This window comes from Typopeltis vanoorti, chromosome 26 (genome assembly GCF_054136105.1).
Source record: "Typopeltis vanoorti isolate ZY-2024b chromosome 26, IOZ_Tvanoo_1.0, whole genome shotgun sequence".
In the NCBI taxonomy this organism is placed as follows: domain Eukaryota; kingdom Metazoa; phylum Arthropoda; class Arachnida; order Uropygi; family Thelyphonidae; genus Typopeltis; species Typopeltis vanoorti.
Window position 1 is genome coordinate 24,160,115 of NC_143574.1, and position 576,716 is coordinate 24,736,830.

The following is a 576,716-nucleotide window of genomic DNA, read 5'->3' on the forward strand; positions in this document are numbered from 1 at the left end:
GAAGCTGGGCAAGAATGTGATCAGCAGGGAGCTAGGTTTTTTACTTGGAGAGTGGTGAATGAGTGGAATAAGGTACCAGAGTCTGTTGTGGGTGCTATGATCGTGAATGAGTTCAAGGCGAGGTATGATAGCTACTGTGTGAATGTCGAATAGTTGTTCTTGACATGATGTTGGGCCTCCCTCGATGAGTCTGTCAACTCCTTGGAGTTGCCTGAGATAATAATAATAATAATAATAATAATAATAATAATAATAATAATAATAATAATAATACAATATGCTGCTTGAATATATACTTAAACGATGTTTTCTTTACACTTTTATAAGTCGAAACATAACTGAAGGTTTTTTTGATAAATGTGAACCGGTAGGATTTAAATGTGATGTGGTGCAAAAAAGGCTAATTGTAAGAATATATTTTTACTTGTCTAAACAGTCATTTGGTTACTCGTTTATTATCATTTCGCCAGAGCTAAAAAATAAGTGTATTTCACTGTTCTTGAATGAAAATTATTTAATTCGGGAAATATATGCCAGTAAATAAAAATTTTATATTTCATTAATTTATAAGGTTGTGTATGTGGAGAAAGTGATCATCAAACTAACTAGTTTCTTTACAGTAATAGGAAGGATTGCACTCTCTTGGTCATTTACCAATTTAGATAACGCTAAAATTGCCTACTCCCCGAGAATAAAAGGCGTTAACGTATTTTATTTATTTAATTTTAAGGAAAAATTTTCATGGTAAATAAAAGTATAAAGATTAAAAAAATCTTGTAACATAAGATTATGTGTCACATTAAGAATGTAGAATGCCTTAGTGACCAGTTTGTAAGATATATTACCTAATTTTGTTTGGCCTGACATGAGCTTTTAGAAAGACTTGATGCAACAGCTATTGTCTGATTCTTGCAATTAAATCAAATGTGCAGTGAATCTCTGTGGCAGACATCATCTCGTGACTGAAGAAAGTAATTTATTATTATTATAAGCCACTTCACCCTGCAGAACATTACACTACATGATCCATCATATATTTATATATATATGTTAAAGATACCAAGCAATTTTAAATCTTTATCTTTAACATAATTACACCCAAGGTAAAAATACTTTCTACATATATATATATATATATCTTTATATGATGAGTCTTTTGACTCAATGGAGGCCTGATGATAATAATACACTATGCAGTCTGCCATCTGCATGCCATATAGTATTTTTATCTGTTAAGCGAATTTGTTCTCAGGCAGGCTTCCTGTTTTGGAAGAGGAACTCTTCTACTTCTGTATGAGACTGCCTAGCAAACTCACATTGAGGATTCCTCACATCATGATCAGAATTGAACCTAGGTCTTTTCCAGTAGAAGGACATATTAATCATTTTCCCAACTTCTCTATGAAGGTGCTTTACCATAATGAACTTTACTGTAATTCATTAAGGTGAAGTTCTTGTCATATGCTACTGATATTCAGCAATTACAAATTGATTTGAATAGACTGTAAATCTGGGAAAATGAAAATGGCTGTCAGTTTAATGTTAGTAAGTGCGAAGTTATGCACTTTGGCATGATTAGAGTTCCAGCAGCATATTATATTAGCAGGGTTATGCTACAAGAAACTGAAGAGGCAAGGGATCTTGGTGGATAAGAACGATAAGAATTTAAAGTTCAAAGGTCACATAGCAAAAGTTGCAAATACAACTTAGAGAATAATTGCAATGTTGACGCAAACCTTTACATGTAAGGATAAGAAAGTAATTTTGCCTCTTTATAAAGCTTTGATAAGACCACACCTGGATTACTGTGTGCAGATTTGGTCTCCTGGGTTCCAAGGAGATAAAGATGCTGTGGAAAGGGTGCAAAGAAGAGTTACAAAGATTATATCCAGATTATGGGATTTAGATTATGAGTACAGATTGCGAGTATGTGGATTGCAGACTCTGGTTAACAGGAGAGAGAGAAATATGATATGATAGAGGTCTATAAACTTAAAGGAGTAAGAGCTAGGTTTTTCTCCCGGAGAGCAGTGAGTGAGTAGAATAATTTACCCCTAGGGATAGTGAGTGCATCTAGTGTAAATGCATTTAAGGGAAGGTATGATAGCTGGGTCGGGTAATTTACAGCCTCCCTCGATGTGTTCTTGACTTCCTGGAGGCCTCAGATAATAATAATAATAATATTCCTTTAACCCTTCCTGGACAACATATCTGTGGTATGGCATGCTATGCCATTTGAATTGTCCGTTTATATGTAGGATAATGGTCACAATGAATGGGGATATACTTGGTTATTAGTGATGTTCAGGTAAGCTGCACCATTCAGCCATTGCTGTACTGATGTCAAAGGACTTAAGTGCAGGAAAATGTTTCCCATTCTATTACTCAACTGCTACCACAATCACCACACATTTTCTTGTTACACTCATGTATTTCTATATGCATCACTTCAAATGTTTCTGCTGTTTGTTCTTCATTCACCTGTAGCTGCTTTTGTTGGATAACAGTAGTTATGTGCTGTTTATACTACTCCACTGGGGAAGATCCAGTACATAGTGTGTACAGATACACTCCCTCATATTATTGCTGTTTATTTTTTTTATTGTTTGTTTGCTTCTCATATTGATCAGAAACATCTGATTATTTTTGAATAAGGATTCATTGTTTGCTGTTTATCACTGGTTATAAACAGCAAACACCATACTCAGCATGCTTGAGAACTGTGTTGCTGATGTTGAATATGAAATGATAATAAGCTTAAGTTCTTTTTATTCTTTACAACACAGTTTAGTTTTGGTAATTATTTTATTGTTGCATTTTACTGAAGAGTACTTGTTATGTACTGATGATGAGCAGTGCATTGTAATTTGATACTTAGTATTTTATATATATATATATAAGTTAGTAGGGTAAATGGCCTTGCCTACTCCCTATATAGGAACAAAAAGGTGTTAGCTGATTTTTTTTGATTTTTTGATATATATACGTTTATGAATTTCACTTACAAAAAGCTGTTAGCCTGTAGTACATCATACTCTGTGTGGATGGCTGTATATTACTATGGTTGCATAACTGCATGTTTCCATTTTAAATATTTACAGTGTCTGTATATCTTATGTCCCCCCCACCCTTCCAGTAGCTTTCAATTTTTTATTATTATTATTACATGACATTTCCAGGGAGTTAACTTATTTGAATTTATTTCTATTTTGCTCTAGTACTAAACAAAAACAATGTAAAAAAAAATGGACAGAGGTTTAGGAGCTGATTTATTTTTTAAGGTGTTGATAATATGCAGCTTCCCAAGACAGATTAGGTTAGGAGGTTGGCCACAGATTCAAAATTTGATATTTTATATTATAATCAATGAAACAGAACATTATGTAATTTACAAGACTTGTTTTGTAAATTACATAATGCTGTTTTTTGGATTTTTAGATGACTCTTTCTCCTTTTTTGTCACAAACTAATAAATGCGCCTCAAAAATTACATAACAAGTGGATCCCCTCCCTCCCCAAATCCCTTTCACAGGTTTCATAAAAATACAAAAAATGTTATTTTCACATATTGGTTTTGTAGTCTTAGATGAATGGATTAATTTTGATATTAATTATATTATTATTATTATACCCTCCGTGGAGTTGACAGACTCATCGTATTATTATTATTATTATTTGTCACCTCCAGGGAGTCCAAAGACTCATCGAGGAAGGGCATCTACTCTACAACTCTGCTTCTGCCACTCACAATTACTCATAATATTAATTATATTATGAGTAATTGTTATGAATAAAATATACATTAATAACATATAATGCACTAATAATTACACTTAGCATTTTAAATTATTAAATAAAATATATCATTAAAATTATTTTATTAATTCTTCATTTTAATTTCTTTAATCTTTCAGAATTGAGAATCTCCATACAATGTTTAAATAGTCATCTAATGGTCAAATATACTGCAAATGCAACATAAGGTGTATCAGAGCTGTGTGTTGAGGCTTAAGTGCTGTGAAGAATTCATGTTGGAAGTTTAATGGAAAATTATCAGCACTGAGAAAGGATTATAACTAATTTTAATGCTTCCAGTATTTTGTCTCAGTCACAGAGACATCTTCAGGGATTACAAAAAACTTTTTGCAACAACAAATACAATACAACAGTGAGTGAAACTAAAGTCCTATCTAGGTGGTGTGCCCTCTATGGGCGTTTGCAGGCGGCCTACGATGTCAAGAGGGATTTCTAATAATTGTTTCCCAAATTTTGGGAAGTTTTATGCAACCACATTTGTTTAAATTAAGTTGATTCCTGAGTGCAGATGCAGATTCAAAGAACAGTCTTTCTTTTTTGAATTTACTATGGTGGAGCATGGTGTTTTTTTCCAGGAGATCCTGTGGGTTGTATCCAAAACATGGTCTGCAAGGCCAGATTGACCATAATCATGATTGCAGATATATGTCTTGTGTTCTTATAATCAGATGGTTGCCGATCTGCCTGTCTGTCCAAAGTAAGCCAGTTTAGAGGAACAAGGTACTCTATATACTCCAGGCACTGAGAGAGGAGAGAGCTGGTCTTTGGTAGAATGGATAAGGATAGCAAGTTTATGGTGAGGCTTAAAAGCTGTATGGAGGTTGTACTTTTTTAACGATCTGGTTATTTTTTCTGATGTGTCGTGAATGGCATTTCTGAAGTAAGAGATGGTCAGGGAATGGGGAAGGACTTGATTATTTTTTAATTCTGTAATCATTGTAGCTATTGGAAAGGAAGGTGTTGTGTGTGTTTGAGTTTGGTTAAAAGGGCAGTTTCACTGGAACAAAGATTGTGGGCTCTGTTGGCTAGCGTTTAATAATGCCATATTGTGGTTGGAGAGTTTGTCAATGTATCTGCCTGTATGAGCAGGTTTTCTATATACAGAGAAAGAAAGGTATGTTACTAAGGTGTCTAGGAAGGGTAAACCATTGATATTTTTCTTTTCCATCATAAACTGGATTCTTGGATGTAGACTATTGAGGTGACTGAGGAAGGAGTCTAATGTGGGTTGTATCCAAATGTCTAGGCCATGAGTCCAAATAGAGAACACATACATATCTTAGCCAGATAGAAGGTTTTAGAAGGGAAGAGTAAAAGAAGATTTTAAAACCCTAATAGAAAATCTAACCTAAATAACACAGACATATTGGCACACTGTTTACCAATATTCCCTCAATTGATACCTTAATACTCTTAGAAAACGTTTTTCCTTCCAATATCTTTGAGCTCTTTTCCTTTGCCATCAGGTTATTTTTCTGGTTATTTTTCTTGGAAGAATAAAATCTACAAACAGATAGAGGGAACTGCCATGGGTTCCTCCCCCCCTCACCCCTCTTGCCAATTTTTACATGGAAAATTTTGAAAAATGAGCCATAGACTCTTCCCTTCTAAAACCTTCTATCTGGCTAAGATATGTAGATGATGTGTTCCCAATTATCCTCATGGCCTAGACACATTAGACTCCTTCCTCAGTCACCTCAATAGTCTACATCCAAGAATCCAGTTTACGATGAAAAAGGAAAATAACAATAGTTTACCCTTCCTTAGACACCTTAGTAACATGCCTTCCTAATGGTAACCTTTCTTTCTCTATATATAGAAAACCTACTCATACAGGTAGATACATTCACAAATTCTCCACACCACCACCCCTCTCAGTAATATGGCATTATTAAAACTCTAACCAATAGAGCCCACAATCTTTGTTCCAGTGAAACTGCCCTTTCAACCGAACTGAAACACATACACAACACCCTCCTTTCCAATGACTACAATGATTACAGAATTAAAAAAAAATAATCAAGTCCTTTCTCATTCCCCAACCATCTCTTCAGAAGGACTTCAGAAATACCATCACCATACCTTACATCCGTGGCACATCAGAAAAAATAGCCAGATCGTTAAAAAAGTACAACCTCCATACAGCTTTTAAGCCCCACTGTAAACTTGCTACCTTTATCCGTTCCACCAAGATCAGTTCCCTTCTTTCTCGGTGCCTGGAGTACCATGTTCCTGAAACTGGCTTACTTCGGGCAGATCAACGACCATCCGATTAGAAGAATCACATCTGCAATCACAATTATAGTCAATCTGGCCTTGCAGACCATGTTTTGGATACAACCCATAGGATATCCTGGGAAAAAACCACCATGCTCCACCATAGTAAATTCAGAAAAGAAAGACTGTTCTTTGAATCTACATCTACACTCAGGAATCAACCTAATTTAAACAAATACGGTTACATAAAACTTCCCAAAATTTGGGAAACATTAGTTATCAGAAATCCCTCTTGACATCGTAGGCCACCTGCAAATGCCCATAGAGGGTGCACCACCTAGATAGGACTTTAGTTTCACTCACTGTTGTATTGTATTTGTGTGTGTTGTTACAAAAAGTTTTTTGTAATCCCTGAAGATGTCTCTGTGACTGAGACAAAATATTGGAAGCATTAAAATTAGTTTTAATCCTTTCTCAGTGCTGATAATCCATTAAACCTCCAACATGAAGTGTATCAGAGCTATTTTGGTGATGTCATTCTACAATAATTTTACACTTTCATTTTCCACATGAGTACATTCTGTCTACTGTGTTGCTGCAGTGGATACATTTTTTTTTTTTTTTTTTTAATTGATCTTTGGAAAAGTAGATTGTAAGCATTAGGAGGTAAAATAAAGCATCCAATCTGTTTTTTGTGTTTACTGAATTTTGGAATGTGCTGGAATTTTTTCTCTGTACTGTTTATTATGGTGTCTTTTACTTCATTATTAAATGTATATCCCAGGTTTTATTTAGTTTCAAATTATTTTTGGATTGAAAGCATCAAGTTGGTAAGATCTAGTTTTAAACTTAGCTGAATAAGGATTTGGAAAGGATAACATTAAAATTCTTGAAAAATATTACTGCACTTATGGTTAACCAGAGTTCAAATTAAATTCTAATCAAATCATCACAGATGAGTTCATCTAATAATGCACATTTATATTTTAAAAATGAGAGAACTAAAGATCGTGCACAAACTCTACTTTTTATTGCTTTTTACATATTCAGATGTTTGCAGATGATATAAATGTGAACGATTTAATTTCAGAAACAAAGAATTTTTTTTCTTACATAATATATATTTGAAATTTACTATAATTATTGCCATAAAGCTGAACTGCCTAAGAACATAACATAATTTATGAATTAGACCATATGTCTTTGGGTGTGTGTACATAGATGAACACATAGCTCTGTTGAAAGATTATGGTAACAGTGGATTGTGTGTGTGTATATATTGACGTTCATATTTATTCGTAGATAATGTTATGAAAATTAATTAGTTTGAATGATGACTATAATACATCAACAGATCTAATATAAAAGACCATAGTACGATATTAGTATGATATAAAAGGCTGTAGTATGATATTAGCTCTGTTGATGTAATTTTATAATGTCTCTGTTATTTTTTATGTAAATAATTCGTATGTATGAAGACGGGAAAATTATATCAACAATAACTCGGGATATAAATTGAGCTATTTCAACAGTGAATACGATAGTGAAGGAAAAAGTTCGCATTTTTCATACTTTTATAGTTTATATCTGAGTAAATGCTTTATCGTTGATACCTGAAGAAGTTGATTTTTTCAACGAAACTAGTAGTATCTTATCATTAAACTTTATTCTTTCTTATTCTTGGTATTATAGTTATTCAAACTAATTTATTTTTCATATCATATATATACAGTAACCCTCCGACTTACGTAATATGTGACTTACGTAAATTCGCAGTTACGTAATAAATCTCGAAAATTACAACTGCTAGCACGTATGAACATGTTTGCGTCTTTTACATTCATTGCAGTATGCAACGACATAATGTTAACTAGACTCGGCATTCACAGCCAATGTAACAATAGTGACAGGTTACTGGTAAACGCCGAGAGCAGCAGAGGGCCAGTGCACAAAAGCTGTAACATTCAAACTGAAACCTACCAATTAGATATAAGGACTCCGTAAACAATTCCTCCTTTCCCCAACTCATCAGTAGTCCATGCCTCGCGCGGTTAGTTTAGTCACTTGTTTATCACCGTTAGTGTTCGTTGTTTATTTACCCTTAAAATAGATTCAAAACACAAAACCGAATGCACTAGTAATAAATCTAAAACACAAAGGTTTGCAATTACTTTAGAAGAAAAGTTGAAAATAATTCGTATGTATGAAGACGGGAAAATTATATCAACAATAACTCGGGATATAAATTGAGCTATTTCAACAGTGAATACGATAGTGAAGGAAAAAGTTCGCATTTTTCATACTTTTATAGTTTATATCTGAGTAAATGCTAAATACTGCTGCATGATGTTTCATTTATAAAATAATACTGTGTAAATAATATACATATCTGTATATATACATACATATAATAATAATAAATATTGCAGTTTCTTATGAAGTTACACTTAAGCAATTTACAAATTAGACTTATGTAAAATTCAAGTTACGTAAAGGTTTATGGAACGTATTACTTACGTAACTCGGGGGGTTACTCTACTCGGTCATTTTTCTAGATTTGATTGCTGTGTTAAATATTTTTCACCAGTTGTTCACATATTGGTAGATAATGCAAAAATGAATATATAATCCTCAACACCAAAAAAGCCTGCATATACTACTGGCTCACCATGTGGAGACATAAGATCCATTGTAGAAATGCCCATCTCAGACAACACAGTCTATCATTATTATTGTTACAGACTGTTCCATGAAGTCCTTAGACTCATCAAAGGAGGCCCTAAACATCATGCCAAGCACTATCCAACATTTGCATAGCATCTATCATACTTTGCTTTGAATTCATTCACAGTCATGGCACCCACAATAGACTCTGGCAAACCATTCTACTCATTCTCATGAAAAAGTTTAATGGAGTTAAACAGCACTAGGAAACGATTAAAATAAGTATTTAATGTTGTAATAGATTTCACAGTATAATATCCACAGATGGATAAGAAAATAACTATTTATTAACTTAAAAGCTAATATTTTGCTGGTATTATATCCAGCATCTTCAGAGCACACACAACATAACACTAGCCCAACTGTTACACTGGATTGTGGTTGTCTTGAATTTGTAACAAACTTTGTGTTGTGTGCTCTGAAGATGCTGGATATAATACCAGTAAAATATTAGCTCTTAAGTTAATAAATAGTTATTTTCTTATCCTTCTGTGTTCATAACATACCCTGAAATCTATTACAACATGTCTGATGAACACATATGCCTATCCATGCGTATAAGTATTTAATTTTTACAATATTATGTCTTAATTATAGTGGCATCGTCAGGGAGTACAAAATGAAACTTGTAACACACACACACACACACACACACACACACACACACACACACACACACACACACACACACACACACACAGAGGCAGTACAAAACTAACTGAAACACGTAGAAGAAAGACTAGAGTCCTAATTAGATCAGCACTAGTCTGCAGCCTAGGATGTAAACTGGGATCTTGAAGTATTAGTGTTTCCCATATTTTAGGAAGTTTTATGCAACCATATTTATTTAAAGTAGACTGATTTTTAAGAGCAGCAGCAACATCTGAGGCATATCAGAAAAAATATTAAGAATCTTAAAGAAATACAATCTTTGCACCACTTTCCAGCCCCACTTAAAACTAGCTATCCTTATCTGCTCCACTAAAGACACCTCCTCCCTCTCAGTTCCAGGTGTATAAGAATTCCTAGTTCCTGCAAGTTGGCTTACTATGGACAGGCGGGAAGATCAGCTGCCATCTGAATGGAAAACCACAAAAAAATACATCTGCAATCATGACTGTGGTCAATCTGGCCTTGCAGACCATGGATACAGACCTTGCAGAGAGCTCACAGAATCAGTTGGAAAAATAAACATCATGCACCATTATAGTAAATTTAGAACAGAAAGATTATTTTTAGAATCTGCTGCAGCTGTTAAAAATCTGCCTAATTTAAATAAATATGGTTGTGTAAAACATCATAAAACATGGGAATGGGAAACACTAATACTTCGGGATCCCAATTTGCTTTTTAGGCTGCCAACTGATGTCCATACAGGGTGCCCCATCTAATTAGGACTTGAATCTTTCTTCGGAGTGTTTCAGTTTTGTACTGCCTTTGTCTGTGTGTGTTACGAGTCTCATTTTGTACTTTCTGATGATGTCGCTGTAACTGAGACGAAGTATTGGAAGTATTAAATTCGTTTCCTAGTGCGGTTTCACTCCATTATCAGAAAAGGGAGGGCATTGAGGCTCTACCTCAATACCCTCCCTTTTCTGCCTGTCAACCAGTTTCTGTAACTCACAAATCTTCAACCTGTTCTCATAAGGTTCATTCCATAGACCTGCTACCATCTTTGTCACTCACCTCTAGATCCTCTCCATCTCTTCCTCATCACCTTCTAAGTGACCAGATTTGAATGAGTAGTCAAGTAGGGTCTTGATAAAGAGGAATAATAACCTGCTTGTCTCTGCTCATCAAAGTATTCTTCAGTAACAAAGTAATCTGATGGCTGCTTTAGTTCCTTTTGCTATGTGCCCTCTGAACTTTAATTCCCTATCCTCTAACACTTTCAAATCTCTGGCTTTATCAATTTCCTAGAGTATAGTTCCATCAATGTGGTATATATAGCTGGCAATCTTTTCATCCCAAACTGCATTACCTTATACTTTGCACATTAAACTGATATCCCTTCTCCTTTGCCCAGACTGCCAGTCTATCCAGATTATGCATGATTTTAACATCATCTGTATTAACTCTTACTCTATCCAACTTTGCATCATCAGCAAACAACTGAAAATTAACTGATCCTTTCCTATATCATTAATATACAAATTAAACAGTAGTGGCCCAAGAACAGAGCCCTGTGGCATGTCACTAGTCACAAGCCTTCTTCTGGATTACTCCCGTAAACTACTCTGATATCTCTCCATCAACATCAACTACCCTCTTATCCACCTCAGCAACCCTCTATCCATCCCTTTGTGCTGCAGTTTATTGATTAGAATTCCATGTGGTATCCTGTCAAAGGCTTTTGCAAAGTCCAGTATTATCACTGCTAACCCATTACCTTTATCCAACTCAGCTGTCATCAATGTATTATAAAACATGAACAAGTTACTGATGTATGACCTACCTTTCACAAAACCGTGTTGCCCCCATACAGTATCTCATTTCCCTCTACTCATTCCTGTATTTTGCTCTTTACCAACTTTTCCAGTACCCTGACAACAATTCTTGATATACTGATCAGTTGGTAATTTGCTGCATTGTCTTGTAGCCTTTTTTATGCAATGGAACTATTTCCTCCCCTCTTTCGACCCCCTTGTGACTAACCCAGAGCTGAGACTTATGTTAAACAATGTGGTCAAAGGCACTTACAATACCCTAGCACCTTCACATAAAACTTGAGCTGATATACCATCTAATCGGATAGCCGTGTTTACATTAAGGGTCTGTAATATGCTGTGCACCTCCATTTCATTTACTTCAGTTCCCATATTCATCTTAATGATATACTCTTACAAAGTGTGTTAGTAGTAGTAGTAATTCTACTATTTTGACTGATTCAGTTATCTCCCTACCATTGGCATTCATTAAAATCATTCGGCTATAAACATTCATTCTTCCTTTTACTTGCAGCATATCGAAAGAACTGTTTCGGATTATGTTTGGCTTGTACTGCTAATTTCCTTTTATACTCTGCTTTTGCCTTTCTTACCACACTGGTTACCTTTCTTGCCCCTGATTTATATTATGTGCCTGCTGGTCACCTTTCTCCTTGAATTCCCTTCACAGTTTTTTCTTTTTTTTTGCAGCTCCAGCTTAATGTTGATATTCATTCAACACCCTTCTTGATTTATTGTCCTGACTCTAGGTATGCAGTCTGCTATTACTTCCCTCAAACACTTCTTTACCACTACTCCCTCACTGTCAACACTGAGCCCTTGAAGTGACATGCAATGGCACTGATGTAAGCAATCTTCGAAGTTTGTCATACGTACCAGCCCTGTAATTCCCCATATACCCCATCTTAACTGAAAATTCCACACATTTAGCGACCTCCCAGATCAAGACCATATGATCAATCTAATTAGTTGGTGGCAACATGGTCGTATTGGTTATAGTCAATTTCTCAGATGCAGTTACTAGATTGAGCACACTCTCAAACCCCTAGTATATTCTGTCACATGCTGTCCCAGATAATTATTATTATTACCCCAAGACCTCATGGAGTCAAAGACTCATCTGGGAGATCCTTTTATCACACACACACAGCTCATCATACCGTGTCTTAAACACACTCAAACTCCTTGCAGACACCACACTCTCAGGCAAGGCATTCCAATCATTCAAAACTCTGCATGGAAAAAACCTGCCTCTCACTCCCCTACTCACACCCTCTTTATACAGTTTCCAGGGATGACCTCTGGATCTCCCCTGATCTCCCACTATTCTCTGTAAAACTTCTCCACCATTGATCCTATAACAACACCTTACCAACTTGTAGGTCTCTATCATATCTCCCCTCTTCCTCTTCTCTGCCAGACTCTGCAAATTTCATCTTCTCAATCTTTCCTCATACTTGACATTCCAGAGGTCAGAAATTACCTTAGTCAGTCGCCTTTGGACCCTTTCCAACATCTCTTCATCCTTCTGAAAACCCGGTGACCAAATCTGGGCACAATAGTCCATGCGTGGCCGAATCAAAGCCTTATACAATGGAACAAGAATCGCCCTACTTCTACATGTCAGTGTCCTCCACATCATTCCCAGAAGCCTTTGTGTTGTCTTCACAATTTTGGCGACGTGTCCCCTAAATTTTAGATCCTTATCCACTATCACTCCCAGATCTCTTATTTCCTCTACCTCGAACAATATATTCTCACCAAACATAAATTCTGCATCCCATCTTTGTTTTCCAAATTTTAAAACCTTACATTTTGCAACATTGAACTCACATCCCTATTTGCTTGCCCAATCACTCAATTTATTCATGTCTTCTTGCAAGGCCACAACATCTTCACTACTCTTTATGGTTCATCCCAACTTTGTATCATCTGCAAACTACTGAATATCTCCATCCAAATCTTCGCCAATATCATTAATATACAAGTTAAACAGTAATGGCCATAAAACAGACCCCTGAGGCACTCCACTAGTGACTTTCCTTTTCCTGGATAGTTTGTCAACTTATCATGAGGTACTCTATCAAAAGCCTTTGCGAAATCCAAGTATATTACTGTGTATCCTTCTCCTCTGTCCAAGGAAGCAGTCACTTTATTGTAATAAGTAAGCAGAATAAGTAAAACATGACCTCCCTTTAGCAAATCCATGCTGTCCATCAAAGATAATACCATTGTTGTCAACCCAACTCTGGATCCTAGTTCTCACAATCTTCTCCAACAACACCTGACACACAGATAGGCCTATAGTTTGATGCTTGAGTTTGATCACCTCCTTTATGAAGTGGCACAATCTTGCCCTCCTTCCACTCCTTAGGAACTTGACCAAATGTAAGACTCATATTAAAAAAATATGTCAAGGCCGGTGTCAACTCCTTGGCACATTCCTTCAGAATATGCGGTGATATATTATCAAATCCCACAGCCTTATTTACATCTAGTTTACTCAACTCCCCAAACACCTCTTGCTCACTTATAGTCAGTCTCTCCTCCCCATCATCAACTGCTCTCAATCTTTCCATCAAGTCACATTCACAAGATTGAAAGATGTTTATGAACTGCTCATTAAGTATCTCCATCACACATTCTGCAACAGCTGTCTTTATACCATTTTCTCCAATCAATGTCATCCTTCCATAGTCATTTTTTCTTTTGCTGGATACATATCAAAAGAACTCCCTGGGATTCTTTTTGGTTTCATTAGCTAACTGCTGTTCATACCTCTCTTTAGCTACTCTCACCAACCAAGTCACCCTCCTTGCCTGGTCTTTGTAGACCTCATGAAATTGGTTATTTCCACTTCTCTTATTCTGCCTCCACAATGCCCTTTTTCTCTGTATCACATGCTTAATCTCTTAATAATTATACCTTAGTAACTGCATAAATTCCATTTCCTTCCTCCAATGTATGTTCCCATAGTTGAAATCCCCCCCCCCCATAATAGTTACTTGTTTTCCACTCATTGAGTCTATTTGCTGATGCATACTATCTCCATCATCTTTTCCATCCCCTGGTCTATAGCAGCATGCAACTGTATATTTTGTTCTGCTGGCCTCAATCTCACACCAGATAGCATCAGATGTGATATTTTCACAGGCCTGCAGTTGAACTTCTACTTCTGCATTCTTTGGTTGCAGTTCATCAGCTAACATCAATATCCCCCCCCCCCAATTCTTTTCTCTCTATCTTTCCTGAATACATTGCCCTTTGCATTCTTTCCCACTAACTATATCATCTTCTGTCAGCCATGTCTCACTAATGCTAATAACCTTTGCCCAGGATGAATTAACCAATTCCAAAAATTCCTCCCCCTTGCTCCTGGGATTAGTGTATGTAAAGTACAAAAGCCCCTTAGGATTACTGCTATCCTGATGTTTTATAATAATTATCCCGTTCTGGTTTGTTATCAGTGTTACTAACTTAGCATTTTCAAATTAATACAATGTTTAATTTGAACATTGTATTATTTCACTATAAACAAAGAGTAAAGTTAGTTACAAATATATAACAAAACCCACTTATAAATTTTAGTATTCAGGCATGTTAATTGTTAACATATCCTTATTGTGCATAAGTGATTTCTAACTTATGACTGGATTGTCAGAACTCACCGAACACCCTGTCAGACTTACTGTATACAAAGGAGGTCAGGTCTTGGAGTGATAGCAGATAAAATTTTGAAGTTTAGGGGACACATTGCAAAGATAGTTAAGATAATCTCCAGAAGATTGCTTCAATACTAAAAAAGGGCTTTGATTGGGAGAGTTAATAGTTGTAATAATATTGTATAAAGCTCTGCTTTTTTGTGTGTGTGTGTGTGTGGAGGATGGTTTGGACCATGAAATTCATTGTCTGATAGGGTAGTGAATGGCAGACAGTGACTATGTTTTACATACATAAATTTATGCATATATACACTGCTTGGAAAGAAGTGAACAGACACCATAGTGTGAGGAACAAGCAGTCATGGCACCTACCTTAATAAGATGTTCTCCTTTCATTGCAATGACTGCAGCATTCCTATGGGGCATACTTTTTCACAAGCATATGACAGCGGTCAGTGGGAATTTTGGACCATTCTTCCTGTAGGCATGTAATGAGATCCTGGACTGTTGTGGGGCAGATATCCCTTGACCTCACCCAATGCTCCAGTTCATCCCACAGATGTTCAGTAGGGTTGAGATCAGAGATATGTGGAGGCTAGTCAAGTATGGTGATGTTCATGTCCACAAACCATGCAGTTATAGCAGCAGTCTTATAACACTGTGCATTGTCTTGCTGAAAGAGAAAATGGTCAGTTCCATAGAAACTGGAACTGACCATTTTCGTAGGAAGAATTGCATTGGCCAAAGTATTCAGATACCTCTCAGAGTTCAGTGTTTGTGGCACCACAAACAGGAGTCCAGGGCCACACCATCACACTCCCACCTCTGAATTTCATAGTTTGGGTTATGCACTCTGTTAAGAGACATTCATCACTCATCCACCACACCTGTCCATCTGCTTGGATATAGCATGATTCGTCACTCCATAACAGCTTTCCAAGCTTTCACGTCTTACTGTACATGCTCTTTACACCACTGAAGATGATGCTGCATATTTGTTCAGTTAATGTTGAAAGTTTATGGATTAAATGTTTAATGTTGAATGGATTAAACTAAACTTATTATGTTCAGTTAATGTGTGGTTTACATAATGTAGTCCTACCATGGAAATCCATGTTATTGAGTCTCAGTTCTGAATTTTTTTGTGTAGATCCTTGTCGACCACCACTCCAAGGTCTCTTTTTCCCCCAACTTTCTCAAAAAATTTTTCGTCAAGTGTGTACTTTACATCCCATTATTGACTACCAAATTTCAGTACCCTTACGGCAACATTGCATGGACAGTTCTATACCGTTACCCGCTAATACAATCTATTCAAGTCTTCCTGTAAGGCCACAACATCTGTTTGATTTCCCATCACCTTCAACTTTTGTTTGCATCATTTGCAAACAGTAGTATATTACCAGTTAAACCTATCCCAATATCATTAATATACAAATTAATGAATTAACCAATTAACCAAATGGTCCCAAATCTGACCCTTGTAGCACACCACTGGTGAATTTCCTCTTTTGAGATGGTGTCTCCCTCCAAATACAGCTTGCTGATATCTATCTGAAAGCCATTCACCTATCCAACTCATTAATCTATCATCCAGTTCCCATCATTTCATCTGTTTACACATAACTAGAGTTATGTAAAGCAACAAAAATGAGAAATGTTTGCAAATGTGGATGAATTTATTAAAATCTACAAGGCACAAGAGCAACACATCAAAGTTTTATTTGTAACTATTGAATATCATTTAATAATGTCAGTGGAAGTGGTGCTTGCATCCTCTGCACTTGGTCTCTTGAAGTTTGACTTAAGTTCAAGTCTAGTCACCGACTGGAGGAACTTTTTCTAAGCCTTTCTTCGACCGCTTCCCGAGGTAGTCGATCTCTGTCACAGGCAAGCCGGTTTTTCCTACCGGAAACTCGGGTTTTTCATCCCGTAAACTTAAGACAATCAACCGTAGCACCCACATTATTTCAGACAGTGACATATCTTGTTAGGGTTAGGTACCAAGAGATGGCAGTGGTGGCTGCTATAATTACTGATAGACAGGGGCCAGTTATCTCTGATTGACTACCAGTGGAGATCGAACTGCCCACTCAACATTTAGAGAAAGATGTTGGAAGTTTATTTTGCACTTGGGTAGACTATAATAAATTTAGTTTAATCCTTTATCCAAGTGTGGGCAAACAAAGTTTGCGCCTCAAAATATCTTCAGGACTGAGGCAAGGTGGTACATCTGTTGGCAACTTGTAACAAAGGTGGACCAAGCTGTCATCTCTCCTTGTCTTAGTATCTCCCATAATGCAAAGCACATTTCCTTGCAGACATGTATAATGCTATGCATTAAGGGAAGGGTCACTACCCAGACCAGTTTTGACCTTTATTGAGGTCTCGTCAGTGATTAAACTAAATTTATTATAGTCTAACCAAGTGCAAAATAAACTTCCAACATCTTTCTCTAAATCCAGAGTAATTTAATAATAAGGTGGTACACCCTCTGGCAACTCGTATAGGTAAATATGATCTCTCTATTGCTTCTGCCTTGGTATCACCACTTCTGGGTCTGCCTCCCACTGACGAGACCTCAATAAAGGTCGAAACCGGTCTGGGTAGTGACCCTTCCCTTAATGCATAGCATTATACATGTCTGCAAGGAGATGTGCTTTGCATTATGGGAGATACTAAGACAAGCAGAGATGAGAGGTTGGTCTACCTTTGCTACGAGTTGCCAACAGATGTACCACTTTGCCTCAGTCCTGAAGATATTTTCAGGTGCAAACTTTGTTTGCCCACACCTGGATAAAGGATTAAACTGAATTTATTATAATGCCCGCTCAACTTTTGACAACTAGATCAGTCAATCAGACTTTTTTTTTTGTCTTTATTAAATGGCTTGCACATCAGGTTATAAATAGTTCATTATTATCAGCCGTGTGATGTTATACTTTTTTTTTCTTTCTTTTTTTTTTTAAAGTAGATATTTAATATTAGTATTTAGATATTTAATAATCTATAATCTTTAATATTTTAATTTCATTGTTTTCTGCTTTTCATCTCCGATAAATTGACCAGATTGCAATGGGTCCAGATACTGTCCCTGTTGTTGTAACCCAGATGAAGACATTTCGAGATTATGTTACACCTCATAAAGTGGCACTTATGGTATTTGTGAAGGAATATTGTACAGTTAAAAAGAGATCAAGAGCACTGCAGCGTACAAATCCAGATCAGGCAACAGAAACAAATCAGTGGCTATTATCAAATCAACAAGAGCGAGATTTTGCAATAACAGCACTCAAGTTAATTCAAGTAATTAAAATCTCCATTTTTGTTTTTATAAACTCGTGCTTTTCCCCCTCCCCTATTCACATCTTTGGTTTTATCTTTATGGATGTAATTGAATAAATATTTTACACTTAAACAGTAATATAATTTTTTGCTTTTCTAATAATTAAAATATTAAAATTGTAATATGTATTACATTTTTATTATCTAGTGTCTGTTCTGTCTGCTAAAATTTGTACTTGCATAAGGTAACATTCATGACACTCGATCAGCTGAGAAGATTTTTTCTAGGTCTTTTTTTTCCCGTGAGTCAATCACTGTTTGGCACAACCAATGAGGGTTTCCCTTCTGAGAAACTTGGGTTTGTAATCATACATCTAAAAAAAATCGATCATAGAAACCACACAGTTTCAGGCATAATACTACTTACAACAGATGACAACATTTTCCCCTTAATCAGTAATAGGTTTGTTTTTTGTCTAGAAACTGTATAACGATTCATCTAAATTTCATCAAGTCTTTCCATGCTACAGCACATAAGGCTGGTCATCTAAACTTAGGATAGAGTAAATGAAAGAGTTGTGATCCATGTATATCAGGAAAAATATTTCTTTACAAATCAAATATTTACAAATAATAAAATTTCTGGTGGTGGGTGGGAGGGTACTTAAGTAGCTGTGTTCACTTAAGGATCAAAGCTTAGACAACTGGGAAGAGATGTCAGATGATAACTAAAGCATGCAGAGAACCAACCAGTTGTATGTGTAATCCCTGGTTGTCATTATATACCCGACTCTCACTCTATCTCTTAAGTTAACTTAAGAGATTGAGTGAGAGACAAAGAAATTATAAAAATAATATCTTTATTTACAGACCATTAATATTAGTGTAAATTTATGGTATTGCTTTAACAGTGTGTGTGTGTAAAATGTTTTTGTTTTGCAAGTGCTATATATTTAAATTTGCATTATAAATAAACTTATCTCCTAAAGAGAAAAAGGGCCCAAAAACTTAACATAGTTAAAGAACATAAACGTCACACAAGATTTCTTCTCTTCAAGGTGACAAGATTTGATGAGAATACACAAACTTCAAACTTATAAGGCACAGTTTCTTCTGTCTTGATAATGGGCATTAAAATATAACTACTTAGCTTATACCTATTTTTTTCTTCTAAAACATGAAAATAATTTATACACACTTTTCTTAAGGGAGTGAATGAATTTTATCTTTCATATCTTCTCTACAATATTAGTTCCTTTCCTATTTTCATGAAATATAAAGTAATTTTAAAGTTCCCTTTTTCCTTGTAGAAACTTCTTCCTTATCCTTAAACACAAAAAAAATTCATATCTTTTGGATTTACTGCACTGAAACTAGAATATGTTTGCTGCATAGTGTATCAAGAGTAACTGTCTGTTGCTTCAGAAAATAAATATCACTTTTAACTATGCCACAATTAAGCTTCATTTAAAAGAAATTCATCTGTTAATTTTGGGATAACTGTTTGTTTCCCTCAAAACGCTCTTTTCCACCTTTTTGGCTTAAGAATTCCTTTAAACTGTATTTTTCCTCTAAATTTCCAACTTTTCAGAATGTTATCTCTGTTCTAATCAATGCAACAGCTGTTCTGTTATTCTTTGTCACTAAATCAACTTACTCTTTGGAAGTACAAACTTCATGCAAGTACAGTACTGAGTTCTTTAATTACTTGAAAATATTGTCAGAAAATTCACTATTTTCTCCTCTCAAGGATCTATATATACTATATATATATATATTACAGAAATAAAAAACTAAATTAAAGATGCGTCCTTTTTTACAAATATCACAGTCAAACAGTTCGTGACGAGCTATAACTATACAAAGATTCCTCTTATATGAAACATTATCAAATTTCTAATTACATGAACTAATGCATTTTTGCGATACATTTAAGAAATGTTTATATATAAAATAAAATCATGAAACTAAAAGTTATCCTTGCCTTTTTATTTGTTTATTTATTCAAATTTGGCTGCCACTAAAAAACTAATGTAAGATAATCTGATATTTTAATTTTCGCACATGGAAAGCTCGATTTTGTCAATCTCTCATTGATGATTCATTTTCTGATCAAATTGCCGTACAATGCTCACTCCTTAATTTTTCTTTCTCTCTTGGTCAAGTCCTCATTTCTCTTATCTTTCACTGCTTTCTTTCTATTATCAGCCGACCCACTTGGCAGATTTCTGCATTCACTCCAACTCCCGCTTTGCCCTGTGTTTAATCTGCCCAGCTGATTATTTGACTGTAAGTGCATAGAAGCACTATATACTCATAATTCAATATAGTAGAGTACAGCACTATATATACAGTAATTTTATTATATGATTTGTACATTGCATTATTTCACTATAAACAAAAATTTAAAAATTCATTAAAAATAACAAAACAGACCTAGACATTCAAGCATGTTAATTGTTAACATATCCTTATGATTCACATAGCAATTTTTATTTATTCAATTTTGATTTACAATGGGCTCATCAGAATGAAACAATTGTAAGTCATGGACTGACTGTATATTCTTTAATATTTTTTATTACTATATTAAATAAGTCTTTTGGATAGCCATAGTCTTCTGTTATTATTATTATTAACATTTGACCTCCATGGAGTCAGAGACTCATCGTGGGAGGTACACACTATTGCACACAATGCTCATCCAACCATGCTCTAAACTGATTCATTGTGTCTACACCCACAGCATACTCAGGCAATGCATTCCACTCATCAACCACTCTCCATGCAAAGAACCTGCTCCTCACTCCTCTTCACACCCTCCTTATACATTTTCCAGCAATGACCTCTTGTTCTACTCCACTTTCCCATTTTATGAAAAATCTCTTCCATGTTGACCCAATAACAACCCCTGAATAGCTTATATGTCTCCTCTTCCTCCTATTCACGAGGCTCTGCAACTTACATTCTCTCAATCTGTCCCTGTACTCCACAATCCAAAGACAAATGACTACTCTTGTGAATCTTCTCTGGACATTTTCCAACATATCCTTATCACCATGAAGACCTGGCAACCAAATCTGGGTACACTAATCCATATGAGGCCCAATCAAGGCCTTATACAATGGAATCATAACCTCTCTATTTCTGCATATCAGGGTCCTCCGCATCATTGTTATTATCCAATGTGATGTCTTCACAACTTGTTGAATGTGGCCCCTGAATTTCAGGTCCTTGTCCACCATCACTCTTAGATCTCTCATCTCCTCTACTTCCATTAAAGTTTCCCCACTAAGTGTATACTTTGCTTCCCATCATTGCTTACCAAATCTCAAAACTTTACACCTTGCAACATTGAACTGACAGTTCTGTACTTTTTGTCTGTTAACTCAGTAAAAGGATTTTTCATCTATAAATGCCAAGCAGATCTGCAAATTGCATTTTCATCTTTTTTTTTATGAGAGTTGTTTTAGCATAAATGTATTAACAGTGCAACTTCTGCACCGTTCCTGAATCTGCAGTGTTCCTCTGTTAACAATTTTCAACAATAGTGGCAAGATTTTAATAAACTAATCTCCTTGTAATTTCCATATAAACTAATATCTCCTTTCTTAAAAATTTATATTACTGTATTTTAGCCTTCTTTCCGTTTTTCAGGTTTACACAGGTAATCCAACCCATTTAACAGATTCAGGAACCTTATTTTAAAAGGGGTATTAGTGTGTTTAACTCTGAGGTAATTGTATCTGTTCCTGCCATTTTTCTGTATGTATGTTTTAGATAAAGCTTCTTCCAATTCTGCCATCTCTAATAAATTTCTTCCTTTATTATTTACATTTTCAGTTTCCATTTCTTCTTTATTGTGTGTTAAATTCATACCAAAGTTGCTTAATGTTATATTCATTCTTTTTTTTTCATATGCCACAATTTAATTAATTGTGGTATATAAAGTAATGAAATGTTTCATTACTTTATATGCTGTTTAGATCATACACAGCTCATATGGACTGCCCTTCTACAGTTTCCCAGCCACATTGGAATTAAGGAAAACAACATTGCAGATGCAGCTGTAGATCAGCTTATACTTTTTCTATAGTTACATATACTGACTATGCACAGTTTATAAAATCAAAGTTAATTGCCTACCTTGCACAGGGGAGATGCATATAGAGTGGTGTACTAGATTTTGCAAAAGCTTTTGATAGACTGCCACAAGACAAGCTCTTAGATAAATTTAAACAGATGGGACTGGAAAATAGCTTCTGAGTTGGATCAGCAAATTGCTGTCAGATAGATATTGTATTCTTATTGGTTAAACCAAAATAAAAAATGATGGTACAGCATGACAAAATTTCATGCCGGCTGGGGCGTCTCCCGTTGTTTTCGCCAGGGAACCAGGGTGAACAGCGAAACGTCAGCTACTGGAACAAATCTGAAAACACACCCCAACTCAACATCACCAGAGTTAAAGATTGGTACTATCAACATAAGAAGCCTGAATGGCAAAGAAATGGAGCTAGATGAGGAATTATATAAGTACCAGATCGACATTATAGGGGTGACTGAAACAAAAAAGACAAAAACTGGTGAGATCTTTCTGAGCAGTAATGCAAAATGTTATATTCAGGCAATGACAATCAAGGAAAAGAAGGAGTAGCCGAAGTATTCAACACAAAATACGAGGCTAATCTTCTTGAATGGCAGTCAGTCTCAAGCAGAGTAATGTGGGCAAATATGAGAATGGAGAACTGGACATTGAGACTTATTTGTGCCTATGGTCCCACAGAAGGTTCTACTAAGGTAGAAGTGGAGGAATTTTTCGATGCTTTACAGAAAGCAACTGACACAATGAAAAAGGAAAAGTTGGTCCTTGTTTGGGATCTAAATAGCAGAGTAGGAAATGATTGTGAGACATAAGAAATGTTTTGGGAAAATTTGGAGAAAAGAGCAAAGCTAATAATAATAATTGCAAATATCTGTTGGATTTCTGCTCAGGACATGGACTGGTTATTACTAACACCATGTTTCAACATAAAAATGTGCACAAATTCACATGGAGAGAAGAGGCAAGGAATAAGAAAAGTCTCATTGACTATGTTATTGTTGATAGTGATGTTTTCTCCCTGGTGCAGGACAGGACACCAGAGTGTACAGAGGATTTGAAATTGGAAGTGATCACTATTTAGTCTTGAGCAGGATAAAATTGAATTTCATATTGAAAAGAATAACATGTAAGAAAGTTTTAAAATGAATAAAAGTTGAGCAGCTCTTAGATGTGAACTGTAGACTAAAATACACAAAGATTATTGAAAAAAAAATGAAAGAGTTTGAGAACAAGAATCAAATGTTGGAGATTTAGTGTCAAGCCTTGAAGAAAGCTCTGATTGATTCAGCTAGAGAGGCATGTGGTGAGGTTGTCTGCAAGGATAGAAAAATTAGAACTCCATGGTGGACACAGGAAGTTAAAGAGGCAGTGAAGGAAAGGAAGAAAGCATATCAAAAGTTCCTGGCAAATAAGTCAGCTTGTGCTCTTAGAGAATACAGAGACAAATGCAAGAATGCTAAACACTGTGTAAAACTAGCTAAACAAAAGTCATGGGAGGACTTTGGCAAGAATATAGAAAATAAATATCAAGAAGGTGGCAAAATATTCTGGAGGTTGTTGAAGAAGCTTAGGAATGGAGGAAAGAATGCTGTAAAAGGAGTTAGAGATGATAAAGGTGATATGAAAACTGGAGAAAAAGATATCCTTGAAGTATGGAGTAATTACTTTGAAAAATTGCTAAATGAAACAAGCAGTGATGACAGCACAATGGTAAAAAACAATGACCAGGCATGCAGTCAGGAATATATATCCATACTTGAAGTAGAAAAAGCCATCAAAGGCTTGAAATGTGGAAAGGCAGCAGGAGTAGATGATATTCTACCAGAAATGCTGAAGTATGGTGGTATAAAAGTCTTACAGTGCCTGCACTGCATAGTTCAGAAAGCCTGGCCAGAGGGACTAATTCCCGATGATTGGAGTAGAGCTCTCATAGTACTCATATAAAAAAAGGGAAATAAAACTGAATGTTAGAATTACAGAGGTATTTCCCTACTGAGTGTTCCTGGCAAGATCTATGCAAGTATACTTGAGAAAAGGTCGAGAAGAATTGTAGAAGAAAAGCTGGCTGAAGAACAAGCTGGATTCAGGCCAAATAGAGGCTGTCAGGATCAGATCTTCACTTTACGACAAATAGTAGAGAAAGCATGGGAATGTAACAAAGATCTGTATTTAAGTTTTGTCGATTTGGAAAAGGCATATGACAAGGTGCCAAGAGAGAAGCTATTCAATATGCTACAGTTATATGGTGTGAATGGGGCATTATATCAAGCAATACTTAGTTTTTATTTGAGTTGTAAGTCAGTAGTTAGAATTGAAGGAAGTACAGGAAGATGGTTTAATGTTAAATCTGGTGTGAGACAAGGATGTACATTATCCCCTCTGTTATTCATTATCTATATGGATCACATTATGCAGGAAAGGGTATTAAACATGATATCAAAATTGGAGGTGTTAATGTCAGCTGTTTGCTTTATGCGGATGATGTTATACTTCTAAATAAATCTGCTACAAATCTGCAATATTCTCTGACTAAATTGAATAACTCTTGTAATAGATATGGTATGAACGTCAGCAATAAAAAGACATAGACAATGAAAATAGGCAGAATCATTGAAAATGTCAACTGTGTTGTGAATGGAGAACCTGTGGAACAAGTAAAACATTTCACCTACTTAGGCACGATTTTTAGTGAAGATGGTAAATTAAATATAGAAATAGACAACAGAATCAGCAAAGCTGGTATGGTGGGAAGTCAATTGAATAAATTCATATGGAATAAGAGAGAAATTAGTCGGAACACTAAATTAGCTGTATACAAGGCAGTGTTCAAACCAGTTTTAACTTATTGATCTGAGAGCTGGATCAGAAGTAAAACACTTGACGAAAGAATAGAGACCACAGATATGAGAGTCCTGAGAAAGATTATAGGTGTGAACAGATGGCATCAATGGCAATATCATATTAAAAACAAGGATATTAGGAAAATACTTGACATTGTCAGCATCCAGGAATGCATTAACAGAGCTAATCTCAGGTGGTATGGTCACTTAAACAGAATGGGCGAAGAAAGATTAGCAAAACAAGTGTTCTATGCCAGGTTGGCAGCAAAACGACCCAGAGGAAGACCAAGATATAGGTGGATTGATACAGTACAAAATGCCTTAGACGATAGAAATATAAGATCTGATAATGTCGGAGTCTTGACAAGTAACAGACATTTAGAGGAAAATTGTAGATAGGAAGTTAGTAATGATGTAATTTTTTTCATGTAGTACTATCATATCCTGTACACCCCTTGAGGGCACATGCTAGGAATTTGATGATAATGACTTTTGCAATATTTATTCATTTTTTTTTTTTTTTAGTTAGGTGAGTTTCTGATGATTCTAATGTTTATTTATTTCATTTAAGTGATTAAATTATTCTTAATAATATTTTTTTGCATAATTAGATCATTGAGCACCAAGAATAATGAATATTATAAACCATTCAGTTTTGCAAAATTCTACTTCATATAATTAATTTGACATATTTGTTTCCTGTTATATTAAAATTTATTTCCTTAAGTCTTTTTTGTGCTTGTGCAGTGAATTGAGACAACATTTTTTGTGTTAATATATTAAAACTTTTTAAAATCTTCATTTTCTATTTTGAAAATTATAGATGACTTTTGCCATTTATAATTTTTTTTTCTATATTAATTGAGAAGTAAGTATAAAAATTGTTTTGTGAATTTAAAATATCCACTTATTTTTTTATTTTATTATTATTTTTTGTCTAGAGCACTGATTTAGAACTTAAAGAAATGATTGCTATGGTAAAGCCAGTTCTGAGTTTGAAAGCTTATCAACTTTTCATAAACAAGTATGTATGTCTATATTAGTGAATTAATATAATCATGTATGTGCACATGGTCTAATTAAAATATATCAATATTGATTTTGTTTTTTGCTAAACTATATTGCTTGGTAACACTGAAGTTGTTTTTTTTTTCTTTAGCTGAAATTGTTGCTAAAGCAACTAAGGCTGTGAGACTAGTGTAAGATGAGTGTTAAGTTGATATGTTCTCTGCCATAGCTTCTGGGAGAAAAATTCAACTTCATATGAAAATTATCTTGTCTTTAGTGGAAAGTTCTTATAAAGAGTACTAACCAGTTCTTTCAACAGATGTATTTTTGTGTTCAAGGCCACCTCTCATTGCATTATTTCATTTAGTTATGGTTATTGATGAAAATTTCTGTACTGTCACTGTGCATTTCATTTCATAAGAATTCGAAAAGACACAGATACAGTACACTTTCTTTAAAAATATCTACTAAAATGACATCTAAATGTATTAATCATTTGCAAATGCAATATACTGATGGCATAATGAGCCATGTAAGTTTTTGAGTATTTTAAAAATGAATAAACAGTTGTTGAAAATGACAAGCATCCTGAACATCCTTCAACTGCCAGCAATAAAGATTAAGTAGCTTATATGTGTAATTTAGTTGGGAACATACAGAAGGCTGTGAGTATTATCACTGCAGCATTCTGGAAACAATCACTGAAATGAATGTCTGGCAAATGGAAATGTCATGTCACTTCCCGTGCTCACTTATAATGCACTTTAATGTAAATTTGGTTCACATATAATTGATGTAATTAAACAAAGTGCAGACTACATTTGAAAAGTGTCACCAACAAGTAGGAGGAATGGAAATTTGAAGGAGGTTTGAAATTGGACTATGCTGGAGTTAATCAAATGTTCTGGAAGTGTCAGTACAATGTGCTATGTGATGTTCTCCAAATTACTGCTGGGTATTCTTGGTTATAAAATCCATGCTGTGGATCGAGATAGTCAGAATCCGTATTGGTGGTCACTAATTAATTGCTAGATTTTCAGGTAGTGAAGAAATTGATGCATATTAATTCTGGACTATAAATTTTGAGTGTAGCCGAGAAGGGAATAAGAAGTACCACTGAGAGCAGAAAGGTTGCTAATATCCTGTGTTGCATCCTTTGTCTTTATAGTAAAAGAACAGAAAGATTCTGTCCCCCTCCTCCGCTTCCATTGTCAGTAATCATTCAGACTGCTGTTTCCTTTCTTTACACTGGCTGAATGTAATCTCCTCCTCATTATTGCTTTATATTAGTACCTTCAGTTGGGTATCATTTATGTTTTTCATTTTGACTGTGTATAAAGTTTTTGCTTGTGTTTATTTCATGCAGCAGAATTTTTCTGTTATAGGATATTTTTAAAATTTATTTTTAAGCATATTTTAATTGATTTAATTTTTAAATTAAATGCAACTTAAATCATGTCATTAGAGAACAACTTGGCAAAGTGGTTCTCTCTAACAACACAGTAACCTCAAGTTGTGCAAAACATTGCTCACATAAAACAAACTTTTTTTTTTTTTTTTGCTGCTTGATTTTGTTTTGATGATTGGTAATTTTAAACATTTATAATAAAGAGTGTTTAAGCCAGGCTATTATAAAAAAAATCTGTTTATCGTCTATAACAGGATATATATTTAGTAAGATAATGACATCACTTGAATTTTTTTTTTTTTTTTTTTTTTTTTTTTTTTTTTTTTTTTTTTTGAATTTGATGCTTGCTTTTATTTTTAATTATTTTAGTTTTAATTATCATAAGTTTTGTTCATTTAATTTTTATTGAAAGTAATTTATAGAAAATATCTTAATGTTCCTATGTTGGAATTTCCCCCAGTATTTTGAGTGAAGTTAATGCAGAGCAAATTAAGATTGCTTTTGAAGAAAACAGTCTATTCTCAAAAAAGGAATATGGCATTTTGAAAAAATAAAGTATGATAGCCAAATTGTCTGTTGTTGTTGAGTTACATGCATGCATGTGCACATAATATACACATACACAAAACAAGAATTCTTTCTTGATCATTATAATTCATTTATTACCCTATCACATGAAAGGATTATAAATGGCTAATAATGTTATTATACATTTAATATTGTATAACCAAAGCATTTTTTGTAATAAACATAATCATCTGTCTGTCATCCTAAATCAGTAAAATAACGAAATTTTCTGAGCTAGAAAGAAAATAAAACAGTGATAATATATACACTATGCAAAATAAGTGTTTTCTCTGTCTTTTACTACATGGCATATTGTACTTGTGTTCTAATGCTTTTACATGATTGTGCATTAAATATTTATCTTTCTGCATACATCTTGAGGGTACATAATGAGGAAATTGCTGATGATGTATTAATCTTGTGATTCTTGGTTCTCTTTTCTTTCAGTGGAAGATAAGCCAAAGACAAACTATAGACACAAAGTAACTTACACAAGATTTAAAAGAAAAAGCAAAGGACTATTTATCAACACCAGTATTTTGGGCTTATTTAGAAGACTATTTTCAAAGAAGTATATAAGCCTATATAAAAGGACAATTGGTTTAAAGTAAATGTAACAATATATACTGATTTCCATAAATTAAGGAACAAAGGGAAAAATGATCGTAACCTTTCATGGATATTAGAGGGATATTGCATGGATATTGCATGCACAAAAATTGTAAATAAATTGATTCATTCGGTAACAAATGGGTACATGAAGACAATGGTCATAAACAAAAGGTCACAATGAGATTGCCAAAGCACCTCATTAAGGAATATGGTCAGCCCTCAGAGTAATACAGTGCTCACGATGATGTTGCATACTGTTTATAATGGTGTCCATTATCTCAGTTGGTGATAACAACCATTGCCAATGCAAATCTCAAGTCCCTCAAGATTTTTGGGGACATCCCAAGCATCTTAGAGCATCCCAGACATGCTCAATAGAATTAAGATCAGGAGACCTAGCTGGTTAGTCCATACATATGATAGTCTCTTGTTGATAATATTGGTCCGAGAGCTTCACTCTGTGAGAATAAGTGTTATCTTGTAGGATAAATGTCTCCCTCATTGCACCCCTATGTTGGTCTGTATGTGGGTGTAATAGGGTAGACATTTATTTCCTATCGCACCCACATATGGACTAACATGGGGTCCAGGACTTCATCTCTGTTTAGTTGCAGCATTTATGGTTCCACTAGGAATCTCCACCCAACAAGGTGCGTCCCCACACCATCACGTTACCTCCACCATAAGTGTCCCTTTCATGGATATTAGAGGAATGATAATATGTTCCTGGTTCACTCCAGATCAAAGCACACCTGCTTGTAGAGAGAACCAAGGACACGTTATCATCATTAACAGCATTACTGCCCCCACTATTGGTATGTTTAATTGAAAGAACACAAAAAGTCTTCTTGCAGATCTGATTATACTCAAGTTAATCAATTTTATTATCATCATCAAATTCCCGATGTGTATCCTCAGGGGATGTATGATATCATAATAGTACTACATGAAAAGGTTGTATTGTTACTATCTTCCTGTTATCTAGCTGTTATCTGAGGTTTCCATTGTTATCAGATCTTATATTTTCGTCTTCTAAGTCATTTCTTTCTGTATCAGTCCACTTAGATCTTTGTATACCTCTGGATCTTTCCTGTGATTGCAGCAAAAAAAAAATACTTGTAATGCTAACTTTTCCTTTCCATTCTGTTTAAGTGACCATACTATCTGAACTTAACTCAGCTCACACACACACCTGAATGATAACAATGTCAAGTTCCTTCCTAATATCCTCATTTTTAATATGATTCTGCCACTGATGCCATCCATTCAATCCCCTAATCTTTCTCATAACTCTCATATCTGTGATCTCCAGTCTTTTATCAAATGTTTTATTTCTAATCCAGCTCTTATACCCATAAATTAAAATTGGTTTGAACACTGTATACAGCTGCTTTAGTTTGATTAATTTCTCACCTATTTCATATAAATTTATTCAGTTGACTTTTTGCAATACCAGCTTTTTTTAATTCTGTTGTCTATGTCCATATTTAATTTGCCACCTTATTTAAAATCATGCTTAATATATAAGGTTCTTCATTCAAGGTAATTGATGTTTCAGTGTTTCTGCCTATTTTCATAGTCTTTGTCTTATTGTTGTTGCTGATTTTCATACCAAATTTATTACAGAAGTTATTCAATAGTTAGGGAACCTGCAGACTGTACTGGATTTATATAACAGTATATATAAACATGTACTGAATTTATTTAAGACTGTAACATTTGCTTAAATTCTTAATCTGGTTGAATATCTCCAATTTTGATATCAGGTTTAATGCCACTTTCCTTCATAATGTGATCTATACAGATGATGCATAAATGTGGGGATAAAGTGCACCCTCATCTCACATCTGAGTATATTAAACTGTCTTTTTATACTACCTCCTTCACTTTTAACTGCTGACTTACAACTCGAATATAGACTCTGTATTGCTCAATATAATGTCTATTTACATCATATAATTCTAGCATTTTGTAAACTTTTCTTTTGACACCTTGACATGATATGTCTTTTCAGATATCTGTGAAACTTAAGTACAGATCCTTGTTATATTCCCATCAATTTTGTTTTAAAGTGGAAACCTGATACCGACTTCCTCTGTTTACCCTGAATCCAGCTTGTTCTTCTCCAAATTTCCCATTTCACAATTTTTCTTAGCTTTTTTTTTCAAGTATTCCAGGTTAATTTTACTAGGAACATGCAGTAGATTAATTTCTATGTTACATTAAGTTTTATTCTCTCCCCCTTTTATAGATTAGTACTATGAGAGATTTGCTCCAATCATCTGGAATTCACCCATCTGACCAGGCATTCTGAATTATTTAGTGTTGCCACTGTAAAACTCCATATTTGAGCATTTTTAAGTAGTCTCCCATATTTATATCTACTATTTATATTTGCTATTCCTAGAATCTGCCTCAGTCTTAAGGAACTTTTTAAATCTCAACAAATTCAGCCAAACAACGAAGAACACCTACTCTAGCCTACTAGGGGCACTATTTAGGATAGGTTCACTTTTGGTTGACATGCTTCAGCCTCATTCACCTGGTCCAAAAAGATATGTGCATGCAGTGTAGTGCTTGCATGCACATGTCTGTTTTGTACTGCATTCCCTAATAATGTCAATTTGACTTTGCCAAAATATAGGAAATATTAAATTAATTGTAATTAATATTTAGTATATTGTAATTTCCTTAAAAAAATACCATTATGTTATTTTGTTATTATTATTTTTTTTCAGGCTTAGTGAGCTGAGAAACCAAGGGGTTGCAAGCATTATGGACTATATTCAATCATTGGAATCTCTTATTATAGATCCGCAGAGTTCAGCATCAATAATTCAGAAAAGCAGTGTGTTAGGTAAGTTTCTGACATTTGTGTAGGTTACTGATATATTCCATTATGTTATATACAAGATACCATGATAGTAATAACTTCATGTCAACAGTTTTCTCCAAATTAATCTATCTTTCTTGGGAATCTAATATTGTCAGATATTATATTTTGATTTTGTAAGCACTTATAATCAACTATCCACATAGATCTTTCTTTGTCATCCTCTGGATCTTTATCATGGGTTCATACTAGAATCAAACACCTGTTTTATTAACCTTTCTTCTCCCATTCTGTTTAACTGACTATATTATCTGCAATTAAGTTTGCCTAGCCATTCCTGAATGCTGATATTTAATGACTTGTGTTTTTGTGTGTTCTGTACAAATTTTATGCAGTTCCACTGAGTATTAAGTAAGTTTATAAGAGTTCAACATCTGATTGGTGCAATGACTTTTAACTTCATTCCTTTTAAAATCCAGGAAATGATTGACTCAAGATTAAAAAAAAAAAATAAAATAAAATATTACTAAAATTAAGGGGATATTAAATCCCACATAGTTTTAAAACCGAATAAGAAACTCAAAGATAGGAATCAGAGAGTTTCTTGCTGAATATAGTAAACTATAAAGTATCGGCGAACACTAGCGTTAGCCAATGCAAGTGATCCTAGTACGTAGTACAATCTCGGGCAATTCGTTGCAAAGGTGAGTAAAGTTCAGATCGCTATTCTTAGGTATTTTCCATAATGTAAAAACACATTTCCTAGGAAATGTATGCTGTTGTTACATTATGGAGGGAGGTCACCACCCAGACCGGTTTCAGCCTTTTTTGAGGCTTCATCAGTGAGTGGCTAGACCTAATACCGAAGTGTATAGCGAAAAGAACTTATATACTCTGCGAACGAGTTTTCCAAGTAGGTGCAACCATTAAGTTACTTAAGTATAAAGAACTAATAAGCTTCATTTCGGCAATGAGAACATTACTAAAATTAAGGGGATATTAAATCCCACATAGTTTTAAAACCGAATAAGAAACTCAAAGATAGGAATCAGAGAGTTTCTTGCCGAATATAGTAAACTATAAAGTATCGGCGAACACTAGCGTTAGCCAATGCAAGTGATCCTAGTACGTAGTACAATCTCGGGCAACTCGTTGCAAAGGTGAGTAAAGTTCAGATCGCTATTCTTAGGTATTTTCCATAATGTAAAAACACATTTCCTAGGAAATGTATGCTGTTATTACATTATGGAGGGAGGTCACCACCCAGACCGGTTTCAGCCTTTTTTGAGGCTTCATCAGTGAGTGGCTAGACCTAATACCGAAGTGTATAGCGAAAAGAACTTATATACTCTGCGAACGAGTTTTCCAAGTAGGTGCAACCATTAAGTTACTTAAGTATAAAGAGCTAATAAGCTTCATTTCGGCAATGAGAACATTACTAAAATTAAGGGGATATTAAATCCCACATAGTTTTAAAACCGAATAAGAAACTCAAAGATAGGAATCAGAGAGTTTATTGCCGAATATAGTAAACTATAAAGTATCGGCGAACACTAGCGTTAGCCAATGCAAGTGATCCTAGTACGTAGTACAATCTCGGGCAACTCGTTGCAAAGGTGAGTAAAGTTCAGATCGCTATTCTTAGGTATTTTCCATAATGTAAAAACACATTTCCTAGGAAATGTATGCTGTTATTACATTATGGAGGGAGGTCACCACCCAGACCGGTTTCAGCCTTTTTTGAGGCTTCATCAGTGAGTGGCTAGACCTAATACCGAAGTGTATAGCGAAAAGAACTTATATACTCTGCGAACGAGTTTTCCAAGTAGGTGCAACCATTAAGTTACTTAAGTATAAAGAGCTAATAAGCTTCATTTCGGCAATGAGAACATTACTAAAATTATGATGAAGCCTCAAAAAAGGCTGAAACCGGTCTGGGTGGTGACCTCCCTCCATAATGTAATAACAGCATACATTTCCTAGGAAATGTGTTTTTACATTATGGAAAATACCTAAGAATAGCGATCTGAACTTTACTCACCTTTGCAACGAGTTGCCCGAGATTGTACTACGTACTAGGATCACTTGCATTGGCTAACGCTAGTGTTCGCCGATACTTTATAGTTTACTATATTCGGCAAGAAACTCTCTGATTCCTATCTTTGAGTTTCTTATTCGGTTTTAAAACTATGTGGGATTTGCCGAAATGAAGCTTATTAGCTCTTTATACTTAAGATTTACAGTACATGCTGGTTGTTTCACATGAAAAAGAAAAATATACAAACAAGCAGATGGAACTGCCATGGATTCAACCCTTTCTTTACTTTGGCTAATATCTGTATGGAAAGAGAACCAAGCACCCAACACAGCTGTATTCTCAAACCATTTTGGCTGTGTTATACAGATGATGTGTTTGCTATTTTGCCATGTTCCCAAACACATTAGATAAATTTTCATTGCTTTAAGCAGCCAACATCCCAAAATCTACTTAGCAGTGGAAAAGGAATCAAATAATTGTCTGCCCTTCCTAGTTACAATAATCACATTCTTTCCAAATGGTTCATTATCTTTTTCTATTTACAGAAAGCCTACACATACTGGAAGATAAGCAATCACACATCAATTGCACAATCTCACCATCATCCACTACAACAGTATGGTATACTAAAAACACTGTGTGCTATTTTTGCTATGCCTTTTTTTAGCCAGTGGCTATAATCCCCAGAAATACCCCCAATTCTCCCCTCTCCCTTTGCTAATACACAAGACCTCAGCAAAACCATTACTGTCCCATATGTTCAGGGCACATCTAAAAAAGGTATCCAGAGTGCTTATTAAATTTCAGCTTCATACCACATTTAAACTATACATAAAAATTGGCAATCTCATTCATTCACCTACGGACAAACTCTCTCCTTTATCACATAGAGGAGTATGTGAAATGCCCTGGTATACTTATGACTTATTCTATGACTTACTCTATGGACAAACAGGAAGATCGGTTGACGTCCACATTGGAGAACATAAGAAATACATCATCCCCATCGTTATGGCTAGTAGAGAATGCCTTAGATACCCCTTCACACTGGATTAGATGGAAGAAAACAAAAGTGCTACACAGAAGTCATTAAAAGTCAGAGAGGATTTTTTTTTTTTTTTTGAATCATCTGCAGCTTTAAAATATTACCCAAACCTAATAAGTATGGCTGTATTATTACCAGAATTCTGGGAGACAGTCATTTTATGATCAAATTAGTACCTCATTTTCTCTCTCTCTTTGTAACCAACAGTAGATGATGCAAATTAGGACTGGAGTTTTTTATATTGTCCATTAATTTTAAACTATTTTCACTAATGACTGATTATTGTTATTTGAATATTGTGACAAACTATTTGTGCTCTGAAGATTCTGGTTACAAAAAACAGCAAAATATTAGTGACTAAGTAAATAAATATATTAATTATTTTCTTATTAGTGTCTGTGTTGTGAATTGTACCATGAAACAAAACTCAACATTATCTACAACTGGAGCATATACCATATGAAGGTGAGGATTCTGCATTAGCACAGAATTTCTAGTCAGCAGTTCTTTGCATTCCTTAATGGTTATTAGAAATTTCCTCCCAGTTATCTAACTTTAGCTGTTAATCATCATCAATTTCCTGATATTATACCCTCAAGGGATCATAGTAGCCTGATCAAGGGATGTTCAGGCTACTATGATAGCACTACATGATTAAGTTTACATTATTATTAAACTCCTGTCAACAATTTTCCTCCAAATTAGGCTATTACTCATGAGCACTCTAATCTAACACTTCCTGCATCTAAGGCACTTCTGACTGAATCGATCCACCTAGATCTTGGTCTTTCGCTGTGTCTATTTTCTGTCATCTTGGCACCAAACACCTGTTTTGCTAACCTTTCCTTATCCATTCCTTAATTATTATAACCTTAATTCCTTAATTAATATAACCTTAGATTAGCTCTACTAACACTCCTGAATGCAAACAATTCCAAGTTCCTTCCTAATATCATCATTTTAATATGATTCTGCCATTGATGTCATCTGTTCACTCCCCTAATCTTTCTCAGAACTCTCATATCTGTAGTCTTTTATGTCTTTGAAGTGCTTTATTTCTAACCAAACTCTTTGATTCATAACTTAAAACTGGTTTAACACACTGTCTTGTATACTGCTAATTTAGTGCTTTGGCTAATTTCTCTTTTATTCCACATAAATTTATTCAACTGGCTTCCCACAATATCAACTTTGCTTATGCTGTCGTCTATTTTCATATTTAATTTGCCATCCTCACTAAAAACTGTGCCTAAATAACTGAAATATTTTTCTTATTCTAGGAGGTTCTCCATTGAGAATACAGCTGAGGTTTATTCCATTCCTTCCTATTTTCATAGTTTTTGGTTTTTTATTGCTGATTTTCATGCCAAATGTTTACATTTGTTATGGAATTTAGTTACCGAACCCTGGAGACTTTCTCATTGGACGTGTTTAGGAGTATAACATCATCTGCATAAAGCAGAGAGCTAAGTTTGATATCTCTGCTTTTAGTATCAGGTTTAATGCCACTTTCTTTCATTCCTGATTTTCCTTCAATTACTCCTGATTTTACATGAAATCATATTTTTGTATTTCCTTCAGTTCTAACTGCTGACTTACAACTTAAATATAGACTATATATTTCGCTATGAAATATTCTCTTTGCCCTCATATAACTGTAGTGCTTTGAAAAGATTTTCTCTGGGCACCTTATCGTTTGCCTTTTCCAGTTCTACAAAACTAAAGTACAGATTCTTGTCATATTGCCATGATTTCTCAACTATTTGTTGTTATGTGAAAATCTGATTTTAACTTCATGCTAGGCCTGAATCCAGCCTGTTCTTTTTCGAGTTTCTGTTTCATAGTTTTTCATAACTTTTTCTTAAGTTGCTTGCACAAATCTTATCTATAAACACTAAGTAGAGAAATTCCTCTGTAATTCTGACATTTAGCTTTATTCTGTTTTTTATAGGTGGGCATTATGAGAGCTCTGTTCCAATCACCTAGAATTTGACCTTCTACCCAGGGCCTCTGAATTATGTAGTGTAGCCACTGAAAACTTTTATACTTTCATATTTAAGCATTTCTGGTCAAATTTCATCTACTCCAGCTGCCTTTCCACATTTCAAGTGTTTGATGGCTTTGCTACTTTCTGAAGATGCTGGGTGAAAAACCAGTAAAATATTAGCAACTTAATAAATAAATGTATAATTTATTTTCTTATTCATATCTGTGTTGTAAGTTGCATCAAAAAAAAAGTAAAGTAAATAAATAATAATAAAAAAAAAGGTAACAATATTCTGAAGGCTGTTGAAAAAGCTTAGAAATGGAAGAAGGAGTGCTGTAAAAGAAATTAGAAATGATAAAAGTGATATGATAAGTGGATTAAAAAAAAGATATCCTTGATGTATGGAGTAATTACTTCAAAAATTGCTAAATGAAACAAGCAGTGACAGCATAGTGGTAAAAAACATTCAACAGGCAGTAATCAGGAATACATTCCATACTTTCCACCTGAAATGTGGAAAGGCAGCAGGAGTAAGATGATATTTGACCAGAAATGCTCAAGTATGGAGGTATAAAAGTCTTGCAGTGACTGCACTGCATAGTTCAGAAGGCCTGGACAAAGGGACGAATTCCAGATGATTGGAGTAGAGTTTTCATAGTACCCATATACAAAAAGGGAAATAAAATTGAATGTAAGATTTATAGAGGTATTTCCCTCCTTAGTGTTCCTAGTAAAATTTATGCAAGTATACTCGAACAGCTAAGAAGAATTGTGGAAAGGAAGCTTGGTTTAAGAACAACTTGGATTCAGACCAAATTCGAAGTTGTCAGGATCAAATTTTCACTTTATGACAAATAGTAGAGAAAGCATGGGAATATAACAACGATCTGTATTTCAGTTTGTAGACCTGCAAAAGGCATATGGCAAGGTGCCAAGAGAAAGCTATTCAAATTGCTACAGTTATATGGTGTCAATGGGACATTATATCAAGCAATACATAGTCTTTATTTGAGTTGCAAGTCAGCAGTTAGAATTAAAGGAAGTACAGGAAAATGGTTTGATGTTAAATCTGGTGTTAGACAAGGATGTACATTATCCCCTCTGTTATTCATTATCTATATGGATCATGTTATGAAGGAAAGCAGTATTAAACCTGATATCAAAATTGAAGATGTTAATCTCAGCTCTTTATTTCATGCAGATGATGTTATACTTTTAAATAAATCCAGTACAAGTCTGTAAGATTCCCTGACTAAATTGAATAACTGTTGAAATAAATTCGAAAATCTCTGAAAATCAGCAACAAAAAGATGATGAAAATAGGCAGGAGCATTGAAATTATCAACTACATTGTGAATGGAGAACATATAGAACAAGTAAAACATTTCAGCTATTTAGGCACAATGTTTAGTGAAGATGGTAAATTAAGTATGGAAATAGACAACAGATTTACTGAAGCTGGTATGGTAGGAAATTAGCTGAATAAATTTATATGGAATAAGAAAGAAATTAGTCAAAACACTAAATTAGCTGTATACAAGACGGTATTCAAACCAATTTTAACTTATGGATCTGAGAGCTGGGTTAGAAATAAAACACTTGAGCAAAGATTGGAGACGTCTGATATGAGAGGTTTGAGAAAGATTTGTGGAGTGATAAATTCACATATCACATTAAAAATGAGGATATTAGGAAAGAACTTGCCATTAGCATTTAGGAATGTGTTAAATAGAGCTATTCTCAGATGGCATGGTCATTTAAACAGAATGGGAGAGGGAAGATTAGCAAGACAAGTGTTGCTAATCTTCAGAAATATAAGATCTTATAATATTGGAATCTTGACAGATAACAGATTAATTTGGAGGAAATTTGTTGATCTGAAGTTAGTAATGATGTAAATTTTTCATGTAGTACTATCATAATCATCCTGTTAACCTCCTTTAGGTACATATCAGGAATTTGATGATGATGGAATGAATATTATTAGTGCATGGGAAGTGGTAAAGGATTGTTTGGTAGAGGCAGTATCAGGCTGCATGCTTAGGTTCAGGAGGAGAAACCAAGTAGGGATTAAGTGGATGAGTAGCAATATAAAACAGGAGTTGCAAAAAAAAAAGAAGGTATTGTGAAAGGAATATAAGCAAAATTTTTCTCAATATGCTTGTGAACAATATAAAGCACAAGCAAGAATGACAACTAAACGTGTGACAGACTTATGTGTTCGTCGAACATGTTGTTTATTATTTTAACGGTATAATAGAACACAGAAACTAAGTAAATAATTAATTTATTAACTTGATGCTGATTCTCGCGTATTGTGACAAACAGTGTTTTTGTGCTCTGAAGATGCTGGTTATAACACCAGCGAAATATCAGCATCAAGTTAATAAATTAATTATTTACTTAGTTTCTGTGTTCTATTATACCGTTAAAATAATAAACAACAAGAATGACAACTAGTTTGGTAAGGATGGCTAAAGTAGATTTTAAGAAAAAAATTAGCTAAGCAAGCCAAATTAAATCCAGAAGCATTTTTATTTATTTTTTTATTTTTTTGCTACATAGCAAGTAAAGGAAAAATGACTATGGAAAGATAACTTTACTCAGAGCTGATGATAGGAGAGTGACAGAAACAGAAGAAATAGTTCAGTTACTAAGTGATCACTTTGCAAAGATAGATCATCATGGTGGTGAGTGACTTAGGAGTTACTGATGTGAACAGAGACTGATATGAGAATTGGAGTAAATGAACTGGAGGTACTCAGTATATTGAAAAATATTAATGTTAATTCAGCAGTGGGCTTGGACGGTATGTCACAAGAACATGCATTAGAACTGGCATTGCCTTTGACGAAGTTGTTTTTCTAAGTCTTAGCTCTGGCAAGGTTCCAAGGGAATGGGAAAGGGTAAGATAGTTCCATTACATAAAAGTGGCTGCAAGACAGAAGTGCAAATTACACACTGATTAGTGTCTCTGGAGTGGTAGTTAAAGTATTGGAAAAGTTGGTTAAAAGTAAAATTTAGAAATGGGTGGATAGGAATATGATATTCTGTAGTGGACAGCATGGCTTTGTAAAAAAGAGGTTTTTGCCTTAGTGATTTATTCACATTTTATGATAAGGTGACAGTAGAATTGGATAAAGGAAATGGCTACTCTACGATACTGCTGGACTCTGGAAAGGCATTTGACAAAATACTGACAGCAGAAGCAAAATTATGCATAAGCTGATTGGGAAGCCATAAGCATGGAGAATTTGTTAAAAGAGTGCTGCCTGATCTTTTATTTTACAACTGCACTGTTCTTAAATAAATCAGAGTTGCGAGCGGGAAATAATTTAAGGCAATAAAAACGCAATTCAGTTACTTACAAACCATGACTGTTAAAGTAAACATTGATAAAAGAAACTTGGCTCATGTGAGAGAGGGATATATTCGTGGTGCAGTCTGACAAAATAAATTTCCAGTATTCATAGGTATACACTATATACACAGGTATAGACTAGTAAATACAGAAGGTGCAATATATGCAGTAGAGTAAATGAGAAAGAATAAGAGAGAAAAAGCGCATTAGAATAAAGCTATAAAGAATTAGGAATAAAAAATTAGAAATAGAATAAAGATAGAAGAGAGTAAAGATGAAGAGATATTACATATATAGGCGGACAAAAGATAAAGACATAAAGTTATTACATATAAGAAAATAACCATTACGTTTACAAAGTTTAGTTAGCTGGTCTCAGACAGACTTGTTAGCATTGCATCGCCCACAAAAGAGACATATCAGCCAGTAAATGCATACAGTTGATAGCTATAATAAACACTCCCATTGCATTAGTTGTCTTACTGTTATTTCTTAACTACCTGTCTCAACTTAATAATTAATGATATCAGATAGAAAAAAATTCAATCTCACTATAATTTTAAAATGTGTTATTCATTTGTCTCTTCTGAATTACTTTAATTTTTAATTATCACTTGGAAATTGTAAATTTAAACTGAATTCGTTCTCATTTTATTGTTCTCAAGGTCTTTTTATACGCAGAATGCTACTTGCTTTTGACAAGCTGTCATTTAGCCATGTCACTAAGTTATACCGCAAATATTGTGTGTACTATGATTCTGCTTTCGCAAGTATGGACGAGACAAGTTATTGCAGTGAAGTTGCTTCTCTTACTGAGACTGGATTTCCTAAGGCTGCCTTAGATGAAAAGTAAGTTACAGTGAGTGATCATATATAAACTTATAATGAATGAATATAAATTTATTCTCTAACAGCAAAAGATTTAGTTAAAACTGGGAAAAGGGGGTGATTGTATATTCTTGCTGATCTACTTCACCACTCTGCTTAAGCATGAAGATTTGGTAGTGGGAGGGATATTTGATGAATAGGCATATTTTATATTAATATAACATATGTTGTATAACATGATGTTATATTATATAAACATTTAGCAGCATGTTTCCTTTTGAAATCAACATTAAACATAATTAGTATATATGTATACATTGCTGATGATATCTGGGAAGCCTGTGAAATTAAATAGGTTACATGCCAGATTTAGATAACTGGCAGGAAGCCACAACAGGGCCTTTCAAGGAATGCAGAACTGACCAGGACTTCTGAACTAATGTCTGATCCAGGTAGATACATTATTAAGTATCTACCTGGATAATAAACAAACAGAGTTTGGCTGGAAATTTGAGATTTAGCTAACCAAATTGTATCCTGTATTGGCTTAAATAAAAAATAATGATGGTATATAACAAGATAATATGTCATACCAGCTGGGATGTTGCCCTGTGAAACAAAGCTTAGGGGACCAGGACTAAAATGGTGAAAAGTCAGCTACTGGAAAAAACTACAACTCAACACTGAAGAATTTAAGATTTGCACCATCAGCATAAGAAATATCAACAGAAAAGATATGGAACTGGTTGTAGAATTAGAGAAGTATCGCGTTGACATAGCAGGTGTTACCAAAACAAAGAACACAAAATAATGAACATGGAAAAAAAAGCATAGTTGTACTAAACACAAGAACAGTCATCTTGAATGGCAGATGTTTTCTAGTCAAGTGATGTGGGCAAACATCAAAATTTGTTGCGACTAGTTGCGATGCTATTCCAATATAAAAATCTGCACACATTCACACAGAAAGAAGATACAGAAAATAAAAATAAGTATTATTATGTTGTTGTTGTTGATAGCAACATCTCTACTCAGGTTCAGCACACAAGAATATTAAGTTCGAAATATTAAATGATCACCATTTAGTTTTGAGTAAGATCAAATTGAATATCATACTTAAAAGAAAACTGTTTAAGAAAATTTAAAAAGAAACAAAGCTGAGTGACTTTCAGAGGTGAACTGTAGACTCAAGTATACAAATATTATTCAAGGAAAAATGAAGCAGTTTGAAAACAAGAATCAAAACCCTAAAGGTTTGATTCAGAAAGAGAGTCATTAGTAGACTCTGAAGAAAACATGAATTGATTCAGCTAGAGAGGCATGTAGTAAAGTTGTCTGCAAGGACAGAAAAATCAGACCTCTGCGGTAGACTCAAGAAGTTGAAGAAATTGTTATGGAAAAGAAGAAAGCATATCAAAAGTTCTTATTAAGGAAATATTCATGTATTCTGAAAGAATATAGAGATAAATGAAAGTAAGCAAAGAAACATGTAATATGAAAGTCATGGGAAGACTGGTACGAATGTAGAAGATAAATATCAGGAAGGTGGTAAAATATTATGGAACCTATTAATAAAGCTTAAGAACCGATGACAGATTACTGTAAAAGGAAACAGAGTTGAAATGCGAACTAGATACAGATATTGTTGATGTCTGGAGTAATTACTTTGAAGCATTGCCAAATGACAGAATGGCAATTGAAAATATTCAAACGGAATGAAAAGATATCACTGTAAAAAAGCTATCAGAAATATGGAAATGTAGCTGGAGTAGATGAAATTTGACTAGAAATGCTTGAATATGGAGATATAAAAGTTTTACAGTAGCTGTATTGTATGATTTAGAAGATCTGGTCAGAAGGTTGAATTACAGATTATTGCAGTAGAACTCTCATATAAAAAGGAAAATAAAACTGAATATGAGAATTATAGAGGAATTTCTCTACTAAGTCTTCCAGGTAAAATTTCTACAAGCCTACTTGAGAAGAGGCTAAGAAAAATTGTGGAAGAGAAACTTGGAGAACAACATGCTGGGTTCAAGCCAAATAGAGGTTGTTAGGATTATGTATTCACGTTAAGACAAATGGTCGAGAGATCATCAAAATATAATAAGGATTGGTATTTAAGTTTTGTAGATCTATCTATCTATCTATATATATATATGGTATGGTGCAAAAAATACAGTACTGAACTTCGACACTCCTTCAGTACAAGCGCTATGTCATTTGACACATGCATGCACGTTAATAAAAGAGCATGTGTAGGGTTTATGCCTTAAATTACATTTAGCTGTATCAATGGTTTTGACGTCGGAAGAAAAGAGGTTTATTGTTGAGCACTATTTTCATCCATATGGCATTAGTAGAGCAGATGGTCCAAGCCTATGATGTGTTCGTGAGCAGTTTGTTTGTCGCTTTTGTAAGCACACCCCAAGCAATAGTGTCATCATTGCCTTAATCGAGAGGTTCCAACGTACTAGGAGTATGTTTTGCCACAATGTAAAGGGCATTCAGGGACCAGGAACTGTTAATGCAAATGAGAATCACGGACATGTGCTGGAGCAAGTGTTACAGCTTCCAAAACTCAGTTAATGCCGAACAGTTGTAAAACTTGGGATACCAAGGTGGTCACTTCGGAGAATCTTTAAGGAGCTGGGTGCCTTTCTCGATGTCATTTAGGTGGGTCAGCGTTTAACAGCAATGGATTATGCTTCATGATGTAATTTTCCTCTTTGGTGGCCAATGTCTATGAAGATCCATCCTTCCTCCATAATGTCTGGTTCTTGGATGAAGTGCATTTCCACCTAAGCAGTCATGTAAACAGATGAACCTACAGATTTCTCGGTTTCTCAAGACCTGAATTTGTCCAAGAGAAACTTCTTCACAGTGAGAAGGTCACTGCATAGTGTGCAGTTTCCAGCCATGGCATAATTAGGCCCTACTTCATTGAAGAGGGTGGTGTAACTGTGACCTTGAATAGTGAATACTTCATCAAGAATATGTTGGTTCTGTTCACCCAGAATTTGAATAGGATGTGCCATGCAAAACACATTCCATTTTGTTCAGAGGTATTCCAACAGGATGAAGCAAACTGCCACACATATGGTTTTAGAGCCTATTCATCAGAACTCCGGTACCCTTCACATTTTCCTGATCTCACATCACTTGATGCTTCGTTTGGAGTATGTTAAAGGAATGGGTATTCCACCATAACCCACTGATGAACAAAGGGATAAAATTACATGATATGTCCAGCAGTATTCGACCAAGATTCCACCAATAGTTGTGGATGAACATATCATCGTGTAAACATATATTTTTTTGTTAATAAACTCTTTTTCAACATAACATATATCATTGTACATGTTTCCCTCGTTTTACATGATTAATTGGATCTATGAAATAATCACGTAAAGTGAGTTGAATTTAGAAGTATAAAAAATGAAAACTTTACCCCTGTGAGCAAAAGAAATTTTAATGAATGAATTATTTAAACTTATAAACAAAACACATTTTAATTTTAATGAATGAATGAATGGCTGGATGAATGAATGAATTTAATTAATACAATGTCATAAACACCTAAACGCTACATACTTCTGATAGTCTTCAATCAGATAATGAATGAACTGGGTCTGGTGAGTCTGGATCATCACGCTCTTGAAGTCCTTGGGATGATAGGCTGATTATCTTCAACTGTTTTAATGAAACAGTTGAGACTCAGCTGACGAACAACATTCTTCCTTTCTCTGTAAAGTTCTTTGTAGCAAGTCAAAGAATTCTGAATTTCTCTTGCAACTTTGGTGCTTCTAGTCTCGTTTTCTTCAATTATTCTGATGGCACTGTCAATGCATTTAAAAAAATTCAGTCATTTGTTTTGTTGAAAGCTGTTTGATGGGCTCAGCAACAAAGGGCTCCTGACTTTCATCATTCATGTTGTTTTCCATTTTCAGATGATCCTTTCCAATTTCTCCATAATTGATGCCCTTATCAGTGTTATCTTAGTTGTCGACATTCTCATCGCACTTTTACAGCTTTCTTTTATTTTCTCTGCTTGATTTATTCTTAAAGTTGATTCTGAAATTCCTGTAGCTCTGACTATGTCGACTGTGCACTCATTCCATTCATACCTCTTTATAACTTCTAATTTTTCCTTCAGCGTTATAACTTTTCTCTGTTTTTTAGTCTTGGAAGTATTTTGATCACAATTGCCTCTTTTTCCCATAATGTTTGCATTGCAGAAGACTCCAACAATGGAGCTTACTAGTTCTACACCTTCTGTGAGATTGACATGCAGCACGATGCCGTCTTGTCAAAGCGGTGCGTGCACAAAGTTACGTGACCACGCACAGGGTAACTGCAAAATTGCTACTGGTTGCATTCTTTAAATTAACTTTTTAAAATTGCATTATAGCAAAAATGCATAAAATGAGATCGCGTATAACGAGGGATACCTGTAGTTATTCAGAGCCTTTGTATCTCAGTGGATGTGGCGTTACTGTGATTAAAACAAAAAAGAATATTTTGGATGAAGAATGCCAACTCCAAAATGCAACTCCAGTGTAGAACTGAGTAAAAAACGCTACTCTGATTAGAAAAAGGGATAGCCTAATTGCAGATATGGAGAGACTTTTAATAATGTGGATTCATGATCAGATTAATCGATATAAAATTAATAACGAAAAAAACTCACGTACAAAGATTATTTAATAGTATAATTTTCGCCTGTGTGTCACAGGCATCTTCAGTACATTAAGCTCAAATTAAACAATAACTGACAATTCCAAAAAGCGCCACCTAAGTAGCTGGTGTAAGATAACTAAAAAGGTCAATAACTTTCCTAAAAATAAAAAAATAAAATAAAATAAAATAATTAAAAAAAATAATAATAATAAATAAATAAATAAATAAAATAAAAAAATAAAAAATCAATACAATAAAAAGTTAGGAAAGATTAGCTGATTTGTAAAGTACTATCTCCCATAAAGGGGATGGACGTAAGCTGTCGGATCTGTTTAAGTTAGGAGAAAGAAAGACGACTTACGTCTATCCCCTTTATGGGAGATAGTACTTTACAAATCAGCTAATCTTTCCTAACTTTTTATTTTATTTATTTTTTATTTATTTATTTATTTATTATTTATTTTTATTTTTATTTATTTATTTTTTTTTATTTTTAGGAAAGTTATTGACCTTTTTAGTTATCTTACACCAGCTACTTAGGTGGCGCTTTTTGGAATTGTCAGCTATTGTTTAATTTGAGCTTAATGTACTGAAGATGCCTATGACACACAGGCGAAAATTATACTATTAAATAATCTTTGTATGTGAGTTTTTTCCGCTATTAATTTTGTATCAATATGTCTACTCACGGTATGCCTCTTTTAAAACTTATGATCAGATTAGTTAGCATGTCCCATCAAGTTATGATATTATTCAAAATATGACCTCAAATCTTATTTGACAAAATGAAGGCTATGAAAGGTGAAAGATTTAAGGATGCTGTATTTGGAGCTAGTAGGCCTACAGTGTTTATTTTACTTACAAATGTTTCATTTACAACAGTTAGGTCCATATATGACGATGGCAGTGCAGTACATGCATCGATAAGTAAACAAAAGGAATTGCTTCAAGTTGCAATGGTTTTTGAATTATGACAGTGGTCTTGGAAACCTTACCTGTTGTAAATGTGGGGTATGCTGTATAGTATTTTTGGCAGTCTGCTATTGTTCATTCGATTTAGATGTTCTAACCATTTTTGTTTATATTTGCTCATATAGTAGTTGTTTTATATTCAGGGATTATAAAATTTCTTCATTTGTTTTATGGTCCTACTTCATATATCCAGGTGTTGAAAATTTTCATTTCTGCTCTTTGAATCCATTTTTCGTTTTTATGATCCATGTTTCATTTACATGTTAAAAAGTTGATTTAGACAGTATGTTATAAAATCCGATTCTATGTGTTTTTGTACTAGAGATGGCTTAAATATATTATTTATTATGCTTATATGTTATTATGTATGCTGTTTACTTTAACAAAATTTGTTATTTTAATGTCTATATCTTTTTTTATCTTCATATGATGTCACATTCCTTGTATTTAAAAGTATTTACTTGTTTTAATATTTTATTACCTATCACTATTTTACTTCTTATTAGGTTTTTCTCCTTTGAAAGCCATTATTTTTCTCTTTACTTTTGATATTCTCATATTATATTGTTCCAAAATTCCATTTATTGATTTTACTGATCACTGTAGTTCTTCTTCTTCTGATATAGCTAATACAATTTTATCTTCTGCAAATAATAGTGTATCTATCTTTATTTGTGGATTTATTTGTATACCAAATAGGTTATGCTGTTTCCAGATTCTTGTAATTTATTTATATATGCACGGTTAGCCTAGTGGCTGTGCACTTCGCAACCATATGCCTGGGGAAGGAGTGTCCTAGTACAATTCCCGTTGGTGATGTGAGGAGCTGAAGGATCTTCCCCAACCATAGCCAAGTTATCCAGTCTTGGGCATGGACAGTAGGGTTTTTCCCCCCATTTATCCTGGGGTTTTTCATCCTGCAAAGCAGGCAAACCGGCCTTGAGAACTCAACACTACAGGACATAGGATACACCGTGGCGTAGGGCTGACCACCTTATCCTGTGAACGGTTTGAGGTCCGATGATTAATAAACCCTCAACACCGCAAGGTAAAAAAGGGTATAAAGAAGATGAGATAAATATATATTAAAAAGCAAATGTGATAGGGTACATCCTTGTTGTACTCCTCTTGATATGTCTTTCTATTCTGATTTTTCTTCTAATTTGACTGCTGTGTTATTTCCTGTATATATATATGTGTGTGTGTGTGTGTGTGTGTGTGTGTGTGTGTGTGTGTGTATATATGTATATATATATTTTTTTTTTTTCTTGAATAGACTAAGTGCTTGTTTGTATATTTAGATCGATTAATATTTTAAATAATTTTTGTCTATTAATTTTATTCAAGGCTTTTTCATAATCAGTGAAGTCTATGCGTGTTTCTGTTTTGAAATTTTCTCTTTTTGATTAATAATTTTAGAGTAAAAATTGAGTCTATGCAAGATTGCCCTTTTCAGAATCCATTCTTTTCTTCTAGTAGTTTGTATTTTATGATACTATTTGGTTTCTCTTTTGATATTCCTGCATATATTTTGTACCCTGCATTTAGCAGGCTAATTCCACTATAGTTATTGCAGTCATCTTTACTTTCTTTTTTAATGAATTGGAATAACCAGGGCTTTTTTTCCCAAGAATATGGAGTTTTTACAGAAATCTAGACCCTGTTAAAGAATTTCAAGTGTCTTTCATTCAATTTTTCACCTGCATTTTTGTGCAGTTCCATGTTTATATTGTCTTCTCCTGGTGTTTTTCTATTTTTCATCTTATTTCTTGTATTTTTTAGTTCTGACTTCTCAATATTTTCTGTTAGATCATTCTTTGTTTTATAAAATTTTACTTCTTTATTATTATTTAAAACCTATAAAATGATGCAATAATACATGAACAAGGAAATAAAAGAAAGGGTAAAAATACAAGCAACAGATTTAGAAAAATGGCTAACTTATTTAGAAAAATGGCTAACTTTTTTCAAAATAAGTTAGCCATTTTTCTAAATCTGTTTCTTGTATTTTTACTCTTTCTTTTATTTCCTTGTTCATTGGTTGTAACTTAGATATATCCTTTTCTAGTTCTGTTACCAAATTGTTTCATCTCTCTGTATGCTTTTCCCCTTCTCATTTTGCTGTTAAATCATTTCTTTTGTACTCTATTTTTACTTCTACTATCTTGGAATTGAGCCATTTCTGGTAACTCTTGTTTTTTTATTATTATTATGTTTTCTATTTCTTTGTTCCAGTTTTGTAGTCTTTTTTTTCTATTCTATTTACTCTTTATTTCTAACTTTTCTATTGCTGCTCTGTTTAGGATTTGTTTCTGATTTTCTCATTCCTCTTCTGTGTCATTTGATTAATGCATGGTTTCTGTTTTTAAAATCACTGCATTTCTGATATTGTTGTGTAGTATGCAGATCTTGTCATGAAGAATTTTTTTAATTTAGTTGATAGTTATTTTCCACTTTATTTTTAGCAATTTTGGTTAAAATCAAATTTTTGCCAGTACCATATAATGATCAGAGAGTTTTGTAAAATATATTCAACTATATTCTAAAACTGTAAATCCTCCTGTTGTAGAAACTCTCAATACCTAATCTTATGTTCCTCAACATTTGTCAAGTATTATTTATGCAGCAAATGAGCATAACTCAGAATAAGTGATAATTGATTATTGATTTTTTTTCCCAACAGTTTTATTTATTGTTGAAAAAGTAGATTTACTTTTCATCATAACATATTATTAGATGGAATGTTAGACCAAGAATCGATGTGTAATTCTCTGTTGTGGTGCTTAGCTTTTTCTGGTGTTAATTTGTGCAGAACATTTTTTGCTCCTTCTACCCTTGCCCATATGGTTAAAAAGACAGCACAGTTTCCTTTGGAAAATTGAGTTTGGCAAATGAACTTTGAGTTCCTCTGGCTGGGATTGACTTGAATAGTTTCATACAGTGTTTTGGGATTGAATGGGAGATTATCCAGAACAAAGCTTTGAAAGTGATGTTGCTAGTTTTTGAATTTTTATTTTATTTTTTTAACTAATGCAGTTATCTTTTTTAAATATTTTGACATTTTACACTGCAGATGTTTAAATCAGCTTTGTTTGCAGTATGTTTGTCCAAGTTTAATTCTTAGTTCTTGAATTAAATAACTATATCCGCTCATTCTAAACAGCATAAAAAATTCTTATGCTTACAAGAACTAGCTAGTTAATTTAATATACAGAACAGGATCCTGTAACACCAAATTAAATCGACTTTGTACTTATCATGCAGGGCATTCTGTCAACTATTCTGTAATAATCTACTGTAATTTAATGAGAATATTATTTAATAATATACTTAAAGAATATGGCAATTTATTATCTCCTTCATTTAAAAGCAAAAATAAGTTTTATAAAAAATACGGAAAGCATTTTTTTAATGTGGAATCCTGTCTGCAAAAGGGCTGTTAAGCCTGTTTTATATATTTGCACTGTATTTGGGCTATGTGTTAGATAATCTGTAAATCCCTCTCTAGAGATGAGGCTGAATAGTTTTTTCTTTTATTTTTTTTCCCGATCTACTCTAGGTCACCCATAACCAGGGGTGGTGATATCGCACTGGACAGTGAAATTCATCTCCCACCCAGATGTTAACAGATTGCTACTTTGTAGACCAAGCTGCATTCACAAATATATAAAGCTTCTAATAATTATCCATAATGTTTCTCTATCAGTACTGTCAAATGTTTCAGCAAAACCTATAAAATTTAGGTATAATGAGCTTCTAAATTCTCCAAAAAGAAAAAAAATCGAGGCCAATGAAAGCAAAACCTCACCACATTGGGAGCCAGATGATACCACCAAAAATAATGAAAACATTTCTTCAAAGGAATGCGAACTCTTTCAAAACATCGATGATATCAAGGCTCTTGCAGAAGTGTAAACTAATCTTATTTTGCCTGCAGGAAACATTCTTGAAGGCCAGTGATGATCTGGCATTATGAAAAGCTTTCATTCATAAGAATCAGACAGGGGATGGACCTGCCCATGGAGGAGTCATCATCCTTCTGGACAACCGTTTACCTCCTTTTAGCAAGTCCCACTTAATACAAACATACAGGCAGTTGCTCTCCAAATTTCAGTTGGATCTCTTATAACAATATCCTGCAGATATCTTTCAGGATGACCTTGATGACATATTGCAATTACCATCCCTCTTATTTTTAATGGTACAGCTTTTAGAACAATCAACTTGCTTTCTTGAAACAGGAAGAAACACCTTCCATATGCCTACCTGAACATTCACTGTCATTGACTTAATATCTGCTCACCCTCCCTCCTCTCAGTATTTAAGTGTGAAGCTGATGATAGCTTCTTTGAGAGAGCAGTCGCCTTCCCCTGATATCCACTTTCTTGCAAATGAGCAGGCAGCAACTACTACTACATCACTGATATGATGGAAAATTGATTAAGCCAACTTGCTCACCTTCTCCTCCCTAGTAGAATTTGATTCTGTGACGGTCAGTTCCTCTCCTATCATGATGCAGTGAATCATGTGACAGAGTATTACACAAGATAACATATCTACAATTCTCAAAACAGGTAGCCAATTTCCAAGTTTTCCTAAACCACGGTGAAATGCTGATTATACAATAACTAAAGAAGCACACAAGAAAACTTGGATTATCTTTTGCAGATACCCCATATTAACAAACCTCATTGCTTTCAGATGTGCACAAGCAAGACACATCCATTGTCAGAGCCAGATCTTCCATAACAAGAGCAACTAACAGTTAGAAAGTCTGGAAGACAATCTGGAAAATGAAAAGCCAATATACCGCCCACCCACTTTCCATCTCTGAACGTAATGGATACACATTTGCTGACTTATCAACAATTGCTCACACTCTTGGGATGATTTTTTATCAAAACATCAGTAACATCTTTTAAACTTGAAGTAGAAAACAACAAATTATGTTTTCTTTGAGTGGTACTGAAGAATACAACAGGCTGTTCACAGAAGAAGAAATGAAAACTGCTTTGCTTGAGTGCCATCCAACTGCTGTTGGACCAGACAACATTCATTATTAGGTTATCATATATATATATATATATATAATATATATCTGGCACCAGTTGTCAAGGATCAGCTGCTGTCCTTGTTCAACAGAATATTCTAAGAGAATGTGTTTCTAGATACATGGAAAAAGGCAATTATTATAGCATTTATCAAACCAGGGAAGGATACAAAATCCTCATTAAACTATTGACCAATTGCTCTGGCCAGTTTCTTGTGCAAAACTCTGGAAAAAATGGTTCTCTCATCTCTTAGAATTTTTGGAGAGAAACAACCTTTTTTTTTTTTCCAGAACATAATCTAGTTTCCATAAATATCATTCAACAGTGATCATCTAGTTCAACTGGAACCAACCATTTGAAATCCCTTCCTAAAACACAAGCACTTAGTATTGGCTATTTGTCTATCCCATACACCAATTAAAGGCTCATCATCAGACAGAAACTTTTAGCCTGATAACAGTCATTATGGAATAGAAAGACCAATAACAAGCTCCATCAAATCAAGCCTGAAATCAAATTATGGCAGTCTAGTCTCCACAGGGATTGTAAAGAGGAAGTTGTTTTTGGCTCAGCTCATTATAGTCACAATCCTTCCTGTTGAGTGGTGATGACATTCCTATGTGTGAGTTGTGTGGCACCAGACTAACCATCATTCATATTTTAATTGACTGCCCTTGTTTCGTCAATGCAGTTACTATTTTAGTCATATTCATAATCTGTCTTAGCCCTATATACTCAGGTAGATTTTATCAGATTCATCGAGTTTTAATCTTTAATGGCCGAGTTAATTTTTACTGAGTTTTAATCTTTAACAGCTTATATAATTTATGTGCATATTGTATATATGCACATAATTAGCAGTAGATTCTGGGTAAATGGGGCAATCATTTTATTGGGACAAATCTAGAACAACAAAACAAAATGAGAATATAAGAAGAATTTGCTTCATTTATTTGGGACACAATTCAGTTTAATTGGGCCAACTAGTAACCTCTACCATATGGAGTGTTAGAAAAATTATATAATCTTGCTTCAAAAATTTAGTGCTGATGAAATATTTTATCATTCCACATTGGATGGTTCCCTAGTTGTTTGGATCAACAGAAGCAGCGGATCGCGTAACAGTGTTATGCCATTCAAATATGTCAGTAACTGATAAAGAGAGCTGTTAGTTATTGGAAATGTGTAAGGCCTTGATTCTTTACAGGGATTAGAATAGAGAGTTCATCAGTTCAGTACTACGTGGCAAAAATGCGTGGAAGGCATCTGAATTTTTTAAGAATTCAATTATGAGTCATGGCATGGAATTACAATGGAAATCAAGCCATAATTTTCTGGTTCTTGACAAATGCTAAGGAAACTCGGTTATAGCAAAAGTTAATGCTTTACAAGGAATACAATTTATGATTGATTATTGGTGAGGAATAAGCAACAAGATCATTCAAAACTGTTTTGCTCACTGTAGTTTTAAGCATAGTCTTCAATACTATAATGAAAATGAAGATTTCAAGCAGGAAATTGCAACAAAACATTTCATGCAAGGAGGCAATTCTATATCTGTACTAAATATCTGTGTTGATTTTGTTTAATTGCTGTCAATAAAAAAAAAAAAACTGACAGGCTATGCTCAACAATTCCTATGTTATTCCCTAAGAATTGCATGCATGTTTGATACATATATAAATGAAATTATTTTTAGAGCAAACATTTTACTTTAATCAAAGCCAGTTTAAGTTTATCTATAAATCAGTAATTTGCTACGCAATTAATGAAAAACTTGTATTTTGTCTTATGTACATACACTGTTTAAACTCTTGATGTGCAACTTTGTTTAATTGGAGCAGCTGCATAATTGAGCCAAATAATGCCAAATTAACTGGAATCCAGTGTATTCATTTTATTAGTTCAACTCAGTGTATATAAGCTTTTAACATAAGGTTTATTTATGTATATTTTTATGATTTTTTTTTACACTTGTTTATATTTATATACACTTTCATTTGTTGTACTGATTTTTATACCTGTTTATGCTCTTTTATTTATTTACTGTTTATTTACTATTTAATGTAAATAATAAGTATTTATTTTACTTACTATTTACATTAAATAGTAAGTTATATTTACTATTTAATGTAAATAAATAGAGATGTCTCAGTGACTGAGATGAAATATAGGAAGTATTAAATTCTATTGTAATCCTTTCTGAGTGCTGTATACAATCCATTAAGCCTCCAGCCTGGTAGGTGCTTTGATAAGATCATATCTGGATTACTGAGGTAATCTAGATATAATCTTATCAAAGCACTGTAAAGTGAGAGAATATCTCCTTATTCCTACAAGTTAGTGTTCTATTTAACAGTGCTGTTATGAAATGCAATGACCTAACCATCTTAGCAGTATGACTCCCTTACTTTAATTCACTGTCCATAATAACTACAAAGCCTCTAGTCTACATGACTACTTCCAATGAAATTTTCATTAATATAATACTCTCTTTCTCTCTCTCTCTCTCTCTCTATATATATATATATATATACACGAGGGTGGTCTGAAAAGTTATCAGCCTCAATCATAGATGGCAACACTATTGGCACGATTTTTTTTTTTTTTTCTAAGTTGGTACATCTGTCATAAGCATCCATGTGAAATTGCACGTCATTCTATCAAGTATAATAGTTTATTTTATACAGCTGTCTGAAGCAAAAGTGTTGTCTGTATCCCTTGAAATGGATAAAATTGAGTATCATGAGGTTATAAAATTCTTTGTAAAAGAAGATTTAATGCCAAAAGAAATTCATTCGAAGTTTATAAAAGTTTATGGGAACTCTTCTCCTTCGTTTTCGTCAATTAAGAAATGGGCTGCCAAGTTTAAACATGGCTGTACCAGCCTTGAAGATGATCCAGTTGAAGGACATCAAAAAAGTGTAACAACACAGAAATCATTGATCAAGTGCACGATATGGTATTGGATGACTGGCGAGTCAAAGTGCATGAAATTGCTGAGACTATAGGCATTTCAAAAGAATGTGTAGGATATATTTTGCATGAAGAATTGCAAATGAAAAAACTTTGCTAGGTGCCGCGCTTGCTCACAGCAGATCAAAAACGCAGTCTCATGAAAATCTCTGAACAGTGCTTGGAGCATTTTAACAAGAATAAAACTGATTTTGTGCATTGATTTATTACTATGGATGAGACTTGGATTCACCATTACACACTAGAATCCAAACAGCAGTCAAAACAGTGGACAGAAGCTGGTTGTTCAGTGCCAAAGAAGACAAAGTCGGTTCCATCAGCCGGAAAGGTCATGGCATTGGTGTTTTGGGATGCTAAAGGCATTTTGTTTATTAATTATCTTGAAAAGGGTAAAACAATAACCGGGGAATATTATTCTGATCTTTTAACCAGACTAGATCAAAAAATTTGTGAGAAAAGAATCGGTTTGCAGAAGAAAAAAATCATCTTTCATCAGGACAATGCACCTGCCCACAAAGGTGTTTTGGCAATGGGAAAATTAAGGGATCTGCACTATGAATCATTGGAACATTCACGCTGTTCCCAGATTTGGCTCCTTCTGACTTCTATCTCTTCCCAAAACTAAAACTCTTCCTCGCTGGTGTGCATTTTTCTTTGAATCAAGAGGTGATTACAGCTGTAGAGGAGTATTTTGCAGATCTTACTGAGAACCACTATAGGGATTTGATAATGGTGCTGGAGCATCGCTGGAATAAATGTATGAGTCTTAAGGGAGATTATGTTGAAAAAATAAAAATAATTTTGAAATTATAAATTTATTTTTTCATTGTTAGGCCGAGAACTCTTCAGACCACCCTTCTGTGTGTGTGTGTGTGTGTGTTTGAGAACACTAAACTATTATTCATTGTCATTTGTGCACATAACTAATCTTTTCAAATCAGTTTGCAGTGGCTCAAGTACAGATCTCTGTGGCACACCAATACTTAGGTGTATAAGGTTTGTATATGTACACCTAAGTGAATCCTTAAAAACTCAGCTATTTCAGCAATGTCAACTACTTCAACCTGACACTTTTCCACCATTCACACTTGCAAAGGTTATTTTTTACACAGTGATAAAATTCTTTAGTATTTTCTCTAGCCTCTTCAATGAATTTCTTTAATGTGATTTCATATTCCTCTAGGTTGAAAAGCCATCAGTCAATGGAAATGTACATTTCAGCCACTAAATTATACATTACAGTTGCTGAAATGTATAATTCAGAAGGCTAGGTCAGAAGGTCAAATTCCAGACAATTTGAGTTGAGCTCATGCCACCCATCTATAAGAGAAATAAAATTGAGTGTGAAAACGGCAGATGTATTTCCTTTCTGACTCTTTCCATGTAAGAATTATACAAACATACTTAAGAAAAGGGAGGAAAACGCTATGGAATACAAACGAACAGTGAATTCATGCAAAATAGGATTTGAAAGATTTTTCTGTAACAGATTTTTCACTCTAAGATTGGCAATTCAGAAAACATGGGATATAACAAGGGTCTGCATTTAAGTTTTATAGATCTGGAAAAGGTGTATGTCAAGATATCATGACAACAGCTGTTCAAAATGCAACAATTATATGGAGAAGGGAAAACATTATATAGAGCAATGCACAGAATAATAGGACAACTACAAGAAATGAGTCATGTGGAATGTGAGAAAATGAAGTCACAAATACTAATGATGTACTGAAAGAAAGCAAAATTGTAATGAAAAATGTGGAAGTAATGAATGCTAGTGGGCAAAATGTGAATGAGAGCATGAAAAAAAGTGACTGAAAGTAATGCGATTGATGAGATCACATACAGTAAGGACTGAAATAGTGCATTTACATGACATAATTCACAGAAAAAAAATGGGAAGGAGCAATGGGAGAAATGATTGTCGAGTGGTACAGCAGGCAGGAGAACGAAAGTATGAAAGTGCATGAAACTGAAAATAAGTAGAAGGTACTGTATGGAGATTCAATGATAACAAGTATATTTATGTGAACGTGAAAAAAGATATTTCCCAGGTGCGAATATCAAGGATATTAGTGAAGTTGTTAGTTTGCAAAAGGGAGAAGTGAAAGAGTTGATTGTTTGGGCAGGAACAAATGATTTGAAATGTGAGAAATATGCAATGAGAGAGGATATGAAGGTGTCACTGAAAGAAGCGAAAATGAAAAGTAAGAAAGTCAAGATTGAATCTGCTGACATAGTATGATAGGACAGAATTGAGAAGACAAGCAAGGATTGCTAACGATTCAATGAGAAGATTGTATAAGAGTAATGGTGTGCAGTTTATAGAGGAATGGAGTGTGTTTGATGAACAAAAGGATATATGCCTGATGGACTATATTTGAATCATTTTTAAGTTAGAGATTTGGAGAAAGTGTTGTTTAGTGAGAGTTTGGAAATGCAAAACCATGGAAACTAGAAATATTGGGGGGGGGGGTAGAAATCAAGCATGTGTCTGGCCACCCCTGGGATAATTGAGCATATATTATACTCAAAAACTTAAAAATATAAAGTAACGATCATGAAATGCTGAATGTGATTTCACAGGCTTCTGATTTGAATGGGTTGGTAATGACAATATATAAGGGTAATTGTGGGTACAAGGGGATATTGAAATGCATATATACAAATTCGATACCTCTTGTATACAAATACAAGAGGTATCGAATTTGTATATATGTATTTCATGATGGTATTTCATGATGGATAGTGTAAATAGGACAGGATGTGGGTATTGCTGATGATAGCTGAGGAGCTGCAACCAAAAAAATTAGAAATTAAAGATTTTAGGTTTGGGAGAGATGGTTAATCTGAGGTTGTCTAATGTGAGACAGAGAGCAATAGGACAAAATATGTTGTTGATTACTACTATAGACCAGAAGGTCCACAGGAAGATGCCATGTATTGGCAGATTAGCACATAAGTGCAGGCTGAACAATTATTATGATAGAGGTCAACTATGGGAACATAGACATGGCAAGATGGAAGTGAAATTTATATAATTGCTAAGATATAAATACCTGACACAACATGTTACAGAGGGGACCATAGGTTTGAGGGCAGTAGATCTGTAGCATCAGAAGACATATCCATAACCAAGGTAGACACTCTGCCTCCAATTGGGGAGAGTTACCATACAGTCATGTACTGAGAATTTGCTGAACATTTGGAATTCTCTGTTAAGAAAATGTTTATGCTGAACTATGAAGCTAGTAATGATGACAAACTTAGGAGGCATCTTGGAGCAGTGCTATGGCTTGAGTAGCTACAAGGAAAGAATGACAGTAGTACATGGGAAGTGGTCAGGGATTGCTTGAGAGTAGCAGTATCAGACTTCATACAAAAGGCCAGGAGGTTAAACCATGCGGAAATACTGTATTTACTCGAATATAACTCTCACTTTTTTCCCAAAATGAAAGCTAAAAAATTGCGGTGCAAGATATATGCGGGGATTTTGGGGAACTAAAGTTTTCAGGAAAAAACTGAAAATGGGTATGACTTACCAAGAATCTCCTATTTGCTATCACTTCTTCCGTCCTCGAGAGCACTTTCCTTGTGTGCATAATCAAAGTCATCTACCCAAATAATGTTATCTTCTTTCCCATTATTTCAAGCTAAAATTACCAGTAATTTACAAGACTTGAGATATGTAATGAACAATCCTTCACAAATGATTAATGAGAAGTGAAAGCACAGAACGAAACAGACAGTAATGGCAAGCTAGTAGAGATAGCGCAAATATGAAGACGTGCATATGATTGATGCGGTATTAACAAAAGATTGCATGACCCAAAGACAAAGGCAACCGACAATTGTTGAGTTGAAATACTAATTCTCATCAACCGAATTCCATAATATCTGAAACTGCCATAACAACATTCACTATATATTTCTTAGTTTTAACACGTTCACGACGGGGTGGTGTTTCGCTCATTTATCATTCCAATGGAACTTCCCATTACCAGACCAACTCTCACAAAGTTTCAATTCCCGGTTGAATTTTATTGCTAGTTGTTTGTATGCCTCTTCCGCTTTTGTGATGCCTTAATGACATTGAAAATTTCAAAAATTGGGCAATAGTTTTTAGTTAGATACTGTGTTTGCCAGTGCAACATATGGTTTTACTTGAGTCTGTACAGCATAGTTTCTGTGGGAAGGCACATGTGATTCCTTAGGTAGTGCCATTTTTATTCCATCTGTCTCTAATTACTCTATTTGTGAGAAATATATTACACATTATTTTTTACATGCAAATGTTTCGGTACATTATTCAGTGATACAAAAAACTACTTGCTTATCTTGTGTCTGCAGTATAGTGACTGTTGTTGTTTACTGTGGGGAGTGAGTTATTTTCACCCTGATATGAAACATGAATGTATTTAAACTTTTTTTCATGTACGAGGTATATACCGTAAAGTAAAATCAAGGGTGCAAGCTATACACAAGGATGAATTATATTCAAGTAAATATTTGAACTGGTAAGTGGATAGGTAGAGTTGCTAAGCAAGAGATGAAAAAAAAAACATTGTGGAGGGAATATAAAGAAAAGGTGATCAGCATATTCATTAGCAGTACAAAGTGTAAGCAAGAAGGGTGACTAGTATGGTAAGAAAGCAAAATCAGATTATGAGAGAAAATCAGCTAAGCAGGGCAAAGTAAATTATTATTATTATTATTTGACACCTTCAGGGAGTCTAAAGACTCATCAAGGGAGGGCACTTGCTCTACAACTCTGTCTCCACCACTCAATCCACCAACTGACCTCAACTCCATCTACCGCTGACCACCACCACTAGTTTTTCCACAGACAATCAAACATCGATGCCCACACTTAGATTCGAACCTGCAGCCTTTTGACTGGAGAGCGGATACGCTAACCACTCGGCCAACCAGGCCGACTGTATTTATTAAGATTTGGTTGATTTCTGAGAGCTGCTGCTGATTCTAAAAATCAGCTCCCTCCTCTCTCAGTGCCTGGAGTTTATAAAGTACCCTGTTCCTGTAAGCTGGCGTACTTTGGACAGATACGCAGATCAGCAACCATCCTCCTGGAGGAACATAAATCATACATCTGCAACCATGACTATGGTCAGTCAGGCCTGGCTGATCATGTCTTGGATACAACCCACAGGATCTCATGGAAAAAAATCACCATGCTCCACCACAGCAAATTTAAAAAAGAGAGACTATTTTTAGAATCAGCAGCAGCTCTAAGAAATCAACCAAATCTTAATACAAATGGTTACATTAAGCTTCCTAAGATTTGGGAAACACTTATCATCAGAGATCTCACCTTACATTTCATGCCATCTACAACTGCCCTTAGAGGGCGCTCCACCTAAATAGGACTTTAGAGTCACCCACGTGGTTGGGCTTAGAATTGTGTGGTATTTGTGTATATGTTACATTAGTTTTTTTGTAATCCCTGAAGATGTCTCAGTGACTGAGATGAAATATAGGAAGTATTAAATTCTCTTTTAATCCTTTCTGAGTGCTGTATTCAATCCATTAAGCCTCCAACATCATGTCCTCACAACACTTAAGCCTCTACACACGGACACTTACCAGGTGATAATACCTGCGCTCATGTAGGTATCATCACCTGGCTTCTAAGGAGATGGAGATAAGTCGAAAAAGTTCAGCAGCAACTAACCAAGATGATAACTGGCATATGTGTATTTTATTAATAATGCTAGATTTATGTTAATACGAGATTAACATATACAAAAATGCTAATTTTTGTATGTTAATTTATCTCCAGCTTTTAGTTATACCCATAATCATGGCTTAGCAAATATGTTTGCCTACTCTTCCTTGTCAAGTAGCTACATCTGAACAAAACAGAATGCTTTTTATTTAACAACAACAAAAAAAAAAACCTTCTCCAACCATGGTACAAGTAGTACTTTTAATCATTTTGTGGAACCTGTTGATGTATTGTGACATAGCATTAAAAAATTTATTGGGTGAGTAAATTTATTTGTGTGGCTTTGTAGGGTTTTGTATAATTTGTCAAGCACTGTCCATAATTAAATAGTTTCTACTAAAACACAAACACTTACCATTTTGTTTAATGGGTGAAGAAAATTTCATAGCAGATGAAAGTTGCTAATATTTATAGGATACTTTCTTTTCAAGAAACATCAGTATTTTTCCAGCAGGAGACTGTGGTTGCTTACATTTAGCCTTTAAGGTATTCATTTGGGAAATGAAAAGCATTGAATGTTTAATGGTTTTTTAAAAATTCATAATTTGTTGGGCCAGTGGATTCATTCTCCACCAATAGGCTGATTTCAAATCCTGTTGCAGGCATGAATGTGGATGTCTTTGTTGAAGGTCTTGAAAAAAGTTCCATTTTGGTCTTTCCAAATTATTTGGCCTTTCCCATGCATGCTGCTGTAGTGTAGATTTTGTAGGCATGATTCACATAAAAAAACAAAAAAACTAAAACTAGCAGCCTAAACAGAACAATTCTCTCTCTGAGCATTGTTCTGTTCTGTTGTCATTGAACAGTTATCTCTGAGGCAATATTCTCTGAGAAATTGCATGAACATTTCAAATTAATCTTGGTCACTGTCAGTATTAAAATTTATTTATTATTTTTATTAAAATTCTTGAAAAGATGAAACAGGATATTTGTTGATTCCTTATATGTTCAATGCTTCGAATACTGCATGCCCAAATACCACTAACTACCATGGCATGAAGTTCTGCAGTGTTGATTTCCCCACACTGAGTCAGTTTTACCACCTGTTAGGTAACAGTTAAGTCATATAATGATGTACATTTTTTGTATTCAAAAGGCATGCATTTCTTAGGCTTTTTTCAGAGATAATAATAGCTTATAAGTTTCTAAAAGAAAATATGAAAAGTTTATAAACAAATTGACTTTTAGCTCATTCCAAATGGGCTGGAGTAAACTTAAAAAAATGAGTAGAATAAAGTTAGCTGTTGATGTCATCTTTAGTAGCATAACAATTGTATCTTTTCTGACATTAAATAGTGAAAAAAATAAAACACTGTGAGATAGTAAATTTGCTATTATGGGACTTGATTGAATTTTTTTTTTTTTTTGAAAATTAATAATATTCATATAGCAGTTTAATTGTTTACTTATTTTAATACTAATTCCATATTGGTTCTTATTAAATTCTTTATTTTCTGTTTAGTTGTTTTGAAGATTCTCAAGTTTTAGCTTCTCAGAAACAGGCAGAGCTTCTCATAGCACAACAGGTATTGTAAATTTAATAGTCTTCTATTTTTCTATTTTGGCTTTAAATAACATTTATTTCAACAATGGTACTGATTATAATGACTATTATTATTTTCTTACATTGAATAAGATTATCTGAGAGTATTCGAAATATAAAATATACAAGTTAATAACAATACAGTCAACTGCTCATTGTAGTGAACTCATTAGGGACCAAAGGAATTTATTATTATTTTTTTTTTCCAAAATTGTCTGCTACAAGTGAATTCCTCCTTTAGAATGTCATTGATGATAGGGAGCTTTGAACAGGACTTGAATAGTAGTTTGTTGTAGTGAGAGTTGAGTGAACCCCCTTATCATAATTTACTTAAAACTTTATGAATTATTATACATCTTTATTGTACCTTGTAAGGGCCATTCATCATTTCTAATATTATCACTAAGTTTGGGAAGGATGAGCAAAATGTGGAATCACTGGTTTAAGAGAACATTTGAAAAGTTAGTGCAGAATTATTGTATGAAGGATAATGAAATTGAAAAAAAAAAAATAAAAAATAAAAACAAATTTTAAAAACCAGTCTAGGTGGAAACATTTTTTATTGTCCAGTGAAATATCACCACCCTGCCATGTTACATTACTAGAGAAGGGTGTCCAGTTCTGTCCCCCCACTTCTTCCTACATGCAGTGTTGTTGATAGCCTTGCTAGGCATGCTGAACACAGTGATATTAACGAGGATGTAGCAGTAAAGTAGGTGTACCATTTGAGAGTACAGCAATAAATCAGTTTTCTGCTGGCTGACTGCGAGATAGCACATGGGATTGAACCAGATGGTAATGTATTATTAGAAACTTCCTGATCAGCTTGTGAATAATCCTGCTGATGCATGCTCTGCCAGATTGTGCCTGGAAGGAATCCAAGTATAGCTGTGTGCAGGGGATGCTGTATGAGACCACACTTGGAGTGGAGTCTGGGCACTCTCTGTGTGGTTATGTGCACAAGTTCCTTATAGTTCGCCCACCATTTCTAGATCCCTTGTTGGATTTGTGCCAAGAATAGTCGATTCATGCTGAAGGGGAGAAAGAAATGAAGGATGTACGAATTGGTCGCTAACATGCGAAATCACGTGCTTTCTTGTCTGTCGCTGTACTAGTACTAGCTTGATTTTTGTTGTTCTCTTTTTGCATTATTTTTTTATTATTAATTTGTATGATGGATCCAGTACAGTCAACAAGTTCTATTGTTACACGTTTCAGTAGCTCTTGCAACAGAATATTGAATAATGTGCTGACATTCTGCGAAAAAGAATCATCAGAAGGCCGTCTTCTTGTTCCCCTTTCTCAAGTCATAAAACGTGCAAGTGCAATTGCGGGCGTATCAGGGTCGACTGTTAAAAGAATTCGTAGGGAATCAAAAAGTGAAGGTAAGCCAAAATTTAAATCTCCTAAAAAAAAAAAAAAAAAAAGCGCCAGAGTAAAACCATCGAAACCGTAGCTTTGAATGATTTTGATGTAGACGTTATAAGAAGAGCTATTCACGAATTTTACGTGGTCGAGAAAAGAGTGCCAACTGTTCCGAAATTGATTCCTGTGCTTAAAGAAAAAATTAATTTTCCTTGGAAAAGAGAAACTTTAAGGAAAATACTTCATGAAATCGGATTTTGTTTTAAAAAGTCCCAGAATAAAAGGAAACTTATCATGGAGCGAAGTGACATTGTTTTATCTAGGACGTAGTATTTGCACGTATTAACACTCTACGTACATTTTTCCAACTGTTATACAAGCAAAATAGTTACACTTTAAAAACAACAATGTTCGTAAAAGAAAAGCTAAATTTTCCGACCTGTAATAATAAACAAACTCAGTTTGTTTATTATTACCTCCCAGAAGACAGACTGATTACCCTATTATCGGAATGGATTCTCCTTTTTCTGACATGCGCAGTAGTTTCGAGGGACCTCAAATCGGTGGGCGAACTATACCTCGACAGCGTGTCTCTGAGCTTTTAAGTTTATCACATCAACTCCACCATGAAAGATAGCCATACAAATATTAGCATCTCTGTGGATATAAAAAAATATTATATAAAAAATAACAAAAAGAAAAATTCACCTCAAAAATGTAAAAAAATAAAAATATACCAGAACCCTCAAAATAACATCAAACTTTTTTCCAATAAAAATACTTATGCATTCATTTCACCAACATCCAAGCCATCAGTACAAACATTAATGAGATGTGCTGCCACCTATGTATATTAAAACCTGATTTGCTATTCCTAACTGAACCCCAGTTGGCATCTTCCATGACTAAAGCCCAATTCAACCATCCCAACTACATAATGCATTCCACAAAAAGACTGGAATGTGTACTTTTGTAAAGTCAGATATCCCTTGCCAAAGGCTATCCCAGAATCCCCACTTTTCAATCTACTCTGGCTCAAGATTTACTTTATTTTATAGATTTAATTTGTTGCTTTTACTGCTTACCTAATTCCAACAACCATGCTGTTCTTTTTTGATTGTTTATCACTAAAAGTTGATATCATACATTCTAACCACCCCAATTTGTGAGATTGTTTTCCAGGGAGACTTTAATGTCCATAACATAAACTGACTCTCTTTTTCTAATTTCACTAAACCAGAAAGGAAATCAGATCATTTATCATCAATCACAATCCATCACAGATAGCTAACCTATCATGAATCCAACAAGAATACTGGATCCTCATCATTCTTCTAATACCTTCAAACTTCTTAATCAGCTGTTCCCTCCAGATATACTGTGGATGTTTACTCTTCTTTGTAACTCTGACCACCATCTTATCCACGTTTCCTTTACTATAGTTTGTCATCCTCCAAGTCAATCTCAGCTTTGTATCCTATGCCACCATAACAGTGCCAATGATCTCACATTTTTACTTCTCTTTTTCATAGATTACTGTTTTGACTTTCCTGATCCAAGCACCTACACTGAACTAATTACTGAAATAATCCTTACTGGAATTGATGGTTCTTCATTCCCCACTCCACTACATAGGTTCATGAACAATTCATTGCGGGAAAATTCATCGTGGTGCTTGCGATTCATTGTGGGGAAAAATCATTACAAGGAAAATTCACTGCAGGGAAAATTCCTCATGAAAAATTCACTGAAAATGTTATCTGCTAGAAAATTGAAATTGAATATTGCATTGATAACAATATATGAAAAGTAAACGCAGTTCAAGATAAATTTCACAAAATATAGTTTTTTTATGTATTTGTGTATCATTTATTTAGATTTTAATTAGATTTTATAATATTTTTATTCTTATACAGTGAAAGTAATATTTTATTGATCAGTAAGTTTCCTAATTTCTGTTTCATCATAAAAAGTTGTAAATATTTTTTCTTACTAATATATTACAGGTTCTGCTGATGGAATATTGATATTTACAAAACTGGAATAGGGTGGTTTAGGGAGAAAGGGCACCATTTTTAAGAATATTTATTCTGTGAACTGTTCACTGTTTTTTTCTGTGCACCAAGACACCCATCCAGAAGTGATGTGTGATGTATTTATATATATATATATATATATATATATATATATATATATATATGTATATATATGTATATATATATATATATGTATACATTTTATCTAAACAAATTCAGAAGATGAGGTGTTTCAGTTATTGAATACACATGTATTTTGAAAATGACTCCACTTTTCCTACATAGGAAAGATATGTTGTATGCTGTTATCATTTAAAGAGCCAGTTTAAGATCATAGGTGCACTTTTGAGTAATTATATTAAAGAAAATGATAATAAAATTACGTAAATGCTATCATAATGATGTAAATCAGCATCAGCTAAATTGCCATCAACAGCAGCAATACTAGTCTTTACTTTTTTCTCCAATTCTAGTATTTTCAGATGAAGAAATTCATCTCTCACCTAATAACAATTACAAAGATCCATGCCTATTGTGAGATTTGAATTCACAGCTCATTGGTGGGCGAGGTTATGCTATCTGGTCAGTTGTTAATGACACGATATTTCTGATTACAGTATTACAGTTTATTTTTGAATGGTTTACAACAGAAGTAATTATTATTATTAAGAGAGACCTCCAGGGAGTCAGAGACTCTTCAAGGGAGGCCACATACTATACATACCAGCTAGCATAATTATTCTTGAATTCATTCACACTGCTTGCACTCACAACATCCAATGGCGATCCATTCCAATCACTCATCACCCTCTGAGAGAAAAATCTAGCCCTCACACCCTTCTTGGCAGCCTTCATTCTCAACTTCCAAGGATGCTTTCACGTCCTTTCCCCATAAATTGAAAAATTCTATCAATTGAAATCCTGTTTGACCTTTCAGAAGTTTGTAAGACCCAATCATATCACCCCTCTTTCACCTCTTTGCTAGTGTCTGCAGTCTACAAATTCTCAATCTGTCTTCATAATCAGTATTCCACAATCCTGATATCATTTTTAACACTCTCCTTTGTACTCTCTCCAATATATCAGAATCACAACAGAGACCAGACCTGCACACAATAGTCTAAGTGAGGTGTTATCAAGGAATTGTAAAGAGGCAAAATAACATTCTTATCTTTACATGTGAATGTTCGTTTCAACATTGCAATTATCTTTTGAGTGTATTTGCAATCTTTGCCACATGGCCCCTAAACTTCAACTTCTTATCTATTAACACTCCAAGATCCCTAGCCTTATCAGTTTCTTCTAGCCTAATCCCACCAATATAATATGACATTGGATATCTAATCATGCCAAAGTGAATGACTTTACATTTACTAACATTGGACTGATGCCCATTTTCCCATACCCACAATTCCAGCCTATTCAAATTATTCTGTAAAGACTACATATCAGCAGCATTATTGATTACCCTACCTGTCTTTGCATCATCAGCAAATAACTGTATGTCACTTGTCAAATCCTTCCCAATATCACTAATATACAAATTGAATAACAGTCTGCCATGCTGTATTCTGTCAAAAGCCTTAGAAAAATTCAAAAGTATCATGGTATATCTATTCCCCATGTCTAGTTCAATAACATTGTTATAGAATGTGAGCAAGTTGCTAAAACATGACCTTCCCTTAGTAAACCCATGTTGTTCATTGCAAAGTAGAGATTCACTGTCAACCCATTTCTGAATGCAGGCGCTAAGCAATTTTTCCCAAACCTTCACCACTATTCCTGAGATACTAATTGGTCGATAGTTGGATAATTGGTCTTTGCACCACCCTTGTGCAATGGAATTACCACACATTCCTTCCATTCCTGCAGAATCTTCCCTGTTCTGAGACTCATATTAAACATCCTGGTCAAAGGAATGGCCAGTTCAGCTGAACACTCTTTTAGCACACGTGCTGATATTCCATCAGTCCCTATTGATGAATTCTTATTCAGTTTGTGCAACAGCTCTAATACCTCGGACTCACACACCTGCGTTTTTTCATCTAGTGAAGATTTAACAGGGATCTCAATGTTGCGTTCACCAGGTTGATAGCTTTTAACGAAATGGGCACTCATTAACTGAACAATCTCTTCTGCATCTGCAACCCACAAGAATTGATAGAATTCTTGTGGGTTGTCTTTAGCATGCAGAGTCAGTTTTTTTTCATAATCAGACTTTGCTTACCATACAACAGTTGTGACTATTCCAGCCTGCTGCTTATAACATTCATAATGGACATAATCCTTATGCAAACGATATTCCTCCCACATCGTCCTTTTCTTGCGAATCTCTTGCTTGATAAGATTACACATCCATTTGACTCCTACTCTATTTATTCTTCGAACTCTTGGAACACATTCTGATATTGCATCATTTAAGTATTGTTTAAATGCTTCTCATGCACTGTCGATGTTCTTTCCATCCAGCAACCGATCCCATTCTACTGAACTCAGTATACTCCTCAGTTGGTCATAATTTTCTGCTTTGTAGCTCAGCATGTAACCTTTTCTGAATGGAACATTCATAAACTTAGTCACTTCCCAAGTCAATACCACATGATCACTATCACCAACTGGAGGCAGAATAGTTATGTCTTTAACTGCAATGCCCTCTGACACTATAATCAAATCTAACACTCTTTGACTTCGAGTTCCTTTTGTCACATGCTGCTTGAGGAAGTTGTCCAACAACAGCTCAATAAATGCATTTCATTCTTCTCATGAGATTCTACTGTTACCCAATCAATATTTGGATAATTAAAGTCTTCCATTATGATTACTCTTTTCGCGCTCACCTTTTCTATTTGGTGATGCATTTCTTCATCACCAGCAACCCATCCACCAGGTCTGTAACAACACCCCACTATGTAATTTGTCTTGTTAGATTCCACCTCACACCAGATGGCTTCAAACTAACTGCCACATGAAGTATTGTTAGTAATATTACTAAATTCATAGGTCTGAACTCTAACTGTATTTAAGTCATCCAGTATCATTAGCAGCATGCCCCCTCCTCTCCTATCCACTCTATCCTTCCTAAAAATACTGTACCATGACACTCGATACCAGTTAGTAGGTCTGATTCTGATAGCCAGGCCTCACTAATTCCTACAATCTGAGGTCACAACATATTAAGGCAACAAACTCTACCCCTTTGTTTCTGATATTCCTAGCATTCGTGTACAGACATAATAATCTACCTGCATGTTCTTCTGTATGCTCTTGTTTGCAGTCTGCCTGAGACAGTTGGACATCTTGCAGATCTCTATCCTTCTCTAAAGCCTTACACATGTAGACATCTTTGCACACATATGTTGGGTCTGAACCAGATGAACGCAAACCCGAAATCATTATTGCCTCGTCAACATTTCCATGACAAAGCCCATTCCCGTCATTAACACAGTTATATACCATTGTCGCTCTTACGCTCACATTCACATCATTCCTCCCTTTATAATTTAGTTTCCCTCACTCTCTGTGTTAGGTCTCATTCCAGTTATTAGTTTTTACAGACTCCTGATACCAAACACATTCAGGTGTAGGCCATCCCTCTTATACAAATCCAATCTTCCCTCAAACTCACTCCACACATCCAAAAACTCACATCCATTCCTTCTACATAGCCTACGCATTGAATCGTTTGCCATCATAACCCGTCTCTTTAATTCATTTTTATCATAGCAAGATAAAAATACTAACGATTTTCACTTTCTCATCAGCAACCGTTTCATGTCCTCTTTCATACTGAACTTTTATTATTATTATTATTATTATCTGAAACTTCCAAGGAGTCATCGAGTGAGGCTGTAAATCACCCAACCCAGCTATCATACCTACTCTTGAATTCATTCCCACTCACTACCTGTAAGGGCAAATTATTCCACTCACTCACTACTCTCTGGGAGAAAAACCTAGCTCTTACCCCTTTCTTGACTGCAAATAAATTTAACTTCCATGGATGCCCTCGTGTTCTCTCCCCACCTTCCACATAACGAAAAACTTCATCAAATGCTATAAACCCATTCAAAAATTTATAGACCTCTATCATATCACCCCTCTTTCTCCTGTTAACCAGAGTCTGTAATCCACATACTCACAATCTGTCCTCATAATATCTGTCCTCATATATTTAACTTATCGCCAGTTAAATCGTTCGTACCTCCTACAGCTACGATTTCGTTTACTTATGAGATTAATTATGATATTAATTAATTATGTATTTCACTTTAGGAGTATACATCTATATATATATATATATATATATATATATATATATATATTTTTTTTTTTTTTTCAGCAAAGAAGAAGACTAAATATAAAATTTAAAATTTTTCAGATGGCAATTTAGCTTATGCTGATTTACATCATTATGATAGCATTTACGTAATTGTATTATCATTTTCTTTAATATAATTACTCAAAATTGCACCTATGATCTTAAACTAGCTCTGCTGCAAATGATAGCAGTGTACAAGATGTCTTTACTATTCAGGAGAAGTGCAGTGATTTTCAAAATACACATGTATTTAATAACACACATCTCATCTTCTGCATTTGTTCAGATAAAAAATATATCACACTTGGATCGATGTCTAAATGCATAGAACAGAAAAATAGTGAACGGTTAGAAGAATAAAAATTCTTAAATATTGTACCCTTTCTCCCTAACTATTCTTAAATGTTTTATTCTCCTTAATAACTATTCTAACTATTAATAGAATAGTTAATAGGAATATGTAAATAGTTAACTATAAATATTAGTCGGAAATAACTATTATCCCTTAATATTCTTAAATATGCTCTTTCTCTCTAATCACCCTATCCCAGTTTTGTAAAAATTAACATTCCATCTACAGAGTCTGTAGTAATCTAAGAAAACATATTAATAACACAAGTCATACATCTGCAACTATGACTATGGTCAGTCAAGCCTTGCTGACCATGTCTTGGATACAACCCATAGTATCTCATGGAAAAAAACCACCATGCTCCACCACAGCAAATTCAAAAAAAGAGAGACTATTCTTAGAATTAGCAGCAGCTCTCAGAAATCAACCAAATCTTAATAAATACAGTTGCATTAAGCTTCCTAAGATTTGGGAAACACTTATCACCAAAGGTCCCACCCTACATTCCAAGCCACCTACAACCACCCTTAGAGGCCTCTCCACCTAGTTAGGACTTTAGCGTCATCCACGTGGCTGGGCTTAGTATTGTTTGTTATTTGTGTTTATGTTACATTAGTTTTTTTGTAATCCCTGAAGATGTCTCAGTGACTGAGACGAAATATAGGAAGTATTAAATTCTGTTTTAATCCTTTCTGAGTGTTGTAAAAAATCCATTAAGCCTCCAACATGATGTCCTCACAGCATTTAAGCCTCTACACACAGATATTTGCCTATATCACTGAACTTGATATTGTCTGCTATTCCATCCTTATATTTAGTGTTGAATATTACAGGTACTCCTTTTCCTGATTGTTATTGCGCAAATATAATATCTTGTATCAAAAATTTATCTGAATTGATGATGATCCTAAATTTGTTTAATGGTATAATCTACAAAATTCTCTTCATTTTCATTAACAGCTGATAGTGAAGATAATTTGAATATTTGAAGATTTGTTTTATGGCTTTATAAATGTTTTAAAAATCTGGTAATTTTAAGATTACATGTGGTTTTCATATGTAACTTTCAGAAGAAGGTACATGATTTTGGCATGAGTGAATAGCATAGTCTATGAGTTGTTTGTGATACTGTTGAGAGCAGAAGATCTCTTTCAGATGAGTACTTTCTTGGTTTAAAGTTGTTACAGAAGATGATTATTTGTAGGCATTAATGAGTTATGTTTATGTGACAGATTTTTTGATATGCTAAGGGTGATAGGAGGTGAAATGCAAATAATTTCCAGTGTTATTAGGTTTGTGGTATACTTTGGTACAGATATGAAGATTGAATCTAATGAGGGTTAATTTAAGAAGTTTATTGATTTATTTTCTTCATATTCAGTGGAAAAATTTAATGTGGGGCTAAATTCATTCAAAGAACAAAATAACCCTTGTTGAAATAATTGTTATGGCATTCGTGTTTTCGATGCACAGAACATCATCCATGTATCTACCATAATAAGAGATGCCAGTGGATAGAGAGGGACATGGGAATTTGTTAACTACAAAATTTACTAAAACACAGAACCACAATAACCCAAATTGACATGCTATTATGGCATAATGTTGTCTATAAGTTGAACTGCCATTCAGTTTTCAATACTTGTTTTATTGGATCTATCATTTGTTCTATAGTCATGCTTAATTGAACATTATTGAGATTGTAATATTCCCATTACCAGATTACTTACTTTCCACCACAAAGAAAAAAAGAAAAAACACAAACAAAAACATACTAGCAGCAATAAAAATCCCACCACTGAGATATCCTTACATGCACTACAATCTAAACATACTCTTAAAATTGAGGTCACCATTATCGATTTCCAAGAAAATGACACCAAATTACATTGTTCTGAATCTCTAGCATCACGAATCACCCGGTGGGCAACAAACACAAAGAGACCCTAATACTGTCCCCCCCCTTGCAATTAAACAAAATAAATTACTCCCATCTACCCTCAAACCAGTTCAGTGTGCCCTAATACTTTTGAACCAACTAAACTCCTTTTAATACCTCATTTCATAAAAACCACATAGCTCATAATTAGTTTTCTACTATCAACATCTGATGATGTTTTAAACAAAATGGCCAGTATCCATCATGTTGCTGGCTTACTGTTTATATCGGAGAGTTTTTTAAATTCTTTTTTTTTTTCCTTTTTCAGTTCTTTTAAATGTATAGTTTGTGTAATTCCCTTTATTTATTTATTTATTTATATATTTTGTTTGTTATTGGATTTATTCATATTTTTTTCACTGTCTGAAACATATTTCACTCAGTTATCAGTACCATGTGTTCAGCAGTTGTAATCATATTCAATCTCAGGTTTGCTCAAGTCTTGTATCAAAGCAAAGCTATTTTGGCAGTGGAGTAGTCCCTTGATAGCAACTAGGCTAAAAGAGATATAATTAAATTAGGTTTTTAATTAAAGGATATTAATTTTTTTACCTTCAAAAATTCAGACAGTTACTGTATGTCAGATTAATATCTTTTAATTAAAAATCCTCATTTAATTATATCTGTTTTAGCCTAGTTGTTATCATGGGACTACTCCATTGCCAATTAGTTTTGCATTTTAGTCTAACATATAACATTTTGTATTTGTTGCTTAGAAAAATCTCACCTGTTTTTGCCTTCTTTGTTTTGATAAACATCTATTGTGTTGATCTGATGCTAGTTTCATTTCTTTTCCATTGATGAGATGAATTTTGAACTCAGCTGATGTTAATTTGGGATTTTTTCCATCAGGTGACATTACGCTGTTCACCCTTGTTCCTTGATTAAAGCAATGGGGACTTGTTTAACTGCCAAACTCTGCTGATGTTGAGTTGGGATTTTTCCCAATAGGTCACATTTTGCTTTCACTCTTGTTCTCTGATAAAAACAACAGGGGGCCCTAGTTTAACAGGCAGTGCTCCAGCTGGCATGAAATTCTATTATGTTGTGTCATAATGTTATACTTGTTTAAGCCAATAAGAATAGTTTGGTCAGCTAAATCTCAAATTACCAACTGATCCTTGTTTGTTCAACATCCAAGATACCTATTAATGGGGTGCACTGAGAAATCTGAATATTATTGAATGTTAGATCAGAAGTCCCAGTTAGTTCTCCACATTCCTTAAAAAGCTACATGCAGTTTTCCTTCCAGTTATCCATCTTAACCCTTAAACACTCCAAGTACTTCTAATATAATTAATTTTGTTCCATTAAGAAAACTAAGTAACCGTTTGATGTTCTGTGCGTCCTGTTTTAATTATTATTATATTGAGTTAACAGAATTCACAGTCAAAGAGCAACAAGAAACTTGAAACAGAATAGTGAAATCTTTACTGGCAAATGAATCCAATTTGGAACTTATCTGAAGGCTTATATACCATCGTAAAATGTGAGATGGCCCCTAAAAGTATTATTTTATGAAGTTGGGATGGTGTTATATTTTGGAAGCTCACTTTTCCAGATTTTCCGTGAATGTTTTTGGTATTGCTGCTAGTGGTCCTATGACAGTTGGAATTGCTGATTTCTTGCTCCAAAGTTGTTGAATTTAAATTTTCAGATCCCTATATTTGGGTCAGTTTTTCATGCACTTTTTCTTCTGCTCTGCCATCCTCTGGTATTGCATCAATAAACAACACGTTATTATTCGACTACAGTAATATCTGGCCTATTATTCTCAAGATGTGTATCGCTCTGAATTTTAAAGTCCCAATAATATCTTTTAATTTTCAATAGCTTTTTCAACTGTGGTGTTCCCAAGGGATTTTGCAAGTTGGGAAACCATATTTCTTGCACAAGCTCCAGTGTACAGCTGTTATTACCTGATCATGCCTTTGTTTATAGACTGTATGGACACTCTTGCTGCAAGAACTAATTAGATGGGCTACTGTCACTTCTTTATCTCTGCACAGTTGGCATTTTCTATCAATCTTTTCGATCTTTGCCTTTACTACATTCGTTTGTAATACTTGTTCTTGAGAAGTAAGTATCAGACATTCTGTCTCTTTTTTGATGCTGCCCTGCTGAAGCTATTGCTATGTTAAGCAACTGTCAACTTTTCCTTCAATATCTTTCAAATATTGACCATGGAGCGCTTTATTTTTCAACCTTTTGAGCTTTTTGCCATTTCTTTCTCTTTGTGCTGCTTTTTACATTCACTACTTTTTCTTTGTTAGCTTCAATTAGCATCTTTTCTGTGCTTTCCTTGATGTAATCATTCAACCCTCTTTTTCTTCTTTTTCTACTGTTTGTTTCACTTGCAAAAAGCCACGTCCTTCACTTTTCCTGGCTATGCATAACTGATCTGCATCACTGTGTGGGTACAAGACATGATTCACTGTCATTAATTTTTATGTTTTACAATCGAGTGCATCCAAATCGGCTGGTGTCCAGTCAATTTTTCCTGCTGTATATCTGATTACAGATGTGACCCATGTATTGATTGCTGTTACATTCAGCAATCAATACGTGTTGCCTCCATTCAGCTTGGACTTTAGAACTTTTCTTACTCTTTTCAGATATTCACACAGTGTTTTCTTTTTGACTTCTGAAAACTTAAAGTGTTATCTGCCTCAAGAATTCCTAGATATTTATAGGATTCATGTTGTGGTAAAATTTTTAATTTTCCTTCTCTCTCTCTCTCTCTGCAAATGTGATTTCCTTGTTGCTCGTTCTTTTGGATTTTCTGCAACATCCTTTTTGTTCAATAGGCAAAAGCTGGTGTCGTGATAAATATTGACTAATTGAAGTTGCTATAAGTCCAGTGATTAACTTAAATGTTGTTGATAATGTTAATTATTATTATTATACAGTTATCTCTATGAAGTCAGAAAACTCATCATGGAAGATCCATTATTCACACATTAGCCATCATTCTCACAATATCTGTCATGCCTCTCCTTAAATTCATTCACTGATGAAGCACCCACAACCACCTCTGACAACCTATTCCACTCATCCACCATCCTCCAAGCAAAAAATCTAGTTCTTAACACCCTTTCTAACCACATTCTTACACAATTTCATTACATAACTGAAAGATGAAAAAATATCAAATTCATAGGAACCGTTACACAAACGCATGGAGTGTGAATGCTAGCACTTGGTCAGTCATTGTTAAGCAGGTGCATCCTATAATTGGCTGTGAAGTTAAACTCTGATGTGTTGAGAGATCTTATGAGTGATTTCCAGATATCACAAAGGATCATCCCTTGGTTTCTGTTCAGGGTGCCTTGTGAGCGGATAACTACTGTGCCTTCTTTTATGTTGTGGGAGCTGTAATCCTCTTCTATGTATGGCATAATACTTTTATCTCATTCAATGTTGTGGTTGGTGTTGGCAAAATGGAAAGCTAAACCCTTTTTGTCTTATTTCTAGACTTCTAGAAGTTTGTCTGATGTAATTCAGGCTGCAAGAACAAGAAATGTTGTAAACTCCAGGGTGTTTATTGAAAGGATTCTTGTCTTTAGGTGAATGTAACATATTGCATACTGTCCTTATTGGTTTGAAGGCAATTTGAATGTTAGGAGATCTTAGGAAGTTGGCAATTTTTTGTGAAAGTGTGCCAACAAAAGGAATGGAAATAGAAGTCCTGTGATGAGTTTCCTGGATTTGCTGTGGGTTGGAGAAAAGTATTATTTTTGTTATTTTTTATTTTTTTGGATATCCATTGTTTGTTAATGTTTGAATAATAAAACCTAATTCGTCTGTTAATATTCTCATCTCTTATGATAGAGGTTGCCCTGTTCTTCAGCATATGCATAATGCTTAATTTTTGTGAAGTATCGTGTGATTAGGCGAAATGCAGGTAACTGCACGTGTGGGTCAGCTTGTGGTACACATTAAGACCAGTGCTGTCGTCCATTTGTTTGTAATTAATATGTCCAAAAAACGGTAATTTTCCTTCATTTTCAAGTTCCAAGGTGAACTTGGATTTTTTGGTGATACAAGTTTATGGAAGTTAGAAAATCATATAGTTCTGGCTCACTATGTTTCCATATTATAAATATGTCATCAACATATCTCCACCACATTGACGGTTTAGGATCCACATATAATAAGATGTCGATTTCAAACTTTTCCATGAATATGTCTGCCCATGGAGGAGATATAGAGGACCTCCCATCGCAAAACCTGAAAGTTGTTTGTAGATCTTTCCATTCCACTTGAAGAAATTCGAACTGAGGCAAAGTTTATAAAGTTGGGAGATATCTTGAGGAAACAAATTGTCTATGAGAGTCATAACTTCATTTACTGGGACATTCTTAAATAAAGACACAACATCTAAACTTGCTAGAATGTCTGTTCTTGATATGGAGATATTTCATAGCTTTTCATTAAAGTGTTGTGTATTTTTGATATATGCGTCAGTATTTCTAATGTGTGCTTTTAGATGTGCAAGATGTTTGGATAATAAATAAGTTAGAGAGTTTATCCCATCTACAGTCAGACGAAGAGGTATATCAGTTTTGTGTACTTTCGGCGATCCATATAAATGTGGAGTTAATGGATGCATGGACTTCAGTTTCTTCTTAAGGTCTGTTGGCCATGTGTTCATGTTACGCAGAAGGTTGTCGGTTTCTATTGTGTATAGTTTGTCCAAGGAGTCCAAATGTAATTGACAGTAGGTGGATGTGACGGAAAGTAAAACCGAGATTTTTGATACATAATCTCTCATATTTAAAATGACGGTAGAATTACCTTTGTCAGCTTTGAGGATAATTATCTGTTTGTTCTTTAAATTAGCCAGTGCTCATTTTTCCAAGGGGGTAATGTTCTTTTTTGGAGGACGAGAAGGATCGCAGTCTTTAACCTAATATCATTCACAACAGGTTCAGGTAAAAAAAAAAGTGAAGGGCCCTCTGCATTTCACATAATGTCTATTTTAGGTATGAACTCTGGAATGAATGCAAAATTGAAACCTTTTTTAGGATGCTAACTTCTGCAGATGTTAAATTGTGATCTGAAAGGTTGAAAACAACTTTATTGTCAGGAAGGGTAGGTCTCGAATTAAAATTCATTTCATATAGGACGTTAAATTTTTTTGATATGTCTGTTCTTGCTATTTAAGAATGTTCTGTTAAATGTATCATTAATCATATTGTCCAAACGGGACCATAGGTGAGCATCTATGCTGCTAGAATTTTATTTTTATTTATTTATTTTTTATATTTGACATCCGTAGATGCCGTATGGTCACTGCCGTACCTCACATGGTTTTGGCAATGATGTCTTCTGCTAGAATAAGTGGTAGGGTCCCAGATTCCCTTTCCACACACAAAGTTTGTAGGACAATCACAAACATCCATGCCCACGGCAGGATTCGTACCCACAGCCTCTTAGCTGGAGAGCGGACTCGCTAACCACTCGGCCAACCAGGCTGGCCTGGTTGGACTGGTTTTTTTATCTGCTAGAAATAATGTAGTGTAAATGAAGACATAATGAATCAACCTAGCTTAGGGCAAATCTTGTGTATTGTATCCTCTCACATAATAACGCTAGAGATATTTTTCAATCGATCTGTTTGGCTCTTCTAGAATGGAAACATTCTCTGGTAAGTAAAAACTTTGGAATTATATTATTGTTTCTACATTTTTTTTTAGAAATGTCAGTTGATTCAGAAGTTTTGCTTTCTTGCATTTAAGCTGTTCTAGTTTACGTACCTTTCGTTTGACTTCCCCATCAAGATACATGTAAATAACATGATGAATGTTATTTTCGACCACTATATACTAAATAAGATGACAGAGAAATTGGGCTTTAATAGATCGGAAATTTGATAATGCAACTATTAACCTACTAGTTTCGCCATGTGATATCTGGAAATCACTCATATGATCTCTCAACACATCAGAGTTTAACTTCGCAGCCAATTATATGGCCCACCTGCTTAACAATGACTGACCAAGTGCTAGCATCCACTCTCCATGCGTTTGTGCAATGGTTCCTATGAATTTGATATTTTTTCATCTTTCAGTTATGTATTGATTTGTAACCTAAGCTCATTTTGTTTTAAGCTGTTATATATATATTTATCTAACCTAGAAGAAGCCACCAGTTAATGTGGCAAAAGTAGGTTAATAGTTGTATCAAATTTCCAATCAAATAAACTCAATCTTTCTGTCACCTTATTTAGTATATAGTGGTTGAAAATGACATTCATCATATTATTATTATTACGTGACTCCTCCCTGGAGGTGTTACGTAATAATAATACATGACACCTCCAGGGAGTCCAAAGACTCATCGAGGGAGGGCACCTACTTTACAACTCTCTGTCTCCACCACTCATCTACCACAACTACCATCATTAGTATTTTTGCAGACAATCACACCTACCATAGAATCCTACCATGCCCATGGTAGGATTTGAACCTGCAGCCTTTTGGCTGGAGAGCAGATCCACTAACCATTCGGCCAACCAGGCCAGCAAAAAGCACATATACAGTCTCTCAACTACCAAAAATTCAATGCCCCATCTATCCCATTTTGGGAAAGTGGCAGGGGTCAGCTGACTCGTAGTGCAATGAGAAAGCCTCTCCCTGGAGGAGCACCAATTGATTTTGTGAGTTTTGAGTTGAACTATGAATTGGTACACTGCTTCTAATTCCTTATCAGATTTAGAGAACATAGAGGAATTACTACTAATAATTCCAATCATTAATCATAGCAGTACGGATTGAAAACATCTATGGAATGACACATGTCCTTTCAACTAAGTTTGGAAACTTAGTTGAAAAATCAGGAGGAACATGGAATGCGCAGTGATGAATTATGTATATAATGCATGTGCACAACATATAGATATATAGGAGAACAGGCACACACAGTATATAGCTGAAATGGGATATATGATATTCCCTTTTGATTATATTTTCTATGTATGTGTATATACATATATATTTATATTCAATGGTATATATATATATATGAGCCTCCATAGGTCTCATTCGGTATAGACAAAGCTTTTTGGTTGGAAAGACCTAGGCTCAATTCCTGTCAGTGATGTGAGGAACTTTTATCTGATCATTTTTGGCTAAAAGTGAGTTAGCCCTTCTCATACAGAGGTGTGTGTGTGTGGGGGGGGGTCTTTCACCCAGGAACTTGGGTTTTTCGTTCTCCAGAACAGGCACGTGGCCCCGTGAACACATACATTTACAATCATGAATACTTATAACAATATGTGGAAGAGATAGGGTTCTCACCACATGTCATAACACCTCTAGATAACCATGAGTCACATCACCTAGTCAACCTCCTAGATAGGAGATGGCACTTGAATGGGATACGGAATGGGATATATAAGTTCTATATAACAAATAATAAGTTCTGATATATGTAAGCTGAACAGCTTAAGATGTTTATCTAAAAACTTTCTCTATCACTTTTCTATATTTCAAAATAAATCAGATTATTTAAGATATCAGGAAATTGATAATGTTGGTAATGAAATTTTAAATTATCTTCCATTGTAACCTATTTACATTATATAGCAAGGTTAAACTTCAATGGCTCACTTTAGTGAGTACAGGAGTGGTGAATTCCTAGGTACCTAATGGTGGATCATGCCTTACTTCATGTAATATATGCATCTGTTATATTATCTGTATCTGGTCCCTACCCTTCTTTCTTTTTTTTCCCTTTTCTTCTTGCTCCTTTCTCCCAATGTTGTTAGAGTATTTGAGGGCTGGTGTTTCTTGTGTTTCTTTTCATCTCATGCAATGGGAGTCTGCCTTCTCTCCCATATTTTCCTCACAAGGTTAGCATCAAAAAGGGCATGCAGTGGCAAACTCTGCAAGATCATCTGAATGTGAACACACCTCAAGAAAATGGTGTAAGATTAGGGCATACCCTCAAAGCAATGTGTGTGGGCTTCACCTGGGTCCAACCATATCAAGAATGGGTGCAGCTGAAGAAGATAGCTCGTAGGATAAGAGAAAAGCTAATGTTGAAAAGGGCTACACGCACATCAGAATAGGAACCCTGAATCCCTCAGTGGAAGGAACAGAAGAGAGGTTGTAGACTTGATGATGGGTGGGAGAAAATGATCTTAGTGAACAGTTTGTCAAGAAGGTATAAACCACAATTGCTGAAAACGAATCAATGGGAGATGGAAATTGGGAAAACAAAATTGAAAATATCTGTAATATTGGGAAAGAGGTGCAGGACCAGACAACAGGAAATATTAAGGTGGACAATGAAATGTGGTGGTTCAGCAGTGAGGTGCAAAAGTATATTAGAGAAAAGAAAATGGCCAAGCAGAAGTGGAATAGAGTAGGTGGTGAGAATAACAGAATAGAATGTAGAGAAGGAAAGAAAGAGGCAAAAAGAGCAGTAGCAAGATCTAATGCTGAAGCCTGTGTTAACCTGTATGAAACAGTCTGGATAATGAAGGTGCCAAAAGGGCCTCAAGATAACCAGACAAAATGAGTGGAAAAGTAAAGATATATACCAAGCCAGGATGATTAAGGGAGAGAGGATGGTACAGTACTCTACTGTGTGAAGAAGTGGATCTGTTTGATAGAACGAAACAGTATTTTGAGAAATTAAAATAAATATGGGTTTAAAAAAATTAAAAAAAAAAAGGAGATCTGGTCATGAGGCCAATTCCTAAAATAATAAGAATGAAAGTGGAGGAAGCACCGAGAAAGATGAAAAATGGGAACGTAGTTGGATCTAATAACATCCCTGTATAAGTATGGAAACGTCTAGGCAAAAAATTGGGCATTATTCTATTAATGGATGACTTGAATCATTGAAACTGAGAAAATGCTAGAGAAGTGGGGAGAGAGAGAGAGAGAGAGTATACTGGTTCCAGTATATAAGAACAGTATATAAGTATATGTAACAAAGGTGATATCCAGTCCTGTAGCATCTACAGAGGAATTAAACTTATGAGTCATGCTATGAAGGTATGGGAAAAGGTAATTGAGAAGAGATTGTGAGACTTAGAACTTGTTTTGGTCTTCATTAATTTAGAAAAGGCCTTTGATAGAGTCCCAAGAAAAGAGATGAAGAACAAAATGATTTCAGAAAAGTATATACATCTTGTATTAGATATGTACAATGGTAGTAAAATAAGGGTGAGATGTGGAGCAGGAAATACTTAGGCATAGTGAAATAGGGTTCATCAAGTGTCAGTTTTGAGCCTCTACTTATTTGTTATGCTCTTGGATTTGTTGACAGAGACAGTAAGAACTGAATCACTCTGGATGATGATGATGTAGTGATTTTCACAAAGTCTGAGCAGAAAGCAGAAGAAAGACTTGAACAATGGAGGAAAGGTTTTGAAAGCAGTGGTTTGAGGATCGGTAGAAATAAGACAGCATACATGTGTTGCAGGAAGTATAACATTGTATGGCACAGACATGCCACAAGTGTTTATGTTCACATACCTGGGATCATTTGTCCGAAGTTATGGATACCTAGACTTAGAACTCAATAGGAGGATCTAGTCAGGGTGGATAAACTGAAAAAATATTTTGGGTATCTTGTGTGAAAAGGAAGGATCTACAAAATGGTAATAAGACCTGCACTGATGTTTAGCAGTGAGACTTGGCAGATTACCAAGGGATGGGAGAAGAGAATGAATGTTGCTGAAATGAGAATGCTGAGACTTGCAAGTAGTGTAACAAGATTTACACTGATTAAGGGAACAATGAAGGCAACCCAAGTATCTGGAAAGATTAGGGAATCAAGGCTGAGGTGGTTTGGTCATGTTATGCTGCAAAACAAAAGCTATGTGGGAAGGAGAGTGCTGGAGATGAAGTCACCAGGCAAAACAAGTAAGGGGGTATCTGAACAATGATGACTGGACAGCTTGAAATGGGTCCTACAAGACCTTGGACTAAAGGAGAAAATGACTTTGGACAGAACTGAGTGGAGGAAGTCACAGCAGATCTTGCTGCAGTGACCTTACTGTAGTGGAAATGAAGCTGAAGAAGAAGTAAGGTTAAAATGATTAAATTTAGTGACGATGATGTATCGATCACTGAGATTAAGGCTACATTTCAATACAGGCTATAGGCTTAAACTTACCTTGCACTACTGTTGTTTCAGTTGTTAAAGATAAAGTTTAAGTGAAGTGAAAAGTGCTACATTATTTAATACTATAGTTATCCATAAAGGAGACAATCTTATTACTGAAATGGAAAAACTTAATGGGGTTGATTGATGACCAACTAGGTTGGCAGGTTCCCTTAAGCCAAGCTATTCAGAATAGTGTTTCTGTATGCAAAAATTATTCTAAATTTTTTGTTTCCATATCTGACAAAAAAAAATGCTTTCTGTATGTACATATAAGACTGCTTGAAAATGTTATTAAATCATTACATGCATTTACAAGTGAAAAGAAAGAAGAAAAAAAAACTGATTCATTATACACAAAATTCGCTATACGATGGTGGTCTGGAACTTAATATGTTGTAGGACCAGGGTATGCTTTACTTGGCATTTAGGAGAAGAATATACATCTCCTAAATACCAATGATTTAGGAGAAAAAAATATGTAGCTGAGAAGCACATAAGTTATGTATTGAAATGTATTATCTTTTATTAGAATATGATAGTTTTGTAGATAACATTTTCTCTATTAATTTTCATAATTTCATAAAAATCAGTTTATTAAACATTTATAAAATTTTAGTTTGGCTTTCTTGAAAATCAGTTATATTAATAGATCTAATAGTATAAACATTTATTTATTTTCAGGCTGCCCTACTCCAAATTAATGAAAGAGAAGCTCTTTCACCATTTCATCTACAACAGAAGCTTAAGGAATTATTGAAAGGCAATCCTGAATTAGCCGAAGCAGTCAGTAAATATTTTTGGTATTTTATGATCCAATAATGTTAATAGTAAAATTTATATTTTTTCATTGCATACTTTCATTCCTAAAGTATCAAGAATTTTAATCTTGTCTCTTTATTATAACTGTGCATCCCATCCTGCTTTTGTATTTATCTGGAATAAGTAGTTGTTCCTGACTGACAAATATATTCTTTATAGACATAAATTCATATATGAAAATTCTGCCATGTTAGCATCAAACTGTTTCGCTAACTTTTCTTCTCGCATTCTGTTTAAGTGACTATACTATCTGAGATTAGCTCTTTTAATCTTGGTAATATAGTCACTTTAACACATTCTTGGATGCTAACAAGGTCAAGTTCCTTTCTGGCATCTTCATTTTTGATATGATTCACCCATTGATATCAGTCTGTTTGCTTCCTAATTGCGGATTTTCTTATCATTTTGGTTACAGCAGTTATTCAATTTACTCAAACAGTCCTGAAGATTTGTACTATTTTCATTACTGTGTTTTATTCAGTAGTATAATTCCATCTGCATTAAGTAAAGAGCTGAATTTAACATCTGAATTTTCATATCAGATTAATATCATTTTCATTCATACTGTTAATCAGTATAGATGATGAATTGAATAACAGTGGACATCCTTATCTTACATTGGTTTTACATCAGGCTATCTTTCCATAGCTTCTTCATTTCCATTTATCATGAAATTGTAGCATTTTGAAGAGATTTTCTGTGAATACTTTCAGGGGTCCACAAATCCACTCACCCACTCTCCACAGATGAGTTATCAGGGGCAAGCGGCACATAAGTTTTCATCATCGTTCTGAATGTATTTGAAACAAATTGCCTTACTCATTTTGCATAATTTACGTTTTTTTTTTTTTTCAACTTTAAAACATCTCATTCACTATAAGTTATATTTGATCATGGGTAGCCTTCAATGAATGGAATAAAGTAGTTTTATTTTCATCCAGAAGATGGTATCTTAATTTAACAAGTTAATTTGTTAGGATATCTGTATTAAAATTTGAATATCCCACATGCCAAAAATATAAAAATGAATTAAAGTTATGAAATTAGTAATTTCTAGTTTGTTGTTAGTTAAACATTTTGTTTTTGTATGTTGCAAGCAAGATGTTTTGAGATATTATTTTTGTCTTTGGCTATGTAAGTCTTGCTTAGATGTGAAATAAAGTTGTTTAAATTAGATATCAGCAGTTCACTATAATTTTGTATGAGTTGTCAGTTTAGTAATGTTAGTGCTATTTGCATATAGATGAACACTGTTTACAAAATGTTGTCAATAGTGAGGGAAGCGAAAGTGACTGCTGTGGTTCATATTATGTGAATAATTAGATGAACCTACCTCAGTGCATTAAATGTGAAAGGTGGAAATGTTAGAAACTCTGCTTATTTTGTTTTAAAATTATAATTAAATACACTTTTCTGCACTACAAAGAAAGAACTTCAACATTTCAAGCCCAGTGCTGAAAGCATTAATGGTGGTATACATAGTGAACCAGAGCAGAAGTTGCTCTAATGTTCAAAGCATGTGCAGAAGTGAAAAGAATGTTATCAATTGTCTTGCTAAGCATTCAGCTGTTTGGGGAGTAGAAAAGGAATACAACAAGTAGAAAAACAGTGGAGTTTCTGTCTTAAACATAGAAACTTGACATGAAGACTGGACAGAAATTAGAACAAAAGTTAGAAATGGAAGACAGAGAGGGGATAGATATCCTTGTATAAAGAAATAAATGTGAAGTTTATTGTAGTTATTAATCCACATAGGATTTAATTGAATTGAAACTGAAAGGAACTTTATTGATTTTCAGTTCATATAAAATGTGTCCAGTCACATTTTTGTGATATTTAGGATTCTCAGTCTGATATGTGATTTCTAACAGTTCATATGGTTTAAATTATTTCTTCAGATGCTTTCATATAGAAGGTAGAGTTGTTCTGAAGTGTTCAAACCTTATTAACGTTCAAAACATTAATAAGGTTTTAAGAGGAATATTGAGACTTTCATATAGAAAGTTAATTCATTCTAAAGTGTGATTATATGGATTTTTAGTATTTTATTCAGTGGAACTTGCTTCTGCTTTCATATAGAAAGTAAAATTAAAAGTATTCTGTGATTTTGAGATACAAGAAGATTTTTTCCTTAGGTTGTCATATAGAGAGCACTTTTGTTTTGTTTTAGCCTTTCTCCTGTTCCTGTGTGAACTCAGGAAGGAATAAAAGTTCTGTAGGAGGCAAGAGACTAAGGTTCTAGAAGCTTTGTGATTGTAAGAAGTTCATCATTATCATCAAATTCCTGGTATGTACTCTCAGGGAGTGTACAGGATAATTATGATAGTACTACATGAAGAAGTTACACCATTACAAACTTCCAATGATTATTTAATTAATCTCTTTAAGTGACCATACCACCTGAGATTAGCTCTACTAACACATTCCTGAATGCTAACAATGGAAAGTCTTTCCTAATATCCTCATTTTTGATGTGATACCGCCATTGATGCCATCTGTTCACCACACTAATCTTTCTCAGAACTCTCATATCAGAGGTCTCTAGTGTTTTAGTTTTATTACCCAGCTCTCAGATCCATAAGTTAAAATTGGTTTGAACACTGTCTTGTAAGCTAATTTAGTGTTTTGACTAATTTCTTTCTTATTCCATATAAATTTATTCATAGTTTTGTTTCAATAGTTGTCTGTTTTCTTATTTAATTTGCCATCTTCACTATTGTGCCTAAAGAGCTGAAATGTTTTACTTGTTCTATAGATTCACCATTCCGGATACAGTTCATGTTTTCAATGTTTCTGCCTAGACAGCATAAGAGAAGTGGTGATAACCAGTTCCATGGGGATTACGAAGACCAGGCAGGATGAGTGAATTGGAGAATTTGAGTGTTTGAAGCACATTATGATGAGCTGTGTGTTTGATAAAAGGACCTCCTAGATGAGTCTTTGACTCCATGGGGTCTTGGGTAATAATAATAATAAACCTACATGCTTTTAAACCCACATTTTTTTAGAAACCTTGTCCTTAAGAAGAGTCAGAACTTCATCTGTAGGTACAAACAGAGACACGATGTCAAAACTCACCATTCTGTCAGAGTTTATAAGACTCAAATTTTTTATTTTTGAGATGAAATCTTTAGAGTTTTTGATGAAGGAGGAGGAATTGCCAACTAAATGTTTTAAAGAAGCTGCAAGATATTTAGACAGATTGTACATAGGTGAGTCAATATCTTCCACACTAGGTCTTAAAGGAGTGTCAGCCTTATGGATCTTTGGCAAGATGTTTGCTCTTCTAACTCGCTGCATCAATTCCGGCTATTTCTGCTATGAAGATAAAATATACAAACAAACTAGCGGGTTAGCTATGAGCATCCCTCTATCCCCAGTCTTAGCTAACATTTTTCAAGAAGATTTTGAAGAAAAAGCTATTTCTTCAGCTACTTTAAAACCTAAACTGTGGTTATGCTACGTTGATGACATCTTCCTTATCTGGGGACATAGTTTAGAGGAACTGCAAAACTTCCTAAACCATTTAAATAATCAACATCAGAACATTAAATTCACATCAGAACTAGAGATTAACGGCATTCTCCCCTTCTTGGATCTAAAGATCAACAGATTACCTGACTGTCTTAAATTTTCAATTTTTCGAAAAACCACCCACACTGATACATATTTACATGGCTCTTCTCATCACTTCCCTCCTCAGAAACTGGGCATCATCTCCCTTGCCCATCGAGCAAGATGTCTCACTTCCACAGAAGAAGACCTTCAAACAGAGCTTAACTTCCTGAAAAACACCTTCTTAAATAATGGATATTCGTCTCGTAACATCACTAAACGTTTGAGACCACGCCAACATCCTCGACAAAAAGATGATTCCAACCCTATCACTCATATACAGTTACCATTTATTAGCTCTCTTACCTCAAAACTATCTAGGATTTTGAAGAAATTCAACATAAAGACCGACTATACTACTCTGCCAAAACTTCGATCTTTTATGAGTCGACCAAAACCAAAACACAATCAACTGCATTTTCCTGGTGTTTATAAAGTTTTGTGTGACTGTGGTCGACCTTATTTTGGCCAGACAGATAAATCTGTTTCACTTCGTCTTGAGGAATGTAGATGTGACATCTCTTACAGTAGAACATAAGCGAGCGCCCTTTCCAGTCGTGTCCTCTTGGCAAACTCTAACCGTGAAGAACGGCAACACCAAGGTGATTGGGAATGCACTACTAATTTATATATATGCAAGGATGAATTTGAAAGAAGAATTATCAAATCAAAAGAAATAGTTCTGGACCCTTCGCACTTGAACAACCATCTAAGCTACAATTTGCCTGATTCCCATAGCGCAGTAATCCAGTACTGGCGCTCTAAAATTAGCTGTCGCACACATTCAACTCATGCCAACGGTAGCACGCAGTCACCTATTCAAATATGACTGTTACTATTCTACTTCTTTTTATTAAGCTGGAAAGTCCATGTTTTTTACCTTGTTATTTTTATAAGTCTTATGTTTTTTCTTTCTCACCTGAAGAAGTCGGAACACCGATGAAACTAGTCGTGATTTATTAAAGGTTTTTGTTATACTTTCTCAGGTTCTAGTCAGTTAAATTTATTTTTATAAATATATATATATGTGTGTGTGTGTGTGTGTGTGTGTGTGATCATAGGCTTCTACTCAGTTGGTGTGATACATTTTAAAAAATAGATTTAATGACTTAAAAAACTGAGATAACTTATAAAGATTTTAATGAGAATAATACAACTAGTTTCGGCTTATAACAGCCTTCATCAGGTATTCATAAAGGAAGAGAATAGTAATAAACATTGAAGTATCTAAAAAAACTGGAAATTAAACATTGCCACACATAATTGATACATAAAAAACGTTATATTTTTTCAAGTTGTTCTAACAGGCATGCCATTGTTTATTGCAAGCGTGCGTGCAGGCTCACGTGAACGCCAATATTGAATAACTGCAGTGGCTATCTGGAATGTTATAACTCAAATTGTTGTTTAAGTGGACAGGATTCAGCAGGATTTCCCTTGATTCTATGATTTTCTCTCAAACTCATCATCATAGTGAAAAATATTTTCTGATCTATCCCAGCAAACGGAATGGCTTTGTTGATCATCATTAGGATTGTTTGAAAAAAGAACATGACTGGATAATGCAGTTGCATGTGATCTTTTGTAAGAGATGTCTCTCTTATGCTCTTCTGTACGTTGTTCAATAGATTTGTTAGTTTGTCCAAAATAAGGGATATTGCAATCGCACCATAATTTATATACACCTGGATATTTCAGGTTGTGATGGCTGATTAGAGAACGGATTTTAGGAATAATACAACTGATGTTGTATTTTTGAAGGACTTTAGCTAGTTTGTTAGAGACTGTACTAATGAATGGGATGAAGATGCTATCTTTAAAATTAATAGTTTCTGTTGTCTAGGAGGATCGAGAAGAAATTTCTGAATTGTTTTTTCAGTATCCATTTTGTTTAAAGATAAGAGAGAGTTGATTTATTTCTTTTTGTAGTTCATCTGGTTCATTCAAGAGAGAGAGAGAGAGTGTGCTCTGTGTCCTAAGGTTGATATAGTTCCAAGTTTTTGTGGTGGAAAATGATGAGAAAGATTATGCAGATATCTATTGGTATGAGTAGGTTTTCTGTATACAGAGATTTTTAATCTTTCAGAGCATCATGTAAGCATAACATCCAACATCCTAAAATTTTATATTAGGATGTTGGATGTTAAGATGATGAAGAAAATCTGTGAGAGATGTGTGCCCGTGATTCCAAATAATGAAAATATCATCAACATATCGTTTCCAAACTTTTGGTTTAAATGAGAAGGAAGATATATCTTTCTTTTCAAAATCTTCAAGGAAGATGTTAGCTAGAACTGGGGACAAAGGATTGCCCATTGCCAGGCCTTGTTTTTGTTGGTAAACGGAGTCCTGATATCTGAAGTAACCAGAATGAATGCAATATTTTAATGAAGCAAACATTTTTTTGGATAATTTTTCCTTTAATAATGTAAGTACCTCGTCTGTATGAACATTAGTAAATAAAGATATAATGTCAAAACTTGCTAGAATGTCATTTTCATTGATGGGAATATCTTTTATATGAGAAACAAAATCTGTGTGTATATATATATAAAATTAATAAAAATAAACCACAATCTTTCATGGAATGGAATCACTAATATAAAAAAAATATATTGCTCCATCATCTTAGAATATCTTCAGTTTTCATGTCATGTTTATCAACAGTGTTCTTTTCTCCATTTCAAAGTTTTGTCAGTAGAACTTATTACTACCTTTCTGATATTTTCTTCTATATTCTTACCAGTATTCCATTTTTGCACATTGCTTTGCTTTTTTTTCTGTTTCTTATTATTCTCTCAGATAATGCTGAGGAAAAATGTAAGAAAGTAAAGCATGCTGACCTCCTTGCTAGTAACTTTTTATATGCTTTTTTCTTTTCCATAACTGCCTCTTTATTTTCTTGAGTCCACTGTGGAGTTTTCTATACTTGCAGAGAAGTTCATCACATACTTCTGTCTTATTCATTCAACAATTTCTTTAGAATCTGCCACTTGAGTCTCCATTGTTTAATTCTTGTTGAACATTGCACATTTTCAGACTCTTAATTTTTTCTTGAATGATATTTGCATATTAGTTTGCAGTTTTCCTGGGAAAGCCACTCAATCTTGATTTTTTTTTTAAAGCCTTTCTTACATATTTTTCTTTTCAATATGATATTCATTTTTATTTTGTTCAATGCTAAATGGTGAGCATTTCCTTTTTCAGATCCTCTCTATACTCTCATGTGCTGAAGTAACTTGAAATATTGCAATCAACAATAACATGGTTATTGAATATGCTACTGGTTGATAGAGATAGCAGTGTCTTTTATTTGTGTGAATTTTTGTGCACCTTTTTGTTGGAACATTAGTGTTATTGATAGCTAATTCATATCCTGAAAAGAAATACAGCTGACACCATTATTATTAGCTTTGCTGTTTTTTCCAAATTTTTTCCAAAACATTTTATATGTCTGTTACTAGTTTTCTACTCTGTTGTTTAGATTTCCAACATGGACCAGCTTTTCCTTTTTTTTTGTTTTTAAGGCCAACTTCCCTTGTATAATGACATGAACGTTTTTTTCCCTTTTCTTCCTTAGTATAAACTTATATTTGGATTAGAGACACAAATCAGTCTTATTGGCTACTTTCCCATGTTGATGTTTGTCCTCCTCACTCTTCCAGATATTGACTGCCATTCAAGAGATTATCCTTCTATTTTGTTTTGAATGCTACAGCTTGTGCTTCCTTTCCCTGATCATTATTGCTTGGATATAGCATTTTGTACTCGTACTTCTGTAATTCTTTTGACACCATCATTCCCCCCCCCCCCCCATTGCTACTTGTTATATTGACTTAGCTTGTATTTCTGAATTCAGCTAAGTTGACTTTATTACAGTAGCTTACTTTTCACTTGCTTGCCTTGGTTCCATTACAAAAACAGTAGCATGCCCTTTTTTAACCAGACACTCCCCAGCCAGTATAAAAATTTCAACATGCTGTGATTTTGTTTTGAAGCCATTAAGTGTAAAGTTTGGTTATCTGAATTCCAAATTGTTATCCCATTCATTCAGTATTTAGGATAACTACTAACAGGATTCACCTTGAGATGGTATGGACTTGATTAGGTCAGAAGCCCCATTTGATTCTGCACTTGTCTTACGGGGGGGGATGAAGTTCTGATAAACACCTCAAATGAGGTTCTACCTCAATTCCTTCATGTGATTATCACAGCTTTTCAGCACACTGTTACACCCTGATATCTTAAGAATGTAAAATTCTCAGCTATCATGGTATAACATGAAGAATAAATAAAATAAATTAGAATCCTGCATAAAAGATAATAGAAGAATTAAATAAAAAGAAAAAGAAAGATTCTTGCATCCAATAAAATATATAAAATATAAAGGTTTTGTTAAACTAACTAACAAAAGAAAGAATATATTAGTATTGTGATATGATTTAAATGAGAAAAAAAAAAAAGACAGAAAAGGATTAGTCATAAGAGATGGTATGTGAGAGGCTAGAGATTAAGTTATTAAGTAAGTTCATAGAAAAATTTTGGAAAGGGGATTAAATTAGAGGCTAGCAAAGGAAAACAACAGACTATCGCTCAGGGCCGATTCCCGGATTGAGACATCGTTACGGGCTTGCCGATCAAAGGACGTTTGGCAGAAAAACGCCACCCTAATTGGTCGGTGAAGTAAAAACAAGTAGGGGGTGGAGAAGTTAGAAAAAGTGCCGTTAGGAGAGCAGTTATAAAAGGGTTGGAAGCCCCCCCCCCACGAAGCTTTTTTGGTTTTGATTTTGATTCTGTTCCAGGAGAGTCCTTCGCGAGCTCTTTCGTAGGGATTTCACAGTGTTTTCCTGAGTGGCGATATGGGTTATATCTCCACGCCACAACATGGAAACAAAAGTGAGCGGAATTTCGGTTCCGTATTTCCTATGTGAGAAGCGAAGAATGCCATATAGTCGAGGAAAGGAAAGCATATTCTTTGTGTTTCGACTTCAGTGACAACTACAAGAAGGAGAAAGAAGTAAAGAAATCGACGTCCATGTGGCGAGTTGCACAGCTGATATAGAGATGATTCAGAGTGTGTCTAAGCATAGTTCAACTCAAAAAAAAAAAAGGGAACGTAGAAGAAGCAAATTATCGGTGAGGTTATATTAAGATAGTTCAATCAGAAGAAGGTAAAAGTCCATATGAAAACCCCAAGAAAGAAAGGTACTGTAAAATATATCTAATGTTAACTAAAATTTGTCTGTGATAAATATCATTATTCTAATACGGAACTGTTGAAGTGACCAAGGAAAATTTATACTAGGACTTTAGTATCTGACAGAATAGATTAAAAGTAAGCTGGCTAGTGTTAATGTTATGTGAAAAAATTAAGTATCCTGAGAATTTTGCATGTCTATTGTAATGTATTGGAAAGTTAAAATGTCATAGTTGTGTGTTAGTGCAGAAAAAGGTCTAGTTAATCTACTTAAGTTTGAATAGTTAAATAGTGTGAATTAATCTTATTTGTCCATGTCAAGTGAATTTATGTGTTGAATTGTTATGGCGGCATGATCGTAATACTCATTATAGGATCATAGCTTGATTAATTGTAATATGCTGATGTTAGTTTGTAAGTATTTAGTTTAGAATTAAATTGAGTAATCACAAAAAATTGAATTGTATCATGTTAGGGAATTTAATAAACCTTTGTTCAGAATGATAAAGGAGTTGTCTGAAATTGCTGTCCAATGCACCACTTGAAAAAAATACGAACCTAATCACGCGGGAAATTAATGTTAAGAAACGAGATAAAGTGTCACGACTGCAACATAGTTACACTTTCAGACATATTTAAGATCTTTCTCCTTGTTTTTGTATATAATATCTTAAACTAAATATCCCAAAAGGCGCAGTATAAATACAAATATTAGGGGTACTAAGGGGAGAAATAACTTAAATATTAGTAAATTTTTTGGCGACATCTCGTGCGTAGATAATAGAAGAACATAGATAAGAGGAAATTGTTAGATAGAATAAAAATCGTAAATTGGGACACAACATAAATGGTGCAGCTGGTAGGATTTAAAACTATTTTTAAAGACTAGGTCACAACAACACCCTTGTAAAGGCTATCTAGATTTGACACTTAAGTGATTCTTCCAGTTGAATGAGTTTCTCGAGTTTGATGAAAATCATTTCACATCTGTAGAAGTAATTGAGTAAATAATCAAATGGTAATACGTAGAAATAATCAAATGTGGAAATATGATAGGTGTTTTTTTTATTAAATGAATAAAAGAAAACAGAGACAGGTTGAGAAGACACTAATACATTGAGTCACAAATCATCCACCATGGGAAAATTGACTCAGAAGAAAGAGATATGTTCATAATTGGTTAATAAGTTTAAAATTCCCACATATTTGCCATTTGTGGTACTCAAATTTTTTGCAGAAGAGACTGCATATTTTTCTACGATTTCTTCATATGAACCACTTGTCCATTTAGTATGTGGGTATGTATGTATAAATGGAAATGATATAGCCAATCTCAGCAGAGGTGACAGATATTCCTCCGAAATCATTGATTCATTCTCAAGCCAATGCAGTGTAAAATGCAATTTTTATGGCTTTTGTTGTTTTAGTGCATGTTATAAACAACTCACCACTTAAATTAGATGTTATAAAAGAATATATGCTTATTAAATAATTTAAGGAATTTGCAGCGTACACAGGATATAAATTAAATTAAACTTGAATCTATATTTCCGATATTTTGGCAACGTCACATTGCCATCTTTACAGGAACTTAAAATAAAGACACGTGCACGCAGGTATTACACACAGTAAACAAGGACAAAGCAGGAAGCTATTGTTTCTCCTAAAAGTCCTGATGGTGCCCCCTAGCGGGCTATATAGGTATTCTTGGCCGTTGGGCTGAAGGTCTTCTGATGCAAGTCTCCCAAATTTGGGGCAGTCTCATGCAACCAAATTTGTTGAGGTTTGGACTGTTTCTTAGGGCTGAGGCTGATTTCATGAATAGCCTTTCAAATTTGAATTTACTACGGTGTATTACTGTGGCTTTCTTCCACTGTATTCTGTGGTGTGTATCCAAATTTGGGAGACATACATCAGAAGACCTTCAGCCCAACAGCAAGAATACCTACATAGCCCACTAGGGGGCACCATCAGGACTTTTAGGAGAAACAATAGCTTCCTGCTTCGTCTTCATTTACTGTGTGTGTGTGTGGTGCCTGCATGCACATGCCTTTATTTTAAGTTCCTGTGAAGATGGCAACGTGACGTTGCCAAATTATTGAAAATATAGATTAAAGTTTAATTTAATTTATATCCTGTGTACATTGTAAATTCCTTAAATTATTTAATAAGCTTGTTTGACCAATGTCTGAGCCTTTCTACGAGAAAATAATATATGTATTTAAAAGATTTAATAAGGAGCCTGTGTAGCTCAGTGGATGTGGCGTTTGCACACCACGGTGCTTGGCCGCACGAAGGAAGACTTGGTTTTGAGTCTAGTCGGCAACTAGAGGAAATTTTTCTAAGCCTTTTTTCGACCGGTTCCCGAGTTAGTCGATCTCTGGCACGGGCAAGCGGGTTTTTCGTCCCGTAAACTCAAGAAAATCGACCGTAGAACCCACATTATTTCAGACATTAAATATATTGTGTTAGGTTTAGGGACCGCAAGATGGCGGCACATTTGAGCCGTCTCTCTTCACTGTGTACTGCTTAATTAGTGATAACCTTGGGCCATCTATCTCTGATTGGTACCAGTGGAGATTGAACTGCCCACTTAGTCTCCAAAAGTTAGATAGGGCTAAATGGCCTCACCTACTCCCCATATACGGGAATAAAAAGACGTTAGCTGATTTTTTTTTTTTTTTTAAAGATTTAATAACCACACATGCACAGCTGTGAGATTTAACTTGGAAGAATTATTGAATTAATCTTTTTTTTTTTCTTTTTCTCCATTGCTGTTTTTGTCTCATAGTCTCCATCAAGTTCATTGCTTTATTTGAATGATTGTCTGATAGTTGAAACTCTTTATAAGAAAAGTGTCACTTATTGAATGGAAAAAAATCTCTATCTTACTTGCAAAGAGAAAAATCCAGTAGTTGTGTTTTTCTCAAATAAATTCCAGTTTTTCATTATATAACTTAAGAGGTCTCTCTGGATTTCAAACAGACTTGTCTAAACAAGGCCATTTTATTCATTTGAACTGATTTGATTAATGCTTTCAGTTTTGCAATTTGAATTACCTAATCATGGTGAAAATGGCCATATCTGTTAGTTTCTGTGTGTTACAACCCAGTTGGGTCATCAACTCAGTGCATGCTGAGTGGTGTGGAATGGATCCATGTCCTGAGTGATTCTTAATTAAACAGCAAATAATGAGGTGCGACCACTGAGATTTCAGGAATGACACAAAGTTATAACAACAACAATTTATTAAGAGCAAATAACACTACAGTTATAGTAGATTAGATGACAATGGCTGTCTGCTACACATTCAGTTAATATAACAAAGACCCATTATCTGCAACACAGTCAATTAATGTAACAGACACTTACTGTCTCTTACTCATTCAATTAACATAGCATGATATATTGTCTATTACCGATTCATTCAATTCATTCAACATGATTTATGCCCTTGAATACGTGAATAGAACATTTTTAAATGCTTAATCACATTGAGTTCTGTATTAGCTTTAGTCAAATAGCTCGATTAGCTTTTTTGTATAATTCTCCATGACCCAGTTGGTCACCTTTCAGATTCCTGTTTATATCTAATGCTTCACTTATGTAGATATCCTTACACATACTTAAGTCTGAACCAGATAAATCATCTTTTCATCATAATCACCTCCATTATTGAATCATATTTTTGTAATTAATATAGTTGCTTAACTCAGTCACTCTTACATAAAGATATGCATCATTCCTCCCATCATAATCCAGTTTCCCTGACTCTCTGTATTAAGTATCCTACAAATAAATCATTTTTCGAGACTCCTGATACCAAATGCAGGCCATTGATCTTATATAAATTCCTTCTTCCTTCAATCTCACTGCACACATCCAGAAACTCGTGAACACAGTCTACACATCAAATCATTTGCTATCATAGTCCTTCTTTTAATTCTGTGTTATTATATATAGATAGTATACTCATTATTTTTACTTTATCACTCTTCACTCAAATGAGTAAAATCTTTCAGCTATTTAGGTGCAATTTTTAATGAAGATACCAAATTATATATGGAAATAGACAATAGAATAAGCAAAACTGATATGGTGAGCAGACAGTTGAATAAGTTGATGTGGAATAAGAGAGAAATTAGCCAAAACACTAACTAACAGTTAACGGTATGGTGTTTTTTGAACCAATTTTACCATATATATATTTGTTAGTCGAGTTAAATAAAATAGTTAATGAAGCACTAGAGATAACAGATATACGAGATTGCTTAGAAAAATGATGGGAGTAAACAAATGACATCAATGGCAGAATTAAAAAAAAAAAAAAAGAAAGAAATGAATAAAATAAATAAATAAATAATAATAATCTTTGGAAGAAACCTGACATTGTTAGCTTTCAAGAATGTGTGAATGTAGCTAATTAAAGATAATATCGTCATTTAAACAGAATGGGAGAAGAAAGATTAGCAAATCAGTTGTTTTATGCTTAGATAGCGGGAGGGGGGGGGGACTCAGAGGACATCTAGGTAGACCGATGCAGTTAAAGTTCGTTAGAAGACCAAAATTTAAGACCTGACATATTGGAGTCCTGACAAATACCAGACTAATTTGGAGTAACATTACGGATAAAAAGTTTGGTATTAATGTAAATTTAATCATGTGATACTATTATAGTATTCTGTACTCTCCTTTGGTATGTATAATAGCAATTTGATAATGATGATAAGGTTTGGATAAAGAATGAGAACCCAGCTTATTATAGAAAATAGGTTGAGTTCATTATTTAGTGTTGTCTTCATGTGTTTACCTGACTAATACAAAAGACCATATGAAATTCATATTACAGCTTTTTTTTTTTTTTTTTTTTTTTTTTTTTTTTTTTTTTTTTTTGAGTCAGCATTAATGCACTGGTATGTAAAGTGTTCAGTAGAACACTTTACATACCTTAAGACTGCTATTGGTGAATTTGGGAAAATGCTACCTGGTGTTTATTGAAAAAAGAAAAAAAGTTTATTTGAAAATCTGATGACTTAGTTAATATACTGCATAAAAACTTTCTCTATTACATTGTAACAAACAGTTTTTCATGTTTTTCCCCTACAGCATTACTTAGGTTTTCTAAATTGCCTTAGAATAAAAGAATATTGGGGTGCTATTGATAATCTTTTTCATCATTTTGATCGGAATACCAGTCTTCCTCAGGATTCCAAGAGTGCTTCTGCTCCTGACGATATAAACAGAAGTTTTCGATATGCTGGACTTAATTTAGCAATTCTTCTTGCCAGGTTTGGACACAGGTAACACTCAATTTCTCACTGTGTTCATAATTCATTTTCTTTCATTGTTTATTAGATAATATATACATACTGTATATTGAGCTTAGTGTTATACTAAAATGTCAGGGTGTTTTTGCAGTAACCTTTTTTGCTTGGTTATTAAGTAAATTTTACTCGACAAAAATTATATATATATATATGTGTGGTGATCAGCTTTTACTCGGTTGTTGTACATTTGAAAAAAATATAGATTTAATGACTATAAAACCGAGATAACATATAAAGATTTTAATGATAAATACTACTGCTTTCGGCATATAGCAGCCTTCTTCAGGTATTTATAAAGGAATACTAATAAACATTGAATTATCTAAACAAACTGGAAATTACAGGTACAAATTGCCTCACATAATCGATACATAAAAACGTATTTTTTCAAGTTGTTCCAACTGGCGTGCCATTGTTTATTGCAATTGTGCGTGCAGGTTCACGTGAACGCCAATATTGAATAACTGCAGCATGGCTATCTGGGATGTTATAACTTAAATTGTTGTTTAAGTAGACCGGGTTTAGCAGGATTTCCCTTGATTCTACAATTTTCCTCTCAAACTAATCATCACAGCGAAAGATATTTTCTGATCTATTCCAGCAAACGGAGTGGCTTTGTTGGTCATCATTAGGATTATTTGAAAAAAGAACATGACTGGATAACGCACTTGCATGAGATATTTTATAAGAGATGTCTCTCTTATGCTCTTCTATCTGTTGTTCAATAGATTTGTTTGTTTGTTTGTCTGTCCAAAGTATGGGATATTGCAATCGCACCACAATTTATATACTCCAGGGTACTTAAGGTTGTGATGAGTAGGTTTTGGATGGCTGATTAGAGAACGGATTTGAGGAAGTGTGGTGAAGAAGGTCCTGATATTATATTTTTTAAGGACTTTAGCTATTTTTTTTTGGAGACTGTGCTAATGTATGGAATGGAGATGCTACCTTTAAAATTAATAGTCTCTGTTGTGCACTGCCTAGGAGGATCCAGAAGAAATTTCTTAATTGTTTTTTCAGAGTATCCATTTTGTTTAAAAATAAGAGTGAGGTGATTCATTTCTTTTTGTAGTTCATCTTGTTCATTTAAGAGAGAACGTGCTCTGTGTCTTAAGGTAGATATAGTTCCAAGTTTTTGTGGTGGAAAATGATGAGAAAGATTATGCAGATATCTATTGGTATGCGTAGGTTTTCTGTACATAGAGATTTTTAATCTTTCAGAGCATCGTGTAAGCATAACATCCAAGAAAGGTAAGGACTTATTATTTTCTAGATCAGCAGTAAATTTTATATTAGGATGTTGGATGTTTAGATGACGAAGAAAATCTGTGAGAGATGTGTGCCCGTGATTCCAAATAATGAATATATCATCAACATATCTTTTCCAAACTTTTGGTTTAAATGAGAAGGAAGATATGGCTTTCTTTTCAAAATCGTCAAGGAAGATGTTAGCTAGCACTGGGGACAAAGGATTGCCCATTGCCAGGCCTTGTTTTTGTTGGTAAATGGAGTCCTGATATCTGAAGTAACCAGAATGAATGCAATGCTTTAATAAAGTGAACATTTTTTTGGATAATTTGTCCTGTAGTAATGTAAGTACCTCATCTGTAGGAACGTTAGTAAATAAAGATATAATGTCAAAACTAGCTAGAATGTCATTTTCATCGATGGGAATATCTTTAATATTAGAAACAAAATCTGTGGTGTTTTTGATGAAAGATGAAGATTTATTGGAGAAACACTTGAGGTACTTTGCTAAATATTTTGAAAGTTTATATGTAGGTGAATCAGTTCCTTCCACAATTGGGTGAAGAGGGGTGTTTTCTTTATGAATTTTGGGAACTCCATAGATGCGTGGGATAAGAGGATGTAGAGAGCGTAGCATCTCCATTCCATACATTAGCACAGTCTCCAAAAAAAATAGCTAAAGTCCTTAAAAAATATAATATCAGGACCTTCTTCACCACACTTCCTCAAATCCGTTCTCTAATCAGCCATCCAAAACCTACTCATCACAACCTTAAGTACCCTGGAGTATATAAATTGTGGTGCGATTGCAATATCCCATACTTTGGACAGACAAACAAACAAACAAATCTATTGAACAACGGATAGAAGAGCATAAGAGAGACATCTCTTATAAAAGATTTCATGCTACTGCGTTATCCAGTCATGTTCTTTTTTCAAATAATCCTAATGATGACCAACAAAGCCACTCCGTTTGCTGGAATAGATCAGAAAATATCTTTCGCTGTGATGATGAGTTTGAGAGGAAAATTGTAGAATCAAGGGAAATCCTGCTAAACCCGTCCACTTAAACAACAATTTAAGTTATAACATCCCAGATAGCTATGCCGCAGTTATTCGATATTGGTGTTCACGTGAACCTGCACGCACAATTGCAATAAACAATGGCACGCCAGTTGGAACAACTTGAAAAAGTACAACGTTTTTATGTATCGATTATGTGAGGCAATTTGTACCTGTAATTTCCAGTTTGTTTAGATAATTCAATGTTTATTAGTATTCCTTTATAAATACCTGAAGAAGGCTGCTATATGCCGAAACTAGTAGTATTTATCATTAAAATCTTTATATGTTATCTCGGTTTTATAGTCATTAAATCTATATTTTTTTCATATATATATATATATATATTTATTTATTTATTTATCTTTTATGTAAATGTGAACAGGTAAAAGTTTTAAAAGTAACTTCATGATGGGGCTATTTGTATATTGTGACAGATGTCTTCATTTCAAATTGCCCTAGTATCCCATAATATACAATGGACTTTACATTTTGGGAAGAATCACTACACAGACATTTCGGCTTTTATTGAGGTGTCATCGGTAGGAGCCAGACCTGAGGAGATGCCTGTTCCAGACATTGATATACCCTCAGTAAAGGTCAAAAGTTTGTGTGTATGTGTGTGTGGTAGTGATGCTTCCCATAAAAATATATAGCTGTATACACATCCAAAAGTTAGTGCGCTCTGCAGTATGAGATACTAAGACAATTTAATGTGAAGTTATTATTTTCTATATACAAGTAGCCTAGTTTCTGAAGTTACTTTGCACATGCTTTTGTTTGCTCATGCTTAGTTAAAGGATAAAAATAATAATATAATTTCTTTTAGCTTACTTTTTTAAACATTTTTTCTTTTTTTAAATATATGACTATATACGAAAATTCACAAGATCTATAGCACAACACTGCCATGTGTGGGTAAAGAAATGGAACACATCACAATTTTACATATCATCCTTGCACAGACGCCATACTGCTAATCTTCTGTACATGTATACTTACTATACTTGCTAAAGCAAGTATAGTAAGTGAAGAAAACTTGATACATCTCTCTCTATCTCTCATTCAGAGTATTTTAATAATATGGTAAGGATAATAATAATATTATTATTTTTGAATTTTGCTTCCATTGCTGAGATTGATCTTCCTGAGAAGAGGATTTACCCTTAAGCTATCATATTGTTTTATTATTCTGACATATATATTTACTTACTTTGCTTATGCTAGTATTTCATATTTATTTGTGATATATTTATTTATTTTGCTAAAAAAATGTATCCTCCAAACCTGCGGGATCTTTTACTAGTGATTGATATAATTACAAGATCTTTTGTGTGTGTGTATTGCATTAATACTGAACACTTGTAGAGTTAATGTTGCAAATTTTTCTTTCTCATGCAGTACAATATGAGTTCTTTTATTCACAAGGGATGAACTGGTTGTTTTGAAAGAGGGGAATATTTAAGCCCTGCCAAGTAGTAATTATTAATAGATGAAGTTGGCATGGATAGGATCTGTAGTTTCACCACCTTTAAAAGAAGAGAGATTTCAGGTGGACAGAAAATATAGAAACTAGAATAGCTTTTAATTTTTCAGTAAATGACAATGTATACTAGAATATTAATTAAAAACTTTTATCTACAAGAAATAGAAACAAGAAATTTAATGTAAACCACAAAAATTCCCATTAGAGATTCCCATTAGAATTTACAAATGATGGGATCATAAAAACTCACAAAATATGGCACATTAAAAGATATTCAGTAAAGAGGAATTGAATATGTAAAGTGGAAACTGAGAAGTAATCATATTCATGGATATGAAAGCCCCAGTTCCTAGCTTACTCAGCATGAAAGAAATAAGAGTCACACTTAACTATCGTGGTATGGGATAATTAAATTGTGATTCAAATAACAATAGGTGTAGTTGCAGTAAAGCAAAATGCTTCAACAGTATCAATACAGAATACATCACCGACAGTGCTTTGTATCCTTCAAAATATACAACAGTACAGAACATGATAAAATTTAGAACTGCTACTGAAAGTCTCAGAGTAATGACTAATTTAACTGATATGACATACATCAAACACAGTTTCCATCCCTAATTAATCAGATTCCAATCATCCAAGATAAACTAATGAATTTAAGTTAGATTACCAATAAACTATAACAGCATAGAGATAGAAGTAGCATGAGTACTTGCTGTGTCAACATATATAATCCATATGCATCCCTCTGTCAGATTCATCATAGAACAAGTGAAGTTTTAGAGATCTGTTCATCCAAAAGAGCCACTAGAACTGATGCAAACAAGTGTGTGTGTGTGGGGGGGGGTTGGATAGCAAAGAAAACCAAAAACAGGAAAAAAAAATCATCGATCAATCTTTAAATGAATTTAAATCTGGGATTCTTTAAATATCAATCTTTAAAGAATCCCAATTTAGCTGTTTTAGAACAATTTCAAATTCCAGTAGCATTTCTAGTACAACTGTCAGAACTTATGAACAGAGATACTTACAGAAAATATAGAATCACTGAGACATTATAATGATACAGTACAAAGGTGGCAAATAGAACTATACAGATTAGGCAAATTATCCTTTACTTTTCGCATTCAAGATGAAGACAAAATTGTGACAAAATATGAGTGGGTGAGGTAGTTTGTAATAATATCCAGGAGAACAGATCAAGAGGAGATTGTTATAGTGGATGATTTTAGATTTTGATTTTATACTTAATATCCTTGTTTTAATGTGATTCTGCCATTGGTGCCTTCTGTTCACTTGCCTAATATTTCTCAGAACTCTTATATCTGTAGTCTCCAGTCTTTGATCATCTCATATTTCTAACCCAGCTTGCAGATTCGTGAGTTAAAATTGGTTTGATGAACACTGTCTGGCATACAGCTAGTTTAGTGTTTTTAGTAATTTCTCTCTTATTCCATATAAATTTATTCAATTGACTTCCTGCCATATTCCTACCATACCTTTGCTAATTCTCTTGTGTGTTTCTATATTTAGTTTGCTATCTTCACTGAAAATTCTGCCGAAGCTGAAATGTTATATTTGTTCTATAGGTTCTCCATTCAGTTGATGTTTTTAGTGTTCCTTCCTATTTTCACAGGCTTTGTCTTTTTATTGCTGATTTTCATACTGAATTTATTACAGCTGTTATTCCATTTAGTTAGAAAATTGCAGATTTCTGAGGGATTTGTTTGGGAGTGCATCATCATCTACATGAAGTAAAAGCTGAGTTGAATATCACAGTTTTGATATTACATCTAATGCAAACTCTCCTTCAGAACATTTTATCTGCTAAAACATTTCTCCATCATCCTGATATTCGTCTTTTATATTCTTACCAAAATCATGGGAAAACTTTGATAAAAATATAGAAGATAATTATCAGGATGTTGGAAAAATGTTCTGGTGGTTATTGAAAAATTAGAAATGGAGGAAAGAGTACTGCGAAAGGAATGAAAGATGATAAACATCACATGAGAACTGAAGGTGTAAATATTCTACATGTCTGAAGTAATTACTTTGAAAGATTTGCTGAATGAAACAAGCAAGCAACAGCTTGCTTGTTTCATTCAGCATTCAAATACATTACAATCAGAAGTTACATATTACATATTATGCATTACATATCAGTACTTAAGGTAGAAAATGCAGTCAAAAACATGCAATGCTAAAGGCAGCTGTAATAGATGTTATTCAACCAAAATTAAATTCAGAGGTATAAAAAGTTTTTTATATCTCCATATTAAATAAAACTGAATGTGAGAATTACAAAGGAATTTCCTTGGTGAATATTCCAAGCAAGATTTATGCAAGCATACTTGAAAAGAGACCATGTAAAATTCTAGAAGGGAAATAGATGTTGTCGTTATTAGATTTTCACTTTATGACAGAAAGTTGACAAATCATGGGAATATGACAAGGAATATTTCAGATCTGAAAGCATATGGTAAGGTACCAAGAGAAAGCTGGTGCAAAACACTGCAGTTATGTGGTGTAAATAGCACATTATTTACATAATCTTTATTTGAGTTGTAAGCATTTAGAGTTGGAAGTACAGGCAAGTGGATGGTTTAATGTTAAATCGGGATTGGTACAAAGGTGCATTATCTTCACTGTTATTCATTATCTACAAGGGTGGTCTGAAAAGTTCTCAGCCTTGCCCATAGATGGCAACACTATTGGAAAGATTTTTTTTTTTCTAAGTTGGTACATCTGTCATAAGTATCCATGTGAAATTGCAAGTCATTCTATCAAGTAGTTTTTTTTATACAGCTGTTGGAAGCCAGAGTGTTGTCTTGTATCCCTTGAAATGGATAAAATTGAGTATCATGAAGTTATAAAATTCTTTATAAAAGAAGGTTTAACAGCAAAAGAAATTCGTTCGAAGTTCATAAAAGTTTATGGGAACTCTTCTCCTTCGTTTTCGACAATTAAGAAATGGGCTGCCAAGTTTAAATGTGGCTGTACAAGCCTTGAAGATGATCCACGTGAAGGATGTCCAAAAAGTGTAACAACATCAGAAATCATTGATCAAGTGCGATATGGTATTGGATGACTGCCGAGTCAAAGTGCATGAAATTGCTGAGACTATAGGCATTTCAAAAGAATGTGTAGGATATATGGATATATTTTGCATAAAGAATTGCAATTGAAAACGCTTTGAACAGTGCTTGGAGCATTTAACAAGAATAAAACTGGTCTTGTGCATTGATTTATTACTATGGATGAGACTTGGATTCACCAGTACTCACCAAAATCCAAACAGCAGTCAAAACAGTGGACAGAAGTCGGTTGTTCAGCGCAAAAGAAGACAAAGTCGGTTCCATCAGCAGGAAAGGTCATGGCATCGGTGTTTTGGGATGCTAAAGGCATTTTGCGTATTAATTATCTTGAAAAGGATAAACTGGGGAATATTATTCTGATCTTTTAACCAAGACTAGGTTAAAAAATTCGTGAGAAAAGACCTGGTTTGCAGAAGAAAAAATCATTTTTCATCAGGACAATACCCACAAAGGTGTTTTGGCAATGGGAAAATTAAGGGATATGCACTATGAATTATTGGAACATCCACCCTATTCCCCAGATTTGGCTCCCTCTGACTGGGAAAAAACTCTTCCTCGCTGGTCAGTGTTTTTCTTCGAATCAATAAGTGATTGCAGCTGTAGAGGGGTATTTTGCAGATCTTACTGAGAACCACTACAGGGATTTGATAATGGCTGGAGCATCGCTGGCATAAACTGGAAAGACCACCCTCGTATATGAATCACATTATGAAAGAAAGTGACATTAGTCTAATCAGGAGAGAAATCAAGCTAGTAGCCAAACACTACCGTCTAAGAATGGTGTCAGGTGGCAGATAGTTTTGGTGTAGTGCTGTATAAAGCATTATGAGACTTTATACGCATAGTAATCATATCTTATAACAACTTCTTGACTATAACGATACCAAGAAATTATATACTTGGTTTAATCCTTTATCCAAGTGTAAGCAAACAAAGTTTGCGCCCGAAGTATTTTCAGGACTGGGGCAACTCGTGATACCGATGGTATGACTTCACATCACTTCCTTAGTATCTGATATTTGGATAAAGGATTAAACCAAGTATATAATCTCTTGGTATCTTTAATTTATAGTATAACCAAGTGAAAAACTTCCAACAACTTCTTGACTACTTGAGTAATATTGCCGCACTTCAGGGTATGTGATCTTTTGGCACATGGTGTCTTATTATACTTACCAACCTTGATTACATGGCATTCCTGAAAAAAAAGTTAATAACACATTAAAGGTCAGCAATCTGGTGTGCTTAAGGGTCAAAGCTGTATAACTGAGAGGAGACCTTCACATAGCCTTTAAAGGAATGTGGAGAACCGACTAGGGCTTCTGACCTAATGTCCAATCCTCACCTTCTCGTGGTGCACCCTGCTAGGTATCTACCTGGATACTGAACAGACGAGGATGGGCTGGCAATTTTGGATTTAGCCGACCAAATTGTATTCTTATTGGCTTAAACCAAAATACAAAATGATGGTACAACATGACAAAATTTCATACCAGTTGGTGTGTCGCCCGGTTAAACAAGGCCCTCGTTGTTTTTGCCAGGGAACCAGGGTAAACAGTGAAAAGTTAGCTACTGGAACAGATCTGAAAACACACATCCCAACTCAACATCACCACAGTTAAAGATCAGTACTATCAACGTAAGAAGCCTGAATGGCAAAGAAATGGAGCTAGCTGAGGAATTAGATAAGTACCAGATCGACATAATAGGGGTGACTGAAACAAAAAGACCAAATCTGGTGAGCTCTTTCTGAGCAATAAATACAAAATGTTATATTCAGGCAATGACAATCAAGGAAAAGAAGGAGTAGCCATGTATTCAACACTAAATACGAGGTTAATCTTCTTGAATGGCAGGCAGTCTTAAGTAGAGTGATGTGGGCAAATATGAGGATGGGGAACCAGACAATGAGACTTATTTGTGCCTATGGTCCCACAGAAGGCTCTACTAAGATAGAAGTGGAAGAATTTTTTTATGCTTTAGAAAAAGCAACTGACTCAATGTAAAAAGAAAAGTTGGTCCTTGTTGGGGATCTAAATAGCAGAGTAGGAAATGATTGTCAGACATACAAAAATATTTTGCGAAATTTGGAGAAAAGAGCAAAGCTAATAATGATGGCAAATACTTGTTGGATTTCTGCTCAGGATATGGACTGGTTATTACTGACACCATGTTCCAACATAAAAATATGCACAAATTCACATGGAGAGAAGAGGCAAGGAATAAGAAAAGTCTCATTGACTATATTATTGTTGATAGTGTTATACCCTGATAAGTTAGAATGTCATGATTCTACTTATCATTGTATAACCGAGTATAAACTATATACAATGTTTACTGAAAATACTTGTTATCTGGGTAATAGTAATGTGTAATTTAAATACCAAGTGTATTAACAAGAAAAAGGAAGGAAGAAATTGTAAAATATCTAAAGGAAAGGTTATGTACTAGTGTAAAAAGGAAAAAACGTGTTTACTTTAAGAAATGGAAAGAATATTTAAGAAGATATGCTAACGTTGTATTGATAGTAATGCTTAAATTTTGGTCAAATTGTTTTTCATTTTATAAAACAACAAAAAAAAAAAGAAAACAATCAAGAAAATTCTATGCTTACGTATACTCCAAGAGAGGAAACGGGGAAAGCAAACTATTACGCCATACTGTCCCGTGCTAGCGAGAGCGAGTAGCGGGAGAATCGGACAATGTGTGACATCATAAGCATGTTCGCGCCTCAGGTGAATGGCCAAGTTTACGGTAGTGGCCGATAGGAAGTGGTATAAAAGGGTTGGAATCCCTCCCCCGAGGTCTTTTGGTCTTCTGGTCTTAGTCCTGTGTTCCTGAGTTGTGCTCATGAGAGATCCTCGTGGATGTCCCAGGTTTTTACCTCGTGGTCGGCCGCATATCTAGGTGCCGATTCCCTTGCTAGCATGCGGAAGGAACAGTTGTCGGCGAAGATCCTGATTCCAAACTTCCACCAAATAGTAGCGGACTATACAGCATGAAGTGCCCGAGAATGTTCGTACTGGAGTGCTAAGAAATTAGAGTTCCATAAAGAAGATCGCATTGGCATATCGTCGATTGGAGGGAAAGAAAACAAAGCATACAGATAAGTAAAATTTTGTTCTCTGATTTGTGTGTGAAAGCAGAATCTAAGAATTGTAAAAGAATTAATCAGCGAAGAACTCTAAGAGTGGTTAAAAATAAGGACTGTAGGAAAGTGATTAATTTGATTTAAAGAAAGTATTAAATGAATTTTTTTAATTTTTTTTTTTTTTTTTTTTTTGGGAATTTGAGGATCTTCCTCAGGCATAGCCAAGTTAGCCGGTCTTGGGCGCGGTCAGTAGGGTTTTTTCCGCCAGTTTATCTGGCGTTTTTCATCCCGCAAACAGGCAAACCGGCCCCGTGAACATACACCTCTACAGTCCAAAATATATCCCCCCAGCGGCAGACCAGGCGACGGGTCGGTTGGGAGTAGTACTAACAGGTAATCGCATCTAAGTAACACGCGGACCCTGCATAGGAAGCGGGAATAACGCGAAGAAGAAGAAAGAAAGTATTAAATGAATAGACACTGTGTGGTTGAAAATTGTTAAACTTGTCCAAGAATATTATAATAGAAATTTGATCTTAGGAATGAATGCTTAAAGAAAAAAATTGTTAATTCTAAAATTAGTAAGGATATTTTGTATGGAATAACTAAGGTTAATTGAATGGTGCCTGTATGATCCTTTGTGACCAAGAGTGTGTGATTCTCCCATAGCACATGTATGAATTAAGAGCTTGAATTTAATTTCATATTGAAAAGAAGAACATGTAAGAAAGTTTTAAAACAAATAAAAGTTGAGCAGCTCTCAGATGTGAATTGTAGACTAAAATATACAAACATTATTCAAGAAAAAATGAAAGAGTTTGAGAACAGGATCAAACCTTGGAGATTCAATGGAAAGCTCTGAAGGAAACATTGATTGATTCTGCCAGAGAGGCATGTGGTGAGGTTGTCTGCAAGGATAAGAAAATAGGAACTCCCTGGTGGACACAGGAAGTTAAAGAGGCAGTGAAGGAAAAGAAGAAAGCATATTAAAAGTTCCTGGCTCTCAGCTTGTGCTCTTAGAGAATACAGAGACAAATGTAAGAAAGCTAAACACTATGTAAAACTAGCTAAACAAAAGTCATGAGATGATAAAGGTGATATGAAAACTGGAGAAAAAGATATCCTTGAAGTATGGAGTAATTACTTTGAAAAATTGCTAAATGAAACTAGCAGTGATGAGAGCACAGTGATAAAAAACACTGACCAGGCATGCAATCAGGAATACATATCCATGCTTGAAGTAGAAAAAGCCATCAAAAGTCTGAAATGTGGAAAGGCAGCTGGAGTAGATGATATTAGACCAGAAATGCTCAAATATGGAGGTATAAAAGTCTTGCAGTGGCTACACTGCATAGTTTAGAGGGCTTCGACAGAAGGACGAATTCCAGATGATGGGAGTAGAGCTCTCATAGTACCCATATATAAAAAGGGAAATAGAACTGATTGTGAGAATTACATAGGTATTTCTCTGCTGAGTGTTCCTGGTAAGATTTATGCTAGTATTCTTGAGAAATGGTTGAGAAGGATTGTGGAAGAGAAGCTTGGTGAGGAACAAGCTGGATTCAGGCCAAATAGAGGCTGTCAGGATCAGATCTTCACTTTACGACAAATAGTAGAGAAAACATGGGAATATAACAAAGATCTGTATTTAAGTTTTGTCGATTTGGAAAAGGCATATGACAAGGTGCCAAGAGAGAAGCTATTCACTACACTACAGTTATATGGTGTCAATGGGACAATACATCAAGCTATACTTAGTCTTTATTTGAGATGTAAGTCAGCAGTTAGAAATGAAGGAAGTACAGGAAGATGGTTTAATGTTAAATCTAGTGTGAGACAAGGATGTACATTATCCCCCTCTGTTATTCATTATCTATATGAATCACATTATGAAGGAAAGTGGTATTAAACATGATATCAAATTTGGAGATGTTAATGTCAGCTCTTTGCTTTATGCGGATGATGTTATACTTCTAAATAAATCCACTACAAGTCTGCAAGATTCTCTGACTAAATTGAATAACTGTTGTGATAGATATGGTATGAAGGTCAACAATAACAAGACAAAGATAATGAAAATAGGCAGAAGCATTGAAAATATCAGCTGCATTGTGAATGGTGAACCTATAGAACAAGTAAAACATTTCAGCTACTTAGGCATGAATTTTAGTGAAGATGGTAAATTATATATGGAAATAGACAACAGAATCAACAAAGCTGGTATTGTAGGAAGTCAATTGAATAAATTTATATGGAATAAGAGAGAAATTAGTCAAAACACTAAATTAGCTGTATACAAGACAGTGTTCAAACCAGTTTTAACTTATGGATCTGAATGCTGCGTCAGAAGTAAAACATTTGACCAAAGACTAGAGACAGCAGATATGAGAGTCCTGAGAAAGATTAGGGGTGTGAACAGATGGCATCAATAGCAATATCATATTGAAAATGAGGATATTAGGAAAGAACTTGACATTGTCAGCATCCAGGAATGCATTAGCAGAGCTAATCTCAGGTGGTATGGTCACTTAAATAGAATGGGCAAGGAAAGATTAGCCAAACAAGTATTCTCTGGGAAAATGACCTAGGGGAGGCCAAGATATAGGTGGATTGATACAGTAAAAAGTGCCTTAGAAAATAGATATATAAATATAAGATCTGACAATGTTGTAACTTTGACAGGTAATAGATTGAATTTGGCAGAAAATTGTTGCTAGGAAGTTAGTAATGATGTAAATTTTTCATGTAGTACTATCATATCCTGTACACCCCTTGAGGGTAAATGTCAGGAATTTGATGATGAGGTCAGCAATCCTTGCATCACAGATCTTCATAGCATTCCAATTTTGGAATTGGGATGCAATCATTTTGTGCTGTGTGATGTCATATAGCTTCCACAAATTAAACAGTATCTTCTTGCATTCTTTGAAAGAAAAATTTTTGACTGTATCCAGCAAGAGGTCTCTTCCACATTTTGAGAGTTTGTGTCGGATTATCCAGGATTTATATGTGGAAGTTAGAATCAGTCTGATAATTAGTAATCACATTACAGAAACTTTCCAGACATCATTAAACAACAGCAGAATGGTATATGCCATTCCTCTACCTTCAGTGTCATAAGAATGCAAAACCATTGTCTATATGCAGATGATGTAATCCATACATTTCAGGACAATGGCATCGAGTCTGCTGTTTTAGAGATAACAGCAGACTTGATGCCAACCCCAACAGAAAGCATTTATAATCTTTCTCTCTCTCTCTCTAGGATTAGCTCAAGAGCGGGTTTGAACATCCTAGGAGGAGCTTTTTCACTAATACTTCTAACAGAACTGATTATTAGAGAGAAAAACAATAGTCCAAAAGGATTTGGCCATTGGTTTTCTTTTGTTCTCTTAAAGATTCATTGCCACTACCAGCCAATAGCTATATTAAAAGATGTTTATAAGAATGCAGTTGCAGCAGTTAGCATAGGTGATGATTTGGGGAAATGGTTTAAAACAAGTAGGGGTACTAGACAGGGGGACCCAATATCACCAAGCATTTTCATCACACATTTAGAAAGAGCAATGGATAAAATGAAGGAAGATGCAAAAGGAATATCAGTTCATGGGATGAGAATTAACAATCTGAGATTTGCAGATCACATTGTTATTATTGAAGAAGGTGAAAGAGAACTATAAAAAAACATTGAAATTGTTAATTGAGGAAGGGAAAAGATTTGGACTTGTTATGAACTTGGAAAAAACAAAGACAATGGTATTTGGTAAGAAGAACATGAAACAAAAGATATCAGTGGATGGAATTGATATAGAACATGTAGAACAGTTCACATATTTGGGAAGTAAAATGGCATATGATTTGAACTGTAAAAAAAATAAAGATCAGGCTTGCAAAGGGAAGAACAAATCTGAAGGCCATGGATAACATCCTGGAAAAGTAAAGTGATCAGCCTGCAAACAAAACTAAGAGTACTGGAAACATGCATCTTTAGTGGTGTACTGTATGGATCTGAAATGTAGGTAATAAATAAGGAATCAAAGAAAAGAATTTTGGCATTTGAAAAAACTTGTTACAGGAAGATTCTAAGAATAGGATGGGTACAGAAAGTCACAAATGAAGAGCTCTATCGGAAGATACAACCAAAGGAGAATCTAATGCACAAGATTATAAAATGGAAGCTGCAATTATTTGGACACATCTGAAGAATAAGTGAGGACTGGAAGATAAAGACAATCATGTTTGGTAATGGATGGTGTGAACAGAAGAGGTACACCATACAGAGAATGGATAGACGACATAAAGGACTGGTGTGGAATGGGTGTACAGAAACTGGAACACTGTGCACTGGACAAAGAAAGGTGGAAGAAGATAGTGAAAGAGGCATTGGACACCAACGGACAGTGAGCCCATGGTTTGTGATGATGCCACTACCATCTTCAAAACAGTGATTGTCCTACATGTGATCTTCACACATGCAGAACAATCATTACAGGCTGAACTTGCCATCCTGCAATCCATTAATTCACCATCAGAAGCAAGAGATTTTCTCCGACATATATATCTTCCTAGCTTGCAAGGGGAGGGAAGGAGATTCAGTCCTCATATTAAAATACTACTGCTACCTCTCCAGCTCTGTAAGAATCATAAAATCCTCCTTTCCAGTCACCTAATTAAATGCTTTATTGGAATACTTTGTATCTTACTTTGACAGCTACAGAAGATTACTTGGGCAGAGGTCATCTCCATTTACTTTCAGGATATAGGCCTCCCAATAAGACAAACCTCCCTTAAAGACATCAACTTATTACTAACAAAAGACTAAGAAATTTTTAAATAATAACCATTATTATAATATCATTATTATTAATATCATTATATTATTATCATAATAACCATTAAATACCATAACCATTAGGCACTTAATACAGTTGTGGTTTCTTTCCTAAAGTACCCATAAGACAAAATGCCTTTTTAGTATCAATATGTTTCTTCCTTTTTTAAGAGTTCACAAAACCTATAACACAATAGTGCTGTCTGTTGACATTGTTGCTGGAGAGAAAGGAGGAGTCTGTTAATGTGTTTCTTGAAGAGCTGGTGATTGTATGCACTGGAGGAAAATGGTATGAGGAGGCCGTTCACAGAACAGATATAGATAGAATGAAAACATGAATGAGAAGTTGGTGTGATAAGTTTGTAAGAATTATTTTACTTACTCTGGTGAGCTTCTCCACTTGTTACTTTTATTGCCTCGTGCCAAGCCCATCTGTCCACCTGCTGGTTGTCATCAAAATTCCTTTCCCTCATGGCTTGCACTATTAGTCCTCTTCAAGAGTTACTTAAGGTTTCCCACATTTTCTTCTACTAGAGGAGATTAATCAAATGCTTTTTTTTTCTTTTTTTCTTTTTTTTTTTTGTCATCCAGCATCCTTCTGATGTGGTGACCATAACCATATCACCGTAAAGTTTTCCTTTCCAATCTATATACCACAGAATCTAGCTGATGCATCTATTCTTTTGTGCTTTCATTTCAAATTCAGTGGATCCTAGAGATATGACACTCCTTCTTAGACCATCCATTTTTACTGCAATGTACCTTTGTTTCTTATGTTCCATTAATGACTATTCTTCACTTTGCTTACCAAAATACTTTCAATGATAACCCTCATAATAGTCTTCACTGTTTTTTTGTGTACATATTGACTCCACAGGATCCCATTTATCATGTGCAGTGCTTTTTTCATTTGACTTATGCAATAATCCACTTTTTTTTTTTCCCACAAGCCATATTTATTCAGTATTGTTCCTAGATATTTTGAAGTTTTGATTGATTTTATTTTTCTACTCCTGGTATATCTATGTACTAGTATTTCCTCCTATCACTGGATTTTCTGTTTTCTGAAGATTTATCTTCAGTCCTTTCAATTTATATGCTTGTATTAACTTTTTAGTCATATATTCTGCATCACCACTTCTGCCATAGGCTATTAGCACCTGGTTGTTGGAACTTGAAGAATGTATCTAAGTTACGTTCCCTAAATAAATTTTAAAGAGTTGGAGATATTCCACATCTTTGTCTCAATCTTTTTGTTCTCAGTTCTTCCAAAATCTTTCATCTGACTTTAACTGTTGCCTAGACCTTAGCATAGATTTTCTTTATCAGCTGGATAAGTGGTTCATCTGCTCCAAGTTTTGTAAGTGTTTTTCACACTTGGGTAATTAGCGATGAGTCATAAGCCTTTTCCAGGTCTATAGAAACTAGATCCAGTTATTATCCTTTTACATCCTATTACACTTATTTCCCTGTAGTTATTTAAATCTCTCTCTTATTCCCATTTTTCTGTGAATGGCTGAAATCTGAAATAAATTCAGGCCTTTCTAAAACTTGATGAAATAATTTTGTTATAATTCTAAATATGTCCATGCCCACTGTTTTTCCATAATTCCATTGATGTTCTTCCTGGTCCTACTGCCTTGCATTTAGTACCGCTTCTTCCACAATTAGCTTTATCCTTATGTTATGCTGCTTTTACTTACCGAACATCATTTCAGATTTTTCTTAAAGTGCTGTCTTTTTTTCTGGTAAGCATTTATGAAAAGCATTACTTCCAGTCCTGCAGTCATTATTTGGAGCATGAATTCTTCTTCTAATTGTTCTTCATACCTATTTTGTTTTTTCATATTATACTGTATTCTAAATTTCCCCTGCATACTTTTTCCTAGACCCTTTCTTTACAGTGCCTTAGAACCTGTTTTGCTTTCCATCTGGCAATCATTTTATAGGCCACCCAATAAGAAACGTTTTGAAACCAAGCTTGATATGCTTCTTTCTTTCTTTTTATAGTAATTACTGCTTCTTTTTTTGTCATCCACTCTACTCTTCCCTTACATTCTCTTTCTTTTCCAACTGCCTTTATAGTTGCTTGTGAATTGTCACTTTCAGATTTTGATATGCAGTCAAACTTGGTTATAATGAGCACCACAGGATAGACAAAATTTCCTCACTATGACCATTACTCACTATATCAGTGAAAAAAAACATTACTCATTATAAAAAAAAACAACAAAAGAAGTATTAGAGAGAAGTGTATTTAATACTTAGATATTATTTGTATGAATGTGCTTGTATAAACTACAGTGCACTTAATATTAAACGTACTTTTTGTCATAATTTCAAAACCATACATTTAATACTAAACACAGTTTATTTCTCCATAATTAAAAACAATACAAATTAATAATAAACACAATTTCAATTAGTCTTTTTAAAAACTGACATAATAATATTATGTTGGTTTTTTAAATTGATACAGCCGACCGGTATTATATACAAATTCATCATGTCTAAATTGTTTATCATTTTTTCCTCTTTGAGCCTTCAAGATCAGACTGTCTATTGAGAATCCAGCGCTTCTTTGTGTAGTGAACCATCAAAGCGATGTTTCATCAATGTTTGTAAGCTCATACTTTCTAGATATTTTTTTTGTTTTGGTTATGGTGTTTTCCAGTGCCAATTATGTGAACATCTTTATTCTTCCACAATGTCAATGCTGTTGAAGAGAACAAAGAAGACTTGTTTACTTTGTTTACACACTTCAACATTTTTGGCATCACGTTCTGACTCATGAATAATTTAGACTTTTTTTTTGAGAACTGAAAAACACTTTCTTTAGGTAGATGTTTCCACCAGAATAGTTTGTTTTTAACTGATTTTACAGTGTGAAGTGAGAGGGGAGGGCCAGAGCTAGCCACCGGAAAGATAGGCAATGGGTTGGTCCCCCAAGGACAATATTAAGTTATAAACTCACCCACAATCCAATGCAATGGTCATAATGGCTTTTGCTCATTACAGCCATGAGCTCATTATTTCCTATCTTGTTACAACAACATTTGACTGTAATTCAGAAGCATTCCAGTCCTCATTTTTATCCTTTTTTGACTTCATTTCTCTTCCATCCTTTGGAGAAGCTATGTTATTTTGGTTCTTATTTTTAGGAAAAGCAACTTTTGTGACAAAGAGGTAATGATCAGTATTACATTCCATTTCCCTGTGCACATCCTTAATAATTATTCTTCTATTTCTTTTCGCTGAATTATAGTATGTTATTGACCTCTGCTTTTTAATAGGTTGCACCCTCATAAACTTATTGATATCTTTGTGACAATGGAACATATTCATAACAGAGCAACCTTGTCCCTTATGTAACTCTGTTGATCTTCTTTCATTATCATCTTCTGCAGTTTCTCCAAAAAAAGTCCAATAAGATCACCTACCTGTTTATTCCCAACTGGACATTCCCCATATCTATAAGTTCTTCTTTTGAAGAGAATCTTTCTATTTCATTTGGGTCTTAAAAAAAGTTATTCTTGATTGCCACTGCAGAATCATTTGTAAGCATAAGTTCCAATCAATGTAAGTATTCTTACAAATATCTGTAATATTACTTTAATCAGCTTTCATTTATGATCTCCCAATTCGCAATTGACAGAAGAGACACTTGAGGGGAGAATGTATACAGGATATTGTGATAGCTGTACATTATTACACTCAGCTCTTCCTGTAAAAGACACTGTTATAATGAACGTCCTGACCAAAACTCCATCACCAAAATATTCCTGTGGTTTGTGGAGTTGACTGTACCTCTGGCCAATTTTCTTCCATGATGACCAACTATTTGTCAGGTCACTAATATTGTTGGATTTCATTTTTCTCTCTTCTAATCATTATTCTACCTAGATCTTGGTCTTCCTCTGGGTCTTTTTTCTGAATCAGATTCCTGTTTTGTAACCTTTCTTCTCATATTAAGTGAGGAGGCCATGAAGGCCATCTCTCTCCACTCTCCTATTTTCTTTAAAGATCTCAGCTCTCAAGTTCTTTGATCTTTAATTCAACCCAATTTTCAATCCACTGTGGCATTATGCTTAGTGTATTGCAATCGAACGGTTTATTCTATATGAACAGTTTTTTTTAAAACAAAATTCACAAAAATCCTAGATATTTAGAGTGCAAACTTTTTTTGCTTTTGCAAAAATATAAAGGTAACACAAAAAAAAAAGTAGAAATGCATATGCTACAAAAAAGCATAGTTCTGATGGGAAAAGAAAGATACACATAAGAAATTAGTTGATGCAAAAGAAATTTAATGGACTTTTTCACTATTTAAATTTGTTCTTCTTACACTTTTAACAAAATCTACTGTATGAGATTTTGATGTTTGCAGAAATGGGGAGTATTCTAGTCCAAATGAGAAAATAATAGAAATTTACATAATTGATTTTTCTGCAAGTTGCTCAGGTTTTCATTTGGAATAGAAATAATCTTAGTATATAGATCTTTGTATATGCTATTTTCTCATTTTGGTTAGCCTACAATATTAACCTTAATAGTTCTGAAATTTAGAATTTTGGATCTTTTTGAAACATTAGGTTTATTCTGATGTATGTTCAGCAATTGCATTGTGCTTCTGAAGTTTTGCTATTTGATTAGAGAGTAAGAGTCTTGGTTCAGAGGCATCAGCAATTTTATTTTCATCCTTATGAATGTTTTTCAAATGCTCTCCCAAGTCAGTGGTGATGTCTTCTGTATTTAGGGCAATCTAAAATTTGACTACAAAATTTTCAGCTTGTGCAAGTTGTGAATAATTAATTCAGGATGTTATCATCATCATCAATTTCCAGATATTGTACCCTCAAGGGGGTGGAGTGTTCAGGCTACTGTGACAGCACTACATGATCAAATATACGTTATTATTCATTTCCTATCCACACATTATTATTAATCTCCTATCCTACCTTTCCAGTGGCTAGCCTCTGGCCCTCCCCTCTCACTTTACACTGTCAAGACTGTAAAATCAGTTAAAAACAAACTCTTCCATTGGAAACGTCTACCTAAGGAAAGTGTTTTTCGGTTCACAAAAAAAAAAGTCAAAATTATTCATGAGTCAGAACTTGATGCCAAAAATGTTGAAGTGTGTAAAAAGTTTTCTTTGTTTTCTTTAATGGCATTGATATTGTGGAAGAATAAAGGTGTTCACATAATTGGCACTGGAAAACAACATAACCAAAACAAAAAAAATCTAGAAAGTATGAGCTTACAAACATTGATGAAACATTGCTTTGATGGTTCACTACACAAAGAAGTGCTGGATTCTCAATAGACAGTCTGATCTTGAAGGCTCAAGGAGGAAAAATTGATAAACAATTTGGACATGATGAATTTGTATGTAATACCGGTTGGCTGGATTTCAGTTTTCCTGCACAGTTTTCCTCCAAATTAGTTTATTACTTCTAACCACTCCAATGTTGTCATATTTACCATTTTGTGCTTCTTGATTAAATCAATCCACCTAGACCTTGGTTTTCCCCTGGGTCTCTTTCCTGGCAAAGAACACTTCTTTTGCTAATCTTTCCTCTCCCATTCTGTTTAAGTGGCCATACCACTTGAGATTAGCTCTGCTAACAATATCAAGTTCTTTCCTAATATCCTTGTTTTTAATATGATTCTACCATTGATGCCATCTATTCACTCACCTAATTTTTCTCAGACCCCTCATATCTGTTGTCTCTAGTCTTTGATGAAGTGTTTTATTTCTAACCCAACTCTCAGATCCACAACTTAAAATGAGAAAAATTCAGGATGTATATTTAATAAATATTGCATTCAAAATGTATACTAAAATCATTTACCCTAGATGTCTTAAAGTTTACCCTTGTCCCACAAATTAAAAATATTGGAACAGTTAATGTAACTTGTATCTTAAACGATAACAAGGCATAATCATTTTTAGTTTAGGAGAAGAATATTTGGTTTAGGAGTTCTTTTAACATAGGTGTTAAAGGAACCTCCTCTATGAGGAATGTGAAGAAAAGCAGTGCTTAAAGTCTTGAATAGTTCAACATATTAGTAAGGATGCAGTCCAAGCTCATCTTAAGCCAGAAAATATGTATTATTTTTTTTTGGGATGATCCTATATACTGGATCATGCCAAATCCAATCCATGGGCTGGACTGGGATTCAACCTGGACCTGCATATGAGTTTGTAGTGTGTAATAAAAGATATACATATCTTTTATGAAGCACATGAGATTTTGATTCTTCTCATGGCTTCAGTAAATGTTTTCAAAGAAAGATTTGATAGGTATTTAGGCATTATGTCACCTGGGTGACTTTCTTCAGTGATTCCTTGAATCTCTGAAGGAGCCACATAATAATAATAATTCTAAGGGTGTGCTGAAAAGTTGTAATGATCACCATGAAGGAATTGAGGCAGAACCATGTAACTAACACATTATTCTACATATTGCCTACAAAGTGTTATACACTTGTTACAATGCTGCTGCATCATTTGCAATTTTCTGAGGAAAAAACGTACCAGTTTTCAGCTGCAGCCTCTTTAAATTTGAGAATAGGAAATAATCAGATGTGGCCAGGTCTGGTGAATAGAGTGGGTGAGGCTGACATTGAAGCCCAAGTTGTGTATTGTCTGTTGGATTTCATGAGCAGTGAGGAGGTGCATTGTCCTGTAAAAGCAACATGCCTCTGCTCAGTTTCCCACAGCAGTTTTTCCTTCAGCATCTCCTTCAGAGCTGTTGAATAAACTGCTGCTGTAACAGTTTCACATTTTTGAGGAACTTCATAAGGATTACACCATCCATATCCCAAAAGACATTGGCAAGAATCTTCCTTGCTGACTTTTGGGTTTAGAACTTTGGCTGTAGAGAACCTTTGTGTCTCCACTTGTTCTCAGTTATTCCAAAATCTTTCATCTGACTTTAACTGTTGCCTAGACCGTAGCATAGATTTTCTTTATCAGCTGGATAAGTGGTTCATCTGCTCCAAGTTTCTTAAGTGTTTTTCACACTTGGGTAATTAGTGGCTCCATTGACTGTTGTTTGGTCTCTGTATCATAGAGATGAAGCCAGGTGCAGAAATTTGCACCTGATTTCTCAAAATGACCCAAAATTCCTTGAGATGACAGCACACGTTCTCTCTTCTGCTCGGTATTCAAACATTTGGGGAGGACATACTGCACTGAGCTTCTGCATTCCAGATGTTGGTGGATGACCCCAACTTGTTTCCTGGATATCCCCAGAGTCTTTGTGATGGTTTTGGCTGGTATTCATCTATCATCAAGTATCATGGCATGCACTGCATCGATGGTTTCAGGTGTGATTGCTGTGGAAGGTCTTCACGCTTGCTATATCTGTTGTCTAGGTTAGCTCAGTTTTAAACTTGGCCATCCATCTGGCAGCAGCCAGATGTGCTGGGATCTTGCACAAAGTTTGATGAATCTCATTTGCAGACTTTTCTTGCAACATGATGATAGCTTGCACCTCTTTGTCTTTGAATTTCTTTAAAACCTCATATATGTCTTCTTATCCTAAAAGGAAAAGAACAAATTATTACAATTTGATGAAACATGGGGTTAAAGATGTGTTCTTTCTTGTGGTTATATCAATTGCTTTAATATCATTTTTATTCTAGGGTGTTTATCAGAACTTTTCAGCTTCCCTTCACACATGCTATTATATTCAGCTTTACATATTTTGATACATTTGTATACAATATTTTCATTAGTTTAATTCTGTGGTTGATTGGATTATTATTATTATGGAATTTTGCATGCTGGCTCTTATTTTAGAATTCTGATTAATAAAAAAAAATTAGTTCAAACTAAAACATTATTTATGGGAGTTTTTCCCAGAAATAATATACATTATTTATAATTTATTTATTCACTTGAGCAGGACCATTTTATTTTTTTCAATTGATTTTTACCTTATGTCCTCATTTATTTATTTTTCATATTTAAGAGAAGAAGCTCTTGCAGCTTTAAAAGAAGCAGTTATGATAGCTCAAGAAGTCAATGACAATGTATGCTTACAACATGCATTAGTAAGTAATTATGATAAATTGTTAAATTGTTACTGAGAAGATTGTCATGAAAATGTTTGAAATGCCACTATGCATCAAATTGAATGAAAGACAGAAATCAGCATTGTTTTATGTGCTCCCCTAACTTTATTAGACATCAACAGATGTTATATTGTCATTCCATATCACAGTAACATTCTACACAAATTCTGGCCATGTGGCCTTATCCTGAGCTTTGAAGCTTCAACTCTCTGAAGATCTGTCAGACCAGTTACACTATCCATCCATCTCAAAAGTCTGCAACTTCTTTATCTAGGTAATCATTTCTCTATTAGTTTTGACTCATCCTTCTGCCAAAGTTGCATTGATGTTCTCTAAGACTCATCTGTTTTTCCCACCTTTTACTGTATGAGATCTAGCAGTCTCATATAACCCTACATCTGAAAAGCAGTTATCCTTTTCAGTCAGGCTTCTTTAAGGTTCATACTTTTGCATTCCTAAATAGCTTCTTAAAAAAAAAAAAAAACAGCTTCATCCAGATTCTCAACTTCATTCCTGGAGTGATGAATCTTTCCTTCTAGACTTTAGTTAAGTTTTTGACTGTTTTCCTGGCCATTCATAATCTTCTCTGTCTTCTGAACAGCAGTTCTTTCCATCCTAGATATTCAGATTTTCTGACTACATCAATTTTTTTTTTCCCCATTGAGGTATATATGTTATGCAGGTTCTTCTCTAAATTTTCTTCAAACTACAACCTTAGTTTTATTTGGATTGAGCTCAAGTCCTCTGCGCTTGCTGATCACATTCTCCTTATCAATGTTAATTCTAGTGCTTTCCTATCATTACAGAGGAGTACCGTGTTAACAGCATATCTTAGGTTACCAACCCATTGCCAACTATCCTTATTTCTGTTTTCATCCATTGCTCCATCCATGATATCCTCATCATAGATGTTGAACTAGCAAGGAGAAAGCAGACATTGTTGCCTACCACCAAATCCATTCATTTAATCCAGCACCTGTTCTCACAGTAGGCTCTTACTCAACATAACAAGAATTATCTCTTAACCAATAATGTGTTGAAGATTATCATATACTAAATGCATTCAGAAACTTTTGAGTAGCCTATAAAGTGCATTACAAAATGAAGTATAAACTCTTTACCTTTCGATGATTTTTCTGAAGTAAAGGATCTGCTTTCTTCTATGATGTCCTTCCTGAATCCTCTCTGCTCAACAGGCATCTCAGAGCATGTGGCTTGTTAAGTAATGACTATATCCTTTTGTTGGAAAGATCTGAGTTTGAACCCCATCAGGATGTGAACTTTTAAACTGAGGTAAGCTGGTCTCATACAGAGTTGGCAGGAAACTAAAATATCCTGTCAAATGGCCAGAGGAACACACACATATAATTAATAAATAAAATACACTATCCTCATAGCCTTAATTTTGGCTGTACTCAATCTATCCCATGGCTTCTTAGCCTTAATAATTTTTGGTAGAAACATCCATGCATGAGAGATTAAACTAAAAGTTCTGTAGTTCTTGAGATCATTCACATCACTCTGCTTATGCAGTGATATGAATATCGACCTCTTCCAATCTGTGGATCATACTCCTGTTTCTCATGTAATTCCACTCAAACTGCAAAACACTCTTCTCCCTCAGTTTTCTATGGCCTTAATTAGCTCTGTCTGTATCCCTGAAATTTATGGTTATTAAGTTCTTTAATTACACTTTCAAGTTCTTGCCTAAGTGACAATGGTTCTGACTCAAGATTATTCCCCCCCCCCCCACACACACACTGGAAGAGTTGTCCAGATTTTCCTCGACATCCATCCTTAAATGCATTTCCTTACACTCGATGTGTTTGCCCCTTATAATAATTCTTGTATCTTCACTATGTAATACAGCATCACTCATCTGTGACCTTATGTTCATCATGTTTCTTAGCATAATCTGTCCTTGTCCTTCTTGATGTGTTTCCTGACTGCCCTATTCATTAATCTCCAGAAGAGTCTCAAACCTTTTTTAAGGTTTCCTTTTCCCTTTTTTTGATGACTGTCTAGTTTAGTTAGATAAGTCTCCCTTGGGAGATTCCAGAGTCCAATTCTTACTTCTATGGTTGATGATCTCTGCCACAACCCACTCCTGGACGGGTGCAGAAATCAGAGATACTTGTCTTCCACCATTACATAGCTAGGATATAATCGTTTTGGTACCTCTTGACTGATCAGTGTCAGCTTCTGAAATATCCTGCATAGGTGTCTTATAGGTGCGTTTGAAGCATGTATTTGTCGTCTCTCTTTACCCTGGTTATCATTATATACTAGAGTTGACCTGCTTTAGTGGTTAATATCACAGATTCAGATCTGGGATAATATTATTATAATAAGTTAAAAGATTGAGTGAGAGACAAAGAAAATTCAAAAACATCTTTATTTACAAATAATTAACGTTAGTTTAGATTTATGGTATTGCCTTAACAGTGTGTAAAATGTTTATGGTATAAACATTTTACAAAATGTTTTACAAAATGGGTATAAAATGTAAAATGTTTATAAATGAGTTCTATATATAAATTTGCATTCAAACTAAAACAGTTAACTTCAAACTTATAAAGTACAATTTCTTTTGCTCTCAATAATGGCCTTTAAAATATAATTACTTAGCTCATACCTATTTTTCTTTTAAAGCAAGAAAATTTGTGCACAACTTTTCTTAAGAGACAAATGTATTTCTCCTTTCATATCTTCTGCACAATATCAATTTCTTTTCTGTTTCCTTCAAATATAAAGATAACACAGGTCTGCAAAATTTGAGTCATGAAAGTTGTCTAGAAACTGTTAACTGTTTCTGATTTTTTTTTTTTTTTTTTTTTTTTTTTTTTTTTATTTGACTGCTGATTTCAAATATCTCTTCCAATTTTTTCTATCACTTAGGAACTGATCTCCAGGCATGGAGAAATGTTTTGGAAAAATTTGGAAAAAAGAGCAAAGCTAATAATAATGGTAAATGCCTGCTGGATTTCTGTTCAGGACACAGTCTGCTTATTACTAACACCATGTTCCAACATAAAAATGTGCACAAATTCACATGGAGAGAAGATGCAGAAAATAAGAAAAGTCTCATTAACTATGTTATAGTTGATAGCAATGTTTTCCCTGTGGTTCAGGACACAAGAGTATACAGAGGATTTGAAATAGGAAGTGATCATTATTTAGTTTTGATCAGGATAAAATTTAATTTCATATTGAAAAGGAGAGTGTTTAAGAAAATTCTGAAATGAAAGTTGAGCAGCTGTCAGAAGTGAACTGTAGACTGAAATACACAAATATCATTCAAGAAAAAATGAAAGAGTTTAAAAACAAGAACTTAACTTTGGAGTTTCAGTGGCAAACCCTGAAGAAAACATTGACTGATTCCAATAGAGAGGCATGTGGTGAGGTTGTCTTTGTAAGGATAAAAAAGTTCAGAACTCCATGGTAGACTCAGGAAGTTAAAGAGGCAGTCAAGAAAAAGAAGAAAGCATATTGAAAGTTCCTGGCAAGTAAGACAGCTTCTTAGAGAATACAGAGAAAAAAAATGTAAGAAGGCAAAGCCCTGTGTAAAACTAACTAAAAAAAAAGTCATGGGAAGAATTTTTATTATTATTATTATTATTATTATTATGGGCAATTTCCAAAGGAGTCGACAGACTCATCGAGGGAGGCTCTAACATCATGTCAAGAACAACTATTTGACATTCACACAGTATCTATCATACCTCGCCTTGAACTCATTCACAGTCATGGCACCCACAACAGACTCCGACAGCTTATTCCACTCATTCACCACTCTCCAAGTAAAAAAACCTAGCTCTAACACCCTTGCTAACCACACTCTTGCCCAGCTTCCATGTATGGCCCCTAGTCCTCCCACAACCAGTCCTATTCTCAAAAATATCTTCTGGATTAATCTTATAGAAACCTTTCAGTAATTTGAATGTCTCAATCATATCACCCCTTTTCCGCCTATCAACCAATTTCTGCAACCCACAAATCTTCAACTTGTTCTCATAAGCTTCATTTCATAGACCTGCTATTATCTTGGTCACTTGTCTATGGATCCTCTCCACCTCCTTCCCATCAAGAAGAAACCCTGGTGCCCAAATCTGGACAGCACAGTAGTCCAGATAGGGCCTTATCAAGGCTCAATACAGAGGAACAATAACCTGTTTTTCTCTGCTCGTTAAGGTATTTTTCAGCAACCAAGTGATTTGATGAGCTGATTTATCCCTTAAACTTCAACTCCCTATCCACCAACACTCCCAAATCCCTGGCCTTGTCAGTCTCCTGGAGTACGGTTCCACCAATGTGATATACTGCTGCTAATCTTTTCACCCCAAAATGCATAACCTTACATTTTGCTACATTAAATTGACATCCATTCTCCTTAGCCCAGTCCTCCAAACTATCCAAATCATCTTGCAAAATTTTGACATCTTGTGCACTCACTATTGCTCTACCCAACTTTGCATCTTCAGCAAACAAGTGAACACTTCCTCTCAGATCCTTTCCTATATCATTAATGAACAAATTGAAAAGTAGTGGTCCAAGAACAGAACCCTATGGCACACCACTAGTCACAGGCCGTCTTTTGGACTCTACTCCTGAATAAACCACTCTCTGATATCTCTCCATCAACCACACTCCTATCCATCTCACCAACCCTATATCCATCCCCATATGCTGCAGTTTACTGATTAGAGTTCCATGTGGTATCCTGTCAAAGGCCTTAGCAAGGCCCAGTAGAATCACTGTAAACCCATTATCCTTTTCCAGTTCAGCCATCACTGTGTTATAAAACGTGAGCAAGTTACTGAGGCATGATCTACTCTTCACAAAACCATGCTGTCCCCATACAGTATCCCATTTTCATCTATCCAATTCTGTATTTTTCTCTTGACTAATTTCTCCAAGACCTTGACAACGATTCCTGATATGCTGATCGGTCAGTAATTTACAACAGCAGTTTTGGAACCTCCTTTGTGCAGTGGAAGAACTATTTTCCACCTTTGGTAAGAATAAAAACATAAAAAATACATATCAGGAAGGTGGCAAAATATTCTGATGACTATTGAAAAAGCTTAGAAATGGAGAAAAGAGAATTTGAATAGGAATTCGAGATCATAAAGATATTCTAGATATCTGAGTAATTACTTTGAAAGATTGTTAAATGAAACAAGCAGTGTCAGCATGGTGGTAGAAAACTCACAATACAAATATAGTCAGGAATACAAGTCCATACTCAAAGTAGAAAAAGTCATTAAAAACCTGAAATGTGGAAAGGCAGCTAGATAGATGGAATTTGATCAAAAATGCTCAAATATGGAGGTATAAAAGTTTTCCAGTGACTGCACTACATAATTCAGAATCCCTGATCAGTGGATCAAATTCCAGATCATTGGAGTAGAACTCGCATAAACTGAATGTGAGTATTGCAGAGGTATGGTAAGATTTATGCAAGTATACTTGCATAAATCTTACCAGGCTAAGAGAAATAGTTGGTGAAAAACAAACTGGATTCATGCCAAATAGTGATTGTCAGGATCAGATTTTCAATTTAAGACAGATCATTGAGATATCTTGGGAATATAACAAGGATTTGTATTTAAGTTTTGTTGATCTAGAAAAGGCATATGACAAGGTGCCAAGAGGAAAGCTCTTCAAAATGATATAGTTATATGGTGTAAATGAAATATCAAGCAATGCATAGTTTATATATGAGTTATAAGTCAGCAGTTAGAATTGAAGGAGGTACAGGAAGATGGTTTGATAATGTGGGGATAATGTGCATCCTTGTGCACATTATCACCACTGTTCTTCATTTTCCATATAGATCACATTATGGAAAGAGAAGTAGTAATAAATCTGATATCAAAGTTGACAATGTTACTCTCAGCTCTTGATTTTATGCAGATGGTGTTATACTTCTAAATAAATCTAGTGCAAGTCTCCAAAATTCTCTGTCTAAATTGAATAACTGTTGTAATAAATTTGATATGAAAATAAGCAATTAAAAGACAAAGACAATGAAAATAGGCAGAAACTTGAAAACCTCAGCAGTATCTTGAATGGTGGAATGGTGAACCTACAGAACAAGTAAAACATTTCAAATATTTAGGCACAATTTTTAATGAAGATTACAAATTAAATAGAGAAATAGACAACAGAATTAGCAAAGCTGGTATGGTCGAAGGTCAGCTGATTAAATTTATATGGAATAAGAAAACAATTAGCTGTATACAAGACAGTGTTCCAACCAATTTTAACTAATGGATCTGAGAGCTGGTTTAGAAATAAAACACTTGATCAAAGACCACAGATATGAGAGTGTTGAGAAAAATTAGTGAATTGAACAGATGGCATCAATGGCACTATCATATTAAAAATGAAGATATTAGGAAAGAACTTGCTGTTTAACATTCAGGAATATGTTAGTAGAGCTAATGTCAGATGGTATGGTCACTTAAAGAATGGGAAAGGAAAGATTAGCAAAACAAGTGTTCTTTGCCATGTGGTGAGGAAGAAGACACAGATGAAGATCAAGATGGTGGATTGATGCAGTAAAAGTTCCTTAGAAGACAGAAATATAAGATTTGATAATGTTGAGTTCTTGACAGATAACAGGTTAATTTGGAGGAAAATTGTTCTTCAGAAGTTAGTAATAGTGTAACGTTTTCATGTAGTACTATAATATCCTGTAGACATTTCTGAGGGTACATATCAGGAATTCGATGCTTCCACTGGATTGCCATCATTCCCAGGATATCTATTATGTACTTCTCCATTTTTCTGTAGAATGTCAAGAGAACCTATCTGAAGCTCCTGGGCATTTCATGTACATATGGAAAATTTACCTCTGTTGTGGTCATCCCCATGTGTTCTGTCTTCTCCATCCACAGTGACATTGTGGGCTATAATACACTTCTCAAACAGGATGCTCTGCCTAAGCTCTGAATGTCACTCTGATTTTCTGAAGTAGAGCAGAATGTGAAAGTTGCTAGTGGAAAAGGTGGTGAAATTGCAGAGGCCTTTTCCACAGATGAAATACCTATAGATCATGTCTTGCTATTTTTCATTCAAAACAACTCATTTAGGCGTTCCTCATCTACCACCTGAGGAATGTGCTTGGTAGGAGAAGAATGTTCCCACTTTTATAGCATAGAAATATAATAATTGAACATATTATCATCGTAAAGTAGATCAAAGCAAGATAACTGGGATTATACCTTCATATAGCCTGTAAAGAATGCAGAGGACCAACCAGGCTTTCTTACCAGATGTCCATTCTTCACCTTCTTATGATGTTCCTTGTTGTTATATATCCATTTGGATACTGAATGGGCTAGCAATTTATGAACCAGCTAAAATGTATTCTGTATTGACTTAAACCACAGTAGACATGATCTTACAATGTGAGGAATGCTATATCAATTGGACCTCCTTCTCTCCTCCTATTACTGTTTTTGTGACTGAACCAGAGTGAGCAATTAAAGTCAACCTAGGACCAAACTCACCTTCAGCAGAATTGAACCATTGATGTGGGAAGTATCACTGCAAAAGAATTGGTACTCACAGAAGAATTGAAAAATATAATACTACCCATAGTTGTTATTACAGAAACTGAGAAGAACGAACTAGGTGAGATACTGACAAATAATAACTAAAGGTTATATTCTGCAATAGTGGTCAGGGTAAGGACGACGTAGCTATAGTAGTCAAAACACTAAACAAGAATAATGGTAAATTTCAAAATGGAAAATGAGACGTATTTGTGCCTCTTATATATGAAGTTCTTCTAAGGAATAAGTGGTAGACTTTTTTGAGTCATTGGATAGGGCAGCTGACAAAGAAAAAAGAAATGCTCATTTTTGTTGGAGCTCTGAACAGCAGAGTAAGAAATGAATACCAGACATAATTATTATTACTACTTTTTAAGTAGTAATAATAATCCATGGTACTTACAAGATATATTGCCAATATATATATATATATATAATTTTTTTTTTTTGTGTGTGTGTGTGTGTGTAAATTGCATGTGTTTTCATCGCCAGATTGCCTGGTTGTGGAACAAAAAAAAAAAAAAAACAGTTTCCAGGAAAAAAATTCCTTCCACCTTCATATGGGAGCACCTAATTAGTCTTTAGTTGAGAATCCCTGATAATGTTTCTTTGCATCCTAGATTCTAATCTGCAGTTTTTCCAACCAGAGGGCTTTATTGAAAATGAATAAACTTTGAACGCTCTAATAATGGTTAATATGTGGGAATTTCAGTTCAGGATATGTGTCAGTCTATAAATTCCATGTTCCAGCATCAAGATTTTTCACATGGAGAAAATACACAAAAAAATGAGAATCTTATTGACTGTGTTTTTGATGGCTGTTATATCTGTATGCTTGTTCAGGATACAAAAGTATGTTTGAAATTTGAAACAGAAAATAAATATCACATTGAAAAGAAAAATAGTAAAGTTTTAAAAAAAGAATCAAAGACCAGCAACTTTTCTTGCCTGGGGGGGTTGAACTGTCGATCCAATGTTAGTTAAAAATGGAACACTTTGGAAAGAAGAACCACACCTTTGGAGACAGTGGCAAATTCTGAAGAAACCTTCACTAATCTAACCAGGGAGCCATCTTGTGAAGTATAAATTAAAGATACAAATTTAAAGTATAAATTAAAGTGTAAGCAAATAAAATTTGCATATGAAGTAACTTCATGACAGGGCAACATTACTTCGACCTTGGTATCACTTCTAGGTCTGGCACCCACTGATGAGAAACTCAATAAAGATCGAAACCAGTCTATGTAATGGCCCTTCCCATAATGCATAGCATTATCCATGTCTGTACGGATATGTGCATTGCATTATAGGATACTATGGCATTTGGTGTGAAGTCATTAGCCTCTATATACAAGTTGTCCTCTCATGAATTTACTTCATGCACAATGCTGCTTGCTTATACTTGGATAAAGGATGAAACCAAAAATATACATCTTTAATTTATAATATTACCAAGTGGAGAAACTTTCAACAAAGTAGTTTGTAATATTAGAAAATTCCAGAATTGTGGATTCTAGAAGTTCAAGAGGTTCAAGAAGTTTATAAAAAATCACTATAAGGAAAGGGATCAGACAAGGTGATCCTTTAAGTTCATGTTTATTTAACATAGTCATGGATGAAATAATAACAGAAATTAAATGGAATAAAGCTATCCTTATTTGCCCACCAAAATATCATCTCCACCTTTGACACCCCTGGAGTTTATAGTATCCATTGTTCCTGCAAGCTTATGTTTCAGAAAAACAGGAACTACTGCTAATGTCCGTTTAGAAGAACAGAAACTACATCCATCATTTTCACTACAGCCATTCTGGGGTGACAAAAAGCTTGGTGTTTTTTTTTTTTTTTTGGTTCCAAACAAAACAGTACTTTTGTTCTGCTCAACTCCTAGTATGTTACAAATCCTGGACCTGTCTGATATTAGAATATTGTTTCACATTTGGAGTGATATATATATATATATATTAAAAAAAAATCCTTAGAATTCTCAGTTGTATCCAAAAGAGAGCTACTTGCATAACAGATTTCCTCCAGTTGCTTTTTCATAAACACTGTTTCTGCATTATGCCTCCTCTATAGGTGTTTCCATGACTGCTGCTCCAATAAACTGGCTTCCACTATTACTCTTCTTCTTCAACTGCTCCCATTTCTATATGGGTCGCTGTTTCTGATGAGTCTTCTCCACTGGTTTCTATTGTAGAATGCATCTTTGTTTAGATTTTTCTCCTTCAGATCTTCTCTACATCAGTGTTTCTCAAAGTGTGGTATGCATACCCCTGGGGGTACCCAAAAGGTCTTCAGGGGGTACATGGCAATTTTCGGCTGTGCATCATTAACTCATGGAATCATTATATTTCTCAACAAATAGTGCAATTAGAGATAACTGGGATAAAAATGGCACTAACTAATGAATCACATCTCCCCTCCAACAGAAACTACTGTATAGATTCAAGCAAAACCATATGTTGCCGATGCAACATATGGTTTTGCTTGACCCCACACCGTCGTGAACATGTTAAAACTAAGAAATATATAGTGAATATGTTTCAAATATTATGGAATTCAGTTGAAGGGAATTAGCATTTCAACTCAACTGTTGAAATGCTAATTTGTCTCTGGTTCGCGCAATCTTTTGTTAATACCGCACCAATTATATGCACTTCTTCATAGTTGCTCTACGTATCTCAAGTCTTGTAAATTACTGGTAATTTTTGCTTGAAATAATTGGAAAGAGAAGATGAAGCTATTTGGGTAGATGACTTTGACGATGCACACAAGGAAATTGTTCTCGATGCCAAAAGTAGCGAAACTGTTCTCGTCCAAGAAGCAAGTAGGAGCTTCTTGGTAAATCACACCATTTTCAGTTTTTTTCTGAAAACTTTAGATTCCAAAAACTTTAGTTTCTGAAAATCCCCACATATATCTCATGCCATGATTTTTTAGCTTTAATTTTAGGAAAAAAGTGCGAGTTATATTCGAGTAAGTACGGTAATTTTTTTAGCTTTCAAATTCTTAAGTATGGATCATTGGTTAAAGACTGGATTTATAAAACACAAAAAGGAGAGCAATATAGCAAATACAAGTAGCTGTAAGCAACAAGAAAACGTTGATATTGCATCTGGATCAAATGAAATTGATAAGGGTGTGTCGTCTGACATCTCTAGAGAACCAACTAGGAAGAAGATGAAGAATCTTCATAAGTATGATATGAATTACTTGAAATGTGGATTTTCATGGATGGGAAATGAAGAGGAACCTATTCCAAATTTCGTTCTATTTAAAATAAATCATATTTTTTGTTTACATGAACATATAAATTCAAATAAAATAGACATTTGAAATATACTTTATTTATTATTTGATAAGGGGGTACTTGGTAATAATGAAAATTTAAGAAGGGGTACGTGGATATCTGAAGTTTGAGAAACACTGCTCTACATTATCTTTCCACTCCTTCTTTGATCTTCCTCTTCTTCTTCTTCCTCCTTGTATTTCCATCATCATGATACTTTGTCCATCATATTTTTCATTTTGCCTCATTACATGTCCATACCATCTTAATTGTACTTGTATTTTGTTTGTGAGTGCAGTCACCTTTACAGTACCTCTGATGTGTTCATTCCTCAATTATTCCATCCTGCTTTAATTCTGTTACTGACTTCCTTTTCCACTTCACCTTTACTATCCACTACTGAACCCAGATATTTGAATTTATTTTCTTTGTTAATGACCTCTCCATTCAGCACTACATCTTGCTCTGTGTCCATATTTTGACCACACACACACCAATTCAGTATTCCTTCTGCTAACTCTCAGTACTCTTTCTTCTAATACTCTGTTCAATCTTATCAGCTTTTGTTCTACTTCCTCTCTTGTTTCTGCACACAGTACAATATCGTCTGCATATAACATACTTCAAGGTGCTCTCTCTCAAGATATCTAATACTACATTAAAGAGAAAAGGACTCAGTCCTAATCCCTGATGTAAACCAACTGATACTTCATTCCCAAACAGCTCCTAACTGTTGCTTGCACATTTCTGTACATTTTCTATATCAGTCTAACATTTTTTTTTGTAATTTCTTTTCTCTTAAACTCTTCCATATCTCTTTTCTAGGTACTGTGTCATATTCCTTCTCTAGATCTATAAAAACGACATGTATTGGCCTTTGTCCTTCCGTGTGTTTTTTTGATCATCTGCCTCAGAATAAATATCAATCCATTGTTCCTCTTTGAGGCATAAAACCGGATTGTTCATTTGCAATATTAATTTCTTCTCTCAACCTTTCATCTATGATTCTTTCAAATAACTTCATCATATGAGACATAAGTTTACCTCTATAATTACTACAGTCCTGTATATCTCCTTTCCCTTATAATAGGTACCACCACACTCTGTCTCCATTCCTCAGGAATTACCTCTTGACCATAGATCTCCTTCAACATATTCGATATTAATTCAACGCGTTCATCTCCTAACGCTTTCTGGACCTCCACCAGTATTTCATCTAGTCCAGCAGCCTTTCCACTCTTCATTTTGGCCATTGCTATCACCACTTCCTCTTTGTCAGTTCTCCTAGTCATTCCTTCATTTGGTAGTTCCTCTTCCTCAGAGAGCCTCCCCTTTTCCTCATTCATCAACTTCTTAAAATATTCCTTCCACTTGATCTGAATACATTCTGATTTACTTATTCCATCTGCTCCTTTAATCTGCTTTACTTTGGAGGTATCTTTCATTGTTTTACTCCAATATATAGCCAGCCTGTAAACCTTCTTCTGTCCTGTCATTTCTAATTCATCATACAAAATTTTATATGCCCTTGCTTTTGCTTGCACCACTACTTTCTTGCTTCTTTTCTCTAAAGAGTTCATGATCTTCACCCTTCTCTGGGAGCATCCCATACTTTATTCCTTTGTATTGCTGCTTGTACATTTTCTTCCTACCACCAGCTTTCCTTGTTTTCTCTTATCTTGCTTGATGTTTCTCCCAGTATCTCCTTGCCACATTTCCTGATTGTGTCTGCACTGTGTTACCACCATTACTGGACATCACCGAAATCTCTTTTTATCTTCTTAAGCATCATCTCTTTAAATTTGTCCTTCACTGCTTCCTCCTTTAGTTTAAACCACTTTGTCCTGCGCACTCCTTGTGTTCTTGTTGTTTTCACTCTTTTGAGATACAAGTCCTTGCAAAGTAGTCTAGATTGTGAAGTGACATGGTCTCCAAGAACTACCTCACAGTTCTTCACTTCCTTGAAATGTGTTCTTCTGTACATCAGATAGTCATGAGATGTTATGCCTCAACTCTTGTACATGATTAGATGTTCTGTTCTCTTGCTGAAAAAAATATTCACTAGAGCCATTTCAAATACAACTGCAAAATATATTATTCTTAAACTTTCCTGATTTGCTTTCCATATCCCATGACCTCCATGTATTCTCTCACACTCTTCATTTTTCCTACCTACCTGTCCATTTAGATCATCCCCAATAATCATACATTCCTCTACCTTCAGATAAACAGTTACTACCACTATTACTCCACTTTCCTTTAATCATGAACAAATGCAGACAGCTGCTTGTCAGTATCCATACTGGTTCATTTCCACATTTATTGACCTATCTTATTGGACGTCTCCAAACTGTTCAGCATGGAAAGAATTTAAGAAAGTGGAAACCCAAAATTATCCTACTATTCCTGACACAGAACACTCACTCCACCTTTGATTTTCTGCCAGAAAGAAATCAGAAGAATTTTGTCCAAACTGGTTATGAAAAAAAATTGACTTTTTGCTGATGACATTTTTTCTGATTGTTCTAATGGTTTGTGCTCCCAAGTCAACTCCTGTTTTCTGTTGCCTTGTTATTTTGTTCTATTCCAGTAGTACCTATTCTTCTGCCTAGAAATTAGCTCATATTCAACCCATTGCTGAGGAGGATGACAAATCTTTGCCACTTAATTACCATCCAGTTTCACTTAGAAAAATTTAATTTCTTTCTAAAGTAATGGAAAAACCATTTATGCTCAACAGTTCTGTGCTACTTTGAAGCTACTTGATTAACGAATGATCACCGGCAGTATGGATTCTGCCACTGTTAATCAACAAGCTGTTTTCTTGCTTATACTAATCCACCCTTGTACAAATGGAAAGGTTTCTTTCTGCTTGGGGAGTCTCAAGTAGTTGCTCTTTGTATCTTTAACATTTAATCAAGTTTGGCACAATGGCCTATTCAGAAAGCTTCCATCATACAGACCATCATCTAACATGTATGATAAAGGATGGATCTTTATCCTTAAACTGTAGAATATCGACATCTACTGCCCTAAATTTTGATCTCCAGACATTCTTCAACATGGTTCTGAAAATCTTGTTAGCTTTATTACTCGTAAAACTCAATTCTGTTTTATTTCTCACAAAAAATAATCCTTTTCTTCCAGTCTTACTTTTTGACAACACTCAGATCTCTGGGCAAGATGGCATTTCTCTTCTTGAGATTACACTAACCTCAATCAAATATGTCTCTCTCTCTCTCAACATATTACAAAACACACTTTCATACCATCCAAAAACTTAAGTTTTTCTCTTTCATTCAAGACTTTATTTAACCTATAAACAGCTGTATAAATCACAAATCTCTCCAGCCATTGAATACTGTTCTTACATGTGGAGTTGTATCTCCTAAGAGCTCCCTAAAAAAATTGACTCAGTATAAAATAGAGCAACTAGGTTGGTTAATGATTTACCTCTCACCAATTCACTCCACGCTTTTTCACACAGACTTTCATTTTCTGCAAATATTTCCATAGTCATTATCCATCAGAAATTGCATCAATCTTTTCCCTGCTCTCCTCTGATTCACTCAAAACACTTGCTGTTCAAACCTCCTCACAGTTAAATTCAAAATCCACAGACAAAATTATCTTTATTTTCATTCTTCTATTTTCTTTTGGAACATCCTTCCTTGTTATGTATATTCTAAAGAGTGTAATCTACCGGTCTTCCAGTCTGGTGTTAACAAGCATGTTCTTTTTCCTCACCTTTCTGTTCATTTACAGTTCTAAAATACTATAGGTTAAAAAGCCTCTCATGGATGGAATTACCATAAATTGTTTGTGTGTGTAATTAATAAAAGTGTGCCACTTAACAGTTAAAACTGACCTCCCCCCCCCCTTTTTTTTTCATTTTAAGTTTAACTCCAACTTAAAACTTGTACTTCTCTTGATCCAACAGGAGGGTACACAATTTGAACTATAATTCTTTCCCTTTTTCTGTTAGATTATTATCTTGTTCTTATTATTGGTTATTAACATTAAGATTCTGGGTATAAACCAAGAAAAACTTTTGCCAGCAAAGGAGGTTGATCGATTGATAGAGTCTCTACTACTAATGGCTCATGCAAAAAAGTTAAGCAAGTTTGAGCACAGTCAGTAGTTGGAAGGGTTGGAAGTCGCAGGTGGTTCTACAATTTCAAAAAGCGTATTGACTCCATAACGTAAGAATCCAAGGTGAAAGCGCAAGTACTGACACTAAAACTGCAGAATTATTTCCCAATGAATTGAAGGAGCTTATTGAGAAGGAAGGCTACACAGATAATCAAATTTTTAATGCTGACGAGACTGGCTTGTTCTGGAAAAGAATGCCATCGTGCACATTTCTAGCAGAGAAGGAAAAAACACAAGCTGGGTATAAAGTGTCAAAAGACCGATTGACACTTTTACTAGGAGGTAATGCGTCAGGTGATTTTAAATTGAGGCTGCTCTTAGTGTACAGAGCGGAAAGAGCTCTTAAGGGCTTTACAAAGAACAATTTACCTGTTCATTGACGTTAGAATAAAAAAGCGTGGGTGACTCGTTCAATTTTCGAAGACTGGTTTAAAACTTGTTTTTGCCCTGAAGTTAAAAGCTATTCTAAAAAGAATGATATTCCTTTCAAAATTTTGCTTTTATTAGACAATGCACCAGGCCATCCAACTCTATTCACTGACTTAGATGAAAATGTCAAGATTCATTTTTTCCCTCCAAACATAACATCAAATCTGCAGCCGATGGATCAAGGCGTTATCTCCACTTTCAAGGTTTACTATTTAAGACGAACTTTTGCACAAGCTATTAAAACTGCAACAGAAGAAGATTCTTGGACTTTGAGTGAATTTTGGAAAAAATTTAACTTAAAAGATGCCATTCGAAATATTTATGAATCTTGGCAAGAGGTGTACAGAGCAACATTAGAAGCAACATTAGAGCCATATGGCACAATATCTTGCCGCATTGTTCAAAGGACTTGGTTGCCTTTGCAACTCAGAAAGAGGAAATCTCAACAGAAATTGTGCAGATGGGCAAAGATCTTGGTTTTACAAGTTTAGATTGTAAACTTGTAAAACCAAGTGAACGAATGTTAATGTGAATGTAAATGTGAACGAATGTATTGATTCTCATTCGAATGATCTAGATGATGAAACCCTTTTGGAGTTGGAACAACAACAAGCCTATGAAGCAGAAGAAGATGACCCCACTAATGTCATGGTTGAAGAATTTTCCTTTGCTGACCTTTCAACTTTTGTGAGAAAAATCGACGAAACTTCCAATTTTCTCATAAATGCTGACCCGAATATGGAAAGAAGCATCAAAGTGAGACAAAGTCTCAATAATGCCATCAAATGCTACAGAGATCCAGTACTTGAAGAGACAAAAAAGACAAGGATGGTTCAACGAACACTAAAAGACTACTTAGTAAAAAGTAAACTACTGTATGCTAAAATTGAAGCAATATTTGTTTTGTTTTCTACAACTTTTATATCAGTTTAAAAGGATTTCATTTGTTATTTAGTTAATAAAAATAACTATTTTTTTTTAAATTTTTAAACATTTTTATTATCCTAAATTTTTGTAATAAACAAATTAAATTGAAAACCTTTATAAATAGACCTTGAACAACGCGGTTTTGCATAACGCAGACGCTTCTTGGAACCAATTAACCGCGCTATACAAGGTATTCCTGTATGTAGGTACATAATAATTACCTACATAATAAATAAATAAATTATTGTTATTTATTTATTTATTTATTTTTTAATTTTTTTTTTTTTTTTTTTACAGTCTTGGTTGTACCGTCTAACTTCTGAAAAAGAAAACTTGGTGGAACATTCCATTGCGAAATCTGGAGAACTTAATCTCTGGGTAAGATAATCAATTATTGGTTTCTTTAATCTCAATAAAAATGATGTGTGTTAATAGGAAAATTTCATTGACGTTGATCTTAAATATTTCATTTTAAATTCATTTACTAAAAATAAATGCAAAATAAAAAAGCAAACAAATTAGAAAGAAAAGTATAGTACTACATTTCTTTGTATTATATGTGTCAAGAAATTATTTTCTTGTTTTCATCCATATTTTACCCTACTATAAGAGCAAACAGAAAGTTTACTTATCTTCTTCTTTTCAGCCATTTTCTGTCAACTGCTGGACAGAGGTCTCCTCCACATCTTTCCACCTTTCTCTGTTCATGGAAATGGTTGACCAATTTTCCCCCAACAAAATTTGACAATTCATCACTCCACCTTCTTTTAGGACATCCTCAGCCTTGTTTCCCTTCTTTTGGAATCCATTTCGTTAGTATAGTGGTCCATGCTCATCTTCTCTTCTCTTCTGGATAGAAGTCCAGCCCATTTCAATTTTAGTCACTTATGGGGAAGAATGATGTCAGTGATATGAGTCTGGCTTCTTATCTTTTAATGTGATTCCTAACATCAACCTCTCCATTTTTCTTTGAGTTGTTGCTAGTTTATTTGTCAGTGCTTTTGTTAGAGACCAAGTTTCACAACTATATGTGATGACTGGTAGTATACACTAGTTACATGTCTTCATTTTTAAACTGAGTGGGACATCATTGTTTTGAAAAATGCTTTTCAATTTTCTGAATGCACTCCCAGGCAAGTTGAACTCTCCTATTTATTTCCTTTTGGAGTCCACAGTTTAGATCAATGAGATGGCCTGAGTATATATATGAAGGGACTCTTTCCAAGAAATTGTTTTCTATTATTATGTTTTTTGGAAGTCAATTGAATAAATTCATATGGAATAAGAGAGAAATTAGTTGGAACGCTAAATTAGCTGTATACATGACAGTGTTCAAACCAGTTTTAACTTATGGATCTGAGAACTGGGTCAGAAGTAAAACACTTGACCAAAGACTAGAGACCGCAGATATGAGAGTCCTGAGAAAGATTAGAGGCATGAACAGATGGCATCAATGGCAATAGCATATTAAAAATGAGGATATTAGGAAAGAACTTGGCATTGTCAGCATCCAGGAATGCGTTAGCAGAACTAATCTCAGGTGGTATGGTCACTTAAACAGAATAGGTGAAGAAAGATTAGCAAAACAAGTGTTCTCTGCCAGGTTGGCAGCAAAACGACCCAGAGGAAGATCAAGATATAGGTGGATTGATACGGTAAAAAGTGCCTTAGAAGATAGAAATATAAGATCTGATAATGTTGGAGTCTTGACAAGTAACAGACTGATTTGGAGGAAGATTGTAGATAGGAAGTTAGTAATGATGTAATTTTTTTTCATGTATTTTTTTTTTTCATCTATCATATCCTGTACACCCCTTGAGGGTACATGGCAGGAATTTGATGATGTTTTTTGGTGTTACAAAATGATTAACACTCCAACTGGCCATGACGTCTATAGATGTCCAGCAAAATCTGGATACAATTCTGTAACACCTATTGAATAACATGGATAAGAAGTGCAGTTTGATCTCACTATTTCATCCACCACAGCCAGTAGAGAGGTTCTACTGGTTCTACTAACTAAATTAATTATTACTTGCTGACATTTTACTAACTCAAGCTTTCCTTATGAAAAGCACTTTACAGACACACAGCGAAACAGAATGAAATGACTTTCAGAATAAGGATTCTCTGCAGTGATCTTCTGTGATTACTGCTAATGGAATCTGCTTGGTTTCTGGAATGCCACTTTATCCTTCTGTCAACAGTAATCATAGATCACTGCTGAGTGTGCCACCTGTCACTCTCCATACATGTGGTACTTCTCTAGGTCATTTCATTCAATCTTCACTGAGTTTGTGAAACATCAGCTTGTAAATAATTAATTTAGTAAGGTATTTATTTTCATTCAGTTCCATGTGATTTTTATTCCAGAAACTTCAATATTGAATCACTACAGTGCTGCAGAACTCTGAATATGTAAATATTCCATTTGCAGATGATCTTAAACTTTTCACCCTACCTAGTCACACATTCGTATTGCTTTCCTCAAGGAATAACATAGTTTAGTTTCATGGTGCTTAAACAATGATATTATATTAAACATTGATAAATGTTTCACCTTTTTTCCAGAGGTATAATCAGACAAATTCAGAATATCTTATTTGTATGATAAAAGTGTTCCTATAATGAATGATTGGAGATTTTTTTAAACCCTTTCATTTCATTAGCATATTAACAAGCACATAATTATTTAGATTTTTGTTATGCTTTATGAATAGAGAGACATTTAAATATCTTAACTACTTGTTGATATGTGCTTATCTTGAATTTGCTACCTCAAGTATGGTTGCCATAACAAATATCATTCTAAAAAGTTGAGAAAATACAACACAAATTTCTTCAGGTGCTTATGTTCTGATTGAATATCCTATTGCTTAACATTTGTTGTCTGGCTTATGGTATTCACTCAACTTGAGACTTCATCTTTTAGAGGTGTTTTTGAGAATCTTGCCTATGAAGGGTTATAAACCTATAGTACATTAACATTAGTACTGTGTGGACTAAGGATTAGATAATTCAGGATCTTACTCTAAAGAGTAAGTTTCTGGATGAAACTTTCTTAAGCCATTTCTGTCTTCCAATAAGAAGAGTCCTCACCAATCCTCACCTTCTTGTGGTGCACCCTGTTGGGTATCTACTTTGATACTGAACGAACGAGGATGGGCTGGCAATTTGGGATTTAGCCGACCACTTGTATTCTTATTGGTTAAACCAAAAAAAAAAAAAAAAATGATGGTACAACATGACAGAATTTCATGCCGGCTGGGGCGGCGTCGCCTGGTTAAACAAGGCCCCCGTTGTTTTTGCCAGGGAACCAGGGCGAACAGCGAAAAGTCAGCTACTGGAACAAATCTGAAAACAAACCCCAACTCAACATCACCAAGGTTAAAGATCGGTACTATCAACGTAAGAAGCCTGAATGGCAAAGAAATGGAGCTAGCTGAGGAATTAGATAAGTACCAGATCGACATAATAGGGGTGACTGAAACAAAAAAGACCAAAACTGGCGAGATCTTACTGAGCAATAAATATAAAATGTTATATTAGGGCAATGACAATCAAGGAAAAGAAGGAGTAGCCATAGTATTCAACACAAAATACGAGGCTAATCTTCTTGAATGGCAGTCAGTCTCAAGTAGAGTAATGTGGGCAAATATGAGAATGGGGAACTGGACAATGAGACTTATTTGTGCCTATGGTCCCACAGAGGTTCTACTAAGGTAGAAGTGGAGGAATTTTTTGAGGCTTTAGAAAAAGCAACTGACACAATGAAAAAGGAAAAGTTGGTCCTTGTTGGGGATCTAAATAGCAGAGTAGGAAATGATTGTGAGACATACAAAAATATTTTGGGAAAATTTGGAGAAAAGAGCAAAGCTAATAATAATGGCAAATATCTGTTGGATTTCTGCTCAGGACATGGACTGGTTATTACTAACACCATGTACCAACATAAAAATGTGCACAAATTCACATGGAGAGAAGAGGCTAGGAATAAGAAAAGTCTCATTGACTATGTTATTGTTGATAGTGATGTTTTCTCCCTGGTGCAGACACCAGAGTGTACAGAGGATTTGAAATTAGAAGTGATCACTATTTAGTCTTGAGCAGGATAAAATTGAATTTCATATTGAAAAGAATAACATGTAAGAAAGTTTTAAAGCGAATAAAAGTTGAGCAGCTCTCAGATGTGAACTCTAGACTAAAATACACAAAGATTATTGAAGAAAAAATGAAAGGGTTTGAGAACAGGAACCAAACCTTGGAGATGCAGTGGCAAGCCTTGAAGAAAACACCGATTGATTCAGCCAGAGAGGCATGTGGTGAGGTTGTCTGCAAGGATAGAAAAATCAGAACTCCCTGGTGGACACAGGAAGTTAAAGAGGCAGTGAAGGAAAAGAAGAAAGCATATCAAAAGTTCCTGTCAAATAAGTCAGCTTGTGCTCTTAGAGAATATAGAGACAAATGCAAGAATGCTAAACACTGTGTAAAACTACCTAAACAAAAGTCATGGGAGGACTTTGGCAAGAATATAGAAAATAAATATCAAGAAGGTGGCAAAATAATTTTTAGAGGTTGTTGAAGAAGCTTAGGAATGGAGGAAAGGTTGCTGTAAAAGGAGTTAGAGATGATAAAGGTGACATGAAAACAGGAGAAAAAGATATCCTTGAAGTATGGAGTAATTACTTTGAAAAACTGCTAAATGAAACAAGCAGCGATGACAGCACAGTGATAAAAAACACTGACCAGGCATGCAGTCAGGAATACATATCCATACTTGAAGTAGAAAAAGCCATCAGCTTGAAATGTGGAAAGGCAGCAGGAGTAGATGATATTCGACCAGAAATGCTGAAATATGGTGGTATAAAAGTCTTACAGTGGCTGCACTGCATAGTTCAGAAAGCCTGGACTGAGGGACGAGTTCCCGATGATTGGAGCAGAGCTCTCATAGTAGCCATATATAAAAAGGAAAATAAAACTGAATGTGAGAATTACAGTGGTATTTCCCTACTGAGTGTTCCTGGCAAGATCTATGCAAGTATACTTGAGAAGAATTGTGGAAGAAAAGCTTGGTGAAGAACAAGCTGGATTCAGGCCAAATAAAGGCTGTCAGGATCAGATCTTCACTTTACGACAAATAGTCGAGAAAGCATGGGAATACAGCAAAGATCTGTATTTAAGTTTTGTCGATTTGGAAAAGGCATATGACAAGGTGCCAAGAGAGAAGCTATTCAATACGCTGCAGTTATATGGTGTCAATGGGGCATTATATCGAGCAATACTTAGTCTTTATTTGAGTTGTAAGTCAGCAGTTAGAATTGAAGGAAGTACAGGAAGATGGTTTAATGTTAAATCTGGTGTGAGACAAGGATGTACATTATCCCCTCTGTTATTCATTATCTATATGGATCACATTATGAAGGAATGTGGTATTAAACATGATATCAAAATTGGAGATGTTAATGTAAGCTCTTTGCTTTATGCGGATGATGTTATACTTCTAAATAAATCCGCTACAAGTCTGCAAGATTCTCTGACTAAATTGAATAGCTGTTGTAATAGATATGGTATGACGGTCAACAATAAAAAGACAAAGACAATGAAAATAGGCAGAATCATTGAAAATGTCAACTGTGTTGTGAATGAGGAACCTGTGGAACAAGTAAAACATTTCAGCTACTTAGGCACGATTTTTACTGAAGATGGTAAATTAAATATAGAAATAGACAACAGAATCAGCAAAGCTGGTATGGTGGGAAGTCAATTGAATAAATTCATATGGAATAAGAAAGAAATTAGTCGGAACACTAAATTAGCTGTATACAAGACAGTGTTCAAACCAGTTTTAACTTATGGATCTGAGAACTGGGTCAGAAGTAAAACACTTGACCAACGACTAGAGACCGCAGATATGAGAGTCCTGAGAAAGATTAGAGGCATGAACAGATGGCATCAATGGCAATATCATATTAAAAATGAGGATATTAGGAAAGAACTTGACATTGTCAGCATCCAGGAATGCGTTAGCAGAGCTAATCTGAGGTGGTATGGTCACTTAAATAGAATGGGAGAGGAAAGATTAGCAAAACAAGTGTTCTCTGCCAGGTTGGCAGGAAAACGACCCAGAGGAAGACCAAGATATAGGTGGATTGATATTGTACAAAGTGCCTTAGACGATAGAAATATAAGATCTGATAATGTTGGTGTCTTGACAAGTAACAGACTGATTTGGAGGAAAATTGTAGATAGGAAGTTAGTAATGATGTAATTTTTTCATTTGTATTGTCATATCCTGTACACCCCTTGAGGGTACATGGCAGGAATTTGATGATGATGATGAATAAGAAGAGTGGTGGCATCAATCTGGATGATGAAATGCATCTACAACCTAAAACATTTACAAACATCCATGCCACAGTGGGTTCCAAATCCACACCTTGTTGGTTGTAGAGTGGATATGCTACCCATGTCCTAGTTCACAAGAATATCTAGGATAACATCTCCTAGATATCCTTATCCCAATCAAGTATAGCAACACTGGAGTTTAAGACATGATCTTGGCATCATTGTAATGCCAAAGATCATGCAATTTAGAATAGTCAATCTTGAATAGTTAGAACTTGTATGAGATAAGGTTACCAAGAGGAGAAGTGATGTCAGTATTTTACATTGGAGGAGTGTATTTGATGTTGAATAAGAAACGATCTGGAGTGTTGGGTGAGTGGAGAGGATTGTCTTGTAAAATTAGATGCAGCAAAAGTTCCTGTAATTTAGCATCAATTTTTACATAGGTCGATCACATTGTAAATAACTCTAAACTACTCATTACTAAAAATTTTGTAAACCCATGTGGATATCTGAAAAGCAACAACACAAAATGTGCTTGTAAATTGTAAGTTAAATTAGTTGTTGAGATTGTGCAGTTTATTTAATTCTCAGAAATTGTAGAGATCTATTTTTGAAGTGTTTATTCCCCAAGCGAAAGGAATTATAGAGGATTATGTATGTGAAAGTTAACAATGGTTTGAAGGTCAGTATGTTCGCAGGATATTCGGGGGTCTCTGACTCTGAAAGAAGGAACTCTTGCTGCCCTGCAGTGAAGGTCATGACAACTGACGTCAATGTGCACATGGGACGTTCGGGGGCCTTAGGACTCTCTCTCTCATTTTTGCATTCTTCTTGGGACAGTTTACAGACCTGACTAGAGTTCGTCGGAATGCACCTGTTGCTACTAGGAGCGATGGAGGAATTTTTGCGATGAATTGCAGTTAGGAGTTCCCTCAGTGCATCAGAGGTAGGGCGCCTTCGACTCTATCCAGTACTGTCAGCAAACGGAAATCACTCTTCCTGCAAGTGAACCCACGAAGAGATGACTATTAAGCAGCATACAAAGAAGGCCTGCACAGAAGAACAAGTCAGACAGCTTGCAGAAACAGAGTAGGACCTCAAGGACTTGAAGGAAAGTACATGTCACAATGGACTTGTGAGTGCATTTTCCAGTATTATCAGTAAGGTGCATGAGGAGAGTTGTGATCTTCTGATTATAACATTCCTAGAACTGTAGTGTGGTAGCAGATAGAAGCAAATTAGAACTGAAGGGTAGATATGAGATAATTTGGGGGAAATGATATAGAAAAATTGTGATATTTTGGGACATGAAGTTTTTCTCTTTATGTAAATGACTGATTCTTTATTCTGGTTTTGTAGATGGACAGTTTGCTAAAGAATATTGCAATGCTTTTTCAGCTTCTCTTCCAGTTTGGTCATTTGAATTGGGAAATTAAAGATGCAGAGAAATTATATTCTTGGTTTAATCCTTTAACCAAGTGTAAGTAAAACAAAGTTACTTGTGAAGTTTCTTCATATGCAGATTTAATTTAGAGTATTACCAAGTGTAAAAGCTTTCAACAGAATTGAGTAAAGAGAGCCATTTGGATTTGTGGGCATTAAAGTTACCGATAAAGATTACTTTACTTTTGCATAGGGATTTTAAAACATCAAGCTTCAGGGAGAAAAAGTTAAAAGTGTCAAAGTGATTTTCAGCTTTAGGCAAGCAGTAGAAACATGGATGAATTTTCCTTAATGGTATAGGAAACCTTAAGCCAGAGAAGGTTGTAAAAGAGAAGATTCATTCACTTGGAAATCATATCAGACTGAACAAAAGCACTTTACTGCACGTAGCAGAAGCAATTGTACAGAGTGCAATTTGGACAGTTAAAGTGGACTGTGATTGTAGCTGTAATTTTGTGTTCACTCAAAAATAGGCCAGCTTTGGATGTCTGTAAGTGTGGTGCACATAATTTAAACTGTTGTTTATGTCACAAATATTGGGGAATTTTTTCTTTTTTTTTTTTTTTTGAGGGAGGTTTTTGATTTTTAAATTAAGACTGGAAGAAAATTGATGAGTTGGGTAATATATGATTGTCATTGTCTAATGAGAAAGAGGAGTGCAATGTAATGTCACCAGTCGAACTTGGGATTAAATTTACAACACTTGGTGAAGATCATTAATGTGTAGGAGTAGGAGAAGAACAGGCAAAATGACATAGTCCTGAGGTATTGGTTTTAAAGTTCAATGATAAAGATCCAGCCTTCTTCATCACACATAATGTTTGACAGTGGAGCTGGAAACCCAGTGTTGCAGAAGGTTGAAAACAGACCATAAGAGCACAAAGGCTTAATCTCTGAAGCCTTACCAAACCTGATCCCAAGACTTAGATGGCAGTGCTAAGTATTAGATCTAAATTTCAAGGATGAAGACTCATCCACCATGATACATATTTTCTGAGCACAAAGAAGTTTGAAACCTAGTTGCAGAAGTAAGAGAACTGACCATAAGATGACAGCTTACTTAAACTTTTGTGCCAATCCCAATCTCACACTTCACAGATAGTAATGACAAATACTCAAGTTTTCCCATATTTTTCCATGACATTTGTTCAAGGATGGATGACATATTCAAGATCCGTTGATTTATAGTGGCGGAATCCATAATTTCACTTGCTTATTAATTGGGAGGTTTGTGGATAGTGTAGAAGCTCACTGTTCATTAAATTTTTTCTTTCATTTAGAAAGAATGGAAGCAAGAGCAATTTGGGAGAGTTGCTCTAGCTCACACAGTACTGATGATGCCCCTTTGGTTGGAAGACTTGGGTTTTGAAGCTTGTCTAGGATGAAGAACCTTTATATGGGCTCTCCAGTGGAAGGTGAATTAGTCAGTTTTGTATGGAGGTGGCAGAGTTTTCCCACTAAAAACTCAGGTTTTTTTATTCTGCAAAATACACAAAACGGACAGAAAAATACACAGTTGATGCAACATAACACACTGGCCTCACAGTCTTTTGTAATTCCAAAAAAAAACAACAAAAATCTTTCTTAGGAAGAGTTTGAATACAGATTCATTTTCAAGCTGCAGGAAAGGTACTGCTGGAATAGAAAGCAAGTCAGGTGTTGAATAGTGATATTAGAAGACTTTTTTTGATACCAGTCCAGTTCATGCAAGATTTTCAGATCACTTTTTGGTAGAACATCAATGGGAGCATTAAATGTTACAAGCCATTCCAAAGAATGTAGGAGGATGTTATACTAAAATCATCATCATCAAATTCCTGATATATATCCTCAAGAGGTGTACAGGATATGATAGTACTACATGAAAAATAACATCATTACTAACTTCCTATCTACAATTTTCCTCAAATCACTCTGTTACCTGTCAAGACTCCAATATTATCAGATCTTATATTTCTGTCTTGTAAGGCACTTTTTACTGTATCAATCCACCTATATATTGGTCTTCCTCTGGGTCTTTTTCCTGCCAACCTGGTAGAGAACACTTGTTTTGCTAATCTTTCCTCACCAATTCTGTTTAAGTGACCATACAACCTGAGATTAGCTCTGTTAACTCATTCCTGGATGCTGACAACATCAAGTTCTTTTGTAATAGCCTCGTTTTTAATATGATATTGTCATTGATGCCATATGTTCATGTCCCTAATCTTTCTCAGGACTCTCATATCAGTAGTCTCTAGTGTTTGGTAAAGTGTTTTACTTCTGACTGGGTCAGAAGTAAAACACTGACTGGGTACTGCAGTGAAGAATTTTCAGCACTATTGACTACATTCAAATTGATCAATTGATCAATAAGAGAATGATGCAAGCTTTATTGCAGTATGCAGAAATACATATCCAAAAAGAAGGCAGACATTTTTGAGAAATTTTTATATGAACTTGATAGGTGTTCAAGTTCATAAAACATTTATTATGCAATTTGAGTTTTAAGATTATACTGAAACATTTTATAATTCTAAAATAAACTAATTCTTTTAATTCTGAAGTAAACACATAATTTCAATATTTCTTTTTTTTTTCTTTTTCAAATCACTCAAGAAATGAACTTCTGAAGTTTGACATATTTTTCTGATAAAGGACAAATTAAGAAGCATAAGCATTCCCTAGTACTGAAAGAGAGTTTTTACTCTTAAGGTTTCTGCCTGGTCTCTGACAAAAACCAACCAGTTTGAAACAGCTGTCAGGCCAGTGAAATGTTATCAAAATGGACCAACAGGAGGCTAATATATGGATGCTTGCTAGCAATCGTGTCACCTATAAGGTCCAGCTAGGGCAATTCGTAAATGCAAGCGTATTCCTATAAGCTATCTGTTCAAATTTCATACGAAACTTTTGAAATAAGAAGCTTTGAAATAATGCTGGATTTAATATCCACTTGATTTTTATAAATTTTGCATTGCTGAACTGAAGCTTTTTGGCTCTTTATTTTAGTAAATAACTAACCAGAATTTAGATGAGCATACCATTGCTGTTTAAGTTGGAACGGTATGTGAGGAATTTGTCAAATGCCTTTAAAAAGTTTAAAAGGCATTTGAAAAGACCTCCCCTTCACAAAACTATGCGGTCCTTCGTAGAGTAAAATATTCCTACTTGCCCATTCCTGAATTCTTTCATTAACTAGCCTTCCCAAAAATCTTAACCACTACCCCTGAGATACTAATTGCTTAAATTACACAATGAGACAATCTTGCCCTCTTTCCACTCAGATGGATGATGCAAGGTCTGAAATTTAAATTAAACAGGTTAACATTTCTCCTACATTTTTTGGAATGCACAAGGTGATTTTTCATCCAGCATCCCACTGCGGTAATCACGTTAGACTTCTTAGTATCCTATAAAAATCCAGTTCATCAACCTCTATTCTCATATCAATTCCTATCATATTAATTATCACATTATCTCCACATGGATGATACATACTCAACAACCCAGTCACTATTACAAAAGCAAATAAAAGAAATTCTGTAGTAGTAGTAGAAGTATACACTTCTGAGTATAGCAGAAAAATTTCTCTTCTTTTACAACATAAACTACATACCAAGAGATTATTCTGAATCCTACTAATAACCAAATCAACAAGCTAAATTCTTGACTCAAATATGTGATCAGATGGGATGAAGACATTACTTAAAAACTGAACATCCATTTTGGAGGAACCTCTCATTTGTATAGATTATCAATTATTTATGAAAGAGTTCCTCTCAGACCCACAGTCAACCATATAGATGCCCTTACAGTTCCCTCCAGATAGTCGACATGTTTGACTTTGTCATGCACTCAGGCTATTTCATTTGCAGAAACCATCTCTACAAAGAGATTGAAGGAACTGTTATGGGAAGCCCTCCCCCCCCTCTCTTCTGCATTAGCCAATTTTCTCTTGGAACAACTTGAAGATTCCTTTTAGGTACACTATATGGATGATGTCTTTGTCATCTGGTCTGAATTGGAAGCAGCTCTCCCTATCTCCCTAATCAAAATTAACAGACTGCATTCATGCATTAACTTCATGATGGAAAAAGAAAAGGACAGAAAATTTAGCCTTTTTTAGACATTTTCCTTTCCCATACCTCATCTGGAGTATATCTATTGTCCAATTGTGTCATGCATACTGCAGACAAGGTATACAAAATAATATGCAGGTAGATTATTATGTCTGTACATGAATGCTAGGAGCATCAGAAACAAAAGAATAGAAATTTGGTCAATATGTTGGGATCTCAGATCGTAGGCATTAGTGAGACCTGGCTGTCAGAATCAGACATACTAATTGGTATCGAGTGTAAAGGGGACAGTATTTTTAGGAAGGATAGAGAGGATAGGAGAGGAGGGGACCGTGCTGTCAGTGATATTGGATGACTTCAATCTAGTCAGTGATGAAACCTATGATTGTAGTACAAGTAACAGTATTCCATGTGGCAGTGAGTGAATCCATCTGGTGTGAGATGGAATCTGACAAGTTCAAATACACCGAAGAGCATTGTTAGAGACCTGTTAGATTGGTTGCTAGTGATGAAGAAATGAATCACCACATAGAAATGATGGACGCAAGAAGAGCAATCATAATGGGAAACTTTACTTATCCAAATATTCATTGGGTAGCAGTAAAATCTCACAAGGAAAATGAAACTGAATTTATTGAGCTGTTGTGAGACAACTTCCTCAAGCAGCATGTGACAGAAGGAACTCGACGACAAAGAGTGTGATTTGATTATAGTGTCAGAGGGCATTTCAGTGAAAGATGTAACTATTCTGCCTCCAGTTGTTGACAGACTCACTTGGGAAGTGACTAAGTTTATGAATGTTCCATTCAGAAAATATTACATGCTGAACTACAAAGCAGGAAATTATGACCAACTAAGGAGCATACAAAGTTTAGTGAAATGCGATCGGCTGCATGGGAAGCCTTTAAAAATTACTTAAATGATGCAATATCAGAATGTGTCTCAAGGGTTTAAAAAATAATTAGGCTAGTAGTCAAATGGATGTGTAATCTTATCAAGCAAGAGATTCGTAAGTAAAGGATGATGTGGAAGGAATACTGTATGTATAAGGATGATGTCCGTTATGAAAATTATAAGTAGTAGGCTAGAAGAGTCACAACTGTTGTATAGAAAGCTAAGTCATTATGAAAAGAAACTGGCTCTGCAAGCTAAAGACAACTCACAAGAATTCTATCAATATGCTACAAGTAAAAGAAAGAACATTGAATCTCTACTTTGCAATGAATATGAAAGAATAACTCTTCTGAATGCAGATGGTGTGACAGATGCTGAAGAGGTTGTTCAGCTGATTGTCCATTCTGCTAAAAGCTATCAACCTGGTGTATGCAATATTGAGTTCACTGCTACCTCTTCACTGGATGAAGAAACTCAAGTTTATGAAGTGGAAGTATTAGAGCTGTTGCACAAACTGAATAAGAATTCTGCACTAGGGACTGATGGGACATCAGCATGAGTGCTAAAAGTGTTCAGCTAAACTGGCTATCCCTTTGACCAGGCTATATAATTTGAGCCTCAGAACAGGGAAGATTCTGCAGGAATGGAAAGAATGTGCAGTAATCCAATTGCACATGGTGGTGCGAAGACTGATGCATCCAACTATTGACCAAACAATATCTCAGGAGTGGTAGTGAAGATTTTGGAAAAATTCTTTAGATCTTGCATTCAGAAATAGATTGACAGTGAATCTCTACTTGCAATGAACAGCATGGGTTTACTAAGGGAAGGTCATGTTTTAGCAACTTGCTCACATTCTGTTACAATGTTACCATTGAACTAGACAAGGAGAATGGATACACCATGATACTTTTGGGTTTTGCTAAGGCTTTTGACAGAATAAAGCATTGAAGACTGTTGCATAAGCTGGAGAATATGGGTTTGGATTATAAAATATTAGCTTGGATAAGAGGATGGCTGACTGACAGATATCAAAAAGTGGTATACAGGGATGTGAGTCTGCAAGATTTAAGGTGACCAGTGGTGTACCACAAAAATCAGTCCTTGGTCAACTGTTATTTTGTTTTGATAAATATAAATCACTTGCAGAGTGATTTGAATAGGCTGGAATTGTGGGCATGGGAAAATGGATGTCAGTTCAATGTCAGCAAATGTAAAGTTGGCTAATTAGATATCCAATGTTGTATTATATTTTGTTGCGGATTATGCTAGAAGAAGCTGATCAGGCTAGGGATCTTGGAGTGTTAGTAGATAGGAAGTTGAAGTTCAGGGGCCATGCAGCAAAGATTGCAAATACAACTCAAAAGATAACTGCAATGCCAGAACAAACTTGCACATGTAAAGATAAGGATGCCATTTTGCCTCTTTACAAGGCCTTGATAAGACCTCACTTGGACTGTTGTGTGCAGGTCTGGTCTACTAGTTTCCATTATGATTCCGATACAGTGGGGAGAGTACAAAAGGAGAGTATTAAAAATTATATCAGAAATCAGAATTGTGGAATACTGATTATGAAGACAGATTGAGAATTTGTAGATTGCAGACACTAGCAAACAGGAGAACGAGGGGTGATATGATTGAGACTTACAAACTTCTGAAAGGATCAAACGGGATTTCAATTGATGGAATGTTTTCAATTTATGGAGGGTGAGGAAAGGACGAGAGGGCATCCTTGGACGCTGTGAATGAATGCTGCTAAGGGGATAAAGGGCTAGATTTTTCTGTCAGAGAGTGGTGCATGATTGAAATGGATTGCCATTGGATGTTATGTGTGCAAGCAGTGTGAATGAATTCAAGAATAAGTATAATAGTTGATATGTAGTATGTGGCCTCCCTCAAGGTCTCTCTTAATATTAATTATAATAATAACAACAATAAACACACCTTCATAAGCCCAACGCATACAATGAGATTCAACCCATCATCTATCTCAAAAATGGGAATCATCATATCTTTACTTAATAGAGTGCATGTTGTCTACTCCAATCGCAAGGATCTCTGACTAGAACTTGACACCATCCGAAGCAGCATGCTGCTGTTTAAAGAGAGTGCTAAGTGTTTCTACACAGCCAAAATTTAAATCAAAATAACTATCTAACCATTGTAAACATTGGGAGAGTCTCACTTGCATAAATGGTAAACAGTAATTCTCTCCCTTGTGCTTTTCCTCCAAGGTTATTTTAATTTAATTATTTTGTTTATGTAATTTTATTATTATAATTTTGCTGTATTTATTTCATTTTATTTTTAGTTTTTTATGTTAATTTTAATTTCATTTTTTAACCATGTATAATCTGTTGTATGCTGGCACTCCATCACAGGGCTCAGATCTGTAAAACGGAATAACATTCCAATGTGATGTCTCAACTTGTGACAGTGTGTTTGTGAACTGATGACAGCCTGTTCATTTCAGGCCAAACTATTTCACTAATAAGAGTATTATTAAATCTTGTGCATACTTGTTTCTAATAAGCATTTTTATCTGGCCCTGCACTTGTCCATCTCTTGTCAGACATTCTCATCACATTTCCTGTCCAGCACCATTTGTTGCCTTTTATTGCTAACACAATGACTATTACTTTTGTTTGCTTCCTTATCCAAGTATTATTTTTCTTATATAACTGGGTATTCCCGAAATGGCTCTTTTCATGTTTCTTCGTGCTATTTTCAGCTAGGTGTTTTTTAGTCTTACTCCAGGTTTCACTACCATAGGTCACTGTTTGGAGTACACATTGGCTGTAGATAGATATTTTTCAGACAATTTGGTAAATTGCTTTTTTTATTAGTACTATTATTATTCAGGCCTCCATGGAGTCAAAAGACTCATCGTGGGAGGTCCTTTCTAAGAAACACAAGTCTATCAAGACTCATCGAGGGAGGTCCCTCCTAGGAAACACAAAGTCTATCATACCACTCCTTAAATGCATTGACCGTTCTCGCTCTCACCACTCCATCAGGCAATGCATTCCATGGTTCAACCATCCTCCATGCAAAGAAACCACTTCTCGCCCTCTTTCTCACAATTTCTCACAATGGCCCTTTGTCATGACTCCTTCCCGCTGTTCAACCAAGTGAAAGAACTTCCCAGTGTCAACTCTGTAACCACCTCTCAACAGTTTAAAAGTCTCAATCATATCACCCCTCCTTCTATCCACCAAACTCTGCGGTCCACACTCCCTCAGCTGATCCTCATAACTAACATTGTGCAGTCTCGACACCATCTTTGTTATCTTCCTTTGTACCCTTTCCACAGTTAATTTATCCCCCTTCAAATCCTGAGGACCAGATCTGAGAACAATAGTCTAAGTGTGATCTGATCAGAGTCTTATACAGCGGAATGATAACCATTTTATCTTTGCAGGTCAGTGTCCTTCTCATTATTGCAGCAATCCTCTGCATTACCTTCACTACCTTTGCAATATGTCCCCTAAATTTCAGGTGTCTATCAATCATGAAACCCAGATCTCTTGTCTCTCCTACTGCCTCCAGTTTAACTCCTCCCAGAGTATGCAGCATCCCATTGATATGTCCCAAACCCCAAGACCTTACATTTTGCTGCATTAAACTGAAACCCCCATTCATTTGCCCATCTATCTAGCTTATTCAAATCCTCTTGCAGGACTACCACATCTGCACTATTACTAATAACCCTTCCCAGCTTCGCATCATCCGCAAACAACCCAAATGCAACCTTGCAATCCACAGATAATGTCATTGATATAAAGATTAAACAATATAGGTCCCTTACTGAGCCCTGTGGAACTCCACTTGTAACCTTCTGCCTCTTTGATATTGCTCCACCATACACAACTCTCTGATACCTATCGGACAGCCAATCCTGAATCCAGTTGACCAATCTGACATCTAGACCCATGTGCTGCAACTTAAATATCAGCTTATCATGTGGCACCCTGTCAAATGCCTTCGCTAAATCTAAGAAAATGGCAGTATATGCCTTTCCCTCATCTAATGCTCTTGTAACTTTATCATAAAATGCTAACATATTGCTAAAACGAGTGCCCCTTCACAAATCCATGTTGACTCTCACTGATAACATTATCCTCATCTGCTCAATGTTGTATATGGTCCCTCACTACTTTCTGAAAGATCTTACTAACTACTGATGACACACAAACTGGCCTATAATTAGTATAATTAAACACTTCCAGTCTGCTACTGCCCTTATGCAATGGCACTATCTTCCCTTCCTTCCATTCCATGGGCACCTTTCCCACAGCCAGACTTTCATTGAAAAGCCAGGTCAAGGGCACTGTCAGTTCCTTAGCACATTCTCTCAAAACTCGTGGTGAAATACCATCCAGTCCCACAGCTTTACTAACATCCAGAGTACTCAGTATGTGGAACACACTCTCCTCCTGCACTTCTAAACCTCGAACCTGCTCTATCCCTCTAGTATTCAAATTGACTCCTCCGGGATGAAATACTCAATAAAGTGTTCATTGACCAATTCCACTATGTCCTCTGCATCAGTCATTCTATTCCCATTTTCATCCTACAATGTCATTCTTCCACAGTCATTTATCCTCCTACTGGCCACATAGCTAAAAAATTCCCTAGGATTTTCCTTGGATCTAAGGGCCAATCTTTTCTCATATTCCAGTTTCGCCTTCCTTACCATACTAGTCACTCTTCTGGCCTGTGTCTTATATTCTTCATGCATCTTCTCTTCACCTGTCTCCTTATATCTCTTCCGTAGCCTCTTTTTCGCATGCAATTCCTATTTAATATTGTTTGTCATCCACTTTACTCCAAATTATGTCCTCTTCTTCACTCGTGGAATACAGCTTACCATTGCTGCTAACAAATATTCCTTCACAATTTCCCAAGCACTAATGATATCCTGGCCTTCCAATTCCTCCCTCCACAAAACTTCCCTAAGTTGATGTCTAAGACTATTATAATCACCTGCTTTATAATTCCACATACGTTCCTGTCTATTTCATTCTCCTGCATGTCTATTCATTTTCCAAGTGAAAACCATATGGTCACTCTCTCCAACTGGTGGGAGAGATGTCATCTCAGTTATTATCAGCTCTTCTGATGCTGTAACCAAATTCAAAACTCTTGAATCTCTTGTTCCCTCTGTTATATGTTGCCTAAGACATTTGTCCCTCAAGAATTCTAGAAATTCCATTACCTTATTGCTACATGCATCTTCCTTTCCCCAATCTATACTGCTGTAGTTAAAATCTCCCATAACAATCATTCTTCTTGCACTTGGCATGCTCAACTGTCTCAACATCTCCTTGTCCCCACCCTCTGTGCTCCTTGGTCTGTAGCAACACCCCACTAAATATCCTCTCTTTCCCACCTCCACCTCACACCATATGCTTTCAAAATCATTAGTATTAGTATCACAGCCTTCCAAAGCCTCCACTCTTAGAGGACATAGGTCGTCACTTATCATAAGCAGTACTCCACCACCATCACGCTTTCCCTTCCTATCCTGCCGAAAAATCCTGTACCCAGCAACTTCTATTCCTGTTATTATATCCTCTTCTGTCAACCAAGTCTCTGTGATCCCAATAATCTCTGGCCAGGCTGATGCTATCAGTGCCACCAATTCTTCTCCCTTATTCCGAATACTCCTGGCATTGGTATAAAGCATAAAAATGCCATTGTTTCTATACCCAGCATTATCCCCTCCAGACTCCACTGGGCTCAGCGTTACCTGATGTCGTCCCCCTTCTCCCAAGTACCCATTCCCACAAGAGGCCACCCCCTGCTTCCACCCACACTGGGAGACACTGACTCGTTCAGAACAGCAATCGCTCCAGATGCCTATGTCCTTCCTCATTCAAATGCAGACTCTCGCATACAATTCTTCTCTGCTCTTAAACGCACTCCAAGCATCCACATATTCGAATCCTCTCTTCTGACACATTATCGCTATTATGCCATTCAATATCACCGCTCTTCTGCCCAGCTTGATATTATCATACCTAGGCAACACACACACGCTATCTTTCCTCTCTGTGTCTTCTTTCATACAGCCTCAAGCAAGTATCTCATATCTCTTGCTGTTCTATTTACACCACCACTCAAGTCATTTGTTCCCATCATCACAATCATCTCATCCACCCTTTCACCTCTCTTAATTGTCATAGCCACACTTTCTATCGTTCCTCCTGGCAAACACTCCTCACGCATCCTATCTTGAACACCACGAATCATTGAGTCCCCCATACATTACACCTCTTACCACCATATTCCTCGATTGCTCACATGCATCCCTCACTCTCTCTCTCTCTCTCTCGTAACAGTTTCTCTCTGTGCTCCCTTGCATTCCTCTCATTCCTTCTCTCCTGCTGTTTCCATTCTTTCTTCTTCTATCATTCGTATATCTGGCATTCATTCCCTCTCTTCCACTTATCCTATTCTCACCTCTTCTATCATTCATACAACTCTCTCTCATTCCCTCTCTTATACTTTTCCTATTCTCTCTTCTTCTGCCATTCCCATAACTCTCTCTCAATCCCTCTCCTCTACTATTGTTCCTATTCTCTCCACTTCTCTCATTCCCATAACTCTCTCTCACTCCTCCTCTGATTTGCCTTCCATTTGCTTAATTTCATCTTTCACACTTCTCATCTCATTCCCCAGACATTCCTTCTGCTCTTTCAGTTCATCTATCTCTCTCTCTGTAAGTCAGCAAATTTTGTTTGCCATTCATCCTCCCAATTGAGACTATCTCCTAAAACTTCAGAATCATTCAACCTTTCCATACTCCCCACTCTTATTATTTTATTCATACTTCTCTCGCCCTCTATCATACCCGTCATCTCTCTACATGGAGAATCTCCCGTCTCTAACTCAACGAGGTCAGTTATGGACATTTCTAAATCACCAAGTTCCTCCCATTGCTTGCATTTTGTGCATATACATTTTCCCCCTTCTTTCTCCTGCCACATATACAATCGCCAGGACACATATATTCTTCTGCAAGTCCCGCATGCTACAAAATCCTGTATGATATCGTGCAAAATGGAGTCCTTAAATGGTGGGGGGGGGACTTGGCGATATGCCATTTGTAATTTTAACTGCTGCCGCCGCCATTATTTAAAATAGTGTTGCTAAATAAGTATCAGGGAGTATAACTATAAGAAAAAGTACAAACAATTTCAAACAGAACATTTAAGTACACTAGATATAAATATAAATAAAATGAAATAACTAAATAATGAAAACTTATCATTCGTCTTGTCTTCCACCATTATGCTTTTGATTCCGAGCCCTTCTTCTCGGTAACCAAAATACACACACTATCGCAACAACAACTAACTTGTAAGTTGTAAACTTGTAAACACTCGTATTCCAGAAAACAACTTAGCACTACAAAAACGTAGAAAAAAACGGATTATTCAATAATCAATAAGCATTTCCTTCAGCACAGCTCAAATTTCCCGCCACGTGCTATGGCGATTCTAGTGCCACCCAGTATTGGTTAAAACTTTCCATCCTGCTGTTATTCTGTTAATACCTCATTATCAACAGAAAAAGTCCCTTTCCTAGGATATCTTAATTTTTTCGAAGAATTTCGAGGAAAAGAAGGAGTAGCCATAGAATACTATGGCTACTCCTTCTTTTCCTTGATTGTCATTTCCTGAATATAACATTTTGTATTTATTTATTTACTAAAATCATTGGTGTCAAAATTCAACACTAAATACAAGGCTAGGCTTCTTGAATGGCAGGCAATCTCAAATAGAGTGAGCAAATATGAGAATGGGGAACTGGAGAATGAGTCTTATTTGTGCCTATGGTCCCACAGAAGGTTCTACTAAGGTAGAGGTGGAGGAATGTTTTGTCTTTAGAGAAAGCAACTGACACAATGAAAAAGGAAAAGTTGGTCCTTGTTTGGGATCTAAATAGCAGAGTAGGAAATTATTGTCAGACATACAAAAATATTTTGGGAAAATAGAGAAAAGAGCAAAGCTAATAATAATGGCAAATATCTGTTGGATTTCTGGTCAGGACATGGACTGGTTATTACTAACACCATGTTCCAACATAAAAATGTGCACAAATTCACATGGAGAGAAGATGCTAGGAATAAGAAAAGTCTCATTGACTATGTTATTGTTGATAGTGATGTTTTCTCCCTGGTGTAGGACACCAGAGTGTACAGAGGATTTGAAATTGGAAGTGATCACTATTTAGTCTTGAGCAGGATAAAATTGAATTTCATATTGAAAAGAATAACATGTAAGAAAGTTTTAAAGCGAATAAAAGTTGAGTAGCTCTCAGATGTGAACTGTAAACTAAAATACACAAAGATTATTGAAGAAAAAATGAAAGTGTTTGAAAACAGAAACCAAACCTTGGAGATTCAGTGGCAGGCCTTGAAGAAAACCCTGATTGATTCAGCCAGAGAAGAATGTGGTGAGGTTGTCTGCAAGGATAGAAAAATCAGAACATCATGGTGGACACAGGAAGTTAAAGAGGCAGTGAAGGAAAAGAAGAAAGCATATCAAAAATTCCTGAGACAAATAAGTCAGCTTGTGCTCTTAGAGAATACAGAGACAAATGTAAGAAAGTTAAACACTGTAAAACTAGCTAAACAAAAGTCATGGGAAGACTTTGGTAAGAACATAGATAATAAATATCAAGAAGGTGGCAAGATATTGTGGAGGTTGTGAAGAAACTCAGAAATGGAGGAAAGAGTACTGTAAAAGTAATTCATCATCGTCATCATCATCAAATTCCTGCCATGTACCCTCAAGGAGTGTACAGGATATGACAGTACTACATGAAAAAATTACATCATTACTAACTTCCTATTTACAATTTTCCTCCAAATTAGTCTGTTACTTGTCAAGACTCCAACATTATCAGATCTTATACTTCTATCGTCTAAGGCACTTTGTACCATATCAATCCACCTATATCTTGGTCTTCCTCTGGGTCGTTTTCCTGCCAACCTGGCAGAGAAGACTTGTTTTGCTAATCTTTTCTCTCTCATTCTATTTAAGTGACCATACCACCTGAGATTAGCTCTGCTAATACATTCCTGGATGCTGACGATGTCAAGTTCTTTTCTAATATTCTCATTTTTAATATGATATTGCCATTGATGCCATCTGTTCATGCCTCTAAACTTTCTCATGACTCTCATATCTGCGGTCTCTTGTCTTTGGTCAAGTGTTTTACTTCTGACCCAGCTCTCAGATTCATAAGTTAAAACTGGTTTGAACACTGTCTTGTATACAGCTAATTTAGTGTTTCGACTAATTTCTCTCTTATTCCATATGAATTTATTCGATTGACTTCCCACCATACCAGCTTTGCTGATTCTGTTGTCTATTTCTATATTTAATTTTTCCATCTTCAGTAAAAATTGTGCCTAAGTAGCTGAAATGTTTTACTTGTTCCACAGGTTCTCGATTCACAACACAGTTGACATTTTCAATGATTCTGCCTATTTTCATTGTCTTTGTCTTTTTATTGCTGACCTTCATACCATATCTATTACAACAGCTATTCAATTTAGACAGAGAATCTTGCAGACTTGTAGCAGATATATTTAGAATTATAACATCATCCACATAAAGCAAAGAGCTGACATTAACATCTCCAATTTTGATATCAGGTTTAATACCACATTCCTTCATAATGTGATCCATATAGATAATGAATAACAGAGGGGATAATGTACATCCTTGTCTCACACCAGATTTAACATTAAACCATCTTCCTGTACTTCCTTCAATTCTAACTGCTGACTTACAACTCAAATAAAGACTAAGTATTGCTTGATACAATGCCCCATTGACACCATGTAACTGCAGCGTATTGAATAGCTTCTCTCTTGGCACCGTGTCATATGCCATTTCCAAATCGACAAAACTTAAATACAGATCTTTGTTATATTCCCATGCTTTCTCGATTATTTGTCGTAAAGTGAAGATCTGATCCTGACAGCCTCTATCTGGCCTCTATTTGGCCAGCTCTTCACCAAGCTTTTCTTCCACAATTCTTCTCAACCGTTTCTCAAGTATACTTGCATAGATCTTGCCAGGAACACTCAGTAGGGAAATACCTCTGTAATTCTCACATTCAGTGTTATTTCCCTTTTTATATATGGGTACTATGAGAGCTCTACTCCAATCATCAGGAATTCGTCCCTCTGTCCAGGCTTTCTGAACTATGCAGTGCAGCCACTGTAAGACTTTTATACCACCATACTTCAGCATTTCTGGTCGAATATCATCTACTCCTGCTGCCTTTCCACATTTCAAGCCATTGATGGCTTTTTCTACTTCAAGTATGGATATGTATTCCTGACTGCATGCCTGGTCAGTGTTTTTTTATCACTGTGCTGTCATCACTGCTTGTTTCATTTAGCAGTTTTTCAAAGTAATTACTCCATACTTCAAGGATATCTTTTTCTCCTGTTTTCATGTCACCTTTATCATCTCTAACTCCTTTTACAGCACTCTTTCCTCCCTTCCTAAGCTTCTTCAACAACCTCCAGAATATTTTGCCACCTTCTTGATATTTATTTTCTATATTCTTGCCAAAGTCCTCCCATGACTTTTGTTTAGCTAATTTTACACACTGTTTAGCTTTCTTACATTTGTCTCTGTATTCTGTAAGAGTAAAAGCTGACTTATTTGCCAGGAACTTTTAATATGCTTTCTTCTTTTCCTTCACTGCCTCTTTAACTTCCTATGTCCACCAGGGAGTTCTGATTTTTTTTATCCTTGCACACAACCTCACCACATGCCTCTCTGGCAGAATCAATCAATGTTTTCTTCAGAGTTTGCCACTGAATCTCCAAGGTTTGATTCCTGTTCTCAAACTCTTTCATTTTCTTTTCAATAATCTTTCTGTATTTTAGTCTACAATTCACATCTGAGAGCTGCTCAACTTTTATTCGCTTTAAAACTTTCTTACATGTTATTCTTTTCAATATGAAATTCAATTTTATCCTGCTCAAGACTAAATAGTGATCACTTTCAATTTCAAATCCTCTGTACACTCTGGTGTCCTGCACCAGGGAGAAAACATCACTATCAACAATAACATAGTCAATGAGACTTTATTTATTCCTAGCATCTTCTCTCCATGTGAATTTGTGCACATTTTTATGTTGGCAAATGGTGTTAGTAATAACCAGTCCATGTCCTGAGCAGAAATCCAACAGATATTTGCCATTATTATTAGCTTTGCTCTTTTCTCCAAATTTTCCCAAAATATTTTTGTATGTCTCACAATCATTTTCTACTCTGCTATTTAGATCCCCAACAAGGACCAACTTTTCCTTTTTCATTGTGTCAGTTGCTTTTTATAAAGCCTCAAAAAATTCCTCCACTTCTACCTTAGTAGAACCTTCTGTGGGACCATAGGCACAAATAAGTCTCATTGTCCAGTTCCCTATTCTCATATATGCCCACATTACTCTACTTGAGACTGACTGCCATTCAAGAAGATTAGCCTTGTATTTTGTGTTGAATACTATGGCTACTCCTTTTCCTTGATTGTCATTGCCTGAATATAACATTTTGTATTTATTGCTTAGAAAGATCTCACCAGTTTTGGTCTTTTTTGTTTCAGTCACCTCTATTATGTCGATCTGGTACTTATCTAATTCCTCAGCTAGCTCCATTTCTTTGCCATTCAGGCTTCTTACGTTGATAGTAACGATCTTTAACTCTGGTGATGTTGAGTTGGGGTTTGTTTTCAAATTTGTTCCAGTAGCTGACTTTTTGCTGTTAGCCCTGGTTCCCTGGCGAAAACAACGGGGGCCTTGTTTAACCGGGTGACACCCCAGCCGGCATGAAATTTTGTCATGTTGTATCATCATTTTTTATTTTGGTTTAACCAATAAGAATACAATTTGGTCGACTAAATCCCAGATTGCCAGCCCATCCTCGTTCGTTCAGTATCCAAGTAGATACCCAACAGGGTGCACCACGAGAAGGTGAGGATTGAACATTAGGTCAGAAGCCCTCGTCGGTTCTCCGCATTCCTTTAAAGGCTATGTGGAGGTCTCCTCTCAGTTATACAGCTTTGACCCTTAAGCACCCCGTAAAAGTAATTAGAGATGATAAAGGTGACATGAAAACAGGAGAAAACGATATACATGAAGTATGGGGTAATTCGAAAAATTGCTAAATGAAACAAGTAGTGGTGACAGCACAGTTGTAAAAAACACTGACCAGGCATGCAGCAGGAGTAGGTGATATTTGACCAGAAATGCTCAAGTATGGAGGTATAAAAGTCTTACAGTGACTGCACTGCATAGTTCAGAAGGTCTGGACAGAGGGAAGAATTCCAGATGATTGGAGTAGAGCTCTCATAGTACCCATATATAAAAACGGAAATAAAACTGAATGTGAGAATTACAGCCGTATTTCTCTACTGAGTGTTCCTGGTAAGATATATGCAAGTATACTTGAGAAACAGTTGAGGGATTGTGGATGAGAAGCTTGGTGAAGAACAAGCTGGATTCATGCCAGATAGAAGCTGTCTGGATCGGATTTTCACTTTACGACAGATAGTTGAGAAATCATGGGACTATAACAAAGATCTATATTTAAGTTTTGTAGACCTGCAAAAGGCATATGACAAAGTGCCAAGAGAAAGCTATTCAAAATGCTACAATTATATGGTGTCAATTGGACATTATATATCAAGCAATACGTAGTCTTTATTTGAGTTGTAAGTTAGCAATTAGAATTAAATTAAATACATGAAGGTGGTTTAATGTTAAATCTGGTGTCAGACAAAGATGTACATTATCCCCTCTGTTATTCATTATCTATATGGATCCCATTATGAAGGAAAGTGGAATTAAACCTGATATCAAAATTGGAGATGTTAATCTCAGTTCTTTGCTTTATGCAGATGATGTTATACTTCTAAATAAATTCGTTACAAGTCTGCAAGATTCCCTGACTAAATTGAATAACTGTTGAAGGTCAGCATTAAAAAGAAAATGAAAATGAAAATAGTCAGAAACATTTAAAATATCAACTGCATTGTGAATGGGGAACCTATAGAACAAGTGAAACATTTCAGCTACTTAGGTATGATTTTTAGTGAAGATGGTAAATTAAATATGGAAATAGGCAACAGAATCAACAAAGTTTGTATGGTAGGAAGTCAACTGAATGAATTTATATGGAATAAGAGAGAAATTAGCCAAAACACTAAATTGATGTATACAAGACAGTGTTCAAACCAATTTTAACTTATGATTTGAATGCTGGGTCAGAAGTAAAACACTTGACCAAAGACTAGGAACCATAGATATGAGAGGGCTGAGAAAGATTAGGGGCATTCACAGATGGCATCAATGGCAATATCATACTAAAAATGAGGATATTAGTATGCTAATCTTTCCTCGCCCATCACTTGAACAGAATGGGCGAGAAAAGATTAGCAAAACAAGCGTTCTCTGCCAGGAACTTTTTATTGGCAGGAAAAAAGATGCATAGGAAGACCAAGATATAGGTGGATTGATCCAGTAAAAAGTGCCTTAGAAGACAGAAATATAAGATCTGATAATATTGGAGTCTTGACAGGTAACAGATTGATTTGGAGGGATATTGTAGATATGAAGTTAGTAACGATGTAAATTTTTCATGTAGTACTATCATATCCTGTACATCCCTTGGGGGTATATATATCAGGAATTTGATGATGATGATAATTTATTTTGAATTTTTAAATTTCCTCACCAATTTCACATTTCAGTTCCTGTAAAAAGTCATATAAAGTTGGACATGGATCCATATTATTTTTTACAACATCCATGTCCAGTATTATAACTTTCGTAATAATGATCATAATTTATCTTTTGTGTTGAAAATATTTACATTTTATCCTTAAAGGAAGAGAGAAACATCATTCAATTTTGTGAATATATCTGCCAGCTAATCAATTTGACTCAACCACAAAATGTTTCTGAAGTGATCTGCTAATAGAACTTTGTCATTGTGTAAGACCGTAGTGAGCGCTTCTTGTAATTCAAACAATCTGACCAGAACTCTGCCACATGACTGCCATCTAATTTCAGCATGTATCAACAAAGATGTGTGTTGGCTGTCCATTGTAAAAACTATGGTTATACATTCAGTATTCTTGTCAGCTGCACCTTTTGTTATTCTACGTATTTCCACTACCCTGCTTTGTCTTTAATTTCTCTTTACTTAATTATCGTTAATGGTTGGCTGTCTTAACTCTCTACTGCCACCATACATATATTTCTACTATATCTTATCTGTCATGCTCTATTGTGTAGCAAATTTGTTTGTTTAACGACTGTGTCAGTTAGACTATATATCAAGTGCAAGAGTATAAGATCTAAAACCAAAGACAAAGCAAATATCGTTCATATTCCCCACTTAATATTACTCTTACTTTAAATTAGTCGTGGCATGAATATAAATCATATAAACTTCTCTTATGCAGGTTCAAATTATTTTAGGATAGTGCATTGACAGAACCAGTCCAATGTGTTGTTTACAAATTATTTTAGGATAGTGCATTGACAGAACCAGTCCAATGTGTTGTTTACAAATTATTTAATAAGTCTAAAATAATATTTACAGAATTGTACAGTATATACACAAATTCATTACAGTTTTCTTTCTACTCTAGTTAAAGCAATATAGCATAACATTACTCATTTATAAAACATACCTTGGTTAAGCCTAATTTATCGTTACTATATGATATCTCACAAACATAGACACTTGACGTACAATCTTACTCAGTAATACTACTTACATTATTCATTCAATAGACATTCTTTCACATTATTCCTTCATTCATCATACACAACCTCTGCCATGCACATGCACTTGTCTCTTGAAATTGATCACGTTTCCTTCGGACATATTCATGTAATTCTTCACGCATCTTTGGAATTCTTTCCATGGCAGCTGTGGTCATGTATTGACCTATGGACATGATGACATCATTCTTCACAGGTCATTGGAATTTTCTATCCATGAAAATTCTCAGAATTTTTTCACTAATCTTAGCTTTAAATTTACTTGTTTAACATTATTTATTAGATTTATTTGATGACATGATGCACCATATTATTCTTAACAAAGGCTGAATGCAATAAAAAACATAAAACCGAACATAAGTCACGAAGTCACTTATCATGGGAGATTTTACACTATATCTTCACACATAATCTTGTTTTTAACTGTCGTGTTTTCACAAAGTTAATAATTTTCATTGCTTCATCTAAAATACATTTTAAAGATGAAGGGATATTTCGAGCAACCAGTGCATGTCTACGAAGAACACAGTGACTATGCTTACATGTTTTAGCAATATTTTTAAGTTACTGCCCCTTCCACAGATCCTATCATTGACTTCGCACCTTCGCTACATACATCTACACATTTCTCAAAACTTATTCCATGAGTCGTCATAAAATCATTGATGCATTTAAATATAATTTCTCCTGTTAATGTATTGGTTGGTAAATTTTCACAGAGTAACATGTCTTCTTCAATAGAATTATTGTAGTAATAATGAACTAAAACTAATAAAATTGATAGATTTGCAATGTCCATTGTCTCATCTAATTGTAAACAGTGCTCATCACATGACTGAAGTCTTAAAATAAGTTCCTGCTCGATATCCTCAGCCATATCACAAATTCTGCGTGAAACTATTATTTGAGAAAGAACTTTTATCAGTTTGTTGACACTCTTTCTCATCGAACATACACTGAACAACATCTTTGATGCATGGTTTTATGAGAGTTTCAAAAATTGTATGTGCCTCACCTGCGAACACTATATGGTAACTTACTTTTTATTTAAAAATGTTTAGTTTGGAAGAATCGAATGCAAGTATTCGATTCATTCATCCACCACTTTACTCAATGGATTTTATTGAAATTTTTAAAAATTCTTGAAACTTTTTAAAATAAATTTTTCATACATATTTTAAATTATTAATTAGAGCTCAAAAACTAATTTTATTGCAGAACCTCAAATTTTATCAACGGAACCCATTCTAGAGTTCTGCAGAACACAGGTTGGGAACTGCTGCTCTCTAGATAATCCCCTTCAATATTGATACACTTGTCCTATCACTTTATCAGTCCTTCTAAACCAGCAGCATAGAATTCTTATGTCTGCTGCCTCAGTCATCTCTTCACATCATTTGCAACCTCCTGATCATCAGTAAAATGTTTGCCACCAACATTCACATTTTCATGCTTTTGAAAATAGGCCTGCAGTACACTCTGGAATGCCAAAAGCCTGTAAGCTTAAGATTACCCGTTGATTGCAAAATCTTGACCTTCTTGCTCGCCAGTGAAGTGGGATGTTTCCATTGCATTGAAGCAAGCTTTGATTCAGTTTGATAGCAGTGAACTCTCAATTCACCCTGTGCAAAAGTCCTGTTTAGCATGTCTTCTCCTTCCTCTGCATAGCAGAAAGAGATGTTGCAACCAGATCCCATTTAGTTCATTTGTGCTGAGGACTCAGTTCTCTGAGCACCCACCATGTTCATACTTTCTGAAAATTTAAATACTCATGCATTATGCTATACACTAGACCATGACAGTAATTTATTGCATTTGCTACACTGTTTATTATTATCTGCCTGTCATCTCAGATCATCTGTTTCACCCATCTCACAGTGGCTTCTGTCATCTGAACAGGGCAACAGATTGGTCGTCATTGTGAAAATTTCTGGACCCAGTTGTGAACTGCTGCATGTGACAAACATTTCTTGCTATAAACAGGATATATGTCTTTGTCCTTTGCAGGAACTGTTTTTGCCTACAAGAAACACCCAATTACCATGCTATTTGACAGTTCTATAATCCTCAATCCCTGTTGTCATTTTAGACTGAAAACAATTACAAAACATGTGCATGGATGACTACTACATGTACTGTAATTATCCTACACTATGCTACTATCTAATGATGCATACCGAAAACCATTTGCTTCCAATTCATTGGTTCTACTTTCGTTTGTAACTTTCTGACTTTTTCTCACATATTAATTGTATTATGAAGGAAAGTGGCATTAAACATGGTATGAAAATTTGAGATGTTAAATTGAGCTTTACAGATGATGCTTTAGTGTTAAATCAATCCAGTGCAACTTGTCAGGACTCTTCAACTAAATTGAGTAGCTGTTGTAACGAACTGAGAGTATGAAAGTTTTCAATAAAAAAAAAATATCTATGAAAATAGGAACTGGATTCCCAGTGGAGAGCCTAACATTATATTAGATGGAAAATTCAATGATGAAATAATAGTTGAATAAACAGAGTAGTGTGGTGAGAGCCACCTGAATAAGTTTCTCTGGAATAATAGCAGTGCTAGCCAAAATGCTGAACTAGCAAGATTAAAAACAGTGTTTAAACTTTAACCTGTGAATTTGAGTGTTATTATGTTAGAAATAACAGTTATAGACTAGTGACTACAGTTATGAGGGCTCTGAAAAAAATTAGAGAAGTGAACATATGAACAAAAAGCAGAATCATATTAAAAATAAAGATATTAAAAAGCAACTTGATATCATATCAAGAATGTGTGATCAGAGGTGATTTAAGATGACTTGATCACTTATATAGAATGGAGAGGTTATCAAAATGTGTTTGATGCCAGATGGCAGGAAAGGACTTAGAAAAACTAAAATCTTGGTGGATTAATTTATTATCTTATATGTAGTTCCATAGAATAGCATATAAGACCTTAAAATATTGGATGCTCAAAATAACAGATTAATTTCTTAGAAAATCGTGAAAACTTGTTGATAGGGATCTAGTAATATTTTAATCGTATAATAGCATCCCACCGGATGCATCTACTATGGATGCATATAGAGAAGACAATGATGATGGTGATGAATTATGGTCTCTTACTAAATGGCATAAAGTTATATCCTGCATGAGTACTGTATTACTTTTGTATGAGTAAGACCATCCCCTTATCTTTACTTATTCAACTAAAAGACTGTATTTTCTTATACAACTAACTTACACCAAAACCATTTAAATGTAGTCGTTCTCTATTATACAGTTCCATCCATTCTTCTAAATCTTTCTACACATTCACAAAATGCAATCCTTTCTTCTCGCAGCACTCTGCTAATATACCATTCATGATCTCACCCTTAGGTCGTCATCATCATCATCATACCTGGGCAACACACTGACTACCTTTCTTTATGCTTTGTTATCTTTTACTTTCTTCATCAACCTCCTGGTATTCAAAATAACATTCTCCTTATTCCATATTTGTTCCTACTACCACTTTCAACTCTTGGTACATTTACTTCTCATATCCAATACCTCAATTACTCTGCTCATTATGCCTCCAAGAAAACGAATTATACATACTTTCTCATTCACCACACCTCTAATAATTATATCATCCATACAGAGATGCTCTCAAATCATTTGTTGCTCTTTCACGTGGCTGTCTTTTGTTCTGTTCTTCCTCATTCTTCCTTGCAAATCTACATTTCTAATTTTTGCTCTGCATATGCTTCATCTTCATCAACTCCACTTTCATATCTCAATCACTTTCTCAGTGCCAGTCATGCTTACTACCATGCCAGTCATACCCTCTTTTTTGCTACTTTTCATGTCTACTATCTTAGCATCTCTACCACATGCCATTACGTTGCCAGTTGTATCTGTATCTCCTTTATTGTAACAATCTCACACTATCTTTCCATTACCATCAGTCACATTCTCGCATACTACCTTACCATTCAGCCTTGCTTGCTTCCATAGCTGCACTTGTTATTTCCCACTCTGCCTTTTGCATGCTACTGCTCATATTCAAAGACATCTTATAACCCATCAGCATATTACATTGTGTACCCACACATTCTCTAATCTCTCCTATTCTACCTCTCTACATAGATATCCTCAATATCTCCCAGGCATACCTATTATATTAATGACACTTTATCTGTCGTCTTTCTTCTTCAATATCCAAGCGATCCTTTGAGTTATACTGCTACTTTTGCACTATGCCTGCTGAACTTCAGTTCATTGTCCGCTTTCATCACTAGCCTTAGTACTTTCTTGCCAGATCCATCAGTGTAATACACATCTCCTAACCTTTTCATCCAAAAGTGCTTAACTTTACTCTATACTGCATTAAAATGATAATCATTAGTATTTGTCTACACTGTCAGTCTATTTAAATCATTTTACAAAAACTTTACATCACTTATTAGTATTGAGTTAGAAGTCACGATTTCAGGAGTTGAAATCATGACTATTTATGTTCTTTTTGAAAGTAATTGACAATAATTGATTCACTATTTTTTTAATATTTACTTTTATTATTTACTGGATTACTATTTTTATGAATATATTGTTTGTTTGCCTGCTTTTAAGGGTCATTTGCTTGTGTGTGTATGGTTCTGAGAGCTGTTACTTTTATTATTAGTATTCTCTATTGCACATTATGGTACTAATGCAAAGAACAATGGGAGATTTCAATCTGCATGATTTTAATTGCTGCAGTGTGTGCAAAATGCATTCGCTGGAAGATTTGTGGAAAGAGAATGAAACTGGAGAGAATGCATGTTTATGTTTGAAGTGGTTTGAGAGTGAGTGTCAGAAGTTTTGTGGGATTAGTAAAAATGACAGGGGAGTGTTGAATGATAAAAGATGAGAAAATGCACTGTGAATATCCTTGAGGTTGTTGTTTCAGCTAAAGTGTTGGAAGGAGGTGAGGGTATATGCAAGATGAGTGATAGCAAGAATAAAACAGTGGAAAATGAAAATGACCAGATGATAATATGATAGAGAGAGGATACATGAAGTCCTCTACAAAACAAAATGTGAGATAGGCTGGTTGTAGAAATGCCTGATGAATGGTATGGCTGGCTGAGAAGAAGAAGGAAATGCAAGAGGAAAGAAAGCAGAGTAAGAAAGAACAAAAGGATAAGGAATAAGTTTTTGTATTTGAACAAAAGGATGTTAGTGATGCTGTAAAGATGTCGAGAGATAAAGGGAAAGAAATAATTACTTTGGCAGGTACTAATGATTGAGCAGGTAACAAGTGCAGTAAGTGAGAAGTTATGGAAGAGTTTCTGGTACAAGTGAATAAGAAGAGAGAGAGAGAGAGAGTAGAGATTGTGAGTCTGCTTCCATAGATGATTGACATGACCTGGAAAGAATAGCTATACTTGCAAATGAGTGTGCCCAGGTTGCATAGGAGGAATGGTGCAGAGTTTGATGGACAGAAGGACCCACATAATTGTTTGCATTTGAATAGATTCATAATTTGGCGTTTTGATAAAGCATTGTTCACTGAGAATTCAGAAGTCAGAGTCAGAAAATCTAGAGTGTTTAGGTGGAAATGCAGAGTGGTTTAGCAGAGAAGCAAAGTCTGAGTGCTGACATTCTAGAGGTTAGTGAGTGATCATATGATGATGAATGCATCTCTTATGTTCTTCACTTTAGTGGGATAATCATGGGGTGTGAGAAGGGCATATTGCACTTTATATATACTGATATCAGAAGTATTTGGAATAAGGGAGAGGAGTTGTGACATTGGTTAGTTCGGTTTGGCCATAAGTGATAGGCATTATTGAGACCTAGTTGATAGAGGATGATAGAGTCATATGGATATAATGCACATGGGTATACTATTTTCAGAGGACAGAAGACACAGAATCAGAGGAGAGGTTTCTAATGATAGCGGAAGAACTGAAGCCAAAAAGAGTAAAAGTATGCATCAGGAAGACAGTGATGTGGAGAACCGTTCATTTGAATCTATCAGGCGCCTGACCAACATGATGAAATATATAGTTGGTCACTGCTATCAACCAGGAAGCACAAGGGAAAATGTGGATGTCATGCATTGGCAAATTAGTGCAAGAAATACAGGAAGAGTAATTATAATGGAGACTTCAACTATGGAGACATAGATTGGAAGGAAGAATGGTCACAGATATGGAAGGAAATAGAATTTATAAAGCTAAGAGATAATTACCTGAAACATTTGATGGAGGAAATTGCCAGACATACAGAATTCAGGGAAAGAATTATTGGAAGCTTGAAGAAGACTGCAGAATTACTGATATTCACATAGTGTTATATCCAGCCTCTGGGCAGCATTTCAAACCAAGGAAATGTGTTCAGATGTTTGTGAAGAGATTGCCCTTGCTCTACCATGGAGCACGAAGACAGATATTTGGTTATAACAGCGAAATGTAATTACCGCAAAACTACAGGTCAGTTTGCAAGTCAGCTCCATTCAAGCACAGCTATGTAGACATCGACAAACTGTGGCAGGATGTCTGCAACAAATATGCCTATATGCCTAAAGGCCCTTTAGTGTGTATCTCTTTATCCACATCTCATCATAGAGCATCTTTACAGATGAGAATTATTTTAGTCTTTCTTCTGATTCTAGATGACACTTAATCTGGCATGAAAGTGATACTGCTTACCATTGAAAGAATGTTCTTGAAAGGGATAGATATAGTGGTGTTGGGATCGTGCTGTGGCAAGGCATAATGCTTAATGGTTGCACCTAGCTACAGGTGCTGGAAAAATGATATTGCAACAAAGTTCTTCAACATCATGTTTGATTGTTCTGGGGTACTGCAGGCAAAAAATTCATTTTTATGGATAACAATGTCACACCACATCATACACGAGCAGTGGAGATACTTCTTCTGGAGACCATGGATATTAATCTAATTGAGTGGCCAGTATGCTTTCTAGATCTCAACCCCATACAACATGTTTGGGACGCAATAGGGAGATGCATTACTGCTCAAAATTCCTCTCCAGAAAACAAACAAGACCTTATCCTTGCTCTGAAAGAGGATTGGGCCAGTTTGCCTTAAGAACTCCTGAATCACTTGGTGCTAAGCATGCACCAAGTGACTGGTGCATGCTTGGGGGTCTCACTTGGTCCTCAACATAGTGAGAGCTGCATTGCTATTTGGGTTGGACATATTCCATACTGAAATGTCTCTCCGCATAGTTTTTTGTAAGCACTGTACATTAATTGATTAACTATGTCCTTAGGAAATTTGTAACTTTTGCCAAAAACATATTGCAATTTAATTTATACGAAATTTATAACTCATTTTTTCTGTAATATATCTATTAGTATGCTGGCAATACATTTATGTCCACATTTGGCTGTAGTCATGAAAATTTTTTTATATACAGTAAAAATGTAGTTCATCCTTAGCTTTTGCACATCAGTGTACATTTGTGATATATGAGATATAGTTTAAGAAGAAACATTGCATTGTTTGCTCATGATGCAAAGCTAGGAAGAGCGACAGTCAATAAAGAAGATGTAGAAATCCTGCAAGTTGACTTAAATAGACTGTCAGTATGGACAAATGATAATGGCTGCCAGGTTAACATAGAGGATCATGCACTTAGTCAAGAGATCCAACGTTGTGTGCACTATATTGATGGAACTGAACTGCAGGAAATTTATGAGGCCCAGAAATTTGGGATGATTGAGGACAAGAAATTGAAGGTTAGAGGGCATAGTGCAAAGGTGGCCAAAGCTGCACGTTAGATTAGTTATTGTTATTAATTAGTTATTAGTCATTAATCACTTGGATTCTCTGAGGATGAAGAAGCGGTCGAGAGGATCTAGAGGTGAGCAACACAGCTTATGGCAGGACTATGTAATTCACCCTGTGAGACTAGATTAATAGTTTGTGGGCTTCAAAGAGGACCCGATAAGCCAAAAAAAAAAATGAAGGGACATTATTACTATTATTATTATTATTATCGGCTACTCCATGGAGTCCTTAGACTCATCGAGGGAGGCCCTAAACATCATGTGAAGAACTGCCCAACATTTGCGCAGTGTCTATCATACTTTGCTTTGAACTCATTCAGTCATGGCACCTGCAATAGACTCTGGTAACCAATTCCACTCATTCACTACTCTCCAAGAAAACAACCTAGTTCTAACATCCTTGCTAATTACACTTTCACTCAGTTTCCATGGATGGCCCCTAGTTCTTCCACCACCAGCCTGCTCTGAATTAATCTTGTAAAAACCAAGTATGGGTTTCAGCAATTTGTATATCTTAATGATATCACCCCTTTTCTCCCTATCAATCAGTTTCTGTAACCCACAAATCTTCAACCTGTTCTTGTAAGGTTCGTTCCATAGACCTGCTACCATCTTAGTCAGTAGCCTCTGAATCCTCTTCATCTCCTCCTCATCACCAAGAAACTCTGGCACCCAGATCTGTGTCCAGTAGTCAAGATGGGTTCTTATCATGGCTTGATAAAAAGAAACAATAACCAGCTTGTCTCTGCTCATCAAAGTATTCTTCAGTAACCAAGTAATCTGATGAGCTGCTGTAGCTACTTTTGCTATGTGTTCCCCTAAACTTTAACTTCCTATCCACTAACATCCCAAGTATCTGGCTTCATCGGTTTCCTGGAGTACAGTTCCACCAATGTGGTATGCAGCTGATAATCTTCTCATCCCAATGTGCATAACCTTACACTTTGCCTCATTAACTGAACATCCATTCTCCTTTATCCAGTCTCTATTAACTATTGCTCTACTCAACTTTGCATCAACAGCAAATAACTGAACAGTTTCTCTCAGATCCTTTCCTATATAGTTAATGTACAAATTACTATTACTATTACTATTATTACGGGCAACTCCAGGGAGTCATTAGACTCATCGAGGGAGGCCCCAAATCATATTCATCACAACTATTTGACATTCATACAGTATCTATCATACCTCGCCTTAAACTCATTCACTGTCACAGCATCCACCACAGACTCAGGAAGCGCATTCCACTCATTCACTACTCTAAAAGTAAAAAACCCAGCTCTAACACCTTTACTAATCACACTTTTGCCCAGTTTCCATGGATGTCCCCTAGTCCTCCCACAACCAGCCCTGTTCCCAAAAATATCTTCTGAATTAATTTTATAGAAACCTTTCAGTAATTTCAATGTCTCAATCATATCTCCCCTCCTCCGCCTATCAACCAGTTTTTGCAACCCACAAATCCTCAACCTGTTCTCATACGGTTCATTCCACAGACCTGCTATCATCTTGGTCACTCGCCTCTGGATCCTCTCCACCTCCTCCCCATCAAGAAGAAACCTAGGTGACCAAATCTGAGCACAGTAGTCTAGATGGGGTCTTATCAAGGCTCGATACAGAGGAACAATAACCTGCTTGTCTCTGCTTGTCAACGTATTCTTCAGCAACCAAGTGATTTGATGAGCTGATTTGGCCACTTTTGCAATGTGTCCCCTAAATTTCAATTCCTTATCCACCAACACTCCTAAATCTTGTGCCTCATCAATTTCCTGGAGCACGGTTCCACCAATGCAGTAAACTGCCGCCAATCTTTTCACCCCAAAATGCATAACCTTACATTTTGAAAGTGCATCTACTCTACAACTCTGCTTCCACCACTCACAATCCACCAACTGACCGCAACCACCCCCAACGCCATCTACCGCCGACCACCACCACTGGTATTTCCACAGATAATCACAAACATCCATGCCCACGGCGGGATTCGAGCCCACAGCCTCCTGACTGGAGAGCGGACACGCTAACCACTCGGCCAGCCAGGCTAATTAAACAGTAATAGTCCTAGAACAGAAACCTGTGCCATGCCATAGTCACAGGCCTTCTTTTGCACTCTACTCCTGAATAAACTGTTCTCTAATATCCCTCCATCAACCAACCTCCTATCCATTTCATCAATCCTATATTCATCCCCATGTGCTATAGTTTACTGATTAGAATGCCATGTGGTATTCTCTCAAAGTCCTTTGCAAAGACCAGCAGTATCACTGTAAACCCATTATCCATCTCAGCTGTCAGTGTATTATAAAGCATGAGTGAGTTACTGAGGCATGGCCTTACCCTTCACAAAACCTTGTTGCACCTTCAGTATCCCATTTCCATCTATCCATTCCTATATTTTGCTCTTGACCGACTTCTCCAATACAAGAACTCCTGATATGCTAATCAGTCATTAATTTGCTACATTGGTCTTGTAGCCTCCTTTATGCAGTGGAACTATTTTCTCCTCTTTCCACCTCCTTGGGATTAACCCAGAGTTGAGACAGATTAAACAATATGGTAAAGGGCACTGACAATTCGCTCACCACTTCACATAAAACTCTAGCTGGTATATTATCCAATCCCACAGCTGTATTCACATTAAGGTTCTGTAATATGCTATGCACCTCCATTTCATTTACCACAGTTCTCGTATAAGTCTTTGGCTCTCTCATTCCTGCAACATCACCACCTGAATGATATATTCTTGCAAAGTGTTCACTTAGTAATTCTACTATTTCCATTGATTCAGTTACATCCCCACCATCAGCATTCATTGAAATCATTCTACCATATGCATTCTTTCTTTTACTTGCAACATATCAAAATATGCTGCAAGTAAAATATATAAATTAAATGTAAAATAAAATAAAATGGGATCATTTTTAGCTTGCATTGCTAACTTCCTTTCATACTCTGCTTTTGCATTTCTTACCACACTCTTTACCCTTCTGGCCTGCGCCTCATACTGTTCTTGTGCCTACTAGTCATCTTTCTGATTAAATTACCTCCACAATTGTTTCTTTTCTTTTCTTTTTTTTTTCCTGCTCCATTTTAATGATAATATTTAATCATTTAACTCCCACTTGATTTATTCTCTTGACTCTAGGTATGCTGTCTGCTGTTACTTACCTCAAACACTCCTTTACCACTTTCCACTTACTATCATCACTGAGCCCTTGAAGTGTCACATGCCATGACATTAATCCATGCTAACTTCAATCTTCTAAGTTTGTCATACTTAACAGCCCTGTAATTTCACATATACCCCATCTTCTCATTCCTGTCTATAATGAATATGACATGGTCATATTCATTATAGACAAACTCTCAGATGCATTTATTAGATCAAGCACTCTTGAACCTCTAGTATATTCCATCACATGCTGTCTCAGGTAATTATCCCTTAGTAACTGTATAAAATCCATCTCCTTCCTCCCATGTGACCTCTCGTCCTTCTATGTTCCAATCTATGTTCCTGTAGTTGAAATTCCCCATAATAATTACCTGTCCTCCACTCATTGAGTCTATTTGCTGATGCATGCTATCTCCAACATCTTTTCCATCCTCTGGTCTATAGCAGCATCCAAGTGTACACAGTATTTTGTTCTGCTGGCATCAATCTCACATTAGATAGCCTCAGATGTGCTATTTTCACTGGCCCTGCAGTTGAACGTCTGCTCTCTTTTGGTTGCAGTTCATCGGCTATCATCATTAACACTCCTTCCCCATGTAGAAACATGATAGGAACATAAGTTATTAAGGATTTTATAGGATTTGACACCATAGTTTTTTTTCTTTCAGTATACATGGTAGGAGGGGAAAGAACAAAGGTCTTATACAATCATAGAAATTGTATAAGATTTGGTTAACAAGGATGTTTTAGACCATTTTTGTTTGGAGAGTGGTGAATGAATAGAATGGATTGCCAGAAATGATTGTGAATGCTTTTGCTGTGAATGAGTTTTCACAGAGGGGGTATGATAAATATTATGTGAACAGTGGGAAGGGTGTGTCTACTGTGATGAATCTTTAACAGTGTGGAGATGTCCCAAACATATTAATAATTACAGCTCTTTCCAATTTTGCATCATCAGTATATAATGATATCATCCTCCCCTCAAGTCATTTCTTATATTATTAATGTACAAATTGAATAATGATGGCAAAAGTACAGAGTACTATGCCACACATTATTGGTCACCTGCATTCTCTTGTACTCTTACCCACGATATATTACTATTCGGTGTCTCTTCTCAGCCATCCTGTTATCCATATCACTACTTTTGTATCCATTCCCATTTGCTCCAGTTTACAAAATAGAGTACCCTGTGTTATCAATTTATTTATTGGAGTGGGTGAGTATATTACTGATGCAAAAATGCACTTAAAAGTTATTGAATGAATTATTATAAATTAATTGATTTTTTTTCACTAGTGGCTAGTTTTGAGCTTTCTTTGAGTTATTTTAGTAATCTTTCATCTTTTTTTACTGTTATGGCTTCTAGTTCATCAGCTGTATATCATCTGTTTATTATATATATATATATTTTTTTTCTTCTTATTTTCAGTATCTTTCATCATTAGGTATTCAGTCTCTTACTCAGATAAAATCACAATCATCAACTCACCCATCACAGTAAGTAAAACATTTTAATGAAGGTATAGAGTTAAGACCTAAATATTTTCTTTAAAATTAATTTAACTGTAGATTACAAACCTTAAATGAGTTGATGTTATACTAGCTGCTGTGTTATTTAGCAGTAGATTATCTTAAATTATATGATAGGTTATACTTTAGTTCCTTTATGTATATTTTACTTTAGCATCAGCAAAGAAAAGCTTTGATTAAAAGTGTCTTCATGATGTAGCTACTTATATAAAGCAGTTAACTTCATTTTAGGTTGCCCATTTTATCCCATAATGCAGCAAAAACTGTGGAAAACCACCAAAAAGCAACCTCTCAAGGAAAGAATTTGAAACTTTTTAAGATCATAGTCTACAGGAAGGAGGTAGCAGAACAATTTCAAAGCAAGGAGGCAAGCTTACCTATGTAATTAGCAAAGCAGATAAGGGAAATGCCATTCTGGTTTTAAACCAATTACATTACATAGGTAAGCTTGCCTCCTTGCTTTGAAATTGTTCTGCTACCTCCTTCCTGTAGACTATGATCCCACCAATACACAGATCAAAACACTCCATAGGCTCCTTTAAAAGGTTACCTCTTGGCCTGTGAAAGTTACAAACTAAAACCATATAACTCTAGCCCCCCCCCCCCCAGGATATATGGACGACCAAAAATCCATAAATAAAATGTACCATTACATCCCATTGTGGATGCCATTGATTCACGCACATACAAATTAGCCAAATATTTAACCATAGTGCTCACATAATGTCAACATTCCTTCACACTTAAAAAAACCCAGCTCACTTTAAAGTCAGTATAGGAAACCTCACGCTCCAACACACTGACATAATGATCAGTTTTGATGTCACCTCTTTATTCACTTATGTCCCACTCAAAGACACCTTAGAACTCATCCAAGCCATATTTCCTCTTGATATATTGGCCCTGTTCTAGTTCACCATGAACTCAGGCTGTTTTGTTTAGCAAGGAAAATTCTACAAAAAGTTAGAGGGGGACAACCATGGGTTCTCCACCCCTGGCCAACTACTTCATGGAGACCTTTGAAAAAAAAGCCTGAAACTCTGCTCCGCATAAACCCACTGTCTGGCTACACTACATAGATGATGTGTTCTCCATATGGCATGGATATGCTCTGCGATTTCGCACATCAAACAACCAACATCCCAGGATCCAGTTTACCTTAAAAAAGGAAAACAATAATAGTCTCTCATTCCTAGACACTCTGGTTACATGTCAGCCTGATGAATCCCTGGCATTCTCCATTTACAGAAAACCTACACATACAGACAGATACATTTACCAGCAATCACACTATCTCCCTCCCAACAATATGGGATTGTTAAAACCCTGTACAACATGGCAAAATAAATCAGTTCTGATAGCAGTGCCCTAACTACTGAACTTGACCATGTTCTCAACACTTTCTTAGCCAATGGCTACAATCCCCAAAGAATATTAATACCCTATAACTGCAACACCCTTATCCTCCCATTTCAGAGCAGAGATTACTCAATCTGTCACCTTTCCCATATATCTGTAACACATCTGAAAAATTGACAAAAATCCTAAAGAATTACAACCTTACAACCACTTACAGACTATATAAAAAACATAAATCTCTTATCTGCTCCACTGAAGACCAGCCACATTTCGTAGACCTATCAGGTGTCTACCAAGTCCCTTGCAGATGCAAACTGTCCTACTACAGCCAATATCAGAATTTCTGAACACAGGGACTACATCTGATTCCACAATTAAAGCTACTCAGGACTTGCTGACCTTGCTTTGGACACCTACCACAGGATACACTGCAAGAAGGCTACTCTATTACATCACAGCAAATACAAATATGAGAGGCTATTCCTAGAATCTGCCTCAGCCCTGAAAAACCTTCAAACCTTAACAAATTTGGGTGCATGAGACTGCTCCAAATTTGGGAAACACTCTTTCTCAAATCTTCAGCCTAACAGCCAAAACCACCCAATCTAGCCCACTAGGGGACACCATTTAGGACTCTAGGCCCAACTTTGGTTGCCTTTCTTCAGTCTCATTTGCCCAGTGTCAGTGCCTGCATGCACATATCATTGTTCATGTGATCCCTTATAATAGCAGTGTAAGGTTGCTGAAATATAGTAAAGTATTAATTAAAGTTATTATACTTGATATTTTAATAGATATTGTTATTTGCTGAAAAATAATAGTTATGAGTAATCAACATATAAGTCTATCTACTAGAATAGTATTAAAGCACAATAAATATCTTCTCACACTTAAGTCTCTCCACAAGTTTTTTGATTCCTTTCTTTAAGTAAGGATTTTTCTACATTCCAATCTTCCCTTATAGTGAAATTAGCTTCCTTAGAGGAAGTTTGAATGTTCACAACTCCAACTGGTTTTCCATCTACACTGACTTGTCAGATAGAGATTCCAAGGCATTTGCTGTCACCATTTCTCACACAAATTATTCAGTTGCCTACCAGAATAACAGATAACACCAATCATGTTCCAAGAACTTGGTTTCTTCCCTGCTGGTGATCCTATTAAGTATACTCTCGTAGACAGGCTTATACGTTGGTTATGCTTTACTAAATCACTTAAGGAATTGAACAACGTAGCTATGAATATAAATTAAATTACACTTTAATAAATATTTCCGATATTTCGGCAACATCACGTTGCCATCTTCAAAAGGAACTTACAAAAAAAGGCACGTGCACGTAGGCAATACAACACGGTAACTGAGAATGAAGAGATGAAGCTATTGTTCTCCTAAAAGTCCTGATGGTGCCCTCTAGCGGGCCAAGTAGGTGTTCTTGGCCGCTGGGCTGAAGGGCTGGTGATGTAAGCCTCCCAAATTTGGGGCAGTCGCATACAACCAAATTTGTTGAGGTTTGGAGAGTTTCTTAGGGCTGAGGCTCCATAAATAGTCTTTCAAATTTGTATTTGCTACGGTGTATTACTGTAGCTTTCTTCCACCGTATTCTGTGGCGTGTATCCAGAGCATGGTCTGCAAGACCAGAATGGCTGCACTTGTGAAAACGGATGTAGTCCTCGTGTTCAGAAATTCTGATATTCGCTGTCCTGCCTGTTTGGCCAAAGTAAGACAGTTTACAACTGCAAGGGACCTGGTATACACCAGGTAGGTATAGGGGATGTGGTTGGTCTTTGGTGGAGCAGATAAGGGATGCCAGTTTTCTGTAAGGCCTGTAACAGGAGGTCAGGTCATGTTTTTTAAGATTTTGGTAATTTTTTCCGAGGTGCCTCGGATGTAGGGAATGGTGATGGATTCAGTGTTTAGGGTCATGTTGTTAGAACAGATTAGTTTAGCCCTGTTGTATAGTGTTTTCACCACTCCATATTGTTGTGAGGGGGGGGGGGAAGCAAGGGCCACTGTCCATACCGGTTTCGACCTTTATTGAGGTCTCGTCAGTGGGAGCCAGGCCCAGTAGTGGAGACCTCAATAAAGGTCGAAACCGGTATGGATAGTGGCCCTTGCCTTAATGCTTAGCATTACACATATCTGCAATGAGATGTGCTTTGCTATGGGAGATACTGAGATAGGAGTGATGAGATCATTCTCCACCTTTGCAACGAGTTGCCCAGTGTTGTACCACCTTACCCCAGTCCTGAAGATACTTTCAGGCGCAAACTTTTACCACAAAACATTTTGTATGATGTTGTGTATGTTCTATGAATACATACGGTAAACATATTATGGTACAAAGGCAACGGTGGAGAGAGAGAGAGAGAGAGTTGTCGTAAATGTTTCATGTGCGAGTGCAAGAAATGCCAGTCCATGTGGAAAGTGGAAAAATGAAGTGATGAATATTAACGATGTAAGAAAATATAGCGAAAGTCTTCTGGTGAATGTGGAAGTAGCAAATGATAATACATGGAATTGAGAGCATGAAAGCAGTGGCTGAAAGTAATGTATGTGATGAAGTGACAGCAAGGAGTGAAATAGCATGCTTACATGGTGTCCATTACAGGACAAAACAGTAGCTGGAACTACTGGAGAAACAATTGTGTGGAAAAGCAAGTGCAAGGATGAAAGAAAAAATGAATAGGGAAAGTATGAAGGTGCAAGAAACTGGAAAGAAGGGGAAGGTATTGTATGGAGATTCGATGACAAGAGGTATACTTAATGAAAAAGTGATGAAAGCATGTTTCCCAGGTACAAAAATCAAGTACGTTAGTGAAACCATTATAATAAATTTAGTTTAATCCTTTATCCAAGTGTGAGCAAACAAAGTTTGTGCCTGAAAGTATCTTCAGGACTGGGGGTAAGGTGGTACAACACCAGGGCACTCCTTGCAAAGGTGGAGCAAGCTAACATCACTCCTATCTCAGTATCTCCCATAATGCAAAACACATCTTGCAGATATGTCTAATGTTATGCATTAAGCGAAGGGCCACAACCCAGACTAGTTTCGACCTTACCTTTATTGAGGTCTCTTCAGTGGGAGGCAGGCCCAAGTGGAGATACCAGGCAGAAGCATTAGCAGGTCATCTCTACCTATAGGAGTTGCCAAATGGTGTGCCACCCTTTTTTAATAAATTACTCTGGATTTAGAGAAAGATGTTGAAAGTTTATTTTTCACTTGGTTAGTGAAAAATTTACTAAAATTTAATAAATTTAGTTTAATCCTTTATCCAACCAAACCAGAGTAATTTATTAAAAAAGGGTGGCACACCATTTGGCAACTCCTATAGGTAGAGATGACCTGCTAATGCTTCTGCCTGGTATCTCCACTTGGGCTTGGCTCCCACTGAAGAGACCTCAATAAAAGTAAGGTCGAAACCAGTCTGGGTTGTGGCCCTTCTCTTAATGCATAACATTAGACATATCCACAAGGAGATGTGTTTTGCATTATGGGAGATACTGAGATAGGAGTGATGTTAGCTTGCTCCACCTTTGCAAGGAGTGTCCTGGTGTTGTACCACCTTACCCCCAGTCCTGAAGATACTTTCAGGCGCAAATTTTGTTTGCTCACACTTGGATAAAGGATTAAACTAAATTTATTATACTCTAACCAAGTGAAAAATAAACTTTCAACAGTGAAACCATTAGTTTGCAAAAGGGAGAAGTGAAAGAGATGATGTTATGACAGGAACAAATAATTTGAAAGCCAAGAAATATGCAATGAGAGAAGATATGAAAGAATAGTTGAAAGATGTGAAAATGAAAAGTAAAGAAGAAAAGATTGTGAGTTGGCTGCCTCAGTATTATTATTATTACCCCAAGACCTCATGGAGTCAAAGACTCATCTGGGAAGTTCTTTTATCTCACACACACACACACACACACACACACACACACACACAGCTCATCATACCGTCTTAAACACATTCAAACTCCTTGCAGACATCACGCTCTCAGGCAAGGCATTCCAATCATTTACAACTCTGCATAAAAAAAAACCTGCTTCTCACTCCCCTACTCACACCCTCTTTATACAGTTTCCAGGGATGACCTCTGGTTCACTCCCGATCTCCCACTATTTTCTGTAGAACTCCTCCAGCATTGATCCTATAACAACCCCTCACTAACTTGTAGGTCTCTATCATATCTCCCCTCTTCCTCCTGTCCACCAGACTCTGCAAGTTGCATCTTCTCAATCTTTCCTCATACTCAACATTCCAGAGGTTAGAAACTACCTTAGTCAGTCGCCTTTGGACCCTTTCCAACATCTCTTCATCCTTCTGAAAACCAGGTGACCAATCTAGGACAAAGGTCCATGTGTGGCCTAATCAAAGCCTTGTAGAACGGAACAACAATGCGGAGGACACTGACTTGTAGAAGTCAGTGTCCTCCACATATGTCCCCTAATTTAAAACCTTACATTTTGCAACATTGAACTCACATCCCCATTTCCGTGCTCAGTCACTCAATTTATTCAAGTCTTCTTCTTGTAAGGCCACAGTATCTTCTCTACTCTTCATGGTTCGTTCCAACTTTATATCCACAAACAACTGAATATCTCCATCCAAATTTTCACCTATATCATTAATATACAAGTTAAACAGTAATGGCCCCAAAATAGACCCCTGAGGCACTCTGCTAGTGACTTTCCTTTTCCTGGATATCGCTCCCCCCATACACAACTTGTTGATACCAATCAGATAGCCAGTCTCCAATCCAATGCACTAATCTAATATCCAAAACCATCTGCTCTAGTTTGACTCAAGTTATCATGAGGTAATCTATCAAAAGCCTTTGTGAAATCCAAGTATATTACTGTGTATCCTTCTCCTCTGTTCAAGGAAGCAGTCAGTTTATTGTAATAAGTGAGTAGATTACTAAAACATGACCTCCCTTTAGCAAATCCATGCTGTTCATCAAAGATAATACCATTCTTGTCAACCCAATTCTGGATCCTAGTTCTCACAAGCTTCTCCAACAACTTAACCACAACACCTGACACACAGATAGCCCCAGAGTTGAGAAGAAGGGCCATGATTGCTAATGAGAAGATTGTGCAGGAGAAATGGTGTGAATTGATGGACAAAAGGACATATATGCACATATATGCCTGATGAACTACATATAAATAGTTAGGGAGTTAGATGTTGAAGAAAGTGTTATTGCTCCCCCCATACACAACTCGCTCCCCCCTTACACAACTTGTTGATACCTATCAGATAGCCAGTCTCCAATCCAATGCACTAATCTAATATCCAAAGCCATCTGCTCTAGTTTGACTCAAGTTATCATGAGGTAATCTATCAAAAGCCTTTGCGAAATCCAAGTATATTACTGTGTATCCTTCTCCTCTTCAAGGAAGCAGTCAGTTTATTGTAATAAGTGAGTAGATTACTAAAACATGACCTCCCTTTAACAAATCCATGCTGTTCATCAAAGATAATACCATTCTCATCAACCCAATTCTGGATCCTAGTTCTCACAAGCTTCTCCAACAACTTAACCACAACACCTGACACACAGATAGGACAAGATTTGAGAAGAAGGGCCATGATTGCTAATGAGAAGATTGTGCAGGAGGAATGGTGTGAATTGATGGACAAAAGGACATATATGCCTGATGAACTACATATAAATAGTTAGGGAGTTAGATGTTGAAGAAAGTGTTATTTAGCAAGAGTTTTGAAGTGCAAAACCAAAGAAACTAGAGATATTAGGGGAATGCAGTCAAGCATGTGCCTGGCCACTGCTTGGATAAATGAGTGTTTTCATATAGTAATGATTATGAAATTCTGAATGGGATTTCACAGGATTCTGATTCAAATGGATCGGTAATGACATTACACAAAGGTAATTGTGGGTATAAGAGAATACTGAATAAGAGAGAATTTTGAATCATGAATAAGGCAGAGGCTTTTTTAGCATTAGTCAGCTCAACTTGGCCAAAAATTATAGACCTGGTTAACAGAATGTAAAGAGTTGTATTTTCAGAGAGGATAGAGGGAATAGGATGGGAGGTGTGATATTACTGATGATAGCTGAAAAGGCAGCCAACAAAATTAGACTTGTTTTTAACAGTATTAACAATACCAAACAAACTATTTTATAAAAAAAAGATGTTTATCGACTTGCTTATATTTTGCTGAATTTCAAATCAGCTTCTTCAGAGCATAAAACAGCATATATATCTGACAGTAAGTGAAACAAATCAAATTGTAATGGACAAAAGATGTAAAGTCCTAATTTGGCAACCTCGATTGTTGTAACGTGAGAATCGTTTTAAGATTACAGTCACCCAAATTTTTGGCAAATTAATGCAGCCATATTTGTTTAGGTTAGGAGAATTCTTCATAGCCATGACTGACTAAAAATAATCTTTTTGATCTGTAATGACTTCTAAATAGTACATTAGTGATTGAAAATATTATTTTTCTCCACTGAAGTCTCGCTTAGTTTAAATGCAATTTATTTAGATAAGAAATCAGCGCATAAATTTGTTCATACAAACTGTCATTATCAAAATTGAAGGGTTTGAAATTTTAGTAGTGCTATTTAGGAAAGACACCTGACTGATGAATTCACGTTGTGAAAACAACTTAACCTCTGTATTTAAGTCATATGAAATGAAGAAACATTATAATTTCTGCTAGCATAATGAAAATTCATAAACTTTCCTGTACTATAAAAAAAACTTTGTCATCATTTAATAAATTAAAGATTTCAAGAAATTATATTCTTGGTTTCATCCTTTATCCAAGTGTAAGCAAACAAAGTTTGCACATGAAGTAACTTCACAACCAGACTACTTGTATATAGAGGATAATGACTTCACATCAGTTGTGTTAGTAAATGCAAAGCACATATTCTTACAGGTATATGCTATGCATTATGGGAAAGGCCATTACCCAGACCAGTTTTCACCTTTAATCAGGTCTCATCATTTGGAGCCAGACCCAAAAGTGATACCAAGGTTGAAGTGCTATAGAAGTCATATTTCCACATATAAGTGGTCAAAAGGTGCCACACTTTAATACTAAAATACTCTAGATTAGAGACAAATGTTAAATGTGTTTTCACTTGCTTACACTATAAATTAAAGATGCTAACAAATTATATTCTTGGTTTCATTCTTTATCCAAGTATAAGTAAACAAAGTTTGCACATGAAGTAACTTCAAGACTGTGCTACTTTTATATAGAGGTTAATGACTTCACATCAATTCCTTAGTGTCCCATAATTCAGTGCACATATCCTTACGAACATGTATAATGCTATGCATTATGGGAAGGGCCATTATCCAGACTGGTTTCGACCTTTATTGAGGTCTCATCAGCAGGAGCCAGACCCTGAAGTGATGCAGAAGACATATTTTCATATACAAGTAGTCATTTCAACATTGGTATCACTTCTCGGTCAGGGTAGTGGCCCTACCCATAATGTATATCATATACTTGTCTATAAGGATAAGAAATCTACTCTTCACATCCATCTTCACCACACTCTTACATGATTTCCAGGGATGGCCTCTGATTCTTCCCATCTCACCTTCTTCTGTTGTTATAATCCCAGCTAGATTAATCCAGTAAATTCTTCTCACTAACTTAACTGTCTCTATCATACACCTCTTTGCCTCCTATTCACCACTTTACAATCCACGTTTCTTCAGCCTCTCTCTCTCTCCATAGCCAACATTCCAAAGTCATGATGTTGTCTTAGTCACTCGTCTCTGGACCCTCTCCAATGTTTCCACATCACAATGAAAACCAGGTGACCAGATTTTGGCACAATAGCCCAAGTGTGGTCTGAACCAGTTCAACCACTTCCTCTTCCCAAATGTTAGAGTACCTTCTGATCATAATAGCATTATGATGTGCAGCCTTTGCAGTACTTGCAATATGCCCTCTAAACTTCTATTGTGAACTGTCACTCCTAAATCCATACTCTCATTGACTTCCTGTATGGAACCATCAATATAGTACACAGCCTTACATTTCTGTACTTATTAATATTAAAACTACAACCCCACTCCTTTGTCCAAGTCAGAAGTCTATTATTATTATTATTATCATATGATAATACACGGCCATGAGTCCCCTTTATGGGGAGGTACGACACCATCTCAGCCTCCCCCCCTTAAAAAAATTTATCCAGGTTCGGAACCGGCATACATGATGAATCAGGCCTATGGCTAGGTCAGTATTTCTGACTGTAATCCATGTGTGTTCACTGGACCGGTTTGCCTGCAATGCAGGCAAACCGGTCCACAAATAAACAGAAAAACCACAGATAAACTGGCAGAAAAACCCTGCTGTCCACGCCCAAGACCGGCTAATTTGGCTATGGCTGAGAAAGATCCTTAAGCTCCTTGTGTTGTCAACAGGAATCAAATGTAGGACATGTCTTCCCCAGGCATATAGTTGTGAAGCGCAAAGCCACTAGGCTAACCTCGCAGACAAAAGTCTATTAAATCTTCCTGAAATGAATTAACATCAGCAGTGTTACTTATAATTCTCCCAAACTTTGCATCATCAGCAAACAACTGAAGATCCTCAGTCAGCCCATATGATATATCATTTGCAAACAAGCTAAACAGCAGGGACCGAGAACAGAACACTGAGGCATGTCACTAGTTACCTTCCTTTTTTGAGACACTGCTCCATCATACATACGAGGGTGGTCTGAAAATTTCTCATCCTAACAATGAAAAAACGAATTTATAATTTCAAAATTATTTTTATTTTTCAACATGATCTCCCTTAAGACTAATACTATTCCAGTGATGCTCCAGTGCCTTATCTCATCCCTGTAGTGATTCTCAGTAAGATCTGCAAAATACCCCTCACCGCTACAATCACCTCTTGATTTGAAGAAAAACACACCAGCGAGGAAGAGTTTTAGTTTTGGGAAGAGATAAAAGTCAGAGGGAGCCAAATCTGGTGAATAGGATGAATGTTCCAACAATTCGTAGTGCACATCCCTTAATTTTTCCATTGCCAAAAATAGCTTTCTGGGCGGGCGCATTGTCCTGATGAAAGATGATTTTTTTCTTCTGCAAACTGGGTCTTTTCTCACGAATTTTTTCGTCTAGTCTGGTTAAAAGATTGGAATAATATTCCCCAGTTATTGTTTTACCCTTTTCAAGATAATTAATAAACACAATGTCTTTAGCATCCCAAAACACAGATGCCATGACCTTTCCTGCTGATGGAACCGACTTTGTCTTCTTTGGCACTGAACAACTGGCTTCTGTCCACTGTTTTGACTTCTGTTTGGATTCTGGTGTGTACTGGTGAATCCAAGTCTCATTTATAGTAAGAAGTTGATGCACAAAGTCAGTTTAATTCTTGTTAAAATGCTCCACTGTTCAGAGGTTTTCATACAAAGGCGTTTTTGATCTGCTGTGAGCATGCACAGCACCCATCATGCGCAAAGCTTTTTCATTTGCAATTCTTCATGCAAAATATATCCTACACATTCCTTTCTAATGCCTATAATCTCAGCAATTTCACACCACTTTGACTTGCCAGTCATCCAATACCATATCATGCACTTCATGAATGATTTCTGGTGTTGTTACACTTTTTGGACGTCCTTCATGTGGATCATCTTCATGGCTAGTATGGCCACGTTTTAGCAGCCCATTTCTTAATTGTCGAAAATGAAAGAGAAGAGTGCCCATAAACTTTTATGAACTTCGAATGAATTTCTTTTGGCATTAAACCTTCTTTTACAAAGAATTTTATAACCGCACGATACTCAATTTTATCCATTTCAAGGGATACTGACAACACTTTTGATTCAGACAGCTGTATAAAACAAACTACATGATAGAATGACTTGCAGTTTCACATGGATGCTTATGACAGATGTACCAACTTGGAAAAAAAAATCTTGCGAATAGTGTTGCCATCTATGGTCGAGACCGAGAACTTTTCAGACTACCCTTGTAAAGCTCTACTTAATGAAGTAAAGACTTTGGCCAAAAATGTGATAGTGTCACTTACTTAAAGAGGAGGTTTCTAAGAGTGAAACAGCACTCAAAGAAGATGTCTCTGTTTTTCCCTATATTAGACAGGCATGATAAGTTTTAAATGCAAATTAATCTCCATTGAGTTAACTGCATGGAAATTCTTTAAATTCATTTGTTTGTTTATTTTTTACAATCAGAACTATCATAATTCAGGATGTCAGTTGTCAGTAAAAATACACTTTTTATTCCTCTCCTTCTGAATTGTTGCCAGATACCTTGGATTCATTATTTCATGATACTTAGACATAATGGTGGAATCATTCATCTCTTGTTATCAATGAACAGGATGAAAGATTTCAGCATTGTATATGTATCATGAAATAATGATATAAGTTCATATATATAGATTTAGTTTGACTTATATGCAGGTGGCAGAGATTTTTTCTAGTTTTTGGCAGATTTTCTTGGAGCAGGGAGGGAAGCAAGCAGCAGCTATTCTCTGACGTATATTCTAATAGCTGGTTTGTCTCTCTCAAACTAGCTGGAGAATATGTGTGATGTGTAAGCACTTGTAGACTGTGAACATACATTTAACTGCCCCAGCATTGCTGTAATCAGCTTTCTATGAAGCGAAGTTAATTGTTATGACAGACCATTAAAGAGATGAGATCTATTAGCCTCACACACACACAAGAGATTACAAAATCTGTAGGCCTATCATTTAGTTTCTTCATCCTTCTTGAAAGGCACATGTAAAATGTGCTAGGTATCATCCCCCTCCCCCTTAAGAATCGATCATTTTGTGATTGATTCATTATGAGGGTAATGGATGATACCTATGAAGGTATGAAAGATAAACTTAAGATGGAACTTTAAGCCGACTGAAATTTATTTGTTCTTAATGGTTATTCTGGTGTGGGTGGGTGGGGACTTTAAAAATTTTATTCAAACCATCCTTCTCTCCATAAATAAGCACAATGTCCAGTATAGAGATTCAATCACCATTCCACTTATTGTAATCTATTCATTAGGAATTCCTCTTTTCACAGATCATAACATCAGGGTGACTTTCATGCCAATTCAAACTATTTGCAGTCTGCTCAGGTTTCCTAAGGTCAGCACCACCTTTTATAAATACCTGGGAGTATGTAGAATACCATGTTCATATGGTCTGGTTTACATAATTTACATATGGCTTGTCTGCCCTATGTAAGCCATGAATTTGAAGTGAGAAAGAAAGAAAGAATGTGTTAGAGATGTTGAGCAAATAAAAGAAAGGTCTGATCTGGCCAACCATACCTCATCTGCTAACCATATAGCAAACTGCGATGTTTCTACTATGCAATATTTGGAAGAAAACTTTTATACCAGAATTTGTAAAGAATATATTACAGTTATCCATTCACATGGATTGGATCTTTGAACAGGAATCTTGGTCTTATATTAAATAACATCTGGAAATCTCTTATTAAATCCTTCAATATCTCGAGTTTTAGTTTTGCCAAAAGTTACCACCAGTCTTTGCATGATGACAGTTAATACATGGCATGCAACTTCACATTTGTGTTTTAGGATGAATCAGTTTATTTTCTTTTATAATGATTTTTCAGCATTTAGACAGCTTTGTTATCCATTTTTATATATTTTTGTATTTTATTTAAACTTGATGAAGCCACCACCAATTTTAATTTCAGTGAAACCTCTCAGATTTTAGTTTCAAGATAGTTATATATATTAAAAAAAAAAAAAAATCTTGGGAAAGATATTGTAAACTTTTATTTAAAATCTTCATTTTGAGGCCTGTTCATATGCCAGAGACTTTATTTTATTAACTATATGCAAAATGTCATATTCCAGAATTTTGAATTTTCTTTGGTAAATAAAATTTTAAAAAAAAATTGATTATTTTATTTGATAAAAGTAAGAGTATTTGTGATCTTCTGTTTTTATGCATAATGTTTAATTTATTTTCAGTGATAGTATGGAAGGGAAATAAAAATGGAAATTGTATTTTTCAAGTTTAATACTCATCACCAGTATATAAAATCTTAGTAAAGTTAATAAAACTAATAATTTGAACACTTGTGCATATTTTTTTCTTTCCAGGGAGTACAGTGAGCTCCATCTCTTTCACAAACAACTCTTTATTAAATTATAGAAATTAATAAAAATAAATAAAAAACTTTAGTTGTAGAAAATTTAAGTTGTTTAAACTACTTATGCATTACAAACACAACACTTGCCATACTTTGCCTTGAAAATATTGATCAGAAAATCTCCTTTTCACTTTCCTTACTCATATGACCTTATATAGTTTACAAGATGACCCCTTGTTCCCTCCACCACCATCATGCCCAGCCCCATGTAACATTTTCCCTATGTCTAATAGGCTCCTCTCACTGAGACAGTCTGTCACTTGCTTCTGCACGCTCGTTTTAATGTTCTCTTATTGCCTGGATATTAAGTTGATTAGATTTGTGCAGAGAAATCCAAACGTGGTTTGATTAGTGCCTTTTACAATGGAACCCTTACCTCCTTATTCCAACCTGTCCTCCCTCCCACGTTGGACACCTGTTTGAGAGAACCTTCCAGTGGTGGTACTGGCCCCTTTCATTCTTATTTTTTTCTATGCCTTTCTTCCTATATTTTTTACTCTACTTCTCTTGAGTCTTCTTTACTATCCTATCTTCCAGACCACCATCACTGGCATCCAGTGGGCCATGGAAGGGGTAAGGATGTAAATAATAGAGGTAAATCAAATCATTCTTATTTTTTTCTATACCTTTCTCCTATATTTTTTACTCTACTTCTCTTGAGTCTTCTTTACTATCCTATCTTCCAGACTAACATCACTGGCATCCAGTGCCATATGGCCATGGAAGGGGTAAGGATGCTTGTAGTCTCACACTACTTTGGTCCCTTTCTTCAGCAAGACTGACAGTCCTGGATGACCAGCCAGGATCACTTGGTTAGTGGCCTGCAAAAGATCATTGGCATTTCCAAAGTCTCCTTTCTTCTATCCCAGGACAGGACCCAAGGCATCTGTGATGTTAGTATAGCATCTGGGATAGACCTGCGATTCCACTCCCAAGTGCAGTCATTAATTGCTGTTGAGTAGACATCATTGTGTGGCTTTGTGGTGGGTGAACATCTCTGATGATGAATTAGACTCCGATTGTGAATGAGTAATTTTTCCTGATAAATCTGGTTACCTCAGGTTTATCAGGGATCCTCAACAAGCCCCAACCATGTTCAGAAGGCATAGAAACACCAAATGAAAACAAAATAAAAAAAAAGCAAAAAAGAGATTCAGCAATAAATGTACCAACCTTTCTAATGTCCTAATTTCAAATATCCTATCTTCCAGACCAACATCACTAGCATCCAGTGCCATATGGCCATGGAAGAGGTAGGGATGCTTGTAGTCTCACACTTGACTGAAGAACGTCCACTTGGGAAAATATCATCCTCCTTCATCCAGAAAAGTTTGGAAGTATTGGCAGGATTCCCAAAATCAGTGAAGAAACTCCATTCAGGGGAATACATAAGGAAATTCAGAGGAATTTTCTTATGCATTCATTAGGATAATAAAGTGAATACGTTGCGTTTTCTACTTTTAAATAACTCCGAACAGGAGGCAAGTATAACAGTCACCATGTGATCATAGTGTAGTCACAACAATAAAATTATTTACTCTTCAGCTGAAACGGTCTTGGTTTATGCATCAACTAGGATATGAGGAACTGCTATGAGCACTTTGCAAATGAAGGTGAGTGAGTTGGTTGTGATGTAAAAATAATCATAATTTAAAATTTTGAATATTTTTACAAATTGTTTATGGTAGTACATTATTAGTTTGGGTTTCATAACACGCATTGTCGGCACTTGTGATGTGCCCGTTATTGATGTTATTTTGTCAAAATGAAATGTAAAGCATTTAAAAAATTTATGTACTTACTGGATTTAGATAGTTGTGTTACTTTCAGAAATTTTATTGTAGCTTAAAATTATTAAGTGTTGTGTATTGTAAAGACATTCTCGTTATGCTAACGGAGACTGGTCAGTCATTATACCTAACTTTTTGCTTGCCACTTTCATAAAGTGCGCATGCTGACCGAGGAGTTGATGGGTGATTGACAGCTGACAGAGAGAGCGTTCGGTATCGAGGTAACGGGGGAAAACAAGAGAGAGAGAGCTAATGGAATTTTAAGAACACAGACTGGAGGTACTGCGTTCTTAAATTTTGTTCTTATGAAGTTTATTTAGTTTTATACGACAGTCAGAAGAATATTAATAGTAGATTCCGAAAAGGAATAGTAAAACTGTGAGTCTTCGAACTGGAGGACTGTCAACAAGTGTATAGTAAATAAAAGAAGATATTGCAGTTGACATTCTAAAGGAATGTTCGAGGAAACGCTGAATGGAAAGTTTCATCTGTCTTAAGGATGCCGGATATATTTGTTATTTCTAAGGGTGACAGAATTTACTCAACTTAGATATGTTGTTTTTGAAGTAGTAGAAGAATCTTTTTTTCTCTGGAACAAAAATTAATAAATTGCACTTCAAACTGAACTGCAAGAGGTAAGAGTATTTATACTTCGGTGAGAAATAATATTGTATACTACATAAGGGTGATAAGAAAGGATCCCATGGAAAAGAAGAAGAAATGTTTATATTTTTGGAAAAGGTCCTGACAAGGAAACTGACTATGAACAATTTTGTTGTTGTGAAAACAAGGTGTTTAGTCTGGTAGACGTGATTAAGTATATGTTAAACAATCCAGAAATAGAATGAGTCAGATAATGGGTGATTTTAATATTTTTGGATAAGAAAATCTCTAAAGTGTAGATTTATTTTAGAAGGCCTTGGATCCAGTATTTTGTAGTTATTTAACTTTATTTCAAGTGTATATATTGTTTTAGTTTTATTCATCATCATCATGCATATCAAGGATTTAGGCCTAGCATGGCCTGTTCCGGCCTTAGAAGTCATCGTTGAATCGTTTAAGAGGACGTCCTGGTTTTCTTTTTCCTAATGGCTTGTACTTTAAGGCTTGTTTTGGTAATCTTTCTGTTTTAGTTTTATTAAATTGTATATTTTTGTATTTGGTCTTGAGTCAGTGATTTTCCAGATTCTAAATGAAACAGTTAAAAGTCATTCCACCAATTGGAATTGAATCCTTTTGTAATAATAACACTCGGAGTATAAAAAACTTAATAGATATAATCTCATAAAAATAGAGAGTAATGATTTCTTATCTAAACAGTGTCACATACAGAGAAGGAGAGAAGGTTTTGTTACATTGAAACTTGGGTTCCTTCTCCCATAACTGAGAGACACCATATTGCGACTCTTATGATCTTATTGTATTTGTTTTAATTTTAGCAGACAGTTACATTTGATGTGATCACAGCACTGAGCCCATACCAATCAGCAGTTGGATGTAATGTAATTTTGTTTATATAAATGTAAGCTGCTTTTCACTTTATATAATAAAATATATATTTTTATTTATAGGGTTTTTGAACTGATGATGAAGAGTGATATTCTTAATTGTCAACACTCCATGACTGATCTAATGGGAGCTGCATATGCTCAAAGAGCAGCATTGTGGAGCCATTATGGCAATAGGTAATATTTCCTTAGGAATTAATTTCTGTGATGCTTTTCAGTGCTTCTGTAGGCCAATTCAGCTCATTCATATTTCTAAAATTTACATACATAATTAATAATTCATTTAAAAAATCTATGCTCTTATTTTATTATAATAAAATATAAAATTACTCTCTCTCTCTCTCTCTCTCCGTGTCTACCATATATCAAAATGAATAACAGTGAAGGAAAAGAAACATTTTTCAGACTGCATTATGTAAGATTTTACATTTCTATATGAGTAACATGGTGGTGCGTGAGTTCATATACAGGAGATTTGTACATAATTTCACACAACACTATCACATTTATCCTTAGAGATGCTATTTCTGATTTGTGAATCAACCATTTATCTCATTTCTCCTAATCATTCTTTTGTGGTGTAGATAATCTTGCAAACTTCATTGCTACCAAAATGCAGTGTTGTCTTATTTCTCTCAAGAAAGATCTCACTTTACTTTTCCTTTCCTTTGATAATATCCAGATCTCAAAACAAGATCAGATTCCTCTACTTGGACTAACTTACATCTCTACATTTCAGTCCAAGCAGAGGAATCTAATCTTGATGCCTTATGTCTTTACAATAGGCATTTTCATGAATGTTGCTCCACTGAATTGCTGCTATTAATCCTCCACTGTCCTCTGAGTACACAGAAATATGAACAGTTACTTTTTCATATCCATGGGCCAGTAGTGTTGTTTGCATTAATCCAAACTAACCAGACTTACTTGTCTTTCTTCTCTTTCTTTCCATCTCCAGCTGTTCAGTTAAAAAATAAAATTTTTAAAAATGTGTGTATTAACTAATATATAGTAACTAGTTTATGTAATTAGAATTAATATTTATTATTAATAACATTGTCTCCTGTGTGTATGTGTTAGCTATGATGAATTACAGTAAATTTCTGTATGTTTCAGTTAAGTGATCATTAAATTAATATGTAATGTGGATCCATTATGAATATTATTATTAATTGTTGTTATTATAAATAAATTTCAGTGACAACATTTTTATAATCTGGGATTGATAAGACATTTCAAAAATACAGTTATAAGATATTTGTTTAAGATGTAATTCAGCAGTATTGCACATTTTAATCATGTTCTTATTCTATTTTGAAAAAAAGTGGGGGGGGGGGAATATAAGCATGTGAGACATGAATGTAAGCAGTATGCCATCCTATTTCAAGGCTAGCAATTTATGAAACTGAATTATGGATTTCGATTGTTGCCTCATTACATGGATCCATAACTATAGAATAACACATATGCCACAGTAAAATAAATTTTAAATTTTATTATGTAAATATTTTGTCTTATGTATCATAAGACATCATGAGTACAATTATTGAACAATAGGAATTGAATTAAAAATTGTATCATTCTAAAATTTACATATATAATTAATAATTCATTTAAAAAGTCTATGCTCTTATTTTATTGTAATAAAATATAAAATTTCTCTCTCTCTCTCTCCCTGTCTAACATATATCAAAATATATGTTAGACAGGGTACATGCTTAAATTGGAAACCCTCTAAGTATACAGTCACATGTTCATGGATTAAAACTATTGGGCCGAAATTAAATTAAATTATATAAGATGTACATCTATTTAATACAATTGAGGATAACAGTTTCCTGAACTGTTTGGAATAGTGAGGCAGTCGTTACGATTGGGATTAGTTCTATGAAGTAGGGCTTCAGCACTTCCTTTATATAAATGTTCCTCTTTATATATGGATCTATGTAACAGCTTAGTGTTTTGCCATTGGACTGTGGTTAGCATTTTCAATTCCATGTTGTGCAGGGCCAGATTTGTGAGGTTTGATAAGCCAGATGTGGTCTTAATATTCAGAGATACGTTTATTTACAGATCTTCCTGTTTGTCCATAGTAAGACAAGTTAAATGAACATGGTACTTTGTAAACACCAGGTAGCATCATTGGTGAGCGTTTGTCTTTTGGAGAAGGTAGCAGGTTATGAATTTGGTTGATGAGTTTATAGGAGGCAGTGAGTTGGGTTTTTTTTCATAATTTTTGCCACATGTTCAGAGATGCCATTAAGAAATGGTATAGGAGTCCTGTGGGCTTCTTCTTGTTTGAATTGTAGGAGAGTGGTTGATTGTTTTTTGGAGTAGTTATTGGATTATATCCATTCAGTAAGGCTGTTTCCTTGCTTTACAGATTCTTTGGGAGAACAAATCTTGTGTCTGCATATTAAGGATTTTATTATGCCATTTTTTTTTAGATGGATAATGAGCTTATGTATTGTGGATATAATGACCTGAAAAAGTTAGTTTTCAGTAGACACAGAAGTGGAATATGTACATCCTAGATTTGCCCAAATTTGGCAACATACAAATTTGGGCAAAAAAGTAGGCCATTAGGAAAAAGAAAACCAGGACGTCCACTTAAAAGATTCAACAATGACTTCTAAGGCTGGAACATGCCACACTAGGCCTAAATCCTTGATATGCATGATGATGATGATGACAAATTTAGCAGTATAAGCAAGATGGATCTATTTCTGCTTCTGTCTACCAAAAACCAACATTTTCAGGTAATTATATCCACAATACATCAACCATCCATCTCAAAAATATTATTATTATTATTACACCCTCCATGGAGTTAGCAGACTCATCATTTCAACTGATAACATATTTATCATATCAAATCTTAAAATCCTTATCACTCCTTGCATTAACAACACATTCTGGTAATGCATTACATTCACTGACATTCTCCATGTAAAAAATCTACTCCTCACACCCCTCTTCACCACATTCTTACATAATTTTCAGGATGACCTCTGGTTTATCCCTTTTGCCTCCTTCTACCCTTTTTATAATCTCATCTGGATTAATCCAGTAAAATCCTCTCACTAACTTAACTGACTCTACCATATCACCTCTTTTCCTCCTATCCACCAAACTCTGCAATTCACATTTTTTCAACCTCTCTCCATAGCCAGCAGTACGCAGTCCTAATATTGTCTTAGTCACTCGCCTCTGGCAACTCTGAATTTTCTCCACATCATAATGAAAACCAGGTGACCATATTTTCGCACAATAATCCAAGTGTGGTCTGACCAGTACTTTATACAGTGGCACAACCACTTCCTTATCCCTCCATGTTAGATTATTTCTTATCATTGCAGCAGTACGATGTGCAGCCTTTGCAACACTAGCAATATGCCCTCTAAACTTCAGTCTATTGTCAGCCATCACTCCCAAATCTCTAATTTCATCCATTTTCTGCAGTATGGCACCATTGATATAATATACATCCTTATATTTTTGCACTTATTGATATTAAAACTACAATCCCACTCCTTTATCCAAGTAAAAAAGTCTACTCATATCTTCCTGAAGGGAATTAACACCTGTAATGCTACTTATAATTCTTCCAAACTTTGCATCATCATCAGCAAACAACTGAAGATCCTCAGTCAGTCCACATAATATATCGTTTCCATACAAGTTATACAAGGCCTTGGATCCAGTATTTTGTTTATGTAACTTTATTTTAAGTGTATATATTGTTTTAGTTTTATTAAATTGTATATTTTTGTATTTGGTCTTGAGTCAGTGATTTTCCAGATTCTAAATGAAACAGTTAAAAGTCATTGCACCAATCGAAATTGATTGGTTTCTGGTTACTTTTTTCTGAGACACTTCTCCATCATCCATCATACACAACTTGCTGGTATTGTTCAGAAAGCCTATTTCTGATCCATTTAACCAATATACTATCTATTCCAATCCTCTGCAGCTTGTAAACCATGTGGTAATCTATAGTGCAATAGAAATGAATAGTGTTACTGAGGGGTAAGAAACTGAACTCAAGGTGGTGATGGACTTGACATTAGGTAGTGTGACTGAAGGATCTGAAGGCTATTTGCATAGCTGGCCTGGTTGGCTGAGTGGTTAGCATATCTACTCTCCAGCCAAAAGGCTGTGGATTCGAATCCCACCATGGACATGGATGTTTGTGATTGTCTGTGAAAATACTAGTGGTGGGCAGTAGATGGCGCTGGTGTAGATGATGATGGTAGTAGCAGTTCGTTGTAGTTGGTGGATTGAGTGGCGGAGACAGAGTTGTTCAGTAGTTGGCCTCCCTCGATGAGTCTTTGTTTACATCAAATAATATTCCATCATATCTAACTACTTACTTAAAACTTAAATATAAACTATGTACTGTATAATGTCCTATTTATCCCATACAATTACTCTAGCATTTTGAAAACTTTACTGTACTGTAACTCACTATTTTATCAGCTTCTGTTACTTCGTCACTATCAGTGCTCATTAAGGTTATTCTTCCCTAGTCATTATTTGCTCTTACTAGCCACATAATGAAAGAAACTCTTTGGGATTTCCTTTGGTTTGCTCATCTAGTTTTTTCTTGTAATCTGATTTTGCCTTCCTTACCATACTAGTCAACTTTATCCTTATATACCTTCCACAGCATTTTCTTTTTCTGCAGCTCATACTTAATATTACTCATTCATATAACTCCTACCTGATTAACTCTCCTTACCATATGTATACAATTTAATATTGCTTCTTCTAGATGCCACTTAACTATTTTCCATGCACTACTAACATCCTTCCCTTGCACATTTTATGCCATGACACATAATCATAATCTCTATGGATTACATTATCAAGGAAAGTGGCATTAAATCTTATGTTGAAATATTCAGCTTAGCGTTTCATTTTATGCAGATGATATATGCTTAAATTAATCCACTGCAAATCTTTGATTCCTTAACTAAATTGAATAATTGCTATTTCTTGTTTGATATAAAAATCAGCAAAATAAATAAATAAATGATATGAAAATAGATACAGAAAACATCAACTACATTCTTGCTGGAGCAGCCTATAGAAGGAATAAAATACTTCAGCTCTTCATGCACAATTTTTAGTGCAGATGAAAATAAATTTGCAAATGGATAAGAGATGAAAAAAGATGGAATGGTGGCAGCCAGTTGAATAAATTTATATGGAATAAGAGAGTAATTAGCTAAAAGTAAACAACTAATAATATACAATAATGTGCATACCAGTTTTAACTTATGAATCTGAGAATAAGCTTTAGAAATAAGACAGTTGGTCAAAAACTAGTGACCATAGACATGAATGTTCTGAGAAGAATTTCACTAATGCGTTTTAGTTCACCTATAAAGAGTAGGGGAGGCTGTTTTGTTTTAGCCCTATCTAACTTTTGGAGACAGGGTGCAGTCCAATCTCCACCAGTAACCAATCAGAGATAGCTGACCCAAGACTATCACTAATTATTCATGGCATCCAGTGAAGAGAGGCAGTTGAGTGCTGCCATGTCATGGTCCCTAATTTTAACACTATGTTTACTGTCTGAAATAGTGCAGGTTCTATGGTCGATTTTCTTGAGTTTACGGAATGAAAAACCTGAATTTCCAGGACAAAAAACCCACTTGCCCATGCCAGAGATCAACTAACGTGGTAAGTGGTTTAAAAAAAAAGGCTTAGTAAAAGTTCCTCTAGTCAGCAACTAGAATCAAACTCGGACATTCTTTCTTTGGGCAGCCTAGTACTGTGGATGCATATGCCACTTCTACTGAGCTATGCCGGCTCCTTATTAGGGAATAAAAGTTAAGAAACTGTGAATAGAGCTAATCTAAAGTGGTATGTCACTTAAATCAATTGGGATAGGGAAGGTTAACAAGACAGGTGTTTGATGTCATTTTGCAAGACTTGGGATGGCCAATATAGTGCTCATTAGAAGGCTGATATGAGTATGAAGAGCTGACAAATAACATTAATATGTAATGGAACATGTTACTGTATATTCCCATGAGAATACGAAGAATTTAATAATGATGATGCGTAAAGGCATTTTAGTCTTTTTCTATTTTGAAAACACCTGCCTTAAATTTAAAATTTTTTACTCTGTGAAATATTTTCTGTTTTGTCGAGATACTCGCAATCATCTGCTGTTATATTTTAATTTCAATAAATAACATAAAATGGTTTAACTTACGTATTTTTATTAGTATAAAATTTTTTGCTTTAGTATCCATAATGAAGATGCCCTATCTTCAATATGACTTTCAGATTAAACAAGAACAGAAACTGGTATATATGACAATGACACATGCAAACTGCATGTACATGATGTAGAGCATCATGGTCTAATTATATTAAGGTTCTTGTAAAAATAACTTTGACAAGATTTAATAATAAATAAAAAATATAATTAAATTTAATTCTGAAATTTGTGAAGAACTATTTCCCATAAATTTAAGTCCATCTGTTTCTATTTAGATGTGGTCAATGTATCAAGTTCTCACAGCTCTCTTTGCATAAACATTCCAAGAGATTATTACTTTTATGGTGATAGCATGCACTGCAAGTACAAGTTGTTCATGAAGTGTTCATGATGCACAGCTGCAGATCTACCTGTTTGGCCAAAATATGATAATCCATACTGGCAAGGAGTTTGTTACACTCCCGGGTGGGCTAAAGATATCTTTAGCTGAGCAAAAGTAGATATCTTGTTGATAGGATGGAAGGATACTTGTAGGCCAATGGATCTAAGTAGTTTGGTTGTAGATTCTGAGACACCTTTAACATAGGGAATGGTGACATGACGCACCTCTGTGTCACTATTTTGATGAGAGGCAGATGATAAGGAAAATATAATTATTAATAATTATTGGTTAATTTAAAATTAATACTGAAGATGCTCCTGATAGTAGGGCGAAAAATGTTACACTAATAAACACACACACACACCACATACGTGAGTTAAATCCATTTTATGTTATTTATTATCATGTCTTTCATTTCTGTATGTCAAGTTATTTAATTTCACATTTCACTGAAATGTAAACCCTTTTTCTTCCAGATATTCATTGCACTTTATTTAATACTTTTGTTTCAAAAGTTTATAAGTTTATAGGATAATCAGTTAAGCTATCAATAAAAACTTTTGTTTTAGTATAAAATATTCATGTATTAGCTAATTACTCTCTTATTTATTCAACTGCCTCTCCACCTTTCCAACTTTATTTACTTATTTTATTTATTTATTTTTTAATATAAAAGCAAAAGAGAAAGACTATGATTTGCATTATGACATGACTGAACATGAACTGATGAAAATGATCATTAAAGTAAATGAAATAATATAATTTTTAAAGTACATAGAATATGAAAATGTTTATTAGCAGGAAGAACTATTAATAGATATCTAAGTTTTGTGTTATTACATAGGCAGTCTTCAGTTTTATAAAAATATAAAAAGCAGAGAAGATAGATACCAGTATATCATAATGTGAACATCTTACAAATATGGAACAGAAGATGTAGTGGTTGGAAATTGGCACAATATTTGCTGAATGTCTTCACCATATGAATATGTATTTGGAATTTTATTGAATGCAATTTTGTTACATGATTTTCTTCTTGTCATGTTTAGGTTATTAACTATTCTGCCATATTTTTCATAATTCTTATATGAAATTTTTAGCTCTATGTCTAATTTGATTAGTCAGCTGCTTCTCCATCTTAATACTTCTGATCCTGTCAGAGGAGGCATCTATAATATAGGAGAGGGTGTGTGTATTGTTCTTCACAATTTGGCATGGGCATATGCACTTCAGGTAAGTTTATTATTGTTTTAAATGTCTACAGCTTCTCTGAAAAGCAGCATAGAAAATAATATATAATAGTGTGAGGAAACAGATCTCAGGATATAATTAAAATATAATACAGATCCAAGGATATAATTTAAAATGTATGACTATAGCTTGAGTCATGGATTAGTTTAGAATTATTTTAGCAGATGATGAAAACAATAAAATACAAACTCATTTTTATAAAAAGAATTAACTCTGATAATAAACAACACACATTCACAAATGAAAAATGTATCTATAGTTTATTATTTAAGTTCAGGCTGTATGGAGCAACTCCTCAGTCTCTGATCCCATCAAACCAAATTTAAATTATAAAAAGGTATATCTAAAAAGGCATACCTTTAAAGGTGTAGATTTTTCTCTTGTGTATATGAGAATGCCAGGAGATCAGCTTTGAGTGATGTGGATGTGGAATTGGTGGTAAAAACATGGATATGCAGAATTTGTACCCAGTGGCCTTTGAGGGACTAGAACAGTCTTGTTGAGGATCTGTTGTGTTTTGCATGTCCTTGTAGTGTCATTCACATCACACTACATGGTGGATACTAGAATATCCCAATTAAAGTGCTTGGAGTTGGGGGGGGGGGGGGGGAATGATATTTCCAAGATATCCACTGAATGTTTAGTGTAGGATAAGACCAAGAAGTCATGGTTACTCCACTGAATACCATACTACTTTGGATGTTTATTCACAGGAATCAGAAGAGAGAAAACACTTTTTACTTAAATTAGTTCCTTCCTGTTTTATGCTTATGCATAGACCAGCAGTCGGCAACTTTTTTGGAGTGAAGAGGCCATTTTAAAATTATGTCTGTTAAAAAAAATTTAGGGAGCCGCATGCAGTGATGTGCAACAAATGGTCCGTGGGCTGCATACGGCCCTCTCAGTTTTTTGTGTGGTCCACGGTGTTCGTTTTGTACGCAGAATTAGTATATTTTAATTAAAAATCTATTTTATGAATGTTGATTTTTAATGTGGATTTATTTGTGCAGGTTAAAAAATTAAAATATACCTAAATAATGGAAAATAAATTAATACTTTCTTATCAAAGAAAAAGAAAATATTCATTATGCGGATTGAACTGAGTATTTGATTTACTATTTAATTGCTCATCACTGCTTTAAATTTAGAAACGACATTGAAAAATATTATAATTAAATTATTTATTCAGTTTTTTAATAAATATTAAGTAATAAAACAAAGATTTCCTCCTTACAAAAACATATGTATAAAATCCAATAACATGCCTATTTTTTAAATTTTTTTAAAAAATAGGTATGTTATTGTCGCACTAAGAAGATATTTAAAATATCTTCTTAGTGCGACTTTGCTGTTGAATTTCTTGGGATAGTTTCTCAATATGCAGCAAATACACCGTAATTTTCATTTTCAAACATGTTGAAAGACTCGCGTTGTTTCGTTGGTTTCTCAACTTACTTTTAATAAAATTCATATTAAAAAAATATTTGCTCACAGAAATGTGTTGATCCGAAAATCGATAGAAGTCCAAATGCATTTGTTTTTAACTGAATGTAAGTGTCCGATAAACAATTCCATGTATCAAATACAATTTGATCTTGCTTTTTAAGATCTTCTATTTCAGACCATTTGTGTTGTATTGCGAGGGCAGATATTTTTCTTTCCAACTCCTCCAGGTCAGCTTCAAGATTTCTAAATTTTGAATTCCACAAATCCTTGGTTTTAAGGTCCTCTAATTCAAGTTGAAATGCAGCCTCATCAATTCCAGCAAAAGGTGAAAAATTTCATTCAGCAGGATTAATTTCAAGTGGTCGCAATAAAAATGACATAGTTGCCTTGTTCTTTCTAAACTCCTCAGATCGCATATTTACCACAATTTCTTTGAAAAGGATTAAATTTATGGAATTATTATCAGCTTGTTCTTGTTGATATTTCTTCAATGTAGGAAAATATAATAATGTGCCTTTCTCTAAATCTGTTGCAAACAAATATAATTTTTGTTCAAATGAAATCACTTCATGATAATCCAAGACGAATGTAAAGAAGGATTATCGGGTATGATTTCAAAGAGTTCAAACATGAAAGTATTAAATTTTTCTGCATCGCATGTACTATTTTCAATTGTAAAATATCCTTGACTTAATGTAAAATGTCCTTAATTTATTGTAAATGCTATATTTAGGGTTTTTAGTTTCTAATTTAATAAATAACATTCATTTTGCATTATTCAAAAATAGATCGTTTAATAACGAAAAGAGCCTCAGTTATTCATTCATAGAGCCGTATGCGGCTCCGCAGCCGCAGGTTGCCGACCCCTGGCATAGACTTACATCATACTATACAGGCTTTCAAAACCAGATCCAACAGAATGCTCTACACTTGTATATTCTATGGGTTCTTTTGGCTGATTTTTCTGTTTTGTAGGATGGAAAAACCCAAGTTTCCAGGAGGGAAAATATCCTTCCATCTGCATATGAGACCTAGCTAACTCACCTTCAGATGAAAAGCTCTAATAAAGATTATTCACATTTTAGACGGGATTTAAACCCAGGTCTTTCCATCCAAAAAGCATCATTGAAACTGACCAAACTACTGAGGTGCCTTTACTTAAATTCACTATATTAAATTTGTGCAATAGCAAAAGCTTCTCTGCTTTCTATGGGTTTTGCTGGCAAGTGTTGTTGTTGTGGTCCATTAAACAACTAGTAAAACAGTGGTCCATTTCATTCAGATGAAAATTAGGATTAAGAACTTATATGATTAAGTTCTGTTTTAAGGGAGGATTCATTACAGTAGAACTTAATCATATACATGACACATTCTTATCTAATGGCTACAGTTCTTACAGTATCAAAAAATAATCACTTCTTCCTCCAATCCTTGACCTCTTCAGAAAGATTTTAGTAATGCTATCATCATCCCCTATGTCTGAGGCATTTCAGAAAATATAATCAGTCCTAAAGAAATACAATCTCTGCATGGCTTTCAAGCCCCACTTGAAAGCTGGCTTCCCTCTGCTCTCTGTGCCTGGAGTATATAAAGTTTCCTGTTCTTGCAAGTTGGCCTACTATTTAAAAAGGCAGGAAGATCAGCCAACATGTACATGGAAGAAATAATCTCCAATAAGGACTATGGTCAGTTGGGTCTTGTGGATCATACTTTAGATATGGCTCATAGATTCATTTGGAAAAAGACCACTATGCTCCATCCCAGCAAATTTAGAAGAGAAAGACTGTTTTTACAATCTTCAACTTCTCTCAGAAATCAGCCTAATTTAAATAAATATGGTTGCATTATCATCATCAAATTCCTGATATGTACCTTCAAGGGGTGTACAGGATATGATAGTACTACATGAAAAATTTACACCATTACTAACTTCCTATCTACAGTTTTCTTCCAAATCAGTCTGTTACTTGTCAAGACTCCAACATTATCAGATCTTATATTTCTCTCTTCAAAGGCACTTTGTACTGTATCAATCCAACTATATATTGGTCTTCCTTTGGGTTGTTTTCCTACCAACCTGGCAGAGAACACTTGTTTTGCTAATCTTTCCTCGCCCATTCTGTTTAAGTGACCATACCACCTGAGATTAGTTCTGCTAACGCATTCCTGGATGGTGACAATGTCAACCTCGTTTTTAACATGATATTTCCATTGATGCATCTGTTCACGCCTCTAATCTTTCTCAGGACTCTCATATCTGCGGGTCTCTAGTCTTTGGTCAAGTGATTTACTTCTGACCCAGTTCTCAGATCCATAAGTTAAAACTGGTTTGAACTAATATAGTGTTTTGACTAATTTCTCTCTTATTCCATATGAATTTATTCAGTTGACCTCCTACCATACCAGTTTTGTTGATTGTCTATTTCCATATTTAATTTATCATCTTCCCTAAAAATTGTGCTTAAGTAGCTGAAATGTTTTACTTGTTCCACAGGTTCCCCGTTCACAACACAGTTGACATTTCCAACAATTCTATCTATTTTCATTGTCTTAGTCTTTTTAATGCTGACCTTCATACCATATCTATTACAACAGTTATTCAATTTAGTTAGGGAATCATGCAGACTTGTAGAGGATTTATTTAGAAGTATAACATCGTCTGCATAAAGCAAAGAACTGAGAGTAACATCGCCAATGTTGATATCATGTTTAATATCACTTTCCTTCGTAATGTGCTCCATATAAATGAATAACAGAGGGGATAATGTACATCCTTGTCTCACACTAGATTTAACATTAAACCATCTTCCTGTACTTCCTTCAATTCTAACTGCTGACTTACAACTCAAATAAAGACTAAGTATTGCTTGATATAATGACCCATTGACACCATATAACTGTAGTGTAGTGAATAGCTTTTCTCTTGGCACCTGTCATATGCCTTTTCCAGATTGACAAAACTTAAATACATAACTTTGTTATATTACCAATGTAAGCTGAACAAGCTGAATCCAGCTTGTTCTTCACCAAGCTTTTCTTCTTCAATTCTTCTCAACTGTTTCTCAAGTATACTTGCATAGATCTTGCCAGGAACACTCAGTACGGAAATACCTCTGTAATTCTCACATTCAGTTTTATTTCCCTTTTTATATATGGCTCCTATTAGAGCTCTACTCCATTCATTGGGAATGGAGTAGAGCTCTAATAGGAGCTCTACTCCATTCCCAATGGAGTAGAGCTCCCTGTGTCCAGGCTTTCTGAACTATGCAGTGCAACTATGGTGGTATAAAGGTGTAAGAGTTTTATACCACCATGCTTCAGCATTTCTGGTCTAATATCATCTATTCCTGCTGCCTTTCCACATTTGAAGCCTTTGATGGCTTTTTCTACTTCAAGTTTGGATATGTATTCCTGACTGCATGCCTGGTCAGTGTTTTTTACCACTGTGCTATCACTCCTTGTTTCCTTTAACAATTTTTCGAAGTAATTACTCCATACTTCAAGGATATCTTTTTCACCTGTTTCCATGTCACCTTTGTCATCTCTAACTCCTTTTACAGCACTCTTTCCTCCATTCCTAAGCTTCTTCAACAACCTCCAGAATATATTACCACCTCCTTGATATTTATTTTCTATGTTCTTGCCAAATTCCTCCCATGACTTTTGTTTAGCTAGTTTTACGTTGTGTTTTGCATTCTTGTATTTGTCTCTGTATTCTCTAAAAGCAAAAGCTGACCTATTTGCCAGGAACTTTTGATATTCTTTCTTCTTTTCCTTCACTGCCTCTTTAACTTCCTGTGTCCACCATGCAGTTCTGATTTTTCTATCCTTGCAGACAACCTCACCACATGCCTCTCTGACTGAATCAATCAGGGTTTTCTTCAAGGCTTGCCACTGAATCTCCAAGGTTTGGTTCCTGTTCTCAAACTCTTTCATTTTTTCTTCAATAATGTTTTTGTATTTTAGTCTACAGTTCACATCTGAGAGCTGCTCAACTTTTATTCGCTTTAAAACTTTCTTACATGTTATTCTTTTCAATGTGAAATTTAATTTTATCCTGCTCAAGACTAAATAGTGATCGCTTCCAATTTCAAATCCTCTGTACACTCTAGTGTCCTGCACCAGGAAGAAAACATCACTGTCAACAATAACATAGTCAATGAGACTTTTCTTATTCCTAGCCTCTTCTCTCCATGTGAATTTATGCACATTTTTATGTTGGAACATGGTGTTAGTAATAACCAGTCCATGTCCTGAGCAGAAATCCAACAGATATTTGCCATTATTATTAGCTTTGCGGTTTTCTCAAATGTTCCAAAAATATTTTTGTTTGTCTGACAATCATTTCCTACTCTGCTATTTAGATTCCCAACAAGGATCAACTTTTCCTTTTTCATTGTGTCAGTTGCTTTTTCTAAAGACTCATAAAATTCCTCCACTTCTACCTTAGTAGGACCTCTGTTGGATCATAGGTACAAATTAGTCTCATTGTCCAATTCCCCATTCATATGTTAGCCCACATCACCCTACTTGAGACTGCCTCCCATTCAAAAAGATTAGCCTTGTATTTTGTGTTGAATACTATGTAATTTTATTTAATTTTGCCATCCATGTATATTTTTTTATTTGAAAGAACAAAACATATCAACAATACAAAGTAAGTACTGCTATGGCTTTTTCTTCTTCCCTAGCTATTTTCTACATATAACATTTTGGAAAATATGCTTTTGGCATCTTCATTTTTAAACTTTCTATCTGGCTGAGATACATTGATGATGATGTATTCTAGTCCCATAGCCCAGACACTTTAATTACACATCAGAAAGCTGACTCTTGGGAGCAGATACATTTAAAAGCTTTTTTGTTTCTTTCTCCCCTTCACAACAATACCTTGTTCTAAGTATTTTAATAATTAAATAAAATATGATACTTCAGTGCTTTTTTTTTTTTTAAACAGCAGCAGAAACTGACTAGCATTGATAAATATGGTCATGTAAAATTCTTCAATATATGAAACTAATTCTTAGACTTCCCACTTGCCAACAAATGTTACCTAGTATTGCTTATAGATGATATCCTTACTAGGACTTAACAGTTTCAGACTAACCACTTCCAGTTTAATGATTTTGCATTGCTTGTGTGCATGCTACAATTCTTATATTATAATCCTAAGTGATCTTTCACAGAAACATCACTTAGGGAGAACAATCAGAATCGTCACTGGGATATATTGGAATCATTAAACTGTTGGAAGTTTTTTGCTCCACTTGGTTAGACTATAATAAATTTAGTTTAATCCTTTATCCAAGTGTAAGCAAACAAAGTTTGCACCTGAAGTATCTTCAGGACTGAAGCAACTCATGTTAAAGGTGGACCAAGCTCTCATCACTCCTTGTTTTTTTGTATCTCCCATAATGCAAAGCACATCTCCTTGCAGACATGTATAATGCTATGCATTAAGGGAAGGGCCACTACCCAGACCAGTTTCGACCTTTATTGAGGTCTCGTCAGTGGGAGCCAGACCCAGAGGTGGTGATACCAAGGTGGAAGCAATGGAGAAGTTATCTTTACCTATACGAGTTGCCAAAAGGTGTCTCATCTTATTGTTAAATTACTCTGGATTTAGAGAAAGTTGTTGGAATTTTTTTTTTTTCCCACTTGGTTAGACTATAATAAATTTAGCTTAATCCTTTATCCAAGCATAAGCAAACAAAGTTTGCACCTGAAGTATCTTCAGGACTGAGGCAACTCGTGGTAAAGGTGGACTAAGCTCTCATCACTCCCTGTCTTAGTATCTCCCATAATGCAAAGCACATCTCCTTGCAGACATGTATAATGCTATGCATTAAGGGAAGGGACACTACCCAGACCGGTTTCGACCTTTATTGAGGTCTTGTCAGTGGAGAAAAAAACTTCCAACATCTTTCTCTAAATCTAGAATAATTTAATAATAAGGTGAGACACCTTTTGGCAACTCGTATAGCTAAAGATGACTTCTCCATTGCTTCCACCTTGGTATCACCACCTCTGTGTCTGGCCCCTACTGACGAGACTGCAATGAAGGTCGAAACTGGTCTGGGTAGTGTCCCTTCCCTTAATGCATAGCATTATATATGTCCACAAGGAGATGTGCTTTGCATTATGGGATATATTAAGAAAAGGAGTGATGAAAGCTTGGTCCACCTTTACCTCAAGTTGTCTCAGTCCTGAAGATACTTCAGGTGCAAACTTTGTTTGCTTACACTTGGATAAAGGATTAAACTAAATTTATTAGAGTCGTTAAACTGTAGTTTTATTACTTGTTTTCTGGTTATCTCCAAAAAAATCCATGACTTAAGCCTGAATACTTGCTTTCAGTTAAACATATTACTGAATTTAAATATTTCAGAATTTTATATTTAGGATTATATATTTTCCAGGGGGAGTACAATATAGCAGGTGAAATACTTCAGTATTCAAAAACTTTATTCCCCTTACATACAGAATATAGCCATATCTGGAAGTTATGTGAGCAGACTATTTTATTTGAACGTGCTCTTTATCATGGAAAATGGCAAGATGCTGAGAAAGCCTTAGCAGGAATTGGCATTTTAGACCAGACAGAAGCCAAATACAGGTATTAATTAGTCATTTTAATTTTTTTAGATATCATTCTTTAATAATCTCTGGTCAGTTTCAAAACTTGAAAAAACCAAAATATCTTGCCTGTGAAAGAATAATTTTACATGCCCTTTCAAACTTGATTATGAATGGTTAATTATGAATCATTTATTATTTTAATTAAATTATATATCAATCATTTGTTCATTTCCACTGTTTGAAAATTACTATTGACTCTTAATTACTGGGATCAGATGGTATTTATGTCCCATCTCTTTACGTGAATATATGGAATAAATGTTTCTAAAATGTGTTGTTTTCTTTTTTTTAATGTTTTTGGCAGTATTACAATTAAATATTACATATTAATATATATATATATATACTAATAAGTATATTATAATATTAGTATATATTTACAAATAAATATATACAGAAATGCAATTTTAGAGTTGAATAGCACTAGTATACTCATGATTATAATGAACAAAAAGTAATGGTTTATTTATTACTAATAATAACAGACATTTCAGAATGAATAACTCATTCATTGTTAATATAGGTGACTCTCACTGCAGTGACAAACACCCCTGTCACAACAAATCCATTCATTATAACAGATTACTGAAAAGTCCGAATGCCCCATAAGCATAACGCTATGCTAAAAGAGTGAGTCTCTTCTACCATTCACTGTAGCAAACTATCCAGTATTAAAAAGCACTTCCATAGTTCAATTGGAGGAACATGCACCGTTCAGTTGGAAAAGACTTGTGTCCAATTCTTATCATGATGAGAGAATCTTTATATGGACTTTTTCAACTGAAGGTGAATTAGCCAATCTCATAAGGAAGTTGCAGAGTTTTTTCCTCCTGGAAACTTGGGGTTTTCATCCCACGTGCAGGCAAAACTGCCACGAGAACACATACAATTTACAGACAAGAAATGCTGTTGGTGGTGGTGGACAGTAGATGGCATTGATGGTAGGGTAATAGTGTTTTTGGTGAATTAAATAATAAGAGAGACAGGTGTTGAGATGTATGTAGTAGATTAGAGTGCCCTTCCTCAATGAGTCCTTGGAGGTGTCATGTATTAATAATAATAATAAAAGGTTGTTCTTGTGGTTCCTACAGGAATAGTTTTTTTTATATATATACTGGAATTGCTGTAGTAAAAGTCATCTGCAACAGCGACAGCTAATTATACCCCACATTGCATATCCCTACTCTTTTTTTAACTCTTCTTTCTGAATAATAATGATTGATTGAAAACTTATTTCTGTGGATCAGAAATAATCCACTACAAAAAAAAAAAAAAAAAAAAAACTTTTCAGTATTGTTTTTCATAATGCCACATTCATTTCACAAGTATTTTGTGGTCTTAATATTAATGCAAAAGCTCAGTCTGTAATATCATGCACTTCATTGGAAAAATCTAATTTTAAATCTTGTATTGGGTGCGAGGAACATTTATTTATTTTGTATCTAAACACAAGTGGTACAGTAGTAAGTAATTGGTACAACATTATTTACTACAAATTAGGATACATTACAAATGAGAACAGCTTAATCTGGAGATTGTTTCCACAAATTGAGAAAGATTCCTTTCTCAATTTGTGGGCCACAATCTGCCTAGAGATTCAGCAGATCTCATCCGTATACAAAGTTCAGCACTATTATTAAAATGTAAAGTACCACGTGGAAACTTACCTAAATCAGAATCCATAGCCCTTAAATTATTAAGACAAGATAAAAACATGGTGATAATCAAGGGAATGCAACAGTAGTCATGAATTCAGAAGAATACGCAAGAAAAATTAACATCCTATTAGAGGATTCCAACACCTATTCACCTCTAGACAGAGATCCCACATGGCAGGTGCATAATAAAACTAATGAGTTGATTAAAAAGATACCTAACTGGCCTGAAGAATTAAAAAGATCTTTATCATCTAAACATCCATTGGTCCCAAGAATTTATGGAGCACCAAAAATACTTAAAAAAGATATCCCGTGAAGGCCGATTGCAGATGGTAGAGATTCTCCGACCTCAAATTTAGCGAAATATCTGACAAACATGATAACACTACACATAGGAAAAACAGAATCATTCATAAAGAATAGTTTACATTTCATCAAAAAGATAAAGGATATAAACATAGAACCTTCAGACAGCTTAGCAAGTTTCGATATAGTCAGCCTCTTCACCAATGTACCTAGAAATGACACAGTGGATCTTCTTGCAAAACCCTTTTCCACTGGACATTGTAGGACTATACAAACACAGTCTTCTGTCTTCCCCTGTCTCTCCAGCTTTAGCCAACCTTTTTATGGAAAATTTTGAAACAAATATTTTAAAAAACTATTAAAAAAAAGACCAAAGGTTTGGTTATGTTTTGTAGATGATATTTTCATCATTTGGCCGGGAATGGTAGTTGAACTGATTCCAAACAATTTGCATCTAAATATAAAATTCACTATAGAACTTGAACATAAAAAATTATCTTTCCTTGATATCTTTATAGAAGTAAAAGAAGAAGAAAAAAAGGTTATCATTTTCCATGTACAGAAAACCAACCACAACAGGAAGATTTCTTAATGCTGCCTCACACCACCATCCATTGCAAAAATAGGCATAATTAAAACCTTGAGAGACAGAGCATACAATATATCCAGCACACAGATGAAGCGAAATGAAAAATTACACTACCTGACACAGAACCTCATACTTCTTGGTTTTGAACCCAAGACAATTAAAAAAATTTGCAATATAGCTCCTACAACTCCCTTATCAAAACAAGATTTCAAGAACACAGTCAACCTGCCATACATCAAGAATGTCATGGACAAATTGGCTACATTACTGTCCACTTCAAATATCCAAACTACACTTTACATGAGTCCTTCTATGGGTGATTTTGTGTTTTTGTTGTGTCTGACATCTTTATCAAACCTAGAATCCCAATTCCCTACTTTTAAGCTCGATTTTCTGCCATCAAAGTCGCCTAAAAAGCAAAGTTACTTCTCGGGGATATCAATATTCACAACTCAAAGTAGTTTTCCCTCTCGATTTCCACTGATCAAAATGACACAAGACTATAACATGTTTATTATCATGAAGCGTCACAATCAGCAGTTGCATATTGTGCATGTTGACCACAAAAATTAGATGTATTCAACTGAAAATTTGTATCACCTTACTGCTATTTATGAGTTACAAATATATCTGAATATCTGATAGAAATTATTTATTTCTTCAGTTATTAAATGCACAAATTATTTGTATTAATGTTCTGATATTTTCTACATTTTAAATGTAAAAACTGTAAACGTAAAAAATTCTGGTATTTCTATATTAAAATGTAAACATTTTTTGCATGATTTTGTATGTATAAAAATGCTAACAGCATCTTCCTTTATTTCACAATTTGGTTGCACTCTTAATGATGATGATTGTATTTCTTATAGGAAAGTTCAACTTTTGCTCCATGAAGGGAACAAAACAGATGCCCATGATTTGCTTAAAGCATTGATAGATGATTCAAAATATCTTCATCCTCATTGTTCCTCTCCCCATTTGCTTGTACGGTATGTTACATCTCTGTTTGCTTAATTTCTTAGAATTATGTAGATTAATTATATTTGCAATTAATGAAAAATACAATCTGTATATTTCCTAAAATATACTTCTTCATGTAGCTTCCTCAGTGAGAGGGTGCAGCACCATGTCCTTCCAGTTCTATCTATTGGTGGCTTTCCTTTTTGTTTCTGCATAGCTATGTGATCCTGTCCATGATTTTATGTCTTCAAACCATGTCCTTTGTTTTTTGCCTCTTGATCCTTTTCCCATAATTTTTCCTTCTAAGACTGTGTTGTGTCAGAAATAACTGGCCCACTCTGTGACTGCCATTTGTTTCAGCCACAACATGAGAAATTACTCACTTAAGATAAAGACATGCTTAAGCTCTCAAGAGACTTAGAAACAATGAATAAAGTGTAATTTGCAATAATTACAATATAGTGTAAAATAAAGTGTAAATCGCTAATATTATTGTAAGGTAATTCAAAAACTTGTTAGAATCATGCCCGATACAGGGAAAGTTGTGTTAAGTGACCTCAGAGTTGTTAACCAATCAGTGGAGGGTCTCATCATTATGTATCAGTCCATGACACAGCAGAAAAATCCAAGACGTCATCCAGTAACCTCTGCAGTAAGAGTTCCGTCAAGAAGGCCGCCGAGTAAAGAACGTGATCATATGAGACCAATCAAAGACGGCTGAGTGATTGACGTAGACAGAGAGAGAGAGGGCACTCACTGCCATGATATAAGCGCGGCACGCTCTTCAAAAAACGCTCTCTTGTTTCCTGCATTTTTTTTCTGTGTGCCAGTGAGAAGGCCGTAAAGGCTGAGGATGCTTGTTGCCGGTTTCCAGCAACCCTCCACGTTGCAGTGGGTTCCGTTACGTACTAGTCATCCAACTGTACAACATGGAACCAGCAGACAGGGCCATTGGTGAGTTACCACCAATGTAACTACTTCGAAGGATTCAACACTTTGAAAAATTTGAGTAAAGAAAGACAGCAGAAACGACAAGGAAGTCTTGCCATATCCAAGGAATGATCAGCCACAGAACAAAAGGACAACTTCGCTAAGGAGATTAACCGGTAAGGCAAATATTTCTTACCCTATATGCATAAGAAGTGCTGTATAAACCAGTGTGAACAAAGAGAAAGGGGAAAACCTTATGTGCATAGCCTTGCTTGACCCGACTAGGAGATTCGTTTAGGACTGAACTTGGGACCTTCCTGCTGTGACTTATGAAAGTGTATATGTGTGAACTTTTAATGGAACAGTTCAAGAAACGAAGTGTTATATAAAATGCATTGATTGAAGGTAATACTCTGTACAATGAGCCTGTGAATTGCATAAATCTTATAGCAAGGAGATTAACTCTCATAAGATTTGTAATTAATAAGATTGAGCGAAAATATCATGTATAAATTTGAATAACTTAGCATTACCAGAACTAACATAATAACAGAAGTATCATTCAATCTTAGAGCAAACTACTGAAGTAACATTTATTAAATAATGCTTCTGAATTATGATTGCATAACCCTGTATTTTAAGAGGTACATAAGAGAGATTGAATGAGCTCATTGCATGTGTGCAGAAATGTATTTCTTGTATATTAATTCCATTGCTTGATTTCATGTATATTATAATTAGTAGTATTAAAATGCATTGTTTTAGATCAAAGTTTGTGTGTTCTGCTAAACAAGACTGACCTACCACTTATTAAAATTTCGAACCTGTGTAAGTGAAGGGGGAAACATTTGTGTAAGAAAAAAAAGGGGGGGGAGCCGTGACTGCATACCACATGTTCCCGTTACTAAGTATTATTGTAGAGATAGTCATTAAAGTAGACCTTTTCAATATCTAGCCTATGACCATCAGTCCCTACCCCAAACGTTCCATTTCTAATATATATTATAAACTTCCTGAATGCTACTAACATTTGAAAATACCATTATTGAGTTTGTTTCTCTTGTGTATTTGTTAGGGCTCTTTTGCTGGAGGCAGAATTTTTTTGTCAATCTACAAACTATGCAATGGCTATACCATCTTTAACAAGAAGCATTTCTCTTTGTAAAAGACACCATTTAATATATTTAGAAGCATTAACAATATTGCATTTGGCTAGTGTGCAGGTAGTATAATTTTTAATCTGATTTTGTGACTTACATAGTTTATTCTTAAAATATAATTTAACTAAAATGTATTTCTGCCCTTTAAACCCTTTTCATTTTTCTCTTTACTGTATTGAATATAATTGAATTTACTGTATTTCTAGTGCAACTACTCTAGTAATATAGTACATTTTTATCAGCTTGGAATGAAAATAAACATCTCCATGAAGTTACCTACTGTATATTGCTTTTGTTTCAGATTTCATATATATAGTACTATGTTTAATATATCTTGAATGAATGTTGCAAGGAACAATAAATTATCAACTTTGAAAGTGAAAAATAAAAGTGAAAATAAGATATGCAAGAAAATCATAAGTTACTTTTCTTAGGACAGATGCTAAGTAAAAATCATGGACCGTTTTTATTATGCATTCATTTTGGGATATTGAATTAAAGCATAAAATGTTCAGTTCATGCACCTTTCTTCTGATCCCAACAGAGTAATAGGAATTAAAAAAAAAAACTGTTTATGTTAAAACAAACATGACATTTATATGCATCCTGCTGGAAGAGCTTACTTTAATGTAAAACAAGGTGAAATGTAGAAAGTTTTTCACTTGGTTATACTATAAATTAAAAATGCCAAGAAATTATATTCTTGGTTTAATCCTTTATTTGAGTGTAAGCAAACAAACTTTGAGCTTAGAATAACTTCATGACTGCGCAACTTGTATATAGAGGCTAACGACTTCCCATTACTTGTCTTAGTATCCTGTAATGAAAAGCACATATCCTTATGGACATGTATAATGTTATACATTATGGGAAGGGTCACTGCCCAGACTGGTTTTGACCTTTATTGAGGTCTCATCAGTGGGAGCCAGACCCAGAAGTGATACCAAGGTTGAAGCAATGCTCATTTACCTATACGAGTTGCCAAAAGGTGTCGCACCTTATTAATAAATTACTCGGGATTAGAGAACGATGTTGGAAATTTGTTTTATTCTAAACTCAAGGGGATGCCATGCATCAGATATCAGAGGTACAGATTATAATATCAGTGGACATCATGGAAGTAAAGTCATTAGCCTCTATATACGAGTTGCCCAGTTACGAAGTTACTTCATGCTCATACTTTGTTTGCTTACACTTGGATAAAGGTTTAAACCAAGAATATAATTTCTTGGCATCTTTAATTTCTAGTATAACCAAGTGAAAAAAATTTCAAAAATTTGTCTCTAATCCAGAGTATTTTAGTAATAAGATGTGACACCTTTTTGGCTAATTGTATATGGAAATATGGCTTCTGCATTACTTTCACTTTGGCATCACTTCTGTGTCTGGTTCCCACTGATGACATGATGACGTGGTTTTTGGCAAGATAGCTACTTTGGTTTTCTTTAGTTTATTTTTCACTTTGCTTTTATTTTACTGGTGCTAGTGTGGTTTTTCCCCACTAGTACTTTTTTTTTTTTTACAGAGTAAATATTAAGATTGCTAGTAGTGCAATTAATATCTGCATTACAGAATTACTTTTGGCAGTATCACAGCCATCATTTTATAGTAGCTCAAATAGAAAATTTGCTGATGGTGTAGAATTATTTCTATATCACAGGATTATTTAATTCCAGGATGTGAAGAAGTGAGACGGGTGACTAAGGATTTAAAAGAGATAGTTGGTGCTAATAAGATTTATTCTTTCACATCATACAGCAGAGGGAAATATATAATTATAGTTAAAGATGTGGAAACAAGGAACAAACTATTGCAGTGCTTTACTTTCGAAGTCAGGAGCCAGGTAAAAACAGTAAAAATCGAAAGATTTCCAATGGAATATATAGAGAACAGTAATGAAATTCTTATACAGACATTCTCGAAATGGGATAAGATTAGTAACATACACAAAGGTTTTCTGGTGATGTCACCTTCACAATGGATATGAAGACACCTGTACCAAATTTGGTCATCGGTGGTTATGGTAAACTATTGCAGAGTACAAAGGCAGTGCCTGTGTTGTGGTTCATACAATCACTTCGGTAGTAACTGCCTCAAATCAAAATGTTTCAGCTGCATGGAGATCGGATATATCACTAATCAATGTCTCATAACCTGTCTGAAATGTGAAGGTTCTGAACACCCTGTTAACACCTGTCCTTTTAGAACTTTCACTGAAAAAGTGGGAGCACCGGTCGAGTCCTTTAGAACACTGTATATATCAGAGAGACATCTTCCAAGATCTTCCAGTTCAGTCTAGTAAAGACATCACTTTTAAACAAACTGCACTTAATAAAATCACAAAAGAAGTGCATGCCCAAATCACCTAGAAATTAGTCCCAAAATTCCAGATCTGCAGGAGCCATTTTCCCAGTTAAATATAGATGGAACAACATCAGTTGAAATTACCAATAATGAACCTAATATAACAACTGAACTGAGATACAAGACAAAATGCAAAAACATGAAACTGTTCTACAAGGAGAAACTGGAGAAGAAACAGAAAAGCAAGTAAGACAACTGAAATATAATAAATTTAGTTTAATCCTTTATCCAAGTGTGTGCAAACAAAGTTTGTGCCTGAAAATATCTTCAGGACTGGGGTAAAGTGGTACAACACCGGCAACTCCTTGCAAAGGTGGAGCAAGCTACCAACGTTCCTATCTCAGTGACTAGTTTTGACCTTTATTGAGGTCTCTTCAGTGGGAGCCAGGCCCAAGTGGAGATACCAAGGCAGAAGCATTAGCAAGGTCATTTAAGACAACTGAAAGAACTTAATATGCAGACAAGGTCATCAAAAAGGAAAGATGAATTAATAAAAAAATTAAGGATAAACAAAAAAAAATTTTTTTTAAAAAAAGGAATTACATTTAAAAGAAAAAGAAGTAATAAAAAAATGTGAAGATGGAGAAAGTTGTGGATCATCAAATGAAAACTCTTCAGGCTCAGAAGAGTTTATGGACCGTGAAGAACCATTATTTGAATAAATGGAAATCGAGAGATACAATTAAAGAAAATATAATTAAGTTTAGTGATTCAAAGTTTTCTCAGTATGATTATCATCTACATGAAATTGAAATAATGGAAAGCAACTCGAAAACAATTTACAAGAAGCAGGCTGCATAACTGCTCCTTCATAGATTGAAGACCTCATCAGATTTATCCAAAATTTAGAAGTTAAAGACTTATCAGTGACACTTCATTAATTATAGCATTTCCTTTCTGCATTGCCTCATTAAATGAATAAGGATTCCACAGGACAAGAAACTAAATGGAAACTTATATTATGCCACAATATCAGGTTTTTGTTTCTCCAAGCAACATGCGTCTGTATATATATAAAGATATAAAAATTTTAACAGATAGATATCCACTTCTTTCTTATTGGAGCTTTGGAAGAGTTAACAGGGCTGGAGTAGGAGTTCTTATTCTTGTCCCCCCTCCTTGGGTCATTCTGCAATATCCAAACAGATGCAGAAGGGAGAATCTTGACAATAGACTGGAAATACTGTGGATGTGTAATAAGGTTTATAAATGTTTATGCTCCATCCAGTGGCACAGTTAGACGAAAATTCTTCTAGGAATTTGTGCCATATTTATACGGTGCCCACTACATCATAACAGCTGGAGACTAAAATTGTATTGAAAACCCCACATTAGACAAAATAGGAGGACATCCCCCAGGAGTGGAAAAGTGGGATATGCACAGTTAAAAACATGTCTGGACAATGCTCAACTGGTAGACATATGAGGATTTGTGATTCTAATCTCCAGGCTTACACATACATAAATCAGGTATTGATACCCATCTTGATCAAATTTATATCTCTTCTTCCCTTATAAATAGGATAATTCAGATAAAACATGTTGACATCAACATGTCAGATTATAATGCAGTTCTACTTAAGTTCCACTGCATGGAACAAGTAGAAATCAGTTCTGGACCATGGAATTGGGATATTGGTTAAAATTCAAACAGACAGGATAATATGATGAAATCTGGGAAAGGAACAGACTTTCCTGAAAAGAAAAAAGTTGAAAAATTTGTATAAACAGAGATGCTCTTTATACAGATCGTTATCTTCGTAACAAATCAACGCAATGGTATAGAGTGTAGCAACATCATTAGAACCATTAACATAGAGATAGAAGTGGAAAGGCAGAAGCAAGTAGAAGAAAGAAATTTTAAGATAAGAATACAGCAGCAGCACTTAACAGATAGCCCTTCAGCTGCATTCTTCAATAGACAATTCACTGAATTCTACAAAGAAAGGACTATCACTTAAATATGCATTGATGGTGAAGACATGTCCTTGACTCCTTTCAAAAACACTACAAAAATCTGTTTGAAGACAATAGTACTGTTGGAAATTATAACTCGTGGAACATTAATGGCTTTCCTGTTCATATCCAAGATGGGCTTGACAGAGCCATTACAGCATCTAAAGTTACCACAGACAAGAAAATCCCCAGGACCTGATGGTCTAGGGATAGAGCTTTACCACGAGGCCTGGGATTTTATTATTCCCATTCTAGTTATACTATTTAATTCTTTTCTCTCATCAGGACACACACCAAGTGAATTTATAGCAAGCCATACCATTCTCATTCCAAAACCTAATAGAGATCACACCTTAATCAGTGGCTGGAGAACTATTTCTCTATCTAATACTGACTACAAGATATTTTTCTGCATTATCAGTAACAGACTCTAAGTGGGAATGAGATATATAATTAAAAGCACAGAGGTGTATGGAGTTCCAGGACGAGCAGTAGAATTTAATCTATTTCTACTATGTGATCTAAACCCTTAGTAATACTAAAAAGTAGTTGGCAGAAGTGCTATCTGTAGACCTTACTCAAGCATTTGATAATGTCCAGCATCCCTTTCTGTTTCACATCCTCCAGCAAATTGATAAAATAGGTAAAAAGCTGCTATCCATTATCAAAGGAGCCTATGCCAGTTCAACTACCCATCTCCTAGTTAATGGGTTCCTGTCAGACCTGGTCAAAATTTGAAAAGGAGTCAAGCAAGGTTACCCTCTTAGTCCACTGCTCTTTGCATTGGTTCTTGAATGTTTCTTACAGGAAGTTGGCAATACACATGCTGTGTGAGGAATAACAGTTCCTTCAACTACGAAGGAAAATAAGGTTTTGGCATATACCAATGATGTAATGGGCACTTTGAAGGATAATGATTCCATATATATCTTTTTTGGTATTTTGGAAAAATTCAGCAAGATCAGTGGATTAACTACTAATGCAGACAAGACAAAATTAAAACTTTTTGGAAAGTGGGATCTTGGAGGCATTCCTTTTGGAAAACTGGAAAATAGTGCAACTTTCCTTTTCTTCTAAAGCCATAGTACTCAAAACCATAATCTTTCATGATCAGCTGTACATAATATATATTACAGACATCACAGAAGCTGAAGAAAAGCAATTCTATAGTAAGCCTGTGCAATTTTTTTTTGGTCCAGCCAATACCAAGAAATTAAAAAGGAATTTCTTCAACTATCAAAGAGGCATGGAGGATTTGGGCCTCCAGTCTTAAAATTCTACTATTTAAGCAATACAGCTTCAAAAATCCATAAAGTATTGTAGACCAATCACACATGTGCAGACCTTCTCCTATACTACCTGGGTTTTCATCTGTCTCTGTTTGGAGTAAATAATTATAAATGTCCAAAAGCTGAGATTGTTCATGACTACTACAACACTCTGTGCTTAACTCTAAGACTGCTACAATACTCTGGCATGGCATTGACATTTTTTCCAATTAAAAAAAGTAAAATTTGGTATCAAGAAATCTTTAATCTCTTTCACTGTGAACTTCCACAGTTGGATACTGACAACAATATTTTGTTTCATAACTTATTAAAAGGCTTAATCCTGCTTACTGTTAAGTAAGCAGGATAGAACTGTTAAGGCCACATTATGAGAAGGTGACTAGATGTTCACTGCTCTCAGTGCATTCTCCTATTCTTTAATTCTCTTCTCTAATATAAAAAATATAAAAAACAACAACAAAAAATTTAACCAAAAAATAAACTTCCACTTTATGAACATTGACAACATAAAGAGTGTAACTTAAGTCCACCATCACTTATATCCAGAACTAACCTATTTTTACCTGAACCTCAGATTCCAATTATAATTTGCTTTCCAAATCATCTCTGTAATTGGAATTGAAATTGGAAGTGATAGACAGTGACCTCTTTGAAATTGGAAGTGACCATCACTTCGTTATAAGTAGGACAAATCTGAATATCAAAAGAACAGTATGTAAAAAAGTTTAAAAAAATAAAAGTTGAGCAGCTTTTATAGGTCAACTGTAGACTCAGCTATTCAAACATTATTGAAGAAAGAATGAAACAGTTTGAAAACAAGAACCAAACCATGGAAGCTCAGTGGTAAACTCTGACGAAAACATTGATTGATTCACTACCTGAAGTTGTCTGCAAGAATAGAAAAATAGAATGCCACAACGGACAAAATACGAGGATGGTCTGAAAAGTTCTTGGCCTTGACCATAGATGGCAACACTATTGGCAAGATTTTTTTTTTTTCTAAGTTGGTATGTCTGTCATAGCCATCCATGTGAAATTGCAAGTCATTCTATCAAGTAGTTTGTTTTATATAGCTGTCTGAAGCAGAAGTGTTGCTGTATCCCTTGAAATGGATAAAATTCAGTATCATGCGGTTATAAAATTCTGTGTAAAAGAAGGTTTAACACCCAAAGAAATTCATTCGAAGTTCATAGCACTCTTCTCCATTTTCGACAATTAAGAAATGGGCCGTCGAGTTTAAACGTGGCTGTACCAGCCTTGAAGATGATCCATGTGAAGGACATCCAAAAAGGGTAACAACACCAGAAATCATTGATCAAGTGCATGATATGGTATTGGATGACCGGCAAGTCAAAGTGCGTGAAATTGCTGAGACTATAAGCATTTCAAAAGAACACGTAGGATATATTTTGCATGAAGAATTGCAAATGAAAAAGCTTTGCGCAAGATAATTGCCACGATTGCTCACGGCAGATCAAAAACACACTCACATGAAAATCTCTGAACAGTGCTTGGAGCATTTTAACAAGAATAAAACTGATTTTGTGCTTTGATTTATTACTGTGGACGAGATTTGGATTCACCATTACACACCAGAATCCAAACAGCAGTCAAAACAGTGGACAGAAGCCGGTTGTTCACACCAAAGAAGACAAAGTCAGTTCCATCAGCAGGAAAGGTCATGACATCGGTGTTTTGGGATGCTAAAGGCAATTTGTTTATTAATTATCTCGAAAAGGGTAAAACAGTAACTGGGGAATGTTATTCCCATCTTTTTACCAGACTAGAGGAAAACATTTGTAAGAAAAGACCTGGTTTGCAGAAGAAAAAAAATCATCTTTCATCAAGACCATGTACCTGTCCACAAAGGTGATTTGGCTCCCTCCGACTTCTATCTCTTCTGAAAACTAAAACTCTTCCTCGCTGGCCAGCATTTTTCTTCGAATCAAGAGGTGATTGCAGCTGTAGAGGGGTATTTTGCAGATCTTACTGAGAACTGCAAAAGGGACAGGATAATGGTGATGGAGCATCGCTGGAATAAATGTATTAGTCTTAAGGGTGATTATGTTGAAAAATAAAAATAATTTTGAAATTATACATTTGTTTTTTCATTGTTAGGCTGAGAACTTTTCAGACCACTCTCGTAAGTTAAACAATCAGTCCTGGAAAAGGAAAGTTCTTAGCAAATAAGTTGGCAGATGCCCTAAAAGAATACAGATAAAAATGTAAGCTAAAGTATGTGAAAGTCACTAAACAAAAGATTTTGGTAAAAATATAGAAGATAATATCAGGAAGGTGGCAAAATGTTCTGGAGACTATTGAAATAAAAAAAAGTTAATAAATGGAGAAAAGAGCACTGTAAAAGTAATAAAAAATGATAATGATGATATGAAAACTGAAGATAAGGATATCCTGGATTTTCGGAGTAATTACTTTGAAAGACTATTAAACAAACCAAGCAATGACAGAACCATAATAGACAAATTTTCAAAAGGTATGCACAGAGGATTACATATCAATACTTTTGGTAGAAAAAGCCATCAAAAACATGAAATGTGGAAAGGTGATATTCAACCAGAAATGCTCAAGTATGGAGGTATAAAAGTTTTTCACTGGCTACACTGCATAATTCAGAGAGCCTAGTCAGAAGGTCATATTTCAGATGATTGGAGTAGAGCTCTCATAATTTCCATCTATAAAATAGGGAATAAAACTGAATGTGAGAATCACAGAGGAATTTCTCTACTTAAGTGTTCCAGGTAAGATTTATGCAGGAGCATGTTGAGAAAGATTCATAATTCACATTAAAAAGTTGAGATTTATAATTCACATTAAAAAAAAAAATAAATAAATAAAAAGCTTTGCTATTATCAATACCCTCTGTTGCTCTTGACATTTCCAAAACATTTGCTTTGTAAACTTCATCCTGTAGTCTATCCTCCATCTTCTGTAACTGAGTGACCAGCTTTTTCGTTGGAGAAAGTTGGCCACTCAGTAAGAAGTCATAGTAGATATCCTCAAGATAGTTTCCTCTGTTCAAACATCTAAACAAATTCATGGAGTGCTATAAGACTGTATTGTATCATCTGCCCTCTTTCTCTTATACTTTAATAACCTTCTGTCATTGACTAATAATCATATCCTTAGTTTTTTATTTAAATTAAGGGGATATTAAATCCCACATAGTTTTAAACCGAATAAGAAACTCAAAGATTGGAATCAGAGAGTTTCTTGCCGAATATAGTAAACTATAAAGTATCGGCGACCACTGGCATGAGCAAATGCAAGTGACCCTAGCACGTAGTGCAATACCGGAAGACTCGTAGCAAAGTCAGTAAATTCTGATCGCTATTCTTAGGTATTTTCCATAATGTAAAAACACATTTCCTAGGAAATGTATGCTGCTATTACATTATGGTAGGGAGGTCACTACCCAGACCGGTTTCAGCCTTTTTTGAGGCTTCATCAGTGAGTAGCTAGACCTAATGAAGCCTCAAAAAAGGCTGAAACCGGTCTGGGTAGTGACCTCCCTACCATAATGTAATAACAGCATACATTTCCTAGGAAATGTGTTTTTACATTATGGAAAATACCTAAGAATAGCGATCAGAATTTACCGACTTTGCTACGAGTCTTCCAGTATTGCACTACGTGCTAGGGTCACTTGCATTTGCTCACGCCAATGGTCGCCGATACTTTATAGTTTACTATATTCGGCAAGAAACTCTCTGATTCCAATCTTTGAGTTTCTTATTCGGTTTTAAAACTATGTGGGATTTAATATCCCCTTAATTTAAATAATGTTTTCATTGCCGAAATGAAGCTTATTAGCTCTTCATACTTAAGTCATATCCTTAGTTTTGCTTATGACAGTGCACTCCTTTCTTCATACTCATTTGACAAACCGTGCAGCACACAAGCATTCTTCCAAGCTTCAGGATTTTCTACATCCAGTGCCATGTGCACTATCCCATACCATTCTTCATTGAAGCAAGGATAACATGAATGCTATCAGAATATAATCTTGCCTTCTTTATCACATAAAGGATCTCACTTCAGCTTTCCTTATCTTCAGCAATACACAAATCACATGACATTATTAGATCAATATTTGTGTGATATTTACCTTCAACCTGTAAAATAGTAGGCGTCCTTTTCTGTACAAATGCTAATTTCGACTGTCCAGCTACTAACTGCAGAAATCCCAAATCTGCCCAACCTTCAGATGCTGTTCACTTGGTTTGGGTAGTGTACGAAAAACTTCCCTAAAAATTCTTGATATTGTCCAGAGGAGGACATTCTAGCTACCAGATTTTTCCCTCTCACTTCAGGCTGCTATCTCTAGATAGTATCTTTCAGCTCTGTCTTTTCTATACATGCTTCAATAGCTCTACCAAGCTGGCATTCCTTCATTTTCTGTTGATCCTGTTAAAACATGAGCAGTAGCTGCCCAATATCCTTTACAATTCAAGTCAGATTTAATCCTGCTTTAGCTCTTTTTCTTTTATTTCATTAGTTTTTGTTCTTTGGACAGCTGTACTTATGAATTGTTCCCCAACATTTATAACCTCCAGTTTTTCAAGAAATCTATCACTAGGATTCCTCTTTCTCAATCCTCACCTACACACTACACAGGCACTAAACATACCATAAGTTCTCATATCTCTCATATGTCACCTCTAGTTTCATGTATTATTATTATTATTATTGTAACTCACTTCTACAAATGAGAGGTATATTATTAGGATTAACTTAAGGGTCAGAGCTAGATAACAGGAAGGAGGAGGCCTCCTTGTAGTCCTTTAAGGAATGCGGAGAACTGACAAGAGCTTCTGACCCATGTCTCAGCCTCATCTTCTTGTGCATCCCGTTAGTAGGTATTTACCTAGTTACTGAATGAATGATGATGGGCTGGCAATGTGGGATTTAGCTGACCAAATTATTCTTATTGGCTTAAGCAAGCATAAAATGATGGTACAATATGATAAAATTTTATACCAGCTGGGGCATTGCCTGGTTAAACAAGACCCCTGTTCACTTTCTCAGGGAACCACAGCATACAGTAAAAAATCAGATACTGGAATAAAAACCTTTGAGAGTTTATTTTTCACTTGGTTAGACTATAATAAGGTTAGTTTAATCCTTTATCCAAGTGGGAGCCAGGCCTTGTAGTGGAGACACCAAGGCAGAAGCAATGAGAGGTCATCCCAATCTATAGGAGTTGTCAAAGGGTGTTGTACTACCTTACCCCAGTCCTGAAGGTACTTTCAGGCACAAACTTTGTTTGCTCACACTTGGATAAAGGATTAAACTAAACTTATTATAGTCTAACCAAGTGAAAAATAAACTCTCAGCATCTTTCTCTGAATCCAGAGTAATTTAATAATAAGGTTGTACACCCTTTGGAAGCTCCTATATGTTGGGATGACCTCTCATTGCTTCTGCCTTGGTGTCTCCACTACTGGTCCTGGCTCCCACTGACGAGACCTCAATAAAGATCGAAACTGGTATGGGTAGTGGCCCTTGCCTTGATGCATAGCATTACACATATTTGCAAGGAGATGTGCTTTGCTTTATGGGAGATACTGAGATAGGAGTGATGAGAGCTTTCTCCACCTTTGCAACGAGTTGCCTGGTGTTGTACTACCTTACCCCAGTCCTGATGATACTTTCAGGCACAAACTTTGTTTGCTCACACTTGGATAAAGGATTAAACTAAACTTATTATAGAATAAAAACCTAATTGAACATCACAGAGTTCAAGGTTGGCACCATCAACATGAGTATAAATGGAAAAAGAAATATAACTAGCAGAAAAATTGGATAAGCATCAGATTGAAATAATAGTGTTATCAAAACAAAGAAGTCAAAAATAGGCAAGATTTTTCTAAGCAACAGACACATGATGTCATATTCAGGCAGTAATAATCAGGGAAAAGAAGGAGTAGATAGAGTATTCAACACTTTATATGAGGATAATCTTCATGAATGGCAAGCAGTTTCAAATAGAGTGATGTAAACAAATGTCAGAATGGGGAAATGGACAGTGACACTTATTTGTGCCTGTGGTCCCATAGAAAGTTCCACTAAGGAAGAGATGGAGGTACTTTTCAAGGCATTACAGAAGACAGCTGACACAAAGTGGGAAAAGTTGGTCCTTGTTGAAGATCTGAAGAGCAGAGTAGGAAATGATTACTATTTCTAGAGATATAGAAATGTTTGGGGAAAAAGAGTAAAGATCAAAGCTAATAATAATAGTATATACCTGCTGGATTTCTGTTCAGGACATGGACTTTGTTTTGACTGTGGTATTATTGATAGTAATCAAGCTAAACAAAAGTCATGGAAAGATTTCAGAAAGAAAAAGAAAAAATAAATAAAGTGGCAGAATAATAAGTGGAGGCTGTCCAAAAAGCTTAAAATGAATGAAAGGGTGTTGAAAGAGGAATCAGAGATTATAACAGATGAAATAAAAAAATAAAATAATAAGAACGTGAAGATGTTCGGAGTAATTACTTTGAAAAATTGCTAAATGAAACAGGCAATGATAGACAGTACATTTGTGGAAAGCATTTGTGAGCAAAGCAGAGAGAAGGGGGAAATAAATATCAATACTTGAGGTAGAAAAAGCTATCAAAAATCTAAAATGTAAAAGGCAGCTGGAGTAGATGATATTTCACCAGAAACACTTAAATATGGATGTATAAGAGTTTTACAGAGGCCACACTGCATAATTCAGAAGACCTTGTCATAAGGTCAAATTCCAGGTGATTGGGGGTATAGCTATCATGGTGCCCATGTGTAAAAGGGAAATAAAACTGAATGTAATAATTATGGAGGAATTAACCTACTACCTTCCATAAATTAACTTTAGTAAATAAACTTTCTACTTCCTTCAGTTTTCATATCACATTTATTATCTTTCAGTACTGTAAAAAGAATCAGAGATGATAAAGGTGATATGAAAACTGAAGATAAAGAAATTCTGGATGTAAGTAATTACTTGGAAAGATTCCTGAATGAAACAACAGAGTGGTGGATGACATTGAAAGGAATGCAATCAGGAGTACATATCTATACTTGAGATAGAAGCAGCCATCAAAAACTTGAATTGTCAAAAGGCAGCTAGATTAGATATTTGACCAGAAATGTTCATATATGGAATATAAAAGTTTTACAATGACCACACTGAATAATTCAGAAGGCCTGGTCAGAGGGTCAAATTCCAAATGATTAGAGAACAGCTCTCATATAGTACCCATCTAGAATATAGAATTACAGAGGAATTTCCCCAATGAGTGTTCCTTGTAAGATTTATGCAAGTATACTTGAGAAGATGCTTAAAAAATTGTGGAAGGGAAACTTGGAGAAGAACAAGCTGGCTTGAGGCCAAATAGAGGTTTTCAGGATCAGATTTTCATTTTAAGACAAGTAGTTGTTGGGGAATATAACAGGAATCTGTATTTTCATTTTGTAGATCTTGAACAGGCATATGACAAGGCACCAAGAAGAATCTGTTCAGTGGTACATAATATTGAGCAATATATAATCTGTATTTGAGTTGTACATCAGCAGTTAGAATTAAAGGTTATATAGGAGCATGGTTTGATGTTAAATCAGGTTTGAGACAATCATTTCAGGTGACTCTTTAAATAACTCTCATTACAGTAGGGGATCTACTTTATTGATTCTTGAAATAGAAGTGTTTGCCAACAGAACTTGCAAGGAACTTCAACGGAAAAAAATCAGTTTGTATATTCATATTAAGCAATAAAAAATTAACAAATAATAAAAATAAACAATAAAAAATGAAACTAACCAAACCATGGAATCTTCCCTGTCATGGATGGTTGTGATAATGCCCTTTGTTTGTAAAGGCCCAGTTTTGAATCCTATCTAATTTATTGGGGTTTTTGAGCAGAAGCTGAATTATCTTGTTTTGCATAGAGGTGAAAATTCTGTTTTTTTCATCCCAAAAAATAGACATTTAGAAAATAAAATAATGTGAAGAACACATTATTTTATTTTGTGTAACTAATGCTTATATCTGGCATCCTCCTTGAAATATTTGTTTTTGTATAAGAGGTGTGACTGTTACAGTACAAATGTCAAGAGCTGAGTTACAGCTTGGATATATGCTGAGCTGCACATCGAACTCACATTGTTTATAATATTGTCATTATTGCTGAATCCTGCATTTTATTTTTTTTTTATATTCCTTATTGATGATTAAAACCAGCATAATAGTAAATTCAAGGGGTGTTATGCATCTGTGCCTCTGCCCAGTACAAATTCTCTACATATAGCTTTGTTTATTGATGCATAAAATTTAATTTCACAAAAAAAGAAAAAAAAAACAGTTTAACAAAACAAAAAATTTAGAATATTGATTTTTTTTTCTTTTTGTGTGAAATCTGTTATATATTATTATTATTTTTTTAAAGCCTCTGTAGCTCATTCGGTATAGATGAAGCCATTTAGTCGGAAAGACCCGGATTTGATTCCCATCCATGATATGACGAACCTTTATCTGGTCTCTTCTGACTAAAGGTGAATTTGCCAGACTCATACAGAGGTAGAGGGTTTTTCGCTCTCCAGAACAGGCAAACCAGCCCATGAACACACACACACACACATGGATTTGCAGTCATAAAATACATACTTAATCCCTCATTATTAGGATGGCTCAACCAGTCCTAAGGGATGGTTGAGGAAAGGGGACAACCCCCACACGAATAAGATAAGATTTATTTTTTTTTATATATTTGGAAACTAGTGATAGAGTATTGTGTTTGTCTGTTATATCTGATGTTTACCTTGTGGATATATGCCAGAAAATAATGATGGTTGCAACACAAAAAGTTTTACTATATTTTAAAAGAATTCACCTTATAATTTAATAGATTGTTATATAATGTACGCATTTAAAAAAAATTCTTAGAATGATTTTAAATATTTCAGTTGATGATGAACCTGCCTAATCAAGCTCTGTATCAGCTGGACAGTGTTTTTGTAATTCTTCTTGCACATGGATCATATTATGATCAAGCATGTGCTTATTTGTTACATGCGAAATGCACTATTGCAGCTACAAAATTTAATCCTGTTGAAGAAGACAGGAGGACAGGTAAATATTAATAGCATACATGTTATGAAATTTGTTCTTATAAAGTCATTTAGTTATTTAGCCAAAATCAAACTTTAATGTATCTAACTTAAAATATGATGAGATATTCTTTTACTGATAGGAGTAACCATGAGAAGAGAACCAGTTTAATGGAAATACATATTTAGTATAATATTATAAATGCACAAAAAAGTAGATTTACATAAATATTAAAAGGTGATGACATGGAAACTGAAGATATTTTGAAAGATTGTTAAACTGAACAGTAGTAGTAGTAGAAGAAAATATTCAAGAGGAATGCAAACAGGAGTACATAATAATACTTGAAGTAGAAAAAGTAGATGATATTCTGGTCAAATATCATCTACTCCAGTGGAAGACCAGCTGGAGTAGATGATATTTGACCAGAAATGCTCAAATATGGAAGTATGAAAGTTTCACTGCAATGACTGTACTACATAATTCAGAGGACCTGGTCAGGTCAAATTCCAGTTGATTTGAATAGAACTCTCATAGTTCTCATCTATTAAAAAAGGGAGTTAAACTCAGCTGAATATTAGAATTACAGAGGAATTTCTTCACGATGTGCTTTCCAGGTATTTTTAGTTCATTTTCATTCCAGATGTCTCTAATTCTACTCATTTTCACTAAATACTGTACATCGACTCTAAATGTCTCTGTATTTAGTGATAGAATCAAGCTACTTGTTTTTCTTTAGTCTGCAGTATGCTGTCTGTTGGATGGAATAGTTTTTCCTATATAGAGAGGGTTTCATTCCATTCTTCAAAAAACAAACAGTCATAGAGAGTAAAAATGCATCTCCTCCTGAATAAAAATGAATCATTCTATGTATTATAAGAAGAGGACTGCAGCTATTTATCTCCAACAAAATACTAGCATATGTGATATATCTGTTATTGTTAAGATAAAAAAGTCACCGACAAAAGAAAAAGAAAGTGATGTAGATAAAATTCTCAAGCAGTTGGATAATTCTGATAATGATTGAAATTCTTTACTATATATTACTATCTCAAAATTGTATACTGATCATTAATGAATAAAACAAAATTCTTAGAAAGCAAAGCAACTTCAAATAAAAAAATTATTATTATTATACAGGTGCTTCCATGGAATCCAAAGACTCATTGCGGGGAGATCCAGTCTATCCATACAATCTATCATACCGCTCCTTGAACCCATTAACAGACAAAACACTCACAATTGAATCTGGCAACCCATTCCACTCATTCACAACTCTCCAAGCAAAAAATCTAATCCTCACACCCCTATCTTTTATTCAACTTCTAGGGATGATCCCTTGTTCTGGTCTCTCTCTAGCCAAGTGTTGAAACATTTCCTCTGCATCTATCCTATAAAACCCTTTAAGCAACTTAAACGTTTCTATCATATCCCCTCTTTTTCTCCTCTTAGTCAACTCATGCAATCAACACATCCTCAATCTATCCTCGTAGGGAACATTCCATAGGCCACTCACCATCTTGGTCACTTGCCTCTGAATCCTTTTCACCACTTCCTCATCCTCAAGAAATCCAGTGGAGCAGACATGAGCACAGTAATCCAGAATGTAGGGGGTATCAAGACCTTATAAAGAGGAATAACAACTTCCTTATCTCTACTTGTTAATGTGTTCATCAGTACCCAAGTAATCTTATGGGCTACCTTTGCAATATGTCCTCTAAACTTTAACTCTCTATCCGCCACCACACCTAAATCTCTAGCTTCATCTATTTTCTGGAGTACAGTGCCATCAATGTGATACTCAGCTTGTAATCTATTTATCCTGAAATGTATAACTTTACATTTCTCCACATTATCTACCCATTATCTTTTGTCCACACAGACAGCCTATTTAAATCATCCTGCAAGTTTCCACATCGCCTTAATTAACTATTAATCTGCCTAATTTTGCATCCAGCAAACAACTGAATATTTCCTTTTAGGTTATTTCCTATATCTTTATGTACAAAACAAACAGCAGTGGTCCTCCCAGCACTGAACCTTGCAGAACACCACTAGTTAGCTGTTTTTGCCATAATTCTGCCACCCCCATATACCACTTGTTGATATCTCTCCAGCAGCCATCCATTTAATCAGTCATATCCATCCCCATTTGTTCAAATTTGCATAACAATGTTCTGTGTGTATTCTGTCAAATGCCTTTGCAAACTCATCGTATATCCATTTCCTTTATTCAACTCAGCTTTACACATCTCTATTATAAAAAGCATATGTAAATTACTAAGGCTTTATGTAATTTACTAATTCTTATAAAAAGCATTATTAAATTACTAAGGCATGACTGACCCTTCACAAAGCCATGTTGCCCCTCATACAATATCATATTTTTGTCTGCCCATTCTTGAATTCTCTTTTTGAACAATTTTTCTAGTTCTTTTACCACCATGCCTGAGATACTGATTGGTCTATAATTTGCTACTGCAGTCTCCCTCCCTTATGCAAGGGAATTATTTTGCCCTCTTTCCACTCCCTTCAACTCTACCAGAACTGAGACTTTAAGAGCCTAGTCAAAGGCAATGCCTGTTCCCTTGCACATTCTTGCAAAACCCTAGTTGATATCCCATCTAATTCCACAGCTGTGTTTACATTGAGATTCTGCAATATCCTAAGAACTTCCAATTCATCCACCTCTGTTCCCACATTAGTGTCTGTCACATAGGTTAAAGCAGTAACCTCACTATGATGATATATCCTTGCAAAGGGTCACTCAGTAACTCAACTATTTTATCCGCTTCTGTCTCCTCATTCTGCCAAAAATTCTCATCCACTCTACTAGCTCTAGTTCATAAGATATACCAAAGCATTTAAAAAAAAAAAAAAAATTTATGTAGGTGACTCAATACACAAACTGGCTTCATGCTCATCCTATGCTGAACACAAACACACAATAGATGCAAAACAGCCATCATCAAACACAAATCACTTCATCAAGCCATGAGTAGAAAACTTGCCTTCTATCGAAATGGAAATCACACTTTCTACTTCATTTGGATGTAACTCTTTTCACTTGTTCTTCTACCTCTTTCTCATTCAGATCGTTCCAGTGTTACAGTACCTAAAGATAAAACTGACCTCCTATATTACTCTTTTCTTTAAACTCCTGCTTAGATGACTAATGCATTTCATGTCCTGGAAAAAATCACAGGAAGCATATGGTGCTTCCTGTGATTTTTTTTTTGCATCAGAAGAATGCTAAACAACTTGGATACTAATAAAACTTTCTGCTCTTAATGGGGTCCTCTGTCATCTAGATTATCCTTCTTCATCCTACCTCCAACTCTTCAAGAAATATATCGCTATAGATTTTTTTTTTTCCTCTCAAACCTCACTTGCTCCCAACACACACGTGCACAGTGTCAGCATTGATGTGCTATAAGTTATGCCTTCCACTTATGGAATAATTTAAAAAAAAAAAAAAATCACACCTATAGTACTATGCACAGATTTGATTGTCTGGGTTTCTTGTGGATGTGGATGTGCTGAAGAGGATCCAGAGACAGTTGGTCAAAATGCTGTGAGGTCTGGGGAGTGCTTCCCTATAAAGATGGACTGAAAAAAAGTTTGTGGTTTACAATGTTGATTTGTGAAAATATGGAATATAATAAAAATATATAGCGGAAGTTGAAAAACAGAGTGCAATTAAAGGTAAGGTGACAAGCAGCATTGACTGCCAACAAGCATGTATGGCTGGCATTAATATTGAGAGAGCAAATGAGAGCAAAAATGTGATGCAAGATTTGAAAGCTGAATTGGTTAAGACGAGCAAGAAATGAACCAAAGCTCAGGGGACAGCTTGCAGCTGTAGCACAGAAGGAGGAGTTAGCTGGAAAGGAAATCATTGCATGTTTGATGATATTCGAGAACTATCTAGTAGATGCAATGTCTAAATGTATTCCTAGGGTCAGAAGGTTAATAAGGTAAGTGTGAAATGGATGAATGAAGAGATTAAGCATAAAAAAAGAATGATTATGGAAGGATGACATTGATTGGAGAAAATGGTATAAGAACAACTGCTGTGGAAGATATAGTTGAGATACTTAATGAGCAGTTCATAAAGGTCTTTCATTCTTGTGAATGTGACATTATGGAGAATTTGAGAACAGTTGATGAGGAGGAAAGACTGACTGGAAGTGAGCAAGAGGTATACGAGGAATTAAGCAAACTTGATATTAATAAGACTGTGGGACTTGATGATATATAACTGGATATTTTGAAGGAATGTGCCAGGGAGTTGATATCTGCCTTGACATATTTGTTTAATATGAGTCCTGCACTGGGTCAAGTTCCAAAGGATTGGAAGGAAGGTAAGATTGTGCCTCTTCATAAGGGAGGTGATAGAACTCAAATATCAATTATACACTTATCTGTGTGGCAGTTATTGTGGTTAAAGTGTTGGAGAGGCTGGTAAGAACCAGGATCCAGAATTGGGTTGACAACAATGGTATTATCTTTGATGGACAGCATGGATTTGCTAAAGGGAGGACATGTTTTAATAATCTACTTACTTATTACAATAATGTGATGGTTTCATTGGACAAAATCTAAGTAGTAGTATACTTAGATTTTGCAAAGGCTTTTTTGATAGATTACCATATGATAAGTTGATAGTCAAACTAGAGTGGGGTTGGATATTAGACTAGTGCATTGAATCAGAGATTGGTTATCTGATAGGTATCAGCAAGTTGTTTATGGGGAAGTAATATCTTGGAAGAGGAAAGTCACTAGTGGGGTGACTCAGGGGCTCTGTTGGGAAACATTCCAAAAATGTTCTACGTTCCAAAGTTGGAACGTAGAATTTATGCTTGGTGGGGATATATTGTTGGAGGTAGATTAAATAAGAGATCTTCAGGTGATAGTGGATAAGGATCCAAAATTTAGAGGACACATTGGCAAAATTGTGTGGACAACAATGAATTCTAGGAATGATATGGAGGTCACTGACTTGTAGAAGACGATTCTTGTTCCATTTTATAAGGCTCTGATTAGGCCACACATCGACTACTCTGCTTAGATTTGGTCACTTGATTTTCAAAATTATGATGGTGTTGGAAAGGATCCAGAGGTGACTGAACTAAGGTAGTTTCTGATTTCTGGAATGTTGAATATGAGGAAAGGTTGAAGGATGCAATTTACAGAGTCTTGTGGATAGGCAGCAGATGAGTGATATTATAGAGATGTAAAAGTTGGTAAGAGGTTGTTATAGGATCATTGTTAAAGAGGTTTTTCATAAAATGGTGGGAGATCAGGGCAAAGTGCATGAGAAGTAGGTTTTTTGCATATATAGTTGTGAATGATTGGAATGCCTTGTTTGAGAGTGTGGTGTCTGCAGAGAATTTGAATATGCTTAGGATGTGGTATGATGAGCTGTGTGTATAACAAAGGTACCTCCTAAATGTGTCGTTGACTCCATGGGGTCTTAGGGCAATAATAATAAATTACTGAAAGGATTTTATAGAGTAAACGAAGAAATTTTCCTAAATAACATGATATAAGAGTGGTGTTAAGAAGGGCATGAGTTTTTTAGAGTTAGAGTGGTTAATGAGTGGAATGATTTGCCAAAGGGGCAGTGATTGCTCTGCCAATGAATATGTTTAAGAGAAATATTGATAGGTACTATGTGAATAATGGTTAGTCTGGGTCTCCCACAGTGAGCCTTCAGATTCTATGGCAGTTCTTCTGTAATGATGCCGATGATTTTATTATTATCTTAGTGATGATAATTTTGCTGGTTTATAAACTAGTTTCTTTATAATTCCCATCCACAAAAAATTGGAAACCTAAAGCACATTTTAATGCCATGAGTTGACTGTGAATTAAATATGATAACTAATAATTAAGGAATTGACACCACAGACTAGAAATATAAATTAAATAAACTTTAATATATACTTTCCGATATTTCGGCAAGTGTCACGTTGCCATCTTCTTGAGAACTTAATACAAAGACGAGTGCAAGCAAGTACTACATAACAGCAAATGAGAACAGAAGCTAGGAAGCTACTGTTTTCCTAAAGTCCTGATGGTTCCTTCTGGTGGGCTATATTAGTAGTTCTTGGCCTTTGGGCTGAAGTTCTTCTGATAAATGTTTCCCAAATTTGGGGCAGTCTCATGCATCCAAATTTGTTGAGTTTTGGCATGTTCCTAACGGCTGAGGCTGATTCCATGAATGGTCTTTCATATTTGAACTTGCTGCGGTGTATTACTGTGGCTTTCTTCCATCTTATTCTGTGGCGAGTATCCAGAGCATGGTCTGCAAGCCCAGAGTGGCTGTACTGATGAAATCAGATGTAATCCTTGTGTTCTGAGATTCTGATATTTGCTGTCCTGCCTGTTTGGCCAAAGTAGGATAATTTACAGCTGCAAGGGACCTGGTATACACCAGGTAGGTCTAAGGGAAGTGGTTGGTCTTTAGTGGAGCGGATAAGGGATGCCAATTTTCTATATGGTCTGTAACAAGTGGTTAAGTCGTGTTTTTTTAAAATTTTGTTGATTTTTTTCCGAGGTGCCTCGGATGTAGGGAATGGTGATGGATTTAGAGTAATCTTTTTTGTGAAGGGGTGGGATGTGGATAACTGGTTTAAGTATTTTTTTGGCTTCTTTTTTGGGGGGGGGGGGTAGCCGTTGGCTGAGAAAGTGTCATGGATGTGATTTAGTTCGGTTGTTAGGGCTTGATCATTTGAACAGATTATTTTTGTCCTGTTGAATAGTGTCTTAATAACTCCATATTGTTGTGAGGGGGGGGGGTGATGGGATTGTTGGTGAATGTATCTGCCTGTATGGGTGGGTTTTCTATAAACTGAGAAAACCAAGGTTCCATCAATTTGGCGGGTGACTAGTGTGTCTAGGAAGGGGAGGTTATTGTTTTTCTCTTATTCCAGGGTGAACTTGCCTCTTTCTAGGGTGTTGGTTGTTTAAGTGTGTTAGGAAGGAGAGGAGTGAATCTGGGCCATGTGGCCAAATAGCGAACACATCATCAACGTAGCAAAGCCATATGGTAGGTTTTTGTGGGGCTTGCAGACCACGCTCTGGATACTTGCCACAGAATAAGATGGAAGAAAGCCACAGTAATACACCGCAGCAAGTTCAAATATGAAAGACCATTCATGGAATCAGCCACAGCCCTTAGGAACATGCCAAACCTCAACATATTTGGATGCATGAGACTGTCCCAAATTTGGGAAACATTTATCAGAAGAACTTCAGCCCAAAGGCCAAGAACTACCAATATAGCCCACCAGAAGGAACCATCAGGAATTTAGGAAAATGGTAGCTTCCTAGCTTCTGTTCTCATTTGCTGTTATGTAGTACTTGCATACACTTTTCTTTGTATCAAGTTCCCAAGAAGATGGCAACGTGCGATTGCCGAAATATCGGAAAGTATATATTAAAGTTTATTTAATTTATATTTCTAGTCTACGCTGTCAATTCCTTAATTATTAGTTATCATGTCTAACCAGCGTATAAGCCTCTCTACAACAATGTGAATTAGATAATCCAAAAACCCTGCTCTAGAGACCAAAACATGAAACACTTTTAAACCACTTCAGGCCACCAGTAAACAGGATCGTGGTTTTATATTGAATAATGAAAATCTTCTGTCATTCGAGGAAAAGAAGGAGTAGCCATAGTATTCAACACAAAATATGAGGCTAATCTTCTTCAATGGCAGGCAGTCTCAAGTAGAGTGATGTGGGCAAATATGAGAATGGGGAATTGGACAATGAGACTTATTTGTGCCTATGGTCCCACAGAAGGTTCTACTAAGGTAGAAGTGGAGAAATTTTTTAATTCTTTAGAGAAAGCAACGACTGACACAATGAAAAAGGAAAAGTTGGTCCTTGTTGGGGATCTAAATAGCTGAGTAGGAAATGATTGTCAGACATACAAAAAATATTTTAGGAAAATTTGGAGAAAAGAGCAAAGCTAATAATAATGGCAAATACCTGTTGAATTTCTGCTCAGGACATGGACTGGTTATTACTAACACCATTTTCCAACATAAAAATGTGCACAAATTCACATGAAGAGAGAAGAGGCAAGGAATAAGAAAAGTCTCATTGACTATGTTATTGTTCATAGTGATGTTTTATCCCTGGTGCAGGACACCAGAGTATACAGAGGATTTGAAATTGGAAGTGATCACTATTTAGTCTTGAACAGGATAAAATTGAATTTCATATTGAAAACAATAACATGTAAGAAAGTTCTAAAGTGATGTGAACTCTCAGATGTGAACTGTAGACTAAAATACACAAAGATTATTGAAGAAAAAATGAAAGAGTTTGAGAACAGGAATCAAACCTTGGAGATTCAGTGGCAAACTCTGAAGAAAACCCTGATTGATTCAGCCAGAGAGGCATGTGGTGAGGTTGTGTGCAAGGATAAAAAAATCAGAACTCCCTGGTGGACACAGGAAGTTAAAGAGGCAGTGAAGGAAAAGAAGAAAACATATCAAAAGTTCCTGGCATATAAGTCAGCTTGTGCTCTTAGAGAATACAGACAAATGTAAGAAAGCTACACAGAAGTCATGGGAAGACTTTGGTAAGAACATTGAAAATAAATATCAAGAAGGTGGCAAGATATTCTGGAGGTTGTTGAAGAAGCTCAGAAATGGAGAAAATAGCATTGTAAAAGGAATTAGAATTAATGATTAAGGTGACATGAATACTGGAGAAAACGATATCCCTGAAGTATGGAGTAATTACTTTGAAAAATTGCTAAATGAAGCAAGCAGTGATAGCACAGTGGTAAAAAAAACACTCAAGAGGCATATAGTCAGAACACATATCCATACTTGAAGTAGAAAAAGCAATCAAAAGCTTGAAATGGTGGAAAGGCAGTAGGAGTAGATGATATTCGACCAGAAATGCTGAAGTATGATGGTATAAAAGTCTCATAGGGGCTGCACTGCATAGTTCAAAAGGCCTGGACAGAGGGACGAATTCCTGATGATTAGAGTAGAGCTCTCATAGTACCCATATATAAAAAGGGAAATAAAATTGAATGTGAGAATTACAGAGGTATTTCTGTACTGAGTGTTCCTGGCAAGGTTTATGCAAGTATACTTGAGAAACGGTTGAGAAGAATTGTGGAAGAAAAGCTTGGTGAAGAACAAGCTGGATTCAGGCCAAATAGAGGCTGTCACGATCAGATCTTCACTTTACGACAAATAGTTGAGAAAGCATGGGAATATAACAAAGATCTGTATTTAAGTTTTGTCGATCTTGAAAAGGCATATGACAAGGTGCCAAGAGAGAAGCTATTCAGTACGCTACAGTTATATGGTGTCAATGGGACATTATATCAAGCAATACTTAGTCTTTATTTGAGATGTAAGTCAGCAGTTAGAATTGAAGGAAGTACAGGAAGATGGTTTAATGTTAAATCTGGTGTGAGACAAGGATGTACATTATCTCCTCTGTTATTCATTATCCATATGGATCACATTATGAAGGAAAGTGGTATTAAACATGATATCAGAATTGGAGATGTTAATATCAGCTCTTTGCTTTATGCGGACGATGTTATACTTCTAAATAAATCCACTACAAGTTTGCAAGATTCTCTGACTAAATTAAATAACTGTTGTAATAGATATGGTATGAAGGTCAGCAATAAAAAGACAAAGACAATGAAAATAGGCAGAATCATTGAAAATTTTACTGCGTTGTGAACAGGGAACCTGTGGAAAAAATTAAAACATTTCAGCTACTTAGGCACGATTTTTAGTGAAGATGGTAAATTAAATATTGAAATAGACAACAGAATCAACAAAGCTGGTATGGTAGGAAGTCAGTTGAATAAATTCATATGGAATAAGAGAGAAATTAGTCGGAACACTAAATTAGCTGTATACAAGACAGCGTTAAAACCAGTTTTAACTTATGGATCTGAGAGCTGGGTCAGAAGTAAAACACTTGACCAAAGACTAGAGAGCGCAGATATGAGAGTCCTGAGAAAGATTAGAGGCGTGAACAGATGGCATCAATGGCAATATCATATTAAAAACGAGGATATTAGGAAAGAACTTGACATTGTCAGCATCCAAGGTGCGTTAGCAGAGTTAATCTCAGGTGGTATCGTCACTTAAACAGAATGAGGCTTGGAAAGATTAGCAAAGCAAGTGTTCTCTGCCAGGTTGGCAGGAAAACAACCCAGAGGAAGACCAGGATATATAAGTGGATTGATACGGTACAAAGTCGCTTAGACGATAGAAATATAAGATCTAATAATGTTGTAGGCTTGACAAGTAACAGACTGATTTGGAGGAAAATTATAGATAGGAAATTAGTAGTGATGTAAATTTTTCATGTAGTACTTTCATATCCTGTACATCCTTTGAGGGTACATGTCAGGAATTTGACGATGATGAAATCTTCTGTTACCTAGCGATTTTCTCAACATCTGTGCCACAGTGGGATTAAAATCCACAGCTTTTTGGTTGAGATGCTATGCATTTGACATCTCATTAGGCTGGTTTTGGATATAACAGCTATGAAGTGTGTTATTTATTTTTTATTTTATAAATTCTCATTAAATAAAACTTTCATTATATATCTTTCTTATTCTGTAATTCATTCCCACTGGGAATGTGTGGAATTTTTTTGTCTTTATATTGGAGTTTATCTTATTTGCTTTTGAACTGCTAGATGAAGATAAATGAATAGAAGTCAGAATCTGTATTTTCCATAAATGCAGAAGAAAACACATCACACAGTCAAAAAGACAAACATTTAATTAGTTGTCAGCCTGCTTGTCCAAGTGGACAGCATCTCCTCTCTCCATTTGGTGAATAGTCTGTAGATCAAATTCCACTACAAACATGGTTGTTTGTGAAAGTTTTTAGGCAGGAAATGAATTTCCTCATCCAGAAGTGTCTTGAAAAAGTTCAATGTTTGGTCTCTAGAGGAGAGGTTCCAGATTGGGTAAAAAATATAGAAGAATATAAAAAAAGTAAGAAAATAAGCTTTAGCCCATCCATGGTACTAATGTACATTAGAACCTTTTATGAGTGGGAGTCACAAAAAAAAATAAATAAAATAAATATTAATAATAATAAATAAAACTTGAAATAGTTTGGTGTCTCAAAACATTCTGTATAGTATTCAGAGAAGGAAATTCAAATACAACTGAGTATAACTGCATGTGTAATAGTAAATGTGACTATCCTCTAAATGCAAGCACACGGATTCCTTTAGGAACTTATAAAGGGAAAAAAGGAAAAAACTTATTTTATGTAAATAGAAATTATCATGGGGTGCTTAAGGGTCAAAGCTGTATAACTGAGAGGAGACCTCCACATAGCCTTTAAAGGAATGCGGAGAACCAACCAGGGCTTCTGACCTAATGTCCAATCCTCACCTTCTCGTGGTGCACCCTGTTGGGTATCTACTTGGATACTGAACGAACGAGGATGGGCTGGCAATTTGGGATTTAGCCGACCAAATTGTATTCTTATTGGTTAAACCAAAATAAAAAATGATGGTACAACATGACAAAATTTCATGCTGGCTGGGGCATCGCCCGGTTAAACAAGGCCCCCGTTGTTTTCGCCAGGGAACCAGGGCGAATAGCGAAAAGTCAGCTACTGGAACAAATTTGAAAACAAACCCCGACTCAACATCACCAGAGTTAAAGATCGGTACTATCAACGTAAGAAGCCTGAATGGCAAAGAAATGGAGCTAGCTGAGGAATTAGATAAGTACCAGATCGACATAATAGGGGCGACTGAAACAAAAAAGACCAAAACTGGTGAGATCTTTCTGAGCAATAAATACAAAATGTTATATTCAGGCAATGACAATCAAGGAAAAGAAGGAGTAGCCATAGTCTTCAACACAAAATACGAGGCTAATCTTCTTGAATGGCAGTCAGTCTCAAGTAATGTGGGCATATATGAGAATGGGGAACTGGACAATGAGACTTATTTGTGCCTATGGTCCCACAGAAGGTTCTACTAAGGTAGAAGTGGAGGAATTTTTTGAGGCTTTAGAAAAAGCAACTGACACAATGAAAAATTGGTCCTTGTTGGGGAACTAAATAGCAGAGTAGGAAATGATTGTGAGACAAACAAAAATATTTTGGGAAAATTTGGAGAAAAGAGCAAAGCTAATAATAATGGCAAATATCTGTTGGATTTCTGCTCAGGACATGGACTGTTTATTACTAACACCATGTTCCAACATAAAAATGTGCACAAATTCACATGGAGAGAAGAGGCTAGGAATAAGAAAAGTCTCATTGACTATGTTATTGTTAATAGTGATGTTTTCTCCCTGGTGCAGGACACCAGAGTGTACAGAGGATTTGAAATTGGAAGTGATCACTATTTAGTCTTGAACAGGATAAAATTGAATTTCATATTGAAAAGAATAACATGTAAGAAAGTTTTAAAGCGAATAAAAGTTGAGCAGCTCTCAGATGTGAACTGTAGACTAAAATACAGAAATATTATTGAAAATAAAATAAAAGAGTTTGAGAACAGGAATCAAACCTTAGAGATTCAGTGGCAAACTCTGAAGAAAACATTGATTGATTCTGCCAGAGAGGCATGTGGTGAGGTTGTGTGCAAGGATAGAAAAATCAGAACATCATGGTGGACACAGGAAGTTAAAGAGGCAGTGAAGGAAAAGAAGAAAGCATATCAAAAGTTCTTGGCAAATAAGTCAGCTTTTATTCTTACAGAATACAGAGACAAATGTAAGAAAGCTAAAGCGTGTGTAAAACTAGCTAAACAAAAGTCATGGGAGGACTTTGTCAAGAATATAGAAAATAAATATCAAAAAGGTGGCAAAATATTCTGGAGGTTGTTGAAGAAGCTTAGGAATGGAGGAAAGAGTGCTGTTAAAGGAGTTAGAGATGATAAAGGTGACATGAAAACTGGAATAAAAGATATCCTTGAAGTATGGAGTAAATACTTTGAAAAACTGCTAAATGAAACAAGCAGTGATGACAGCACACTGGTAAAAAAACACTGACCAGGCATGCAGGCAGGAATACATATCCATACTTGAAGTAGAAAAAAAGCCATCAAAGGCTTGAAATGTGGAAAGGCAGCTGGAGTAGATGATATTCGACCAGAAATGCTGAAGTATGGTGGTATAAGAGTCTTACAGTGGCTGCACTGCATAGTTCAGAAAGCCTGGACAGAGGGATGAATTCCCGATGATTGGAGTAGAGCTCTCATAGTACCCATATATAAAAAGGGAAATAAAACTGAATGTGAGAATTACAGAGGTATTTCCCTACTGAGTGTTCCTGGCAAAATCTATGCAAGTATACTTGAGAAACGGTTGAGAGGAATTGTGGAAGAAAAGCTTGGTGAAGAACAAGCTGGATTCAGGCCAAACAGAGGCTGTCAGGATCAGATCTTCACTTTAAGACAAATAGTCGAGAAAGCATGGGAATATAGCAAAGATCTGTATTTAAGTTTTGTCGATTTGGAAAAGTCATATGATAAGGTGCCAAGAGAGAAGCTATTCAATATGCTGCAGTCATATGGTGTCAATGGGGCATTATATCAAGCAATACTTAGTCTTTATTTGAATTGTAAGTCAGCAGTTAGAATTGAAGGAAGTACAGGAAGATGGTTTAATGTTAAACCTGGTGTGAGACAAGGATGTATATTATCCCCTCTGTTATTCATTATCTATATGGATCACATTATGAAGGAAAGTGGTATTAAACATGATATCAAAATTAGAGATGTTAATGTCAGCTCTTTGCTTTATGCAGATGATGTTATACTTCTAAATAAATCCGCTACAAGTCTGCAAGATTCTCTGACTAAATTGAATAGTTGTTGTAATAGATATGGTATGAAGGTCAGCAATAAAAAGACAAAGACAATGAAAATAGGCAGAATCATTGAAAATGTCAGCTGTGTTGTGAATGCAGAACCTGTGGAACAAGTAAAACATTTCAGCTACTTAGGCATGATTTTTAGTGAAGATGGTAAATTAAATATAGAAATAGACAACAGAATCAGCAAAGCTGGTATGGTGGGAAGTCAGTTGAATAAATTCATATGGAATAAGAGAGAAATTAGTCGGAACACTAAATTAGCTGTATACAAGACAGTGTTCAAACCAGTTTTAACTTATGGATCTGAGAGCTGGGTCAGAAGTAAAATAATTGACCAAAGACTAGAGACCGCAGATATGAGAGTCCTGAGAAAGATAATAGGTGTGAACCGATGGCATCACTGGCAATATCATATTAAAAACGAGGATATTAGGAAAGACCTTGACATTGTCTGCATCCAGGAATGCATTAGCAGAGCTAATCTCAGGTGGTATGGTCACCTAAACAGAATGGGTGAGGATAGATTAGCAAAACAAGTGTTCGCTGCCAGGCTGGCAGCAAAACAACCCAGAAGAAGACCAAGATATAGGTGGATTGGTACAGTAAAAATGCCTTTGAAGAGAGAAATATAAGATCTGATAATGTTGGAGTCTTGACAAGTAACAGACTGATTGGTGGAAAATTGTAGATAGGAAGTTAGTAATGATATAATTTTTTCATGCAGTACTATCATATCCTGTACACCCCTTGTGGGTACATGGCAGGAATTTGATGATGATGATGAGAAATTATCATTCCACTTTTGTAATAGAAGTCCCTCAGACAACATAAATAATGCTTGGGAACATTCTTGGAATAGAGTTTTGCTACTTTTTCAGTATTAGAAATTAATGACAACAGTACTAAAGAAATGAATGCAGATTTCTGTAAGTTTGTTGACCGAATTCATACATGATAATATATAATCAGGATATTAGAAATCTGTTATTATACAGCCAAATGAAAGAAACGTAAAAGTTTCAAAAATTACCAGAGCATTTATGAGAAGAAACTGTTTGCATAGGAGTTGTCTTGGCTTGCACTACTTAAATGACAAGGACTCTGCCCATGAGCCATATAATTTTTATTAGTTCATTGATAAGATTTCACTGGTTTGACAGCTGTTTGAACTGTTGGTTCTCATCAGAGACAAGGCAAAAACTGTCATATTGACAATTTTTGCCTTGACAGCCAAAGAAGAAACTCAAACAGTTTCATACCGAATATAGAAACTATATAAAGTTCAGTGAGTCCAAGCGTAAGCAAATACCTGGAAAGTGCAACACAGGGCAACTCATAGTGAGGGTGGAGCAAACTCCGTTCACTGTTCTTGGTATTGAAGCCTTTGGCTCTTCATATATTTAGTAAGTTAAACACATTTTTTTTGGAAAAAATCACCTTTATTTCTCGATATAGTCTCCATCAAGATCTACACATTTGGTCCAGCGAGTTTCCAATTTTTTTCATCCCATCTTCAAAGTAGGATTTGTCAAATTGTGCAGAATAGTCATTGACAGCCTTGATAACATCCTCGTTTGAAGAAAATATTTTCCCACTGAGCCAAATTTTTAAGTTTGGGAACAAGAAGAAGTCACACGGGGAAAAGTCCAGAGATTACGGTGGATGTGGAACCAATTCAAACCTTAATTCATGCAATTTTGCCATTGCAACAGCCGATGTTTGGGACAGTGCATTATCTTGATAAAAGAGCACTTTTTTGTGTGCCAATCTTGGCAGTTTTTTCTTCAGTTCTTCTTTTAAAAACAGTCCAACAATGATGCATAATAGTGCTCTTTCATCAAGATAATGCACTGTCCCAAACATCGGCTGTCGCAATGACAAAATTGCATGAATTAAGGTTTGAATTGGTTCCACATCCACCGTATTCTCTGGACTTGGCCCTGTGTGACTTCTTGTTCCCAAACTTAAAAATTTGGCTCAGTGGGAAAACATTTCTTCAAACGAGGATGTCATCAAGGCTGTCAATGACTATTCTGCACAATTTGACAAATCCTACTTTTTAGATGTTTCAAAATAGTGTACAATGCCCGGTGAAAGAGCACCAAAAAAAGCGAAGACCGTTTTGTCGGCTGGGAAGATGATGGCCACTGTTTTTTGGAATTATCATGATAGACTATTTGAAAAGGGGTAAGACAATAACAGGAGTCTATCATGATAATTCCTTGGGAATTCCAAAAAACAGTGGCCATCATCTTCCCAGCCGACAAAACGGTCTTCGCTTTTTTTGGTGGAATTTTGACAGCCAATGTTTGGGACAGTGCATTATCTTGATGAAAGAGCACTATTATGCATCATTGTTGGACTGTTTAAAAGAAGAACTGAAGAAAAAACTGCCAAGATTGCCACACAAAAAAGTGCTCTTTTTCCAAAAAAATTATTCCAAAAAACAGTGGCCATCACCTTCCCAGCCGACAAAATGGTCTTCGCTTTTTTTGGTGCTCTTTCACCGGGCATTATTCACTGTTTTGACTGCTGCTTGGACTCAAGTGTGTAGTGGTGGATCCAAGTTTCATCTACAGTCATGAATCGATGCAAAAAATCCTGCAAATTGCTATTAAACATCACCAAATTGCGTTGAAATGTCTTTTTGCACGTGTTTTTGATCAACAGTCAACACTTGCGGCACCCATCGTGCATACAGCTTTTGCATGCAGGATATTATACACCCGTTCAGTTGAGATGCTTACAATCTCGGCCATCTCACGCACTTTCACTCGGCAGTCTCCCATAATGATATACCATGGATTTTGTTAATCGTTTCCTTCGTAGTGACCTCAGTCGGGTGTCCGGAGTGCGCTTCATCTTCGATGGACTTATGACCATGTTTCACCCCTTAACATACCAATTAAAAATCAGAAAGCGGTCATTTTTCTGCCAATGTTTTGGGCGAGGGTGATTTGCTGGATCAAATTCATCATTATTTTTCAAATAATGATGAATTTGATCCAGCAACATCATTGAATTTGCTGGATCAAACAAAATAGCCGATTGCATGCAAACGCAAACAAAATAGCCAATACACGCCATTGGCAACTTTTCTCGGCTGAAAGGAAATAGGCACAAGATTGTCTAGTGTCTATATTCAGTTGTATTTATATGTGAAACCAAAATTCAAAATCAATTTTGGTGCAATAAACAAAAGACGTGTCACAGACGTCTTTGTATGTTAAGGGTTAAACTCATTTATCCTAAAATAAATAGTCTTTAATGCTGTGCAGAGTCCCCATGAACTGCATCTAACTCAGCTTTGATCTGCGCAGTCGTCAACTTCTTCAAATGAAAGTGTTTTATCACTGCATGAATATCGTTTTTCTCCATTTTTATGAAAAATGCGAAAACAGTCATTTTAAATGTTTGCCAAACAAGAACTATGCGTCACACGTGGCTAAAATTTTGCCAGGGGTCATGAAAAAGATGATATTTGCTGACACTAGTATGAATGAACAAATTGTGTCACCATCTATTGGAAATTTACCAAACTTTTCAAACAACTGCTCATCATCCATCTCAGAAATCTGGCATTATTAAATCACTAGTTTCCAGAGCACACAAATTCTGCTCCTCTGAAGAATCTTTAAACCAGGAATTAGAAGTTATCAAAAATACAGCCATCCTAAATGGATATAATCCCAAAACAACTCAAAAAATCATCAATCACTTCTGCATACATCAAACCAGACAGGAAGAAGTGCATAGGATTCCCATACCTTACGTTAAAGGCATCTCAGAACGTCTTTCTAAAATTATGAAGAAATACAATTTTGCCACTACTTACAAACCTATCAACCAAATTTACAACTTATTACCTTCTCCTAAGGACAAATTCTCACCCTTGATGTTACCTGGTGTTTATGAGATTCCATGCTCATGCAAATTATCTTACTTTGGACAGACAGACAGGTAGGTCTGTTCAGAAACGCATCTCGGAACATCGACCACATTCGTCTTCTTAAACCGCAGAAATCTGGCCTCTCTCAACACGGAATTGAAAATCCAAACCATAGGATCCACTGGGAAAAGGCTAAACTTTTACATAGATCTTTATTTAAACATGAACGTTTATACAAAGAAAGTTCTGAGGCCCTGCTACACAGACCAAACCTAAACCTCAACGACGTTCTTACTATTCCTAAAGTATGGGAAATTATCATACAAAACTGTGTTAAATAATTAACAGTTTTTTTTTTTTTTTTTTTGTACTACTTTAGCACGTTATGCACTTTTTCATGAGATTCTATTGTAATCATGTGCCCTAACTGTATGTTATTCCTAATTTTTGTTTAAATACTGTACTGATGATGTCCTAAGATACTTAGGATGAAATATTTACAATTAAATAATTTTCACTGTGGTTTATACGTGTGTTTCTTCTAATTATGAACGCACCACAGGTTTCGTTATTTAAAAAACCAGCATATTGTTTTGTGTTTTTGTTCTCTGAAGATGCTGGTTTGAAATAAAATATCCTGTATAAATTAAAAAGTTGGTTTATTTATTTGTACAACTGTGTATTTATTTTTTAGCACTGTTATCAGCAGTTTCCAAAATGGCAAAGGCAGTCAAGCTCTTTGAAGCTGTTGAAGCACACCACAGAACTAAGGATGCATTGTATTGGCAGGTAATAATCAGTATATCTTTGCTGTTTATACACACAGCATATGCATAAACAATTAATATTCATGCAATAGAACAAAAATCAGAGAAATACTAACATTTTTTCCCCCTGGGTTGAGTAGTGCAGATATCTCTTAAATCAGCAAGAGAAAATGCATTTTATTCCATTGATTCCATTCTAACACATCAGATGCTCATACAGAGCCCCCCCCCCCACGTTTATATTTTTTTAATTCAGTTTTTTAATTTTTTTAATTTAATTTAATTTTTTTTAATTTTCCATGCTTGATTACAATTTTCTTACACAGCTGACTGATGTATCTCCAAAAAGAGGCTTGTGAAGTGGCTTCAGGGATCTTTCAGGTGGTCATTCCACAGGCCCAGATTGTTCATTTTGTTTCTTGGATTTTGTTGGATCCAACCAAGCATATATTAACATCACAAAATGAATTGGTGCATTGATATATTCACTCAAGTAGGTTTCCAAAGTCATCTTCCACTTAAGAAGTATTTCACTTCACTTTCTTTTTACCTTTGGTTAATACTGTACATTACAGTATTATCATCCAGCTTCTCTTCTTGGGTTTAACTACATCTGCTATTCCCTTGCATAGCCTCTTTAACTTTCAGAAAAAACTCGGCATCCTTTTCCATTCCATATAGTATATCTCACTTATACAACTGCTCTCACTATGTACATCCTAGAACCACTAAACCTTAGAATTCTGTTTTTACATTTGGCATGGTGCACAAAAGCCTCCCTAAATATGCTTAACGCTATCCAGAAAAGGAACATCTGGGTAGCAGATAACTTTCTTTTCATGGACACTTTGTCAAACTGACTATCTTCATTCCTACAAGCCTCCAGTTCGCATCTCATCTTTATTGCTGATCCAGTTTCAGCTTTCATCATACTTTTTTCCCAGTGACTTCAATTTCCATCTGTTCATGAAACACATTAACAGGGTCCTATTTCTCTTTAATCACTTGCCTATGCATGGCACTGTTTTGCTAATATTATAATCTGTTGTGCAAGGTTGATATATCTATTCTATATATATAAAAAGATAAGCCGAAATTTGAAACGTTTATTGTCTCTTCATTGTTTTGAAACATCCAACAATGTGTTTGCATTCATGAGACAAACACATTGTTGTCTAATGTCTCGAGTCATCAGAATTGAAGGGGAACTCGGGGAGGGGGGGCATAGGCACGGGAGGAGCTCCCCCAGTATATATATATGAGACGCTACCCAAAAGTTCAGGGAATTTGAACAGCATGCACAAACCAGTTGTATTTACAGCCTTCTGCTGCTATAAGGGGGTGATCAGTACCCCTTTGTGAATCAGTATGCCACCAGCTGGCAGGCTGAGAGTCATGCATGTTTTTGTAACATTGTGTTTTAATGGCTTGACAATTTTCTTCTTTAACAGAAATGGTGGATTTTAAAGAGCAAAGAATCTGCATCAAAATTTGCTTCAGTCAAGTGCTTCTGTAAGCATCTGGAAATCTCCAAATTCACCATGGCCAAAAAAAAGCTCATCAAGTTCTAATCAGTGTCAAGTCAATTTTTTTTTTTTTTCATCCAAGGAAATTGTCCACAAGGAATCCCCCCCCCACACACACACACTTACTCTCAGTCAAACTGTCAACAGCAAGTTTTACTGTGAGGTTTTTGAAGTGACTAAAAGAGAGAGAATAGAATTCAGTACAGATGTCCAGATGAACAATGACTCCCCCCCCCCACTGACTTGTTGTTTGACAGTTTCTGGCTTTCAAAAACACAACAGTCACAGTCATTCCTAATCCCCTGCCTGTTCATCTCACCTCACCCCTGCAACTTCTTCCTATTCCCCAAAATGAAATTCTGGCTGAAAAGTGTGATTGTGACACAGTTGAGAAGATCTAGGCAGAATTGCAGATATTGCTCAAAGCAGTCACATGAGATGAATGGATACTGCTCAAAGCAGACTTTTAGAGATGAATGGATCATGGGAAAACCACTGTAATATGTGTGTGTGTGTGTGTGTGTGTGTGTGTGTGTGTGTGTGTGTGTGTGTGTGTGTGTGTGTGTGTGTGTGTGCATATATACAGGGTGGTTCAAAATTCCTCGTACAAACTTTGAAGGTAGGTAGAGAACATCAAAATCAACCATATTTACATTGGAAAGCATGACTGGAAACACCACCAGAAGGTACTAACAGGGACACAAAGATATAGAAATAACACAAGGCAGTATAGTGTAAAAAACTTTATTAGGCATAACTGAACAGTTCTATAGTAGTTGGATACATAATATGGTAAACGAGGTGCATTTCTGCATCTCAGCATTCGTAAAGCGATGCATGGTCTTCGTACGACTTTGAAAGCATGAATGAGGAAGCCCCAATTGCTCACCTGGAGCGCTGGCAAACAGTGCCATCTATCACTTTCGGGTGGCGTTTCTGTCATGCTTTCCTATGTGAATATGGTTGATTTTGATGTTCTCTACCTCCCCTCAAAGTTTGTACGTGGAATTTTGAACCACCCTGTGTGTGTGTGTGTGTGTGTGTGTGTGTGTGTGTGTGTGTGTGTGTGTGTGTGTGTGTGTGTGATATAACATTGCTAAATATGCGAATCTAGTGGTTGTTTTAGAAAAAGTGTGGTATTCATAGTTTTACCACAAATCAAACTGTGCCATGTGGCTATTCTGTACATCTCTTCAACCCAGTGTATTTAGAACTCAGTTCAGTTTATCACATTGATAGAAAATTGCTTTATTGCTGAAAACTATGTCACATAACTTTGATATTTTGGGATACTATCTGTGAATTTACTTGCTTGCTTTATACAAACATAATAGAATAACAATTTTACCTTCCCCTGAGGTGCAAGTTCTTGCTCCTTCATCTCATTTGTACAGCTAGTAATCTGTAAATGGATTTAAAAAAATGTAAAACGGAACCAGAAGTTTCTCCTAGGAACTGAAACATCCTGTACATAACATTTAACAATAAACTTAGTTTTTAATTTCACCAGTATTTATGAAAGGTTGTAAAATCTATGATATACTTTTAGTGCACTGGATTGGCTGAGAGCTAATTTGAGAACCCCTGCTCTAGAGATTTTTTTATTTATATATTGAATTGAGAGTAGTCAACTTCACACAACTGCAAATTGCCTAAATATCCACAGTATTTTCCATAACTACAGTATTCCAATTCTCATTTATAGTGAAGTATGGTAAGACTCCGTTTGGCTTTTTATATATATATAGAAAAATAACGTCTATCCATCATTGCAGGTAGCATATCCAAGGGTCTCAATCTTCTTGCTTTGCAAAGCTTCAGGAAAAGTAGAAACATTAATAATCAAGCAGGTTAAACTCATAGCACTTTATTCATTTAAACCAAATGTTACTCTTCATGTTTCACTGACTCTTTTGGCTGACAGCATCTTCAGGAAGATATTTAACACAAACAAAACAAGATCTGAAATGTTTCTAACAGCCATTGTCTTTATAAATTGAAAGATATTTGATTGACATTTTAGTCAACATGTACTTTGATATATATATATATATAATATTCTTTTTTGTGTGTTAAATTTTTTCTTGAAGAGGTTATTAGCCAAAAAAAGGAAGTAAAATAGAAGTAGCATTCAGTTTAAACGAATAAACTGAATAGTACTGTAAGTTTAACTTGCTTGATTATTATTCATATTTGACCTAGCAGTCGTCATAATTAAATTGATTAAAAAAGGTAGAAAATTCAAACAAGTGAACTCTCATTATAATAGATATTCCTGAAGCTACTTTCCCAAGTGTTATAGTAGCCTGTGTTTTTGGAAAGGGGGACAGGACAAGGAAGGTAGTAAATTAGCAAGTTCATTCACATATTTTTTTTACTTCCATTAGGGTGAGATTGCCTTGAAAACAATAATATAGTTTCTTGTTAAGTATAACATATTCTTAAACTACCTAAAAAGCTTTCCATTTAATGTTAGGATGCCAAAGCAATGTTATAATCAACTTTTCAATAACAGATAATACCATATCCATGTAGCATAAAAAACAGGCTATAGTAGTCTACACACACACACACACATAATATTTTGGTTTTAACTTATTAAACTTCTTTTACTTCTTTTACTTTGGTTTTAACTATAGTAAATTTATTTTGCTTAATGCCTGTGATGGTAAGCTAGTTATTTACTCAGGTGGTGACTCAAAACATCATGGGGTATCTGTGATACTGAAGACAGCTCAGACAAGAAGCCTTCTTGGTTATAACCCCATTAATGATAGGATATTCTCTATTAGACTTAAGGCTCAGCCTACCAATGTATCAATTGTGGTAGTTTATGCACACCACACAGATAAGCCAAGAAGAGAGTGAGGAATTCTATGAAACTTACAAACTGTTTTGGACTGCCTACTTCATACTCTTTTTGCATTTAAGTCCTTAGAGGACTTAAATGCAAAAAGAGTATGAGGGTCAGGCCAGAGTGTTGCCTGTTTGGTCTGGGTGAACATAACACCCGTGGTGAAAGACTGTTGGAATTTGCCTGTGGTAACAGATTAGTTATTAGCAATACCTGCTTCCAGAAACATCCACAACGGACCTATACTTGGACATCTAACATTGATAGGTCAAGGCACCAGATTGATTACATCCTGGCTCTCCAGCGGTGGAAGACAAGCATCTCTGATGTGTATACTTGTCCTGGAGCAGATTGTGGTACAGACCATCAGCTAGTAAGAGCCAAAGTAAGACTAACACTCCGAAAACTTCCAGGTCAGGCACATCCCACTAGATTGGATGTTAGAGTAATTCCTAGTGGATTCACAGAAGAAACATCAACTCGGTTGGATGATTTTTTGGAAGCCAATTAGGAAAACTCACCAGAAATGCTTTGGGAAGGAGTCAAGGTGATAATACAGTATACAGCGAAGAAGTATCTCAGCCCAATAAGAAAACCAAGAGACCCATGGATATCAGATTCAACATGGGGAACTAATCAAAAGGAGGCAGTTGGAAAAACAAAGAGACACAGGAACTGAAGAATACAAGAGATTACATAGAGAAGTCAGAAGAGCCATCAAGCAGGACAAGGAAAAGTTCTATACTAATAAACGTGAAGAAATAGAGTTCCAGATGAGAAGGCATAATTATAAAAGGATGTTTTATTTAGTTTGTGACTTAAAGCACAAGTTTAAGCCTAAATTGAATGTCATCAAAGACAGGTATAGATCATTACTAACAGAAGAGTTGGAAATCAAAAACAGATGGAAAGAATACTGTGAGGAACTATACAGCAGAGTGGATAAAGAAAATGTGGAGCCCTCTCACCAAGAAAATTTTGATTTGGAACCTCCTCCACTTAGGCATGAAGTTGAAAGAGCAGTTAAGCAGCTTAATAGTAATAAGGCCCCAGGTGCAGATGAAATCCCAGCAGAGTTAATTAAGGCCACAGGGGACGGAGGTATAAGAGTGTTTCACAGATTGATTACAAGGATATGGGAGACAGGATCATGGCCTAGAGACTGGAAGAAGTCAGTTTTCATACCACTACATAAAAAAGGTGATATGAAGGCATGCAAGAATTATAGAACTATTAGTTTGATATCTCATGCAAGCAAAATTTTATTAAAGATCATGCTAAATAGGGTTGAGGCAGAGATGCCCGAGGAACAAGCAGGTTTTCGGAAAGGTAAGGGCACCAGAGATCAGATCCTTTGCCTTAGACAGATTATAGAAAAATATAAAGAATTCAGACTCCCTCTGGTAATGTGTTTCTTAGACTCCTCTAAAGCTTTTGACTATGTTGAGCATGTGAGTGGGAAGTAATGAAAAGAATGGGTTTTCCTCAACACACTATCAGGTTGATAGCCAACTTATATAAGGAGCAAGAAGCCACAGTAAGAACAGGTGTTGGATTGCCTGACTGGCTTCAAGTTGGAAAAGGAGTTAGGCAAGGATGTTTACTTTCTCCTCACTTGTTTAGTATATATGCAGAGGACATCATGCATGAAGCATTGGATGAGCTCAGGACAGGAATTAGGATAGGAGGTAGATTGATTAGTAATCTGAGGTATGCTGATGATACAGTACTCCCTTGTAATGACATGGAAGAACTAGGACTAATTCTTGACAAAGTTAACAAGATCAGTAATAACAGAGGACTTCAACTCAATCTTAGCAAGACAAAGATCATGGTTCTCAAAGGAAAAACAAACAGAGAAGCTCTTGAGAAACAAGTGTACCTTAATGGAGAAAGAATTGAGGAAGTCAGCAAGTTTGAGGATCTGGGATCCATTAATGTGAAGAATTGCTGTTTAGAAGATGTCAGAAAAAGGTTAGGAATGGCTAAAACAACAGTCAGAGACCTGTCTAAAATCTGGAAGAATGGATCTATCTCCATGGGAACAAAGTTGAGGATTTTGGATGCAGTTGTTTTTCCAACAGCGACTTATGGATGTGAGACTTGGAACATAAAGAAGTCAGATAAGAAACGGTGGTGTTACAGAAGGCTGTTGAGGATATCATATACTGAATGGCTTACAAATGAATGGGCATTAGAAAAGATCAGTAGAACTTTAAGGCTCCTTAAGGATATTGACAGAAGAAAATTAAAATATTTTGGACACATAGAAAGGATGGAAGGAGGACTTCTCAGAACAGTAATAGAAAGTAAAGTTCCTGGAAAAAGAGGCAGGGGTAGACCATCAATGAGGTGGATGGATAGCATGTGTGGAGCGGCTGATCCTCAGAGAGTTGAGGCCACCAGAAAAGCAAACAACAGGACTACATGGCGAGGCCTGATGTAAAACATCACCGAGCATCGGAGTGACCATACGGCATCTGTAGATACCCAGTGAACATAGTAGTAATGGCTGGGTGGTAGGCTTATCCACTATCCAGCCAAAAGGATGTGGGTTTGAATCCCACTAGAAATATGGATGTTTCTGCAAATGTCTTGAGAAGAGATTGATTTCATCACTCGATATGAAACTATGAAACCTCCACCCTGATAGCTTTTGGAACATAAAGTAGTTGATAAAGTTCAATGTTCAGTTTCTAGAGCAGGTATTCTGGATGATCTAACCTTTAGCCCACCAACAGTAAAACACAAATGTACTCGCTTATGGCTTTGCATCAGGTGAGACACACACATATAAACAATCTGACCAAAGGAAGCTGGAGGAAATCTCTCTTTTATGTAATTTTAATAAGAACAAGGAATCTCTTGCATTTAAAAGTGCACTTTACATTTTAATTCAAAGTTAAGAACTCACTTTTATTATTGAAGTTCAAGTTAATGTTTAGCATGGCTTACTAATGATCTATAGCAACATTTTCAGAAGACTCTCACATAGCTTATATTAATATCATTATTATAATAAGAGAGAGACCTCTAGGGAGTCATACTACCTGCACTAGCTGCCCTCTCATCCTTTCCCTATCCTCCATAGAATGAAAAATTCCATCTATTGATATCCTATATGACTCTTTCAAAAGTGTGTAGGTTTCAATCATATCACCCCTCTTTCTCCTATTTGCTAGTATCTGCAGTTTACAAATTCTCATTCTGTCTTCATAATCAGTATTCCATAATCCCAGTATCATTTTTAACATTCTCTTTGCACTCTCTCCAATGTAACAGAATCACCATGAAAACCAGGAGATTAGACCTTCACAAAATAGTCCAAGTGAAGTGTTATCAAGGCCTTCTAAAAAGTTAAAAATGACTTCCTTATCTTTACATGTCAAGGTTTGTTTCAGCATTCGATTTATGCTCTGACTTGTGAGTTATATTTACGATCTTTGCTATATGACTGTTGAACTTCAACTTCCTATCTCCTAAGATTCCAAGATCCCTAGCCTGATTAGGTACATCTACCATAATCCCACCAATATAATATGACATTGGATATCTCATCATAGAAAAGTGTGTGGCTTTGCATTTATTAACATTGAACTAATAACCATTTTTGCTTGCCCACGATTTTAGCCAATTCAAAGCATTCTTCAAGTAATCTATATCAGCTGCATTCCTGATTACCTGCCTATCTTTGCATCATCAGCAAATAATTGCCACCAGTCACATCCTTCCCAATGTCCTTACTGTAAAGAATTAAATAACAGTGGACCAAGGATTGATCCTTGTGTTACATCACTGGTTACCTAAATCTTGCACACTTGCATCCATATATACCACTTTTTGATATCTGTCAGTCAGCCATCCTCATCTATGCCAGTATTTTATAATCCAATCCCATATTCTCCAATTTATGGAACAGTCTTCCATGCTGTATTCTAAAAAAAGCCTTAACAAAATCCACAAGTATCATGATGCATCCATTCCTCTTGTCTAACTCGTTGGTAACATTGTTATAGAATGTGAGCTGGTTGCTCAAACTTGACCTTCCATTAATGAATTTATGCTGTTCATTGTAAAGTATAAATTCTCTGTCAATCCATTTCTGCGTTCGAGCCTTAACCAACTTTTGCAAAATATTCACAACCACTCTGGAGATACTGATAGGTTGATAGTTGATACATCAGTGTTTGCACCACTCTTATGCAATGGATTACCATACATTCTTTCCACTCCTTTGGAAGCTTCCCTGTTCTGAGATTCAAATTATATATCTTGGTCAAAGGAATAACCAGTTCAGCCGAACACTCTTTTAGCATCTGTGCTGATATTTCATCAGTCCCTATTGCTGAATTCTTATTCAATTTGTGCAACAGCTCTAGTTCCTTCTCATACACTTGAGTTTTTTCATCCATTGAAGAGGTAGCAGTGAGTGCAAGGTCTGGTTTGCCAAGGCGATTCCGCATTGGAGATCATTAAGCAAACTCAAAGTGGCTTACAAAATAAACTTGTGATATGGATTGAAGAGTGTCTGACTGACAGTACAAAAAGTGTTGGGAAGTGTTGTGTGGTGGTGCTGCACCTAGGAGGAGAAGGGTGACTAGTGGTGTACTACATGGTTCTTCACTTGGACCACTATTGTCTAAAGTATATGTCAGTGATATTGGGGTTCTTGAGTATGATATTCAGTTATTTGCTGATGATGCTAAATTAGGAAGAGTGAATTCTACATTGTGATTTCAACAGATTGGTTATATAACATTGAATAACAATTCAGTGTTGGAAGTAATTAATGTAGCTAGAGACTTGGGGATTATTATGGACAGTGGACCTAAGGTAATTTAGTCATAACATTTGATAACATGACTGTTAAAGAAAACTAACTTCTAAGAATGAGGAAGTTATTCTCTGCTTTACAGTGCTTTGATAAGACCATATCTGGATTACTGTGCATAGATATGGTCACCTGGGTTCTAAAAGAGATAGAAGAACAGTTGAAACTAGTTGAAAGGAACTAAGATGCTAGCTGGCATATGAGAACAGAAATGCAGTTTTCAAAGTTTTGAGAAATGGATAAAGGGAAGAAGACAAGTTACATTTTGCACAAGCTCTCTAGGTCTGCTGTTGGGAAGTGTGTGATATACAGGTTCTTCTTGTGGTGAGTGTATGACATGAGCAACCATTAGATGTTGTGGATTAATCTTTGTGTGTAGGAGAGAAAGTACTTACCTAATGAGGTATGATATATATTATGCATTGTGATTTCTGCTCTACCAAGAAAACCAACTTCAAAGAAAAACAGGTCTGTATCAAATTCAGTTTCAAACTAGAAAAGGCAGAATATGATAGGTATGTAAGTATATGTATCTAAATGAACCCTCCTTTACTGAGTCCTTGGACTCTCTGGAAGTGCATTAATAATAATAATAATTAGTTGGAGCATGTATTTTAGTGGTGGACGTAGAAACTTGAGTATGGAAACACAACTGGAATAGATAATACTGGACCTGAAATACTTAAGTATGCTTTGATGTAATTATAAATATTTTAAATGTTAAAACTTGACACCCTCATGGCTTAGTAAATAATCATTTAACTGGGATAACAAAAACGACATAGTAAGAAAATTTCATTATTTATCAGCAATGAAGACCATTTTTTTTTTTTTTTTTCAATAAAATTATCTACATTTTTTCTTTATGTTGTTGTTATAAAAATGTAGATGTTTCAATAAAGAATATGCAAATGTAAGCACAGCTGCAAAAACACAAATGTAAAGTTTCTGTGGACCTTTTAAGACTACAGTGAACTAATCCTTTGTAGTTCAACCCCACACTTGCAGAATACGTTTTTTTTTGTTGTTGTTGTATCCCTCTACTGTTCCCTTTTAAAGCAACATCCTTCCTGATTTTTCTACAGAACTATTTGCAGCCTTTTTAAAACCAATGTTAAATTTTCCCTCAGGGGAAACTCAGGTTCAATCTATTCATAGTACTCATGTATTGCAGAATGGACAACCTCTCATCTGCAGCATCAGATGAGAGGTTGTCCATTCTGCAATACATGAAAAAAATGTTTTACAGTGGCTATGCTGTATAATTCCGAAGGAATCAAGTAAGAAGGTTGAGTCTCATTTGAGTGGAGTAAAGCTTTCATCCCAATATTTAAAAATAGAAATAAAACTGACTGTGAGAATTATACTCAGTTTCATGTCTGCTTTGTAATTTTTGCCTGTGCTTTAATTACTGGGACCAGCTTTTTACGTTATAAAAAATAATCAGGAAATCATAGGAATATAACAAGGATTTCAGTTTAAATTTTCTTGAAAAAACAATTGATAAATTCTTAAAAAAAACTGTTCAAAACACTAAAAAATGTACTGTTTAAATGTAATCTTCACATATTAATACCTTACTTAGGTTGCAAATTGACAATTAGAATTGAATAGTATAGAAGGAAAACATTTTATTTTGAATTGCATGTAAAGTTATATGAAGCACTTTATTAAGAAAGGTGACTGGTAATTAGCTTAAGGAATTAACAACGCATATAACGGATATTAATTAAAGCAAACTTTAATGAATACCTTCAATATTTTGGCAACGTCACGTTGCCATCTTCAGGAACATACAAATATGGTATGTGCACACAGGCACTAACAAAAGCAAATGAGGAAGAAGGCAAGAAACTAATATTGTTCCTAAAGTCCTAATGGTGCCCTCTAGCGGGCTAATTGGTTTGTCTTCGCCATTGGGCTGAAGTTCTCATAATGTAGGCCTCCCAAATTTGGGGTAGTTTCATGCACCCAAATTTGTTGAGGTTTGGAACGTTTTTTAGAGCTGCTGATGATTCCATGAATAATCTTTCATAGCTGAACTTGCTGCAGTGTATTATTTTAGTTTTCTTCCAACAAATTCTATGGCAGGTATCTAAGGCATGGTCTGCCAGCCCAGAGTGGCTGTACTGGTGAAACCGGATGTAATCTTTGTGTTCCGAAATCATGATATTCGCTGTCCTGCCGATTTGGTCAAAGTAGGACAATATACAGCTGCAAGGGACCTGGTATACACCAGGTAGGTCTAGGGGGAGTGGTTGGTCTCTGGTAGAGCAGATAAGGGATGCCAACTTTTTATATGGTCTATAACAAGAAGTCAGGTCATATTTTTTGAGGATATTGGTTATTTTTTCAGAGGTGCCGCAGATGTAGGGGATGGTGATAGATTTAGTGTAATCTTTATTGTGGAGGGAGGGTTGTGGTTTACTGGTTTTAGTATTTTTTTGATTTTTTGGGGGTTGTAGCCATTGGCTAAGAAAGTGTTGAGGATGTGGTTTAGTTCAGTGGTTAGGGCATCGTGATCTGAGCAGATTAATTTTGCCCTGTTAAATAGTGTTTTTATAACCCCATATTGTTGTGTGTGTGTGTGTGGGGGGGGGTGATTGTTGGTGAATGTATCTGCCTGTATGGGTGGGTTTTCTATAAACAGAGAAAACCAAAGATCCATCAGGCTGGTGAGTGATTAGAGTGTCTAGGAAGGGGAGGGTGTTGTTTTCCTCTTTTTCTAAGGTGAACTGAACTCTGGGGTGTTGGTTGTTTAGGTGTATTACGAAGGAGTGGAGTGTATCTGAGCCATGTGGCCAAATAGCGAACACCTCATCCACGTAACGAAGCCAAATAGTGGGTTTTTGTGGGTCAGAGTTTAGGGCTTTCTTCTCAAAGGTCTCCATAAAGAAGTTGGCCAAGGGTGTGAACCCATGGATGGTCCCTTCTATCTGTTTGTAGAATTTTCCTTGTCAAACGAAATAGCCTGCGTTCATTTGAACTGAAATAGGGCTGAGATATCGGGAGGAAACTTGGCTTGGATGAGGTCTAGGGTTTCCTTGAGTGAAACATTAGTGAATAGGGAGGAGACGTCAAAACTGACCATTATGTCAGTGTGTTGGAGTGAGAGGTTTCTATACTGGCTTTGAAGTGGGCTGAGTTTTTTATGTGTGATGGTGTGTTGCCAGTATAGTGTGTGAGCACTTTGGCTAAATGTTTGGCTAATTTGTATGTGGGGAAATCAATGTCATCCACTATGGGATGTAATGGCACATTTTGTTTATGTATTTTTGGAAGTCCATATAATTGGGGGGGGGGGGTCTAGAGTTATAAGGTTTTAGTTTGTTATTGACTTCCACAGGCCGAGAAGTGACTTTCTTAAGGAGTCTGTGGAGAGTTCTAATCTGAGAGCTGGTAGGATTATATTCAATAGGGAGGTAGGTGGTACGGTCTAATACTAAAGCATAAAGCATTAAGCTTACTTGTGTAGTCCGTTTGGTTGAGAACCACAATGGCGTTTCCCTTATCCGCTTTGGTGATTACTATTTTTTTGTTTTTCTTTATTTCTAGTAGAGCTGCATATTCGTCTTTGGATAAGTTGGTTTTTAGAGGTTTTGCTTTGGTGAGAACACCGGCTACATCCAGTCTGACGTTGTTGGCGATATGGTTAGGAAGGTTGCGAATCTGACGTTCTATTTGGATCATGATTTCCTCAGCAGGTATTCTTTTAGGAGCTAGGGCAAAATTGTGGCCACGTGAAAGTGTGGTGAGTGCTTCAGGCTTTAAAACTGTGGAAGAGAGGTTGATCACCGTGTTGAGTGGTGGCTGTGGTAAGGAAGTAGAATTCTTTATCAAGCTCTCATATTTTTTCAAGTGCCGACTATGTATTTTTTCAAATTTTTTTGTTGCCGAAGCACATGAGGCATCATAAAGAATCGTCCAAAGATCATGGCCGAGAGTATCTGAAAACTCTAGCGCCCGTATGGTTTTGTTTTCGCCGGCAAGGAGAATGCACATAGTGGTGATTTGTTCTCTTAATAAGGCGAAACTAATGCGGTTATAAATCCGGAGAGCTTTCTGTGAAGTAAAACGGTGCTTCAATTTAACACAATTTGGGATTACCTTGTTATCCCGGCAGCGTTTTAAGAAGGTCAGACAATTTACTTGTCTCGATATCTTCAACCTCATTTTGCCGGGCCTTTCGTGTGATGGAATCTCCGTGGATGATTGTAATTCTTGTAGCAAGGCTTATACATTAGTCATACATAACTGGTAATTAGCTTAAGGAGTTAACAACGCATATAACGGATATTAATTAAAGCAAACTTTAATGAATATCTTCAATATTTCGGCAACGTCACATTGCCATCCTCAGGAACATACAAATATGGTATGTGCATGCAGGCACTAACAAAAGCAAATGAGGAAGAAGGGAAGAAACTAATATTGGTCCTAAAGTCCTAATGGTGCCCCCTAGCGGGCTAATTGGTTTGTCTTGGCCGTTGGGATGAAGTACTCATAATGTAGGCTTCCCAAATTTGGGGTAGTTTCATGCACCCAAATTTGTTAAGGTTTGGAACGTTTTTTTAGAGCTGCTGATGATTCCATGAATAATCTTTCATACTTGAACTTGCATTATTTTAGTTTTCTTCCAGCGAATTCTATGGCGGGTGTCTAAGGCATAGTCTGCCAGCCCAGAGTGGCTGTACTGGTGAAACCGGATGTAGTCTTTGTGTTCTGAAATCCTGATATTCGCTGTCCTGCCTGTTTGGCCAAAGTAGGACAATATACAGCTGCAAAGGACCTGGTATACACCAGGTAGGTCTAGGGGGAGTAGTTGGTCTTTGGTAGAGCGGATAAGTGATGCCAACTTTTTATATGGTCTATAACAAGAAGTCAGGTCATAATTAGGAATTAAGAAAGGTGATATTAACAACTGCACATTTGGTGGTAGTTACATGTTGTGTGAAATTAAATAATTCATAAAGTTCATGCCATTGCCATCCTAGATGGATTTAACTCTTCTAGTGGAAGGCTAATAATGGTAATAATAAACTTCATGCTAAAAGAGATATTAAGTTCTTTATTCTATATACATGATTATATAATTTTCAGTAATTTGACCAAATGATTAAAAATGAGTCTGTTGCGGAATTAAATAAACTTCTGTAACAAATTTGGTGTGAAAATAAGCAGTAAAAAATATCTATATATGAGTCACAAAATGTGCATAACAGTATGGTGCATGTTAGCATTTTCATGATATCGAGATATGTTACTTAACAGCTGTTAGTTAACAAATATGAGAAGGAAAAAAAAAAAGAGTAATGTGAGAAGGTAAGTACATGATTACATTCACTGACTGAAGTTAATATCTCAAATGATTTATCATAAGTTCACATATACCAGTGCTAAAAGGATTACTCCTGTTGTATACATCCCTCTTACAGTGAAGTTATTATTGACCTCTTCAGTGGTGCAGTGAAATATTGCATTTTAGTCTACATATGAAGTTCTAGTTGTTGTTGTCTAATATTAAAATGGCTTCATAATTTTTATAATGCTATATCAAGACCACTATGAGATGATTAATCAAGAATTATACTTTAGCTTTTACCTTTGAGTCATAAAATGGCCAGGAAACTCACTTGGTTAACATGAGATAATTTAATCTGGTTTGATGGTTGTGAGAGTAGTTTTTTTTTTAAAAAATGCTTTTGATAAAGTTAAAAAGTTTTCTTCTTATGTTTTTAATTGCACTTTTATTATAAAAACTTTTTTTTTGGTCTTTATTATATCATAATGGCAGTTGACTGTAATGAAAATTTTTTGCAGTGATTATAACTATCAATATTTTAATTATTTATATTAAAAACAGACTTGAATAGTAGTAAGCACCGACTTGAGCATTTTGTTTAATATTTATCTACTAATGGTAAACATTAAACAAAATGCACAAGTTCATCTTTTTGAACATCCTGCTATATGCACACAGTATTCAAAAATGCCATCCATAGAAATTATATATATTATTAAAATCCATTGCTGTTCTTTTCAATTCAACAATCCTTAATTACAAACATAATCTTAACACCTCAAGAAAGCATATTTTGAATATATCGGGATTTCAAATTATAAAAACTGTGAGAGTAACTTGAACAGAAATATAGTGCAGAGAAAAAACTTAGCATGTTTTTGCTTCATTGAAGAACGGAAGACTGAAATTGCTTACTGAAACCAACCATGCTTATGGTCATTGATGCTTTTTTAATCACTAGTTTTCCAGTAAGTCTGTGAAAACTTTACCAGAAAATGAACTTTACCAAACATAATTTCAACAAGATAATGCAACTGCTCGCATCTCCCCCTGCTTGAGTACTGGGATAGTTGATTTAAAAGGTATTATGGTCATCAAGGTCTCAAGACCTTAACCCACCTTTTTTTTTTTTTTTTTTTGGTGGATTTTTAAAAGAATGCAGTATGTTTAAATCACCCACAGATACAGGAAGAGCTACATTTCAACATGCAGTCGATGGCATATCAAATGAGTTAAGAAATGTACTCAATAGCATGATTTGTCTTATTTGCTTGCATATAAGAATGACCAACACATTCAAAAATTTTTGTAATTTACTAATAAATATAATAGGCTTAACTGAAACAAAGAGGACAAAACCAGGTGAGATCTTTCTAAGCAACAAATACAAAATGTTATACTCAGGCAATAACAATCAGGGAAAACAGGAAGTGGCTATAGTATTCAACGCTAAATATGAGGACAATCTTCTTGAATGGCAGGCAATATCAAGGAGAGTGATGTGGGCAAATATTAGAAGGGAAACTGGACAATGAGACTTATTTTTGCTTATGGTCCCACAGAAACCTTCCTTGGTTTTACCAAGGAAGAAATAGAGGCATTAGAGAAAGCAGCTGGCACAATGAAAGAGGAAAAATTGGTCCTTGTTGGAGATCTAAACAGCAGAGTAGAAAATGACTACCAGATATATAGAAATGTTTGGGGACAATTTGAAAAAAAGAGCAAATAATAATAATGGTGTTGGCTGGATTTCTATTCAAGATATGTACTAATTACTAACACCATGTTCAAACATTAAAAATGTGCATAAATTCACATGGAGAGAAGATACAAGAAATAAGAAAAGTCTTATTTCTTGTACTAGGTCTCTCTAGTTCAGGGCATAAGAATATATATATATATATATTCTTATGCCCTGATTCTTATCAGGACGTTCTTCACCACACTTCCTAATATCCGTTCTCTAATCAGCCGTCCAAAGCCTACTCATCACTACCTAAAATATTCAGGTGTATAAAAATTATGGTGCGATTGCAATATCTCTTATTTTGGACAAACTAACAAATCTATTGAACAACGTGTAGAAGAGCATAAGAGAGACATCTCTTACAAAAGATCTCATGCAATTGCGTTATCCAGTCATGTTCTTTTTTCAAATAATCCTAATGATGATCAACAAAGCCACTCCGTTTGCTGGAATAGATCAGAAAATATTTTTCGCTGTGATGATGAGTTTGAGAGAAAAATTGTAGAAACAAGGGAAATCCTGCTGAACCCTATCCACTTAAATAACAATTTGAGTTATAACATCCCAGATAGCCATGCTGCAGTTATTCAATATTGGCGTTCACGTGAGCCTGCACACACACACACACTTGCAATAAACAATGGCATGCCTGTAGAACTTGAAAAAATACAATGTTTTTTATGTATCAATTATGTGTGGCAATTTTTACCTGTAATTTCCAGTTGTTTTAGATACTTCGATGTTTATTAGTTGTATTATTCTCATTAAAATCTTTATAAGTTATCTCGGTTTTTAAGTCATTAAATCTATGTTTTAAAATGCATCACAACAACTGAGTAAAAGCCTATAATCATAAATATATATATATATATATATATAGGGAATTTGAAATAGGAAGTGATCACTATTTAGTTTTGAGCAAGATAAAATTGAATTTCATATTGAAAAGAAGAGTGTGTAAGAAAGTTTTAAAATGAATCAAAGTTAAGCAGCTTTCAGTGATGAACTATAGACTCAAATAAGTAACCAACCATTCAAGAAAAAAATTAAAAAGTTTGAAAACAAGAACCAAACCTTGGAGATTCAGTGGCAAACTCTGAAAAAAACATTGACAATTCCACCAGAGAGGCATGTGGTGAAGCTGTCTAAAGAGAAAAATCCACTCCATGGTGGAATAAAGAAGTTAAAGAGGCAGTCAGTGAAAAGAAGAAAACATATGGAAAGTTCCTGGCAAGTAAGTCAACTAGTCCTAAGAGAATACAGAGAGAAATGTAAGAAAGCTAAACACTGTGTAAAACTAGCTAAACAAAAGTCATGGGAAGACTCTAGCAAGAACATTGAAAATATCAAGAAGGTAGCTAAATATTCTGGAGGATGTTGAAAAAGCTCAGAAATGGAGGAAAGAGTGCTTTAAAAGGAATTAGAGGTGACATGCAAACTGGAGAAAAAGATATCTTTGATGTATGGAGCAATTTGAAAAATTGCTAAATGAAACAAATAGTGACAGCACAGTGGTTTAAAACACGCAACAGCCATGCAATCAGGAATACATATCCATACTTGAAGCAGAAAAAGCCATCAAAAGCCTGAAATGTGGAAAGGCAGCTAGGGTGGATGGAATTTGATCAGGAATGCTCAAATATAGAAGTATAAAAGTTTTACAGTGGCTGCACTTCTTAATTCAGAATCCCATTCTGAATTAAGGAGGGCAAATTCCAGATGATTGGAGCTAAGCTTTCATAGTACCATCTATAAAAAGGGAAAGAAAACTGAATGTGAGAATTGCAGAGGTATTTATGCAAGTATAATTGAGAAATGGCTAAGAAAAATTGTGGATGGAAGCTTGGTGAAAAGCAAGCTGGATTCATGCCAAATAGAGATTGTCAGGATCAGATTTTCACTTTAAGACAGATAATCAAGAAATCTTAGGAATATGACAAGATGGGACATTATATCAAGCAATACATCATCATCATCATTGGCTCAATAGCCCTACGTGAGGATGAAACTTTTGCCAGTCTTCCTTATTCAATGCCAAACTCCTCCAATTTTTGACTCCTAAAATCTTAATGTCTTGCATCACTCCATCTTCCGATCTTAATTTAGGTCTTCTAATTTTTTCTTTTTCCTTCTGGCTTAGCATTAAACATCTTAACTATCCATGTGTATAATATGTCCAGCCCAACTTAATCTGTTTAATTTTATGTACTTAATGTCTGGCTCATTAAATAATCTGTATAGTTCATATTATATCTTTTCTGCCACACACCCTTCTCTTACACTGCTACAAAAATATATCTGAGAACTCTTCTTTCAAACAGACATAGCAGTCTTTAATCTGCCATTGATAATACCCAGTTTTCAGAGGCATAGGTTAACACTGGTCTTACAAGTACTTTGTACATCAATATCTTTGTTTTTCTTGAGATCAGATTGACTTTAGGCATTTCCTAAGTTCACAAAAGCATCTATTTGCAGAAAGAATATGTCTCTGAATCTCAGTACTGACATCATTTTCAAATTAATCAAGCAATACATTAGTCTCTGTTTAATCTGTAACTCAGCAGTTAGAATTGAAGGAGGTACAGGAAGATGGTTTTATGTAAAATTAGGTGTGCGACAAGGGTGCACTTTATCTCATTATTTATATGGATCACATTATGAAGGAAAGTGGTATTAAATCTGATATCAAACTTGGTGATGTTAATCTTAGCTCTTTACTTTATACAGATGATATTATACTTCTGAATAAATCCAGCACAAGTCTGCAAGATTCACTGAATAAATTGAATACTGTTATAATAAATTGGGTATGAAAATCTGCAATAAAAAGACCAAGATGAAAATAAGCAGAAACGTTGACAGTATCCTGAATGATGAACCTATAGAACAAGTAAAACATTTCTGCTATAGGCACAATATTTAGTGAAGATGACAAATTGAATATTGAAATAGACAACAGAATTAGTATAGCTAGTATGGTAGGAAGTCAGCTGAATGAATTTATATGAAATAAATAAAGAAATTAGTCAAAACACTAAATTAGCACTTTATAAGACATTGTTCAAGTCTTATAAAGCCAATTTTAACTTATAGATCTGAGAGCTGGGTTAGAAATAAAACACTTGATCAAAAAGACTTGAGACTGCTGATACGAGAGTTCTGAGGACCTTAACAGATGGCATCACTAGCAGTATCATATTAAAAAATGAGAATATTAGGAAAAAACTTGTCATTGTTGTTAGCATTCAGGAATGAGTTAACAGGGCTAATCTCAGGTAGTGTGGCCACTTAAGCAGAATGGGAGAGGAAAGATTAGTGTTCTTTCTAAACAAGTGTTCTTTGCAAAGATGCAGGAAAAAGACCTGGAGGAAAAAGTGCCTTAGAAAACAGAAATATAAGATCTGATAATATTGGAATATTGACAGATAACAGCTAATCTTTGAAGAAAAAGAAAAAAAGAAAATGCATCCTAGTTAGTAAGAATGTAACTTTTCATGTAGTGCTATCATAAAATCCTAAACACTCTCTGATGGTATATGCCAGGAATTTGATGATGATGACTAATAAACATGCATTTCCAATGAGTTGTATTTCTTTTTGGGCACCCTCCTCTTTAAATATTGTCATAATTATTTATGACAACTTAAAAATTATATTATAGTGTTTAATGTTAAGTAGTAGTTTACATATATATGTATATAATTTTTTCTTTTCTCCAGGCACATCTGTATCATATACTTGGTTTAACAAAAGATCGCAACTCCTGTTCCCGCCAGTTCCATTTATTAGACCAGCAACTTGGTAGTCATAGTTGGAGTGGAGTGCTATTACCATGAACTTTTTTGAAAACTCTATCATTGTGGTCATTGCTCAATAAAATTTGAACTCAAAATCCACTTTATAATATGCCTTTTTGATGCTTAGAACATGTCACCGAACCCTTTATTGTTTACTTTTCTGGTAAGGAATATCTGAAGAAAGTAGGTTTCCAGAATAAGGATATAGCAAGTCTTTCTCACTTGGTCAGAAAGTAAAGTAGACTTTACTTTCTGACCAAGTAAAGATAAGAAATTATATTTTACTTTTAATCCTTTATCTCGATATAACCAAACAAATGTTTATTAAAAGTATCATCCCAAGTACATGCAGATGCTGTTTACACCACATCATATTGTATTCGATAATACACACACGCACACAAACACCTCCCGTTGTTTGTGTATATTGTCATACATTATGAAAAGGATCACTACTCAGACCAGATTTTACATTTATTGAAGTCTTTTTAGTGAGAGCTAAGTCCATTAAGATGCAGGGAGCTAAATCAATGCACAAGTTATACTTTTAAGATATATGTATTAAAATGGTACAGTCAGACTCAATTTCACATATTTGTGTCTTTTGCATTGGTAATTGTGAAATCATGCATCTTCAGTCTTGCAGTGAGCATCATCCAAATAGATAGGACAGCTAGTGACCTTTGTGTGTGTGTGTGTGTGTGTGTGTGTGTGTGTGTGCGCGCGCGTGCGCGCGCGCTTTAGGCTACTTGTGCTTAAGTGGAATACCAATGGGCTCTAAATGAAGTCCATCTAGGCATCATTCATTCCATAATGACAAAAGCCTAAAAGGGCCAAGAAAGTAATGACTTTGAAAAAGAATTTCTGAATTTCATTACCCTATCAATCAAATATCCAAATTTTTGTATTCATTACATTTCTAAGTCTGTCAAGTGCAGATTCTAGATACATGTTGAAAAGGGTTTAAATATGTGGCCATTGGCTGCAGGTTTGATATCAACAAAAGTACTGTACGATACATAAGGAAATAAGAAACTGCAATTGAAAGAGGCAGTGCAAACTGATAGAATTCTTACTGCTAAATACAAAGCTTATGTACGTGATAAAGTGATGTTAAAAATGGAGATTATGCTCATTCTTTTAGAAAAACTTGTGCCATAATTACATATTTACACTAGAACACAAGGTATAGGTAATACTATTTATTCGTTTAGAGGACCAGATATTTCATTTGAAACTTACAGACCATCTTTGATGACTGACAACTGATTGCAAGGTACAGTGCAAACAAATGAATTAATTTGAAACAAAAAAAAGAGCCATGCAATGTTAACTACAGAAACAAAGATGAATCATAACTGAAAAAAATAAATAAATAAATAAAAATGATGTGTTATTCTAATAAGACTTTCCTATATTTTACATAAAAATAGGCAGTCATTCTGATTCAAGTTCACACAGTGAAGCTGAGAAAGCCTCAGCATTCTCTTTAAACAAATGCTCAAATTTGTACCAACAACAGTGTAATAGGTGCGTTTCAGATCAAAGAATATTGTGGTCTGTGTCTATCCCATGTTAAACCAAGCTAGATTTATCAGATTTCCTGTGGCAAATATATGACTGATGTTCTTGTATATCATTTCTATTGAGCATCCAGTTTGTTTGAAGTAGGATAGATGTTAATCACAATGCCGCTGAAGATGTTCTGCAAGTTTCAGACCAAAATATCTGACCTTCTAAACAAATAAATAGCATTACCTATACTTGTGTTTTTGGAGAATACGCTGTTCATTTGGATCCAAGACCAGCATAAGGAAAAACTTTCCTATGAAGATTGGTATGATTTCCACTGAGGCCCTCATTCTTTACAACAGATTTAAGCAGCAAAACCCATTGTACCAGAGGCATCATTCATTCCATAATGCATCCAAAGATTATATGTGAGTCATCTTCAGCTGACCATGAGGCTGCTAAGGCCTATCCTGTACAATTTGAGAAGCTCATTGAGGAGAAGGGATAAAAACTTGAACAGGTTTTCAATGCCATGAGACACCATTCTTTAAAGAGATGCCTCAGCACATCTATATAGCTCTCAAATAGAACAAGGTTCCATTATTAAAGGTGGCACAAATTTGGGTTATGCTGCAAACTTATAGCAATGTAGCAGGCTACATGACAAAACCTGACCTAATTTTCTATGCCCAAAACCCAAGAGTACTTAGGGAATGTAACAAGAATGTATTCCTAGTACTGGATGGCAAAGAACCTCTCCCTGAATTGGTTCCACTACTGCTTCATCACCTAAGTCATGAAATACCTATAGGAAAAGGGGAGGGGGGGGATTTAAAGCCCTCCTTGTGCTGGACATCCCCAGGACACCCAAATCATGTACAAAACTATGCAAATGAAGATGTACAGGTGGTCTTTCTACCTCTCTAACACTACCTCTTATCCAGCTTCTTGACCTGGAAGGTACTCAAGGTCTTTAAGGCCAACTACGAGAAGAGGTGTATCGACTGAATTGTTGCCATGGACAGCAATGATGTATGCATGCATAGGGACACAGTGAGAGCCATTAAGGGTACTCTCACCTCTTCCCCACATAGCATCGTCATCATAAGTGGTCTTAGTTTCCCATGATGGACACACAGGTACCCCAGGTGAGCAACCAACTCCATGTTAAAGAGAGTTAAGGCATCTCTCTCTCTCTCTACGGTATCCTCTAAAGAGGAATCCCAGACCTGGTATCGCATAGCATTTCACCAGAATTTTGTTATGTGCTATTAGCACTCGATATCTATCATTAGGCTTCCCCTGATGATTTATTCTTTAATGAAGACTTCAGTAGAGTTGTAAGTTAATTCTGCAGCAGAACCAGGACTTTACCCACCATATCTATTGACAGTTCACCTCAATGAGAGCCATGATTACTCTCATCAATTACCAGTAGACTTGATTGATATTCTTTCACATAAACATTCATACCACTGGCCAGAAATCACATTGGTGGCAACATCTCTCAACAACCATCAAATTGCTTTGTTTTAATTAGACAGTCGGATTCCCCTTGTCCATGCCAGTTCTGAATTGGCTGTTAGTTGCCGGCCGTTGCACCAGATGGGCCATCCAGCATGCCACGCAGCTGAGGAATTCCATGAGAAGGCCCCGACACTAGTCCGGGCCCAACTGTTCTATCACTGGACAGTTTCGCCCTGTCCCAGTGCAATGCCATACCCACTTTGGGCCCTAGTCTGACCTGCCTGTCCTCAGAGCCAATCCTTGTCCCAAGGTTACAGATCCGTCGTGCCTACTTACATTACTCTATCGACTAGAGGCTGTTCACCTTGGAGACCTGCTGCGGACATATGGGTACAGTCCAGCATGAAAATCACACACTCTCTCTCTCTCTCCCTCAGATTTTCAAGGGCCGACAGGAGCACTCTGAACACTGCAGAAGGCATGGTGCTTTACAGGAATAGCATCCCTATCTCTGGATGAACTGATTCCAGGGAATCAAACCCTTACAAAGAAAAGATAACTCTCCCCAGGACTCCTGTCAACTTCTCTGCATTCAGTTACGATACTGCACTTTGCCCCAGAGGGGCTGATCTCCAGGTTCGGGAATATTAACCCAATTCCCTTTTGGTCTACTGGTAGGACCAGCTTTTTTCCTCACAACATCCTGCTTCAGAATGGATTTCTCCTATCCCTTAGGACCAATTTAACCCATGTTCAACTGCTGTTCACTTGGAACCCTTCTCCACCTCAGTCCTCAAGGTTCTCGCTTGAATATCTCAACGTTATTCAGTTTTGGGAGAACTTCACCATAGTTGATCGTCTTTTCTTAATAAAACACATGCTAAAAGACATCAAAACACCTTTTGGAAGAACTTGTAGCCCTAGGTGCATGATTTCACTCTTGACAAACTACAAATCATTCCATACAAACAGTGCAAGAAAACCATTGCAGAAATAAAGGAGAAGCGTAGGTTTCTAGGACTTAGAAGCGGAGGACATCAACAATTTAATTGATGATCAGGCAAAAAACACTAATGGATGATGAACTTGAGGAGCTAGTTAGTTCCAATTCTGAGGATGATTGAGGAAGAACCAAGACGAGAAGAAGTTCGACTTTGTCCTAATGTGGGCAATGCATGATGCCAAACAACTTGTGGATTTTTCTACAATATGGTTCATGGATTGAAGTTCAAGGAAAGTCTTGACAATGTTTCAACATGATGAAGAACCATGTTCAACAAGTTCAAACAAAAGAAGAATCTTTCCATCGCAATGTTCCTGAAAAGGACAAATTCTATATCAATATAGAATCTTCTCGAGTCTCTGAGATCCTACTGCTGAGAAGTACCAAACCTGTGGTGAGTACCTTGGTTCATGCCTTGTTTTTAACTATGTAATAAAATTTTGATACAGTATTTTCAGAACACTGGTCTAAAATGTTATTCATTATTATAAAACACAATTATAACCTACGATAAAGAGCCAAGAGGCTATTTTTTTTCCGGCGGCATAAATTAAGTTAAGGGGATAATAAATCCCTCATTATTTTAAAGCTGGATGAGACCTCAATAAAGGTCGAAACCGGTATGGGTAGTGACCTCTCCTCATAATGTAAAACAGTGATACATCTCCTAGGAGCTGCATTTTACATTATGAGAAAATATTAAGGATAGTGATGGAGCTTGCTCCACCTTTGCTCCGAGTTGCCCTAGTGTTGTACTACCCAGGTGTTGACTTATGCTTGGACTCGCCGATAGTTCTTCGGCATGAAACTCTTAGATTTCGATCTCAGAGTTTTGTATCCGGCTTTAAAATAATGAGGGATTTATCATCCCCTTAACACAATTATAACCTTTTAAATATGTTTAAAACATTTTTCTGTTGTTATGTAAGTGTTTAGGCATATGTAAAACATCTGGGGCTATTTGGGTATGAATACAGAATTTCACAGTTTTGTGGGAAATCTTAACACATAACCCCTGTGGAATATGGAGGTCTGACTGTATATTATATATTAACACATTATTAAAATACTCTGGATTGGAGATAGTTGTGGTAGGTTTTTTTTTTTTGAGAGCTCAACAAGGTAAATTATGCTTAACAATTATATTTTTATTTTAATCCTTAACCTGAGCATAAGGCAATAAAAGTTTACAAGTGAAGTATTTCATTACTTGATTAATAATAATTAATAAAAATTTACATCAAGGAATTAAACTTTCTCCTACAGTAAACTTAAACACTCTCCTCTTTGCCTACGACCAAATAATAATTACAAATTCTGAAGATAACTTACAGAAAGCTATTTTAGATCTAAATGAGATATCCAAAGATTATGGTATGATGATATCAACAGAAAAATCAAAAACTATGGCCTTTAAAGGACAAGATCCAGCAAGAACTAAAATAGTAATAGATAACAAGATCTTAGAACAGGTGAATTCATTTAATTACCTAGGATGTATGATCACATATGAAAATGAAAAAAATATAAACGTAAAAATTGCAAAATATTTAAAAATAACAGGTGTAATTAACTCTATATTTAAACCAAACCCAGTTCAAAAACAAACCAGGCTAAAAGTATACAATACATTAGCCTTACCGGTCTTAATGTATGGAAGCGAAATCTGGACAATAAAACAAAAAGACAAACAAAGATTAACAACAGCAGAAATGAAGTTTATGAGAAAAACTGCAAAAGTATACCCTATTTGATCACAAAAGAAATGAAGAAATTATGAAAGAATTAAACCAAGAACCAGTAATAGAAAAAATTAAAAAATATAAATGTAAATGGATGGAACATGTTCAAAGAATAAAAACAGAAAGATTACCAAAACAAGCCTTAAAGTACAAGCCAGGAAAAAGAAAACCAGGACGTCCTCTTAAACGATTCAAGGATGACTTCTAAGGCCGGAACAGGCCATGCTAGGCCTAAATCCTTGATATGCATGATGATAATAACTTTCAGTATCTTCATGACTAGCTCTCACTGATAAAACCTTCATAAAGTTTGAATCCACTATGTGTGGTGATTTTTCTCATTATTCATCTAAAAATATACACATCTGAAAGGGATGTGCTTTGCATTTGGAATACTGTGACATTTGTTTTTTGTAGAGGCTGTTGACCATTTGCCACTACCCATACATATGAGTAGCTTATTCATAAAAGATACTTAGCATGCAAATCTTGTTCACGTATGGGTAAAACATTGAGAATCTAATTTTGTTTCAAATATTATTTAGAATAATGAGACTTGTATTCACTGGGGGCGGGGGGGGGGGGGGGGAGAAGAAAGAAAAAACACCAGGCATATATTATTAAACTATTCTGGATAAAAAAACTAATTTTTAGAAGTTTTTTTTTTCTTGACTTAGTTACAAAGTAAATTATCTTAACAAGAAATGAAAACAAGAATATAATTAAGTGTAATTTATAACCAATCAAAAAAAAGACTTTTTGAGACTATTAGTCCCATTTTTAATTCTTGGAGAAGTAAGACTCGTGCTGAGTACAGGGTTGCACAAATATTAACATTTGAAAGTCCCTTTTTTGAAAAATCAGAATTTCCCCCAAGTCCTTGTAATTCAAAGGGGTGTGTGTATATATAGATACATACTGTACACCCACAGATACAAGACTATTCAACACTTCTGCACATGTCAGAAGAAGGAGAATCCATTCTGATAATAGGATAATCAGTCAGTCTTGTGGGATGAGTTGTTTATTATTACATGTCGGAAAATTTACTTTTCTTTTATGAACATTGCAGTTTTTAAAGTGATAACTATTTTGCTTGTATAACAGTTGGAAAATTTTACGTATAAAGCATCTGATTTCTCTTGTTGGCGACCAATTCATACATCATTCATTTCTTTCTTCCCTTCAGCATGAATTGACTATTCTTGGCAATCTGCCAGACTGGGTTCTATGAACTGTTGGAGTACATACATAAAAATGTAATAAAAATAAGTTGTACATTATTACAAGAAGTTGGTTGGGTCATGAAAGGAGAGCCTAAAAATGTCCTTTGGCTTCTAAGTGGAGAAAGTAAAAGCTTTGTAAGAAATATGACAATATTTTCATACTGTTTACAGTTAACACTGATATCTGTAAAAAAAAAAAAAAAAAGGAGGAAGACCTATATTTAAATATCACAAAAATGATTTCACCAAAATCTCTTGTTGCTATTAAACCCCCTCCCCTCATTTCTTCTATCTGATATTTATAATTCAGTGCTTTATCAACTTGGTTGGTAATAATATGCTCTGTTCTGCTTAATTTTCAAGAGTTCATCTCTTGAAAATTGGACATTATATTAGGCATTACATAATTTTTATTTGAGCTGTAAGTCAGCAATTAGAATTGAAGGAGGTACAGGAAGATGGTTCGATGTAAAATCACCATTGTCTGTATGGATCGCATTATGAAGGAAATTGGCATTAAGGCTGAAATCAAAATTGGAGATGTTCAACTCAGCACCTTACTTTATACAGAGTATGTTATTAATGTTAAATAAATCCAGGTACAAGTCTGCTGGATTCCGTAAATAAATTGAATAACTGCTATAATAAATTTGGTATGAAAATTAGCAATAAGATGCCAAAGACATTGAAAACATCAGCTGCATCTGAATGAAGAATCTATAGAACAAGAAAAGTAAAACATTTCACCTGTTTAAGCAGTTTTTAGTGACGATGGCAAATTATATGTGGAATTAGACAAGAGAATTAACAAAGCTGGTATAGTGGAGAGCCAGTTGATTAAAGTGGTATAGTGCTTAAACAGAATGGGAGAGGAATGATTAGCAAAACAGGTATTTGTTGCCAGAATGGTAGGAAAAAACCTGGAGAAGGACCAACTAGATACATTAATGCAATAAGAAGTGCCTTAGAAGGCTGTACTATGAGAACTTACAATATTGGAATCAGTATTGGAGGTTATTTGACTTAACCAATGCCTTAAATGCTCTCCTCATGATTCTCAAGTGTGGTGAAGATAATCTAGTGAATTTCAATGCTCTCAAAACATAGTTCTGTAATATTATCTGGAAGTAAGATCCTACTTCACTTTCTCTTACTTTTGGAAATGGAAATGATCTGCAGTCAAGATTGTTTTCTTCTTCGTGGATTGACTTTCTCATCAAGTTTATTTTTCACAAACTGGCCGAAGAGGTTATATCCATAACCTCTTCAGCCTCCAAAAATTTTGTATTTTTTTTTTTTGTGCAAAATGCTACTTCTCTTTTGATCAACTCCTGACATTTCATAAATCCCAAATGAGACTAACTTTAAAATAGTTATCACATTTAATTTGCATGCAAAACCTCTGTAAGAATTCTCAGTTATATACAGAAAAAGGCCACATAATAGCACATAACTCTCTCTCTGTTCTTCGAGATATTTATGCCCTGAAGTTTCTTTAACTATCTTGGCAATGATGATAGCCTGTAATATTCAGGCTGAAATATATGGCTTTTAATAATATGATTTACTTATTTCCTTGTGTGAATTAAAGAAATCTCTCCCTCTTCCAAACACACCGAATCCCTCTGGGCACTTTCCCATAGATGATCTATTTCTGCATTATGCCTTTTTTACAAGTACTTTCATGGATATTGCTCCACAAAATTGGCCACTATCATTCTTCCAATTTCCTCTGATCAGGTAAGAACATGAGCACCCATTTGCTAGCATCCATATAATTCAACTCAGAGATATCTTGCCAGTTTCTTATCTTTGTCCTTCATTCTGCTCACTGCTCTCCTTTGGAACATCCTTCCCCATACTACTTTTTTCCAAATGAATAGTACTCCCAGCATTTCAAGAACCATGTCAGTTTCCTCCTTTTTCCTTAATAATTTAATTTTTATTTTCACACCTGGGAAATATAAATCATCTAATGCTCTTTTATTCTTCAAAGGCAGTAGGTAGAAATTAGTAAGCAGCTTGTCTCCTCCCTAATTTATGATTCTTAACCCTAATGATATGGTAATCTGACTGTGACTGTCTCAGTTTTTATTATTATTATTATTGTACAGTGAAAGAATCTATGCTTTTAAGAGATTGGTTGACTCAAGAACTGCTGGAAAAAATAAGAATTTCATGCAGCTGTCTTGCATTATGGAACAAGGAACATGAATAAGTGCTCTCCTTGGTAGAAATTTTCACTATTTTCATTACAATAAATATTTGATAAGGGAACAGATATTTTTGGCCCTTTCTTCCACCAAAAGGCAGTCATTTTCTGTATTGTTCATCACTATATTGCTCATGTCCTCTGTTATGTTTTTTGTGTTTGCTGCAAAGGATGCTTTGTGCTAGGCAGCAACCTTTCCATTCCTATTTCCTCCATGTTTGTCACCATAGTTCATGCAGCAGCAACATTACTCTTGCAATCAGAAGATCCGGCATGAATTCCAACTAGGATGCATCAATAGAGGAGCCTAATAAAGCTTTTCAAATGGAGGTGAGCTATGTTTTATGGAGGTCGAACCTCAAGTTTTTCATCCTGCAAAATAATAGCCATCTGAAGAAGATATATTGAATAATTAACTAAATATTGAATAATTATCCATTTAGACATAATTGTTTGTCATAATTCTGTGACATTGTGGACAGAGAATTGTTCACAATGTCACATTTGATGTTCATGTTTCTTATCAATACAAGCGATTCCTGTTAAAACCGAGAAAATGAAGTCCATGCCATCTTGTTTAACATCAGGATAAAACACTTATATGAGGGTGATCTGAAAAGTTCTCAGCCTAACAATTAAAAAAAAAATTTATAATTTCAAAATTATTTTTATTTTTCAACATTAAGACTAATACATTTATTCCAGCGATGCTTCAGCACCATTATCCCGTCCCCACAGTGGTTCTCAGTAAGATCTGCAAAATACACTGTAGAGGGTGTACCCGGTGTACCCCTCTACTGCTGCAATCACCTCTTGATTCGAAGAAAAACACTGACCAGCAAGGAAGAGTTTTAGTTTTGGAAAGATATAGAACATGATTTTTTCTTCTGCAAACTGGGTTTTTTCTCATGAATTTTTTTCTACTCTGGTTAAAAGATTGTAATAATATTCCTGGTTACTGTTTTACCCTTTTCAAGATAATTAATAAACAAATTGCCTTTAGCATCCCAAAACATCGATGCCATGACTTTTCTTGCTGATGGAACCGACTTTGTCTTCTTTGGTGCTGAACAACTGGCTTCTGTCCACTGTTTTGACTGCTGTTTGGATTCTGGCATGTAATGGTGAATCCAAGTCTCATCCATATAATAAATCGACACACAAAATCAGTTGTATTCTTGTTAAAATGCTCCAAGCACTGTTCAGAGATTTTCATGTGAGTGCGTTTTTGATCTGCTGTGAGCAAGCGCAGCACCCATCTTACGCAGAACTTTTTCATTTGCAATTCTTCATGCAAAATGTATCTGACATGTTCTTTTTAAATGCCTGTAGTCTCAGCAATTTCATGCACTTTGACTCGCTGGTCATCCAATACCATATGCACTTGAACAATGATTTCTCGTGTTGTTAAACTTTTTGGACATCCTTCATGTGGATCATCTTCAAGGCTGGTACGGCCACATTTAAACTCGGCAGCCCATTTCTTAATTATCAAAAACGAAGAAGAGTGCTCTTAAACTTTTATGAACTTCGAATGAATTTCTTTTGGTGTTAAACCTTCTGTTTACAAAGAATTTTATAACAGCACAATACTGAATTTTATCTATTTCAAGAGATACAGACAACACGTTTGTTCAGACAGCTGTATAAAACAAACTACTTGATAGAATGACTTGCAATTTCACATGGATGTTTATGACAGACGTACCAACTTAAAAAAAAAAAATCTTGCTAATAGTGTTGCCATCTATGGTTGATGCTGAGAACTTTTCAGACAATCCTTGTAAATGGCTTTTGTCCACTGATGACATCCAATCATGAAGGTGGACTATGAATAGCTTTGCATGGGCTGCTTAGAATTATGGCTCAAGAACACCCAAACAATAAATGTAGGTGTTCTTTAGCTAGCACACAGTAACTGTTCCTTGGAATGTTATTCTTATTATGTAACACCTCCAAGGAGTTCAAGGACTCATAAGGGAGAGCACTCTACAACTCTGTCTCCAACACTTAATCCACCAACTACATGGAACACTGCTACCGCCATCATCATAACACACATCATCATCTACTGCCCACCACAACCACCGACATTTTTTTGTCTGTATGTACTGTAGGTTTAAAAAAAAACGCTTCTGGGAGAAAAAACCCTGCTAAAGCCTTAAAACTTTTGTTAAGGAGAATAATAATAAAAGAATATATTAAAAGGTCAACTAATCATAAGATAGATCATAATTCTCCTGGAATGTAAAAATCTTGTAATTTATTATTATTATCATTGACACCTCCAAGGAGTCCGAAGACTTATTGCAGGAGGACACCTACTGTACAACACTCCTTCTCCATCACTATCGAACCTCTACTACCAATCAGCTACATCAGTGCCATCCACTGCCCACCACCACAACAAGTATTTTAATTGCATGTGTTCTAAAGGGCCGATTTGTCTGTATGCGGGATGAAAAATCCGAGTTTCCGTGAGGAAAAAACCCTGCTACCTCCGTATAAGATCGGCTAACTCACCTTCAATTGAAAAAGTCCATATAAAGATTCCTCCTGTCACGACGGGAATCAAACTCAGGCCTTTTCCAATCGAAGAGCGCAATGAAATATTCTCATGAAATATATTAAACTTAGTATATTTCAGGAGAGGACACTTCCTAGGTGAAAGAATTCTAATAAACTAAAACATGTATGAAAATTCTTTAGTCAAAATAAGGCTAATCAGAAGAGGAATAAATCTACATGTGAGATTAATTCTAATGGTACAAAGAAATATATAATGCAAATGTTAATACTGTATTAGTTTAAAAAAAAATTGCCTACAAACACTTTTTTACAATCAACCCCAACACACAGAGGAGATTTCGAAACTCCATTACATAGTAATACTGTTTCAGGACAGGCAGTTATGAAGAAAGAGGAGAATCTAATAATGTGTCTGTTGAATACCTGTGGTTGTATTCATTCATAAACTTAGCCACTTAGCAGAAAAATCCTCTCTGACTTGAGTTCTTTCTGTCGCTGCTTGAAGAAGTCTCGCAACAGATCAATTCAGCTTCATTTCTCTCATGAGATTTCACAGCTAGCCACTTAGTGTTCAGATAATTAAATTGCCCCATTATTATTACTCGTTTCTCAACCCATCATCTTTTTTGGTAATGCATACCTTCATCATTAGCAACCAGTCCACTAGGTCTGTAACAAAACCCCACTATGCATTGGATCTTATTAGACTCCACCTCACACCAGATGGCTTCAAACTCACTGCTTCATGAAAAGCTGTTACTAGTATTGCAGTCATAGATCCCAACTCTTAACTGGATTCAAGTCATCTGATATCACTCCTCTCTTATTTATCCTGTCTCTGCTTCCTTAAAATACTGTGTCCTTTACACTTGATACCAGTATGCTTCTGATAGCCAAGTCTCACTAATGCCTGCAATACGAGGTCCTAATGTATTGATCATGGCAACAAACTCTACCACTTTGTTTCTGATATTCCTAGGAATCATGTACAGACATAAGTTACTTGCTTCTTTTTTTGTATACTCTTATTTGTAGTTTGCATGACACAGACAACTTCTAGATCTCTGTTTTTATCTGGTGCCTTATTTATGCAGACATCTTTGCACATGCTTGATAGGTTTGATAGCTGATGTAGCTAACGTTCAGATCATTTGGTACGGGGGTAATAGAGAAAGCAAGAGAAAGAAAATGAAAGTTTGAGAATGCAGCCAGAGAATTTTGTTTTAGGAAATTTTTAAGAAAACTTGACAGTTGGACTATACTAATAGAGTATTTCCAAAAAGGGAATCTTAGCAAAGTGAATCCTTAAGCTGGAAATGTGAGGCTGTCAACAAGTGAATAGCAAATAAATGGAGATATTAAGTAGATATTCTATTTGAATGTTCAAAGAAATACAAAATGGAAAGTTTTTTCTTTTGTCTCAAGGATACCAGTGATATTAATTATAATCAGAACAAGTGATATAATTAGAGAAATCTTTAACTCTACAATGGCATTATAAGATCAATAGGATGGCAGAGGAACAGGCACTCTGGTGTGCACTGATTGCTAACCTCCAAATTGGAGAAGCTCCTTAAGAAAAAGTGGCATTAATGAAGTGGCTACCAAGAATATAATTTCTTGGCATCTTTAATTTAGAGATCTCCTTTATCTTAAGGATAAATTTATTCTCACTGGTCCAATCTATTATTAGTTTGTTTAACATTTACTGATTTATATTTACATGAGAAAACACTACATAGTCCAAGGGAAGTTAGTAAAAAGATTAATATTTTGAGAAAAGACTTTATAAAGAATAGCTCTAATAATCATTTATTAATTTATAGGAATTTGTTGTGAAAAACAAATTTAACATTTAATTTAATTGCTCAGTTTAACAGACATGATTAAGTAAATGTCAAACAAACCAGTAATAGAATGAGTCAGTTAAAATAATTTGTATCCTTTAAAGATAAAGGAGATCTGCAAAGTATAATTTTATTTTAGAAGAACTGGGGATCCAAATAGTTTTATAGTTATTTATTTAATTTTATTTAACAATGCAAACAGTTCTTAGTTTCATTAAATATATATAATATATACACAGGGTGGCCATAAAATAACTTTCTCTCTTTGGAGGCATCTGTAACTAAAACCAATAAATGGAATGAGACCAAATTTTATATTGAGACTTTTGAAGGCATGGGGAGATGATTTCCGCGAAAAATTATTTAGTACCAAAAGTCGCCCTGAAATTTTCCCTGGCGGAGCCGAAAACAAGCGGATAATTACATTAAAGGCAGATAAAATGGAATAACATTTCGATGGTGTCGGCAATAAAAACTAAATAGCTTTGAAAAACCACACCACGCGGTTACTTTCGGAGAATGCAGTGGTATTTGCTGAATCGCTTGGGAATGTTCAGATGCCCAAATTCGGCAGTTGAGAGTGTTGACCGACCCATTCAGATAAAAATGAGCCTCATCGCCCCACAATATTCTCCAAGGCCAGTCATTGTCGACCTCCATTCTGGCAAGAAACGTTAGCACGGTCATGCGCTCATCATAATCTGCAGTAGTTAGTGCTTGCACACGACTGAACTTATATGGATAGAAGTGAAGCATTTTCCAGACTGTACCATAAGCCATATCAAGTTTGCAAGCTATGGCACAAGCGCTTGGACCAGTACTGGTCCCTGTGTCATCGAACACCGCAGTAGCAACATCTGTTACTGTCTCTTCTTGCACTGCTTTCTGACCTCTGCCAGGTCTAACGCCTAGTGATCCAGTTTCTTCAAACTTCTTAATCATAGCTCTCAGTGCTACAGCTGATATAGGACCTGTATGCAGGTTATGAACCTTCTAAATTCCCAAAGGGCAATACGGCATTGCACCTGTTTTAGGTAAAACAACTTAACAAGTAAAGTACGCTGAGGCAAGGTAGGATGCATATTGAGCACAATTCGTCAGTCATTCGAATAACTGCCTGACGTTCCCAATCCCTTTTAAGTGGAATTTGTGGTGCTGCTGTCATGTATGCACAGTAAAATTTGCATCCTTTATACCTGCGTTTACTGCAAATATCTGACTGCTTTCGGCTTTTTCACCGCCAAAATTTCCCCTATCGACGACTTTTGGTACTAAATCTTTTTTTTCTCGTGAAATTCATCTCCCCCGTGCTTTCGAAAGTTTCAATATAAAATGTGGTCTCATTCCATGTACTAGTTTTAGCTACAGATACCTCTAAAGAGGGAAAGTTAATTTATTGTCACCCTGTGTGTGTGTGTGTGTGTGTGTGTGTGTGTGTGTGTACACACACAGTAACCCCCCGAGTTATGTAAGTAATGCGTTCCATAAACCTTTATGTGACTTGAATTTTATGTAAGTCGAATTTGTAAGTTGCTTAAGTGTAACTTCGTAATAAACTGTAATATTTACTAATTAGATGGTACACCGTCACTTCTTTATCTCTGCACAGTTGGCATTTGCTATCGTTACAGATTTCCAATCTTTGCCTTGACTGCATTCGTTTGTAGTGCTTGGTCTTAAGCAGCAAGTATCAGACATATCTATTTCTTGATGCTTCACTGATGAAGCCACTGCACAGTTAAGAGTGTCAACTTTCTCTTCAATATCTTTCAAATATTGACCATGGAGTGCTTTATTTTTCAAACCTTCTGAACTTTTGCCATTTATCAATAAGCGGATACGCTAACTACTCGGCCAGCCGGCCTGGCCGAGTGGTTAGCGTATCCGCTCTACAACCAAAAGGCTGCGAGTTCGAATCCTGCCCAGGGCATGGATGTTTGTGATTGTCTGTGGAAAAACTAGTGGTGGTGGTCGGCGGTAGATGGCGTTGATGAATTGAGTGGTGAAGACAGAGCTGTAGAGCAGGTACCATCCCTCAATGAGTCTTTGGACTCCTTGGAGGTGTCAAATAATAATAATCATTAGACTGTTTAGATCCGTAGAAGAGGAGTTTACACTCTATCGCTCTTGACCACACGAAAAAAGATTTGGGGTTCAAATCTAGTCGCCGAATAGAAGAATATTTTCTAAGCTTTTCTCGACCAGTTTCCGAGTTAGTCGATCTCTGGCACGGGCAAGCGGGTTTTTTTTGTTCCGTAAACTCAAGAAAATCGGCCGTTGAACCCACACTATTTTCAGACATTAAAAATATTATGGTAAGGTTAGGGACCATGAGACTTACTAGGTGCCTTCTTCACTGCACACCGATTAATGAGTGATAGCCTTGCTATCACTCATTAATCGAGCTAGCTATCTCTGATTGGTTACCAGTGGAGATTGAACTTCCCACTCAGTCTCCAAAACTTAAATAGGGCTGAAATGGCCTCGCTTACTCCCTGTACGGTAACAAAAAAAAGGAGTTAGTTGAATTTTTTTTAATTTGCTGCATTCACTATTTCTTTGTAAGATACAATTAACATTTTTTCGGTGCTTTCCTTGATGTAATCATCCAACATTCGCTTTTCTTCTACTGTGTTCTTTACTTGCAAAAGACAATGTCGTCCACTTTCCCTGGCTATATATAGCCAATCCGCATCACTGCGTGGGTACAAGGAATGATTCACGGCGATTGATTTTCATGTTTTACAATCAAGTGCATCCAAATCACCTTGTTCTGAAACAGCTATCTCTGCTATGTATCTGATTACAACGATTGCCCGTGTATTGATTGCTGTTGCGTCTCCATTCAGATTGGACTTTAGAACTTTTCTAACTCTTTTCAGATATTCACACACTGTTTTCTTTTTGACTACTGAACTGAAAATGTCGTCTGCCTCAAAAATGCATAAATATTTATAGTATGCATGCTTTGGCAAGTTATTAATATTCCTTCCATCTGCAAATGGTATTCCTTTCTTGTCTATTATTAATTATTATTATTATTATTATTGTTCCGGGAAACTCCAAGGAGTCGACAGACTCATCGAGGGAGGCCATAACATCATGTCAAGAACAATTATTCAACATTCACACAGTATCTATCATACCTTGCCTTGAACTCATTCATGGTCGTAGCACCCACAATAGACTCTGGAAGCTTATTCCACTCATTTACCACTCTCCAAGTGAAGAACCTAGCTCTAACACCCTTGTCAACCACGCTCTTGCCCAGCTTCCATGCATGGCCCCTAGTCCTCCCACCACCAGTCATATTTTCAAAAATATCTTCTGGATCAATCTTATAAAAACCCTTCAGTAATTTGAATGTCTCAATCATATCACCCCTCTTTCGTCTATCGTCCAATTTCTGCAACCCACAAATCTTCAACCTATTCTCATAAGGTTCATTCCACAGACCTGCTATCATCTTAGTCACTCGTCTCTGGACCCTCTCCACTTCCTCCCCATCACGAAGAAACCCTGGTGCCCATAGCTGGGCACAGAAGTCCAGATGGGGTCTTATCAAGGCTCGATACAAAGGAACAACAACTTGTTCGTCTCTGCATGTTAAAATATTTTTCAGAAGCCAAGTGATTTGGTGAGCTGTTTTAGTTACTTTTGCAATGTGCCCCCTAAACTTCAACTCCCTATCCACCAACACTCCCAAATCCCTGGCCTCATCAATTTCCTGGAGTAGATTCATTCACCCAAGTATAGTTACACTCACCCAATATAGATAGGGTCACCATGGCAGCATGGCAGTAGTAGACCCAAAACCTTCAGCAACGTGAGCGGCCTTTCACCCTGCAGTGGGTAGAAAAATATGAAAAAGAGGATGCTCATCATATATATATATGATGAGCATCCTCTTTTTCATTTTAAAACCATAGCTTTAATGACTTAAAAAACCAAGATAACTTATAAAGATTTTAATGAGAATAATACAACTAGTTTTCGCTTATAACAGCTTTCCTCAGGTATTCATAAAGGAAAAGAATAGTAATAAACATTGAAGTATCTAAAAAAACTGGAAATTACAGGTAAAAATTGCCACATATAATTGATACATAAAAAACGTATTTTTTCAAGTTCTAACAGGCGTGCCATTGTTTATTGCAAGTGTGCGTGCAGGCTCACGTGAACGCCAGTATTGAATAACTGTAGCATGGCTACCTGGGATGTTATAACTCAAATTGTTGTTTATGTGGACCGGGTTCAGCAGGATTTCCCTTGATTCTACAATTTTTCTCTCAAACTCATCATCACAGCGAAAAATGAAAGCAAACGGAGTGGCTTTGTTGATCATCATTAGGATTATTTGAAAAAAGAACATGACTGGATAACATTCTGTTATGTTATTCATCGCAGTTGCATCAGATCGTACAGAGATCTCATGCAACTGCGTTATCCAGTCATGCTCTTTTTTCAAATAATCCTAATAATGATCAACAAAGCCACTCCGTTTCCTGGGATAGATCAGAAAATATTTTTTGCTGTGATGATGAGGGAGGCCCTAAACATCATGTCCATCACAACTATTCGACATTCACACAGTGTCTATCATACTTTGCCTTGAACTCATTCATCGTCATAGCACCCACAACAGACTCTGGCAGCTTATTCCCCTCATTTACCACTCTAAAAATAAAAACCTAGCTATAACACTCTTATTAACCACACTCTTGCCCACTTTCCATGGATGTCCCCTAGTTTTCCTATCACCATCCCTGTTCTCAAAAATCTCCTCTGAATTAATCCTAGAAATCCTTTAGCAATTTGAATGTCTCAATCATATCTCCCCTTCTCCTCCAATCAACCAATTTCTGCAACCCACAAATTTTCAACCTGTTCTCATAAGGTTCATTCCATAGGCCTTCTATCATCTTGGTCACATGTCTCTGGATCCTCTCAAGCTCCTCCCCATCAAGATGAAACCCTGGCGCCCATATCTGGGCACAGTAGTCGAGTGGGGTCTTATCACGGCTCGATACAGAGGAACAATAACTTGCTTATATCTGCTCGTCAAAGTATTTTTCAGCATCCAAGTGATTTGATGAGCTGATTTAGCCACTTTTGCAATGTGCCCCTAAACTTCAACTCCGTATCCACCAACACACCCAAGTCCCTGGCCTCATCTATCTCCTGGAGTACAGTTCCACCAATGTGGTATAATGCTGCTAATCTTTTCACCCCAAAATGCATAACCTTACATTTTGCCACATTAAAATGACATCCGTTCTCCTTAGCCCAGACCTCCAATCTATCAATCTATAAATCCTGTGAAAGCCTTGCCATTGTCATTAAGGTAAAAATATCCATCTCGGGTTTGCTCCTTGGTTGATTGAATAACACTGGATTAAGGAGTGATCCTTGAATGGGACTCTTTAATTCTTGTAGACACACTTCCTCTTTAGGCACTTTTTTTTGGTATATTAGTCAGACATCTCTTAGCCAGACTTATAGTTTCTAAACCTACAACCTATGCAAAGCCTCTATGCTGCATCCTGTGAAAATCCTTAGCAATAAGCAAACTGATGATGGGATCTCCGTTTCACTTTTATCACCCAACAGAAAGAGAAAAGGGAATTATTACACACTGAATGATATTCAGTTACCAATGTATTGAAGAAACTGTTTTTTTCCATAGCATTGTAAATTCGTATTACAGGAGATGATAAAATTAGAGAAACACTAAAATTGGTAATATTATTTTCAGCGCTGAGTAAATTTTTCTCATGAAGTAGATTTTGCACATAAATTTCGCAGTGGAAATTGAATGTACTGTGGTGGAATGTAGCCCATCAAGGAATGATTTTAAGGAATGTACGACAAGCATACCCCGTTTCACGATATTGCCAGAGTATAGATTTTTCAGATATTCAGAAAAAAAATATGTGATATCATGGGTTTTATTTGTCTAACATCGAAAGTAACACTTCGTTTCAAAAATATTAATAAAAGCTCATTAGGCAAAATAATGCGACAATCAAGACTGTTTCTGGCTAACCACACTGAACGATTGATCATAAATATGCCTGTGGTGGGTCACCGTGGTATGGGAACTATTCTCGTGGATATCACTGGGTCCTCTCATTGCCCGCTGAATACACGTTTTCTTCTAATTTTTCCCTGAGGATTGTTTATGACCAGATCTTCTCATATATCTGGACAATGTGGCCAAAGGATCTGAGGTCTTCCAGAAAGAAAACGCCTCTTCTCACTAGACTTTCACTGTACGAGCATTGTACGGAGCCATATACATGATTTGAATGTATTAATTACTTTTTTTATTGGAATCACATCCAATATCTGTGGGATCATGTGGAAATTAGCCTCTCATGGTAGCTTACCTACATGATTCTATATTGTGATCTTGAATATCTCAAGACCCCTTCTTTGTTATAGCTGAGTCTATGAGAAAATGGAGCAAGCAGTTATTTTGGCCACAAGATGGCCGACGCGTTGATAGATGTCATGTCAGCATTGTTTTCTACATTCTTTAGCTTTGTCTTTTTTTAAGCATTTCAATATCGGAAACCTTTTATGTATGTAAAACTAATATTTATATGATGTATTCAATGACAAATACAAATCAGTTATTTTAATTAAAAAATCGTATGTGATTGGTGAATAATTTTAAATTATATAAATAAATAAATAAATAATGTTCCTCTTTGCTGTCTAAAGAGAGCAGCCTAGGCCGTTTATAAGAAAATTTTGAAAATAAATTGACAACAAAACTCTCAGGTGGCAGTGATATTTGCTAATAGATATCAATTGTTTCATAGGCATCGGTGAAAAACAGACTACAATAGACAAATGCCAACATATTTTAGCCTTATATGATATATCAATGTCTGAAGTGGTATAATAGTTATGATACAGGTGAGGTTAAAACCAGATTTCAGTGGATGGAGAGGGAACCCTACTTTCATATTCGAAAGATTGATTAACTGAAGGGCACCAACGTATTATCTCTTACAACAGAACCAGCGCAAGCGCCCTCTCCAGTCATGTCCTTTTCTCTGTCAACTCTAATTTATAAGAGCATGAACACCAGATAGACTGGATTCTTACTACAAATATCCATAAATAACAACAAAGACGTATCCTAGAAACGAAAGAAATAGTTCTGGACCGCTCACAGATGAACAGTAATATAAATTATAGCTTACCTGATTCACAGAGGCAGTAATTCAATTTTGGCGTTCTCGAGATAGTTCCCACACACTAACGCCTCACGCTAGACCTGCCACGTGGATGCCAGTTCAAACTTGACTTGTTGTTCCTAACTTGTTTATGTGAGAAGTTCACTTTTTATCTTGTAATTTTTTTCCAGTTATTTGTGATAGCATGTCCATCTGAAGAAGTCGGCATTCCGATGAAACTAGTTGTGTTCTAATTAAGCGTTTGTATACATGGCGCAAAGCTTCCTGAAGAATGTTTTCTAACTTCGATTCTTTTTGGGTTCAACCAGTTCCTGAGGAGTTGATCAATCAATCAGTGGCAAGGTGTGCGGTTTTTTTTAGACTCAAGTTTTTCTTCTCAGTATCTACGAAAATCTATAATATAATTTACACTGTATTCAGACAAACTATACTGCGTTTGGCTTAGGAGAGGAGACTCCTCTTCCTAACTATGTTCATCAGATAACGTTTAAAATTAGTGATAGCCACAGGCCATCTCTCCCTGACTGGCTAACGGTGGCGATTCACTATTCTTCAGTCTCGAATAGTTAGATAAAACAGAAACATTTGACCTGTTCCCTACGGAAACAAAAAGGCGTTAGCGGATATATATATATATACAGTCACGACCAAATTAATTCGAACAAGCTGAATTTTTCCATGTTTTTGGTTCGGTTTGGTAAGCACATATCCATTACTCAAAGACAAATTACCAATGAGTGTGTTGTTGAATTGGGTCCTGTTAATATGATTGTAAAGAGGATTAGGGAGACAGGTACCTTTCTCCTGACAGAAAAGGAAAAGCCCACTTACTCATAGTTAGGAAAAGCAAAATGAATCCAAGATTGCTGCGGTAGGCTTAAATAGAGGCTTGGAAGCTAGTGAGATTAATGTTTCTGACATGACAGTCAGTCGACGATTGTTGGAAGTAGGGACGACTGCCAAACTAAAAAAGCAACTGTTGAAGAAGGCTATGCAGAAAAAGATGCTCCAGTGGAGAAAAGTGTACATAAACTGAACTTGAGAAGTGGAAGAAGGTAATATTCTCAGACAAATCTGAAGGGCCGATTTGTCTATATGCGGGATGAAAAACCCGAGTTTCCGGGAGAAAAAACCTTGCTACCGTATGAGATCGGCTAACTCACTTTCGATTGAAAACGTCCATATAAAGATTCCTCCCCTCATGACGAGATTCGGTTATGCTCTATGGTTATTTTACACATAGCGATCCAGCATCACTCATGCCTGTTGATGGTATAATGAAAGTGACCAATACATAAAAATATTGGAGAAAAGAGTGGTCCCACAGATCCAGAAATACAAAGAACTCATCTTCCAACAGGATCTCGCTCCATGCTACACTTAAAAAAAAAAAAAAAGTCAATGCGTTCCTCAATAATCACAACATCCAATTGCTTCAGTGGCCAGGTAACTCTCTTGACATTAACCCAATAGAAAATTTGTGCCATAGTGAAAAAGTGACTTGGAAAATACAATGGATAACTTTATAGAGTCCATTATAAAAGTATGGTTTCGAGATGCAGAATTAGAAAGATATTTTGTACCTTGGTAGAGTTCATACCTAAGCAAATTTATAAACTTATTAGGAAAAGAGGAGCACACATAAATTATTAAGTTACATTGTTATGGAAACTAACAATGAAAAGCCTAAAGAAATTTATGTGCCCCATGTCGATATATATTTATATTAGAGCGCAAATTATATATTAAAGATGTCAGGAAATTATATGCTTTGTTTAAATTCTTTATGCAAGTGTAAGCAAACAATGTTTGCCCGTGAAGTATCTTCATGAATTTGCTACTTGAATATAGGGGCTAATGACTTCACATCTATTGCCTTAGTATGCCGTAATGCAACCCACATATCTTTATTGACATGTATTATTATTATTATTATGTGATAACTCCAGGGACTCATCGAGAGAGAGTGTGCCAACACATCGAACGATTAACACCTTCCAACGACTAACTGCGCTCAAACTTGCTTAACTTTTTTCGAGAGTCATTAGTAGCAGAGGCTATACCAATCGACCAACGTATGCTGTGCATTATGGAAAGGGCCACTACCCAGACTGGGTTCGAACATTACTGAAGTCTCACCAGTGGGATCTAGACCCAGAATAGATACCAAGGTTTGAACTTTGAATTTAATTGGTTGATTGACTGAGTCCTTGACTATCCCTTCATCTGGATTTTAGATTGTGCGTGATGAGATTATTGTGGGTTATTTTCCCACTTATTGTGAGCATTGAGGCTGTATCAGCTTTCTCTTGCGATGGAGGATTTCGGTTTCTTATGTTTGAAACGATCTGAGGGCTTGTAGTCTGCTGCCTGTCGAACTAGCTGATTTGGCTGATTATCCTTGATTGTGAAGAATTTCTCTGCAATGCCTGTGATGTAGATCTTAATATCTGGAAGATTGGCTTCTTGATGTAACTGAATGTTTCTGATGAACCATGGGGCATGAAATGCCATTCTTAGGCATTTATTCTGTATTATCTGAAGTCTGTTGATGTTGCTTTTTGTCGTGTGACCCCAGGTTGGAGAGGCGTAAACTTTATAAGTTGAACTCCCAGATATTTGGTAGAATTATGCCAACGGATGATTTTACCAAACATTTGTATGCTTGTATTCGGTTCTGCTTTATGTCTGGTGAAAAGTGCTGCAGAGCTTTTGTTTGTATTAATTGCGATACGCCATTTGGTGTACCAATCATCCAATTCATTGACTGCTCTCTGCAGCTTGATTGTGGCCAGGTGTGGACGGAGGGATCTGGCTATAATGATTGTGTCATCGGCATATAGAGCGGTGATAGCCGGGGACAATTTGGGGAGATCTGCCATGTATATGGAGAAGAGTAGGGGAGATAGCAAAGAGCCTTGAGGCCGTGATTCTCCTCTCTGTAGATCTGATACCGTTGAGTTTTATTTTAAATTTTCTGTTATTTAGATATGATTTGATAAGTAGAACTAGTGGTAATGGAATACCAACTTCATGTAGCTTAAAAATTAGTCCGTGATGCGACACTTTATTAAATGCCTGAGCGATGTCCAGGAAAATTGCGCCAGAGTGTTGGTGCCATTCATAATCTTGGTTTATATGTTCGATAACTCTGTAAATTTGTAGCGTTGTGGAGTTATATTTCCTAAAGCCGAATTGTTCAACTTGAATGACATGGTTGATATTTGCTGCCTCTTGAACCCGTGTGAGAATAGCACGTTCGGCTATCTGACCTATGCAGGAAAGAAGGCTGATTGGTCTGTAATTTTCAGGAAACTATATTTTTTCTAGGTTTGGGAATTAGGAAAACGTCGGCAATTTTCCATCGCTGTGGGAAATAATTTAGCCAGAGGATGGCATTAATGATGGATGCATAACCACTTTGCGGGGAAGTAACTTGAGTACCTTGTTTGTTATTCCATCTGGACCCGGAGCCTTTTTGTTATTTAGTTTTCTTAAAATCTCATATATTTCTGTTGGTGACACGAATTTGTTATTGGATTGGAGCGAGGCATTTTAAGTTATTTTTCGCACTTGAGTGTGAATTTTACTTATGAAATTTATATCTGTATTGATATAATTGGGGCTGCATTGTTTTTCTAAGCTGTCAGCAAATGCTTCACCTTTTTCCTCGTCGTTGTAGACAACATTAGATTCACCTTGGATTGGAGGAAATGTAAAACGCTTTTAACGGAGTGATTTCATCATTTTCCATATCAATTGATCCTCTGTTTTAATTGGAGAATTTTGTTATTCCAGAGTTGGTTACGATGGTCCTTTAGGGCATATCGAACCTGGTTTGTTGCTCTATTGACTGCTTGTTTATCCGCAGGGGCCATTGTTCTCTGATATTGTCTTCTTAATCTGTTTTTTCTCTTGGATAAGACGTTTTATATCCTCTGGGAGTTTATTTGATGGTGCATATTTCGTTATATTTGTTACCTGTGTTATAGCTCTCAGCAGTTGTTTTTCAAGAGTTTTCAGTGCTTTTTCTATATCTTCGGCAGATGTTATATGCGGTATTGGACCAAGGTTTTCCTGGAAGGCTGAGCGAAGTTGTTTCCAATTTATAAATGTGGTGGTGTTTTTCGTTAAATCTTGTATGGTGCCTAGTTGTAATATGATGGGTTTATGATCAGAACTTAAATCGTTGATTGCTTGTATCTGATAGTTGTGCGCTATGTTTTTTAATATAGCTATATCTAGTACATCAGGACGTCCGGTTGCTCCGTAATGTGTGGGTACTATTACTGTTATATTTTTTGAAGTGGTATAAGAGTTGAGTATTCTTCCGTTAATATTTGAATTTCTGCTGTTCCAGACTGAATGTTTGGCATTAAAATCTCCAGCTATAATCACTGCACTGCCTGTATTTAATATCACATCTAATCTATGTCAGATTCAAGGAGTTTTTTATTTGTGGAGTTGTAGGCTGCATATATCGTAATACTGCTTGTGTTTTCTATATATATTTCTATTCCTGTAGTTTCCATGTGTTCTGTTTGGGGCTCGGCTATTGAATTATGTTTTATGTTTCTTTTCACAAAGATGGCAGTGCCTCCACCTCTAGCAAAGCATCTGTCTGCACAGTAAGTGTTATAACCGTTGATTCTGATTTTGTCACTGGACGAAGATTCATTTATGAGGATGATGTGTGCTTGGATTTCTGCTGCAAATTACTGTAACTTGATAGATAAACCATTTAGGTTCCATGAAACAATTTGTAACGATTTCGGTTTTCTTTTAGACTTATCCATTAAGAACTTCCATAAGGAGTGATTGTGTGTGTCTTAAGATGATATCCTTGGCTTCTTGAGTTGCGTTGGTTTGTCGGAGTTCAGCAAGCATTTCACCTATGTGGCTTGTTATGTTCAGTAGGATAGGTTTGTAGGTTTGCTGTGACTGCTTTAGTTTTGGGTCTTTTTGGAAGGTTGATCTTGTAACTTCAGCATACGATCTTCCATCCATTATGGAGACTATGGTTTGATGGGAGGACGTGCGTTCTTGAAGAGGTTTACTGGTGTTGAGTATCTTTTGGTTTTGGAGAAATGCTATACAGCCCCTATAGTTTGCGGGGTGTGTTCCTCAGCTGTTTGCACACTTTGCTGGAAGTGTGCAGGGTTTATGGCATTCATTTGATGCGTGTTTGCCACCACATTTCACGCAACGAAATTCAGCTTTGTAGCATTGTTGTGCGTGCCCAATCTTCTGGCATCTATGGCACTGGGTTGTAGTTGATTAATGTGTCAATGCCTCAACTTTTATGACTAGATCACAGATGGTTTGGAGATTGTATATATGTTTTTGGTCTTTACTTATTTCCACCAGAATTAGGGGATAGGGTGTTTTATCAGCTCTCCGCATTCGGCTGACTTTAATTGGGCTAAATCCCTTAAATTGGAGGTCTGCAGTGAGGTCTTCTATTTGTAATGTTTCAGTTACTCCCCTTAATACTATTTTAAAAATTTTCTCACCGTTGAGTGCAAAAGTGTGGTATGGCAGGTTGTTGTTGTTTAGAAGTTTGGTTATTTTTCTGTAGTCTGATGAACTTTTAGGTTTTATGCATATCCCTTCTTCTGTGCTTGTGGCTTTCATGAAACTGATATCTGAAGATTTCAGTGCGGATGCAACAGACATCCAGTGCTCTTTGGCCCTTAGGACGACTGGGGAGGTACTCTTTCTTTAAGTTCATTATCTGGTTCTCGCTCCGCTGTTTTGGGTGTATCTGCAGTAAAGAAGTTTTCCCTTTTCTTTTTGACCGCTTGGAATTCTGCCTGTTGGTTTCCAAAAACTGCGCAGTATTATCTAGGGATGCAGCATCCTCTATTTTCGTGGAGTGCCTTATTTCTTGTTCAGTCAACATGCTTCCATCATTTAAATCATCCATCCTATCCTCTGTGACTGCTGTAGGGGGAATTTATCTAACAGCTTTACTTTCCCTGGCCAGTTGTCGCTCAATAGTTTTCCTAATCTTAGAAACTCTCTGTAAACTTCTTCGAATATGCTTTCATTGAGAGGTTTTGACATGTCTGATAGGAGGTAATTTTGACATGTCTGATAGGAGGTAATATTTCTCAAACTTTATTCTAACTCTGTTAGAATAAAGTTTGAGAAATGGGTCCTAGAGCCCAATGTAAATATCCCATAGATCAAATCTATCTATCAGCATAGGCAGCAAAATTTTGCACTTAAAAGTTTTCCGAACATAATTACTTACCGAATCTAAACCAAAACTCAACAGACATTATTCGTCAAACTAAACGATATTTCATTCACTAGACTTTATACGACTCAGCTAATCCTAATCTTAACTCCTAATCCGCGATAGCTACCTGGAATCAAAACTAAAAGCATCTTATCGTAATCACAAGATACCAAGGTCCTTATAAGAACCGGCTTATAGGGGCGAAGCAAGATTGCTTTTCATATTCGCCGTTATCTGTAAAGGACAGTGTAAGGATAAGGTGTTATTGAGCTATAAAGCTCTGATCATGGCAAGAGGGTAACAGCAATAGCCAAGCCACAGTTAGAACTTCATTGGCTACAGCATTGCCATCCATTACCCTCCCTGGGTACCAATTTTAGTCGCCTCGTACGACATGCATTAGCTACATTGGTGATACTTAAGTAAAGCCAATCTCTAAAAATTAAGACGATCCCTAGACCACTCAATTGTGGCCGAAAGACCGCCCAACTCAGCGTTGGCTCCACTGAGTGACGGGCTCCCCAATCACCTAGCAGAACCGCCCATATTCAGAGGAAAAGCATTCACCGACAAAGCCTCTCATCGGGTCGTGCCGGAAAACACTCTCCCCGGAGACTAAAATTGCTCCCTTAAGGCAAAAACCTTAAGAGAGCGAACTCAAACTCTCGAATCAAAGCGTCCATTTAGTCGCCTCTTACGACATTCTTGGATTTGCATTGGTGCTATTCTCATCCCGGCAACAACACGGGAACGGATACCAAGGTTCTTATATATCCTTATAAGGACTGGCTTAAAGGGGTGAAGCAAGAATGCTTTTCATATTCCCCGTTATCTGTAGGGGACAGTGTAGGGATAAAGTGTTATTGAGCTATTAAAGCTCTGATCATGGTAGGAGGGTAACAGTAACTATAAGCAATCAAAGTTTGCGCGTGAAGTATCTTCACGACTTGTGAAGTCATTAGCCCCTATATACAAGTAGTCCCGTAGCCCATCACCACAACAACAGTATATTTTGTCTGTAAATTGTGTGTGTGTGTTCTGAAGGCCGATCTGCCTATGTATATAATTTTTATTTTAATTAATTTATTTTTCGAAAGTAGACCGTAATTCAACACTCTAAAGCTGTTACATATCTCCCTATAATAATATACGATAAAGTAACGTTTATTCGTGTTAAATTGCATAACTTTTAAATTTATACATTTAAACAAACTTTTCCTGTGATAATTTATTTCTGCTCAAGCAATTATTTAAATCTGGTGACTTGAAACAGAAAGAAAGTTTTTACTCAGTTTGTAGTACACGAACACTTTAGCTTATAGTGGGATATTTTAGTGCCAAATCTTGACAAGTGTATAACACTTTAATCATTTCTGAAGTAATCTACAATATACTTTACCTCTTAATAAAAAAGAAATAATAATAATAATAAACAACCGGAAACTGAATTCCTGGCTCCACATCCATCTGTTTTAATGTAAACTTCCAGGCATTATTTTGCTTGTATATTTTGGATGTCTGTGTGTATGTATTATGCTCTTTGATGTTTGTTGTCGTTCTTTTAGTGTAGCATACAAATTAGTATGGGGGAAGTGGAGGTGGTTGGAATTTATCCCAGTGATAGGGAAATTTTGGAGAAAGATATATCTAGTATCCAGAAACTTCTTGAAGAAGATGTCGAATCTGAGGATGATAATGAGGAACTTAAAATAATCGAACATCCAGATGAAACTTACGAGAGTAGCCGCGCTACAGGTGATGAGACAGAAAATGAACAGTGTAAGTTACTGATAATGGAAAACCAGAATTTGTTTGTGTTGTGTAATAATATAATATTTATCATCACTGGATCTACATGTCTTCCCAAAAGTTAACATTGGTGGTGTACTCTAAATTCATTGCTTTCAGACGCGCTCTATATAGAGGAATGCCAGAAAGTGTGCTTTCAGACTCATGTTTCATATCTTTCACTTTCTCTTTCAGTAGCTTTATCTCTCTAAACATTTTACCTTCACTCTAGATTCACTGATAACGTCGACAATATCCTTCAGTCACTACCAATGTCATGTCCATCATCACCTCAAGCTCACTTTCTTTCCTCTCAGTAACACCCTTCCATGTGTAGAGGCTTATACAATCCATTAAGCCTCCAATATGATGACCTCTCAGTAACACTACTCATTTCTATTGCACCACTATAGCTGCCATTGAAACTATACATACTGACTGAAATCACTCTGCTCTTCTGATTGTCTACATTTCATGCATAAGTATGCAAGTATCATGCAATTGCATATTTATTATTATGTAACACCTTCAGGGAGTCCCAAGACTTTCAAGGGAGGGTACCTGCTCAACAACTCTCCATCTCCACCAATCCAACAACTACCTTCATCATCTACACCAACGCCACTTACCACCGACCATCACCACTAGTATTTTTACAGATAATCACAAACACCCGTGCCCACAGCAGGATTCGAACCTGTAGTGGGCATGGATGTTTGTGATTATCTGGAGAGTGGTTATGCTAACTACTAGGCCAACCATGCCAGCCATGCAAATAGCCTTCAGTCACACTACCTAATGTCAAGTCCATCACCACCCTGAGTTCACTTTCTTTCCCCTTAGTAACACTACTCATTTCTATTGCACTATAGCTGCCATTAAAACTATAGATACTGACTGAAATCACCAGCTCTTCAGATTGTCTACATTTTATGCAAAAGCATGTGAACAAGAATAAGAGGTATGACATCTGCGATTCTCAGAGAGAAATATAATATTCACTACAGGATGATGGATGGATTTCTTTTATCTACTGATATGATCTTTTTATTTTATTGTATTTTTGATTTTCTTTCTTTCTTTTTTTTTTTTTTATCTGGCTTCCCCATGAAAGGTTATTAGTAAACCTATAGTACACTTTTACCATGGTTGGGCTAAGTATTTATTATTATTATTTTTATCAGTTTTATATATATACAGGGTGTTTCAAAAAGATTGGCCCGATTTCAAATAATTATATTTAATAATAATAATTATATCAAATAATAATTATATCACCACAATTACATGTACTGTTCACATGGTACAAGTCTCATTCATTTGTAGTTCGTCGTTGCAGAGGTATACAATTTTCAAATTGGGACAATTCTTTTTTCTTTATTTGTTTTTTCTTTGTCTAGAAACACAGCTCTAAAGACCAAACATGGAACATTTTCAAGCTACTTTAAGCTTCCAATAACTGGGACAGTGGTCTCACAGTGGGTGATGAAATTCATATAATACCTAAAGACAATCACAAACATCCATGCTCATGGTGGTATTCAAACCCACAACCTTTTGGTTGGAGAACAGATACACCAACCACTTGGCCAAGTAGGCCGGCTTTTGAAGTTTCTAAAACCTCATTTGGAGTTAAGAGCAAATTCCAGTTTTATTTTCACTCCTTTGCTTCTACTGCTGCTATATTGTTTGATATCTTTCAGGTTTATGATGTGCACCTATTGAATTCTAGCATCTTTCTCAATTTGAGGATCCAACTTTAAAATGGAATGCAAGAAACTTCCTTGGACAGCTTGTGAATAATATCTTTCTGACTGCTCTCCCAGTATATATATATATATATATTTTTTTTTTTTTGGTGAAGAAGCAGGATTTGTGTAGGCGTAGGATAAGTTTACCCATGTACTTTGCTTTTTGAGCAATTTGCACAGATTCTATGTCGCATTCAGCTTTATCAAAGATAGCTTTATCATGAAATCTCTACCAAACAGAAACAGATTACTTGTAGCAGTGTAGCAACTTTTTTTAGTTGATCTTTTTTTTGAGTCTCTTAGTAATTTCTTCAGTTAGACCTTCTTTGAGTTATGAATCCTTTTCATCTCAGTCAGTTCAATTTACTGTTACCTCCATTTCTCTCTCTCTCTAGGATTATTTTTATTTTATTTTTTTTACTTTAAAATTTTGAATTTAATACACCAGCCGAGGCATTGCTTGGATAAACTAGTCTCCCATTGTTTTTGTCAGGGAACCAGAGCAAATGGTGAAAAATCAGCTACTGGAACAAATCCCAACTCAGAATCAGCAGAGCTCAAGATTGGCACCATCCACATGAAGCATCATTGGAAAAGAAATTGAACTTTCAGAAGAATTGGATAAGTAGAGGTTCTGTGTAGTGGTGGAGATGGAAAGTTGTATAGTGGGTGTCCTCCCTCGATGAGTCTTCGGACTCCTTGGAGGTGCCACGAATAATAATAATAATTACCAGATCAGCATAATAGGACAGAAACAAAGAAGACAAAAGCAGGTTAGATCTTTCCAAGCAACAAATATAACAGGTTATATTCAGGAAATAATGATCAGGGAAATGGAGTTGCTATAGTATTCAACACTAAATATGGTACTCTTGAATATCAAACAGTATCAAGTAGAATGATGGCAAATATAAGAATGAGGAACTGGACAAATGAGTCTTATTTGTGCCTATGTTCCTGGAAAAGGTTCTACTGAGATTATTATTATTATTATTCCTGACACCTCCAAGGAGTCTGAAGACTCATCGTGGGAGGATACCTACAACTGTCTCAACCACTACATTGAACCTCTACTACGAATCATCTCCATCAATGCCATCTACCGCCCACCACAACTAGTATTTTTTGTCTGTAAATTGCGTGTGTTCTGAAGGGCCGATTTGTCTGTATGCAGGATGAAAAACCTGAGTTTCCGGGAGGAAAAACCCTGCTACCTCTGCATGAGATAGCTAATTCACCTTTGATTGAAATCGTCCAGATAAAGATTCCTCCCGTTACGACGAGATTCGAACTTAGGCCTATTCCAATCAAAGGGCACAATGTACCGTCGTTCTTCCAATTGCGCTATGGAGGCGCTCAAATGGAGAAATTTTTTGAGGCATTAGAGAAGGCAGGTTACACAACAAAAAAAAAGGAAAAGTAGTTGGTCCTTCTTGGCGATCTCAACAGGTTAGTAAATTATTATCATTTACATATAGAAATGTTTTGAGAAAATTTGGAGATAAGAGCAAAGCTAATAATGATGGTAAGTACCTCATGAATTTCTGTTCATTACATGGGCTGGTAATAACTAACACTTTGTTCCAACATAAAAATGTGTGCAAATTCTCATGGAAAGAAGATGCAAGAAATAAGAAAAGTTTCATTGACCGTTATTATTGATAGCTATGTTTTCCCACTGGTTTAGGACACAAACTTATACATGATTTAAAATTGGAAGTGATCACCATTTACTTTCAAGTAGGATCAAATTGAATTTCATATTGAAAAGAATAATGAAAAGAAATGAAAAGCTTTCAGAGGTGACCTGTAGAATCAAATACACTACAGGTCAAAAGAAAGAGAATTCGACAACAAGAACCAAACCTTGGAGAATCATTGTCATACTCTGAAGAAAACATTGATTCAGCCAGAGAGGCATATGCTGAGGTTGTCTGCAAGGATAGCAAAATCAGAACTCCATGGTGGACTCAGGAAGTTAAAGAGGCAATCAAGAAAAAAAGAAAGTATATCGAAAGTTCCTGCGAAGTAAATAGTCAGCTTGCTTTTAGAGAATACAGAGAAAAATGCAGGAAAACAAAGCACTTTTGTCTCAACAAAAGTAATGAGAAGACTTTGGTAAGAAAATAACATAGAAAATAAATAAATAGAAAATAAATGTCAAAATATTCTGGAAGCCATTGAAAAAGTTTAGAAATGGAGGAAAGAGCATAGGAAAAGGAATTAGAGATGGTATGACGACAACTGTATCATCTCTGATTCTAAGGGATAAAGGTATTCCAGATGTCTGGAGTAATTACTTTGAAAGATTTCTAAATGAAACAAGCAGTGACAGCTGGGTGACAGAAAACACTCCACAGCAATGCAATCAGGAATACGAAGTGTTACCCAAAAGTTTGGGGAATTTGTCCAAAAAAAAAAATTACTTACCTAAACTCTTCTGGTGTCCACCATCTCTTTCAAAGTAGGCCCTTGGACATGTATATAGCAATTCTAGTGGTTTTCCATGATTCCATGCATCCCTAGAAGTCTTCAAGTGTAACAGTGTTGAGCACCTCTTGTTATTATGCCTGGATTCCTCATTCATGTCAATACAGTGCTCTTTCAGCCAGAATTTCATCTTAAGGAAAAGGCAAAGGAGCAAGGCCAGGTGAATAGAGAGGTTTGGAGAATGACTGTCATGTTTATGGAAGCAAGGAAGTGTCGAACAATGGGTGATGTGTTGGCAGATGTATTGTCATGGTGGAGAACCCAGTCATTGTTCTTGCACTTATCTTGACATTTATGCCAGATGCTCTCTCTTAACTGCTCCAAAACCTCACAGTAAAACTTGCTATTGACAATTTGACCAGGGAGAGGTGAGGGGAGAATTCCTTGCAGAGAGTGCCTTGCATGTCGAAAACGAAAAGAACATATTGACAACATTACTGCACACACTTGACGAGCTTTTTTCTGCTTTGGTGAATTTGGTGAGACAAATGTTTTTTTAAGCTTTCAGTGGGTTTTTGCAGCAGTTTTTTTTGAGGCTGAACAAAATTTGATGCAGATTCTTTGCTCTGTAAAATCAGCCATTTCAGCTGGAGAAGTAAATCGCTGAATCACGATGTTACTAAAATGTACATATCCAAGAACTTTGCCTCTCAGCTTTCTGGCTGTTGGCATACTGATTCACAAACGGTACTATTTAGTTGTGGTATGGAAGACTATACTACAACTGATTTGTGCACATTATTCAAATTCTCCAAACTTTTGGGTAGCACCATGAACATACTAATACTTGAAGTAGAAAAAGCCATCACAAACCTGAAATATGAAAAGGCAGTATGAAAAATATGAAATTCAACTAGAAATGCTCAAATATGGAGATACAAAAGTTTTACATTGGCTGCACTACATAATTCAGAAAGGCTGGTCAGAGAGTTGAATTACGGATGTTGGAGTAGATCTCACATAGTATCATCTATAAAAAAAGGAAATAAAACTGAATATGAGAAATACAGAGGTATTTCCCTACTTATGGTTCCTGGTAAGATTTATGCAAGTATTCTTGAGAAACAGCTAAGCAAAATTGTGGAAGGGAAGCTTGGAAAAGAACAAGCTGGAATCGGGGCAAACAGGTTGTCAGGTTCAGATTTTCACTTTAAGACAGATAGTTAAGAAATCATGGGAATTTATATAACAAGGATCTGTATTTAAGTTTTGTAGATATGGAAAAGGAATATGAGAAGGAGCCAAGAGAAAAATTGTTGAAAACGCTACAATTATATTGTGTGTATGGGACATTATATCAAACAATACTTAGTCTTTATTTGAGTTGTACCGTATTCACTTGAATATAATCGCACTTTTTTCCCCCGGAATTAAAGTTGTGGGCAAGATGTGTGCGGAGATTTTTGGAAATTAAAATTTTTCAGGAAAGAACTAAATTGACGTTTATAATTAAATCCTTAATATTCATTATAGTTTATAATTGCTCACATTATTTATAAAATGAATGCATTTAAATTTTAATTATCAATGTTATTTACATGATCGAATGCTCACCTTCATCATGCAATATATCTGAATCTTTAGCGATAATGCTTCTGTAATTAAATGAAAACAAACATTCATATACCCAAATAGCATCATCTTCACTCCCATCCAGGGCATTTGAGATGCCGGTTTTTAAACAAACTTTTGGTAATTATTTCTTGCGAAATTATGACCGAAGCTCTCACATTCCAGTTGCACAACAGTTCTAATGATGGTCTGCCGGAGTCAGATCTTAGCCGCCAACTGCTATTCACTCCATGTAGAACCTAAACCTCACCTTATTTACTGCTCCACTCAATCCAAGATCGAGTCAATATCAATACAAGAAGTTAATAGTCTCACTCCCACATTTCCTCTAATGGTTGCTTCCATCTCTATGCATATGATTGGTGCAGTATTAACAAAAGATCACGTGACTCAATGACAAAGGCAAGCCGACAATTGTTGAGTTGAAATGCTAATTCTCTTCAACTGAACTCCAAAATATCCGAGACTGCAATAACAACATTCACTACTTATTACTTATTGTTTTAAACTTTAAACTTTTTTTGTGTGCGAGGTACATGCGAAACTTTTTAATTATTTTTTCCCATAAAGTAAAATCAGGGGTGCGAGATGTTTGCGAGGGCAAATTATATTTGAGTAAATACAGTAAATCAGAAGTCAAAATTGAAGAAGATGGTTCTGAAGGTTCACTCCTCCTTTGATGTTAAATGAGGAGTGAGACAAGGATGCACATTCACATTATCTCCACTGTTCTGTATGACTGTATCACTATGTGAGTCATCTGTATGACTCACATTATGAAGGGAAGTGATGTTATCTGAATTGGGGATGTTAATCTCAGCCTCTGCTTTATGCAGATGACATTATACTTTTAAATAAATCCAGTACTAGTCAGCAGGATTTCTTAATTAAACTGAATAATTGCTGTAAGCATTTTGTATGAAAATTAGCAATTAAAATTAAATAATTAGCAATAGAGAAATATTGAAAACATTAACTGCATCTTGAATCAGGAACATATATTATTATTATTATTATGTGACACCTCCAAGGAGCCCAAAGACTCGTCAAGGGAAAGCGTGCCAACAGCATTGAACGATCCCTTCCAACTACTAACCGCGCTCAGACTTGCTTAACTGTTTGCGTGAGCTATTAGTAGCAACAGAGGCTCTACCAATCGACCAACCTTTGCTCAAGTAAGACTTTTCAGCTATTTAGTCACAATCTTTATTGAAGATGGCAAATTAAATATGGAAATAGACAGCAAGATTAGCAAAGCCGATATGGTAAGAAGTCAACTGACTAATTTTATACGGAATAAGAGTGAAATTAGTCAAAACACTAAACTAGCTGAATACAAAACAGTGTGCAGACCAATTTTAACTTATGGATTTGAGAGGTGAATTAGAAATAAAACATTTGATCAGAGATTTGAGACCATCGATATGAGAGTTCTGAGGAAGATTAGAGACCTTTAACAGATGGCATCAATAACAGTATCGCATTAAAAAAATGTAGATATTTCGAAAGAACTTGACATTATTAGCATTCAGGAATGTGTTTTACTGAGCTAATCTCAGTTGTGGTAATTTAAATAGAATGAGGGCAGAAACATTAGCATAACAAGTGTTCTTTGCTAGGTTGTCAGGAAAAAGACCAAGATCTAGGTGGATTGATACAGTAAAAAAATGCCTTAGAATACAGAAATATAAGATATGGTAATATTGAAGTCTCGACAGATAACAGATTACTTTGGAGGAAATTATTGATCAGAAAAGAGTAATGATCCAACTTTTTCATATAGTACCCTCTGCATCCCTCTGTATCCTCTCCCGAGGCTACATTCAGGAATTAATTAGTTAAGATGACACAGCAGCTGTGAGTCCCATATGGGATGTATGGCACCATCTTATGAAACCAACATGAAGCTCTTGGTTATAATGTATTTTTGTCTGTCATTTGTGTGTGTTCTCCTAGCTGGTTTTCCTGTTCCGAGGGACAAAAAACCCGAGTTTCCGGGAGGGGAAAAACCTTCTACTTCCGTATGAGACTGGCTAACTCTCCTTTAGTCGAAAGAGACCAGATAAAGGTTCCTCGCATCATGGATGGGAATCGAACCCAGGTCTTTCTGACCAAAGGGCTTCGTCTATATTGACTGAGCCATGGAGGTTCTACATTTAGGAATTTGATTGTGATAAAGAATAAATATCTTATTGTAATGAATTTTATTTGAAAATCACACTGTTTTGCCAAAATGCATAGTGACGTTTTGGACATCCTTTATATGTATATATTGGAAACAGATTAAATTTTATATATATATATATATATATGCAGAGTTGTGAATGAGGGCAAGATTGTGCCACTTCATAAAGGAGGTGATCGTACTCAAGCATCAAACTATAGGCCTATCTGTGTGTCAGGTGTTGTGGTTAAGTTGTTGGAGAAGCTTGTGAGAACTAGGATCCAGAGTTGGGTTGACAACAATGGTATAATCTTTGATGGACAGCATGGATTTGCTAAAGGGAGGTCGTGTTTTAGTAATCTACTTACTTATTACAATAAAGTGACTGCTTCCTTGGACAGAGGAGAAGGATACACAGTAATATACTTGGATTTTGCAAAAGCTTTTGATAGAGTACCTCATGATAAGTTGACAGTCAAACTAGAGCAGATGGGGTTGGATATTAGATTAGTGCATTGGATTGGAGACTGGCTATCTGATAGGTATCAACAAGTTGTGTATGGGGGTGCAATATCCAGGAAAAGGAAAGTCACTAGTGGAGTGCCTCAGGGATCTGTTTTAGGGCCATTACTATTTAACTTGTATATTAATGATATTGGCGAAGATTTGGATGGAGATATTCAGTTGTTTGCAGATGATGCAAAGTTGGGACGAACCATAAAGAGTAGTGAAGATGTTGTGGCCTTGCAAGAAGACTTGAATAAATTGAGTGATTGGGCAAGCAAATGGGGATGCGAGTTCAATGTTGCTAAATGTGAGGTTTTAAAATTTGGAAAACAAAGATGGGATACAGAATTTATGCTTGGTGAGAATATATTGTTGGAAGTAGAGGAAATAAGAGATCTGGGAGTGATAGTGGATAAGGATCTAAAATTTAGGGGACACATCGCCAAAATTGTGAAGACAACACAAAGACTTCTGGGAATGATGAGGAAGACACTGACGTGTAGAAGTAGGGAGATTCTTGTTCCATTGTATAAGGCTTTGATTAGGCCACACATGGACTATTGTGCCCAGATTTGGTCACCTGGTTTTCAGAAGGATGAAGAGATGTTGGAAAGGGTGCAAAGGCGACTGACTAAGGTAGTTTCTGACCTCTGGAATGTCGAGTATGAGGAAAGATTGAAAAGATGTAATTTGCAGAGTCTAGTGGAGAGAAGGAAGATGGGAGATATGATAGAGACCTACAAGTTGGTAAGGGGTTGTTATAGGATCAATGGTGGAGAAGTTCTACAGAGAATAGTGGGAGATCAGGTGAGAACCAGAGGTCATACCTGGAAACTGTATAAAGAGGGTGTGAGTAGGGGAGTGAGAGGCAGGTTTTTTTCGTGCAGAGTTGTGAATGATTGGAATGCCTTACCTGAGAGTGTGGTGTCTGCAAGGAGTTTGAATGTGTTTAAGACCCGGTATGATGAGATGTGTGTGAGATAAAAGGACCTCCTAGATGAGTCTTTGACTCCATGAGGTCTTGTTTTAATAATAATAATATATATATATAAATCCACCTATGAAAGGTTTTATATATATACAGGGTGTTCGGGATAAATTTGACATATTTATAATTAATTATATTTTTCCGTAAGTTACATGTATTAACACACACTTCTCTTCATTTAAAAGTTTGGACCCTTCTTCATTCATATACAAGATGTCAGAAAGGATGGATAGCTGGAACCCACCTGAATCATGGAAGAGAATAACTTGTATCATGATGATTTGTGCCCGCCATCAAAATAAGGATATTACGACTGCTGCCCAATGCTCCCTGAATACAGTAAAAACAATCAGGCATGAACTAGAGACTTGCAATGGTGACTACGAGGATGTAGCAAGAAGAAAGATCCCTAGCAGACGATCTGATTGCGTTCGTACAGCAGAATTCCTCGCAAATCTGCAGGAACAGGTGTTGAAGAACCCTGGCATTGGAATTCGGGCTTTGTTCGTGGAGTTGCTAACTGTAGTCAAGCCCTGGATAACAAGGGTAGCCAATGGTAGGCCGTATGTATGGCAGCAGGATTCGGCCCCTTGCCACACCTCTGGGAAAAGTCAAAAATGGTTGTCTGAAAATTTCTACGACTTCACCAGTCCAAATGTTTGGCCTCCAAACTCCCCAGACCTTAACCCCATGGATTATTTTGTATGGGGCGCAGTTGAAAAAGACACCAATCGCACTTCCAGTAATACAAAAGCCCAGTTAATGGATAAAATTAAAACAGTTTTTGCGGCCCTTCCCAGGGAGACTGTAGCATCAGCTTGTTCGAGGTTCCGAAGCAGAATTGAAGCTATGATCGATGCTAATGGTGGTTATTTTGAGTAAATCTTGTTGATAGTATTGTAATTAACTCTGCCTGTAATGTTTTTTTGTCAATTCATTAAATTTAATAGATACAAAGAAGATTTTCTTTTTCCTTACGAAACTGTCAAATTTATCCCGAACACCCTGTATATATATATATATCTAGTATTTAGTGTTTTGGTGAGTTAAGGATTAGTGGTAATAATAGTTTTGTTTAGAGAAAGGTTGTGCTGTCCATTTGGCCAAGTAGACTGGCATATTTATAACTGGTGATACCTGAGTTAGCCTGATATTTTTCAATCATTGTGCATATTATTATTATTATTATACAGTTATCTCTATGGAGTCAGAAGTCCTATCATAGGAGACCCATTATTTGCACAATATCTACCATACCTCTCCTCAAGCTCATTCACTAATGCAGTGCTCACAACCACTTCTGGCACACATATTGTATCCACTCGCTACCCTCAAAGCAAAAAATCTAGTTGTAATACCCTTACTAACCACACTCTTACACAATTTTTATGTGTGATCCCTCATTTTCTCACTTTCTGTCATACACTGAAAGAAAAAGTCTTCCATGACACTCTTGTTAAACTGCCTTAAAAAATTTGCATGCTTCTATAATATCTCCACTATTTTGCCTGTCAGATGGTTTTTGAAAACCCAAGACTGTTAGTGTGTTCTCATAGGGAGCATTCCATAGACTTGCCACAATCTTTTGTTACTCTCCTCTGGATCCTCTCCACCAGTTCTTCATTCTTACCGAATCCAAGTGACCAGATCTGCATGCAGTAGTCCAGATGTAGCCTTATAAAGGGCAACAGTAACCTTTCTATCCTTGCTTGTTAGCAGGTTCTTCACCAGCCATGTAATCTGATGTTTTGGCTACCGTTGTATGCCCTCTGAACTTCAACTTCTCGTCCACAAGCATCCCAGAGCCCTTGCCTCATAAGTTTCCTGTATTTCATTTTTGTCAATATAGTACACAGCGTGTGATCTCTTCTTTCTGAAGTGCATCACCTTATCTGTTTAAGTCATTCTGCAGGATCTCTATATCACTTTCATTTACTATCACTCTCTTCCCAGTTTGCATAATCAGCAAACAACAACATTTTCCATCGAATCATTCCCAATATCATTGAAACCAGTGGTGTACCACTGGTCACCTTCTCCTCCACTCAATTCCTCCAGCTCTTTGTTATCTGTCCATCAGCCACCCTCTGATCCAGATCATTTTGGGCTCATAATATATATTTAGCATAAATAATGTTTAGGCTCTTTAAATATATTTCATCACTTTTCTTTCAAATTTCTAAAGATAAGGGTCTTTAGGAATCTTTAGGTTTAATTGAAATAATGGCACAATTAATTAAATAACAATAATTAAACCCAGATTTAATAATGGCAGTATTTATTATTATTATTATTATTAAACAAGACCTCACGGAGTCAAAGACTCATCTAGGAGGTCCTTTTATCTCACACACATCTCATCATACCGGGTCTTAAACACATTCAAACTCCTTGCAGACACCACACTCTCAGGCAAGGCATTCCAATCATTCACAACTCTGCACGAAAAAAACCTGCCTCTCACTCCCCTACTCACACCCTCTTTATACAGTTTCCAGGAATGACCTCTGGTTCTCCCCTGATCTCCCACTATTCTCTGTAGAACTTCTCCACCATTGATCCTATAACAACCCCTTACCAACTTGTAGGTCTCTATCATATCTCCCCTCTTCCTTCTCTCCACTAGACTCTGCAAATTACATCTTTTCAATCTTTCCTCATACTCGACATTCCAGAGGTCACTACCTTAATCAGTCACCTTTGGACCCTTTCCAACATCTCTTCATCCTTCTGAAAACCAGGTGACCAATTCTGGGCACAATAGTCCATGTGTAGCCTAATCAAAGCCTTATACAATGGAACAAGAATCTCCCTACTTCTACACGTCAGTGTCCTCCTCATCATTCCCAGAAGTCTTTGTGTTGTCTTCACAATTTTGGCGATGTGTCCCCTAAATTTTAGATCCTTATCCACTATCACTCCCAGATCTCTTATTTCCTCTACTTCCAACAATATATTCTCAAAAAGCATAAATTCTGCATCCCATCTTTGTTTTCCAAATTTTAAAACCTTACATTTTGCAACATTGAACTCACATCCCCATTTGCTTGCCCGATCACTCAATTTATTCAAGTCTTCTTGCAAGGCCACAACATCTTCACTACTCTTTATGGTTCGTCCCAACTTTGCATCATCTGCAAACAACTGAATATCTCCATCCAAATCTTCGCCAATATCATTAATATACAAGTTAAATAGTAATGGCCCTAAAACAGATCCCTGAGGCACTCCACTAGTGACTTTCCTTTTCCTGGATATTGCACCCCCATACACAACTTGTTGATACCTATCAGATAGCCAGTCTCCAATCCAATGCACTAATCTAATATCCAACCCCATCTGCTCTAGTTTGACTGTCAACTTATCATGAGGTACTCTATCAAAAGCTTTTGCGAAATTCAAGTATATTACTGTGTATCCTTCTCCTCTGTCCAAGGAAGCAGTCACTTTATTGTAATAAGTAAGTAGATTACTAAAACACGACCTCCCTTTAGCAAATCCATGCTGTCTATCAAAGATTATACCATTGTTGTCAACCCAACTCTGGATCCTAGTTCTCACAAGCTTCTCCAACAACTTAACCACAACACCTGACACACAGATAGGCCTATAGTTTTATGCTTGAGTTCGATCACCTCCTTTATGAAGTGGCACAATCTTGCCCTCCTTCCACTCTTTAGGGACTTGACCAAGTGCAAGACTCGTATTAAAAAAATATGTCAAGGCAGGTGTCAACTCTCTGGCACATTCCTTCAGAATACGCGGTGATACATTATCAAGTCCCACAGCCTTATTTACATCTGGTTTACTCAACTCCCCAAACACCTCTTGCTCACTTACAGTCAGTCTCTCCTCCCCATCATCAACTGCTCTTAATCTCTCCATGAAGTCACATTCACAAGATTGAAAGATCTTTATGAACTGCTCATTAAGTATCTCCACCACACATTCTGCAACAGCTGTCTTTATACCATTTCCTCCAATCAATGTCATCCTTCCATAATCATTCTTTCTTTGCTGGCTACATATCGAAAGAACTCCCTAGGATTCTTTTTAGCTTCATTAGCTAACTGCTGTTCACACCTCTCTTTAGCTACTCTCACCAACCAAGTCACCCTCCTTGCCTGGTCTTTGTAGACCTCATAAAATTGGTTATTTCCACTTCTCTTATGCTGCCTCCACAATGCCCTTTTTCTCTGTATTGCATGCTTAATCTCTTTATTCATCCATCTCACACCTACCTTATTTAACCTTCTCACCCGTGGTATACATTTAGACATTGCATCCACTAAATATTTTTTGAAAATCCCCCAAGCTGCATTGATCTCTTTTCCAGCTAACTCCTCATTCCATGCTACACCTGCAAGCTGCCTCCTGAGCTCTTCATAATCACCCCCCCCCTTGTAGTTCCACATATACCCTTTTTTCACAGGGGTCCTTGCACTGCTGGCAACCACCCAAGTAATCACCTCATGGTCACTTTCACCAATTGGTGGATGATTTGATACCTCATTGATAATTACATCCTCCGATGAGATGACCAAATCCAAGACCCTTAATCCTCTTGTGCCCTCTGTTACATACTGTCTGAGGTAGTTATCCCTCAAAAACTCAAGAAACTCATTTTCTTTACTATTAGTTGCTATCTCTTCATTCCAGTCTATATTGCCATAATTAAAATCACCCATAATTTCATTTCTGTTTCAGAAGCATCATCTGGTATACAATTTAAAAATTGTAATAACACACAAAAATACACAAACAGTAGGTAGATGTAAGGCTAAAAGCTTAAAATCTGAAGTGGCCTATACCTTAGCTGCTGGGAAACAGCCTTGGTTGTTAGCCAGTAAGTTTCCCAAATCTCGGGAAGTTTCACACTGCCATATTTATTTAGATTCATTTGGTTTTTGTAACTCTGCTGCTGATAAAGAAAAAAAAACTTTGGAATTTGTATTTGCTTCAGTGAGGTGTAGCAGTTTTTCATTTGATTCTCTGTATAGTGTCCAAGGCATATTCGGCTAGACTTGACTGACCATAGTTTTATCAGCAAATATATTTCTTGTGTTTTTCAAGTTGATGTTAGCAGATCTCTCATTAATACTTTTTTTTGGTTAATTTTCATGTTTTTTTTTGAGTGGGAGAAACAGTCATAGGACTATTTACTATCTTCTTTACAATTGTAGAGATAGGCTGGTGAAGATGCCTTTGTGATCAGTTTGAAGTTACTACCTTAATCATCATCACGCGTATCAAGGATTTAGGCCTAGCATGGCCTGTTCCGGCCTTAGAAGTCATCGTTTAAGAGGACATCCTGGTTTTCTTTTTTCTAATGGCTTGTATTTTAAGGCTTGTTTTGGTAATCTTTCTGTTTTCATTCTTTGAAAACAGAAATGTGTTCCATCCATTTATGTTTGTATTTTTTAATTTTATTACCTTACTACATTAATGATTGTTACTACCTTAATAATTGTTACTACCTTAATAATTGAATAAAATTTAGCTATTTATTAGTTTAACTTAGGCATTTTTTTCCCATTGAGTTTCATAATTTTAGCTGCTCTTACTGTTTGTTACTAATGGAGAGGAGATACAAAGGAAGGAAAAGATTGGATACTTAGAATCCGTAGTTGTTTTTTTTGCATCCATTATACAGGATCATGAAGTCCTGCATCAGTTTTAACTTTTAAAACTAAAGATATACAAATAATGGAAAACTATTTAGTAAATTGTATGAAAGTTCATGTCTTTAAATTTTTATATGATGATTTCATCCATGTAAATCTGATTTTTCTTTTTGTATATTTTTTATTTTTTCACTTTCTCACATTGTAGACCCTTTCTTCTGTGAAGAATCAACAATTAATGGAGAACTTCTGCCATATTTTTCTTCAGAATTGCTTCTTCCATGAATTGTAGAGATTAAATCTTTTAAACTTCATCATCTTCCAGCAAGATGGAGCACCACATTAAATGATGTCTTACCAGAACAAATGAATGAGGCAGATCAATTGCTTAGCCACTGCATTTGCCTGATCTAGCTCCATTATATTATTATTTTATTTATTTGTTTCTTGTGGGACCATGTCAAGATGATTGACATGACCCCACATATTTTCTTATTGAGCAATATCAAGCAAAATTCATGCAATATCACTCCATCGATTATGCACTGTATTCATGAAGTTTGAGAATCGGCTTGAAAGATGTATCAACAATAATGGTGGTCATGTTGAAGTGTGATAATTAAAAACTACATTAAGAATAAAACTTTCAGTCTTGAACTTTCATATAATTTTTACTAAATAGTTCCATTATTTGTATATCTTTAGGTATTAAAATTTAAAATCAGTGCATGACTTTATGACCATCCTGTATATAGAGATCTCTTACTAGTTATGGTTTTGACCTATGATTGAATTGCCTTTAGGATATATGTTAGCTAGTCATTCTGCATCATATTTCATAATGAAGTCCAGTATGTTAGCAATCTCATCTTGACTTCTTCATTTCCTTCTCCACTTGTAACATAACCATCTGCTATATTTTTAATTCACCTCTGCTGTTAGTTTTTAATCAGTTAGAAAACTATGCTTATTAATATGAAACAATATATATATTAATACACACAATATATATTTTATTTTATATAATCATTGTAGAAAATAAATCTTTAATCTTTATTTACATGTATTTCACACACAGCCTTATATTATATCAGTATTACATCACTTGGTGTATTAAGTGTGTAACTAATTCATATTCAGAATATAATAGTAATAAATGAATAATATTTTGTGAATCTTATAAATCATGAGTTTTGTATATATGTTTTTGATATTTTTCAGATGGAATTATTTCCCAGCAGTATATGCGGCATCTTCAGGTTTGTGCATTTATTACTTAAAGATATTTCTGGTGTTTGTGAATGCAAGTGTAGCCATGTATAGTGCTAGGAAAATTACTTCCAGCAACATTTATTTTTTTTAAAGAGATTTCATTCATATTATGGATATTACATGCAGAGCCTGTTACTGAAGACTGTAATGCCATGGACAGAAAGGAAGTTTGCTGTTAGAATGTTTCGTAATATATCACTGCAAAGCTAAACATTACAAAAAAAAAAAAAAGCCTGTTACAACCAATTTACTCTTAAAAAAAGTATATATAAGTTAATTGAAATTATGGTAAATTATACAGGAAAAGAAATTATTTCTTGTTTTAATCTTTTATGTCAGCTTAAACAAAATTTGCACAGTAATTATCTTCACGACTATGCTATTTGTATATAAAGGCTGGTTTAATTTATATCAGTTGCTTCAGTGTCCCGCAATACACAGCACACTTCCTTTCAGATGTGTTTATTGTTATTCATTATGGTACAGGTCACTACTCCGACTAGTTTCAACTTTCAACCTTTATTGAGTGTGTTTCATTAAGAGATCCATAATGCATAGCAATATATACATCTGAAAGGACGCATGCTGTGCATTACCTAAGTCAATTGACGTGAAGTCAACAGCCTCTCTCTTTTTCTCTCTCTCTCTCTGCAAGTAGCATAATGATGATGATACTTTACCTGTAGACTTCATTGCTTATGTGTGGATAAAGGATTTAAACAATATAATTTCTTGTCTAGTATAATTTACTTTGTAACCAAGCAGAAAAACTTTCTACATCTATCTCTAATGCAGATTATTGTAATAATATAGTTAGACACCATTTTCTACTTCTGTATTGAAAATATATGACCTGCATCAATTTAACCATGAGATGAGACCTAAATAAAGGTCTCATCAAACTGATCTAGATTGCAACACTTCCCCTAGTTCAAAGCAGTATACATGTTTGAAAGGAAGTTTGCTGTGCTTCAAAGTATACTAAGGCAGTTGATTGTTGAAAGTTTTTCCACTTGATTATACTATAAATTAAAGATACCAAGAAATTATCTACTTGGTTTAATCCTTGATCCAAGTGTAAGCAAACCAAGCTTTGCACCTGAAGTATTTTCAGGACTGGGGAAACTCGTGGTAAAGGTGGTATGACTTCACATCACTTGCCTTAGTTTCCCATAATGCAAAGCACATCTCCTTGTGGACATGTATAATGCTATGCATTATTGGAAGGGTCACTACACAGACGGTGTAGTGACCCTTCATCATCAGGGGAGCCAGACCCAGAGGTGATACCAAGGTTGAAGTAATGCAGATGTTACATTTTTCTTATACGAGTTGCCAAAAGGTATCACACCTTATTATTATAATACTCTGGATTAGAGATAGCTAGTTGTTGAAAGTTTTTCCAGTTGCTTATACTGTAAATTAAGGATACCAAGAAATTATATACGTGGTTTAATCCTTTATCCAAGTGTAACCAAACAGAGTTTGCACCTGAAGTATTTTCAGGACCAAGGCAAGCGATGTGAAATCATACCACCTTTACCACAATTGCCCAAGTCCTGAAAATACTTCAGGTGCAAACTTTGCTTACTTACACTTGGATAAAGGATTAAACCAAGTATATCATTTCTTGGTATCTTTAATTTACAGTATAAGCAATTGGAAAAACTTTCAACTAACTATCTCTAATGGTTAAATATCTCTAATAAAGTGATGTACCTTTACCACAAGTTGCCCAAGTCCTGAAAATACTTCAGGCACAAACTTTGTTTGCTTACACTTGGATAAAGGATTAAACTAAGTATATACTTTCTTGGTATCTTTAATTTATAAGGCAGTCGATGTGAAATCAGCAGCCTCTATAGAGAAGGTAGCCTAGTTGTGAAAGTTTTTCACACCCAAACTTTGTTTATTGCTAGGTAAAGGTAATATAATTTCTTATCTAGCATAATTTATCTTGTAACCAAGTGGAAAAATTTTTGAAATTAGGGTATATTTGCATGTTTTTGCTGAATTTTACAAACACAAAAACACATACAAAATAAAACAAAAATAATATTATTGGATATGGAATGTTCATACCTCAAAATGCTGCTGTTATAAATTTCTTATAGCACTTGATATATATGTGTTGTTGTTGTTAGATAGCCATAATAAAGCAAGTACTGGGATCCCCTCAGCGCCGACCCGAGCAAATTTTTGAGTGTGGGCAAGATTTTTTTTTTTTCCACCCTTCGGTCGAAATTGTATATGTATATATAAAAATTATATATATATATAGTGAATAAATAAATAATAATAAATAAAAAAAAAATTTTGTGTTTATTATATAATGAGTACATAATTTTAACACAATTTATAAATATTACATAAATCACATTAAATATAACAAAACAAATATGAAAAAATCTAAATTAAGACTTAACAATTTTAATTATTAAAAAAAAAAAAAAGAAACCTTTCTAGCCTTAATTTCAGCAAAAGACTTTACTACTACTTCTAGATCTAATGTCTCGGCTATGTCACTTTCAATAGATAAAGTGGCTAAGTCATTTAATCTCTCTTGGGACATTGTGGACCTCAAATAAGTTTTAATAAGTCTTAATTTAGATAAACTGCACTCTGCACTTGCAACTGTAGTTGGGATTGTTAAAAGAATTCGTAGTGATGTGTACACATTAGGAAAAAGACTTATGCAGTTATTTGTGTAACTATAATTTAATACTTCTTTGGGAGAATAATTATTTGATATCCTCTGAGACAATATTTCTAATTCATCTAATAAATCTACTACTGAAATATCTTTTTGATCACCATCTGACAGAACAATTTCTAAATCAAAACAAGCTTTTTTTACTGTATCGTCATCAAACTTTAAGTTACCAATGTTAAAGAGAAACCCAATAATTGATTCGTATTTATTTAGCTGTTCAAATCTCTCAGTAATTGATGTTATTGCTGAATCAAGAATTACATTAAAAAATGAATTTGAAAATATCGTTCAAAATTAGTAATTGATTCGTCAGGACATACATAATCAAACTGAGTTTTTACATAATCAAACTGAGTTTTTACATGTCGAGTTCGTGTGCTGTCTTTAGTTGGGAAATCAGCATTTAACCCAATATTTAGAGCAAAGTTATGGGCTTGGTGCTTAACTTTCAAAAAATTATTTTCACTTCTGTATGACGTCAAGAATTTTTTCGTGACATCTAATGATTTCAAGGCTTCCATAATATTGCAAGAGATGTTTTGCAATTGTTTGCTAGATTCATTGACTTCACTTAGAATGTCATACCAAACAAATGTGCCAAATATAAACTTGAAAGAATTATTTTTTTTTTGCTAACGAACTAGCTTCCAATTTTGTTTTAATACCTTGTTGCCCAATTAAGCTGTCATCTTCTGTGATGAAAATTAAAGCTTCATGTATTTCTTTTACTTGATTTTGTATTGCTTTTGCAGCTTCAATGTGACTTTTCCATCTCGTCGTGCATAAAGGTTTTAACGTAAAATTTTGGATGTGGTTTAGAAGAACTTCCCATTAATGACTCGATGAAGAAAAGAAATTATAGATTGACTGAATAATGTCAAAAAATAAAACCATATCTACATTGTAGCTTGCTGCATCGCTCAATACCAAGTTCAAGGAATGCATACAACATGGAACAAAAATTGCTCTAGGATTTTTGTTCCTTAAAAGTGCTTGTACCCTGCATTCTTCTCCTTCATATTTGGCCTGTTGTCATATTTTGACCACGGATATTTTGAATATTTAAGTTTTTTTCTTCTAATAATTTTAAAATTACTTCAGCCATACCACTTCCTGTTGTATTATCAATTTTAATGAATTCTAGAAATCTTTCCTCTATTTGTACAATATCTTGGGTTTCTTCATTTTTTTTCTTTTATAGAAACATATCTTACAATTAGGGACATTTGTTCCTGCTACGAAATGTCAGTGGTGCAATCAACAATTATTGAAAAATACTTAGCATTCATTATTTTAGATATCATTTTTTTAAAAATTTCATTACTCAATATATTAATGATTTTGTTTTGTTACATTTCCCTAAATAATGAATGTGAATTTTTTTGTTTTTAATGCATTGTACATGTTTTTGTAATACGCTGTCAAATTTGGTGAATAATTCAGTAAGTTTCAAAAATTTTCTATTATTATTTGTATATACAGTATCTGAACTTCCTCTGAACGCTATGTTTTCTTTTGCAAGAAATTTAATAACTGATATTATGCTTTTAAAACATGCATCCATGTTCTTGTTCTTTTTTGAGTAATTTTAGCTGATCAATTATAGTTTCATTTTTTAAATGCTTTTCCAAATCAATCCATTTTTCAAAATTATTAAAATGTTCTTGAGATTTTTCGTGGCACTGAAGAACTTGGAACATATGTTTCCAATCGTTATTTTCTTCTGAAATTAAGTTCATAGTTCGAATATTAGAAAATAATTTGCAGCAGAAACAAAATACTACATTTTTTGAACTTGGGTAAATTAAGATCTTTTAATGGTTTCTCTGTTACTCGAAATCCTATTATAATGTGATACATGAAAACTTCTATTATGTTCATCGTGCTTCAAAAAAGTCTCTTTTGATTCAGCAGGAGGACCTCGTTTTACTAATATAGCAATTATTGAATTGGACAAGTTTGGCCATAAAGCTGGATCATCAAAAAGCTCGTAATTTAGTGTTGAGGTATTTGTATTTGAAGTCAAAGATAGTGGTTGTTTCTCAAGAGCCTGATTATCATCTAAACACAAATTCGAATTTTCAGACTCATTGTCAGTGGGGGACTCCACAGAACGTCACTTTCACTGACTCTTGTTTCTGATAATTTAAAATATTTCCACAATTGATTTTCTTGCTGAGCTTGAATAACTTCTCGTTCTGCTCGTCTTTTTCTGTATTGACCAGAAAGGGTTTTCGTTTTGTTTTTCTGGTCTGTCATTTTTGTCTGTTTCTGAAATCATAAAAATACTTTCTTTTTTTTCCATAAAGTATGGGCCCAAAACAATGTAAAAAATTTACAATTGAATCGTCATTTGCCAAGTCTCGCCCCTTTATACAATTATTTTTATCTGATTTTACTGCATTAAGAAAATAAATAAATTAGCAAAATAAAATTAAAAATTACCTTGTTTAATATTAACGTAAAACTTCATATAGTAATCAATGGGCACAATTTCAAATATATGCAAGAGTTTTTAAATTAAAAAATAAAAACAACACGGCTATAATTACAAAGAAAATGAAATGAATAATTTATTTAAAAATCATTAGTAAGATAAATCACATATTTAACTACAAACTTACCTTCATAAATACGAGGTAACAAAATTCATTCAGCAAGCTAATAATATAATACACATTAATACAGGGATAGCGAACTGGCACATATGTAAGAAAATTTTGCGAATATGTGAACAATTTATAATAATAATAATAATAATAATAATAAAAAGGCGTTAGCTGAGATCAGCTAACGCCTTTTTATTCCTGTATATAGGGAGTAGGTGAGGCTGTTTTAGCCCTATCTAACTTTTGGAGACTGAGTGGACAGTTCAATCTCCACTAGTACCCAATCAGAGATAGCTGGCCCAAGGCTATCACTAATTAAGCAGCAAGCAGTGAAGAGAGACGGATCAACGTGCCGCCATCTCATGGTCCCTAACCCTAACACAATATATTTAATGTCTGAAATAATGTGGGGTCTGTGGTCGATTTTCTTGAGTTTCCAGGAGAAAAAACCTGTTTGCCCTTGCCAGAGATCGACTAACTTGGAAACCGGTCGAAAAAAAAAGGCTTAGAAAAATTTTCCTCTAGTCGACGACTAGATTCGAAACAAAGTCTTCCTTCGTGCGGTCAAGTGCCGTGATGTGCAAACGCCACATCCACTGAGCTACACAAGCTCCCTTTATAAATACAAGGTAACAAAATTCATTCAGCAAGCTAATAATATAATACACATTAATACAGGGATAGCGAGGAGGAGTTGTATTAATACTCATTAATACAGAGATAGGAGGTTTTTATCATCATCATCATCATCAAATTCCTGCCATGTACCCTCAAGGGGTGTACAGGATATGATAGTACTACATGAAAAAAATTACATCATTACTGGCTTGCTGTCTACAATTTTCCTCCAAATCAGTCTGTTACTTGTCAAGACTCCAACATTATCAGATCTTATATATTTTTATCGTCTAAGGCACTTTGTACCATATCAATCCACCTATATCATGGTCTTCCTCCGGGTCGTTTTGCTGCCAACCTGGCAGAGAACACTTGTTTTGCTAATCTTTCCTCTCCCATTCTGTTTAAGTGACCATACCACCTGAGATTAGCTCTGCTAATGCATTCCTGGATGCTGACAATGTCAAGTTCTTTCCTAATATCCTCATTTTTAATATGATATTGCCATTGATGCCATCTGTTCACACCTATAATCTTTCTCAGGACTCTCATATCTTCAGTCTCTAGTCTTTAGTCAAGTGTTTTACTTCTGACCCAGCTCTCAGATCCATAAGTTAAAACTGGTTTGAGCACTGTCTTGTATACAGCTAATTTAGTGTTCCGACTAATTTCTCTCTTATTCCATATGAATTTATTCAATTGACTTCCCACCATACCAGCTTTGCTGATTCTGTTGTCTATTTCTATATTTAATTTACCATCTTCACTAAAAATTGTGCCTAAGTAGCTGAAATGTTTTACTTGTTCCACAGGTTTCCATTCACAACACAGTTTACATTTTCAATGATTCTGCTTATTTTCATTGTCTTTGTCTTTTTATTGCTGACCTTCATACCATATCTATTACAACAGTTATTCAATTTAGTCAGAGAATCTTGCAGACTTGTAGCGAATTTATTTAGAAGTATAACATCATCTGCATAAAGCAAAGAGCTGACATTAACATCTCCAATTTTGATATCATGTTTAATACTACTTTTCTTCATAATGTGATCCATATAGATAATGAATAACAGAGGGGATAATGTACATCCTTGTCTCACACCAGATTTAACATTAAACCACCTTCCTGTACTTCCTTCAATTCTAACTGCTGACTTACAACTCAAATAAAGACTAAGTATTGCTTGATATAATGGCCCATTGACACCATATAACTGTAGCGTATTGAATAGCTTCTCTCTTGGCACCTTGTCATATGCCTTTTCCAGATTGACAAAACTTAAATACAGATCTTTGTTATATTCCCATGCTTTCTCGACTATTTGTCGTAAAGTGAAGATCTGATCCTGACAGCCTCTATTTGGCCTGAATCCACCTTGTTCTTCACCCAGCTTTTCTTCCACAATTCTTCTCAATCGTTTCTCAAGTATACTTGCATAGATCTTGCTAGGAACACTCAGTAGGGAAATACCTCTAATTCTCATATTCAGTTTTATTTCCCTTTTTATATATGGGCACTATTTGAGCTGTACTCCAATCATCGGGAATTCGTCCCTCTGTCCAGGCTTTCTGCACTATGCAGTGCAGCCACTGTAAGACTTTTATACCACCATACTTCAGCATTTCTGGTTGAATATCATCTACTCCTGCTGCTTTTCCACATTTTAAGCCTTTGATGGCTTTTTCTACTTCAAGTGTGGATATGTATTCCTGACTGCATGCGTGGTCAGTGTTTTTTACACTGTGCTGTCATCACTGCTTGTTACATTTAGCAGTTTTTCAAAGTAATTACTCCATACTTCAAGGATATCTTTTTCTTCCGTTTTCATGTCACCTTTATCATCTCTAACTCCTTTTACAGCACTCTTTCCTCCATTCCTAAGCTTCTTCAACAACCTCCAGAATATTTTGCCACCTTCTTGATATTTATTTTCTATATTCTTGCCAAAGTCCTCCCATGACTTTTATTTAGCTGGTTTTACACCCTGTTTAGCATTCTTGCATTTGACGCTGCATTCTCTAAGAGCACAAGCTGACTATTTGTCAGGAACTTTTGATATGCTTTCTTCTTTTCCTTCACTGCCTCTTTAACTTCCTTTGTCCACCATGGAGTTCTAATTTTTCTATCCTTGCAGACAACTTCACCACATGCAGAATCAATCAGGGTTTTCTTCATGGCTTGCCAATGAATCTCCAAGGTTTGGTTCCTGTTCTCAAACTCTTTCATTTTTTCTTCAATAATCTTTGTGTATTTTAGTCTACAGTTCACATCTGAGAGCTGCTGAACTTTTATTCGCTTTAAAAATTTCTTACATGTCATTCTTTTCAATATGAAATTCAATTTTATCCTGCTCAAGACTAAATAGTGATTGCTTCCAATTTCAAATCCTCTGTACACTCTGGTGTCCTGCACCAGAAAGAAAACATCACTATCAACAATAACATAGTCAGTGAGACTTTTCTTATTTTTTGCCTCTTCTTTCATTGTGAATTTTTGAACATTTTTATGTTGGAACATGGTGTTAGTAATAACCAGTCCATGCCCTGAGCAGAAATCCAACAGGTATTTGCCATTATTATTAGCTTTGCTCTTTTCTCCCAATTTTCCCAAAATATTTTTGTATGTCTCACAATCATTTCCTACTCTGCTGTTTAGATCCCCAACAAGGACCAACCTTTCCTTTTTCATTGTGTCAATTGCTTTTTCTAAAACCTCAAAAAATTCCTTCACTTCTACCTTAGTAGGACCTTCTGTATGACCATAGACACAAATAAGTCTCATTGTCCTGTTCCCCATTCTCATATTTGTGCACATTACTCTACTCGAGACTGACTGCCATTCAAGAAGATAAGCCTCGTATTTTGTGTTGAATACTATGGCTACTCCTTCTTTTCCTTGATTGTCATTGCCTGAATATAACATTTTGTATTTATTGCTCAGAAAGATCTCACCAGTTTTTGTCTTTTTTGTTTCAGTCACCCCTATTATATCGATCTGGTACTTATCTAATTCCTCAGCTAGCTTCATTTTTTTACCATTCAGGCTTCTTATGTTGATAGTACTGATCTTTAACTCTGGTGATGTTGAGTTGGGGTGTGGTTTCAGATTTGTTCCAGTAGCTGACTTTTTGCTGTCCGCCCTGGTTCCCTGGCAAAAACAACGGGGGCCTTGTTTAACTGGGTGAGGCCCTAGCCGGCATGAAATTTTGTCATGTTTTACCATCATTTTTTATTTTTGGTTTACCCAATAATAATACAATTTGGTCTGCTAAATCCCAAATTACCAGTCCATCCTCGTTCGTTCAGTATTCAGGTAGATACCCAACAGGGTGTACCACGAGAAGGTGAGGATTGGAGATTAGGTCAGAAGCCCTGGTCTGTTCTCCGCATTCCTTTAAAGGCTATGTGGAGGTCTCCTCTCAGTTATACAGCTTTGACACTGAAGGAGGGTTTTATAATAATAATAATAATTATTATTATAAGAACCTCCATGGAGTCAAAGATTCATCGTGATAGGAGGTGTTTATAATGTTAATTATTATTATTATTATAAAAACCTCGATGGAGTTGAAGACTAATTGTGGGAGGTCCACTATTATACACATAGTTTATCATACCGCATCTTAAATATATTTATTGTCTCTGCACTCACCACACTCTTGGGCAATGCATTCCAATCACTCACTACTCTCCATGCACAAAAACCTGCTCCTCACTCTCTTGCTCACACCCTCCTTATACAACTTCCAGGGATGACCTCTTGTTCTCTTCCTATCTTCACCCATTCTGTTCAAAACCTCCTTGATATTAATCTGGTAATAACCTCTTAACAGCTTATATGTTTCGATCATATCCCCTCTCCTCCTATCCACCAATTTCTACAAATTGCATTTTATCAATCTGTCTTCATACTCAACATTCCAGAGACCAGAAACCATCTTAGTCAATTGTCTCTGAACTTTTTCCAACGCGTCATCTTTTTGAAAACCAGGTGACCAAATCTGTGCACAGTAATCAATATGTGGCTTGATTAAAGCCTTGTATAAAGGAACCATAACATCCTTACTTCTACAAGTCAGTGTCCTCCACATCATTCCCATTATCCGCTGTGTTGTCATCACAATTTTAGTAACATGTCCCCAGAATTTTAGTTCCTTGTCTACAGTCACTCCCAAATCTCTCATCTCCTCTACCACTTCCAAGATATTTCCACCAATTGTGTACTCTACATCCCATTTCTGCTTCCCAAATTTCAAAACTCAACAGAATTAAGAATAGGTGTCGTATTCATTAATGAGATTAACATTGCATATTGGAACAAATTCTCAAAGATTTTGCCACTGCCTGTGATTCATCCAATTCTATTATTGTATCTTCACCTTGTTGTGATCCTTTTACCAACATTGAACTCTGTACAGATGGGAATAAGTTCTGAGTTTATTGGCCTGTTGGTATCTTCTGGTTTGTCTAATTCATTTATTTTTGATGACACATTGGTCTTCATGCCTTTACTGTTATAACCACGAGGATATCTATTCCGAGGTCTTCCTCTTTTCCCTCTTAATTAATGGTGGCAATTCTGTGCTATGTTTTTTTTGGTTGCACCTCAACAAGTAACACGGCCTGGTTACTTGAGTCATGTTCACTCTGATCCTGAATATCAAAATGTGAAGTATCCCAATGTGCAACCTCTGTAGAGATCTCAACATTCAGACTTTTAGTAGTACTAAGTAACGTAGCAAGTTGGTCCTGCAAGATGATCACTTCACTCTTGTACATAAAATCTATTATCGTTTTTAAATCCATGTATTTTATATCTTTGAGAATAACAACTGGATGTTTACATGAGTTTTCAAGAAATATGCCATAAAAGAAAACTGCAGGCAGACAGCACTATTTTGTGTGCTTTAAGTCTCTTACCTTCACATACTAAAGTCACAAGTACAAAAGTTTCAGTAAAAAGTAATTCATTAAAAGCAATTAATACATTGATCTGGTGATTATTCCTTCTTAAACAGATCTGGTGAGCTTCCATCTTCATAATCTAGTAACAAAATGCAACTAGCACCTAAATTGTTATGTCTTTACCAGCAATACAATTGTAGTAATACACGTCTAAATTAGGTCTAACTCGATGCATATACGAAACTCCAATCAATGAAAAATCAACCACGTTAATGACTTCATTTATCCTAGGTATGTCTTATCATACATATACCATTAATATAATTGAACTTTGACACCAACTAATACGCCAACTGCACGAAATTTTAGATAATTTTAATTATAGATAACATCTTATATGACTATAATACCGTTTTTTTTTAAATTATTTTTATTTTTTCAAAAAGTTTCATATTTATATTATTTATTAATATATAAAATTTTTATATTCAAATATTAAATTACTAAATAAAAATTTCCGATTAATTTTGTTTCTTAAATAAAAATATTCTATTTATAAGAGAATCAAATTTTCACAATGAAATTGGATCTAAATGTTTCTGTCCCAGGGATTATCAAAATAAAAATAATTATTTGGAGCTTATATAATTAGAATAAAATATAATTATCTTTATAAATATGTATATATAAATTTAATATTTTTAAATATATGATATATCCAATTTAATTTTTTTTATTTTTAAATTTTTCTGCCTCCAGTATAATTGTAACATAAACTCTGTAAGTTTTCCGCCCTTTTACTTTTCCGCCTGTGGCACTCGCCCATGCCACCCCTCCCACTCCCACACCTCTTCTTTTAGAATTAAACATACAGACATGTATTTTCCTGTTGTTATGTCTTCTATACTGCTGTTTTAGGCAAACATATACACCTTTAGAACTGAACATTAGTCTATGACCAGCTTGTTCATTACATTACTTCATGACTGCATCAAACAAGATCAAGATAACTGCTGTCTGCATTGTCACCTGATGGAAATGTGATCCACTTCATTTGAGAAACACAAGACCTAGGAAGCTAATACCACACAAAAAGGTGTAGTGAATTGTGCATTACCCTTTTCCAATTGAGTGTAGCAGATATCTGCAGAACAACTTATTGTCAAGTGAATCATCTTGCTATCAAATGTAGTGGCAGTGGCATAATAGTCTGAAGTTATTTCTTCTCATGCCCACTTAGCCTTTGGCTATAGCGCATAGAAAGATTAACATCAACAGATATGCAACACCTCTATAATACTGCATTGCTTTGCACCTTGTGATGGTTATGTGGTGTCAATCCATCTCTCTTTCAGTATGACAGTGTACTGTGTCGTGTTGCAAGTCTGTGGCAAGTGGTTTTGAGGCAAATGATGTAAATAAATTGGTTCATCCTGCTATGTCTTTTGATTAAACTTGAATGTCAGATGCAGGTCAGACCGTATTGTCCAACAGCGATGAGACAAAATCATTGAATTGCAATAATATGCATTAATATTGTTGTGATTGTTGGATGTAGTGATATTACTGTACATACAGAGCAGCTCAAAAGTCACAGAGTGGCTCATAAATTATGGAAATTTCCATAGAAAGAGCCTGTCTTTGTGAGGCCAAAAATGGCAGGCATTTATGAGATGAGGTTTTTCATAGCTAATTTAAAAAAAAAAAAAAATCTGGTGATGTTAAAAACTGATGTAGTTGCTTCACAAAGATGGGCCCTTTCTACAAACATATTTCATTACTTATGGGTGACCTTGTAGTTGTTAATCTGGGATTGCTATAGCCCAGCAACAGAATAAATTGTAAAAGCCTCTCTGTTATTTACAAAATAAAGCAGTTTTCTGAATTTGTAAAGTAGAGACAGCAGATGAATGCTTCGTGGTTTAGAATTGAACTAGAACTTTAAACTAGAAAGGTAAAAATAAAAGAGATTTTTAATTTGGCATCCTCTTACAAATATCGATCATAAAAATGCACAAATGCCACTTGTAGTGGAAGGAATTATACAGAGAATTGTACTACAGTTAAATAGTACAATAGTTATTTTATTGCTGTAGTTTGAGGTTCAGTTGAATACTGGTCAGTTATATAATGAGAGAGCATTACACATTAGTTATTATTGTGTTATGCCATGAATTGTATGAATAATGGACAAAGAGATTGATTGGAGAACAGGAACATTCTTATAAAGATGTTAAAAACTTGACATAAGACTTGGATGCCAGTTTTAAATTGTGATTTAACTTTTAATTGTATACCGTCTTGGCTCTGATCAAAGTCTTATGTCAAGTTTTTACCATCTTTACCTTCAAAATTTTACACAGGTATGAAAATTAACATCCGTGAGCGAATTAACATCAGAAAATGATATAGTTACAGGAATAGAATGTAAAGGGCAATGAATTTTCAGGGAGGATAGAGGGAATAGGACAAGAGGTATTGCTGATGATAGCTGAAGAACTATAATCAACAAAATTAAAGTTAAAGAGAATTTTAGGTCTGTGGAAAGGTGGTTCGTTTGGGGCTGTCTTGTGTGATTTTCTTATATAGTGAAACCTGTGGAGTATTCATAATTAAAAAAAATCACATGTATGCCACAGTAATTAACTTCTTAATATGTAAATATTTCAGCTTAAGTGTCATAAGACATCATCATTACAGTTATTAAACAACAATAGGAATTACATTCAAAAAAACATTCGTGCGCATGCTTACATTGGAATTCCTCTGTATATAGTAGTGTGTTTAAGGATTAAAAACTATTGGGCTGTAATTAAATTCAATTAAAATATAACTGATGAATTTATTTTATACAATTGAGAATAACAATTTCCCAGACTGAATAGTGTCACAGTCATTCTGGTTAAGATTGGGCCTATAATGTAAGGCTTCAGCGCTTTCTTTATATAAACACTAATGTTTGTATATTGATCTATCTAGTAGCTTGGTGTTTTGCAATTGGATCCTGTAGTTAGAATTTTCAACTCCATGTTGTGTGAGGAACGAAACTTATGTGCTCTGGATATTAAAGATTTTATGATGCCGTATTTTTGAGATGGATGGTGAGCTGATGTATTGTGGATATAATGACCTGATAAAGTTGGTTTTCAGTAGACAGAAGTGGAAAAATGGAAATGCAGCCATCTCAGTTATGTTCGTTGCACATGTTGATTGGATTTTAACGGTATAGATGCTTTTTGTTACAGTAAGTTACAGTAAGTTTGTAAGTTTTGTTACAGTAGCGAGACAACCGCAATCTGGTGTAACAGTGGGACTAGTATGAGTAATTGTAGCGTGCAACACAAAGACTGAAGTCCTAATTAGGCGCATTTCTAAGTTTAAAAAAAAAAAAAAGAAGATATTAATTTAGTCTTAGGATGACTGTCTCCCAAATCTTTTGTAGATTTATACAGCCATACTTGTTGACGTTTGGAGTATGTTTCAAGGCTTTTACAAGTCAGAGAGGTTGTTTCCTGGAATCAACAGAAGGCTTGAAACATACTCCAAACCTCAACAAGTATGGCTGTATAAATCTACCAAAGATTTGGGAGACAGTCATCCTAAGACTAAATTAATATCTTTTTTTTTTTATTTTTTTTTTAAACTTAGATGGCATCTAATTAGGACTATAGTCTTTGTGTTGCACATTGCAATTACTCCTACTAGTGCCACTGTTACACCGGATTACTGTTGTCTCACTACTCTAACAAACTTTGTTTGATGCTCTGAAGATCTTAACTGCAAAATATTAGCAGTTAAGTTAATAAATAGTTATTTTCTTATCAATCTGTGTTCGCATTTATACCGTTAAAATCCAATCAACGTAAAGTTATATTTGAGTAAATACAGTATAAACATGAACGTTTATATAAAGAAAGTGCTGAAGCCTTATGTTATAGACCCATCTTAACTGGAATGACTGTCTCACTATTCCAGAAGTCTGGGAAATTGTTATCCTCAACTGTATAAAATAAATTTATCAGTTATATTTTAATTTAATTAAATTACAGCCCAATAGTTTTTAATCCTTAAACATGCTACTGTATACATAGAGGGATCCAATGTAAGCATGTGCACTGTGTTTTTTGCATGTAATTCCTATTGTTGTTTAATAACTGTACTGATGATATCTTATGATACTTGAGGCGAAATATTTACATATTAAAAAGTTAATTATTGTGACATACATGTGATTTTTTAGTTAGTAGTCTTGTGTTAGAGGCTAATAGGACAAAGTATATTGTTGGTTGCTGCTATAGACCACAGAGGGGGGGGGGGATCCACAGGACGATGTAGATGTCATGCATCAGCAGATGAGCACAATGAGTGCAAGCCAAGCAATTATTACGGGAGACTTTTCAACAACGGTGGACATAGACTGGAGGGAGCAAAGGACACATAGCAAGATGGAAGTGGAATTTATACATTTGCTAAGGAATAATTACCTGAAACAACATGTTATAGAGGAGATCAGGGGTTTGAGAGTGTCAGATCTGATAATAGTTTCAGAAGATATATATCCATAACCATGGTAGATATTCTACCTTCCAATTGGGGAAAGTGAGCATGCAGTGTTGCTCTGGGCAGTTGCTGAACACGTGGAATTCTCTGTCAAGAAAGGGTTTATGTTGAAACTATATAGTTGGTAATTATGACAGACTTAGGAAGCATCCTAGAGCAGTGCAATGGCTTAAGAAGCTACAAGAAAAGAATGTCAGTAGTGATCAATGGTCATGGGTAGTGGTTAGGGATTGTTTGAGAAAAGCAGTATCAGACTGCATACCCAAGGTCAGGAGGATAAACTAATTCGGGATTAAGGTCCCAACCAACCAGACCCCCTGTGAAACATGATTAGTGACTTTCCCCTTTACAGACACTACCTCCCACATTCATATACTACTTACTGATATGTCAGACAATCCGTAACCTGACTCACTAATTTGTTATGTGACTATCTGTCCAAAGTTTTTGCATCTTTATTCATAGATTTAACACTGATTAATGAAAGATACTTTTCTTCTATGCTATAATTAATCATATTTAATATATAGGATCTATATAAAAATTTGGAGTAATTTCATTTTTATCATTTTAATGGTAGAATCATGCAAAACAAAATTATGTTGGCAGTATATGATTATTGTATCCGCACGGTTAGCCGAGTGGTTACACACTCCACAACCATATGCCTGGGAAAGGAGTGTCCTGCGTTCGATTCTCGTCGCTGACGTGAGGAGCTAAGGATCTTTCTCAGACATAGCCAAGTTAGCCGGTCTTGGGCGTGGACTGTAGGGTTTTTTCTCCCCAGTTTATCTGGGATTTTTCCTCCTGCAAAGCAGGCAAATCGGTCTTAAGAACACAACGCTTCACAGACAATTACATGGTTGAGCATGGGGATAATGACCCCACCTCGTAGTGAGTTATGAAACCCAAAATTGGGAGGCCAAGGCCCTACATGGGGTGGTGCCAAAAAGAAGAAGATATGATTATTGTGATCTTAATTGGTGTCACTATACAAGAATGCTATATACAAAATGCTCCAATTTTTGTTCATCATCCTTTCCTTGTGAGTAAAGTTGTTCAGTAGAATTAGCAGATTTCTACAGAATTACCAAAAGTTTAAACATAGAAATATTAAGTCCATCCTTGGTACTAATTTGCTATTCATTTTATTGGTTTTCAGCCTTCTGTTGGTGGAATTTTCATAGTAAAAACCTTTGATCTGTAATCTTTTTTTCCCCTTTCATTATTTTTTTATGTTATATTTAAAGCGTAATATATTTTTTAAAAGAAGTGTAACTTTGAGAGAGAGAAGAAAATAATCTTTATGTTCTTACTCCCCCCCCCCTTTTTTTTTCTTTTTTTACCATTTAGTACATTTTATGTTCATACATTTTTTTAAAGTTTCTTAATTATTTGTATCTTTATCTTTTTATTTTGTTTTGGCAGGATTATATGAAATAGTGAGACCAAATTGCACTTCTTATCCATGTTATTGAACAGGTGTTACAGAATCGTATCCAGATTTAGCTGGACATCTATAGATGTTATGGTCGGTTGGGGGGGGGGGTAATGTAATAAAACACAAAAAGAGAGAGAAAGAATTTATATTTTTTAGAAAGAAATATTTCATGATTTATAGTAAGTAATGACCATACTTATGGTGTGCAGAATGTATTTCTGTAATTAGTTTATTTTAGATTTCATTTTAATTGTATATTTTTATTTTTTATAGTCAGGAAGTGATACAGAAATTGGTGACAGTGATGTGGATCTTCACGGGATGGAAGAAAACTTGGACAGTTGTCTCATTGTTAACCAAGCATATCAGGTTCTGATATCTGAAATTATAGCACAGTTTAGTCTTTTACTGGAAAGTAATCGAGAAAAACAGGTAATTTATTATATCTACATAGTGATCCTGTTAGTGATATTATTATCATCCTAAGACTCCATGGAGTCACAGACTTATCTAGGAGGTCCCTTTTGTCATACACACAGCTCATCATATCGTGCCTTAAACACATTCAAATTTTCTGCAGACTCCACATTCTCAGGCGATGCATTCCAATCATTCACAACTCTCCATGCAGAAAACCTGCTTCTCACTCTCTTACTCACATCCTCCTTATACAGCTTCCTGGGATGACTTCTTGTTCTCCCTGATTTCCCACCATTTTATGAAAAACCTCTTCAACATTGATCCTATAACAACCCCTTACCAACTTCTCCATTTCTATCATGTCACCCCTCTTCCTCCTATCCACTAGACTCTGCAAATTGCATTGTCTCAACCTTTCATATTCAATATTCCAGAGATCAGAAACTATTTTGGTCAATTTGCCTCTGAACCTCTCCTACATATCTTCATCCATTTGAAAACCAATTGACCAAATCTGTGCACAGTTGTCCATATATTTTTGCTGGCTACATATCAAAAGAACTCCCTGGAATTTTTTTAAAATTTATTTTTTTATTTTTATTATTTTTTTTTGTTTGCTTCATTAGCTAACTGCTGCTCATACTGAACTTTTGCTACCCTTACCAACCAAGTCACCCTCCTTGCCTGTTTTTTGTATTCTTCATGGAATAAATTATTACCACTCATCTAATGTTGCCTCCATAATGCCTTCTTTCTCTGTATTGAATGCTTAATCTTTTCATTGATCTATTTCACACCTACCTTAATTAATCTCCTGACTCTTGGAATACATTTAGACATTGCTTCTTCTAGATAGTTCTTGAATAGCACCCAAGCAATATCGATCTCTTTTCCACTGAACTCCTCATTTCATGCTACATCTCCAAGCTGTCTCCTGAGCTCTTCATAATCACCAGCCTTGTATAAATGATACCTCATTTATAGTATTCTTTGATGAGATGATCAAATCCAAGACCCTTAATCCTCGTGTTCCCTCTGTTACATACCACCTAAAGTAGTTTTCCTTCAAAAACTCAAGAAACTCATTTTCTTTACTTTCGGTTGCCATCTCGTCATCTCAGTCTATATTACCGTAATTAAAATCACCCATAATGATCACCCTTTTCCCATTTGCTTGGTTAATTTGCTTATACATTTCCTGGTCACTACCCTACACATTACCAGTTACAAAGAATGAAATACTTTGTTGAACATTCAACAAAGTATTTCATTCTTTTCACCTCTATCTCACACCATACTGCCTCAAAACCATTGCCACTGTTTTCTCCCTTGCATTTCTACCTTATATGGACATAAACTCTTTTTCTATCATGAATAGCACTTCACCTCCATTTTTAACTTTTCCATCTTCATGAAATGCATTATATTCTTCCATCTCTATTCTGTCAGAATGTCATCCTCATCCAACCATGTCTCACTTATTCCAACAATTTTTAGGTGAACAAACTCAATAAATGCACCTGTTTCAACTTTGTTTCTGATACTTCTAGCATTTATATACAAACATAACAGCTCATTCCCTGATCTCTATGATTAGTTCACTGATACCACTTATTAGATGTGATTTTGCCATACTTTTCTCAAGTCATTTGTTTTTCTCCTTACTTGTGAGAACCTTCTTCAAATCCAGCTGTTTTCCTTTGATCCTAGGTCATTCCCCTTTTTCTTTTTTTTTTTTTCAACACACATTCCCATCCTCTTAGAGCATCACCCTTTCTCATGTTGTGTTCCCCTGTCCACCCTCAAGTTTCCTCATTTCCCTTTTTGTCTTGCACACTTGTTCTTTCATTCTGTACACTAATGGTACCCACTTCTTCATTCATAAGCACCACTTCACTCTCTCCTTCATTACTCTCCCTCTCTTTCACATTACTTATCACTACACTCATTACTCTCCCTTCCAGGAGCAGTCTCTCCTAATGATTCACATTCAAACCGTTCAAATGCAGTCCATCACTCTTATACAGTTTAATTCTTCCTTCAAACTCATTCCACGCATTAACCTTCCTACCGGCTGAGGTGGATGAAATATCCAGACCACCATAGCATTCTGCATGGATCAAAACTTCATCGGCATTCTACCTTTTATCATGCCATTACCTCCCTCCACTGTTAATCCCTTTACGGCTATTTTAGAGCCATTAGTGAATTAACTGTTAGTGCGTGACTTTTGTGTCACCTGTCTTTACGCACACTGTTTTACTTGGAATTTCCTTTACTGTCCTAAGATTTTTGTCCTCTAAAATGATTTATCGTGTTTCTTCCCAAAAAATTGAAACGAATTTCGCATGAGCGAAAATAATCAATCCTAAATGAATCTATTTAGTAATAGTAAATTTGCTGTATTTTATTCTTCAAATAAGTGCAATGGGACAGTTGCACTAGTTGTTCTTGCACTTTACTCACAATATAGAAACAGTTTTTTTCACGAATTTTCAAATGTTTGCATTGAACATATGTCACATTTATTATTTTTAAATAATATTTATTGAAATAAATGTTTTGCTTTTCCTAGCAAAATACCGTTATATGGATCATCACATTTCAGTTTTAGAAACGTTTTTTTTTTTTTTTGTTTGTTTGTTTGTTTTATGAACAACAAATGATGTTGCATAACTCAGTTTCCAATCGTGAGTCTTTTTAGTATCAAAAATTTATATCCAATGGTATTTTAGCAGGGATTCTTCGCTTTTTTTTTTTTTTTTTTTTTGTAGGATGCACATTATGGTAATATCCAGTGCATAACCACCATAGATATGTTGAAAATATAATATGAAGGATATCATATACAGAATGATTCAAAATGTATGCTCATTTTGAAGATTTTCTAATGCCTATGCCCCCCCCTTATCCTCTCCTGGAATTCAACTACATAACCACTCTAAATTTTTACAGGTTTGAAAATGTTTCCAGATAGTATTCAAAATCTGTTACTTCATTTTATCATTTTGACAAAAGAAATAAGGCAATAATATTGTTGTACCCTGAAGCTTCTAATTTTGTACTATTTCTTTGCAATCTAAAATCAGCTGTTCTACTGTGTGTTGAAATGATTTGAAATTTTAGAAATACTATGCTATATTTTCGCCATTCAGAATTTATGTACCACACGAAAGAAAGTTCGGTAGTATTATTTTTTGTTTATTTTTCTTAAAATAATCTAAATATTTTTACTTCTACTTCTGCTGCTGGTTGCTATTTCTGAAGTAATTTACGCCTTAGAAATACTTGATAGTAATCCTCTTAACTGGAGGAAAAGAGAGAACATTTAGCCAGAAGGGACACTAAAGTGCCTCAAGCTGTAGTGTGAGATACATCAAGAATGTTGTGTTTTGTTTTTAATTGTTGATTAGTAGATATCCTAACATTGAAAAAAAATACAGACATTTCTTTTACAGGCTGATACAGTATTTATGCTAAAATAAGTTCTTAATTTCTAATAATCAGTTTCATTTTTAATATCGAAAAATTATAAATTTTTTCATACAATTATCTTGAAAAAGAGGATTTTAATTATTTTAAAAGAAAAGGAGCATATGCATAATCTTATTATTATTTTTTTTTTGGGGGGGGGGGAGGTTATAGACTTATTCATTCTGCAGTTATTTCAGAGAATCTATTTTATAAATCGTTTGCAAGACAACTGTTACAAACGTAAATCACTTGGGGAAACATGTCCATATGTCCATTCATTTTAGCGTAAATAGTAGCAAAGGTTTAGAGACTTCAACAATGCCACGTATCTAAACTAGAAGAAAATGTCGTTATATCTGCTGAATAGTTCTGTAAGAAATATAAGAGTTCTAACATCAGCATGTTAGAACTCTTACATAAATAATTTTTTCTGACATGATTTCTCTATTAGTTATAATGTAATTAATCTACAGATTTTTGCCCTCTTGTATTCCACCATCTTATGAACAGTGATTTCTTCTTTGTACTACAAGAAAAAAAAATCAGATAACACAAGAAAAATATGGAGTATTTTCTTTTTCAGTGGGTAAATTTACAATGTTCTTTCTTTGTGTTTTGAAAAGCAAGTACGAATAATTTTTTTTCTTACTATTTTTGCCATTATAACATCTGATACAATTATAAGAGTGACATTTTACCTTTTTTCTTCCACACGAGAAAAAGAAATATGACAATAATATTGTTGATTCATCGAACTTCTGTAGCGGAAATTTTTAATACAAAACTTTGTAATTTAAATATATATATATATATATATATATATATTATAAAATTGGAGAAAATCTGCACTAGCAGAAAATATATACATATCAATTTAAATCACAACCGTTAATTTCATTTTGTAATGACCAATTATACTAAGAAGGTGAAAGTGCAAAGAATAGTAGATTACAATATAAAGAAAAAAAAAATTAGTGATATGATTAAAGAATTTCATGTTATTCTCTATAAAGCAAAGTTGCTTAAGCACGTCCTTCAGGAAATCTGTGAAGTATTCTTTGAAACATGATTTTGAACAAAAATATAACATAATCTCGAACGTCGGCAGCCATTTTTTTAAAATAATATTTCAAATAATTATCATGAATTAATTTCTTCAAGAACAAAGAAAATGTTTTGTGGAGTAAGCAATTAGAAAAAATTAGCAAAAAAAAATTAAAAATGAAATTGATTCTCTAAGGTAAGGCAGTATTTAAGTGAAGAAACTATGTTTCTTCACTTTAACTTTATTTTGTCCAGGCATTAAAATTGCTTTCTACAATAAAAAGAGAAAATAAAAACAATTTCTATATTTTAGTTTATCCAATATAACTAAGATTCAGTTACCCAGCATAGAATGAGGAACTGCATTTCTTGTTATGGGCAAGACGCAGCTATGAGTGTGTGAGATAATCTGATTAAGTGTTCTCTTCAGCGTGAGGGATTATCACACCTTCTAATGGACATGCCGGCCTAATTGCACTTCTTATCCATGTTCCTTCAACAGATAGTATCATCGTATCCAGATTTAGCTGAACGTCTATAGACGTCCTGGCCGGTTGGAGGGTTAACAAACTGCACTCCTTCAAGCAATTCTGCTAACATATTCATAATTCCTGCTCTCACCTGATTTCATCACTGCTATACCTGGGCAACACGCTGACTACCTTTTCTATCACACTATTATCTTTTATACTTTCAACAACTTCCTGATATCTAATCTTACATTCTCCTTCTTCCCAGTCAAGTCATTTATCACTACTATTATCAACTTTTTTGCTCACTTAGTCCTCATATCCAATGCGTTTTACCTCACGGAAAACAAACTGTGCATCTTTTTTGTTTACCATATCTCTAGTAATCAAATCGCCATATAACGCCACTTGCAGGTCTTTCATTACCATTTTTATACCAACATCATTTGTTTTCGTCTTCTTCACTCTTCCATACATATCTACAATTCTTTTCAATTTCGCTCCACATCTGCCTCATCTTCACCAACTCAGCTTTCAAATTTTGTATCTTTTTTTTTTTTTTTTTGCTACCATTCACTTGATATTTTATTGCCAGTCACCCACATGTTTGCTGTCAATCCTGCTTGCTATCTTACCATTAACTGCATTATTTTTTAACATCATCATTGCCCACTTTATCATTAATTTCACTTTGTTTTTTAATGTTGTATAAGTTATCTCCGGCTTTATCATCACTCAAACTGTGTTTTCTGCACTATCATTTCCACACACACTCCCTGAACATTTGCACAATCTTCAATTGCCGCGTCAGTTATGCTACCATGTTCCCTACTCATTTTAAGTAAGCATCATGATCCATCAGAATATTGCATTTCCTTGTATACCCACACTCTTTCTTTTCTCTTATTCAGTGTCTCTGCATAAACATCCGTGGCATTTTTCCACACACATATATTACATTTATGGTGCCATACCATTTTTGAGAAATCCACATCGTCTACTTTATCTGTCGTTTGCACCTACATACATAATTTGCCTTTCACTGCCAAGTTGTATCAGTGTGTTAAATTTAAAATTTTGTAAAGAAACTTAAACAAACAAGCCCACACACTGCAAGCACACAACTTCGACTGCAAATCTCACATATAAACATACACTTATTTATAATTAATTAGTCAAAAAACTTATCTGAAGCAGGAGCCTTCTTTACACAAACCTTCCAGTGAAATGCTACCTGTCATCAATTATTGTAGTTCATTATAATTTCTGGATATGTATTCTCAAGGGATGTATTGGATCCTGTGATAACACTACACAATTTTTCTTCCAAATTATTCTGTTATATGTAAGGTCTTCATTATTGTCAAATCTTACATTTTAATCTGCCAAAGCTCTACTAAACGCATCAGTTCACTAGATACTGAACACCAGTTATGCTTACATTTCTATTTCTGTTTAAGTGACCATACCATTCCACTTTAGATTATCTCTGTTCATACATTCTTTAACATTTATGCATGAATGTTAATGATATTAAGATTCTTCCATTGATGTTATCAGTTTTCCTTCACTCTCTTAATTTTTTTCAGAACTCATATCTATGGTTTCTGATCTTCAATCAATTGTTTCAATTCTAATCCAACTTTTGGATCATATTGTATACTCCTCCTTTTAATGATATTTGGTTATGATTTTAATGATTATGGTTAATTGTCTCTCAGATTCCTAATTTTTGACCTCTTTTTTTTCCTGGTCTTTCTACCTCTCTTTCACTCTCTCTCTCTCTCTCTCTCTCTCACACACTTTTCCCTCCTGAGTTAAGAAAAAAAAAAAAAGTGATTTTAATTTGGCCAGGTAACCAGCCAAAAAAAAAAAAAAGTTCTAACCTTACCTTTTCTCAATATTGGGAAAAGGTAAAACTTTGATTCTTATTGTTCAGCTGTTCACACATAGGAAAATAATTTAGAATATTTTCTTTTAAATGATTTTGAAACAAAACTAACTTACATCTAAAACTTGTGCATCATACATGTGTGTTATTAACTGATCTTTCCCCTAAAATTTGACATTTAAATCATTCAAATGTTCTGTAATATCAACTAAAAATGCCAGATCTTGTACCCATGTCTGATCATTAAGAAATGCAACATCATGATTTTTCATTTCTAGGAACAAATTGATCTCCTCTAAAAGTAAAAAAAAGCTTTTTAGAACCTTATGACAAGATAACCAATGAATCTCTGTGTAATAAGGTAGCCCTTCAAATTCACTCTCCAAGTCTTCTTAGAAATTGTGCAAACTGGTGGTGATTGAGGCCTCTGGATCGGATGAAGTTCACGGTATTTGTCACAGGCTTAAGTACTCTGCTCATTTCCAACATTTTGGAGCACAGGACCTGCTGATGAATAATGCAGTGGAAAGATTGCAGTTTTGGAATGTCTGGATACATTTTCTTTAACTTTGCTGCAAGTCTTGACACAAAAACTTTATTTTTGCCTGTCATTGCTGGAGCACCATCGGTTGTCACTGCTACGAGCCTGTTCAGAGGAAGTTGATATTTTTCAAAAATGCCCCACACAGCATCAAAAATGTCTTCTCCTGTAGTGGTTCCATGGATGGGAATCATTTCCAAGAACTCTTCAGTAATATTCATATTGTCGTTTCAAGCCCAAAGAAACAAAGCGATTTGAGCCACGTCGTGAGTATCGAAACTTTCGTCAAGTGCAATTGAAAAGCACTGTACGTTTGCGGATATTTCTTGCAACTGGTCACACAGATTATCTGCCATTTTGGTTATTCTTTCGATCACAATATTTTTGGACAAAGAAATATCATGAAATACTTGCACATTTTTGGAACATATGTTTTCAGCTGCTTTTATCATACATTCCTTAACCAAGGAACCGTCACAAAAAGGTTTGGAATGTTTCGCCAATAAATAGCTGATTTCATAACTGGCTCTCACTGCTGATTCATTATCTTTCATAATTTTTGAAAATACTTGTTGTTGACTTTGAAGTGAATTCTTCATACTTCTTAATTTTTCTTCTCTGAGTTTACGCTCAAAGCGTGAATATTGTTCTTTGTGAATTTTATCGTAGTGCCTTTTTATATTATATTCTTTGGTGACCATAATTGTTTCGTTACAAATAATGCACACAATTTTGTCCTTTGTTTCAGTGCAGAAGTAATTTAATTCCCATTTTTTTTTGAAATTTTCTCCTCTCATCAGCAATTTTTCTTTTTCTTGTTGGCTTGGAAAGCGACATTGCCTTGGTGAATAAATATAGTATTAATATTATTAACAATTTTTATAAAAATGTTTGAATAAAACTGTACAAAACTGTAGACCAGTGCACGATACTATTGCAAATAAAAATAAAAAATAATAATAAAAGGGATTCTCTCACTGCTAGAGTGTCGTTGAATCGTGTTCGGTGCACTGACTTCAAAGATCACTGATTGACTGTAGCAGGCAATTATAAACTCATAGCTGAATTCCCATGAGTGTGTATGCTGCGTGTCACGTGAACAGCTGGTAGCCAATAGAATTAAACTTTTTCAGTACGCTATCAGCAGCGTGCTGTAAATTAACAATGAAAGCATGAATATAGTTTACGACTGATTAGGATCGGATCTAACATTGAAATTGCGATATAAATTTTTATTACTGCAATTATATTATAGCAGGTCGTTGCATCCATATTGTAACTATAAATGTCGTATGAAAACGAATAAATCTATACCGTATTTACTCGAATATAACTCGCACTTTTTTTTTCCCCCCAAAATTAAAGCTAAAAAATCATGGGGCGAGATATATGTGGGGATTTTTAGAAACTAAAGTTTTCAGAAAAAAAACTGAAAATGGGGATGACTTACCAAGAATCTCCTCTTCATTATAGCTACTTCCGACCTCCAGAGTGGTTTCCTTGTGTGCATTGTCAAAGTCATCTATCCAAATAGCATCATCTTCTTTCTCATTATTCCAAGTAAAAATTACAAGTAATTTACAAGATTTTAGATACGTAATGAACACGAATAATGAACCCTTCACGAATGTCTGGGAAGTGAAAGCAGAACATGAAATAGGCAGCAAAAATAGGCAGAAATAGGCCAATAGAGATAGAACAGGTATGATTGGTGCGGTATTAACAAAAGATCGCGTTACCAAAACACGAAGTCAAGCCGACATTTTTGAGCTGAAACACTTATTCTCTTCAACCAAATTCCATAATATCTGAAACTATCTTAACAACATTCACTCTATATGTCTTAGATTTAACACGGTTACGAATTTTATTGCAGCTTTGTATTTGAGTTAGTGGGGCACTCACACACACATCTAACTAAAAACAATAGATTTTTGTTAGATACTGTGTTTGCTGGTGCAACATATGGTTTTGCTTAAGTCTAAACAGCATGGTTAATGTTGGATGGGACATTGATTCATTTAGTGCCGTTTTTATACAGTTATCTCTAATTGCAGTTGGGGAAGGCATGTTGTTTACCGCAGGGAGCGAGTTATTGTTCTGACGTGAAAGTGGTTAAACTTTATTTTCGTGTGCGATGTACAGTACATGTAAAACTTTTTAATTTTTTTTTTCATAAAATAAAATCGGGGTACAGGGGTGCGAGTCATATGTGAGGGTGAGTTATATTTGAGTAAATACGGTATTTCTGTTTTATTATAAAAAGCAATCATCCTTTTTTTAAAATCTTTTCTTGAGGTGCCAGGGGCCGCACATGACCACCGCCAGTTTGACACCCCTGATCTACAGCATTAATATCAGTCTAAATTGGCTACTAGCCATACAAACCTTAGGGAGGCCATACACATTAGGTGATTTGAAATTTCTCTTGTTGAATATTTTATAAAATTTTAGTGAAGTTAGAAATTTAGAGGCATGTTTTCCTAATGTGTTTTCTTAACAAATATTTTTATATTTTTTGCAGAAAAGAATTCAAGAAGAAATGGAAGAAGCACTTAAGAAAGGTGCAAGAAAAATCAGAGTTCGTTCTGTTGCTGTTACAATGTTTGCATCACCTTACTTTCATGATGTATCAGGATTTGTAAGTAATGATTGATAATGATCTGATGATAAAAGTCATATGCATCAATTTTTATTTGTGAACTAGAATCATTTCATTGTACTATTTAGTCTTTTATGGCTAATATGAAAATTAATAACATATATAGTATAAGATGACTAATATAAGAATTAATACTATCAAAAATAAATTGCCTTTTAAAAGCAAGAAAGAAAAAGCTAAGCCTCTATTTTTGACAGTGGAGCAGCCCCTTTGTAACAACTAGGCTAAAAAATTAAAAATTAAATGAGGTTGTAATTAAAGGATATTTACAATGCCCCTGTTAAAAAAATTTCATGGTACCTGAATACCTGTGTAATATTTGGATTAAGCAACAGCTAGAAAAAAAGAAAACACTGCTGTGGAGGGAATATAAAGAAAAAGGTGATACCTTGTACTGCTCATACCCATGAGCAGCACAAAGTGCAATCAAGAAGGGTGACTAGTATAATAAGAAAGGCCAAATCAGATTACGAGAGAAAATTAGCTAATCAGTCCAAAGTAAATCCAAAAGAGTTTTTTCGTTATGTAGCAAGTAAGAGGGAAAATAACTATGGTAGGATGACTTTAATCACTGCTGATGTTAGGATAGTGAAAGAGACAAAAGAAATAGTTGAGTTATCATTTTGCAAAGGTGTATCATCCAAATTGAGATTTTGCAGTTGATGATTTAATAGACACATATCAGAATTGAGGTGGACAAACAGGAGGTGTTTAACATATTGAAAAATATCAGGTGTGAATACAACATTGGGACTGGATATCATATTCAGCCTATGTATTGCATGAATGTACAAGAGAATTGGTATTGCCACTAATGAAGTTGTTCAATCTAAGTCTTAGCTCTGGCAAGCTTCTAAGGCAGTGGGTAGATATGGATTTGATACTCTATAGTAGGCAGCCCAGTTTTGTAAAGGGTAGGTCCTTTCCTCATAATTTATTCATGTTTTATAATAAAGCAACGGTGGAATTGGATGAATCAAATTGCTATACCATGATACTGCTGGACTTTGCAAAGCCATTTGACAGAATACCCACATGTTGAACTATTACAAAAGTTAGAGCAAATGGGAATGGATATGAAGCGAGCAGGATGAATATGGGGCTGGCTGACAGACAGATAGACACCAGAGAGTAGTATATGTTGGAGTGGAATATAGGAGAATGAGGATGATAAGTGGAGTACCTCAGGATTCTGTATTAGGACCACTATTTAATTTGCATTTCAGTGATATAGGGAAAGATTGAAGGGAGGTGAGGATATTCAGTATTTGAAATAAGAAACAAGATAACTTTATTAATCATTCATTTTGTGATGTTTCATCAGTTGTAATAAATATATTTTAAGTGCATTTCACAAAATTCTTAAGCACTTGTTAGATTTATTTTGTTCACTCCTTCATAATTAAGTTATTTTGGGATGCTGGCTAAATAGATTTTATTGAAATTATTGGTATCCATAAAACTTGAAAAGCCATTCCGGCTGAAATTTTTGTTACAATTGAATCACTTTCAGGGGCATAAAAAGGTCAAAACATATTGAAATTATATATATACTGGAAATGCTCTCTTCTTGATGGATTTTGTGTGTGTGTGTGGGTTCAAATGGGGGAGTTAAAATGAAGGTTTAGAATGCACAAAAATGTTAATTAGTTCAGTTTTGGTTTCATTCAGATAATTTCTAACGGCAAATTTGGTAAAATGATTAGAACTGTTAATGATTTTGTATTTGCTGGGTAGAGGTTAAAGATATTTGCTGCTTAGGATTTTTGAAAAAAAATTATTGAGTGATTCCATTTGGACCATTTATAGTGGCAGAGTAAGACAACACAAATTTCTAAGCCAAAAACAGATCCTTGTCATAAATGTGCAGTAAACTTCACGGCAAAATAGTCTTTTTTTCTTTTTTTTTCATCATCACCTCCATCATCATCAAATTGCTGATATGTACCCTAAGGGGTATGTACAGGATATTATAATAGTACTACATGAAAAAGTTATGCTATTACTAACTTCTGGTGAACAAATTTCCTCCGAAGTATTCTGTTATCTGTCCATTATCAGATCTTATATTTCTGTTTTCTAAAGCATTCTTTACTGTGCCACTCCACCTGTATCTTGGTCTTCATCTGGATCTTTTTCTTGTAAACCTGGCAAAGAATTTTTATGTTTTGCTAATGTTTCCTGCCTATTCTCTTTAAGTGACCATACCATTTGAGATTAGCTCTGCTATCATGAATGCTAACGATGGCAATTTCTTTTCTAATATCCTCATTTTTTTAATATGATACTGCTAGTGATGCTATCTGCTAAGGCCCTAATCCTCCTCAGAACTCTCTTATCAGTGGTCTCAAGTCTCTGATCAGGTGTTTTATTTCTAACCCAGCTCTCAAATCTATAAGTTAAAATTGGTTCGAACGATGTCTACATCTAATTTAGTGTTTTGACTAATTTTTTTCTTATTCCATGTAAGTTTATTCAGATGACTTCCTACCATACTAATACTTTACTAATTCTGTTATCTATTTGCATATTTAATTTGCCATCTTCACTAAAATTGTGCCTAAATTGCCAAAATGTTTTACTTGTTCTGTAGGTTCACCATTCAGGATACAGTTTGTTTTCAGTATTTCTATCCATTTTCATTGTCTTTGTCTTTTTATTGCTGATTTTTATACCAAATTTATTACAACAGTTATTTAATTTTAATCAGGGTCTTACATATTTGTACTGGATTAATTCAAAAGTATAACATCATCTGCATAAAGTAAAGAGCTAAGATTAACATCACAATATTGATATCAGATTTAATATCGCCATCCTTCATAATGTGATCCATATATACAATAAATAACAGTAGAGATAACGTGCACCTTTGTCACACACCTGATTTAACATCAAACCATCTTCCTGCACCTTCTTCATTTCTAACTGCTGACTTCTTAAACAGAAACTATGTGTTGCTTCACATAAAGTCTCATTTACAGTATATAACTGTAGCATTTTGAAGAGGTTTCCTCTTGGTACCGTGTTATTTTCCTTTCCCAGCTCTATGAAACTTAAATACAAATCCTTGTTACATTCCCAAGATTTCTAAACTATTTGTTTTAAGTGAAAATCTGATCCTTGCAACCTCTTTTTGGCCTGAATCCAGCTTGTTCTTTACTAAGCTTACCTTTCACAATTTTTCTTAGCTGTTTCTCAAGTATACATGCATAAATCTTACCGGGAACCCTCTGTAACTCCCACGTTCAGTTTTATTTCCCTTTATTATAGATGGGTACTATGAGAGCTCTATTCCAATCATTTGGAATTTGACCTTCTCACCAGACCTTCTGAATTATGCAGAGCAGCCATTGTAAAACTTTTATACCTCCATATTTGAGCATTTCTGGTCTCATTTCTCATTCTATTCCAGCTGCCTTTCCATATTCCAGTTTTTGATGGCTTTTTCTACTTCCAAGTAGGGATATATATTCCTGATTGCATTCCTATTGGAAGTTTTTTTACCACAGTACTGACTGCTAGTTTCATTTAGCAATCTTTCAAAGTAATTACTCAAGACATCTAGAATATCTTTATGTTCAGTTTTAATGGCATCTTTATCATCTCTGATTCCTCTTACAGTAGTTTTTCCTCCATTTTTAAGTATTCTCAATAGAATCCTGAATATTTTGCTACCTTCCTGATATTTACTTTCTGTGTTCTTACTAAATTCTTCCCATTACTGTTGTTTAGCTAGTTTTACATAATGCTTTGCTTTCTTACATTTTTCTCTGTATTCTCTAAGAGCACAAGCTAACTTACTCACCAGGAATTTTTGATATGCTTTCTTCTTCTTTTTTTCATTGACTGCCTTTTTAACTTCCTGAGTCCACCATGGAGTGGATTTTTTTCTCCTTACCAACAGCCTCACCACATACCTCTCTGGCTGAATCAGTCAATGTTTTTTTTTTCATGCTACTGAATCTCCAAGGTTTGGTTCTTGTTTTCAAACTTTTTCATTTTTTTTCTTGGATATTTGTGTATTTGAGTCTATAGTTCACCCCTGAAAGCTGCTTAACTTTGATCCATTCTAAAATTTCTTACACACTCTTTTCAATATGAAATTCAATTTTATCCTGCTCAAAACGAAATAGTGATCACTTCCTGTTTCAAATTTGCTATATATATATATATATTCTTATGTCCTGAACTAGTGGGAAAATAACACCGTCAGCTATAACATAGTGAAGGAGATTTATATGCTTTTTAGATTTCCAACAAGGACCAATTTTTCCTTTTTCATTGTATCAGCTTCCTTCTCTAATGTCTCCATTTATTCTTTGGTAGAATCTTCTGTTGGACCATAAGCACATAAGTCTCATTGTCCAGTTTCCCATTCTGATATTTGCCCACATCACTCTATTTAATATTTCCTGGCATTCAAGAAGATTATCCTCATATTTAGTGTTCGAATACTATAGCTGTTCTCTGTTTTTCCCTGATTGTTATTGCCTGAATATAACATTTTGTATTTGTTGCTTAGAAAGATCTCACCTGTTTTTATCTTTTTTGTTTCAGTCACTTCTGTTATGCTAATTTTGGACTTATCCATTTCTTTTGCTATTTCTATTTCTTTTCTCTTGATGCTTCACATGTTAGTACCAATCTTGAACTCTGTTGATGTTGAGTTGGGATGTGTTCCAGTAGCCGACTTTGTACTGTTTACCCTAGTTCCTCGACAAAAACAATGAGGGTCTTGTTTAATCAGGGGATGCCTCAGCTGGCATGAAGTTCTGTCATTTTGTACCATCATTTTACATTGTGGATTAAAGTAGTAAGAATTCAATTTGGTGAGCTAAATCTCAAATTGGTAGCTTATCCTCATTTGTTCAGTATCTAGGATACATAACAGGATACACCATGAGAAGGTGAGGATTTGACATTAGGTCAGAAGCCCCAGTCGGTTCTCTGCATTCCTTAAAAGACTATATGGAGGTCTCCTCACAGTTATAGCTTTGATCCTTAAGTGCCTTAAAGCCTATTTTGACTAATGTAAATGCTTCGCAGAGATTGTGATAGTTTTAGCAGATATATAATGTTAAGATTGATGATTGAAAATTATACTCTCAGCTGTTTCAAATGGTATTGTATGTAAACAAAAGAGCTTGCTAATGTAATGTGTATTTTGTCATAATGGTATGCTGCAGTGCATTGATTGTTATTGTTTGAACTAGTTTAGGTTCAAAACTAGGTGATGAATGGATTCTTTCTTTCTTTCCTTCCTGTTGTAATTCTCTTTTTATTGACAAAACAATTTGATATGATATAATAATTCCTTCTTTGATGGAATTAATGAAATTTGGTATTTCTGGTTACTATTAAAATATTTCATTTCGGCTAGTTCAATGGCAAAATGAGCTAAACAAAATTATGTGTGCAGTACATATGTGAAGAATGTTATAATACAAGAATGTCATTAATTACAAAATGCACTTTTTTTTTTGTTGCAAACTTATTGAAGGCCTGGTGGCTTGAAAAAGTTCCATATTTAGTCTCTAGGATATCGTTTGTTGACTATGTAAAAAAAAATTAATTAATTAAAAATACAAAAAATATGTAACATTGATAAAAATAGAAAAAATATCTTTAGCCTGCTCACAGTACAAAATATATTATAGGTTTCAAATAATGTTTTGTGGGTGAGAGCAACATGAAAAAAAAACTTCCTGCAATAAGCTATGGTGGTTTTCCCCATTTGATTCTATATGTAGTATCTAAAGCATAATTTGCTAAACCTGACTATCTGTTGTCATGATTACAGATGTATATTTTATGTCTTCCATGTGGATGGTTAGATGATTGTTTTTTTTTTAGAATCTGCAGCTGCCCTCAGAAATCAGCCTAATCCGAATAAATATGGATGTGTTAAAACTTCTCAAAACATGGGAAACATTAATCCTTAGAGATCCCAAGGCCTCCAGCAGGTATTCACAGAGGAGGACATCCTACCTTTTAGGCCTCTACTCTTTTGTTTCCCTAGTTTCACTTAGTTTTGTGTTGCCTTTGTATGTGTTACAGTTTTATATTGTATTCCCAGAAGATGTCTCTGTGACTGAGACAAAATACTAGAAGAATTAAACATCTGTTTTAATCCTTTCCCAGTGCTATTTTATTTCATGAAGCCTAAAGCACACAGTATGACTGTGTGCTATTACAGAAGTTACAATAGTACACAAAGTGGAAGATGAGAGAAGTGACGTGTTTTAATTATCTCAGTTTTGTTCAGGTTGATCTTAAAAATATTGGAAGAATGGATATGTATGTGTGGTTTAAGATTTAATGTGAAAATATATCTATATGCATTTCGAAAAGAGTAGTATTAGATGGATATAAATTTGAATAGACAGGCTTTGGAAAATTTATTTAATAGAAGGATATAAGAAATTGGGTATTTTGTTTCAGAGTTTGGTAAAGCTAGTAAAATGCAGAAGATTGTTGGTTTTATTAAAAGAGGCATTACTGTTTAGTTCACTGAAATATTTCTGGGATGTTCTAGGGAGTGTATTGGAATGTGGCTATCATTGAAGAGCTGTAGCAGCAGTATGTTTTATTTTGACGAATGTTTGCAGATATTTGTGTATTTAGGTTGCAATTTAATTTTTTATGATAAGTTGGTATTGGTTACACAAGGCTTGTTTGAGTTTTGTATAGGTTATTTGTATTTTATATTTACTGTAGATAAGATTGCAGTGATCTATGTCATCTGCTTTGGTCACCCGATTCGCATCTCCACCCAGCAATATAATCTACCCACTATCATTTTTCCTCCTACTTGCCACACAACAACAACAACAACAACAACAACAACAAAAAAAAAAAAAAAAAAAAAAAAAAAACTCCATAAGATTCTCCTTGGATTACATATTCTAATTTTTATCTCCTTATAATACTAGTCACTTTTCTAGCCAGAGACTTATATTCCTCATGCAACTGTTCTCCCCCCCTCTCTCTCTCTCTCTTTATATGCCTTCCATAATCTCTTTTTCTTCTGCACTTCCTCGTTTATTCCTTTTGTTATCCATTTGACTCTAAATTGCTTTATCTTCTTCACCCTTCTTTATCTTCATGGGGCGGTACATTGTTCTGCTGAAACAGACCATTGGCTGCTGGATTTGTGAAGGCCATGAAAATGTGTAGGTGATCAGCCAGCACATTCTGGTAGCTCACAGCATTTAAGGACCTCTCCAGATACACTAAAGGACTTAATGTGTCACACGAGAAGGCTCCCCAAATCATCACATAGCCACCATTTCCTCAAATAGAACTGACCTGTCATGATGGGGTCATGGTCTCATGTTGTCAATGCTACACTCACACCCTCCTGTCAGCTCAGTACAACTGATAATGGGATTCATTAGACTACACAACTCTGGTCTGCTCTTCTCTGTAGAGATGAGATCCAGTTTTGATGGTCCCAACACTACTGTTGATAGCTCGTCAACACCCGATGACGAGCTGTTAATAGTGGTACACAATTAGTACATCACCTCCCATAGCCCATAATATGCAGGGTATGCTGTATCATTCACTTGATGATGCTTCTTGGACCTCCAACATTGAAACTGGATGAAATTTATGCCGCTGTTGTCCTGTGGTAGGTCTGTATAAACCTGGACAGTCTACATCGACCCAAGTGGTGACCGACCAAACAGCACTTGCTTGCTGGGCACTAGTATGTCCATTGATGGTATACTCGCAATACACCCTTAGTATGGTTGCCCTTGAGAACCATAGGATACCTACCATAGAATAACCCATCTGCCTTGCACCGATAATATGTCCACAATCAAAGTCGCTAAGATTTCCACATTTACCCATGTTTGTTGATTGTGATAGACTGTTGGAAGCCCTGGTGTCTGCCTATTTACTGTTTACATTCTTTTTGGTATGTTTCACTCTGCACAGGGGATGCCAGTGTGAACTTCCCAACACCCCTATTTCTAACGTTTTGTCCATTGAGTGTACATTTATTTTGTATTGCTTGCACCTGTAGCATTGTAGTGGTTGTGTGTGTGTGTGGGGGGGGGATTTAGTAACTGTGCAGTTTCATTGCATTGCAAATAAAAATTTGTCTTAGTGCATAAAAATGAATACTGTGTTTTATAAAAGAAGAACCGTGTCAAGTATTTTCCAACAAAATTTTATGTATATTGATTTCAATTTAGAATAACTGGAAAACAGAAAGTCTTTTCCCTTCTAACATTACTTTGGTTTCTCTAGAAAGTAGATGCAGTGATTTGTCGCATGCCTGACATATGGCACACTGGAAATATGAATCAATTTATTCATTCCTGCCTCATGGGCAAGTACTGAGTAATACAATTTGTACAGTGCCCGGCATGAGTGTGTTAATTCTGTGTATTCTTCTAGCCAGTTTGTCTCTGTTTGCAGGACCTGAATTTCTGGAATGGGTAGAAAGCAATGAGTGGTAATGGGAAGGAGGAGGAGCAAGAGATTTAAGAAAGATAACACAACTGAAAAGCATGTGCGTGTGTGTGTGTAGAGTGAATGCAATTAACATTGTGCAAGACTTAAAAATAGAGTTAGTGATAATGAGAAACGAGATGAAACATGATGGTCTCCAACCAACTGATTGTGTATTTGAATCCCACCACCGGCATAAATGTTTAGTGAATATCTTTAGGTGGTAGATAAATTTCATCATGTGGTGTAAGACCACCACCCTGCTTACTCTTTGCCATAGGTGTGATTCACATTATAAAAAGTAAGTTAATGGAAGTGTGAAAAAAAAATTAAGTGGAAATTATAATGAACAATTCAAAAGTGGTGTGTATGAAAGAATGAGAGGGTGCACAATGTTTATTTACTAGGAAGAAGGATCAGTATGGTAATTAAAGCTTTGGATATGAGTATTAAAACAAATAAGAGAGTTAGTGGTGGATGTAGAAATGAATGATTTGGTTGAACATAATGAGAATGTGAGGATACATATCAAGAGATTATTGAAGAGACCAGAAGTTAAATAGTGTGGTAGGAAAGGTAGTCAGCATGTTGCCCTTGTATTGACAGGATGGGTTGCTACAACATCACATTCATACCATTCATTCATGTTGGCATAGCTGTGTGAGAGAAATGAGCACAATTTGTAAATGTTTGGGAATGTGTGAAAGAATGGAACATTAAGAATGATGGATTACATTTGAAAGGATTTTCTGCTGATTGTTGGAAGGAAGAATTGTGGTAAGGAGAAGAAAGAGAGAGAGAATGGATAGGCTGAGGGAGTAAAAGACAATGTAAAACAATGAAAGCAAAGTGAGGTTGAAGAATTGCTTGTGAATGGAAATACGGTGGAGGGGAAGTGTGAGAACATTTGCAAGAATGAACGATGATAATGAGAACAACATTGGAAGACAGACAGGGAGACTGCAGAAGGACAGTGTATGCTGACTAGCAGTGAATGTGCATACGAAAGTGATCATCATAAGAATGGAATGGTCTGACATGATGGAGAGTGGATGGTTCTGAGGAATAATGTGCCATTTATGTGGTGATAAAGAGGAGGAAGTCAAGTGCGGAGAAATAACAGTCGAGAGGTGGCACGTGCAGGATGCTTATAGATCAAAAATGAGTTATTGCTGTGTTTGTTTACAAATGCCTGGAGTATCATAAATGAGGGAAAAGAATTGTTGCATTGATGGAGTTTATTTACCTGAAAATTGTTGTATAAATGAAAACATAAATGGATGAGAAGAGTGATCATGACACAGGAGTTGGCTAAGCCTGTGGAATTTTCGGTTAGGATATATGTGAAGCTCAAGAACCAGCGATTTTTACAAACTTAAGTGACTACTTGAAGCAGTGTCATGGCATAAGAACCTGCAAGGGGTGAATGTAGATGGAAATGATAAAGTTATTGTTTTGAGGCAAGTAGTATCAATTTTTTAGGATATGACAATGTTAAAATAGGTTAAACTAAGTGAGGGTATCAGCAATATAGAATGCTGTAAATAGGGAATATTAACCTTTATGTGCACGAAGTCTGGAATGGCCAAGATGGCAGAAGAATCATCACTGACTGATCAAGGGCATGACAGCAAGATATGCGGCACATCAAAGGCACACTCCTGGCATCTAAGGGACTTGTGGCCAGCCGTCATGGAAGAGATTGGATCCTCACAACGTATTTATCCATAGTCAACCATGAACCACACCATGTCACAATATGAAGTTAGAGATGTGGTTGAGACCCCTGCAACCATCAGCTCTTATAGCTACAGGGAAGAAGAGCTTGAAACCAGGAATTATAAGAGAAGAACTACTAAGGTAGTGTATGAAGATAATATCCCAAAGCCTCCAGGGAGGATATTCTCAGATGTACCTTGTCTGAAAACCAGGAGCAATCTCTTGAAAATAGTAATGTGGAATGTTAGGACACTCTATAAACCAGACAAATTAGACAACTTAAACCAGGAATTAGAAGTGATGAAGGCTGATATTGCAGGTATCAGTGAGGTAAGGTGGACAGATACAGGCATAATAAGAAGAAAAAATCACACTATAATCTATTCTGGCAGTGACTTACACCTTAACGGAGTAGCGCTTGTCTAAGTAATATAATTGCAAAATCTCTATATGGATATTGGCCCATAAATGACAGAATCATAACAGCCAAAATAACTGCACAACCATTCAACTTGTATATTTTCCAAGCACATGCACCAATCCAAGACCACATGAAGAGTTGGAACAATTTTATGAAGACATCCAAACTGCAATCTCTAGTGCTAAGTCAGATGATATTATTAGAATGATAGGCAACCTAAATGCAAAAGTTGGTTCAGAAAAAAATCCCATTTTGCATGGGAAACCAAGGACTTGGAATCAGAAATGAAAGAGGTGAAAGATTAATTCAATTCTATGAAATCAATGACCTAATAATTGGTCATTGGTTTCATAGAATTGAATTAACACGCTATTTAAACATCCTCCCAGAAGACTATATAATAATAAGCAAAAGATGCCACAATGCAGTTACACAAACAAAAATATATTCTGGAGCAGACATAGGATCAGACCACAACCAAGTGATTGAAAAATCACAGTAAAATTAAGATATCAAGAGATGTTAAAGACTGCTTTATAAAAGAATTCACAAAATCCCTTAACAAGTTTGACACCACAACTCATACAGAAAATAGAACACCAATTGATAAAACTAACATGAATTGGCCAACATTCAAGAATAGCATCAACTAAATCTCCTATGATTAAAAAGGAATAAACCTTGGATAAATGAATAAATAGGAAAGTTGATGAACAGAGAAAAAAGTTGAAGAACAACCTGAATATAAAAGTATGAATAAAGAAATAAAAAAAGAATGCAGGAAAGCCAAAGAGGAATGGATTAAGAATAAATGTACAGACATAGAAAACCTTGATAGAAAAACACAGAAACAGAGAAATGACACTCAGGACAAATACAGTAAATCGCCAAGTGTCATTAGAGACTCAAGAGACCATATTCTAGTGGATAAAAAAGAAATCATGGAAAGATGGATTGAATACACAAGGAAATTATACGAGCAACAAGAAATAATATTCCCAAACAGACAAATTTAGAAGGACCATCCATTTTACTTTGTGAAGTTGAAAATGCTGTCAGAAAACTATATATATAAGGCTGCAGGAATAGATAATATCTTGGCAGAATGGTTGAGGGCTCTAGATGGAGGAGGACTGAAATTCCTAACAAAATTATGCAGTAAAATATATGAGACTGGATTTCTACCCAAAGATATTAATCACTCAGTTTTCATTCCAATTCCCAAAAAAAAAAAAAAAAATCTACAAGATGCGAAGAGTTCAGAACAGTTAGCGTCATCAAAAGTCCTCTTGTACGCTAAATATGATTTCTGTACTTGCCTTGGCTTGAAAGCAAAAACCTGGCTACGGCTATTTAATTTCTACTTCTTCTCAATAATAAATGCTGAATGACTCCTGAAACTTTGGTCTGAATCATAGAACCTCGCCAAATCTCAATAACTCAGCTACTGATGACTCTAATAAGTACTTCCCTATAGCACTGATCTGCATTCCAAAAATAGAAGATATCTTACCAAGATATCTTCTGTTTTAGACCTGGCAACCACACTGCATGGAAGGAAGTCTGATATAGACACATCAGCCACACTGTATGGAAGGAAGTCTTACTGTATAAAACAACGAAAGCAGTAAACTGAAAAAAAAAAAAAAAAAAAACGTCTAAAACCAGTGCTGCTCTCCATTAGGAAAATAAAAATTCATCTGAATTCACAAGTCCATCCTATAGGATAAATGTTCTGCCACAAGGATCCATCTTCACCAATCTGTATACAAGTGACATCCTTCCAACAGCCTTCCAGTACCTTGCCAGAGAGCACCTAACCTAGAATTGCCCAACTGTGACCTTCTTTGGTTGAAAATACCCCTTTCTCACTCAGTCAAATTCATTTGCTTTCTTTATCGCTCCTCCAATGCAACCAGCCACTCTGAGCTCTTTAATTCTTAAAAATTGATTTTCTCCCGTCCAACTTTCCCAACAGCGAAATTATCCTTCTAGGAGATTTTAATGTCCACAATACCAGCTGGCTTTCCTCCTCCAGTTGTACCGATATTGCAGGCAGAGATGCTGAATCATATGCCATCACTCACAACCTTACACAATTTGTTCAGATGCCAACCAGAATACCAGCCAACCTGAACCACTCTCCAAACATCCTAGATCTCTTCCTAACCAATGACCTTTCCAAATACACAGTGAAAGTAGTGGGTCCCCTAGGTCAGCGTTTCTCAATCTTTCTAAGCCCAAGGACCAGTAAAATGCCTAAAACAATTCTATGGACCACTAAATTATGTAATTTTTTTAAAAATGTATGTGGGGATTACCAACATTTTGGAAAAATGTTGTTACTAAAAGCATGTTTTGAATACATATGGAAACATAATTAAGTTGAAAGTAAACGATTAAAAGTGTATCATCACTGAACAAAGTTTTAATTTTTATTAAACAAATAAAGGTATCTGTTTCCGATTTGCTGTGGGCAAATGAATGGCTATTTCAGCACCGTCCCGCTGATAACCCCCATTCATTTGCCCACAGCAACTTTTATATTTTATATGTTATCCCCATTCACCTGCCCACACTCATTAAGCTCACCCCACAACTTTTTTAGCACTGTTGGTACCATGGGCAAATGAATGGGGAATGTCAGCACCATTCTGCTGAAACCTTCATTCATCTGCCTACAACAACGTTTATCTTTAATCCCAGTTCATCTACCCACAGCAACTTTTATATTTTATATCTAATCCCCATTCATCTGCCCATACTCACTAGCCCCACAACAGCTTTTATCTTCACACACTCTCTGATTTGACCTGCGACATGTAAACTGTTCCATTCACTAAGCACGTTGTGAGACGAGGGGGAAAATGTTGTTCTTATCTTACTCCATTCATCATAATACTGAATACTTGACATCCATGTATTCCAATAATACTTGACATCCATGGATTCCAATAATACTTGACAAACATGGATTCCATCATGGATGACATCTCTTGTCCTGTCCAAACCATCCCTTGCATATACCCAAAAATTTCACTCAGAACATCCCATAGCCATTAATGTCCCACACATCCACACACACACACACACACACTTCTGGATGATATGAATCACCTTATTTCCCTGACGAGTTTTCCATGACCAGCAAAAAAAATTTAAGACATCCCGTTATGTGAGGTCCTTCTTGATGTCAGCTGCAAAGAGCCATCCACGTGGTTGGGCGCATTTTCCTGCCAGCAACTGTATACCGTATATACCATACACATGTGATTTGTACTAATCGTGTTATGATGGTGGTTTTAATTATATCCGTCCTGTTTTATCCAGAGGCACAACAGTGGTCATCGTAAATCTGGCAGATTCATTAATCATGTGGTGGTTTAATTTATAACCATCCTGTGTGCTGCTTGTATTCGTTATGTTGTGATGTGTGTTTTTGTACAATCCATGACCGTATGGATGTTGTTGCCAGCATGTGATGGATTCGATGTGCTCGGCTGCATATTCCAGCAAGCAATTGCACAAGATAGAACTTCGCTAAATGGGTTGCGGGAAACTATTCCCCTCGCCAGCAGAGCTGAGGCTCACCGTGACGCCACTTTGCGTAACTTTCGTTTTCATCCCCGATTTTGTCTGATTTTGGAAATGGATTAATTCCAAAACCAGTAACAAGAATAATCGGAAACTGTAGTTCAAATAAATAATATAATTATGTTACTACTTACTTTTAATGAGATGTTTCAGCTTCTTGGCCTTTGCAGAGTTGCTGGATATCTGGCTCAATATTGTTCAACTTTCAGTCAAAAATCGGTACACACACACACACTAACATGATTTCTGTATTTTGATTTTATTTGAAGGAGCAATGAAAATCCTTTCTCACAAAGATAGTTGTAGAAAACTGCATGACGATTTTCAGTGCTTCTTCAGATAATTCAGGAAATTCACTTCTCACTGAAGGCGAGATCTAGAATCTAGCCAAACCAAGATCACGGAATTGCATTTTAATCCCACTGTTGCTTGAAAGCTCAATTAACTGTTCTTTTTTTGATAACGAAAGGTCTTTCTCATGACTGTAAGCTTGAAATAGATCTAACCCACAGAAATTTTTATAAAATTTATTCAGAAAATATGTTTCAAAAGTCTGTTTCGGAATTTTGAGGTGGTCACAAGCCCTTTCCAGAATCTCAGAATCAACAAAAGATCATTTTCCACTAAAAAGGATTCTAATGTTGGAAAAGGTGCAAATTATCTGTCTTTTACATAAGTAATGCACAACACCAGTTTTTTTTTTTTTTTTCTTCCTCAAATGCCTTTATTTTGTCATAGGTATCAAGAACACTTAAAGAATTTCCCTGAAGGGAGAGATTTAGTTTCGAAAAAAATGTCTGAAAGATAGGATAGTGTTGATAACCATGCTTCGTCAACAAGGAGTGATGCAAAATTAGAATTACATTCATTTACAAACAATAAAACTTCGTGCCTTAATTGAAATAATCTTGTTAGTACTTTGCCCCTGGAAAGCCAGCGAATTTCAGAATGAAGCAAAAGTTGTATATATTCACTGCCAATTTCATCGCAGAGTACTGAAAGTTATTTCTAAATTTCTATAAAGTTATATATAACCTGTTATTTAATGGTCAAGCCTTAATAAAATTAACTAGCTTTACAGCCTTGTTAGCACAGTTTTAAATTCTCGTGGCATTCCTTTGGAGGCCAAACTTTTCCTATGTATGAAACAATATACCCGATTCATATCCAGAGCCACTTCCTTGACCATAGAAACAACCCCCAACTATGCTTGCCTCTAAGGGCACAAGCTCCATCCAAACAAAAGGTCATGCATTTTTTCCACTGGATCCCTTTGTGTATTATGTAATTATTGAGAGTGTGAGATATTTCTTCTCCAGTTGTTTGGGATGACAAAGTTCTACAAAACAGAATATCGTCATGAATGTTGTTGTTATGCACATATCTTACATAGCATATTAACTGTGCATCATCTATAATATCAGTAGTCTCATCTTTTGTAACGCATAATAAGGACTCTTAACTTTTTCGATTAACTGAGATTCTACATCACCTGCCATATCATTAATCTGTGACCTTGTCATTGAAAGAGGAATCACATCAACATCGTTTAGGAACTTGTTGCCAAACATAGTTTTTACCACATCTTTTATAGCTGGAAGTACTAAATTTTCCCCGATAGAATGAGGTTTCCCTGTTTTTGCTATGCGCAAACTTAAGAGATAGGATGCTTCCAATGTTTTGCTATTAATCGAATCCATGGCCAAAACCACATCTTTCCCATGATTTAATGTCCCTAAGCGTCGCTGAAAAAATTCAATTGACTTATTTTTCACATCACAATGTTTAGTTTCTAAATCTCGTTGGAGTTTCACAGGTTTCAGGCACTCGTTCGACAACACTTCATAACACCAAACACATTGAGTTTTCTGTTCACTTTCATCTCCACACTAAGTAAACCTGAATTCCAAATATGAACTGTTATATTTCCTACTGTATTTTTTCTTTGAACTGCTTGTTTCTTCTACTTTAATAGTATCAGATTTACTTGCTGTTACAACATGTGTATCACAATTATGGTTAGTATCATCTGTTTCATTTGCTCTTCTTTTCAAAGTCCTAGTTCTAAGCCACTTTTCCATTATTAAAAAATGTTTCCGAAAAATATATAAATTTATAAATACTGGTGTTAACTCACGACACACTTTGTCCAAGTATCATTTAGCACTTCTGAAGGTATACTGAGCCTTGGTTGAAGGAAGAAAACCTTCAGTAATAAAAATCAATAAACAACAAGCAATTGGTTGAAATGTGGATAACACATATTCACTTCAAACCTGACAAAACAGCAAGGGAAGATGGAAGCAATAAAACTATAATTGTTGTTCACTTCACCCCTCTTATTATTCGTCATTCTGCTGCTACAAATTATTGTAGTGCGAGAATGATGAGTAATAAAAGAGTGGTGAAGTGAATAACAATATAGTTTTATTGCTTCCGCATTTGAACATTCTGACACTATTTATTGTTTTTTTTTAGTCTCCGTTTGATTTCAATAATTTTTACTTATTTATTCAATTTTAATTTGTTTGGATAACTAAAAAATATATATTTATTTAATTAATTTGTCTGCCTGTCCCATCGTCGCAGACCACAGGTTGAGAAACACTGCCCTAGATGATTCTGACCACAATCCAGTGCTCATCTCCTCCCCCCATGCAACAACGCTTACACAGCCACTCCCATACAAGAGTAGTTTGGCATTATAACAGTCCCAAGTGGGACCGCTTCCACAATTTCTATCCCACATTTCCGTGGTTGGACTATTGCTTCCAGCTTTCCAACCCAAACATATGCACCGAACTTATTACCAAAGTAATCATCACCAGCATGAAAACATACATTCCCCACACTATTCCAAACTGCCATTCCCTAGCTAAACCCTGATTCTCCAAAAGATGTGCCAAGGATGTACAAATGAACAATCAAACATACCGTAACTGGCTCAAATCAAGAACCCCATCCTCCTTTAGAGCTTATACTGAAACCCGAAACAGATGCAAAAAAATACAATCAATCCCTCCAAAACAGAGTTTGAAAGATCAAAAAGTAGGAAACTAGCAGCCTGTCCTAACGGTAGCTGAGCCTTTTGGTCTCTCGCCAAAGCAGTCTGTTTCTTCTGCCCAACACTATTCCTATTTCTGTCATATCCAGATGGCTCTATTGCATCATCACCTACAGAAAAAGCCAGTCTTTTGGTTTCACATTTTGCTTCCAATGTGTGCATAACTGACAATGGTAAATCCCCCCCCCCCAACCATTCCAGTTGCCCAACATACAATGTCCCCTATATCCTTTTGCCAGGAAGAGATCAGAAAAATACTATCCAAATTAGATACAAAGAAGTCTCCTGGCCCTGATGGCATTTCTCCAATTGTCCTGAAAGTTTGTGCATCAGAACTGACTCCTAATCCTATGTTGCCTATATATACTTTCTTACTTCACTGCTGTCTATCTCACAACCTGGAAACTGGCCCATATTCAACCAATTCATAAGTAGCATGACAAGTCAGTACCATCCAACTACTGCCCTATCTCGCTTAACTCAGTCCTGTCTAAAGTAATGGAAAAAATTATCAATTCACAACTCCTACACTACCTTGAAGGCACCCACCTAATAAACAACCACCATACAGATTCTGTCACTGCCGATCAACAGGAGATCTGCTCACACATTTCACCCTCATTTCACCCATCTCTAGCCAAATGCTATGGAGACGTTTGACAAATCTCAAATGGTTGCACTTGATATCTCTAAAGCGTTTGACCGGGTCCGGCACAAAGGCTTACTAAGCATACTACCATCATTTGGACTCTCCCAGAACTTCGTTGGATTGCCAGCTTTCTGTCTGGATGCACACTGTGTGTGTGTGAGATGGTGGATGGCTCCTTATCCTCTCACCATTCAACTAATACTGGGATTTCACAAGGTTCTGTCCTCTCACCAACCCTCTTTCTGCAAATCTAAAAGATACTTATGCATTTTACAAAATATATGAAAATGAGAAATTCTGTTATGTTGTACCATAATTTTACATTGTGGTACAGCTGGTATGGTAGGAAGTCAGCGGAATAAATTTATATGGATTAAGAAAGAAATTAGTCAAAACACTAAATTATCTGTATACAAGACACTGTTCAAACCAATTTTCATTTATGAATCCAAGAACTTAATTATGTTGTGTCCTGTACATTCATTGAAGTACCACTGGGAGGTAATAATAATTTAATCCCACTTTACATAATTAGATGTTGCATTATAATTACTATCAAGAAAGTTAGAGTCTTATATTGGTATGCTATTATTATTAAGAAGCTTCTTATATACATTTTAAATAGCTTCCACCACCCAATGCAGATACGCAAATGAAAGAAAAGATGATTGTAACGGATGCTTATACTGTACCTTCCAAACCATGTAAGTGTTGTTATTTATTCTTCTTGATATGAGAACATTAATGTAAATTATTTTAAAATTTAAGCAGAGTAATATTCTCTATGAGTAAATGCAGCTGCTTTAGATTTAAATAGTGTTTCCATTTTTTCATCTTCACCTGAATGTACTAGGCTCAGTAACCAAATACAGCTATGACATTTGGCTTTATAGAAACCTAATTAATGCTCTGATACAGTGGTTGATTCTATCTACCTGATCTGCATGCCTGTAAAGTGAATATATTCTCTTGTCAGTTTAGAGTCTTATGGGATGAAAAACTTGCATTTCTGGTTAGAAAAATCCTGTCATTTTCTTCTGAGACCAGCTAACTCACTGGTATTCATTATATCATTGCATATTATATTATATATTTCCACATTTAAATTGTTCAATGACTTGTCTTAAAGTTAACAACTTTGATTTGGTCTCAATCCAGTTGTCATTTCTCAAGTTTATCTTCAGCAATTTTACATAACCTCTTTTTCAGGCATGCTTACATAGATTTGTCTAGGACATTCAGTAAGAATGTCTCTATAATTCATACATTCAGTTTTATAGCATTGTATGATGAGGGTCAACTTTCATATAATTTTTTATATTTTGTTCACTTGTACTAGCTCTCACTGGCACACATTTTTGCTTGTATTAGTGACATTCACCTTCTCACTTTTGAACTATAAATACTCAATAATACTTTTAAATAAATACAAACATGTTTTTAAATGTAACTATATCCCCATATTTTTTAAAAAACTGTAAAGTTTTGGTGTTAGTTTCATCATATTGAATTTAGAACCAAACATTGTGCAGGTCTTTAATTCTTTTCATGCTCATCTTGGAAGCATAACAGGATTAAAGCAGCTGCTATTTTCAAGCATCTGCAGTTGCCTGTGACATAATAATAGTAATGTGTGCATAATATTCTTCCATATAAAAAGTTTTTATCAGATTCACAGGTTTTCTGTTTCTTTGAATAGCTTTTTCAGGACCTTGTATAATTATAAATGTATTAAATGACAGCCATTTGTATAAGATATTGCATGCTTGGAAAGCTTAAAAAACCCATTAAGCTACTAAACCCACTAAATAAAATCATTAGCAAGAATGATTTTATTTAGTGCATGCAGTTAGTATATAACATATATAGCTCATAGTAAGTTTAACATAGTATCTCTCTTCTTCCAGTCTTTTTCATCCATATCAAATTACTGGATCATTGTAGACCAGATAAAATTAGCACGTTTGCACCAGGCAGTTTTTGCCATGTGAAAACCGCTGGCAGGACAAGCTTTAGCATATATATGTTGCTCCTACGTCAAGCACGCTCATTTTCACAAAGCTTATATGCATGTTAATAATTAGAAGAAACACACGTATAAACCACAGTGAAAATTATTTAATTGTAAATATTTCATCCTAAGTATCTTAGGACATCATCAGTACAGTATTTAAACAAAAATTAGGAATAACATACAGTTAGGGTGCATGATTACAGTAGAATCTCATGAAAACGTGCATAACGTGCCAAAGTAGTACAAAAAAAAAAAACGTTAATTATTTAACACAGTTTTGTATGATAATTTCCCATACTTTAGGAATAGTAAGAACGTCGTTGCGGTTTAGGTTTGGTCTGTGTAGTAGGGCTTCAGAACTTTCTTTGTATAAACGTTCATGTTTAAATATAGATCTATGTAAAAGTTTAGCCTTTTCCCAATGGATCCTATGGTTTGGATTTTCAATTCCGTGTTGAGAGAGGCCAGATTTCTGCGGTTTAAGAAGACGAATGTGGAAGAATGAAAGAAGAAGATCGAAACCAGTCTGGGTAGTGGCCCTTCCCCTAATGCATAGCAGAATACATGTCTGCAAGGAGATGTGCTTTGTATTATGGGAGATACTGAGACAAGGAGTGATGAGAGCTTGGTCCACCTTTGCTATGAGTTGCCAAGGGATGTACCACCTTACCTGAGTCCTGAAGATATTTTCAGGCACAAACTTTGTTTGCTTACACTTGGATAAAGGATTAAACTAAATTTATTATTTGTTATACATTTTGATTGTTGACATTTGGTCCTTTTTTACTAAATATAAGACATTTTCTTTGATTTTATTGGACCATGATTTTTTATATAAATATACGTATACAATCGTCAACCAGTTTCACCAGCTTGGGTCTGTCTGGCTTCTTCAGGATGAGAATGGTTACATTAACAGTAAATGCTACAACAGAAGAATGCAGTAACGACCTTAAAATCAGTTAAAAAAAATTAAAAAGGACGCTCGACATTAAGAGCATAAGATGTGGAGAATTAATCATTGTTAGTAGATCGCATTTTATAGTTTTTCACATAATTCAGTTCTACTAAACATAGTGAATTTATTAAGCTTTTCCAAATGTCTTTTAATATCCTGCCTTGATTCCTATTGACAAATCAAACTCACAATCTACTGCAAATCTACAGACACTGGACATTATCTTCATTTTAAATCTACTCATCATTGTGCACAAAAAGTTAGCATCATTCATATGCTCAAAAAACAGAGCAATAAATATCATCACAGAAGAAAAGGATGAGCTCTCACTCATATCATAAACTCTATCCAAAAATGGTTATTTACAAAATATAATTCAAAAGATTCTCTATAGAAACAGCCCACAGCGACAACCTCAAGTGACACAGTCACATCGTCCATCGTCATACCTTATGCACGCTCAGTCTCCAACAAAATAGCAAAAATCACGAAGTCTTTCAACATCAGGGTTGCCTTTATATCTATTTTAATTATATGGCACATGTTAAGATCTCCTAAGGACAGCATAGCTTTCTACAAATACGCAGGAATATACAATATCCCATGTTCCTGTGGACTGAACTATGTAGACCAAACATCACAAAGTATAGAAATCCGAAAAAAAGAACATAGCAGAGATATTAACAACAACAGAACAGATACCTCAGGATTATACGTTGGTTATGCATTTCTAAGTCACTTAGTGAATTGAACAACGTAGATCCAAATATAAATTAGACAGCAAATATCAGAATTTTTGAACGCAAGGACTACATCCGGTTTCACAAGTACAGCCATTCTAGTCTTGTAGACCATGCTCTGGATACACACCACAGAATACAGTGGAAGAAAGCTACAGTAATACACCGTAGCAAATACAAATTCAAAAGACTATTTATGGAATCAGCCTCAGCCCTTAGAAACTCTCCAAACCTCAACAAATTTGGTTGTATGTGACTGCCCCAAATTTGGGAGGCATACATCAGCAGACCTTCAGCCCAATGGCCAAGAACACCTACTTAGCCCGCTAGAGGGCACCATCAGGACTTCTAGGAGAACGATAGCTTCATATCTTCATTCTCAGTTACTGTGTTGTAGTGCCTGCGTGCACGTGCCTTTTTGTAAGTTCCTTTTGAAAATGGCAACGTGGCGTTGCCGAAATATTGGAAATATTTATTAAAGTATAATTTAATTTACATTCGGATCTACATTGTTCAATTCCCTAAGTGATTTAGAAACCTCAGGATTAGCCCATCATTTCTCAATTTTGAACCATTCCATTGATTGGGACAACAGCTCCATGCCGTACATTGAAGAAGATTTCAAATATAGAAACTTTAAAGAAGCTGCAGTGATACTCCGTACAAGAGACAATCTCAATAGGAATCAAGGCATGATATTAAAAGACATTTGGAAAAGCTTAATAAATTCACTATGTTTAGCAGAAATGAATTACACAAATAAAACGCAATCTACTAACAATGATTAATTCTCCACGCTTTATGCTCTTAATGTCACGCATCCTTTTCAATTTTTTAAACTGATTTTAGGGTCGTTACTGCATTCTTCTGTTTAGCATTTAATGTTAATGTAACTATTTTCATCCTGAAGAAGCCAGACAGACCCAAGCTGGCGAAACTGGTTGATGATTGTATACATATATTTATATAAAAAATCATGGTCCAATAAAATCTAAGAACATGTCTCATATATAGCTGTTTTTTTGGAACTGACAATTTGAAAGGGGTTGTTGGGAGAAATGTGGCTAGTTAGCTGCTATGTTTAGTGTTATACGATAAATCTGTTTTATTGCATGCATGTAACAGTCTGTGGGAGGAGAGTGTTTTTCCATTATAAGTGTAATTAGAGCCAACTGAGACAACACTCATAATAGGAAATCACTCTCCTCCCACAGACTGTGCTACAGGCATGCAGTAAAAGAGATTTATTGTATAACACTAAACATAGCAGCTAACTAGCTACATTTCTTCTAACAACCCCTTTCAAATTGTCAGTTCTAGAAAATACATATAATAGCTGTTTACAATATGATCATTGGATACAGAAAGCACTCAATTTATGTAAAGCCAAAAGAATATCCAAATATATATATTGAAATCAGTTTGAATTGCATTTGAAATATTTGATATAATCCAAACACTTCACAAATGCAAATTTTAAATAAATAAAAAAATTTAAATGAAAAATTTAAATGAAAGAAAATAATATGTGAGATATATTATTGATTAGAAAGATGAGTCACTGACAAATAAAAAAAAAAGATGAATGTAGGATGCCCAAAGGTGGGATTAATTCTGATAATTATCGGATATTATGTAAACTATTACTGCATAGAATGTATACTGATCCTCAGTAATCAAAAGAAAATTCTTAGAAAATGAAGCAAAATATAAATAAAACAGAGAAATAAATACACATAATAAGCACAACAAATTTTACAAATTCCATCAACCCAGTGTATTCCTGCAAGCCTGAATGAATCACCTCATCAGCATTATTAGGTCATTGAATTAGCCCCTCCCTATAGTTTTTACTGAACTACCAAATGTATACGGTGGCCGTTTATTATTGGTTAGTTATTTATACTTTGCAAACAAATCCCTTTCCCTTTCTTTGGCAGTGTTTTTTTAATTATGTTGTCATAAATTCACTTATGCATGTCTAGAGTTTATAGGATCACATGAATTTGCTCCATCCAACAACTTACAGGACACAATATCACAAATGTTAATTAGTAATAATTTCTTTGCCAGTAATGAAGGTTTTTCTACTCATGCTTTCTCTTTCCTTTACATTTCCCATTATCACATGGCTTATTAATGATAGTTCACATATTTACACATTTGAGTAATTCAAATATACTAACCAAATATAGCATTTTTCTTTATTATTGTTTTCTAATATATCCTAAAACAAACACATTGCTCCCCTCCCTCCCCCCAATGCAGATTTGGTTACAATTAAAGAACCGTTACGAGTAGTGCATCCGCCAAAACACAAAGCACAAAAATTTCTGCTGAACACAGTATTTTTTCTTGTCCTGTCAGATAGTTAGGGTGACAGCAATAGTACTATGATCGTCCTGATGTGAACATGTTTTAAAGTACTATCATTACATTGCATTATATTGGAATGCATATTATAAGGTACTTCTTTGAATATTCTTATGTTTGTATGCAGTGCAATATGTGGTATTTTTGTCTCTTCCCAGGAAACATTACATTTTTTATTTACATTACAATTGCTTATCCTGATCTTGACTTCTATGATCTAGATTTTTTTTCCAGTGCCTTTGTTCACATCTGCAACCTTTCTTTTTATCTATCTCTCTCTCTCTCTCTCTCTCTTTGTATATCTGAAGTATCAAATATTGCATGTGTCAATTTCATAAATACTGGTTTCTTCATTAGTGTATGTAAATTTTGTGATCATAGAATGGAAGAAAGAAACTTTAAGTGCATGAAAGCACTTTAATTCCATTTTAATTCTATTTAAAATATGTGCTATTATCATACTCTATGTATAGAAATTTATAACTATGGTGATATGCAATATCCCTTTAGTTGTGAGCTCATATTGATTGGTATTTGTTGGTGCCTAATTCTATTAATGTAATTCTTTTTTGTGTTGTTGTTAACTGAGATGCCATATGCCTATCACATAAGGTACATATGACACTTTTCTCTGTTCTGTGCAGTATAATGATCCAAATAATACAGCAGTGTTATCAGCCCCGACTGGTGGTGTGTGCGAAGTGTGCAATATGCACAGACACCGCAGAAGAAAAGGCGCCTAAAAGATGTCAAAAAATATGAGATAAGAGTTTAAACGAACAACGAATGGTACAGAGTGATACATATAATTATGAATGTACATCGTCTTCTGTTCGGGCCCCTTCAGATCTTCCCAGAAACAAACAAATAAATTTTGAAATTGTATCCTGGACCCGATTATATCACTGTAATTTTTTATTAAAATTTACGAAAATATACCTAAAATAGTTCTTCTTTATTTTTTGATGTGTCATAAATCAACTTATGATTAATTGTTGAATTCCATGTAAGGGCTGTGTCCTAATTTTAATTGGATCAGATGCATGTGGTCTGGCCCTAAAAGTCGGCTTACTACTGATAACTCATTCTTCTCGACATTCCAGCCTGTTATATTAGTGGGCTGTTAGGGCAGCGTCAGCGACACAAAATAATCGGCGAATTCTCGAGTCCAATGCGAAACATTCTTGTAAAATTCTCTTATCTATTTTCGTTGAATCTTCCTGAGAGAACTAAGTAGGCTAGTATTTCGTAACATTTCCAGAGAGAGAACATTTTCTAAATTCCAATTAATAAAGAACTACCAGTGATCAAGCATGAGTCAAGAAAAACTAAATGGTTTGGCACTAATTTCAATAGAAAATAATATTGCTCAGTCTATCAACATTGATGTACCGTGACAGGATTTCACTAAAATGAAAGCCAGACGAGTCCCTTTTAGCAAAATTAAAATGATACCATTCAAATATGTAAATAATATTTGAATAAATCTCTTAACTTTATATTACTATTTTATATTATTTTGAAAATTTATAGAACTTGAAAAAATTTGTATAAGCAGGACTAATCCTTAGGTAACATTATACTGTAAAGCGGTTTTCATTTGTTTTTCATTTCCTGTTCATTTTATTCACACTTTATTCAAAAAAAACTTTTTTGGAAGGGTGTCGAACATTAATCGCACACACAAGATAAATACTATGCGCCGGTCCTGAGTGTTATCTTCAAGTCATGTGCCAACTTAATCCTGGGATGTAATTGGGTAATGCATTTTGAACGTATATATTTCTTTTTGTGTTCCTACCCATTATATATATGCCTAATCTTTTTTGTTTGTTTGTTTATATGTAGTAATTAAATTGTGTTTGTTGCTCCAAAGACTATATGTTGACAAAATAACAATAAAAAAAAAAATTACAGGTCAGATTAGATTCTATACTAAGGAAGAAAAAAATGTTAGTAAGAATAAAAAATGTCACACACTGAATGCAATACAAACCAGGTTAAAATAAAATGACTAACATTAATATGTTTCACCACACTACTCAAACGATTTATCATGAATGAAACAGACTATGTGAGAGAGGGAGAGAGGCGTTATATTAAACTTATTAACAGTGAACCCTTTGTATAATACATAAGTCATCACTTGTTTCCAAATATGAACTGAAAAATCATTCTTGTTCAAGAATGGATTTATATTTCTTATTCTGATTTTAAAAAAAATATCAGTTGTTTTATTAAATTAACAGTGAACTATTAATTTAATAAAACAACTTTGAGTAAAATGATACCATACAGATATTATTGAAAACCATAGTTGTGGATTTTAAAAAAAAAAAAAAAGCTATTTCATTTAAAAGTAAATGTTTAATAGGATTGTACTTTTATCCAAGTTAAAAAGTTTCTTTGTTATTCCAAAAGAATTTGGAATAACAAAAAAACAAGAAACTGTTTGACTGGCATAGGATATATGAACAGCTTCGAATTATATGAATAAAAATATTAATGTGTGTCCTCTGTGATCATTCAGGGAACCAAGTATTCATTTGTGGTTGGGATGACTGAATGGATACTCTGTTTTGCAACCAAGAAGCTGCTGGTATAAATCCAGCTATAGTATGGATGTTTCTTAAACCTTCACATCACTTGGTGCAAAGCTACCATCTAGCTTGTTGGGGTCCTGATATAGCCTGGAAAATATGTATAAGATAGGTTTAGTGGTTAGTCATAATAGTGCTTCACAGTATAAACAACACTGTACAAAACAGTAATTAATTAATTAATTTATTTATTGAATTTGATAATATTTTGCTCATTTTCTAATAAGTATCATCGTTGCACAAAGTACAACTGTAGTATATGCACAGCACTCAACTAGATTGTTGCAGAAACATTTCAGATTGTAACTGAAAAGAAACTAATGTCCTTACAAGGCACTATCTCCGGGCTATAACAACAAAGTTATACTTGGAGAAGTCAGGCTAAATGTGGTCTTAGAATGACTGTCTCCTAGATCTTTGGCTAATTAATGCAGCCATAATTGTTTATGTTGAGGAGAGCCTCATAGTTGATGCTGATCTGTAAATAGTCTTCCAGACCTATAGCAATTTCTGTGCATCTCAGTTGCCTTCTCCATTCAGTCCTGTGCAAAGGAATGTCCAGATCATGGTCTGCCAGCCCTGACTTGCCATACACGTGACCACAAATATAGTTTTTGGGTTCTTTAAGGCAGATGTTAACAGATCTCCCAGTCTTTCCAAAGTGGGCTAAGCTGCAGGTACAGGGAACTTCATACATCCCAGGATGTGCAAGAGGATTAAGCTGATCCTTTGGAGAATGGATGAAGATAGCTACTAGATAGCTTTTCAGATGTACCCTTGAACGTATTGGATGGGGAATAGTTTTGCTATGTTCTTTTGTGCTGGTTGCAGTATTTTGGCAGTATCTTATAAGGGCCGTGTAGCCATTGGCTAAAAAAATGTATTACAAAGATACTTGAGTTCAGTTTCAAGGGTTGTATCATTCAGACAAATAGCTCTGACTGTATGTGTAGGTGTTATGTGAGGTTGCCATAACTGTTGGGATAGATCGCTTATGTAAGTATCTTCCTGTATGTGGGTTTCTGTGAACAGAAAAAGATAATGAATGTTGGGTAGCAGTGTCAGTAATGTGTTTAGGAAAGAAAGATGCTTGTTAGTTTCTTTTTCTATAGTGAAGTAAGGTTTTTTTTTTTTTTTTGGATGTTGACTATTTAAAAGTACTAAAAATGTGTGTAATGCATGTAAAGAGGCTATAAAGAAACATAATAAGATGAGATTAAAAATGCTGTAGGACTCATTACCCAGAAAATACTGAGAACTATATAGTAACTGCAGTACTGCAGAAATTTAGCTAGTAAGATACTGCATTGAGAGAAAAGACTAGAAGAGAAAAAAATTAATTGAAGAAATTGAGGGTAACACAAATAATTCAATAATTCACATTTCAGATGCAGAGAAATATTTAAAAGGGGTGTTTTTTTTATGTTGCTCTCAACCGCAAAAGATTGTTTGTAAACCTATGGTACACTTATGCTGTGGATGGGCTAAGGATTTTTTTCTATTTTTATCAATCATATTTTTATTTTTTGTATTTTTAATTTATTTTTTACATAGTCTGGAAACCCTGCTCTAGAGACCAAACACAGAACTCTTTCAAGCTACTTCAGACCTCTAATAAGCAGGGCAGTGGTTTCATACTGAGTGATGAAATTCATCTCCCATGAGATAAACCACAAATACTGGCTAATAACCAAGTAGATTTAATTACCTGAGAAAAAGAAACTTGAGGAATTCAGACATTATGTGGTTTTCCAGATGGAAGCCTTACACCTGGTATATGACATTTAGAAGAAAATGGTGAAGAAGTCACAATTGTTGAACTATCGCTGATTGAAGTAGAGAATATTATTAAAGTACTAAAAATAACAAGGCGGCTGGTGAAGAAAGTGAATATCGGAGAAATACCCTTAACAACTGAAATTAATGAACTTATGAAGCTAATATGGCAAAGAGAAGAAATCACAATGGGCCATATTATGTCCTGTTTTTTGAAAAAGGAGACCATATGATTACCATGAACTACACAATACTATCTACACTTATCTGGGAAATAATTCTTTGTTTCAAATATCTTTGGACATTATCAGTTTGGCTTCTGCCAAAAATAGTCATCAGCTAGTCATATTTTCATGCTCTGACAATTGAAGAATTACATCTAGTATTTATGGAAAATATAAACAAGCATTTGATGGTATATGTCAAATTGCAACAAAGTAAGAATTAGACTTTTAGAGTACTTTTTCTTCTTTGAGTGCTATTTCCTATCGGAAGTCGGCGACCTCCTTGGTAAATTTTGAGCGATCCTCAGCCACTCTAAACAGTCCCTCAGAGCTCATGCCAGTCCACTGTCTGATGTCTACCAGCCAAGATTTTCTTTGTATTCCTTGTCCTCTTCTTCCATTTATCTTCCCCTTTATAAGCAATTGAAGTATTTTATATTTTTCATTATGAAGTAGGTGACAAGATATGCAGTTTTCCTTCTTTTTATGATATTTAAAAGTTCACGTGATTTCCCCATTTGTTCCAGTACTTCCTTATTGGATGTTTTTTTGCTGTATGTGGGGTTTTTAACATTCGTCTGTATAACCACATCTCAAAGGCTTCAGGTTTTTTTTATTGATGTTGTCTTAAGGTTTAAGTTTCTGCACCGTACAGCAGTATAGACCATACGTAGCATTTAATCATGCGTGCTCTAAGTTCAAGTTGTAGTTACACAGTGTTGATTTCATCAGGAGAAAATTTTTTCTTGCCATTTCAATTCTAACTTTTATTTCCATTTCTGGATTGCATTCTTCATTTAACCAGCATCCGAGATATTTAAACTTTATCACGCTTTCTATTCGTTTCCCATTTAAAGAAAGTGATGAATTAAGAATTGGTTTCTTGCTTATGACCATGAATTTAGTTTTGGTGATATTTATTTTTAATCCCATTTTTTCACTCTCTTCATTCATTAGTTCCAGAAGATTTTGAAAATCCTGAATATTGTCAGCCAGGAGAGCTGTGTCATCAGCATAGTGGATGTTGCTGATGATTTCACCATTTCCATTAATCCCTTCCTCTCTTCCTTTTAAGATTTTTTGAAATATTGCTTCTGAGTATATGTTAAAAAGAAGAGGTGACAGCACATATCCTTGCCTTACTCCTCGTTTGATGTTAATGGGGTCTGTAATAATGTCATCAACTTTGAACAGGTGCCTTTTGGTTCCAATATAAGTTTTGAATGATCCTGATGTCTTTACCATCTAATCCAATTCTCTTTAATAGTGCAATCATTTTAGTATGTTGGACTTTATCAAATGCTTTCTCAAAGTCAATGAAGCAAATGAATACTTCCTTGTTTTGATCAATACATTTTTGTAATAAGATTTGACAGCAGAAAAGAGCCTCTCTTGTTCCCAAACCATTTCTAAAGCCGAACTGGGTATCACTGATGGTGTCTTCACATTTTCTATATATTCTTTTTTTGAATTATTTTCAGGAACATTTTGAGAACATGACTCATTAGGCTGATCATTCTATAGTCATTACAAGTTTTTGCATTTGCTTTTTAGGTAGCATGATGAAGGTTCGACTGTAACCAGTCTTGTGGGAATATGCCTGTATCGTAGACCTTATTAAATAGCTTTACTAATATAGCAATGTTGTCACCTTCTAATAACTTTACTATTTCTGCTGGTATTCTATCAGGGCCTAAAGCTTTACCATTTTTAGCCAAGTTCAGTGCACATTCTACCTCTGATCTTAGAATGCATGGACCGTCCATCTGTTCATAAGTATTTTCTGGTTTCTGTCTGTTATCAGAAAAGAGTTCTTCTACATATTTCACCCATTCTTGTATTTTGTTATCTTTTTCGGATATTATTTCTCCCTTTTTGTTTCGAAGGACGCATAGTTGTTTTTTCTTAAATATACCTGAGGTCTCTTTCAGCTTTTTGTGTAGATTAAAACTGTCATGCTTTTCTTGTAGAATTTCAATTTCTCTACATTTTTCATTCATCCAGATTTCTTTTGCTTCTTTGATCTTGCCTTTAATTATTTTTTGAATCTCTTTATATTTTGTTGGACTGTGATTTTTATATGATCCGCATTGATCCATGAGAGAAAGAATTTCGTCAGTTAACCAATCTTTCTTTTTTACTGCTCTATCAGGACACAAGATATTGGTACATTTCTCTATGAAGACAGATTTTAATTTGTCCCATGATTCATCAACCCTCATGATGTCATCATTCTTGATTAGTGCTATCTCTCGATTCAGATCTTGACTCAATTTGTTTCTTATCTCTGGGTTTTTTAACTTTCCTAAATTAAACCTTTTTTGTTGATGTTTCTGAAGTATAGCTTTCAGTCTAATTTTTAACACTGTCACCAGTAGATTATGATCAGAAGCAATATCCGGACTAGAATAGGTTTTTATGCTCTTTATGGAACTTTGAAATCGTTGATTAATTAGCAAGTAATCAATTTGGTTTCTGACTATATTTGTATTATTATCTTGTGGTGTTTGCCAAGTATATAGCCTTCAGGATGGTAGATTAAACCATGTGTCTGTGAGTATTAGCTCCTCTCCTGGCAGAATTGAATAAGACTGTCTCCTCTCTCATTTCTTGTTCCCAGTCCATGTTCGCCAACTATATCTCCACTTCTTCCTTTCCCAACTTTAGCATTGAAATCACCCATGACGGTGTTAATATCATGTTTTTTGTGTTTTTCATTAGTTCTTTTAATTGGTCATAAAATTCTTCAATCTCGGTATCATTCTTGTCAACAGTAGGGGCATAGACCTGTATGAGATTAATATCTAGTGGTTAACCTTTTAGTTTTAATAATATCATCCTAGGGGATGAAGCTCAACAGTGACTTATTGGCATCTTTGTTTAATATTATTCCAACTCCATTTTGATGGTTGTATTCACTACTTCCAGAGTAGGACATTGTCATATCATTAACTTGAGTTTTGCCTGATCCTGGCCACTTAACTTCACCCATTCCTAAAATCTCAATTTCAAGTCTTTTCATTTCCTGAATAGCATTTCTTAGCTTACCTGCTTCGTACTGGGGTCTGACATTCCAAGTTCCTAGTTTTAGTGAATGCACCATTTTGAGCCCGGAGATTCTTTGCACCCCTCTCCCATTTAACGGACGCCAGGAACTTGTGGCCATTTGTGTAGATTTGCTCGCCATGGTGGTTGGTCTGGAGAGAATAGAGCAGTAGTTTCTCCATTTGCTTTCTGCTCCGCAGTATTATAGACGTACACAATAAACTGTATTGCCATCTGCAGTTTTCTAATCACAAGCTTTACCACCATCATGAGACTTCAACCTTGTGTCAGTACTGACAAAGCTGCTTCCCTTTGTCAGAGGATTGAATCCTTTAATTTTCCTTGTAACTCTAGGTAGGGACCCTAACCAGGTACTGACAGCAGCTGAGCTCGAGTTGTTTATAGATGTCTGCTCCTCTGAAGATTCTTCAGCACATTTCACCGTTGGGATATGAATCCTCCTCCGCTAATTTGTCCATTGTTCTTCACAGAGGTCCGTTAGCATCCTTGTAGGGAGTGTACCCTACGGAAGGTCCCAGGGAGCACAACGGGGACGTGGACTTGCCTCACTTCCCAAAGTAAGGAATTGGCTTTTAGAGTACTAAAGAAGTATATAAATATGATAATTATGTAATTGGTACACATTCTTCAAGGTACATTTCTTACACCAGTATTCATCAATTTTTAAAATAAAATCTGCTTTGTCAAGGAGTGGTGCTCTCTTTCTTACTGACTCTGTCAACACTAGCATTTGAAGCAGTAATTACAGACTGAAATGAACAAAGGAGAATGGAAATGAATGAATGGGAAGAATATCCTATTAGCTTATGCTGATGATGATATTATCATTGGAGATTTGCCAGGATGTTATACAAACTACATCTAATTTAATAAAGGGAAGTAAGGAAGATCTTGTCATAAATAAGGAAAAAACTTAAATATATATGCATTTCAAGGATCCATCAGGACAGATCCAACTTAGTGGTTGATAATTATATTGATCAAGTGAATAAATTTAAATATTCACTTGATCAATATAATTATCAAGTAGAAGGCAACATTAATAGCCACATTGTGATATGCATCAAGAGCTAGAACAGATAATTGAGGATGCCAGTCATAGATATTTTGCAGCTTTACACCTTCTAAAATTTGGAGTATTATCAAGAAAATCCAAAGAAAAGTTCTATTTAAGTTATCTATGCCTATTGTTAGTCTGTGTCTGTGAAACATAGTCAGTAACAAAGGGATATACATTAGTCATAGTATATTAAGGATATACTATGACTAATGCTGGTCTAAAGGAAGGTGTATATGACTGCATCCCTAAAATTAGAATAACATTTATAAAAGTTATTCTAACTTTAACTTTAATTCTAATAATTCTAAGGAGTTATTTAGAGGAGGAATAAGACTTTGAAGCATGAGCTGCATGAAAAGACAATGATATTGATCCAGATGTGAAAAAGGTGAACAGTCTCAAGAGGAGTATAAAAAGCAAATATATTCAGTATACACTTGCAATGCATCTTCAACTTACCATACATATGGGAAACAGGATGTACAATTCCAACAAGAAAAGTTGAACACAAATGGCACATTAAATTCCTTTGCTATGGTAAAACAGGTCTGTCAGATTATGCACTCCATACATGTCACAGAATTAACTGGAAAAGCATCAAGTCCCTACACTTCACCAAAACCTGGTTTAAAAAAAAAAAAAAAATCAAGGAATCGTGTAAGATGCTGATTCATCATCTTAATCTCAACAAGATTGATGAATTAGTAATATGAAGAATTTGGAAGACCCACTGCAACTAATATAATATTCAGAACATGACAGCAGAATCCCAACACAAGAAAACCTTAAGATAACAGGACTGTAGAGATACATTTGATGCAGTTAATTACATTTGATGCAGTTCTGCTGTGATTTTTTTATATATATATATATATATTTTTTTTTATAATCATCGGTATGTTATAATACTTAGGTATATAAAAAAAAAGATTTCTGTATATTTTAAAATTTACTTTTTATCTATGTATGTATTTTTTTTTTAATTTAATTTTATTTTTATTATTTTATTTATTTATTTATATTTTTTTTTTTACCAGAGGCCAGGCTAGCATAAACGAATAACAAAGTAGTTAGATTTAGGTTACTTTTGTCTACTGTCATGTTGCTTGTGTCGTGTTCATATGCATGTTTTCCTGATGACTGTACTGTGAAACATCAAGTGTTATTTGATTAATTATAAGTAATTGCTCTAACACGTGTTTTTGTCTCCATAACCCTACACATCCTACACAAGGATTGCTGACCACCTGTAACTTTGAAAGAACAAAATGTATTTATATTGAGATTCTGCAATATCCTAAGACCCTCCACATTAAGGTTATTCTTCCATAGTCATTCTTCCTCTTACTTCTCACATAATGAAAGAAGTCTTTGGGATTTCCTTTGGCCTACTCATCTAGTTTCTTCTCGTAATCTGATTTTGCCTTACTTTCCATGCTGGTCACCTTTCTTGCCTGACTCTTGTACTGTTCATGAACTTGCTGGTAACATTTCTCCTTATATACCCGCTACAACAATTTATTTTTTTCTCGTAGACAGGCTTATACGTTGGTTATGCATTTCTAAATAACTTAGGGAATTGAAACAACGTAGATCCGAATATAAATTAAATTATATTTTAATAGATGTTTCCGATATTTCGGCAATGTCACATTGCCATTTTCTAAAGGAACTTATAAAAAGGCAGGTGCACTTAGGCAATAACAATACAGTAACTGAGAATGAAGATTTGAAGCTATCGTTCTCCTAGAAGTCCTGATGGTGTCCTCTGGCGAGCTAAGTAGGCATTCTTGGCCGTTGGGCTGAAGGTCTGCTGATGTATGCCTCCCAAATTTGGGGCAGTCGCATACAACCAAATTTGTTGAGGTTTGGAGAGTTTCTTAGGGCAGAGGCTGATTCCATAAATAATCTTTCGAATTTATATTTGCTCCGGTGTATTATTGTTGCTTTCTTCCACCGTATTCTGTGGCGAGTATCCAGAGCATGGTCTGCAAGACCAGAATGGCTATACTTGTAAAACCGGATGTAGTCCTTGTGTTCAGAAATTCTGATATTCGCGGTCCTGCCTGTTTGGCCAAAGTACGACAGTTTACAACTGCAAGGGACCTGGTATACACCAGGTAGGTCTAGGGGAAGTGGTTGGTCTTTGGTAGAGCGGATAAGGGATGCCAATTTTCTGTAAGGCCTGTAACAGGAGGTGAGGTCATGTTTTTTTAGAATTTTGGTAATTTTTTCTGAGGTGCCTCGGATGTAGGGAATGGTGATGGATTTAGAGTAATCTTTTTTGTGGAGGGGGGCTGTGGTTTGTAGGTTTTAATATATTTTTTTGGATTTTTTTTTGGGGGGGGGAATGAACTAAATCACATCCTCAACACTTTCTCAGCCATTGGCTGAGAAAGTGTTGAGGATGTGATTTAGTTCAGTGTTAAGGGCTATGTCGTTAGAACAGATTAGTTTAGCCCTGTTGTATAGTGTTTTTACCACTCCATATTGTTGTGATGGGGGGTGGTGGGATTGTTGGTGGATGTATCTGCCTGTATGGGTGGGTTTTCTGTAAATTGAGAAAACCAAAGTTCCATCAGGCTGGCGGGTGACTAGTGTGTCTAGGAAAGGGAGGCAGTTGTTTTCCTCTTTTTCCAGGGTGAACTTGATTCTGGCGTGTTGGTTGTTTAAGTGTGTAAGGAAGGAGAGGAGTGTTTCAGAGCCATGTGGCCAAATAGCGAACACATCATCAACTTAGCAAAGCCATATAGTTGGTTTTTGTGGGGCAGAGGCTAAGGCTTTTTCCTCAAAGGTCTCCATAATGAAATTGGCCAAGGGTGGTGAGAGTGGTGAGCCCATGGCTATCCCCTCTATTTGTTTGTAGAATTTTTCCTGCCAAACGAAATAGCCTGAGTTCATTGTGAACTGAAATAGGGCTGAGATATCGGGGGAAAATTTAGCTTGGATTAGCTCTAAAGTTTCCTTGAGTGGGACATTTGTGAATAAGGAGGAGACGTCGAAGCTGACTATTATGTCAGTATGTTGGAGTGTAAGGTTTTCTATGCTGGCTTTGAAGTGGGCTGAGTTTTTTATGTGTGATGGTGTGTTGCCAGTATAGTGTGTGAGCTCTTTGGCCAAATGTTTAGCTAATTTGTATGTGGGGGAATCAATGCGGTTTTAATCTGTTGGTAACTTCTACAGGCCAAGAAGTGACTTTCTTAAGGAGCCAGTGAAATTTTCTAATTTGTGAGTTGGTGGGATTATAATTGCTAGGGAGGTAAGTAGCCTGATCTAATAGAAGAGCATTCAGCTTACCTTTGTAGTCCTTTTGGTTAAGTACTACAGTTGCATTTCCTTTATCCGCTTTGGTGATAACTAATTCTTTATTATTTCTCAATTCCTGTAGGGCTTTAAATTCCTTGTTGGATATATTGGTTTTGGGTGGTTTTGCTATGGAAAGGACACAAGCAACGACATAGCCCTTAACACTGAACTAAATCACATCCTCAACACTTTCTCAGCCAATGGCTACCCCCCCCCCCCCCCCAAAAAAAAAAAAAATCCAAAAAAAAATATTAAAACCTACAAACCACAGCCCCCCTCCACAAAAAAGATTACTCTAAATCCATCACCATTCCCTACATCCGAGGCACCTCAGAAAAAATTACCAAAATTCTAAAAAAACATGACCTCACCTCCTGTTACAGGCCTTACAGAAAATTGGTATCCCTTATCCGCTCTACCAAAGACCAACCACTTCCCCTAGACCTACCTGGTGTATACCAGGTCCCTTGCAGTTGTAAACTGTCGTACTTTGGCCAAACAGGCAGGACCGCGAATATCAGAATTTCTGAACACAAGGACTACATCCGGTTTTACAAGTATAGCCATTCTGGTCTTGCAGACCATGCTCTGGATACTCGCCACAGAATACGGTGGAAGAAAGCTACAGTAATACACCGGAGCAAATATAAATTCGAAAGATTATTTATGGAATCAGCCTCTGCCCTAAGAAACTCTCCAAACCTCAACAAATTTGGTTGTATGCGACTGCCCCAAATTTGGGAGGCATACATCAGCAGACCTTCAGCCCAACGGCCAAGAATGCCTACTTAGCTCGCCAGAGGACACCATCAGGACTTCTAGGAGAACGATAGCTTCAAATCTTCATTCTCAGTTACTGTATTGTTATTGCCTAAGTGCACCTGCCTTTTTATAAGTTCCTTTAGAAAATGGCAATGTGACATTGCCGAAATATCGGAAATATCTATTAAAATATAATTTAATTTATATTCGGATCTACGTTGTTTCAATTCCCTAAGTTATTTAGAAATTTATTTTTTTGCAGCTCATGTGTAATGATACTGCTCATCCATCCTCTTACCTAATTTATCTTCTTTACCTTAGGTATACAATGTAATATTGCTTCTTCTAGATGCCCCTTAACTCATCTCCTATGCACTATTAACATCCCTCCCTTGAATGAAGCTGTATTAAGCCTCATTCAAGGGAGGGAGCCTCAAGTTTCCTCCTAAGCTTGTCATAATCACCTGCCTTTTAGTTTTGCACATATCCCTTCTTGACAGAATATTCTTCATGTTTTGCAGTCTCCTGAGTGATGACCTCATGATCACTTTTGCCAATTAAAGGTGATGAGGCCACCTTGGTTATGAATAACTCTTCCGATCCTGTGACCAGGTCCAATATTCCCCCAACCTGATTCCCTCCATCACATATTTTTGCCTCAAGTAATTGTCTCTCGGTATAAATTCTATTTCCTTCCTACCATGTGATCTTTGTTCCTAATGAATTTGTTATAGTAAAATTTATTTTACTATAACAAAACTATCTGTATGAAAGAATGTTTCTCTGATGTTGCCTTAAATAGAATGTGGCTTTGATATAATTAATTAATTTTATTTCATTTATTTATTGTAATTTTAATTTATTTTCACTGGAGGTCAGGCCAGTAGAATAACTGTTGATCAAATCATTGTCTCTTCAGCTTACTGTGTGAAATGAAATGTCTCTGTGTATATATATATGTGTGTGTGTGTGTGTGTGTGTGTGTGTGTGTGTGTGTGTGTGTGTGTGTGTGTGTGTGCTCCAGATGATAACCTTAATATGAAGGTTGAAATGTTGAGAAATTAAAATAATTATTTATAACACGGTTGTAGAGTCCATAATTTGTGTAAAATGAAAACATTACCAGTTTCATAGCAACATCTAACAAAGTATTTCATTCTGTACATTTCTATCTCACACCATACTCTCAAAATAACTATCACTGTTCCCCCCCCCCTGGCATTTCTGTCTACCTTGTATGGACATAACTCTCATTCTATCACCAATATCACTCCACTTCCCTTTTTACCCTTTCTATCTTTACAAAATACACCCTGACAGGAATAAAGATCAAAGAGTATGATTGCATTGCTTCTTACTTGCTCGTATTCATTCTCTGCACTCATTACTCTCCCTTCCATCAGCAGTCTCTCTACATGACTTACCTCCAAACCATCAAAATGCAATTCATCATTCTTATACAGTTCAGTTCTTCCTTCAAACTCATTCCACACATTGACAAACTGCACTTCTTTCTCTTCACACATTTCTGTTAACATATCATTCATAATTCTTGTTCTCTGCCTCATCTCATCACTGTCATACCTGGGCAACACACTGACTATCCTTCCTATCACACTATTATCTTTTATCCTTCTCAGCAGCCTCCTGATATCCAGTTTTATATGCTCCTTGTTTCCCAGTCAAGTTGTTTGCCCCTACCACCACCACCACCACCACCAGTAGCAACTCCTTTGCTCACTTAGTCTGCTCATCCAGTGCCTCATCACTCTATTCATTTTACCTCCAGGAAAATAAACCTTGTGCATCTTCTTGTTTACCACATTTCTAAGAATCAAATTGCCATTCAGTGTCACTTATGGGTCTTTCGTTACCATTTTCATACTGACATCACCATCATTTATTTTTGTCTTCTCCACTTTTCCATACATATCTATAATTCTCTTGATTTCACTCTGCATCTGCCTCATCTTCACCAACTCAGCTTTCAAATTTTGCATCATTTTTTTTTTTTGTTATCATTCACTCTTTCTATTTTATACTACCAGTCACACACGCTTGTTCGGCATCAACCCCACTCGCCGCCTTACCTTTAATTGCACACTCTGCTTTTCAATGTTGTTATTGCCCAGTTTATCATTAATTTCACTCTGTTTTTTAACATTGTATAAATTATCGCTGGCTTTATCGCCAGTCAGACTTTTTTTTTTTCATGCTATCATTTCCACACACACACTCTCTCTCTGAACATTCACACAATCTTAAACTGTCGTGTCAGTTATGATGAAATGTTCCCTACTCATATTTAAACAATTTAATTAAACTCATATTTAAGTAAGCCGTATGGTCCATCAGAACATTGCATTTTCTACATATCCACACTAGTTCTTTTCTCTTATTCAGCCTCTCTACATAAATATTCATGACATTTTCTGACATGTACATATCACGATATGTTTAGAAACATAAATATATACATATGTTTCTTTTACAGATTTGTCCAGTTTACTTAACACTCATTTGCATGCAGTGCTTTTCAGCATACTCAAGCTGGGTCAATTTTTTTATTTAATTTCTGACATATTTTATAATGGTTAATTACCCCCCCCCCCAAAAAAAAAAAAATTTACTTTTTTATTTACATGGCAGTTACATTCAACATAACATTTATGCTATGTTTTCCACTGAAGTACACAAGCTTACATTAACTTCACAAGAGACTCTGTTAACAAGGGTTTTCATGATACCATATTGTTGGTGTTGGGGATGATGGCAGAGTTTGTATGTATATCTACTCATGTGAGTAGGTTTTCTGTAAACTGCAAAAGAAAAGTGCCATTCAGTTTTAACTGGGTTCTGGATTTCAAGATTTAGGAAACTGTAATTCTTAAATCTCCAGCCTAACAGCCAAGGCCCATACCAGTGCCTATAGTGGTAATCCCTCTTAGGACTTTTGGTTTCACAACATAACATCTTCCATTTATTGTTTGAGTGTGTTATTAAAATTTTTATATCTCAAACTATTTAACCTGCATTTAATTATTATTAGTATTTATTTATTTATTTTAATATTCTTTTTGATGGTCAGCTTAAATTTGCTAAAGAGTCATCTTTTAGCAATCTGTTTGTGTCTTACAACAAGGTGACAAATGCATTTGACAAGAGAGATGCATATGTTGTTGTTTGCAAGTTATTATTGGGGATGTAAGGTTTTGAAAGTCAGAATGCTTAAGGGTTAAAGCTGAGAGGAGACCTCCACATAGCCTTTAAAAGAATGCAGAGATCTGATCAGGACTTCTGACCTAATGTTCATTCACACCTTCTCGTAGTGCAAGCCATTAGATATCTACCTGGATACTGAATGAATGAGGATGGGCTGGAAATTTGCTAAAGAGTCATCTTTTTGCATTCTGTTTGTGTCTTACAACAAGGCGACAAATACATTTGATAAGGGAGATGCATATACATTTAAATTTAGATGTATTTAGATTTTGCAGATGCCTTGATAGGTTACTATGATACATTGGTAATTAAATTGGAATGGATGGGATTCAATATTATTGCATTGAATAGTATGTTGTCTCTTTGCAAGTTATTATTGGGGATGTAAGGTTTTGGAAGTCAGAATACTTAAGGGTTAAAGCTGAGAGGAGACCTCCACATAGCCTTTAAAAGAATGCAGAGATCCGATCAGGACTTCTGACCTAATGTTCATTCACACCTTCTCATAGTGCAAGCCGTTAGACATCTACCTGGATACTGAATGAATGAGGATGGGCTGGAAATTTGCGATTTAGCCGACCAAATTGTATTCTTATTGGCTAAATCACAATGTAAAATGATGGTACAACATGACAGAATTTCATGCTGGCTGCAGCATTGCCAAGTAAAACAAGGCTCCCCATTGTTTTTGGCAAGGAACCATGGCAAATAGTGAAAAGTCAGTTACTGGAACAAATCCTGAAACACATCCCAACTCAACAGGGCCGCATTTACCATAAGGCACATTAGATGCAAACTGAGGGCCCCAGCTTGCATTAGAATCAAGCTGGGGCCACATTTTAAAACCTTACATTTGAAAATTTATGGGAAAAAAAATTCTTCTATATTGTCAGTAAAGTGAAAGAACATAAAGTTGTCTTGTTCCGTTGCACTGATTTGAAGAATAAAAGACAGCAAATTTACTATTACTAAATAGATTCATTGCAAAGGCTGATCTCTAGTAATTTCAGGGTTCATTATTTTTGCACATGTGAAATTTGTTTTTATTTTTGGGAAGAGAGACAATAAATAAATTGTGCAGCAAAAAAAAAAATTATCAAATATCGTAGGAGAGTAAAGGAAATTCCAAGTAATGCAGTACACGTAAAGATGTGACACAAAGGTTGCTCCACCACAGTCAATCTGTTAACGGCTCTAAAATCGCTGTTCAGGGATTAACGGTAGAGATAAAAGCTGGAATGCTGATGAAGTTTTGATCCATGAAAAATGCTGGAGTGGTCTAGCTATTCATCCATCTTGGCTGGTAGGGAGGTTAAGTGTCTTTTGTATACATGTGTAACAACTGATAGTTTAGTTAACGTTATTTGGCTAATATTTATAAAGCAATATACAAGTGTATACAGGTATCCCTCGATGTTACCATGTATATCAAAATCGCGTTAATCAAATCTAATAATCAATGGTAAAAATTACAATTTGTTCATGATTGATTACTGTATTAATAATTCCTTTTATATGGTACTCTTTTAGGAAAGATAAAAAATGAATGCAAAGTACATGTTTACTAAATACTTGTACCTACATTATTTACCGCAATTTTTTTATCAAAAGAAGTTATCAAGAGTCATTCGAACAGTTTTAGTTTTTTCTTATCGCCATAAATTCTACGATAACAAGCAAAATGACTCTCAAGGCTTCAGCAAACAAGCAATAAAACATAAAGAAAAAACACTGCAAATATAATACATGATGGTATAAATTAAGTGGATACTGAATCCAACATTATTTTATTGCCAAATATTGAAACTACAAGAGTTTCGTGCCGAATATATAGAAAATAAAAGTTCCGGCAGATGCAAGCATAAGCAACCTTATGGTCAACTCGTAGTAAAGGTGGAGTAAGGTCCAGATCACTTTTCTTAGTATTTTCCATAATACTAAGGAAAGTGATCTAGGTTTTGAAATAGAGATCCAAAGGCTTATTTATCATGTATGATAAATAAGCCTTTGGATCTCTATTTCAGTAATACATGATGGTTTATTTATTTTCAGGTACAATCTAGAAATTATTGAAAAAAGAATTAAAAAAACAACAACTAAACCATGCTATACTGACATCGGAGGTCGCGGTATCTCTCAGATACAATTTACTGTCAAATATCACAAATCTTTACATAACATGTGTTATACCAAACTGACAGCAAAAAAACAGTGTGGAATATCACTCGTAACATAAGAATGTACAGTTACTTATGATCTCCAAGCTATACACTGAATTGCATAAGAATATTTATATTAAACACTTTGCATGTATCTGTCAGATCAGCTGCGAGCTCTGCAGGGTTAAAGGTGTGTTAATCAAAACTCTTGCCACATATATCAAGGGATTGCCGCAATTAATTTTGCTGCGTTAATCAAATCCCGCGTTAAGCAAGGGATACCTGTATATCTAATTATATGGTTAAGGTAGTTGTCGCAGTCGGTAAGAATATATTTTTTAATGAATTTATTATTCTTATTTTATGTTACCGGTTTATTTTAACAAAACCAAGATACTACTGTTTCTATTTTTGTATTTTTTTTTAACCTTTTAACGTAATTATTTATTTATATGTTTATTTTGGATTTAATAAATATTTCTTTTGCTTTTGATAGTATAATGCACATCATCATCATCATCATCATCATCATCATCAAATTCCTGCCATGTACCCTCAAGGGGTGTACAGGATATGACAGTACTACATGAAAAAATTACATCATTACTAACTTCCTATCTACAATTTTCCTCCAAATCAGTCTGTTACTTGTCAAGACTCCAACATTATCAGATCTTATATTTCTATCGTCTAAGGCACTTTGTACTGTATCAATCCACCTATATCTTGGTCTTCCTCTGGGTCGTTTTCCTGCCAACCTGGCAGAGAACACTTGTTTTGCTAATCTTTCCTCTCCCATTCTATTTAAGTGACCATACCATCTGAGATTAGCTCTGCTAACGCATTCCTGGATGCTGACAATGTCAAGTTCTTTCCTAATATCCTCATTTTTAATATGATATTGCCATTGATGCCATCTGTTCACGCCTCTAATCTTTCTCAGGACTCTCATATCTGCGGTCTCTAGTCTTTGGTCAAGTGTTTTACTTCTGACCCAGCTCTCAGATCCATAAGTTAAAATTGGTTTGAACACAGTCTTGTATACAGCTAATTTAGTGTTCCGACTAATTTCTTTCTTATTCCATATGAATTTATTCAATTGATTTCCCACGATACCAGCTTTGCTGATTCTGTTGTCTATTTCTATATTTAGTTTACCATCTTCAGTAAAAATTGTGCCTAAGTAGCTGAAATGTTTTACTTGTTCCACAGGTTTTCCATTCACAACACAGTTGACATTTTCAATGATTCTGCCTATTTTCATTGTCTTTGTCTTTTTATTGCTGACCTTCATACCATATCTATTACAACAGCTATTCAATTTAGTCAGAGAATCTTGCAGACTTGTAGCGGATTTATTTAGAAGTATAACATCATCCGCATAAAGCAAAGAGCTGACATTAACATCTCCAATTTTGATATCAGGTTTAATACCACATTCCTTCATAATGTGATCCATATAGATAATGAATAACAGAGGGGATAACGTACATCCTTGTCTCACACCAGATTTAACATTAAACCATCTTCCTGTACTTCCTTCAATTCTAACTGCAGACTCACAACTCAAATAAAGACTAAGTATTGCTTGATATAATGCCCCATTGACACCATATAACTGCAGCGTATTGAATAGCTTCTCTCTTGGCACCTTGTCATATGCCTTTTCCAAATCGACAAAACTTAAATACAGATCTTTGTTATATTCCCATGCTTTCTCGACTATTTGTCGTAAAGTGAAGATCTGATCCTGACAGCCTCTATTTGGCCTGAATCCAGCTTGTTCTTCACCAAGCTTTTCTTCCACAATTCTTCTCAACCGTTTCTCAAGTATACTTGCATAGATCTTGCCAGGAACACTCAGTAGGGAAATACCTCTGTAATTCTCACATTCAGTTTTATTTCCCTTTTTATATATGGGTACTATGAGAGCTCTACTCTAATCATCGGGAATTCGTCCCTCTGTCCAGGCTTTCTGAACTATGCAGTGCAGCCACTGTAAGACTCTTATACCACCATACTTCAGCATTTCTGGTCGAATATCATCTACTCCTGCTGCCTTTCCACATTTCAAGCCTTTGATGGCTTTTTCTACTTCAAGTATGGATATGTATTACTGACTGCATGCCTGGTCAGTGTTTTTTATCACTGTGCTGTCATCACTGCTTGTTTCATTTAGCAGTTTTTCAAAGTAATTACTCCATACTTCAAGGATATCTTTTTCTCCTGTTTTCATTTCACCTTTATCATCTCTAATTCCTTTTACAGCACTCTTTCCTCCATTCCTAAGCTTCTTCAACAACCTCCAGAATATTTTGCCACCTTCTTGATATTTATTTTCTATATTCTTGCCAAAGTCCTCCCATGACTTTTGTTTAGCTAGTTTTACACACTGTTTAGCTTTCTTACATTTGTCTCTGTATTCTGTAAGAGTAAAAGCTGACTTATTTGCCAGGAACTTTTGATATGCTTTCTTCTTTACCTTCACTGCCTCTTTAACTTCCTGTGTCCACCAGGGAGTTCTGATTTTTTTATCTTTGCACACAACCTCACCACATGCCTCTCTGGCAGAATCAATCAATGTTTCCTTTAGAGTTTGCCACTGAATCTCCAAGGTTTGATTCCTGTTCTCAAACTCTTTCATTTTCTTTTCTATAATATTTCTGTATTTTAGTCTACAGTTTACATCTGAGAGCTGCTCATCTTTTATTTGCTTTAAAACTTTCTTACATGTTATTCTTTTCAATATGAAATTCAATTTTATCCTGCTCAAGACTAAATAGTGATCACTTCCAATTTCAAATCCTCTGTACACTCTGGTGTCCTGCACCAGGGAGAAAACATCACTATCAACAATAACATAGTCAATGAGACTTTTCTTATTCCTAGCCTCTTCTCTCCATGTGAATTTGTGCACATTTTTATGTTGGAACATGGTGTTAGTAATAACCAGTCCATGTCCTGAGCAGAAATCCAACAGATATTTGCCATTATTATTAGCTTTGCTCTTTTCTCCAAATTTTCCCAAAATATTTTTGTATGTCTCACAATCATTTCCTACTCTACTATTTAGATCCCCAACAAGGACCAACTTTTCCTTTTTCATTGTGTCAGTTGCTTTTTCTAAAGCCTCAAAAAATTCCTCCACTTCTACCTTAGTAGAACCTTCTGTGGGACCATAGACACAAATAAGTCTCATTGTCCAGTTCCCCATTCTCATATTTGCCCACATTACTCTACTTGAGACTGACTGCCATTCAAGAAGATTAGCCTCGTATTTTGTGTTGAATACTATGGCTACTCCTTCTTTTCCTTGATTGTTATTGCCTGAATATAACATTTTGTATTTATTGCTCAGAAAGATCTCACCAGTTTTGGTCTTTTTTGTTTCAGTCACCCCTGTTATGTCGATCTGGTACTTATCTAATTCCTCAGCTAGTTCCATTTCTTTGCCATTCAGGCTTCTTACGTTGATAGTACCGATCTTTAACTCTGGTGATGTTGAGTTGGGGTTTGTTTTCAGATTTGTTCCAGTAGCTGACTTTTCGCTGTTCGCCCTGGTTCCCTGGCAAAAACAACGGGGGCCTTGTTTAACCGGGCGACGCCCCAGCCGGCATGAAATTTTGTCATGTTGTACCATCATTTTTTATTTTGGTTTAACCAATAAGAATACAATTTGGTCGGCTAAATCCCAAATTGCCAGCCCATCCTCGTTCGTTCAGTATCAAAGTAGATACCCAACAGGGTGCACCACGAGAAGGTGAGGATTGGACATTAGGTCAGAAGCCCTGGTCGGTTCTCCGCATTCCTTTAAAGGCTATGTGGAGGTCTCCTCTCAGTTATACAGCTTTGACCCTTAAGCACCCCTATAATGCACATAATAATAATAATTATTATTATTATTATTATTACGGGCAGCTCCAAGGAGTCCTTAGACTCATCGAGGGAGGCCCAACATCATGTCAAGAACAACTATTCAACATTCACACAGTATCTATCATACTTCACCTTGAACTCATTTACAGTCATGGCACCCACAACAGACTCTGGCAGCTTATTCCACTCATTTACCACTCTCCAAGTATAAAACCTAGCTCTAACACCCTTGCTAACCACACTCTTACCAAGCTGCCATGGATGGCCCCTAGTCCTCCCACTACCATTCCTATTCTCAAAAATATCTTCTGAATTAATCTTATAGAAACCCTTCAGTTATTTGAATGTCTCAATCATATCACCCCTTTTTCGCCTATCAACCAATTTCTGCAGCCCACAAATCTTCAACCTGTTCTCATAAGGTTCTTTCCATAGTCCTGCTGTTATCTTGGTCACTCGTCTCTGGATCCTCTCCACTTCCTCTCCATCAAGAAGAAACCCCTTGTGCCCATATCTGGGTACAGTAGTCTAGATATGGTCTTATCAAGGCTCGATACAGAGGAACAATAACCTGTTTGTCTCTGCTCATTAAAGTGTTTTTCAACAACCAAGTGATTTGATGAGCTGATTTTGCCACTTTTGTGATGTGTCCCCTAAACTTCAACTCCCTATCCACCAATACTCCCAAATCCCTGGCCTCGTCAATCTCCTGGAGTACAGTTCCACCAATGTGATATACTGCTGCTAATCTTTTCACTCCAAAATGCTTCCTATCCTCTCATCATTACAACTAATGCTGGGGTCCTACAAGGTTCAGTTCTCTCACCAACCCTCTTCCTTCTGTATATCAATGACCTACTTCAGTTGACCTTCATCCCAATACACAGTTTTGCAGGTGACAGCACATTGTACTCATCCCTTTCTGATAAACCTTACCCCACATGACTCACTTCAACACACAGAACATCAACCACAACTTCTCTTAATTGCAAGCCATCCTCCAGTGGGGGCTCAGATAACCTCGTCAACTTCAATACCAGTAAAACCCAGTTCTGTCTTATTTCCTACAAAAAAAGAACCATTTTCCCCCAGTAATATTTTTGATAACACTCAAATTCCCAGATGAGATGAGATTTCTGTTCTCTGAATTACTTTGACATCAGGCCTCTCCTGGCATAAACACATTACACATCACAACCATTGCATCCTCAGCTTCCAGAAAACTAGGATTTCTCTTTTGCTCAAGATGCTACTTCACCTCTATAATAAATTTAGTTTAATCCTTTATCCAAGTGTGAGCAAACAAAGTTTGCGCCTGAAAGTATCTTCAGGACAGGGGTAAGGTGGTACAACACCAGGCAACTCGTTGCAAAGGTGGAGCAAGCTAACATCACTCCTCTCTCAGTATCTCCCATAATACAAAACACATCTCCTTGCGGATATGTCTAATGTTATGCATTAAGGGAAGGGCCACTACCCAGACTAGTTTTGACGTTTATTGAGGTCTCTTCAGTGGGAGCCAGGCCCAAGTGGAGATACCAGGCAGAAGCATTAGCAAGGTCATCTCTACTTATAGGAGTTGCCAAACGGTGTGCCACCTTTTTACTAAATTACTCTAGATTTAGAGAAAGATGTTGGAAGTTTATTTTGCACTTGGTTAGACTATAATATATTTAGTTTAATCATTTATCCAAGTGTGAGCAAACAAAGTTTGCACCTGAAAGTATCTTCAGGACTGGGGTAAGGTGGTACAACACCGGGCAACCCAACGAGTTGCCCAGTGTTGTATCCTGAAGATACTTTCAGGCGCAAACTTTGTTTGCTCAGACTTGGATAAAGGATTAAACTAAATTTATTATAGTCTAACCAAGTGAAAAATAAACTTTCTACTTCACTTCTAAACAGCTGTGAACCTTATACAAATCACAAATCTGCCCATCTATCGAATACTGTTCTCACATTTGGAGTGGGCTCCTAAAAGCTTCCTCAAAATGCTTGACTCAATACAGAATAGAGCAATTAGACTGATAAATGATCCATCTCTTACTAACTCACTCCCCTCACTTTCACATAGACGTTTAGTCTCTGCAATTTGTATATTCTATAAATATTTCATTGGAAAATGTTCATCTGAAACAGCATCAATAATTCCCCCATTCTGTACTAAGCCCATTGGAATACATACAGCTGCTGCCCAACATCCTTTCACAGTACACCTTGAAACCCACAGAACAAGTTTCTTTTCCTCCTCCTTCATCCCTGCTACTGCTGTACTGTGGAACAGCTTTCCCCCTGATGTATTTCTCAAGGAACACAATACACAGGCTTTTAAATCAAATGTCAACAAGTTTCTCCTTTCCCAACCATCTACCCATATATGGTACTAAAGTACTATATGTTGACCAGCCAACCTCTTGTATATGGGCCCAACATTTAGGAAAAAAAAACGAAGACATTCGTGCTGATATGAAAAATTTCATCCTTACAGAGAAATACATATTTCTAGTTTTTTTTTGTTATTTTTTTAAAAAACTTAATGTTTGTAGTACCTTATAAGCAGAATCAGCTGAAAATATGTGTATTTTTATTATTTTAGGGGCAACGTATGAATTGGCTCAACTTAATAAGGCTGTGAAAGCAAATGCAAAGAAGTTGGCTATGGAACCTCTTATGACAAGGTATTAAGTCATTTAGTACATGTGTGTGTCTTAATGATACTTAGTTATAATAAACCAGATTTTCAACAGATATTTTTCCTTTATCAAGGGATCTGTATGATAAGGTAAAGTATGAGTGGTAGAAGTAGAATTTAATTATATTTATTCAGTATTTTACTAGAAGTTTAGTGACTTTGCTATTTCTTTTAGACGACAAAGAAGGCATTCCACACTTGCCAGATCACATTGTGTTAGTCAGTAGTAGTTTGCAGGGAAAAAAAAGTGAGAAAGGAGGATCTGGCTTTCTTCCTTCAAATAAGTTGTTTGATATGATTGCCCTTCTGGATTTCAGAGGTAATGCATGTGGCTCTGCAGGAATAAAATATTTTATTATTTCAAGATAGTGGAACTGTTTTAATCATGGTGATATAATTATCATTATCAAATTCCTGATATGAACCCTTGGGGGTGTACAGGATAATTATGATATTGCTATATGAAAAATTTACATCATTATTAACTTCCTATCTACAATTTTCTTCCAAATCAATCTGTTACCTGTCAAGACTTCAACATTATCAGATCTTGTTGGAATTTTTTCCACTTGGTTATACTATAAATTAAAGATACCAAGAAACTATATATATACTTGGTTTAATCCTTTATTCAAGTGTAAGCAAACAAAGTTTGTGCCTGAAGCATTTTCAGTACTGAGGCAACTCATATATAGAAGCTAATGACTTCAAATCACTTGCCTTAGTATCCCATAATGCAATGCACATATCCTTGCAGATATGTATAATGCTATGCATTATGGGATGGGTCACTAACCAGATTGGTTTTGACCATTATTGGGGTCTCATCAGTGGTAGCCAGACCCAGAGGTGATACTAACTGACCCATCCCAGAATGCATAGCAGTATACATGCCTGCAAGAATATGTGCTTTGCATTTTGGAATACTTAGGCAAGTGATTTGAAGTCATTAGCTTCTATATACGAGTTGCTCAGATTGTATTATCCAGATTGAGATTTGATTTTGCAAAGATGTATTATGCAGATTGGGATTTTGCAGTTGCCAATTTGACAGAGATGCATATCCGAATTGAGATGGATTAACAGGAGGTGTTCAGCATATTGAAAAATATCAGTGTGAATACAACAGTAGGACTGGATATTATGTTCAGCTCATTACTACATGAATGTGCAAGAGAATTGGTATTGCCTCTGTTGAAGTTGTTCATTCTAAGTCTCAGTTCTGGCAAGGTTCCAAGGCATTGGAAAGAGGAGAGGGTAGTTTCTTTGCATAAAGGTGGCTACAAGACAGTGACAGCAAACTACAGACCAGTTGATATATCAGGGGTGGTTGTTAAAGTATTGGAAAAGTTTGTTAGAGGTACAGTCCAACAGTGGGTGAATAGGGATGTGACACTGTATAGTGGGCAGCACGGCTTTGTAAAGGGTAGATTTTGTCTTAGGAATTTATTCACATTTTATAATAAAGTGACAGTGGAATTGGGTAAAGCGAATTGCTATACGATAATATTGCTAGACTTTGCAAAGGCATTTGACAAAATACCACATGATTAACTGTTACAAAAGTTGGAGCAAATGGGAATGGATATGAATCTAGTAGCATGGATACAGGGTGGCTGAAAGAGAGACACCAGAGAATAGTATATGGTGGAATCTAGGAGAATGAAGGTGACTATTGGAGTACCTCAAGGTTCTGTACTAGGGAAAGATTTAAGAGAGGGATGTTCAGTTGTTTGCTGATGATGCAAAACTGGGAAGGATAATTATTGATGTAGGTGATGTAGATATCCTGAAGGATGATTTAAATAAATTATCATTGTGAGCAATGGATAATGATTGTCAATTTAATGATGGAAAATGTAAGGTTATGCACTTTTGGTTGAAAAGGTTACATTTTGTGTATTATGCTGATGGTACTGAATTGCAGGTAACTGAGAAGGCTAGGGACTTGGGGATAATGGCACACAGAGAGTTAAAGTTCAGATCGCATATTGCAAAAGTTGGTAGAATAGATAGCTCAAAGGATTATTTGGAAATTGAAAAAAAAAACATCTAAACAAGTAAATGGACTTGCAGGTGTAGACTTCTGTGGCTAATTGGTTCAAAAGATATATTTCGGTGATTACACCACATTTTTTATTATTCAGTTATACAAAATACTGAAATAATAGTTCCTGACAATTTATTACCAAGTTTCGTAAATCGTAGGATTTACATCTTCAGGGGGTAAATAGTATAAGTTTAAACAAGAGAATTAATAAATACAAATCATAACTGTCTGACTATTCATAAACTCAAATAACAGAATGCAGATATAAAACGTTATTGACGTTGAACAATACTGGACGATGTCACGTGTTCTTGTTCTCGTTCATACAGTCCGAGCTCAGATTGAGGTAGATTTTTTATTAGAGCTGACCACGCTTGATGGAGAATTAAACCTTGATTTTTATTGCATTGGGTTGGGTCTTTCAGCATATTAGCAGCTTCTTTAAATTTTCTTATATAACTGTTGTTTTCTATGTATGACATCGTCGTTTTTTGCCAGAGTACATCGTGTCCAGTGGAAGTGGTATGGAAAGCAAGACCTGTTTTTTGTTCTCTTTTGTATTGTACATCTTTTTGGTGTTCAGCCATGCATATTTCTCCAGATCTTCCTGTCTGTCCTATGTAGCAAATCCCGCAAGAGCAATGGATTTTGTAGACTCCTGGTTTTTTAAGAGGATGATGTGGTGGTTTTGGTGGATGTAGGAATCTTGAGATTTTTTCCATAGGAAGGAAGGCTAATTTTATGTTGTGTTTGTTCATTAATTTGGCTAGCTTATCTGTAACATTTTTGATATAAGAAAGCAAGATTGCGTTTTTGTAATCCTGTTTTATTGTGTTGTTTTAAGGATTCTCTTGATGGTTGTTTTTGTTTCATACCCATTCTGTTGGAGGATTTGTGTTAAGTATTTTAGTTCATTACATATTTCTTGTGTGCTGGAGATATTGTATGAAATATACTGTACACAGATTTGATCACCTGGATTTCATCGGGATCAGGAGGTGCTAGAGAGGATTCAGAGACAAGTGACCAAACTGGTGATAGATCTGCAAGAATACTCCCTATGAGGTTAGGATGAAGGTATGTTGGTTACAAAGTTTAGTTAATGTGCCAAAAAGATGGGACATGATAGAAACTTATAAGATAATGGGGTTTTGTAAAATTGATGTACTACATGAGTTCATTAATTTTAGTACATCAGAAATTGAAAGAAATTTTTCAATAGATGATAAATAGTCAGATAACTTGAGAAGGAAAGGCAACTCATAGTAAAGGTGGAGTAAGGTCTGATCACCATCCTTAGTATTTCCCATAATGTAAAACACATCTCCTAGCGGACATGTATGATGTTATACATTATGGGGGGGGAGGGTCACTACCCAGACCAGTTTCGACATTTGTTGAGGTCTCGTCAGTGGGAGCCAGACTCAGATGTAAATGTAAATACTCAGGTCGAAGTGATGCAGAACTTATACTTTACCATACGAGTTGCTAAAAAAAGGTGTCACATCACAAAAGCACCAAGAATTACTGAAAAAGAGAGCCAAAAGGCTTCACTTCTGTGATGCAGTAATTGAAATAAAGTTTCCTGCAGAGCGATAGACAGCACGCCACAGTTGGAAACGATTAAAAGAAAAGCGTAGTGCATCGCCAGGCATAAAGAAGGCCAAAGAATATATAGTAAGGTAATCCAGATCTACATGAGATGGGGGCATGAAATCTGAAAGGATCCGGTAATGTAAGGATTTTCATTCTATGTTAAAAATCGCTTAGAAGAATAAGAAGTTTGTGTATACTGTAAACTAAAGGACACTAGTAGAGAACTTTTAAGTGAGAATTTGATTGAATTAATTAAGACCCTGTGGAACCAACAAGAATTGTTGATAGGCAGTATTTTGATTGAGAATGGCTAGGCTTGCTCAATGAAATTTAGGATTATTATAGTTATTGATAGTATTAAAGAAAGTGTTCAATGCGTATTCTGTGAATAACTTGTGAAAGGATTTATATCCTATTAGTATTATGCTTACACTTAATCTTATCCTTTCGTAATAGAAGGATTTAGCATGCTCAGATTCATTGTGATTTAGTATGAACCTTAACTTAGAGTGAATTTTGATCCATTGAGTATTTGAATTTTCTTAACTGTAAATGTTTTATGTTTTTCCAATAAACATGATTTGTACCTTATACCTGAGTTTATGCCTGATTACGAATTCAAACCACCACTTATGAAATAGAACCTTTTGGCAGGAAGGAATTTAGATATGATTGCTTAAGTGAGATTCGAGTCACGACTGCTAACTGAATCTGCACAGTGCTAGCATAAGATTAATTATTGAGTGTATCCCTTTTGAATTTAGAATTGTTTCCACTGAACAAGAGTTTCCTCTGTTATAGGATGTTGGCTGGCGCAGCATAATATAAATTTTGCCAATATCCGAAGAGGAGATAAATCTGAATTATTATTTTAAGGGCATGACAGTAGATTAGAAGGAGGGCTATTTAGTGATAGAACAAGATATAATCAAGGGTAAGCAGCAACATAACAATAGAGCAGCTCCTAGGACTAAAATTGAGTAAGGTTAAAATAAGAAAGGATTGAGTGAACAAATAATAAAGTAAGTATAAATTAAATAAACGACCATAAATAAATATATAACAATGGCGCAGACGATATATAACACCGTCGTGCAGTTCCACTGTTTATATACAGTTTGCACCAGTAGTAGAGAGTATTCGTGGTGCTTATCGTGTTTCCTCCTTCTCTTTAAGTATTTGGACATTACAGTTAAACACATAACATTTGTTATAGTTTTTATTTTAGAACATTATTGGAGTTATTGACAATAATGAGCCTGAACGCTGTTTTCAACATTAAAGAGAATAAAAACATTTCCGAGGAGCACTATGAATCAGGATAGGTTAAATGCACTTGTGATGATTTCAACAGAGAAAAAATTCTTCAGCAGTCCAGTCACACAAACATCAAGGAAAAAGTTATTGACTTTTTTGCTCGAAAGAAAACAAGACGAATGGATTTTATTTTTAAGTAATTTTGAATTATACTAAACTGTATAATTTTATTGATAATAAGCCATATTTTTTCATGAAACAAAACAAGAAGAATATATTTTATTTTTAAGTAATTTTGAATTATACCAAACTGTATAATTTTATCGATAATAAACAATATTTTTTCATGTTTAATTTTTTTTAAAATTTTTACCAAAAAATTTGATATTTTATCCAAACATGTATACACTGTACTTACAGTGTCTATACTTGAAAATGGGTCCAAAATCCAATCAGGTATTTTTATTTCAAGAATATCTTTAAATCATTGGTTGAAATCACAATGGAGAGCATCCAAGTATTGATAATAGCTGAGCACGTCTTCATCATATTTTTTCCACTGTTGATAGGTTTGGAAACTGGCTAAATTTTCCTCGTCCTAAGTTTCATTTGTACAGGACTAGTTTTGACACAAATGCAGAAATAACAGCTTTTGTTTTTATTAAATTTCAGCTCATTTCCTTGGAGCTGTAGATTTGTTTCATTAAATTTGTTAAACAGGTCAGTCAAATAAGGTATGTCACTTGAAATTAATCAAGTAGGCTTGTAAAGAATCATTTCTATTTTCTAAAAACTGTAGCACTGAGTCAAAGAGTTTATAAAATCGATTCAAACAAACACCCTTTGATAGCCAACAAACTTCTGTATGGAGCTGCAAATGATTGAATACAAAGTTGCCCAAACAACCTGTCATTCAGTGAATGACTTTTGATTTTGTTGACTGCTGTAATTACATAATGTAATGACCTGTGTAGGCAATCATTCAGGTATTTGGCAACTAAATGTTGACAATGAATCACACAGTGTACAGTGAATATATTTGGCACTACCTTTTGAAATATGCAATAAAACCGCGATAGCACTCTACCATCGCTGGAGCACCATCAGTAGCAACTGACAAGATATTATTCAGAGGGATTGCTTTTTCTTTAAAAAAAACTTCCAATGCATGAAATATCGATTCTCCTTTAGTGTCAGTTAGCAAATTTTTCATCATCATCATCATCATCAAATTCCTGCCATGTACCCTCAAGGGGTGTACAGGATATGACAGTACTACATGAAAAAATTACATCATTACTAACTTCCCATCTACAATTTTCCTCCAAATCAGTCTGTTACTTGTCAAGACTCCAACTTTATCAGATCTTATATTTCTATCTTCTAAGGCACTTTGTACCGTATCAATCCACCTATATCTTGGTCTTCCTCTGGGTCGTTTTCCTGCCAACCTGGCAGAGAACACTTGTTTTGCTAATCTTTCATCTCCCATTCTATTTAAGTGACCATACCATCTGAGATTAGCTCTGCTAACGCATTCCTGGATGCTGACAATGTCAAGTTCTTTCCTAATATCCTCATTTTTAATATGATATTGCCATTGATGCCATCTGTTCACGCCTCTAATCTTTCTCAGGACTCTCATATCTGCGGTCTCTAGTCTTTGGTCAAGTGTTTTACTTCTGACCCAGCTCTCAGATCCATAAGTTAAAATTGGTTTGAACACAGCCTTGTATACAGCTAATTTAGTGTTCCGACTAATTTCTTTCTTATTCCATATGAATTTATTTAATTGACTTCCCACGATACCAGCTTTGCTGATTCTGTTGTCTATTTCTATATTTAGTTTACCATTTTCAGTAAAAATTGTGCCTAAGTAGCTGAAATGTTTTACTTGTTCCACAGGTTCTTCATTCACAACACAGTTGACATTTTCAATGATTCTGCCTATTTTCATTGTCTTTGTCTTTTTATTGCTGACCTTCATACCATATCTATTACAACAGCTATTCAATTTAGTCAGAGAATCTTGCAGACTTGTAGCGGATTTATTTAGAAGTATAACATCATCTGCATAAAGCAAAGAGCTGACATTAACATCTCCAATTTTGATATCAGGTTTAATACCACATTCCTTCATAATGTGATCCATATAGATAATGAATAACAGAGGGGATAATGTACATCCTTGTCTCACACCAGATTTAACATTAAACCATCTTCCTGTACTTCCTTCAATTCTAACTGCTGACTCACAACTCAAATAAAGACTAAGTATTGCTTGATATAATGCCCCATTGACACCATATAACTGCAGCGTATTGAATAGCTTCTCTCTTGGCACCTTGTCATATGCCTTTTCCAAATCGACAAAACTTAAATACAGATCTTTGTTATATTCCCATGCTTTCTCGACTATTTGTCGTAAAGTGAAGATCTGATCCTGACAGCCTCTATTTGGCCTGAATCCAGCTTGTTCTTCACCAAGCTTTTCTTCCACAATTCTTCTCAACCGTTTCTCAAGTATACTTGCATAGATCTTGCCAGGAACACTCAGTAGGGAAATACCTCTGTAATTCTCACATTCAGTTTTATTTCCCTTTTTATATATGGGTACTATGAGAGCTCTACTCCAATCATCGGGAATTCGTCCCTCTGTCCAGGCTTTCTGAACTATGCAGTGCAGCCACTGTAAGACTCTTATACCACCATACTTCAGCATTTCTGGTCGAATATCATCTACTCCTGCTGCTTTTCCACATTTCAAGCCTTTGATGGCTTTTTCTACTTCAAGTATGGATATGTATTCCTGACTGCATGCCTGGTCAGTGTTTTTTATCACTGTGCTGTCATCACTGCTTGTTTCATTTAGCAGTTTTTCAAAGTAATTACTCCATACTTCAAGGATATCTTTTTCTCCTGTTTTCATTTCACCTTTATCATCTCTAATTCCTTTTACAGCACTCTTTCCTCCATTCTTAAGCTTCTTCAACAACCTCCAGAATATTTTGCCACCTTCTTGATATTTATTTTCTATATTCTTGCCAAAGTCCTCCCATGACTTTTGTTTAGCTAGTTTTACACACTGTTTAGCTTTCTTACATTTGTCTCTGTATTCTGTAAGAGTAAAAGCTGACTTATTTGCCAGGAACTTTTGATATGCTTTCTTCTTTTCCTTCACTGCCTCTTTAACTTCCTGTGTCCACCAGGGAGTTCTGATTTTTTTATCTTTGCACACAACCTCACCACATGCCTCTCTGGCAGAATCAATCAATGTTTCCTTCAGAGTTTGCCACTGAATCTCCAAGGTTTGATTCCTGTTCTCAAACTCTTTCATTTTCTTTTCAATAATATTTCTGTATTTTAGTCTACAGTTTACATCTGAGAGCTGCTCAACTTTTATTCGCTTTAAAACTTTCTTACATGTTATTCTTTTCAATATGAAATTCAATTTTATCCTGCTCAAGACTAAATAGTGATCACTTCCAATTTCAAATCCTCTGTACACTCTGGTGTCCTGCACCAGGGAGAAAACATCACTATCAACAATAACATAGTCAATGAGACTTTTCTTATTCCTAGCCTCTTCTCTCCATGTGAATTTGTGCACATTTTTATGTTGGAACATGGTGTTAGTAATAACCAGTCCATGTCCTGAGCAGAAATCCAACAGATATTTGCCATTATTATTAGCTTTGCTCTTTTCTCCAAATTTTCCCAAAATATTTTTGTATGTCTCACAATCATTTCCTACTCTACTATTTAGATCCCCAACAAGGACCAACTTTTCCTTTTTCATTGTGTCAGTTGCTTTTTCTAAAGCCTCAAAAAATTCCTCCACTTCTACCTTAGTAGAACCTTCTGTGGGACCATAGGCACAAATAAGTCTCATTGTCCAGTTCCCCATTCTCATATTTGCCCACATTACTCTACTTGAGACTGACTGCCATTCAAGAAGATTAGCCTCGTATTTTGTGTTGAATACTATGGCTACTCCTTCTTTTCCTTGATTGTTATTGCCTGAATATAACATTTTGTATTTATTGCTCAGAAAGATCTCACCAGTTTTGGTCTTTTTTGTTTCAGTCACCCCTATTATGTCGATCTGGTACTTATCTAATTCCTCAGCTAGCTCCATTTCTTTGCCATTCAGGCTTCTTACATTGATAGTACCAATCTTTAACTCTGGTGATGTTGAGTTGGGGTTTGTTTTCAGATTTGTTCCAGTAGCTGACTTTTCGCTGTTCGCCCTGGTTCCCTGGCGAAAACAACGGGGGCCTTGTTTAACCGGGCGACGCCCCAGCCGGCATGAAATTTTGTCATGTTGTACCATCATTTTTTATTTTGGTTTAACCAATAAGAATACAATTTGGTCGGCTAAATCCCAAATTGCCAGCCCATCCTCGTTCGTTCAGTATCAAAGTAGATACCCAACAGGGTGCACCACGAGAAGGTGAGGATTGGACATTAGGTCAGAAGCCCTGGTCGGTTCTCCGCATTCCTTTAAAGGCTATGTGGAGGTCTCCTCTCAGTTATACAGCTTTGACCCTTAAGCACCCCTAGCAAATTTTTAGCAGTAATAATTCTTGCTAAATTTTTTCTTATTTTATGTATCGTACATATGCTAAAAGCAAGGCTTCATTTCCTGGTAAAGTAGACTCATCAAGTTGTATCGAGAGCTGGGTTGTATTTAAATACATAATGAGTCTTCAGCATCCAGGGCCATTTCATCAATTCTTTGTTGCACTATATTATTGCTCAAAGGAATTTCCTTGATAATATCAGAAGTTGGCTTGTGCAGTACAGTGTGTTTGATCTCACTGATTAGTTCTACCTAATCCTACTTACGTAGGATTAGTTCTTCACCAACATTATGCGGTTTTCCCAATTTAGCCATCAGTAAGGAAATGTTGTAAGAGGCACACAACCCATCATCATCTAGTTTGAATGCTACTGAAAACATACCTGCCACTGTTGGTTGTTTCAAAAATTTTTCTTTAAGTGCTTGAAAATATGATAAATCCTTTTTTTTTTATCAGCATGAACGTTTGTCAGATGTTCTTCTAGTCTTAAAGGCTTCATAGATTCATTTGAAAAAACTTTTTGGCAAATCAGGCACATTGGTAATGTTTTGTTTGTAGGCAACTGAATAAAACCGTATTTCAAATATTCAATATTATATTGTCTATGTTTCTTCTTGGGTTCAGCTATGATATTATCTGTAAAAAATAAGTTATTTTTCTTCCTTTTTACATATTAGGCCTAGTGGCCTGTTACAGAGCTGTCCCTTCCAAACCATACCCTTCCCTAGGATAAGGTGGTTAGCCCTATGCTTCCCGGTGTGTCCTATGTCTGTAGATGCATGTGTTCACAGGGCTGGTTTGCCTGTTCTGGGGAACAAGAAACCAGGTGAAAAAATCCCCCTGTCTCCGTATGAGACCTGCTCCATATGAGACCTAAACCAAATTATTTTTACAAGAAAAAGTATAAAAACACTTACACGAAACCTGCTGTTTTATTGGAACAACAGTAATTTGCTTTGTAATCCACGTAAGTAAGTCACCGACTAGGTATCAAATACGCACTAAACATTTTTATGCACTACATCAAATTGCTAACTGCTTGTCACAATTCAGAAACAATCTAAAACTGATTTCATATGTCTCACGTATTTATAGTATTATGCAGTGAACAAGTCATAACATGCACATGTTCCTGCTGATGTGTATTGGACTTGTAAATTCCAGATCACTTGAAAGTATGCGCCTGCCAGCACTTTGCTTATTAAGATCTGTCATCAGACTTCAATGCTGATTGACTGTAACTTGCATTTTGTATGTTTCTTTGGAAGATAAAGCAACCATCGACATTTACTTATATGACATATAACAATTATATCATCAAAATTTTTGATGATAAATTTTTTTTTCAGTACCTAATTTTTGCCCTTGATGCTTTCACGCCCCTTACTTTCAACCTCCTCTTTTGCTCACGAGGCCATTATCATCCCCCTGGATCATTCTAGTGCCCCTGGGGGGGGGGGGAGTACCACCCACTTTGGAATCCTCTGTTCTATAGTTTCCACATTCAGGATGCAGCTATTGTTTTCACTGTTCTGCCTATTTTCACAGTATTTATCTTTTTATTGCTCACATTATTATTATTATTACAGTAATCTCCATGGAGTCAGTAGACTCATGTTTCTGATTGAGTGGGCCTCCCCACCCAACATCAACATGTCTGTCATATTGAACTTTGAAATTTTCATACCAAATTGAAAATTGTTATAGTAGTTATTCAGTTTATTTAATTAATCCTGCAGACTTGTACTGGACATATTTAAAAGTATAACATCATCTGCATAAAGTAAAGAGCTGATATTATCATCTCCAGTTTTAATATCAGGCCTAATGCATCTGTCCTTCATAATATGATCCATATAGATTATGAATAATAGTAGGAATAGTGTGCACCCTTGTCTTAAACCTGAATTTACATTAACTCATATTCCTGTATTCCAGTTCTAACTGCTGACTTGCAACTGAAATATAGAATATGTATTTCTCAATGTAATGTCCTGTTAATACCATATAAGTGTAGCATTTTGAACAGCTTTTCTCTTGGTACTTTGTCATATGCATTTTCCAGAATTCTCAAGTGTTTGTTTTAAACTGAAAATCTGATTCTGATTGGCCTAATCTATCTTTTTCCCCAGGTTTCTTTTGACAGGTTTTTTTAACCTCTTCTCAACTATTTTTGCATAAAATTATTAATATTTCATGCTTTTCCTTTGATTGCTTAACCGTTTTACTTCATTTGTGATCCAGTCCTTCTTACTTTCTCTTTTTGTGTAAATTGATTTAAAAACTTTTGTACATGTTTTTCTCTTCATTGTGAAATATGTATTCTGCTACAAAAGGAAATGGTGATCACTTCCTATATTTCACATACAGTGGTATCTTGCTAATTGAACTAATAAAAACCGAGCTCGTTCAGATTAGCGAATTTCCCCCAAGAGGCAACAGTAACTAGTGTTTAAGACAAAAATAATCAGATTCTAATGTTACATCAATTTAATTCTGTAAATAAATGAATTAACTGATAGAAAAAATGCTACTGTACTGTAATATAAAACTTAAAAAATAATACAGTATACACGTTTATTTTAATAAAAAATTTAGTTTGTATGTACCTGTATTGTTGAGGATTCTGATTTAATAAAATTGCATAGTTCAGTACATAACTTAATTTGACTAAAAAATATCACTTTCTTGTACACAACACACAAAAAAAGTTTCACAAAATAACACAAAAAAGTTTTTTTTTATTTCTTTGTAAAAAAGCCACTGATTTTCTTTTGCTTCTTGGAAGCTAAACTTTTTTCGAATGCTTCTTCTCGGAGCTGTATTAGCAATAAAATTTTATGGAATGGCATATCATTCTGCTTAGCCCATTCTGTACACATATTAAAACTATCAACTGCTTCTTCATGTTTTACGTTTTTTTTCTTCCAATTCTTTATCGTCATCATCGTCTGCTAATTCATTCTGTAGCGTCATATTTATAATTTAAGCATCTGATTTGATTTCAAATTCACTTTCGGTTCTACCTGTAATCCATTCCATAACATCTGTTCGTGAAATTTCAACATTTGGATTTATATTTTTAACCAAATTATGCCATTTTGAATTTCCGCTTTTTGTGAATCACCATAGTTATCTTCGTAAATTCTAGAAGGCCACAGTTTTTTCCATGATGCTCGACAGCGGTGATTCATGCCGACAATACAGTACGTACTGTACAGTATAAAAAAGCAAACGTGAACACACAATAAATCAAAATAGGCCTACAGTGTACCCATACAATCGACAGTATGAAATAAAATACTGTACTGTAATAATAATAAAATAAATAATAATAGTTAAAATAATAATTATTAAATAAAAATAATAGCACACAAAATAATAATATGTAATAAATAAAACTTTTTTTTTCTTTCAAACCGCAGTTTGGATTACTTTAGGATTTGGACTAAAGAGGATCGGATTAGCGAGATACTACTGTATTTTATGCATTCTTGTTTCCTGAAACAGCATGAAGATATCACTTTCAACAATACCATTTCATCAAACTCTTTTTATTTCTTTTGTATTCTCTTTATGTTTATCTTTATTAGTAATGACTAGTCCATGTTCTGAAAAGAAATCCACCAAGTACTTACCATTATTATTATCTTTGCTCTTTTTTCCAAAATTTTTCCATACATAGCTGATATTCATATTTGACTGTTTAGATCTCCAACAAAAGCCATCTTTTCATTTTTTTTTTCATTTTTTTAAAATATCAGCTGCTTTTTCATGATGATTAAAAAAAATTCCTTGACGTCTTCCTTAGTAGAATATTTTTTTTTTAGGGGAGGGGGGGGGCATGCATAAGCAAAAATGTTTCATTGTTCAATTCTCTCCTTTTGATATTTGTCCATGTCATTCTACTTGATTATTCAAGATTATCTTTATGTTTAGTATTGAATAATATAGTTACTCCTTCCTTTCCTTAATCATTATTTCCTAAATATGATGTCTTTTATTTGCTATTTAGAAGAATCTCACTTGTTTTTGTTTTGGTAATACCAGTTATCTCAGTATGACAGTTCTTCTGCCAGTTCCACTTCTTTTCCATTGATGCATTTTGAATTTTGCTAATGTTATGTTGGAGTTTGTTCCAGTAGTTGACTTTTCATTGTTTGGCCAGGTTAATTGAACAAAACAGTGTTGGCCTTGGTTAACTGGGCAGCACCCCAGCTGGCACCCAAGCATTTCATCTTGTTGTACCATCATTGTCTTTAGGTTTAAGTCAAGTGGACCTAAACTAAGTCTGAAATTGTAGCCCATCTATGTTCATTCAATATCCAGGTAGATATTAACAGGGTGCACTGCGAGAGGGTGAGGATTAGTCATTAGTACAGAAGCCCCAGTTGGCTTTCTGCATTTTTTAAAAACCTATGTAGAGGTATTTTCTCAGTTATCTAATTTTGACCTTTAGCAACTCCAAAGACATGATAATTCCATTATATGAAGGAAGAGCTAGGACACAAGCAACACTATAGTCCAGTCTGTTTCTCTGGACTAAGGTATTGGAGAGACTATTTGCATCCACCGGTAGTTAGATAGTACCTTGAACCTTTATAGAGGACAGTGCAACTGTCAAGCAGTTGTTCATATTTTTTAATAGTGTAACTGCAGAGTTGGATAAGGGGAATGGAAATACCACCATAGTTTTGGATTTTGCCTTGGCATTTATAGGGATGAGTATGCAGAATAAAATGATGACATGTATAGGAGAATAGCTGATCAGAAAATGATGTACGAGGGTGTTCGGTCTCAAAGAAGGGATCATTGGGGCTCATGGTTTCTGTACTTGGAATATTGTTGTTTATCTTGTATATTAATGATATTTAGGTTGGTATAGATAGTATTATACCAGTATGTTAGATTCTGAATGAGGATCTTTTTATCAAAAGGGTCATTCAGTCAGGATTTAACAAGAAACAAAATTCTGAACTAGAAATACTTGTACTTTTAATCAAAAAGAAGAAAAACATGTTAAAATTACCCTAGAAAGAAGTAAAGTAGAATTGAAATTTATATGTTTGAGTAAAATTGTATTGTTAAGAAAATGTTGGTATTTTAATTATGCTCTGTGTAAGAATATATGTCTAAGTGCAAACAAAAGTGCAAAACTGCTAGCTAGCTTCCTACGATGACGTAACGTCCATAGTGAAAGTGTTCGTGGAAGGCGAGCTGAACTCGTGTTCTGCAAAAAGAGCGCTCTTCAAAGAGCAGGAGTGTGACACAACAACATATGGGATGAATAGGAGAGCGCAATGAGAGCTCCTCCGATACGACAAGAGGGTGCTATGAAGGGCAATAAAAGGAGTTCACTTGGGTTTGAACACCCCGATTTTTCCCTGTTCTGGTTTTTCTCGTGTGGACCATCAGTGCTGACTGATCGCCGCCGCTGGATGGCAATCTCCTTCCCAGTTGCTAACTGAAGGAGTCAGGCATGCTATACGTGAGATGACGGCATTTACCAACTCGGGCCATCATCGGTAAGGTTTGCCAATGCAAGACAGCGGAAAGTTTCCCCCCCTGAAGGACGGCAGAGCTAACGATGATGACCCTCTAGACGAGCGTTAGTACAGCAAAAGCAAGGAATGGCCATTTGTGTCGATCAGAGCATGCTTCATGTGGACACGACTAGATAAAGCAGAAAACAAAAGATAAAGCTGACCACAAAGGATGGACGAAAGGAGCATGATGACCTCTCAAGATGGTGGTAATGTACAGAAAATTTTAATTCCATGTAATATTTTATGATAATTATTCTTGATTGAAAAGTTTTGTGAATTATTCATTTCCTTGTTCATCATATTTTTGTTTATTTATTATTATTATTATTATTATTTTTGGCATACCTCTCGAGTTTTATTTGTAGGTCTTCTCTTGCTTTGTACTTACTATTAAGCCAAGTTTCTTTGGTCTCACTGCCTGCTTTCTTAATTATTTTGATTAAAGATCTATATTTTGATTTATTTTTTGTTTGTTTCTTTAGGTGAACAAATTTAATATATTGAGTTAATTGCACTCTAATTTATTCAAAGTAAACTATATGATTACCCATTATATCTGCATATTAGGATAGACCTTACAGGATCATGCGCCAAGAATTGCCATAGCAACAAGGATGCAGGTGTGTGTGTGTGTTATGTTAGCAGTATGAATATCTTCAATATGCAATCATGTAGTGATTTGTTTATTTAGATCCTTTCTTTTTCCCCTCCTACATAAAAAAATTTTTATGTACGAGGATTTTTATGTAGGATTATGTAGGAGGGTCATTCCCCCTCCTACATAAAAAACACACAACACTTTATAAATAAAATTAAAAACATAACACTCGACAAAGACGACTTATTAGTCAGTTTCGACGTTTCTGCCCTTTTCACTAATGTCCCCATCAATGACACAATTCTCCTACTACAGAACAAATTTCCGTCCGACATTACGGCCCTCTTTGCCCACATACTACAGTCCGGTTACTTCGTGTGGCAAAACAAATTCTACCTACAAAAAGACGGTACAGCCATGGGCTCATCACTATCCCCCCCCCCCCCCCCCCCCAATCACTAACTTCTACATGTAAACCTTTGAGCAAAGGGCTCTTGATTCCGCCACTCTAAGACCGACAGTCTGGCTTAGATATGTTGACGACGTGTTCGCGATCTGGCCGCACGGGCGACAAACGCTAAACACATTGCTCAGCCACCTGAACAAACAACGCGAACGCATACAATTTACCATCGAAATTGAAAACCAAAATTTGCTCCCGTTTCTAGACACATTAGTCACACGTCTTCCTTCAGGCAGTCTATCCTTCACGGTCTACTGAAAACCGACACACACTGGCCAATACATACATGCTAATTCTTACCACCACCCATCACAAAAATATGGAGTCATTAACACCCTTAAAAACAGAGCCACAACTATTTGCTCTAACCAGCAAGCCCTGAAACAAGAACTAAAAATTATTAGTGACACATTCATAAATAATGGCTATAACAAAAATACTGTTAATAAAATACTCCATAAAACTACAACAAAAACGAATCTAGATTACAGTAAAACCATAGCCATCCCATACATTAAAGGGTTATCGGAAAAAATCAACAGAATCCTACAACATTATGACCTCAATGCCACCTTTAAACCACCCACTAAGCTTAAAACCATATTCCACTCCTCTAAGGATCCCCTCCTCCCATTAGCACATCCTGGAGTCTATTGCATCCGCTGCACCTATAACTTACCGTACATTGGTGAAACAGGATGGACAATCCCTATACGCAAGAAAGAACACATTAGATACATTAAATATAACCATTATGGCGAAGCAGGCCTCTCAGACCACGCACTCAACACCTTACACCAAATCAACTGGAAAAGCACCTGCTCCTTACACCGCACAAAAACCTAGTATGAAAGGAAATTTAAGGAAGCCTGCGAAATCCTGATAAACCACCCAAATATCAACAACAAAGATTGCATGAAAATTCCAAGGATCTGGATGGCACACATTCAGCCTACCTAATATGAAAAATTCAGCATAAGTCAGGACTCTAGCCAATCCTTAGCTAGTATTAGAAACCATTCCATACCAACTGGCTGGAATGATGTTAATATATGTATATAGTAGACAACACTAATAATAGGACTCTAGTGTCGATGTATAATTTTTTATTTTTATTTTATTTATTTATTTTTTTATTATTTTTTATTTTATATATATATATATATATATATATATATATATATATATATATATTTTTTTTTTTTTTTTTCACCAGAGGTCAGGCCAACAATTGTTGTAGTGGTTGGTCAGTGTCGTTAACAAACCAGTTTGATTGTAGTATAGCTTGTTTCCTGTGTGTGTAGTTGTATGCTCCAGAAGATGACCTTGACATAAAGGTCGAAATGTCAATGTAGATTTTAGTTATATTAAACTAAAGTTTTTATTCAAACATGGTAGTTGTCTCCATAATTTTCAAAAATGCATGTTTATTTAGATCTTTTCATTCCTTGAAAGGGGCAGGGGAGAATGTACATACTTGACAAGAACTATAGCAGTATATAGTTCTTGTCAAGATTTGGAACAGCTCATGTTAAGTCATTTCATTTTTGTGACATCACTGAGTAAAAATAAAATTTTAAAATATGTTTTAACTTATGCATTCAGTGTTTTTGATTCAAAATAGTGCAGCTAACTGAATAACCTAACTACATGCAACTGCTTTTACAAAACAAGAACACATGTACAGTATTTGTTTATGTGTATGAAATATTAAACGCTATGGTCTGTACTCTCATGCATCCATGGTTTCCTTCTATTTTGAACTATTTTGAATCTTTTTGGAGATATAGTCATAGGCAGTATTTTTAATATTCTCCTTTGAAATTTTTCCATTATTTTCTATCTTCAGTTTATCAGTTTGTGTCATTTTTTCATTTATGCTCTGAATGAAACTTTCAGAAATGTTCAAAACAACTTTCACTTTATGTTGCATACTTCTTTTTAGTTGATTCATTGTTTAGATAATTGATATCTGATAGAGGTTCTTTATTTCTACTCTTAGTGTTTTTTGGTCTTTTAATAAGAAAACAGCTGGAAATGTGGTCTGAGTTTTTATCCAATCCTGGATATATTTTTGTTCACATGTACTAATTTGAAATCTTTTTCTATTTGTTATATAGTCAATCTGGTTTTGATTATGCTATCTGGGTCTTTCCAGACATAGTAATCTTTTTGATTGCTGAAATTGTAGAACAACCCCCCCCCCCAACTTTTATAACCAAATAGGTTTCTGGAAAGCTGTCATAAATCAAATAAAAATTTCACATACTTTAGGAATTGAGATTATATTCCTGACAATATAATATATTGTGACATATAGATATTACAATGCCAAAATAAAACAATACCTAAGTAATGACAATATATAAAGAAGCACAGTAATTTAATTATGAAAAAGTGCAAGTGTTCTAAGATTAACTGTTTACAGCTTCTAAAAATAAAATTCTACCTGTAGTTTTTTCTGAACTAAGGATCCATTTTTCTTTTCTTGATAAATTTTTCTGCAACATGACAAGTCATTTCTGGCAATGACTGAGATCTTCAAGTGCCATTCAAAATTTGGAATAATCAGCCAAAATTTTTAGACTGGAATCATTGTTTTCAAAAGCTTCTGTAAATGTCTTTGTAACCTAAAGGTAAAGTTAGATTTTTCCAATTTTCATATTCTTCATGTGTACCTATTTTTAGTTGATTCATTCTTTATGTAATTGGCATCCAGTAGAGGTATTTATTTCTGCTCTTAGTGTTTTTTAGTCTTTTAATATTAAAACTACTGGAAAGTGGTGTCTGAATCCGTATCTGATATGAATGTCCTGCAATTTCAATAAATTCCTCAAAAGCATGCTCTTTCATACTAGTTATAATAATTCATTTACATCTTCAGTAGAGACTTGGTCAATGAATTTGTTATCTCAACTAGAGTTTTTTCATTTTTGAAAGAAGATTCAAAACCTCTTGAAGGATACATATCCCAATTGCCTCACTAGGAAAATTAAAATTAGGACGTAAAAGTTGGAGGGTCTACTGTATTTGTTGTTATCAGATCCATATGATTAACTCTTTGTTAAAAGTAATATAGTAGTTTATTATAAATAGAACATTCAATATTATACACTAGCTCAGAAGTCAGTTATCGATAGGAAACTAATAATTAAACTTTGATATCCTTAGTGTTACTACTTTATGATGTATTCCAGGAAGTAAAGGTGAAAAGTGAAAGCAAGTTATAAATAAAAACTTACTTATTCTCTCTCTCTCTCTTTTTTTTTTTTTTTTTTTTGATTTATAAAATTGCTTTTAATATCCTTTACTAGTATCTGAAGTTTCTATTGAGGTTGGGTTCCTAAGTTACATGTTTGTTGTTTTTATTCTTTTATATCAGTAGTATGTTATTTTAAAATTTAGAGTAATACCATTTTTTAAAAATCTTGTTATGATTGCAATGTGAATAATTATAATTTATATTAAATTATAGGAAGGAACTACTTTGTGAAAAGTTGGCAAAAAATATTATTACTCCTGAAGAGGCTGAAGACATAAAACACAAATTAGAAGAAACTGATAAAAGAATAGAAGAAATCAAGTAAGTGTACATGCATGCATGCTTGCGTGCACTTGTAGAAAAATATGGCTCATAGAAAAAAGAATGCATTTCATATTAAATATTCAGTCTGACAAAAATTATATAGACACTTGAATATTTTACAAATCCTTTATTTTCACAAACTTCAGTAACTTTGACCAGATGCCACTATCTTGATATTTTAACTTGGTCCCCTATCAGAACCACAGATCATTTCCTGTAGTTGAAAGTATTTTACCTTGGGTATAATAAATGTTCAAAGATACCAAGCTATTTTAAACCTGGTTTTACTCCATTTCCCAAGTAAGCAAACAGACAGACAAGTCAAGTTTGCTTCTGCAAGTGTTGCAAGTCTAGCTGACCCTGCACATAGTGTAAGACCAAGGCAACTCATGGTAAAAGTAGAATAAGCTCTGATCACTAATCTTAATATTTACCATTAATGCAAAGCACATCTCCTGGAGGAGATGTATGATGCTTTGTATTAAAGGCAAGGGGCCACTACCCAGACCGGTTTCGACCTTTATTGAGGTCTCATCAGTGGGAGCCAGGCTAGAAATACCAAGATTTTAGTAATACAGGGCTTATAAGTATTTTACCAGAACAAGTTACCATAAGGTGTTTTAACCTTATGAAATAAAAATCTCAGGAGGAGATATAAATGTAGAAAGTATTTTACCTTGGGTATGATAAATGTTAAAGATACCAAGCTATTTTAAACCTGGTTTTACTCCATTTCCCAAGTAAGCAAACAGACAGACAAGTCAAGTTTGCTTCTGCAAGTGTTGCAAGTCTAGCTGACCCTGCACATAGTGTAAGACCAAGGCAACTCATGGTCAACTACCATGGCAACTCAGGGTAGTGGCCCCTTGCCTTTAATACAAAGCATCATACATCTCCTCCAGAAGATGTGCTTTGCATTAAGGGTAAATATTAAGATTAGTGATCAGAGCTTATTCTACTTTTACCATGAGTTGCCTTGGTCTTGCACTACGTGCAGGGTCAGCTAGACTTGCAACACTTGCAGGCGCAATCTTGACTTGTTTTGTCTGTTTGCTTACTTGGAAAAAGGAGTAAAACCAGGTTTAAAATAGCTTGGTATCATTAACATTTATTACACCCAAGGTAAAATACTTTCTACATTTATATCTCCTCCTGAGATTTTTATTTCATAAGATTAAAACACCTTATGGTAACTTGTTCTGGTAAAATACTTATAAGCCCTGTATTACTAAAATCTTGGTATTTCTAGCCTGTCTCCCACTGATGAGACCTCAATAAAGGTCGAAACCGGTCTGGGTAGTGGCCCCTTGCCTTTAATACAAAGCATCATACATCTCCTCCAGGAGACGTGCTTTGCATTAATGGTAAATATTAAGATTAGTGATCAGAGCTTATTCTACTTTTACCATGAGTTGCCTTGGTCTTGCACTATGTGCAGGGTCAGCTAGACTTGCAACACTTGCAGGCACAAACTTGACTTGTTTGTCTGTTTGCTTACTTGGGAAATGGAGTAAAACCAGGTTTAAAATAGCTTGGTATCTTTAACATTCATTTCCTGTAGTGACATCTTCAGACAGCATTCTAACTCTCTCCAAAGGCTCTGTTGGCTTCTGCTCGGTAATCTCTGCTGTGCTGGCCATTCTAACCTTTTTACTTCTTATTCTCATTCTAATAGTGTCATACTTATTAGTTATACTCAGAACCAGTACCGTCGACAGGGTGTAACATAGAGGCAACCTGCCTCACGAAGTGGTTTAATAAGGGTATTCAGTCAGCCATACTGCAGTAGTCACCGTCGCTAGTAGCAAGTGTGGAAAGAAGTTTTTCCAAGCTTAAACTGATTAAAAATGATTTGCAAACAGCAATGACCAGAAAGATTGGCTGGTCTAGCAACTATATCGATAGAGGCAGACATAGCTTATAATTTAAATTTAGAAGAGCTTATAAACAGTTTTATTGTGCGATATCCCCATAGAGCAAACATTTAATTAATATTATTATGTAATCGTTTTGCTTTAATGCTTGTCTTGTAATAAAAACAAAATAGCAATTCGAAATTTTCTTATATTTTTGTCTTATAATTCATTAGGGGGCAATATTTAATTGTTTGCCTCAGGGCACGATCTAATCTGGCAACGGTACTGCTTGGAACCATCATCTTCCAGGAAACCTAGAATTAACTAGAGTGTCACTATAACATTTAGCATTAATCTTACCGGCCATTATGGATCAAATACGCATCCTCATATGCTTCGTATCCATCATATATTTCAATGTAATATCAATAGTATTACAATTTTAATATGCACTTCACGTCCATGATAACCTTGACGTCTTGACCAGTAGCGTGGTTAATGTTTCTTATTCCTGTCAGCAGTCCTAACCAAGCATATTCATATGATAGGAAGAGTATCATAATTCATCATCCATGTAACAGCTGTCCAATGGTTGCTACAATCATGTATAATAACCTTATCATCATCAATTTCCTGACATGTACCTCCAAGGGGTGTTCAGGTTACTATGACAGAACTATGATATGAAGTTTACAATATTATTAATCTCCTATCAACAATTTTCCTCCAAGTCAATCTGTTACTTGTGAGGCACTCCCCTATTGTCATATCTAACATTCTGTGCTTCTAAGGCACTTCTGACTGAATCAATCCACCTGGACCTTGATCCTGTGGATTTTTTTCCTGCCACCTTGACATTAAACCTGTTTTCCTAAACTTTCCTCACCCATTCTATTTATGTTTCCATACCACCTTAGGTTAGCTCTGCTGACACATTCTTGAATGCTAATAATGTCAAGTTCCTTTCAGGTTACTATGACAGAATGGTACATCATCATCATGAACATAATATCTTCATATTTAACATGATTCTGCCATTGATGCCATCGGTTCGCTCACCTAATTTTTCTCAGAACCCTCATATCTGTGGTCTCTAGTCTTCGATCAAGTGCTTTATTTCTGACCCAATTTTCAGATCCATAACTTAAAACTTGTTTGAACACTTCTTGTGTACTGCTAGTTTGTTTTGACTAATTTCTCTCTTATTGTACATAAATTTATTCAGCTGGCTTTCCACAATACCAACTTTGCTTACTCTTTTGTCTATTTGGGTCTTTTTATTGCTGATTTTCATCCCAAATTTGTTACAGCTGTTATTTAATTTAGTTAGCGAATCCTGGAGAATTGCGCTAGATGTGTTTAGGAGTACAACATCATCTGCATAAAGAAAAGAGCTATGTTTGATATATCCAATTCTAATATCAGGCCTAATGCCACTTTCTTTCATAATGTGATCCATATAGTTGATGAATAAGAGTGGAGATAATGTGCATCCTTGTCTTACATCTGATTTTACATCAAACCATCTTTTGTATATTTCCTTCAATTCTAACTGCTGACTGACAACTTAAATTTAGACTATATATTGCTCTGTAGATGTTCCATTCACTCCATATAACTGCAATGTTTTGAAAAGCTTTTCTCTATGCACTTTGTTGTATGCCTTTTCCAGATCTACAAAACTTAAATACAGATCCTTGTCACATTCCCACGATTTCTGACCTATTTGTCTTAAAGTGAAAATCTGATCTTGACAACCTCCATTTAGCCTGAACCAGCTTGTTCTTTTCTATGCTGGGTTCTTCTCCAAGTTTCCCTTTTGCAATCTTTTTCAGCCTCTTTTCAAGTATGCTTGTATAAATCTTACTATGAACATTTAGTAGAGAAATTCCTCTATAATTCTCACATTCGGTTTTATTTCCTTTCTTATAGATGAGTACCATAAGAGCTCTACTCTAATCATCAGGAATTCAACTTTCTGGCCAAACTCTATGAATTATGCAGTGCCACCACTACGAAAATTTTATACCTCCTTAAGCATTTCTGATTGAATATCATCTCCAACTGCCTTTTCACATTACAAGTTTTTGATGGCTTTTTCTACCTCAAGTATTGATATGGAATCCTCTTTGCAGTCTTCTTGAAAATTTTTGTTATGGTTCTGTCACTGCTTGTTTTATTATTATTATTATTATTTGAGATGTCCATGGAGTCAAGGACTCGTCGAGGGAGGCTATAAATCACCCAAACCAGCAATCATACCTTCCCTTAAACTCATTCACACTAGATGCACTCAATACCACTAAGGGCAAATTTTTCCACTCACTCTCTGGGACAGAAATTTAGCTTTTATCCCTTTCTTGACTCTGAACAAACTTATCTTCCATGGATGCCCCGTGTTCGCTCTCCACCTTCCATATAATAATTTCATCAGTTGATATCCTTTAAGAATACCGTAAAAGGAATATCCTTTTACGGTACTCTTTCCTCCATTTCTTAGCTTTTTCAATAGTCTCGAAAATGTTTTGTCACCTTCCTGATATTTACATTCTATGTTCTTATCGAAGTCTTCCCTTGACTTTTCTTTAGTGACGTTCACACATACCTTAGCTCTCTTACATTTTTCTCTGTATTTGTTTTTGGTGTCTGCTGACTTATTTGCTAGGAGCTTTTGATATGCTTTCTTCTTTTCCAGGATTGCTTCTTTAACTTCTTGTGTCCATCATGGTGTTCTTATTTTTCTATTCTTGCAGATCCACATACCTCCCTAGCTGAATCAGTCAATGTCTTTTTCAGAGTTTGCAACTGAGACTCCAAGGTTTGGTTCTTGTTTTCAATTTGTTTCATTTTTCCTTCAATAATGTTTGTATAGTCAAGTCTACAATTTACCTGTAAAAGCTACTGAATTTTAATTCTTTTTAAAACTTTCTTACGTATTGTTTTTTTCAGTGTGATACACATTTTTATCCTGCTTAGTACTAAGTAATGGTCACTTCCAGTGTCAAATCCTTTATGCACTCTTGTATCCTGGACCAGCATGGTGATATCACTGTCAACAATGAAGCTTTTTCCTATTTCTTGTGTCTTCTCCCCATGTGAACTTATGCACATCTTTATGTTCAAAATGGTGCTAGTAATGACTAGTCCATGTCCTGAGCAGAAGTCCAGTAAATATTTACCATTATTATTAGCTTTGCCCTTTTCTCTAAATTTTCCCAAAAGTTTCCTATATGCTTGGTGGAATTAATTTTCTACTCTGCTGTTCGTCTCCAACAAGGACCACTTTTTCCATTTTTCTTTATATCAGCTGCCTATTCTAATGACTCAAAAAATTCTTCCATTTCTTCCTTAGAAGAACCTTCTTTGGGACCATAAGCTTAAATAAGTTTTGTTGTCCATTTTGCAATTTTTGAAGTTTGTCTACATAACTCCACTTGAAACTGCCTTCCAATCAAGAAGGTTTTCTTCATGTTTAGTGTTGACTGCTATCAATACTCCTTCCTTTCCTTGATCATTATTGCCTAAAAAAACATCCTATACATATTATTTAATAAGGTCTTGCCTGTTTTTTGTCTTCTTTGTCTCAGTAATGCCAATTATGTCCACATGGTACTTTTTCAATTCTTTGCAAATTTGATTTCCTTTCTATTAATACTCCTTATATTGATGGTTCCTATCTTCATTTCTTCTAGATATCAAGTTGGAGCTTGTTCCACTAGCTGACTTTTCACTGTTTGTCCTGGTTCCCTGACGAAAATAGCGGCTGCTTTGTTTAACCAGGCAATGCCCCAGTTGGTATGAAATCTCATAATGCATTTGTGGTTTAAGCCAACAGAGAGTCAGGTAAGTCCTGCCAACCTGTCCTTGCCAATCTGTCCTTGTTTGTTCAGTACCTAGTAGATAACTACAAACGGGTTGCACCACATGAAGGTGAGGATTGGAGATTAGTTCAGAAGCCCCATTTGGTTCTCTAGATTCCTGAAAGGTGATGTGGAGGTCTCCTCCCAGTTATTTCACTTTGACCTTTAAGCAATGTTATAGCATCTTCATATTTATGCTGAAACCTTTTCATAGTGAATATATTGTTTGATTTGTGTTCAGCAGCCATTCCTTTAGTGTGTAATGTTCTGCCATTCTCTTCTTGTAGTGGGCAACCTGAACTTATGATTGAAAGATTTACTATTCATAATGGAAACAATACTAAATCCTTTATCAGCATACTCTCCTCACCATCTCTCTCTGTCAGTTTATGTGGTCTTTCTGACTGTTTCCAGGTTATTATTTAGCTCATGATGCAGTTACCTGAACTGGTTAATGCTAATGTGGCATTTATTAAAATCACTTTGAGAATTCAGATAATTTTAAACCTTATTTCTAGTATTGTTTGCAACTACAATCATTTAGTGTTCATTTCTTTGTGTTTATACCTTGCTGCCTGTGATTTGTTAGGTATGGTACTCAGTATTTGAGAAAAATGAAAGTACCCAATAATATTTGCAACATAAGTATATGTGGCAGGTTGCTGGGGGTACAAAAGGAGACCCCCTTAAGGTACACTCCTCTAGTCAGCTTTCAGGTCAAGGCTTACTTTCCATGCACCTTCCTGTTCAAAGTTTTGACATTTGACAAATGTGAATCCTCTGCCCGGTTGATTTTGGTGAGAAAAAATCTTTATACAAATGAGAAAATCATATTTATGCTCACATTCTCAGTGGTAGAGAAATCTTGATCACAACATATAATTGTCAGCCAGAGAGGAAATTGCTCTGTTAGTTACGTAGGGTGGAAATCAGATGCAGGAAGATAGCAGCATTTTGAGACTTTCTCTGTGCTAGACACATTCCTTGGAAATCTCAAACACAACTGTAAAAGTTTGCCAAATCTTCTCTTTGGCACATGTTCTGAATTGAGTCAAGATCCATACTGGTCTTCACTGATTAATTGGTGGGACTCTAGGTGGTGAAGAAATTGACCATTAATGGCCATCTTCATTATTTTTGAGAGGATTGAAGTGAGGACAATGGGTCAATAGCTTGGTGTTTGCTGGAAGACTTTTATTTTATTTTTAGAAGAAATTTGCTTCCTGAGTATGAAAAGAAATTGGCTCTGCAAGTTAAGGAACCCAAAGTATTCTATTGTTATGCTGCAAGTAAAAGCAAGAATGAATTTAAAAGAATAACTCTACTGAACAGATAGTTTAGTAGAGTTATTGCAAATTGATAGTGCAAAGACTGAGTCTCAGAATAGGAAAGATTCCACAGGAGTGGAAAGAATATATGGTAATACAATTACACAAGGATGGTGCAAAGACTGATGTATCCAACTATCAGCCAATCAGTATCTTCGAAGTGGTGATGAAGATTCTGAAAAAGTTAGTCTGGACTCGCATTCAGAAAGGGGTTGATCTCTACTTTGAAACAAACAGCATTAGTGGGTGACTGATGCAGAAGTAATTGTTCAACTAATGAGTAGCCATTTTGCTAAAAGCTATCAACTTGGTGTATTCAACATTGAGCTCACTGTTATCTCTTTACTGGATGAAGAAACTCAGATGTATGAGGAGGAAGTACTAGAGCTGTTGCACAAACTGAATGAGAATTCTGCACTAGGAACTGAATGGATATCAGCACGGATGCTAAAAGAATGTTCAGCTGAACTGGCTATTCCTTTGACCAGGCTTTATAATTTGAGTCTCAGAATAGGAAAGATTCCACAGGAGTGGAAAGAATATATGGTAATACAATTACACAAGGATGGTGCAAAGCTGATGTATCCAACTATCAGCCCATCAGTATCTCTGGAGTGGGGATGAAGATTTCGAAAAAGTTAGTTAGGACTCACATTCAGAAATGGGTTGACAGTGAATCTCTACTTTGCAGCAAACAGCATTAGTTCACTAAGGGAAGGTCATATGTTTAGCAACTTGATCACATTCTATAATGATGTTACCAACAAGTTTAGACAAGGGGATTCACCATGATACTTTTGGATTTTGCTAAGGCTTTTGACAAAATACAGCATGGAAGACTCTTTACATGGATGACTAACAGATAGCAAAAAGTTCTATATGAGGGGTGTGAATCTGCAAGATTCACACCCCTCAAAGTAACCTAACAACATCCATAGATCAGGGAAACCATCAAAGGACTCAGAACATTCCATTCCTAGAATATACAGTTCACCTAAATTACACAAAAACAACTGTCCACTTAGATAGACCTATTGCGGATTTTATAAGCAGCCCCACTTACAAAATATCAAGATTTTTATCTAACCTTTTCCATCCTCTCATTGGCCTCATCGATTAAAAACTCAGCTTCATCGATTAAAAATTCCACAGAATTTCACACAAAAATAAAGACATTCAACTGTCAGAGACAGACATGCTAATAAGCTTTGACATTGTCTCTCTCTTCACTAATATTCCTCACAAAGAGACAATAGAATTGTTAACTCAAAAAAAATATATATATTTCCATCTGATAATGTGGAATTATTAAAATTTGCTATCACATCCAGATACTTCACATGGAAAGATAAAATTTATAAACAAGAGGAAGGAACAGCAATGGGCTCTCCCTTATCTCCAAACTTAGCCAACCTTTTTCTGGAACACCTAGAGGATAGAATTTTCGCTCTTGAACCAAAACTAAAAATATGGCTACAATATGTTGATGATGTCTTTGCAGTCTGGAGTCACTCTGAACAAGAACTATACCCATTTCTAGATAAGATCAACAACCTTCATCCTCGCATCAAATTCACACTAGAAAAAGAATCATCACAAGGTATCTCCTTTCTTGATATATACACACACATCCAACAAAAACAAGATGGTTCCATTTCCACTTCTGTCTATCGTAAATCAACTTTTTCAGGTCATGACATCCACAATTCATCGGCTTGCCATCCATCTCAAAAATATGGCATCATAAAATCTTTGGTATCCAGAGCACACAAATTTTGTTCCTCTGAAGAATCTTTAAAGCAAAAATTGGAAATTATTAAAGATACAGCCTTATTAAATGGATTCAATCCAAAAACAGCTCAAAAAATCAACAGGCACTTCCCTACACATCAACCCAGACCAGAAGAAGCCCGTACGACTCCTATACCATATAAACCAATCAACTAGATCCACAATTTGCTATCTTCTCCAAAAGACAAACTCTCACCTATGATGCTATCTGGCATATACGAAGTCCCATGTTCTTGTAAGAAGTCTTACTACAGACAAACAGGAAGATCTATAAGGGAAATTATTATCCTCAACTGCATAAAATAAATTTATCAGATGTCGTCATCATCATCAACAACCATGGGTCCAGTGCCCATAGGTGTCTGCTGCCATCTTGATATGATTCTTCCATTGAATTCTATTTTGTGCAAGATGACTCAGTTTGTGTATAGAGTTTCCCCATTTGACGATGTCATCGCCACATTCTCTGTTTGGTCCTCCTCTTTTGTTCTTTCCTTCAATCATTCCAAACAACAACATTTTTAATTTTCTCTCATCATTCATTCTACATATGGCCAAATAGACGTAGCTTCCTTTTGATTATTTTCTGGATCAGGTTTTCTTTTGGTTGTATTCGTCTGTAGATTTCTTCATTGCTCACTTTCTGTATCCAGCTTATTCTGAAGATCTTTCTATAGCACTTCCTCTCTTATCAGATATATTTTAATTTAATTTTAAATTACAGCTGATTTTTTTTTTTTTTTTAAATTTCTCAAACATGATATTATATACACAGAGGGATTCTAATGTAAGCATGCGCACTAACTGTTCCTTTGAATGTAATTCCTAGTATTGTTTGTAATAACTGTACTGATGATGCTTTAAGATACTTAAGATGAAATATCCACATATTATTAAAATTTAATTATTGCGGTATATATACGTGTGAATTTTTAGTTATGAATACCCCACAGGTTTCACTGTATAACAGATTCTGAAGTTATAGGCAAACTACTTCATGTAAGAAACTCTGCATATGTTGCATATGGGACATTGTTTCACAAGATGTTTCAAATAAAAAAAAAGCAGTATAATCCACTTTGGTTATTTTACCTTGGTAGAACAATTTTTTACAAAGCATTTCAGTATATTCTTCCTCCATTCCTACTAAACAGTTACTTCATAGTGCTCCCAAATATGGCTATTCTGTTTCCTATCCTTTAAAATATATTGTAAACTAACCCGCACAGGCCAGCTTATACCATTATCCAGCACAAAAGCAGCATTATGAAACCTCATCAGAGCAAGAGCCATTTCTTCCACAAAGCTAACTTTGTCTATGTACAGAAATGCTCAAAAACTCCTTACATAAAAGGTACCTGGGAGAGGGAGAGAAAGAAAGAAGAAAAAAAAATTAAAGAAAGAAGCCCAACGTTCTCTGCAAATATTCTCTGGACGTATTGGTACTTGTATGTTGCAGTACTGCATGAATTCACAAAACTTAAATGAATGTCATCAATCAGAACATGTAACATTAATTTATTAATTATTAATCTTATCTTATTTATCAAATTCTTGTGACATAAAATGTTGATTTAATGTTAAAGCCTGTCATGTCTTGTTATCAGTCTCCTTTTTATCCTTACTTCTTAGTTTTGATTAACATTTGTGACTACTGAACTGCTGCAATTAGTTTAGTATAAGAACAGTTTAAAAGACCTCCTTTTACTGAATCCTGATCTTGAGAAGGGCCACAATTCTACCATCCAGTTAATGTCTAGTTCTCATTTCTATTCTTTTTAAGGTATTGGAGTAATCTTTCATTGGGAATCTTCTATTGCAAAGGGAAAACCTACCTCTCAAGTAAGAAATTACTGCTACTATGGATTATATCCCTTTCAGTCAACAGACCATAATCCATATATCTCCCACTTTTTTGATTAATGTCATGGAAAAGTTTAGTGAAACTCATCTGGTTGCTCTTGATATTTCTGAAAATTTTTATATAAACTTATAACACATTAGTTAATTAAGGAATTTTTTCTATTTTAACTAAGTTTATCTATTTGTATACACCTCCAGTAGCTCATTCGGTTTTGACAATGCTTCTTGGGTGGAGCGACTTGAGTTCTAATTCTGCCTAGGTTGCATCAGTTGAAAGACTGGTAAAGTTTCTTCAAATGGTTTAAAGAATATATGTAATTGACAGTCATAGTACACCATGCAGGTAGGCAGAGCTTTAAAAATTTTGTACTGGCTCACCAGCCAGGCATATATCTCATTCATCAAATGTTAACCTGGGTGTTGGTGTATACTCCACCACGGTAGCCTAATATATGTTTAACTACTCATGTATTAATGTTTTTATCCTGTGAAGAAAAAATGCATGCATTTTATGATATACAAGACTGTTGATTATTTTTATTAATAATAAAATTTTTCACTACATTTTCACATCTAACACTTATAATATATATGTCTTGAAAAAGCAAACAATTTCTTCTCTGCCATTATATGCAAGCATTGTATCATAAACATTCTCAATAAAATAAAACCCTTAAGTCTACACACATATGAGTAGATGCGTTAGAGTGTTTCTGAATTCTGATTGACTCTGAAACATTATCAGATGGACAAGACCAGTGATGTGCCATATGATACGGCAGCAGTGCAGAAAACGATTGAAAAAACATTTAAGTTAGAATCAATATAAAGCTGTGTTTTGGGAAAATAAATACTTCTTTCTTCACTTTCCAAGGTTTGATATCCATTATTAACAGTGAAATTCTGCATATTCCAACACTGGATTAGAAATAAGGTAATTATTGCTGGCCATGGTATCTGGAGTGTTCATCAAAAAGGCAATTAATCAAATGAACAATTCATCGAATGACAATTCGTCAAAAATGCAATTCACTGAAAATTTTAACTTTTCGAAAATGTTATGATAAAAGTGATCCACTTAGAAGAACAAATACTGAACCGTGCCGAGTGAGACAGCAGTGCTACTTTAATAGGGAATAATTATAGAACAATATGGTTTCTTATTGTCTTTCTTGCCCGATAACTGTTTCATGTCTGTTCATGGGACTGATTTGCCTGTTTCTAGGAGGAAAAGCCTAATTTCTCTAATTGACTGCTAATCCTAGTTGTTCAATAATGATGATGCTCTTTGATGGAAAGGTTTAGATTTGAATGGGTTTGCTGAGAACCTTTATAATGGTTTTTTTTTCAGCTGAAGTTGAGTTATCTGACCTCATGTACGTATAGAAGGAGGATTTTTTCCCCTGTAAAAGGCGGACTGGCTAGAAACACAAGCACATACACACAATTAACAGGCATAGTCCACTGACCTCATTGCCTTAGCTGTTTCAGCAGCATTTCCAAACAACTACTGGTAATCTGTTGTACTGTTTTTCACATTACATTACATTAACAGTCCACTTTTTTATTTAAGAAACCTCCACTATACTAATCACCAGAACTTCTCACAAAAAATAATTTTTCTATTTTTATTTTTATGATATCTAGATATTTTGGCAAGATGATATTTTCTTTTTTGGATAATTCCACCACACAGCTTTATTAGCATAAACATATTACATGTATCACTTCAGCATTCAGCAAATCAGGTTTTCTCTGAACTTTCAAAGCACTTTCTGAACAGTGCTTTGAACAACTAACTATATACAGACTACAAATCAATCCAACTATTGAATGCTATTTCATCTTTGGGCTGGTGTCCCTAAAGATTTCTCTGAAAATCTTTGACTCACTTCAGAAGAGAGCATTTAGTGTCATTGATGACTATGAAGTCCATAGTCTGTGGACTAGTGTTGGCAGAACCTTTAACCATATCAATCTAAGCAGTTGTCACCTGCTACATTCTTGGCTTCTTGATCTGAGTATTTTATCCTTCTAGTGCCTATTCTTTTGATTATTGGATAAAAGTTCTTAGGCATCCATGTGGTATTCTTCCCTTTAGCTTATCCACAATAATTGTCAAGAGTAATCAGCCATGTTGAGACATGGCTGCTAACTCTTGGATGGAACATTAATGTTATGTCTTATCCATTTCAGTCTTCTCATGAATATTCTTAAGAATATTCCTCTGTGCTTTCTGCAATTCTGTATTTGTTATTTTCTCTGTTCAGCTTACTTTTATGAATCTCTTCCAGCATCATATCTGAGAGGCTTCCAATTTTGCTCTATCAGGTTTGATCAGCGTCTGTGTTTGTGATATATATATATATAGAATGCAATATTTGGCTCATAATAATTTAGGATTCCCTTCATTAAGAATTTGTTGTTGTAATTTTTAGTAAGTATACTCTTCATAAATATGACTGCTGCTTTACTTGTGGTTATTCTTGATTTAATTTCTTCCAAAGACTTGGCATTTTCTGCAAGGAGGCTCAGATATCTGAATTTCATAGCTCGTTTCATTTGTAGTCTAAAGTTTGTGGTATTTTGGTCATTGTCATACATTTTATCTTTTGGTATTTGTTATAATTATAATTTCATATATTTTTCTGTTGTGTTGAACCTATCTATCATTATTTGTAGATCATTTTTGGTTTGGGAGGTGATTGCCTTGTTATCTGCAAATGAATGATCCATCTTCCACCATTTTACAACAACTGAACACTGTTTCAAAAATATTGGAGTAAATAGTTGAGATTTTGGAACATGAGTCACTCCTGCTGTAAATGTATTTGAATATCAATGAAAGAAAAACAATAAAGATGAGTAAATTGTGTATTGAATTTAAGCAACTCTTCACTTGAAATAAGATTTGCAGTTATTTGAACCAGCAAAATCCCTCTCTCTCTCTCACCCACATGCTCCTTTTGACATCTCATTATTCATACAGGAAGCAGTACTTTCTAGAGATCAAGTGTGATTTGTCAGCTGCACCATGTGACATACATACGCTGAATGATGTCACTAGAAAATTGACTTCTTTGAAGAAGTTATAAGAAGTTATTATTATTATTATTATTATTGTTGTTGTTGTATGGGCACTCCCATGGAGTTTAAAGATTCATCATGGGAGACTCAAACTATCCACACAATTTATCATACCTCTTCTTGAATCTATTAACAGACAAAGAGCTAAAAACTGACTCTGCAACCCATTCCATTCATTCACAACTCTCCAAGCAAAAATTCTAGTTCCTCACACCCCTGCTAACAACACTTTCACTCCACTTCCAACGATGAGCACTTGTTCTTTTTACTTCTGCTAAGTGCTGAAACATTTCTCCCTGCATCAATCCTATAAAATCCTTTAAATGTTTCTGTCATATATATATATATATATATACACACACCTTTTTTTTTCTTCTGTCATCCAACTTCTGCAATCCACACACCCTGAATATATCCCCATAGGGAACATTCCACAGACCACTCACCATCTTGGTCGCTTGCCTCTGAATCCTTTCCTCCACTTCCTCATCCTTAGTACCAAACCTGAGCACAGTAATCCAAATGTGGATGTGGCCTTATAAAGAAAAATAATAACTTCCTTATTTCTACTTCTTAGTTTGGTTTTCAATAGCCAGGTAATCTCATCAGCTGCTTTAGCAATATGTACTTTAAACTTCAACTCTCTCTCTCTCTATCAGTGCCACTAAATCCCTAGCTTCATCTATTTCCTGGAGTATAATTCCATCAATATCACACACAGCTTTTAATAAGTTTATTCCAAAATGTATAATTTCGCATTTTTTCCACATTAAAATGAAACCCATTATCTTTTTCCCATACTGACAGCCTATTTAAATCACCCTGTAAACTCTTTACATTCACCTTGATTCACTATTATTCTACCTAATTTTGCTTCAACAACAAGTAACTGAATATTTCCTTTCAATCTGTTTCTTATATCATTTATGTACAAATTAAACAGAAGTGATCCTAGCACTGGACTTTGAGGCACACCACTAATCACCTGCTTTTGCCCAGACTTTGCTCCTGCATATATCGATATATGTCCAGTAGCCACCTCTTATCTACATAACCATTGTCATATCTATCCCCATTTGTTCTAATTTGCATAACAGAGTTCCATGTGGGATTCTATTAAATGCCTTTGCAAAATCCAGCAGAATCATTGTGTTGCCATTCCCTTTATCCTACTCAGCTCTCATTCTATTATAAAAAGTTAGTAAATTACTAAGGCATGAACAATTCTTCACAAAGCTATGTTGCCCCTCATAGAGCATCATATTCTTATCCACTCATTCTCGATTTCTCTTTTTCACCAGGCCTAAAATACTGATTGGTCTATAATTTGCTACTGCATTCTTAGAACCTCTGTTTATGCAAGGTAATTATTTTGCCTTCTCTCCACTCCCTTGGAACTTTACCAGAACTGAGACTTAAATTAAAGAGCCTAGTCAGTCATTGCCAGTTCCCTTGCACATTCTTGCCAAGCCCAAGCCAATATCTCATCTAATCCCACAACCATATTTATATTGAGATTCTGCAATATCCTAAGAACCTCCAATTCATACACCTCTTTTCAACATAAGTCTGTCACATATGCCCCAGCATTTACCTCACTTGTATTATATACTCTTGCAAAGTGGTCACTCAGTAACTCACCTATTTCATCTCTTTTTTCATCCTGTGACCATCAGCACTCATTAAGATTAATCTTCCATAGTTATTCTTCCTTGTACTTACCACATAATGAAAGAACTCTTTAGATTTCATTTAACCTGCTCAGCTGGTTTCTTCTCGTAATCTGATTTTGCCTTCCTTACTGTACTGGTCACCTTTCCTGCCTAACCCTTGTACTGTTCATGAGTTTGCTGGTCACCTTTTTCCTAACATACCCTCCGCAGCATTTTCTTTTTTCTGCAGCTCATGCTTAATAATATAACTCATCCATCTAACTCCTACCTGATTATCCCTCCTTACCTTTATATATATATATATATATATATATAATTTAATATTGCTTCTTCTAGATATCCCTTAACTATCTCCCATGTACTGGTCACCTTTCCTGCCTAACCCTTGTACTGTTCATGAGTTTGCTAGTCACCTTTTTCCTAACATACCCTCCGCAGCATTTTCTTTTTTCTGCAGCTCATGCTTAATAATATAACTCATCCATCTAACTCCTACCTGATTATCCCTCCTTACCTTTATATATATATATATATATAATTTAATATTGCTTCTTCTAGATATCCCTTAACTATCTCCCATGCTATAAAATTATAGATAGAATTGGATTATTTTATTTTTATTTTATTTATTTATTTTTTTGAGAGAGAGCAAGAGATGGAGAAATGTCCTTAGTTATAAAGAAATTTCTTTGCTGAAAAGAATGGAATTTATTCATTTATAAAAATAAATGAATAAATCATCTTCTAATGATATTCATCCCCCAAAGTAAGTAGGCAAGCTCCTTTAGCCCCAAATAACATTTTGAAGACAGTCTTAAAAAGTGGGCAGTCAGTCTCTACCCTTCAATCATTTTTACTGATATTGAGTTGAAACTATCAGTAAATCAAAGGTTTTCAGTAGAGAGAAAGAGTGTATGGCAGACAACTACTGCCTTCTCATGATCCTAAATCATAACACTAATATTATTGTCTTTAGTAGTCTGAGTTTTGCATTTGATTTCCTTGAGATGTGCAGTTGAAACTGTGTTTTCAGGGAAAGGGACCCTGTTTGTCCATGCTAGAGATCAACTAACTTGGGAACCAGTCAGAGGCTTAGAAAAACTTCCTCTAGTCTGAAGCGAAGGGACTTTTTCTAATGTGTCAGCTGATTTTTAGTATATCACCATGTAATCATACCTTAATTTATCCAATCCTTCAACTATCTATCCAGTTGATTGCCCTCACACTTTAGTTGGATAATTGAAGAATTACTGTATTTCTAAGATCTGGAAAACTTTTTAAAGATTAATATCAGATCCCAATAGATAACCATGCCTGCTACAATATCCAACTCAGTATACAGTGCAGTTGTGAGCATTTTAATTTTTATCTTCCTTGAACTTACTTTATTACTTGTCTGTTGTTTATCAATCCTCATGATGCTGCAGAGAAACTTTGGCAAAATTAACTATTCTCCCTCCAACTTATTTATAACATACAAGCATATCCCCAAAAAGTCAGTTTTTGCATTTCTTTTGTTGTCTACTGATTTTTACACAAAATACAACGTACATTAACAGTACACTGTGGCGGGAACTAAACACAAACAGTTACTTCTCTGGGTATATTACTGTTTGTACCAGACTTCCAACTCAATAGCAAAATACATAATTCTCTATGAATTTTTTTAAAAATTACATTTCATATTTTGTACAAATTATTAAGTGTTTTTTTATCAATCATTATTTCACTCTGTAAAATAAGATGGGAATTGTTTCAGGAATGACAGAATCTGTATGATACACACTGAAAAAGAATGGAATGGATACTTCAATGTCCTTCAAAAATTCTTTTTATAATATCATAATAATGCTCCTGTTATTGCCTTTTATTAATGTGATATCACTGTACTCCCTTTCTGTAATCTTCCACTGTTTTGTTAATATAGTAGAATCTAGATAATAAAAGAGGAAAAAAGTAATCTTTAATATTAAATTGTTCCCTCCCATTCTTTTTATGTTCTAGTATAACAAGAAGAGCTTTTTCTTATATTCATCTCTTACATTAACACAGTTTGTAAAGCAGACAAATGAAATAATAGTTGTATTTATTCCTATTTTTCATTTTTCTTATCTACATCTATCAGGATATTATTAATTTCCACTTAAATAATTTTGTTTAAATAACCAGTCAAAAAATGTTATTGTTTTCTTTAGGCACATGCCTGAACATGAGGTGCTAGGTTCAAGAGGCAGACCATTGGATTGGTTAAGAATATCTAATGTTGATGTAAGTAACATCACATATGTTCTATATTTATGTAATAGAAAATATTTTGTTAAATTCTTTCAGGCTATATCGAAATAAATTTTACTTAAACAAATATTGAAATCAATATTAAAGAAGAAATTATAAACATCCTTATATTTCTGTTTTGACTATTGATGAGAAGATACTACACTCACATATACACACCAACCTCTGTAACTAAGACAAATATCATCTTAAATTCACTTTCCACATAAACATAGTATTTAGACTTTGTAATGTTGTTGATAATAAGATGATGGTTAGGAATTACATCCAAGGCTATGAGAACAGTGTGTTATGTCAGTGTGTTATTAAACTGTGCTTGGTCTTCTGGTCAGTTTGTTTGTTTTGCTGGTTGAAAAAAATCTAATTTCCTCGAGAAAAAGCACTGGTAATATTGCTCTCCCATACATCTATCAGATAGCTAACTATAGATTACCTTGATGGACCCGTGTTTCACTCAGGATTTCTCCATGAGTGCAGGTCACAAAGATGCCTCCAACAATCTCGATCTTGAGCCTCTCTCTTCCATGTTATAACCATAGATTTCACTAGTGGATCTTCCCATCTTGTAGGTGGTCTTCCTGGTTTTCTCTTTATTCTTGGTTGCCAGTTGAGTATTCTCTATGTCCATCTGTTATCGTTTAGTCTGGTTATGTGACCTGCCCATCTCATCTTGCTTTCATATACTGCAGTTACCACATCTTTTATGCCTGATCTCTTTCTTAGTTCCGTGTTTCTAACATGTTCCATTCTGCTGATGTTACAAATCCTGCATTCTATTGCACGTTAAGTTATTCTGAGAGTCTCTTCTTTTCTTGTCGTGTTCCATGTTTCTGATCCATATGTGAGTGATGATAGAATATCACTATTAAATAGTTTTGCCTTTGGAGAGATGTAAAGATTTGGATCAGTAAGTGTTTCTTTTAGTCTGTTGAATGATAGCCATGCAGCTTTCTTTCTTTTTGCTAGTTCTTCAGATAAATCGTTATTCATTTTTATTGTTTGTCCTAAGTACTTGTATGAGTCAACTTGTTCTATAGGGATGTTATCAATACATAGGTGACTGTCACTTGTGTAGATGTTTTTGATCCATTTTGTTTTTTCTAGATTCATTCATATAACTATAGATATATATATAAATAGATAGATCTAGATATCTATAGATGTATATTTATATATAGATACTAGGGGGACTCTGCCACCCCTGGCGCCTACGGTGCCCAACTCCCCGAGTTCCGGGCTGGTTCTTTATGAACCTCACTTTAATTATTCAAAATCACGAAATGAAAATAAAATATTTACTGTATAATCAGTCATGACATACGAGTTATGTTAATTTTGATAATGAATACTAACACATACTGTTCTAATGAGTTTGATTGTTGTAATCCTGAAACGATATATCATATATATTTTTAAACAAAATAACAAATTGTTGTCTCATGAAGGCAAACACATTGTTGGACATTTCAAAACAATGAAGAGACAAAAAACATGACATAAAAATGTTTCAAATTTCGGCTTATCTTTTTATATTATATAAAGATATATAAATATATATAAAGTTAGGCAACTATCAGATTGCCAATCCAACAATTCAATGCACTAGTCTAATATCCAACTCCAACTGCTCTAGTTTGACTATCAATTTACCTTGTGTATCAAACGCCTTTGCAAAATCTAAGTATACTACTGATATTTATCTCCCTTGTTCGATGCAAATGTCATTTATTGTGATAAGTAAGTAGATTACTAAAACATGACCTCCCTTTAGCAAATCTATGCTGTTCATCAAAGATGATGCTACTGTTCTCAACCCAATTCTGGATCCTGGTTTTCACTCGTTTCTCCAACATTTTAACCACAACACCTGACATGCAGATCAGCCTATAATTTGATGCTTGTGTTCTCTCACTGCCCTTATGAAGTAGTACAATCTTTCCTTCCACTCCTTGGGAACTTGACCCAGTGTAGGACTGATATTAAACAAATATGACAAGGGAGATATCAACTTGCTGGCACATTCCTTCAAAAAAAAGTGGTATTTTGTGTGGGACTTGATATATCATCAAGTCCCTCAGCCTCATTAATATCAAGTTTGCTCAATTTCCCATATACTTCTTGCTCTCTCACAGTCAGCCTCTCTTCCCTATCCACTGCTCTTAAACTCCTAATGATGTCACATTCAGAAGAATGAAAGACCTTTGGAAATGTTTATTAAATATCTCGACTATATCCTCTGCAGCAATTGTCCTTATACCATTTTCTTCAGCCATTGTCATCCTACCATAATCTTTTTTTTTTTTTTTTTTTTTTTTTTGCAGGTTGCATATCAAAAGAACTCCCTAGGATTTTTTTTTTTTTGGTTTCATTAGCTAACTGATGCTCATATTGCACTTTTGTTATCCTTACGAAATGAGTCGCCCTTCTTGCTAGTGCTTTGTATTTCTCAGTGAATTGATTATTACCACTCATCTTATGTTGCTTTCGTAATGCCTTCTTTCTCTGTATTACATACTTAATCTCTTCATTCATCCATGTCACATCTACCGTATTTAACCTTCTGATCTTTGGAATACATTTAGTCATCACTTTTACTAGATAGTTCTTGAATAGCACCCAAGCAGCATTGATCTCTTTTCCACCTAACTCCTCATTCCATCCCAAGCTGTCTCCTGAGCTATTCTTTCTCCTAAAAGTCCTGATGGTTCCCCCTAGCGGGCAATGTTGGTATTCTTGGGCGATTGGACTGAAGGTCTTCTGATGTAGGTTTCCCATATTTTGGGCAGTCTCATGCAACCAAATTTGTTGAGGTTTGGATTGTTTCTTAGGGCTGAGGCTGATTCCATGAAAAGCCTTTCGTATCATCGTGGCTTTTTTCCACCATATTCTGTGGTGGGTATCTAGCACATGGTCTGCAAGACCAGAGTGGCTGTATTGGTGAAACCGGATGTAGTCCTTGTGGTCTGAAATTCTGATATTAACTATTCTGCCTGTTTGGCCAAAGTAGGACAGCTTACAGCTGCAAGGGTACACAACAGAGCATTCAACTTACCTGTGTACACAGGTAAGCTGAATGCTCTATTGTTAGATCAGACTACTTACCTTCCTATCGAGTACAATCCCACCAACTCACAAATTAGAAAACTCCACAGGCTCCTTAAGAAGGCCACTTCTTGGCCTGTAGAAGTCACTAACAAATTAAAACCATTTAACTCCATACCCCCCCCCCCTCCGTATTTATGGACTCCCAAAAATACATAAGGAAAATGTGCCATTACGTCCCATAGTGGATGGCATTGATTTCCCCACATACAAACTAGCTAAACATTTGGCCAAAGCTCTCACACACTATACTGGCAACACATCTTCACACATAAAAAACTCGCCCACTTCAAGTCAGCATAGAAAACCTTACACTCAAACACACTGACGTAATGGTCAGTTTTGATGTCTCCTCCTTATTCACAAATGTCCCACTCAAAGAATTCTTAGAGCTAATCTAAGCTAAATTTCCTCCCGATATCTCAGCCCTATTTCAGTTCACAATGAACTCAGGCTATTTTGTTTGGCAAGGAAAATTCTACAAACAAATAGAGGGGACATCCATGGGTTATCCACTCTCCCCACCCTTGGCCAACTTTTATATGGAGACTTTTGAAGAGAAAGCCTTAAACTCTGCCCCACAAAAACCAACCATATGGTTTCGCTATGTTGATGATGTGTTCGCTATTTGGCCACATGGCTCCAATGCACTCCTCTTCTTCCTAATACACTTAAACAACAAACACCCCCCAGAATCAAATTCACCCTAGATAGAAGAAAAAAACAACTTCCTTCCTTTCTTAGGGACACTAGTCACCCGCCAGCCTGATGGAACCTTGGTTTTCTCAGTGTATAGAAAACCTACCCATACAGGCAGATACATTCACCAACAACTCCCCCCCCCCCCCCCCCCGCAACAATATGGAGTCATTAAGACACTACACAACAGGCTAAACTTAGGTTTAGTTCTGTGGTTAGGGCATTGTCATTATTTAAATGACAATGCCCTAACCACAGAACTAAAAAAATCCAAAAAATATTGAAACCAATAACCCCCCCCCCCCTCACAACAAGGATTACTCAAAATCCATCACCATACCTTTTATCCGAGGCACCTCGAAAAAAATTACAAAAATCCTAAAAAAACATGACTTAACTTCTTGTCACAGACCATATAAAAAATTGGCATCCCTTATCTGCTCTACTAAAGACCAACCTCCTCCCCCCTAGACCTACCCGGTGTATACCAAGTCCCTTGCAGCTGTAAGCTTTCCTACTTTGGCCAAACAGGCAGGACAGCTAATATCAGAATTTCAGAACACAAGGACTGCATCCGGTTTCACCAATACAGCCACTCTGGTCTTGCAGACCATGCGCTAGATACCTGCCATAGAATACGGTGGAAGAAAGCAACGATAATACACCATAGTAAATTCAAATACGAAAGGCTTTTCATGGAATCAGCCTCAACCCTAAGAAACAATCCAAACCTCAACATATTTGGTTGCATGAGACTGCCCCAAATTTGGGAAACCTACATCAGAAGACCTTCAGTCCAGTCGCCCAAGAATACCAACATTGCCCACTAGGGGGCACCATCAGGACTTTTAGGAGAAAGAATAGCTTCCTGCTTCGTCCTCATTTACTGTTTGTTGTGCTTGCATGCACGTGTCTTGTTTTTAAGTTCCTGTGAAAATGGCAACGTGACGTTGCTAAAATATTGGAAGTGTATTAAAATTTATTTTAATGTATATCCTAGTATACGTTGTAATTTCCTTAAACTACTTAGTAAAAATGCATAACCAACGTCTAAGCCTTTCCACGTGAACCTTGATTAACTATTTCTCTTTCTAATTTCGCACCATCAGCTTACAGCTAAATGTTTTCTTTCAGGTTATGTCCTATATCATTTATGTGCAAACTAAACAGTAGTGGTCCCGGCACTGAACCTTGTGGCACACTTTTTTGATATCTGTCCAGCAGCCGTCCTTTTATCCACATAACCAGTGTCATATCTCTCCCCATTTGTTCTAATTAGTAACAGAGTTCCATGTAGGATTCTATTAAATGCCTTTGCAAAATCCAGCAGAATCATTGTGTTGCCATTCCCTTCACCTCAAGTCCCCTTCATCACATGCCTTAAGTAATTATTTCTCAGTAGGTGTATAAATTCCATTTCCTTCCTGTCACATGATCTTTATTCCTTCCAGGCTCTATCTCCATAGTTGAAGTCCTCCATAATAATCACTTGACCTGTAATTATTATACTGTTTTGCCAACGCATGCCTTCCAGATCCTCCACAGAATCCCCTGGCCTATGGGAACAACCAGCTGTATATTTTATGTTATTGACCTTGATCTCATGCCAGACTGCTTCAAATGAACATCCTCTCTCCCATATATCTCCTATTCTTTTTAGCTGTGGTTCATCCACTATTATCATCAGTACCCCACCCCCCCATCCTGTCTTCTCTATCTTCCCTAAAGATACTAAACCCTTCACATTCACATTCTCTCTCTCTCTCTCTCTTTAACTACATAATTTGCTGTTAGCCAAGTCTCACTAATGCATATAAATTTTGGCAAGGTTGCATTGCACTCAATGCAAGGTTGCATTGAGTGCAATGCAAAAACTTCTCCTTCTTGTTCTTGATGATACTTTTAGCATTATATATAGAAACTGAAGCATCCCTTTAGGACCCTAATCACCCTTATTTCCTGATTTGACTACCCTATTCGATATTTTTGCTGGAGACTAGATTCCTTACTTGGTCATTCTCACACTGTGTCACCCTCATGGGTGCCTTCACACAAACTGACCTGCTTCCACCCTAATTGCTTATGTTTTCCTGAATTTGTACTTCACCATGAGTGAACAAAGCCCTCTCTAGAGACCTAACTCCAATACCATTTAAATGCAGTCCATCAGCATTATACAAATCCTTCTTTCTGTCAAACACAGGCAACAGATCCATGAATCCTACATTATTCCTTCTGCACAACTTACATATTGATTCATTTGCTACCAGCACCCTCCTCCTCAGTTTGCCTCTATCATCATGTGGCTGGAGACTTACAATCTTCAACTTCTCACTCTTCAGTTTTATTTCCAACTCCTTTACATCCTCTCTCATAGAATACTTCTCGCCTCTCAGATCATTTGTGCCAACCAAGACAATTACTTCTTTCACCTTCCCTTTTTGCATCCTGATGGTGTAACTAATATCATGAATTTTTGCACCATGGAAACATGATTTTGTTATACCTTCATTAAGTACTTTCCTGATCACTGATTCCTCATAAATAATTTTTGCCTTAACTTTTTTTCTCATTTGTTCGCTGAGTGTCTATTCTTACTTGATAGTACTTTCCATTCCTCTTATTCATGTAACATCTCGTGAAGTGCTCTAAACACTGATCTCTACACATTCGTTGATGGCAAAATAATAACATCTCCAACTTAGATGCTTCCAAAACATAATTTTGTCTTTTTTTTCTCACCAAAAAGACAGTTCTTTCCCCTGTTACCCTTTATTTAAACTAGTTATTGTTTCTCAGACTGACTAACTCTTGTCTTTCTGCATAACCACCTTACTTCTATATAGTATTTTTGCTTCAAAATGATTTGACATCTTTTTTCACTTGAGATATTACTTTTCATTAGTCCTGCTATTAACTTTGTACAAATTTGCCTGTCCTTGGAATAATGCTCTCACATTTTTTGGCAGTGCACCTAAGACATAAATTTCTGTATGCAGCTCAGAAGATGTCAGACTAACTAATATATGACCTTATCCTCCTCTTTAACAGGCTCTTCAATCATTGTCCACATACTGTCAGTTTCTGCTCATGTCCCTTCTGCAGATATTTCCATGGATGCTATTCAGCATAACTGGCATCCATCAACTACCTATTTTTGCTAAACTGGCAGTAACACACACAAATAACTAAATTTGCTGATTCACTGAACCTGCAATGTCCATTTATCTTTCAATCTATATTCCACAGCTGTGTAGCATTGTCCCCATGAAGTATTTCCAAATGCTATGATTCTTCTAAAAGAATATCAATAGATTAATTTCTCTTGACCACTGCTTGCACCATGGCATTGATTTTCTGTAGGCTCTTGTGTGGGATAGATGTTAAAAAAGAGAGAGAGAGGGAGGGAGAGAGCATTTGAATGATAGTTGGATGGATGACTATGAATGGACTAGAATGAACTGATTGTAGGCTTGTTTTCATGTTCTAGGTTAGATGTTAGTCAAACATGCAGGATTGAAAAGGCCAAATGTAGATGTTAATTCCGGACCACTGGATTTTAACACAATAGGGTGGATACTGTCAGGACCAGATGACTTGTTAGTTTCCCAGTTTTTCATCATTCTTCTTATTTCTTTCAGATTAAAAACTGGAATGAGCTATTCTTGGTAATGTGCTGCATGTAAATCAGTATATATCAGTGGAAAGGGACCAGAAAGCTCAACTGCTATATATGTAACATTAGCCTTGGCATCAAGTTGCTTTTTGTACTGTACAATATACAGCATTCTCTGGTATATATAATTATTAAGTTATAATTACCCTTCTCAGATATATATAATTATAGATTGATGCTGATGGACTGCATCTAAATGGTATTGGTGTTTAAGTGTCCAGAGCATGGTGAAGTACAAATTCAGGAAAACATGAGGGTTAATACCCAGACTGTTTTATTCTTTACTGAATCCTCATCATTAGGGAACAAAATCCTGGAGATTCCAGTAGATATATCTATGATGAAATCATATTTCCCGAAATATGATATTGCTATGTAACGTTAGGTGGTTATACATATCATATGGAGGTGTATGACCACCTCCACATAAGGTCATCCTACATGGACTAGTTTCTTTTTTCTACATTAGGAGGTCCTGTATCACACACGTATGACTGCCATCCATCCTTTTGGTGTGTGCATTAAAGAGAATATGGAAGATATTGGCACAAGTGTTGACAATATTTCCTGCACCAAACAAAACAGCACTCCTCTATGGCAGGCTTGCACCCCATCCTGCAACCTCTCACTTTGTCAACTAGAGAAGTCTCATACAACTTCATCTTTCTACATTCATTTATTCAATGCACACAGAGCAGCCCACTCTGATTTCTAGCCCATCTATACTGATGGTTTGGGATCAGAGATCTCTGCTAGCTATGCTGCCTAACATCACAATCTCTAAAGATCCCACTCAATTGCAGTAACTACGCAGTTACTGCAATTGAGTGGGATCTTTAGATCATTCAGCGCGCACTTGTGCATATCAAAGAAAACTCTAACGAAAAGTGTATAATTTATACAGACTCTCTGAGTTTTTACAGGCTATTTCCTCTCCGGTGTATAATCCACATCCATCGCTTGGTGAGATGCTTCAACTCTTGCAGAAAATAAAAACCCTTAATTTTGATGTTCGATTATATTGGCTTCCCAGCCACATCGGAATTAAGGAAAATGACATCACAGATGCAGCTGCTAGTTCAGCTTATACTTTTTTTTGACATACTATTTAAAGATATCTTATGCTGACTACATATAAGTTAAAAAATCAAAGTTAACTGCCCACTGGATACTCCTGGCAGGAAGCACTGACAAACAAATTGAATGAGATTAAGCACGCTGGCGGTCTTGTCAACGTAGGAACCGAAGAGAGGAAGTTGTTCTTGCTGGGCTTTGCATAGGTCATAGTCTTTTCACACATTCTTATTTACTGTGGACTGATGACCCATATCAGCAATAGGTTAATAAATTAATTATTTACTTATTTTTCTGTGTTCTGATATCATCATCATCAAATTCCTGCCATGTACCCTCAAGGGGTGTACAGGATATGATAGTACTGTATGAAAAAAATTACATCATTATTAATTTCCTATCTACAATTTTCCTCCAAATCAGTCTGTTAGTTGTCAAGACTCCAACATTATCAGATCTTATATTTCTATCGTCTAAAGCACTTTGTACTGTATCAATCCACCTATATCTTGGTCTTCCTCTGGGTCGTTTTCCTGCCAACCTGGCAGAGAACACTTGTTTCGCTAATCTTTCCTCGCCCATTCTGTTTAAGTGACCATACCACCTGAAATTAGCTCTGCTAACACATTCCTGGATGCTGACAATGTCAAGTTCTTTCCTAATATCCTCGTTTTTAATATGATATTGCCATTGATGCCATCTGTTCACACCCATAATCTTTCTCAGGACTCTCATATCTGTGGTCTCTAGTCTTTGGTCAAGTGTTTTACTTCTGACCCAGCTCTCAGATCCATAAGTTAAAACTGGTTTGAACACTGTCTTGTATACAGCTAATTTAGTGTTCTGACTAATTTCTCTCTTATTCCATATGAATTTATTCAATTGACTTCCCACCATACCAGCTTTGCTGATTGTCTATTTCTATATTTAATTTACCATCTTCAGTAAAAATCGTGCCTAAATAGCTGAAATGTTTTACTTGTTCCACAGGTTCTCCATTCACAACACAGTTGACATTTTCAATGATTCTGCCTATTTTCATTGTCTTTGTCTTTTTATTGCTGACCTTCATACCATATCTATTACAACAGCTATTCAATTTAGTCAGAGAATCTTGCAGACTTGTAGCAGATTTATTTAGAAGTATAACATCCGCATAAAGCAAAGAGCTGACATTAACATCTCCAATTTTGATATCATGTTTAATACCACTTTCCTTCATAATGTGATCCATATAGATAATGAATAACAGAGGGGATAATGTACATCCTTGTCTCACACCAGATTTAACATTAAACCATCTTCCTGTACTTCCTTCAATTCTAACTGCTGACTTACAACTCAAATAAAGACTAAGTATTGCTTGATATAATGCCCCATTGACACCATATAACTGCAGCGTATTGAATAGCTTCTCTCATGGCACCATGTCATATGCCTTTTCCAAATCGACAAAACTTAAATACAGATCTTTGTTATATTCCCATGCTTTCTCGACTATTTGTCGTAAAGTTAAGATCTGATCCTGCAGCCTCTATTTGGCCTGAATCCAGCTTGTTCTTCCCCAAGCTTTTCTTCCACAATTCTTCTCAACCGTTTCTCAAGTATACTTGCATAGATCTTGCCAGGAACACTCAATAGGGAAATACCCCTGTAATTCTCACATGCAATTTTATTTCCCTTTATATATATGGGTACTATGAGAGCTCTACTCCAATCATCGGGAATTCGTCCCTCTGTCCAGGCTTTCTGAACTATGCAGTGCAGCCACTGTAAGACTTTTATACCACCATACTTCACCATTTCTGGTCGAAAAACATCTACTCCTGCTGCCTTTCCACATTTCAAGCCTTTGATGGCTTTTTCTACTTCAAGTATGCATATGTATTCCTGACTGCATGCCTGGTCAGTGTTTTTTACCACTGTGCTGTCATCACTGCTTGTTTCATTTGGCAGGTTTTCAAAGTAATTACTCCATACTTCAAGGATATCTTTTTCTCCTGTTTTCATGTCACCTTTATCATCTCTAATTCGTTTTACAGCACTCTTTCCTCCATTCTTAAGCTTCTTCAACAACCTCCAGAATATTTTGCCACCTTCTTGATATTTATTTTCTATATTCTTGCCAAAGTCCTCCCATGACTTTTGTTTGACTAGTTTTACACAGTGTTTAGCATTCTTGCATTTGTCTCTATATTCTCTAAGAGCACAAGCTGACTTATTTGACAGGATCTTTTGATATGCTTTCTTCTTTTCCTTCACTGCCTCTTTAACTTCCTGTGTCCACCAGGGAGTTCTGATTTTTTTATTCTTACAGACAACCTCACCACATGCCTCTCTGGCAGAATCAATCAATGTTTTCTTCAGAGTTTGCCACTGAATCTCCAAGGTTTGATTCCTGTTCTTAAACTCTTTCATTTTTTCTTCAATAATCTTTGTGTATTTTAGTCTACAGTTCACATCTGAGAGCTGCTCAACTTTTATTCGCTTTAAAACTTTCTTACATGTTATTCTTTTCAATATTAAATTCATTTTTATCCTGCTCAAGACTAAATAGTGATCACTTCCAATTTCAAATCCTCTGTACACTCTGGTGTCCTGCACCAGGGAGAAAACATCACTATCAACAATAACATAGTCAATGAGACTTTTCTTATTCCTAGCCTCTTCTCATCATGTGAATTTGTGCACATTTTTATGTTGGAACATGGTGTTAGTAATAACCAGTCCATGTCCTGAGCAGAAATCCAACAGATATTTGCTATTATTATTAGCTTTGCTCTTTTCTCCCAATTTTCCCAAAATATTTTTGTATGTCTCACAATCATTTCCTACTCTGCTATTTAGATCCCCAACAAGGACTAACGTTTCATTTTTCATTGTGTCAGTTTCTTTTTCTAAAGCCTCAAAAAACTCATCAACTGCTACCTTAGTAGAACCTTCTGTGGGACCATAGGCACAAATAAGTCTCATTGTCCAGTTCCCCATTCTCATATTTGTCCACATTACTCTACTTGAGACTGACTGCCATTCAAGAAGATTAGCCTCGTATTTTGTGTTGAATACTATGGCTACTCCTTCTTTTCCTTGATTGTCATTGCATGAATATAAAATTTTGTATTTATTGCTCACAAAGATCTCACCAGTTTTGGTCTTTTCTTGTTTCAGTCATCATTATTACGTCGATCTGGTACTTATCTAATTCCTCGGCTAGCTCCATTTCTTTGCCATTCAGGCTTCTTTCTGATATATACCATTAAAAAATAAACAACATGATGACCCATGTATGTGATGGAAATGCAATTTTACAATTAGTCATATTCTGGCAGAGTATGAGCACTTCACTTGAGAGAGAGAGAGAAGTGGCTTTTTTTTTTTTTTTTACTTATGTGACCTGGTATCCTATGCACTGTGCCAGATGTTATCAGACTCAGACAGATTGCATGATGTTTTTATCATCATCATCAAATTCCTGATATATACCCTCAAGGGATGTACAGGATATGATAGTACTACATGAAAAATTTCATCATTACTAACTTCCTATCTACAATTTTCCTCCAAATTAGTCTGTTACTTTTCAAGACTCCAACATTATCAGTTCTTATATTTCTATCTTCTAAGGCACTTTTTACTATATCATTCCACCTATATCTCGGTCTTCCTCTGAATCTTTTTCCTGCCAACCTGCAGAAAACACTTGTTTTGCTAATCTTTCCTCTCCTGTTCTGTTTAAGTGACCATACCACCTGAGATTAGCTCTGCTAATGCATTCCTTGATGGTGACAATGTCAAGTTCTTTCCTAATATCCTCATTTTTAATATGATATTGTCATTGATGCCATCTGTTCATGCCCCTAATCTTTCTCAGAACTCTCATATCTGTGGTCTCTAGTCTTTAGTCAAGTGTTTTACTTCTGGCCCAGCTACATAAGTTAAAATTGGCTTGAATACAGCCTAATTTAGTGTTTTGGCTAATTTCTCTCTTATTCCATATAAATTTATTCAGTTGACTTCCTACCATACCAGCTTTGTTGATTCTATTGTCTATTTCCATATTTAATTTACCATCTTCACTAAAAATCATGCCTGAGTATCTGAAATGTGTTACTTGTTCCACAGGTTCCCCGTTCACAACACAGTTGACATTTTCAACAATTCTATCTGTTTTCATTGTCTTAGTCTTTTTAATGCTGACCTTCATACCATATCTATTACAAATGTTATTCAATTTAGTCAGGGAATCATGCAGACTTGTAGCAGATTTATTTTAGAAGTATAACATCGTCAGCATAAAGCAAAGAGCTGACATTAACACCACCAAGTTCGATATCATGTTTAATATCACTTTCCTTCGTAATGTGATCCATATAAATAATGAGTAGCAGAGGGGATAATGTACATCCTTGTCTGACTCCAGATTTAACATTAAACCATCTCCCTGTACTTCCTTCACTTCTAACTGCTGACTTACAACTTAAATAAAGACCAAGTATTGCTTGATATAATGTTCTATTGACACCATATAAGTGTAGCATTTCTGATAGCTTCTCTCTCTTGGCACCTTGTCATATCATTTTTCCAGATCTACAAAGCTTAAATACAAATCTTTGTTATATTCCCATGCTTTCTCAACTAGCTGTCTTAAAGTGAAAATCTGATCCTGACAGCCTCTGTTTGGCCTGCATCCAACTTGTTCTTCACCAATCTTCTCTTCCACAATCCTTCTCAACCGTTTCTCAAGTATACAGGTAACCCTCGTATAATGCAGTACTTATACAATGTGGTTTCGATATAATGCGGTCTACAATTTTTCACCGCATGACTTAAAAATTAAATTTTATCTTCAATAAATTTGTGTCTACCTGTAGCGCACATGTAGTTATAAGTTGCGAATTTATATTAGGGGAAATACCTTTTAGCATACATATATATACGTCTATTGTTTACCGTATGTATTGTTTATTTTGAAAATTGTCTTCGTTTTCTGCCAGGAGAGAGAGCGCATTAAAAACAATAAGTGTGTTAATCTCAAGCTGAGCACTTTATTTTCTGGTGAGTTACATACGATATGTAATGCTTTTTTTTATGTAAAAAATTTATTTTTATAAATTAGAGAAGGCTTAGAGAGGGCTTTTGCGATATGGTTGAAAATTAAATTAGTGAATTAATTGATGGGGAAATAGATTTAAATGAGGAGGAACTGGTACAGTTAATAGATGATGGTGAACCAAATGGTGGGGAGGGTTCTCCCAAAGATTGTGATGAATCCTTAAAAGAATTCAGTTTACAGAAATTAGCAGAAGGATTGGACTTGGCAAGAAAGTTATTTTACGGATAATGATCCCTCAATGGAACGTTCCAGAAAATTCACTAGACAACTGGATATATATGAGTACTATGAGAGCTCTACTTTAATCATCTGGAATTCATCCCTCTGTCCAGGCCTTCTGAACTATGCAGTGCGTCACTGAAAGGCTTTTATACCGCTGATAGATCTTGAATAAGGACCTTTTCATCAAAAGGATCATTCATTTAAGATTTAACAAGAATACATTAATAACCAAGAAATATTTGTACTGTTACTAAAGAAACAAATTGTTAATAGAGAACATCATTGAATTACCTTAAAATGAAGTACAAAAAATAAAAGGAGGAATTTGTCTGTCTAGATAGAAATATTGTTGTTTGAAAACACCAATAAGAAAAAATACTCTATGCAAAATGTATGTCAATGCAAACAAAAGTCCAAAGATTGCGTTACCGACGTTAATGAGTTACCGACGATAAGCATAACACCCGAAGCAAAGGCATTCATGGAAAGTGAATTGAACTTGCGTTCCCTGAAAAGAGTGCTCTTGAGGAGGTGAGTTGTGACTAAACAACTTAAGGACCAATAGGATGGTGCCATGAGAAAACTTCTGCAATGAAAAAGAGGGCACAACAAGGGATAATAAATGTGGGTTCATGTGGGTTTCAGATCCGGTTTTTTCTGTTCCTGTTTTCTTTCGAATCATGAATCTGACCAGCGGAAGGGAATTCTACAACTTCGAATGGCAAGTTTCTCCCTGTTGCTGACTAGCAAGTATCGGGCGAGCTGTAAGCGAGATGACGGCATCCACCGACTCGGGCCATCAGTAGAAGTGCTACTGGAATGAGACAATGGAAAGTTCCTCCAGTGAGACGGGCATTCTGACGATAGCGACCAGTGAGATGAGCGTTTGCCCAGGAGAGTGCAGAAAATGGTTGTACAAGACGAGCAAAGTGACCTCCACGTGGAAGCAACCCACTGAAGCAGTAAAGTATCTAACGGGTAAAGGACAGACAAAGGGGGGGGGTGACATGGTAGCCTAATGTGGCAGTGGTAATGTGCAGAATTCTCTTATTTTATTAACAACTAGCATTAGAGGAAAAGGGTGAATCAATTTCTAGTTGGAAGAAAATGGACAATTGCCTAGAGAACTTTTTGAATGACTTATATGCATTGTAACTTGTTAGCTCCATTGGACTGGTAATCGGAGGACTTAAGTTCTTGTGTGAGACCTAATTAATGTAGTGGGGTCTGTGTTAACTTTTGAAGTTAAAATTATAAACTTGTATTTTCCCATGTTAGGTGTGTTTTAATTGACCAGAGGATGAGTTATATAGGGTGAATCAATTTCTAGTTGGAAGAAAACGGACAATTGCCTAGAGAACATTTTGAATGACTTATATGCATTGTAACTTGTTAGCTCCATTGGACTGGTAATCGGAGGACTTAAGTTCTTGTGTGAGACCTAATTAATGTTGTGGGGTCTGTGTTAGCTTTTGAAGTTAAAATTATAAACTTGTATTTTCCCATGTTAGGTGTGTTTTAATTGACCAGAGGATGAGTTATATGTTCATTAACTAGAGTGTTCATTTATGATTGTCAGTTAATTTAGTATAGGTAGTGTGATAAGCTTTTGATATGTTTAAACCTAATTGTAAACTCATTAGATCTTTAATAAACATGTTTTACTATGTAAGCCTGAGTTTTGCTTGAGCATGAGACTAATTTATCATTCATAAAAGTTTGAACCTATGCATAAGGGGAAGGTATAGAATAATTAGAAAGGATAGGGCCATGACTACAAACTGAGATCTCTAGAGATGCTCTATACATTTAATGAATTTAGGTAGCTGCTAGAACTCTGGTAAAGTTTCTCTGAGCAAGAATTCTTCTGTCCTAGGACTCTGACTGGCACAGCTGGAACAAACAAATTTGTTTGTTAACATAGATTTAAAGAAAAACCACGACATAACACCTCCATACTTCAGCATTTCTGGTCGAATATCATCTACTCCTGCTGCCTTTTCACATTTCAGGCTTTTGATGGCTTTTTCTACTTCAAGCATGGATATGTATTCCTGACTGCATGCCTTGTCAGTGTTTTTTTACCACTGTGCTGTTATCACTGCTTGTTTCATTTAGCAATTTTTCAAAGTAATTACTCCATACTTCAAGGATATCTTTTTCTCCTGTTTTCATGTCACCTTTATCATCTCTGATTCCTTTTACAGCACTCTTTCCTCCATTTCTGAGCTTCTTCAACCACCTCTAGAGTATCTTGCCACCTTCTTGATATTTATTTTCTATGTTCTTACTAAAGTCTTCCCATGACTTTTGTTTAGCTAGTTTTACACAGTGTTTAGCTTTCTTACATTTGTCTCTGTATTCTCTAAAGAGTACAAGCTGACTTATTTGCCAGGAACTTTTGATATGCTTTCATCTTTTCTTTCTGATTTTTGGAGTTCTGATTTTTCTATCCTTATAGACAACCTTACCACATGCCTCTCTGGCTTAATCAATCAGTGCTTTCTTCAGGGCTTGCCACTGAATCTCCAAATTTTGGTTCCTTTTCTCAAACTCTTTCATTTTTTCTTCAATCATGTTTGTGTATTTTAGTCTACAGTTCACATCTGAGAGCTTCTCAACTTTTATTCACTTTAAAACTTTCTTACATGTTCTTCTTTTCATGATGTTTTTAGATTTTTACAAAACATTAATTTATTCAAAGACATTTGATTATGGATTTGTTTATATGTAAATACTAAACTTTGTACATACATTTTATTTGCTCATTTATCTTCTTATAACTTTGTACACATACTTTATTATATTATATTATATTATATTATATTGTATTATATTATCTCATTTTTATTATCGCCTTGTAACTATATATTGCTGTAACCTGTGTGTTGGTGCAGTATGACCATCACTGTTCTTGCACAGAAAACCCCAAATCAATCAGTGAGTCTCCACATAGGGCAGTGTTGCATGTGGAGGTGGCAGAATTTTAACTCCCAGAAGCTTGGGTTTTGAATCCCATAAGATGGACAGACAAATTGGCCAGAAGAGCATATGTATGTAAAATAGTACACTGTTGTCATGACTTTAGTTCCTTGGGTCATATAGTTAGTGGGATAGAATGTGTAGGTTATAGTATGTTTAGGAGGGCCAGAGAGAATAAAATGGAGGGAGGAGTGTTATTGATGATAGCTTATGAACTGCAGCCAAGGAGAATTGAAGTTGTATCGCAGGATAGTGAAAGGAGCTCATTTGAGGCTATTTGGTGTGAGATTGATACTGGCAGAATAAAATATACAGTTGGGTGCTGCTATAGACCAGGTGATGGAACAGATCGTGGAGATAGTATGCATAAACAAATTGATGAAATGAGTGGAAGGAGGGTAATTATTATTGGGGATTTCAACTATAGTAACATTGACTGGAAGAAGGAGAGGACACATGTGAGGAAGGAACTGGATTTTATTCAGTTACTAAGGGATAACTATCTGAGACATCATGTAATAGAAAATACTAGGGGTTTGAGAGTGCTTGACCTGGTAATAGTATCTGAGAATTTGACTGTAATGAATATGACCATGTTGCTACCTATTGATGAGATTGATCATAAGGTCTTGACCTGGCAGGTGGTTAAAGGTGTGGAATTTTCGATTAAGACAGGATATATTTGGAATTACCATGCTGGCAAGTATGACAAGCTTAGGAGCTTGCTTGGTTCAGTGCCATGGCATGTAAAACTGCAAGGGCTGGATGTCGATAGAGCATGGGAAGTGGTCAAGGAGCATTTGCATGAGGTTATGGCTGATTGTATACCTAGAGTCCGAATAGTAAAACAAGTAGGGGGTTAAATGGATGAATAACACCATTAAGCTTGAGCTTCAAAAAAAAAAAAAAACACCTGTGGAGGGAATTTAAAGAGAAAGGTGACCTGCAGGCACATGATTGGTATAAAGCACAGGCCAGAAGGGTAACGAGTGTGGTAAGAAAAACAAAAGCGGATTATGAAAGGAAACTAGCTATGCAAGTTAAAGAGAATCCCAAACAGTTCTTTCAATATGCTGCAAGTAAAAGAAAAACTGTACACGGCAGAATGATTTTAAGGAATGCCGATGGCAAGGAGGTCACTGAATCAGTCGATAAGTCAGTGGAATTACTGAGTGAGCACTTTGCAAGAGTATATCATCCAGGTGGTGACATTGAAAGAATGAAGGAACCATTAGTTTATTAGAACCATTAGAAGGAACCAATTGTAGTGGATGAAGTGGAGGTGAATAGTCTATTACAGAACCTTAATGTGAATACATCTGTGGGATTGGATGGTATACTGGCACGGGTCTTACGTGAAGCGGCTAAAGAATTATCGGTGCCCTTGACCATGTTGTTTAATCTGAGTCTCGGGTCTGGTTTAGTCCCGAAGGTGTCGAAAGAGGGGAAAATGGTTCTACTGCATAAAGGAGGATTCAAGACTACTGTTGCAAATTTCCGACCAATCAGGATATCAGGAGTCGTTGTCAAGTTCTTGGAGAAAGTAGTCAAGGGAAAAATACAGGAATGGATTGATGAAAATGAGATAATGTATGGGGGACAGCATGGCTTTGTGAAGGGTAGATTATGACTCAGTAACTTGCTGAAGTTTTATAACACGGTGACGGCTGAACTGAATAAGGGTAATGGGTTTACAGTGATACTGCTGGACCTGGCTAAGGCCTTTGACAGGATACCACATGGAATTCTAATCCATAAACTGCAACATATAGGATTGGATAAAGGGTTGGTGAGAGGATGGGTGGGTGGTTGATGGAGAGATATCAGAGAGTAGTTTATTCAGGAGTAGAGTCAAAAAGGCAGCCTGACTAGTGGTGTGCCTCAGGGTTCTGTTCTTGGACCGGTTTAATTGTTCATTAACGATATAGATCTAAGAGGAACGGTTCATTTGTTCGCTGATGATGCAAAGTTGGGTGGGGCAATAGTGAATGCAGATGATGTCAAAATATTGCAGGATGATTTGGATAGATTGGAGTTCTGGGCTAAGGAGAATGGATGTCAATTTAATGTGATAGAATGTAAGGTTATGCATTTTGGGGTGAAAAGATTAGCAGCACTATACCACATTGGTGGAACTATACTCCAGGAAATTGATGAGGCACGAGATTTAGGAGTGTTGGTGGATAAGGAATTGAAATTTCGGGGACACATTGCAAAAGTGGCCAAATCAGCTCATCAAATCACTTGGTTGCTGAAAAATACTTTAACAAGCAGAGACAAACAGGTTATTGTTCCTCTGTATTGAGCCTTGATAATACCCCATCTAGACTATTGTGCCCAGATATAGGCACCAGGGTTTCTTCTGGATGGGGAGGAGATTATTATTATTATTATTATTATTATTATTATTATTATTATTATTATTATTGTTCCGGGAAACTCCAAGGAGTCGACAGACTCATCGAGGGAGACCCTAACATCATGTCTGGAACAACTATTCAACATTCACACAGTATCTATCATATCTTGCCTTGAACTCATTCACGGTCGTAGCACCCACAACAGACTCTGGAAGCTTATTCCACTCATTCACCACTCTCCAAGTAAAAAACCTTGCTCTAACACCCTTGTCAACCATGTTCTTGCCCAGCTTCCATGCATGGCCCCTAGTCCTCCCACCACCAGTCATATTTTCAAAAATATCTTCTGGATCAATCTTATAAAATCCTTTCAGTAATTTGAATGTCTCAATCATATCACCCCTCCTTTGCCTATCGTCCAATTTCTACAACCCACAAATCCTCAACCTATTCTCATAAGGTTCATTCCACAGTCCTGCTCTCATCTTGGTCACTCGTCTCTGGACCCTCTCCACTTCCTCCCCATCACGAAGAAACCCTGGTGCCCATAACTGGGCACAGAAGTCCAGATGGGGTCTTATCAAGGCTTGATACAGAGGAACAACAACTTGTTTGTCTCTGCATGTTAACGTATTTTTCATAAGCCAAGTGATTTGGTGAGCTGTTTTAATCACTTTTGCAATGTGCCCCCTAAACTTCAACTCCCTATCCACCAGCACTCCCAAATCCCTGGCCTCATCAATCTCCTGGAGTACGGTTCCACCAATGCGATATACTGCTGCTGTTCTTTTCACCCCAAAGTGCATAACCTTACACTTTGCCACATTAAACTGACATCCATTTTTCCTAGCCCAGTCCTCCAAACTATCCAAATCATCCTGTAAAATTTTGACATCCTGTGCACTCACAATTGCTCTACCCAACTTTGCATCATCAGCAAACAAGTGAACACTTCCTCTCAGATCCTTTCCAATATCATTGATGAACAAATTGAAAAGCAGTGGTCCAAGAACAGAGCCCTGCGGCACTCCACTAGTCACAAGACGTCTTTTTGACTCCACTCCTGAATAGACCACTCTCTGGTATCTCTCCTTCAACCACCCTCCTATCCATCTTATCAACCCTATATCTATCCCCATCTGCTCCAGTTTACTGATTAGGGTTCCATGTGGTATCCTGTCAAAGGCCTTGGCAAGGTCCAGTAGTATCACTGTAAACCCATTACCCCTATCCAGTTCAGCCGTCACTGTGTTATAAAACATGAGCAAGTTACTGAGGCATGATCTACCCGTCATAAAACCATGTTGTCCCCCATACAATATCCCATTTTCATCTATCCAATCCTGATATGCTAATCGGTCGGTAATTTACAACAGCAGTCTTGGAACCACCTTTATGCAGTGGAACTATTTTCCCCTCCTTCCACTCGCTCGGGACTAACCCGGACCCGAGACTCAAATTAAACAAAATAGTCAAGGGTACTGACAATTCTTTAGCTGCTTCTCGTACTACACGAGCTGGTATACCATCCAATCCCACAGATGTATTGACATTGAGGTTATGCAATAGACTACTCACCTCCACTTCATTCACCACAATTCCCGTATAATCTACTGGTTTATTCGTTTCTGCAATGTCACCACCTGGATGATATATTCTTGCAAAGTGCTCACTCAGTAACTCAGCTATCTCAACTGATTCAGTTACCTCCCTACCATCGGCATTCTTTAAAATCATTCTGCCATGTACATTTTTCCTTTTACTTGCTACATATTTAAAAAACTGTTTAGGATTCTCTTTAGCCTGCATGGCCAATGTTCTTTCGTAATCCTTTTTTGCTTTTCTTACCTCACTCGTTACCCTTCTGGCCTGCGCTTTGAGAGGTTATAGTTTGACAGGATCCAGAGGCGATTGACCAAGATGATAGCAGGTCTATGGAATGAACCTTATGAGAACAGGTTGAAGATTTGTGGGTTGCAGAAATTGGTTGATTGGTGGAAAAGAGGAGATATGATTGAGACATTCAAATTGCTGAAGGGTTTCAATAGGATTAATTAAGAGGATATTTTTGAGATCAGGACTAGGGGACATCTATAGAAACTGGGCAAGAGTGTAGTTAGTAAGGGTGTTAGAGCTGGGTTCTTTACTTTTAGAGTGGTAAAATGAGTGGAATAAGCTGCCAGAGTCTGTTGTAGGTGCTATGACAGTGAATGAGTTCAAGGCAAGGTATGATAGATACTGTGAGAATGTCGAATAGTTGTGTGGACATGATGTTTAGAGTCTCCCTCAATGAGTCTAAGGACTCTCTGGAGTCCTTAGTAGTAATAATAATAATAATAATATTAAATCCAAAACAACAACAATCATATTATTACACTACTGCAGATTAGAGAAAGTTGTAGCAAGATTTTTTCTCGATAGGAGAAAAAATCTTGCACAATTGAAGATATTGCATCAACAAACTTTATCTTCATAGCTAGAGTACTTATTTGTAGAATGCATTGATTTCACTTCAGGTTGCTCTTTGTAGTCCATAAAGTATTCATGCTTTCTTCTTAGGTATGCTTTTACGCATAATGTTATGTTGAGAGTTGCTGCAAAGACTAGTTACAACTGCATTTATCAAGGTCTCATCAATGCATGATTAATTCTGCTTACTTTGCTATCTTCATAGCAGAAGTCATTAGAGTTATATATGCTTAAGAAAGGAGTATGCTGTGCATTATAGGGTACAAAGATATGTTCACGTACAAACTTTTGCTTATGCTTGAGTAAAATGTAGGAAAACAAGAATATAATTTCTTGTTAAGTATTGCATATTAGTGTTATCTGCATATGTTATTGATAAAAGTACATTGCTAAAATAGAAAACAGCTATTATAAGCTTGTGTTGAAGTGGCTAGTGCATCTAGCATGAATGAATTTCAGAGAATGAATGACAGCTACTGTGGATGATGTATGGCCTCCCTTGATGAATCTTTAAACTCCCTGGTGGTCTCTGATAATAATAATAATGATATATATATATATATTCATACTTTTATATACTGACTGAGATTCGAGAATTAGAAGAAACAATTAAATTTATCAAATATGCAACATGTTTCTTCGGAGTGGCCGACTTCTTCAGGCATGAGAGAACATAGAAAGCCAATAAAAAACACTATAAAGAAACATTGAGTCACTATAAAACTATAAATGCAACTATAACCCACAGTTAACTTTGAACTGGAGCTACAATCAGTATTAAAGTTCTATTGTTAGACACCTGTGCGCGTGTGGCTTCACAAGTGTGCCAATATCTGACAGTAGAGTTGAATGAGTCCAGTAAATTGTAGCTGAGGTTACTGCTTATATGAAGAGGGTCCATGACAATTTCTTTAGACTCGACTATGCGGCGTTCCACCTCGTCGTGGCACATGTGAAGGTTTGAAGTTGTTATCCATCCTATCTCATGTTGGTGGCCTTCATTATTTGTGTTTACTGAAAACAGGACATGGCTGAGAGGGCACTAGCTCTGGTTCTTTTGTAAGCAGTGTCTCTTTGGTGTTCTTCGAGACGTAGGAGGATGGATTTTTCCGTTTGGCCATAGTATGGTTTTCCGCAGTCACATGTGATTTTGTACACACCTGAGAATTGTAGATGGTTGTGAGTTTGTTTGTATTTGCTTAAACTTGATCTTAGTTTGGGAAGAGCAGAGAAGCACTTTTTTTTTGTTAAACTTTCCCAAAATTCTTAATTTTTTGGAGAACGTGCTAATGTATGTCAAGGAGATATAACCTTTGAGGTCATCCTGTGTTTCTACGTTGTTTCGTTGATGGTGGTATAGTTGTTTATTGATAGTTTTTGAAGAGTAGCCATTGTTTTTGAAGGTCCTTTTAAGATGTTGTAGTTCATTTTTTAGTTTTCTTCATCTGACAGTACAGATCTGGCATGATGTGCTAGAGTTGAGATGATACCCTGTGTCAGGTAGCGATGTGAGGATGCATGCAGGTATCTGTCTGTGTGCGAAGGTTTTCTAAAGATGGAGATTTTTATGGAGTCAGATGTCTTAGTAAGTTTTGCGTCCAGAAAAGGTAGAGATCCATTTTCTTTAATCTCCATGATTAATTTGATGTCTTGGTGGAAGTCTCTCTCTCTCTCTCTATATATATATATATATAGAGAGAGAGAGAGAGAGAGAAAGAGAGAGAGAGAGAGAGTGTGTGTGTGTGTAATTTGGATTTTGATATTATTTGTTATTTATGGTAGATGGAAAATCAGAGGACACCAGAGGAATGCGAACTCATGTGGAATAATTTTCTTCATCCTTCAATTAATAAATCTAAGTGGACCAAGCAAGAAGAAGCAAATTTGAATATTGTTGCAGGAAAATATCGTTATCAAAATTGGGATAGGATTGCTGCTGATTTGAAGGTATCATTATTGAAGAAGACTTTATACTAATAATTTTTTTACTAAGAATATTTAATGGCTTAAATATAAATTTGTATTAATAAATTTATAGTACTTATTTATATTAATTAAATTTTTTTTTTCTTCTTGTATGGATATCACCCAGAGTCCAAGAACTTATTAAGAGAAATCTACCCCTCCCACATATCTTTGTTTCTTCCAGAGTGGTCACATGTCAGAATGATTTTCAGAATTTGCATAGGTGTAATGATAAAGACAGCAGATAAAGTAAGGGAATGTAAGAAATCACAAGCTAGAGGAGACCAAAAACAGGCGATTCTAAATTTGGCATTCTTTCACATGGGATATCACATCGCATGAATATAGAAGTGATATGATGGAAGTAATGATTATAGTTTTGACAGTCAAGATGTTCAGTCATCGTTGAGGTTGATATTTAAGATTCAGTAAGAAATAGGTTGGGTATAGATGTACAGCATTTATATTTGTGCTTATGCCGTGAATATTGGTGGAGTGGATACATAGATGATTTTTTGTAGCTTTTTTTTTTTCTTTTTTGTATTTTTTATAATTTTTATCTTATAATTTTTGTAGGTGGTTTATAACTATAATTACTTCATTTTTCTGTTTATGGTTCAATCCTAGGTAGACCCATTTGTATTCTGGTACTATTTGGAGGTATTAAAGTTATTTCAAGCACTTGATTGGAATATACCAATCAAGGTGGATTGGATATAAATACAGGTGCTAAAGGAGTATGCGAGAGAGAGAGAGAGAGAGCTATCAAGGCCTCTGTCCCAGTTGTTTCCTAATGAGTGGAAGGAGAACAATATAATTCCATTATACAATCAACTCTCACTATAACAAACTAATGAAGTGCTGTGACCAAAGCTCCATAGGTACAAAATTCACTTTACTGAACCATGTACTAAAACAAACTACTGTTGTAGTCTTTACGAGTTTAGCTGTAGTGTGGATCAACTATACAAGAATGGGGGTTGGTATTACTATGGCAAATTAAAGATGCCGATCTGTACCCATAGTTAAGTCAATCAAGGAATTGGAGAGGCTAGTTAGGAATCACATCTAGAGAAAGATATATTAATGTTGTTATTCAAACTCAAAGGGATGAATTATGCAAAATAAACTTGTGACACAAAAGAAGGTAGTGGCTGACTGACAGGTATCAGAAAGAGATGTATGAAGATACTAAGTCAAAAAGATGAAGATAACCAGTTGGGTACTTCAGAGGTGTCATGCTCTTGTGATTGTTGTTTATCATAATGTGTGTGTGTGTGTGTGTAGTTTACTCTCACTATGACTGGCTGCCATAAAGCCCCAATCAAAGATGTGTAACTATAGTGTTATGCTAAATGAATTTCACTATGGTAAATATTGTCCAAAAACAAACTATTCCTGTGGGCCTATGAGTCATCTGTATTAATGATATTTTGGTTAGTTTGGATAGTAGTAGACAACACTTTGCTGATGATGCAAAGTTAAGGAAGAGTGATAAGAGATATATCTGATACAAAATCCTTGCAGGCTGATCTGACCAAACTAGTTCTATGGATAAAAGATAATGAAGTTATTTTCATTTGGTCATCTCAGTCCCATGAAGATTGTAAGGCAGTCAGAGAGAGGCAGAATAAAAGTTGAAATGGTTTTGAACCAAAAAGAAATGTTCCTCTCAGAACAATTCAAAAGGAACTTTTTTTTTTTTTATCCTAATCGCACAGATTAATAATCTCAGACAGAAATTGTTTTGTTATCAGGAATTTTTTTTCCCCTTCAGATCAGAACAATTTACTTGTTCCTCTGAAGATATTTCCTAGTCAGAGCAAAAAATATCACTTTCAGAAAATGTTGCTCCATCTGAAAACACACACACATATATATTTATAAATTTTATATGTTATTTATATTTATCTATATTTATTTATTGACTATTCAGTATTAATTTATAATTATGGTAGTGAAAAAAATTATGCAAGAAAAGTATTTCTTTATGTATTGTTACTATTAAGAAGGAAAAAGAATATTGATAATTTGAATATATTAAAATACAAAATTGAAATAAAAAAGTTTTATTAATAGAGAAGATATAAGCAACATGTGTTTAATAAATATCGGCCAGTAACCCCCTCAGTCAAATTGAAACTCACTAAAATGACTCATGACAATTCAAAAAGGACAGATCCTACTGGAAATAACTCAGCTCGGAGAATGGATATGATTGAGAAATATACATATACTGTGTGTGTGTGTGTGTGTGTGTGTGTGTGTGTATATATATATATATATATATATATATATTGGCATTCAATTTTTACTCAGTTGATAATGATATGAAAAATAATGAAGTTTGAATGACTATAACACCAAGAATAAAAAAGAATAAACTTGAATACTGAGATACTACTAGTTTCGTTGAAAAATCAACTTCTTCAGGTATCAAAAACAAAGAATTATATAAAAATAACAGAGACGGTATAAAAATACATCAACAGAACTAATGAAAAAGACTGTAGTGCGGTTTAAACAGGAATATGTGCTGGAGTTCTAATTGAATACATGCGTGAGCTATCACGAGAGCGCCAATACTGGACAGTGGCAATGTGAGTGTCAGAGAGGTTGTAGCTAAGGCTATTGTTCATATGGGATGAATCGAGGGAAATTTCTCTAGATTTGAGTATCTTTCTCTCGATTTCATTATAACATGTATGTAAATTAGATGTTTGAGGCCAGTCTATGAGGTGTTGGTGGCCTTCATCTGAGTTAATAGAGAAAAGAACATGGCTTGAGAGAGCGCTGGCTCTGGTCCTATTGTAGGAAATGTCTCTCTTGTGTTCCTCAATACGTAAAAGGATAGATTTAGCTGTCTGACCATAATATTGTTTGCCACATTCACAAATGATCTTGTAGACTCCTGGATACTCAAGAGGGAGATGTTTTACTTTAGGTCTACCCAGAGTGGAGCGAAGTTTGGGAAACGTAGTGAAAAAAGTTTTAATGTTGAACTTAAGAATTTTTGCCAGTTTTGGAGAGAGAGAGAGCTAATGTATGGTAAAGATATAAATGCTCTTGGGGAAGAAGAATTTTCACTTGTAGGTAAACGACGGTGAGAGATAAATTTTTCAATCTTCTTAAGAGAGAAACCATTGTTGACAAAAGTCCTTTTTAGTAAATTAAGTTCATTTTTTATTCTCTGTTTCTTCTGTTAATAAAGATCTGGATCGATGTGCCAAGGTTGAAATAATACCAAATTTTTGCGGAGGTTAGTGATGGGAAGAAGCATGAAGGTATCTCTGTGTGAGTGAGCTTTCTAAAAATAGAGATCTTGATGTTTTCAATACATCTTTTAAGTTTTAAGTCCAAAAAGGCAAGACAGTTGTTGGATTCCAGTTCATGGAATCATGGAAGTTGTTAAGATATTCTAGAAAAATATTGAGGTTGTTTTAAACTGTGTTCCCAAATGAGAAATATATCATCTATATAACAGTACCAGATTTTGGGTTTTAGCGATGAGGAATTAATAGCCTTTTCTTCGAAGTCCTTAAGAAAAATATTAGCAAGAACCGGATAGAGCGGACTACCCATAGCCAATCCTGAGTTCTATTTGTAAATCTTATTTTCGGATTTGAAGTATCCTGAATTAACACAGTGAGAGAGTAAGGAAAAAAATTTCTTGGATAGTTTGCTTTTGAGGAGATGGAGGACTTTTTGAGTAGGTACATTTGTGAAGAGAGAAACTATATCAAAACTTGCCATTAAATCTGATTTGTTGAGTCTGAAATCTTTGATTTTAGATACAAAATCAGCTGAATTTTTTATATAAGAGAAGGAATTACCAGATAGGTTTTTCAAAAAAGATGCGAGGTATTTGGATAAGTTGTAAGTAGGAGAGTTGATACCTTCAACAATTGGTCTAACAGGAAGCGTTCACTTTATGGATCTTTGGGAGTCCATATAAACGTGGGATTAGAGGATGAATCAATATGAGGGAAAGACGGATGTTTCTTGGTAACTCTGAGGTGGATTTCAGCAAATTGTTGGTTCTATTGTGCAATTCTCTTGTAGGGTGACTATTTAGTTCAGAGTAAATGTCAGTTTCTAGTAATTCAATATCATAACAATCATAATTTTGTCTAAGATGACAGTAGCATTCTCTTTGTCTGCAGGAAGAATTATGATATTATTATTTTTCTTTAGGTTTTTAATTTGCAGTTCGCTGTAGTTGGTGGATTGAGTGGCGTTGAGATATGGGTGGTGGAGACGGGGAGTTGTAGAGTAGGTGCCCTTCCTCGATGAATCTTTGGACTCCTTGGAGGTGTCAAGTAATGATAATAATAATAAGCAAAGTTTGTGCATGAAGTATTTTCGCGACTAGATCACTTGTATAGAGACGCCAATGAATTCTCATGAATTGCCTTAATATCCCATAATGCAAAATTAATCCTTGCTGGCATGGTTGGCCGAGTGGTTAGCTTATCCACTCCCCAGCCAAAAGGCTGTGGGTTCGAATCCCTGTGTGGGCATGGATGTTTGTGATTGTCTGTAAAAGTGATAGTGGTCGGCAGTAGGTGGCATTAGTGTAAATGATGAAGGTAGTTGTGGTTGGTGGAGACGGAGAGTTGTAGAGTAGGTGCCCTCCCTCGATGAGTCTTTGTATTCCCTGGAGGTGTTAAGTAATAATAATAATATAAGCCTAGAGGACCAAGGAATAGGGGACAACCAAGAAGAAGATGGATTGAGTCCGGAACAGGCCACGGACTAGAACTGGATAGGAAGAAGATAAACAAATGTAACTTGGACAGAAGAAATGAAGGCATCACACTGTTTTCTGTTGGTTGGTATAGGTGGATATGCATACTTTTTGGTTATTTAACCACACTTCTCAGACATTATCCATGCAAAACAGAATTGTGCATAAAACAAAACTATATAAATTATGTACATAAAATCATGCATAACTCCAACATTTTAAAACTATAAGATTTGATTTCAGTAAGTGTAGAGCCCATAGATTTCACTGGAAAAATGAATTCTTTTGTGTTCTCTGACCATACCACATGGTTTGCATAAAAAACTTTGATTCCCCCCACCCCACCCACAGCAGCAGTATCACAAACATTACAAGAGTTTGGGGAAGCAGTGGATTTGATTTGCCATCTGAAGGAGTGATATTGGTAAAGGATCTCTTACTATAACAGGCTACTGAAAAACCTTACCAAAGCTCCATAGGTGCAATGCTCTGATTAATAACAAAATTCACCATAGTAAATTATGCAGTAGAAAACAAACCACTCTTGTGGTCTCTACACATTTGCTACAGTGGGAATCAGCTACATTGGAAAAAAAAAAAATCAGTGGAAAAGGAAGGAAGTAAACTGGGATGCAGCAATCATGTCTTACTGTGAAAGAAAGAAAAAACTTTTGTGGAAGCTATTTTAGTGAAAAGACAGTGAAAATGATAAATAATGATGGTAGTCCTATTCTTGGTATAATCAACTTTAACCATAGCAAACCATAACAAACATTCTTACTGTAACAAACTGTTGAAAAGTCTTGTAGGATGCTCTGCTAAAGAAAATTCACTATAGTAAACTGTCCCTACAAAACAAGTCCTTGATCCCTAAGAATTTGTTATAATGAGTGCTATTGTTTTTGCCACTATACATTGGCTTACTTCTTACATTATCTTAACTTTTGTGAGATATAAAAGAGTTGGTTTCACATTACAGTATATAAACAAGGAAATTTTTATTTCCTTAAAAATCATTAAACTTTTATCACATCTGTTATAAGTAACTCTTTGTATAAAATAATCATATATGGGCTATCTGTTGCAACACAGAATATATAATCACAAAAAAAAAAATATATATACATACAATAGGATATGTATTTCAAATTTTTCCTTAAAAACATTTGTTAGAGGTCAAGAACACATTCCATAGTACTCTACACTTTTCTAACAGATTTTGAAGCTCTGCCTTGCTAGTACTATAATAAATTACACCCAGTCAACCTTCTCAAATAAGCATTCTTCACCATCATCAAATTCCTGACATGTACCCTCAAGGGGTGTACAGCATATGATAGTACTACATTAAAAATTTATATCATTACTAACTTCCTATCTACAATTTTCTTCCAAATCAGTCTGTTACTTGTTAAGACTCCAACATTATCAGATCTTATATTTCTATCGGCTAAGGCACTTTGTACTGTATCAATCCACCTATATCTTGGTCTTCTTCTGGGTCTTTTTCCTGCCAACCTGGCAGAGAACACTTGTTTTGCTAATCTTTCCTTGCCCATTCCACCTGAGATTAGCTCTGCTAACGCATTCCCGGATGCTGACAATGTCAAGTTCTTTCCTAATATCCTCGTTTTTAATATGATATTGCGATTGATGCCATCTGTTCACGCCTCTAATCTTTCTCAGGACTCTCATATCTGCGGTCTTTAATCTTTGGTCAAGTGTTTTACTTCTGACCCAGCTCTGAGATCCATAAGTTAAAACTGGTTTGAACACTGTCTCTTGTATACAGCTAATTTAGTGTTCCGACTAATTTCTCTCTTATTCCATTTGAATTTATTCAATTGATTTCCCACCATACCAGCTTTGCTGATTCTGTTGTCTATTTCTGTATTTAATTTACCATCTTCACTCAAAATCGTGCCTAAGTAGCTGAAATGTTTTACTTGTTCCACAGGTTCTCCATTCACAACACAGTTGACATTTTCAATGATTCTGCCTATTTTCATTGTCTTTGTCTTTTTATTGCTGACCTTCATACCATATCTATTACAACAGTTATTCAATTTAGTCAGAGAATCTTGCAGACTTGTAACAGATTTATTTAGAAGTATAACATCATCCGCATAAAGCAAAGAGCTGACATTAATATCTCCAATTTTGATATCATATTTAATACCACTTTCCTTCATAATGTGATCCATATGGATAATGAATAACAGTGGGGATAATGTACATCCTTGTCTCACACTAGATTTAACATTAAACCATCTTCCTGTACTTCCTTCAATTCTAACTGCTGACTTAAACTCAAATAGAGACTTAAGTATTGCTTGATATAATGCCCCATTGACACCATATAACTGTAGCGTATTGAATAGCATCTCTCTTGGCACCTTGTCATATGCCTTTTCCAGATCGACAAAACTTAAATATAGTTCTTTGTTATATTCCCATGCTTTCTCAACTATTTGTCGTAAAATGAAGATCCTGCAGCCTCTATTTGGCCTGAATCCAGCTTGTTCTTCCCCAAGCTTTTCTTCCACAATTCTTCTCGACCATTTCTCAAGTATGCTTGCATATCTCTTACTAGGAACACTCAGTAGGGAAATTCCTCTGTAATTCAACCCTTTGATGGCTTTTTCTACTTCAAGTATGGATGTGTATTCCTGACTCAACACACAAAAAACACTCAACAGGCATATTTAACAATGTGCTATCGCTGCTTCTTTCATTTAGCAATTTTTCGAAGTAATTACTCCATACTTCAAGGATATCTTTTTCTCCTGTTTTCATGTCACCTTTATCATCTCTAACTCCTTTTACAGTTGCTTTCAAAGAATGCCTCAGCATTCTTTTCCTTACAAATTGTTAAATAGTATTTTTCTGTATTAAATAAATGTGAGTATTATCTCTATTTTTATTTTTTTCTAATTATACATCATTTTATGATAAACTAGTTGTAGTAAATGCCTGCAGAATAACATTTCGGCTTCTTTGAGTTAGGTGATTTAGCAATTTGTAAATACACGATCTATACATATAAATAGTAGATGTGATAATTACTCGCATTTCTAAATCAAATGGTATAGCTCTTCACTTTCTGAAAAATATCCAAATTTCTTTGATATTTTTCTTTATCAATTTCAAGTTCATGATAAAGCTATTATCAAACAGTAATGCATAATTTTAAAATAATTTCTTTACTTTGCAATTATACCTAGCATGTGGTATGTACTCTGTAGAATTTGCGTGACGTTCTTGATTCATTGGAAATTTTTTTTATAAAACACATTACTTGTTGTTTTTGTTTTAGGATTTTAAAAATGGCATATGACAATGGATTGTCTTTGAGTGCCTTGTCAGATCAGAAGAAGAAACAGCTATGGAAGTTGTGCAGAAATTATACCTAGCATGTTGTATGAGTTATATGAGTTCATAGTGTAAAAATGGAAGAATATACTTCAGAAGACCACCTAGATCTAGCAAATTGTTAGATGCTCTACAGCCTGATTGTTTGCCTAATCTATCATAAAAATAAGAGAAAACTGGATGACTGAATTCATGTAGACCACTCTGTGACTGACCTATATCTTTTAAAACTTGGGTGTTATCAGTATAGTAATTAGATGATGAGAGAGGCTAGCATTCCAGAAAATTTGTTTAAAATAAATACCATGAATACTTACCAGGGAAATGAAAGAAACAAGGCCAGAAATTTCTTGATCATTTAGAGACCTATCACAAAACAGCTCATTCATTTTTTATGATGTGCCACTACTGGTGATGAAACTATCAGAACTATCTTTAGTGCAAATGGTTATAATACAAAAATTATCAGAAAAAATAATCAATAATTATGGCTGTTGTCCTAACCCTCCTCAAGAAGAAATTACCAAAATTTGTATTCCATATGTTAAGGGACTTTTTGAAAAAATAGCAAGATTACTTCGACTGATTAATGTACAAGTTATTTTCCATTCAGTTCACAAACTTAATACATTCCTTATTTCACCAAAAACAATTCTCCTCTATCTTATACTGGAGTTTATAGAATCCCTTGCTCTTGTGGCTTATATTATTGTGGACAAACTGATTGATCTACGCAAATTCACGTGGAAGAACATCAGGAATACATTTCTCTTACAAACCCCAACAAATCCAGTTTAGCAAATTATGCTTTATCTACAAAACACAGAATTCAGTGGAACAAAACCAAAGTGTTACACAAAAGTAACTTTCTTCTAAAAAGACTCTACATCAAAAGCTATGAAGCACATTCACAACCTGAATCTGACCAAAAATGATTGCCTAAAACCTTAATTAAACTAAACCTTAAACCTAACCTAAAAATAATTACAATAAATTGATTTAGTTAGTTAATTTTAAATTATAAAAAAATTAATTACAATTATGGAAGACATAAATGGTGAGAATTTGTTTATATAACTTCAATTTTGAGAAGTTATATAAACAAATTCTCACCATTTATGTCTTCCATAATTGTAATTAATTTTTTTTATAATTTAAAAATAATTAACTAAATCAATTTATTGTAATTATTTTTAAATTATAAAAAAATTAATATAACTAAATTAACTAAATCAGTTTATTATAAAGGGGTGCTTAAGGGTCAAAGCTATATAACTGAGAGGAGACCTCCACATAGCCTTTAAAGGAATGCGGAGAACCGCCTAGGGCTTCTGATCTAATATGCAGTCCTCACCTTGTCGTGGTGCACCCTTTTGGGTATCTACCTGGATACTGAATGAACGTGGATGGGCTAGCAATTTGGGATTTAGCCGACCAAATTCTATTCTTATTTGCTTAAACCAATATAGAAAATGATGGTACATCATGACAAAATTTCATGCCGGCTGGGGCATTGCCTGGTTAAATAAGGTCCCCTTGTTGTTTTCACCAGGGAACTAGAGCGAACAGCCAAAAGTCAGCTACTGGAACAAATCTGAAAACACACCCCAACTTAACATCACCAGAGTTCAAGATCAGTACTTTCAACATAAGAAGCCTGAATGGCAAACAAATGGAGCTAGCCGAGGAATTAGATAAGTACCAGAGCGACATAATAGGGGTGACTGAAACAAAAAAGACAAAAACTGGTGAGATTTTTCTGAGCAATAAATACAAAATGTTATATTCAGGCAATGACAATCAAGGAAAAGAAGGAGTAGCCATAGTATTCAACACTAAATGCGAGGCTAATCTTCTTGAATGGCAGGCAGTCTCAAGTAGAATGATGTGGGCAAATATGGGGAGAATGGGGAACTGAACATGAGACTTATTTGTGCCTATGGTCCCACAGAAGGTTCTATTAAGGTAGAAGTGATGGAATTTTTTGATGCTTTAGAGAAAGCAACTGACACAATGAAAAAGGAAAAATTGGTCCTTGTTGGGGATCTAAATAGCAGAGTAGGAAATGATTGTGAGACATACAAAAATATTTTGGGAAAATTTGGAGAAAAGAGCAAAGCTAATAATAATGGCAAATACCTGTTGGATTTCTGCTCAGAACATGGACTGGTTATTATTAACACCATGTTCCAACAAAAAAATGTGCACAAATTTACATGGAGAGAAGAGACAAAGAATAAGAAAAGTCTCATTGACTCTGTTATTGTTGATAGTGATGTTTTCTTCATGGTGCAGGACACCACAATGTACACAGGATTTGAAATTGGAAGTGATCACTATTAAGTCTTGAGCAGGATAAAATTGAATTTCATATTGAAAAGAATAACATGTAAGAAAGTCTTGAAGCGAATAAAAGTTGAGCAGCTCTCAGATGTGAACTAGACTAAAATACACAAAGATTACTTAAGAAAAAACGAAAGAGTTTGAGAACAGGAACCAAACCTTGGAGATTCAGTGGATAGACTTGAAACAATCCCTGATTGATTCAGCCAGAGAGGCATGTGGTGAGGTTGTCTGCAAGGATAGAAAAATCAGAACTCCATGGTGGACACAGGAAGTTAGAGGCAGTGAAGGAAAAGAAGAACAAGCATATCAAAAGATCTTGGTGAATAATTCAGCTTGTGCTCTTAGAGAATACATAGATAAATGTAAGAAAGGTAAACACTATGTAAAACTAGCTAAACAAAAGTCATGGGAAGACTTTGGCAAGAATATAGAAAATAAATATCAAGAAGGTGGCAAGATATTCTGGAAGTTGTTGAAGAAGCTTAGGAATGGAGGAAAGAGTTCTGTAACAGGAGTTAGAGATGATAAAGGTGACATGAAAACGGGAGAAAAAGATATCCTTGAAGTATAGTGTAATTACTTTGAAAAATTGCTAAATGAAACAAGCAGTGATAGCACAGTGGTAAAAAACACTCAACAGGCATACAGTCTGGAATACATATAAATACTTGAAGTAGAAAAAGCCATCAAAGGCTTGAAATGTGGAAAGGCAGCAGGAGTAGATGATATTCGATCAGAAATGCTGAAGTATGGTGGTATAAAAGTCTTACAGTGGGTTCACTGCCTAGTTCCCAATTCGAATTCCAAACGAATTCCCAATGATTGGAGTAGAGCTCTCATACTACCCATATATATATATATAAAGGGAAATAAAATTGAATGTGAGAATTACAGAGGTATTTCAATACTGAGTGTTCCTGGCAAGATTTATGCAAGTATATTTGAGAAACGGTGAGAAGAATTGTGGAAGAAAAGCTTGGGGAAGAAGAAGCTGGATTCAGGCGAAATAGAGGTTGTCAGGATCATCTTCACTTTATGACAAATAGTTGAAAACACATGGGCATATAACAAAGATCTGTATTTAAGTTTTGTCGATCTGGAAAAGGCATATGACAAGTTGCCAAGAGAGAAGCTATTCAATACGCTACAATAAAGGTGTGGAATTTTCGATTAAGACAGGGTATATGTGGAATTACCATGCTGGCAAGTATGACAAGCTCAGGAGCTTGCTTGGTTCAGTGCCATGCATGTAAAACTGCAAGGGCTGGATGTCGATAGAGCATGGGAAGTGGTCAAGGAGCATTTGCAAGAGGTTATGGCTGATTGTATACCTAGGGTCTGAATAGTAAAACAAGTAGGGGTTAAATGGATGAATAACACCATTAAGCTGCAAAAAAAGAAACAACTGTGGAGGGAATTTAAAGAAAGGGGTGACTTGCAGGCACATGAACTGTATAAAGTCCAGGCCAGAAAGGTAACGAGTGTGGTAAAAAAAGCAAAAGCGGATTATGAAAGGAAACTAGCTATGCAAGCAAAAGAGAATCCCAAACAGTTCTTTCAATATGCTGCAAGCAAGAAAAAAACTGTACACGGCAAAATGATTTTAAGGAATGACAACGGTAAGGATGACACTGAATCAGTCGATATAGTGGAGTTACTGAGTGCCCACTTTGCAAAAGCATATCATCCAGGTGGTGACATTGAAAAAATGAAGGAACCATTAGTTTATACGGGAAGAATAGTGATGAATGAAGTGGAGGTGACTGGTCTATCACAGAACCTTAATGTGAACACATCTGTGGGATTGGATGGTATACCGGCACGGGTCTTGCGGGAAGCGGCTAAGGTATTATCAGTGCCCTTGACCATGTTACTTAATTTGAGTCTCAGGTCTGGTTTAGTCCCAAAGGTGTGGAAAGAAGGGAAAATAGTTTCACTGCACAAAGGAGGATCCAAGACTACGGTTGCAAATTACTGACCAATCAGCATATCAGGAGTCGTTGTCAATGTCTTGGAGAAAGTAGTCAAGGGAAAAATACAGGAATGGATTGATGAAAATGAGATACTGTACAGGGGACAGCATGGCTTTGTGAAGGGTAGATCATGCTTCAGTAACTTGCTCAAGTTTTATAACAAGGTGACGGCTGAACTGGATAAGGGAAATGGGTTTATTTACAGTGATACTGCTGGACCTGGCAAAGGCATTTGACAGGATACCACATGGAATACTAATCCGTAAACTACAACATATGGGAATGGATATAGGGTTGGTGAGATGGATTGGTGGTTGGTTGATGGAGAGATATCAAAGAGTAGTTTATTCAGGAGTAGAGTCCAAAAGACGGCCTGTGACTAGTGGTGTGCCGCAGGGTTCTGTTCTTGGACCACTGCTGTTTAATCTGTTCATTAACGATATAGGGAAGGAACTAAGTGGAACAATTCATTTGTTCGCTGATGATGCAAAGTTGGGTAGGGCAATAGTGAATGCAGAAGTTGTAAATCTTGCAGGATGACTTAGATAGATTGGAGTTCTGGGCTAAGGAGAATGGATGTCAATTTAATGTGACAAAATGTAAGGTTATGCATTTTGGGGTGAAAAGATTAGCAGCAGTATACCACATTGGTGGAACTGTACTCCAAGAGATTGTTGAGGCCAGGGACTTGGGAGTGTTGGTGGATAGGGAGATGAAGTTTAGGGGGCACATTGCAAAAGTAGCTAAATCAGCTCATCAACTCGCTTGGTTGTTGAAAAATACCTTGACGAGCAGAGACAAGCAAGTTATTGTACCTCTGTACCGAGCCTTGATAAGACCTCATCTTGACTACTGTGCCCAGGTTTGGTCACCTCGGTTCCTTCTTGATGGGGAGGAGGTGGAGAGGATCCAGTGGCGTGTGACTAAGATGATAACAGGTCTATGGAATGAACCATATGAGAACAGGTTGAAGATTTGTGGGTTGCAGAAACTAGTTGATAGGCAGAAAAGGGGAGATATGATTGAGACATTCAAATTGCTAAAGGGATTCTATAGGATTAATTCAGAGGATATTTTTGAGATCACGACTGGTGGTGGGAGAACTAGGGGACACCTATGGAAGCTGGGCAAGAGTGTGGTTAGCAGGGGTGTTAGAGCTGGGTTCTTTACTTTCAGAGTGGTAAACGAGTGGAATAAGCTGCCAGAGTCTGTTGTGGTTGCTATGACGGTGAACGAGTTCAAGGCAAGGTATGATAGATACTGTGAGAATGTAATCGCATAGTTGTGTGGACATGATGTTTAGGGCCTTCTTCGATGACTCTAAGGACTTCTGGAGTCGCCCGAAATAATAATAATAATTTGAATTGGATTTTAACGGTATTGATAAGAAAATAACTGCAGGCATAGACTTCTGTGGCTAATTGGTTCAAAATATATATTTTGGTGATTACACCACATTTTTTATTATTCAGTTATACAAAATACTGAAATAATAGTTCCCGACAATTTATTACCAAGTTTCGTAAATCGTAGGATTTACATCTTCAGGGGGTAAATAGTATAACTTAAAGTTTAAACAAGAGAATTAATAAATACAAATCATAACCGTCTGGCTATTCATAAACTCAAATAACAGAATGCAGATATAAAACGTTATTGACGTTGAACAATACTTGATGATGTCACGTGTTCTTGTTCTCATTCATACAATCTGAGCCCAGATTGTGTTAGATTTATTATTAGAGCTGACCACACTTGAAATGAGAATTAAACCTTGATTTTTATTGCATTGGGTTGGGTTTTTTAGCATATTAGCAGCTTCTTTAAATTTTCTTATATAACTGTTGTTTTCTATGTATGACATCGTCAATAACGTTTTATATTTGCATTCTCTTATTTGAGTTTAAGAATAGGCAGACGATTATGATTTGTATTTATTAATTCTCTTGTTTAAACTTTAAGTTATACTATTTACCCCCTGAAGATGTAAATCCTACGATTTATGAAGCTTGTCGGGAACTATTATTTCAGTATTTTGTATAACTGAATAATAAAAAATGTGGTGTAATCACCAAAATATATATTTTGAAGAAAATAACAATTTTTAACTTAAAAACTATTATTTCGCTGGTATTATATCCATCATCTTCAGAGCACACGAACAAAGTTTGTTACAACAGCGAGACAACCACAATCCAATTTAACAGTAGGATTAGTATAAATAATTGCAGCATGCAACACAAGACTAGAGTCCTAATTAGGCGCCATTTAAGTTAAAAAAAAAAAAAAAAACAGTAGTCCGAAGTTTTGAAAAATACTAGTCCAGTTAGCAGTCTTTGAAAGTTTTGAAAAATAGTAGTTCAAAGTTTTGAAAAAAAAAAAAAAAAAATTATTTGGTCTTATGATGACTATCTCCCAAATCTTTGAGAGATAGTCATCCTATAATCCTATAAATCTACCGAATAAATAATTTCATTATTTCTTTGGTAGATTTATACAGCCATACTTGTTGAGGTTTGGAGTATGTTTTAAGGCTTCTTGATTCCAGGAACAACCTCTCTTACTTGTAGAAGCTTCTGTGCGGTACTTTTGTTTTTTCCCAATTGATCCTGTGTGCAGGGGTATCCAAAGCATGGTCTGCCAGACCCAACTTGCCATAGCAGGGGTGGGGAACCTTTTTAGTATCAAGGGCGAAAATTGATAATTTAAAAACTTCCGGGGGTTACTGGAAAATTTTAACTCTTATATATAGTGTATGTAGTGTGCTGATGTAATATGTGTACATCAGCAAAGGGGAAAATTGAAATAGACTCGCGGGCGAGGGGTTTCCTCCCCCCTGTGCCATAGCAAAAGTGCCGGATATATTTTTTGTGTTCACTGAAGCAGATGTCCACAGTTCTTCCTGTCTGTCCATAGTAATCTCGATGACATGAACAGGGCACTTCATAGACTCTTGGATGTGATAAAGGAGTGAATCTGTCCTTAGGTGAACAGATGAGAGTTGCCAATTTCACAAAAGGTTTAAATACAGTGCATAGTTGGTGTTTGTTAAGCACCCTAGATATCTTTTCAGATGTGCCTTTAATGTATGGGGTGATAGTTTTGTTGTAGTCTTCTGTGGTAGATAGTGTGAGGGGGGGGATTTTTGGGTAGCATTTAGTATTTTATCTATCTTATGGGGGTTAGCCATTGGTCAGGAAGATGTGACGCAGGTGAAAAAGTTCAGCAATGAGAAAAACGTCATTGGAACGAATTGCTCTAGCTCTGTAGGTTAGTGTTTTTAAGATGCCATATTGTTGAGAAGGGTGATGGTGTGATTGTTTGTGTAAATATCTCCCTGTATGTGTGTGTTTTCTATAAACTGAGAATGATAAGGAACCTTCTGGAAGATGTGTGATCAGTGTGTCCAGGTAAGGGCAGGCAGTCATTGGATTTTAGGGTGCTAGCTATTTAGATGCACTAAAAATGTATTCAGCGTGTCTGGGCCATGTGGCCAAATAGCAAGCACATCATCAACATAGTGTTGCCAGAGACTAGGTTTGAGAGAGGCTGTGTTGATAGCTAACTTTTCCAGATGTTCTATGTAGAAGTTGGCTAGGGGGGGGGGGGAAGAAAGGGGGAATCCCATAGCTGTCCCATCTAATTGTTTGTATATTTTCCCTTTCCATGTAAAATAACCTACCTGTACTGTGAATTTAAATATCTGAAATATATCATGGGGAAATTGTGAATTTAGTAAGTTAAGTGTTTCAGTGAATGGTACATTAGTGAATAATGAGGTGATATCAAACTCACCATTAGGTGTGAACTATTTAAGGTGTGGTTTTCTAAAATACTTTTTAGATGGGTAAAATTTTTAACAAAAGAGGGAGAATTGTTTGTGCAAGTGGTTTGGCTAAATGTTTAGCTAAACTAATTTATATGTCGGACTGTTTATACTATCTACAATAGGGCGTAAAGGTGTACCTTCTTTGTGAATTTTTGGAGCATCATATATCCTGGGTGTTTTAACGTGAAAGGGTTTGAGTTCGTTGACAATTATGTGTGATGAACACATAAGCCTTTCCACACGGTTATCATTAAATTAATTTGTACTGATTTTCATTGACCTATCCCATTCTGATCATCAAAAATGTATAATATTATTATAAGTACTTACGAGTGAATGCAGACTCTTTCTCCTGTGCGCTAGTAGGCTGGTGCAACAACATGGCAGTATGACAAATGTCATTATGGTGTTTGTGATGCAACAGATAGTGAGCATCACAAACACCTTCAATAAGAGATTTTTTAATACCAAAATTAAATAAAGTCCCTTGTCTCATATTCGTATTAAAATTTTAAATCTTCAGGCCTATTACTTTTAAAAAATCACAGCACTACAGTTTCGAAACTTTCACCCTACAATATGAACTTGCGAAGAAAGTATTCAGTATTACTAGATTTGAGAACCGGATACAGACTACCTTCATCTTCAATTTTGGTGGAAAATTTTCTTTATACTTCCTTGCTGATTGTCACTAACATTTGCAACTCAGATGTTATTTCTTTCAGTTTTGAGTACAGAAGATACGCTGTCCATTGTTGTAATCAGCTAGAAGGCAATTTTTATGATCGGTCATAAACAGCAATATTCTCTTTCCCGATTATTGAAAGATTTTGATGTGTGAAAATTAATGATAATTCATGAATATTTCCATATTTAAAAATATGCTGCTTGGTCACTGACATTTGCTGCACAGATCATTTCCTTCAGTTTTGAGAACAGAGGATACACTGCCCATTGTTATAATCCCGCTTGCAGGCAATTTTTATGACCAGTCATAAACAGCGTTATTCCCTTTCCCAAATGTTGAAAGGTTTCGATGTGTGAAAATTAATGATAATTCATGAATACTTCCACGTTTAAAAATACATGGCTTGGTCACTAACATTTGCTTCACAGATGTTATTAGGCATTCTAGGTCTAAGCTTTTCGACATATTCACAAATATTATTCTCCTCAGAATATTTCCACTATAAAATATTTATTCATGAAAAATGCTTAGAAAACTAAAATGACAAATTCCAGGAGAACTTCTCGCAGAACGCTTATTCACCTTCCTCGGAACATCTGTGTTCCACGGAACACCATTTAGGAAACCCTACTCTAGAACATGATACTGGGCAGTATGACAAATGTCATTATGGTGTCAGATATCTAACATTGATGCTGTTGATGTAAACTACATGTCTGTCTAATGGTTATAGCAATAGCTTTATGCAAAAAAGCTATGGTTAGTTACAGAGCTTGTATTACCCACTAGTATATCAGACTACTAATTCCTACCTGTATCAAAATAGCTGATGTGCATTTCAGAAATTGGTTCCTTCCTAGATTCTGCCAAGAATAAGTTCTCCTCTGTCTCATATCGCTATTTATTAAGCCCATGTTCTTGTGGCCATACAGTGAGTCAGATGATAGATTAGAATCTATTCATACTGATGAATAAATTCTAAATTTTTGCATTTCAGAAATTGGTTTCCTTCCTAGATTCTGCCAAGAAAAAGTTCTCCTCTATCTCATGTTGCTATTTATCAAGTACATGTTCTTGTGGATTTACAGCAGATCAGATGAATGATTAGAATATATTCATATCGATGAATAGATTCTAATCACCAAAATATATATCCCTCCATGTGGGGCACCTGTTTATGGTGCAGGAGACTTCCCAGTGATGGTACTGGTCCTTTTCATTTTTTATCTTTATTTATTCTTTCTTTCATTATTCTTTGCTCTTCTTCTCCCGAGTCTCTTATTGTTATTTTCCACACTACAATCACTGTGATCCAATGCCCTGCCAACTTATTTGCTGTATGGTGTGACATGTGGGCATCCGGAAAGTGTGTGGTGGTGGGGGGAATCCTGTAGGTCTAGCACTGCTTTGGCCTCTGCTTTAGTAGTAGGGCATCTTGACTGCCTCTTATATCCTGAACAATTTGCACTGTTTCAAAATGCCAGAAGTATGGTCATGTTCAGACCAGCAAAGATTTGAAACCTGTGCTCCGCGCAACAGTAAAGTCCATGAAAATAAAGATTGCAAAACACCCAAATGCACTAATTGTGAGAGAGATCATCTAGCATACTTCAGAGCTTGCGAAAAGTGAAAGGGGAAAATAAAGATCCACGAGAACAAAACTGAGGAAAGCATATCAGGAGGCAAAGCTGAAGGCATGATGACACATATGATGGAAACTCTGATATTTTGGTTTCCTAAGCCACTTCTGTGTCAATCCACATAAATCTGAGTCTTTCTCTTCCCATCCTGGCAAAAAACATCTTTTTTTTTTCTTTTCTTTTTATCAGGATGGGAGGAGAAAGCTTTCCTGACCAAACTACCTGAGATTAGCACTGCTAACACATTCCTGAATGCAAACGGTATCATGCTCTTTTCCTAATATCTTTCTTTTTTATATGATACTGCCATAGTAGCCATCTGTTCACTCTGTAATCTTTCCCAGAACTCTCATATTTGGAGACTCCAGTCTTTGATTAATGTTTTATTTCTAATCCAGTTCTCCGATCCGTAATGAACTTCCTTTTTTTTTACAGCTAGTTTAGTGTTTTTTTAAATACAGTCATATATTTGGCAAAATGCACCATTCCTTTCACTCATTGAAATAGAGTGGTCCACAAAAGCTGTTTTTTTGGAAGGAAGGCTGTATAGAGATAACTGTTACCTCTACTTATTGGCCCAATCTTAACAAACATTTGGTCTTCATATATTCCTTAAAAAAATTGTTTTGCTAAATGTGCGACACCATTTTCATGAGTAGACAACTATACTAACTCTTAGAAAATTAATTTCTTTTTTATTGGAGTTTATCTGTTTATTGGATAGTTGGGTCCACTCCACTCTGCTTTATCATCCTTATCATGCACTGCCTTTCTTGTTATTAATTTTTGTTTTGTTAATCACTTATATAATTATTTCATCATTTAGCTATTTGTTTTTTTATGGTAATATCACATATGTGAGATTGTTAAGTACATATTACATTAATACCATGGATGGACAGAAAGTTGAAGAATAGGTTTGCTGAACAGTGTAGACTGAAGATGATCATACAAGTAGAAAGGCTTATGTGTTGGCAGTACGTGTTAGTTTATTTTAATGGTATTGATTACAACAGAAAGATAAGAAAATAATTAATATTTATTAACTTATTGGGTGATATTTCACTGGCATTATATCCATCACCTTTGGAACACAAGAACAGTTTGCCACAGTACACGAAACAACAGCAGTTTCGTATAATAGCAGAACTAGTTCAAAAAAATTGTAATGGATAACACAAGGAACTAAAGTCCTAATTAATGCCATCTCTTGTTGGAAAAGAAAGAAACAAGTGTTAATTAGATTTTAAAATGATTGTCTCCCATATTTTTGGTAATTTTCTACAGCTATGCTTGTTGAGGTTTAGAGTATGTTTTAAAGCTGCTGCTGCTGATTCCAAAAACAAACTCTCTGACTTATAATGACTTCTGTGTAATACTTTGGTTTTATTCCATTTGATCCTGTGTGAAGGGGTAGCCAAGGCATGGTCTGCTAGACCCAACTTGCCATAATGGTAGTGCCAAATGTATTTTTTATGTTCATCAAGTCAGATGTCAACAGTTCTTGTCTGTCCATAGTAAGCCAGGTCATAAGAATATGGCACTTCATAAACTCCTGGATGTGTTAAATAAGAGAGTTTGTTCTTAGGTGAATGGATGAGAGTTGCCAATTTGATATATGGTTTAAAAACGGTGAATAACTGAAATTTATTAAGAACTATATCTTTTCAGATGTGCCTTGAATGTATGGGATGGTAACAGTTTTGCTATAGTCTTGTGTCATAGGTAATGGAGGGAATTTCCAGAGAGCATTTATTTTTTAATCCTATGAAGATCATAGCCATTGGATAAGAAAATGACACAAGTGAGTGAGTTCACTGGTAAGAGTATTCTGATTGGAACAGATAGCTCTGTGAGTTTGTAGTTTTAGGATACCATACCATTGAGCTGGATGAAATCCTCTCCATTGCCTATCACTAGTGATAGGCAGTGGAGGGGATTTGCCTTGTGTCCTGGCTTACAGCAGACAGACAGGAAGGACTGTTGTCATCTGCCTTGGAGAACATAAAATATTGTATAAAACTATCATTATAGCAAGTCAGGACACAAGATCAAATGGAAGAATACAAAAGTGCTACACAGAAGTCAGAGAGATTGTTTTTGGAATCAGCAGCAGCAGTTTTAAAACATACTCCAAACCTCAACAAGTATTGCTGTATAAATTTACCAAAAATCTGGAAGTCAGTCATTTTAAGATCTAATTAATACTTGTTCTCTCTTTTTCCAACAATAGATGGCACTAACTAGGACTTTAGTTCGTTGTGTTGTCCGTTACAATTTTTTTAAAAAATTAGTCCCACTGTTATATCAATTTATTATTGTTTCGTGCACTGTGACCAACTGTTTTTGTGCTCTGAAGATTCTGGATATAATAGCAGTGAAATATCAGCTAATAAGTTAATAAATATTAATTATTTTCCTATCATTCTGTGTTGTAATCAGTACCATCAAAATAAACTACCATGAGAATGATCATGACCCAATGGCTGAAAATTTTATATAAGAAGTTATTGGTTTCACATATAGGTAATCCGTTTTCTCTATCCTTAATGTATGTTAATTGAAATGCAGTTGAACTCATATATGAATTTTTTTTTTTTTTTTAAAGAGAGACATTAAAGTTGTTGATTGGACTCCTTTTAAAATCATAATTGTGCTTGCCTGCCTGTTATACCATCCCTTAAGTACATCCCTTACAGCTATATATTAAAAGATGATAAAATAATTACAAAAATGTTGAACTATTATAGGGGTCTTAGACCTTAAAATCCTAACCTAAATAAATTAGTTTGCTTGTATTTTATGTCCTGTGAGGTTCTCAGATTTAGTTTATCTTTAACAATGTTTATTTTTGTTTCTTTTAAAAAGTAAGAATTCATTTTGAATATTTTTATAATAGAGTAGCAGAACAGCTCTCCAGTGCCTTGAAAAGTTTCAGACTGAATTAAATGATATGTTGCTGAAAGGGTAAGAGCATGCAATTTTTATTTCTTTCCCAGTTATTTTATTGCTTTTGTTTGTCAGTACATTATTTTAATAAAATACATTTATATAGTAATGAAATATGAGCATACATACCTAATTATGGATGCCGTACGTGATTCTTGTCAACATATAGGCATGTATCAATATATTATTATTATTATTACACCACCATGGAGTCTGCAGACTCATTGTGGGAGGTTCATCCAGCTGACAACATATTTATCATACCCAATCTTAAAATTCTTAACATTAACAACATATTCTGATAATGTGTTCCATTCACTGACAATTCTCCATGTAAAAAATCTACTCCTCACACCCCTCTTCATTACACTTTTACATAACTTCAAAGGATGTCCTCTGGTTCTCCTCCTCTTGCCTTCTACTCTTTTTATAATCCTCTGGATTAATCTGATAAAATCCTGTCACTAACTTAAACACCTCTCTCATATCAGCTCTTTTCCAACTACCGAACTTTGCAATCCATATTTCTTCAACCTCCCTCGATAGCTACATTCATGGACATTAGCCCTCTTTCCCGCTCTTTCTTATCTCAGAAATTTTTGTGATTTTATATACTTATTTAGCATATGGCTAAAAATACAATAAATTAATGAACAAAACTATATACAGATTGACAGTTCAGTTAACTAATCAATGGCACTCTATCTAGGAGTAAATGCAAGTTCCTGAGGCCTCCAGGGAAGGAGTGTATGGAGCAGTCATCAGTGATATGATGTATAGTCTGCACAACACCAAACATGCAAAAATGGTGACTGTGAAAATTCTTGGCGATATAATAACTGGACACAGTGGACTTGTCCAGTCCTAAATCTATCTGTTTAGTTGGCTCTAGAGGTCTCAAGATAGATTCTGAAGGTTTGGTAGTTGGATCTGTAATTAGGTACTGGTTTGTAGTTCATTCCAGTCTTTGCCAATCCCCAGGATTGGCAAAGACTCGAATGAACTACAAACATCATCTGGTATTTCCACAAGCTAGATGGGAGATCTGGATGTAATGTGGTGAGCTAGAGAGATTTAATTAGTGATTTATTTATTTCTCTGATGGTAGCTTCTTTTCTTATGAAGAATGGAAAAGTGATGTGTGTGTGTGGGGGGGGATGTAACTTTGGGAGTGGAGTGAATCTTAAGGTATGAGAGATGGTTTTCATCGTTACGTTAAGATGGGTGTCAGCAAGAATCATAGTGACGTAGGCTCCAAACTAGTGAACAATACTTTACCATTATAAGACCATAGCCAGGGTTGCTGTCTGAGTCAAGAATTACAACCACAGGTTGTGCTTAAGCTTGTTTATGATGATGATGCTCTTGGCAGATAACTTTAACTTAGTTTTTTCCAGATGTTTTTGGTATGTCAGACTACAGTCAAGTGTGATACCAAGATAACAAGGGTTACTTTCATGGATTAGAGTCCTTTTGCAGAAGTTTATTTTTAGTTTTCTATGAGTCTCATGATTATTTAGGTAGAAAGCTGAAACAGTAGTTTTGCTGAAGTTAGAAGATAGTCCTGAGCTTTCAAAGTAATAGTGCAGTGAACTCAGATCTTTCTCAGTGGAGTACCTTGTAAGTACTGTCTTGGTTGGCTATTGCTATGTCATCAGAATAGATAAACTTTCAACTAGTTGTTGGAGGAATGTTGCTTATGTACAGGTTGAATAGCGCTGGTGTGAGGAGAGGACTGATTCTTGCAGCAATACATCCTTCGGGATAAATGTTCTTGTTCTTTGTGAATTCAGATGAACCTTTATTTTCTTATTGGAGAGTATTTGCTCTACTAATTTTAGAATTTTTTGGTGCTTGATTAGTTTGGCTATTTTATACAGTAAACATTTCTTCCATACAGTGTCATAAGCTGATTTATCTCTATGAATGCGGTACCCATTATTAAACCTTTTCAGTATCCAGCTACTATGGGTAGAAAGTATTTTTAACTTGGGTATAATTATGTTAAAGATACCAAGCAATTTTAAACTTGGTTTAACTCCATTTTTCCCAAGTGAGCAAACAGACAAAATGTTAAGTTTGCACCTGCAATTGATGCAAGACTAGCTGATCCCACAGGTAGCGCAAGACCAAGGCAACTCGTGGTAAAGGTGGAGCAAGTTCTGATCACTAATCTTAATATTTACTCTTAATGCCAAAACACATCTCCAAGAAGGGAATGTATGATGTTTTGTATTAAAGGCAAGGGGCCGCTACCCAGACCGGTTTCGACCTTTATTGAGGTCTCATCAGTGGGAGCCAGGCTAGAAATACCAAGATTTAGTAATGCAGAGCTTGTAAGTATTTTACCAAAACGAGTTACCATAAGGTGTTTTAACCTTATTAAATAAAAATCTCAGGAGGAGATCTAGATGTAGAAAGTATTTTTAACTTGGGTATAATTATGTTAAAGATACCAAGCAATTTTAAACTTGGTTTAACTCCATTTTTCCCAAGTGAGCAAACAGACGAAATGTCAAGGCGCAAACTTTTAAGAGATACTTGTGCTGTGAGAGAGTTTCTTCAAATTAACACAAATAGCATATTTTAGTCCAAAATTGTAGTACATCAAAAATCTGCCATCATGTAAGTTCACAGCAATTAGAAAACAATATCACCTTAATAAATACTCTTTAAAACTTGTTTTCGGTTCCCCAATAGCAAAAATAAGAGAATACATAGAATAATTCATTAGGGAGAATACTTAGAACATTAATTTGCAGCATAGAGTGAAGAAATGAAAAAGTGAGCATAAATGTAATGTAAAATAAACATTATTATCATTATTATTCAGAACAGTCATGGGCTACTCTAAGGAGTCCTTAGACTCATCGAGGGAGGCCCTAAATATCATGTCAAGAACTATCCAACATTTGCACAGTATCTATCATACTTTGCTTTGAACTCATTCATAGTCATGGCACCCACAACAGACTAGCAACCTACTCCAATCATTCACCACTCTCCAAGCAAAAAAACCTGGTTCTAACAGCCTTGCTAACTACACTCTTTCTCAGTTTCCATGGATGGCTCCTAGTTCTCCCACCACCACCACCACCACACCTGTTATGAAAAATTTCTTCTGAATTAATCTTGTAAAAATTCCTCAGTAATTTGTATGTCTCAATCATTTCATCTCTTTACTGCCTATCAACCAGTTTCTGTAACCCACAAATCTTCAACCTGTTCTCATAAGGTTCATTTCATAGACCTGATACCATCTTGGTCACTTGCCTCTGGATCCTCTCCACCTCATCACCAAGAAACTTTGGCACCGAGATCTGCACACAGTAGTCAAGATGAGGTCTTATCAAGGCTCGACAAAGAGGAACAATAACCTGCTTGTCTCTGCTCTTCAAAGCATTCTTCAGTAACCAGGTAATCTGTTGAGCTGCTTTAGCCGTTTTGCTATGTGCCCCTAAACTTTAACTCCCTACCAACTAAACCTTTATGCAATGGAACTATTTTCCCCAAGTCTCTGGCTTTTTCAATTTCCTGGAGTACAGTTGCAAAATGTGGTATACAGCTGGTAATCTTCTCATCCCAAAATGCATAACCTTACATTTTGTCACATTAAACTGACATCTATTCTTTGCCCGATCTGTCAATCTAGCAAAATTTCGACATTATCTGTATTAACTATTGCTCTACTCAACTTTGCATCATTGGCAAATAACTGAACAGGTTTTCTCAGATCCTTTCCTATATCATTAATGTACCAATTGAACAGTAGCAGTGCTAGAACAGAACCCTGAGTCAGGGTGCTAGTCACAGGGCTTCTTTTTTACTCTACTCCCGAATAAACTACCTGATATCTCTCCATCAACCGCCTCCTATCCATCTCACCAACCCTATATCCATCCTCATGCGCTGCAATTTACTGTGATATCCTGTCAAAGGGCTTTGCAAAGTCCAGTATCACTGTAAACCCATTACCTTTATCTAACTCAGCTGTCACTGTATTATAAGACTTGAGCAAGTTACTGAGGCATGACCTACCCTTCACCAAACCACGCTGCCCCCCCCCCCCCCCCATACGGCATCCCATTTCCATCTACCCATCACTGTATTTTGCTCTTGACCAACTTCTCCAATTCTTTGACAACAGCTCCTGATATGCTGATCGGTAGTAATTTGCTACATCAGTTTTGAATCCTCCTTTATACAATGGAACTAACCCAAAGGGGGTGCTGAAACTTAGATTAAACAATATGATCAAAGGCACTGACAATCCTCCTCTCGTTGCTTCACATAAAACTCGTGCTGGTATACCATCCAATTCCACAGCTGTATTCACATTAAGGTTCTGTAACATGTTATGCATCTCCATTTTATTACCTCAGTTCTCACATAAGCCATTGGTTTTCTTGTTCCTACAATATCACCACCTGTATGATATACTCTTGCATAATGTTCACTTAGTAATTCTACTATTTTGACTGATTCAGTTTTCTCCCTACCATCAGCATTCATTAAAATCATTCTGTCATATACATTCTTTCTTTTACTTGCAGCATATTGAAAGAACTGTTTTGGATATCTTTAGCCTGCATATTGCTAACCTCCTTTTATACTCTGCTTTTGCATTTCTTACCACTCTGTTTTCCCTTCTGGCTGCCTTGTGCTGTTCATGTGCCTGCTGGTCACATTTCTCCTTAAATCCCCTCCATAATTGTTTCTTTTTTCTGCAGCTCCAATTTAATGATGATATTCATTCATTTAACTCCTGCTTGATTTCCTCTCCTGACTCTAGGTATGCAGTCTGTCATTACCTCCCTCAAACACTCTTTTACTGCTTTTGATGCACTATCAACATCCAGCCTTAGCAGTTTTACATTCCATGGCACCAATCCAAGCAATCTCTTAAGCTTGTCATACTTACCAGTCTTGTATTTACACATATACTTCATCTTAACTGAAAATTCCACACATTTGGCCACCTCCCAGATCAAGACCACATGATCACTCAGACCCGTTGGTGGCAACGTGGTCATATTCATTATAGACAAATTCTTAGATGTAATTACTAGATCGAGCTTTCTTGAAACCCTGCTATATTCCATCACATGCTGTTTCAGGTAAGTACCCCTAGTAACTGCATAAATTGAGCCTCCATAGCTCAGTCAGTATAGACGATGTACTTTGGTCAGAAAGACCTGGGTTGAATTCCTGTTCGTGACTTGAGGAATCTGGTCTCTTTCGACGAAAGGTGAGTTAGCTGGCCTCATACAGAAGTAGGGGTTTTTTGTCCCTCAGAACAGACAAATCAGCCTCATGAACACACATCGATTACAATCGGGAATACATTCCAGCCATAAGCTGGTCCCGAGCCTGGGTAAAATTGGAAGTGGGGTGGGGGAAGCAGTGATGAACTACCCTATAATAATCTCACCAAGAACAGTTTGTGAGCAAGCCTACAAAGTCATCTAGGGTCAGAAATGATTGAAGGGATAAATCACCACCACTAACTACATAAATTCCAATTCCTTCCTCCCATGTGTCCTCTCCTCCTTCCAATCTATGCTCACATAGTTGAAATCCCCCATAATAATTACTGTCTTCCACTCTTTGAGTCTATTTGCCAATGCATACTATCTCCATCATCTTTTCCATCCCTTGGTCTATAGCAGCATCCAACTGTGTGTATTTTGTTCTGCTGGTCTCTGTCTCACACCAGATAGCCTCAGATGTGCTATTTTCACTGTCCTGCATTTGAACTTTTATTCTCTTAGGTTCAGTTCATTGGCGATCATTAATAACACTCCTTTCCCTCATTTTTTTCTATCCTCCCTGAACACACTATAGCTTCACATTCTATCCCACTAGTTATTTCATCTTCTGTTAGCCATGTCTCACTAATGCCAATAACCTTTGGCCAGGATGAACTAACCAATGCCAAAAATTCCTGCTGCTTGTTCCGAATGCTCCTGGCATTAGTGTACATGAAGTGCACAAGCCTCTTAGGCCCACCGCTATCCTGACGCTTTATACTAACTATCCCATTTTGGTTTGTTACCAGTGGTACTAACTTAAGCATATTATACACTTTCATTTCATTCAATAACACTTTTTCCAGTCTCTGAACACCAGATCCATTCCATTCATGTCATCCTTCTTGTATAAGTTCTTTCACCCATCAAACTCACTCCCGATATCCACAAACTCAGTGTCATGGCCCTCCTTCTCAGCTCTACTCTGTCATACCACGGCAACAGACTCACTATCTTAACCCTCTCAGTCTTTTCTTTTGCTATTTCCAGTAATCCTTTAATGTCTTCTTTCGTGCCATACTTTTCTCCTTTCAAATCATTCATTCCTGCCAATATATGATAATCTCTTTCACCCTACCCTTTTGTACTCTACACTAACTTCATTAATCTTCACACTCAGAAAGCACGATTTTGTCACTGTCTCATCGATCACATCATTTATGATTGAATCGCCATACAAGATTCACTCCTTGATTTTTCTTTCTTGGTTAAGCCTCCATTTCTCTTCGCACTTCTTTCTTTCTTTCTGTTATCAGCTGACCCACTTGCCAGACCCTTCTGCATGTGCTCCAGCTCCCACTTCAACTTGTGTTTCATTTTGTGCAGCTGACCTATCTCCCTTATTACAGCCAACTCTTCATTCTTTACATCAGTCATACCATTCTTTCATTTAACACTTTTACTCTCGCTCTCTCTTTCTCTGTCGTGTCACATTTAATCTCTCTTACAACTTATGAACTGTTACACACACATATTTTCAAGCTTATTCTGAGTTCCATCCACTACTTCAGTCTCGTAATATGAGACACACTTTTGATCCTCACTCTCAAGACTAAATTAAGAATATTTAAAACAAAACTTTTAAGTTAAAACTAATTAACTCCACAATGCAGTCTAATTCTAACACAATTTTTTAACTGATAATGCTACTTTTTTTTTTTTAAAAAAACAACAACTTAGCTTTTGGAGCTCTCCAAACACAGTCATACCACAATTTGAAAATAAACATAATCTAATTTATTGACTATGATTGCTGGCCATTGCATGATTAAAGTAGCAGTAATGGAGCTTTAGTTATATTGTTAAATGTAATATCATTTAAACATAACTGTCATCACCATCCATGTTTCAGTTTATGTTGCCAAATAGCTTATAGACACATTGCCTTCCCTTCTAATCTTATATAACTATAAATGTAAGCATTTGGATTCAGTTCACTTTTCTGGTATAGCACTGATTAGAAATTGAATAAAACATAATTCATCATTGGTCACTATCTTGACCACCACATGGAATGGTGCTAATGTTCTTGAGTGAAATGCAGCTGATTTAGAATAGCAGTGATAGCAGAGCCATATTTTCAACATAATTGTAATATTAATGAATTTGTAATTCTTGTAGACAACCTTATACGTTGGTTATGCATTATTAAATCATTTAAGGAATTGACAACGTACATAAGAATATAAATTAAATTACACTTTAATAAATATTTCTGATATTTCGGCAACGTCACGTTGCCATCTTCAAAAGGAACTTACAAAAAAGGCACGTGCATGTAGGCAGTACAACATAGTAACTGAGAATGAAGCACGGAAGTTATTGTTCTCCTAAAAGTCCTGATGGAGCCCCCCCTAGCAGGCTATGTAGGTGTTCTTGGCCATTGGGCTGAAGATCTGCTGATGTAAACCTCCGAAATTTGGGGCAGTCTCATGCAACCAAATTTGTTGAGGTTTGGAGTGTTTCTTAGGGCTGAGGCTAATTCCATGAATAGTCTTTCGAATTTGAATTTGTTACGGTGTATTATTGTAGCTTTCTTCCACTGTATTCTGTGGCATGTATCCAGGTCTTGCAGACCATGGTCTGCAAGACCTGGATACACGACCAGATATCGAGATCTGGATACAAGACCAGAGCATGGTCTGCAAGACCCGAGTGGCTGTACTTGTGAAACCGGATGTAGTCCTTGTGTTCCGAAATTCTGATATTAGTTGTCCTGCCTGTTTGGCCAAAGTAAGACAGTTTACAGCTGCAAGGGACTTGGTAAACACCACATAGGTCTAGGGGAAGTGGTTGGTCTTTAATGGAGCAGATAAGGGATGCCAATTTTCTGTATGGTCTGTAACAGGAGATCAAGTCATGTTTTTTAAGGTTTTGGTAATTTTTTCCGAGGTGCCTCGGATGTAGGGAATGGTTCATGGAATCAGCCTCAGCCCTAAGAAACTCTCCAAACCTCAACAAATTTGGTTGCCTGAAACTGCCCCAAATTTGGGAGACTTACATCAGCAGACCTTCAGCCCAATGGCCAAGAACACCTATATAGTCCGCTAGGGGGCTCCATCAGGACTTTTAGGAGAACAATAGCTACCGCACTTCATTCTCAGTTACTGTGTTGTAGTGCCTACGTGCACGTGCCTTTTTTGTAAGTTCCTTTTGAAGATGGCAATGTGACGTTGCCGAAATATCAGAAATATTTATTAAAGTGTAATTTAATTTATATTCTTATGTATATTGTAAATTCCTTAAGTGATTTAATAATGCATAACCAATGTATAAGCTTGTCTACGAGAATTACCATCATCACGGAGATTCCATCGCACTGAAGGCCTGCCAATGCAGTAAAATGAAGTTGAAGTTATCAAGACAACTAAATCGTCTGACTTTCCTAAAACACTACCAAGAAAATCAGGTAATCCCAAATTGTGTAAAATTCAAGCACCATTTCATTTCACAAAAAGCTCTCCTTATCTATAACCACGCCTGCTATGCTTTGCTTTGGGAACAAATCACCGCCACATGGTTTCTCTTAGCTGACATTAACAAGCTATTCATGCATTTGAAGAAGAGCTTTTGTGCACTTTAAATCACGAGCTTTGGTCAGTTTTACTTGATGTCTCGTGTACCGCAGCAGACAAAGAATTTGAGAAAATATGGGGTCGACATATCAAAAAAATTGAAAAATTAAAAAAGAACTCTACCGTCAATCCAAAACTTCTGTAATCTACCGTAATCAACCTTTTTTCAGTCACCCTGAAGCACTCAATGCGCTTTCACGTGGCCACAACTTCGCCATTGCTCCCAGAAAAATACCTAGTGAGGATATCATGATCCAGATTGAACACGGAATCCGCCATCTTCTGAATCAAATCACCAACAGTATAAGACTGGATGTAGCTTATGTCCTCTCCAAAGCAAGACCACCAAATACCACCATATCCAATAAGGAGTATAAAGCGCTCAGGTAATGAGGAATAATAAAGAAATAGTTATCACCAAAGTGGATAAGGGAAATGCAACTGTAGTACTTAACCAAATGGACTACACAGGTAAGCTTAATGCTCTTCTATTAGATTGGGCTACTTACCTCCCTATTGAATACAATCCCACCAACTCACAAATCAGAAAACTTCACAGGTTCCTTAAGAAGGTCACTTCTTGGCCTGTAGAATTTATTAACAGATTAAAACCATTTAACTCTATACCCCCTCGTATTTCTGGACTCCCAAAAATCATAAAGAAAATGTGCCATTACGTCACATAGTGGATGGCATTGATTCCCCCACATACAAATTAGCTAAACATTTGGCCAAAGTGCTCACACACTATACTGGCAACACACCATCACATAAAAAACTTCAAAGCCAGCATAGAAAACCTTACACTCCAACATACTGACATAATGGTCAGCTTTGACATCTCCTCCTTATTCACAAATGTCCCACTCAAGGAAACTTGAGAGCTAATCCAAGCTAAATTTCCTCCAGATATCTCTGCCCTATTTCAGTTTACAGTGAACTCAGGCTATTTCGTTTGGCAGAGAAAATTCTACAAACAAATAGAGGGGACAGCCATAGGTTCACCACTCTCCCCACCCTTGGCCAATTGCTTTATGGAGACCTTTGAAGAAAAAGCCTGAACAAATTGGACGTTAATGAAGAAACAACATGCTTGAATGTTATCCTTCACAGGACAAAGTGCAAAATTGAAAAATTGCTGAAGCAGCAAGAGAATTGAGGGTATTCTGAAGTAATAATAAAAACCGAGTGAACAAACAAGAAAAACAAGTTAAGTAGAAAATTATATACAGAGACTTACTGATGAGGGTAGTACTTAATGAAAGTGTGACAAAATTGTGTTTCCATGGAGCAAAAACTCACTATATTAATCACACCATCCAGATGCAAAAAGGGTAAGTCGAAGGAAATGATTGTCTTAGTTGGTATGATTGATTTGAGACATGAAGTACTACTCTATGAGGGAGGATGTAAAGGAGTTATTAGAAGATGCAAACATGAATCACGAGAAAGTGAAGATTGTAAGTCTCCTGCCATGCTATGATAGAGGCAAAGTGAGGAGGAAGACATTGCTAGCTAATGAGTATATATGTAGATTGTGCAGAAGGAATGATGTAGGATTTGTGGATCTGTGGTCTGTGTTTGATAGAAAAGGATTTGTGGATCTGTGGTCTGTGTTTGATGGAAAAGGATTTGTACAATGCTAATGGACTGCATCTCAATAGTTTTGATGTTAGATGTGTGGAGAGAGTTTATTCACTGAGCATGCCAAAGAGAAAATTCAGGGAAAAGTAAGCAATTAGGGTGAAAGCAGGTGAATTTGTGTGAAGGCACCCATGAGGTGAGTGAGTGTGAGAATGACCATGTGCGAAATCTAGTCTCTCAAGCAAAAATATTGAATAGGGTAGTCAGTTCAGGAAGTAAAGGAGGGTGTGGACCTAAAGGAATGCTGCAGTTTCTATATACCAATGTTAAGAGTATCAGGAAGAAGAGAGAGGAGTTTTTGGCATTGGTTAGTGTAATCTCATCAAAAGTGATAAGCATTAATGAGACTTGGCTAACAGCAGATGATGTAGTTACAGGGATAGATTGTGAAGGTTTTAGATTTTCAGGGAAGATAGAGAAGATAGGATTGGAGTGGGGTACTGCTGCTGATCATAGCAGATGAACTACAGCCAAGAATGGAGATAGGTGGGAATCTGGATGTTCATTTGAAGCAGTCTGATAAGACAAAATATACAGTTGGTTGTTGCTATAGGCCAGAGAGTTCTATGGATAATAATAAGATATGCATTGGCAAATTAGTACAATGAGAACAGTTATTATTATGGGGGATTTCAACTATGTAGATATAGACTGGGAGGAAGAGAGAGATTGTATGGCAAGATAGAAATGGAATTTATACAACTACTAAGAGATAATTACTTGAGTAAGCATGTGATAGAAGAGAACTAGGAATGTGAGTATTGGACCTGGTCATAGGATCAGAAGAGCTATCCATAACCAAGGTGACTACATTGTCTCCGATTGCTGAAGGTGACCATGCAGTCTTGTCTTTGGAGATTATACAATGTGAGTAATCATATGTCAAGAAGGGGTATATATGGAACTACAAGGCATGTGATTATGACAAGCTTATGAAGAAGTTTAAATCTGTGCCATGGCATAAAACACTGCAGGATAAGTAGTGGATGGGAGCAAGGGTCATCTATAGGAATCAATATTAAATTGTTTACTTAAGGTAAGGAGGATTAATCAGGTAGGCATTTGATGGATGACTGACCATGAGCTGCAGAAGAAAATGCTGGGGGATAGTATATAAAGAAAAAGTGACCAGCAAACTCACGAACAGTACAAGGCTCAGGCAAGCAAAGTGATCAGCATGGCAAGGAAGGCAAAATCAGATTATGAGAAATATCTAGCCAAGCAGGCCCAAGGAAATCCCAAAGAGTTCCTTCATTATGTGGCAAGTAAGAGGAAGAATGACTATGGATGATTAACCTTAATGAGTGATGGTCACGAAGTGACAGAGCAGATAAAGTAGTCGAGTTACTGAGTGACCACTTTGCAACAATATATCATCCTAGTGGTTACTGCTTTAACAAATGTGACAAACACTAATGTGGGAGCAGAAATGAATTAATTGGAGGTTGTTAGAGTGTTGCATTATCTCAGTGTAAAGACAGCTTTGGGATTAGATGGGATATCAGCCTGGGATTTGCAAGAATGTACAAGGGAACTGGCAAAGACTCTGGCTAGGCTCTTTAATTTAAAACACAACTCTGGTAGAGTTCCGAGGGAGTGGAAAGAGGGCAAAATAATTCCCTTGCATAAGGGAGGCTCAAAGACTGCAGTAGAAAAATTATAGACCAATCAATATCTTAGATGTGGTGGTAAAAGTACTGGAAAAATTGGTCAAAAAGAGAATTCAAGAATAAGTAGATAAAAATATGACACTGTATAAGGGTCAACATGGCTTTGTGAAGGGTCAGTCATGCCTTAGTAATTTATTAATTTTTTATAATAGAATGACAGCTGAGTCAGATAAAGGGAATGGCAACAAAATGATTTTGTTGGATTTTGCAAAGGCATTTAATAGAGTCCCACATGGAACTCTATTATGCAGATTAGAACAAATAGGGATGGATATGACACTGCTTATGTGAATAAAAGGATGGGTCCTGGACTGATATCAAAAATTGGTAAATGGAGGGTCAGAATTGAGGCGAAAACAGGTCACTAGTGGTTCATTGCGAGGTTCAGTGTTGGGACCATTGCTGTTTAATTTGTACATAAATGATATAGGAAATAACCTGAAAGGAAATATTCAGTCGTCATATGATGTGAAATTCGGTAAGGTAATAGGTAATCAAGGTGATGTCGAGAGATTGAAGGACGATTTAAATAGGCTGCCAGTACAGGTAAAAGTTAATGGGTGTCAGTTTAATGTTGAGAAATGTAAAGTTATGCATTTTGGGATAAATAGATTAAAAGCCATTTATCACATTGATGGCACTGTACTTCAGGAAATAGATGAAGCTAGAAATTTAGGGATGGCAGTGGACAGAGAGTTTGGAGGACATATTGCTAAGGTAACCCATAAGATTACATGGTTATTGAAGAACACATTAACAAGTAGAAATAAGGAAATTGTTATTCCTCTTTATATGGTCTTGATATGGCCACATCTGGATTACTGTGCTCAAGTGTGTTCCCATGGGCTTCTTGGGGGGGAAGAGAAAGCAGTAGACAAGATTCAGAGGTGCGTGAACAAGATGGTGAGTGACCTGTGGAAACTTCCCTATGCTGATAGATTGAGGGTGTGTGAATTGCAGAAGTTGATTGATAGGAGAAAAAGAGAGGATATGGTAAAAACATTTAGGTTGCTTAAAGGATTTTATAGGATTGATGCAGATGAAATGTTTCAGCTGTTGATTGGATGGGCCAGAACAAATAGGATATAGGAAAGGATCTGAGAGGAACTGTTCATTTGTTTGCTGATGATGCAAAGTTGGGTAGAGCAATAGTGAAGAGTGGTATGGAATTTGTGGACATGTGGAGTGAGTTCGATGGGCGAAAGGATTTATATAAGACGGATGGTTTGCATTTGAATGGATTTGGTGTACGGAGATTTGAAAAGGTGTTGTTGAATGAAGTGGAAGTGAATGTGCAGAATCAGGGAAACTAGAGTTATTAAGGGGGGGGGGGTAGATATGCAGACTTTAGAGTGACAGTTGAGTGTATGAATGTGTGTAATATGCCCGAGCGAGTACAAAGGACAACAAATCAGAATGGGATAGTTTATATAAGGCATCAAAATAGGGATGGAACAATTGGGCTTCTGCAATTCATTTATAATAATGCCAGAAGTATTAGGAACAAGAAGGAAGAATTTTTGGCCTTGGTTGGCACTTCAAGGCCACAGGTTATTGGCATTAGTGAAACATGGCTGACAGAAGATGATATAGCTAGTAGGATTGAATGTAAGGGGTATAGTGTGTTCAGGAGTGACAGGGAGAATAAAATGGGGGGAGGAGTATTGTTGATGATAGCTGATGAGCTGCAGCCAAGGAGAATAGAAGTTGAACTGCAGGATGGAGAAAATAATACATTTGAGGCTATTTGGTGTGAGAGTGAGGCTAGCAGAACAAAATATACAATTGGGTGCTACTATAGACCAGGTGATGAAATAGATGGTGGAGATAGTATGCATAAGCAAATAGAAGAAATGAGTGGAAGTAGGGTAATTATTATCGGAGATTTCAACCATGGTATAACAATGATTGGAAGGAGGAGAGGACACATGGAAGGATGGAATTGGATTTTATGCGGTTATTAAGAGATAACTATCTGCGATAGCATATAACGGAAAATACTAGGGGTCAGAGAGTGCTTGACCTAGTAATTGCATCTGAGAATTTGGCTGTAATGAATATGACCACATTGCCACCAATTGTTGAGAGCAATCATAGGGTCTTGACTTGGGAGGTGACTAAAGGTGTGGAATTTACAATTAAGACAGGGTACATGTGGAATTATTGGGCTGGTAAGTATGACAAGCTTAGGAGTTTGGTTAGTTCAGTGCCATGGCATGTAAAACTGCAAGGGCTGGATGTTGATAGTGCATGGGAGGTGGTTAAGAAGTGTTTCAGGAGGCAATGGCTGACTGTATACCTAGAGTCCGAATAATAAATCAAGTAGGGATTAAATGAATGAATAACACCATTAAGCTTGAGCTGCAAAAAAAGAAACAACTGTAGAGGGAATTTAAGGAGAAAGGTGACCGGCAGGCACATGAACGGTATAAAGCGCAGGCCAGAAGGGTAATGAGTATGGTAAGAAAAGCAAAAGCAGATTATGAAAGAACATTAGCCATGCAGGCTAAAGAGAATCCCAAACAGTTTTTTCAATATGTTGCAAGTAAAAGAAAAAATATTTACGGCAGATTAAAGAATGCCGATGGTAGGGAGGTAACCGAATCATTTGATATAGTGGAATTACTTTTCAAGAGTATATCATCCAGGTGGTGACATTGCAGGAATGAAAGAACCAACAGCTTATATGGGAATTGTGGTGAATGAAGTGGAAGTGAATAGTCTATTACAAAACCTCAATGTCAATACATCTGTGGGATTGGATGGTATACCAGCTTGTGTCGTACGTGAAGCAGCTAAAGAATTGTCAGTGCCTTTGACCATTTTGTTTAATTTGAGTCTTGGGTCTGGGTTAGTCCCAAGGGGTATGGAAAGAGGGGAAAATAGTTCCACTGCATAAAGGAGGTTCTGAGACTGCTGCTGTAAATTACCAACCGATCAGCATATCAGGAATCGTTGTCAAGGTCTTGGAGAAAATAGTTAAGAGAAAAATACAGGATTGGATAGATGAAAATGGGATACTATATGGGGGACAGCATGGTTTTGAGAAGGGTAGATCATGCCTCAGTAACTTGCTCACATTTTATAACACAGTGATGGCTGAATTGGATAAGGGTAATGGATTTATAGTGATTCTACTGTACCTTGCTAAGGCCTTTGACAGAATACCACATGGAATTCTATGAGTAAACTGCAGCATATTGGGATGGATATAGGTTTGGTGAGATGGATAGGAGGGTGGTTGATGGAGAAATAGCAGAGAGTGGTTTATTCAGGAGTAGAGTCCAAAAGACTGCCTGTGATTAGTAGTGTGCCACAGGGTTATGTTCTTGGACCACTACAGTTCAATTTGTTCATTAACGATATAGGAAAGGATCTGAGAGGAACTGTTCATTTGTTTGCTGATGATGCAAAGTTGGGTAGAGCAGTAGTGGATGCACAGAATGTCAAAATTTTGCAAGATGATTTGGATAGTTTGGTGGACTGGGCTAAGAAAAATGGATGTCAATTTAACGTAGCAAAATGTATGGTTATGCATTTTGGGGTGAAAAGATTAGCAGCAATATATCACATTGGTGGAACTGTACTCCAGGAGATTGACGAGGCCAGGGATTTGGGAGTGTTGGTGGATATGGAGTTGAAGTTTAGGGGGTACATCTCAAAAGTGGCTAAATCAGGTCATCAAATCACTTGGTTGCTGAAAAACACTTTAACAAGCAGAGACAAATTCTTTTCTTCATAACCATCAATATTAGTAACTATCAAGGTAAATTGGCTGTGCATTTTATTGTCCCCAGCATATCATAATATGGACCTATGCCACTGAATGATGCAAAGAAACCTTGCTGTTGGTATTGATAATTTCCCAGACTAAATTCAGGTCTTGCATCAAGACCTAGCCAACGAATTGCCAAACTTTGATGTGCCTCCACTCTCTGTAATTTAGTAGCTAGTGTTCAGTTTAGTCAACTTTAGCATGTCTGATGGATGGCGCCTTCTCTTCAGATTTCCTCACCAGTGTAGGAATTCCCTGCACTGGAACACTTTCTCCCATACCATCTTGCCACTATGCTCCACCTTAGTAAATTTAAAAAGGAAAGACTGTTTTTGGAATCTGCAACAGTACTCAGAAATCAGCCTACTTTAAACAAATATGGATGCATAAAACTTCCCAAAATTTGGGGAGCAATAATCATTAGAGGACCTTGTTTACATCCTAGGCCACCTACAAATGCTCATAGAGGGTACACCACCCTAGATAGGACTTTTGAGTCAGCCACTTGTTTCATTGAGTATTGTGTTGTTTTAGTTTTATTTGTGTGTTACAGGTGTTATTTATACTCTCCGAAGCTGTCTCAGTGACTGAGATGAAATATTGGAAGCATTGAAATTAGTTTCTAATCCTTTCTTAGTACCATCAATACTCCATTAAAACTCCAACATGATGCCTTCCCAGCACTTATGCCTTAACACACAGCCTTAGAATACTGTTCTATGTTTGTGGTTTTGCACTATAGACCTTGTTAACAATTCTTATGTCCAGAGGAGGAGAGACCTGATAATCACTGATTTCTCTCTCTCTCTCACTGACCTCACTTGAACAACTATTTTGTAGTATTTCTGTTTTCAGATTTCTGTAGTTCTAGTGACCTGTGAAAATTTCTGGAATGAACCATGTAGAAACAAGAATGAAATAAATAATTTAATAAATAAATTAAATATTTACAACCTTTGTGAATTGGTTGGAAGAATTCATTTGGGTTCCTGAGAGAGAGGGAGGGAGTGGGAAAGGTATAGTGAGGAGAGAAATAAAAGCTGTAAGATTTTAATAATCTTCTTCTTTCTTCTACTTTCTTCTTCTTCTGATGATGATGAAACCACAGGTTAGCAAACTTTTTAGACCATTGACTCTGCCATGGAATCCTTGATCCCTCATCGATCCCCATCATGTTAAATAAATGAATAAATGTTATCAATAATAAATTTCTCAATTTAAAAATAATTAGTCTTCCTTTCTGCTTCTCAATAAATGTTTAAAGAAATTTAAAGAAATATATAAAGAACATTAAAAATTTACTTGCATATTATTGATTTACTTGGAATGGTTAAAGTGGGATGTATTTGTGAATAGTTTCATGTTTACTAGGTGTTACTTAAAATCATTATAGGTGTTTATTGACCCCTAGACTTATCAATCCCCAGGGGTCAATATCGACCACTTTGCCGACCCCTGATTTAAACTTTTCATCTAATGTTCTTGTAGTGTACTCTACATACACTTCTTGAGGATACATATAAGGAATATGAAGTTTAATTTTAATGTTATTGTTTTATGTATTATTTTCTTTTATTTGCAAGATTTCTTATTATCCAACAATCACTGTCACTTCAAGTATTTTAAGTGAAGCTAGTAAGTGTTTTTATATATCTCATTTTAGAGGCTTAAATGGAGTAAAACAATATGGAGAATGGATTAAAATAATATTTAATTCTTCCAATATTGTGTCTCAGTTACTGAGACATTGTTGGAGAGTACAATATGAAACTTATAACACCCACACAAAGGCAACACAAAACAAAGTGAAACACATGGACGAAATACTAGTCTTAATGAGGTGGGATACCTGTTGGCAGCCTAGAATGTAAACTGGGATCTTGAAGGCTTCATGTTTCCCATATTTTGAAAAGTTTAATGCAACCATATTTATTCAAATTAGCAAATTAAATTTACTGCAGTGGAGCATGGTGGTCTTTTTTTCCCACTTGATTCTATGAGCAGTATCCAAGGCATGGTCAGCAAGCCCTGACAACCATAGTCATGATTGACTACGGTCTTCACTGCTTATAAGTCACTGGATTATAATCCCACCAATTCTTAGAAGAAAACATTAAAAAGGTTTCTTAAAAATGTCACATCTTGGCCTCCTGAAATAGTTTAACTCAAACTATTTAATTCCCCCCCCCCCCCCGTTCCCATCTTATGATATATGAAAAAATTCATAAACCTGATAACCCTCTTCATCCCATAGTAGATGCTACCGACTCCTCCTCTTTTAAGTTAGCCACAAGTTTGGCTAAATTCTTAGCTCCACTTACAGATCATTCTTCATCCTATATTAAAAATTCCAGTTATTTCAGATCTTTAATTCATACTTTGGTGTTCAAAACTAATGATATCTTGGTAAGCTTTGTTGTCACCTTTCTTTTACCAATATTCTTTTTTCTGACTTTAAATTTACCAAAAAAAAAAAATGCTTTCTCCCACCCCTGATATCATTGATCTTTTTAATTTCACCATTCATTCTGGCTACTTTATTTGGAAAGATGCCATTTATAAACAGATTGAGGATATAGCCATGGACTCTGTCCTCTCTCTCCCCCCCTCTAGCCAGTTATTATATGAAGCATTTTGCAAAACATGCTCTTAATACTCTATTCCCAAACCTTCTATCTGGCTAAGATACATTGATTATGTGTTTTCTATTTGGCTATATGGCTCAGAAACATTACTCTTTCCTCCTTCTCCATGTTAATAGATAGCATCTCATAATCCAGTTCACTATAGAAAAAGAAAATAATAATAACCTGCCTTTTCTAGATATTCTAATCACACATCTTCCCTTTCTTTCTCAGTTTACAGAAACCCATTCACATAGGTAGATACATACATTCCCATCATCCTCCCCTTTCAACAACATGGTGTTATCAAAATCCTTGTTAATAGAGCTGCCAATCCCTGTTCTACTGAGACTTTACTTACAGCTGAACTCTCCTTTATTTGCCATACCTTCTTGTCCAACGGTTAAAATGGCAAAAGATACAGTGCCATGTGTGGGCAAATGATTAATTAGAAAATGTTGCCTGTTGATATGTTTCTTAAAGAGTGGGAGGTTGTACCCAATGGGAAAAACATTATGGGGAAGATTATTCCAAAGAATAGAAGTGTGGAATGAAGAATGAGTGACTGCTCTAGTTCTTCTGTGGTTAGAAGCAAGCAGAGGAATGGTAGTAGCCAATTCAGAAGAGCATTGCACATGAAAGTACTTATAGAAAAGGTACACTGCTGAACCAGAGCCCCTATTAAACAGCTTTCCCTCTTCTGAATATCATCAAGAATTCTTAGAGAGCTCTTGGGTGCTCCACCCCAAATGTAGGAACAGTACTCCAAAGTGGGTGGATCTGAGACTTATAGTGTTAGGAGTTAAGAGGAAGAGAAGTAATATTTAGAAATTTAAAAAGAACACCAAGTTTTTTACAGGCTAATGAGGCTATGTGAGTAATATGTTTGCATCTGGATAAACTGGATGTGACAGTCAACCCAAGAAGAGAAAGTTGTTCTTGAAAGGAGACTGAAGCATTATCAAAATGAAAGAGATTGAGGTCAGATTTTTCTTGCAGGTAATAAGGCAGGATTCAGCTTTTTTTGGCATTGAAATTTACTAAGTTGTCTTCCCCCCATTTTGTGATGTTGAGGAGGAGGTCAGTGTTCAAGTCACGAGTTATGGAAGATTTTGAGGCATCTAACATTAGGTACTGCAGGATTTTTCCAATGATGAAGAGTACTGTTATCAGTAAAGTTGTGAATAGGATGTGAAGTCAGAGAAAGGAGGTCATTGATCTAAAGTGGGGATGAGAGCACAGAACCTTGAGGCACTCCAGCATTGATTGGGAAATCTAATGAGAGGAAGAAATCCACCATGACATGCAATGAACAAGTGAGGAAGCTGGCAATACAATCATATAGTATAGAAGGGAGGCCATAGGATGGCACTTTGTTCTGGAGGCCTTGGTGCCAGACAAGACTAGATGCCTTAGAAATATTGAGAGTGATAACATGAGTTTTCCAGATCTTTCCATGGCTTGAGTTCAAAGGTAGGTGAGATTAGCTAGGAGGTTAGCTGTAGAATGAGAATGGTGAAATTCATATTGGGGATTGCTAATTAACTGATGAGTCTCTAGGTAATGAAACAGCTAGTTGTTGATAACCTTCTCCATCACTTTTGAAAGTACTGAAGGGAGAGCAATGGGACGATAGTTAGATGGCTGAATTTTTTCTACCTTTTTAGGTATAGGCTGGATGTGGACTTGCTTCCATGCTGTTGGATAGATGCTAGTAGAATATGAAAGTTCACATAGCCAATACAGGATGGGTGTCAATTCTGGAGCAGAAGCCTTGAGTGCAACCAGAGGAATATCATCTGAACCTGGAATCTGATTAGTATCGAGATTAATGAGGATATTTCTGATGCTCTTTTTGGTGAAAGTTCAGAGGAGGCATACAGTGGGCAGTTTGTGGAAGTACAGGAAGTGTTTGCTTTGGTTGTCCAGGCAGGAGTCGTAGGAAAAAAGTGATGCCAAGGGGTCTGCCTTTTCCTTGGGTGATCTTGCTATAGTGCCATCAGGATGCAAGAGAGGTGGTAACATAGAAGGGCAGAGGTTAGAAGCTAGTCCAACAGCTTTAGCAAGAGACCAGAAGGCGAGTTTATTGCATTTCATTCTTATGAAGTCTGCTTTGAAATTATTGATAACTTTTTTACACGTTTCTAGCTGTTGTGTAAGCTAAGTGAGAAGCTGGAGTTTTTAATTTAAGTTATTGAACATAAGCTGCATTTTTATCATCGACAGCAGCGGCATATTTTTTGAGAACTAGGATTTGAATACAGTTTGGAGATTTGCATTGGAGTGGGAAATGAAAGCTCTCATTCCAGTGAGGATTATTTTGGTTACTAGTTCAGTGCAGGTTTTGGATCATGAGAGTGAAAGCAGCAATCTGACCATGGAAAAGTAGCATTAAAATTCTGGAGGTATCCCAGGTGTAACAATTATAGTGCCATAGTGTATGAGGCTGAGATTGGCTGGGTGGAGGACAAACTGTAGAGAAGAAGACTTGAATAAGTTTGTGGTCAGAATTGCCAAGGGAAAAGTAGACATCCACAGTATATATGGAAGGAGAATTGATTAAGAAAAGGTCAAGAACGTTTGTAGCATGATGAGGTTTGTCTGATTGGTAGCTTGACTATTTGTGTTAGGTCATGAGTGATGGCGAATGATTCAGCATGATCTGTGAAGTTGGAGTAGGGGAGCCAGTTTGTGTTATGAACGTTAAAGTCCCCAAGGAGGACAATCTCACAATTTGGATAATTGGTTTATAAGTCAATTTTTTTTGCATTAAATTAATGTATTAAATTACCTAAACACCCTGATCAGGGGACTCAACCTGCCTTGGATGGAAGAGAAATGAAAATGAGATAGCTGGTTTCATACAGAGGTAGAGGGTGTTTTTTCTTCCAGAAACTCGGTTTTTTTTTGTCCCTCAGAACAGGCAACTGGCTCCATGAATGCACAAAAAGCACAGACATAAAAAACGCTTTTCCCTAGAGGGATGCATCAGAGGAATGACATGCCAGCTGCATTAAATTGCCTGAAGTCCCTAATCAGGGGATTCAACCCATCTTGGACAGATAAGAAATGGAAGGATGGTATACTTAGGTGCTGTAGGGTTTCCAGGCATTTCTGAATAGGATTCACATTAAAAATAATAATAATAATAAATTCATTTAAAAATATGATATCACAGATTATCTGCTATTTTCAAATGCTTTATTTTGGCTCTATAAAATTATAGAAACAGATACTATAGATCCAAAATTCTCGTGGAAAGGCTTAGACATTGGTTATGCATTTTTACTAAATAGCTTAAGGAAATTACAATGTATGCTAGGATATACATTAAAATAAATTTTAATACACTTCCAATATTTCGGCAACGTCATGTTGCCATTTTCACAGGAACTTAAAAACAAGACATGTGCATGCAAGCACAACAAACAGTAAATGAGGACAAAGCAGGAAGCTATTCTTTCTCCTAAAAGTCCTGATGGTGCCCCCTAGCGGACAAAGTTGGCCTAGGGGACACCATCAGGACATGTACTCAAACAAACACTACACACACACATATGCTATTACACCCATGCAGTACCTAAATTTACACTAATATTATGTGTTTGTAAATAAAGTTATTAAATTTTTAATATGCTTTGTCTCTCACTCAATCTCTTAGGTTAACCTTTTTTTATAATGATATCACAAATCTGAATCAACGATATTGATAAAGTTAATAAACCACTCTGGTATGCCAATGGCTATAAGAACAAGCTGTTTTAGAAATATCAACTAAGTACAGGTAACTCTCGTATAACGTGGATGTTAGGTTCCATAGAAATTCTGCATTATATAAATCATGTTATGCGAAACTCAGATCACATAGAACAAGTAGGGTTATGTTCTGAAATCGTTTTTTTTTTAAATTATATAAACAACAATGACAATATCCAACAAAAATATATTTTTATTTAATTTAGGTAATTCATGTAATTTAATGAAACGTGTAAACTATGAAACAAATACATAGTATAAAATTATAAAAATTACAAATTGTACATAAACTTCATTGCCCATAATGCATAAATGTTTTAGGCAAAATAAAATAGAGTGCATATTTTAATCTTTCATAGCACAAGGATGTGAGAATCAGTTAATAAACATTGGTTTGTCATGTAATCACCTGATGCATTACTACAAAACCGTTGAGTAATTCTATCTTTGGAAACTTTGAATCCAGGAGCGGATCTTTCATTTTTTGAAATATAGGTGCATTTTTTTCCAATATAACCTGGATTCATCTGCATTAAACACCCAGTCTTCACTATAAATGTTTATAAAACTTGAGAGTTTTTTTATTTAATAAGATTTCCATCCAACAGAATTTTCTTTTGAGTGCAATCTTCTATCCAAATCATTAGAGATTCATACACGAGCAATGCACTTTGCACTTACTGTTGACCCAGCAATAACACTTTCTCGGATTTTATGTTCATTTTGTTTGATTGTTCGAATAGTTGATTCATTTAAATTCATAGTCCTTGCAACAACTCCTGGTTTTTCTCTGTTTTTCAACTGATCCAAGATTTAAATTTTTTCTTCGAGAGAAATTAAGTTTTTTTCAATGTTAGTTTTTCCCTTTCGATGCAGTTTGTGGCCATTATTATAAAAATATATTTTTTTTTACATGAAAAAAAGGATTACATATTAATTATGTATATAACTCACTAGAAAATAAGGTGCTCAGCTTAAGATTAATACATACACTTATGATTTTTAATGCCCTTTCCTGTCAAAAACAAACACAATTTTCAACAAAAAAACACTTTGTATGGTAAACAATTGATGTACATGCATGCTAAAGGGTGTTTCCTTTAATATAAATGCATGATACACACGCGATATGGCCATACGCAAATATTATGAGGATAAAATTTGATTTTCAAGTCGCACGGTGAAAAACATATGAAAAGATAAAGGGTTACTACAATTTGTAGACCGCACTATATCTAAATCACGTTCTATAAGTACCTCGTTATATGGGGGTTTCTGTACCTATATTTTTCCTTAACCACTTGGCCATACAATGGCACTGATGCAGTATAAAGTTTTGCAGCTTCTCATATATATGCGTTGTCGATATGTAAACAACAAAATGCACTACAGTAGTATCTCGCTAATCCGAACCTCTTTAGTCCGAACCCTCCAGTAATCCGAACTGTGTTTTGAAAGGAAAACAAAGTTTTATTTAGTACGTATTATTATTTTGTGTACAATTCTTTTTATTTAATAATTATTATTTTAACTATTATTATTTATTTTATTATTATTACAGTACAGTATTTTTTTTTCATACAGTCAATTTCATAAGGTCATACTGTAGGCCTATTTTGATTTATTGTGTGTTCATGTTTGCTATTTTATACTGTACAGTATGTACTGTATTGTCAGCATGAATCACTGCTGTCGAACATCATAAAAAAACTGTGGCCTTCTAGAATTTATGAAGATAACTATGGTGACATACAAAAAGCGGAAATTCAAAACGTGCATAATTTGGTTAGAATTATAAATCCAAATGTTGAAATTTCACAAACAGATGTTACGGAATGGATCAAAGGTAGAACCGAAAGTGAATTCGAAATCAAATCAGATGCTGAAATTATAAATATGACGCTACAGAATGAATTAGCAGATGATGATGACGATAAAGAATTCGAAGAAAAAAAACATAAAACATGAAGAAGTGGTTGACAGTTTTAATATGTGTATAGAATGGGCTAAGCAGAATGATATGCCATTCCATAAAATTTTATTGCTAATACACCTCCGAGAAGAAGCATTCGAAAAAAGTTTAGCTTCCAAGAAGCAAAAGAAAATCAGTAACATTTTTTTTTGTGTTGTTTACAAGAAAGTGATATTTTTTACGCAAATTAAGTTATGTACTGAACTATGCAATTTTATTAAATCAGAATCCTCAACAATCCAGGTACATACAAACTAAATTTTTTATTAAAATAAACTTGTGTACTGTATTATTTTTTAAGTTTCATATTACAGGACAGTAGCATTTTTTCTATCAGTTAATTCATTTATTTACAGAATTAAATTGATGTATCATTAGAATCTGATTATTTTTGTTTAAACGCTAGTTTATTGTTGCCTCTTGGGGGAAAATTCGCTAATTCGAACGAGCTCGGTTTTTATTAGTTCGGATTAGCGAGATACCACTGTATTTATGCATTCTTAATGAATAAACAGTGTTTCCTTAATAAGCGATGATTAAAAATTCCAGAAACACAATAACATAAGTTATTTTTAGTATATTTAGGAAATATGAAGTAAACAGAATAATTTTAAAAAGAATTATAAAAATTGTAAGAATTGTTCTCATATATAATAAATTTAATGTACAGATGTTTTTAACATACTGATATATTATTGAATAATTCTGTAGCTCAGTGGAAGTGATATTTGTATCCTCTGTGCTACAATACACAAAGACTTATAGTTCAAGTCTAGTCACTGACTGGGAGGAACTGTTTCTAAGCCTTTCTTTGACCGGTTCCAGAGTTAGTCGATCTCTGGCATGGGCAAGCAGGTTTTTTCTCCTGAAAACTCTGGGTTTTCATCCTGTAAACTCAAGAAAATCAACTGAATAACCTACATTATTTCAGACAGTAACATCCTGTTAGAGTTAGGTATCAACAGATGGCAGCACTTGTTTGCTGGTCTCTTCATTGGTTGCCGCCTTTAATTAGTGATAGTCATGGACCAGCTATCTCTGATTGGCTACTGGTAGAGATTGGACTGCTCACTCAAGTCTTCAAAAGCTAAATAGGATTAAAAGGCCTCACATACTCCCTATAAAGGAATAAAAGGCATTAGCTTATTAAATTTTAAATTTGAATAATTCATAATTATGAACTTTCCAGGAAATATCATTTTCTTTATCTACTTCGTAATATTCTTTTTTTCTTTTTAATATTTTTTTCCCTTTCTCAACTTCCTAGTATTCTCTTCCTAATTCATTTTCAACTTCCTAATAGCAGAAGTTCCCAAAACTAAAAGTTAATTCCTTTGTTTGAATAAGATTTTAGGCAAGGTACAACTAAATATAGATGAGATAAAGTTCACAATTATATTATTTTAGTAAAGTACTATGGAATTTAACGAAGGTGCACTTGTTAGTGATAATGGCAAGCATGAGAGAGGAATTTATATGTCACTGGTGCATTCATGTGACATCATGCATTGTATGTTGACTGGAAGTGTAAATGCTTCCAGTCAACATACTAATAAAAACAACCATATTATAGAATAATATGAATTGAGACTTTCCATGAAATTAACAAATATATAAAATGGATATTTATATGCTTTTGTTTTCAAACTACTTCACATGGGATTTCCCCCCCCCCCCCCCTTGAGAAAAGCAAAGTCACTGATGACATTTCTAAATTAATAAGAATAAGTTATTTATAAATAAACATTTGTTAGGTTAAATTTTTCACTTTTGCGGGGTTTTTCCTTTTGCAAGCATGTTCAGTTTTAAAATAGAAGAATAATTACAAATACGACAGGAAAAAAATATTTAGTAGTGTGTTCCTGATGCTTCTGTATGAAAATACTCAATTAATTCTTAGTTTAAAATTTAAAAAAAAAAAAAAAAAAAATATATATATATATATATATATATATATAAAAACCTAGGAAATATCACCAGATTGGAGTAATTCTATTTCCTAGAAGAGAATAAACATAAGCAGTTGGATCGGAAAATTTATTCTTTCCTTTCTTCACTCAAAGATGAAAACTTAACATCATGGCCTTGCATAATGCAATCTCTATCAGACACACACAGTCCTTTAGAAGAATACTAAAATTTTACACAAGAGTAGATTTCTTATGGACTGGCTTTATAAAGAAAGTTGCAAAAAATTGTTAAATCGTCTTACTTTGAGCATTTATGGGAGTGGTACTTCTCCAATATGCTAATATTACATTTTTTTTTTAATCTAGGAATTGATTGACAAAGCCATGTGTGTTATGTATTATTCTGTTCCATTTTTATACTGAAGTTACATCTAAAACTTGGGTGAAAATTTGATACCAGTATTTACTTATTTTCACTTAAGCAAATTACTAAATGAATCTGTATTAATTTAGTAATCTATGTTAACTTATCTTCCTAATTTGAAACAGACGTTGATATTTCTTGTCTCTAGTCAGTGTATAGAGAATTTTTTTAATATGTATATCTGTGGTATGTTGTGTAAGAAGTAATTCTTCATATTACAAAGCTGCATTACATGCTTCGATTAGCAAATATCCTCTCTATTACTTGAAGGGTACTGTTTTGTTTCTTCAATTTTCCCTTGTTTCAAAAGAAATGGATGACTGAGAATAAAGATTTGAACTGATAAATAACTACATAACGATTGATATATTAAATTTTATTTGCTCTGATTTTCTCCCTTCAAGGGATTTACAATATTGAAATTAGCTTTTTTTTTTTTTTTTTTTTTTTTTTTTTTTTTTTTTTTTTTTTTTTTTTTTTGATTGCAGTTTGTGATGTCATTCTTGGCTTATTTTTTCTCATTATGAGTTTATTCAGATTTCTTAAAAGTACATGAGCTCAACAACCATCTTTATTTTTGCACAGTTTAACTGAATAAAGTTTGAAAGGGAAGGTATTGATATACAATTGCAGACTTGTATACATACATTTACTAATGATTTTGTATACAATTCTTTCATCCATAATTTATTTGTAGATTAAGATATGAATAGAGAATTGGAGACAATCCTCTGCTCATTACAGGGTTCTTTTCCAATCATCACATCATAATTTGAATAGGTCGTAATTCGGAATTCACTATATGAACCCTAAGTATATGTTAAAAATTAGCTTGCCCAAGTGCTAAAATGTGTAGATGAGTTTGTTGTGTTTTTAACTAATTTTACTCACTATATATTACTAACTAATTTTACTCATTATATAGATTGCGAGTATGTGGATTGCAGACTCTGGTTAACAGGAGAAAGAGGGGTGATATGATAGAGGTCTTTGAACTTTTGAATGGATGTTATAGCATTTCAAATGATGAAATTTTTCGTTATATGGAAAGCGGGGAGAGAACACAGTGGCATCCATGGAAGTCAAGGTTGTTTTCATTCAAGAAAGGGAATAAGAGCAAGGTTTTTCTCCCAGAGAGCAGTGAGTGAGTGGCATAATTTGTCCTTAGGGGTAGTGAATGCATCTAGTGTAAATGAATTTAAGGGAAGGTATGATAGCTGGGTTGGGTAATTTACAGCGTCCCTCGATGAGTCCTTGACTCCCTGGAGGTCTCAGATAATAATAATATATATATATATATAGATAGATAGATAAGTAATACGATATACAAATTATTATTGTTATTATTACAAGAACCTTCAGGAACTCATCGAGGGAGGCCATATATCACTTACACCATGTGTTATACCTTTTCTTGAATTCATTCACACTATCTGCACTCAAAACCTCCATGGGCAAGTCATTCCATTCACACACCACTCTATGAGAGAAAAATGTTGTTCTCACCCATTTCTTGAATGCTTTGATTCTCAACTTCCAAGGGTGCCCTTCATCCTCTCCACTCTCCATATAAAGAAAAATTCCATCTACCGATAATCTGTATGCTTATTTCAGAAGTTTATAAGTCTTTATCATATTATACCTCTTTCCTTTCTCCTGTTTGCTAGCATCTGCAGTCCACAAATTCTCAATTTCTCTTCATAACCTACGTTCCGTTATCATCTATAACACTCTCCTTTTCTCCCTGTCTAGTGTATCTGTATCACTTCACCTCAGAAACCAAGAGAGCAGATCTGCACACAATAGACCAGGCGAGACCATATCAAGGCCCTGTAAAGAGGCAAAATCAGTAACTTATCCTTGCATACCAATGTTTCAACATTTCAGTATTGCATTTACTGCTAAGTTGTCTTTGCTGTGTGACCCCTGAATTTCAACTCTTATCTATTAAAACTCCAAGAGTAAAACTGACCCTGGCCAGTTTCTTCTAGCATAATCCTGCTGATACAATGCTACTAGTTATCTCATAACACCAAAATAAGTAACTTTATGTTTACTAACATTGAACTGACAGTTATTTTCATATGTTTACAATTCCAGCTTATTTAAATCACTCTGCAAGTGCTGAGTGATTTAAATTTAAATCACTCTGTCAGTTGCATTCCTGATTACCTTGGCTATTGAAGACTACCTTAATAACTTGTGCAAACCATAATTCAAGTGCACATGTTAATGAGTAACTGTGAAGAAGAAATATACAGTCACATTTTAAAACACTCACATTTTAAAGAAAAAGTTTAATTTTGCAAGAAAATAAGTACAAAAATTAAACTCTAACTTTAATTAATAAATTATATGTGCTCCTCTGTTCCTAATAAGTTCATTAATTTGCTTAGTCATAGTCTCTACCAACATAGAACACATTTTTCTTATTTCTACATCTCGAAACCATAGTTTTATAATGGATTGTATTAAATTATCCTTTTTATCACAATTTAATTTTCCAAATCTTTTTCACTATGGCCCACAAATTTCCTATTGGTTTAATCAGGAGAGTTACATGGCCATTGAAGCATTTGAATGTCGTGGTTTTTGATAACCTCTTTCACTCTTTTTTAAGTGTGCCATGGATCAAGATTCTGTTGGAAGATGAGTTTTTTTTTTGTCTTTCTGGATCTGTGAGACCTCTTTTCTCCAGTATTTTTATGTATTGTCACTTTTCACCATACATCAATAGGCATGAGTGATTGCAGACCATCATGTGTAAAACAACCCAAAACATCTTTTTAGCTGGATGTTTAGGAGCTTGTTGAAGGTGTATGGGAAAAATCTTCTCAGCTGCTGATTTGTGAACATAGGGCACTCACTCTCCTTGGGCAAAGAAATGCCTCTCATCTTCTACCGCTTTTTTTTTTTTTCCATTTCCTTCCACTTCTCAACAGTCCAATCTTTGTACACTTTTGTCCACTGAGCCTCATTTTCTGCATAGCTTTCATCAACAGTTGTTTCTTTTTTGGTCTGTGGGCAGTCCTCCATGCTTCCAACAATCTTCGACAGACTGTCATGTCAAAAACATTAATCCCACTAGCTGCCAAGTATCTCTTTTTCAGTCTACAGTAGAAAATCTTGGATTCGTTTTGCTTTTCCTAACTAGTAAATGATCTCGAGTAAGTGTAGTTTCCTTTTCTGCACACATTTTCCTTTTCTGTCAGGAAAAAAGGTATCTGTCTCCCTAAACCTCTTTATAATTGCATTAACAGTACCTAAACCAACAGGAGAAAAGGTACCTGTCTCTCTAAACCTCTTTATAATTGCATTAACAGTACCTAAACTAACACCACACTCGTTGGCAATTTGACAATGAGTCATAGATGTGTGCTGGGAATGAGTATATATTTTTGAATGCTTTCTTGGAGATGTATAGCTACACAAAATTTTATAGTACGCAAAATAAAGAGAACACTACGAATGTTAACTTGCTTACACTATTAAAAACATGCAACACTATTAATAAACATCGTAGAGATAGTTAAAACACGTAGCACTCAACTAAATTAATGAACTAAAACCAAAAATAGTAAACTGAAACCAAAACCAAAATTATTGTGTACTGAAACAAAAAATGAAATGAAAACAAAAACCTTGACAAAAAAAATTCAGCTTGTTCAGATTAATTTGTTTCCCATATATATATATATATATATATATATATATATATATATGACAGAATGATCATTGACTCGGTTAACATACATAGTTTTATGAAAAAATTGAATGACTAGAACCGAGATTTAATTAAAAAGGTTTTAATATAAACACACTACTAGTTTCGGCCTGTAACAGCCTTCTTCAGGTGACATTATAAAAGAAAAAACACTAAACATTGAGGGTTAAAAGACTATGAACAACATAGACAGTCTTTATACATAATTAACATTAAAACGTTGTAGTTGTATTTGAAGCTGTTCTTTCATTTGTTGAAATCATCTTCAATCCTGTTCATCTAAATAACAACTTAAGCTACAACCTCCCAGATAGTCATTCAGCTGTAATCATGTATTGGCATTCACGTGATGCAGCAAGCACGCACTTCTCCCAACAATGCAACAAATGAAAGAACAGCTTCAAATACAACTACAACGTTTTAATGCTAATTATGTATAAAGACTGTCTATGTTGTTCATAGTCTTTTAACCCTCAATGTTTAGTGTTTTTTCTTTTATAATGTCACCTGAAGAAGGCTGTTACACGCCGAAACTAGTAGACCTTTTTAATTAAATCTCGGTTCTAGTCATTCAATTTTTTCATAAAAATATATATATATATATATATATATATATATATGTAGAAAGTTTTTTACCTTGGGTATGATATACGTTAAAGATACCAAGCTATTTTAAACCTGGTTTTAATCCATTTCCCAAGCAAGCAAACAGACAAGTAGTTTGTGCCTGCAAGTAGTGCAAGTCTGGGTGACCTGCACATAGTGCAAGTCTTACGCAACTCGTGATAAAGGTGGAATAAGCTCTGATCACTATTCTTAATATTTACCCTTAAAGCAAAGCACATCTCCTCAAGGAGATGTATGATGCTATGCATTAAAGGCAAGGGACCACTACCCAGACTGGTTTCGGCCTTTATTGAGGTCTCATCAGTGGGAGCCAGGCTTAAAAATACCAAGGTTTAAGTAATACGGAGCTTGGGTATAATATACGTTAAAGATACCAAGCTATTTTAAACCTGGTTTTAATCCATTTCCCAAGTAAGCAAACAGACAAGTAAGTCAAGTTGGCACCTGCAAGTAGTGCAAGTCTGGGTGACCCGCACGTAGTGCAACTTGTGGTAAAGGAATAATCTCTGATCACTATTCTTAATATTTATCCTTAATGCAAAGCACATCTTGAGGAGATGTATGATGCTATGCATTAAAGGCAAGGGGCCACTACCCAGACCAGTTTCGACCTTTATTGAGGTCTCATCAGTGGGAGCGAGGCTTAGAAATACCAAGGTTTATCACTGCGTAGAAAGAAGCAAATCAAAGAAATGGGAATGCAAGGTACATACAACAATCAGTTTACCAATAAAAAATGGTTACCACATGCTTGAAATTAATATGTTAATAAATAATATCAAAGCTATTTTTGATGTTTATATAAATGAGAATTTATCAAACTTTTGGGGAAAAAAGAGAGAGTGAGAGAATTGTTCCGATTCGTGTTAGGCCAATGTAAAAGGACTTCACAACTTTCTTTGAAAAGGTATTCATATTGAAAACTGCTCCTGTTGAGAACACTAGCTTCATTCCATTGGATACTGGGTTTAGTGTCAATACTATGGTACCAGACTTTTGAGGTTTCACATATTCAGTGTAATACTTATGTTCATTCATTTTTTTTTTCTCTTTTTCCCTCACAGAATGGCCTGTCTGTCCAAAGTATGTCAAATTACATTCACAAGGTATCTGGTAAACTCCAGCTAATGATAGAGGTGCCAATTTGTCTTCTGTAGATGGTAATAGATGAGAAGTTTTGTTAATAGGAAAATATGCAGAAATAAGATGATACGTCTTCAAAATTTCATCAATAGGTTCAGAGATACCAGAAATATAAGGGATTGGAACCCTGCAGTCTGTTGAACAATCCTTTGGTGTTGGAACATATGAGTCAGTTATATGCTGGATTTGATGAGGATTGCAACCATTAAATTCCATTAAAATTTTGATAGAAGTTCTTGTAAGCTTAAGGTAGAGGAGCATATGTTATGTGCTCTATTAATTAAAGACTTGATAACATCAATTTTTTGAGAGGTGTGATGAGCAGAATTTTGATGAATGTATCTGCCAGTAAAGGTAGGTTTTCAATAAACACTGGTTGACAAAATACTGGAGGCTGTGCAAGTAAGAAAGATGTCTAAGAAGAGTAATCTACTAGAATTTTCTTTTTCCATGTGGGAATGAAGGCTGTTGATCTCTTGTAAGAAACTGGTAAGTTCGTTTTCAGAATGAGGCCAAACAATTTTTGAGAGGGTTTGGGGATGAATGGATGAGTGAAACCATTTTTAATTGGTAAACCGGTTGTTGTATGATATATTGATGATTTGCTTGTTTCTACACACTGATGATGTACTGTTATTTTCAGTACAAAATATCTGTACTTTCATTTCTTTGAAGTTAATTACTGTGGTTATTGTGTAATTGTTGTTTATAATTACACATCCAGCATATTCATAAAAAAAAGGGAGATAGAAGTCTACCATTAAACTAGCAAACTAGCATTTCCAGAGCTTCTGACCATGTCTGGCATCGAGGTCTACTAAAAAAATTGCCATCTTTTGGTCTTCTTGTCACCCTCTGTAATTGGGTTGCTAGCTTCCTCTCTGGTTGTTTGCTGCATGTGATGATAGATGATTCCTTCTCTTTTTTTGAGCTTCGCCACCAGTTCAGGAGTACCTCAGGGCTCTGTCCTATCACCCATCCCTTTCTCATGTACATGAAGGACTTTCACAGACAATCACAAACATCCATGCCCATGGTGGGATTCAAATCCACAGCCTTTTGGATAGAGAGTGGATATGCTAATCACTCTGCCAACCAGGCTGGTGATACAGTATAGTATCATCACTAATCTGAACCACAGCTCTGCAGACAATAGCGATCTCCATTCATCCTACTTATTTAATAAACCATTCAATGCACAGACATCCCAAGTGTCAAGATCATCTACAACCTGTGCCTTAAACATTGATCTATGTACCATTCTTCAGTGGAGTGAGGACCATCTGGTCACTTTCAATAGCACCAAAATGCAGTCTTGCCTTTTCTTTCACAAAAGAGATATCATTGTACCTATCCTTGCCCTTGGTAATACACATATCACTAGAGATGAGATCTTTCTGCTTTGACTTACATTTACCTCTAGTTCATGACTTATTTTTAACGGTATTAACAACAAACAATTTTATCAAAAGATGTTTTATTAACTGCTTATATTTCGCTGAATTTCAAATCAGCATCATCAGAGCACGACACAGCTAGTATACACAACACTGAGTAAGTGACACAATACAATTGTAATGAACAAAAGTAATGGACAATTGTAATGGACTTTTGTCTATTACAATTGAATTGTTTCACTTACTCACTGTTGCACATACTAGCTGTGTTGTGCTCTGATGATTTGAAATTCAGCAAAATATATAAGCAGTTAATAAAACATCTTTTGATAAAGATGTTTTATTAACTGCTTATTCATGCCTTATTAAAAATAAGGCATGAATATCCATCAATACCTAAGCTTATCTATACCTAAGATTTACCTCTAGTCTTTCCTAGATGATTCCTTCTCTTTGAGCTTCACCACCAATTCAGGAGTACCTCAGGGCTGTGTCCTATCACCTATCCCATTTCTCATGTACATGAAGGACCTACTCTCAGTCATCACTAATCCGATCCACAGCTCTGCAGACAATAGCGATCTCCATTCATCCTTCTTATTTAATAAACCATTCAATGCACAGACATCCCAAATGTTGAGATCATCTACCTGTGCTTTAAACATTGATCTATGTACCATTCTTCAGTGGAGTGAGGACAATCTGGTCACATAAACACATCACATCAATAGCTTAACTTTATACAAATCACAAAAATTCTCTCATATTTAGAATAGTGCTCATATGTTTGGGCAGTGCACCTAAAACTTTACTAAAAATTCTTGATGCTGTCCAGAGGTGAGAAGTTTGTCTCATGGATAATTCCATTCTTAGAGATTCACTTTAACCTCTATCTCACATTGTTTTGGTCTGTGTTTGGTCTACAGACACTTGAGTTGTTATTGCTCCACCAAACTGGAAACCATCATTCCTCCACTTTTTTTTTGCTGCATCTGTCAATACAGCAGCAGCTTCCCGGCAACCCTTTACACTGCAACTGCAAACCCATCAAACCAGCTTCTTCTCTTTCTTCCTCTTTTATTCCTTCTACCTCCATCCTCTGGAACAATCTTCTGCAGCAAGCATTCCTGAACAACTACAACTTGAACTCTTAAAAAGTTAATTACTTTCTCTCTCTGTCCTCACCTGTACCTCACATATGGAACTAATGTGCTCATAGGTGCTTCACCTTCTTGTGTATGGGATAAAAAAAAATCATTCCCATTGATGTCATTGTTCTATTAATACAAAAAGAGAGAGAGAGAGAGAATGTTCTCTTTAGCACTCAGTTTGTATCCTTTAACTTTGTCATTTATTATTGGGAAACTATTTTCAAAAATCTTTGTGCTCCCTATCCAAATATTATTATTAAGAGAGACCTTTAAGGAGGCAGGGACTCATCGAAGGAGGCCACATACTACTTAAACCCACCACATCTAGTGTCAATCCATTCCAGTCACACATCACACATTACTCTGAGAGAAAAATCTAGCCCTTATCCCCTTTTTGACAGCATTCATTCTCGACTTCCAAGGATGCCCTTGTGTCCTTTCCCACCCTTTGTAAAATGAAAAATTCCATCTATGAAATCCTGTATGTCCCTTTCAGAAATTTTGTAAGTCTTCTTCATATCACCTCTCTTTCTCATGTTTGCTAATGTCTGCAGTCTACAAATTCTCAGACTATCTTCTTAAGCAGTATCCCACAGTCCTGATAGTATTTTTAGCACTCTCCTTTCACACTCTCTCTCTCTCCACTGAATTCCACAGAATCACCATAGAAACCAGGAGACTAGACCTGCACACAATATTCTGAGTTCTTATCAAAGCTTTATAAAGAGCCAAAATGACTTCCTTATCTTTACATGTCAAAGTTCCTTTCAGCATTACATTTATCATCTGAGTTGTATTTGCTGTATGTTCCTTGAAATTCAACTTGTTATCAACCAGAATTCCAAGACCTTCTGGCCTGATCAGAGTCTTCTAGCATAATCCCACCAATATAATACGACATTGGATATCAAGAATTAAAAAAAATAATCACACGAAATTGAATGACTTACATTTATTAACATTGAACTGACATCCATTTTCACATGCCCACAGTTCGAGCCTATTCAAATCATTGCTCGAGTACTGCATATCAATTGCACTCTAGATTACCTAACCAATCTTTGTACCATCGGCAAATAGCTGTATGTTGCATGTCAAATCCTTCCCAATGTCATTAATTTATAGATTGAATAACAATGGACTAAGGACTAATTCTTATGGCACATCACTAGTTACCTTAAATCTTGCAGACTCACATCCCATACCACTTTTTGACATGAGTATGACTGACTGACAGATACTCTTATCCATGACATTATTTTATAATGCAATCCCATAATCTCATATGTAGTGCCATTTCAAAGATAATGGAACATTTCTCAGTAAGCAAAATACTCCAAAATTTTAAATTATGTAATACATGGTTCTACTAGTTATTTTGAAGCTTATCTGCTACATTTAAATAATTTATTAAACAGATCCAGCTATGGTTGAAATTGTTCAAAATTTCACTCTTGTGCTCAGTTGTAATGTAGTCAGTATGTCAGTAAGTTTTACACTGTAACCAGTTATGTCAGTGTTTAGTGGTAAAACCAAATGTGTAAAGCTAATAATAAAGTAACTAAATTTATTTACTTAATTAGATTACAAGCCAATATGTCACCTTAGTTACCAAAGCATCTTCATGGGCACAAAGAAATATACTAAGCATGTGCATGTAGACATTCTAGCAGGCAGGCAAATGCAGTGATTGTAAAAAGGTGGGCTCCTGCAGTCCTAACTGGCATCCTCTATGGGTGTTATATCATGTTACTATTATGTCAAAAACATCTTATTATATTAGTCCAGTACACAAAAGGTTGCCAATCCTATATACATTGTGTTATATGTGATAGCGTGATTAGTAACTGATGATGATTTGTTTCTCAGGTTTTAGTTAAATGCTTTTAAATTGTTTTGAGTTAAAATGTTTATTTCATTAAAGTATGTATTTATTTTACTGCATTTTAGTCCATTCACTCCAGAAGAGGATGCAACTATAAGGGAAATTGTAGAAGCTTGTCGAATTGGTGATTATATACCATGGAATCAGGGTGAATATATATATATTTATTGATATTTTTTATTTTGTGATATTGTCAACTAAACCAGCTAAAATCACTTCATTAATATTGCCATTGATAATTTAGTGGTGAAGGGCCCATAGCAAATGTGTGGTGACCTTAAAATGATGTTCTTGATTAAACAATCATCCAGCTTTTCATAAAAAGATTATTATTATTATGTGGTATCTCCATGGATTCCAGATATTCATCAAGGGAGACCCATGCTAACTTTTACACACAAAATCTATCATACTTCTTAAACTTATTTACTGTCAGGGTACACACAATTAATTCTGGAAATCCATTACACTCATTCACTATGATCCAAGAAAAAATTCTTGTCTGCACACTCTTACACAACCTCCACTGATGGCAGCTGGTTTTCTATTGTGTATATATATTGTAAAGATTCTTTTGTGACAATTTCATAAACTCCATGTAATATTTATAAGTTTCTATCATGTCCCCTCTTTTCTGCACATTAGCTAAACTTTGTAGCCCACACCTTCAACCTATCCTCATAGGGAGCAGTCAACAGCTTGATCAGGAAACTGATGAGGCTAAGAACTTGGAGATAATGGTGGACAGAGAGTTGAAGTTACCAGCTTGGTCACTCGTCTCTGAGTCCTCTGCCACCTCCTGATCCCCAAGAAACCGAGGTGACCAAATCTGTGCACAGCAGCCAAGATGCAACTGAATCATAGCCTTATAAAGGGGAACAATAACTTTCCTATCTGTACTTATAGCATGTTTTTCAACATCTTAGTAGTACTTTGAGTTATTTCCAACTTTTGTAATATGCCCTCTGAACCTCAACTCTGTGGTCCCCCATTATCTCCAAGTTCTTAGCCTCATCAGTTTCCTGCAACCAGAATTGCATAACCTTACTTTTAGCAATATTAAATTGACAATCATTATCTTTTGCCCACAATTCCAGTTTATTTAAATCATCCTGCAGTATTATATCTACATCTCCTTTATCAGCCATTTTCCATCATCAGCAACTGTTTCGTATTCCTCTCTTCAATCTTTCCCTATATCATTGATATACAAATTAAAGAATAAATTAAAAGATTAATCAAAAAATTAAAAAGTATTTCTAGTACAGAATCCTGTACTAAGGTTCTGTAGTCATCCTCATTATCCTAGATTCCACTCAGTACTATACACAGTACTACTCTCTGGTGTCTGTCAGCCATCTGATATCCATGCTAATAGCTTTATATCCATTTCTGTTTGTTGCATCTTTTGTAATGGTTTTCCATGTGGAATTCTGTCAAATGTTTTTTTCAAGATCCAGCAGTAACATGGTATAGCTATTTCCTTTATTCATTTCTGCTGTCGCTTTATTTTAAAACGTGAATAAATTGCTAATACAAAACATACTCTTTACAAAGCCATGCAGTCCACTATAGAGTATTGTATTATCCCTATCCACTGTTGAATTTTGCCTTTAACCTACTTTTTCCAAGCTTTTAACCCTTCAGAGGTCGCATGAAAATTTTTGGCATCAAGGGTCGCGGGCGGACTGTCATTCCGCACTCATTTTTCACAAAATTGAAGATGTTTTGAATAATAATAAATAAACATATTGTAGAAAAAAGATTATTTATTCAAATTACAACATATTTGTAAGAGAAAACAAAATAAAAAAAAAAATTAAATGTCTTAGAAATAGAACTGTATGCTACATGTGCAATAAATGTGTAGAACTGGATTAACATTCTTTTACTTAAGTTCTACACATTCATTGCATATGATTGTAGCTTCAAGACACATAAATTTGTAACATCGCTTACAATAATATTTAGTTAGATGCACGGTTTTTTCCCTATCACAATAATAGCATCTTCCTTTTTCTGGATGTGCAACTGCAGTTTCGTTCTCAATTCTGTTCTCAAGTGATCCACAAATTTCTGTGAGTCTTAGTTTTATATTTCTTGGCAAACTTTGAATTGATTCCCTTTCTTGCAAATGTGCTTGTAGTAGAGAGAATCCAAGATCTTGCAGAAATTTACTTCACAATATTTTTTGTCAATGTTATTCGCATGGTAAATAACTTGAGAATTAATTCCAGCAATGTTGATGCAAGAGTAAAAAAACTACCATAGGCCATCTTCTTGTTGATCTAGTGCAATTGTATGTTGAACACAATTGATCCACAACATCTACTCCTCCTTTTGTATGGTTATAGGTAGTCAGAATTTCAGGTTCGTATAAAGCTCCACTCTCTGTATCAGTGCCATCAATGTCATGCAAACTTGATGCTAACAAAACAAATTTCTTTTTTTGGGGGACAGTATGATACAAGTGTGCATTTATCTTTGAAAGCAAATATACTCGATTTTATAGGAAGGATGATTTGCTTGCAATAATTCAGGAGATAGTTCTCTTTTATTTTTTCGACCTGTTCCTATTACAGTAAGTCTATATTTCTTTAGCAAGTTTTCAATCAAAGGAAAAGAAGTGAACCAATTATCTAAAATAATATTTCTCCCAGAATTTTTGATTGATTGGTTCCGACATTGTTAGTCGAAATATTTCAATGCCTTTACCATTACTTCCAAAAAGATCTTCTAAATTCAAACGGTTTGCTTTATATGTACCAGCAATATATAGAAGTCCAACTAAAGCCTGTATTTCATTTAGAGTTGTCTCGTTCTTAGTGTAATTACTAGCTAAACTTTCAATATACTTGTTAGTGTTTTAATTGATAAAATATAATCGCTTATAAAATAATTTCAAATATCAAGAGGTGACTACAAATTTTGAGAATCGTTTTTAAGGCCACACGATTCTTTGATTATATTGTATCTCTCAGTCCTAATACGTTTGTTAGTTCGTGGTACTGCTCTCCATAAAGTTCTGTCTTTTCCCTGATAGAATCTATCCTCCAAACTCTCCGGGTTATCTTCAGCTACTTCTAATGACACCTCATTGGCTTCTTGCTCGGTTTCGCTGCCACTCATTTCTTCCACATTGTCTTCCTCCTCTGAACTAACATCATAGTCTGAAACATCTTCATCCTCGTCATTAGCGAAGCATTCATTCATCAGCTTCTGTAATCGTTCTTGCTCCTTCTCATAGTCACCCATTTTATTTTACCTAAAGAGAATATAATTTACCATATTGCAATTATATATAAACATATATAAAATAGATATATATGTATATAAAAAATATATTTCTTGTGTAAATATATAAGCTTGTATGTAAATATATAAATAATTTACAAGTACTTCATCATCATCATAATCAACAACCATGGGTCCAATGCCCGTAGGTGTCTGCTGCCATCTTGATATGAATCTTCCATTGCATTCTATTTTGTGCAAGATGACTGAATTTGTGTATAGAGTTTCCGCACCATTTGACGATGTCATTGCCCAATTCTCTGTTTGGTCTTCCTCTTTTGTTCTTTCCTTCAATCATTCCAAACAGCAATGTTTTTAATTTTCTCTCATCATTCATTCTACATATATGGCCAAATAGACGTGGTTTCCTTTTGATTATTTTTTGGATCAGGTTTTCTTTTGGTTGTATTTGTCTGTAGATTTCCTCATTGTTCACTTTCTGTATCCAGCTTATTCTCAAGATCTTTCTATAGCACTTCCTCTCAAATGCCAATATCCACCTTTCAGATTCTCTCAGGAGTACCCAGGCCTCGCATCCATAGAGCATGCTGCTGAAGATACAGGTTTCTACAATGTGCAGTTTAGTTTGCATCTTTATAGCTCGGCTCTTCCATATTTTGTCCATGGCTTTTAAAATAGTTGTTGCTCTGTCTATTCTTATTTTTATCTCTTTTTTGGGATTCAAGTCATGCGTCATGTGGCATCCAAGATATGTGAAGTGTTCCACATTTTCCAGTTGAAATCTGTCTATGGTAACTCTGTTCAGTAACTCCTGTTGTCCAAATATCATTGTTTTAGTTTTTTAAAGTTGACATTTAGTCCATATCCTTTTCCTTCTGTGTATAGTGTTTGCAATGTCTGTTCCGGCCTTGCTGCATCTTCTTTAATCAGGACGATGTCATCTGCAAAGCAGAGGTAGTTTATTCTCATGCCATTTATTGAAATGCCTCCACCTTCTTCTTTAATCTTATCTAGTTTTCTTCCCAGATGTGTGATGAAGATGATTGGGAATATTGAGTCCCCTTGTCTTGTGCCTTGACTAGTGGCAAACCAATCTCCAGTCTCACCTGCTATTTTGATTTTTGCTTGTGCTTGGTTGTTTATATCTTTCAGCAGGTGGATCAATTTATTGTCCACACCATAGAATTCCAAGACAGCCCATGTTATATTTTGGTCAATATTATCAAATGCTTTTTGGAAGTCCACGAAACAGCAATATATCGTTTTGTTCTTTCTTCAAGCTTTCTTTGCTATTAGTCTTAGTGCGAGTATTTATTCCACTGTACTTCGATCTTGTCAAAATCCAACTTGCTCATCTGGAAGATGTGCCTTCATATGCCCCTTCAGGCATTCTGTTAGTATTTTCATCAGCACTTTGCCAAGATGACTCATTGCAATAGTTCTGTAATTGGTGCATTCTGAAGCACTGCCTTTCTTATGAAGAACAACCAAGACTGATTTTTTCCACTCTTCAGGGGCATACCCTGATCTCCATATTTCATTACATAGCTTACAAGTACTTACCAATTTTAAAAATTTTGATGACTGCTTATTCTTATAACACTAAGGGATCTGTGACTGCGCAATGTCTTAGCGGGAACAGTTGTTATTGCATGAACGTAATATTCTACACTAACATATGTCCTGACTATATATGAAGCTACATAAATGCACAACTGGATTTAACCAGTCGCTTTAGAAATATACGCAAAAAAGCAAACATGCAGACTCCCAGTCCGCGTGTTTGCTTTTTTTGTGTATATTTCTAAATTGTTAGAATTCCATGTGGTATCCTGTCAAAAACCCTTGTAAAGTCCAGCAGTATCACTGTAAATCCATTACTGTTATTCAACTCAGCTGTCACTGTATTATAAAACATGAGCAAGTTACTAAGGCACAACCTACCCTTCACAAAACCACGTTGCCCCTCCATATAGTATCCCATTTCTGTGTATCCATTCCTGTATTTTGGATAAAATTTTTTCATCTGGTCTGATTAAAAGATTGGAATAATATTCCCCAGTTATTGTTTTACCCTTTTCAAGATAATTAATAAACAAAATGCCTTTAGCATCCTAAAACACTGATGCCATGACCTTTCCTGCTGATGGAACTGATTTTGTGTTCTTTGGTGCTGAACAACCGGCTTCTGTCCTCTGTTTGGATTCTGGTGTGTAATGGTGAATCCAAGTCTCATCCATAGTAATAGATTGACACACAAAATTAATTTTATTGTTGTTAAACGTTCCAAGCACTGCTCAGAGATTTTCATGCAAGTGAGTTTTTGATCTGCTGTGAGCAAGCGCGTCACCCATCTTGCGTAAAGCTTTTTCATTTGCAATTATTCATGCAAAATATATCCTACACATTCTTTTGAAATGCCTATAGTCTCAGCAATTTCACTCACTTTGACTCGACGGTCATCCAATACCATATTGTGCACTTGATCAATGACACTTTTTGAACATCCTTCATGTAGATCATCTTCAAGGCTGGTATGGCCATGTTTAAACTCAGCTGCCCATTTCTTAATTGTTGATAACAAAGGAGAGGAGTGCCCATAAACATTTATGAACTTTGAATGAATTTCTTTTGCTGTTAAACCTTCTTTTACAAAGAATTTTATAACCACATGATACTCAGTTTTATCTATTTCAAGGGATACAGACAATACTTTTGCTTCAGACAGCTGTATAAAACAAATTACTTAATAAAATTACTTGTAATTTCACATGGATGCTTATGACAAATGTACCAACAGAGAAAAAACAAAAATTGCAGACAGTGTTTGTTCCCATCTATGGTCGCAAACTTTTCAGACCACCCTCGTTCAGAGGATTTGAAATTGGAAATTACCACCACTTAGTGTTAAGTAGGATAAACATGAATATAACATTGTTTTAAAAAGAATTATAGTTAAGCATCTTTAACAGGTAAACTATAGACTCAGCTATGCAAACATTATTGAACAAAAAAATGAAAGCTTGAAAACATGAACCAAACCCTTGGAGTCTTAGTGACAAACTCTAAAGAAAGCATTGATTGATTCAGCTAGGAAGTTATGTGGTGAAGTTGGCTGCAAGGATAGAAAAATAACAATGCCATTGTGGGCACAAGAAGATAAAGGAACAATCTGGGAACAGAAGAAAGCTTATCATAAGTTCCTAGCAAATAAATCAGCAAATAACTGTAAAAGAATACAGTGAAAAGTGTAAGAAAGCTCAGCTATGTGTAAAAGTAGCTGAACAAAATTCATGAGAAGACTTTGGTAAGACCTGATATTAGAATCAGATTCTAATATGAGATTTAATGCCAGATAATCCAACTTAGCTCTTTTCTTTATGCAGGTAATGTTGTATTCCTAAATATATCCAATGTGTCTCCTGGACTCTCTAGCTGAAGTGCACAACAGCTATAATAAATTTGGCATGAAAATCAGTAATAAAAAGACTAAAACTATGAAAATAGGCAGAGACATAGAAAACTTCAGCTGTATTCTCAATGGAGAACCTTATAGAACAAGTAAAATATTTCAGCTATTTAGGCACAGTTTTAAGTGAAGATGGCAAATGTTAAATCTGGAAATAGACAACAGCATAAGTAAAGCAAGTATGGTGGAGAGCTATTTGAATAAAGTTAATGGTATACAAGACCATGTTCAAACCAATTTTAAGTTATGGATCTGACAGTTTGGTTAGAAATAAATCATTTGATCAAAGACCACAGATATGAGGGTTCTGAGAACAATTAGAGGTGTGAACAGGTGGCATCAATGGCAGAATTATATTAAAAATGAAAATATTAGAAAGAAACTTGGCATTGTTAGCATTCAAGAATGTGTGAGCACAGGTAATCTATGAGGCTGTGGCCACTTAAACAATGGGAGAGAAAACATTAGCAAAATAGTCATTTGATGTCAAGATGAGATTCAAGAGATCCTGAGGAAGACTAAGATCTAGATAGATGGATTCAGCCAGATGTACCGTAGAAGAACAAGATTTTAGATACAACCATATTAGAGTGTGCTGATATGCAATAGACTATTTGGAGGAAAGTATTTCGTAGGAGATTAATAATAATGTGAACTTAAATATATACTCTCAAGGGGTGTTCAGGTTACTATTGACAGCACACTCCATGATTAAGTTCACATTATCATTAATCTCCTCTCAACAACTTTCCCTCAAATAGTCTGGTCACTTGTCAGGAAATTAATGATGATGGTATATATATATATATATATTTATATATATATATATATATATATATATATATATATTTATAGTACTTCTATAACACGCTTCATAGCGTCGATGCCATTTGATTAGAAATTCCAGAGTTGGATGAAAATTAGTCCTCTTCTCATTGTAATATAGAGGCCTTTATAAGGATTTCTACCAAAGATGAATAGCTGGTCTCATATGGAGATAATAGGTATTCCCCTTCACATCAGCATCTTTTTATCCTACAAGAGATTTAAATGAAGAACATGCAATCTGAACAACCTGTTAACTTTCGAATATCGTCAAATTATTAAATTTACAGGTACATGCAAAATATAATATTGTTACTTAGGCATATTAGTGTAATTTAACTTTCTTGCTTCTGATAATCTGTTCTAAATATCTGTTTTGTAGTTGCATATTACCTAGAAGGACGAAGTCGTGGCCAGATAGCTTGCAGGTGGAAACAGTCTCTTTCTCCAGATGTTAAAAAAGGTCCATGGACACGTCAAGAAGATATGGTAAGTATTTCCTACTTAGAGAGAGAGGGAAGAGACCAAACTCAAAATAGACACATAAAAAGAAGCATGCCACATAAAAATTACACAGTGCCACTGTGATTAAAATCCATACTGTAATCCCATTATAGTTACAAAGAAGAGAACCCCTTTAATTGGTTACCAAGTCTTCATAAAAAATGCAGATCTCTTCACCTCTCCTTGACTTTGAACTAAGCAGTTTCTTTTTACATTGCAAAATTTACATAGCTAGAGTGCAAATCACACTCTAGTTGTAGTAAAAGATGGACTGTGGGTAAAATAATGGCCACCTCATAAACATGTAGTGGTGTTTATGTTATTTCCATACAGTACATATATGTTAATAACTTACTGTTATATGGGTTTCTAGTAAGAGCACTTTTCAATGAAAATTGAGCATTTGTTTCAATTAATTAATTAAAAAAAAAAGATAGTTTATTAGGAAGTTGCAGACTTACTGAAAAATTTCATTTCATTGCAACAGGAAATTCAGTGACTTAGGGACTACTTATATCACTCAGAAGGCACTGCACGTGCAGGCATCAGGAGATAAAGCGCTTAAGAATTAATTGCTCCGATTTATTGTTCTTCTCTATCTTATGTGTATAATGATATCATAACTTACATCACAAATAATAAATGATGAGAGGTAATAACAAGTCCACATTATTAAAAAAGGGGGTGCTTAAGGGTCAAAGCTGTATAACTGAGAGGAGACCTCCACATAGCCTTTAAAGGAATGCAGAGCACCAACCAGGGCTTCTGACCTAATGTCCAATCCTCACCTTCTCGTGGTGCACCCTGTTGGGTATCTATCTGGATACTGAACGAATGAGGATGGGCTGGCAAATTGGGATTTAGCCGACCAAATTGTATTCTTATTGGCTTAAACCAATATAGAAAATGATGGTACAACACGGCAAAATTTAATCCCGGCTTGGGCGTCGCCCAGTTACACAAGGACCCCGTTGTTTTCGCCAGGGAACCAGGGCGAACAGCGAAAAGTCAGCTACTGGAACAAATCTGAAAGCACACCCCAACTCAATATCACCAGAGTTAAAGATCGGTACTAACAACATAAGAAGCCTGAATGGCAAAGAAATTGAGCCAGCTGAGGAATTAGATAAGTACCAGATCGACATAATAGGGGTGATTGAAACAAAAGAGACCAAAACTGGTGAGATCTTTCTGAACAATAAATACAAAATGTTATATTCAGGAAATGACAATCAAGGAAAAGAAGGAGTAGCCATAGTATTCAACACTGAATACCTGGCTAATCTTCATGAATGGCAGGCAGTCTCAAGTAGAGTGATGTGGGCAAATATGAGAATGGGGAACTGGACAATGAGACTTATTTGTGCCTATGGTCCCACAGAAGGTTCTACTAAGGTAGAAGTGGAGGAATTTTTTGATACTTTAGAAAAAGCAACTGACACAATGAAAAAGGAAAAATTGGTCCTTGTTGGGGATCTAAATAGCAGAATATGAAATGATTGTCAGACATACAAAAATATTTTGGGATAATTTGGAGAAAAGAGCAAAGCCAATAATAATGGTAAATACCTGTTGGATTTCTGTTCAGGTCATGGACTGGTTATTACTAACACCTTGTTCTAACATAAAAATGTGCACAAATTCACATGAACAGAAGAGGCAAGGAATAAGAAAAGTCTCATTGACTATGTTATTGTTGATAGTGATGTTTTCTCCTTGGTGCAGGACACCAGAGTGTACAGAGGATTTGAAATTGGAAGTGATCACTATTTAGTCTTGAGTAGGATAAAATTGAATTTCGTATTGAAGAGGATAACATGTAAGAAAGTTTTAAAGTGAATAAAAGTTGAGCAGCTCTCAGATGTGAACTGTAGACTAAAATAAACATAAAGATTATTGAAGAAAAAGTGAAAGAGTTTGAGAACAGAAACCAAACCTTGGATATTCAGTGGCAAGCCTTGAACAAAAACCCTGATTGATTCAGCCAGAGAGGCATGTGGTGAGGTTGTCTGCAAGGATAGAAAAATCAGAACTCCATGGTGGACACAGGAAGTTAAAGAGGCAGTGAAGGAAAAGAAGAAAGCATATCAAAAGTTCCTGGCAAATAGGTCAGCTTGTGCTCTTCGAGAATACAGAGACAAATGTAAGAAAGCTAAACACTGTGTAAAACTAACTAAACAAAAGTCACGGGAGGACTTTGGCAAGAACATAGAAAATAAATATCAAGAAGGTGGCAAGATATTCTGGAAGTTGTTAAAGAAGCTTAGGAATTTAAGAAAGAGTGCTGTAAAAGGAGTTAGAGATGATAAAGGTGACATGAAAATGGGAGAAAAAGATATCCTTCAAGTATAGTGTAATTACTTTGAAAAATTGCTAAATGAAACAAGCAGTGATAGCACAGTGGTTTAAAACACTCAACAGGCATACAGTCTGGAATACATATAAATACTTGAAGTAGAAAATGCCATCAAATGCTTGAAATGTGGAAATGCAGCAGGAGTAGATGATATTCGACCAGAAATGCTGAAGTATGGTGGTATAAAAGTCTTACAGTGGCTGCACTGCATAGTTCAGAAAGTCTGGGCAGAGGGACGAATTCCCGATGATTGGAGTAGAGCTCTAATAGTACCCATATATAAAAAGTGAATTAAACTGAATGTGAGAATTACAGAGGTATTTCCCTACTGAGTGTTCCTGGTAAGATCTATGCAAGTATACTTGAGAAACGGTTGAGAAGAATTGTGGAAGAAAAGCTTGGTGAAGAACAAGCTGGATTCAGGCCAAATAGATGCTGTCAGGATCAGATCTTCACTTTACGAAAAATAGTCGAGAAAGCATGGGAATATAACAAAAATCTGTATTCAAGTTTTGTCGATTTGGAAAAGGCATATGACAAGGTACCAAGAGAGAAGCTATTCAATATGCTATAGTTATATGGTGTCAATGGGACATTATATTAAGTAATACTTTGTCTTTATTTGTGTTGTAAGTCAGTAGTTAGAATTGAAGCAAGTACAATAAGATGGTTTAATGTTAAATCTGGTGTGAGACAAGGATGTACATTATCCCCTCTGTTATTCATTATCTATATGGATCACATTATGAAGGAAAGTGGTATTAAACATGATATCAGAATTGGAGATGTTAATGTTAGTTCTTTGCTTTATGCGGATGATGTTATGCTTCTAAATAAATCCGCTACAAGTCTGTAAGATTCTCTGACAAAATTGAATAACTGTTATAATAAATATGGTATGAAGGTGAGCAATAAAAAGACAAAGACAATGAAAATAAGAAGAATCAGTGAAAATGTCAACTGTGTTGTGAATGGGGAACCTGTGGAACAAGTAAAACATTTCAGCTACTTAAGCACGATTTTTAGTGAAGATGGTAAATGAAATATGGAAATAGACAACAGAATCAACAAAGCTGGTATGGTAGGAAGTCAATTGAATAAATTCATATGGAATAAAGAGAAATTAGTCGCAACACTAAATTAGCTGTATACAAGACAGTGTTCAAACCAGTTTTAACTTATGGATCTGAGAGCTGGGTCAGAAGTAAAATACTTGACCAAAGACTAGACTGCGGACATGAGACTCCTGAGAAAGATTAGAGGTGTGAACAGATGGCATCAGTGGCAATATCATTTTAAAAACGAGGATATTAGGAAAGAACTTGACATTGTCAGCATCCAGGAATGAGTTAGCAGAGCTAATCTCAGGTGGTATGGTCACTTAAAGGGCGAAGAAAGATTAGCAAAACAAGTGTTCTCTGCCAGGTTGGCAGGAAAACAACCCAGAGGAAGACCAAGATATAGGTGAATTGATACGGTACAATGTGCCTTAGACGATAGAAATATAAGATCTGATAATGATAATATGGGAGTCTTGACTAGTAACAGACTGATTTGGAGAAAAATTGTAAATAGGAAGTTAGTAATGATGTAAATTTTTCATGTAGTACTATCATATCCTGTATACCCCTTGAGGGTACATGTCAGGAATTTGATGATGATGATGGATTATACATAAACCTACAAAAAACAAAAACAATGATAACCTCAAAATCAGACATTGACTTCTTAAAGATACAAATTGGCAATAAACAAATTGAGAATGTAAACAAGTTCACTTATCTAAGAAGCACTTCGAGTCTAGATGGTCGCTCAAAAACCGACATTAAATATCGAATTGCTAAAGCAACCATGGCCCATACAGAAGTTAAAACCATTGTAGGGAGATAACAGAATAGTCACAACCAGACTAAGACTAATTGACACCTTGGTGAATTCTATCTTCTTGTATGGTTGTGAGGCCTGGACTTTATTGAGGGAAGTCTCCTGTCTTTTGAAATGAAAACTTATAGTAGACTTTTGGGAATTCCCTATAATGCTCACGAAACCAATGAAAATGTCCGAAAACTGATTGATTCAGTAGAGTGGAGAAAAAGGAAAAATATTCTGACAGTCAACAGAAGAAAACAGATGAAATGGTTCGGAGATGTTTAGAGGGCTAATGGCATTCCAAAGCAAGCACTAGAAGGAATTGTTCCGGGATCAAGGGTTAGGGGCCATCCTCGATTAAAATGGGCTGATAACATCAAAAAATTGACAGATTTCTCCTTTTCTCAACTAACATCAAGAACAAGAGACCAAGATAATTGGAGGAGACTAACAAAGAATATCACCTACCAGCCATGAGTGACCAAACAGTCTATTTAGGACTACGGGAGAGAAGAAGATGTATATCAACAGTACTGGATTTCTTTTTAATTAAATGTGCTTCTGTTTAAGATCTTTTGTTTAGTTTTCAACTTACCGAAAGACATAGTTGAATAAATTGATCTCTTGTCATGACCAGATGCTTCTATAAAGTAATCTGAACATATTAGGTTCAAATAAGACAAAATTAAGAAAGTAACAACATTGTTATTTGTTTATATAAGGCAATTAAAAATGCATGATTGCATTGCAGTTTGTCTTCCATCATGTTTACACACGGTTTAAAATGTGTGTGAGAGAGAGAAAATGAAATCTTGCTGCAAAATGAGTTGCTGTAAATCCTTATCTTCTACTCCCCCCCCCCCTCCCACTTGGATGATCTAATTTTCCTTCTTTTGAAAAAGAACCAGACTGATACTTTTTTAAGCTACTGGACATCCTTAGCAAGCAGTGTAATACCTAACCCCAGACAACAAAAAAATCATCTTGCACTTAAAGACCTACATAATTCTCCATTCCATATTAGGGTTTGAACCAATAGCTTGTTATTGTTTTTTCTATTACACACAAAAGGCAAAAGAGCCTACAGCAAACAAATGCCATGTATGTAGGTAGGGTTGAGAGTAACATAATCAGTTGATATTCTTCTTGAAATGTTGGATGTTGAAGTTCTTTGGAAATGCCTAATGAGGGAGGCTGTTCCACACAGTTGAGGTGCAAAGAATGAAAGATGACTGGGAGTAGCAGGTTTAGTGAGTGTGCAGTTAGACTGTAAAGGGATGTTCAGCAGCTGGTGCTAGAGTTCCTGTACATATGACAGAAATGAAAGGAATAATGGATGCAAGTTCTGCTGAACAATAGCCATGGAAATATCTGTGGAAGAGACACAATGCAGAAACTAATCTTCTATGGAAAAATGGCTGAAGAGAGTCTATAAGAAGTCATTAATCAGCCAGACTGCCCTTTTCTGAATAGTTCGAGAATTTTTAGGGAGGTCTACCACTCCAGACATAGAGCATTATTCTAATGTTGGTCAGATTTGGTATTATTATCTGAGACCTCCAGTGAGTCAAGGACTCACTGAAGGGGGCTATAAATCACCCAAACCATCTGTCACACCTTCCCTTAAATTCATTCACACTAGATGCACTCACTACCCCTAAGGCAAACTATTCCATTCACTCACTGCTCTGTGAGAGCAAAACCTAACTCAAACTGTGAACAAACAACTTCCATGGATTCCCCCACCCCTGTGTTCTCTCTCCCACCTTCCATATAATGAAAAATTTCATCAGATACTATCCTATAACACCAATTCAAACGTTTATAGACTTCTATCATATCATATCACCCCTCTTTCCCCTGTTTACCGGAGTCTGTAATCTGGCCTCATGATCTAAATCCCATAATATGAATATAATCTTTGTAATTCTACTAAGCTGATCATAATTTCCAGCTTTATAGTTCAACATATAGCCTGTTTTAATCGGAGCATCAATACATTTAGATACTTTCCAAGAAAGCACAGCCTGATCGGATCGCTATCACCATCTGGTGGTACAATAGCCATATTCTTATCCAAAACTCTTTGACCTTGAGTTCCTTCTTTTACATGCTGCTTGAGAAAGTTATCTCGCTCAATTCAATAAATTACTCTTCTTTCTTATCATGAGATTTCTCTTCTGCCCAATCAATGTTTGGAAGATTAAAGTCACCCATAACGATCACTCGTTTGTAGTCAAAGGGTAAATTGACGACGCATTTCTTCGGCAGAGAAGTATATCTTGAGTGAAAAGGATGTCATATTTTTTAGAAGCTGATAATGCTATAGAAGTGATATGATCATGCCTGGAAAGGTTTGGAGTAGGGGTCAATCCAAAAAGCGATGTTTGGTTTTGACTGTTGAGCTGAGCATTATCAAAAGTAACTGGAAAAGATCTGAGGTCTTTTTTATGAGAAAACCATCAAAACTGTTTTGGAAGCATTGAGGTTGACTAGGTTTATTTCACCCTAATCAAGGATACTGTGGGGAGCAGTGACATTATTCATCCAGCCTTGCATTGCAAAAATTAAATACAGTTATAGTTGTTTACAACTGAAAAATAGTGCATGAGTTATTTTTATCATTATATATGTTCATTTGTATATAGGTGTCTATGTATTCACCTTTTATTAGTCCATTTTTGATAAGGTTTCACTGGCCTGACAGCTGCTTTGAACTGGTCGGATCTCTTCAGAGACCAGGTAGAAGCCTTAAGAGAGCAAGAACTCTCATTCAGTAATAAGGAACTTTAAGTGTTAGAGAAATGTATTTTTCATAGGCGAACTCTTGATTGCTTATGAAAACTTTCATAATTTGTACATTCGGCTTTGAAATGATGCTGGATTTAATATTCACATTGCTATGTAATTTTGCATCACCAAACTAAAGCTTTTTGGCTCTTTATTTTAGTAATTAGCAATAAAAAGACCAAAACTATGAAAATAGCAGAAAACAGTAGAAAACTTCAGCTGCATTCTGAATGGAAACCCTATAGAATAAGTAAAATATTTCAACAATTTTTAGTAAAGATTGCAAGCTAAATCTGGAAATAGACAGAATAAGCAAAACTGGGATGGCAGTTGCCAACTAAATTTATATGAAATATGAGCTGGCCTAGTTGGCTGAGTGGTTAGCATATCCGTTCTTCAGCCAAGAGGCTTTGGGTTCAAATCCTGCAGTTGGCATGAATGTTTGTGATTGTCTGTGAAAATACTAGTAGAGGTGGTGGACAGTAGATGGCATTGATGTTGTAGTTTGCTGTAGTTGGTGGAGACAGAGAGCTGTAGAGCAGGTGCCCTCCCTTAACGAGTCCTTAGATTTCAAAGATTCATCAAAGGAGGGCACCTTCAAATTGTTAGTTTTGTGTCACATTACATGAACTGCAACAATTTGGTATAACAGTGGGATTAGTTTAAAAAATTGCAATGGCCAACACATTAAACTAAAGTCCTAATTGATTCCATGTATTGTTGGATAAAGAGAGAAAAAAAAAAAGTATTAATTTGATCTTAAAATGACTGTCTCCCAGATTTTTGGTGAATTGATACAGCCATACTTGTTGAAGTTTGGAGAATGTTGTAAAGCTGCTGATGATTCCAAAAACAATTTCTCTCTCTCTTATAATCACTTCTGTGTAGCACTTTTATTTTCTTCTGTCTGATCCTGAATGAAGAGGTGTCCAAGACAAGTTCTGCTAGTCCAAATATTTTTATGTTCCTCAAAGTGGATGCCAACAGTTCTTCCTGTCTGTCCATAGTAAGCCAGGTCATGAGTACAGGACACTTCATATACTCCTGGATGTGATAAACAGCATGTCATGTTCTTAGGTGAACAGATGAAAGATGCCAGTTTGAGATATGAGTTACATGTGGTGTGTAGCTGATATTTATTAAACACACTAGATATCTTTTTGGATGTGCCCTGAATGTGTGGAATGGTGACAGTTTTATTGTAGCCCTGTGTATTAGATAATGGAGTGGATTTCCAAGTCATATTTAGTATTTTCTCTATTCTTTGGGAATTATGGCCATTGCATAAGAAGCATGAAGCAAGTGAGTGAGTTCAGTAGTAAGAGCATTGTCATTAGAACAGATGGTTCTGTGAGTTAGTGTTTTGAGAATACTATATTTTTAAACTAGATGATAGTGTGATTGTTTGTGCAATTATCTCCCTGTATGTGTAGGTTTTTTTCTGTTTAGACAAATTATGGACTCTACAACTGTGTTATAAATAATTATTTTAATTTCCTGATGCTTAGACCTTCATATTAAGGTCATCATCTAGAATATGCACACACACACACACACACACACACACACACACACACACACACACACACACACACACACATATAGAGAGAGAGAGAGAGAGAAGCTATATTACATTTCACACAGTATGCTAAAGACACAATAATTTGATCAATGGTTATTCAACTGGCATGACCTCTAGTGAAAATAAAATAAAATAACTACATCAAAGCTATATTCAATTTAAGACAACATCAGAGAAACATTCTTTCATATAGATAGTTTTATTACAGTAAACGTGATGTCCTAATTTAACATGACAATTGTTATATTAGATTTAAGATCCTGGATTACCTATGTCCTATTTATAGTTAACTCTTAGGGAGAAAAGATAAGTGGATAGAATATGTGTCTTCCATATGTTGGGGATTTTTAGACCTTAAATTTAAGGTCTGTGAGATTCTATCAGTCACCCTAATCTTAACAATAATGATGGTCTAAAAATCCCAAACATATGGAAGCCACATATTTTACCCACTTAACCTTTCTCTCTAAGAGTTAACTATAAATAGAACCATAGGTAATGCAGGATCCTAAACCTAATATAACAATTGTCATGTCAAATTAGGACCTCATTTTCACTCCAACAAAACTATCCATATGAAATAATGTTTCTCTGATGTTGTCTTAAATAGAATATAGCTTTGTTGTAGTTAATTTATTTTATTTTATTTCATTTATTTATTATAATTTCACTAGAGGTCAGGCCAGTAGAATAAACGTTGATGAAATCATTGTCTCTTCAGCATACTATGTGAAATGTAGTTTAGCTTGTCTCTGTATATATATATATATATATGTATACTCCAATACGTGTGTAGAGGCTTAAGTGCTGTGAGGACATCATGTTGGAGGCTTAATGGATATTTTTACAACACTTAAAAAGAATTAAAATAGACTTTAATGCTTCCTATATTTCGTCCTAGTCACTAGGACATCTACGGGGATTACAAAGAAATTAATGTAACATATGCACAAATAACAAACAATACTGAGTATTGTTTGTTATTTGTGCATATGTTACATTAATTTCTTTGTAATCCCCGTAGATGTCCTAGTGACTAGGACGAAATATAGGAAGCATTAAAGTCTATTTTAATTCTTTTTAAGTGTTGTAAAAATATCCATTAAGCCTCCAACATGATGTATACTCCAAATGATGACCTTAATATGAAGGTCGAAACGTTGAGAAATTAAAATAATTATTTATAACTCAGTTGTAGAGTCCATAATTTGTGTAAAATGAAAAAATGGATATCCCTTTAATCTATGGATTGGCTATAATTTTATTGTAGTCTAGTTTATTTTTGTTTTTAAATGAGATCTTGTACAGAAATTTGTTGATAGTATTTTGGCTGTAACCATTTTGTTAGGAATGTATTGCTCTTAACTTTTAATTCATCTTTAAGTGCTTGTTCATTGGAGCAAATCTTCAAAGCCATGTTTTTTAGTGTATTGACACCTATTTGTGTTGGGTGGTGGTAAGGAGTTTGTATATATATATATATATATTGCCCAGTATGTGTCAGTTTCCAGTAAACAGTGAAGGAAAGTTTGCCAGAAGGAAGACATGTGACAAGTGTATCTAGAAACAGAAGTGTGTTCTACTTTTCAGTCTCAATTGTGAATTGTATGCATTTGTGTCATTTGTTTAGGTGGCTGAGAAAAGTGTCTAATGTCTAGCAGCCATGGGGCCAGATAGCGAAAATATCATCAATGTATCTAAGCTAGACTTTGGGTTTTACAGGAGAAGAATCTAGAGCATGTTGCTCAAATTATTCCATATAAAAGTTAGCAATAGGGGGGCTCACCATTATCCCTCCCTTACTAGAACATGTTGCTCAAAATAGTCCATGTAAAAGTTAAAGGTTGAAACATCGGGAAATTAAAATAATTATTTTTAACACGGTCGTCGAGTCCATGATTTGTCTAAAATGAATGCTGATCACCGTGTAACACTAAAGGAAAGGTGTAGGTTTTCTCTAAACAGAAAAAGATAATGAACCATAAAGAAGGCATGTGACCAGTGTATCTAGGAAGGGCAGACAGTCATTAGTTTCCTGTTCCATTATGAAATGGATTTTGGGGCTATTTAAATGCACTAAAATGTGTCTGGACTATTTGGCCAGATGGCAAAACACATCATCGACATAGTGCAGCCAGTCCACTAGTTTGATAGTAGCTGCATTCACAGTTAGGTTGTCTAAGTGTTCTATGTAGAAATTGGCTAAAGGGGGAAGCCCACTGCTATCCCATCTTGTTTGTATATCTTCCCTTTTCGTACAAAGTAACCTACATGTACTGTAAATTTGATTAATTTGAATATTCTGGGTCAGGGATGGAGAAATTCAGAAATATGGTATCCTCAAAACACTGACTCACAGAGCCAGAGCTATCTGTTCCATTGTCAATGATCATACTACTGAACTTGCTTACTTTCGTCATACTTTTTTAGCCAATGGCTATAATTCCAATAGGATAGAGAAAATATTTAATACTCTCCAGAAATCCTCTTCATTACCTAATACACAAGACTACAGTAAAATATTACGATCCCATACCTTCAGGACACATCTGAAAAGATATCTAGAGTGCTTAATAAATATCAGGTCCACATTTAAATCGTATGTAAAATTGGCAACTTTCATCCGTTCACCTAAGGACAAACTCTGTCCTTTATTGCATCCAGGAGTATATGAAGTGCCATGTACTTGTGACCTGGCTTACTATGGACAGACAGGAAGAACTGTTCACAACCTCCTTGGAAAATATAAAAATATTCAGACTAGCAGAACATCAATATACCAAAACTGTGGGAGACAGTCATTTTAAGATCAAATTAATACTTGTTTTTTCTGTCTTTTTAACCAACGAGAGATGGTACCAATTAGGACTTTGGTTCCTTGTTTTGTCCGTTACAGTGTTTTAAAGTAATCCCACTATTATACCAAATTGTTGTGGTTTTGTGTACTGTTAAAACTATTTGTGCTCTGAAGATGCTGGATATAATAGCAGTGAAATATTAACAAATAAGTGAAATTAATACATAAAATAAACTGTCAACACATAATCCTTTCTACTCATTTAGCAGTATATAAGACAGTATTCAAACCAGTTTTAAATTATGGATCTGAGAGTTGAGTTAGAAATAATGCACATGATCAAAGTTATGTGGGGAGAAAAATTAAAAAAATGAGCAAAAGTAATCAATGGCAGAATCACATTAACAATGAAGATAATAGAAAGGAACTTGATATTGTTGGAATTCAAGAATGTATAAACATAGGTATGGCCACTTAAATGGAATTAGTGAGAAAAGGTTAGTAAAAGAAGTGTTTGATGCATGCTGGCAGGAAAGAGCACCAAAGAAAGAACAACCTCTAGGTAGATTGATTCAGTCAGAAATTTCTTAAAATCATTAAATGTTAGATATGACAACACTGCAGTGCTCCCAAGAAATAGAGTAATTTTGAGGAAAATTTTTGATTGGAGATTAATATTGTAAACTTAATCATGTAGGGTTGTCATAGTAGCATGATAACCCTACATGATTAAGAGTACAGATCAGGAAATTGATGATGATGATAATTCATGACATCTCTGCTAGGTATTTCACATGGCTGTAAGTTTTTCTGAAATTGCTGTTGCTGCTGCTGTTGTTATTGTATGCTGGCTCTTAGAACTAGTCTCATATCTTGAGATGTAAACAGAGATTTCACCACTAAATATCATTAATCAGTTTATCTTCTGTTACTTTGCTACTTCTGTAGCTCAGTTGATATAGATGATACCCTTTCGTTGGATAGATTGGGATTGAAATCTCATTTAGAATGCAATGAGCATTTATGATCACTTTTCATTTGGTGGTGAGTTAGCCAGTGTCATACAGAGGTGGCAGGTTTTCCTCCTGGAAACTTGGAATTTAAATCCTGCAAAATAGGCAAACTGGTCAGAAAATACACACAGCTTACTGCCATAGCAGATAATGCAGATAGGATTAATCACCCTATCATAAGTAGTCTCAGGTATGAGGCCATTGAGCCCAAAATGTAATAAAAGATCATCATTATTATCAAATTTCTGACATGGGCCCCCTCAGAGTATGTACAGGGTATTATGATAGTACTACATGAAAAAGTTACCTCATAACTAACATCCTATCAACATTTTTCCTCCAAATTAATCTGTTATCTGTCAAGATTGCACTATCATCAGATCTTATATTTTGGTCTTCTAAGGCACTTTTTACTGTATCAATTCATTTATATCTTCTGGTCATCCTGGCAAAGGACACCTGTCTTGCTAATCTAATCTCTCTCCCATTCTGTTTAAGTTACCATTAAACAATAGATTAACTTATTTATGAATGCTAACAGTGTCAAGTTCTTTCCTAATTATCCTCATTTTTAATATGATTCTGCCATTGTTTCCATCTATTCACTTCTCTAATCTTTCTCAGAACACTGATTTCTGTAGTCTACAGCCTTGGATCAAATGTTTTATTTGATTCCAGGAAAAGTATGTATATCAGAGATGCTTGTCTTCCACCCCTGGAGAGCCAAGATGTAACAATCTGGTGCCTTGACCTATCAATATAGATGTCCAAGTATCAGTGTTAGATGTCTATCTCAGGTGTTTCTGGAAGCAGGCATTGGTAATAAATAATCTGTTAGCATGGATAATTTCCAACAGTCTTTCGCCTTAGGTATACCCAGATCAAACATTCCACACTCAGGCCTAACTCTCATACTCTTTTCCACTTTGGCATTAAAAGTCCCCTAAAATGTAAAGTACATCTCTCCTTGGTAGGCAGTCCAAAACAGTCTGTAAGTTTTCATAGAATTCCTCACTCTCTTCATCAGGCCTATCTGTGTGTGTGGTGCATAAACTACTGCGATTGATAGATTGGTAGGATGAGCCTTAAGTCTGATACAAAGTATCCTGTCATTAATGAGGTTATAACCAAGAAGGGTTCATGTCTGAACTGTCTTCAGTATCACAGCTACCCCTTCTCCAGTACTTTCGACAGGGTGTAGCATAGAGGCAGCCTGCCTCACTGCGCAGCTTAATAAGGGCGCTCTTTCAGCCGTATTGCGGTGGGTGCTGTCACTACGCTAACAATTCCTGTTAGCGTAGCAAGTGTGGAAAGAAGTTTTTCCAAGCTTAAACTGATTAAAAATTATTTATGAACAGCAATAACCCAAGAAAGATTGGTTGGTCTGGCAACTATATCGATAGAGGAGGACATAGCTTATAATTTAAATTTAGAAGAGCTTATAAACAGTTTTATTGTGCGATATCCCCGTAGAGCAAACATTTAATTAATATTATTACATGATCGTTTTGCATTAATGTTTCTCTTGTAGTAAAAACAAAATAGCAATTGGAGATTTTCTTATATTTTTGTCTTATAATCCATCAGGAGCGATATTTATTTATTTGCCTCAGGGCACAATCTAATCTGGGGACGGCTCTGCCCTTCTCCATTCTATCTAGTCTCTGTAATTCCCAGGATGTCAATTTTATACCTCTCCATCTCTTTACAGACAAGAGTACCCATTTCTAAACCGTGAACATTCCATGTGTCTATGTAAATTTCCCTTCTAAGATTAATCCTATACTTACTGTGTTCCTCATTCACAATATCACTGACTTTTGTTGGAGACTATAATATATTTCTTGAACAGGACTCTCTGCATAATCCATGAGCACAGCTCTGATTATTCTGTACAACAACCGATGCAGCATGAGATGTATTATAAGGCACAACCATATTAACATTTTGGAGTGAAAGCACTGCAAGAAAAGAGTGGTAGGGTTGCAGAAGATACTGAAGTTGAAAATACTGAAGATACTTCAGGTGCAAACTTTGTTTCTTACACTTGGATAAAGGATTAAACCAAGAATATAATTTCTTGGCATCTTTAATTTAGTATAACCAAGTGAAAAAACTCCCAACATCTATCTGTAATCCGGAGTATTGAATTCATTATCATTCAGGAATGATAGAGCAGGTTAAATAACATAGGTCACTTCAGTTTATAGAATGGAAGAGGAAATTTACTTAAACTGCAGTTTGATACACAAATGGCACACAAATGAAACACCAGAAACTTAGATTGAATGATGTGGTTAGCATTAGAAACTGCAATGTAAGTACTGACAGTATTGGAGACATGGCAAATCACTGATTAATTTGCAAGAAAATTGTGAGTTGGAAGCTAATATCTTAATTAGATAGTGGATGCACACCATAGGGAACAATACCATAACCAAATGATGAGCTGTAATAAACTACAAAAATGTTGTGGCCTAAGTGTTTAGAACCAATGCTGTTTTAAGCTCAAACATTACAAAATTAGTAAAAGTTCAAAATCTTTGCAATAGCGAACTGAATTTCCTAGCTTACTAACTGTTGTCACAGTCAGTAAGCAAAGGAAGTTTTGGGCAATCATATATGGACAACAAAACAATGTTTATTCTATCATGGGAACCATGCATTAAAAAAATTGCAGGAAATAGAACAAAGATGATCATGGAAACTAAAAAAGGAAATGGCAGGACATTGTATATTGATGAACACAAAACGATTGATAGAAATGGAACATAAAGAATACAGAAGAACATATAAAGTACAGATACAAACAATAATGGGATATATATATATAAGAAAAAAATAAAGTATGAAATGATAAAAATGACAATGAAGAATTAATATTTAAATTTCAAAATATTACAATAGTTTAATATCACTTACCCGAAATATTCAAAATTAAATATTGTGTGATCTAGACTATTAAAATCAAAAATTTAGCTCAAAAATTCTAAATCAGAATAGCTTTTTTACTATATGGATAAAGAATCTTTTCGAGGTGGATTTGGTTGGTTGGCTGACTGACTTGCTGAGTGGATGGCATACCCTTGCTTTATACAGTGGCACAACCACTTCCTGATCCATACATGTTAGAGTACTTCTTATCATAGCAGCACTACAATGTGCAGCCTTTGCAACACTAGCAGCATGCCCTCTAAAATTCAGTCTACTGTGAATCATCACTTCCACATCTCTAATCCCATCCACTTCCTGCAGTATGATACTGCCAATATAGTACACAGCCTTGTATTTCTGCTCCAAAATGTAAACCTTGCACTTATTTATATTAAAACTACAATCCCACTGAGGTATGCTGAGGTATGAATGTTTGTGGAAATTGATAGGTAATAATTATTTTCATCATACACATTGAGATATTTAGGCCTGAAGCAGCTTGAAAAAGTACCATGTGTACTTGACAAGAAATTATATTCTTGTTTTAAACTTTTACCGAGGCACAAGCAAACAAAGTTTGTGTGTGATGTATCTTCATGACTGGTATATAGATGCTGTTGATTTTATATCATTAATTGCCTCGGTATCCCTTAATGTAAAAACATTATAGGAAGGATCACTGCCTAGACCAGTTTTCAACCTTTATTAAGTGAAAAACTGAAGAGATGTTCATCATTAGCCTAGAATAGTATAGGGGTGCAAGAGAGCCTGTAGTATTAGAAGAAAAGAAAAATAGATAGTAGAGAGATAAGAAAAAAAAGCCTCATCTGTTTTATATCATCGAGCCAAAGGCTATCTTTTTTCTTTCTCACTAGTGTCATACAGCTGCACAACCAAAAGACCAATTGGAACTGAAAACCACAGATGACTGATATTCATGCGATCAGCCTTTTCTAAGTTAAGCACTTTGAGTTGACTTTCTCTGCCTTTGACTTTTATTGTGGTCTCATCAACGAGAGCTAGATACAAGAAAGTACCAAGGTTAAATCAATGCAGAAGTCATATTTTCTATATATAACTAACAAAATGGTGAATCATATCATTAAATACTTCAGATCAGAGATAGTTATAGAGCGATTTTCCACTAGATTACAAACTATATATAGTTGACAAGAATTTATATTCTTGTTTTCATTAAATACTTCAGATCAGAGATAGTTATAGAACATTTTTCCAATAGATTACAAACGATATTATACTTGACAAGAAATTATATTCTTGTTTTAATCCTTTACCAACATTTGATTGGGTTGGCAGTCGACAGCAGTAAAACTAAAGACCTAAGAACAGAATAGAAGGAAATATTAAGCTAAATGACCACATTCTTGAAGAAGTAAAAGATATTCAGTGCCTTGGTTCCTGCACTGGTAGTTTAACAGATGCAGTGAAAAGAAAGCACAAAGTTCTTCAATTTCATAAAAGTAATGCCCAGACATGGAACATTACTACTCAACGAGCAGTTAATATCATCAATAGCTTTGGAACATGACCTCAAACAGCACAAGAGAAAAAGTACCATATTTAGCATCTAATGTAGAATTCCTAAATTCTTGATTTCACTGAAACTACAAGCTAGAATACCAACATATAGCACAAAAATGTAATATAGACATGCAGTCTTGAATAATAACATTCCATGTTTGGAAACCATATTCCATATGGTTTCCAAACATGGAATGTTATTATTCAGTGTGCATTTAATATCATTAGCTTTAGAACAATATGCCTTCAATCAGTATTAGGTTACACATAGCATACACCATTTCATCATTTATATAAATGGTGAAATCACCATTTATATAAATCAACAACCACTATATATAAACATTCACCTTCTAGAGACCAACAATTGGAAGCAGAGGAAGACCAAGAAAGTATCTCTCAGTACATAAGCAGATATCTTTTTAAAGAGACCCTTATAATAAAGCCAAATGATAAATGTTCATGGTATCTCCTAGAATGTTTTGAATTACCATTAAGAAAAAAAAAAAATGCATTATCTGGTATTAGAAAAGAATTCCAATCTATAGTTCTCACTCTATCATGTATTACTCTCTGCTGTGTAGTTCTTTCAAGTAATCTCATACCCATTCAAGTTTAGAATTGATAGGATAATTAAGAAATTATTGAGTTTTATGTTTTATTTCAAAAGTCCATGTTCTGTTGCACTTTTGGTGTCAAATTATAAGCCATCATTACTTATATGGAATCATAAGTAATGATGATGTATTATCAGATTTACTTATTCTATATAAAAAAATTAAATAATCAGTGCATTAACTTATTTTCACTTTAATTATATTTCTAGGTTCTAATAGCAGCTGTAAAGAAATATGGCAAACATTGGATAAGAATTCAAGATTTTCTGCCTGGCCGAAGTAACTCGCAATGCCGTGAAAGGTTGGCAAATAAAAAATAAAAATCGTGTAAAAAATTATTACATTTAAAACATATAATTAGTAGATCATTTCCACAGTACTTGGGTAATGATAATTCCTTCTTGTTCAAAACATTCTAGTTGAAATTCAATTCTAGGCTGCAAGGAATGTTCAGGATGACTTTTTCCTCTAAAATGTTAGTTAGCCAATCTAATAGAGATGACACGACTTTTCCCCACCTGCAAAGCATGACAGACTGACAGACCATTTATCTTAACATTAATGGAATTTTGGATGGGATAATTGATGGGTAGATGTTCAAAATACTATGTAAGTAAATGGACAATAATTATAACTCATCATTGAATTTACTCTTACAACATTGTGTAATATCAATTACAAACAAAACATCCTTCTAACGATGCGCTTAAAACTGATTTTTACACATTTGTTTAAATTTCATATTACACTTGGATGTGTGTGTGTGGGGGGGGGGGGGGGATCAGCCTAAGATACATATTTTGTGCAAAAAAAAAAGTACTGTTTTAATTATCCTTGTCTTACAGGAACTTAATGAGTTAGACTCAGATGTTATGGCCAGGTATGCAAAGATGAGGTAATGGTATATATTAAGATGTATGAAAATAACTAGTTTGTATAATGCTTTATACAAATCCCATATACTTATTGTATCATTTCTTGGGGGGGGGGAGGCAAATTCCGATGGAAAGAATGATAAAGTATACTGATATGTATGTCTATAAACTTAATTCATTTCTGTGATGAAAATGTAATGACTACTTTCACTGTTACTATAAAGAATTTCTTCAGGTACACAAATTATAACAGTAGCATTAACAAATACAGTATTCGTTTCTGGTCATTTAAATTATCCCTCTGCATGTGTTGCATAGGTGCATTCCCTTTTGCATCCCAAGTAGTTGAATCACAGATTTTTCTATCATGATAGGATGGCGTATTACAGTAACACAATAAGCAATAAATACCAGTGAATATTTCAAGTTAAGGATTTTCATTTGATGACAAGATGAATGATATTTTAATTTCTTTAAGAATCCTCTTTGAGGATTCTGGCTGCTTTAGTAATGGGTCTCATATAGGGAAAAGAAATATAAATTCCAGTTTTTTTTCAGTGTATGAGAATTTTGTCTGCTGAGAAGCCTCTTTGATCGTTATTCATAATTGTTTTGTAGGAAAGTATTAGTAAGAAAATGGAAATATTTTACTGAATCATTGTCAATAAAACGATGATTGAATATGTGGTATAAGAATTTAAATTATACTTGTTTTCGAAGTTTATAGTGTCAAATCAGCATGAAGGTATCTTTGTGGGTTTATTTACTACAGAGAGGATTTTTTAGCTTTTCAGACAGATTCTGGTTTTATTTCCAGGAAAGGAAGTAAAGCATTATACCCTAGTCTAGTACACTGCAGTTTATGTAGGGACACTGGTTATTGAGATTGTTTAAAAAATTTTGAAGGGATTCCTGAGCAGGGCCCCATATTAAGGAGAAGTCATCAAGAAATCTTTTCCATAATTTGGGCTTGAGTGTATATGCTTCATTTTCTTTTCAGATGCTTTCATATACATGTTAGTCAAAATTAGAGAAATGGCAAACTTCCTGATCCTGGTCCTAAGTTATTTTTATATACGATATCTCTATTGTACTATTTCATTGGCATGTAACTTTTTATCTCGTAACAGCTTTATAAGGTTTTGGTGTCAGTACACATTGGTAAATGTGTGTTGATTGACAAAGGACTGACAAATGATTTTAGCAACTGATTCCACTCATTCACCACTCTCTAAGCAAAAAATCTAGTCCTCACAACTTTGCTAACCTGATTATTATTTCCAGGAATGACCTCTTGTTTTGTCCCTTCTATCCAAATGCTGAAATAATATCCTGCATCAAAACCCTTTTTATAGTAAATTAAATGTTTCTATCATATCTCCTCTTTTTTGCTTATCAACCAACTTTTGCAATCCACAAATCCTCAGTCTGTCCTCATAGGGAGCAATCCACAGACACTTCCATCTTGGTTACTTACTTTTACATTCTCTCTGCTACCTCCTCATCCCAGGTGACCAGACACAAAAGTAGAAATTGAACAGCAGTAGTCCAAGCACAATAATCGAGGTATAGACACGTGCAGGCCTTATAAAGAGGAATGATAGCTTCCACATCACTGCTTGTTAACGTGTTTTTCAATAACCAAGTATTCCTGTCAGTATACCTTGGCAATCTTAGCAATATGCCTTTTATACTTCCAATTTTCTTCTACTACCACCCCCAAATTTCTGGCTTCATCAGTTTCCTGGGGTATGGTTCCATCACTGTCGTACTCACTTTGTAATCTTTTTCTCCAAAAATACATAACTTTATACTTTTCCAAATTAAATTGATACCCATTATCTTTTGTCCATACTATCAGCCTATTTAAACCATCCCACAGGCTCTCTATATTGCTGTGATCAAATAGCCATTTATGCAGTTTTGCATCATCAGCAAAGAAGTGAATATTTCCTTAAAATTATTTCCTATATCATTTATGTACAAATAAACAGTAGTAGTCCAAGCACAGATTTGTGCCAGAGCCTTGTGTCACATCACTTGCTTTCTCCCAGATTCTCTTCCTCTATATACTAATTTTTAGTATCTGCCCATCAGCCATCCTCATATCCTATAAATTAAACATACCAAGATATCATATATACTTGGTTTAATCCTTTATCCAAGTAAGCAAACAAAGTTTGCACCTGAAGTATTTTCAGGACTGGGGAAACTTGTATATAGAAGCTAATGACTTCGCATCACTTGCCTTAGTATCCCATAGTGCAAAGCACTTATCCTTGCAGACATGTATAATGCTATGCATTATGGGAAGAATCACTACCCAGACCAGTTTCAACCTTAATTGAGGTCTTATCAGTGGGAGCCAGACCCAGAGGTGATACTTAAGTTGAAGTAATGCAGAAGTCATATTTCCATATAAGAGTAGCCAGAAGATGGCTTTTGGCTACTCTGTTGTCTCACTTTTCACTCTGTTATAAAAAAATTAATATAAATTACTGAAGCATGACTGATCCTTCACAAAGCCAATGCTGCTCTCATGACCTTGCTATGATGTTATCTTTTTCAAGATGGATGTTGTTACCGGCATTCATAGTTTTTATGAATAATGATGTCTGTCCTGTTACACCTTTTAATAGCCTTGTTAAATATTCATACGGAATCTAAATTAGGGACTCGGTTTCGTCATTAATTAACTATAGTATGGAAGTGTCTTCTTTGTGAATTTTGGGAACCCCCATAAAGATGAAGAGCTCTAGGGCAATCGTGTATCTTTTGTGAATTCATATGGTGTTTGAAGGAGTTTATTAATGTTTTTTTTTCTTCTTAAATTCTTTTTGTAGATTCATTATTTAATACAGAAAGACATCTCCACATAGCATAGTTAGATCTTATCATACTCAACTAAGTTGAGAATGATCGTACCATTTCTTTTATCAACAGGAAGAGTAAATATGAATTCAAGCTTTAATCTTTCTGTCCGTTACTACAAAATGATGATCTAACTACAGTAGGTATATGCATAGAACTATTTTAAATTACTAGAATCTTTTATAATAATGTATCTCTTAATTCCAGCGTTATTTATAAATATCTTTTGTAATTCGGTGCACTGAGAGATCTTTTGTAGGAAGGATGAAACTAGTTATTTATATAAATGTATATCATTCTGTTCTCTATTCTGTTATTATCTTCAGCCTTTGGTTACATAAATATTCCTCATCTGTATGCCAGCAGAGTTGACATTCATCCATAGTAGACATTCATGATGAGGATACTTATGGGAGAATTAGGGAGCTAGATGAATGATTGCATCAAGCATTAACATGTTGGTTTATCTTACATATTACAAGTCTTCAGTTCTATCACCTAACTTTATCATACACTTTTTCATATCTCAAGAGCTAAGAATTTATAACAAAAATAAAGTGGTGTCGTTAAATGAAAAAATTTGTAACATGAATCAGTAGCTTAGACCAGTAGTTCCCAAAGTGTGCGCTGCGATTACAAAATTTTCATAATTTTATTTCCATTTTCAATTCAATGTGATAGGATGCGACATCTAGTGGAGCTGGTGCAAACCAGTAACTCACTTAGTAATAACTGTTTATGGCACTCTACAATAATTAAGTTTCTCGATTGTTTTAGTAGTTTCTCAGTACTTTGTGTTCGTATATAAATAGCTGTTGGTTTCGCACAGTCTTAGTGTTGAATTAGTTTTCAGAGATTGTATCAACTGAATATTGTTGTGATTTAGTCAAGTGAAGTTTTTGAAGTATTTCTTCTCGTATGTATTTTTAAAAATGGATCAGTTTTTACTAAACAGTAATAAGCGTTGTGAGAGAGAAAATAAAGAGGGCACACTGTCAAATAGTGGCAAGAGTGTGAAGAAGCATAAATATCAAAAATATGATGACAGTTATTTGGACTTTGGTTTTACGTCAACAGAAGTCAGTAGTGAAGGGAGGCCACAATGTGTACTGTGTATGACAGTTTTGGCACCAGAGTGCATGCTACCAAGTAAGTTGAAACGCCATTTAGAAACCAATCATCCCAGCATGGTTAGTACATCTCGTGACTACTTTACCAGAAAGTTAAAAGAGTTAAATCAATAAAAAGGCAGTTTTTATAAGCAGGCATCAGTACTAAGCAGTGCTTTGCTAGCATCTTACAAGGTGGCACATAGAATAGCAAAATATAAGAAGCCTCATACCATCGCAAAAGAACTCATTCTACCAGCTGCTGTAGATATGGTGAACATTATGATCGGTGAGTCTGCTGGGAAGTGCCTTTGTCCAATAACACCATCAGTCACAGAATACAGCACATAGCGGAGGACCTCAATAATCAATTAATTGAAAAAAATAAAAGGGAAGGAATTTGGGTTGCAGCTGGATGAGGCCACAGATAATAATAATGATGATGCTCACTTGATTTGCTATGTACAGTTTATAGATGGTAATAACATTGTAGAAGACCTTCTCTTTGGTAAAAGTATCACTGTTGGTGCTAAGGCTCAAGACTTGTTCGAAATCCTTGATACTTTTATATCCGAAAATAATTTGAACTGGACTAAGTGTGTTGGTGTCTGTACTGATGGTGCTCATTCTATGCCCGGCTATTATGGAGGATTGCAGGCACTTATTCGAAGCAAGCCCCTGATGCACTGTGGATCCATTGTGTTATTCACAAGGAAGCACTCACATCAAAATATTTGAGTCCTACATTAAACCAGGTCTTAGAATATGTAGTGAATGTAGTAAACTTTATAAAAACTCGGCCGTTGAAGGCAAGGTTTTTCAAAAAAACTATGTGAGGATATGGGATCCGAGCACACGTCTTTGTTGTACTACAGCACTTCGCGATGGGTCTCTTGTGGTAATGTTTTGTCTCGTACATTTGAACTGTAACAGGAAATTTATTTTTTCTTAAAGAGGAGGACCACAAGTATACCAAAAATTTTGTGAATGAAGATTTTTTGGTAAAACTTGCATACTTATGTGATATTTTTGAAAAGATGAATGCTCTAAATCTCTCCCTGCAGGGATGCAACATGCACCTTTTAAAGTCGATTGAGAAAATTTCAGCTTTTATAAAAAAACTAAAACTATGGAAAAGAAAAATGAATGAAGATGGAGGCAAAGAATGTTTCCCCTTGTTGCAACAGTTTTTGACCTCCAATGGAGTTGATTTCTCTCGAGGTATGAAATCCATTTTTGAAGAACACTTATCACAGCTTATCACCTGGTTTGAGAAATATTTTCAAAATGATAATATCGATAAATTTGCATGGATTCAAGATCCATTTAATGCCAGTGCTCCATCTGAATTTACTGCTGCAGAAGAAGAGAAGCTTATTGAGTTGTCTTGTGACAATATGTTGAAAACAAAATTTAGCAGCATGGAATTAACTGAATTTTGGATATCAATAAAAGATGAATATCCCCTTCTGAGTGAAAAAGCTCAGAGAAACCGCGTGGTTAGCCTAGTGGCTTTGCGCTTCGCAAACATATGCCTGGGGAAGGAGTGTCCCAGGTTCGATTCCCGTTGTAGACGTGAGGAATTTGAGGATCTTCCTCAGGCATAGCCAAGTTAGCCGGTCTTGGGCACGGTCAGTAGGGTTTTTTCCGCCAGTTTATCTGGCGTTTTTCATCCCGCAAACAGGCAAACCGGCCCCATGAACATACGCCTCTACAGTCAAAAATATATCTCCCCCAGCGGCAGACCAGGCGACGGGTCGGTTGGGAGTAGTACTAACAAGAAGTCGCATCTAAAGTAACACGCGGACCCTGCATGGGAAGCGGGAATAACGTGTAGTAGAAGAAGAAGAGTGAAAAAGCTCAGAGAATTTGAATTCCATTTGCGACTTCTTATTTGTGCGAAGCTGGATTTTCGGCGGGCACTGTGATAAAAACTAAGTATCGCACGAAAAAGCAATGTCGAGAAGGAAATGAGGGTGACGTGTCCGGTTTGATTCCAAGATTTGAGAAAATGTGCAGTGGTCAACAGGCTCAACCATCCCACTAATGATAATTAGTTGAATTTGTTCAATTACATTTTTTGATCTTAAGTACGTGTTTTATTTATTTTTAATAAACTCTTTAATTTAAAAAAATTATTCGCTATTTTGCAAAGTGTAATTGTTAGAATTTAACATAGGGTGCCAAGAATCGAAAAAGTTTGGGAACCACTGGCTTAGACAGTTTGTAGTTATAAAACAATATTTAGCTGTCACATTAGACTGTATATAAAGCGCTGATATATAGTAGAGTATACAGGAAAACCTCGCTTAATGCAAATTCAATATGTGCAACAATCAGCGTGAATTGAATGAAGTGATAATAGTTCCTGCTTTAAGCACGTGATTATCCAGTTAACATGATTTTTTTACGTTACACGAAATTTTTTGTCACCAATCTGCAGCAAGCAGAAAAACTGGAAGCTTTTCTGCTCGCTGTCACTTTAAGCGACATCAGAGTAGCGTTAGTAATACAATGATTATGTGAGACTTGGGATACAGTGAGTCTACAGTTTGGACTATATTAAATAAGAGCAAAGAATACAAAGAACAAGGAAAAGTTGTTACTGCATCTTTAAGCATGCAGATCATCTGAAATAGAAGCCATTTAAGGATCGAGATAGAGTGTCTTCTATCATTCTGGATTGAGGATTATAAATCAAAAAAGAATACTTCTTAGTACAGGGAATATTCAGGTAAAAGTTCTCTATATTTTTACCTCGTTGAAAGAGGCAAAATTTCAAGAGAAATGTGAAAGCTTTACTGCGAGTTTAAGATGGTTTGACTGTTTAAAAATTGAACTGGACTGCATAACGTAAGAATAACTGGGGAATTTGCTATTCCTGGTAAAGATTCTGTGGTCAAGTTTTGCATTTCGTGAAGAATTGCAAAGGATAATTCAGGAGAGTGATTATGACAATCGGCAAATATTCAACATCAATGAAATTGGTCTCTTTTCGAAGCATATACCAACAAAAACTTAGTTAATACCTGGCTAAAACTGAAATATCTCAACCAGGATACAAAGTATCTAAAGATTCTCTTACGCTTTTATTAGCAGGCAATGCAGAAGGCGACTTTAAACTCAAGCTTATGTTAGTATATCGTGTGCGAAATCCAAGATCTAACATTTTGAAAAAATCTGCACAATTAGAAAAGAACTTGGATTTAATGAACTGGATAACGAAGATGTGAGAAACTTGCTCAATTCCCATTCAGAACAGTTAACCGGGAATGATCTCATTCAGCTAGAAGAACAGCATGCATATGAAGAAAAAGATAAGGAGTGCGAACAAGAAGAGAATGTTACTACTAAGAAGCTAACGGCAAAAGAACTTGAGCTAGTTTTCAATCCCATCAAGTATGCTAAGGAAATTTTGTTTGATGCTGATCCTGATATGGAACAAAGCTTCGAAGCCCACCGAAATCTTGATAAAGCGAACATCAGCTATTGCAAATTGCATGACAAGATGAAAAAGTCGAGCACTATTCAAACATCTTTACTTAATTTTTTTGTCAAAAAGTACCTCATTCAAATGTTTAGACATTATATAAAAAATTTAAGCAATTGATTTTTATTAACTTTGATGATTTTCTCCTCTAATATATCTTATACTGTAATTTTTATAATTATAATTATTCCTATTGTTTATTACATTTGCTTAATGTGATTTCACTTAGTGCATTAATTGATGGAAGAGAGATATCATGGGTGGCAATATATATAATTTGAAAAAGTATATTCACTATTATTCACCAAAGTACATAGCTTATTATGCTGTCATATAATTAATACAATTTCATCCAATTGTATGCCATATGATACACTTATATGTTTTTTTTTTCTCTATAATTACTACAGCTTTGGTATCTGACATTTTCAGTAACCATACATGTGCAGATCTGAGTTAGCTTAAGGAGACTTGCATGATTATATAAATCTTGGTTTGGACAAGGAAAGTAATCCTTGTCACTTTGATGATTACCGCTTACTCTTTTTGTGAGAGAGCAAGAATTTTTTAACTGCTTTTAAATATTTTATAGATATTTAAATGCATTAGCAGAAGAATTGAAGTATAGTCGTTGGAGTGCTGCTGAAGACAATATACTGGTTCAGATGGTTAAAACATATGGTGTAGGTAAGTCATACCATTTGAGGGAAAAGAAAGACTATAAAAAATCAATGATATCTAAATCTAATTGCCAGGATTTAATTATAAAATTGTAAAGTATGTTTAAATTCTGTGTATGTGTGTTTACATGCACATGCATTCTCTTTTGTTCATTTTTTTTTAATGTGAATCACAGCTGTGAAAGATTGTAACTTTATAGTACATATATCTATGGTACATATTAGTACTGTGTCAGCCTAAATGGGGTATTTGTTTCACATTGAGCAATGAAATTCATTTGTTAGCTAAAGATATTTACAAACATTCATGCCTACAGTGTGATTCAAATGTATAGTCTGTTGAGTGGAGAGCAGAGATACCTTCCCCTCAGACAGGACCATCTAGATTTATTTCAAAATATGCTAATTTTTAATTGGATATAAACAATATACTCTATGAACCATTTCCTGCATTGTTCCCTCCCCACCTTTTTTTTTCTCCTCTGAAATATTTTATATATTTGAAAGCAGATCTCAAACTTAGAAAATTTAGTAAGTTAGTATAATTACTAATAAGTAAAGCAACTAACTTTAGAGGATTAGTTTTTTAGCCCTACCTTTTAGTTAGAATACTTTCTTTCATTAATTAATTTTCAGATTAATTTTTGATTCTAATGCCAAATATAGTCTAACTAATCATGAATATTAAGTATTAATTCAAAATTGTATATTTAAAATTTAGACATTTAATTTAGTGAATACAGTCAGAGTCTTCTTTCCCCAGCCTTGCTGATTTGTGCAACTCTATGGTATTCTGATGTTTCCATAAATAAAAACCCTATTTCAAATAATGTTATATAATAAAAACATCCATTGAATTTTCATTATTATTCAGGTATTTCTCTTATACACTTTTAAGAGGGAATTATTTTAAAAATTATAATAAAAAAAAAATTTTTTTGGGAAAATTTGGAGAAAAGAGCAAAGCTAATAATAATGGCAAATATCTGTTGGATTTCTGCTCAGGACATGGACTGGTTATTACTAACACCATGTTCCAACATAAAAATGTGCACAAATTCACATGGAGAGAAGAGGCTAGGAATAAGAAAAGTCTCATTGACTATGTTATTGTTGATAGTGATGTTTTCTCCCTGGTGCAGGACACCAGAGTGTACAGAGGATTTGAAATTGGAAGTGATCACTATTTAGTCTTGAGCAGGATAAAATTGAATTTCATATTGAAAAGAATAACATGTAAGAAAGTTTTAAAGCGAATAAAAGTTGAGCAGCTCTCAGATGTGAACTGTAGACTAAAATACACAAAGATTATTGAAGAAAAAATGAAAGAGTTTGAGAACAGGAACCAAACCTTGGAGATTCAGTGGCAAACTCTGAAGAAAACATTGATTGATTCTGCCAGAGAGGCATGTGGTGAGGTTGTTTGTAAGGATAAAAAAAAAATCAGAACTCCCTGGTGGACACAGGAAGTTAAAGAGGCAGTGAAGGAAAAGAAGAAAGCATACCAAAAGTTCCTGGCAAATAAGTCAGCTTTTGCTCTTAGAGAATATAGAGACAAATGCAAGAATGCTAAACACTGTGTAAAACTAGCTAAACAAAAGTCATGGGAGGACTTTGGCAAGAATATAGAAAATAAATATCAAGAAAGTGGCAAAATATTCTGGAGGTTGTTGAAGAAGCTTAGGAATGGAGGAAAGAGTGCTGTAAAAGGAATTAGAGATGATAAAGGTGAAATGAAAACAGGAGAAAAAGATATCCTTGAAGTATGGAGTAATTACTTTGAAAAACTGCTAAATGAAACAAGCAGTGATGACAGCACAGTGATAAAAAACACTGACCAGGCATGCAGTCAGGAATACATATCCATACTTGAAGTAGAAAAAGCCATCAAAGGCTTGAAATGTGGAAAGGCAGCAGGAGTAGATGATATTCGACCAGAAATGCTAAAGTATGGTGGTATAAGAGTCTTACAGTGGCTGCACTGCATAGTTCAGAAAGCCTGGACGGAGGGACGAATTCCCAATGATTGGAGTAGAGCTCTCATAGTACCCATATATAAAAAGGGAAATAAAACTGAATGTGAGAATTACAGAGGTATTTCCCTACTTAGTGTTCCTGGTAAGATCTATGCAAGTATACTTGAGAAATGGTTGAGAAGAATTGTGGAAGAAAAGCTTGGTGAAGAACAAGCTGGATTCAGGCCAAATAGAGGCTGTCAGGATCAGATCTTCACTTTATGACAAATAGTCGAGAAAGCATGGGAATATAACAAAGATCTGTATTTAAGTTTTGTCGATTTGGAAAAGGCATATGATAAGGTGCCAAGAGAGAAGCTATTCAATACGCTGCAGTTATATGGTGTCAATGGGGCATTATATCAAGCAATACTTAGTCTTTATTTGAGTTGTGAGTCAGCAGTTAGAATTGAAGGAAGTACAGGAAGATGGTTTAATGTTAAATCTGGTGTGAGACAAGGATGTACATTATCCCCTCTGTTATTCATTATCTATATGGATCACATTATGAAGGAATGTGGTATTAAACCTGATATCAAAATTGGAGATGTTAATGTCAGCTCTTTGCTTTATGCAGATGATGTTATACTTCTAAATAAATCCGCTACAAGTCTGCAAGATTCTCTGACTAAATTCAATTGCTGTTGTAATAGATATGGTATGAAGGTCAGCAATAAAAAGACAAAGACAATGAAAATAGGCAGAATCATTGAAAATGTCAACTGTGTTGTGAATGGAGAACCTGTGGAACAAGTAAACCATTTCAGCTACTTAGGCACAATTTTTACTAAAGATGGTAAACTAAATATAGAAATAGACAACAGAATCAGCAAAGCTGGTATCGTGGGAAGTCAATTGAATAAATTCATATGGAATAAGAAAGAAATTAGTCGGAACACTAAATTAGCTGTATACAAGACTGTGTTCAAACCAATTTTAACTTATGGATCTGAGAGCTGGGTCAGAAGTAAAACACTTGACCAAACACTAGAGACCGCAGATATGAGAGTCCTGAGAAAGATTAGAGGCGTGAACAGATGGCATCAATGGCAATATCATATTAAAAATGAGGATATTAGAAAAGAACTTGACATTGTCAGCATCCTGGAATGCGTTAGCAGAGCTAATCTCAGATGGTATGGTCACTTAAATAGAATGGGAGAGGAAAGATTAGCAAAACAAGTGTTCTCTGCCAGGTTGGCAGGAAAACGACCCAGAGGAAGACCAAGATATAGGTGGATTGATACGGTACAAAGTGCCTTAGACGATAGAAATATAAGATCTGATAATGTTGGAGTCTTGACAAGTAACAGACTGATTTGGAGGAAAATTGTAGATAGGAAGTTAGTAATGATGTAATTTTTTCATGTAGTACTGTCATATCCTGTACACCCCTTGAGGGTACATGGCAGGAATTTGATGATGATGATGATGATGATGATGATAAAAAAAAATTAAATCTGGAATAAAATTTTCGTTAAAAAAATTAAAGCATCTATTAAATCGATAGACAGGTATACCACAAATTTTCTGACAACCTTGGTTTCAGAAAGTCTAAAAAAAAATCAAATGTTATAAATATTATCAAATGAGAAAATCAGATGTTAAATATAAATTAAATGATTAAATGAAATACATATACAGTACAAGTAGAAATGATACAGATTTATCAGTACAGTATAAAAGAAGATAGGATTATTAATTGCTGTACTTGCAAAGAATATTGCAAGAGCACCACTCACATTGCTTTCAAATTTGAAATTTTACTGGGATTGCGAAGCTAATCACAAAGGTCTGGAAACTGAGGTTAGTCTGGATTACTGTTTCATAGTTAATTGGTTCATCATAGATCTTTGATGTTGGAGGGGATGAACATCTGCTGTGCTTAAAGTTGAAGTTAGAATTATGAGATGTAAACCTACTGCTCTGACACACATTCTTTTTGACTATGTTTTGAAAAATTTCATCCAGGTGAAGTTGTTTAATGTACTTTAATCATTCTCTGTAATTTTTCATCCATCAGTCCAATTAACTTGTCAGTAGTAAGTTTTCATATACATCTATTTCATTTTCTTCGCTGTCATCTTAATAAATTTAATTTTTGAAAAAAAAAAAATAATAATTAGAATTCAGACAATACATATTCAGAGTCGGTATAGTAATGAAAAGCAGATGTTTCTTCATCAAGCCTATTTGCTATATCCTTGGCATCAACATATCTCATAACACTTTTGCTTACTCAGGCATTCAAACAACTTATTTTCCTTTGATATATATTAAATCCTTTAAAGTCATTGCCAAAATTTTCATCAAGGAATTATCAAACATCAGTACATGCAGAAACTGATGCCACCCTAAGTTATGGACTGTGTTGATGCTTGTACCTTCTTCCAGGCACTAGGCATTGAACTGAAGTACTTCTTTCATGTTAAATTCCTTCATAAATGTCTTTATTATTATTATTATTATTATTATTATTGGCTACTCCAAGGAGTCCTTAAACTCATCAAGGGAGGTCCTAAACATCATATCCAGAACTATTTAGCATTTGCAGAGTATCTATCATCCTTTGCTTTTAACTCATTCATAGTCATATCACAACAGACTCCGTCAACCTATTCCACTCATTTACCACTCTCCAAGCAAAAAACCTAGTTCTAACACCTTTGCTAACTACACTCTTACTGATTTCCAAGGTGGGTCTCTAGTTCTCCCATCACCAGACCTCTTCCGAAAAATTTCCCCTGAATTAATATTGTAAAAATTCTTCAGTAATTTGTATGTCTCAATCATATCACCCTTTTCCACCCATCAACAGCTTCTCTAACCCACAAATCTTCAACCTGTTCTTGTAAGTATAATAAATTTAGTTTAATCCTTTATCCAAGTGTGAGCAAACAAAGTTTGCGCCTGAAAGTATCTTCAGGACTGGGTTAAGGTGGTACACACCAGGGCAACTCCTTGCAAAGGTGGAGCAAGCTACCAACACTCCTATCCTAGTATCTCCTATAATGCAAAACACATCTCCTTGCGGATATGTCTATTTTGTTATGCATTAAGGGAAGGGCCACTACCCAGACCGGTTTCGACCTTTATTGAGGTCTCTTCAGTGGGAGCCAGGCCCAAGTCGAGATATCAGGCAGAAGCAAATGCTTCTGCCTGATATCTCGACTTGGGCCTGGCTCCCACTGAAGAGACCTCAATAAAGGTCGAAACCGGTCTGGGTAGTGGCCCTTCCCTTAATGCATAACAAAATAGACATATCCGCAAGGAGATGTGTTTTGCATTATAGGAGATACTAGGATAGGAGTGTTGGTAGCTTGCTCCACCTTTGCAAGGAGTTGCCCTGGTGTGTACCACCTTAACCCAGTCCTGAAGATACTTTCAGGCGCAAACTTTGTTTGCTCACACTTGGATAAAGGATTAAACTAAATTTATTATACTCTAACCAAGTGGAAAATAAACTTTCAACATCTGTTCTTGTAAGGTTTATTCCATAAACCTGTTACCATTTTCATCACCAAGAAACCCTGGTATCCAGTTCTGCACACATAGTTAAGATGGGGTCTTATCAAGACTCGACAAAGAGGAACAGTAACCTGCTTGTCTCTGCTCGTCAAAGTATTCATTAACCAAGTAATCTGAGGAGCTGCTTTAGCCACTTTTGCTATGTGTCCCCCTAAACTTTAACTCCCTTTCCACTAACACTCTCAACTCTCTGGCTTCGTCAATTTCCTGGAGTACAGTTCCACCAATGTGGTATACAGCTGGTAATCTTTTCACCCCAAAATGCATATTCTTATGCTAACACTTTACACTTTACACACTAACCTTACACTTTACAGGTTTGTTTAGCATTTCGACATCTAACAAATGTTTCATGAACAATTAGTGATTCATAGAACACAGTAATCATAAGGTTGGATAAGGGATGTACAGTTTGGTGGTGAATACACTATATAAACATTTTTCTTACACAAGAGTTCAGCTCTGGAGTAAGTTGATCAGTTCAAGAGATAGATTCCAGTATTGAGACCACATGTTTAATAAATATGAACAGGATACGTGAAAACCTGACAAGTTTCATAAGTCATATGACTTACATCATCAGGGACATTGGTGTATAAAAAAAGGTTAAACACAATTAACAAAGATTAAATTCATATTCCATTAGATGTTTCTAACTGGAACATTGTTATTTGTTGTCATGTTCTGTGCTTCACATGTGTTATGTCCGAGATCTGAAGAAGTTAGATTTTTTACAAATGCCGACCACACGTGGTGTTATATTAAACCTTGGTTTTTGTTGCACTGTGTAGGAATTCTAAGCATTTTTGCCACTTCCTTGTGAAACAGATTTTATCAATATATGACATGATCGTTTTTTCCTGAAGTACTTTATGGCCAGTGGAAGTTGTGTGAAAAGCTAGGCCTGATTAGAATTCCTACACAGTGCAACAAAAACCAAAGTTTGATATTACACCAAGTGTGGTCGGCATTCATAAAAAATCTAACTTCCTCAGATCTCATAACACACTGAAGCACAGAACGTGACAACAAATAACAATCTTACAGTTAGAAACATCTAATGGACTATGAATTTAATCTTTGTTAGTTGTGTTTAACCTTTTTTTTATACACCAGTGCCCCTGATGATGTAAGTCATATGACTTACGAAACTTGTCGGGTTTTCACATATCCTGTTCATATTTAATAAACATGTGGTCTCAATACCGGAGTCTATCTCTCAAACTACTGAACCACAGAAACCTTCGCACATATAAGTTGATCAGTTATCCAGAATGAAGAGAATTTTACAATCCATTAGGTTTACGGATGTTTAGTGTGCTCTGACATAATTTTGGTGGTAATCCAGCCATTTTTATTTGCACAGTATATTGCATGGGATAAATTTTAGTTCCTTTTGGAGGATTTAATTATTAAATTAAATAAAAGCATTTAATTTTTTTAATCACCATTGGCTCTATCTTTAGGGTGTCTGAATACTGTTGGGCCTTCTTTGTCCGCTATTAATGTCCTTTGTGGTGTGCATCACCAGTGTAATGCAATTTTAAAGATCATTATATGCTGTGTGGAGCTCAGCAGCTACAAGTTTAGCAAATTATCCATGTTCTCGCATGTTTTGTGTAGTATTTTTTACCACACACTTCACAAACAGAAATTCCATGACACTTAAACATTTGGAGATGTCCTTAGTCATATCATGTTCCATTTAAGTTTTTTATGGAATAACTTAACCTGTTCCATTTATCCAACAAGTTCACTCCATCTGAAATACAAGTGAATGGCATTGATTTTTCAAAAATGATACAGTACCATGAGTGTAATAGGTGTGCATGGGAAGATGTTTGCTAACGTTTATGTAGAGAGGTGTAATAAGAGAAAGGAGCAAGTGTGGGTATGCAGGAAGTGCGATAGTTACTTGGATTCAAAGTTTATTTGAATCAGTGAAGAAGCACGGCATCATAAGTGAAGCAAAATCAAAGAAGATTGTGCAAATGATAAGAAAGCATGTCAAACTGATGTCAAAGAAAAGTATGTGGCCAGTGATAAAAAAGCATGCCAGAATTATGGTGGAAAACAGAGTGCAATTAACGGTAAGATGGTGGACAGAGCTGATGGCGAAAAGCATGTGTTACTGATGGTAAAATAGCGAAAGTGAATAATAGTGAAAAAATTATGCCAAATTTGAAAACTGAGTTGGTGATAATGAAGCAAGAGATGAAATGGGTACAGAGTGAAATAAAACGAATTGTCGCCATCATACATGTCTACAAAATGAAAAGCATAATAGATAGAAATGAAAGATGTTCATAAGAAAGACATAATGAAAAACTCATCAGTGCCATTGCATGGGAATTCGATTATTAGAGGTGTGGTGAACAAGTAGGTGCACATGATTTGTTTTCCAGGAGGTAGAATGAATAGAATGATTGAGATATTGGATATAAGGAAAGCAAGCAGAGGAGTTGCTAGTGATAGTAGGAACAAATGACTTGATTGGAAACAACAAGAATGTAAGCCTGCATATCAGGAGTTTTTATGTGGTTATTGCCCACGAAAGGTTATTACTAAACTTATAGTACATTTGTACTGTGGGTGAGTTAACAGATATCTGTAATTCTTGATTTTTACATAGAGACAAACATGGAACTTTTCAGTCACTTCAGCTCTCCAATAAGCAGAGCGACAGTCTCACACCATGTGATGAAATTCATTATTCAACTTAAGAACAATCACAAACATCCATGCCCTTGGCAGGATTTGAACCTGTGACCTGTTGATTGGAGAGCAGGTGTGCTAACCACTTGACCAACCAGGCCGGTTTGTTGAAAACAATAAAAGATAATAGCATGATAGGAAAGGTTGTCAGGGTATTGCTTAAGTATGACAGTGATGAGTTGAGACAAAGAACAAAGATTATGAATAATATACGAAGGTCATGTTTTAGCAATTTGCTCATATTTTATAACAATGTTACAGCCAAGTTGGATAAAGGGAATGGATACACTATGATAATGTTGGATTTTTCCAAGGCATTTAATAGGATACCACATGACAGGCGAATATGATTGGAATATAAGATTGGAGAATATGGGATTGGAATATAATCTATTGACTTGGATCAGGGGATGGTTGACAGACAGATATCAAAAATTGCTTTCAGTGGGTGTGAATCTGCCAGATTTAATGTAACCAGTGTGTGCCTTACGGTTCAGTCCTTGGGCCATTATTGTTCAATCTATACATTAATGACATCAAGCAGGATCTATCATCAGATGTGCAATTGTTTGCTGATGATGTGAAGATAGTCAGGGCAATCAGGGATGCTACTGATATTCAGCAATTACAAAATGATTTGAATAGACAGGAAATCTGGGCAAATGAAAATAGCTGTCAGTTTAATGTAAGTGTAAAGTTATGCACTTTGGCATGATTAGTTTTCCAGCAGCTGAAGCTACAAGAAACTGAAGAGGCAAGGGATCTTAGTGTATTGGTGGATAAGAATTTAAAGTTCAAAGGCCACATAGCAAAAGTTGTAAATACAACTCAGAGGATAATTGCTATGTTGAAGCAAACCTTGACATGTAAGGATAAGGAAGTAATTTTGACTCTTTATAAGGCTTTGATAAGACCATACCTGGATTACTGTGCACAGATTTGGTCTCCCAGGTTCCAAGGGGATAAAGAAGCTGTGGAAAGGGTGCAAAGCAGAGTTACAAAGATTATATACAGATTATGAGGACTGATTGCAAGTATATGGATTGCAGACTCTGGTTAACAGGAGAAATCATATCAGATGATTAAATTTTTCATTATATGGAAGGCAGGGAGAGAACATGGGGGGGCACCCATGTTAGTTAAGGTTGTTCTCAGTCAAGAAAGGGGTAAGAGCTAAGTTTTTCTCCCAGAGAGCAGTGAATGAGTGGAATATTTGCCCTTAGGGGTAGTGAGTGCATCTAGTGTAAATGAATTTAAGTTATGAATTAAGAGAAGGTATGATAACTGGGTCGAGTAATTTACAGCCTTCCTCGATGAGTCCTTGACTCCCTGGAGGTCTCAGATAATAATAGTATGTTAGTGGAAATGTATGAAAAGAAAGGAGTGCAGTTTGTGAATGTGTGGGATGAGTTTGAAGGGTGAATAGAACTGTATAACAGTGATGAACTGCATTTAAATGGTTTTTGGTGCAAGTCATCTTGAGAGACTGCTGCTGGACAGGAGAGTAATGAGTGCACAGAATGGATCTAAGCAAGTAAAAAAAAGAGCAATGTAAGGATGGAGGGATTGAAATGGTACTTATGAATGGGAGAAGTGGGTAGCATTAGTCTAGAGAACAAGTGTATAAGACAGAGAAATGGGAGGATTTGGGATGAATAGGAGAACACATGAGAAAGGTTGATACTCAAAGAGGAAGTAAATGTGTGAGAACAAAGGAATGGAATAGCCTGGGATGTCCATGCATATACAAGTGTATGGACTTGTATGTGTATTGAAAAGCAGTGGTGGTAGTTTGAGGCAATATGGTGTGGTGTGATATAGAATAAAATACTTAATTGGAATTTGCTATAGACCTGGTATTGTGTAAGGTAGTGACCACAAACCATATATGCAAATAGGAAAAGGGGGGATCATCATCCCAATCTATATTACTTCTAGTAATATAGATTGGGATGATGAAATAGCAACTAGAAGTAAAGAAAATGAATTTCTTGAGTTTTTGTGGGACACCTACTTCAGACAGTATGTAACAGAGGGCATGCAAGGATTAAGGGTCTTGGATTTGATTGCTTTATTGAGGATGTTATTATAAATGAGATGTCGAATCTCCCTCTGGTTGGTGAAAGTGACCACAAAGTGATTACCTTCATATGAGGAAAAGATATATGGGGAACTGGAAGTCTAGTGATTATGAAAAGCTCAGGAGATAGTTTGCATCTATAGCATGGAATGAGGAGTTGAGTGGAAAAAAGATTAATGATGCTTTGGTGCTCTTCAAGAACTATCTATCTAGTGGAAGCAACATAAAATGTATTCCATGGATCAGAAGCTTAAATAAGATAAATGTTAAATGGATCACTGAAGAAATTACACATGCAGTACAGAGGAAGAAGGCATTATGGAGGCAACATAAGATGAGTGGTAATAGTCAGTTCCATGATGAGTACAAAGAACAGGCAAGGAAGGTGACTTCATTGTTAATGGTAGCAAAAGTATGAAGTATGAGCAGCAGCAGTTAGCTAATGAAGCCAAAAAAAATCCCAATGGATTTTGATATGTGGCCAGCAGAAAATAGAATGATCATTGAAGGATAACATTGATTGGAGAAAATGGTACAAAGACAACTGCTGTGGAGGATATAGTTGAGATATGTAATGAACAGTTTATAAAGGTCTTTCATCCTTGTGAATGTGTCAGCATGTGGAGTTTGAGAGCAATAGAAGGTGAAGAGAGACCGACTGTGAGTGAACAAGAGGTATTTGCAGAAATGACTAAACTTGGTATGAATAAAGCTATGGCACTTGATGATATATCACCACATTTTGAGGGAATAAGTCAGAGATTTGAAATTGACTCGAAATACTTGTTTAATATGAGTCTTACATTGGGTCATATTCCAAAGGGGTGGAAGGAAGGCAAGAGTATACTGTTTCATTTGATAGGTGACAGAACTCAAGCTATACATATCATGCAGATTATGGGCCAATCTCTGTGTCAGATGGAGAAGTTATTGTGAATCAGAATCCAGACAGCAGTGGTATTCTCTTTAATGGATAGCACAGATTTGCTAAATGAAGACCATGTGTTAGTAATTTACTTACTTATTACAATAAGGTGACAGGTGCATTGAACAAGAGGGAGGTGGATACAGTAACATACTTAGATTTTGCAGTGGCTTTTAATAGATTGATAAGTTGATTGTTAAAGTGTAATGGATAGGGTTGGATATTAGATTAGTTCATTATGTTGAAGAGTGAGAAAGTGAATATCATCAGTATTTTGCCTTCGATATAATAAAAATGAATCAAGAAGAAGAGCTATGATGACAAACAATTCAATATGTAGGCTGTGTAGAAGAAATGGATGTGAGTTTTTGGATGTGTGGAGTGAGTTTGAGGAAAGATTGAATTTGTATAAGAGGGATGGCCTACATCTGAATGCATTTGGTATCAGAAGTCTAGAAAAACTAACAACTGGTATGAGGCCTAACACAGAGAGTGGGAAATTAAATTATAAAAGGAGGATTGGTGAGAATGTGAGTGTAAGAGTGACAATGTTATATAACTGTGTTAATGATGGGAATGGGCTTTATCATGAAATGTTGACGAGGAGAGAACAATTTCGACTTTGTATTTGTCCTGTTCAGATCCACCAAAAGTGTGCCTAGATGTCTACATGTATAAAGCACTAGAAAAGAATAGAGATCTGCGAGTTGTCCAAATGTTTTAGGGCCATTGCTGTTTAACCTATATGTTAACAGTACTGGGGAAAGTTTGACTTGGGATGTTCAGTTGTTTGCAGATGATATGAAGTTAGGAAGAACTGTGATTAGTGGAGCAGGTGTTGTTACTTTACAAAAGGACTTCAATAGACTGAGTGGAGATGCCTTTTCACTGTTGCAAAGTGTAAGATTTTAAACTTCAGAAAATAAATATGGAATGTAGCATATATATTGGAGAAAATAGATCTTGGAGTAATGATGAATAGAGAGATAAAATTTTGAGGACTGCACAACGATTTATGGCAATGATGCAGTGGACACTCACTGGCTTGTAGAAGTAAGGAGATTATGGTTCTATTGTATAAAGCCTTGATTAGAATATTATAAGGCCACATTGGATAAAGAGATACTGGAAAGGTGCAGAAGCGGTTGACTAAGGTGGTTTCTGGTCTCTGGATTGGTGAGTATTATGAAAGTTTGAGAAATTTGCAGTCTAGCAGATAGGAACAGGAGAGGAGGGATATGATAAAGACATGAAAGTTCATTTGGGGTTTTTATCAGATTAACATTAAAGATACAGTTTCCAGGGATCTGTTTAAGGAGGGTGTGAGCAAAAGACTGAAAAGCAGAGTCTTTTGCATGGAGAGTGGTGAATAATTGAAAATGCACTGCCTAGAATGTGAATACAAAAGCATGGTATGGCAAACTGTCTATATGACCTCCCACGTTGGGTCTTTGACTCCACGGAGGGCTGAGGTTAATAATAATAATCACTTGGAAATTGTCAAAATGATTCTATCATCACTTGATTATACTCAATACTCTTATCATTTTTCATGTTTTTCTAATATTCATTTGCTTCTTGGAATTACTGTATGCAAAGAATTTTAATAGTTTGTCCCTTTGCATCTTTATATCATAAACGGTTGACAAACCAGAACCATACATGCAACAAAGTTTCTGCACTGAAACACCACAGTTAAATTGTTTCAACATTTCTACCTGTTTTGTAAGGATACAGATTTGTGATTATGCTTGGCACCACACCCTTTGAACTGGACCGTGTTAGGAATCCATAGGTAGGGTTAAATGCAAGCTAAATAGCCATACAAATTGTTATATTGCGACAATAATGATCAAGAAAAGGAAGGAATAGCTATAGCTCAAAACTAAACATGCAGATAATCTTGAACCACGGATATTTTCAAGTAGAGTGATGTGGGCAAACATAACTCTACTTGTGGGAATTGGATGATAATGAGACATTATGTGGCTCTCACATATGAAAGGTTTTTGCAGACCTATAGTACATTTGTACTGTGAGTGAACTAAGGATTTTTTTTTTTTTTTTACTTATTCCAGTAATCCTCTTCTAGTTCTAGAGACCAAACATGGAAGTTTTTCAAGCCATTTCAGGCCTCAAATAAGCAGGACATTGATCCTCACCAGGCAGTAAAATTCATCACCCACCCAAAAACAATCACAAACATCCATGCCTGGCAGGATTTTAACCCATGATGTATTGGTTGGAGAGTGGATAAGCTAGCCAGCCAAGGGAAGGAATTTAAAATAAATAGAGAAATTAGTTGACATAAAGAAAAAGGGAAATTTGGTACTTGAAGAGTAGGAAATGAATATCAGTAATATAGAATTGAATGGGAAAAATTAATGGTACGTGCCTATTAGATTGTTCAGGACATGGGCTAGTCATAACTAATTCTGGGTTCCAACATAAACATAGGTGCAAATTCACATGCAGAAAAAAGACAAGAAATAAGAAAAATGTGTGTTTTTCTTGCTAGGAATATTTTCATGCTGATTCAAGACAAGAGCATACAGGGCATTTCAAATAGGAAGAGATTATCATTTAGTTTTGAGTAGGATGAAAATGAGTTTCAGATTAATAAGCAAAATAGGTACAAAAGTTTTAAGGTCGAATTTTAAATAGTTGAAGTATATAAGCATTTATACACAGTTATCCATGTGTAAAAAAATTGAATGTCAATATTACAGGGAATATCCAGGTAAATATACTTGAGAAGAGGCTAAGAAAAATTATGGAAGAGATACCTTGGAGAACAAGCTAGGGCTTTAGGCAAAATAGAGTTAATCATTATTTAATTTTCACTTTAAGACAACTAATTTAGAAATCATGGAAATATGAAAATGTTTTGTGTGTAAATTCTGCAGACGTGGAAAAGGCTTATAGCAATGTGCTAAGAGAAAAGCCTGTCCAAAATGTACTAATTATATGGTGTAAACGGAATGAACAATATGTAGTCTATATTTGATTTGTAAGTCAGCAGTTAGAATTCGAGAAGATACAAAAAGATTGTTGTGAAATTAGTTGTAAACAAGGCATACACTATCTCTGCTGTTATTTGGCATGAAAATTAGCAATATAAAGATGAAAATATGTTAGAACATGAAGAACTTCAATTGAGTTCTCTGTGACAATCTTTTAATAATTTAGCTGTTTAGGCACAGTTTTTAGTGAAGATGGCAAATTAAATATGGAAATAGACAGCAGAATAAACAAAGCTGGTTTGGCTGGGAGTCAATGGAATATATTTATATGGAATAAGAGAGAAATTAGTCAAATCACTGAAGGAGCTGTATATAAGTGTTGAAACCAATTTTAATTAATAATGTGAGAACTGAGTTAGAAGCAGAACAATTGATCAAATTAGAGAACACAGATTAGAGAGCTACTCTGCGAAAAATTAGAGAAGTGAACAGATGGCATCAGTGGTAGAATCATATTAATGATGAAGATCATTGATAGGAAGGAAGGAATGTGACACCCTTAAAGTTCAGAATTGTGTGATCAGAGCTAATATAAGATGGTATCTTAGTAGCAGTACAGTAGGAATAAAGTACCCAGAGGGAAGACCAAGATCTAGGCGGATCGATGCAGTTAAAATGGCCGTATAATACAGAAATGTAAAATCTGACAATATTGATCCTATCAAGTAATAGACTGATTTGAAGAAAAACTGTTGGTAGAAAATTAGTAGTAATTGGACTTATTGTGTAGTACTGTCCTATCTACACTCCTTCAGGGTTCATATCCGAAATTTGATAATGAAGCGGGGTTTTTTTTTGTATTCAAATGTTACACTTGTAGCATACTGCATAAATGACTCATTCAAGCTATAATGAAGAAGAAAGGGTGAGAAGAATGACTGAAAATATTTTCTGATCAATATGAGCATAAGATTATATATAGTACTTCTATAATTTAATTCAATTTATAAAATTTATATTATATCTGTCACACATGAAAGGCTGAAGAGCCTATAGCAAATAAATGCTGTATGTGGGGTAGGGTCAGGAGTAGAGTTCAACAGTTCAAGAAGAATATCTGTTAAACATACAAACTTATTGTTTTAATTCGATCATATTGTAATGCATACAAACATCTTACATTCTTTGAAAGTTGTTGAAAGTTTATTTTTCACTTGGTTATTTCACTTGAAAATTTACTATAATAAATTTATTATATCTTACAATCTTTGCCTACCAGTTTCACTAGCAAACTGTCTAGCTTTTTTTCAAGGCATTGACGGAAAAGCATAAAAAAACTAGTAAATGCAAATTGAAAGGAACATAAAAACGTTGTAAACAATCTAGTAGCTAAGGTTACACGTTTGCGTGACAGAGACTGAGAGGACTTATTGTTCTTATTCATTATCATGCATGCGTGTTTGTTGTAAACGCATAATGTGATTACTGGCTAACTGTAGTTCAGATGGATTTAGAGAGAGAGGATCAGGTTTTAGCTTACCTACAAGATAAAATTTCTCTTCTTTCTTTCTTTTATTTATTTTTTATTAATTTTGCCTTGTGTTTCAGTTTAGCATATATCAGATATCAAGATATGTTCATTATATATATATATATATATATATATCATCATCATCATCATCATCAACAACAACAACAACAACCATGGGTCCAATGCCCGTAGGTGTCTGATGCCATCTTGATATGATTCTTCCATTGCATTCTATTTTGTGCAAGATGACTCAGTTTGTGTATAGAGTTTCCGTACCATTTGACAATGTCATCGCCCCATTCTCTCTTTGGCCTTCCTTTTTTGTTCTTTCCTTCAATCATCCCAAACAGCAGCATTTTTATTTTCCTTTCATCGTTTATTCTACATATATGGCCAAAGAGATGTAGTTTCCTTTTGATTATTTTCTGAATCAAGTTTTCTTTTGATTGTATTTGTCTGTAGATTTCCTCATTGTTCACTTTCTGGATCCAGCTTATTCTCAAGATCTTTCTATAGCACTTTCTTTCAGATTCTCTCAGGAGTACCCAAGCCTCACATCCATAGAGCATGCTAGTGAAGATACAGGTTTCTACAATGCGCAGTTTAGTTTGCATCTTTATAGCTTGGCTCGGCCATATTTTGCCCATGGCTTTTAAAATAGTTGTTGCTCTGGCTATTCTAATTTTTATCTCTTTTTTGGGGTCCAAATCATGCGTCATGTGGCATCTAAGATATGTGAAGTGTTCCACATTTTCCAATTGAAATCTGTCTATGGTAACTCTGTTCAGTAATCCTGTTTCCAAATATCATTGTTTTAGTTTTTTCAAAGTTGACATTTAGTCCATATCTTTTTCCTTCTGTGTATAGCGTTTGCAATGTCTGTTCCAGTCTTGCTGCATCTTCTTCAATCAGGACGATGTCATCTGCAAAGCAGAGGTAGTTTATTCTCATGCCATTTATTGAAATGCCTCCACCTTCTTCTTTAATCTTATCTAGTGTTCTTCCGAGATGTGTGATGAAGATGATTGGGAATATTGAGTCCCCTTGTCTTGTGCCTTGACTAGTGGCAAACCAATCTCCAGTCACATCTGCTATCTTGATTTTTGTTTGTGCTTGGCTGTTTATATCTTTCAGCAGGTGGATCAATTTATTGTCCACACCATAGGATTCCAAGACAGATATATATATATATATATATATATATATATATATATATATTTATAATGAATTCATGAATGTTCCAAACTTGGCTCATACAATCTTTATTTCGCAATGAATTTAGATATCTTAAATTACTATATTTTGAATAAAAGTAATCTGGTGTCTCTTCAATGATATTTTTGTGCACATTTGGGATATCAGTAAGTTGGATTTATTGGGTGTGGTCATTTAGACAATGAATTGCTGATATTATCATTCACACATCATTATTTCATATGGAGTTTGAGCTCTTTAATTAGCTTAAGTGTTGCTTGTTTCCTGGTGTGAGAATCTATTAAAATGTGAAAATAGATTACTCAAGTGATCTAATTCCACATATATAAATTTATATTTTAACTTTATCAAGATATATAAAGACCCCCCCCCTTATAAATTATCCATTTTTCCCTCTTTTCTCCTCATATATGTTTATTACTTTAAAATTCTCTTCCAAATTCCTTTACTTTGAAAAAAGTAGAATTATTATTAATTTCATTTAAATAATTGAGTTTGTTATATTGTGAACTCTCACTATAATAACATGGAACCCGAGGAATAGTCTTATCATAGTGAAGCTATAACCATTGATGCTACTACTCTAATAGTGTTTACTGTATTGACAGTTGATTGTATTATTCATCATTCTTGAATATTTTCTTACTTTATATATAATATTCTTATGTATATTAGGTAAATGGGCAAAAATAGCATCTCATCTTCCTGGTCGCACTGACAATATGATTCTTCAGAGATATCGGATTATCAAAAAGCACTGTCCAGAAATGTGTTCAGTAAGTGGAGTAAGCAATTCAGTTTCATTAAGTCTTAAATACAAACATATTCTTCTACTATCTGTTGAATCAGAATTCTGTTATTTTGAGATTAATCCTTGAATTCTTTCCACTGCAATACTTCATTAAATTTTCTAATGCTCAAAAATGATGTGTAATTGGCTTGGAGAAAATCATGGAATTACTTTAAAATACAGTCAAGTATATTATTCATCACTTCAGTATGTCACACTGATGCCACCATATATATATATATATATATATATATGTTTCAAAAAGTGCCTTTGAATAGCATTCACATTGGTTCAAAGCATACTTTGCAGCTATAGTGCATCCCACTCCCTTGTATCCTTTCCTAGCACTGAAGCTATGACTTGATATCACAAAATCAGAAGTTAATGATTAATTCTATTTTTATAAACTTATTTTATTATGCCAATTATAATATGATTATAATATGCCAATTAATCTGGCATGGCAATACAAGTGACATGCATAGCTATGCGTGTCACTTGTATTGTTTGGCCTGTTTATCTGTTTTGTGGGATGAAAATTCTGCCATCCTTGTATGAGTTTCTTTCCATCCATAATGCATGGTAATTACTGACACAGGATCAGAGGCTTTGTGTTTGCATAATTAATAAAGTAATATTTCTGTAATAAAAAAGAACTAACACTGGATTTATAGGTTGTAATAATTATTTAACAAAACCTACTAATTTTGCCACTTAATCTAATGACTTCGTCTGGGTTGGGATGAACACACAAATATACAACAGGTGTTAAATATGAATCATTATATAACTAAAAACACCGAAAGTGTAGAAACCATTACAAAAATACAAGTAAAACAGAAACACGTAGAGCGTGGAAGCTGGCACATGGTCAGTCATTGTTCAGCAGGTGTACTCGATAGTTTGCAGAAAAATTAAAGTTCAATGTGATTAAAGATCTGATAAGTGATTTCCAAATGTCGCACAAAATCATTCCTTGGTTTCTGTTGAGAGTGCCTTGTGAGTGGATTACCATCATAGCTTCTTTGATGCTGTGGGCACTGAAGTTGTCTTCTGTGTATGTCATGTCAAGAGCTCCATGTACAACATGGAGCTCTTGTCCCATTCAGTGTTATGGTGAGTGTGAGAGAAATGGAATGCCAGACTTGAGCTGTCTTCTCTGTTGTTGTTGATGTCTCCAAAATGCTCCTTTTATCTTATTTCTAGACTTCTCGATGTTTGCCCTATGTAATTAATTAATTAATACCAACAGAAGAATTACATTCTATTCTCCAGCTATTGATTATCAGTGGATATCCTTAAAAAAATGGCACAGAGAATACTATTCTTTAATCCCTCTCCACAACAGATCCATGACATTCATTACAGAGCCTCAGTTACCACCCTTTTATTGGATTTGTGATTTTCATTAAAAATCACAAATCTCATGACATTAGAGTGGCCTTCAAACCTGTTATGATGGTATGAGATCTGTTATTACACTTGCCCAAGGACCACAACCTTTTCAACAAACATCTTGGAGTTAACAATATTCCATGTTCTTGTGGTCTTAATTACATTGGGCAAACATCAAGAAGTTTAGAAATAAGACAAAAGGAGCATATTGGAGACATCAATAACAACAACAGAGAAGACAGCTCAGATTTGGCATTCCTGTTTCTGTTTTACTTGTATTTTTGTGTCAACAGTTCGTACACATTTGGTGTTTTTAGTTATGTAATGATTCATATCTAACTATTGTTGTATATTTGTGTGTTCATCCCAACCCAGATGAAACGACTAGCTTAAGTGGCAAAACTCGTAGGTTTTTATTAAATAATTATTATGACCTATAAACCCAGTATTATTTATTTTTTATTACGTTCGGTTTTTAATTAAAAAAATCAACATACTCAAAGTAATTTTTCTGTAATTCTTTGTACACAGTGCATTTCAAAATAATATGAATTTTATTACACTAATTGCTAGTAGAGATACATACCAGTTAAGCATGTTGAACATATAATGTTGCTGTGTTTCGAAATAACTATTTGTTAATTGTTCCTCTCTTTCATGTTAATTCTCATGAAAAACACAATTGTCCTATTATCTGTTACACTTCTCAATAAATTTATCTAGTGGATAGCATGATATGTCACACTGATGCTACCATATATGTGTGTTTCTAAAAAGTGCCTTGAAATAGCATTCACATTAGTTTCAAAGCATACTTTGTGGCTATAGTGCATCACCTCTGCCTCGTTTTCTAGCACAGAAGCATGATTTGATATCACAAAATCACAAGTTCAATGCTTAATTGTATTTTTATACATTTATTTTATTGTTCTTTTAATTCAGCTAAATATAAAGTCTTGAAGTTTGGGATACATCAATGGGAGGCTGCATACTCTGTTGGAGGATGCAGGGGAGGCAAGGGATCTTGGGTGGGGTTATGATTAATAGAAACCTGAAATTCATGGAACATATTACAAAGGTTGTGAAGGCAACTCAGAGGATTGCTGCAATACTGAGAAGGACACTGCCCAGCAAATATAAAAGAGTTGTTATTAAATTGTATAAAGTCCTGATCAGACCACAGCTAGACTATTACGCTCAAATATGGTCCCCAGGAATTTGAATGGAAATTAACCATGGAAAGAGTGCAGAGGCAGATAACAAAGATATCGGTATTGTACAATGTTAGTAATGACGATAGGCTGAGAGAATGCGGACTGCAAAGTTTGTGGAGAAGAAGAAGGAGAGGTGATATGATTGAGACTTTTAAACTGTTGAGAGGTAGTTACAGGGTTGACACTGGGAAGTTCTTTTGTTTGGTGGAACAGGAGGAAGGAGCAAAAACAAGGGGCCATCCCTGAAAGTTGGGAAAGGAAGTCATGAGCAAGAGGGTAAGAAGTGGTTTCTTTGCATGGAGGGTGGCTGAACCGTGGAATGCATTGCCTGATAGCGTGGTGAGAGCATGAACGGTCAGTGTGTTCAAGGAATAGTATGATAGACTTTGTGTTTTCTAGGGTGGGCTTCCCATGATGAGTTGTGACTCCATGGAGATCCTGAATCATTATTATTATCATACCTCCATGGAATCAAGGACTCATTGAGGGAGGCTATACATCATTACCCACACTAGGTACACTGACTACTTATAACTGTTCCACTCACTCATGGCTCTCTGAAAGAAGACTCTAGCTCTTACCTCTCTTAACAACTTCCATGGATGTCCCCCTTCTCCTCTTCTCACAATTTATATAATGAAAAACTTTATCAATCAAAATTCTCTAACACCCTCTCAAAAATTTATATACTTCCATCATATTGCCCACCTTTTTCCTGTCTGCCAGTGTTTGCAGTCCACATACTCTCAGTCTAACTTCATAATCTACATTTCATAATCCAAATATCATCTTTATAACTCTTCTTTGCAGACTTTCCGTGGCTTCTTTATCCCTTTGGAACCCCGATGACTGAATCTTACGTGGTAGTTCAGATACACCCATATCAAGGCCTTGCTAAAGAAGCAAAATGACTCCTATATTCTTACATGTCAGTTTGTTTCAACATCATAATGATTACTTAATTCCTGTATTCTCACAATTACATCACTGCTGAATGGTATGTAGAGTGCTTGTGCTCTTTAGAGCATATCAAAGAAAAAAATATTTATGTGAACTCACTCCTGAGGATATGCCCGAAATGATTCCCTTAAGGACATGCCTCCTCATCCATTAATAGATAAGATAGATATCTTTTCCACCCTCCCTGCAAGAAGATAAAACGATTAGTGCCCTAGTGGGAGTCTGATTTCATTATGTTTTGAATGTTTTTCCTGAGGAAGAAGAAATGATGGACAATGGCTGTCCACAGTTCTTCGAAAAGAAAATTTTGAATGCCAATGAAAACAACACCTAACTACATCAGAAGCCAGATTGCTCCACCAATAAATAATGAAAAGTTTTCTACAATGGAATTGTCATGGATTCCATCAAAACATCAAGGGTCTCTTGCTGAACTATAAACCAATATGCCTTTGCATCTACAGGAAACATACCTGAAGTGTAGTGAGGATCTGGCATTATGAAATATAGCCATCATTAATAATGGACATAAGGACAGGGGATGGATCTGCTCATGGAGGAGTTGCTGTCCTTCTGAGCAACCATATCCCTTCTAACAAGTTCCGCTTAATACAAACATAGAGGCAGTTGCCATCTGACTCTCAGTCTGATCTCTTCCTTACCTCCTGCAGATATATCTCAGAATGATACTGATGGCATGATATTGCAGTTACCATCCACTTTACTTTTAATGGGGGATTTAATAGACACGACACCTTGAGTTAGTGCCCAAACTAACATCAGAAGGAGAGTGGTTGAGCATATGCTTGAAAACAATCTTTCCCTCTTGAACACAGAAAGCAATACCTTCTTCCATATAACCTACTTGAACATTTACTGCCTTTGACTTACCTGTCTGTTCACTCTCACTCCTACAATTTTTCAAATGGGAAACTGGTGACTTGGGAGCGATCATTTCTCCATGATATCCACTTTTTGTGCATGGGCAACTGAGAGCCTATAGAACAAGCAAAATATTTCAGCTATTGAGGCACAGTTTTTAGTGAAAATGACAAGTGTTGAATCTGGAAATAGACAACAGAATAAGCAAAGCTGATATGGTGAGAAGCCAATTGAATACATTCAATGGAATGAAAGATAAATTAACCAAAACACTAAACTAGCAGTATACAAGATAATGTTCAAAGTAGTTTTAAGTTATGGATCTGAGAGTTGATCAAAGATTAGAGACCACAGGTGTAAGAGTTAGAAAAATTAGGAGAGTGAACAGATGGCATCAATGGTTAAATCATATTAGGAAGGAACTTGACATTGTTAGCATTTAAGAATGTGTAAGTAGGGCTAATCTAAGTTGATATAGTCACTTAAATAGAATGGGAGAGGAAAGGTTAGCAAAACAAGTGTTCTTTGCCAGGATGGCAGATAAAATGTCCGGAGAAAGAGCAAAATCTAGGTGGATTGATACAGTAAAAAAGTGCATTAGAATAATGAAATATTATATATGACAATATTGGAGTGCTGACAAGTAAAAGAATGGAACATTATACAGAGCAATACATAGCTTATATTTAAATTGGCAGTCAACAGTTAGAATTAAGGAAATACAGGCTGATTGTTTGATGTAAAATCAGGGGTAAGACGAGAATGCACCTTATCTCCATTCTTATTCATTTTCTGTGGATCCTTTTATGAAAGAAAGGGGCATTAGGTTTGATATTTGAATTGGACATGTCAAACTTAGTTCTTCACTTTATGCGGACATCGTTGTACTCCTAAACACATCTAATGCAAGTCTCCAAGATTCCCTAACTAAATTGAATAACAGCTGTAAAAATTTGTCATGAAAATCAGCAATAAAAAGACCAAAATTATGAAAATTGGCAGGAACATAGAAAACTTCAGCTGCATTCTGAATGGAGGTCCTGTAACACAAGTAAAGTTACTGGAGAGATGGCTAAATGTGTGGAATTTTTAGTTAAGACAGGGTATATATGGAATTACCACGCTGGTAAGTATGACAGGCTTAGGAGTTGCTTGGATCAGTGCCATGGCATGTAAAACTTCTAGATATTGATAGGGCATGGGAAGTGGCAAAGGAGTGTTTGTGGGAGGTGATGGCTGACTATATACCTAGAGTTAGAAGAGTAAATCAAGTGGGAGTTAAATGGATGAATAACATCATTAAGCTGGAGCTGTAAAAAAAAGAAACAATTGTGGAGGGAATTTAAGGAGAAAGGTGACCTGCAGGTACATGAACAGTACAAGGCACAAGCCAGAAGGGTAACTAGTGTGGTAAGAAAAGCAAAAGCAGAAAGCAGATTGTGAAAAGAAGTTAAAGAAAATCTCCCAAACAGTTCTTTTGATATGCTGCAAGTAAAAGAAAAAATGTATATGGCAGAATGATTTTAAGGAATTCCGATGGGGAGAAAGGCAATTGAATCAGTCAAAATAGTAGAATTACTAAGTGAACTCTTTGCAAGAGTATATCATCCTGGCAGTGATATTGCAGAAATGAGGGAACCGATGGTTTATACAGGAACTGAGGTGATCGAAATGGAGGTGAATAACATATTACCGAACCTTAATGTGAATACATCCATGGGATTGGATGGTATACCAGTATACCAGCTCAGGTCTTACGTGAAGTGGCAAAGGAATTGTCAGTGCCCTTGACCATATTGTTTAATTTAAGTCTCACTGGTTAGTCCCAAGGGGGTGGAAACAGGAGAAAATAGTTCCATTGCATAAAGGAGGCTCCAAAGACTGCTTTAACAAATTACCAACCAATCAGCATATCAGGAGTCATCGTTAAGGTATTGGAAAAATTAGTCAAGAACAAAATACAGGAATGGATAGATGGAAATGGGATAATATATGGGGGGGCAGCATGGTTTTGTGAAGGGTAGATCATGCCTCAGTAACTTGCTCACATTTTATAATACAGTAATGGTAATGGCTGAATTGGATAAGGGTAATGGGTTTGCAGTGATACTGCTGGACTTTGCCAACACCTTTGACAGGATACCACATGGAATCCTAATCAGTAAACTACAACACATGGGGATGGATATAGGGTGGGTGAGGTGGATAGGAGGGTAGTTGATGGAGAGATATCAGAGAGTATTTTATTCAGCAGTGGTTTTAGACAGTCATTGGCATAAACTTTTTTTAGGTCTTGGTACACTTCTTTAGCAGTTTTCCTAATTTGTAGTAAAATTTTATCACAGCTCTTTGCTCCATTATGCAACTTCTGACACCCTCCACTCACCCACTCATACTTCAACGGTTACCACATGAAAACGGCTGTGCACCCAACTCAAAAGTTGCACCTGTGATTACAACACACTCTACCGGTCAAAACTATAAACACATTTGTTACTTTTATTGAAGGGGGCTATCCTGTAAAAAAAATGAATCTCATTACTTAATGGTTACACTGTGTACAACATGCAGTTTATTAAGCAAAAATTTAACAAGCATATAAAAATAATAAAATCCATGCAATAATTTTTAATAAAAAATGTATATCCCAAATATAAAAAGAAAGTTAGGTATAGCAAATACCTTAATAGATATAGTAAAAAATGTAAATTCTATTAAATAGCTAAGATTATTTGCATTGTAGGGCATGTAAAAATTACCGAACATTACAAATTTCTAAATGTAACACAACTGTATGTTACACATCACTGTTGATAAAGGTGTTGGTACACTGTATCATTGCATGCCATCACAAAAAAAAAAAAGCACTGCTAGATGATACTCCTCACAAGATTACTAAAATGACAGCATTTAAATTTGAAGGAGATTTAGGAACATGGTTATCAGGTGAGAGTACACACTTTCTCCAATAAACCTGATATCATAATGGAATATGTTAATCACTCTTTACTTTATGTAGATGATTTTATACTCTAAAATAAATCCAATACAAATCTTCAGGATTACTTAAATAAATTGAATACTGCTGAACCAAATTTGACATTAAAATTGACAATAAAAATACAAAAACCTGTGAAGATAATTACTAAAAGAAAGAGCCATAAGGCTTCATTTCGGTGATGTAAAATTACTTAGGCAAAGTGGATATTAGATCCAACATTATTTCAGAACCAAATATGTGTAGAAACTATGAAAGTTGACCTGAGAGCTTACAAGAACACATTCCTTGGCATCTCCAAGTTGCCTTAGCTTGCACTACTTAAAAGACATGGGCACTGGCCAAATGTCTATATATTCTTCTTCTAATTAGTGCATTTTTTAAGGTTTCACTGGCCTGACAGCTATTTCAAACTGATTGGTTCTCTTCAGAGACCAGACTAAAACTTTAAGATAGCAAAAACTCTCTTTCTGCACTAATAAGGATATTGAAATGTCATAGAAATGTATTTTTCGTAAATGAACTCTCGATGTAAAAGTAATTACTAAAAGAAAGAGCCATAAGGCTTCGTTTCAGTGATGCAAAATTACACAGGCAAAGTGGATACTAGATCCAACATTATTTCAGAATCGAACATGTGTAGAAACTATGAAAGTTTGGTAAATTGATCTGAGAGCTTATGAGAATACAATTCTCAGAGATGCTGAGGCGATTAAATAGACTGACAGTGTTTGCAAAGAATAATAGTTTTCAGTTTAACGCAGTTGAACATATTGCAAGAAATCGATAAGGATTCAGGATGTATGGTTATGTTCACAGGGTGTATTGTGAAAGTGACAACAAAGAGCTTAAAGGATCACTTGGATGTGAAGAAATCACTGAAAAGCAGACAAGAAAGTTATTATTCTTCTCTGTGAGACTGTTATATATCAACATCTTTAGAGATATAGGGAGGGGAGCAATCAAAATGAGGATAGGTTAAAGGTCTGATTGATAGAAAAGAGGGGGATATGATGAAAACATATGATATTAAAGAGTTACAGATTAGATGCTGAATATTTTCATAGTCATTAGGACAAGAGAGGAAAATGGACTGCCCCTTGAAGGTATTTATAAAGGTGATTAACCAGTTGCACGATAATTAGATTTTCTTGCTTGAATAATGGTGATTGAATGGAATATGTCACTGGAGACAATTGTGAGTGCTTTATCAGTGAATTAGTTTAAGGATCATTATGATAGATATTTCAAAAAAATGATGGTTAGTTTTAACCTCTTTCTCTATCTTGATGTTTTTTTGACTTCGTGGAAGTTTCTGTGTAATAGTAATATATGATAGATACAATGTAGCTCCACCTTGATTCACACATTAGTCAGCAAACACTGAAACTTCTTCAGTAATTTATATTTGAACTGAAATAAGGAAGCACACTACACATACACACTGCTATAACTCTCTCACAAACACAAACATGTATAAGCAAGAACATAATGCCCATATGCCATAGGTTCCCAAAACTGTATTCTTTGCATCAGCCTTAAAATATTGTATAAATTTTACATTCTGATTCCTAAATAAAGTGCAAATCAGTACAGATTTTGCATGAAATATAGTTGTGTGTATACATATATTTTTTAATATATATAACATATAGCTAAATATACAGAATGGTAGAAAATAATTGGTTTTTTATATTTTTAGTTTCTTATTAGAAATAAGAATATATATTGTCATTCACTTTCTGAAACCACAAGGCTCTGCAAGTTTGAATTCTACAGCATTATTATCATAATCAAATTCCTGATATGTACCATCAGAGGAGGAGGAGATGTACCGGATATTATGATAGTACTACAAGAAAAGGCTACATCATTACTAATTTCCTATTGACAATTTTCTTCTGGATTAGGTTATCTGTTAGAACTCCAATATTGTCAGATGTTATATTTTGGTTGGTCTTCAAAGACGCTTCTTGTTGTTATCGATTCACTTAGAACTTGGACTAACTCTAGGTGTTTTTTCCTGTCATCTTGGGGGAAGGGGGGACTTATTTTGCTAAACTTTCCTCTCGTTCTGTTTAAGTGACCATACCATCTGAAATTAGCTTTGCTCTTACATTACTGAATGTCAGCAATAACAGTTTCTTTCCTAATATCTTGGGTTTTAATATGATTCTGCCATTGATCTCATCTCTTCACTTCGTTAAGCTTTTTCAGCACTAGCATATTTGTAGTATCCAATCTGTGATCAAATGTTTCATTTCTAACTGCTCATAGATCCATAAGTTAAAACTGGTTTGAACACTTTTCTGTATACAGCTAGTTTTTACTAATTTCTCTCCTATTCCATATACATTTATTCCTTTGACTTCCTACTCCACCAACTTTTCTGATTTAGTTGTTGATTTCCATATTTCATTTTACATCCTCATTATGCAATTATCTGGAATTGGACTCTCTGTACCAGGCCTTCTGAATTATTCAGTACAGCCATTGCAAAACTTTCATACCTCCATAAATGAGCATTTCTGGCCGAATACGATCCACTCCAGTTGCCTTTCCATATTTCAGGTGTTTAATACCTTTTTCCATCTAAGTATTAATATGTATTCCTGCTTGCATTCCACCTGCATGTGTTCTACTATTGTGCTGTCAGTGCTTTTTTCATTTGGTAATGTTTCAATGTAATTACTCCAGACATCTAGAATATCTTTAGTCAGTTTCATAGCTTTTCATTAGCCTCCAGAATATTTTGCCACCTTCTTGATATTCTTACCAAAGTCTTACCATGACTTTTATTTAACTAGATTTACATTGTTTCACTTTCTTTCATTTTTTCTCCATATTTTCTCAGAGCACAAGCTGACTTACTTGGCAGGAACTTTTGATATATTTTTTTTCATTTTCTTAATTGCCTCTCGAACTTCCTGACTTTACCACAGAGGGCATGTATCACTGACTGATTTCTTCAGGTCCAACACTGAATCTCCAAGGTTTGTTTCTTGTTTTCATCCTCTTTCATTTTTTCTTGAATAATATTTGTATATCTGAGTCTATAGTTTGCCTCTGAAAGCTGCTCAAATTTGATTCATTTTAAAATGAATCAAAACTTTCTTTTCGATATGATATTCCATGTCTTGCTTAAAAATAATGGTCTGTTCACTTCCTATTTGAAACCTGTATATTCTTGTATTCTAATCCAGTATGAGGACATCACTATTGTTACATTTTACCCGGGTCTGCGCTGTTTTATAATTCGCTGTGCCATTGTATGTCATTGCTCTTCCTAAAATTAATTTTACTTCCCTTATGAATTTACCTCTCTACAATAACTACAAGACTTATAAAATTTCCCAGACTATAATATCTATATCACTTCTTACGTGTTCATTCTATAAGGAAAGCAAATTATTTATCTCTAGTCGATTCCTATTTATACTGACATGCTTACCCTGACTGTTAAAGGTTATTCCTTGCTAAAAGAAACGAATCCTCTAATTTCTTTCTGGAGCCATCTCCTATTCAGATATTGACAAATTTATTTTTTAATGCTGCACCAGCTAATATCTTAGAATAGAGGGGACTCTTATTCAGGGAGACTTTTCCAGCCCTTTGGTACACATAGGTGAATAAATTTAGTGCTTAAACTCATAAATTAAATGCTCTACTATGGCTAAGTTAATTCTGGTTTGCAGTCATAACCTCTATAACATACATGTTATGCCTTTCTTTCATTCCCCCCCCCCCCCACCCCTGCTATGGTTCAGATTAATGAGCGGTAGTTTTGGTTCATATCACAGGCAAATCTCAGGTATAAAAGAAAATACATATTTATTGGAATCTAAAGACATAATATACACTTAGACCAATCTCACTTTCAATTAGTTCAAGGACATGCTAAATCAAACTTTTTCAAACTGATTAATACTCTAATACACGAACAAAAAATCCTTCTTTTGAGTTAGAGACTTAACACACATAATATACACATTATACACTTCTACTCAATTTTCTACCTACTATTTTAGTCTTGCATATTAAGCTAGTCACAATCATCTATAATCATTCCTAACAATTTGTCTTATGGATATCAGCCACTGCTAACTAATCACTTAAAGTTCTCAAATACTATCCATACTCGATTAATACTCTACAATGATCTTTCCCTTTTTCCGACTGGGTAATTATACAACAAAATCTGTACTTTACCATTTCTTGGGGCAGGATCTCCAGGTCCGTCCGAACTGTCCTTCCTTGTTTGAGTTACCTTTCGATTCTTCCATAAGCCTGCGTCCACGTGGTGGGTCACTATGGTCATCAGATTAAACTATGCTCTCACCTGGCATTTTTTTCCTCGTCTATTCTCGATCTGTTTCGGGCCATCCTCGTTTCTAGCTGCTGGTTCATAATATACGTCCGCAATAGTATTCTGTTGGAACTTTCAGCGAAGGCAGCTTGTGCTGACATCTCACGCTTCAGTACCGGCAGAAATTCAGACATCGAAGGGAAAAGCGCGCCCTCTGATGTTGAACTATCGCCAAGAAACACCATCAGGAACCACCGGTCCACGAGAGAAGCCAAATCATCATCCAGCAAAACAGGTGAAAAAAGCCTTGAGAAAGGGGGTGCAAACCCTTTTTATTTTCTCTCCTCCCCTTTTTTTTTAGCACCCTCTTACCAACTGCGATAGCGCCCTCTTACTACTTTCTTCGTCCGCGGCAACTTTGGTACATCGCGAGATCATAGCAGCATCTTCTGGGAAACAATTGTGCATCGCTTTTCAAGATTGCCAATGCCTCAGGCCCGCCCGTGACCTTTGGACTAATGTTTACATCTAATTTACCCATTCATTGTATACATGATGCATTTCATATAATACTAATTTATACATGAAGTTCTTTACATGGTATTACAATTCTACTAAAAGGAGGTAATTCTATTTCTATTTACAGTTAGTACTTTATTTCTTCTGCTTGAGTACAAGTTTTTTTCTCTCAGCTGATTTTTCTGACTTGTTAAATCCTGAATGAATTGTTTCTTTAATAAAGTATTTCATTCAGGATGTAACACTATCAACAAGTGTGTCTTTTCATGTTTCTTGCATTTCTTGCTTTTCATGTGAATTGTGCACATATCATTTATAATCATTGGCTATGTCCTAAATGATATAGGAAATAACCTGAAAGGAAATATTCAGTTGTTTATTGATGCTGCAAAATTAGATAGAGTAATAGTTAATCAAGACAATGTGGAGTGTTTGCAGGATGATTTAAATAGGCTGTCAGTATGGGCAGAAGATAATCGGTTTCAGTTTAATGTGGAAAAATGTAATGTACTCCAGGAAGTAGGTGAAGCTAGAGATTTAGGGGTGGTAGTAGACAGAGAGGTAAAGTTTAGAGGACATATTGCTAAAATAGCCCATAAGCTTACCTGGCTATTGAAGAACACATTAATAAGTAGAGATAAGGAAGTTGTTATTACACTTTATAAGGCCTTGATACATTCACATCTGGATTACTGTGCTCAAGTCTGATCTCCTGGGTTTCTTGGGGATGAGGAAGTGGTGGAGAGGATTCATAGGCAAGTGACCAAGATGCTGAGTGGTCTGTGAAATGTTCCATATGAGGATAGATTGAGGGTTTGTGTGTGGATTGCAGAAATTGGTTGATAGGAGAAAAAAGAGGAGATATGATAGAAACATTTAAATTGCTGAAAGGATTTTATAGGATTGATGTAGGGGAAATGTTTTAGCACTTGGCTAGAGGGACCAGAGCTAGGGGTCATCCCTGGAAGTTAAATAATGATGTAGTTAGTAGGTGTGTGAGGACCAGATTTTTTGCTTGGAGAGTTGAATGGATGAGTGGAATGTTGCCAGAGTCAGTTGTGAGTGCTTTGTCTGATAATGGGTTCAAGGAGAGGTATGATAGATTGGGTCTCCTGCAGTGAGTCTTTGGACTCCATGGAGGTGCCATTGTAATAATAATAATAATAATATTTGTCTTGTTGGAGTGATAATATTTTCTGTCCTGCTCAGAACTAACTGGCGATCATTGTCTATTTTATATCCCACTGTCAACTCTTATAACCAGTATAAAGATGTGTCTATCAATGATACCAGTCAGTAAGTGTTGCAATATGCCATTTGTAATGACTAGCCCACCTTCTGAATGGCAAGCCAGAAGGTACTTGCATCATTATTAATTTTGTTCTTTTTTCAAACCATTTCTGTGTGTCTGGTATTCATTTCCTACTGAGCTGTTTAGGTAACTAACAAGAGTCATCTTTTCTTTTATGCCATATGTCAACTGCCCTTGTTCATGTGATCCAAGAAAATTCTTCTCTTCTTTCTTATAACCTTTTGGAATATTAGATGCAAATAAGTATCATTGTCCAGTTATCTATTTTAATTCTACATGATCCTGTATCATCCTACTTGAAATTACTTGTTATTCAAGATTATATTTTGCATTTAATGCTAATAGCTACTCCTTCTTTTCCTTGATAACTGTTTCCTGATTATTCATCTTATAGCTGTCTGTTATTTAACTTAACTGTTTCCACCGAAAATAGCCATGATACTTGATTGATCGATAATTCCATAAGTAACAAATTTATGTATCACTTACGGAATTATTGGTCAATCAAGTACCATGACTTTTGATATGTAGTTTACTAGGATTTGTTTATTGATTAATTATTTATATTATGCTGCATAGTTGGCCGAGTGGTTAGCATATCTGCTCTTCAGCAAAGAAGCTCTGAGTTCGAATCCCACCATGGGCATGAAGGTTGGTGATTGTCTTACTAACTATGTGTGAAAAGAGAATCTGTAACCCTACCACTTTTTCTAGCAGAAGGCTAGAAAAAGTGGTAGGGTTGCAGATTCTCTTTTCACACCCAAAAAATTGTATAAGGTATGAAGGTGACCATATGGCATTGAGTAATGCCAAATGTGAATAACCAGTAACTACATCATGTTTTTTTTTCAAAAACTTAATACTGTATATAAAATAATTATTTATCTGTATAATTTTCTTATTCTCTTAATAATTTAGTGGTGTGTACTTCCCCTCCCCTCTTTTTTTTTTAGCAGAATAATAAGCATTTCCTAGACTCCTCTACAAATATAGGAGTGGCAGAAGATGAGAGACCACCAGCATTAGCACGAACAATGAAATCCAAGAAAACTATACTTTATCGAAAAAGAGTTCATCATTCTGTGCATAAACGAATTGCTGCAATGCTTGAGAAACAAAAATCATCTGTAAGTACTGGAAGTATCATTATTATAGCACATGGTTTCGAGAGAGTCTAGTGACTCATTGCCTTTTTCTCCCCTAAAACTTTCATTAAGTCACCAATAAAATTAAATACATATACATTAATATTTTAAGTTTTTTGCAAATTTTGTTTTCTGCATATAGTTGCTAATCAGCTGATAATTTGCTGAAATAAAGAGCCAAGAGGCTTCACATCGGCGATGCAAAATTATACAAATTAAGTGGATATTGAATCCAACATTATTTCAAAGTTGAATATATAGAAACTACGAGAGTTTCATACTGAATATAGAAACATTAAAAGTTTCGGTGGATTCAAGCGTAAGCAACCTTTCAGGACAGGGGTGGCTTGTGTCAAAGGTGGAGTAAGTTCTGATCACTTTCCTTAGTATTCTCCATAACGCAAAGCACATCTCCTTGCGGACATGTATGATGCTATGCATTATGGGAAAGGGTCACTACCCAGACCGGTTTCGACCTTTGTTGAGGTCTCGTCAGCGGGAGCCAGACCCAGATATAAAATACCCAGGCTGAAGTGATTCAGAAGTCATTCTTTCCCATACGAGTTGCCAAAAGGTGTCACATTTTAAAAGGTACCAAGAATTATGCTTATGCTTTGATCCACCGAAACTTTTATAGTTTCTATATTTGGCACAAAAAGTTTTGTAGTTTCTATATATTCAGCTTTGAAATAATGTTGGATTCAATATCCACTTAATTTGTATAATTTTGCATCACCGAAGTGAAGCATCTTGGCTATTTATTTCAGTAATTCTTGGTACCTTTTAAAATGTGACACCTTTTGGCAACTCGTATGGGAAAGAATGACTTCTGCATCACTTCAACCTGGTATTTTACATCTGGGTCTGGCTCCCATTGCATGTGTTTCCTTTTATACCTGTATGAGCCATGGTTGTGATATGTGTAGCCACATGTACTACTGCATGTGGGTATACATACTAAAATGGCTAAATCCCAAATTGTCAAATTCATTCAGCATCCATGTGGATACTTAACAAGGTGAATATTGAACATTAGGTCAGAAGCCCTGGTAGGTTTTCTGCATTACTTAAAAGGCTACATGGAGGTTGCCTCCCAGTTACTAACTTCGATAGGAAGTTAGTAATGATGTAACTTTTTTCATGCACTACTCGCAGAATCATAATATCCTGTACACCCCCAAGGGTGCATGTCAAAAATATAATGATGAGTGTGTGTATATATATGTGAACAAGGTTAATATATTAGAGTTGCCTACCTGAGCAGTATAATTTAAAATTTAGAAGTTAAATATACGAAGGAAAAATAGCTTACGGGCATTAATAGCCTTCAGGA

The 576,716-nt window shown here is 35.4% G+C and overlaps 2 protein-coding genes and 1 non-coding gene across 8 annotated transcripts in view; 2 read left to right on the forward strand and 1 right to left on the reverse strand.

Annotated features, from left to right (window-relative positions):
* The first annotated feature begins 461 nt into the window (after positions 1–461).
* Positions 462–267,949, forward strand: ida (anaphase promoting complex subunit 5 ida). Of its 4 annotated transcripts, none has more exons than XM_090415176.1 (19): positions 462–536; positions 17,939–18,175; positions 26,041–26,123; positions 31,433–31,551; positions 40,624–40,807; positions 61,674–61,737; positions 82,571–82,672; positions 96,627–96,820; positions 119,646–119,727; positions 136,408–136,488; positions 176,070–176,137; positions 193,060–193,173; positions 200,714–200,846; positions 208,730–208,926; positions 212,375–212,494; positions 214,471–214,618; positions 229,126–229,291; positions 247,718–247,812; positions 267,773–267,949. In XM_090415176.1, exons 1-19 carry the CDS (start codon positions 531–533, stop codon positions 267,887–267,889), a joined length of 2,310 nt encoding a protein of 769 aa, XP_090271302.1. In that variant the 5' UTR covers positions 462–530; the 3' UTR covers positions 267,890–267,949. The 4 variants fall into 4 exon arrangements, with proteins under 4 accessions (XP_090271302.1, XP_090271305.1, XP_090271303.1 ...); XM_090415177.1 differs by lacking the exon at positions 462–536 and adding an exon at positions 632–744; XM_090415178.1 differs by lacking the exon at positions 462–536 and adding an exon at positions 2,016–2,034.
* On the reverse strand, positions 100,078–100,180 carry LOC150092416 (U6 spliceosomal RNA). The gene has a single exon (XR_016550591.1). It is a non-coding gene; the product is annotated as a U6 spliceosomal RNA (small nuclear RNA).
* A 28,231-nt stretch (positions 267,950–296,180) lies between the features above and the next one.
* The window catches only part of Pbp95 (proximal sequence element A Pbp95), a 353,207-nt gene continuing 72,671 nt past the window's right edge, over positions 296,181–576,716 (forward strand). The window contains exons 1-16 of one of the 3 annotated variants that reach the window (XM_090414954.1): positions 296,181–296,619; positions 312,946–312,983; positions 330,119–330,277; positions 340,210–340,326; positions 358,886–358,964; positions 388,993–389,074; positions 408,657–408,764; positions 426,421–426,493; positions 450,000–450,164; positions 471,677–471,744; positions 508,378–508,460; positions 516,244–516,350; positions 534,075–534,166; positions 542,803–542,897; positions 560,538–560,647; positions 575,195–575,365. In XM_090414954.1, coding sequence (XP_090271080.1) covers positions 296,424–296,619; positions 312,946–312,983; positions 330,119–330,277; positions 340,210–340,326; positions 358,886–358,964; positions 388,993–389,074; positions 408,657–408,764; positions 426,421–426,493; positions 450,000–450,164; positions 471,677–471,744; positions 508,378–508,460; positions 516,244–516,350; positions 534,075–534,166; positions 542,803–542,897; positions 560,538–560,647; positions 575,195–575,365 — 1,743 coding nt within the window. In that variant the 5' untranslated portion in view covers positions 296,181–296,423. Of the gene's footprint in view, positions 296,620–312,945; positions 312,984–330,118; positions 330,278–340,209; positions 340,327–358,885; positions 358,965–388,992; positions 389,075–408,656; positions 408,765–426,420; positions 426,494–449,999; positions 450,165–471,676; positions 471,745–508,377; positions 508,461–516,243; positions 516,351–534,074; positions 534,167–542,802; positions 542,898–560,537; positions 560,648–575,191; positions 575,366–576,716 lie in introns of all 3 variants that reach the window. The other 2 variants (XM_090414955.1, XM_090414956.1) reach the window with 2 other exon arrangements.

What these genes read in the sequence shown, in the direction of transcription:
- ida (XM_090415176.1), top strand. An exon ending in AAGGCTGCCTTAGATGAAAA is followed by an intron (nt 40,808 to 61,673) that starts GTAAGTTACAGT and finishes TTTTCTGTTTAG; the next exon opens with TTGTTTTGAAGATTCTCAAG. An exon ending in CATGGGCATATGCACTTCAG is followed by an intron (nt 200,847 to 208,729) that starts GTAAGTTTATTA and finishes TATATTTTCCAG; the next exon opens with GGGGAGTACAATATAGCAGG.